Source organism: Cucumis sativus, chromosome 5 (assembly GCF_000004075.3).
Source record: "Cucumis sativus cultivar 9930 chromosome 5, Cucumber_9930_V3, whole genome shotgun sequence".
NCBI classification, from domain to species: domain Eukaryota; kingdom Viridiplantae; phylum Streptophyta; class Magnoliopsida; order Cucurbitales; family Cucurbitaceae; genus Cucumis; species Cucumis sativus.
In genome coordinates this window covers 2,665,344-3,212,268 of record NC_026659.2, presented here as the reverse complement: position 1 = coordinate 3,212,268, position 546,925 = coordinate 2,665,344, and the positions used below count along the sequence as shown (strand labels likewise).

The 546,925-nt window shown below is 31.8% G+C and overlaps 87 protein-coding genes, 1 long non-coding RNA gene, 6 other non-coding genes and 3 pseudogenes across 167 annotated transcripts in view; 46 read left to right on the top strand and 51 right to left on the bottom strand.

Moving 5' to 3' along the window:
- The first annotated feature begins 4,944 nt into the window (after positions 1-4,944).
- LOC101216005 (pectinesterase 2) lies at positions 4,945-6,912 on the top strand. Its single transcript, XM_004143687.3, has 2 exons — positions 4,945-5,835; positions 6,064-6,912. The coding sequence occupies exons 1-2, from the start codon at positions 4,965-4,967 to the stop codon at positions 6,753-6,755; spliced, it is 1,563 nt and encodes a 520-aa protein (XP_004143735.1). The 5' UTR covers positions 4,945-4,964; the 3' UTR covers positions 6,756-6,912.
- A 5,860-nt stretch (positions 6,913-12,772) lies between these two features.
- On the top strand, positions 12,773-21,947 carry LOC101216242 (L10-interacting MYB domain-containing protein). Of its 4 annotated transcripts, XM_031884985.1 has the most exons (4): positions 17,000-17,921; positions 18,888-18,924; positions 19,031-19,370; positions 19,448-20,253. In XM_031884985.1, the coding sequence occupies exons 3-4, from the start codon at positions 19,032-19,034 to the stop codon at positions 19,994-19,996; spliced, it is 888 nt and encodes a 295-aa protein (XP_031740845.1). In that variant the 5' UTR covers positions 17,000-17,921; positions 18,888-18,924; position 19,031; the 3' UTR covers positions 19,997-20,253. The 4 variants fall into 4 exon arrangements, 3 of the variants coding, with proteins under 3 accessions (XP_031740845.1, XP_031740844.1, XP_004143736.1); XR_004216405.1 differs by lacking the exons at positions 18,888-18,924; positions 19,031-19,370; positions 19,448-20,253 and adding exons at positions 21,040-21,388; positions 21,533-21,947 and having other exon boundaries at positions 12,773-17,921; XM_031884984.1 differs by having other exon boundaries at positions 18,888-19,370.
- Positions 15,004-15,126, top strand: LOC116404208. The gene has a single exon (XR_004217144.1). It is a non-coding gene; the product is annotated as a small nucleolar RNA Z107/R87 (small nucleolar RNA).
- On the top strand, positions 15,186-15,267 carry LOC116404198. The gene has a single exon (XR_004217134.1). It is a non-coding gene; the product is annotated as a small nucleolar RNA SNORD34 (small nucleolar RNA).
- Positions 20,547-24,075, bottom strand: LOC101216491 (protein KOKOPELLI). 4 transcript variants are annotated; one of them, XM_031884981.1, is made up of 4 exons: positions 23,963-24,075; positions 22,544-22,652; positions 22,192-22,272; positions 20,547-22,109 (listed from the first exon to the last, which is right to left on the bottom strand). In XM_031884981.1, the coding sequence occupies exons 2-4, from the start codon at positions 22,637-22,639 to the stop codon at positions 20,739-20,741; spliced, it is 1,548 nt and encodes a 515-aa protein (XP_031740841.1). In that variant the 5' UTR covers positions 22,640-22,652; positions 23,963-24,075; the 3' UTR covers positions 20,547-20,738. The 4 variants fall into 4 exon arrangements, with proteins under 4 accessions (XP_031740841.1, XP_031740842.1, XP_031740843.1 ...); XM_031884982.1 differs by having other exon boundaries at positions 22,192-22,269; XM_031884983.1 differs by lacking the exon at positions 22,544-22,652 and having other exon boundaries at positions 22,192-22,269; positions 23,963-24,066.
- Positions 23,764-23,858, bottom strand: LOC116404165. The gene has a single exon (XR_004217107.1). It is a non-coding gene; the product is annotated as a small nucleolar RNA snoR31 (small nucleolar RNA).
- A 1,021-nt stretch (positions 24,076-25,096) lies between the features above and the next one.
- LOC101220833 (probable pterin-4-alpha-carbinolamine dehydratase, chloroplastic) lies at positions 25,097-26,150 on the top strand. The gene is made up of 3 exons (XM_004143628.3): positions 25,097-25,529; positions 25,598-25,793; positions 25,889-26,150. Exons 1-3 carry the CDS (start codon positions 25,179-25,181, stop codon positions 25,978-25,980), a joined length of 639 nt encoding a protein of 212 aa, XP_004143676.1. The 5' UTR covers positions 25,097-25,178; the 3' UTR covers positions 25,981-26,150.
- A 1,406-nt stretch (positions 26,151-27,556) lies between these two features.
- Positions 27,557-28,337, top strand: LOC101216732 (blue copper protein). The gene is made up of 2 exons (XM_011656552.1): positions 27,557-27,744; positions 27,842-28,337. Exons 1-2 carry the CDS (start codon positions 27,570-27,572, stop codon positions 28,234-28,236), a joined length of 570 nt encoding a protein of 189 aa, XP_011654854.1. The 5' UTR covers positions 27,557-27,569; the 3' UTR covers positions 28,237-28,337.
- A 1,438-nt stretch (positions 28,338-29,775) lies between these two features.
- LOC116404195 lies at positions 29,776-29,875 on the top strand. Its single transcript, XR_004217132.1, has one exon. It is a non-coding gene; the product is annotated as a small nucleolar RNA R30/Z108 (small nucleolar RNA).
- Positions 29,876-29,960: 85 nt separating this feature from the next.
- On the top strand, positions 29,961-30,057 carry LOC116404207. Its single transcript, XR_004217143.1, has one exon. It is a non-coding gene; the product is annotated as a small nucleolar RNA snoR31/Z110/Z27 (small nucleolar RNA).
- A 96-nt stretch (positions 30,058-30,153) lies between these two features.
- LOC101221067 (oleosin 1) lies at positions 30,154-31,256 on the bottom strand. Its single transcript, XM_011656551.2, has one exon. The coding sequence runs from the start codon at positions 31,131-31,133 to the stop codon at positions 30,522-30,524; it is 612 nt and encodes a 203-aa protein (XP_011654853.1). The 5' UTR covers positions 31,134-31,256; the 3' UTR covers positions 30,154-30,521.
- Positions 31,257-35,120: 3,864 nt separating this feature from the next.
- LOC101221306 (ethylene-responsive transcription factor ERF105) lies at positions 35,121-36,385 on the top strand. Its single transcript, XM_004143629.3, has one exon. It carries the CDS (start codon positions 35,288-35,290, stop codon positions 35,993-35,995), a length of 708 nt encoding a protein of 235 aa, XP_004143677.2. The 5' UTR covers positions 35,121-35,287; the 3' UTR covers positions 35,996-36,385.
- Positions 36,386-40,667: 4,282 nt separating this feature from the next.
- Positions 40,668-41,457, top strand: LOC101221542 (ethylene-responsive transcription factor ERF106). Its single transcript, XM_004143630.3, has one exon. The coding sequence runs from the start codon at positions 40,805-40,807 to the stop codon at positions 41,285-41,287; it is 483 nt and encodes a 160-aa protein (XP_004143678.1). The 5' UTR covers positions 40,668-40,804; the 3' UTR covers positions 41,288-41,457.
- Positions 41,458-41,977: 520 nt separating this feature from the next.
- On the bottom strand, positions 41,978-46,747 carry LOC101221770 (WD repeat-containing protein WRAP73). 2 transcript variants are annotated; one of them, XM_011656549.2, is made up of 6 exons: positions 46,410-46,747; positions 45,031-45,519; positions 44,054-44,275; positions 43,902-43,959; positions 43,245-43,355; positions 41,978-42,739 (listed from the first exon to the last, which is right to left on the bottom strand). In XM_011656549.2, the coding sequence occupies exons 1-6, from the start codon at positions 46,524-46,526 to the stop codon at positions 42,372-42,374; spliced, it is 1,365 nt and encodes a 454-aa protein (XP_011654851.1). In that variant the 5' UTR covers positions 46,527-46,747; the 3' UTR covers positions 41,978-42,371. The 2 variants fall into 2 exon arrangements, with proteins under 2 accessions (XP_011654851.1, XP_011654852.1); XM_011656550.2 differs by having other exon boundaries at positions 43,245-43,352; positions 46,410-46,746.
- Positions 46,748-47,985: 1,238 nt separating this feature from the next.
- LOC101216964 (F-box protein At5g07610) lies at positions 47,986-49,514 on the top strand. The gene has a single exon (XM_004143691.3). It carries the CDS (start codon positions 48,120-48,122, stop codon positions 49,299-49,301), a length of 1,182 nt encoding a protein of 393 aa, XP_004143739.1. The 5' UTR covers positions 47,986-48,119; the 3' UTR covers positions 49,302-49,514.
- Positions 49,515-50,720: 1,206 nt separating this feature from the next.
- LOC101217205 (acid phosphatase 1) lies at positions 50,721-54,194 on the top strand. The gene is made up of 3 exons (XM_004143692.3): positions 50,721-51,546; positions 52,222-52,431; positions 53,733-54,194. Exons 1-3 carry the CDS (start codon positions 51,134-51,136, stop codon positions 53,908-53,910), a joined length of 801 nt encoding a protein of 266 aa, XP_004143740.1. The 5' UTR covers positions 50,721-51,133; the 3' UTR covers positions 53,911-54,194.
- Positions 54,195-57,429: 3,235 nt separating this feature from the next.
- On the top strand, positions 57,430-60,252 carry LOC101217438 (putative kinase-like protein TMKL1). The gene is made up of 2 exons (XM_004143693.3): positions 57,430-58,097; positions 59,549-60,252. Exons 1-2 carry the CDS (start codon positions 57,611-57,613, stop codon positions 60,052-60,054), a joined length of 993 nt encoding a protein of 330 aa, XP_004143741.1. The 5' UTR covers positions 57,430-57,610; the 3' UTR covers positions 60,055-60,252.
- Positions 60,253-62,001: 1,749 nt separating this feature from the next.
- On the bottom strand, positions 62,002-67,840 carry LOC105435450. Of its 4 annotated transcripts, none has more exons than XR_969463.2 (8): positions 67,616-67,840; positions 67,451-67,512; positions 66,313-66,448; positions 65,149-66,217; positions 63,687-63,814; positions 63,513-63,568; positions 62,325-62,379; positions 62,002-62,196 (listed from the first exon to the last, which is right to left on the bottom strand). XR_969463.2 is itself a non-coding variant. In XM_011656547.2 (7 exons), the coding sequence occupies exons 4-6, from the start codon at positions 66,001-66,003 to the stop codon at positions 62,358-62,360; spliced, it is 1,005 nt and encodes a 334-aa protein (XP_011654849.1). In that variant the 5' UTR covers positions 66,004-66,217; positions 66,313-66,448; positions 67,451-67,512; positions 67,616-67,840; the 3' UTR covers positions 62,002-62,196; positions 62,325-62,357. The 4 variants fall into 4 exon arrangements, 2 of the variants coding, with proteins under 2 accessions (XP_011654849.1, XP_011654850.1); XR_969464.2 differs by having other exon boundaries at positions 62,002-62,192; XM_011656547.2 differs by lacking the exon at positions 63,513-63,568.
- An 825-nt stretch (positions 67,841-68,665) lies between these two features.
- On the bottom strand, positions 68,666-75,702 carry LOC101217665 (U-box domain-containing protein 35). 4 transcript variants are annotated; one of them, XM_011656545.2, is made up of 10 exons: positions 75,602-75,702; positions 74,806-75,038; positions 74,073-74,194; positions 73,878-73,999; positions 73,441-73,631; positions 72,557-72,888; positions 71,696-71,797; positions 70,968-71,396; positions 69,894-70,643; positions 68,666-69,289 (listed from the first exon to the last, which is right to left on the bottom strand). In XM_011656545.2, exons 2-10 carry the CDS (start codon positions 75,008-75,010, stop codon positions 69,107-69,109), a joined length of 2,436 nt encoding a protein of 811 aa, XP_011654847.1. In that variant the 5' UTR covers positions 75,011-75,038; positions 75,602-75,702; the 3' UTR covers positions 68,666-69,106. The 4 variants fall into 4 exon arrangements, with proteins under 4 accessions (XP_011654847.1, XP_011654846.1, XP_011654848.1 ...); XM_011656544.2 differs by having other exon boundaries at positions 74,073-74,230; positions 74,815-75,038; XM_011656546.2 differs by having other exon boundaries at positions 74,815-75,038.
- Positions 75,703-79,288: 3,586 nt separating this feature from the next.
- On the bottom strand, positions 79,289-88,247 carry LOC101222000 (ceramide kinase). 2 transcript variants are annotated; one of them, XM_004143632.3, is made up of 12 exons: positions 87,843-88,247; positions 87,049-87,204; positions 86,786-86,953; positions 86,418-86,510; positions 86,209-86,301; positions 85,458-85,671; positions 84,777-84,873; positions 83,569-83,718; positions 82,722-82,823; positions 82,313-82,630; positions 82,095-82,161; positions 79,289-79,734 (listed from the first exon to the last, which is right to left on the bottom strand). In XM_004143632.3, the coding sequence occupies exons 1-12, from the start codon at positions 88,005-88,007 to the stop codon at positions 79,597-79,599; spliced, it is 1,761 nt and encodes a 586-aa protein (XP_004143680.1). In that variant the 5' UTR covers positions 88,008-88,247; the 3' UTR covers positions 79,289-79,596. The 2 variants fall into 2 exon arrangements, with proteins under 2 accessions (XP_004143680.1, XP_031741644.1); XM_031885784.1 differs by having other exon boundaries at positions 85,563-85,671; positions 87,843-88,246.
- Positions 80,406-81,966, top strand: LOC101222478 (multiple organellar RNA editing factor 8, chloroplastic/mitochondrial). Its single transcript, XM_011656540.2, has one exon. The coding sequence runs from the start codon at positions 80,566-80,568 to the stop codon at positions 81,601-81,603; it is 1,038 nt and encodes a 345-aa protein (XP_011654842.1). The 5' UTR covers positions 80,406-80,565; the 3' UTR covers positions 81,604-81,966.
- A 2,351-nt stretch (positions 88,248-90,598) lies between the features above and the next one.
- LOC105435449 (protein NRT1/ PTR FAMILY 5.10) lies at positions 90,599-93,885 on the bottom strand. 5 transcript variants are annotated; one of them, XM_011656537.2, is made up of 5 exons: positions 93,579-93,885; positions 93,123-93,367; positions 92,838-93,055; positions 92,036-92,583; positions 91,115-91,931 (listed from the first exon to the last, which is right to left on the bottom strand). In XM_011656537.2, exons 2-5 carry the CDS (start codon positions 93,229-93,231, stop codon positions 91,115-91,117), a joined length of 1,692 nt encoding a protein of 563 aa, XP_011654839.2. In that variant the 5' UTR covers positions 93,232-93,367; positions 93,579-93,885. The 5 variants fall into 5 exon arrangements, with proteins under 5 accessions (XP_031741609.1, XP_011654841.2, XP_031741608.1 ...); XM_011656538.2 differs by having other exon boundaries at positions 93,123-93,347; positions 93,579-93,879; XM_031885749.1 differs by having other exon boundaries at positions 90,599-91,931; positions 92,936-93,367.
- A 2,178-nt stretch (positions 93,886-96,063) lies between these two features.
- LOC105435448 (protein NRT1/ PTR FAMILY 5.10-like) lies at positions 96,064-100,132 on the bottom strand. 3 transcript variants are annotated; one of them, XM_031885750.1, is made up of 5 exons: positions 98,880-100,132; positions 98,403-98,683; positions 98,111-98,328; positions 97,297-97,844; positions 96,064-97,142 (listed from the first exon to the last, which is right to left on the bottom strand). In XM_031885750.1, exons 2-5 carry the CDS (start codon positions 98,509-98,511, stop codon positions 96,326-96,328), a joined length of 1,692 nt encoding a protein of 563 aa, XP_031741610.1. In that variant the 5' UTR covers positions 98,512-98,683; positions 98,880-100,132; the 3' UTR covers positions 96,064-96,325. The 3 variants fall into 3 exon arrangements, with proteins under 3 accessions (XP_031741610.1, XP_031741611.1, XP_031741612.1); XM_031885751.1 differs by having other exon boundaries at positions 98,146-98,328; XM_031885752.1 differs by having other exon boundaries at positions 98,209-98,328.
- Positions 100,133-100,306: 174 nt separating this feature from the next.
- LOC101217910 (protein NRT1/ PTR FAMILY 5.10) lies at positions 100,307-103,050 on the bottom strand. Its single transcript, XM_011656536.2, has 4 exons — positions 102,547-103,050; positions 102,255-102,472; positions 101,455-102,002; positions 100,307-101,298 (listed from the first exon to the last, which is right to left on the bottom strand). Exons 1-4 carry the CDS (start codon positions 102,653-102,655, stop codon positions 100,476-100,478), a joined length of 1,698 nt encoding a protein of 565 aa, XP_011654838.2. The 5' UTR covers positions 102,656-103,050; the 3' UTR covers positions 100,307-100,475.
- Positions 103,051-103,550: 500 nt separating this feature from the next.
- Positions 103,551-112,799, bottom strand: LOC105435643 (protein NRT1/ PTR FAMILY 5.10-like). 7 transcript variants are annotated; one of them, XM_031885740.1, is made up of 8 exons: positions 112,667-112,798; positions 109,115-109,194; positions 108,902-109,031; positions 107,247-107,608; positions 105,778-105,929; positions 105,486-105,703; positions 104,666-105,219; positions 103,551-104,517 (listed from the first exon to the last, which is right to left on the bottom strand). In XM_031885740.1, the coding sequence occupies exons 5-8, from the start codon at positions 105,884-105,886 to the stop codon at positions 103,695-103,697; spliced, it is 1,704 nt and encodes a 567-aa protein (XP_031741600.1). In that variant the 5' UTR covers positions 105,887-105,929; positions 107,247-107,608; positions 108,902-109,031; positions 109,115-109,194; positions 112,667-112,798; the 3' UTR covers positions 103,551-103,694. The 7 variants fall into 7 exon arrangements, with proteins under 7 accessions (XP_031741600.1, XP_031741599.1, XP_031741602.1 ...); XM_031885739.1 differs by lacking the exon at positions 112,667-112,798 and having other exon boundaries at positions 109,115-109,408; XM_031885742.1 differs by lacking the exons at positions 108,902-109,031; positions 109,115-109,194 and having other exon boundaries at positions 112,667-112,799.
- LOC116403873 (protein NRT1/ PTR FAMILY 5.10-like) lies at positions 107,947-108,907 on the bottom strand. Its single transcript, XM_031885754.1, has one exon. It carries the CDS (start codon positions 108,508-108,510, stop codon positions 107,947-107,949), a length of 564 nt encoding a protein of 187 aa, XP_031741614.1. The 5' UTR covers positions 108,511-108,907.
- Positions 110,080-112,809, bottom strand: LOC101218147 (protein NRT1/ PTR FAMILY 5.10). Of its 2 annotated transcripts, XM_031885746.1 has the most exons (5): positions 112,667-112,809; positions 112,270-112,466; positions 111,973-112,190; positions 111,276-111,823; positions 110,080-111,173 (listed from the first exon to the last, which is right to left on the bottom strand). In XM_031885746.1, the coding sequence occupies exons 2-5, from the start codon at positions 112,376-112,378 to the stop codon at positions 110,357-110,359; spliced, it is 1,692 nt and encodes a 563-aa protein (XP_031741606.1). In that variant the 5' UTR covers positions 112,379-112,466; positions 112,667-112,809; the 3' UTR covers positions 110,080-110,356. The 2 variants fall into 2 exon arrangements, with proteins under 2 accessions (XP_031741606.1, XP_031741607.1); XM_031885747.1 differs by having other exon boundaries at positions 111,886-112,190; positions 112,270-112,667.
- Positions 112,810-113,955: 1,146 nt separating this feature from the next.
- LOC101222241 (quinone oxidoreductase) lies at positions 113,956-116,840 on the bottom strand. Its single transcript, XM_004143633.3, has 5 exons — positions 116,540-116,840; positions 116,212-116,353; positions 115,562-115,788; positions 114,824-115,081; positions 113,956-114,430 (listed from the first exon to the last, which is right to left on the bottom strand). The coding sequence occupies exons 1-5, from the start codon at positions 116,759-116,761 to the stop codon at positions 114,125-114,127; spliced, it is 1,155 nt and encodes a 384-aa protein (XP_004143681.1). The 5' UTR covers positions 116,762-116,840; the 3' UTR covers positions 113,956-114,124.
- A 1,438-nt stretch (positions 116,841-118,278) lies between these two features.
- LOC101222716 (mitogen-activated protein kinase kinase kinase YODA) lies at positions 118,279-125,337 on the bottom strand. 4 transcript variants are annotated; one of them, XR_969462.2, is made up of 13 exons: positions 125,022-125,337; positions 123,290-123,881; positions 122,420-123,151; positions 122,075-122,162; positions 121,897-121,959; positions 121,472-121,632; positions 121,291-121,366; positions 121,022-121,081; positions 120,805-120,912; positions 120,411-120,650; positions 119,722-119,813; positions 118,829-119,642; positions 118,279-118,743 (listed from the first exon to the last, which is right to left on the bottom strand). XR_969462.2 is itself a non-coding variant. In XM_004143635.3 (12 exons), the coding sequence occupies exons 2-12, from the start codon at positions 123,835-123,837 to the stop codon at positions 119,141-119,143; spliced, it is 2,670 nt and encodes an 889-aa protein (XP_004143683.1). In that variant the 5' UTR covers positions 123,838-123,881; positions 125,022-125,337; the 3' UTR covers positions 118,279-119,140. The 4 variants fall into 4 exon arrangements, 3 of the variants coding, with proteins under 3 accessions (XP_004143683.1, XP_031741458.1, XP_031741459.1); XM_004143635.3 differs by having other exon boundaries at positions 118,279-119,642; XM_031885598.1 differs by having other exon boundaries at positions 118,279-119,642; positions 123,290-123,847.
- A 5,446-nt stretch (positions 125,338-130,783) lies between these two features.
- On the bottom strand, positions 130,784-132,584 carry LOC101218384 (UPF0496 protein At3g49070). The gene is made up of 2 exons (XM_031885960.1): positions 132,460-132,584; positions 130,784-131,904 (listed from the first exon to the last, which is right to left on the bottom strand). Exons 1-2 carry the CDS (start codon positions 132,509-132,511, stop codon positions 130,841-130,843), a joined length of 1,116 nt encoding a protein of 371 aa, XP_031741820.1. The 5' UTR covers positions 132,512-132,584; the 3' UTR covers positions 130,784-130,840.
- Positions 132,585-133,251: 667 nt separating this feature from the next.
- Positions 133,252-138,592, top strand: LOC101218738 (kinesin-like protein KIN-10C). Of its 2 annotated transcripts, none has more exons than XM_011656533.2 (17): positions 133,252-133,571; positions 134,159-134,324; positions 134,660-134,860; positions 134,981-135,173; positions 135,268-135,476; positions 135,571-135,821; positions 135,943-135,988; positions 136,559-136,633; positions 136,749-136,808; positions 136,891-136,944; positions 137,025-137,094; positions 137,189-137,296; positions 137,385-137,677; positions 137,754-137,800; positions 137,972-137,993; positions 138,076-138,144; positions 138,317-138,592. In XM_011656533.2, exons 1-17 carry the CDS (start codon positions 133,384-133,386, stop codon positions 138,401-138,403), a joined length of 2,139 nt encoding a protein of 712 aa, XP_011654835.1. In that variant the 5' UTR covers positions 133,252-133,383; the 3' UTR covers positions 138,404-138,592. The 2 variants fall into 2 exon arrangements, with proteins under 2 accessions (XP_011654835.1, XP_011654834.1); XM_011656532.2 differs by having other exon boundaries at positions 137,025-137,097.
- A 759-nt stretch (positions 138,593-139,351) lies between these two features.
- On the bottom strand, positions 139,352-142,160 carry LOC101218968 (probable prolyl 4-hydroxylase 12). Its single transcript, XM_004152330.3, has 7 exons — positions 141,913-142,160; positions 141,533-141,652; positions 141,368-141,425; positions 141,193-141,294; positions 140,347-140,404; positions 140,061-140,233; positions 139,352-139,989 (listed from the first exon to the last, which is right to left on the bottom strand). Exons 1-7 carry the CDS (start codon positions 141,981-141,983, stop codon positions 139,636-139,638), a joined length of 936 nt encoding a protein of 311 aa, XP_004152378.1. The 5' UTR covers positions 141,984-142,160; the 3' UTR covers positions 139,352-139,635.
- Positions 142,161-142,540: 380 nt separating this feature from the next.
- On the bottom strand, positions 142,541-146,734 carry LOC101207943. 2 transcript variants are annotated; one of them, XM_004152368.3, is made up of 6 exons: positions 146,500-146,734; positions 145,117-145,851; positions 144,678-144,736; positions 144,313-144,441; positions 143,845-143,980; positions 142,541-143,206 (listed from the first exon to the last, which is right to left on the bottom strand). In XM_004152368.3, the coding sequence occupies exons 2-6, from the start codon at positions 145,819-145,821 to the stop codon at positions 142,886-142,888; spliced, it is 1,350 nt and encodes a 449-aa protein (XP_004152416.1). In that variant the 5' UTR covers positions 145,822-145,851; positions 146,500-146,734; the 3' UTR covers positions 142,541-142,885. The 2 variants fall into 2 exon arrangements, with proteins under 2 accessions (XP_004152416.1, XP_011654833.1); XM_011656531.2 differs by having other exon boundaries at positions 145,117-146,734.
- Positions 146,735-149,603: 2,869 nt separating this feature from the next.
- Positions 149,604-151,640, top strand: LOC101219209 (annotated as a pseudogene). Its single transcript, XR_180895.3, has 4 exons — positions 149,604-150,021; positions 150,126-150,361; positions 151,167-151,266; positions 151,367-151,640. The product of XR_180895.3 is annotated as an auxin-responsive protein IAA3-like (transcript).
- Positions 151,641-151,838: 198 nt separating this feature from the next.
- Positions 151,839-156,733, bottom strand: LOC101219447 (sec-independent protein translocase protein TatB). Of its 3 annotated transcripts, XM_004152331.3 has the most exons (8): positions 156,415-156,732; positions 155,729-155,957; positions 155,517-155,638; positions 154,680-154,824; positions 154,514-154,593; positions 154,227-154,422; positions 153,590-153,797; positions 151,839-152,123 (listed from the first exon to the last, which is right to left on the bottom strand). In XM_004152331.3, the coding sequence occupies exons 2-7, from the start codon at positions 155,787-155,789 to the stop codon at positions 153,682-153,684; spliced, it is 720 nt and encodes a 239-aa protein (XP_004152379.1). In that variant the 5' UTR covers positions 155,790-155,957; positions 156,415-156,732; the 3' UTR covers positions 151,839-152,123; positions 153,590-153,681. The 3 variants fall into 3 exon arrangements, with proteins under 3 accessions (XP_004152379.1, XP_011654831.1, XP_031741819.1); XM_011656529.2 differs by lacking the exon at positions 151,839-152,123 and adding an exon at positions 152,175-152,584 and having other exon boundaries at positions 155,729-156,733; XM_031885959.1 differs by lacking the exon at positions 151,839-152,123 and adding an exon at positions 152,178-152,581 and having other exon boundaries at positions 155,729-156,733.
- Positions 156,734-158,509: 1,776 nt separating this feature from the next.
- Positions 158,510-162,035, top strand: LOC101219687. Of its 2 annotated transcripts, none has more exons than XM_011656526.2 (2): positions 158,510-158,761; positions 160,558-162,035. In XM_011656526.2, the coding sequence occupies exon 2, from the start codon at positions 160,611-160,613 to the stop codon at positions 161,643-161,645; it is 1,035 nt and encodes a 344-aa protein (XP_011654828.1). In that variant the 5' UTR covers positions 158,510-158,761; positions 160,558-160,610; the 3' UTR covers positions 161,646-162,035. The 2 variants fall into 2 exon arrangements, with proteins under 2 accessions (XP_011654828.1, XP_004152380.1); XM_004152332.3 differs by having other exon boundaries at positions 158,532-158,761; positions 160,568-162,035.
- Positions 162,036-165,734: 3,699 nt separating this feature from the next.
- On the top strand, positions 165,735-167,627 carry LOC101219927 (60S ribosomal protein L36-2). Its single transcript, XM_004152333.3, has 4 exons — positions 165,735-165,835; positions 166,237-166,341; positions 166,576-166,775; positions 167,367-167,627. The coding sequence occupies exons 2-4, from the start codon at positions 166,240-166,242 to the stop codon at positions 167,395-167,397; spliced, it is 333 nt and encodes a 110-aa protein (XP_004152381.1). The 5' UTR covers positions 165,735-165,835; positions 166,237-166,239; the 3' UTR covers positions 167,398-167,627.
- A 1,046-nt stretch (positions 167,628-168,673) lies between these two features.
- Positions 168,674-186,728, top strand: LOC101220162 (tripeptidyl-peptidase 2). Of its 2 annotated transcripts, XM_004152334.3 has the most exons (34): positions 168,678-169,172; positions 169,377-169,455; positions 169,537-169,610; positions 169,832-169,941; positions 170,028-170,108; positions 170,652-170,738; positions 171,275-171,417; positions 171,811-171,961; positions 172,075-172,197; positions 172,359-172,442; positions 172,577-172,764; positions 173,255-173,429; positions 173,521-173,642; positions 173,736-173,815; positions 174,308-174,366; positions 174,486-174,640; positions 175,474-175,652; positions 175,761-175,873; positions 175,951-176,121; positions 176,546-176,674; positions 176,770-176,870; positions 176,961-177,078; positions 177,815-177,894; positions 179,260-179,332; positions 179,728-179,813; positions 179,888-179,939; positions 180,357-180,488; positions 180,573-180,644; positions 182,213-182,305; positions 183,068-183,163; positions 184,266-184,364; positions 184,520-184,612; positions 185,202-185,384; positions 186,333-186,728. In XM_004152334.3, the coding sequence occupies exons 1-34, from the start codon at positions 168,836-168,838 to the stop codon at positions 186,489-186,491; spliced, it is 4,077 nt and encodes a 1,358-aa protein (XP_004152382.2). In that variant the 5' UTR covers positions 168,678-168,835; the 3' UTR covers positions 186,492-186,728. The 2 variants fall into 2 exon arrangements, with proteins under 2 accessions (XP_031741818.1, XP_004152382.2); XM_031885958.1 differs by lacking the exons at positions 184,266-184,364; positions 184,520-184,612; positions 185,202-185,384; positions 186,333-186,728 and adding an exon at positions 183,376-183,555 and having other exon boundaries at positions 168,674-169,172.
- Positions 186,729-187,420: 692 nt separating this feature from the next.
- On the bottom strand, positions 187,421-191,290 carry LOC101220403 (cytokinin hydroxylase). Its single transcript, XM_011656525.2, has 4 exons — positions 190,942-191,290; positions 190,385-190,614; positions 188,959-189,603; positions 187,421-188,237 (listed from the first exon to the last, which is right to left on the bottom strand). Exons 1-4 carry the CDS (start codon positions 191,237-191,239, stop codon positions 187,803-187,805), a joined length of 1,608 nt encoding a protein of 535 aa, XP_011654827.1. The 5' UTR covers positions 191,240-191,290; the 3' UTR covers positions 187,421-187,802.
- A 4,507-nt stretch (positions 191,291-195,797) lies between these two features.
- Positions 195,798-198,693, top strand: LOC101220634 (oxalate--CoA ligase). Its single transcript, XM_004152336.3, has 5 exons — positions 195,798-195,905; positions 196,279-196,712; positions 196,788-197,844; positions 197,919-198,022; positions 198,247-198,693. The coding sequence occupies exons 2-5, from the start codon at positions 196,509-196,511 to the stop codon at positions 198,436-198,438; spliced, it is 1,557 nt and encodes a 518-aa protein (XP_004152384.1). The 5' UTR covers positions 195,798-195,905; positions 196,279-196,508; the 3' UTR covers positions 198,439-198,693.
- Positions 198,694-200,215: 1,522 nt separating this feature from the next.
- On the top strand, positions 200,216-201,231 carry LOC101220871 (actin-depolymerizing factor 7). The gene is made up of 3 exons (XM_004152337.3): positions 200,216-200,264; positions 200,485-200,744; positions 200,857-201,231. Exons 1-3 carry the CDS (start codon positions 200,262-200,264, stop codon positions 201,005-201,007), a joined length of 414 nt encoding a protein of 137 aa, XP_004152385.2. The 5' UTR covers positions 200,216-200,261; the 3' UTR covers positions 201,008-201,231.
- Positions 201,232-202,905: 1,674 nt separating this feature from the next.
- LOC101221104 (stress-induced protein KIN2) lies at positions 202,906-203,566 on the top strand. The gene is made up of 2 exons (XM_004152338.3): positions 202,906-203,034; positions 203,203-203,566. The coding sequence occupies exons 1-2, from the start codon at positions 202,975-202,977 to the stop codon at positions 203,344-203,346; spliced, it is 204 nt and encodes a 67-aa protein (XP_004152386.1). The 5' UTR covers positions 202,906-202,974; the 3' UTR covers positions 203,347-203,566.
- A 1,676-nt stretch (positions 203,567-205,242) lies between these two features.
- On the bottom strand, positions 205,243-205,993 carry LOC101221346 (stress-induced protein KIN2). The gene is made up of 2 exons (XM_004152339.3): positions 205,845-205,993; positions 205,243-205,615 (listed from the first exon to the last, which is right to left on the bottom strand). The coding sequence occupies exons 1-2, from the start codon at positions 205,902-205,904 to the stop codon at positions 205,472-205,474; spliced, it is 204 nt and encodes a 67-aa protein (XP_004152387.1). The 5' UTR covers positions 205,905-205,993; the 3' UTR covers positions 205,243-205,471.
- A 1,046-nt stretch (positions 205,994-207,039) lies between these two features.
- LOC101221583 (ethylene-responsive transcription factor 1A) lies at positions 207,040-208,253 on the bottom strand. Its single transcript, XM_004152340.3, has one exon. It carries the CDS (start codon positions 208,022-208,024, stop codon positions 207,272-207,274), a length of 753 nt encoding a protein of 250 aa, XP_004152388.1. The 5' UTR covers positions 208,025-208,253; the 3' UTR covers positions 207,040-207,271.
- Positions 208,254-212,892: 4,639 nt separating this feature from the next.
- Positions 212,893-216,301, top strand: LOC101221809 (deSI-like protein At4g17486). Its single transcript, XM_004152341.3, has 5 exons — positions 212,893-213,330; positions 213,449-213,688; positions 214,503-214,790; positions 215,551-215,631; positions 215,903-216,301. The coding sequence occupies exons 2-5, from the start codon at positions 213,532-213,534 to the stop codon at positions 216,055-216,057; spliced, it is 681 nt and encodes a 226-aa protein (XP_004152389.1). The 5' UTR covers positions 212,893-213,330; positions 213,449-213,531; the 3' UTR covers positions 216,058-216,301.
- A 503-nt stretch (positions 216,302-216,804) lies between these two features.
- On the bottom strand, positions 216,805-222,280 carry LOC101208430 (putative disease resistance protein At4g19050). The gene is made up of 3 exons (XM_031885409.1): positions 222,117-222,280; positions 217,777-221,108; positions 216,805-217,084 (listed from the first exon to the last, which is right to left on the bottom strand). Exon 2 carries the CDS (start codon positions 221,104-221,106, stop codon positions 217,870-217,872), a length of 3,237 nt encoding a protein of 1,078 aa, XP_031741269.1. The 5' UTR covers positions 221,107-221,108; positions 222,117-222,280; the 3' UTR covers positions 216,805-217,084; positions 217,777-217,869.
- A 2,854-nt stretch (positions 222,281-225,134) lies between these two features.
- Positions 225,135-227,717, bottom strand: LOC101208673 (putative disease resistance protein At1g58400). The gene has a single exon (XM_004152370.3). The coding sequence runs from the start codon at positions 227,465-227,467 to the stop codon at positions 225,407-225,409; it is 2,061 nt and encodes a 686-aa protein (XP_004152418.1). The 5' UTR covers positions 227,468-227,717; the 3' UTR covers positions 225,135-225,406.
- Positions 227,718-228,928: 1,211 nt separating this feature from the next.
- Positions 228,929-230,125, top strand: LOC101208916 (probable disease resistance protein At4g19060). The gene has a single exon (XM_004152371.3). It carries the CDS (start codon positions 229,082-229,084, stop codon positions 229,961-229,963), a length of 882 nt encoding a protein of 293 aa, XP_004152419.3. The 5' UTR covers positions 228,929-229,081; the 3' UTR covers positions 229,964-230,125.
- A 945-nt stretch (positions 230,126-231,070) lies between these two features.
- LOC101209159 lies at positions 231,071-233,965 on the bottom strand. Of its 2 annotated transcripts, XM_031885636.1 has the most exons (2): positions 233,238-233,965; positions 231,071-233,155 (listed from the first exon to the last, which is right to left on the bottom strand). In XM_031885636.1, exons 1-2 carry the CDS (start codon positions 233,554-233,556, stop codon positions 231,396-231,398), a joined length of 2,079 nt encoding a protein of 692 aa, XP_031741496.1. In that variant the 5' UTR covers positions 233,557-233,965; the 3' UTR covers positions 231,071-231,395. The 2 variants fall into 2 exon arrangements, with proteins under 2 accessions (XP_031741496.1, XP_004152420.1); XM_004152372.3 differs by having other exon boundaries at positions 231,071-233,963.
- A 591-nt stretch (positions 233,966-234,556) lies between these two features.
- LOC101209409 (putative disease resistance protein At1g58400) lies at positions 234,557-236,518 on the bottom strand. The gene has a single exon (XM_004152373.3). It carries the CDS (start codon positions 236,516-236,518, stop codon positions 234,557-234,559), a length of 1,962 nt encoding a protein of 653 aa, XP_004152421.1.
- Positions 236,519-239,392: 2,874 nt separating this feature from the next.
- On the top strand, positions 239,393-242,157 carry LOC105435447. The gene is made up of 3 exons (XM_011656521.2): positions 239,393-240,189; positions 240,786-241,248; positions 241,536-242,157. Exons 1-3 carry the CDS (start codon positions 239,587-239,589, stop codon positions 241,925-241,927), a joined length of 1,458 nt encoding a protein of 485 aa, XP_011654823.1. The 5' UTR covers positions 239,393-239,586; the 3' UTR covers positions 241,928-242,157.
- A 508-nt stretch (positions 242,158-242,665) lies between these two features.
- On the top strand, positions 242,666-245,275 carry LOC105435446. Its single transcript, XR_004216964.1, has 3 exons — positions 242,666-243,210; positions 244,136-244,289; positions 244,379-245,275. It is a non-coding gene; the product is annotated as an uncharacterized LOC105435446 (long non-coding RNA).
- Positions 245,276-246,221: 946 nt separating this feature from the next.
- LOC101222043 (palmitoyl-protein thioesterase 1) lies at positions 246,222-250,154 on the top strand. 2 transcript variants are annotated; one of them, XM_031886182.1, is made up of 13 exons: positions 246,317-246,459; positions 246,805-246,850; positions 246,936-247,020; positions 247,701-247,752; positions 247,836-247,856; positions 247,944-247,997; positions 248,334-248,384; positions 248,479-248,541; positions 248,653-248,718; positions 248,866-248,904; positions 248,989-249,111; positions 249,213-249,305; positions 249,851-250,154. In XM_031886182.1, the coding sequence occupies exons 1-13, from the start codon at positions 246,457-246,459 to the stop codon at positions 250,058-250,060; spliced, it is 906 nt and encodes a 301-aa protein (XP_031742042.1). In that variant the 5' UTR covers positions 246,317-246,456; the 3' UTR covers positions 250,061-250,154. The 2 variants fall into 2 exon arrangements, with proteins under 2 accessions (XP_031742041.1, XP_031742042.1); XM_031886181.1 differs by lacking the exon at positions 246,805-246,850 and having other exon boundaries at positions 246,222-246,459.
- A 5,411-nt stretch (positions 250,155-255,565) lies between these two features.
- Positions 255,566-257,272, bottom strand: LOC101222282. Its single transcript, XM_004152343.3, has 3 exons — positions 256,354-257,272; positions 256,176-256,247; positions 255,566-256,014 (listed from the first exon to the last, which is right to left on the bottom strand). The coding sequence occupies exons 1-3, from the start codon at positions 257,014-257,016 to the stop codon at positions 256,009-256,011; spliced, it is 741 nt and encodes a 246-aa protein (XP_004152391.1). The 5' UTR covers positions 257,017-257,272; the 3' UTR covers positions 255,566-256,008.
- Positions 257,273-266,649: 9,377 nt separating this feature from the next.
- LOC101209653 (E3 ubiquitin-protein ligase HOS1) lies at positions 266,650-273,479 on the top strand. The gene is made up of 10 exons (XM_004152374.3): positions 266,650-266,946; positions 267,338-267,725; positions 267,997-268,131; positions 268,231-268,406; positions 269,224-269,628; positions 269,720-269,878; positions 270,525-271,019; positions 271,419-271,556; positions 271,970-272,685; positions 272,786-273,479. The coding sequence occupies exons 1-10, from the start codon at positions 266,833-266,835 to the stop codon at positions 272,958-272,960; spliced, it is 2,901 nt and encodes a 966-aa protein (XP_004152422.1). The 5' UTR covers positions 266,650-266,832; the 3' UTR covers positions 272,961-273,479.
- A 542-nt stretch (positions 273,480-274,021) lies between these two features.
- Positions 274,022-277,279, top strand: LOC101209896 (O-fucosyltransferase 30). 2 transcript variants are annotated; one of them, XR_969459.2, is made up of 3 exons: positions 274,022-274,567; positions 275,175-276,486; positions 276,998-277,279. XR_969459.2 is itself a non-coding variant. In XM_004152375.3 (2 exons), the coding sequence occupies exons 1-2, from the start codon at positions 274,119-274,121 to the stop codon at positions 276,208-276,210; spliced, it is 1,485 nt and encodes a 494-aa protein (XP_004152423.1). In that variant the 5' UTR covers positions 274,022-274,118; the 3' UTR covers positions 276,211-276,807. The 2 variants fall into 2 exon arrangements, 1 of the variants encoding a protein (XP_004152423.1); XM_004152375.3 differs by lacking the exon at positions 276,998-277,279 and having other exon boundaries at positions 275,175-276,807.
- A 3,181-nt stretch (positions 277,280-280,460) lies between these two features.
- Positions 280,461-285,592, top strand: LOC101222521 (peroxisomal acyl-coenzyme A oxidase 1). The gene is made up of 14 exons (XM_004152344.3): positions 280,461-280,882; positions 280,987-281,095; positions 281,192-281,253; positions 281,441-281,650; positions 282,025-282,112; positions 282,195-282,357; positions 282,692-282,887; positions 283,307-283,504; positions 283,726-283,857; positions 284,126-284,246; positions 284,357-284,467; positions 284,646-284,715; positions 284,870-285,053; positions 285,146-285,592. Exons 1-14 carry the CDS (start codon positions 280,745-280,747, stop codon positions 285,353-285,355), a joined length of 1,992 nt encoding a protein of 663 aa, XP_004152392.3. The 5' UTR covers positions 280,461-280,744; the 3' UTR covers positions 285,356-285,592.
- Positions 285,593-286,339: 747 nt separating this feature from the next.
- On the bottom strand, positions 286,340-292,303 carry LOC101210145 (probable glycosyltransferase At5g03795). Its single transcript, XM_004152376.3, has 6 exons — positions 292,076-292,303; positions 290,104-290,774; positions 289,877-290,007; positions 288,829-289,177; positions 287,702-288,627; positions 286,340-286,653 (listed from the first exon to the last, which is right to left on the bottom strand). Exons 2-5 carry the CDS (start codon positions 290,560-290,562, stop codon positions 287,941-287,943), a joined length of 1,626 nt encoding a protein of 541 aa, XP_004152424.2. The 5' UTR covers positions 290,563-290,774; positions 292,076-292,303; the 3' UTR covers positions 286,340-286,653; positions 287,702-287,940.
- Positions 292,304-295,895: 3,592 nt separating this feature from the next.
- LOC101222761 lies at positions 295,896-300,842 on the top strand. Its single transcript, XM_004152345.3, has 10 exons — positions 295,896-296,139; positions 297,627-297,686; positions 297,818-297,857; positions 298,444-298,622; positions 298,755-298,793; positions 299,028-299,114; positions 299,224-299,284; positions 299,856-299,980; positions 300,328-300,419; positions 300,518-300,842. Exons 1-10 carry the CDS (start codon positions 296,092-296,094, stop codon positions 300,630-300,632), a joined length of 846 nt encoding a protein of 281 aa, XP_004152393.1. The 5' UTR covers positions 295,896-296,091; the 3' UTR covers positions 300,633-300,842.
- Positions 300,843-303,165: 2,323 nt separating this feature from the next.
- Positions 303,166-304,296, bottom strand: LOC101222997 (3-isopropylmalate dehydratase small subunit 3). Its single transcript, XM_004152346.3, has one exon. The coding sequence runs from the start codon at positions 304,208-304,210 to the stop codon at positions 303,464-303,466; it is 747 nt and encodes a 248-aa protein (XP_004152394.1). The 5' UTR covers positions 304,211-304,296; the 3' UTR covers positions 303,166-303,463.
- Positions 304,297-306,442: 2,146 nt separating this feature from the next.
- LOC101210638 (DNA mismatch repair protein MSH4) lies at positions 306,443-315,890 on the bottom strand. Of its 6 annotated transcripts, none has more exons than XM_031885495.1 (25): positions 315,759-315,890; positions 315,036-315,239; positions 314,925-314,960; positions 314,703-314,815; positions 314,435-314,480; positions 313,809-313,855; positions 313,607-313,714; positions 313,254-313,329; positions 312,188-312,260; positions 311,927-312,072; positions 311,763-311,848; positions 311,454-311,593; positions 311,221-311,360; positions 311,088-311,138; positions 310,514-310,577; positions 310,225-310,368; positions 310,062-310,129; positions 309,893-309,951; positions 309,002-309,158; positions 308,870-308,922; positions 308,685-308,783; positions 308,124-308,238; positions 307,923-308,045; positions 306,838-307,027; positions 306,443-306,691 (listed from the first exon to the last, which is right to left on the bottom strand). In XM_031885495.1, the coding sequence occupies exons 1-24, from the start codon at positions 315,813-315,815 to the stop codon at positions 306,863-306,865; spliced, it is 2,370 nt and encodes a 789-aa protein (XP_031741355.1). In that variant the 5' UTR covers positions 315,816-315,890; the 3' UTR covers positions 306,443-306,691; positions 306,838-306,862. The 6 variants fall into 6 exon arrangements, 4 of the variants coding, with proteins under 4 accessions (XP_031741355.1, XP_031741356.1, XP_031741357.1 ...); XM_031885494.1 differs by having other exon boundaries at positions 306,651-306,691; positions 306,857-307,027; XR_004216706.1 differs by lacking the exons at positions 306,443-306,691; positions 306,838-307,027 and having other exon boundaries at positions 307,926-308,045; positions 308,710-308,783.
- A 10,402-nt stretch (positions 315,891-326,292) lies between these two features.
- LOC105435445 (DNA mismatch repair protein MSH4-like) lies at positions 326,293-327,873 on the bottom strand. Its single transcript, XM_031886148.1, has 5 exons — positions 327,772-327,873; positions 327,484-327,627; positions 327,321-327,388; positions 327,152-327,210; positions 326,293-326,453 (listed from the first exon to the last, which is right to left on the bottom strand). The coding sequence occupies exons 2-5, from the start codon at positions 327,593-327,595 to the stop codon at positions 326,435-326,437; spliced, it is 258 nt and encodes an 85-aa protein (XP_031742008.1). The 5' UTR covers positions 327,596-327,627; positions 327,772-327,873; the 3' UTR covers positions 326,293-326,434.
- A 9,871-nt stretch (positions 327,874-337,744) lies between these two features.
- LOC101223231 (60S ribosomal protein L15-2) lies at positions 337,745-339,092 on the top strand. Its single transcript, XM_011656519.2, has 3 exons — positions 337,745-337,938; positions 338,348-338,545; positions 338,678-339,092. Exons 1-3 carry the CDS (start codon positions 337,822-337,824, stop codon positions 338,921-338,923), a joined length of 561 nt encoding a protein of 186 aa, XP_011654821.2. The 5' UTR covers positions 337,745-337,821; the 3' UTR covers positions 338,924-339,092.
- A 1,192-nt stretch (positions 339,093-340,284) lies between these two features.
- Positions 340,285-343,943, bottom strand: LOC101203116 (inositol 2-dehydrogenase 2). Its single transcript, XM_004152349.3, has 7 exons — positions 343,643-343,943; positions 342,740-342,910; positions 341,844-342,008; positions 341,606-341,770; positions 341,199-341,333; positions 340,983-341,080; positions 340,285-340,632 (listed from the first exon to the last, which is right to left on the bottom strand). The coding sequence occupies exons 1-7, from the start codon at positions 343,835-343,837 to the stop codon at positions 340,443-340,445; spliced, it is 1,119 nt and encodes a 372-aa protein (XP_004152397.1). The 5' UTR covers positions 343,838-343,943; the 3' UTR covers positions 340,285-340,442.
- A 1,570-nt stretch (positions 343,944-345,513) lies between these two features.
- On the top strand, positions 345,514-349,834 carry LOC101203358 (phosphatidylserine decarboxylase proenzyme 1, mitochondrial). The gene is made up of 12 exons (XM_004152350.3): positions 345,514-345,939; positions 346,037-346,125; positions 346,406-346,459; positions 346,570-346,635; positions 347,081-347,141; positions 347,302-347,411; positions 347,509-347,762; positions 348,157-348,263; positions 348,377-348,444; positions 348,699-348,776; positions 349,235-349,360; positions 349,571-349,834. The coding sequence occupies exons 1-12, from the start codon at positions 345,771-345,773 to the stop codon at positions 349,715-349,717; spliced, it is 1,329 nt and encodes a 442-aa protein (XP_004152398.1). The 5' UTR covers positions 345,514-345,770; the 3' UTR covers positions 349,718-349,834.
- A 122-nt stretch (positions 349,835-349,956) lies between these two features.
- On the bottom strand, positions 349,957-352,582 carry LOC101203605. Of its 2 annotated transcripts, none has more exons than XM_011656516.2 (3): positions 352,421-352,582; positions 352,116-352,267; positions 349,957-350,300 (listed from the first exon to the last, which is right to left on the bottom strand). In XM_011656516.2, exons 1-3 carry the CDS (start codon positions 352,424-352,426, stop codon positions 350,282-350,284), a joined length of 177 nt encoding a protein of 58 aa, XP_011654818.1. In that variant the 5' UTR covers positions 352,427-352,582; the 3' UTR covers positions 349,957-350,281. The 2 variants fall into 2 exon arrangements, with proteins under 2 accessions (XP_011654818.1, XP_011654819.1); XM_011656517.2 differs by having other exon boundaries at positions 350,021-350,300; positions 352,112-352,267.
- Positions 352,583-353,832: 1,250 nt separating this feature from the next.
- Positions 353,833-356,671, bottom strand: LOC101210879 (VAN3-binding protein). Of its 2 annotated transcripts, XM_011656514.2 has the most exons (7): positions 356,546-356,668; positions 355,976-356,425; positions 355,462-355,846; positions 355,084-355,260; positions 354,589-354,638; positions 354,392-354,449; positions 353,833-354,290 (listed from the first exon to the last, which is right to left on the bottom strand). In XM_011656514.2, exons 2-7 carry the CDS (start codon positions 356,237-356,239, stop codon positions 354,052-354,054), a joined length of 1,173 nt encoding a protein of 390 aa, XP_011654816.1. In that variant the 5' UTR covers positions 356,240-356,425; positions 356,546-356,668; the 3' UTR covers positions 353,833-354,051. The 2 variants fall into 2 exon arrangements, with proteins under 2 accessions (XP_011654816.1, XP_004152426.1); XM_004152378.3 differs by having other exon boundaries at positions 355,976-356,671.
- A 7,219-nt stretch (positions 356,672-363,890) lies between these two features.
- On the bottom strand, positions 363,891-363,963 carry TRNAK-CUU. The gene has a single exon. It is a non-coding gene; the product is annotated as a tRNA-Lys (tRNA).
- Positions 363,964-364,125: 162 nt separating this feature from the next.
- LOC101203925 (probable aquaporin TIP2-2) lies at positions 364,126-366,479 on the bottom strand. The gene is made up of 3 exons (XM_004152351.3): positions 366,239-366,479; positions 365,669-365,919; positions 364,126-364,697 (listed from the first exon to the last, which is right to left on the bottom strand). Exons 1-3 carry the CDS (start codon positions 366,363-366,365, stop codon positions 364,323-364,325), a joined length of 753 nt encoding a protein of 250 aa, XP_004152399.1. The 5' UTR covers positions 366,366-366,479; the 3' UTR covers positions 364,126-364,322.
- Positions 366,480-370,727: 4,248 nt separating this feature from the next.
- On the bottom strand, positions 370,728-374,771 carry LOC101211127 (pentatricopeptide repeat-containing protein At5g66520). Of its 6 annotated transcripts, none has more exons than XM_031885079.1 (5): positions 372,527-374,765; positions 372,225-372,445; positions 372,048-372,134; positions 371,474-371,516; positions 370,728-371,226 (listed from the first exon to the last, which is right to left on the bottom strand). In XM_031885079.1, the coding sequence occupies exon 1, from the start codon at positions 374,493-374,495 to the stop codon at positions 372,909-372,911; it is 1,587 nt and encodes a 528-aa protein (XP_031740939.1). In that variant the 5' UTR covers positions 374,496-374,765; the 3' UTR covers positions 370,728-371,226; positions 371,474-371,516; positions 372,048-372,134; positions 372,225-372,445; positions 372,527-372,908. The 6 variants fall into 6 exon arrangements, with proteins under 6 accessions (XP_031740939.1, XP_031740941.1, XP_004152427.2 ...); XM_031885081.1 differs by having other exon boundaries at positions 372,265-372,445; XM_004152379.3 differs by lacking the exon at positions 371,474-371,516 and having other exon boundaries at positions 373,086-374,771.
- A 1,908-nt stretch (positions 374,772-376,679) lies between these two features.
- On the top strand, positions 376,680-381,562 carry LOC101204173. Of its 3 annotated transcripts, none has more exons than XM_031886236.1 (11): positions 376,680-376,856; positions 377,726-377,804; positions 377,957-378,067; positions 378,261-378,374; positions 378,703-379,057; positions 379,403-379,707; positions 379,937-380,036; positions 380,112-380,171; positions 380,470-380,556; positions 380,688-380,828; positions 380,997-381,562. In XM_031886236.1, exons 3-11 carry the CDS (start codon positions 378,063-378,065, stop codon positions 381,324-381,326), a joined length of 1,497 nt encoding a protein of 498 aa, XP_031742096.1. In that variant the 5' UTR covers positions 376,680-376,856; positions 377,726-377,804; positions 377,957-378,062; the 3' UTR covers positions 381,327-381,562. The 3 variants fall into 3 exon arrangements, with proteins under 3 accessions (XP_031742096.1, XP_011654811.1, XP_011654813.1); XM_011656509.2 differs by lacking the exon at positions 376,680-376,856 and adding an exon at positions 376,890-377,200 and having other exon boundaries at positions 378,716-379,057; XM_011656511.2 differs by lacking the exon at positions 376,680-376,856 and adding an exon at positions 376,890-377,200.
- A 4,680-nt stretch (positions 381,563-386,242) lies between these two features.
- Positions 386,243-387,568, top strand: LOC101211377 (metalloendoproteinase 1-MMP). The gene has a single exon (XM_011656508.2). The coding sequence runs from the start codon at positions 386,280-386,282 to the stop codon at positions 387,390-387,392; it is 1,113 nt and encodes a 370-aa protein (XP_011654810.1). The 5' UTR covers positions 386,243-386,279; the 3' UTR covers positions 387,393-387,568.
- Positions 387,569-390,953: 3,385 nt separating this feature from the next.
- Positions 390,954-393,819, top strand: LOC101204100 (WAT1-related protein At5g47470). The gene is made up of 7 exons (XM_011656506.2): positions 390,954-391,478; positions 392,152-392,217; positions 392,343-392,459; positions 392,597-392,846; positions 392,950-393,111; positions 393,197-393,348; positions 393,537-393,819. Exons 1-7 carry the CDS (start codon positions 391,276-391,278, stop codon positions 393,667-393,669), a joined length of 1,083 nt encoding a protein of 360 aa, XP_011654808.1. The 5' UTR covers positions 390,954-391,275; the 3' UTR covers positions 393,670-393,819.
- Positions 393,820-400,299: 6,480 nt separating this feature from the next.
- Positions 400,300-401,767, top strand: LOC101211862 (zinc finger protein ZAT9). Of its 2 annotated transcripts, XM_031885403.1 has the most exons (2): positions 400,300-401,308; positions 401,394-401,767. In XM_031885403.1, the coding sequence occupies exons 1-2, from the start codon at positions 400,537-400,539 to the stop codon at positions 401,426-401,428; spliced, it is 807 nt and encodes a 268-aa protein (XP_031741263.1). In that variant the 5' UTR covers positions 400,300-400,536; the 3' UTR covers positions 401,429-401,767. The 2 variants fall into 2 exon arrangements, with proteins under 2 accessions (XP_031741263.1, XP_004152430.1); XM_004152382.3 differs by having other exon boundaries at positions 400,301-401,767.
- Positions 401,768-402,687: 920 nt separating this feature from the next.
- Positions 402,688-407,820, top strand: LOC101204415 (polyadenylate-binding protein RBP47B'). Of its 6 annotated transcripts, none has more exons than XR_004216648.1 (9): positions 402,690-403,490; positions 404,064-404,547; positions 405,229-405,302; positions 405,379-405,509; positions 405,759-405,855; positions 406,703-406,858; positions 406,950-407,062; positions 407,133-407,233; positions 407,342-407,359. XR_004216648.1 is itself a non-coding variant. In XM_031885401.1 (9 exons), the coding sequence occupies exons 2-9, from the start codon at positions 403,356-403,358 to the stop codon at positions 407,430-407,432; spliced, it is 1,269 nt and encodes a 422-aa protein (XP_031741261.1). In that variant the 5' UTR covers positions 402,705-403,167; positions 403,254-403,355; the 3' UTR covers positions 407,433-407,820. The 6 variants fall into 6 exon arrangements, 4 of the variants coding, with proteins under 4 accessions (XP_031741262.1, XP_031741261.1, XP_004152401.1 ...); XR_004216647.1 differs by lacking the exon at positions 406,950-407,062 and adding an exon at positions 407,596-407,820 and having other exon boundaries at positions 402,705-403,490; positions 407,342-407,494; XM_031885401.1 differs by lacking the exon at positions 406,950-407,062 and having other exon boundaries at positions 402,705-403,167; positions 403,254-403,490; positions 407,342-407,820.
- Positions 407,821-408,115: 295 nt separating this feature from the next.
- Positions 408,116-412,801, bottom strand: LOC101204661 (probable pectinesterase 68). The gene is made up of 5 exons (XM_004152354.3): positions 412,507-412,801; positions 411,494-411,683; positions 409,856-410,062; positions 408,956-409,194; positions 408,116-408,440 (listed from the first exon to the last, which is right to left on the bottom strand). The coding sequence occupies exons 1-5, from the start codon at positions 412,728-412,730 to the stop codon at positions 408,284-408,286; spliced, it is 1,017 nt and encodes a 338-aa protein (XP_004152402.1). The 5' UTR covers positions 412,731-412,801; the 3' UTR covers positions 408,116-408,283.
- A 5,538-nt stretch (positions 412,802-418,339) lies between these two features.
- On the bottom strand, positions 418,340-425,028 carry LOC101204902 (protein arginine N-methyltransferase 1.6). Its single transcript, XM_004152355.3, has 15 exons — positions 424,916-425,028; positions 424,341-424,751; positions 423,847-424,069; positions 423,354-423,479; positions 422,927-423,088; positions 422,732-422,850; positions 422,561-422,640; positions 422,090-422,361; positions 421,695-421,931; positions 421,465-421,538; positions 420,901-420,994; positions 420,652-420,801; positions 420,482-420,556; positions 418,968-419,064; positions 418,340-418,873 (listed from the first exon to the last, which is right to left on the bottom strand). The coding sequence occupies exons 2-15, from the start codon at positions 424,688-424,690 to the stop codon at positions 418,716-418,718; spliced, it is 2,217 nt and encodes a 738-aa protein (XP_004152403.1). The 5' UTR covers positions 424,691-424,751; positions 424,916-425,028; the 3' UTR covers positions 418,340-418,715.
- Positions 425,029-425,053: 25 nt separating this feature from the next.
- LOC101205151 (bifunctional adenosine 5'-phosphosulfate phosphorylase/adenylylsulfatase HINT4) lies at positions 425,054-429,609 on the top strand. 7 transcript variants are annotated; one of them, XR_004216823.1, is made up of 8 exons: positions 425,054-425,155; positions 425,826-425,872; positions 426,384-426,462; positions 426,759-426,835; positions 427,800-427,863; positions 428,894-428,971; positions 429,060-429,172; positions 429,300-429,596. XR_004216823.1 is itself a non-coding variant. In XM_031885807.1 (7 exons), the coding sequence occupies exons 1-6, from the start codon at positions 425,102-425,104 to the stop codon at positions 429,139-429,141; spliced, it is 405 nt and encodes a 134-aa protein (XP_031741667.1). In that variant the 5' UTR covers positions 425,054-425,101; the 3' UTR covers positions 429,142-429,172; positions 429,300-429,596. The 7 variants fall into 7 exon arrangements, 3 of the variants coding, with proteins under 3 accessions (XP_031741667.1, XP_011654800.1, XP_004152404.1); XR_004216822.1 differs by lacking the exon at positions 425,054-425,155 and adding an exon at positions 425,639-425,711 and having other exon boundaries at positions 429,300-429,609; XM_031885807.1 differs by lacking the exon at positions 426,384-426,462 and having other exon boundaries at positions 427,797-427,863.
- A 1,289-nt stretch (positions 429,610-430,898) lies between these two features.
- LOC101205394 (vesicle-associated protein 1-2) lies at positions 430,899-434,598 on the top strand. The gene is made up of 8 exons (XM_004152357.3): positions 430,899-431,163; positions 431,295-431,365; positions 431,674-431,755; positions 431,851-431,966; positions 432,044-432,208; positions 432,288-432,338; positions 433,824-433,901; positions 434,165-434,598. Exons 1-8 carry the CDS (start codon positions 431,112-431,114, stop codon positions 434,273-434,275), a joined length of 726 nt encoding a protein of 241 aa, XP_004152405.1. The 5' UTR covers positions 430,899-431,111; the 3' UTR covers positions 434,276-434,598.
- Positions 434,599-434,950: 352 nt separating this feature from the next.
- Positions 434,951-437,350, bottom strand: LOC101205629 (leukocyte receptor cluster member 1 homolog). 2 transcript variants are annotated; one of them, XM_004152358.3, is made up of 3 exons: positions 437,149-437,350; positions 436,029-436,721; positions 434,951-435,434 (listed from the first exon to the last, which is right to left on the bottom strand). In XM_004152358.3, the coding sequence occupies exons 2-3, from the start codon at positions 436,682-436,684 to the stop codon at positions 435,416-435,418; spliced, it is 675 nt and encodes a 224-aa protein (XP_004152406.1). In that variant the 5' UTR covers positions 436,685-436,721; positions 437,149-437,350; the 3' UTR covers positions 434,951-435,415. The 2 variants fall into 2 exon arrangements, with proteins under 2 accessions (XP_004152406.1, XP_011654797.1); XM_011656495.2 differs by having other exon boundaries at positions 436,029-436,728; positions 437,149-437,349.
- Positions 437,351-438,114: 764 nt separating this feature from the next.
- Positions 438,115-444,110, bottom strand: LOC101212105. Of its 2 annotated transcripts, XM_011656497.2 has the most exons (15): positions 443,608-444,101; positions 443,347-443,533; positions 443,205-443,256; positions 443,070-443,109; positions 442,289-442,342; positions 441,839-441,951; positions 441,681-441,746; positions 441,454-441,596; positions 441,102-441,162; positions 440,925-440,983; positions 439,993-440,097; positions 439,619-439,694; positions 439,079-439,191; positions 438,714-438,773; positions 438,115-438,591 (listed from the first exon to the last, which is right to left on the bottom strand). In XM_011656497.2, the coding sequence occupies exons 1-15, from the start codon at positions 443,693-443,695 to the stop codon at positions 438,486-438,488; spliced, it is 1,323 nt and encodes a 440-aa protein (XP_011654799.1). In that variant the 5' UTR covers positions 443,696-444,101; the 3' UTR covers positions 438,115-438,485. The 2 variants fall into 2 exon arrangements, 1 of the variants encoding a protein (XP_011654799.1); XR_969450.2 differs by lacking the exons at positions 438,115-438,591; positions 438,714-438,773 and having other exon boundaries at positions 439,619-439,689; positions 443,608-444,110.
- A 4,331-nt stretch (positions 444,111-448,441) lies between these two features.
- LOC101205863 (autophagy-related protein 8f) lies at positions 448,442-451,321 on the top strand. Of its 3 annotated transcripts, none has more exons than XM_004152359.3 (6): positions 448,442-448,668; positions 449,098-449,169; positions 449,279-449,334; positions 449,885-449,937; positions 450,426-450,544; positions 450,876-451,321. In XM_004152359.3, exons 2-6 carry the CDS (start codon positions 449,133-449,135, stop codon positions 450,965-450,967), a joined length of 357 nt encoding a protein of 118 aa, XP_004152407.1. In that variant the 5' UTR covers positions 448,442-448,668; positions 449,098-449,132; the 3' UTR covers positions 450,968-451,321. The 3 variants fall into 3 exon arrangements, with proteins under 3 accessions (XP_004152407.1, XP_004152408.1, XP_031742328.1); XM_004152360.3 differs by having other exon boundaries at positions 448,477-448,668; positions 449,122-449,169; XM_031886468.1 differs by having other exon boundaries at positions 448,477-448,668; positions 449,034-449,169.
- Positions 451,322-453,381: 2,060 nt separating this feature from the next.
- LOC101217863 (L-lactate dehydrogenase A-like) lies at positions 453,382-455,839 on the top strand. The gene is made up of 2 exons (XM_004151615.3): positions 453,382-454,140; positions 455,107-455,839. The coding sequence occupies exons 1-2, from the start codon at positions 453,532-453,534 to the stop codon at positions 455,548-455,550; spliced, it is 1,053 nt and encodes a 350-aa protein (XP_004151663.3). The 5' UTR covers positions 453,382-453,531; the 3' UTR covers positions 455,551-455,839.
- A 2,163-nt stretch (positions 455,840-458,002) lies between these two features.
- On the top strand, positions 458,003-460,754 carry LOC101206249 (L-lactate dehydrogenase B). The gene is made up of 2 exons (XM_011656494.2): positions 458,003-458,878; positions 460,082-460,754. The coding sequence occupies exons 1-2, from the start codon at positions 458,084-458,086 to the stop codon at positions 460,523-460,525; spliced, it is 1,239 nt and encodes a 412-aa protein (XP_011654796.2). The 5' UTR covers positions 458,003-458,083; the 3' UTR covers positions 460,526-460,754.
- A 2,688-nt stretch (positions 460,755-463,442) lies between these two features.
- Positions 463,443-464,309, top strand: LOC116403892 (annotated as a pseudogene).
- A 9,373-nt stretch (positions 464,310-473,682) lies between these two features.
- LOC101206483 (14 kDa proline-rich protein DC2.15) lies at positions 473,683-474,552 on the bottom strand. Its single transcript, XM_004152362.3, has one exon. It carries the CDS (start codon positions 474,405-474,407, stop codon positions 473,985-473,987), a length of 423 nt encoding a protein of 140 aa, XP_004152410.2. The 5' UTR covers positions 474,408-474,552; the 3' UTR covers positions 473,683-473,984.
- A 4,720-nt stretch (positions 474,553-479,272) lies between these two features.
- Positions 479,273-479,951, bottom strand: LOC101206726 (14 kDa proline-rich protein DC2.15). Its single transcript, XM_004152363.3, is given in 3 exon segments — positions 479,273-479,639; positions 479,642-479,668; positions 479,671-479,951. Coding segments are annotated over 3 exon segments (405 nt in total). The 5' UTR covers positions 479,873-479,951; the 3' UTR covers positions 479,273-479,463.
- Positions 479,952-483,885: 3,934 nt separating this feature from the next.
- LOC101206964 (14 kDa proline-rich protein DC2.15) lies at positions 483,886-484,562 on the bottom strand. Its single transcript, XM_004152364.3, has one exon. It carries the CDS (start codon positions 484,478-484,480, stop codon positions 484,070-484,072), a length of 411 nt encoding a protein of 136 aa, XP_004152412.1. The 5' UTR covers positions 484,481-484,562; the 3' UTR covers positions 483,886-484,069.
- A 3,924-nt stretch (positions 484,563-488,486) lies between these two features.
- LOC101207206 (14 kDa proline-rich protein DC2.15) lies at positions 488,487-489,117 on the bottom strand. Its single transcript, XM_004152365.3, has one exon. The coding sequence runs from the start codon at positions 489,068-489,070 to the stop codon at positions 488,678-488,680; it is 393 nt and encodes a 130-aa protein (XP_004152413.3). The 5' UTR covers positions 489,071-489,117; the 3' UTR covers positions 488,487-488,677.
- Positions 489,118-493,213: 4,096 nt separating this feature from the next.
- LOC105435444 (14 kDa proline-rich protein DC2.15) lies at positions 493,214-493,864 on the bottom strand. The gene has a single exon (XM_011656493.2). The coding sequence runs from the start codon at positions 493,776-493,778 to the stop codon at positions 493,368-493,370; it is 411 nt and encodes a 136-aa protein (XP_011654795.1). The 5' UTR covers positions 493,779-493,864; the 3' UTR covers positions 493,214-493,367.
- A 1,756-nt stretch (positions 493,865-495,620) lies between these two features.
- LOC101207453 (pEARLI1-like lipid transfer protein 1) lies at positions 495,621-496,235 on the bottom strand. The gene has a single exon (XM_004152366.3). It carries the CDS (start codon positions 496,152-496,154, stop codon positions 495,822-495,824), a length of 333 nt encoding a protein of 110 aa, XP_004152414.1. The 5' UTR covers positions 496,155-496,235; the 3' UTR covers positions 495,621-495,821.
- A 3,057-nt stretch (positions 496,236-499,292) lies between these two features.
- LOC105435443 (pEARLI1-like lipid transfer protein 1) lies at positions 499,293-499,943 on the bottom strand. The gene has a single exon (XM_011656492.2). The coding sequence runs from the start codon at positions 499,813-499,815 to the stop codon at positions 499,483-499,485; it is 333 nt and encodes a 110-aa protein (XP_011654794.2). The 5' UTR covers positions 499,816-499,943; the 3' UTR covers positions 499,293-499,482.
- An 8,718-nt stretch (positions 499,944-508,661) lies between these two features.
- LOC116404175 lies at positions 508,662-508,790 on the top strand (annotated as a pseudogene).
- A 142-nt stretch (positions 508,791-508,932) lies between these two features.
- On the bottom strand, positions 508,933-509,613 carry LOC101212348 (14 kDa proline-rich protein DC2.15). The gene has a single exon (XM_031885349.1). The coding sequence runs from the start codon at positions 509,528-509,530 to the stop codon at positions 509,120-509,122; it is 411 nt and encodes a 136-aa protein (XP_031741209.1). The 5' UTR covers positions 509,531-509,613; the 3' UTR covers positions 508,933-509,119.
- Positions 509,614-512,572: 2,959 nt separating this feature from the next.
- Positions 512,573-513,091, bottom strand: LOC116404068 (pEARLI1-like lipid transfer protein 1). Its single transcript, XM_031886263.1, has one exon. The coding sequence runs from the start codon at positions 513,024-513,026 to the stop codon at positions 512,646-512,648; it is 381 nt and encodes a 126-aa protein (XP_031742123.1). The 5' UTR covers positions 513,027-513,091; the 3' UTR covers positions 512,573-512,645.
- Positions 513,092-531,118: 18,027 nt separating this feature from the next.
- LOC101222104 (protein NRT1/ PTR FAMILY 6.3) lies at positions 531,119-535,278 on the top strand. Its single transcript, XM_004147569.3, has 6 exons — positions 531,119-531,298; positions 531,395-531,572; positions 532,064-532,103; positions 532,221-532,792; positions 534,050-534,570; positions 534,672-535,278. The coding sequence occupies exons 1-6, from the start codon at positions 531,178-531,180 to the stop codon at positions 535,013-535,015; spliced, it is 1,776 nt and encodes a 591-aa protein (XP_004147617.1). The 5' UTR covers positions 531,119-531,177; the 3' UTR covers positions 535,016-535,278.
- A 5,737-nt stretch (positions 535,279-541,015) lies between these two features.
- The window catches only part of LOC101216432 (oxysterol-binding protein-related protein 2A), a 7,692-nt gene continuing 1,782 nt past the window's right edge, over positions 541,016-546,925 (bottom strand). For 2 of the 4 annotated variants that reach the window (XM_011656491.2, XM_031885624.1), the window contains 10 exons: positions 546,308-546,667; positions 545,508-545,604; positions 544,421-544,809; positions 544,176-544,331; positions 543,922-544,089; positions 543,486-543,626; positions 543,179-543,397; positions 542,917-543,030; positions 542,634-542,823; positions 541,016-541,483 (listed from right to left, as the gene is read on the bottom strand). In XM_011656491.2, the coding sequence (XP_011654793.1) occupies positions 542,656-542,823; positions 542,917-543,030; positions 543,179-543,397; positions 543,486-543,626; positions 543,922-544,089; positions 544,176-544,331; positions 544,421-544,809; positions 545,508-545,604; positions 546,308-546,667 (1,812 nt within the window). In that variant the 3' untranslated portion in view covers positions 541,016-541,483; positions 542,634-542,655. Of the gene's footprint in view, positions 541,484-542,633; positions 542,824-542,916; positions 543,067-543,178; positions 543,398-543,485; positions 543,627-543,921; positions 544,090-544,175; positions 544,332-544,420; positions 544,810-545,507; positions 545,605-546,307; positions 546,668-546,925 lie in introns of those variants that run through there. The other 2 variants (XM_004147545.3, XR_004216765.1) reach the window with 2 other exon arrangements.

Here is a 546,925-nt window from a genome sequence, read left to right as displayed (position 1 = left end):
ACATGAAATCCACCTGAGATAAAATAATTGGTCTGCCTTGGGATACATATAATTTCTCTTTCAGCCTTATATACAATCAGTATTTCATTTTTTTTCTCCCCCTCTTCTTAATTTGTGGATAAACGAAGCAATCCAAATGGTTCATGGTCAGATTGGATTCATTGTTGAATAAGGGTTATTTGAATTGAAGAAACATACAATCTGAAAAGTGCTTGAACCATGTTCATGTCCTTTGAATATATGTTTTAATCTTTGAATATTTGTTTTAAATGTTAATTAAAGTATAGTTGAAGTGTAAAAACAGATTCTTTATAGATATTGGAAATATATTACGTTCAAATGCATTGCTCTACTCGTGGAACGTAGTTATAAGTACATAATACATATATATTTTGATTCGATGGATTTGGTCGTCGATATGAATCCTTCGTACAAGTGAAACTTTCTTTTTGAAAAGTATTTGTAATTGATGGTCATTTGAAGAATAATAATTAAGGATACAACAATATTTAAAAAAATAATTGCAAATCTAACAAAACTATCGCTGATAGACTTGTATTACTGATAGACCAATTTTTACAACTTGATCTATCGAACTTGACAAATTTTGCTATATTTGCAATTTTTTTAAAATGTTGTTATATACTTAATTATTTTGAATTTAATTGCTAAATTTAGCACTATCCCATTTTTTAATGTTCTCAATTTGAACTTATACGATTGTTAATTTAGGCCCATCGTTCTTGAATGTTTAATTGGTATAATGATCAATAAAGAAAAAAACTTGGTGAGGGTAAAGGAGTAACGATTAAGTACAATTTAGGCATCACTTAATTTCTTTTTTTTTTTTTTTTTCATTATATGTTGAGATTTACTTTTACTTTTTTAGGAAGAATTTTGTATGTCTTAGGCACCATCTAATTTTTTTTCGATATAAAACTCTCGAAGAGTATTCTTTTGATAATTGACAATTTTGAGATGATTCAAATGTAAAAATAAGTTTTGTCATGTTCAATTTAAATCCTCGTTAATTTTACTTTTAATGAAATTAAGTATATATATAATATTAACTTTACTTTTATAGATTAATTCAAAATTTTATATTAGTTAGTTCAGATGATATTGTAGTAGTCTTGTTCAAATCTAAAAAGTCATGTGTTCAAATCTCATCAACTTAAAAAAATAATAATAAATATATATATATATATACATATCCACGTATGTGTACATATACATATATATATATGTATGTTTTCTAATTAATTTTTAAAATCATATTATTAAAATTAAGGTCGGATAATAAAACATATAACCTTATAAGATTGAAAACTGAAATGGATTTATAAGTTAGTTAACTTTTAAAAACTATCCAAATAATTATATAAGAAGTCTTAATAATTCAAATTCACTCAATATCGTCATTTGATCTTTCTTTTTTTAATGTTTTTTAGTTCAATATTTGAAAAGTAAGAATTCAAATTTCTATACCTTTATATGATATGTAATTTAATATCATTATTTTATATCGTTTATCTCATCATTGTAGAAACAAGATAGAAGTTTATATATCATATTGACTCAAAAAGTATATGTGTTTTTAAAACTAAGATAGTAATCCACCTTCTACCTACTTAATTAATTATGTTTATACATTGACTATTCAAGATATTGACTTAGAAAAGAAGAAAGAAAAACTCTAAACAAAGAATTAATTGTAATTAAAAAAAAAACAATTGTGGGTAAATAATTAGCATCTAAAAGAATAATTTTATTTATCATTCACATAATATACAAAAACCTTTATATATATATATATATAAATTATTCAAATTCAATGTTGATATCTATAATCATGTTCTTCTTCTATATCCTTGTTGTCCATCCATATATAGTTGACCTACAATCATTTACCTTCATAATTCTCTTTAGAAAAAAAAAAACTCAATAAACTAAACATGAAAAAGCAATAGAAAATAGTTCATAAGCCTATTATCTCTTTTTTTCTTTTTTTGGTAAAATGCAATTATAATCCACTAAAATGTTTCGATCCGATTTATAATCATTTCAATTGATCGTTTCTGTTCTTTTGTTTCGTAAAATGATTTAAAACAAAATTTGTTCGATAACTATTTGATTTTAATTTATGAAATGCAATTATAGATTAATTTGATAAATTAATTATAATTTTTTAAAAAAGAATGGTAAAAATAGTTTTTATTCAATCCATTCTTCAATACTCTCTTATTCAACATTGTAATAAATACTTATTTAAATTATATATATATTGAATAATAATAATCAGCGACGGCCGGCACGGTGGTTCGGTATGATGATCGGTTGCTTGTGGGGAAAGAGTGGACTTCGTCCAATCTCAACCAAAACTCCATTTGTATTACTCAAATTTATTCTTCTCTATTTTAAATATTACATCTATATATATATACTATATAGTTTCAAATTTCAACTCATTCCTTAATTAACTTTATCTTTTCCTAATGTTTTCACGTAGTAACGAATTAACTTTATTTTTTCCTAATGTCTTCATGTAATTATTTAAATGGCAAATTTGTAATTATCGAACATAATTTTCATTAAAGTTGATCAAAAAATTATTTATAAAATATAGAAAATTTCCATATTCTATCGATCTATATTTTAGTGTCTATTATCGATGTAGCCTAGGCAATGCCTAGTCATTGTTCCCTTGTGAAAACCATGCATTTTCTAATATTTGCATATATTTGGTGATTCTTTAATATTATGGGTGATCATTAGTTGGTTGAGTTGGTTTTTTAACAAAATCGCCCATAGTCAATTTAATAAATGTTTAAACTGACTTTGACGTTGATGAGTAAAGGTCGGTCGGTCGGTCGGTTTTTGTCGGTTTAACACTTACTACTTTTTGAAGATTCTCAATTTTGAAACTTTTCGAAACCAACTGATCAACTTCAGTTTGGTGGATCAACTCTCTATTTTTCGATCTATCATACTCACTCCCACAGTTTAGATATATATTGAAAACGTTGGTCACGCTCTATTTTAGGTTAAGCATGTTACATAGATTTAATTAATGAATAACATTTAGAAATTTAGAAACTAAACAAATAAGAATTAACTACGAGAATCACTTTGTTTTATCCAACTTTAAACATAATTCAAATAGTTTAAACACATGAAATATTCAAATTCTTCACACACATATCAAACTCTCTCCCAAAGAAAAAAGAAAAACCCTACCATCACCAACACAGTGGTAATTGACTCACTGAGATAGTAAAGTTGAAATCATTAATCAAAATATACCAAAACATACGTGTGGAATACATCCATATATATGCATACATCATGGTCCTCGTCTTTATAGCATATGATATATATGAGAAATCTTAAATTTGGTGATAGCTATACATATGTATAGCTTTTGACACATTCCATGCAGTCTATTAAGCCTATTAAAAACCCTTAATTTAATAATCAAGACGTGATTCCATGATGGAATAGTTTGTTGCTAATTAAATTTCGTTGCCATTTAATAACAAATTCTTTTTCTTTAACTCATAGAGTTTAGTGCTAAAGTAATGTCAACCAATTACTTGAGATGCTTCTTCTATAGCTATATTGGTCCTCTTCCCCAACCACTAGCTATATATAGCTTTGTAACTTTAAATTAATATTGATAGTTGGTCCAAATACCCATTATTAATACATCTTAATTCCAATCAAAATTTTAGAATTTAACCAATTTAAAATTGATAAAATTGGGAAAATTTTAAAGGGTATAAATTAAATAATAATAAGAAGTTAATTAATATAAAAGAAATTATTATTAGAATGTTTTGTCAAACCCAATTAGTGGTATATTTAAAATAAATGCCACTCATTTTCATTAATATTTATTACATGTTGGTGGGGTTTATATCCTCATTTTTTTAAAACATTGTTCCAATCCATTAATCCAACAAAAAATATATTCATTATCTATCTATCTTTTTCTACACCTAATTTATTATTCCAAATTCTATATATAAATATTGAAGGTAAAGTAAAACGTTGACAATTACAATTTATACATTTTTATTTTTCTTCTATATTTAATTACAAGAGAACATTCAAAAGTACTATTAATGGTGAAGTATAATTTATAATGCCAATAACAAACAATTAACTTTTATAAATGTTTATATTGAGTCCCAACCAAATATAAATACTGCCTAAAATTTATTACATGTAGAGAAGAGAGTTAGGGTTTGGGGTTAACAAGTAGATGAGAGAAAAACTGATCTATCTTAATATAAAGATGGTAAGATTTGATCTTTCTATCTTTATAATTATGCTAGATTCTTAAACATAATATATCATTTCAAGATAGCACCTTGAGTCGTATTTTTATTTGGATTGAATTTTTGTTTCGATTTTTTTTTATCTAATTAATATGATACTTTCTCATGTATTATTAGATGGTACTTCTCAAGTAGAACATCGTTTAGATGCTACTTTCATATATATTCCTTTTCAAAGTTAATTGACAACGAAAAAATGTAACGGTTATTAACATAAATTTTGTTTGAAGTAGAATCCTTACAAGAATTCATTTGTTAGATTTCAACAAATCTAACATTCTTTATACAGAAATGAGAACACAGAAGAGAACCAAAGAAAAACCCACATTCTAATTCTGACAGCTTGCTTGCAGGAATGATTGGGAAGTGAAATAAAATAAGAAAAAGGAAACACAAAACCATGACTAATTCAAAACAATAGACTTTTAATTGGTTGGTAGTTTACTATCATTTTTTTCAATACAATTATTCTGTAATCATGTAACACAAATTAAAATATTCCCTATAGTTTAATAGAAAAGTTTAAAAAATATCCCAGTTGTGTATCAATAGCATTCCCTTATAAATGACCCAAAAAAACCCATCAACCAAAAACACTCAAAATATCAAAAAACAAAAGAAAAGATGGCTCAAAAGCTTCATTTTTCCATCATTCTTTTTTCTATGTTCATCCTCTCATCAAGTTCCCTACCTTTCTCAACCAAAACTAACAACAAAGCCATCGAGTTATGGTGCAGCCGAACCCCATATCCCGACGTATGCAAACACTTCTTCAATAACGGTGAATTCGACCCCAGAAATCTCTTAGATATCAAAAAAGCAGCTCTCAAAATCGCCATGGAAAGAGCTATGAAAACCGAAACCCTCACAAAAGCCTTGGGCCAAAAATGCCGCAACAAGAAAGAAAGAGCTGCATGGGCTGACTGTTTGGAGCTTTACCAAACCACAATCCTCCACCTCAACAAAACCTTCTCCGACAAAAATTGCTCTAACTTTGATATCCAAACATGGCTCAGCTCCGCCTTGACCAACCTCCACACGTGTCGTGCTGGGTTCGTTGACCTCGGGATCAAAGATTACGGCGTAGTCTTCCCTTTTTTGGAGAACAATAATATCACAAAACTTATAAGTAATAGTTTGGCTATGAATAATTGTTCTGAGAGCGATGAGGGGAATACGAGTGATGAAGGATTTCCGAAGTGGCTTCATGGTGGCGACCGACGGTTGTTGCAGGCAGCGGAGCCTAAGGCAGATTTGGTGGTGGCGCAGGACGGGTCAGGAAATTATAAGACTGTGCAAGCAGCAGTGGATGCGGCGGGGAAGAGGAAAGGGAGTGGGAGATTTGTGATACGTGTAAAGAAAGGAGTCTATAAGGAGAATGTAGTGATAAAAGTGAAGAATTTGATGCTTGTTGGAGATGGATTGAAATATACAATTATTACTGGGAGTAGAAGTGTTGGTGGTGGTTCTACTACTTTCAACTCTGCTACTGTTGGTGAGTTTATTTTCTCCCCCTCATTTTTTCTTTTCAAAACTTAAAACTTTGATTAACATATCATTTTGGTCCCAAGATTTTAGGGTTTTCATTTAGTTTCAATCTATTTTGGTTCTTGATCTCTACTTCAAAATATTTCTAGTCTTTATTTTTAATAAATCTTCAAAATAGTTTGCTAACAAAATATATACATAATAACCTTTTAAGATATTTTGTGACTTTCTTCAGCTGTGACCGGTGAACGTTTCATTGCTCGTGGGATCACATTCCGCAACACCGCCGGACCCCAAAACCACCAAGCGGTCGCCCTTCGGTCAGGCGCCGATCTCTCAGTCTTCTTCCGGTGCGGCTTTGAAGGATACCAAGACACTCTCTACGTCCATTCACAAAGACAATTCTACAGAGAATGCTACATATACGGCACAGTTGATTTCATTTTCGGCAACTCAGCCGTAGTTCTCCAAAACTGCATGATCTACGCAAGAAAACCAATGCAAGGGCAACAATGCGTTGTCACAGCCCAAGGCCGAACCGACCCAAACCAAAACACAGGGATCTCAATCCACAACTCGAGAGTGATGGCTACAGACGACCTAAAACCGGTTATCAAGTCGGTTAGAACGTATTTGGGTAGGCCATGGAAGGAGTACTCGAGAACGGTTTACTTGCAAAGCTTCATGGATAGCTTGGTGAATCCAGCAGGGTGGTTGGAATGGAGTGGTAATTTTGCATTGAATACATTGTATTATGGAGAGTTCAAGAATTCTGGGCCTGGTTCTTCAACTGCTAATAGAGTGAAATGGAAGGGTTATAGAGTGATAACAAGTGCAAGTGAAGCAGCTAAATTCACTGTTGGGAGTTTTATTGCTGGGAACTCATGGTTGCCAGGAACTGGAGTCCCATTCACTGCTGGGCTTTGAAGAAAACATGAATTAAGTTTAAATTGCGGTTAATTTAATTTATGAAGATCAAAGAGGATTATGATTTCATATTGTATCAAATTGATGGGGAATAATTCATTTTATTGTAACTTGTATCAATAATATATGTATCGTTATTGGGGAAATTTATATATTATTCTTTGGTTTTGGTTTGGTTATTAATTTGGATGATCTAATACATTATTGTCATTCTACCCATGTATATGATCGTGCACCTTTGAGGTAATGGCATGGATGTAGAGGGTGCGTGGTCTTTTGGCAGTGCCATACTTGCCCTACAACTATTGGGGAGTGGACGATTATGGAAAACCTACTTCATTTTCCTCTTTTATCGGTCCTCCTCTCAACACATACTATCACAACTTTATCTATTATAATCTTTTTTCAAACGCATACTATAACACTATTTTATTATAATATAACGATTATTATAAAACTAACTCTTCCATGAATCACTTCTTTTCTCAAACACACTCTTAGTCTTTTATTAAAATTATAAAACTAACCGTTTTTTTTTTTGCCTCGTTTCATAAATCAACCTTTTAAATATTTGCAAGGGATGTGAATTTAACATTTGTTTTATGCTTTTCTAAATTGTTTAATAAACTTTTGTTTATTTAAGTAAGAAAAAAAAAGAACTTTATTTTAAATCAAATTATTGGTCAGGTAGTTTTAATTTTAAAAATTGCATTCACATCGTAACTAACCTTTACCTCAATTAAGTTCCACCATAACCAAACCATTTGATAACGTTTCTCTTTTTTGTTTCATATTTTCTCGTTTCTTTTTTTTTAAAAAAAAACAAGAAACGAAATTGTGTTCGATAATTTTCTTGTTCCCTGTTTTGAAGAGAACATAAACAAAAAAAAAATTATATTCATTTCTTGTTACATTAACATTATTAATACATATAAATCACTATAATACAACAATTATATTAATCATATGTTGTTTAAAACTTGATTTGAAATATTATTTTTCATTCCATTCATTTCTGCTCAACATTGTTAATTCAAATTCCACTAATCAATTATATTATTATATAAAAGTGATAATTGTAAAATATTAAAGATAACATAATCTTAGTTTAAAAATTATATGAGGTAAAATTCTAATTAATTTTAATTTTAGTGATACTAAAAATAATAAATTTTAATTTAAAATAAAATATAAACATAGTCATGTTGCAAATTTTGAAATTTGAAACTTAAAATTTAGAAAATATTTAAATAAACATATTCACAATTTAAATTTGGAAGATAAAAATAATATATTAATTTAAAAATAATATATTCTCAAACATATTCACACTATTCCTCGTAATTTTCTTTTTAGAAAAATGAGAAATAGAAAGAATAAACATGAACGTTATAAAACAGACGGTGGCAAAATCAATCCTAACGATGATTCTTTCCTATTGAGTGGTGATTAGAATGAAAACTACAGCCGCAGCCAAAAAAGACTTTGATGTCTCAATGATATTTCATTCAAAACTAATTAAATTGTATTGGCTTTGATTTATTTAGAATTAAGGAGTAATATATGTCAAGAAAATAAAATACCCCTAAAAGGAAAATGATAAGTGGACTCCAAAATTTGAATCTCTACAAAATTACTTATTACCAAAAAGTTTTGTTAAATTTGTTTAATTGGACGTAAGTATTATACTAAAAAGTTTAATTACTTTGACTTAATTAACATTATTGGCCTTTTTTTTTTCTCCTTCCTTAAACTTATGGTAAGCATTAAAAAAGAAACTTATGGGAAAAAATGCAACATTATCTATAATTTAATTGATTATTAGTTCATTCATTAATCTACCAATTATTTAGTCCAATTGTCAAAATCATAATAAATCTTCAATGTTTCTTGATATTTAGTCATTTTTTAATTTAACTATATATAGTTATTTGAATGAAATTAATCAAAAAAAAGAAAAAAGAAACATTCCGTAAGAGAGTTACCACAGAATTTCAAATAATAAAAAATTGGAACAATGTCCAACAATTTTTATTATTAATAGAATTCAAACTTTTTACTATATATTGAAAATATTTTGTCAAATTTTTTATTTTTTGACCATTCTTCTTTTTTCTGGTTTAAGTTAAAATTTGAAATTAGGAATATTATAATATAAATAAAATCTCATTCATTCAAAATTAAAATATAGAAAATAGAAAGAAATTTATGAATAAGAAAAAAGTTTTGATAAACTATTTTTACATATACCACAAAATTGAAGGAAAAAAGCACATATACTTAAACTATAGAGAATTTGATAAATTTGTTATATTTGTAAATAGTTTCAAATTTTGTTGGTATATATGAAAATAAGCAAGGAATATCGTGATTTTTTTAAAAGTAAAAAGTAATTTATTAAACTATTAATTGAAAAAGAAAATGAAAAAGGGCTGTTTTGAATTATAATAAGAAAATGAAGCAATAAGTTATCTACCAATTTCGTGGAAAATTACCAAAAATAGGACAAAATTTTGGGGGTGAAAGAGTTTTGGGATGGTTTTTTAAAAGGTAGAGTTTTAGGACGAATAAGGTGGTGAAATATCCAAATTACCCTTAGGAGAAAGAAGGTCTTTTTTCTTCCCCTTCCTCCATCTTCATGTTTTCCATTCTCAAAATCTCTCGTGCACATGTGACTTTGACGAAAGGCTTTGGATGGTGATGACAAGCTTCAATCAATGATGATGTGGCTTCAAACGACGATGATAGTGAGGTTTATAAAGATTTTCGCACAACTCTTGTGAGTATTTTTTTTCTTTCTATTTTACTTTAAGAAACATTTTTTCATTTTATATGCAACTAGCAACCGGTATACACGAATATGAATCCTAATTTCTGCTTCTCTTTACCTAACAACAAGTAAAAGTGAATGAGTTTTCTAAACCACTTTTTCTTTTGGAACCTCTAAACTACCTTTGTCCACAAATTTCCTCTTGTTTTGTTTATTTTAAATCTAATATTCATATATATTCATATTTGGTTTAGGTGTAAACTAGTTTGGCCATTGGGCATGTTATATCTCATAAAGCTTTCTTTATATATTGACTAAATTACACAACATATGGAGATTTTTCTCATATTGTTCTTGCATTTACTTTTTATTTTGTAGATATCTTAATTGGACTGATACTTTTTTGGAGATTAATGGGACAAGTTGATCTCTTACCTCCTAGTATCAAATATCTACAATTTAGTCAGTTTCAGAAAAATTGAAAGTGTGAGATTCATGTTACATACTTGAAAATCGCAAGTTTCTTGTGTCGTATGAATCAAATTGTAAATTACTATTTCTTCAATCAAGATCATCTTAGCCAAAAAAAGATTGTGTTATCAAATTACAAGCTATATAGATCTATTAAGATTGTCTTTTTTTATTTTTTTTATCTCTTTTGTAAGATTTAGAGAAAGTTCGTTATTGGTCATAAAATCTCAAGTTCACGCTACAAAAAATATGAAGTTGATCATTAAAAAAGTAAGTGATGTATAATGTTAATTTAGTTTTTGTATATATTTTTAGGTTGGTTTAAGAGTTAAAGTGATACTTATGAACTTTTTAGGTTGTTTTGAGAATCAAAATATGACTTAGACACTTTTTAGGAATATTTTTACTTGGTTTTTAGAGTTGGGATGTAGCACTTTTTAAGAGGTAAGAAGTGAAATGGTTAGCCACAATGACATCTGTACTTCTTGTTCTAGAATGTATAATATATTTTGTAATGATCTAATGATGCTAACTAGCTGAGTTGATTCTGTCCAGGATTGTTTTTGTATTCCATAGCTCCAACACGAAAGTTTTTTCGAATTTGAAGAGTGCAAACTGTCTCTTTTAGATCTTCAAAATTATTCATTTTACAAATCTGAGGAGTGCAAAGTGCTCTTTTACGAAGGCCTTCTTGGAATGATTTCAATATTGTGTCCTAGGGGAATTGACTTTAAAGATGGTCCTTTATTTGTTTCTCTTCCAGCAAAGACACAATCCAAAGAAATTGGAATACTCAGATGTGATGGGGGTGCAACAAGGAAATCTCCAAGGAATGCTCTGCGTAAAACCTTTATGTTGCTTTCTAACTTTTTCCCGTTCTCCTGATTTTATTTTTCTTTTGTTGTTTTGTCTATTATAATTACTTGTTTTCCATTGATGCTCTTTATTCTGTCCTAGTGAGTTGTATCAATTAATGTGTATTTATAGTGATTCTTTTAATTGTTGCAAAGCTTTTTGATATTACATTTCTTGAGGGGGAGACAATAAGGGAATGACTCTACTTTGACAAGCTTAGACATTGCAGTTTTACTATTAGTGGGGAAAGGGATTGTAAGCTTTAATATTTAATATTACAATGTTTTTATGTATCTACATTAGGTTTACACGTAACCATCTTCCACTAGGGCCTTCTATTAATCCATAGCACTAAATAGTTTCTAGTTTCTCTTTTATACTTTCAATGTTATAAAATTATAAGGCACATTATTCCAACCTATCCTTGTGATTTCTTCTTTCTCTTCAACCAGTGTTCCTACAATAGTTAGTCACGAATGATCAATATGCAGAACCATCAACAACGCCTTCCTTTTTACCCTGTCCGAGTTATCTGTAGCACTTATATATTTCCCTTCTATGGATACATCAACTACTGGATTCAAAAAAATTTCTCTAACTCACACACTGTCAAACATGAAATGTATTTTATTGGTACATAGTGGTTATGTCAAGCTGATAAATTATTGGTACACAGTAAATACAAATGACTGAGAAGTTATTGATCTAGGCTATAAAACATGAACACCTTCATTTTTTCCATTTATGTCAAGTTGTGAGATAAAACATAAAGATTTAATAAACTTACTAAACATGCATAGAATCACTCTAAATAGTTTATGAAGGGTAGCAATTTCATTTTGAAACTCCTAGTATAATTTTGAAACATGACAGATACGTGTGAGATAAAACATTAGAACAAAAGTCTATAAAATTCTAACAATTAGGGGTTGAATTCCATTATAAAACAGTTTCATGAAGAATTAGTCAACAATAATGATGATGAAATTATGGTATAATGTAAAACTCGTACCAAGAACATCAATACATTACATTATAACATCAATAACAAGGTTCTTTCTACACAACACGCATTGGCCAATTGAGATCCTTCAGTATCCACCTATCTATCTATTCAACACTTGGCGATAGAAACCATAATGAAACCTCTAAATCTGTAAACCATTATGGTGCCAGAAAAACAAAAAAAAAAAAGATAGAAAACCAAAAACTTGGAGAAAAATGTAGGACTAGTAAATATATTCATTCATATCAGAATGATGATCACAACTTTTTGTTAGAACTTGAATCATTTAATTTGGGAGATGAGCTTGAAGACTCCTTGAATGCATATGGGCATAGGTCACTAACACTGCAATTTCCACATTTGGGTCTAAGGGGAATACAAATAGTTTATCAAAATCCAACTTGTTTCACATGTCAACAATAATTTAAAAAAAAATTGAAGAAAAAATCAATAAATGAAGATGTAATAGGTGAAGGAGACGACGACGACGGCGACCGAAAAATGAGAAGAGTTGAAGTCGCTGCATTTTGCTCAGAAGAAGAGAGCAAGGGAGGAGAAAGCCGAAAATGAAGGAGAAGGAAGATGAGAAGAATAGAAAAAGTTGAATTTTAGAGGTTTTTTTAACCTAAGGACAATATAAACTTTTTCGAGTTAATTTGTCCTAAAAATATCTTTTTAAAATCCATCCCAAAACTCTTTACACCCTTAAAAATTATCTCTTTTTTTTTTTTTGTAATTTTTTAAAATTGAAGATATTAGTTTTGAATTATTGTTTACCAAAAAGGTACTTAGAAAGAAATTGGAAGAACAAATTCAAATAGGAGAGTGCTTCTGTCTCAATAATTGAGTCAAGAAAACCTCACAACCACTCGAAATAGAAATTTCTTATAATTTAGTTTGAAATTTTGGAACTTTTTGGACGTAAAAGATGACTTTTCTTTGTGGAAATTATGAGAGGAACCTCTCTCCCACAATCCTAAATCATCATCAACTAATTAATATCCTTCTGAGCTCCTCCCTCTTCCTCCTCCCTTCTCCTCCTCCTCCTCCTCCTCCTCCTTCTCCTTCTCCTCCATTATATAATTGTATAAATGCTCAATAAATAATGATATGGCCATGGGTGTCTTCACTGTGTTGCAGGAAGAGAGTCTTCTCTCTTGATCCATCGATCCCCCAATGTGTTTCTGTTACATTGTTTGTGATTATTATGGTTACTATATAATTTGATCACAGGCCGGTGATGATCATGATTGATATTATTTCATGTATTTGCCAACATCGTTTGATCATTTATCATGATAATTTGACAAACTCTTTGTGATCTGAGGCCTCATTTTTCGTTTTCATTTCATCTCATAATATATATTCAAATATTTATTTTATTTAATTATATTGTTTTTATTTATTTTATTATTCATTAGAATCAACACTCTACTTGAAGAAGAAAAAAATTAAAACATCAAATACTCTCTGTCTCTTTCTCACCGACAATTCTACAAAAGAAAAACAGTTCTCTGTAAATCCTTTTCCCTCTCAATTTCCTTATCTTTGTAGTCATAGCAAGGAAAAGTGTTTTTGGAAGCGTTCTCTCAAGAAGGTCGAGTTCAATAAGTTGGAGGAACTGGATGTACTGCTATGGATGAAATGATCAGGTTCAGCAGAGGTATCTTTTCCTTCTCTTTCATTTATAAATTAGGATGATCGATTTTTCTATATCTAATTGAAGGATGATACTATCTATCACCCGGATAGAGCAACGAGATTCAAGAAGGTGTTGGAAATGGCTCGTGGACTTAAGCTCATAAGCAAAGTTGTGAGATTTAAAAGATGTGAGAGGGTATATACTAAAGAAAGTTGAGAGACAAAAGTGCGTGGGTGATGATGGAATAGAATAACCCTGTCACCACATGTGTGCTCTGCCGCAGCAGTCTGTTCGGATGGGTTTGAGCCAAAAAGAGGTAATTTTTGTTAACTAAATTTGGACTCTGCCCTATCTATTGACATCATCTTAGCCATTTTCTGGACATTGTAATTGGCAGTGGTTCATCCACCAATAGACCGTAGTTGATAGTGGTTCATCACAAACACCACAATGTATTTTGTTCAACATTTTGATCTTATATATTTTTCAACAAATTGAGACTTTTAATTCGTTGTCAAAGAGAGATGCCCATGACATTGTTGGTTCTTCATCGGAGCTACTTGTGATCATGGTTGATTCATCAAGTCTCCTTCGTGACAATTATCGCGTCGTGATTGAAGATTGAAGAAGGAAGAAGTATGAAGAAGGTGAAGAGAAGATAATTCTTTATTATTAATAAACAGATATATAAATGACACTGTTTGATCTTTAACTCTCCTCCCTAATAATATTCTTCAATCTATTTTAGCAAACTCAATTATCAACTACATGTTTTGTCACAGCACCAAGTTCTTAGTTTTACTTTTGTAGCCATATGTATCACAATTTAATTCCAATCTTGATCTGTTTGGAAATAATTTAGTAGATATTTTACATATATCCAAGTTCATGACACAAATAATCTAACTAGTCTACTCTCTCCATCTCCGTCCCCACCCAGTCGAATCCAACTAAAAAAATATCTCTATAAACAAAAATGAACACGATTCAATTCACATGAAAATTGTACTATCGTCCTAACTACAATCAAATTTTATTAAGCTTTTTTTTTGTTAATTAATAGGTTGTTAATAAGTTGTTATTTGTCCATTATTATAAATACATTTTTCAAATGTAATCTTAACTAATTAACGAGAATAGTCGGATTGTCTCATGTAATTAGTTGAGATGTTAGTCTACGCATATAAAACTAATGAGAATATTCTTTTATAATATAGAATATTTTAAAAGTAATAAAATATCAAAATTGGTTTTTTCTATTTATAACAATCCCGTTTTAAAAAATAAATAATGGGGGAATCGAAATCTCTGGAGAATCCTAAAGAGTAGAGAGGAGCGGGTCATTCTCGTATTTTCCTACAATGTTGTGGACAAACCCTAATCTCCTCCACTATATAACTAATCAATCACACACAGCCTTCATTCCTCAAACTCTTTTCTCTTCCAATCCTCTTCTTCTTCTTCCTTTATGCTTTTCATTTTGTATTTTCTAGCGAGTGAAGTAGATCGCCGTGACGACTCAGTAAAATTCAAGCTCAACAGACCGGATTGCAGAGTAATTTCCTCTTTCTTCCTTGAATGAGTGAAACGTCTTTGCATGTCGACTACCCCGCTGAACTGAGCCATCTCTTCACTCGCCATTTTTCTCCATTCTGTTTGTTTTCATTTCTATTTATTTTTGCTGAATCAGGCCGGTGATGATTGATATTTTGATTTGCCTACATTGTCTGATAATTTTATGACTGAGAACACTCTGTCTGAGGCCTGAATCTGCTTTCAGTTCTTGCTCTGATTCTTCATTTTCTGATGATTTCCATCCGTTTTCCAACGCGCTTTAATTTCATTCCGATTTTCTGTTTCTTGATTTAAATGATGAATTTTCGAAATGAAGCAAAAGCATAGTCTCGTATTCTTGGCTAACTTTATTTCGATTTCCTATAATCTCATTTTCATTAAAAAAAAATCAACTGTGTTCTTGATTTACTTTTCACTGATGAAATTTTCATTTCGATTCTTTTAGTGATACAATTATCGAAAGAAAAATTAATCATAGCCGCTGGATTTGGATTCATAGTTATGTATACAACCCACAGATATCATAGAATTTCAACTGATTTGCAAAACTTTATGTGCTTTAGCTGTGTTATTGATTTTCTTCGCTGATAGAATTTCATTCAGATCACTGTTTTAGGAACTGATAAAATACAGGTTTAAACGTTGTCATTCTTCATCCTTGTTTTTTTTTGGTCTCTGATCTTTTGATCAATGAATATTGGATAACTAATTTGAGGCTTTACGGTTGTAACCTTTATTTTTTATGAATCTTCGTTTATTTGTCAATCAGCTGAGATTTTTATCCAAACTTCAAATGAATGTTGCTTCATTACTGGATTAACCAGAGTAATATTGCAATTTTAAAAACAATTTCAAGAATCTTACCAAGTTCTAAGCTCTAATTAATGATTGATGCCTCATTTGATGATATTGTGCATCTGCGTCCATGGAGAGTTTAATATCCCATTGAAGTCGTCACTGCTCGGTGTTTGGTGTTCAGATTCTTGAAATTGAGAAGGATGCTTGTGTTTATATTGTTAACTCATCTCTCCTCCATTAAAAATGTAAATAAAGAAATTGTTGGTGAAAGCATACACACTATATTAGAGACATTGAAATGGCAGTCGATTAGTCATCCAGTTGGTATGATTCGATTAACAAAAGAGAAGAGAACAAGGGATAGAATATTTTTTCTTTTTATTGAAGATTTTATAGTATAGGATTAGGGGTTATTCTCTTTATGTAATCTATATATTTGACTGAAATAATACCAATTCCAACCTCATTGAATTGTAAAACTTAATCACTAAAATAAGTATGTATGATATGATTTTCAACAATTAAAAAAATAGGGTAACAAGGTAAGGTTTGAATTATGATTGGTTTTTTGTTTTTCAAGGCTTAACTCGGATTTTGTAAACTGCACAGTAAGTGGATAATAAAACTTGAGAAACCCATGGGATGCAGATGCAGTAATACAAAATCCTTCTTTTTAGAAATAAGAAGTCAATTGCTATCAATATTGTATTTGGCAAATGTCTAAAGCTTAGGAAATTTGTTGAACAAAACTCAATCAATTCTGAACAAACAAAAACGTTTTCTGCTTCCTACTTTTCGTTTTCTGCTTTTTGTTTTCTGTTTCAGGTTTCTTGTTTTTCTTTTTTTTTTTTCTGTTTCTCGTTTTATTTTATTTTTTTGTTTCTTGTTTCTGTTTTCAGCTACCTGTTTCCTGTTTTTTGCTTTAGGTTCTCTTCTTGTAGTTCAAATATTTCTCTATTTTTCAAAAAAAAAAAATCTTAGGTATAGCCACAATGGTTGAAATTAAGATTAGGGAAGATTTAAATAATTTGTTTTGCAACGATAAAAAAAAATAAGATTTGAAAATGGTAGAAATTTAATCAAAGATAAAATTAAGATTTTATTGGATCGAGTTTTAAAAATGCGTTACTTTTGAAAAAAAGTAAAACAATGTGCTATTTTTATTTATTAAAAATGTGTAACTTTTGTCAATTTTCTAAACTTATACATATAAGGATTTTCAGAGTATTGGTATATATATATGAATAAATAAGTATTGGAATATGGGAGTATTTTTCATAAACTATTAATAGTAGATCATATTATGAAAGAATGGTACAAATATTCCTCGATAGATTTAGTTATATTTACACTATAATAATAAAGGTGATAGACTTGCATGTTTGATAGAATTTGACAAATTTTTTAAAATGTTGTTATAAAGTTAATTATTTTAAATTTAACCGTTAAATTTACATCTATACCTAAATTCATTTTACCAATATGGGCCTCACAAAATGTCTCATCTCTACAGCTGGGTCCCACCAACAACCGGTTCAATCCGGGTCAGACCGTTTTTAACAACCACCGACCAAACTAATTTAAAATAACGAAGTAAACAAACCAAAATCCAAAGAAGAGAAAGAAGAAAAAAGATTGAAAACCGGTCCAAGTCAGTTGGTTCATCTTGGTTTCTCAAAATTTCCATTATTATAAATTTAAGAAATAGAAAGCGAGAGAGAGAGAGGGGTGTGGAGCCAAAATCATAATGGAAAGTGCTTTTAGTAAAACAAACCACTTTTACGTTTTGCTTTATAAAAGGTTTATAAGGTTAGAATTCGGAAGCACTTTCCGTCCAACTGCTTGACTGGAAAGCACATTACAAAAAAAACTGTTATACCAAACGTCCATCCCCCATTCTAATTTGATGCTTCCTCCTCCTCCATTCTCTTCCGCCCTAATTGGTCACTTCTTCTTCTTCTTCTTCTTCCTTTAATTGCTTTAAATCAAATCTATCACTGCCTTCCTCTACTTTGCCTTCACCTACACCATTGTTGACTCTCTCTTAAGGTACGCGTTTTCTTTTTCAATTTTATCATCTCTTTAACCTTGATTTTGAATGTTTTTCCAGAAATTCCATTCTGTTTTGCTGTCATGTTGTAATTAGAAGTGAACTGTATCCCAAAATCTTACTCATCACATTCCAATTGTGTATTGTTTCTCTCTTAGTATTTAACTTTATTTTGCTTTTTACTATTGCAATTCTCTTTTATTTTGATTCGAACACTTTTTTTTATCCAATTTCTTAACGATGGTCATCTGTTAGAATGTTTAATCAACTTTGTTGTGATAGTCAAAATGTGGAGTAACATCTTCGTTTACTTACTTAAATAGGTTAATTAAAGTAACCTAGCTATAATTAAACATGTCCATCGCTTTTATTGGGATTAAAAACTGTCTATTAATAGGATGCAAGGGTTATGGCCTTTAATATGCTACTTGCTTCTCATTTCTGAATTTAGAACCTTGGTGTCTTTTGTCGAAGAAGATCTTACTTTAAACTTTTTGGAGGTGTTTAGAGAGTAATTAGGATTACTGAAAATCGAAAACATGTTGGAATGTGTGTGAAATACAAATGTGATCGTAAAACGTGATAGAAAGTATGATTTAACTTAAATCTGTCAGACTTAATGAGTTTTTAGTAACAAGTTAGACTCAAAACGCCCAATTCAAATATAGAATTTCTATTACATTCTATTTCAATGCAATTTCGGGTGTGCAAACACTTCATTCTTATTTGTTATAGTTTAATATCATTTTTAAAACAACATCACCTTTGTTTCTCTTTGTTTAAATTCCTTGGCATTGCTTTAAGTAATAAGACTGTGTAGTCCTTTCTATCAATAGAGAGAATTTGAACATATTCTGTAATACATATTTTGTAAACGGGGATTTTTTGTGGATCTTTAGTGACAATGAAACTGAAAAAGTACATCAGTTACTTACCATTTTTCTACGGTTTATTTGAAATTCAAGGAAAAAGTATGACTGCTTCTGGATCACAAGGAAAATAGTATCATTTCTTGCCTTTTACATTTCAAATTTGTATATCTCACTTTTTTCTTTAGTCTTAATCTACGTACAATTGATTCAGATACTTTTTTTTGTTGATGTATTAGAATGTCCAAAACTACTAGTGATGAAAAAGAGAGGCAAACAAAGGCCATTTGGGATGATGTTACTGTCGATTCATTCATAAATGTTTGTGTTACCGAGACATTAAATGGGCATAGACCCCGTGGTTATTTTACGAAAATTGGATGGAGGAATGTAGTTAAGAACTTCTATGAAAAGACAGGAAGAAATTATGGATACAAGCAACTTAAGAACAAATGGACAACACTGAAGAGAGATTGGCAAGTTTGGAATGATTTGATTGGAAATGAAAAAGAAATAGGATGGGACCCTTTGAGGCAAACCATTGATGCAACTAGTCAATGGTGGGATCACAAATTAAAGGTAATATTCCATGGATCTGTATTGATTTTAATGGTAGATACGTCCCTATCACCATTTTTTTTATATTTTTATTATAGGTTCTTCCTGAGGCAGCCAAGTTTCGTGCAAAAGGATTGCAAAGTTTGGAGCTCTTGAACATTCTTTTTAAAGGTGTTGCAATTAATGGAGGAGCTTGGGCCCCAAACCCATCTCAAGTTGTTTTACGCAAGGAAAGTGATGAGGTTGAAGAAGATTATAATGAGGACACCATAGGAGATACAAAGTTCAACGAGAATGAGTTTAACAATGTTGAAAGTAACACTAATGAAGTTAATACTAGTGCAACTCATACTCAAGAGAGTGAGAAAAGGAGGAAAAGAGTAGATTCAAAGGTTGGATCACCTTCTAGGTTGTTTGATGCATTAGATCGTCTTTCCGATGTTATAGAATATAGAAAAAGAGATTTACCAGGATGTAGTACTCTCGAAGTAATGGAAACTTTAAGAAGTTTGCCTGGGATTATAGAAGGCGATGAGTTGTATATGAAGGCTGCAGATATACTTATCAAAAGAGAAAATAGAGAAATGTTTGTTGCACTACAAAAGCCAGCAATACAAATTACATGGCTTAAGCAAAAAAGAGTTTGACATTATAGTAAATTGATAATAGGATTGTAAATTTTCTAAGCCTTAGAGAAAAGAAAAGTGAGTCTTTGCCTTGTTTTGTGTTTTAAACGTCATTGGATGTCTTTGTCTAGTTAGATATAATTTTATTATGATTTTGATTAAATTTGTAAGATGGTTGCTAGTAGTATCTTTTTTTAGATGCTCATGACACCAAATTTGATGATTTTGTTTGTGGACTATTTCAAAATATATAATATAGAATCTTGAAAACTTATCCATGTAATTTGTAATTTGTTATCCATGTAATTTGTTAGAAGATTTTGAAATAAAAGACAAGTAGAGTGTCCACGACTCATAGAAGTTGTTTAAAAAGCTAAAGTGTAAATAAAATTATTCGAAATGAAAGAAGTTTTTAGAAAGCTTGAGTGTAAATAAAATTATTCGAAATGAAAGAAGTCTTGAAAAATAGGGTGGGATCGAAGAAAAACAAAAGTGAAATTAAACAAAATTGTTGGAATGAAATGAATTTAAATTGAGAAAAAGAAAAATAAAAAAATCAAAGAGAAAAAAGTATCTTTAAAGTTATTAGAAAAAAGTATTAAATTTGATATCTAAGACTAAGGAGTCCTATATGCTACACATCAAAATTTTAGATTTGATACCTCCACAAAAATGATGAATCAACATCCATAGAGAAGCAAAAATCTCATCTTCCCTTTGTAGAAAAATAAAAAATCTGTCCCAATCCATTCTAAAACTATGCTTATCTATTTACATACCCTATTTTCATACGCCCTTTATTAGGCAACTTCACTCCACGCCTATTACGAAACATTTTCCACCAATTCAATTTCTTCACACCATTCTTCTTCCCATATCTCATCCCTTTAAACTCTTTCCTTTTCATGGCTTTTGACCTCACATGGCTTCTTAGCCCTTCAGCAAGTGCCTCAAATTTCCTCACTTGTTTCTTATCACACACACTTCGAACGGCTCTGTTCTTTACCTTCTCATACTTATCTTCTTTACTTACTACTGATCCTCTCTTCTCTTTGTGATTGAAGATCTTACCTAGCTGCTTCCACATGAAGTTATGGCTATTGTGGTGATGGTGGTGATGATGATGGTGGTGGTGAAAGATTACACCAAGTTTGTTTTTGAGTTGCTTGAATCGTCCTACTCTTTGTTTCGACTCTTTCTTCCCATGCTTGGTATTGAATGTTTTCATCGAATATGTGCTACTTGATTTTGAATCTGTTGTTGAGGAATCGTCTTGGTGACTTGGGGAAGAAGAGTCGTAGTCATCATTGTCAACGGTTTCACTTTCTGTGTTTTGTTGTGTTGTCCAACTTGAAGAAGAAGAAAAGGCTGATTCAAACTCAGAGTTCGAGGATTCTGATTCTTGTTGTGGAGGTAAATGGGTGTTGTTATAAGTATGTTCCTTTCTTACTTCTCTTGAGGGATGATGATCCAGCAATGTTGGCCCCATTACCATGTGACCATATAGACTTTGGTTCTTCTTTACTTGTTTACTAGTTTGATCCAATTTCATGGCAGGCCTGAAGGTGGCGGCCTTGGATCCTACTGAAGTACATCCAGATTTAGTCATTGGATTTACAACTTTGTGTTGATTAGGTATTACATGGGTTTCAATGATTGGAGGTTTCATTATGGTCTCATCATTTCCTTGACTCCGAGGTATTCTGAAACCATGAACGAACTCGGAACTATGCTGCGTCTCTATTGGATTAACTGGCTTAGTAAACCCTGTCCTTAAAGTTGAGTGATCTGTTTTTGAGTGAACTTTCTGTTGGTTTAATGTCTCATTCCTATGAAGAACACACTGGCAATTGCCTCTTGTTTTCCTACTTTGGCTTGTGCAATGTTGTAGGGACAAAATGTGGAGTTCAATTCTTCTGAGTGCTGAAATAATACCATGAGGTAAATCATTAAAAGCAGTATTTGAAGCTGAGGCTCTATCCCTAATGGGGTTCTGTTCAAACTTTGGATTTTCCATTTTCCTTGCAGTTTGATTGTGTTTCATCCATTCAACAACTTTCTTGTCTACTGGCTTTGTCTGTTTGTCATCTTTGTGTAGAAAATTGTAAAGAATATTAGAGCTTGCTGCCAAGATCTGTACAAAATCAAAAGAGAACATAACGTTGAACATGGTTTTTAGTTCAAAAAATGGTTTTCATGGAGAATGAAAAACAAACCTTTGAGAGAACCTCCAAAACTCCTGAAGTAGCATCATCAAGCAAGCGCTTCAATAGAATCTGTGCCCTTTCATCAAGCTGCTTTGATAAGAAACCCAAACCACAACAGTCAAATATTCAAGTACAAAGCTCACTCATACAGAGTCTTGATGATAAACTAAATCCATCTAAGAAGAACTGATCTGCTAGTTCAGTGCAATAGTCTCATGCTTGAACCTCTGACCTCATAGACCAATCACGGACCAAAGCTCACTTTGGCTAATTATTTCGAGCACTATTATAATGATTGAACAACTCTAAAGTAAAAAGGCAACTAGACTGAGAACGAGAAGAGTAACTTGCGAAAGCTTACAAGTTCAGAATTTGTATCTCGCAAACAAATCTTCAAGAGAAGGATGTATAATTCCCTCAGAGCTAGGAGATCAAGGTATAACTCATCAACTTCCATATTGTCTGATAAACTACATGCCAAGTACTCAAGGTTTAGAATAAACTCAACTCAGGTACCAACTAATGAAAAGTAATGAGAATCCAACTGATAATTTGATCATCAAAAAGCTCAAACCCTATACAAGAGTGGCAAATTACTACTAATATAACCTGGCCATAACAAATCAAAGACTCTAGAACAAAACACTCAAGTTCCCAAATTGAAATAATCAAATCCACTTCACCCAAGTACAATGTTAACAATTGAACTTTTCCGTAAGTTAATCTCATACTGATTTGGTAACCAACCGAGCATCCGCTGTTTCGATGTGCTAGAGCTGATCAAAATTGGTTTACCATTTTTCTTATTAGGAAATAACTTGAATTGTCATTCTTTGATTGTCTATTATGGTTTCAAGTTCAAAGGTTCGTGTCAATATCTCACAAAAAAGGATGTTTAAGCAAGCTTGTTTAGGCAATTTGAGGACCCAAAGAACTTCTCAGAGTTTGTTTGTCATTTCCATGATTTCGATGTAAACAAAACGAAAAATATGAAGGAGATTTAGAATAACCCGAACTTAATACTCAATTACTATTGGGTAACTTATTTTATCGACCATTTATTGCTATCTTACATCAATCTAGTTTTATATATAATGAAATCAACATCAATGAATTCACTAATGTTTACGGTTTAGATTTGTCCAGTTGTTAACTCGTGATTAAAATCTCGATGATCCATTGGAGATGGCTTGGCTTCTTTTCTTACATCAAGAATCATATAACGAACGACTCATTCCTCATTCCCTCTCAAGGCTCTTCTCTATAGTTTTCATTCTGTTTGGAGTAGTTGTTGTCAAATTAGAGAAAAGAGATTAATTTTGATTGGTCTTTTGGTGGTACGGAATTCCAAATTGCTGGAGAATCATGGCAATTCACTGTTCCCTCTTAAACCCAAAAACTAATCGATTCGTATCCAGGATTGGCAAAAACAGCCCTCCAATGAAAACACATTGTACTCAAAACAAAAGTTCTAAATAAAACTAACTTTCAGTTTGAAAAAAACCAAGAGAGAAAATCGTGTAAAATAAAAACAAGAGATCGAGATTTGAGCATTTAAAAAAGAAATGGATAGGAGAAGGAGTAGATTCAGAAGCTACACATAACATCAAAAGATAAACGAATAGATTATCTCAGATCAAGTGTTGGATTAATGGTATTTGCTTCATCCTCATCTACATACACATTCGTATAAACAACGTTGCGAATGAAAATTAAAAAGTAAATCATACGAAACGAAACGGAAATCATGAAAACGAACAGAAAATGAGAAGAAACTCACAAGAAGAAAGATCATTGAGGCCAAAATAGATGGAAAAAGAAGAAAGTTGCGGAAAAGGAATTGTAACCATTGAAGAAAATGGAGGAAAGGGGCGGGAGCGGGAGAGGGGGTTGCTGACGTTTAGCGACGGGCCGCTTGATGTATTTATAGGGAGCCATGATTTTGCCCTAATTCTTTTCTATCACGTGCTCAGTCCGTGACCCACTCCATGCCCTCTCCCAAGTGAAACGTCGCCGTTTTTATGTTATTTTATTTACCATTATTGTTTTACAAGTTTTTTCTCTTTTATATAACTTATCATTTTGTTCTTAGATTTGTTTAGTTTTTAGAAAGTAATTTAAAATTATATTTTAGTGTATATATGTAAAATATTTTAGTTTATTTTGTTATATATTTAAATAAAAAAGTTTTAAAAAACAATTCTTTTAGTTTGGAAAATCGAGTTTACTATGTAAAAAGGAAAATTACTAATAAAACATGAAAACGTAGAAGTAGATTTAATGTTTATAAACTTTAAGTTAAAATAAGCATAATGCAATTGAATTTTAAAAAATCAAATGAATTTTTTTCCTTTTACTAAAATACATTCAAACTTAAAATTTTATAAACGAAACTTCTAATATAACCCATTTTAATCCATAATCAAGTCGTTCTAGTGGTACAAAAGTGGTACTAATTTATTAAAAAAATTACAATAAGTTCAATCTATGATAATCATGTACGTATAATTTAATTTTTTACAAAAATTTTATACTCATATATTGTAAGTTTGGTAGATTTTATGCAAAATTAGTTGATATGCATATGAACTCTCGTATAAGATTGAAGATGGTATATTATAAAAACAAAAAAAAACTTACAAAATTTGACCAAGCATAAGCTATTGGTTGAAGATAAGAAGATATTCTATCGATGTCAGACTTGAGAAAATTCAAACCAATAATATTTCAGAAAAAAAATTCAAATGTATTCCTTCGTAATCGAGATTGAATTGAACGTTCACTGGACCGACCATAAGCAATTTTCATGGCGGTTTTGTTGAAATCCGAGTTACAATATTAAAAAAGAATAATGATTTAACAAAATTTGGTTTGTAGCTTGTGTTTGCTTTCATTGCGAAAGGCTAAATATCAAAATAGAAAGCTATCCACTAAATTTTCAATAGAAAAGAAAGAAAGGTAAACGGCCAAGTGAGCTTCACTCTCATCCTTTAACCATGGCCACAACCTCATCCACCCATCTCCACCTCCACCTCCCTCTCCTCCCTCTTCCCCAACCCCACCACCGCACCTTCCTTCCCTTACCCACCACCCTCCTCCGCCGTAACCTCCGTTCCCTCACCGTTTCCGTGGGAACAGACATACTAGGAGACTTCGGCGCCAGAGACCCATTTCCGGAGGAAATCGCGAGCAATTTCGGGGAAAAAGTTATCGGATTTTCCGATACAGAGCACAAGATTCTGATCCCTAATGCCCGAGCCTTGGCTCTCTCTGAACAAGAGTGTGTTCCAGTTTCTTCATTGCAGGCTCCAATGGCAGAGGATGAAGCCAAAAAGCTCCTGAGGAAGGTATATTGTGTGTTTGATTTTGAAATTGGTTTTTTGATTTGATTTGATATGAAGTTTTTTGTTGTTAGGTTGTGGGTTGGAAATTGGTGGATGGTGGAAGAGGGGAATTAAAGCTTCAATGTTTATGGAAATTGAGGGATTTTAAATGCAGTGTTGAGCTGATTAATAGAATTTGTAAAGTTGTTGAGAATGTTGGCCATTTTCCTGATCTTCATTTGGAGCAACCCAATCAAGTTAGAGCTGAGCTTTGGACTTCATCCATTGGTATTGAATACTGATATCTCTTCTTCTCCATTACTCCTCATTTTGTGTTTGTTAAAATGTCTTAGGTGAGTGATTTTGGAATTGAATACATGCAGGAGGGTTGAGCATGAATGATTATATAGTAGCTGCAAAAATTGATGAGATTAAAACATCAGATCTTGCTCCCAGGAAAAGAGCTTGGGCATGAACTCAACCACTTCTTTTTTCTTGATTTTCTTTTCCATATTTTAATTTGTATGAATAAAACCTTTTCTTTTTCATCTTCTTAATTCTCTTAAAGCCTCTTGTATACGAACTGTTTCATAATTTGATTTTTTTTGGTCTGATGATAAGCAAGGCATTTCAAATTTAGTGTTATGCTGCTCTACACTCATGCGAAGTTTGAATGAAATTATCAAAATAGGTATGCCTATGTGAAAAAGTTCATATGGCTTTTTGACGACGATCCACTTTGCAAGCACCATCGAACAAAACGTCGTCGCTCACGCTTTGTTCAATTATTCGTATGGAGTTATTGTATCCACGAAGTAGCACATCCAAAGATTTGTTCATGGAGAGCTTTATAATTTAGTAAAAATAATCTACAAAAAATGTAAAGAGTAGGATTAGATGATCGTTTTACAGTAGGTCAACAACTATATTGAAATTATTTCAATTTTTTGTATATACAAAGAGAGCTATAAAGTTTATTGTATACATTGCTCCATTAATTCTCTCGCCAGTTATACATTGTCTAGCAGTGAGTGAGATCTTTTTGACTCTCTGTCTCATTGCTGGCTTTCTTCTTTAATTCGTAAAAAGATATCGAATTGTAACCATATTTACAAGCGCACAAATTTTATTAATAAAAGTTGTCATTAGCTTTCCAACTTAAGCAACTTATGACTCTCTCTCTCGTACGATAATAATGCACTCTCGCACTTTTACGTATAAAAAGAAAAAGCTACCAACTTTATAGTAGTTCAATTTCATATTAACCATGTGTTAAGGTTTATATATTTAAACTTAAAACGCGAGTCTCGTCGTTGTTGTTATTACTATTAATTAGTGTATGAGCTTAATAATATGACGAGCGAAAGATTTAAACGTATTCGTCTTTTTAGTCGAAGATACTACTCGTTCATTAGTGTTAAGATATTATAAATAATTTATTCCTACTATTAATTTAAACTTTTGGGTAGATTGGTGATTTAAGAATTAATTAGCGTAGTCATTATAACACCGTCATGTTACCCTGTTTTATTGATTGTTGAAAATCATATCATATATACTTATTTTATTAACAGTTGAAGTCATATCTCATGAAACAAAATGGTGGGTAGGTTAGCTACCAAATTAAACTAAGATAATCACAACACTTAGACATACCAAATACAATAATGATTCAACACTCCAATTAAACTTTACATAGATATATTTTCCCCATTATTCCAGGGGGGGGTTTCAATTTGAAAATAGGAAATAAACAATTACCAAGGAATTAATTACCACAGATAATAAAAGGTGATCATTGGGTTAAACAAAAAAAGTCAAGAAATTAGGGAAGTTATTGATTTTTGGGAGTTGGAATTGGAGGTTAAGCTGCTTATTTCTACCACCCTCTTATTAATTCCTTTCAATATAACATAAGAAGGGGGAAAATGGAAGTTGGGAGAGTTAGGTAATCTAATAAAGAGGAAATAATAAAAGTTTGGTGTAAGCTAAAGGTATATATATATACACACACATAAATTTGGAAATGAAAGGGAAATTGAAGAAGCAATATATTGTGAGTAAATGATGGGAAACAATAATAATATTTGGGTTTGTGTGTTAGTGGTGATATTTGGATTTGCATTCATAAGATGCAATGCTACAACATATATTGTAGGAGATACTTCTGGTTGGGATATCAGCACTGATCTTGATACTTGGTCTCAGGGCAAGAGGTTTTTTGTTGGAGATGTTCTTGGTAACTATATATATATATATATCGATCTTATAATTATATCCAATATAATATGATCTAAATTCATTTATATGACGTCTGATCTCCATACAACATGCAGTGTTTCAATACTCTTCATTGGCAAGCTTAAACGAAGTGACTAGAGAAAATTTCAACAGTTGCAACACTACCAATGTTCTTAAAGCCTACTCCTCTGGCAACACCACCGTCACCTTGTCCGAGCCCGGCCACAGGTTCTTTGTTTCCGGCAACAGGTTGCTCTGTCTCGGTGGCATGAAGTTGCAAGTCAATGTCGAAAACAACCAATCCTTCTCTCCTGCTGCTGCTCCTCAGCCACCGTCGTCCCAGTCCGATGCCCTCCCCCGACCTTCTTCCAAAACTGACAACAACAGTGTTCCCAGCGCTGCCGCGGGAGTTGTGATCGGAGGAAACCAAGGTCTTGCTTTTCTCTTTGTGTGCTATGTTATATCCACACTATCCTTTATCGTTATTTAATATACATATGTATGTAACATTCAAGTTTTCATTTTATTTTATTGTAACTTTGTATGAAATTCTAACAAACAAAATAATAACAAATCTAGAACCATATTAAAAGATCGTGCATCACATTCGGAGATATAATACGATAGGGTAACCAAAACGAGACAATAGGATATGACGTAAACAAAAAGTTATAAATTATATTTCGTGAGAAATAAGTCATCAATCATAAACACTCTCCACAAAAATCAGAACTTTAACTTTTACGAGTACATATCAATAATTAATGTTTTCGTATTTTTATTTCGAACATTTTTTTTTAAAAAACACAAACTTAATTTAAATGACCAAAACATTCCCGAATGAACCTTAATAACGGTTATTACTATTTCACAGAGGTTAGAATATTGATATTATTTAGGGCAAAATCCATTTTTTATTCTTGAAATTGATGTCTATTTGGTATTTGAAGTTTGAAAATAAACACTATCGTCTCCGAGATTTGAGAAATAGTTCTAAATGATTTCTAAAGTTACTTGAACCGTTTAGTTGATTAACGATAAAATGATTCGGCAATTAAATCAACAAGTTGATATGACAAAAATTATTTATTTTTTATGACATCGTTCCGAAAAATTGATTGTTTCTTGTTACATATGTTCGTAACAAAGAACACATATGAATTCACGTTTAAATTCTATATTTTTTTAAGACAATTTGTAAAAAATAAAATATTTTACAAAATATTTATTATTAATAAAAAAATATTTTTTCTCTATAATTTTTTTAACAAAATTCACATTTAATAAGTAAAAATTTAATATCTATACTTTATAATTTTTTTTCAAAATAGAAAAATTCATAAACTAATTTTTGGACGTAAATGTTTAATTTTTTATAATTTTGTTTTCTAAAATAATAAGTGGAAGTAAATTGTGAGAATTTCAAATTTAAAAAGAAAATTGTTATTTGTTAATCGAAAAAGAAAAGGAATAAATTTGTTTGAGGCGGATGTTTTAGAAATCGAATTGGGTTGGGCTTTGAATCCCAAATTGGAGCGGCGGAAACAATAACCCTAATTCCTTCTTCCCCTTATTTAAACCCTTGAACCCTCCCCAGGTTTTACCCTCATCAACTACGACTCTTTCTTCTTCGTGTTTGCGGCTGCACAGGCTTCTTTGTCCTTCCCCATCTTCCTTCTTTTCCTGAGGTTCTTCGTTTTTACTGCTACTCAATTTCACTAACAATTTCCATGTTCACTGTTTCAAATCATTTTTGTTTTTCCTTCTTCTGTGAGGTTTTCAAGTTTTTTTATCTTCTTTCTTTGGATTTTCCTTGGTTGGTTTTATGTACATACAACAAGTGGCTTTGATGATTTCATGAAAGATCAAGCTCAACAGACCGGAATGCAGGATTCTTTTCGAATCTTGCGTGTCGATTACTTTCGAAACTGAGCCCTTCCTCTCTCTTTTTTGTTTCCATTTTATCTTCCAATAAAATCTGTTTTTTCTTTTTTACTCTTTTGTAATGAGCGTTTCTCTTGGGAAATCGGAGGGTTACAATGAGGATAAAAAGCTCCCTCTTCTGAAATCCATTGAGGAGACTCTGCTGGCAGAATCGAACCTAATTATCTCCATTGCCATCTGAGTATACCATTCTATTTCCCAATTTTTTAAACTCTTTCAAATTCAGATTTAATACTTTGATTCTTTTGCTCTTTGTTTGATTTGGTTGTGTTCATCAAATGATGAAATGTGGAATAATCTTAGGACACCTTCCTACACAGTAAAGCCATGCTGTGGATGAGAACTACATTTCCTTTCTGATGATGATCACATCTTTGTTCATTTGTTTTAATGGGATGCCTATAATAAGAATTGTTATTTTATTTTGATATGCATTGTGTTGTGAACTGAATTGAAAATTTTATGTATATTAGTTCAGAATTTAAACTCTAGGATCTAAAGCATACTAATAGCTTAGAATCTATTTAGATAAGGTACCAAAATTCATGTGGGTTAAGAACATTTGACAAACCACAACAACACAACGAAAGAACATTAACCACAACAACACAGCGAAAGAACATTAACTTAAAGTAATAGTGACTCAAAATTTGGTTTGAAAGAGACAAATGAACGGACTAAGCCTACCAATGAAAGAACATTAACCTACATTTTATTGATCAAAGAAACATTGAAGGCAGTCTTAAGGTACTACAAATTCATTCAACAGCCATTGCCTTTCTGCAAAATGCACTTACCTCATCCATCCGTTCACTTCATTCATCTCCAAATTTAGCCTTCCACTCTCCCCTTGCCGTTGAACTTGAACCGACTTTTTTCCGGCCAATCTCCACTACGATTTCTCCCATTATTACCCATATACCTGAAAAACCACAACAACACAACGATAGCCGCAGCTCCAAATCCACCAGAGGCCAAGAACCCCAAGATCAAAAGCGTGGCCGTTATCAGTGCAGGCACAAGAACCGGGCTGAATATGACAAACAATGGGGTAACAACGGCCAGACCAATTACTGTACCGGCCATTATTAGGGCGGAGAGGACGAGGAACGATGTGCCGGTAGTGACTGCAGTGGCGGCCTTGACGACTTTGTGAGAGCGGGGGAGTTGATCGGAGGAGAACTGTTGGAATTTGGAGTATTGAGGGTTACCGGAGGAGAACTGTTGGGATTTGGAGTACTGAGGGTTACGTGATTCCGCCATTGAATTTCGGGTTGTGGGTTTTTTTTTTATTTGAATGAAAGTTGTTTTGATGATGATATATATAGGAAATGGATAAGCAGGTGTTTGAAGACTTCTTATTGCATGCATTTGAAATGGCTTTGTTTTTGGACAACTCGATTTTTTATGTGGCTTCCTCCTTCTGATTATCTTTCTTTTCATGTCATTTCGATTGTTACGTTTTGATGGTTGTCACTTGTATTTATAAGTGACATCCAATGTAAATGACAAGTGAAGACCACATTTGATTAACACCAAAAGTTCACTACTATTCTTGTTCATATTATGTTAAAAGTAGTAACATTGTGTGATGTTTATTATTTCTTATTGGAAGGTCATCCATAGTGTTTCTTCTATCAATTAAGAGGTTGGAATTTAAGAACATTTTTGTCTTTTAAGATTTTGATAAGGTTCAAGTTCCTCCAAGTGAGAAAATTTTATAGTTTGATCCGATCAAAAAATCTACTCACCATTCCAAACTTAGAATTAAAACTCCATATTGTTGCAGCTCTTAAGTCCAAGCCCCAGCTTTTTTGTTAGGCACAACTTGTTCCAATTGCTCCAATGAATTCTCCTTTTTACGAAAAATATCCATGTCGATAACAATGAGACTCGAATAAGATGCAAACTATAGAGAATTCTCCTCCTCTATTCTAATTAAAGTCCTTACCCATCCTTGCTTGTTTCCACACTCCTCGACTTCCATATCTTTTAATAGTTCCTTTCACTAAATTTCCCCTCCAAATTAAGATCAAGCAGTCATATGCTGCTACAAACATTGCACATGATGTGTACTCGACACTAGTGAAGACGACTTGTATGTACACATTAATTGCTTCTATGACAAATTTAACATCGTTAACGTTGTTGCAATTGGTACAAATACACTATTGCTCTATCATCTAATTGATTTTGCACGAAAATCAACTGCTAATAAAAAAAAACACTCAACAATAATAAAATAATAATATATTTTTCTTTCACAAAATTTTCATCCAATAGTTAAAATTATATAAGTGACGACTTGATCATATATGATTATGCAACAGAAGTTATATCAGTTGTGTCTCATCTCCTTGAACACATATAGACAAATAACTTCTTGTTTTTCAACTTTGACGGTACAAATATTTAAGGAATAAAATGCAGTTTATAAAAGTCCCAATACAAAATCCAAAATAAAATTTAAGTTAGCCATCTTTTTTTGTTAATGTTTATCCCTAAAATTAAAATGTGGGTTTTATATTAAAAAAAATATTTTATTTTATTTTGATATATGGAGATGTGGACACCAAGTTGATATAATTAATTTTATATTATTTTTCTAATTAATTAATTAATTAAAGTAACCTATATAAAAGTATTATGGAGTATATGTACGTATGTATGAAGTTTATGAATAAAATGCAAAGGTTATCAACACATCTACACCTTCTACTTTTCAATTCGTAAAGAGAATTTAAAATCTTTGAAAACGTTATGCATTCCATCATTTAATTCCTTCTAAACTTCAGTTTCAAACATGACGAACATTATAATAATCACAAATTAGAGGAAGAAAGGAAAGTTGAAATGGAGGAGCGGGCAAAGGCAAGAAAATTATTTGAATAACAAAATTTTTAAAAACTCTAAATAAATTTTCTTCATTTCCATATTATCCTCATGAAAAGGGTCCCATTTTTATGAAAGAAAATGATCAAATTCATTCACTTTTTTTGGGCGATTGACAAGAAAAGTACTCCAAGGTTTACTTGAAGCTTTTGTATTATTTGCAACTTGCTTCTCAACTTGGCTGCCCCTCACTTTAAAGCCCCTTCTAGAACAATACTGCTTCTAATCTTCTCTGTTTTTTTTTCAATGTAAAATTATATGTAGGGTAGCCAAAAGCAGAAAAATCAAAATTCTAAATTCTAAACATATAATCATCGTCGTCAAACTATCATTTGTTAGAGTTCGAGTTCAATCAATGCAACGTATGTAACTATTATAGGTAGAGGCTTATTAGAATGATAGTTGAAACATTGAATCTATAATTTAGCTTCTTTATGTTATTAAATAATGCATATTAAATTATCAATTTATACCTTTAAATAAATTTATAAAGTGTATCACTTTCTCGTTTCTTTTGAAAAATATATTGTGAAACTTATAACGAATGGATGTTTAAGACTATTTGGCAAATGGAAATTCTATATTAAAATTTGAATTAATTCGTTTAGGAAAGTTTGAAAATTTTCACTCCATGGTTAAGTTAACGTATGATATGACTTTTTCTTTTTAATTATTACTTCTCAGTAAATGATAAAACAACAAAAGCTCCCCTTTTGAAACATTTTAATTATTTTTAATGAAAAAAATGAATGAGTTAATTTTTTTTATTAAAAACTATTCTTTTTAGTTTCTAAAATTTAGTTTGATTTTTAAAATAATTTGTAGGAGGTAGATAACAAAGAAGAAAGTTAAAGATTAATTTTAAAAAATAAAAACCGAAAACAAAATAATTATTGGATAGATATAAAATTATGGTTGCACTCACGTTTATTTATTTTATTTTGTTTTTTTTTTTCAATTCTTGCCCAAAAAAGAAAAGAAAAAAACTCTATTTTAGTGAAATAAAAAGTTGGTGAGACTTGAAATTTCAAATGGTTTCTAGATGAATTTTAACTTTAAATTCTCCCAAAAAGTTGCTTTAAAGAAAAGGTAGAATTTTATTTTACCCCACAAAAAAAAATAAAAAATTGTTTGCATTTAAAACTATTTTCATTATAAATTTAATTAAATTAAGTTTCCTTAGCCGACCACGTGATCCCCCACGTGACTATCATTCTTCTATTTTCAATGTTTGAGATTTCTTATATTCATACATTCAACTTATTTTAATTTCATATCCCTAAAACTTTATTACATAATCTTCACCCAATCTATATCAAATTTGTACTATTAATTTTCAATCTATAAGATTTAAAGTAGATATTCTATTTAAACATTGTTAGATAAAATTTGCTATTTTACAATAGATAGGAAAAGATTAAATAAAATCTTAAATAAATATATATAGTATTTTATGTTCTAAATTGTTTTAATATGTATTAGGTAATATTTTAAGAACAATTTTATATATGTAACTTTAATATCTAAATAATAATTAAGATTTACTTATTATCTTACATTAAATTACGTAGATCGATTTTTTTTAAATATTAAAATTTGGATGGAAATAAAATTATGATATAGTACACAATTATTTTAATTAATAGTGGTTTTTGACATTATTGAGTTTATTTAAATAATGAAAAAGAAGGTTTTGGTTAGGGTGATATCAATAATTTAAACTCTTTGCATTTCTTTTTGTTATCTTAAGCATATTTTTTTGTATATAAAAATAACAATAAGGTCAAGAAAGCTTACAAATATTATACTTTTGGTTGCATTATTGGAAGCCCATTTGCAAAAGAGAATCAAAGTTGTTGTTAATCTTTCCAATCTGTATTGCAAATTATGGATTAAGAAGTTGTTGGTGTCCTCAATTAAACTCTTCTTTTCATTTATATGTCACCCTAATTAAATACCATAATAATTCATCATTTTTCTTTTCACAAAATTAATGTTTATAAAGTTAAATTTTAATAACATTTTAGAGGCCATTTCTTTTTAGTAATTATATGTTCTACAAACTCCTTTAAAATATTACAATTCAATGTATTTAAAGCATCTATCTAAATTAAATTAAATAAACAACACCTAAGATTCTCTCAATATATTGAAAATTTTTATAGTTATTATTTATAAATAGAATTAAAGATTGGTAGTAATTTTATTTGAAAATTTGTTACTAACATACGTCTACGCAACAAACCCCCATCTCCATCAAATCCATCAAACTTCATCTAATTAAAACAAAAAAAAATTCCTCACTTTTCTTTCAATAATTATAAATTTAAAAGTAACAAAAATTAAAATCAAATCTATTGAAGAAAAAAACTAAAAAAGTGAATTTCAATTTTCCTTTTCAAACAAAAAAAAAAAAGAGTAAAAGAGAAAAACGGAAAGAGCGACTCACCCCTTTGGAAGCTTCTCCGTAATCACAAATCATTCATATACCGAATGCCCCACACTCTAAACTACCCTTTTACCCTTCCTCCCCAAATAAACCTTCCCCTCCTTTCCTCTCCCTTTCCTCGAATCTCCTCTGAATCCCCCATTTTCATATCCTTTATAACCTCTCCTTCCTCACTCCCATTTTTCCACTCAATTTCTTCTTCTTCTTCTTCTTCTTCTTCTTCTTCATCCAATTTCATAACCCATCAACCGATTCCATGGATGACGCTTCCACTCTCGATCTCATCAGACAACATCTCCTCAACGATTTCAACTCCATCGAAGCTTTCGCTTCAAATCTCAACTTCGACCACAACAGTGGAGTCAACTCTCAAATCTCCTCCCCCACCCCTTCAAAGGTTGCTCCACGCCGCCCTTCGTTAAACGTAGCGATTCCACCTAAGAGTATCTCTGTAGGATCCGCGGTTGAAACCTCGATTGAGGCTAAATCGGATGTGGGTGTGAGTCGGCATTACAGAGGAGTTCGCCGGCGGCCGTGGGGGAAATTCGCGGCGGAGATTCGTGATCCCGCTAAGCGTGGGGCTCGGGTTTGGCTTGGAACTTATGATACTGCTATTGAAGCTGCGAAAGCTTATGACAGAGCTGCTTTTAGGATGAGGGGAAGTAAAGCGATTTTGAATTTCCCTCTTGAGGCTGGGAAGGATGTGGAGGATCCGCAGTCGACATCGGATGTTGGGCGGAAAAGGAGGAGGGAAAGTGAGAGTGAGGTTGTGGAAATGGGAAAGAAGGAGATGAAGAAAGAGGAGAGATCGGAAACAGAGGAGATCGGAGTTCCGACTACCGTTTGTCCATTAACGCCGTCTTGTTGGGCGTCGGTTTGGGACAGTGATGGGAAAGGAATTTTTAACGTGCCGCCGTTATCTCCTTACCCGTTAATGGGACATCCTCAATGCACAGTCATATAAATATATAAATAAAAATTGTGAAAAAAGAAATTTCATGAATTTGTTTTTCTTTTTTCTAAAAAAAAAAAAAAAGAAAAATTAAAATCCTTCAACTTTGTGAGGGTGAAGATGAAGCTTATCCAAGTTGATGAGAATTTAAAAAAGAAAAAAAAGAGATATATTTTGAGGTTTGGAAATTAGTATATGATTTGTTTGTTCATTTATTGATATGTAAAATTTTGAACCATCAAACATCATGAAGATGTGTTGATAGGTTAAATGGCTAAATATGAATTTCATTTGGTATGTGACTTTGTTTAAATTTTATGCCATGCTTCTTCTTGTTGCTTTAATTTCATCTTCTACAAATGTAAATAAGTTGTTTAATATATATAATAATGTTATGTTAAATTCAATGTGTGAGTATCACTTTTAATCACGTCGAACGCAATTAGCAAATCAATGTAGAGGTGCAATAAAATATATACACAATCTATCGCTGCGATATGTAGGACATGTTTGAATTGTTTTTTGAAGTATTTCAAAACACTTTTTAATTTAAAAGTACTTTTCAAAAAAAGTCAATCCAATCGAACTCGTACCAACCTCATTCATTTTATTAGTTAGAGCATGTTAGGTCATGTAATCCATCTCCTTTACTTTTAACTTAGGACATGATTGATTGTATGTTATATACTGTTCATTGATATAGATACTCATGATATAGTGTTGGCCGAACTGTCATAGTAAGATGCAAAAGGTCTCGATTGATTGTATGTTATTGTTCCTTGATATGGTAGTCGGCTTTCTAATCAAAGTCTATTACCATGAAAAAAATTTAAATTTTAGTCCCTCGAGTTTTCGAGAACGGTTGAGATTTTAAAATATGCAAATTTAATTCTTGCATTTATAACAATCAAAACATGTATATACAAACACATACGTACTTTTGCATTCTATGTAGTTTACTTGCAACTCTTCCCCCTCCTTTCAAAATATTCGTAAAGGTACTTTCTTGGTTTTTGTTCATCTTTTTCCAATAAAAACGAGACTGTTGTGAAATCGAAAAATAAAACGAGTCACAACCGAAATATGAATATGAAGAAAATATAATATCATAGTAATATAAATAATAAATAACAAAACGACTAAAATGATATTTAAAATTTCACATTGTCTCATCCTTAGAATAGAGACTCAATTTTATAATTTCCAAGAACCCATTATAATTTTATTTTCGCTAAAAGAAAAATACGTCAAATCGCAATTCGGTTACGTAGCCTAGTTTTGAAAGAAATTTTCAAATCAACATTGTTCATGTTAATTTTAATTTTCCAAAATATAGAAAATGTTTTGATGTCAGAATTGTTGAAATTTTTTACAAATATAACAAAATTTTACTTTCTATATCAATGATTGATCTTAATAAAACCAATGTCTATCTAGATCTATATATAGCTAAAACGAGAGATGTATATCTAAGTCTATCATAGTTTATCATAGATAGAAGGGAACAAGAATTTTCTTCATTTGTAAAATATTTTCAAAAATTTTGCTACATTTGAAAACATCCCACATATAAAATCGTGAAATTGAAACAGTTCAAAACACACAATGAATAATGCATATAAACATATAAATTAATGTTTACAACACAAATTTATGGATCCACTCCTAAACTATTCGTACAATCAACATACACAATACGTCAACGACAATAAATACAACAACAATAGTAGGGTTCACGTGAAAGAATACCATAATAATAGAGCCCTTAGCTTCTTCACATACCCATAGTTTTGATTTTGATTTTTAGTTTTGTGAGAGTATTATTATTATTATTATATATTGTTGCAAGTTGTTTGTGAACTTAACTTCTAAAACCAAAACCCTTCACAACTTGCAATGACATAGACCACTGTCCTCAACAATAATATCATTTTCACTTCTCTTACTCTCTTTTTCTTCTTCTCTTTGGTCCACTCCATACCCCACCTTTCCCCTCCGACTTGTCGTTGAAACTTTCACAATCTTTTGTATCGAGCTATGTCCTCCAAGATATCATTTGATCTGTTATGATGTTTTTGTTTATTATAATTTTAATGTTTTCGTTTCCACTATATTTTTTCTTAGCTTAATAATTGCGAGATAGAAGATCAAACATTATTCAAATATCACCACTGAACTTTAGTTAAAATTACTAGTTTTTAGTCTTTCTAAGCTTTCATGCATTTGTGTTTGTTGCATTATTGAATAACTTTTAATTCCATGTCTTGTACGTACGGTATTATAAATTATAAAGGTTAAATGTGTTTAGTACTCTTAATATTTTAAATTTTAAAATCTAACCCAAATTTTGTATTTTTCAACTCCACCAATATGAGAGTTTGGATATTTTTTGATGATTAAAACAAAATTAGGTCAAATTCTTAAATGATGTACCTTACTAGGAATTTATTAGTTTACAATCATACAAATATGTGGGACACTCTTTAATATATATAGTTTCCCACCAAATTCTATAGAGATATATATACTTTGGATTAACATGGAGTGAAATATTTATTATAGGATAGGAGTAGATTGGCTTTTCGTTTGGAGACATAGGTTCCCTACAAAGTAATTAAATACGACATCAAATCAAATCAATGGTCGTTTGCAAAATGATAACAATGGAACGAAGATAAATATTAAGATTTAAATCTCGTAAAAATGTTGTTATTTCTAAAAGGAATTGTCTTATTATTAAGATTAAATTTGGTGCATGGTAGATGGATTGATAGATAGAACTTTAAACATATAGAAAATATGGAGATAGTTATTGAAAGTCTTCACTATAAGTCAACATGAGGATGGGGACATGAAGAGGAGATAAGATTGATGGGGTGTTTTCGAGTGAAAGACGTGTGTGGATTTGATATTAAATATATGAACCAGCCAAGTTGGGTAGTCATTAATGGAGGTGTGAGTCCCTACGTTTGGGACAACTTTGTCTTCAAGTGATTTCCCCCATCTCTTAAGACTTGATATGCATCACAAATTACGACACTATTTGGAAGTTTGTGTATTGGTGATATATATATTGAGTAAAATAGGAGTTATATACACCATCATCTATTTGGTACCATACAAAAGTTTTTGTTCATTATTATTCTAGGATACGTTTTCTTAATTCTTTTAAAAAGAAAAGTACCTCGAACTAAGATCTACGGGTGACTATAAACTTTTAACGTATGTTTTCTTGTATCTTATTTGAAAGTAGGATTCTAGTTTCAACATATCGTGTTATGAACTTTGTCATTTCTACTATGTATGCGTTGTTTGTCCCTAAGATTAGAAAGGAGTCGTGTGGACTATTTTAACCTACTTTATGTTTGACGACCCTAGTATTATCATAATAATAGAATTAGGGTTTTCCTAATCTTATAAGTATTATGATAATACTCTTGTTCTCATCGATGGATTTAGTATAGGTCGAGCAACCAATTATTATTTAATATTTGTAGGTAGTTTAGTGGTAACTACGCTTGTCAGCCCATTTTGTAGTTTTTTTTAGATTTTTATTTTTTTTCACTAAGTTACAACTCGAAACCCTCTGTTAATCAATTTTCTGGATCTGCCACTGCTGGTTCTCATTCCCCTTTCTCCTCTTCCTCATCCCCTCCTCCCTCTCAAGCCAAAGATAAAATTCCAATAGCAACCATTATAAAAGAAAATAACGCTGACAAAAGCTGAGATAATAGTCTGCGTAGACCATTATAAGTTAAGATGATCATAGGTTTGTGACATGACTTCCTAATTAAAATAAGTAGGATCAAATCAAATCAAACAAATCTTTAGTAATTGAGATTATAAAGGAATTCTTTTATGTCTTAGCAATTATAATAAACCATTTTATTTGAGTAAAATTTAGATAGTAGTCACCTCAACTTTTCATGCAAGGCATGGCAAACTACAATGTAGCCACCTTTCATTGTATGTATTGGATGCAAATTTGAAAATCAACCTTATCACTAATTATAATTAATTGATAGACATTTGAAAGGTTTTTTTTTTCTCTTCATCCATCTAATCTAACAATGTATGACTATTTGTTACATTATAACATATTACGATGACCTTTTGAAAAGTTTTCTAAAATGCATACGTGTGAGAACAAATCATTCCATTCCAAAATTTCTTTTTATTTGTTTAGTAAATATGATAAAGATGCCAAAAAAGGTTGAAAAGAAGAAGAAGACAAAAGTGATTACTCAAAAGTGATCCCAACCCCTTTCCACTGTGTGACAAAAATCAAACATAAAACTCAAAAAAGTCAAATAATTGTCTAAATAATTTAGAAAAGATGGGTCCAATAATAACAAAACCTTTATTACATCTATATTTAAATTATTAAATAACTAAGTAAATACAACATAAAAATTAACATAGTTAGTAACTTTATTAAACCCAATCCTCAAAATACAAACTCGACCCTTACGAGTGTGTATATAAGTCGGGTAGGATTGGTGGGTTGGTTTTTTATTTTTAAATATATTAACTTAGAAAAAATTTCATATGTTTTTCAATAGACAAGTTGAACAAATTGTTATTCAACGTGCAAATGTATGTATATATATACACACGATCGGATTGAGTCGGATGAACGGAGAACTAGCTCAATTTTTCTCTCTTTAATTTGGATGTTTTTGGAAATTCCAAAATTAGGGTTTGTTTAATGTGAAGTATTAGAATTCGGTTTACACGTGTTGGTAGAGGCCATTGTAATTTCCACCACTATAAATCCTAAACCCAAAAGCTTTCCTCAACTCAGTGTTCAATCTCATCAAAATGGAACTACCACTTGAAGAAGACAACGACGACGAGTTCTCCCCATTGAACCTCATCCGCTACCATCTTCTTCAAGACAGCTCCCATTCCTTCTCCACTCTCCCAGATTTCGGATTCAAACTCCAATTCCAAGATTTCGACTACGTCAAACCATCATCCCAAGAGGAAGAAGACCCTCCGATTCAAAGTCCAAAGACCCACCCACAACAACAATCCCCCGACGACGGTAGGCGTTACAGAGGGGTTCGGCGGCGGCCCTGGGGGAAGTTTGCTGCGGAGATTCGTGATCCGAGTAGAAAAGGGAGTAGGGTTTGGTTGGGGACTTTTGATTCGGATGTTGATGCGGCTAGAGCTTATGATTCTGCTGCTTTTAAGATAAGGGGAAGAAAAGCTAAGCTGAACTTTCCGTTGGATGCCGGAAAAGCTGACCCGCCGCCGGGGAATGGCCGGAAGAAGAGACGTGAGACAAATTTGAATGTTTAGTGAAAATGGAAAAACAGTTTATAAAATCTTTGAACAAATTTTCATTGTGGATTAATCATGAATTTGTATATAAATATGTTGTGTTAAATTACAATTTCTTTTCTTTTCTTTTCATTTTTGTTTGATTCAACAAAATATTTATCTTACAACTTGGAGATATTAATTTTGGACTTCGTTGCTAAATTAGGTGATGGAAACATTCATTAAAGCATATTTATTTGCGGTTAGGTATGTGAACTAACTTTCATACATGGTTGAGAAAAAAAATTCTCCAATCCATTAAGGTATTGTACTAAAAGCACTAAAAAGAGAAAAGGAAGAAAAATTCTAATGTGTAGTTGTTTAGTTTTTATTGCACAAAAATAAAAACGTTGTTATTTACTTGTAAAACTATGATTAGTCAAATTTAGTATTGTAATAGTCACTTTTGTTTGTTGTCACACTCAATGGGACTTAGGGAGTAAGGACCTTACCACCAAATTTACATTTTACTACTTCTCAACATATATCAAAGTCCATCAATCAAATCAACACAATGTTACTTCAATCACTCCAAATTGCACACACTAAGTAAAGAAAAAAGAGAGAACTCTATCATTACTTCGTAGGAAAAGAGACTTCATTCAAGCTTTAGGATACTAATAAACTATGAAATTTTATTATATTTTTAACGATTTTACCGGAAAACGATTTTTCAGCCAAACGAAATTTTCACCTATTCACAAATCGATAAATTAGAGCAAAATGTACACTTTGGCATAATGTTCAATTGTTCTGATTATGAACATCTAAAGATACAACATTACTTTACTTTTTAATAATCCTTCATCTTCCCTAATAGTACAACTCCCAATATGAGAAAAATCCTACAAAAACTAATGCTAAATTTGTATCTCAGTTTTACAACAAATGTGGAGGTTCATCTTCATACTAATTAGTAATTACATCTTCCAAATTCTGATATAGACCTGTACCTAAAATTCTCCCAAAAGAGAGCTCCTCAACTCAACCAAATCAAAACCTCTTGATTTCTAAGTTCCATTACTCTAAAGTCAAGAAAGTACCATTTCATAAGGAATCATCATTACTCCTCCGAACTATAATCACTTGATTCTGGTAAAACAGGAACAGCAGCACAGCAGAACGCTTCTTTGTCCTTAAGGAGAACACAGCTACCATCCGAATTCCATTTCAGGTCGGTTATTGCGAATTCCGATAGAGGAACGTTTACGCAATAAGCCCCTGCAGGGGTCCACATGTACAAATGTGGGCTACCGGTGCAGAGAATAAGACGTGTGCACGTCGGATCCCAAGCTGCTGCTCGAATAGGATCTTTCTGCACCAAGATGGCTGCTAGTTCTAGATGGTGAATGTCCCAAATCCAAAGAGCAGTCGGCATGCTGTCGTTGCGTGTACAGATGTATTGGCTATCCTTGCTCCATAGCATGAGACCTGTTATATCAATTAACGGTACAACCATATTTAGGAGAGATGGTATCTTCTTATCTAATACAAAACACCAGAGGGATGTTCAAACTTATTGCTAACAACAAACAGATAATCCAAATTGTGTTTATGCATGACACCTTAATTATGAGAAAACTATTGTACGTACCCTTTTGTTTCCCATTAATAGTGCAAGAACTAGTAAGATCTGATTTTAAATGGAACATGGAGTTAGGATTACTTAGCGGTTCATGATTGTAACTTGATTTTGGTAGGCTTATCTTTAGTAGTTCTTTATGCTAATGAATGTTTATGTTTTACTATGTACTTCATGGCAAGTATACAACGAAAACAAACAATACTATGCGAGGTTTTACTCTCGTACGATACAGAACACAAACCTCATAAAGTCAACAAATACATTATATATCTTAATAAATTTTAAATACTATTTGAAAGAGAAGAAAATGATTGAGCATGCATTCACATTTGGCAGGAACAGAGGGTTTACCAATGCCTTGCTTAGGATTTGGTTTGTCAGCAAGGGGTTTCTGGAATGGCAAAGTAATAGGAACTTCTGTAACTTCGTATCTGACCCTGAAGTGTCCTTCGGTAGAGTCTTCTTGAAAATAAGAAAAACGTACAGATAAAGCAATTAGCAATGGAGTAGTTCGAATGTTTAAAAATTGAATAGTATAAAATTAAAGACGAAAGACTAAATGATTGGCTGATTTCACACATCATGTTTTGATTTCAAAACCATGTGAAGGGAGAAAAAGACTGAGTGACAAATTAGTAGTCTAATTTTGTTCTGATAAGTCGATGGCCAAGATTATGATATTTATTGGCCTTTTGTGGTACCCATTTCAGAGAAAAGATGGCTTCTTTATGAAGGCAACACCACACAACTGCAAATTTACGAACAATTGAAAATTGAGCTATGATGGGTAGTGAAAGAAAACTGATGGTATGACATTTTGAATGGTCTTTCTTAACTGGCGAGAAAAAGATAAAGACCTCACTCTAAAACACCGAAACTATAAAAGAACGTATTCAGGAAAAATTAGGATCAAGTACCATCTAAACAAAGGGGATTTTTTTTACAATGTTAACTAGAAATTTACAGACAATAGATTAATGTAAGGTCACTTCAGAAAATAAAATTTACCAGAATCATCGTTGAGACATAATTCTGACATATTAAGCTGCAATGGTTCGTCCACCTCCTAAACATGAAAGGGAAAAACATGAGCTTTCTTTGTTTTTTTTTTTTTAGAAAACGATCATAGAACAGTAACTGGAAAGACAAAATAATATTACCTTAAAAATAGCAGTGCAACTAGGACCCCGAACAGTAGATACATGGATAAACTCAGCAAAAGTCTTCCATGTCAGATGATTTAAAACTCTCAACATCTGATCATAACTACCAACAGCTAAAAACTGTCCACAAGGTGACCATGAAACACTTTTTACACCAAGTCCACTTTCATATGCCTGATACTTAAATAGACACCTTCCATCTGGAGAGTAAATCAAAACCTGCAAAAACCAAACCGAGCTTTACATATTATTATCTTTAGTTAATTCAGTATTAAAATTAATTAGCCATATGAAATGTTTTGTTTCAATTTCCATGTATTGCTTTAAAGCATGACTTCTCAAGGAACAAAGGGAACTTTAGTCTCTAGCCTTCAAAATTATTTTAGAATTTTGGTTTCACACCATAATAATCAGTATTATGACTTTTAAGCACACTAAAAGACCAAGTGGAAAGGATTAGAAAAAACAAAAACAAAAAAAACGACAAAAGAGGGAGAAGAGAGTATAAAGGATCAGACAGTAAATTTCTCCTAAAAATATCAAAGCTCCTTATAGACTTTTGGGGTATCTTCAACATCTTCTTGATTACCATGATATGACGATGGAAGTGATCTTGTGATATCAACCAATTTATTGAATAGCAAATAGGCACAGAGCTCCCTAGCTCACAAAGAATCATTTCAGTACAAAATATATCAAAATCATACTTATCATTCTTCTACTCATGGGTGTAATCTTCATGGATCCTTATGGTCTAGTAGTTTTATTGTTTTGTTTTAATAGCTCCTTTTCTTCAAATGGACTCTATTTCTATGGCCAAGTATAGCCATTCATCTCTATAAAATAAAGCAGAAGATATTGATGAAGAAGAAGAGGAATGACAAAAAAGTGGACTTTCACATTGATCAGTTTCACAAGATGTATGCACCAGAAATATCCAGTAAATATTTAAAGCTAAAACATGATGATATCACCTTATAGTCAAGAGGCGAGTCCCAGACCACAATAGAACTATCATCTGGCGACCATTCAAGATCTGCCAAATCCAGAGTATCAACAGCAAAAACACCCATGATCTCCCATGTATGACAAGAAATGAGATTAATGTAATCCTTGCAATCTTTACGAGTGCAAACCGCTGCAAATTTCCCATCTTTGGTAAATGAAACTCCCTTGGAAGTATGCTTTGGCCACTGCACATGTACGCATGCTGTATTTACCAACGACCAAACTGTCAACCGTAGTTGAAAATCTGATGTGGTCAATATGTGACGGCTGTCTGGGCTCCATCTGGCATACGCAATGCCTGCCGGACCATCATCTATCTTGCACGTCCATTCAGGCTGTGTCAATGACCATGCCTGTATCATTGGTTTTTTATATAAACCACATAGAATGTATTCAGAATCAAGGGCCCATTCGATGTAGCTTATCTTGTCCAGACAGGAAAACAAGTGCACAACCTGCATTGCATCATTTAAGTTATATATCGTCTTGATAAGCAAAGCTACATTTACCTCACAACCAAGCTACTGCTCAAGTTTCCATTGGGTTCTCCACCCACCCCACCATAATAGAAAATCAAAGCAAGAACAAAGTTTACTTGTGTCACTTTTATCTGTCAATGTAAAGAACCCGAAAGAACTAGCATCAAGTTTTACATGTATCATTCCAAATCTATTATCAACTGTTGCTAATAAGATGGTCATACTTCTAAACCTTCCTTTCTCCTATATTTATGTTTCTGTTGTGGTTTTAACCAAAATTTTATGATTCTTGAGACGAGTACATAATGATTTAGAAGCAGCACGAGAGTAATCATAGATACCCTGCATTTAAAGAAGAGGAAAGCACTAACAAATAGCTCGAGAGAGATTCTCCAGTATGTCAATGCAACTCGATTAGAATGCTTCAGTTCCAATAAATCATACTGAGATCTTACATTCTCATAGTTTTGCATTTACATTTACCAATTCAGCCTGAAAAGGCCCAAAATGGCTACATCCTTGCTGATCTCCAACAAATCTATTTAGCAACAGAACGGAAGCAGGCAAATGGTTTTGCCTAAAAATTGGAAGAGAAAAATAAGATGTTTTATTGATCTTCACTGTAAAATGAAAATAGCTTCTAGACGGGATTTATCCTAAATAGGGACTCATAAGAAAAACACCCAAATCAGCTCACTTCAGTTCAATTTATCCTACTTGGTTAAACAATTCAGCAATGCTGCTTAACAAAGATACACAGAAACTCTCAATCTCAAATACCCTAATCGTTTAGTTATACATTGGCGAAAATTTGAGATCAGAATATAAGTTAAAATTTCAAAATAATAGAATGAATCGAGAGAGACCTTGAAGGAGAGAGTGTCGCGAACAACAAGACGATAATCGACGGCCACAGCGATGAAACGGGAGTTGGGAGAGAAACAACAGGGCCCAGTCTGCTTGTAAGTCTCAGTGAACTCCATAGCTTCTGGAGAGGAGGAGGAAGCTTAAAAAGGATAATGGGGAAATGGGGTTGAATGGGAAAGAGATTGGGAGTCTCTACATTTGAATTTGCAAGAGAAAAGTGATTAACAATTGGATCAGACCAAAATCTGGCGGAAACAATCCACCAAAAAGGAACCAACTTTTTGGAGATTTCAAATATATTCTCACAAAACTATCGACGAATTTTGGTGTCCGAAATTTCAAGTTCATATATTATTTTCACAAATAGCCTCAATTTCCAAATTATTGTATGAATAACTCAAATCATAATAATTTAAATTAAAATCCTAAGATCCTATTTTTCTTTATCCATCTTCAAACACTCGAGTAGCCCAAATTCTTGTGTTCCTCTCTTAGATCCTTTCAATGGCAATGAATAGTTGGAAGGGGAAAGTAGCACGAGCTCGAGGGTTCAATGAGAGCGGGTGTTGGATAGTCTATAAGTTACTTGAAGCGTGAGCATAAATGATTTGTTTGAAGTAAGTGGTGAACGATTGCCACAAGTGCTCTAAGTGGTATGTTAAGTAAGTGAAGTGTTGGTATCCACTCTTTTCAAATTTCAAATCGTTTGACATTAACACCATGTAGATTAAGTCATCTCTACAAAAATTCTCAAAATAACGATTGACTCAAATTAAAGAAAACAAAACTAACATGTTTCTCTCTTTTAATTGTGTTCACGATTGAACTATACTCACGATGCTTATTTTACTGCGAACAAAAAGGGGGGAATAGGAGAGAATTTATGTGTTGGCAAGTGTAATGTGATGCAAGTAAAATGTTAGTTTTCATTGATTTTAAAATATGGGTCAATTTTTAGTGAAATTTGGACGATCTAAGATTGCTTTCACTACTATTTCCATAAATACCAACTTTGGAAAAGAAAATCGAATAAAACTCATATAATTTATAGGTCCAATCATAATCAATGATTTGAAATAAAATTGAGGAAAATTGGTGGGTTTTAAGAATTTCGGTAAAATGTGTGATTTTTTTTTTAGTTTTAATAGAATGGGTCGAATTTATGCAAATCAACCAAAGAAATGTGTTAGTGGAATGAAGAAAAAAGACACAAATTGCTTTTAAGACTAATTTGACGAGAGATGATGTGACGTGACATTTTTGTGAAAGAGGGTTTAAATGGGAGTGACTCACTAACACTCTAAAACTAATTGGGGTATAAGAAACTAATTGGGGTATAAGAAGTTGAGTTTGTAAAAGAAAATGTTGAGATTCATGTAATGAAAAATTGACGTTGTTTAATGTTCAATTCATTAACCTCTACATCTTTAGTTTTATTAGTTAAGCTTATATTAAGTGCTACTACTGGGTTTGTGTGTGATTTAATTGAAGTTTTTGTGACCACAATAACATTATCATAAACTTATCATAAACATCACTTTCCTAAGTTGTTTAAAAATATTTTATATGAGTGATAAAAAATCAAATTGCAAAGCTTTCACAAGAAGCCTTTGAATTAGTCTCCAATGGCTTCCTTCCTATGCAATTTTGCTTTCAATCAGTTTCTTTAAAACCTCTCCCATCTTCTACCTCAACTTCATCACTCTAAAATGCTCTCCTCCAAACTCCCCCGCACCTCCCCCGCCACCGAACAAGTTCTCATCAACGACGATCTCTTCTTCCAAATACTCCTCCGTTTACCCATCCGTTCCCTTCTCCGATTCAAATCCGTCTCCAAACGATGGCTTTCCCTCATTTCCAATCCCAATTTCTCTCACCGTCGAACTATTTCCCATCATCCCAATCCCACTCCTTCAGGTATCTTCTTCCCCCGTCCAACCCCTAAATCCCCTCCATTTGATTTCATCAATTTCACCACAAATCCATCTAGGCCTCCATTCGAATCTCCCCATTTCGCCGACGACAAACACGGATTTCTTATCCTCCAATCATGTAATGGATTGTTCTTATGCAGCACTTACAATGGAAACTACTCGACAAGAGATTTTTACATTCATAATCCAACAACGAACCATCACACGAAGCTTCCCTATCTTCAAGTCGGAGCAGTTTTCGGTCTCAATTTAGCATTTGATCCTCTACGATCATCAGATTACAAAGTGATTTGCGTTCGATACTCCGATGCCTACACGGACACCTTCCAAATCGAGATGTATTCCTCTGTAACCGGCCCTTGGAGGCCCGTCCAAGGCGTGTTTTCAGCTCCATTGAGTATGAGATTCGATTCCGGAGTGTACTGGAACAACGCTGTTCATTGGATCAGCACTTCGGAAAACAGTCTTTACTTCGATCTACGTGAAGAGAAAGTCCATGACTTACCAATGCCTGGAGTTCCCGACGGACAGGAACAGAGAAGGGTGAAGTATTTTGGGACTTGTGGTGGGAATCTTAATTTGATAGAAATCTATGAAGCTCAAGAAATGGAGTTGAATGTTTATCAAATGCAAGACGATCATTGTGGTTGGTTTGTGAGGTATCGTGTTGATCTTCGTGGCGTATCTGTTGTGTTTCCGGAAATGATTCCATCTGAAGATGATGCGGACTTGGGTTTGTTCCCCAAATTCTCGGTGGCGGCCGTTGTTGAAGGAATTGAGGAAGCGTCTGTTGTTTTGGAAGTTGATGGGAAAATCGTGAGAGTGAACGTTGAGAGTGGAAGATTTGAGAGATTGGGAGAGATCGAGAAGGGTGGATGTTCTTCACAATTACCACTGGCTGTTGGGTTTGGACGGATTGATGCATTTTTGTACATTGAGAGCCTTGCATCTGTTTAAATGTTTAATTTCAAAGACACATCTAATAACAAAAAGGAAAAAGTTCAAACAATTGTTCCAAGAGATATGTAGGAGACTTAGCCTACTGTCCACTCTCATAAGAGTATCTATAGGATTTGTGGAGTCAGAGGCGAAAGGCTCTCTATGGATACATATATTTTTTTTTGTTTTGTTATCAATACTAATTTGATAATATCTCTTCTTGTACTCAAATCTCTAATTTCCATCCCCAACCCACCAACGAATTCTCAAATCCGTCTCTAAACGATGGCTTTCCCTAATTTCCGATCCCGATTTCTCTCATCGTCGAACCATTTCTCATCCCCTACTCCTTCAGGCATCTTCTTTCCCCGTCAGTACCCTCTTTCTCCTAAATTCGATTTCATCGATTTGCGCCCAAATCCGCCTCGGGTTCCCTTTGAATCTCTTGAATTTTCTTTGCCAAAACATGGGATTTCAGTGGACTCCTGTAATGGTTTGTTATTGTGCGCCCCACGAAGGTGAAATATATCCAAAGAGCGATTATTAGATTCACAATCCAACAACCGAACAATACACAACGCTCAGATTGAGAGAACCAGATAAATCACTAAAGTTTCAATAATGATAGATAAGTTCTTAAACTTGTAAAGATGCTAAAATTGGACTCTAAACCTTATCATAATTCTAAAAATTGAACCGATTAGATATTATTAAATTTCGCTGGGGTCTAATGTCTTGACTTTGACTTTACTAATATGTGGTTGTATAGAGTTCTAAATCTTTATAAAGAAATTTTTATGCCTTTTAGTCTTTCATAGAATGTTAACAAAATTCAAATCCCACCTCACTTTGACAACTAATCAATAAATATTTTTAACAATTTTTTTTAAAAAATTAGAGCATGTTTGGTAATTTATTTGTTTTTGAAAATTAATTTTTTAAAAACCGTGCGTTTTGTAACTAATTCAACTTTTTTAGTTTTTTTAATAGAAATTTGTTTTTAAACTCCTTTTTTAGTTTTTTAATAGAAATTTGTTTTTAATACGAGGAAAGAAAATTGAAAATTAAAAAACATAAACAAAAAGATTTTTTTTTTTTAATAAATAAAAGGATAATTGTCAAAAATTATAAGTTTGTCAAAATTTCATATTCTTTTGCAAAAGGTCTTAAAAAAATATAAAAAAAAACATAATATAAACATTACCAATTAAGTATATATATTTTCTAGAAATGAAATAAAGTGTATTAATTGCTATGATTTATTGATGGTAGAAACGTTGGTGGATTATCATTTATTTGTATAAATGTAATATTCTTAGGAATATAATATTAATTCCACAAAATCAAAGACAAAAAAAAAAAAGAAATAAATAAAAAGAAAAAAGAAAAAAAAGAAAAAAAAAAGGAAAGAAGAACTGAAGGTTGAAAATGAGTGAAAAGGAAGAAAGACAGTAGGAAGCTTGCCTATTTAATGGAGATACCAATTTTCCATTTGCGCATTCAGCTAAATTCATCTTCTTCTTCGCTTAATCAACAAGGCAAATTTCCCTTCCACCAACCCTCTCACCCTCTCCTCCATTAATACACCGCTCCCTGGAGAGGAAGAGAGGTTATTCATTCTCATCTCTTCAATTCCTTTTTCTCTCATATCAATCAAGAATCATCCTTTCTTTCAAACCCAGAATATTCCCTTCCAGATCTCATATACCCATTTCCTTTTTCTCAATCTATCTTCCTTTTCATCCATTTTTAAAATACCCATTTCTTTATATATATATATATATATATATCTATATATATTATTATATATTCGATCTCCATCGCCTCGATTGGCCCCTGTTCCTTTAAACATGGGGTTTCTACGATCTTTCTCTCTCTTGTGCTTAATTTCTGTAGCTTTGGCTCATGAAGCTTTTGATTCTCATCTCCTTCCGAGACCACTTATTCTTGAGTTTCCTGAGGGTGTTGTGAATCAGGTGAAGGAACTTGATGGAGAAATCAAATTGAGATGTGATAGTTGGAGATTCAATGTAGAGGCTAATAATTTGAATCCGTGGAAAAGGATCCCGGAAAGTTGTTCTGAATATGTGAAACAGTATGTAACGGGTCGGGCTTATCAACTTGAACTTGAAATTGCTTCTAATGAGGCACAGGTTTTTGCCAAGACTGTGAAATTGGTTGGCGATGGAAAGGATGTCTGGGTTTTTGACATTGATGAGACCTTGCTTTCCAATCTTCCTTACTACACAGACCATGGTTATGGGTAAGGTTCTATTAAAACTCTGTAAACTCTCTTAATTTTTTTTTTTTAGAATTATTGCGAATTTTGATGAGTGGGTTCTTGACTTATTTGGCTATTCTGAATTTTAGTTTTGGATTAGGGGATTAGGGGTAACTGAACTTCTATATTCTTAACGTTGGTTCATGATGTTGAGGTAGATGAGAAAATTGTTCAATTTAAATTTAGCGTGGACCGTTTCAGGGTTGTGTTTGTTTAGTTCTGAAATTAAAAAGTCCTAATTAGTTCACATATTTACATCAATTCAAGATAGTTATTGTCTCATCGTTGCGTCGATTTATTTAAATGATGGCGTGACACGGATGCTGTCTGATAGGTGTTAAAAAAAAAGAGAAGCCATGTGTTCAAAATACTCATCTTTGAAGCAACATCTCAAATCCTTTTTTATGTTTGTTTGTATCAACAAATATTTGTTCAATAGCTATAACTAGATAAAAGTAAAACCACAATTCAAAATTTAGGAATGTAGTTGAATCGTCATTTCATGTTTGAGGATTACAAATCATGTGCTCTCTTAGCTTCTCCGTGAAACAAACAGACGGGTTATGATTGGCAGTCGTAGCTTCACTAATTGGTTATATTTGTCTGCGTAGTTTATCTAACTCATATGCAAAGTTGATTTGTTTTGGCAATTGACAGTTCGGAGAATTTCAAGCCTGATGAGTTTGATAACTGGGTTGAGAAGGCTACAGCACCTCCCCTTCAGCCCAGTTTAGAATTCTATAAAGAACTTTTGGATCTAGGATTCAAGCTGGTTTTGCTTACTGGAAGAAGCGAAAAGCAGAGGGAATGTACAACACGGAATTTGATAAATGCAGGGTTTTATGACTGGGATAGGCTCATATTAAGGTACGTATTCTCCCGTATTTTAGTTAGCTTGATTATCTAGTGATTCTATCAATTTGTTTAGTGCTTGTTTTATATTCGATGCCTAGCTTAGAAATGAAGTCCACTTTTTTGTTGTCGGTTTTAAGTGTTCATAGACCTAATGATGTCAAATGTGGTAAAGGTTTTCCTAATCATTTTTTCCCATTTATTATATTATAGTTGAGGATGTGAGGAAGAGCATACTGCTTGGCTTTCTGTTTCTTTTTCCATATAGTTGATATTAAAAATTCCAACTTTAGGTTTTGTGAGTTAAGGCAAAGTCATGATTTTCCTTGAACGGTGTGCTGTTTCCTCGTTTTCCTTGAACGGCAAAGTCATGATTTTCCTTGAACGGTGTTCTGTTTCCTCGTTTTCAATATCCCAAAACTAGCCTAATTTGGACTTTACGTGAAAGTGTAGGCAGAGATTGATCTCAGTTTAGAAACGTAAACCATGGACATCCCACCCCACCAAATAAAAGTGAAGAAAGAAGAAGGCTATAATTCTAGTGTTCTTCAGAGTCTGAAATGTCTCTAAACTTTCTCTATATCAGATTCCTCTTGGAAGTTCCATTGTTATTCTGCAAATCAGCTTTTGAGTTTTCTAAAGACTCAAAGGCGGGAAAATACACCCAGGAAGTGAAAAATGCGATGCACTTATAATACATTTGAGACTTTGAGTATGACATCATTTCACCAACTTGACTATATCTCACTTATTAAAGGCATGTATGATCAATCAGAAAGTTAGAGGTTTGTAGGCCCAAAAAGATCTTTTTAAATAGTAAGAATTCATGGTGACTTTCTTACTTTGTATGGCACGGATTGTGTTTTGATCCCATATTGGCTGATAAGGCTAATATTTGTCTCTCTCATCACCTATGGACTACACTCTTGACTTTGTATGCATTTTTAAGATCTCTAGATTCGATATTAGTACATGTGGACCTGGATAGCGTCTAAATCTAGATCTACTAATGTAGGATATGTACATTATGATAAGAAAACAAAGAAGCTATTACTCCATATTTCTTGAAAGGGACACAATAAACCAATGAGTTTCTATTTTTTCCAAAAGTAATTTGATCTCTTTAGCTTTTATATTATTCATTCTATTGGCAGGTACTAGACCAAGAACCCTTCATTTTGAATGTGCACCAACAGCCTTGATTTTTTTTAAATGTTAAAACATCGTTTCTTATACTTTTGTTTGATTAATTCGTTAGTTACCTTCATTTTGGTTTATAATTATCAACTACTCCAAATGTTTCTGAACCTGTACAGGAGAGATGATGACCAAGGGAAGTCAGCAATACTTTACAAATCTGAGAAGCGGAGCGAGATGGAGAACGAAGGATTACGAATCATCGGAAACTCTGGTGACCAATGGAGTGATTTATTGGGCACTTCAGTTTCGGTTCGTTCTTTCAAACTTCCAAATCCTATGTATTACATTTCCTGAATATAGAGAAGGGATGCATCACATCATCAACGTTATGGTTCATAATCAAACCATGGTTCAATATCTCCCAAAAAACTGTACATACGTTAAAAGATTTCTGATTTGTTTGATGTTGAATTAAACACACAGTTAAAAGAGATCCATACGATCTTTTAATTTATATATTAGTGACTTAGTGTTGATGATAGTTGAAACTCCTTTGTAAGCTCCATTATCCTTATTTATTGGATTTATAAATGATCATACTTTTATCTTTCCTGTATATTTGAGACATTCTGGTGAAATACTGATTCTTTGCTATGATTAAGATTATTCCAATTTTAGCTATGAATATGCATGACCTTTGTCTCTAGAGAGTGGGAGGGTTGAATCTCCTATACTATAACGGTTGTATAAAAAAAGAAATTGAATGAAATTAGAGTCATTAATGAGTTTTATCAAAATCTATTTTGGCAACATATCTTTAATGGAACACCACACAATTTTACGTGGTGGATGCAAATGTAAGGAAGGGAGCAAAGTGATATTCGCTCCACTTGAATTCTCTCAATTATTGAAAAGAGAGAGGACATTAGAAATAGCATCTTTTATGTGTATGTATATATCAACTTTTTATGAGTAGTTCCAAAGTTTAGTGCTTATGTGGGGATAAAGTACTTTAATGTTTACATCTTCTGTTTCTTTTAACATAAGCAATCTCAATCTCAATCTCAATCTCAATCTATCTATCAATGTATCAAAACAAGAAAAGCAAAAAACAGATGATTCTTTTTTTAATATGTGAAACATGCTTTAAGAGAATAAGATGTGATTACATTGATTATTATCTTCAAGGGAAAATAGCTCATGTCGATAAAAGATACCTACAATATAGTGTTAAGCAATGATTAGCTAGAAAAGTTTGACATCTTTTACCTGATTTTTAAACTCGTTTGATGATGGTTTTGTTTTATAAGTTCACATCTTTTTTTCACTTTTTACATTTTTATTTTTTAAATTTTAGTTTGGTTTTGTAAAAATGTTGATAAAAAGTAATAACAAAATGTAGAAACTCACAAATAACGACGGTTTATATAGAATAATAATAAAAAAAATTAGATAGAACAAAATCATTATATTAAAAAACTGAGAGACGAGTTTCTCAAGACCATATCGAGGAAACTAAAATGAGATCCTTTATCATTCCAAACTCCTACTTTACCTTATTCTAAATATATATAATTTAAAAAACGTAAGAAAATTAATGTACGTTTTTATATGATTTAGATACTGCTTTTAGAGAGTGCATATATATATATATGATATGTAAATGTTTCCTCTTCAAATATCAAACGTTCAAAACTTTTACGATAGACGCAAACAAATGTTTCCAAAAAATCTTAATTAATTTGGTCTTTCTTTTACTTTACACATTTTTATTTTTTAAAAAAAGTGTTTTTTTCTTTCGAAAAAAACAACTATTTATTGACCAATTAATTATAAAAAGTTCAAGTTTTGGTCAAAAATAAAAAATAAAAAATCTAAAAAGTTAAAGTCCAAATGATGAGAAAACAATTATTTTTTAAAAATAATTTGATGATTCTTAAATTACAAAATTAATTACCAAATACATTCATCTATCACCAAAATCAAAAGTATTTTGCTTTAATACATATATATATGTATGTATGTATAAAAGAAAATAATAATAATAAGTCGTGTCGTATATTGAAACGTGTGATTGGAGGTTATAAATTGACGTAATTCTCCCTAACGAGCTCAGTCTTTGTTTAGAGGTAGATGAAAGATAGCCAAATAATCACTTTCCTTTTTTTTTCTTCTTCCATTATAAGCTTAGTTGGGTAGAAGCTCCAAAGATGAAATATGCTTAATTTCTATGTGTTTTGGTGGTGAGTTTTTGTTTGGTAATTTACAAAACCCATCATTTGGTCATTCTCAAAAGCAAACTAACAAAGACATTGGTTGGTGTTTAAGATATGAAGGAATTATGCAAAGTATACATTATATAATATGATATTAGGAATGTTAGGTGTCAAATCTAAATTTAAAAATTCCAAAAACCTTCAAGTTATGGATGACATTACTCCTAACTTCTTCTTCTTTGTTTGTTTTATTAATGAATTATGTGCATTACTTGTGGTTTACTTTTCACTTTTCAGAATTCTAATACATTTAAAAGAAAAATATAATTAAAAGTGAATTACATAAGAATATACCTCTTACCGTATTATACTAAATAGATTAAAAAAATGTGCGACCAACAAGATTACATCGTAAAATATAAGGCGAGTAAACCACTCATGATAAGGAATGTTAAGTTTAGTACAATGGTGTTCTTCACGATCTTAATTATAGGAGAATTTATTAAGACATTATAGTGTCAAGGAACATTAAAGAGATAATCTTTGCATCATTACCTCCTTCCTTAATTCCATTGATGAGGAAATTAAAGACTTAAAAAGTATTAGTTACAACTTTTACACGATCAAATTCAACTAGAATAATATAAGTATGATTGAGGAAACACTCTCCAATTCGAGACAAAAAATAGTTATCATTTGAAGAACGACCCTAATCAATGTGACAACATCTTGTCATGAACTAATTTAACCTAGAAAGATGGACATGATCCAAGTGATCCCGAAGCACTCAAATCTAGACGGTTTGTCTTAGAGACGGAGACGGAGACTCCATGCAACATCAATGTTCAACTTTCAAAAAAGAATACCATGATGGAGAGGATGTCAACCCAATCGAATAATGGAAGTTAAGAGGAAGGGGGTTTAATTTCTGTATTGCCTTTACCATATTGACTCCTCCAGATTGATTCTCCTAAGTATGTTTGCCAATTGAAAAACTGTTGAACTCTATGTCTACTAGTTGTAAGTTGAACATCATTTTATTCTTTGCCTCCCAAATTTTCCAAACAATGATTTACTGCTTTATCCAATTCCTTGAAAGAAACACTTTCAAAAAGCCAGAATCCAACCATCTTGAATAACTCTATGAGAACCTATTATCACAAACAATATAAAAACGAAAAGAAACTGATGCCAAACTTCGTTGGATACAGAACAATTCCACAAAAGATGTGTTATCGTTTTCACATCATTCTTGAAAAATACATGAGATCAATTTAGATGCCTTTCTTGGCAAGATTAGTTTGGGTTGGAAAGGTGTCATATGCATCATTTTACAAGCTACCTTATCTCCTCTCACAAAAACCATCACAGCCTCGTAAAAGCATTCGCATCGTTCATGTAAGCTACATACGTTTGTTTCCCTCCTCTAGTCGATGACATTTAAAGCTGGACCGACAGTTTTTAAAGTTCTTAAGATCGATAAGTAACACAACCTAAAACATAACTAAACTGATTATTATCTTTTTCATTAATTAAAAGGTCAAAAATTCAAATCTTTTTGTTAACAAACATATATTATATGTATTATATGTGTGTGTATATAGAGAGATATAAAAGGTAGGGTCCATAGTGTTGGGTGGATGGGATGTATTCCTATTCCCCCTAACACACAACCTAAGTAAAGTATTTCCCTCTCTTCTCTTCTCAACAAACTTACAAACCCAAACAAAACAATTTTCACTTTCAAATTCCAATCATTATAAACTCTCCCTCTCTCTCTCTATCTCTCTCTCTCTCTGTTCATCACAAACATACAATTCTTTTTTCAACATACCCACATGCTCAAACTAATCCTTCCCCTTGCTTCCGCCACCCTTTTCCTTCTCCTCCTAATCACCATCTTCCTTCTTCGCCTTAAGCTCTCTAAAAATCACGACATCGAGAAATCCTCCACCACCCGCAACAACAACAACACCAAAACAGACCACACCCCCCCTCCGCCCCCGCCCGAGCTCACCACTTTTGAGGGCGGCGAAGATTTGACCATTGACGAGATTTTAGAGGCTCCCGGAGAAGTGATCGGAAAATCCCACTACGGAACTCTCTACAAGGCTGTCTTACAGACCACCCAAACCATCCGGCTACTTAGATTTCTCCGGCCAGCCGCTGCCGGATGTGACGACCAACACGACCTCGTTCGGCTCCTGGGTTCGGTTCGGCATCCGAATTTGGTTCCGTTGCTGGGATTCTACGCCGGTGGGAGAGGTGAGAAGCTTTTGGTTCATCCGTTCTACGAACATGGGAATTTGGCGGAGTTCATTACAGGTAATTTTCAATATGATTATTTTTAAAAAAATTCTGTTTGTTTCTCGAGAATGTAATAAGGAAAATTAGATGAATTTGTCGTAAAAACTATAAAATAAAATTTAAAAAGTTCTTATTGTGGAAGAGAAAATTTTTAGAACATTAAACAATAATGTGAGTTTAGGAAATAAGATAATTATAATTACGTATCAGATTATAAATGGAAAACGTAGATATCTGATATTTAAACTATATATATAAATTTTAAAAATATAATTTAGTCTATCTAATTTCAAATGTCTAATTTTAATCCTTATTTTTAATAAATCTCAAATTCGGTATATAAAATACAATTTTTGTCAAAACTATTTAAACAATAATAATAATTTTAGGTAAGAAAATACAAATATATAAATACATTTGCAAATTTTAAATCAAACAAAAATAAATTGAATAAATATCTTAATAAAATTTTAAAAAATAGTATTAATTAGGAATTAAATTAGTATGGTAATATTAGAAATTACGTGAGATGTCGGCAACTATATATATATAAATATATATTGTGGATTGTAAAGAAAAGAAATTAGAGATGGCGACGATTCTTCATTTGTCATTTTCTTTACTATTTTTCCATTTATTTCTTCCTTAAATCTATATTTCTTTTTCTTTTCCATATATATTTATAAAAAATTTCCAACTATTTCCATTATTTTTTACCTTAAAATTGCACTTTACTTTTTTTTTTTTTTCACAATATATTCCTTTTTAATCTTCCTAAAAAAACCATTTTGCTATATTTAAAAATATTTATCTCCTTTAATTTTTTGGATTGCAAGGATATATTTAACTTAATACATACTTGATTTGCTTGTAGATGATTTTCTTGGTTATAAATTTTAAAATAGGTAATTTATTACCTAAAGTTTATATTTTTCTTTTCCATAAGAGTATTAAAAAGTTAAATTACTTTATGATCTGAAGGATGTGGTGTGGACCAAATGAAATTCCATTCTTCAAAAAAGATTCTTCTTTTGGTATATTTCCTACATTTTTTTTTAAAGAAAAAAAAGATCATACATATATCTTAACAATTGAATGATATTAGATTTAAAATAAGAAAAAGAAAAAGTTATGTCCACCTATCTTAACATATGAAATGAGATGTATTCAATTCATTGACATTTCTCTTTCATTTGCCTCATCTTTTGATGTCATTTACATTTCTATCTCTTCATTTACAATTCTCTAAATTCAATTCTCATATTTGGATTTTTAAAGTTATAATTAATTGAGTCTATCCCTTCACTATAATGAAGTTTGAAGATTGAGAGAAGTAGAAATAACTTTTAAAATTCAAGTTTGAAAAATTAAGGGGAAAAAGAATTAATTTGTTTTAAGCTAAAAATGTTAGAGATTAAAAGATTAAATTTTTTTATGAATTTAAACTAATTTTGTTTTGTATAAAACAGATAAGGAATCAAAAAACGGGGTGGTGATTTGCAAAATCGCCATTGGAATCGCAAGAGCTCTACATCATCTTCACAACGGATTACAAAAACCAATCCCCCATGGAAATCTCAACTCCAAGAACGTTCTTCTCGATCAAAATTTCCACCCCCACGTCTCCGATTTCGGCCTTCATCTCCTCCTCAACTCCCCCGCAACTCGACAAATGCTCCAACTTTCCGCCTCCTCTGGCTACAAGGCCCCAGAACTTATCAATATGACCGACGCTGATGAACTCACCGACGTCTACAGCTACGGAAAGATCTTGCTCGAGTTGCTGATGTCCTCCAAAGACCCAACGGTTCGAAACCCGGCTGCCACCGGTGATTCCGGCGTCTCTCAAGAGCCGATTCTCCAATGCCTTGTTCAGATCGGAGAGGATTGTTGTCGTTCTTCGCCCAATCTTCGGCCGGATTTCAGGGAAGTGATTGCTAAGATTGAAGAAATCGGAAGAATTGAGATGAATTAACTCATGAATTTACTTTTTTGGGGATGAGTTTGGAGCAATTGATCTTTTTTTTTAAAAAAAAATTATTTAAAATCATTTTTGTTAATTTTTTTTTCTATTTATGAATTGGTTTAAATGTATATATAAATGAGGGATATGATAAATCATTACAGAGTTTTGATTTGATTAATTAAAATCAATTAATTTAATTTATTCAAACCATTTTTTTTTCTTTTGTGTGTCCAAAAGTGATAAAAATTAACATTAAATGAAAGATGATAATTTATTTTCAAACATATAATAAAATCAATTTTGCATAATTAGAACTTAATAAGTGAAAAATGGTTATTAGATATCAATCAAATTGCAATTAAAGTCAGCAGCACTAGAGAGATGCTATTTCTTTTAAATTGGAACTAATACCCACTAAAAAATTTAATATATTAAATAAGAAGATCACATCAATTCAATACAATCATAAAGTCCAAATAAATAAATAAATAAAAGATTCAAACCAATAACATTCTTTCCTATATATAATTATTTATAAAGCATATGACCTTTTCAAAAATTAAAAAAAGAAAGAAATGTATGGGTTGAGATTTGATTAGTTGCAAGAAATATTTAAAGTGGTTGATAATATTATATATTGGATGGTAGTTTGTTGGGTCAAAGTATTTGAGTAATCACACCATCCCTTTTGTTGGTGTTTGAATGGGCAACACCATTATCAATGCTCTTCACCCCCACCATTTTTCAATAACCTTTCCATTCATTCACTCAAAATGCTCTATCATCCCATGTCTTTGTGTCTATTCTTGTTTCAACTATATTTTAATTTTAATTTTTTTTCTTCAATTTTGTTAGAGTTCAGTCTTTCAATCTCAACACTTGCAAATTTTTAAAAGAATCGTAAATATATAACATAATCTATCTATGATGGACTTTTTGATAGAGACTTTATGACCGTCTCTATTGCTAATAAACTCTGTCACTAATAAAGCTAATAGACTTCGAAAATTAAATCTAAATTTTATACTGTGATTAACTTTGTTTTACTAAATTTGAAACTGATTTTGACTAAGAAGTGTACCATTTAGCTAAAAAAGAGGAACAAGGTATTTTCCCCAAAGATTAATTGATTTCTATAATAGCAAATACAAAGCAATTATTATGGTTGATGCTTTCAGTCAAATGGTTGAATCATTTCAAATTTTGAGAAGAAAAATGAGTATCCAATGCATGGTTTTTCACTTTTCATTTCTAATTTTAACAAATAATTAAATTTATTGTAACTCATCAACATAAAAATTTATAATTCAATATAATATTAAAACTAGTTACAAGTTATCAAATCAAACATCGTTTAATTAACTTACAAATTTGCTAGAAGCCACAAAGTATATGGTTTGAATTTCCATGTACCACCTATATTTAAAGTATTTAAATGGTATATCGAAAGATATTATATTAGAAAATCTCAAAATAACAAAAAATTTAAAAAAAATAAAGAAGGAAAAATTAATAAATAAAATCAATAGTTTTGGATGCCACGTTTAATTGGGATGTGCCATCCAATATCTTAATGAGAGCTTAATTAATAATATGTCACTAATTAAAAAACATTAAAGAAAGATAATGGAGCAAATCTTCTAATATAAAGATACGATATTGTGACATTTTTCAAAAATAGATTAGCACCAACTTTTAATTTTTGTTTTGTAAAGTAATAGAATACTATGAAAAAAATTGAAATTAGTAATAGCAGTAACTATAAAATGGGATGTCAAGATATCAGTATTCCAATTACCAAATATGAAATTCTAACAATAGATTCTGACTGAACACTACGCAAAACACATTTTTAAAAGACATGTGAGGCTAACCAAAAAAAAGAAGCACACTCTCCAAGTCATTTCTAATTTTGAAAAGCAAGTAGTAGACATAAATTCAGAAAAAAGAAAAGCATTGAAGTTTCAAATGATCGACCACCATGAATTGAAAGAATAACATAAGTTGTTTGAAAGTAATGCTAGTCACTCATAGTTACAAAAGAAATGTACAAGATGCATCTAAGGTGATTAAAAAAGAAGTCATATACAACCTATGGATACCGGTAACAAGTTTCTAACTATGTATTCTCATTGGATCCTCCATTGCTACCTGACGGAATATTTGAAGGGTGAGTAAAACTAGAGTAAGTTTATAGGAAAATTAATCTCATACCTTCTCTAAATCATGCATAACTATTGATAACATTAGTTAAATAATAAAACATATAGTATACTCACAGCACTACCGACGTTCATGCTTTGAATCATAAGCTAATTCAATTTCCCGTCCAGCCTGAAATTCCAAGAATCATGACAAAATTCATTCACCAACGAAGTAATAAAAATCCAAAACATCAGCTAAACCTCATATTAGAAATTTTTTTAACGAAAACAAGACTTTCAACTCTATTAGACGAACTTTTCTAACTCTAATTAAGCTTTAAATTCACAATACTCTCCCATCCATTTTTTTACCAAAGAGCATTTTGTTCTCGAACATGTTTAAATAATATTCTCTTCCCTCGAACACTTTTATTTCTTCCTTCGTAATGAAATAAAATCTCTCTCCAAACCCCACGTGAATGGCCTCAATTCTTCCTCCATTAAACCATTTCTACTACATCATCATTTCTTTATTTTTTTTACTTCCCTTTTGCTAAGATTTCCTTCCTCTTTCTGCTTCTCTCCATGATCAGCCACGCAAGTATCTCTTCTTCAAATTCATTTATTTCTTTGGCCAATTGACATTGTTAACCTTAACCCTTTTGAAGTTTTTGTTTTGTAAATTTGGACCCTTATGAAAAACTTTGTTTTTCTAATTTTTCCAAAAAAAAAAAACGTAAAATCACAATATTGCCCTTGATAGATTTCAAGAGTCACATTTACTTTCTTTCTCTCCACTTCATTTGAAACCTTACCCCTTCCACTTCCTTGCTATTTGCTACTTCGACTTTGGTCTGATTTCATCGCTCATTTTCAAGATAATTTCGGATTTGTCATCTCATGATCAGATAACTCTGGATTTTGACCGGATTTCTTACTGTTCTAAATTTTGAACAACGATGTGAATACCAATCAATACCCAGACAAACCTGATCATGAAATGACAAATCTAGAATTATCTTGCAAGTGAGTGATGAAAATCCAACCGAAATCGAGGTAGAAAATGGCAAGGAAATGGAAAGGGTAAGGTTTCAAACGAGGTGGAGAGAAGAGGAGTGAAGAAAGAAAGTTCCTGTAACTTTTGAAATCTCAAGGACAACATTGTAACTTTAATTTTTTTGAAAGGGTAAAAAAACAAACAAAATTTCCCAAAAGGGTTACAACTGACAATTGCCCTCTTCTTTTTCAACAAAATTTCACAAAACTAAGTAACAAATATCACACACTTATTTCCAAACGCTAAAACGTCAGTATGAATCTTACAAATGTTGTATGCGCTATCAAAAAAAAATGCTTCTCTTACTAAACCCTTGGGTGATCTGTATGGGAAAATTATAAGAGAACATCCATATAAGTTCATTGCATTGTCTCAAATTCTGCTATAGAGTTACAAGACTGAGTAGAATTGAAAAAACAGCAAATCCCAAGAAAACGTACCATTTTCTTTTGGGGTCATAGCCGCCATTTTTTTGGGAGAGCGTGGAACCATTTTCCTTCTTTTCATTACTACTATCCGGTGCAGTTAATCTACTTTCAGGGCCATAACAATGCTGAAAATTATGTACCTGAAAGAAGTTTCAAGATCTAGAACAGTAAGAAAAAAAATGCTAAATAATATTCCTCGTGAAAGGTTATAAATCAGAAAAAGACATGCATGTGTGGAGCTCAGATTGTTTACAGACAATCTTTTTGTTTCTCAATTAAATTCTTTTTTTTTCAAAAGACAAAGAACTAAACAAAAAGAAATACATAGCACACAGTTCTCTTTCCTCTTTCCAAAAATCCCAATAAGAGCATACCTCAACAAGTTAAGGCTTCGTTCGATGTATGTCTTAAACATTAGATATCAGTATTCTCAATCCCAAAACTTGAATTACAAATATATTTCATCAAAACTGGCAAAAACAGCATGTAGAATCGGATTTGACTCCCATCATTTTTTCAACAATTAGGATAGGATTAAAAATATCTGACTTAATAATACATCTCCTCCTGCCTCAAAAATATAATTCTTCCAAATACTGCCTTAAGAACATCATACGAAATTATAGTGGCTGCCAATTCCACAATTATTCCACTTTGGGAATCTCAGTTATAAGATGACATCAACAATAGGAATCATGAGTAAGAAGAGATTCAGCCCCAACGTTAAGACATACAATTATGTAATTAATTAAATATGATCACGAGACTCGCATACATAGAAAACAGTCATAAGACTGACCACAAACAAACACTGAGAAGTTTGAAGTGAGATGATAATATGACAAGTAGGGACTAGAACAAAATTTATTGTTTCATTCACAATTGTGAAGTGATACAATACATACAAAAGTTCTTCATACTATGGTAAAGAAATAAAAATACCAATCCACATTTCAATACTTCTACAAATTAAAGCATTCAAACATTGATTGGTGGGAACAAATTTTACGAAGAATTGTCAACAAAAATGTTACCAAGATGAAAATAAATGCTAATGATAAGAATTTACAACTTCAACAAACATGAATTACTTACTTATTAACCCAAATCACTTAAATAATCATTAGGAGTTTCATGACTTCTATTGATTTTTCCACATGTATACATGCTAGTCTATTGGCATATGCATGACACTGAAACAAGGTAGTTAACATAGAAACATGAAGCAGCAATTATGTTAGAGACCCATTTAAACAGATCAACATTTCTTAAGAATGCACATGAAAAAAAGTGATAAAGGAGAAGAAAACACATTAACACAATACGCATAAAATAAAATAAAAATGGACACACAAGTGTGGATTAAATCTATATAAAGACCAGTAATCAACCATCATTTTCAATGAAAAAACAAAAAAACTAGCTAGAAATTGGACGTGTACAATCAAGATAGCATCAAAATATTTAATCTTACTTTATTCAATGGTTTGAGAGATTCCTTTCCATGTATTTGTTGTCTGTTCAAATGAAAGCGCTCCTCTGAACCCCAAACTTTGGTTTTCTTACTAGCGGAAACAATCCTATCAGGAAGGTCATTCGTTTCAGAGGACTGCTTTCTCTTCTTCCTTCCATAGCTCCTCAACTTACACTTCTTGTCCTTGACCTTCCATACACTTTTCCTTCTGAAAATTAGTTTGTCAGACTTCCACACGTCGTCGCTAGTATCTATGACCGTAACCTCACTTTTCGAGTATCCTTTAAGTTCCTTCTCGCACTTCTCATCCCACACCTCTTCCTCTACAACCTTCAGGCATACATTTTGTGCCATATCCGACCCAGAATCGATGCAGCCTTTTGAGCTATTATCAGAGTTTGATGAGAGGATGTTATCTTCTTTCTGCAGACAACACAAATTCTTTGCATCTGCATAGTCCCCATTAGTAACAGAAGGAATGGAGTAAATCTTGGGGTTAGACTGTTTCCTAGGGTACTTTTTGCTGAAACATTTGGAATTACGAGAGGCACCACCCATGTTGAAGAGGTCAGAGAGGATGTCGGTAATGATTCCAAATGAAGATGGGTTTCCATTTTCAATGGGAGAGTTGGAGGAAGAATTGTCCTGATGATGAGAATTGAGATTAGCGTCAGAGCGGGGGTCAGCCCGAGTGGAATGGGGGTTAGAGTCCGAAAGTGAACACGGATTATCAAGGTTTTGGTCAGTAAGGAAGTGATCAAGTTCGAGATTATCAGTGATTGGAAAACCCTTGTTGGAACGCAGACGATCCAACCAATTAGGACCAGCTTTGCCAGCTCGTACCGAACAAAGCATTGGAATTACAACTCAAAATTGAAGAACAGAGAAGAATATAAAGTGAGGCAAGAAAATCAAATTCTTGACCACTTCCCGAAGGCAAGATAAATACACACAGAGAATCATTCATACACTGATTGTGATTCCATCGCCAAAAGGAGCCACGACATTGTTGGAGCAAATGAGCTCACTGGTAGACATGACTAGCGTAGGGCCTAACAGCCATGAAGACCTACGAATTAAACAATCAACACTCAAAGGGAAGCTAAAAATGATAGGGAGAGAAGCACAAGATTGAGAAATGAAGATCTTGGAGGAGAAACATACCAAGAGGCTATTTGGAGCCAAGTATAATAATTGTCATATAGCTCTAACCACGAGGAAGCCATATATTGGGCGAAGGTGGATTAGGATTTTTCATGATCCCTCGGCATTGGACCAACTTCGAGTGCATTTGGATTGCCTGTGAAAAAAATTGTTTTCCAGAAATGCATTTTTTAAAACACATTTTATAAAAACAGAGAAGAATTTCAACAATTATGTGTTCGGTTATATTCTCTCATTAAGTGTTTATATACATAAGTTTGTTTGATTTGTTATACAGAAAGATGCTTATACTCATGTCAAATTACCATAACAGACTATTCCACACTATGAACTAATTTCATAAAGGAACATATACCTTGAAATCAATCGCACACTACCTGTTTTTTTTCTGATTTTTTTTTGCCAATTAAATTTTACACGTCTTGAAATTAAATAAATTATCATAAAAGGACAACTTGATCTCCAACAACAAGACATTAATAATAATATTTTTTTCCTGGACAATATAATATAAACTAAACATAAGAAGTAGCGGAACTCGATCACATTCTTCATCCATCTCCATTTCACAAACTGAACCTCCATATTCTTCATTAATGTCTCCCTGATTTCTGTCATCACTTGAAGGTAGTAGTATCTCATCGTAATTATAAATCACAAGACTTCAACTCAAAATCTATTTTTGAATGAACACTTGTAAGTTGTAAAGTTAAGAAGACCCATCAAACTCTTATAAATGTCCATTTTGTCCGCTCCCTTTAAAAGCTTCAGCAACACAAGCATGAATAAATGTATATGTTGTAATATTATCTCATAGGCTTAAATAAAGTACAAAAACATCTCCAATCTATTTAACTGACATTCTGGCAATACGAGTATATAAACATAGTAGAAGCCTTCTTTAAAGTTCAAGTTGAGCAATACTCTACCAATTATAGGAACTTTAGTACAAAAACATTTCAAAATTTAGTGGTCATATTTAGTTCAATTGGCAATACGAGTAAAGATTGCAGTCAAACAGTGTAGAAGCCTTCTTTAAATTGAGATTTTAGAGACTCTCGCATCCTCAAAAAAGAAGACAGACAGAAACATAAGCGAATCCAAACATCTAAGAAGAATTTTAGAGCTTAATACTTACCAAGAAGTTGCTAAAACAACCTTAATCACCTTGAACAACACCTCGAAAATCTTTAAATCAACCTAATTATCCAAAAAAAATTATGGGTATATTAAAAGTTAGACCAAAACTAAATGGGTATTTAAGAAGTTTTAAGAAAACCCACGATATCAAAATAAACATTACCCTCAACCACGAATCCAAGGGAGGCAACAGCTGAGGACGACAGTGGTGGTGTGTAGTTGAAGAAAACCGTGAGAATCAAGGAAATAAAGGGAGAAGAAAATACAGAAGCTTGCCGGCGGCAACGAGCGGACGACGCGATCTGCTGGGGGAGAGTGGGTGTGATGACGCGCGCAAGGGAGAGAGTTAGATGGGGGCTGCTGAGTTTTTCTATTTTGCTTTCATTCAACGTTGAAACGTAAACAAGTTTTTTTTCATTTTTATAATTTCTAAATAATTATCAATTGTGGAGTGTTAATTTTTTTAAAATTCAAAACTAAATAGTTAAAAAAAAAAAAAAAAGCATTTTCAAATAGGAAAAATGTAAAAAAAAAACAGTAAATTTGAAAAAATATTTATACAAAATTTTTAGATCATACATTGGATAGGCATCGATAATATGCTTCATTTTTTGAAGTTTATACGTTTCTATCATTATAAGATCTAAAATTTTTCTATAACGGATAAATATTTTAATTTATTTTGTTAGGATAAAAAATGTCTTTTTCAAATATAGTAAAATAAATTAATATATTTACAAACAATTATCAATAAAATTTGAAATTTTTGTTATATGTTATAAATATTTTTTTCAAATGAAAGTAATTGTTAACGATTGTTTTATTCAACACTTTCGAATTGTTTTCTGCCTTTTTTCTAATATCAGTTGGCATTTGTGTTAACTGAAAAGTTAATTAGATGATGACTATTGATTGAACCACAACCTAGCTCATTGAGAGTCTCATTTTTCATCAACGTTAATGTGTGACATTTTTCAAGGATTTGTTTTAAATTTTTGGTAATTTATTTTAAGAGTAATAACCCCTTTTTCTTTTGTAAAATAGTCTAATTATATGCAAAAAAAAAAAAAAAGGTTAAAATGTAGTCAACTAACTTTAAGTGAATAGGCAAACTTATCGAGGGGCATATGTGTATAAAATAATGATTATAAAACCATCAAATAAAGAGAAGAGAAAATGAACATAGAAAATTATGTACTTAGTTCACTAATAATGGACGGAGGAAAAATAATTTTATTATTAGGACAAAATAGTGGAATTTTAGAATTAGTGAGTTTATATAACACACTTCTCTCAATTCTAGAGTGCATTCAGAAATAGAAGTAAATCATCTATACATTGTGAAACGAAACTAATTAAAAGAACAATATACAATATTTTATACATCACCTTTTGCTAAACAAAGAAAAACAAAACAAAACTGAATTTTACATTAGATGACAGCATTTTTGTCTTTTAATTAGCTTTCCTACATCAGGATCACATCCTTTCTTGCAAATCAAGGTTTCCTATAAGATCACATCCTTTCTTGCAACTCAAGGTTTGTTGCTAAAAGAAATATGATGAGGATTGGAATTGAAAGTAAAATACTGGCTTCTAACACACTTTCACGTGCTGAACTTTTCAGTTCAAACCTTAAAAATGGATGTTGGTATCAACTTCTTTTGGAGTTCCACTCAACAATTGCAGAGAGCAGACTATAGTTTGGTATTAAATTCTTATCTGGCAACGGCAACTTTGTCATCGGTGAGTTATCGTTCTTCTGAAGCCACTTCTCTATTGCCTGACGATCGTATGTGTATCCATCCGCCGCAACACAAGGGTCATTCATCACATCCTGTCCAGAAATTCAGCACAGCAGTTTCAGGAAAAATATATGTTTAAGAAACAAAACAGAAGAATTTCCAACGAGAGAAAGCCTGAATGGTTTTTATATTTTGAGTTCAGCAATAGTTAAAGAATTTGAACCTTTTAACTTCTTAGCACATTCTAGAGGGCGTGAATTTCTAGTAATCAAACACTAAGTTGATTAAGCCTTTTGGGTTATAAATGGTAGGAGAAAGTATGGGTAGAGGTGTGGAGAATTTGGTGAGCAATTGGGGTCTCGGAGAAGATACTCAGCCAGCCCTCTAGAATGTGCTAAGGAGCTTTGGTTCTCATTTCCTTTCTTGTAACCGTTCTTAGCTTGTTATCATTGTTGTTGATTTTCCTTGAAGTAAATATATAACACAATGGTGTTCCCCTTGTGACTTCTTGGATATTTGTGTTTTTTGTGGGGATTTTCTGTTAGCGGGAAAATAGAATCCTAACAAGCACCTTAACCAGTTGAGTTATGAGCTTATTCCTTCCTATATTGTCCTTATCTGACTTACATTTAGAAACTTTCTAGAGACAAGTTCACCAACTATAAAAAAATATATATCGTAAAACAATAGTCATACCTGAAGTATTGGACAGATGAAATGGTTAGGAATTGCAGCTGGAACTTTGGAGGCCAAATTTCGAGCCTTATCAGCAACTTTTTTCAGTGTCATCAACAAGGGAAGTACTTGGTCCTTCAAGTCAGGCCTATCTTTACGTTGCATCTCGGCACAGCGAAGTCCTAATCTTGCCAATTCATATGTCTCTTCGAGCGGCCAATGCCCAGCCTCTATATCCAGAACGTTAATTAAATTGCTGTTATCAATGGCTGTTTCCACCACATGGGTTAGTGCTACCGCTGGTTTTGCAGTTAGTAACTGCAAGATCACCATTCCAAAAGCATAGACATCAGACTTAGGTGAGATTAATCCAGTTCGTTGATACTCGGGATCTATGTAACAGAGAGTCCCTACTGGTCCGCTATTCATGAATGCAGTAGACATTGAAGGATCTGAATTAAACACTGTAGAAAGACCGACGTCACCGATTTTACTCACAAGGTTTTGGTCAAGTAAGATGTTTGCGGGTTTAAGATCACGGTGGATTATTGATTTTGGTTTTGAGCTGTGAAGAAAGACAAGAGCAGAGGCTATTTCCCAAGCAATTCGAAACCTCTCATACCATGGGATTGCAGGTGTATTGCCTCTGCGGTATAACCTATCCTCCAAGCTACCATTTTCCATGTACTCATAAACTAGACAATTCTTATCCGGACAAGCACCGAGGAGTAGTAGTAGATGGGGATGATGGATTCTGCTCAAGACTTCTAGCTGAAACTCAACAGAGGACATAAAAATTGATTCAAACAGAGAATTTATATCGTGAACTGTGATGGTGAATGATGATAACAAAAAAACAAGCAAATTCAGATAGCACAAAAACCTAGTTGTGAAAATTCTGCTGATTTTGGATAACGATGCTATGAATTCGAGCAACTATTTGAGATAGTTGAGCATAGGCAAATAGGAACAAGAAGCCCTCAGCTATGTCATTAAGGACATAACTAGAACTTAGAAGGCCTACTTTCATCGAAAACGTAACAAAATCCTAGAATCAACAAGTTTTCTAGATGTCCTTTTGAATAATTCACTCACCTCCTGAAGCAATTGCATCTGTTTGTGACTATCTCTAGAATGAAGAACCTTCACTGCTACGGTTGTATGATGCAAACTGCACTTATAAACTGTTCCATGTGCTCCCATTCCAATCTTAAGATCCTCAGAGAAAGATGATGTGGCAGAAACAATATCTTCCCACTGAAAATGTTGATATTGCTGCAGAGGTCCTTGAAGAGCATTCTCATGCTTTCCCTTCTCTTTGGCATTTTGAAGAGCTTTCATCTCTGCTTCCTTCCTATAGATGCCCTCTCTTTCGGCGCGTTCTTTTACATACTTTGCTTCTCTTCTCAAAGCTTCATGTTTCACTCTCTCTTCCCTTGCAAATTCTTTGGCAGCCACCGCTTTGTTGTTGATCTCTTCGAGCTTCCTAGCTTCTTCTGATCGTTGATTATTTAGATGGTTCAGCTGATCACAAACAATAACGAGGTGACCTTTTGTTTCTTGCTAATTGTTATGGTCAAAATAACTTGTACTCTCTCTTAATTGAAATATGTTCTGTTATAAGTTTTTGTTCCTCATGAGAAACAGTTGTTCAAATGAGATTATATATTAAACCTTCCCTAGAAGCCCACAAAAGAGAATGGCACTTGTCGAAATGGTCCTACTTGACGATAATATAATCATCTATCTCTAACCATGAAATAAAAACTGGGGGAGAGAATATTATTCATAGGTTCTAAATGATAAAAAAGAATGGCATCTACCTCTCGAGAAGCATCAATCGTCTCTCGTTGGGCAATTGCAAACATTCCTCTCGCATGTCTTAGTTCGATTCTCAACTTTTCAAGTTCAAAGCTGACATCCGCCTGCCAATTCGAGTGAACAGCTTACATATACAAATATATCATAGTAACATCAAATAAATGAATGTCAGAATGAAAGTTGTATCCTAGAAGTCTTCATAGTGCGAAAAAAGAACTCGTGGATTCAAACTATTGATGAATGGCTTGATGTCTAGCACACATGAAACCGGGTCCACCTGCCAACGAGGAATGATGGCAAATGATCCCAGGATTCTACATCCTTTCATATGCAAATGTATGAGTTTGGAATACAATCTTTCCTTTCCATGATTACGAAAATCATCTCTAACAGAAACAGAATTCAATTCTTAGGATCTGACCTTACCAAACTCGAACGTTACTCTCAAGACTGAACAAAACTTTCCTCAAAGGAGGTGCTTTTATAGAATAAAGTGAAAATTATTTCACCTCGTCAAAAGAACTTGACAAGTAGGCCATAAGCAATATTTTTTGTAGAGAGAGATATTTCATTGATGACTAAATTATTAAAGGAATAAGTAATCTCTCAACTCCCATGGTGAGTTACAAAAAGACTCTCCAAGAAGGAAAAAAGGAAAAAAAAAACTTAAAGCCTAAAGTGGATACAAAATGTTCACACCACTAAAAGCCATTAGAAAAATACGAGATGCATACAATTATCCAAGGATAAATGAAGATTCTCCCATTTGGCTCAAGCCAAGGAGACCAAAAGATTAGCCAAGGTAACACATGAAGTGATTAATTGAAATGACAACAAGCCGAGGGAAATAGCAGATGGATTACCTGACTTTCACATGAGGAATAATCATTAAACATGCCTGAAGATGAAGCTTCATCAGAATTCCAAGACTTGTTCTCTGCTGGCGAGCTTTTACTACTAGAGGCTCGACTCAATGTTTGTATGCAGTCTGAAACATAGGAAGAAGAATGAACGCCATCCACCTGATTCTCAATGTCAACGGATTGACATCTAGAATGGTCGGCTTTAATGGGGCTAGGTTTTTTCGTAAGAAGTGGTTGATTAATGGTTGAAAGAGCTTGAAATCGTTGTAATGGTAGGGAAGGGGAAGGAGAAGGGAAATGAGAGTAAGAGCTAGTTAAGCTTGAACTGCCATCTGCATTAAGAAAAAAGACAGAACTGAATGAAACATTTTATTCTCAATCATTTTTCCTCTAGTTTTATCTCCTAAACAAATCTTAATAAATGAACACATCTTCTACGAGTATAGTTTAGTTAGTTAAACCAGTGAGTTGGAGACTTTATAAGCTACGAAAGTTAGAATCTTTAACAAAAGGCAAAGGTAATGGGCACCAATTCCATCACGCTTATCCACTACTGATAATTAATAAGCTGAGTACCGACCAACTTAATCCTTACAGACACCAAAATCTTGAAGATAAAAATCATAAAATGTAAGCACAAAAAGAACAAAAAAAAAAAAAAATAGCATTTAGCAAACAACCACTGTCTCTGCTTAGATGCAGGTGAACCTTTACAGATGCAATTGTATAGCCTCTAAATATGGATTAATTACCTGATGATTAGCCACCAAGCTTTCAAATATTCTTTAAGTGGTTATTTTTTCAGCTAATACTTCAAAAGTAGTAGACTGGCATATTAAACCAAAATATGTATGGAAATCAAAGCTTAACTAAGTAACGCCTACCTGTAAGGGAGCTAGATGTATAGCTCGAGTAGCTACTTGCAGAACTTTCTTCACTCGCATCATCTCTAATGCTCACGTTCGTATCCATATCAGGCGGTCGTATTGAGGCTAGTTTTCCTTTTGAAATAGCATACACCGTACAATATCTAGGTGCAAGGGCTGATATTCTTGAGGATAGACCGCTTAGTTTCCTACATAAAATGCCATCCAGACACAAGAGAGTCAACAACAGAAAAATATGAGAAAATAAACATAATACTACGTTTTGGTACATATTTCATCTATAATTCTCCATGCAACAAAACGTTTTGTTATGTGAACTTGACTCGTTTCAAATAGACTTAAGGTGTAACAGTAAAGATAAACGTTAACAGCCTGCTAATAAAGTTAAATTTCAAAATAATTAATTAGGATCATGCTAGAAGGTAATTAATTACCTTGAGAATAATCCCTGTGATGAAACCCCTATAACAAGCTTGTTGATTGAACACTTTGTAACCTCTTCTATTATTGCACCTGCTACATCATCTGCTTCAAGAGTTACAACATCAAGATGAACCTACATTTGGAAAGAAGATTTTTGAGTTCTTCCTGTTTTCCTACACACAATTCAAATTAGAGCAAGGCTGGACCTTTCGCTGAGCAAACATCTTTTTAAATGGAAGAAGTTTTTCACTTGTGTGCCACCAGATTTCTTTCCTATAAGCCGCAGCGACATCCTCACGAACTTGTGAAATTGGAATTGCATTTCCCACTGCATCAACATTGGTATATAGCTTGAATATGCAATCTAGGCAAAGTCTAGCGTTAGCCACAAGAATGTATGAGGAAAATTTGATGACCGTTTTGCATTAAATGAAGAATAAAGAATTTGTGTCATATGTGCATCCTACATGTATTAGTCAACACCATCATAAAAACAAATTACATAAGAAATTTAAAAATATAAAAATGAACACAATGTAAATTTGTTCAAGGTTACATTGTGAAGGTAGATTTGCAGAAATATTGGGGATGCTACACAGAATTCCCCTGCTATAATTAAACTAACATAAAAATGCAAGAAAGTTTTTGGATAATCTCAAGATGGTCAAAGAACTGTCTTTTTCAATTTTCAATAGTAGGAACTAGCATAAAGTGAACAATAATGATCAAAATTTGATAAAACATCAACTTTGTACACAGTACAGCACTCTCTAATTAGTGTTAGAAAATAAAATCAATGTTTCACTTGAATGTTGCAGAGAAGGCAATATTCATTTCAAAGTATTTTTCTAGTCAACAGCTTAGCAACCTTACATCCAATTTAAAATACCAAAAACACATTCCATCTTTATCAAAAAAAAAAAAAAAAAAAAGAATTACATGGCTTACTTGGAGTTGGGACACTAGTAATCCTTGGGATGAAGTGCAACAACCTGAAATCAATGATGCCCTCAGGTAGAAACTTTTCCAATGACCACCTAATTATATATTTACTGTTTTTCTTCCCACTGATAGCAACGGCTACAACTGAAGAAGAAGGCAGCAACATATGATTTCTCTTTGCTTGATCTGCCGTCACCTCCATAATTATGCAACTTTTAGCATCAAACCTCCTAAGCAATGGGGAAAGCAATTCAGTTAAGTACACAAATCATTAACAACAAAAATGGAATAATAATTCAAAATGACTCGTATTTGGTGGACCTTCTATCTAAGATATCAAATTAGATACCTTGTATAACATTGTATGTTGGGGAAAAACCTCCCTCTACTACTACAAGAAGAAGAAGCAGAAAAATAACAAAGAAATTCAAAGAAAGTAACAAAACTAGGATCACAAGAATTAACAAGCTCGAAACAGGAAAACAAATCACAAACCAGAAGGAACTTCCACTAATTTAGAGCATCTGTACTACTCAAACTCTTTAATCTCACTTACAAACTAGAGAATACAAAAAAGAATCAAACAGAAGTTAGTCTTACAATAAAACCCCACCAAAAATAACAACAAATGAGGAATTCCCAATTCACGAATTAAAACCAAAACAGAAAAACAAGTCCCAGCTGCATGAAATCCTCAACGAAAATAAAAAATAAAAACAACCCAGTTAAGTTCCTCTCAGCAAGAAGCAAATACAAAAAAAAACAAAAATGGGTAGAGAAAATGAAACAGTACCCTCCACAGGCAGAATTTCCCGTTAGAGATGCCCAAGTTCGCCGTCCCTCAAAACCAAAAAAAAAAAAAAAAAAAAAAAAAAAAAAAAAAAGAAAAGAAAAGAAAAACAGCTGCGTTTGAAAGTCTAATAATAATCTAAAAGAAAAAAGATGGGAATCGTATTAGTGCAGGAAAAGGAAGAAATGGGGAAATGGGTCAAATTGTTTTTGGTTTTCCATTCTTCATTTCTCTGCTAATTGTTGAGAAATGAAGTTGGACTTTTCAAGATGATGAAGTTCTACAGTAATAACTACTCAAATTTGGCGTCAAGGAATAAGAACTAATATTTATTAGACATGCTGTGCTCCCTACTCTTGTAGTGTAGTGCAGCAGAGCAACCATAAATCGCCATGTGAAAACAAAAGGAACCAATTCTTCTACACAATCAAACTTTTATGCTCGGAGAGCTCTACATCATTAATCCATAAATTATCAGTGAATCAAGTTCGACTCATGATTAAAGAAAATTTCAATTTTGTGAATGCTTAACTTTGACTTTGATAAGTATATTAGAATTTCTTTAATTTTCTTCTTAAAAAATTGCTATAATGAAATAAATAATATACTTTCATTTAGAAAAGAAAAAAAATCCCATTCATAGCATATTGCTTTAATCGTCATATCAATTTAAAACTCTAAAGTTATGCATATATATTTCACAAATTAATCCACTTAGTCCTTTGAAGAAAAAGAAAATTTAAAAATTGTTAATTCATATAGTCTACCCCTGAACAAATCTGTACACGTTTAAAGTTAACCCATGGATGATTTACAAAGATAACCATCATAATATGTGCTAAATTGATTGGTTTATGAGAATTTAAAATTATTAAGTTTCAAAATTTAAATAAACATATTTATTTTCTAAAGGATTAAATAGTTTATTTTGAAATTCTATGAACTAAAGAAATGCAAACTACACATAGAGAATGAATTTAAGAAAAGTCAATAAAATAATGTGGATTTGCGTATTTTATTTACTTTTCTCAATAATGATTATAAAAAAAACAAAAACAAAAGTCAATAAAATGTGTATTTTTTTCAACTTTTTTATTTTTTATTTTGTGAGATATTCAATTTTATTTTCTAATAATGTTAAACATTCGGGTGGAAAGTTTGTTGTTAAGTAGTTAGCATTAAATCCATATTCAAACTTCGATAAAATACACTCTCGATCTTAGATTATAGTTTTTGTTTTAGCTTAGAAGCTAAAATGTTCCTTTTAAAACTTTAGTAATCAAACAGACACAATCTTCAAACTTTGCGAAGAACCAAAAGTGCATTTTACCATTTTATAAATTAGCATTTTTAAAAATAGCAAAATAAATTAAAATAGTTACAAGTTATAACAAAATTTTGGATTACATTACTGACTATGAGTGATAGAATTTAGAATTTGATATATATTGTAAATATTTTGTAAAATTTGTTTGTTTTTAAAAATTCTCTTAGCGATAAAAGAAAACTATAAGAAATGACAAAACTACTCGAAATATTTATAAAATATATCAAAGTGTTATTTTATATTTGTTTATAAAAGAAGATATGGATTTTAATTTATTTTTACAACAAATAAGAAGATGATGAGAATTAAACTCAAACTTCACAAAAGAGAGTACTAATTAATATATTATCCTTAATGTATAATTACCTTGACATTTAATTAGGATGATAATTAATTAATTTATTTTACTAAACTATGTTTAATTTGGCAATCTAATTTGTTACCATCTAAATAATAATGTAAATGAATGACATATGATTGTAATCCATACATTATAGACTAATCTTATTTAAAAAATAATTATATATACTAAATCAAACCAAAACTGGGATTCTTTCATCTAAGTCTAAATTCAAATAATAAATTTTTTAATATATATTCAAATCAAAACAATAAAATTGTGCATTTATTTTGTAATTTGAATATCAAACATAAGTTTAATCTTTAAATTCTTGAATAAGTACATGTCAATCACTATTTCGACTTTTTATTCTCTAAAAAACACCTTTATATTTCACATTAAATAATAGGATTGAATAGTCGAGATAATATGTGTTGCTTTAAATTTTCAATACTAATCAAGTGTTCACCCATTTTTCAAAGAAACAAAAGCATTTAATTGAGCAACCAACCACCGATCATAACATACGATGAAAAACCTAAAAGAAAGAAAACTTTTACCTGAAAGATAAGAATTTTATAGGGTAAAAAACATGATAATTAACAAGAGTGTTATGTGTCAATTTAAACATAGTTTTATTAATAAAATATCGATAGTTGTTAATCACGATTTAATTTATTTTTTTAAAAAAATAGAGAATAGTTGAGAGGTTTATTTTATGTCAATTTGGAAGTTTAATAATGCCTTAAATAAACAACTTGTAATTTAAAAAAAAAAAAAAAGAATTAATCAAACAAACAAATAACTTGTAGAAAAAATGCACAAAAAATGATATTATTTGTTTAAAAATGTCTATATCTAATGAAATATCATAGTGGTGAATGTAACGAAGTTTATTATATAATATGAAATAATTTACTCAAAAATATATTTGTAAATTAAAATGAAAACTAAAGATTGTATTTGAATATTAATGTATCTCTTCCTCAAAGTCTATGAAGATGGAATATAATATGGTAACTTGAAAGACTTGGAAAAAGCATGGAATGATCAAATTTTAAATTCAACTCTATGCCCTTCTCAAAACCTAATAAGTTTCTAAATAAATAATAAATAAATGAAATACTCGGGTGTATTTCAAAATGAATATATCCCATCTTACTGTTATCATATTCATAAAAAAATAAATCAAAATATTGAAACTTTTTATCGTGTGTCAAATTATGATTGAACAATTTGGTGAAATGCACGAATATATATGTTGTTAGGGTTGCACTTAAATATTTTCTTAATAAAAACTTTAAATTAAAAAAATTAATATCTTCGAACTTTTTAAAAAAATTGTTCAAATACAAGTATTTGTGTCAATATAAGCACGGTTAAAATGCGAAACTTTTTAATACTAAAGAAGTATGTAAAAATTTGCATTAACCTTCATAGATTAGAAATAAATGAAGAAAAAACTGATATATCATTTAATGACGTGTTAAATTATGAATAGGAGTAGTAGGTACTACTAAATATAATAATTTAATGAGTTCAATCAACTAAACCTATACTCTCGACCAATGGGTTTTAGTCTTATTTTCAAACTCTAATATTGAAAGCAACGCTATAGTTTACTTATTTTAAATAAAGAAAGATTATAGGACTATAGTCTAACATTGAGTAATTACTTCTAAAGTGACATAAACATATGCTCTCATACAAAACTATATATCAAAATTGATGAGCATTTATGTACACATACTTCAAAAATAACATTACAAATTTAATGCTTCCAATCTTTTGAGGACCCCATACATTGCAATTAAGCTTTTTATGATTGCACGAAACAACTAATTAACGATAAAAACACGTCGTTTTCATTCAACGCAAACCATATAAAGATTAAATTGATGATTTATTCTTAGACTTTATCCGTTGGCTTTGATGAAATTTAAAGTAAGATTGCTCTTGATCTAAACATAACCGAATCGATTCAATTTTTTTTTTTTTGATTAGTTTAAATAAAAAAAGAAAAGAAGAGAAACATTTCCTTATTAATAATTCAACCATAAGTTTCGTTCGGTGACTATTATGTTTCAATATTCCAAAGTCTTTGGATGTAGATTACAAAACAAACAAAAATTTTATAAGCAAATAAGCATAACTTTGGAAACAAGAAATAAAAATGTCAGCAAACATGGTTTAAATAATGCAAATTGTACATTTACAATAGTTACAAAGACGGGTACATTTGATTAAACCCCGATAGAAAAACGAAGCATCCTCCTTCGTTTACAAAACTCGAAGGGAGTAGAGAAGAGTATTTGTATAAGAATACCTAATTCAAACTTCAGGGCCAGAAGCAAACAAAGTTATGAGACCACGAAATACTTGGGCTGAAAGTTGGTGTGCTTCAAACAGCTCCCCATCCAAATTCCAAACACTTTGATCACCAAATGAAGTGAATGTGAAAGCTGTAGTCTACACAATCCAATAATCAATTAGAAAAACAAACCATCAAATAAATTAGCTTCCATCATATGGTGTTTGCACAGAGAACGTATGCGAAAATAACTTGAACTTTTAATGCTTTAGTGTCTTAAATAAGACTTAAAAGGTTTTGATATATTTCTAAATGATGATGTGACATGACTATTGAACAAGCACAAACAAACGTAGTAGAAAGTTATGAATACGTAGAGAAAACAAAATGATAAATGTGATATAACTAAGTAGTATATCGAATATATTAACCAAACTAATACCACTAATTTTGTTTTTGGATTTGTTGATGCATTGAGATAAAAAAAAAAGAATATTTATCTCATAAACACATTTTCTTATTATTTAGTCATTAGCAGTAGAGGTGATAGTTTGGTTTTATACAGAGCTAATCAAGAACCAAATCAAACCAATTGATCTTACAATGAAAGACTCAAACCGTTTTATTTGGATAGAGTTATTATTGGTTTGGTTATCTATTTTTGTCATTTTTCTTCAAATTTTTAATTTTTATTTTTGTCATAATAATTAAAATATTAAAAGAAACCTAATAAAGAGCACATATATATATATATATTATTGGTTCGGTTCGGTTCAATTTGACTGGATTTTGATTGATTTTTATGAAAAGATAATTTCGAACCCATAATTTTATATTTGGTTTTCTCAGAATATAAAGACAGATGACCAAATTTTATAGTTAAAGAACCAAACCAATTCGATTGGGTTGGTTTGGTTTTCGATCTCGGTTTTTTCCTAGCAAAAACTACAAAAACCCTTCCCTCGTCCTTGTTTCATCCGTCTTCTCCTATGGCGACTCAGCTCTTCGTCTCTCGCTCTCTCCCTTCTAAAGCCCTAATTTTGTCTTCTATGTTTACTCGTTCGTTTCTCGCTACAGGCGGAGCCACCATCTCCGCCTCTTCTCACTCCTCTTTCTCCCTTCTCCGCCGCTTCCGTCCCCTTGTTGCTATACCCGCCGCTGATTTCCGCCGTCTCTCTCCGGCCCTGACCGTGAGGGATTTTGCTACTCGTGTCGCTTCTTCGTCTCTCAATGATCCCAATCCCAATTGGTCTAATCGCCCACCTAAGGAGACCATATTACTTGATGGGTGTGATTTTGAACACTGGCTCATTGTCATGGAGAAACCAGATGAACAACTCACGAGGGATGAGATTATCGACAGCTATATCAAAACGCTTGCCATGGTTGTTGGAAGTGAGGAAGAAGCTAGGATGAAGATATACTCTGTTTCGACAAGATGCTACTTTGCATTTGGGTGCCTTGTTTCTGAAGAACTTTCTTACAAAATCAAAGAACTGCCTAAGGTTCGTTGGGTTCTTCCTGATTCATACTTGGATGTTAAGAATAAAAGTTATGGAGGGGAGCCTTTTATACACGGACAAGCTGTTCCTTATGATCCCATGTACCATGAAGAATGGATTAGAAACAATGCTAAAGCTGGCGAGAGGAATAAGCGCATTGTTAGACCTCGCAATTTTGATAGGTCAAGAAACTTTGAGAGGAGGGAAAACATTCAAAATAGAGAATTCCCAAATGCTTCTCCCAATCAGCCGCCGCCGTACAACTTTAACAGACCACCTCCACCACCACCAAACAACTATAACAGTCCACCACCTCCACCGAACAACTTTAACAGACCACCACCACCGCCACCGAACAACTTTAAAGGACCGCCACCACCACACAACTATGGAGGGTCACAGCCAAATAACTACTGGGGAGCACCACAGGCAAACAACTATGGTGGACCTTCAAACTCGGGTAGGATGCCGGCACAGAACGATTATGGAGGGCCACAGCCAAATAACAACTGGGGAGCACCATAGGCAAACAACTAGGGTGGACCTTCGAACTCGGGCAGGATGCAGCCTTATGCTGGTGGATTGTCTAACAATGTGCATAACAATTAACAAGAATTGTCCTCAACTGGTCAGGGCAGTCTCAGACTTGCATTATTCATTAGTTCTTTTGAGTTACTTGCTGTTTGGTTCAAACCACAAATCCTAATGGTAATTGAGTATTAGCTTATAGAGTTTAGTTTAGCTTCCTGGTGGGCATATGCTTAAAACCTGTTAGGTGTTCCAGATGCAATTACAATTTAAAATAAACATCCGTGAGATGACGTAATATTCATAATGTTGTGTTATCTTTGTTATGAAGTGCGCAATGATATTGTCTCTTTTGGCCTAGTAGCAAAAACGTACATTATAGTTTAAACTTCACAATACAAGTACTAAGCAGACACCACCATCAAAGTAATTCAAACTACGTTTGTTATTTAGCTAGTGTTGAAATAAAGGATGTAGACTAAACATACCTTATGATGTTCCACAAACTTGAAATCCATTGGATTTCCACCTTTTCTGGCCAGCTGGGTAAGGTGCCTATTCATATCCATTAAAAACAAAGTAAGGCTTGTCAAGAATGAGAGGATCTCCAAACAAAAAATATAAGTAATGAATTGACAAATCCAGTGGAGACTTATGAATGCAGCAGAAAAAGCTCAGTCGACATGATCGACAGAGATTGTTTTACCAAAGATAGAGGGCGTGGTGGCAGTCTCTGATCAAGATAAGATGCAGGAAGCCATCTGAAAGGTGAGCATCAGCTACCAAGCCGTCCGGTGCTTTTTCATTACGACAAGAGATTACAGCAGCACCAATACTTAGGAACCGTCCCTTGGATTTCAACCATCTTGTTTCATCCTGACGTGAACTTGAGCCAGTATGAGAATGCTGTAAGTGTGGCCTTGTGTTACAAATACTACAATTGCTACGGCATAGTACTCTTTTCCCTTTTGCATTAGTGTCTTCTGACTTTGTATCTACATAGGCTATCTCTGCTTCGTATGAACTGTGAAAAAGTCAAGCCACGAGTTTATTCTGTTTGATAACTGAGTTCGAAAGAAATTTAGATGTTTTCAAGTAAATCCGACTGAAGATACCTATGCCTTAAGAACACTCTTGTGCCAGCATAATCATAGCGTCTAGGCCCCATCCATCGTAACTTTTCACTCTCCGTAATGACATCTCCATAAAATCCATATCTGAAAATAAAATATGCACAAATTTGGGGGGAAGCTTCCAAAAGTTCAAGAAAATATGCCAACAAGCAGTAGCTGAAAGATTGTGCTTATTAAGGAAGTTATGCCACCAAACAACCAAATTAATGCAGTCCAATAGTCCAGAATTGCACATTGTTTCTTAACAAATTAGAGACAAACTTTGCATAAAATAAATTGTGCACGAATTATGCGTAGGCCTTAGAAAGACCATGATTTTCGTGCAGAATGTATTTTCTGGAAAGACCTATTTGTTCGTTTCCAGGTTTGATACCAAATGATAAATGAGCTCTACCAAGATTTGTCAAGCATTTGGTACCGGAGTTTCTTCGTTTTTAGCAACAAAATTAACCAGAAGTAAGACCAAACTGAGAGTAAGCAGCATAAACAAAATGGATTTGTAAATGAGAAATAAAAGTTCATGTATTGCATGCCAAATCGAGTTTCAATTTGGAGTTTTACTACTGCAACTAAAATTAGCCATATATGTACATATGCTTCTTTTGAATCAATAAACAGCAAACTTATAGCTAGTTTATTGTTCTTGCAAGAAGAAAATATGTTCTTGAAAGCCATTAAGCCTATGCACACAACAAATCAACTTCCTGGAAGATAACAAACCAGAAGTAAAGAGTGGATAGAGTTGCGAAAAAGAAAAACTAATTCAATGAAAGCTTAATTATCATCCTATTTGAAGTATAAGTATAACACAATGAAAATGAGAATGTACCCAGCAAAAGAAGCCGCATAGCGTACACAAGGATCAAACTTTGATGTTGGAGTCTTTTTCCACCTTACTACTTGAGCTATATCGAGGTGGACTCTTTTACCCAAGACAATTTGGAGGGTTGATGTAATAGGATCTCGGCATCCAGTAGAACTGCAAGGATAGAACAGCCTCAAATTAAAATCTTCCCATTTATTAGTATGAGTTCCAGCACATTTTTGCAGTCTGCTTTGAGTCAACTCAAAAAAAAAAAAAAAATGAAAAAGAAAAAAAAAAAAAACCGTCTAGTAACATTCATGAACATAAACCAGAAGGTGGTGCTTCAAAACCAAACAAAGGGAATAGGAGCATCGACTTGTTGATAGAGATAGATCTTTAATGACCAAAATATTATTCAACAAAAACAATACTGATTATTGGCGAACCGGAACCATAAATTTTGTATTTTAACAAGAAACATAACTTTTTGTTGAAAAAATGAAAACAGAATGATGTTCAAAAGATACAAACTTTTGAAGTGAGGAGAGAAAATAGAACAATAAATCAAAATTATAAAGGAATGATTACAGCACCCAAATAAAAAATATGTCATGTAAACTAATAAAAAGATTAGAAACAGAACACCATAGAGAAGTTTTGATACGAGCTGATTCAAAACGAAAAAGCAAGGAAAGTGCTTGTTTCAGAGATAGACCTCTCGTAAATATTTTGTTACAAACACCAACTGGCAACTATAACGTATTATTACCCAGCTGAATTTTGGGTTTCAAGGTGTGGCAGAGAAGAATTTGGCTTAAGGTTGAAAGATAGGAGGGGATTTCCAGCTCTCTCGAGAGTGCTGCAGTGTTTCGTGACTGTTATGCTTTCTATTTGCAATTGTTGTTTCTTTGTGTTATTTTGGCTTAGCAACTTCGATATCATTGTGAACTAGTGGTGGAATTCATTTTTGAATATAACATCGAAACAGGGAGCGTCCTCCCTATTTTTCTCTATCCTTTGTTCGGTGATTTTACTAAGTGCAGGTAGGGTAGATACCTAACAGATTGTAGTTAGAAGAGTCGCTAGAAAGATTATACGATATAGAAGCAAAAATATTCACTAGAATTTTTAATCTAACTCCTAAATATTAAAGAATTTTCATGCTGGAACTTAAAATTGAACGATTAAATGCAAGTTGATGTAGACATGAGTTGCAAGATAAGAAAAGGTACCACATCACAATAGCGTCTGTTGAGCCCGCAGGAATGATTCCGAATCGAAACCATGTATGAAATGCTGGAAATTCAGAATCATGATCTGTTGAGTTCCCTGGTAAGAAGATTGAAAAGTGTTACAACTGAGTGACATCAGTTGAGGAGCAAAGAACCAGGGGACAGGTGAGGATTGAATATTGCCATTGTAATTTATTGGCTTCACCTCTAACAGTGTGAAATATTCTATCCTGTATCCCAAGAACCATCTTTACTCCCTGAATTTTAGACATATCCAATGACACATCAGTGAACTACCTATAACCAACAAACCAAATAATTAAGGCCACATTTGGCAACGATTTTGTTTCTAGTTTCTTGTTTTTAAAAATTAAGCTTATAAAAACTATCACCTATATTTTCCTTGCTTAGTTTTTCACTTCTCATACAACTTTTGGAATTCTAGCCAAATTTAAATAAACAAAGAACAGGTTAATGAAAGGTGAAAGCTATTATTCTTTTCTTTTAGTTTTTCTTCCCTTTTTTAAAATTTAGCTATGATTTCAGAAAAAAAAAAGAAAAGAAAAGCTATGTCAGTAAGTAAATAAGCATAAATTTTAAAAACAAAACTAAAAGCAAAACCATTATCAAATGGGCCCTATGATTTTCATTTGAAAAAGAAATGTTTTCCAAAGTACATACGAGAAGTTGAGAGTCCTAATCCACCAGACTTAGAACTTGACAGGAGTGGTGCCTGATCTTCACTTCCATTGACAATTGCATTTATCGCTTCATTAGGATAGTTACCTTCAGCCTGCCGGCAGTCTATGATATCTGAAGGTGTTGGTGGGTAATGTGCCAAATGCCTCGACAAAAGAAAACCATTGAGGATCTCATTGAAGAAACCATCTCCACCCTGGGGACAAATACAGCAAAAAAATAAGATAGAGACACAAACAGAGAAAGAGGAAGAGCAGGAACTTGCAAAATCTTTCAGAGCAAATATCAGTTATTTAGGTGACTGAAATATAAAAAGTTAAAACAAAATAAGAAGAATCGCTGCAGTATCTTTACAGAATCAAACATCATGTATTTAGCCACAATGTTATGACGACCAAGTTGGAGCACCAACAGACAAGCTCTAGGTTTTACATTATCTAATACTATATGCCTCTAAAAATAGAAATATGAGCAGTATCATGTTCCCAAAAATAGCTAATTGCTCGAATTTGACGTTGGAATTGAAAAGATGCAAATTCTTTTTATTGGGGAATCACTTATTAAATAAGACAAAAAACTTCTGGGGCAATGCCGTCTTTATAGGAGAAATGGAGGGTTGAAAACAAACAATACATATGATTGACTAATTGGTAATTGCTCCATAATAATATAGCTTGACCTGATTTATCCATCTTGGAGTTAAAAAGTAAAAACGCAGAGATCTCTTACTTACAACAGCAACAATACCATCATACATTTTAAGGTCCTTGTTTGAAGTAGATGCCATTACATCAAATGCATGATTTGCCCTTTCGGTCACAATCACCTGAAATAGGGCAATTTTTTTAACCATCATGAAATGAAAAAATAAGATCAAATTGTGATTAATGCATGTATTTGGTAACAGTACATACAATCACAAATATTAAAGCAAAGTTTTACCTTTGTGTTTATTTTAGCCCGTAAAAATATGGGAACCACTGCTTCCCAGGTTCTACTTCCTATCCCTTTCCCACTCCTTGGATTAACAAAAACCTAGTCCGCCAAAAAAAAGCTTAATAAGTATCAAAAAACAATACTAGGTCACTTATATATATTAACCAATCAACAGGAAAAGATGAGTAATTGGATCAAAATTTTGATTTAAAAGATCAAAGATGTGAAACATTCATCTCGTCCAATTGAATAAGGATGTCCTGGATCTAACTTGCTGTTCTTTTGATAGAAGTACAAGAAGCTCAAAATTTTAAGTGTAGTCAATACCCTATCACAAACAAAATGAAAATTGGTCTATGGTTACCATCACTTACAAGAAGATTCTTTGGTCTCTCATCTTGAAGGACCAAAGATGCATCAATCTGATTTACCCACATCTGACATGTTTGCTGGTCTTTATGGCCGAACGTAAATGTAGTCAGGACCCACTGAGCAGGCTGAGATTTTGATCTTTGAAAACTGTACACTTTAAATCTATACATCTGTTTCAGTAGCAAATAACAGTAAGCATAACGTATTAACACAATAAAAAATCTAAGGACGTGAAGAAATAATCAACAAATGAGCAACGAAAAACCTCGTATTCATCACATAATATACAGCTTGGAGCAACTGCAAGTTTTGATTTTCGAATCACTCCAAAATTGTCAAACTCAACACCATATACATCAGAAAAGTTGACCTCTGCTGGAGCTTCAGGAGCAAGCTTAATGCCCAAGCAATCTGAACCATCCTATCCAATTCAATTGTACAAAACTGATCTTAAGAAGATATTATATTTGTCATTAGCATCAGAATAAGAAAACCACTACCATTCCATTTTAAACAATATCGAACAAACCACTTCCCATATTTGAGTTCAACAATTGCAAGGTGGAAACCATATCATCTCAGATGACAATTGATGCTTATCCACTAATTATACGCAGATCGACACCACTTTCCATACATCAATAAAAAAAAGATAGAGGAATAAGATAGGCATAGAACCTATAAAAGCCAATGGAAAGTCACAAATTAGCTAGACCAAGGATAAGTGAAATGCAATATCTTAAAAAGTATAGCCATTTTGGGTGAAAGACAAAACGAAAGACAGCACAATATCATATTCATACCATTATGAAAATATGAAGATACGTTGTTTGTTCCTAATACATGAAATGAAAATAAAAAAGATATGTCCATAAACACTCCTCAACACAAAAAAAAAAACGCTAACACATGTTTCACCCAATAAGAGAAACCAACGACCCACATGAAGAAAAGACGAAAAGACGAACAGGGATCAAAGAAACAAGAACAATAGAAAGAATCCAAGAATGTGGGTCAAATTCAAAATTGAGGAAACCCACATAGAGAAGAAGAAATTACAGTTTCAGGGGAGTCAACCGATTCCCAAAACAAGCCATCTGAATTGGAAGTGAGTAAGACCTCGCCGTAGCCATCCAAGAAGAAAATGGATTTCAGAATCAACGTCTGGTGATGATTTGGGTGAGATTGACCTCCCAAGGCGGAGCAGCTTTGTTCCCGCTCCATAGAAGAAATGGGAAGAACTTCAAATGGCGCTGATTCTGAAACCTACAAATTGGCTGGTTGTTGGTTGAAGATCCATTTTAGTAAGCAAAAGTCATAAGGGAAACGCTGGGTTTCAGCTGAGAATCAGAGGATGTCAATGGATCTTGAAACGAAGAAGGAAACGACTGAACACGTGTTCATCAAAAAATCACATTTTTGGAAATAACTAAACGAGTAAGAACGTTGGATGATTTGGTCGCTTTGAAAATCGATTGAGATTTTTCTTTTTCTTTTCTTATCGATTAATTATATTTATAATCTTTGTGTCAAATTAGAATACATTTCAAATCAAAACCAACAATCAAAATTAAAATTCTTAACTGTAAATCAAGCTATTAAATTTTATTTCTCTTAAACGTTCATCATCAACCGTTTTTGTTAATCGGTGAACTAAAATTAAGCGTTTTCTAACGTGATATTAAGCGTTTTCTAATGTGATAGGGACCTGTTAGACACAAGCTTCAAACTTTAACCATATAAGGAAATCTTCGTTGTGATTATGAAATTCGTTCATTTTGTTTGAACATATCTATTAATTTGAAAGTCCCGACGTTATGATATTTTGTCAAATATCTTATAGTATTTATTAAAGAAATCTTTTTATCGAAAGATAAAGAAATATTATTAAACTACAACTTTTCTTATTATTTAGGAATCTTGGTATAAGATTGTTTCTTTCTAATATGGAAGAAGTTATTTGCATAAGATATCTAGGGTTATATATATATATATATATATATATATATATATATATATATATATATATATGCGAAGATAGGTGGTTCGGTTGGAGTGATGAAGAAATTATATAGTGGAAAGATATATACACGAACGCGTTCGCTCCACTAAACAGAGTTGAAGGTACAATAGTTATTGCATAACATCTTATTTTGACTCTGTTGTTTGCATTATGAGAAGATAAGAAATATGTACGAAGACTACTGAATCGATGGATCAATTCACTAAGCAAGAGGAGTTTGGATTAGTCTTAGAAGAGATTTGTATTACCTTAGGGGAACCTACCTGAGTTTTCAGTTATGGCTATAACTATTTAATGTAACTAGTGAGATAAGTTGTGTATGATGAATATCAATAATATTTCTTATCTAAGCAAATATGCTCTCCAGTTGTAGGTCGTATTTGCCAAACTGGATTACCAAAGTGTGCTGTATTATTTGTCTTCTGCTTAGTTATTATTGCAGTTAAATTCTTGTGATAGAGTTAAAGGGCATTTAACCCTCACTTTTCTTCCAATATTAGTCTTTTGGATTTTTATTAGTTAAACAAATTGAATTTGGAGGATTTGAAACTTTGATGTATGCTAATGAAATTATGTTTTAGCTAGAATGTAATTTAGATTATTATTATGTGATTAAATTTAGTAATTATCATTTATTAATATGAGATTAGTACTATACAAAAGAGAAAAAAAATTGACGAACAATAAAAACTATTTTAGATTAAATTGTAAGTTTAACCATCAAACATTTTATCTTAATATTGTTGTGTCTCGCAGATGTTTGCTTTCAAATTATATGTTTTAATTAGTTAAATTATGTGAACTTAATCTTGTAAGATTTAGGAACTCTGACTTTGATAAGAACGTTGTAATATAGTTAATAATTGATTTTAATGGTCGGGTGCCAAAAATGCATTACAAAAATGTAAAACCTCTGAAACATTAAAAAAAAAAGAAAAGAGAGAGACTTGATTTTAGATTTTAGAAAATCTACGACTGGATTTCCATTAATTTCTTTTAATTTTGTCTATAAAATTACCTCAGTCTGGAAACAACCAATTCATAGATCAAGCCAAAGATACTCACATGATGGCAAAGGAATATCGTTTAAATACAATTGATATAAAAGTTATAAGAGATGTTTGAGACAAGGAGTGAAGTTGTGAACGTTTGGATCATACAGTGCAAGGAGTTGCATAAAATTGATATTTGTTAGTTGATGGATCCACAAACTCATTGAACTAAACAAGAAGTGAAGTTTACAACTCTACACTTTCTGAATCAACAAAAAAATAGACTTAAATAAACCCTTTTGAACTAGACAAGGGAAGTTACCATTATCATCATGAGAAATGTGGATGAACATCACCTTTTAGAAAACATGAAATAAATGAAAATTATCGTTAATCAGAAGAAGAGTTAGAGTAAACTTTAATCCTCATGAAAACCACACCTTTCAGCCAACCACAAACCTTCGACGACGACTTCAGCACACATCAAATACAAAAGCATGTTACAAAAACCACGCATGGTTGCAAAAAGATTCTTAGATGATAAACCAATGACAAGTATGTTAAATAATCAACTTACCAAAAAACTTAAGTCGATAGATGAAGATTAATTTAATATTATATCATTTAACATCTCATTCACTTGTACACTTGAAATATGTACCCATCAAGTGAAAATCAATGTTAATTCAAGTGACTAACATTGCAATAGTTTGAACACAACCTAACTCTAAACCCTGTGGAGGATCATTCAACTAACATAAACAAAAAAGAGGTTCAAGAAGGATTGTCCCTTTGAGAGAAGACATGAACTCAATCATCTTATTGAAACAGAGGGAATATGAATATTTTTCTTCAACATTATTTCTATCTCCCAAATAGACCAAGCATCGACGAACTCATTAGAAGACAAGAATGTTAAAAGATCTAACCATTTATCCTCACACACTGTTTCTTAGTGTACAACTTCCAAGAATGAGGGAATCAAACCTTCAGAAACTCTTTAGCCAGGCTAAAAAATAACATGCTCAATCGTTGATTTAGCTATTCTCAGTCCTCAAGCAAGTCTTCATGATCTTTTACCGAAGCCCCATTAAAGATGAATAAAAGCACAGATACATAGTTAGCAAGAGCTACAAAAAGCTAATTCCAGCACCCGTTTCCCAAAAAAATAAAGAGAGAACCAAGGAAATGACTTCCATATTCTTTATTCTAATTAAGAGTTTTGATAAGTGATGTACTCAGATAGATTTCACAATATGAAAATATATCCAATAATCCCAAAGCTTTAAATAACAATGCTTCATAAGAAATTAAACTTACGTGGTGTTCCCCTTAGTATAGATGTAAGTTCTTGCCAAACACAGGAAAGCAATCAACCCAACAACACTAAGCCCAGCAAGCAACCAGTAGAAGTAATCAAGATGAGCTTTGTTGAGATTATTGTCAAACCAGCTTTGTTTCCCATCCCCACTAGTTAACTTTTCGATGGCAGAGATGAGAAAGCTGCTTAAAAAGCTGCCAATGCCAAAAACACTCAAGTACAAGGAGACACCAATGCTTCCTAATCCACTCGGAATTTGGTCATAGAAGAACTCCTGCAAACCAACCGTGGTGAAAGTACTGGCTACTCCAAATATTACATATTGAGGAACCAGCCACCATATACTCAAAGGAATAGTCGCCTTTGGCAGATCAACTAAACCATATTCTTGAGCTGTTTTAAGCCTTTTTACCTCTACTAATGCAGCAACAACCATGCAAATAATGGATAATAGCATCCCAAATCCAATTCTTTGTAGCATTGTGATTCCCGAAGGTTTTCCAGTGAACTTTCTTGCAGTTGGAATGAGTGTACGATCATATATCAGGAGGGAAATGATAACAGTTAGACTCATAAAAGATTGAAGTGAAGCAGCTGGTACTTCAAATCCAACAACTATTGATCTGTCCATTGTCACTCCTTGTTTTGTAAAGAAAGTTGATATCTGAGACAATACAATAGCAAATGCTAAGCACGTCACCCAAATTGGAATGAGCCTCAGTACTGCTTTTGCTTCCTCAACATCATTGATGCTACATGCTTGACTTTCTTCCTTCAAACTATTAGGTACGATCAAAGCTTTATCGAGAAACCTACAACATTATAGAATCCATTAAGGAAACCATTCCTGGCGAGAACAGAAATACTCTAAAGGTGAGAAGCATAATTTTACCATTCTTTTAGACATTTAATTTACCTCAATTGTTTAGAGTTATGATGCAGTAAAAGGCCATGAGTTTCCTCTTCATGAGCTATCTCTGAAGAGTTTACTTGCCAATTTTTTATTGCAGTGATAAACACCCGTCCAATTCTTACAGATGGGTTTTCCTCAACTCCTCTGTTACTGAACCTGTACGTCCTAGTTCCAAGCAAGAATACCGCAAATCCAAAAGCCATTGCAATACAAGGAATTCCAAACCCAAGACTCCAACTGAGGTTCTCTTGCACATAGCTCATGATATTAAGAGTTGAAAGGGTTCCAAAAGAGATACCCAAGTACCACCAATTGAAGAAAGAGCTTTTAGCTTTTCTCTCTTCTGGATGCTGTTCATCAAATTGGTCAGCTCCGAAAGCTTGGATGCAAGGCTCGTGTCCCCCTTTACCAAATGCCACCAGATACAAGGAGAAGAAAAACAAAATTACTTGGACTAGATTCGGGGAACATGGCAGAAATTTTTCAGTCTGTTGGCAGGCAGAAATGCCGAGAGAAGGTAATGCTGCAGATAAGGCCAACAACCCAAGGCCCTAAATTCCAGAAACAACAAAAGGAAAAAGTGACACACTGAATATTTTGAAAGTTTCAGTTTATGAAGAGAGAACTATTTCGAAATTTCCAGTTATTTCCACTATTAAGTATTACGTGAAAGAACAGGAATCAAAATAATTCTAAATTAACAGATCCCGAGCCGATAACTTGTATAGTGTTGTGAGATTTTATATAGTTCGGATTTGGAAAAGAAAAGCAATAAAAGAGTAAGAGCATAGAGTGGTTTAGGAACCAGAACATAAAGAGCAGTGAAAAGAACAATGGTACGGTATTGTCCAAGGACGCAATCAGCGAGAAAGGCGCCGAGTAAAGGTAGCAAGGCTGCAGTACCAGACCAGGCATTGACATTCTTGGCTGCCGTGGCAGTCGACTGCTGGAGCTGGTCCGTTAAGAAGTTAATCAAATTGGAGGAGGTTCCAAACAAGGCGAATCTCTCCGCAATCTCCACCCCTGACCAAGAGGATACAAAAATTGGATAGGGAAAGAGAAGAAAGAGAAGACACTAATGATGATTTACCAATGATGATGGAGGCGGATCTCCAGCCGCCGGAATTGAATCTGCTGGCTGGGTTGCCCTTGTAATCAACTGCCCCCTCCACCGTCTCATCCAACAGAGGAGCCTCCATTTTGTTGAACACTCAACAGCACTTAGTCCAGGCTTTGAATATCCAACATATATAAAAGCCTCATATATTTCCTCTAATCTTTATCATTGCATCAATCTTATCCTCAGACCATTCATCTGCAATGATATTCACAAACCTAAACCGAAATCAATAATGTTGTTAGAACTTCAAATTTTCTATACCCATCACAAGATAGAAACAAAAAATGTACTGTTCTACCGTATCGCTTGGCCTAACAAAAAGTAAAAAAATGGAAACAGAGACCTTCCAAAGGATAAAGAATAAACTAACATACTTTGATAGACATTAACAGAGTTTAAACATAAACTTAACGATCCAAATATTACCAAAATTGAGTTGAATTGCTACTAGAAGATGTTGGCATTGGTACGACACTACTCCAAGTTTATCCAAAGAAGCGAAACAGCATGAAATGTAGTCTGATTGGTGATGGAATAAGTTGGATTTCGCCGTTGTGTCATCTTCAAGATATGGACAAACTGAATTGAGGCGAAAAGCGGCGAAAGTCGTTAATCAGCCAAGACAAAGGAAGCGCCACGGCTGCATTAATGGGTGAAAGCGGCCGGTTTGTTTCGTCACTGTCTTGAGCTTGAGTAGCACCGACACCCTTGAGCCTACTTGAAGAGAAATGCACACAAGATAATAAAGAGAGAAAGCAACTCAGCGTGGACGGTAGAAAGATGATGGCCGTTAATTTACGTGGCATTATTTTGAATATTTCAAAATTTTAAAAAATAGTAGATTTTGCAAAAATATTTATGACTGAGTTTAGATTTGATAATTTTATTTTTTTAGGTAAATTAATTTAATAATTTAAGAAAATGAAGTGCTAAATAAATGAACCAATTATGTAATTCATTTATAGTCCACTAAGTTTCTTGAACTGTTATATTCATTTATTCTTATCTCCAACACGTTTTTTTGAGTGAAGTGAGTGATTTATAATTTTAGTGGACCATACAATACATTGAGATGCTAAATATATCAAAACTTTGGACTAAAAAATTGTCTCAATCTCTCTCTTTTTCAAACATATTTTAATGTCATACTTTAATTCAAGTTCGAGATAACGAGCTGCCCATTATTGTCTATTTTAATTTTGATTATATTTGTACGTATTAAAAATATAAATTATTTTAGTTTGAGAATAAACAATTAAAATATTGTAACAAAGAAATTTAAAATATAGGAACTTTCGCAAAAATAGCAAATAAACATTTAATAGACATATGATATATCTAATTACTTGTTATATTTGTTATATTTACGATATGAATAAAATGTCATGAGCGACGTTTTTTTAAATATTTTTATGGGATGCAATTTTCCAAAAATATAAGAGTAATGGGTATTTTAAAAAATACCAATTACTATATCTTGTAAATAATAAATATTGTAACACTAACAGAATTTTGGAAAATATTATTTATTGTATCTAGAGGTTAATACTGCAGAGTGAAGGAGAAAACTACTTTTGAATTTTCAGTTGTTTCCGCTATTAATTATTATGAGACACATTTAATTTAGTTGTTAGAGATTTTTGAAATTACATTTTTAGAGAAAGAGTTTGACAAATTTGATGTGAAATGTCATAACTATCCTCGTAAATATTCTCGTAAAAAGAAGCATATGTAAAAGCACTCCAAATGAATTAACGTGGTAGAAATTCGATATTTATCTCAAAGATATATTGCACTCCAAACTTTTAATATGCGTTCCAAAATTGAATTAAGATACATATTTAGTATCCATCTCATACCTTCTAAACATTTACCGTATGCGTTCTTAAAGTGAATTTTTACATTTTTTTTTACTTTTTAGTTACAAATTTTTATCTCAATTACAATAGCATATGCCCAATTCCTACAAATGGGTTTTATTGTTAACAACTTTTCTCTTTCTTCTTTTCTTAGTCTATTCATACCAAATTTTGGCAACCAAGATCAATTTACAAATTAGAAAATTTTAAAAAAAAAAGCAAGAACTCAGAAAAAATAGTAGAAATCAAAAAATAGTTTCTACACAGAGAACAATTTCCAAAAAAATCAACAAAGAACGATTTAATTGGAGGTGGAGAAAGTTTTCTAATTTGTAAGAAAAAATTATACCCATTGTCATCCAAGTTTCCATTGTCACCGCTATCCACCATCCAAGTTCTACCCAACAAGTTAAAAGACTAGTTTTATTTACTTACTCCGACAAGGAGCACCGTTCTCAATTTCTTACCGTCTAAAATTTTCAAAAAATAATCAACAATATTGACCAAACATGTTTAGAGAGCTGAAATGTAATCAAGATTACTCAAAATGGAAGTATTGCAAAACATGAATGATAAAAAACACAACAAAATGAGATCCTAAAAGGTGAAAATAATGAAAAAGAGAATTGAATTGAAAATTATTAAAGAATGAATTTCATATTACAAATTGAGCAAACAGTCATAAAAAAATATAGATTTTTTTATTATTATCACGTTACTTTATAACACGAGGAAGGGAAAAATAACCTTTGAAAACTGAGAAAGAAATTTCTCAAAACAAAACAAGGTGTTAGAGAGTATTTAGGATTATGTTTATTTCCTTATGTCAAACTCCGTAGTGTGTGTGTATAGTGCTGTCCTTCCGTTAATTGCTTTGACAAACCTTCGTGAGGTTTCCCCATTTCTCTCTACATTCTCTATTTGAATTCAACACAATGGTCCTGTTTGATCATTCTCCCACGATCATCTTCTTTACTGCAAGAGAATGGAAAGATACAGTTCCCATAGAATTCAACCTCAAAGCCTCCTCTCCAATTTCCAAACCATCAAAATCAATAAATTTTCAACTTCATCGAGAAACGTACCCCTCGATCAACAGAGTTCGAAGATATAAGATATTTGCCAATGCATATCCAATAATCACACAGTTTTAAATTACAAAGCTCCTAGGTGGTGGAGTTTGTGTGGTCTTCCTAATTTCTTGTTCCAACAAAGCATAGTAAAGGCTTCTAAAAAATGTAATTGTCAACACAACTCCAAAAGAAAGGATTTCACGTTACATAAAAATGCATTTCCAATCTCATAACTTTATAATCACGTAGTGTTCCCCTTCTTATAGATGTACGTTCTGGCAGAAAATAGGAAAGCAGCCAACCCAACAACACTAATAACAACAAGCAACCAATAGAAGTAATCGAGATGAGCTTTGTTGAGATTATTGTCAAACCAGCTTTGTTTGCCAATCCCACTGTTTAACTTTTCAATGGCAGATATGAGAAAGCTGCTTAAAAAGTTGCCAATCCCAAAAATACTCAAGTACAAGGAGAGACCCATGCTTCTTAATCCACTCGGAACTTGGTCATAGAAAAACTCCTGCAACCCAACCATGGTGAATGTATCAGCAACTCCAAATAATATGTATTGAGGAACCAGCCACCATATACTCAAAGGAATAGTCGCCTTTGGCATATCAACCAAACCATATTCTTGAGCTGTTTTGAGCCTTTTTTCCTCGACTAAGGCCGCAACAACCATGGAAATGATGGATAAAAGCATCCCAAATCCAATTCTTTGTAGCATTGTAATTCCAGAAGGTTTTCCGGTGAACTTTCTTGCAGTTGGAATGAGTATGCGATCATATATCAGGAGCGAAATCATAATACCTAGACCGATAAGAGATTGAAGTGAGGCGGCTGGTATTTTAAGTCCACCTGCTATTGATCTGTCCATTGTGACTCCTTGTTTTATAAAGAAAGTTGACGACTGGGAGAATACAATAGCATATCCTAAGCATGTCACCCAAATTGGAACGAGCCTCAGTACTGCTTTTGCATCCTCAACTTCATTGATGCTACATGCATGACCGTCTTCTTTCAAACTATTAGGTACAATTAAAGCTTTGTCCAGAAACCTACAAAATTATAGAATCCAGTAACAAAACGGTCACATGGTTTCTAAGGGAATTACAAAATACATCTGCTTAAGAACAACATTTCTACGGGAACAGAAATACTCTAGTGGTGACAAATCATACATTTTACCCTTCTTTTAGACATTTGAATTACCTCAACTGTGTAGAGTTATTGTGCGGTAAAAGGCCATGGGTTTCCTCGACATGAGCTATTTCTGAAGAGTTTACATGCAAATTTCTTATTGCAGTGATAAACACCCGTCCAATTCTTACAAATGGGTTTTCCTCATCTCCTCTGTTGCTGAACCTGTATGTCCTAGTTCCAAGCAAGAAGATTGCAAGTGCAAAAACCATTGCAATACAGGGAATCCCAAAACCAAGACTCCAACTGAGATAATCTTGCACATAGCTCATGATATTAACCGTAAAAAGGCTGGCCAAAGAGATACCGAAGTACCACCAATTGAAGAAAGAGCTTTTAGCTTTGCTCTCTTCGGGATGCTGTCCATCGAATTGGTCAGCGCCAAAAGCTTGGACGCAAGGTTTGTGTCCCCCTTGAGCAAATGCCACCAGATATAAGGAGAAGAAAAATAAAATTACTTGTACTAGATTGGGGGAACATGTTAGGGAGTTTTCAGTCTCTTGGCAGGCAGAAATGTCAGGAGAAGGTAATGTTGCATACACAGTCAAGAACCCAAGACCCTAAATTTCAGATAGAACGCAAAGAAAAAAGTTACACACGGAATAACTATTTTGAAAATTTCAATTTATGAAAAATATGGAGGGAAGAGGAATACTATTTTGCAATTTCCAATTGTTTCCACTATTCGTATTATGTGAAATAATAGGAATCAAAATAACCATGAATTACCATATCCCTAGCCAATAACTTGCATAGTCTTTAGAGATAGTTGGGAATGAATAAAGGAAAGCAAATAAAAGAGTAAGAGCATGAAGTGGTGGGGAACCAGAATGTAAAGAGCAGAGGAAAGAACAATAGTACGATATCGTCCAAGGAAGCAATCAGCCAGAAAGGCCCCGAGTAAAGGTAGCAAGGTGGCGGTACCGGACCAGGTGTTGACATTCTTGGCTGCTGTGGCCGTTGACTGATGGAGCTGGTCCGTTAAGAAGTTAATCAAATTTGAGGAAACTCCAAAGTAAGCAAATCTCTCGGCAATCTCCACCGCTGATCACAATGGAAGAGGATGCAGAAGTTGGATAGGGAAAGCGAAGAAAGAGAAAAGAGTAATGACGATTTACCTATGATTAGGGAGGCAGACCTCCAGCCCCCGGAAATGGATCTGCAGACTGGGTGGCCATGGTAATCAACTACGCCCTCCACCGTCTCATCCAAAAGAGGAACCTCCATTTTGAGGTACACTTGTTGTTAGAAAGTCTTGCAAATCAGATTCCTTTCAAATGATGTTTGAACACTCCTCAGCAATTACTCCAGTATATCCAACAGAGTTCAAAACCCCATATATTGCATTATCAAAACCATTTCATCATGAGACCCTTTATCCAAACGCCATTTACAAAACCTAAACCGAAATCAATAATGTGCTTAGAACTTCGCATTTTCAAGATAGAAACAAAATAAATATATTGTTCTACTGTATCTCGTGGCCTAACAAAAAGTTCAAAACAAAATGCAAACAAGGACTTTCCAACGGTTTAAGAATGATCTAACATACTTTAATAGAGATTGAAAGGGTTTAAACATAACTTAAATCTTACCAAAATTTACTTGAATTTCTCCTAGAAGGTGTTCACATTGGTACGAAACTACTCCGAGTCTATCGAAAGACGCTAAACAGCATCAAATGTAATCTGATTGGTGATCGAATAAGTTCGAATTCGCCCTTCTGTCATCTTCAAGAAATGGAAAAACTAATCTAATCGGCGTGGATCACAGCCGAAGGACAATAATTAGCCAAGAGAAGGAAGCCTCACCGCTGCATTAATGGGTCAAAGCGCCCGGTTACTACTTTCACCACTGTCTTAAGCTTGTGTAGCACCGTGCCCTTGAGCCTAGCTGTAGAGAAATGCAGAGGAGAAAAAGAAAAAAAAAAGGCAAAACAACGCAGCGTGGACGGAAGCTTGAAGCTGGCGGAGTGCGTCGCCGGAGAAAAACTGGTGAGGAGCGGGGGCCGGGAGAAAGGCCAGTGGGAAGGGAGGTGTGGTGGTTAGTTAGAGAAATAATGAAGTTTTATATAGTTTTCGTAACACGCGATGCACATTAATGGTTACAATAAATGAAGAAATGTAGTTTTCGTAACACGCAATGATAGCATGTGGTAATATTGTATTCAAAAATCAACTTAATATTAAATCAAGAATGTGCAAAGTTCATGCTTTTTTTTAAATATTTTTTTAATTACTCATATAATTTTGATCCAAATTGTTTTAAATACTTAAGTTTGATTTCATGCATACTTAATTTAAATTATGATTTACTATCATTAGTAGTGTTTGGATTATATTCTTAAGTGTACAATTTAAAAAATAAGTTCTTTTGAAAAAAAAAAATTAAAAAATTACTCAAAACTAATTTTTTAATTACATTTTAAACAATTTATATAAGAATATTCATTGGGTGGATATTCATATCAAAATAAACTACATATAAGTATGAAATATGTAGTGTTTAGCTTCAAATTATTTAACATCTTCATCTGTTTCATTCTCTAATTCCCATCTTCCTGCATGACTCCTTCCTCTTCAATGATAAATTGTATCAGTTTTAAAATATTGTTAAAACATCTAATAAATGCATATAATAAATGGACACTATTTTTCATGATTGATAGTTCTAAATTTTCCAAACTATAGGGAAAGCTTGAAGCAACAATCAAAATCAACAAATTTTCATCTTTATTGACAAACTTACCTTATGAATTAAGATTATTGCCGGATTAACCGATCGTGGAGTTCAATGTTAATGTAATTTTTTGTTCCAACAAAGCAAGAGAGACTTCTAAGTAATTAACTATGAAGACAAATCTAAAAATTGGATTCCCAAACTTCTAAGTCTAAGTTTCAAACGATTGAATTTCAGTACATAAAGATGTATTTTAAATCTCATAGATTTAGATAGCAATGCTCCCTAAGAGGATGTTGTTATAGATAAGAAATGTAATAGTAAGAGTCCCAAAATCTGGAGATTAATAAACTCTTGAACTCACGACGGAAATAGTTGATTATAAATTAAATTTATGTTTTTTTTAGTAGTATGACCCATAAACCCTCTTAAAGTGAACAAGAACGTAGTTTCCTGCTCTCACTTTTCAACTCCTATTTCTCAACTCCTCTAACCAAATACACTCTACCAAATTATACTTGTGTAGTATTCCCCTTATTATAGATGTAAGTTCTTGCAAAACACAAGAAAGCAGCCAACCCAACAACACTAAGCCCAACAAGCAACCAATAGAAGTAATCAAGATGAGCTTTGTTGAGATTATTGTCAAACCAGCTTTGTTTCTCATCCCCACTAGTTAACTTTTCAATGGCAAAGACGAGAAAGCTGCTTAAAAAGCTACCAGTGCCAAAAATACTCAAGTTCAAGGAGACACCAATGCTTCTTAATCCACTTGGAACTTGGTCATAGAAAAACTCCTGCAAACCAACCATGGTGAAAGTACTGGCTACTCCAAATAATACATATTGAGGAACCAACCACCATATATTCAAAGGAATAGTCGCCTTTGGTAGATCAACAAGGCCATATTCTTTAGCTGTTTTGAGCCTTTTTCCCTCAACTAATGCAGCAACAACCATGGAAATGATGGATAATAGCATCCCAAATCCAATTCTTTGTAGCATTGTAATTCCAGAAGGTTTTCGAGTGAACTTTCTTGCAGTTGGAATGAGTACGCGATCATATATTACGAGGGAAATGACAACACCTAGACTGATAAAAGATTGAAGTGAAGCAGCTGGTACTTCAAATCCATCAACTATTGATCTGTCCAGTGTCACTCCTTGTTTTATAAAGAAAGTTGACGACTGGGAGAATACAATAGCATATGTTAAGCATGTTGCCCAAATTGGAACGAGCTTCAGCACTGCTTTTGCTTCCTCAACTTCATTGATGCTACATGCTCGACATTCTTCCTTTAAACTATTAGGTACAATCAAAGCTTTGTCGAGAAACCTACAAAATTAGAGAATCCATTAAAGAAAATGGTTGCATGGTTTCTAAGGCAGTTACATAATACATCCACTTAAGGACAACATTTCTGGCGAGAAGAGAAATACTCTAGAGGTGACAAAGCATACACTTTACCCTTCTTTTGGACATTTAATTTACCTCAACTGTTTGGAGTTATGGTGCGGCAAAAGGCCATGACTTTCCTCTTCATGAGCTATCTCTAAGGAGTTTACATGCCAATTTCTTATTGCAGTGATAAACACCCGTCCAATTCTTACAAATGGGTTTTCCTCATCTCTTCTGTTACTGAACCTGTACGTCCTAGTTCCAAGCAAGAACACTACAAGTCCAAAAACCATTGCAGTACAAGGAATTCCAAACCCAAGACTCCAACTGAGGTTATCTTGCACATAGCTCATGATATTAACAGTTAACAAGCAAGCCAAAGAGATACCCAAGTACCACCAATTGAAGAAAGAGCTTTTAGCTTTTCTCTCTTCTGGATGCTGTCCATCAAATTGATCGGCTCCGAAAGCTTGGATGCAAGGCTCGTGTCCCCCTTTACCAAATGCCAACAGATATAAGGAGAAGAAAAACAAAATTACTTGGACGGGATTCGGGGAGCATGGCAGGAATTTTTCAGTCTCATGGCAGGCAGAAATGCCGAGAGAAGGTAATGCTGCAGACAAGGTCAACAACCCAAGGCCCTAAATTCCAGAAACAACAAAAGCAAAAAGTGACACACTGAATATTATGGAAGTTTCAATTTATGAAGAGAACTGTTTTGAAATTTCCGGTTGTTTCCACTATTGAGTATCACATGAAAGAACAGGAATCAAAAGAATCCTGAATTAACAGATCCCGAGCCAATAACTTGCATAGTCTTATGAGATTTTATATAGTTTGGATTTGGAAAAGAAAAGCAATAAAAGAGTTAGAGCATAGAGTGGTTTAGGAACCAGAACATAAAGAGCAGAGGAAAGAACAATGGTACGGTATCGTCCAAGGAAGCAATCAGCTAGAAAGGCGCCGAGTAGAGGTAGCAAGGCTGCGGTACCAGACCAGATGTTGACATTCTTGGCTGCCATGGCAGTCGACTGCTGGAGCTGGTCCGTTAAGAAGTTAATCAAATTGGAGGAAGCTCCATAGAAGGCGAATCTCTCCGCAACCTCCACCCCTGATTACGATTCGAGAGGATACAAAAATTGGATAGGGAAAGAGAAGAAAGAGAAGAAACTAATGATGATTTACCTATGATGAGGGAGGCGGATCTCCAGCCGCCAGAATTGAATCTGCAGACCGGGTGGCCATTGTAATCAACTGCCCCCTCCACCGTCTCATCCAATAGAGGAGCCTCCATTTTGTTGAACACTTATTAATTAGAAAGGCTTCCAAATCAGAATCTTATTACATGAACTTTGAACACACCACCACTTAGTCCAGGCTTTGAATATCCAACAGAGATAAAAGCCTCACATATATATTGCATTATCGAAACATCTGCAAGATATGGACAAACTGATTTGAGGCCAAAAGCGGCGAGGATGACAGCCGAAGGTCGATAATCAGCCAAGAAAAGGAAGCCTCACTGCTGCTTTACTGGGTGGTTTCGTCACTGCCGTGAGCTTAAGTTGCACCGACACCCTTGAGCCTACCTGAAAGGAAATGCACAGAAGACGAAGAAAAGAAAAACCAATTCAGCGTGTACGGTAGAGAGATGATGGCCGTTAATTTGTGTGGTTGAGAGACGATGATGTGCACCTACCAAACCAAAAATAAATAAATATCATGTACTGTTTTTGTTCTTGGATACATTCATCTTTTATTTAAAGAAAAATATTTTATATTTTTATATATTTTTTAAATTTTCATTATTTATTAATATAATTGTTTAGATTTGATAATTTTATTGTTGGTAGTAAAATTTATCTAGAAAAATGAACAGCTAAAAATTATTCATCTTTTTATAATCGACTAATTCTTTTCTTCCACCAATTTTATGTCTTTCCACAGAAAGTGAGTTGTTGATTTTAGTCGGACATATATTAAGATGTTAAATAAATGTTTATTATTGTTGTGTCGTGTCGAATCACGTAAAATTTGGCTCGACTTTGATGCTAAATAGCATATACTGGTTACTGTTTTCCAAGGTTTAACACAACTATCCAATTCAAGCGTGCACTGGAGAAGAATAATTAATGGAATCAAAGAGAATACTGCTGAAAGAAGAAAAAAACGAACGTTTGTTGAGTATATAAAAAGAAAAATGGTTTTAGATCTGTAACATTAAGTATTAAATATAAAATTGATATTTTTCACGTTAAGATAAACAAGAGTGGAGTTTAGTGGTTTCATTTTCCAACTCTCTCAAACCTTCAAACCAAATATACCCAACAAAATTAAACCAGTGTGGTGTTCCCCTTGTTATAGATGTAAGTTCTGGCAGAAAATAGGAAAGCAGCCAACCCAACAACACTAAGCACAACAAGCAACCAGTAGAAGTATTCGAGATGAGCTTTGTTGAGATTATTGTCAAACCAGCTTTGTTTTCCATACCCACTTGTTAGCTTTTCAATGGCAGAGATGAGAAAGCTGCTTAAAAAGTAGCCAATTCCAAAAATACTCAAGTACAAGGAGAGACCAATGCTTCGTAATCCACTCGGAACTTGGTCATAGAAAAACTCCTGCAACCCAACCATGGTGAATGTATCAGCAACTCCAAATAATATGTATTGAGGAACCAACCACCATATACTTAATGGAATAGTCGCCTTTGGCATATCAACCAAACCATATTCTTGAGCTGTTTTGAGCCTTTTTCCCTCAACTAATGCAGCAACAACCATGGAAATGATGGATAATAGCATCCCAAATCCAATTCTTTGTAGCATTGTAATTCCAGAAGGATTCCCCGTGAACTTTCTTGCAGTTGGAATGAGTATGCAATCATATATCAAGAGGGAAATCATAATACCGAGACCGATAAGAGATTGAAGTGAAGCAGCTGGTATTTTAAATCCACCTGCTATTGATCTGTCCATTGTGACTCCTTGTTTTATAAAGAATGTTGACGACTGGGAGAATACAATAGCATATCCTAAGCATGTCACCCAAATTGGAACGAGCCTCAGTACTGCTTTTGCTTCCTCAACTTCATTGATGCTACATGCACGACCGTCTTCTTTCAAACTATTAGGTACAATCAAAGCTCTGTTGAGAAACCTGCAAAATTATAGAATCCAGTAAAGAAAATGGTCACATGGTTTGTAAGGCAATTACATAGTACATCCGTTTAAGAACAACATTTCTGACGGGAACAGATACACTCTAGAGGTGACAAATCAACCCTTCTTTTAGACATTTGAATCACCTCAACTGTGTAGAGTTATGGTGCGATAGAAGGCCATGGGTTTCCTCTACATAATCAGCTATTTCTGAAGAGTTTACATGCCAATTTCTTATTGCAGTGATAAACACCCGTCCAATTCTTACAAATGGGTTTTCCTCATCTCCTCTGTTACTGAACCTGTATGTCCTAGTTCCAAGCAAGAAGATTGCAAGTGCAAAAACCATTGCAATACAGAGAATCCCGAAACCAAGACTCCAACTGAGATAATCTTGCACATAGCTCATGATATTAACCGTTAATAAGCCGGCCAAAGAGATACCAAAGTACCACCAATTGAAGAAAGAGCTTTTAGCTTTGCTCTCTTCGGGATGCTGTCCATCGAATTGGTCAGCGCCAAAAGCTTGGACGCAAGGTTTGTGTCCCCCTTGAGCAAATGCCACCAGATATAAGGAGAAGAAAAATAAAATTACTTGTACTAGATTAGGGGAACATGTTAGGGAGTTTTCAGTCTGTTGGCAGGCAGAAATGTCAGGAGAAGGTAATAATGTTGCATACACCGTCAAGAACCCAAGACCCTAAATTTCAGATAGAACAAAAAGAAAAACGTTACACACGGAATAACTATTTTGAAAATTTCAATTTATGAAAAATATGGAGGGAAGGGGAAAACTATTTTGAAATTTCCAATTGTTTCCACAATTCATATCATGTGAAAGAATAGGAATCAAAATAACCATGAATTACCATATCCCTAGCCAATAACTTGCATAGTCTTTAGAGATAGTTGGGAATGAATAAAGGAAAGCAAATAAAAGAGTAAGAGCATGAAGCGGTGGGGAACCAGAATGTAAAGAGCAGAGGAAAAAACAATAGTACGATATCGTCCAAGGAAGCAATCAGCCAGAAAGGCCCCGAGTAAAGGTAGCAAGGTGGCGGTACCGGACCAGGTGTTGACATTCTTGGCTGCTGTGGCTGTTGACTGATGGAGCTGGTCCGTTAAGAAGTTGATCAAATTTGAGGAAACTCCGAAGTAAGCAAATCTCTCGGCAATCTCCACCGCTGATCACAATGGAAGAGGATGCAGAAGTTGGATAGGGAAAGCGAAGAAAGAGAAAAGAGTAATGACGATTTACCTATGATTAGGGAGGCAGATCTCCAGCCCCCGGAAATGGATCTGCAGACTGGGTGGCCATGGTAATCAACTACGCCCTCCACCGTCTCATCCAAAAGAGGAACCTCCATTTTGAGGTACACTTGTTGTTAGAAAGTCTTGCAAATCAGATTCCTTTCAAATGATGTTTGAACACTCCTCAGCAATTAGTCCAGTATGTCCAACAGAGTTCAAAGCCTCATATATTGCATTATCAAAACCATTTCCTCTAATCTTTATATATCATTGCATCAATCTCATCATCAGACCATATACACACACACATAGTTTTCATAACACGAGGATGGACGTTGATGGTTAAACTAAATGAATAAATGTAGTTTTCTTAACACGCAAGGATAGCATGTGATAGTATTATATTCAAAAACTTAGTATAAAATATATAGCAACGAGATGCTTACTCGACCATATAAAAATATGAAAATTTTTGCTTTTGTTATATTTGAAAACGACAATTTTTGTAAGTTTTATTGTGAGGATCTTTTCATACCAAAATAAACTATAATTATTTTAAAGACTATAATTAAATAGAGTAAAACAAATCATTTGATCACATAATCTATCAAATATGTATCTCTTGTTTAGCTTCATATTATTTAACATCTCATGACTCCTTCCTCTTCAATTTCCAAGCAATTTTTTTTAAAGCAAACAAAATTCAATGAATTACTAAAAGTTAAAATAAATAAGAAATACTTTTCTCATAAAAAATATGTCAAACTATAGACTAGAGGACTTTGTAATTCAATAAAAATAAAATGAAGAAAAAAAATGTAAAGAGTCGAGTTTGAATTTAGGTTTAAAGGGAACTGGATGACAGTTTTATCACTGTGATAGCTACTAACTAGTATTGGTATAATTACCGTTTTTTAATATATATTATATAAAGAGTATAAAATTTAGGTTTAATTAAGGACCTATTTGATAACGTTCTCGTTTCTCATTTTTCTGTTTCTTGGTCTTTATTTCTTTCTTTTTTTAGAATAAAAAATAAATTGTGTTTGATAATCATTCACGTTTCATGTTTCTTGTATTATTTTCTCTAATATTTTCGCTTATTTTTTTAGTTTAAATATAATTTAATTATATAAAAATAAAAATAAAAATATATAGAATTCATTAAAATAAGAAAATAAATAATTACAAAACATTAACATTATCATATATATATATATATATATATATACATAAATTCCGTTACAAAATTAGTAACTATAATACAGTAATTTTTATTATTTATATGTTGTTAAAATTTTATTTGAAATATTGTTTCACTTCAATTTATTTTTCTTAAATAATTTTGATTCAAATAGAATTCTAACTAATTTTAATGATACTAAAGGTAATAAATTTAAATTTAAAATAACATATAAACATTCCTATTACAAAATTTGAAACTTAGAAAATATTTAAATAAACATATAAACGGACCCTTAGTGACTAGTGGGTAGCCAAGCTTTAGATGGGTGACCTTCCTTTTCCTTTCCTGCTTTTTTCTTTCTTTCCCTGATCAAAAACACAACTGAAATGAAAATGTAAATCGTGAAAACAATAAAAAAAAGAATTGAATTGAAAACATCGGAAGAAAGAATCAAATTTCCCAAAACAAACCAAGGTCTTAGAGATTATGTTTATTTCCTTATGTCACACTCCGTAGTGTGTGTGTATAATGCTCTCTTTCCATTAATTGCTTTGACAAACCATCGTGAGGTTTCCCCATTTCTCTCTACATTCTCTATTTGAATTCAACACAATGGTCCTGTTTGATCATTCTCCCACGATCATCTTCTTTACTGCAAGAGAACGGAAAGATATAGTTCCCATAGAATTCAACCTCAAAGCCCCCTCTCCAATTTCAAAACCATCAAAACCAATAAATTTTCAACTTCATCGACAAACTTACACCTCGATCAACAGAGTTAGAAGATATAAGATATTTGCCAATGCATATCCAATAATCACACAGTTTTAAATTACAAAGCTCCTAGATGGTAGAGATCATGTGGTCTTCCTAATTTCTTATTCCAACAAAGCATAGGAAAGGCTTCTCAAAAACGAAATTATCAACACAACTCTAAAAAAAGAATTTCACATTACACAAAAATACATTTCCAATCTCATAACTTTATACTCACGTAGTGTTCCCTTTATTATAGATGTAAGTTCGGGCAGAAAATAGGAAAGCAGCCAACCCAACAGCACTAAGCACAACAAGCAACCAATAGAAGTAATCGAGATGAGCTTTGTTGAGATTGTTGTCAAACCAGCTTTGTTTGCCATCTCCACTAGTTAATTTTTCAATGGCAGAGATGAGAAAGCTGCTTAAAAAGTTGCCAATCCCAAAAATACTCAAGTACAAGGAGAGACCAATGCTTCTTAATCCACTCGGAACTTGGTCATAGAAAAACTCCTGCAACCTAACCATGGTGAATGTATCAGCAACTCCAAATAATATGTATTGAGGAACCAGCCACCATATACTCAAAGGAATAGTCGCCTTTGGCATATCAACCAAACCATATTCTTGAGCTGTTTTGAGCCTTTTTTCCTCGACTAAGGCCGCAACAACCATGGAAATGATGGATAAAAGCATCCCAAATCCAATTCTTTGTAGCATTGTAATTCCAGAAGGTTTTCCAGTGAACTTTCTTGCAGTTGGAATGAGTATGCGATCATATATCAGGAGGGAAATCATAATACCTATACTGGTAAAACCATTATTGCATTATCAAAACAGATAACTTTCTTGAACTTTGAACACACCACCACTTAGTCCAGGCTTTGAATATTGCATTATCAAAACCATTTCCTCTAAGCTTTATCATTGCATCAATCTCATCAGCAGACCATTCATCTCCAATGATATTTACAAAACCCACACCGAAATCAATAATGTGCTCAAACTTTGAATTTTTTATACCCATCACAAGATAGAAACAAAACAAATGTACTGTTCTACAGTATCTCTTGGTCTAACAAAAAGTCAAAAAAGGAAAACAGAGACTTTCCAATGAATAAAGAATGATCCAACATACTTCGATAGAGATTTACTGGGTTTAAACATAACTTTACGATCCAAATATTACCAAAATTGACTTGAATTGCTGCTAAAAGGTATTCGCATTGGTACGAAACTACTCCAAGTTTACCGAAAGAAGCCATACAGCATCAAATGTAGTCTGATTGGTAATCGAATAAGTTCGAGTTCGTCGTTCTCTGTCATTTTCAAGATTTGGACAAACTGATTTGAGTCCAAAAGCGGCGAAAGTCGATAAACAGCCAAGAAAAGGAAGCCTCACCGCTGCATTCATGGGTGAAAGTGGCCGGTTTGTTTCGTCACTGTCGTGAGCTTGTGTAGCACCGACACCCTTGAGCCTACCTGAAGGGAAATATGCACATGAGATCAAGAAATAAAGCAGCGTGGACGGTTGATAGATGATGGCCGTTAATTTGTGTGGTAGAGAGACGATGATGTGCACCCAAATATATAGAGAGAGAGAATATTGCATGTGATAATATTATATTTAAAACGAGTACAAATTTAGAAGTTAATAAAGTTTTGTTTTCACACTATTATATTATTTAAAAACATTACATCAATGAGTCTAAAATTATAAATATATGAATTTATACTATCCTAAATATATATAGTTTTCTTAACACGAAAAGGATAGAATGTGATAATATTATATTTAAAAATTAACTTAATATAAAGTATATGCTATATGGTATGAAACGTTTACTCAATTATGTAAAAGTATGAAATCAATAATTTGCAAATTTTAAAACATTTGTTCTTAAAAAAATTGTTTTGTTTTTGTACTTTTGAATTACTCATATAATATTGATCCAAATTATTTTAGAGATTTAAGTTTGCTTTACTATATAATTATGTAATTATACTATTATATTATATTTGAGGTTGGCTTTTGATAAGTAGTTTAAGTTATAACTTTTAAAACAATTCATATTAAAATGAGGGTATTTTAAATAGAAAAATTAGCAAAAAAAAATCATGTATAAATGTACATAACAAATGCACTTCACCTTTTCATGCCTACTTCTCAAATTCCTAAGCTTTATGGAAAGTTTGACAAATCACAAAATCAGTCAAATCAACGAAATTTCATCTTCATTGACAAACTTAACTTAAGATTACCGCCCAATCAACATATGGTGGAGTTCAAGGTGGATGTAATTTCTTGATCCCACAAAGCAAGAGAGGCTTCTACGCAAGTAACTATGAAAACTTTTAAGAATAGGATTCCTAAAAATTCAAATACATTACAGTACATAAAGATGCATTTTAGGTAAGCAATGGAATAGTGAGCTTTGAGGAATCCTGAAATCTTGGGTTTCGTGAACACTCAAACCCACGGTCACGACGTAAATAATTGATAATATAAAAATTTGATGTTTTCAATAGTGGGATCAACAAATCCCCTTAGAACAAACGAGACTAGAGTTTACTACTTTTACTTCCCAACTCCAATTTCTCTTACTCCTCAAACCAAATACACCTTACCAAATTATACTTACACTTACGTGGTGTTCCCCTTATTATAGATGTAAGTTCTTGCACAAAATACGAAAGCAGCCAACCCAATAACACTAAGCCCTACAAGCAACCAGTAGAAGTAATCGAGATGAGCTTTGTTGAGATTATTGTCAAACCAACTTTGTTTCCCATCCCCACTAGTTAATTTTTCAATGGCGGAGATGAGAAAGCTACTTAAAAAGTTGCCAATCCCAAAAATACTCAAGTACAAGGAGAGACCAATGCTTCTTAATCCACTCGGAACTTGGTCATAAAAAAACTCCTGCAACCCAACCATGGTGAAAGCATCGGCAACTCCAAACAGTACATACTGAGGAACCAGCCACCATATACTCAAAGGAACAGTCGCCTTAGGCTGATCAACCAAACCATATTCTTGAGCTGTTTTCAGCCTTTTAATCTCAACTAATGCAGCAATGACCATGGAAATAGCAGATAATAGCATCCCAAATCCAATTCTTTGTAGCATTGTAATTCCAGAAGGTTTTCCAGTGAAATTTCTAGCAATTGGAATGAGTATGCGATCGTATATCAGGAGGGAAATGACAATGGATAGACTAATAAATGATTGAAGTGAAGCAGAGGGTACTTCAAACCCAAAAGTTATAGATCTGTCCATTGTGACTCCTTGTTTTATAAAGAAAGTTGATGACTGAGAGAATACAATAGCAAATGCTAAACATGCCACCCATATTGGAACAAGCCTCAGTACTGCTTTTGCTTCCTCAACTTCACTTATGCTACATGCACGACCGTCTTCCTTCAAACTATTAGGTGTGATCAAAGCTTTATCGAGAAACCTACCAAATTATAGAATCCAGTAAAGAAAAGTGTTACAATAATACATACAAATTAAAATTGTTTCTAAGCCAATGTTACCCTTCTTTAGACATCTGATTTACCTCAACTGTTTAGAGCTATGGTGAGGTAACAGGCCACGGATTTCCTCTTCATGAGCCATTTCTGAAGAATTCACTCGCCAATTCTTTACTGCAGTGACAAACACCCGTCCAATTCTTACAAATGGATTTTCCTCATCCCCTCTGTTACTGAACCTGTACGTCCTAGTTCCAAGCAAGAAGACTACAAGTGCTAAAACCATAGCAATACAAGGAATTCCAAAACCAAGACTCCAGCTGAGATTATCTTGCACATAGTTCAAGATATTAACAGTTGCAAATGTGGCCAAAGATATACCAAAATACCACCAATTGAAGAAAGAGCTTTTAGATCTGCTCTCTTTTGGATGTTGTCCATCAAATTGGTCAGCTCCAAAAGCTTGGACGCAAGGCTTGTGTCCCCCTTGAGCCAATCCGACCAAATATAAGGAGAAGAAAAACAAAATAACTTGGAAAAGATTGGGAGAACATGGTAAGGATTTTTCAGTCTGTTGGCAGGCAGAAGTGCTTGGAGAAGGTATCAATGCAGACATGGTCAACAACCCAAGGCCCTAAATTCCAGAAACAACAAAAGGAAAAATAATCCTGAATTACCATATCCCTACCCAAAAACTTGCATCCTCTTGTAAAACTTTATAGTTGGGAATTGAGAATGGAAAAAGAAAGCACACAAAACAAGAGGATAAAGTAGTGGAAGAACCAGAATGTAGAGGGCAGACGAAAGAACAATAGTCCAGTATCGTCCAAGGAATGAATCAGCCAGAAAGGCACCGAGTAAAGGTAGCAAGGAGGCGGTACCGGACCAGGCATTGACATTCTTAGCTGCCGTGACCGTTGACTGCTGAAGCTGGTCCGTCAAGAAGTTAATCAAGTTGGAGGAAACTCCATAGTAGGCAAATCTCTCAGCAACCTCCACTCCTGATCACAATCGGACAGGATACATAAATTGGATAGGATCATAGGGAAAGAGAAGACGCTAATGATGATTTACATTTACCTATAATGAGGGAGGCAGATCTCCAGCCGCCGGAATTGGATCTACAGACTGGGTTGCCATTGTAACCAACTGCACCCTCGACCGTCTCATCCAATAGAGGAACCTCCATTTTAAACTTATTACTTACAAAGGCTTGCAAGTACGAATCTTACCAAATGAACTTTGATCACACCTTAGTCCATTTTTTGTATATCCCACTGAGATAAAAGCCTCATATAATTGCATTAACAAAATTCATTTCCTCCAATCTCCATCATTGCATCAATCTCATTATCAAACCATTCATAAAAAAAAAAAAAAAATGCATACAGAGACTTTCCAAAGGTTAAAGAATGATCTAACCTACTTTAATCAAGATTGAAAGAGTTTAAACACAACTTCACTATCCAAATCTTACCAAAATTGACTTGGGAATGCTGCTGGAAGGAGTTCAAAATGGTAAGAAACTACTACGATTTCGCCGTTTTGTGCGCTTCAAGCTATATACGAACTGATTTGAGGGCAAAAGCAGTGTTGGGTTGAGGGGTGAGCTTGAGTAGCACCGCCGCGTTGAAGGTAGCTGAAGAGAAATCCGCGGGAGAAAAGAAGAATGAATGCAGCGAGGACGTAAGGTTGGAGGTTCGGGAGTTGGTCGTCGGAGAAGGGCGGAGGGTGGTGGCGAGAAAAAGATGGGGCGGTAGAGAGAAATGGATCAGAACTGGGTGGTCGCGGATCTCTCGAAAATATTATATTAGAAATTAAAAGGGAAATAGTAATTTAATTTTGATGAAAAAAACAAAGTTTTATGTTGTGAAGATTTCATGAATAAGAATATGTTTACTTTCTTCCCCGAGTTGTAATTGTAAACTATATCTTTTTAATCTTCACTTTACCCTATGAGTCCCCTCAACTTCCACACTAAAACTCTCCAAAAGATACCTACATTTTCTTTTAAAACTTGAGTTAAAATAAAAAAAAGGTAATTTTCTCTAATTTTAATTTGGTGTCTAGATTTAAAATTTTAAAATGTAAAAATTATATCTAGACAAACGTCATAAATATATAATATTTCATAAAACTATTTTCAAATATAGCCAGATCAAACGAAATATTTACAAATGGACTATTATAGACAAATTAATAGTCAAATTGTTATGACATATATACAATAGTTTATCACATATATACACTCATCTAAAAATTCAAACATCCATAAATTTAAAGTTTAAAACATCTATAAAAGTTAACATTCCAAACATTATTCATAAATATATATTATTATTAATTCGATTTAGGTTGGGTTGAACCAAAATTTTCAACCCCAATCCGAGACCCAACCCAATCAAAAAAAACTAAAATTTTCAACTCAACCAAACCCACGTATTATACTAACTTAACCCAACTTATATAATATGGGTCTAATTGAATTGTCGAAATTGTTGGATTATTCTTACACCCCTATATAATATATTCTAATATTACAAACTAAATAAAAATATTAACATATAGTTGGACTGATATTGTTTTGTCATTTAAAACAAAAAAGTAAGTAACATAAATTTGGTTATATACGATTTGAAAAAGTTTACCATTTTAAAAGTTATAAAATGCTTAATGATCATGGTTTGATGATCTTATAAATGGTCCATATAATTTGATGAGTTCATGGATGGATGACCTAAAGTCTGGAAGAAAGATGAAAGTTAATTACAATCGTCAAATCTATGCAACATAATTTTATTGAAAGCAAAGTCTCATAGCTATTTTATTTCACAAAGTCATTACAAAAAAACGTATAAAGAGAAATGGTTTTCCATATAATCAATCATTCATCAGCATAAACCAACATGAAACCTATTTCCAAAAGACAGTATTTTTAAGGAAGAAGCACAACTGACCCAGTTGTTTTTCGGCTCTCAAGGTCAGAGTGTGCTTGTGCTGCTTCCGATAAAGGGTATGTATGATTAACATGAACTCGTAAAGCGCCAGATTCTACGTTTGCAAATACCTCTTTAGCAGCCTCCAGTAGCTCGTCCCGCATTGTGGTATATTGCATGAGGGTAGGCCTTGTTAAAAACAGAGATTTCGCTGCAATTGCCGAGAGTGGAACTGGGTCAGGTGTACCTGATGATTGTCCAAAACTCACCATGTAGCCACGAGTTTTTAGACATGCCAACGATCCCTGTTTATGGGGAAAAAAGAAGAATTTCCATGAATGAGGCAAGTCAAGAATTTTAGTAATTGGAAAAAAGATCCCCCAACTTACGATTGAATAGAATTGAATTCAAAACACCATACTATCCACAGCCCTCAATACTCCCACTAATATTCTTATCTAGGTACCCAACATACTCCCACTCCAAGGACAGACAACACAGCTTCGGACCAATACTAGATAGATGGGTAATTGAAATAGCTAAGAAATTTTAATTGATTAGGAGATGGCCAGTTTATAAAGAATCAGTATCTAAGAATTGCTGACTTGTTCAGGAATTAGCAAAAACATTTCCTTGCAAGTCACAACAATGGTTTCTGCAAGAGTACATACAAACAAGATGAGAAGTACAAATATTACCTGAAAGGTATCCTTTCCTACAGAGTCATAAACAACATTAACTCCATTTCCAGAAGTTATTTCATTAACACGAGCAACAAAGTCCTCTTTTGTATAGATAATAACATGATGGCATCCATCCTCCTTGGCTTTTGCTGCCTTCTCTTCGGTTGAGACAGTACCAATGACAGTGGCACCAAGACTGTTGGCCCATTGACACAACAGGGATCCAACTCCACCAGCTGCTGCATGAACGAGGACAATATGACCTGGTTCAACCTGAAGAGCACATCAGATTAAAGCTTGTTGGTCATAAAAATGTTTTCAATGCTGGGACAACATATATGGGCAAATCCAAGTTAGAAACTCTAACATTTCCCGATATTTGAAGTTTAGAAGATTGATGCGATGAAATGAAGAAATTACATCATGTAACATTATTCTAACAAAGTTTCTTCTCACGTTGTTATGATTTCTTGCTCATAATTGATGCCTCAACTTTTAAATTATATAAGAAGATACCATTCACATAACCTATCCAACCCAAGTGTAGTTAATTGGTCCAAAATGAAATACAATAAATTCCAATTTCACCCTTCATATAGATCAGGCTTATATTGCTTTCCTGAGCTATACGGCACAATGCACATCCATGCAAGACAGACGAAGAAGCTCATAACTGTCCTCAAAGACGTATAAACGAAACATATGTACCTTAAATCTAACATCTGCAAATAAATACTTTGAAACTAAACCAACCTTGTAGCAACGACGGACTAGAAACTGAGCAGTCATGCCCTTCAGTATGACAGATGCTGCAATTGTAGGATCAACTGAGGGAGGAACTGGAACAACTTTGTCAGCAGGAAGTATTTGTTCTTCGGTATATGAGCCCATTGGGTTTCCAGCATAAGCAACAACATCGCCAACCTTCCTGTCATTTACTCCAGGGCCCACTGCGGTCACCACCCCAGCAGCTTCCATGCCTGCATTGTAAATTATGTTTTTTCAAATAATGTGGCTTGTAGAAACAAGGGTCACCTCTCCGGCATTCTAATCAAGTAGTACCCAAGTAACTTTTGTCACTACACTCTATATGAATTTAAAAAGATAAAAGGCATGGTCGCTCAAAGGGACAATAGATAGTTAAAAAAAAAATTAATTAACAGCCTTGAAATTATATTTTGAGACGCCAAGGGCAAGGACCTAACTTCTTCCTCATATTTCAAGCATGAAGGAATTAAAAAAGTTGGGAGTTGTATGACATTGCAAAGATCAAACCTACTGTAAGTCACATGGAAAACCTCTAACCTACAGAATTTTATGTAAATACCATCATTAATCCACAGACAGAAGCAAATTACCTAAACATCGAAGAAGGATAAGATACCATTAAAGAAACCCTATACCTGGAGTAAAGGGCATGGTAGCAGCCTTGTATACTCCTTTTCTGAAGTATACATCAATAAAATTTAGGCCAATCGCCTTATTTCTAACTCGAACCTCACCCTCCTTTGGCTGTCCAATTTCCACATCCTCCCATTTAAGAACCTGTTACCACCATTTTCAAATGATAAATCCAATCAAGAAAGCAAAAATGTACTAAACTAATTCAAATTCTACAAGGGTTTTTTCCAATACAAACATAATTCACATAAATCCATGCCAAACCCAAGTAAGAGAATCGAATACTGAATCAAGAAACGGAGGAAAGGCGATGAGAGAGAGGAAGCAAACCTCAGGGCCACCAAGTTCATGAACCCTTATGGCTTTGACCATTTCTAAGGCGGACGATTGTGCTCGCGAAGAAACCACCCTCGTAATGAAATGATCAGTCTTGAGCTTCAAATGGTAACGATGAGTGGGAAAGGAGCAAATAGGTGACGAGGGAATTGGGTAGAAGAGCTGCTTGAAAACGATGGGGTTACAGTGGAACTGGAAGGTTCTTAGCAAGAACATCTATGGTTGATTCGTACGCCTAAATTTGTAATGCAATTGCATGAACTGATGGAAGCAGATTTCGACAACATTACACCTTACAGGCCGTAGAAACTCATTTGATTGTTGCAAACTGTAATTAAACTTTGATAATGGTAAAAAAGAGAACTTTTACAGTAAAATTGTAAATTTGACCAAATATTTAAAACAAATTTAAGATAAACAACGATAGAAGTCTGTTTTTATCGTCATAAAATTAAATTTTATTCTTGAGCAAAAATAAAATTAAAAGTTATTATTAAGCGGAGAAATTGGCAAAATAACACATTTTCAAAAAATTATTAATTTTGTTTTTTCGGTCAATTTCAATTGACACCGAGATTGGCATAGAGATTGTGGGATTGTTAAATATTCTCACAAAACCCTAAATCCTGTTATCATTTTGGTCGAGACTAGAATTTTATCCGAAAAATCTAAAACATTTAGGGTTGGATTTTAGGTTATATTATAGTGTTTTTTGTAAAAGTTGATAGATCGAAAAATTTATAGTTGTTTTTCTGTTGTAGTTAAATGTAAAACTAAATTTACAGAATGCATGTTGTCCGAGTTCACATGTACGTTAAGATGTTCCCATTATCAACATGTGACATATCAACACTGTAGCAAGGATATACAAATTACAGATGAAAGCAAAACGTCAAATATAAGAGATCGTGGTGATTATGGACACTATCTGACTCATCAACGTCGACTTAGGGATAATAAAGGATCTTCTTTCTATACATGAGTGAGAAAAGAGTTGTAAAAAGCTAGATATAGTGGCATTGGGTACCTTATTTTAGCCATTAAATCATATAAAAAAAAATTGACCAATCAACTAGCATATAAACTCAATAAATTCAAAATCCTAAAGAAGAAAAATGCCTTAATAAAAAAAAGAGAGAAAGAAAACGATTTCAAAATGTTTATAAGTAAAATATATTCAACATCTAAAAATTAAAAATATATATATATGTACGAAAAGACAAATGAAAAAGTTAAAGAAAACCCTTATATTTAATCAAAGTATTTTCCTTAATTCAAGATTTGAAGTAGGAAAGAATACGAAATAAACAAAAAGAAAAATGAAAAAAGTAAGTATAGTTCCCTATATTTACCAATTACTTAATAATGAAGTTTTAGATTATAGTTAAAAGAGAAAGTATCATTTAATATCCTCTCAGAATCGTATTATTCTATAAAAGTAAAACTATAAAGTCTATATTTGGCAAATACCATATATCAAGAGATTGTTCTTTGGGCTTCTTCGTATGCTAAAGTAGTCATCATTGTGAATTTTCTGCACATACAATCTAATTCTTAGCAATGGCCAAGAGTTCTGAAGCCTAAAAAAGTCCATTGTAATCTTCATAGAGCTTACTTATACAAGACTAGAAGTAATCCCAAATTTGGGGTAGAGTTTAAACTCTAATGGTGGCTTTTCTTATCCCAATCTTGGATTTTCCTCTTATTATTTTTTACCTGTGAGATACGTGATGTGCCGCCCACCATAGTAATGTGAATTATTATAGGCCCTGTTCAAATTGTTCCCAACAATGATAACAAAGAACAGATGATGACAACCAAAGAAAGATTGAAATATCAAACTCTCTTTTCTCTTTTTTTCTTTTTTTTTTTTACCTTCCCTGATTTACTGAATGGGTACATACAGTTAATATGATCATACAGTATACAGTAATGCTCTCAACATCAAGGGTATGAAATCCAAAGACATGGCCAATATTGGGTGTTCTCATTAACAAATTTAGAACCCCAATTCAGTCTTTCACTTCCTGTACATTAGCTTCAGACATAATGAGGGTCAGAAGGGTAGAGATTTTACCATCTCAATCTTCCTAACATCTTATTTGACGATGTTAAAGTGTACAGCTTTCATCGTCGTGAATGTTTCTTTGGCTTGGGTGGGAGTATTTGCCATAATATAGATCTCTTCAGGTTCAATCCTAAAGCAAAATTTTACTTAATTTTTGTACAATTTGATGCCTGCCATATCATAAGCAACCAACAAAACACAAGGTTTCTGCTTACCCGGAAGCCAGATTCAGCCAGTGAACGTATAATTCCATCATGAAGTTTGTCTTTCTTTATCGGTTAATCATTGTCAGGAACCTTGTACATCATGTGACAGTGAAATTGGGCTGTCTCCAGTTCTATAGTTTCAAGATGTCAGACCTTACTGCACAGATCTGTTTGTTGCAGTCGTTTACAACACAACATAGCTTAGTTTCTTCATTGTTAAACCATATGTTTCAGTTTCAGTATGTCAAAGATAACGGACCCTCTTGTGAGCTTCCTCTCATAGATGGGTCCATGAAATTCCAAGTAGTTAGTTAATTCTGACTATTTGCGGTTGGTCAAAAGAGAGCTTGGACTTAAATCCAGGGAGGGAGTTGTTATGTGATCACTCAGCAGCTGCCTGGAAACACGATCAGCCAAGACCGCCTGCCCGTCATACAATTCCCAGGCAGGCTTTCCAAACTGCTTGCCCAGAAAATCGGTTTCATGGTGTACAAGCTCAGAAAAGATGTGTGAGCCTGGCTGAATCCCCTGAAAGATGTCAGGGTTAGTATCGTGAAAGGAAGGACCATTACTATAAGGAGCCATTGAAGGTTTTGGCAAGTTCCCAAAACCCTCCTGTAGGTACAGTGATTGCTTGAGATGCTGATGTGGAATGGCACCGCTTCCTCCTGTGAGAGGAGTAGATGCGCCCGACATGTTACGAGGGCTAGATATGGGTGACGGAGACATTCTTCCACTCGGATGTTGTGGCGACCGTGAGTGCACCAGTGGGCTTCCGATGGGCGAAACAGGGCATGATAGGTTCCTTGGAATATGAATTTCACTGGCACAACAGAAGAAAAAAAATCATGAAAATTTGCCTATCTAAGACATGTACACACCATGAGAGATACAAAAAGAACCTGGAATGGAAAGCAGCTGTTGGGAGTCTAGATGAATGAGCTGCAGATCTATCAGAATCCAAGAAGCTGGGATTCCTTCCTTGTTCAATACCCTAACATCAATCAGTAAATCACTCAGCAAATACGAGTAATTGGCCAAAAAGATCTTTAGACAGAAATGGATACTTAGGGACATTGCTGTATCAAGAAATAGCGTGTAAAGATTAAAAAGGAAAAAACATCATGCAACGGGCATATGCATTAGAGCATGTGTAGAGATTGATTCTATGAAATTTATGTAAAAGAAAAGTGAAATTTCTTATATTGTCTCAATATATCGTCGAATGTCTAGATCTACATTCTGGTTTAAGAGATAATTGTGATTTCCTTAAAGACCTATTTGGGTTTGAGAGAAACGATCCCTTGCCAACTTTTAGATAGCCTTGGCATCCATAGACCACTCAGAACACGGAAGAAAAATCTGGCTCTAGTGTGCATAAAATATTTCAACCAAAAGGACCTAAAAGTAACAAATTCCACATGACATAACATTATGTTGTTTCAAATATTCAGAGACGGAATCAAAATATCTTGAATTCATCCCAGGTAGCAACACAACTAGACAATTTCACAAGCATATAAAGAGAACTAGCACATGCTACTGAAGAAAGTAGTAACACTAACTGAAAGGCTGTTGAATGGACTCATACCAATGTTCTTACTCCATTTGTAATTCCTGGAGTTGGATCTGAATGTTCAGAACCTAAAATCAGTCTTTCAAGAGGTGCAGCATGTTTCACAAAAGGATGTTCCAAAAGCTGAGCAGCTGTAGGACGATGAGCAGGATTCCGTTGCAGACATTGTCTAACAAAATCTTTTCCATCATGTGAAAGGTAATCTGGGATTTCAGGAAGTTCTTTGCTGTTGCCAATCTTGAACATCGCAGCGACCTGTAGACCTCAGCATCAAACATAAGTCAATAGTAAAAAAATGAAAAAAAATAACTAGTAAATTAACCTGAATCCAATTGGGAACAGAAAAACAATTAGTAAGTTATAAAAATCCAAGATAAAGAAAACCAGAACTTTGGCTTAAACCACTCACTCCCTCATATTGACTCCAAGGAGGTTTTGTTGTTGCCATCTCCAAAACAGTGCATCCAAGACTCCAAATATCTACCGCAAGGTTGCAACCATTTGAGTTTTTGATAACCTGTGCAAGGAATGAAGTTGGAGATTGAAAAAAACTATCAAGTTGAACTTCTTGTCTATGAAAGTAGTAACAAGAATTTCCTTTAGTAAAAAGAGAAGGGTGGTCCGACCTCGGGTGCCATCCAATATGGGCTTCCTTTAAATGACAAAGGGCACGATTGGCCAGTGATCTGAAAGGAAATTTGGGATAAGTTTAGTAAGGCACAGGATAAATAAAAGTAGAGCAATGATTCACGTAACAAGTGTATGCAGCCGAAAGGTATATCAAAAATAAATCCTTGAAAAACTTAACAGGTGAATAAATAAATAAAATAATCTTCTTAAACATATAGGATCTGAAAAAAATGTTTTGAGCACAGAGATATGTAAAGAGGATTACATGTTTTGCCATCCCAAAGTCAGCCAACTTAACACGACCAGTAGGATCAACAAGTATATTTGCTCCTTTGATATCCCTTTAAAGAAAATTAAACTAAGTTATGCAAGAAAATGAAATTTGAAATAGTTCCAGGTTTACAATCCAAACCACCACCAGAGCAAGCTTAGCCGATTCAATTCACCTGTGAACTGTACTTTTAGCATGTAAATATGCAAGCCCCGACAATATTTGCTGAGTATAACTACGAAGTGCTGAATCTCCAAGCTGTCCATATTCCTGGAGAAGCTTGTAAATAGAGCCACCAGATACATATTCAAGGTAAATGTAAAACCTGTCCCCAACCTGTATGGAATATCTATTGCTAAGTAGGAAGCACAATAATTATACAAGTTGAAGTCCGTAGAAGTCGGTTGAATTTTTCTCAATCGGAAAGTAGAAAAACATAGAAAAATAACTAAATTTTCAGAAAATATTATAAAATTAATGCTAATTACATGTTGTTTTGATGATGGGCAATATCAAAGATGCAAAGATCAATCACAAAATTTTATGTAAATTTCAAAAAGCTGCACACAAACCAATAGAATAGAACTGCATACTACTAACCGTTTCAGATCCATAATACTGCACAATATTTGGATGTCGTAAACGACTCAACAAGGTAATTTCCTGGACAACACAGAATTGTTTTAATACTAAGTACTTATTTAAGGCAGAAAAGAAAGGAGGCAGACCACAGAAATCATAAGGATTAATTCCCATTAATCAGGATTCAGTAACATACTTGCATTAATTGCTTGGCACTCTCCTTGGACTTCGCATCATCAGAAAATAATGTAACTTCCTTCATTGCACACATTTCACCACTTTCACTAAACCAGTCAAAAAATTATAAAAATCAGGAGATATGCAGCAGCAACAGTTATAATTCAAGTACAAGTACTAATTTCTGCAATACAACCAGTAAATCAACGGTAATTGTAAATGAAATATGACTGGAAAAAACAATAAACACAGCCTGCAAAGTTCTAAGCAGCAATAACCAATTTGACTTTTTAAATAAAGAAAAATGGCTGTAGTAAGTGACATGCAAGGGCCAAAAGTCAAAAGTCTGTGTAGGGAAATGTACCTGTTAAAACCAACATACACATGTCCAAAAGTGCCCCTACCCAAGAGCTTCCCCTTTTTCCAACGGGAGCCCGGGCTTGCCGGATTATCAGCCCTTCCAGGACTTCTTGGAACAGAGGGAGAAGTTGCAGCTGAATTGGAATGAGAAAAAGGAGCGTTGGAAATTGCAACGGGAGGTAGAGGCAGGCGGTGAGTTTGCTTCTCATCAGGCCAGCTTGTCTGTGAATCAGTTGGTATACCTCCCGCCCTAGGATGAATTGGGGTCACTGCACCACTATGGACTCTGGAGCTTGGGCCAGGGCTGGTCATTCTGGGACTGGGTACTGGAGAATATTCAGGGCTACCCCGGCTTTGTTGCAAAAATAACTGCCCTGACAAATCCCCACCCATAGAATTATGTCCAGAATTGTAACCAGAACCAGGACTGGAACAATGGCCTGACCCAGGAAATGTGACATCCATATAGAATTTTCCAGTACTGACAGCATTATTAATAACTTGCTCGGAGCTAAATGCCCTTATGGGACTCCTAGAAGGACTTGACATTGAACTATCAGGAGCAATGCATACATTCCCATGATATGGAACTTGCAGATTTGGAACATGACTGCTTAAAGGTCTGCGCTTGGGTGATGTTGAGAAAATGTGGTTGCTCAATGAGATATTAGCCGGTTTTCTGGCCTTTTGCAAACTTGGTTGGGTGACAGTAGAAGACTGATCCTTGAGAATGACACTACAACAGGAAATATATTTGAAACAAACAGGTCAGGCATGGGCATTATAAATTCTGAGAACTTCCATAAGTCATAACAAATAGCCTATACATAACCTTCAGAGTGCAAGAGACTATTATAGATCATATTCATCTCACCTGGAAGGACTGCTTGCAGCAGTTTTAGTCCCAAGATCATAGTCAGTTGCCCGAGGACTACGATGGCGTGAATCCAATAGATCTGTGCTATCAGTTGAGCTCTCACTGGACACTGAGCCAACACCAACATCTGCATCTAAATCTGCATGGTTTGGCCGCCCACGGATGCATGCTGGTCTTGGAAGTGGTAGAAATGATGTTGGCTTGGAGCCCCTTTCAGATCTTGGTTTTGGTGAAATACTAATCCCAGAGTCTGTCCGACCTACAATTGGTGGCTGCACACCAGGAAGTGGAAGAGGTTGTGCTTGCGGCCTTTCAGAAAAGCTTTGACATCTTAAAACTTGTTTGGAAGGGGAAACTGATCTTGAAAGAATAGGAGATCGAGATCCCTGCTCAGAAATTGTGTCATTACAATGTCTTGGAGACTCTCCTGATTTGCTGTTTGTTTTACCATCGGTAGTTCTAAGTTTTCTCTGCAACGTGTCGATTAAACTTTCCTTGCTTTTCTTTACTTCTTTTGATGATGACTTCCCCCACCATGAAGGCATATTTCTTTTACTTTAAAGAATACAGAATCAGCACATAATATTTCCTAAAGGAAACCCATCTCCACAATGTTAATACCATCATGTCGTTCGGTTACTAACTTCTAAACAGCTAATATTAAAAACCATACAATGATCTTAACGAGGAGTAAAAGGGAAGTTAAAAGATAAGTATCCAAGTAGCACGTTATGCAGAAAGTATAAGCTGCATACTAACAAAGATAAACAAGCAGGGCAGCGGAGAATGGTTGACTTTAAATTGATCAAATGAGTTAAGATGATTAAAATACAATTTAGATAAAGTCATAAAATAAAATTAGCATCCTTAGTAACAAGCAAGCACAGTTGTTCGTATATACAATTGCAGAAAAGATGGATATGACCAGACCATAGCACGATGGGAGGTTTGGATATCTATTCTAAGCTCTATCATCAAAAAACAAAAAACCTATACCAGATAGCTGTGGCAGCATTTGTTCTAAGCCACAGTCAACTGTTTTTTTATTTTTTTTATAGAAAAACCTAGTTAGCTCTGTTTAAGCTTGGTGGAATATGGCTTAAGCCCAACACTTGAACCCAGTGGATGACCAGGTCATTCACATAGTCATGACTTTAATTTCCCAGCTGACCTTTCAAAGCCCCAAATCGTAAAACTTGAAAACTTTGTTCCTGGTTTACATACATGCTATAAAAGAATCGGAATCGTTAAGAGTCTGCCTTCTATAATTCCCAAATTTCAAAACACATCAATCTAAATCCCCAATTTAATTAGCATGTCCACTCCCAAAAAAACTACACTGTACCCAGTTAAAATCGAGATATCTCAACAACGCAACCAATTTTGATAATTCAATTCATCACTCCCACCCCCTTGAACCTAAACGCAAGCATTCACCCAGCTTCCAACAGTTACAGAATAACAAACCGAGCACACTCTTATCCATTTTCCGTTCCATTCCCCCATATTCTCGGAACCCATCAACGAGTTTCGACCTCAAAACACACAAAAACTACTTAAAAATGCAGATCTACTAAATTTTCAAGGAAGAAAAACACTCAACTCGAAATAAATAATCACTAACTAAGCTTAAACAACTGAGTAATTATCAACTGATACAGATGTGTGTACATGTATTAGAGAAAATATATATATAAACATATATATTTATATATCACAAGAAACTTACTCAACGAAAAGAAGTTCGAAAACACAGATCCCGCAGAACCCACTTCGTAATTTCTCCCAAATCAGATGAAGAACCAAAGGGAATCAATCAAATTGAAGAGTGAGTATGAAAAATCAAAAACCCTCGAAATTGGAGTCCAAATTATCGAATAAGAAACAGAAAAAAAAAGGGGATTAACATGAACTTGTACCAATTTTGTTTTTTGAATTCTGGGATTGGCAGAGATCGGTACAGAGAGAGAGAGATAGAGAGAGAGAGAAAGAACAGATTAAAGAAATTAGGAGAGAAGAGGGGACAGACAGAGAGTATGTCTAAGCAAAGAGACATGAAAATGTCTGAAATTTGATTTTTTTTTTTAATAATAATAATTATTATTATTATTATTATATTTTTATTTTCCTTTTAATGTATTTAGCAAAATGATTACTATTTGAAAAAGATGACATAACATTTTCAAAACATTGTCTAAAATATATATATTATTTTTGTGGATAGTGAAGAACCATTTCTTCTACTTACCATTGAAATCTAATGAATTTTAGTGATATTTCATCATTTTTGTTAACATTACTCTCTTCACTTTTTAGTTATTTTATCGAGATTATGTCTTCTTTTTACCATTAGACCAATTCACACTGTGATTAAATTTTTTTTATTGACATTTTGGACCAATTATTTTTTCTCGAGGACAAAAGATTAAAAAAAAACTACCAATAAGAGAATGAGTTAAACCACTTAGAACAAAAAGCAATACATTTATTAGGGTTTAAGAGAGAATTGTTTGAGTGAAAATTAATTCAAACTTCTTCCTCACAAGTTCTTTTCTACATTTTATTTCTTCGTAACTATCCTTTTACACAAATAATAAACAAAGCAAGTAATAATTCAATCAATTTAGTTTGGATGCTCCTCATCAACAATGAGAGGAAAAACCTTCTTTCAAAATGTGGAAACTGAGAAAGTATGAACAGTTCCGTTCTATTGCGACAAAGATATAAAATATTAACATTCCCACAAAAAAAGAATATCCTCAACGAGAATCTCAATTAAAAAAATAGAGAGGCTTAATCCATTTTTAATTCAAAGAGTTTAATAAATATTCAAGCATCAGATTCAACCTCATACTCAACCGTCTAAAGTTATATACTAATCTCCTCTTATTATTTCCAAAAGAGAAAAAGAAACCATAAAGCTATGTGCCAGAAATAACGGTCTTAAAATGTATGATAAATTTACGTCCATTTCAAAGTGATTGACTAAAAGTACGATGGTTGATTAAGGATTTAACTACTATAAATTAGTTAAAAGTGGAAACAAAAATGTTGATGTTATTTAGTTAATTAATGTACTAATTAAAAGTAAAAGATTGTTTTAATTACAATTTCAGGGAGAGAATCGTTTTTGGTAAATTTGAGTTTCGAGTCTCTCACATTTCTTAATTGAATATATATATTTTATGTTTATTAAACTATACTCAACGAATTTGATATCTCTCTTAAGAAAATACGTAGTCTACAAATTAACATTAATATGTCGTAATTTATTTACGATGAAACTCGACGACGAATAGCTTGCTAAAGAGTGTTTAAAGGATGTTATTGTCGAAGCAATGAACACCCTATACAAATCATTCAAATTACTTTCTACATTAAGTATCTATACATTCACTCATTATTAGAACAAAGATGTTGATGGCAACTTAGATTTCCCTTCTAATTTTATCATTAATTCTTCTGATTTAATAGTATAGGATGTCCTTTTTTAACATTTTTCCATTGCCATTTATGAATAGCAATTAGAGCTCTTGGAACTCTTTCAAACTCATTTTAAGTTCTTCCATTTTTCCTATATTTAATGTTCGAAATTTCTAAATTTGACGAGTAGTTAATTTTGAAAATAAGTTATTTTAAAAAGAAAGAAAGATAGAAGTGGATGACAACAAAAGTTTGTTTTATTTTATATTAAATAATATATGCATATGATCATCATTTTTAAAAACGTTTTTTCTCTAGTCAATTTAGACGATTCTTTAAGGATCGAATTATATTAAGGGATAAACTTCAAAAGAAAGCAACGTAGCTAAGAAGCAGTGAGAAGAGAAGGGATGGAGATTTACTTGAGAAGGTCTTATTCTCTTTTTAAGTGAATAAACTAACAACTTGAGCAAGTTGGAAGTGTGAGAATCATACAAAACAACTCTTTTTTTAGAACTAAAGCATTTATGGGCAATGAAAATAAGAGATATAGTTTTGACTAAAAAGACTTTGCATGAATACTCTTTTAGAATAAGTTGGAAAGAGATTTACTTACCACCACTTTTCACTTGATCATAACTCATGTGAGCATCTTTATTTTCTAAAATTAGGAAAAGAATAATCTCTTCCCTTTAACATTGTTTTAATATTGGAAAGTGAGAGAGTAGAATTAGAAGAATTTTAATTATTCCAAATTTTAAAAGAATAATAAATAAATAAATTAACAAACCCACTTCTTTTGTCTATTTGGTTATTAAACTAAGAGAAGGGCATGGACTCTTCCATTAAGGCTTGCATGCTTTGAGCCCATATTTGGGCTTTAGCCATCTCCCCCTCTAACATAAATAAGTAATAAAAAGTTGTGTCAAGGAAACTCACTTTAAGTTAGTTTAGTTAACTTAAACATCTTAATTTCTTTTTTAATGGTTAGAAGTGAGCATGAAAGTGGGTTTAAAGGTGAATGTTTTCATCCTATTTAAGTTGGTTTTGTAATATGTGACTTATAATAGTATATATTTAGGGTACGTACAAACTGTTTTATTATGTAGGTTATGATAATATGTATGTGTTTAAGACGTATATTATTTTAATTTTTAGTGTGTCTTTAGAAGTTAAGAGTTTGTTTAGTAGGAAAATTAAAAACAAAATATTAGTGAAAACAGAGTTGGGACAAGACCGAATAAGGAGCTGGAAACATAGTCACACAAGATGAAATTCACTTCTTTTCGACTTTAGGGTAAGTAGATAAGTATTCCCTTAAATACTGTCTCTAGAACTTGAACAAAGAACTCTACCCTCTCTATGGCACGAGAGGGGTTTTTGTTTAGTGGTTGGACCATAAATAGGTTGTTCATTAGAGGAGCACTGGTGTTTAAAGACTAGAAGTAACCTAGGGGTAAAATAATAATTTGACATAGTTGGAGTTACAAATACTTGAAAGACTAACATACTATTATTGGTCTATATTCATGGACACACTTGGTAGCAAATAATTCAAAAAATGGATTATAATTAAATTGATTGTTTAAAATGTTTTTGATACTATATTAATTAATCCTTAAACTAGTTATAGTTATCAACCGAATATTGGTCGGTAATAGTCTCTTACTATTTTACTATGAACTTGTTTTATGTTAAGAGGAATGATATATAATAATTATATTAGTTGTGTGATTTTAAAATATCCCTTAAAGTTTTATACTTTTGGTAAATTTAACGTCAACAAAAATATATATCAATCAAATATGAACTTTTGTATCGAAAATATCATGTTTGAACTCTAAAGAATCTATTCGAGTCACACCATAAAAAAGAAAGTAAAAAGAAAAAATAATAATCTAGGTAAGAGAATGAATATGTCTCTGTCATGTCTCCAAATTTTGATACTAAGAGAAAGACATAGTTATCCACAATATCGATCAAGTCTATATTCTCACATGTTAAACAACATAAACACGACCTACAGTATTGAGGATGAAGTAAGAATCAACCTTGGAAAGCAAGGGAAAGAGTCAGGTTGATGTATATCAGTTAGCTCAAGTATACTCTAAAAGTTCTTGAAATGGTATGATGATTAGATATGGTTCGTTTTTCAGGAATCCATATATAGTTGGAATCTTTTTACGTGCATGCAATTGCTTTGGACATATTTTCAATAATTGTATGTTTGTTTTGTATGAAAATCTATAAGAACGTTTAGAAATATATCAGATATAGTCATTTTTACGTTTTTGTATAATTTCACGTTGAGATCGTTTTGAAATAGTGTATTATTCTAATTGGTATCCGCCGTCGGGTTTGTATGAAATATGTTATATTGGTTTCTAATTAAATTTTAGTTCGGTAAAAGTGTAGACAACATATAATTCTCAATTTTGTACCTATTAGATTTCCAACCTTTAATATGTAATAATATATAATTTTCATATTTTTAAAATTGTAGCACCTTAATATCTATTTTAAAAATATTTTATCAAAAGTAAATATCAATTTTTATTACGTAACAATTTAACGTTTATATTTTATAAAATCATTTGATACTTTTAGAAATGTAAAAAATCGTACCCATAATATTTTTCATTATAGGAATTAAATCATTAAAATTTTAAAACACAATAGCTAAATAATGACTAAATTGAAAAATACTAAAGTTTAAAATGTAATTAAATGCTACAAAATTGCCAAAAAAAAAAAATCACTATAAACTAACATTAAGAGATCACTAAACTGCATCCAACCATCTTTTAAATTTAATGAAAACCTCAAAGAATAATATACTAAAAATAAAATAATACAATTGAAAAATAAATAAAAATAATACAAATAAAAATTTCTCAATTTTATATCAAATTTTTCTTAAAATATTTACAAATATAACAATCTATTTATGATATACCACGATAGACTATTATCTGTGTCTATCATTGATACATATACACACAAAATAGTAATCTATTTTGATTTATGTATATAAACTATGATATTTTGTTATATTTTATAAATATGTTGGTTCATATATGAAAATATCTCAAATTTAAATTATTGTCAAAAGAGTATCAAACCATTCCTTCTATATTTTAATATTGTAAATAAGGTATTTATATACAATTCTCGCACGAGAACCTTTATTAATTTTTAATATATATATATATATATATATATATATATATATATAATAAAACTTGAGTGAATTTTTGTATTTGTTTTAAATGGAGTATAATTGAGTTTGTAAAGAGATGAAAGTGTTAATTTGATGTGATAGAGTAGAGTAGAAGAGAAATATGATATGATTTAAATTAGGGTACAAGAATTTTTATTATATGCTTAAGGTGAGGACCTTAGGGCTTCCTTGGTGGGGTCTTTCCAAATAACCCCCAAATGCCACCCGAACCTTCACACGTGCGCCGGCCCTACCATGCTTTTCTCTTCATGTTTATTCTCTTACTTTTCATTGGTTCTCTTCTCTCCAATCAAAACTTGCCAGGTGTATTGTACTTTCTTTATCAGATTCTCAACTTAATCTTCCATTCTCTTCCACGAATTTTAGCTAATGCCTAATGGTATGCTACCCTTTATATTATTAATTATTTCCTAAATCCCATTTAAGTTCAAGTTACCCTTTGATTTTGGTTTCAATTTTAAAATGGCTTGTGTTTTGTTAAGTTTGTATTTGAAATGTTTTAGAAATTATTGGAAGTAATTTGCGATAATATAGTCGATGGTTTTATACGTGAGAGAAAATTTAATACTTTGATATAAATTTCTTGCTGTAATTTTACTTTATCGATGTATCATTGGACTAGTGAAAAACTTAATTTATTATAACATAGGTAGAGAATTTATTTGAGTTTTATTGGGTAAATATATTAACTTTTTTTCTTTTTTAAAAATTTATAAATTTATTGAGAATTTGGAGAATTCACGTTACTTTTTTAACTAAAAAGTAAATTCAAGTATATTTTGAGAATAAATTTTGATTTTTTACACAAAAATAGGTTTAGAATAAAGGAAACAAAAATAATTTCAATTTTTTTGTCGAGTCTTCTTCTTTATTATTTTTCATGATTATAGATACGAAATCTTTATAGGCTTACTCAAATTTAAAATCTCTTTTACTACAAGATTTCTAGCTCGATTTATGGTCATAAAACACAAATACAAATGCTCCTCAAGCTCATCCAATTGTTGGTTGAAGTTCTCATGACTTTGATTTAATTGGCGTGCCAGTTCATCAATGGCCCAACGTTTATCTCCCCCTTTGTCAAGCCAAAACTTTGCCATCACCTTCATATGCTCGAGTTCATGACTCAACCGAGCCACAAGCCTACCAATTGTATCAAAATCCCTATTCAAAGTGTATGTCCCTTTGGCAGCAACGTTAAGTTGGGCAACTTCCTTTGCTAGCTTTCTTGACTTTTTAGCCAACTTTATGGCACCCACAAGGAAGCCAGGTGCAGCGACAAACAAAGCAATTCCATGAGTCACGACTATTACCGTAAATGATGCAGTTATAGCCACCAAAAATCCAGCTGAACTATGTTGAAAGTATCTAACTCTCTTGAGCTTGTCTCGAGTCTTATCACGACTATACTCGAGGCGCTTTAGCAATTTGGAACATCCATTTTGAATTATTTGAACTTGTTCCATACAATATGGTACAAATGAGTTGGGAGTACTATCGTTGGAGAATTCAAACAAACGAACCAAGAGTTGTTTGAAATGAGAGTCGTCGTGATTAAATTCTTGTTTGTTTTGATCTAAAGAATGGAGTTTGAGACGTAAGTGAACAATTTGTTTTAGTATACGACTACATAAGAGAGAAGCATTGGCTGTGTGAGAGAAGTAATGATCTAAGAGAAGGGAGCAAGAATTGGGTCCAAGATGTGCAGTTAGAATTGTTTTAATGGTGGGCTGAGGTGGGTCAAGTAAATGTTCAACAAAAAGTCTATAAGATGAGAGGCGAGTTGCAGTTGTGGACTCTAATGAAACTTGGGCTGTGAGATTGTCTCCATTGTTTAAGGCAACAACACGCGTCCAAAAGTCGATGTATGATTCGGTGCGAAACGCATTCGCATACTCCTCCCCTACATCTGTGTCTACTGGATAATTTATAACGTGTTGCCCACCGTCTATTCAAATAAATGTGTTAAGAAATTGACAGATAAAGAAAACAAAAAACAATACAAAATCGACACAACAAAGATAATTTGCATGATTTATACTAACAATTTATTTTCAGAGAGAATACCCTTTAAATTACAGAGTAGTGTTGTCGCCTACTTTTGGGTTAGGTATTTTATATAGTACACACCTCGAGTCGAAAAATAATACAAACTTTGTCAAATACAAATTCGATGAAATCTCACACTTTAGAAACATTAGATAATCGATTTCATAGCATTCCAACAAAAAAAAATTCAATAATTACATAAATAGTAACAATATATAATTGTATATATACATTTTAGAGTTCCAATTTCTTGTACGAAAATTATTATTATTGAGCAAATTTTAATTTTGGTATTAGTTTGATGAATCAATTTTGAGGATATAATTACGATAATCATTCTATTTTAGTTTTTGCAATTTACTTAAATAATAATAATGCAACAACATATAATATATTCTCACACTCTATAGAGAAAATGTTTATATATATATATATATATATAATTAGAAATTACCTGAGCATGAAAGGAACTTTTTGAGACATGAAATAATCTTTAATTTCTTCATTTCCTCAAGAGATTATATATGAATATGTAAAATCAGCAGCAACCAAATTAAATTCAATTCTCAAATATTCATCCTGAGAAGAGAAAGAGAAATAAAAATTAGAGAACTAATTTTCTTTTATAGCAAGAGTTCGAGATAAGAATGTTTTTATTTTATTTTATTTTTCTTGTTATTGTTTGCTTGGAAGGAAAGAAAATCAATGGGGGAAGAAAATTTTGAACTTGTTCTATAAGTGAAGATTTTGTTTGCACAATGAACAAGAAAACCCTATTTTGAATTACGTCTTATGTTTTCGTATTCGTTAAGTTCAAATTAGATATATTCGTTTAGAAATAGTTTTGATTTGTGTATTTCAAAATTTTAGTTTTTAGAAACAACATTTTTAACCTTCTATTTCAAATAGTTTCACCATATGTCAAACGGACATATAATTTTTACTAAGTGATCGATAGATTTATTGTTCAAATTCCAAGCTTTATCAGATTTTTGAAAATTAAAAAAATATCCCACACTATATTCAATAAATTAACATCAAATTTATTTAGTTCCCTTTTTAAGTTATAGTATTTTTTTTTTTTCTAAAGAATCTCCAAAATTGAAAAGACGTTTCATTGGGCCGAGCAAGGCCCATTTGCATTGCCCGCTCGAAGGAGCGTGACAGCACCATGCGAGCGCCGAAAAATCAAATTTTGAAATACCTAACGGCTACTTCATTTCTTCACCGAATTATAATTTCTAAAATACACCCAAACACTCACAAATTCAATTCTTATCTCTCTCTCTTTCTCTCTCTCTCGCGCTTTTTTTCTCTCTTCATTTCCCATCTCTATTCACTGTCTTCCTCAATTTCAAGCGTCGGAACCCTAATTTCCATGGATTCATCTTCAAGAGCTCTCAAGGGTTTCAAAGAGGGGCGAAAAGTGAGAGTGATTGCAAAGATCAAAAGCTTGCCTGGTCAGGAAATAGATGGAGAATCTACGGCATCTTGGATCTCTGTGAACAAGCCTAATGGGGATGCTTCCGAATCTGTAGCCATTTCCTTTGGGGACCAGCCAGTGAGGTGATTTTCTTTGTATGTTTAGATGTTTGTAAATTAGACGGAATTTATGGTATCTTTACTTTACTGTTTGTGAATTACGAATTTAGTGATATATAATTAAATTTACCTTCACCCACTAGCTTAAGCTTTTGGGTTAATTGGTAATTTAAGAGATAATGATCATGGAAGTATTGAGAAGAAGAAGAAAGTGAATTCAGTGAATATGCTTTTGTTAAATGTGGAGAAATGAGAACTGGGAAGTATTGGATTCGTGGTTTATGGGAACCGAATTGTTATAGTTTATCAAGGGGAAATAAATTGCGAGTATGGACTATTATGTTTCTGGGAACTACATGGAAAGTTTGTTAAATTTGAACCCTAGAGCATTTTTCCTCAATGTGATTTATCAAACTACTAAAAGGTATAGTTGAGTGGTAAATTGGGGATAATATATTACATTGCGGTTTCAATCTCAAAACCTCATGAAAGAAACTAAACGATTCAATTGCAATTGTTGAATGCAAAGCTGAATTAATTCTTCCTCCATCCAATTTGCTGAACTAAAAATATGTTTTTTGGTGGATGGAAACGATTCATTCATTTTGCAGTCGAAAGGAAACTTATGAAGTAGACTACTGCTACGAGCAAAACGAAGACACTGAAAACATATTTACAAGAGAGGTGAAATCTCTGATTCCTGGGGTCTTTGATGGTCATCATGCAACAGTTATCGCATATGGTGCAAGAGGCACTGGGAAAACTTCTACAATTCAGGTGCAACATTGATCATGTTTATTTTCTTTAATTAATCGGTTTCCATTATCATGTAGCTACTTCATGATATTCTCTAAATTGTATAAATTAGCTAATTCTAAGGGCCTTTAGTTACTTGCTATTTAGTAGTTAAAAAAGTTCGTTACTTAGTTGGTTAGGTAGTTAGCCGACTTCCTGAAACTAGCCGTTAGTTCTATTGTCATCGAAGTTTTAGAAATATGCTCCTCTTATAGGACTCTTTGGTTTATGCCTCTTTATTTATTTATTTTGTTTCTTTCCTCATTTAGTTGTTGTTACCTTCATCTTTTAAATTAATTTGACCATCCATTTTGCAGGGTACTATTGAGAAACAGGGTTTGGCATCATTAACCATTAATGAATTACTTCTAATGGCCAAAGAAAAAGGGAAATCAGTTTCCATATCATACTATGAAGTTTACATGGACTATGTCTATGATTTACTGGATCCGAAACGAGCAACAGTTCTGGTATTGGATAATGGTCAAGGAAAAATACAACTTAAGGGACTTTCGCGGGTAAGTTCTCTGGTTTTACCTTTATGCCCCAAGTTTTGAAGCTTATTCATTTGTCATCAGTATTCTTTATCTTGTTTGTTGAAATTTTCTAATCCTGACTTTATTTTAATTGTTATTCAGATTCCAGTGAAATCTCTATCAGATTTTCATGGACTATATTTTGTTGGTTCTAGTTCACATAAACAAGGGCAAAAGAATACAAATGAACCTCCTCCTAGAAGCCACAGGGGCTTGATAGTGCATATTTCATCTACCAATGAGACTGCGCCAGATACTCGTTTTGTTTCCAAGATGAATTTCGTTGACATGGCTGGTAGTTAAATTTATAAGACCTGTCAAATAGTTATAGGAAAAAGTACTTCAATTACTTTCTTGTTTAATTCCTCATCTTGTTGCTTCTATATAAGGTTATGAAGATGCTAGAAGGAGAAGTACTGATGGCACGAGCCTCGTCGAAAATAGTAAAATTAACAAGTCGATATACGCCTTGCTGAATGTTGCTTCTGCTTTGAATTCAAATGATAACCACGTGCCATATCGAGAAAGTAAGCTTACACGCATTCTGCAAGATTCCTTGGGAGGAGCGCAAAGCAAGATTTTGATGATTAGTTGCTTGGTATAGAGTTTAATTTGGGTTTTTCATGACTGTCATTGTTTTTCATGCACTTTTCATGACTGTCCTTGTTTCCACAATTACTTGTTGGTTGCAGAATTCATCATTTTGCCAAGACTCCATCTACATGGCGAACTTAGCAGCTAGATCTTGTCAAGTAATTAAGCGCGTTGCTTCAAGTGCCATTAGGAAAATGAAGAGTTCAACAAATTCTGCGGTGCATTCATCACTTAAAAGCCAAATACCCAAGAGCGTTTCTGCAACTGCAAAGAAGCAGACCATCTCCCGATTTTCATTTTCTGAAAAGAAGGCTAGTGTTAGTACAACCTCCTCTGCAATGAAAGGAAGGTATAAAATGAAGTATATACAAATTAAAACTCAATCAGACACTTACATCTGAATTGATATTTCATATGGATATATGAATTCTAACTAGTTTGTATATCTTCTTTTTATCCCCAATTTGAAGGAAGTTGTTCGATGATGCAACAAGTTATTTGGGAAAACTGGACAAGGTATCTAATCTATCTTCTTTGGTTGCTAAGATATTATTATACTATCATATTGTGGCATATCATTTCTTTCAAAGAGTGATTCTACAATTGTTATTCTGTTATTGGAAACGATATGGACAGAGGAAACTTGAAGTTTCCATAGGATAAATTTTGAAACCTTAATCAATATGGTGGATCGAGAATCAAACCTCTCAAAGATAAACACTGCACTGAGCAAAAGTTTCTCTAATAACTACTTTACAACTATTGATCTGTTTAAAGAAATTGAAGACTATATAAATAAAAAGGTTGCGCCTGTTTTTAGCGTCGCCAACTCTCAGGCTACAAGCATTTTTATGCCAACTAAAGCCCTTGCACTTGCATTTTGGTCACTGTCTGAAAGCATGTTGCTGAATTTACAAGTAATAATACTACAATATATCTTCAAACTAGAACAACTGTTAGAAACAATATATCATAATAAACAACAAAGTCAAAATATCTTCTGGTTTCTTTATATAACTTCCAGAATTCGAAGTTGTTCCTTTATATAATTTGTATATCACCTCATTTTGAACATTTTCTTTTCAGGAAACTAAATTGTCAAGTGCATCTTCTAGACGTGAACGTTTGAAGAATGGAGGACCTATTTCTGTTATAGACCAGGTAGGAAACCGTTACTGAGTTATATGTCTAACCTGATTTTTTGTTCATGTATTTACATCCTCCCTCCAATCCAATCCAATGCACAAAGAATTTAATACTGTCGCCGCCCTGTTAGGTGAAACCATTGTCATGTTCTATAAAGCCGGAAGAAGAATCTACTTCTGCATTGGAGAAGGCAAGTATATAGAAGGCTCAATAACACGAAGAACACGTTAGATCTTTTTGTTCCTCGTTTAAGACAAATTTTCATTTCTCAGGAACTATCTGTTGCAGAAATTTCCAATTCGGTAGAAACTACTATTGTGCCAGAGGTGATTATCTATTGTTTTAGTAAATTGCATGAAACTCTGGCATACATATTTTACACTTCTCTTTTTTTTTTTTTACCTAGGTTGTTTCTAATAGCAAGCAAGAACCTGAAAGAATCGATAACGACATGAGTGTATTATCTGCCAATGGAGGTGGTATGATGATTTTGTACCAAAGTGAAGATATTAGTAGGTTGGGTGTGCACGTCTGTTGTATGTAAATTATATATTTTCTAACTGATTATAGGTCAAAATATCAACGAGGAAGACAATTACTCAATGATCAATATTGACGACATTCTTGTGGAAAGCACACCTGAGGTGACCAGTAGCACCAGTTTGTTTGCTGTTCAAAGTAGGTCATAATGTCATCAGCTTTGTTAGCTTTTTTTTTATGAAAATACTTTAATGTTTTACATAAATTTCTTGTTTATGTTTTACAGATTCGTGTTTAGATAAGGAAAACAGTAGCTATATGATCAATGAAGAATCATCTCCTCCAATCAGTGCACGATTACAAGCATTATCAAACAGTTTGAAGTTACTCTGTTCTTCGACACCAACGTGTAAGATCCCTGTTAGTGATGATCCATATGCCTTAGTCTCTACTGATGCTGTTACGGAACAACAAACTCCGAAAATGGAACGAAGTTTGCAGGTTTATGATGAAGAGGATGTTGCAAATCCAACTACTACTCCTTGGGAAAAACTAAGCAAGCGCAGTACGGGTTTGCAGGTTAGATTTGACAAAGTTGTGGTAAATTTGTTGATCTCATTGCCTTTTAATCTCTCCTTTTCTTTTTGTTCTTCAGAAATTGCTAGTGGAGGATCTTCTAAGGTTTATTAACACAGCTAGCAAGTAAGTTGTTGCTTTTGGTTCTGGTGGATTTCCAATGGACGCTTAGAACTATGCATCTGACTCATATATCCTTTGCTTAAGCTTACAATATTAGGAATAGGAAGAATATTTTTTGTTTAATTTCCTATTTGACAAGCTTCTTTTCCTTTTTCTGTTATTTGCCCTTCACAGGGAAGAATTGAAACAATTGAATGTAAGTATGCTAACAATTATCTTTTCAACTTTTGAAAATTGCTTTCTTTCAAAAGATTAAGATAAATCTTTTCACTCCCCAGGGTATTGGAGAGAAGAGAGCAGCAGCAATAATTGAACTTCGCAAAGAATCGCCCGAGCCTTTTAATAGTGTGAGTACCCCCCACCCGACACAAACACCACAAATGGATATCGATATTTCCCTTTATTCATAGCAAACAAAACCATTATCAAACAGATTTATAACGTTTAATTCAACGAGTCAATGGTGTTGATTCATCCACAAACTCACATGAGATTTCCTTTTGTACCTAATTTGAGCAGATTGATGATCTAATGAAGATCGGACTATCAGCAAAACAGGTAAAAGGATTGATGAAAAAAGAAGCTGGTGAGCTATTATTCAATTAGGAGACGGAAGTGAAGTATTCTTAGAGCATAATTGTTGTCATAAGAGATAAGAAAATATTTGAATAACTGTCTAACACATATTGTCGAGTAATATATGCATTCTATACTTAAATTCTTTTGAACTTGAGCCTGAGATATTGGTATATGTAAAGTTTTATGTATATATAAAGGGCTGTTTGTTCTTATTTTTGTTTGAAGCTCACGTTAAAGTACCATACCTCCAAATCTGTGGAGTGATGTTGTGATATGAGTTTTAGTTCCATCTATTTTCTTGGTTTTCCAAATGCCTAAAGTTTTTCCTAATACTTTCAATGAATGAACTATTTGAAGTTAATTATTATTGATTGGTTAAATTGTAATTATACTACATTATAAATAACAAAGACATGAGTTTGAGTATAATTCAACTTATACAAGACTTGGTTTGATTCCTCCTTATTGTTTTATCTAACTCAAAATTATTTTAAATAAAAAGTTCATTTTTCTAAAAAAATATTTTAAGTAACAAAACTTTTTAAAATATTTATAAAATATAGCAAAATATAAAATATATAGTGATAAACTACCATCAATGTAGTAATTTATTTTGGTCTATTGCAGTCCAGAGTAGATATTCATAGTACGCTATGTTTATAATTATTTTAGTTCATTTTGCTATATTTAAAAATAGAACTTTACTAAAAAAATCATATTATTTTAAATAGCAAATTAATGTCGAAATCTAATTTATTTGTAAAAGTTTACATTTACCAATTAAACTATATAAATCTCAACCTACATCCCTCCATTTAGAACAAGATTAGGACCTCTTGTCCTTAGGTACGTACATACATATGTCAGTTGAGCTCTTGTTGATCCTCCATTTTTAATGGTTGCATACTTCTAAATAAATTAGAATGGTTGCATGTTGATGTACGTATTAACCCCATCTTTTAATATACTCAATCATCATGTAATCATATTATTAATATTATTAAGATAGTTGCAAAGATCCAAAAGATCTACAAATATAGCAATTAAATTAAAAAAAGTTAAGCAAGAGTTAAATACATCTCAAACCTAAGGACTAGAACGTGATTGTCTCATGTTCCAAGAAGATGAGCAATATTACAGCTACATATCTAAGAATCATTTGGTGTAGTACATGCATGAAATTAGGAATAAATAAATAAAGAAATAGTTGCTCAAATCAGAACGAGAGAAATTTTTACTTGAATTTGGTCGTGCATCAATCAACATGCATTGCAGCTTTTTCTACATGTACCATAGTAATCTGGAGAACCAACCATGAACACAGCATTTCGTTCGCATTCGCCAATGGCAGCCCATTGAGGGCAGCTTTTATCTTCATCAAAGCACCCATCTACATCGGATTGAATAGTGTGTTTATTCCCAGCGGGTGGTCCTAAGTATAAGAATTTTGTAGCAACCCACAACTCCCCATCGCGTATTGGGGATCGAATGTGGTAGCTACTCTTGTCTGGAGAGGCATTAAGATGCACAGAAAAAAAAAGAATTGCATTGCCTTTCACTGGTCTCAGAAAGTTGTTTTTCTTTCTTCGGCCTGACCAAAATTTGCTCTTTACCTGAGGCATTGAGAAAAAGGTAATCATGAGTACATTGTTATGGCCACAGATCTTTGAGTACTTCCCCTCACCTTTGATTCTGGAAACAGTATTTCACCGCCACTAGCAGAATCTGAGAGATACAAAACTACTGTGGCCATCAAAGGCTCACTGGACGGCAACATTGCTGATCTGTTGCCATAAAAGTACTTGTGCTTTGCTTCTTCACCCCTGTATTGCATGATCTGAAAAGGCATGCTATGATCTGAAGACAATAAAACTAATATGTTTAGAAGAAAAGAAAATCAAACAGAAGGAGCATTATCAGGAAAATGAAAAAAGGCAAAGCCAGTGCAATACAGCACTGATGAGAAATACCTTTTGGAAGCAAAGTCCATATTGCAAGTCGATTTTCAATTCTTGCAACGATATCATCCTAAGAAACAAGCCCAACCAAGAAATCAAAGAACAAATCTCATAGAAACTTGAAATCAATCAACTGCAGTGACTTGGAGTTTTATCTCATAAATACAATGAATAGAAATAAATGCCTTACAAAAGGAAGCACAAAACTGATTATTGGGTCATGAACTCCCTTTGAGCCATGGTTTGCTATAAATTTGAAAGACAGTGGATGCCAACAACAAAGCATGATTCTATGAGTTTTAGGACGGGTTGACAGCATATGAAATGCATCAATCCTAAAAGTGACCCATCAAGAAATTTTAAGGAAAGAGAAAACAGAGAAGGAACCTTTGGAAATAAAACCCCACACCTTCAATAATTATAGATTAAAAGCAACAACAGTAGATATACTAAGTGCCTAATTCTAACATGCAACACGGATGTTTGGTAGTACCACTGTGAAAACTATCAACAGAAAACGTTATACTGAACATATTTCAATCGAAAATACATTGAACAACTAATTTAACTCAAACAATTGCCAAGCATCATCCACGAACATTTGTAGTTGTATTTTGAATAACAATACCGGAAACAAAGAGAACAATAATAACAAAAAAAAAGTTTTATAACTGATGGGCTGCCTAATTGCTCACGTCTAGAAACTAACAGAAAACAATATATGATTGAAAAAATATAATACTTTAACATAAACTTCAAGAAAACAAGATAAGCAAATCTCGTGCTATGAGAACAAATTTGACCACCAAGTCTTCTGTTCAAACCATTGAATAAACTTCAAAATGCACAGGAACATACTGTTGTGTTTAAAATGACTCCTGAACTGTTTAGCAATTCGGTTGAGACAGTGATCCCCGAACCAGCACTATTCCTAGAAGGATTGTCTTCCGAATTTGAAGCCTAAAAGTTGTATGCACGTCAGAAACAGATGAAGCATGTTTATGATACTAACAAGAACAGGGCAGAAAAATACCAAAGAAATAAGATGATCACACTCCTCATCTGAGAGAAAACCTTTATACAAGAAAACCCTACAGCAAAAGAAGTTAAATCAGACTTTCTACTAAGTTAATCAATATACTTTTTAAAGTTTATATGATAATTCCGAATCATAAGAGAGATTCTGCAAGTACCTGACCTTGGTCGCCAAGAGACTTGTACAACTCTTGATGGGTCGATTCTACCAGAATAGTTTGAGTAGCTCAAAGGTCTGTCAACCAATCGGTCCCTTAAACCCTTACGGCCACTAATCAAATTGCTGGCAGAGTAAACAAAGCAGATTCAAGGGAAAGAATAAAATCCCATGTTATGAAACGCAATCATGTATCATCAAATCATTCCAAAGTGAAATGAAAATCAGTTTTACTAACACGATTTCGGTTTAACATCCATCCATACACGAAATTAATGAGAATTGAGAACCCAATTCATGCAGTAAACATATGATGCGAATAATGGAATACGTAAAACCTAAGATTTCGAAATGAGATGTAAAATGGGGTGGGTTTGGTTTATCACCTTTGAGCAAGGCAGGTTGAGAATGAAAATGCAGTCGCTAACAGAAGCAAAAAGTTAAGACGAGAATCCATGGATGGGTGGAACGAAGATCGAAACAAGACGAAGTTGAAGACAAAATTAGATTTTGAGAAAGCTGGTGGTGTAAAAATCCATGGCGTCTTATGTAGTTCTACGAATCTGGATCCCACCGCCACTTCCTTGAAGCTTGAACTTCCACTTTCTCACCGTTGCGACAAATTGAATATATTCCTCTCTCGTTTTTTAGACGGTTATTTATTGTGATTTTTCTTTTATCAAATTATTTATCAAAATTTTAAATTTATATAAGGGTAAAAATTTAATCTACAAATAATCAACTATTAAATTGACAATGATCATACTAATTAGGATTATTATTGAGTTAAGCTCACTTTAATTTCGATCTACATAACTATAATTCAGCATTACATGCAAGTCAATCTTTTACCATCGATTTAGAATTACTTTTCTTTACATTCAATGTGCCGATGACAACCAATATTTTGTTTTGTTAGACATTTAAAATCATTATATAATTCTTTTGAAGTTCTTAAGACTCAATATCAAAGGGAAGCATTGATCTTCAATTACTTGATGAGAGTGGTCAAGCTTTTATCACACACTATTGCGTAGAGCTATTGTTGCTATATAGTTTTTCAACATTTGAACAATGGTATATAATGTGCTATCCAACAGAAGAGAAAAGGCAAGCTACCTTTACATACTACCAATATAAATATTCACTTCCTACAATGAAGAAACTTACAAGTAGCACATCAAAAATATAGCTGAACTTCATCACACTTCTAAAAAATTGGATGAACACTGCATATTTTCCATCATCTTCAAACAATTGAAGCCAAGGAAATCAGCATCCTCAAAGGTAATCTGACATCGTACCGTAGATTCATCTGAGGAAACTCCATGTAATAAGTATTGATATGAAAGAATAATGTTAAATACAACTAAGTGATTTCTTCAGGACTGTGTGTCTTGAATCATCCTTGTCATATAGACGCTCAATCAATTCATCCCAAGTTTCTTTCCTCCTCCTCGATGACCCTCCACTCGATGCTGGTGACTTTTCTTCTTCCCCTTCATCTGTTTGGCTGAAGGTTCCGTATGGGGAAATTGCGTAGGCATGTGGCACGGCTAATGTCACGGCCCGCTGCAATGCAGCCTTGTACTCTTCACTGTGCTCTCTGGCTAAAGTCTGTTGCCTCTCCATCTTCTGTTGGGGTGGTATCTCCATGATCTTATCATCCTTGCGCATTAACTGAAATTGACAGAATCAAATGGATGTTGTTTTTCGTTTTTCAGGCAATGATTTCATAGAGCTCACTTGTAAATTATGACAAGAATACATTCAATTAACAAGATCTTAACTAAAAGTTACTCATTTTAAATTTGGGAGACTGATGATTCTCTTCATGTTAGTCATTAGATGGTCTAATTCCTTGTTTTGAATAATAATGTATCTTAAGCTTTTACGGTACAGAAAGAAAACATTCGTTTTTGTACTCTCTACTCTGAATCTAAAATAAACAATATGGATCAGATAGTTTCTCTTGATTTTCGGGTAACCGAGGGAAGAACATGTTTAACAATAATTTTGGTGTTACGAGAAGAATTCAGGTCAAAACCAACCAATGAACTCTAATTCACATCTAAGAGTAGGTAAGGGAAAGAATAAATTGAGTCAATAAACCTAAAAGAATTAGAATTCTATTTTGGCAGTTCTCGTGTACGGGACGAATTAGAATCTGATCCTCCACTTCATAGACAACTAGAGAAAGGCAAAGAAGAACCACAAACGAAAATGTAGAATAAAGAAATGCAAAAGAATGTCTTCCAAAATTTCCATTGAAAATCAAACACTCGGCATAAAAGGCTCGGTAGAAAGATGAAACTTACTTCCAGGGCCCATTTGGCTTCTTTCTCTATCCAAATGATAGCATGGTCTGAAGTTGCATTACAAGAAAGAACTATGTGTTCAAACCTCCCATCAACTGGAACAGCCGTCTTCACGACTGGTGGAAACCTTCCGCATCTTTCAGCAAAAAAGAGGTGAATTCAGTCAAATGTTTGAGCATGGCATGTTTCTTTTTCAATGGTCTAGAAAGCCAACATTTCAATAACTAGTAAGGTTAAGAGAGGCTTTCTTTCCACACAACAAGTACAGGAGGGACTTAAACTCAGAGTCTCTCAACCCTTTTAACAGATGCTCGTGATACAAGGATGGTTTCTTTCCACACAACAAGCAGTTTTACAGGTATGTTTTCTTGTTTGAACGAAACATGAAAAAAATTTCACAAACTTCACGGTACACAAGATTTCTCCACCACATTAACCAGCTTAACATAGAAGATATAGGGCTTTTACCTGAAGGGTTTTCGCTCTACAATGTGATAGAGTCGACCAGGTGCATAAAGTCTCCTTGGATCTTTGAGCATCTTTTCTTCTGATACACATGTATCCCGAACACATCTCAGGCATAGAAGGCACGGCAAACTACAAGGAGAAAAGAACCAATGATTATTGAGAAACTTAAAATTGCACTGAATAAATCCAAGACCATTTTTCTGTTATTGCTTTTATACAATGAACTTTAACATAAGAAGCAGTGCTCATTCCAATAATAGAGATCTAATTTGCAATTTTGGCAGAATTATCTACTTTGAAAATGATTGTTGACAACTACGCAACAAGAGTTAACACCATAAAGGGTCATGAATCTTGAACCATACCAGAAGAGTGATTTAAAAATGTCTTCCAATGGTGTGGCTGTCCGGGGTAAAAAGTCATCCTGGTTCAGTATAACAATCACCGTTATATTTCGAAATGTAAGTATAAATTCCACCATATTCAGCACACTTTAAAAAATGAGAATCAATAGTATTTTCAAACAGTCAAGAGTTCGTGCACATCAAACAAAAAGCAAAACGTTTCTGTTTTACTGAATACACAATATAAATTTATTAAGAAAATGATTCTAAAGAGGAGAAAAAAAACGTTGGGAACAACAGAAGGTTGATGTAAAGACTGAGGAAATGTTATATGAGAGATTCACAAACAAATCCTAGGAGTTATTGAGGTCTCATAATGCATAATCTACATTATTTTAATCGCTCCCAAAATGGTTTTGATCACTTTACAAATAAAATAAAGGAAGAATGTATAGGTTACCTGAAGAACAACAGAGTTGATAACATCTGCATATCTAACAGCCAAGTTTAGGGACATGCATCTGGCAGGAGCAATAGCAAAACACCTTATCCGTTTCCGATCAATATTTTCCAATTTTTCGCGATTTTGTACTACTAGTAATGTTAGCATGGCTGCTACTCCAGAGCCAAGAGAATGCCCTGCAAACGTCAAGGTATAATCTGGATACTTCTTCACCAAATCCTTTAAAGTTTCGTTCTCAGTGTCCAAAACCCAACCAGCTGCCTTCAGAAGCCCATTGTGAACATATCCACCATCAAATTTCTTCTTTCCCAGCCTGTTGTCCAATAAAACTGCATAATCACTCTCCTTTGCCATATTAAGTCCCCTGATGGCAAGGACAATATCGGCATGAACGTGATCAAGATATAAAATATATGGAGGAGCTCGTCCTCGTGTATCTTTGTATGTCTTCTTCATGAGTAACCAATCAGGATTGATTCCATACCCACCAACCGGTTCCCAAAGAGGTTTTCGAATATCATCTTCATACACAGATAGGATATATCGACAAATTCGGGGAATAGGCTCGAATTCATCAGGAGTAGCAAATCCCCAATTTTCACTGTCATGACCAGCTGTGTGGAGACACCGCTTCCAGACCCAACGAGCACAACCCAGACAGCATACACACTCAAGGATAGGCACGCCACATAAGATAGACATTGGTGCCTATGATCTAAGCTCGAAGGAACACTATATGGAACAGATTTTCCTAGTAAATGCACGAGTTGTGGAGAAATATATTATCACTAGGAAACTACAAGCTCTAACGATACAAGTCCTGGAGTTGATAATAGGTGTAAAAGACAATGACGATGGAAGAACAACAAAGGATTTTGACCAATCATTGAACTAAAAGGCACAATCCCCAAGAAAAAACAATCTCAATAATGACAAACAATAACTTTTAAGAGTAGGACACCAAAACTTGAATGAGGGAATTCATTCAACAACCAATACCATATAAACCTTCAAGTAGCTTCCAATCACTGAAGAGCATAAAAGGTAAACTAATATAGGCACAAACAAGACAACAAAAAGCAAAAAAGAACATCTGGGTTTCAAATTTGGATCATCAAGAGCAAAGAACAAAACCCAAATGCGCACTTCCGGTTAAGAATACAAGAATCAGAATCGTATAGAGAATATTCTTTAGCTAAAAAATGGGATTCCAATGTTTGACAACAGGGGGGCATTTCTTAAAATTAACAATGGAGACGGAGAAAACGAGTCAATGCTGTGAAGTTAGCTGTAAGGTTTGTTGAGTGCCATACGCAGAATTGAAAACCCAAATCCGAAATGGCATATAAAGGCTAAAGATAGAAAAGGGATTGATTATACCTGGAAGTCAACGACTGTATTTGGAATTGGGGTTACGAATTTGGGAGATTGAATGAAATTTAGGGGAAAATTGGATCTGGGGAAGAACATGGTGCATTGGATTGTTGAGATGGGGAGAAAAAATTAGGAGAAAATTGGGAATTATTATTGGATTAGTATGTGTGTGTGTATGAACTTGAAGAGAGTGAAATTTGGACGTGACCAATCCACAATGACACGTTTTTTTCTCTAAAATAGTTTATGACCGTTAACCCTTTTTATGTTCCCTCCCATAGTTCCACCCGCCTCATTTATTTGTTTATTATTGCGAGCAATTATATTATATTATTAGGGTTTTCTTTACAAATAATAATAATAAATAACTATTTATACTTTACCCCAAAAATTAACTTTTCCTTCACTTTCACATTTTTTACCATGCTCATTATTATTGTTAGGTTAAAATGTTATTTCTCCCCCATTAATTGAAAATTCTATCATATTAGTGGTTATCAATGTCTATTATTGATAGAATATGAAAATTTTCTTCACTTGCACTTTTTTCTTAGGTGTCATATTCCAAACTATTAGATTTTTCTTCTTATCTTTGCTCCACTCTCTTCTTAACTTTTTTTAATTAACATTGAACATGAACTTTGACTAAAGATTATTTGTTATTTAATGTGAACTTGCTGGTTTTTTAAGGTATAGTGTGAAAGTTTTTTTTTTTAAATTTCTTTGTGTGTTTCTCGTAGTTGCTCATTCAAATGTAATTAATGGATCAATAAAGTTTTTACAAATCTTTAAAATACACTTAAATGTCTAATCAAAGTTGAAAGAAAAATACTACGTTTTTTTTTCTAGTTTGAGATTCGCTTCATTTTTTATTTATTTATAAAAATTGTATTAGTTTTCTCCCAATTTCTTGCTCACTATGTTAGTATTTTCTATACAAAAATTTAAATTCTTAGTCAAATTTTAAAAAAATTATTAAAAAGAAAAAGAAAAAGTGAAATTCTCACCGATAGCAAAATTTTTAATATTTATAAAGATGAAAAATGTAACAAAATTTGTTTATAATAAACTCTATTGTTGATAAATTTGTCCCAGTGATATAGTCTTATTACAAATAGACTTTAAAAATTGATTCTAATTTTTTCGTATCTATAAATCTTTTACATTATACTATATCTATAAATATTTTTGTCACATTTCTATATTTACAAGTAGAAAATTTTAAGCAAACAAGCAAGTGTGTACATGTGTGTGTATATAGATATTAAAAGATAAAGTTTAAAAATAAAATCATTATACGATCATTATAATAGATAACAATTTTAAGAATAATAATCAAGTAAATAGTAACATTTTAAAAAGTTACAAATATATAAAAATATATCGGTGATAAACTTATATCATTAATAAGCTTTTAAAATTTTACTATATTTATAATTTTTATTATAATTGATAGTCATTTTAAGAATAATAGTTAATGATGTAGCAACATTTTAAAAATAATTGCAAATATAGCAAAACTATCGAAAGTCTATAAGTGGTAGACTAATATTTACAATTGATTCTATGGGTGATATAATTTGATCAATTTTGCTATATTTATAAATTTTTTAAATTGTTGTAATATGCATAATTATTTTAAATATAATCGTTAAATTTATAACTATTCTTATTTTAAATCTAATTTTTATATTTGAAAATATAGGATGGTGAATGCACTTTTATGTTATGTGCTATTCCAATAGAATGGTGTCACGAAGAAGATATAGAATTGGATGTAATCATGGGTGGCAAAATAATTACAAAAAGGGGCGTTAGACGTGGCCAAAAAGGCAACCAAAGAATTTAATTTGATTTGGCAAAGTTAGGAAGGCGGAAAGAGCATTAGAAAAAGGCCAAAGAATTTCCTTCTGGCATGCCTGTCCCCAATCAGAAACGCACACGTGGGAGCCACTCCAACCACGTGGGATGTCTTTGCTAGCTACATCCAACGGCCTAAAATCCATCCATCTAAAACCAGAATTTTAAAATTGAATCCCAGCCGTTGATGATGGGCTGGAATCGTCCCTCTCTTGCACCCCTCATTGGCTCATTTCGCGGTTGTTGCAACTCTGCCCTACAACTTCACCTCTCAGCATTCACTCTCATTCCCCTTCTCCTCCGCCTCCTATCCCACGCGCATCCTCCACCACAACGGTATCACTTCTAACCTCTCTCTAAAATTGTATTTAATAACTCTACATAAATCAAGTTTTTTTAATCCTTTAGTTCGTTACTTGAACGTTGTAATCATTGACACCAATATTTGGAACATATCCTTTTTTTTTTCTTTTTTGAAAAAGATTTTAAAAAGAAAAATAAGTTTATAACGTATATAGACAATTGATGAGCTGGAAAATGATGGATATAACCTAATATGCAGTTAGACGTTTTTCATTTTTCTCTACTTTTAAAGAAGTGAGTATATGATATGTTTTTGTCATCAACTTATTTGGGTGAGAGTTTGACTTGATTTCCAAAAGAAATATAGTCTTTGGTAGTTAATAAAGAATTGAAATTCGTATATTTAGAAAAGTTTTTTAATCGAAATTGATATGGTTATTGTTACGTAGGAATATACTTTATTACATATTTGTTTGTGACTTTGTGGGTTGAATCTTTAACTTATAATTAATTGAGTTATTCTTGGATTGTCCATATTAAATTAAAAAAATATCACTTTTTGTTATTTAGATTTGAACTCAGGAGCGTTTAGGGTTTAAAATTAGAAAAACCTTTGTCCATATTTGAAAAAAATAGGTTTTAAAAATTAGATCTATAACTCAAACTTACTGTTTTTGCAAAAATGACAAAAAACAAACAAACAAAAAAACGTGAAATGTTAAAAAAGTGCGAGTACATATAATACATTATATATACTAAAAAAATAGTAGTGTCAAATAAAAAGAATTTATTAATAAGAGACTGAAACACAGTTTTACCATTAAACTAACTACTTGTATCGGTATTACTTTACAAGGTCGAGGGTGAGTCTTAATTTGGGACGTTTGCAATTTTTAAATAAGAAGGAAGTGCTCACGGGTATAAAATGGGGCGCGTGCGAAATAAAATACGCGTCCTAATAAATGCTGGCGAACAGAAAAGGCTTCGAGCACACACACAAGATGTCACTAACGAACTCTTACAAATAAGCCAACATTCCAATCCAAATCCCTTTCATCTCTTCATTTTCCAACGCATTTCGCTCCAGTTCTACATCAATCAAGCCATGAAACGCCAACGACTATCTAGTTTCCAAAACCTCCACCATCTCAATTTCGAAGCAACCGAGCTCCGATTAGGATTACCGCAAACAAGCTGTAGAACTGAGCAACAACCAGCAGAGGAACGTAGTTCACATTCACAAATATCCGCCAAGCAGAGCAAGAGCGAAACCAGATCCGGAGGAAGAACCGATTCTAATTCCATTTTGACTTCCACTAATCCTTCTTCAGATAATCATGCCGATCATTGCCATGAACACACCAAGTAAGTCCATCAACTTCAATTTCAATCGTCGCAATCATCACTGTGTTTAGGACATTAGGGCTTATTCATGTTTGTTTGTTGTGGTTGTGGTTGAATTATTGCAGGACGCAAGTGGTTGGATGGCCGCCGGTGAGATCGTACAGGAAGAATGTGATTATTGAAACAGAGGAGAAGAAGAAGAAGAAGGAGATTGTGAATATGGAGTTGGGATTAATGAGTGGAATGTATGTGAAAGTGAGCTTGGATGGAGCTCCATACCTAAGGAAGATTGATCTCAAGCTTTATCAAGGCTATCAACAATTGTTGGATGCTTTGGAAGACATGTTCAACTTCAAAATTGGTAACTAATTCTTTTAAATATATTACTAGAGAACTCATGCTCAGCAATTGTCTAATTCTATTCCACACTTAATTAACTTTCATAGGGTTTGAAAATGGTAAGTGTCAATAGTTCATGTTCAAATAATGAAAATAAAATCAAATTTGAAAAACAAATCAAACTTGTGCTAATCAAAAAGTCGTACATTATTAAACAATGAACGACAGTTGCAAATATAACAATTAGATCTAGAGTATGTGCTGATATAGCTCTCGATGTCTATGACAGATAAAATATATTTCAGGTAGAAGTTTATAAGCGTTATTCATAAACTATTATTGTCCCAGAAAGTGTTACCCACTGCAATTACTTTAAAAACAATATAAGTATAGTCAAATCTATGTGAGACATACATACAACTTTTATCAAAAGATTAAAATTTCGAATATGTCAATAGAGTCGTGGATGGTAGAATGATATAATTGCAATAAGTGTTGCAATTAATATAATTGATAACAATTACTTTTCTTTTCTCACATTTTGTTTGTGCTTTTACCGTGAAGATTGTGTTTGAGTGGAGAAAAATTGGTATCAAATAAACATGACCATCATGTTACCATCACATTGGGGCTACGAGAACGTGGTCATCTATTGAGATGATGTATAAAAAATAGTTACGCATTGACAAATAAGCAAAATGTTAGATTTTACATGTTTTTAATCATATGTCGTTAATCATATAGGAAAAACAAAACAAGGTGTATTGTTGTTTCTTCAACATCATTGTTATTAGATTGTTAACATAAAATTTTGTGGGATTTTGTAGGGAGAAATTCAGAAAGAGAAGATTACTATGGGCGTGATTATGTTCTAACTTATGAAGATAAAGATGGTGATTGGATGATGGTTGGAGATGTTCCATGGAAGTGAGTCTTTCTCTAATTATTATTTTTTCTCTCTCTCTCATAATAATCTCTCTCCCAAAAGGCTAAAATTTTATTTTATTTTGATTCCCTCTTGATACAGTATGTTTACTTGTTGCTGCAAGAGAATGAGAATGATGAAAGGATCAGATGCCAGAGGGTTGAGTTGTTTATAATTTTGTATTTTAAGAAGAAAATGACAAAATATTAATAATAATAAAGTTATTTGTTTTAGTTAAAATTTATGAGAAATGTATTTTGTAATTCAATTGTCCAAAAAAATAAAAGTATAGCTCAATTTATTTATGAATTTAAAGATGTCATAGTATTGTATTCTTCTGTATAAAAAAAGAAAAACTAGTTGGACATGCAACCTACTCAAATCTAACTCTACCAAAATGATGTCATATTCAAATTTAATTTCATAATATATCAAAATATTTACCATACATAACAAAATTTCCAACAATAAATTCGTAGAAATTTTACACTAGCAACTAACAAAAATCTATTTATGTCTATCTTTACTAAAATTATTGGTATATATTGCAAATATTTTGATTCATTTAGTTATATTTGAAAACGTCCCAAAACTGTGATAATTTTACTTTTTAGTCTTTTGGCGATAATTTGGTATCTCGATTTTCAAAAAACCAAGAAAACCTCTAATATAATTGGTGGAATTACACATTCAGAGATTAAAACAAGCATAGTTCACTTATAACTAATCCTTGAAGAACTGCCTATTACATATAACATTAAAAGCTGAAAAATATCAACTCGAACTTATTTAGTTTCCAAAGCCTTTCTTAGTTTAATGTGAATGCGTTAAATCCCTTTCAGAATGATCAAACCAAGAGCTGCACAATGAAAAAGAAAAATAAAAACAAACATAAAATTTAGTCACAAAGTTGTGTACAATCAGACTAATTGTATTTCTTTCATTTTGAACACAAACTAGAGTATAAAAATTCATAAACTGCAAAAGAATATCAATTTCTACCACAACAGGTAAGTAAAAAAGGCAATTAATGTTTCAAATCTACCCTGCTGATGTTATTGCAGCTTAAAATCATGGCTATTGAGAAAAAAACGAGGATTCTTATCCTCCCATGAAAATAAGGAAAAGCACTGTTTAAAACATAAGCCTCAAGTAGCATTTGTGTTAGGAACCAAGATAGTATAGGCTGCCTTTGTTCCACATTAGTTAGAATGGGATGTCCAATTTAGTATGTAGGTGGCTTGGTTCTCCCACCCCAGTAGTTGACTTTTGGGGGTGTGGTTCTCCAAGGTGATTAAGAGCAGTGATACACCACAACTTCTGTACATAAGTGACAAAGAGCCGTGAAAACAATTAGATGGCGTTTGGACCCCCAATTACTTCAAGTGGGTGATGTGGGTTGTGGTTCCAATCATAATAGTTGATGTTTCCAACAATAAAAACCTAAGCAAATCACCCTATTTGTTATAGTGTATTCAAATATCTCCTTGTTACAATGTTTACTATTTCCTACCTATCTTCTTTTTCCCTCTTTGTTATAGTGTTTGTTAATTTTGGAAATTTTAAGTGCATGCTTTGATAACCAGCACCAACAATCCTGTGTTCTTTTGGGTTGTGTTTGCTTTGATAACAAACATGTTTCCGAATGTATTGCAAAAGGAAAAATATATGTTTTATTAAATTGTCACTCCTTGAGTTCGTTTAGCTCATCTTTCAAAATTATTTTGTTTTCCTCCCTCCCCAGTTAACCTGAGAGTTCCTGTAACGTTGCTTCTGGTCACACTTAATACGTGTTTGTACATTTGCTTACTTTTGAGTCCAGTAGTGGGGGTTGAGTCTAGGTGTACTTTTGTTTCTATTGTGTTGCATATGCTGGTTGTTGAAATGTAATAAACAAATATTGTGTAACTAGTCTCTGTAAGGCTTATGTTTATGTATAAAAGTTCGTCACTCATTTGGTATCTAAGATGTAGCTTGTAAATGGTGTTTTAGCAGGCTTGTTAAGTATGTTGGTTACAGCTAGTCAATGATATCAGAAGAGATGACATTCACTATCCGTCCATCATGTTCACTTTCGTGACAGTATGGATTGTCGGGAAGCGGATGTAACTATTATAATCTATTAACTATAATAATCAATTCAATGCTCCAATCACCCTCTATCTCGTAGGCAAGAAATACTTATGAGCAGAATATGTGTTTCTTTTCCCCTATTTCTTTCTGACTGGCAAAAGTAAGTTAAATATACATATGAAGGGGTAAAGTGTAACTTTCTATGTAACTCATTTTCTTACATAAATGAAAAATATGAAGTTGGGGGAATACCTGAGGTGGGGTACGCTTTTTGAACCTTCTGAACTTCATTTATAGGCCAATCATCAATACTATGATTCACCAAAATGATGTTCATGAAATTTTCATTCTTGTTCCTGTTTCATTTGACTTTGATGAGATGAGAAAAATTCTTTTGCATTGTGAGCAACCTCTGCTTCCAATACTGCTTCTAACATTATGTCAGACCCTTTAAACTCCTCTGTGAAAAAACTGAATAGCTTCAATACATGGAACACAAATCTAACAGCAAAGTGGTTGTCATTCTTAATATTTGATTCCTTAAAACAAAAGTTTCCCCAACATAACAAGAGTGAATTAAGTTTAGGAAAATAACTGAATGAAATGTTTACACCCTGGCCTCCACTCAACATTGGTGTGTAAGAAATGAGAGCAATTCTACATTATAGAAAATATCCCCAACCGAACAATGAATGCATCTCATCACTAGTTGTGGTTATCAAGTATAATTGGTGTCCCACCAGTCCATAGCTTATCTAATCACATCAATTGATATTTTGCTTCAAAGTGCACTAACCTCCCTAATGAAGATTTTAACGCTACTAATGGAGAAATTTATAAAATAAGACAATCATTATCAAATCTTTTAACTGAATAACAGATACTGTACCCGGGCGCTTAGGTAACAACCCAGTATTTTCAGCCGACACAGGTAAGACGGGAAGTCCAAACTCGTCATTCAGCTTCTCTACATCTGTAGTAATTGGCAACGAGGCAGAGGATCCATTCTTTATGTTCGGTGATTCAGCCAACCTGGCAAACGTAGTTGCTCGGCTGTGCTCATTTGATATTTGTGAAGTTGCAACCTGAAGAAAAGTGCAGATCCATTGAAGTCGCTTAAACTTGTAGTGGCAAAAAAGGAAAGGTCCATGATGAGATTCAGCAATTAATAGGAACCTTGAGGATGCTAGCTGCTGGTGCAGTTTTCTCAGCAACTGGTGTAGTCTCCACAGTAGGTTTTTCTTCGGCTGAATTACCTACCATTTGAAATGCAAGAGGAAAAACCAATTACGAAAACTAGAAGCCCTAGTGAAGATTAGCAGTAGGGATACATATCACCTACTAGTTACACCACTATCAGCTGCTTTGAGCTCAGGGTTGTCAACAAGCCTTTGAGTCAATGGCCCAGGATTCAAGATTGAAATGCTTCGAATTTCATGGCGAATAGCATCAAGTTGAGCCAACGTGTCTTGCAATTCCTTGTGAACCTGCAAACAGAGAATTATATCAAAGAACTTCAATGTAAATTAAATTCCATAACTTTTATAATCATCCAATTATGTTGTTACACATGGTTCAATCTAATCTGTTGCAGTCTTGATGTAACAATAGTGTCCACAAGCACTAAATGCCACATTAATGTAAACCTATTCTCAAAATCTGGCAGTTCTATGTCCTATTATGAGTAAAAGTTAAACACCCTTGCTATTGACATGCATAATGAGCGTAGAGAGAATTCTAAAAAAAAGTACGAAGAAACAGGAGCATCAAATAGAAGATTTAATTTAATCAGAAAGAACATTTAAAAAATGTGCAATATGCATTGAACTCTAGCAATTTACTTTTCTGCTCAGCCTAGCTCCAAAACCAACAAATCAATTCCAAAGAGTACTTTGATCAGTTCAAACAAGTTTCTAATTTGACCATAACTGACGGCAAGTTTTCATGCAATTGAAATATGTTTTGATGATTAAAGACATGTTTAGAAGTGATTTTGAACACAACAAAAGTGATCTTAGTCACTTCCAATCATGGCCTAAAATGTGGTCCATTCACTAAAAACATATCTTTACCATGTACTATCCAACATCTTTCCAGAAGACAATACTAATGCTGCTGGAACCTTCACAAAAATGACCATAAATTTTCCTAATGGTTATTTAAACTAAATAAGAAATACCTTGCGAGCATTGGTTTGTTCCATCATAGAGTCAAACTGACCTCGAGCTAACTGAACATATCCAATTGCTCTGCCAGCCATCCTTCCTGCCATTCTTGATATCAATGGGAGATCCTTTGGCCCTTCTCATAATAATTTGGGAGTCAAAACTCTATCCACGGCTTAAATATATTAGATGGTATAGGAAATGAAAAAGGTGGTGCAGTAATTACCAATTAAGGCAGCAGTAGCACCAATAAGGAGGAGGACTTCTCCATATGAAATGCCTAGCATTTGAGTTTCGTAGTTTCTCAGAACTCTGAATAGCAATCAAGCCAGGCCTGTTTGAGAAGGATCTCAAATGCAATAACTTTCACTTCAATCCTCACTTTTTCGAGAGAATGATCCCAAATGGAATTATCTAAACTTTTTGGAGTGGTTCCAATCCAATTGAAGACCAATCTTCAGAAACAAAATAGGAAATTTCACAACAGACAAGCAAAAACACTATCAGTCCTTTCTTTTCCTACGAAATGTATAACATTTCGTTAATGGGAGACTTGTACAAGTACAAGATACATTTGATACCTCTGACAGAATCCAAAACAGAACCAGAATGTATTGAAATGTAGAAGATAAAAACAAATTATTAGGGGAGCTGAACTCCTTTTGAGATACTCCTCAAGCCCTAATTGATTCACTAAATCACGAACTCACTCACCAAATGCCTCACTCCATATCCTTCTAGCCCACTCTATTTATAGCAAAACTCTCCAAAAAACAAAAAAATTATCTCCTTACATAATTAACAACATACCCTGATACACTAGTTCTATTCTAATAGCATTCCTTTCATTACCCACCTCGTTAAAAAAATCAAAACAAGAATAAAATTCCAAAATTGGGTACAGAGCAAAACCTTTATTCTTTTTTCCTTTTCGCCTCACTGAACAAACACCCTACAGAAACTTGAACCTTAGCCTTGTGAGGTGTAAATCAGCGGACAGTGGCGATCGGCTGCGACAAACCAATACAAATGCAAGGGTGTAGGCGGCACAAGTGAAAAGAAAACATAAAAAAAAAAAAAAAAAAAAAAAAACTATGGGGACTAGGGTTTCTCCCTTTAGAATCAGGTCGTGTAAAGCGGCACGTTGATGGTTGTGCAATGGACGGCGGTGGGCGACGACAGGCGCCGGTGGCGAGTATGGTGTGAGCTGTGGAAGAACGGCATAATAGAGAAATAAACAACGTTTTGAGTTTTTAGTCTATATTACAAATTTAGTCCTGAAAACTTGAAAATTAGAAAATAGTTCTTATAATAGTCAAACAAGACTTCAAGTTAACCTTACAATATAATTTCACAAAATTTCCATAAATAGTATTTTAGTTTTGAGATTAAAAAAAATCGTATTTCAAACTAATTTTAGGTAAATTTAAAACAATGAAATTAGAAGAATCGTCAACTTGAGGCTAATAGAATAATTGTGTGTTGGTATTATATCATTAAAGCATTTTTTCATGTTATTTTTAGGTGTTTTCTAATCTATTTAAAAATGAGTGACTTTCATTAGTCGAAAAAGTTTACCTATCAAATCATAAAATTTATTCAATAAAATACATCTCTTAGTTCGTTGAGGGGTCTTTTGAAGAAGAATGACGAAGCTTCACGACTCAAAGTTGTTACTTTATGATATGTGACTAAGCTTTATATGAACTCCTCAAATTAAAAGACTATCAATAGATTATGTGATCAAATCACACTAGACAAACGTTCTAAACATGTGAGAGTCTTTCAAAACTTCAATAATAACTAAAACACAAGATGAAGGGGGAAGAGTAAGGCCATAAAAAGAACATGTTTAACCTACTATATTTATAAATTTCTACCACTTGTGACAACACAAGTTCCAAATTATGAGTCTATCTACAATAAATCAATCTCATGTTGAGGGGAATGTTTGACACCTCGACATTGACTCTTCTTAGATGAGTGCTCTCCTATTTCGACTTCTCCAAAGTTATCTAGTATCACGCCACGTTCAGATAACTATATGCTCTTATACAAATAGAGCGACCCAAGTTTTGAAAATTTTAGTGATTTTCTAACCTTATATATTATTGAAAAAAATAAAAGAATTAATCATTTGGGGTGTCAATTTTAACAAACACATACGACAACTAAAGTGTGTTGCAAATTAGACTATAATATCTACTAAGATCTAATGCCTTTACGTGGATAGATAGAGTATATACTTGTGTAAATTGCAATATTATAAATTTTCTCAAATGAAAGGAGAACAAAAAAATTTAATTTAATATTTTTTTCCCAAAATTTAAAGCAATCAGTTTCTCAACCAAATCCAAAGGGTGATTTTGTACAAATGGAGATTCAAATCAAATCTATGGCACTATTCAAATTATAATGAGTAGTAGTCTTATGTTAACGTAAGCTGACTATGCAAATTTACCAAAATAAGTCCAACTGCACATGAGATCAGTACACTGCGACATTTTTTCTCGTTTTTTTGTTATCGCCAAACATAATACCCAAAATTCTCATCACTTGCTTTTTTCTCGCTCGCGAATAACTTTTCGTTTCTCTTTCTTGTTCGAAATACCTATTTCTTATTTATGATTCTTTTGCCTAAATACTATTTCTCATTCATGAACAACTTCTCGTCTTTTTATCCTTCTAAGTATTTATTTCTCGTTTTACTTCGATTATTCTTTTTCAGTTCAAATTCTTCGCAAATGAAGAAGTTGGAGAAGGAAGAAGAAGGGAAAAAAACATAGAAATGAAAGAAGAAGAAAGAAAGCATACAAATGAAAGAAGAATATGACAAAGCAAAAAACAAATAAGCGAAAACGAAGAAACGAAAACAGAAAACGAAAAACAGGTTACAAAACGAAGAAGGAAGAAAAGGTTAAAAGCGTAATTTTATAGTAGACAAAGAGTCAAACATCCGAAGTTGGGCTATTTTTCATTTGGAACCTCCACACAATTATTTCATCTAAAACGTATTAGTAAAAATCTCGATAATATAAAATGAAAGGGTTTGATATTCCCTCGATTACTGTTGCCGATTTTTGAGGCACTTGCCCAAACAGCTACCACTCGTTCAATCGGGTTAGAATTCTTATTCATTCCCCAATTAATCGGTGGATTACACAATATTTCAATTTCTCGACCGCCCCAAAAGCAAACCATCTGATTATAATTCTTCTAACTGTTTCGATTCCATTTCTCAGCTGGGTTCGCTGTTAAGGTTAGCTAATTGTAAAATTTGATTGAATATGTTTGAATTACTATGTATTCTTGCATGTTGAAAACCAAATTTGTTCACTAGGACCTCATGTTTTGATATAACTACTCTCCTTTGAATTCTGACTTTTCTTATTGATTATCATCTGTAATCACAGATTTTACATTCGCTTGTTGCGACACTGTTCCTTTTATTGCCATGTTGTATCTATTTCTTCTTTTTTTCATTCTTCATTAGTAACCTCACATCGATGTTGAATTGATTTGATGCTTTTTTTTTCTTCCGAATAATCGTTGTTATGAAGTGAATTCGAGCAAGTTAGTCATAATCTTCATAATTTATTTATTTATTTATTTTACTTTTCTAATATAATTGCATGTCAATGAAACTTATAGGGTATTAAATTCTAGGTAGTCAATGAGTTGCTTGTTCCCTCTAGGTCCCTTTTTACCTCTAGGCTAATGATAGTTGATGATTTTCATATTGAGTTTACTGATACTTGGAATTGTTATCAACTGTGGGGTCAATATTAGGAAATTAATGGTTCGTTTTTATTTTTGTTAATTTATGGCAATAATTGATGTCAATTAGAATCATTCTATAGTAGTTTGACAAACCAATCAGCTCTCTTAAGTTTAAGGCTATCAAGTAAAACAGGAAGTTTGTCCCTCGAGCCTGACGCTGATCCTTGCATCCTTGAGTGGTACTTGTTAGCTCCTTAGTTGAATAAAAGAAATGAAGAAATAGCTGCTGGCTTGAAAGTGAATGTAGGCATCTTCTTTTAGTTCAACAATTTGCTAGATCGATCCCCCTCTGAGACCTCTTGATCGAGAGTGCATTGTTTTGTATCATTTGACTGCTGAACTAAACCACTACTCACTCTCTTGTTCTCCTCAAGGATGATAAATCACAAAAAGGTCGAATGATTGGGCTAATAGAGTTTTATTAGGAAGATTGACCCTATTGACTAAATGGGATTGGCTTATTTGTTGTTAGGGCCTCTGTGGTGCATTTTATGTTAGTGCGTTTTGGAGGATTTAGATTGTGTTTTGTGGAATTTTTAATATGCACATTCTTATTTGTGACAGTTTCTTAGGGACTTTTGGGGTCGCTCTGGCTCATTAGAAGTCACGTTGCTTATTGGTGGAGATGTACTCCAGCTATTGTTTTGGGACGACAAGGCCCTTGGGCATGGACCTTTGTTTCCAATTTAATATAATATTTTACCTGAGAGAAATAAAAGAGAGGTTGAGAGTCCTTGAGGGAGGTGTGCTCTATGGCTAGGTTCAGTTGGCTCTCTTTGGATATTCATATGATTATGACCAAGCAGTTTTGTGATTTTTCTTTTTCTTTTATTCTCAGCGAAGGGTCTATCTTTTGTAGTCAGGTTTTTTTTGGGTAGATGCTCCTTTCCTAAATAATACTTTCTTTATTTCAATCTTTTTTTTTCCTTTTCTCCATGTTCTTTCCCCATGAATGTCTGGTTTTTATGTCTCTTCCTTTCCGCTTTCTAAAAAAGACTTATCTTTTAATAGCTGGATTTGATATTTGATAAATCTCCTGCTTGAATACGTGTTGTATTGGGAGGGAGATGTCATGCCAAGTGTGCTACTGCAACCTTACTCGATTTATTGATTGATAGTTTGAGCCTTGATATTTATTTGTTCTGCCGCTAACATGCATTATAGCATGTGAATTGCCCAAAAACTCTCATATCGATACTACAGTTTAGCACAACTTGTCATTGGTCATGCATGCTCTAAATAGCCATTTCTTTCTTTTCTCATCTTTTTCGTTAGACCTTTTCAGATAATGGAAGTATAGTTCGTATCGACTGTTTGTTGGACTAACTATGAATCAAGGTGTGGTATCAGCATCATGTCCTCCATATATTACCATACCCCACTACCACCATAAAAACTTCAAGACGTTCAAGTCCTCAAAGGTGCCCAATGCATTGACTCTCCGCTCACGTTTTATTCATTCTAGACGTCCTCCAATTTGTTGCACACAGACGAATCCTTGGGAACCTGCACCGGTCACATTTGCTCCCAACAATGAAGAGGATGAGACCTTCTTGAAGAAAACCGACAATATTTTTGAAAGTCTAAATGCTGATAGAACAACTGAAGTTTCGGAAGTAGAGACTAAAGAACTATTGGAGGCAACTAATCAACCAGAGGTGGTGCATTTGCAGATTTTCAAATGGCCAATGTGGTTTTTGGGGCCTTCTCTTCTCTTAACAACAGGGATGGCCCCAACATTGTGGCTTCCTATGTCATCTGTATTTCTCGGTCCCAATGTAGCCAGCCTCCTCTCTTTGATTGGACTCGACTGCATCTATAACCTTGGTGCTATGCTTTTTCTTCTCATGGCTGATGCTTGTGCACGGCCTAAACAACCAATAAAACCCATGAGCAGTGAGGCACCTTTCAGTTACCAATTCTGGAACATGCTTGCTAATGTGTTTGGATTTATGATCCCTTTAGTGATGTTTTATGGATCTGAAAGTGGGTTGATTCAACCCCATCTGCCTTTCATCTCCTTGGCAGTTCTATTGGGTCCCTATATTCTGCTCCTTTCAGTACAGATTTTGACCGAAATGCTGATATGGCACTGGCGATCCCCTGTCTGGCTGGTTACTCCAATTGTATACGAGGGTTATCGAGTTTTGCAGCTGATGAGAGGGTTGAAACTTGGGGCTGAGCTCAGTGCACCGGCCTGGATGATGCACACAATGAGAGGATTGGTTTGCTGGTGGGTGCTCATACTTGGTATTCAGCTCATGAGAGTAGCTTGGTTTGCTGGTATTGCTGCCTCTCTATCTCATAAGCAGGAAATTGTCGCTGATACCGCCAATCATCACGTAAAGGTGAATTTAGGATGACTTTTGAGAGAAAAAGAAGTGTTTTTAAGCAAACACATTACTTCTAGAAGAAGCACAACCAAGTGCTTTACTTAATACTACTAAAACCAAGTCTAGTGTTCTTAAAACTCCAAATGATTCCAAACCTATCCTTAATAAATAGGATATACTTCTATTTTGATATGAGATTTGTACAGAATTAAAGGTCTCTCAAGGACGTGCCTCAAATAAGTTTAGAAATAGGCATAGTACTAGATAAAAACTAGGGGACATAGTTGTTGTATGTTGCCTGTTCTTATTACTCACAGAATCAGTAGTTTATGTGTATAAAAGACTGTAATCTTTAAAAAGAACATGATATTCTGTTGTTTGTTAGTTTGATATAAATGCCTCGCAGAATTAATTGGAGCATGGTGCTTTCCACTAACATTTTTTCAAATTTCATTATGGTCATGTTTTTCTACTGTGTTCGAACTAGAATAAACTATTTGGGATGCATGTTTGAAATCAAAAGCATAGGAATTGATAATGGCTAGGGGCTTATTTGAATTTTGAGAGGATTCCTAAGGCTCGGAATTATAAATGATTGTTTTTGAGGTGCAGACATCGGGTTGCGTGAGCCATCTCTTTTCCTGTTTTTTAGTGTTTGTTTTGTGAGCTGTGTCTAAGCTCTAATGTATTTTACATTGATCTTTATGATAAATTTTCAAAGTAAATTTTAATCTATTCATTTTAAAATGAAATTATATTAGTTTTGTCTATTCTAATTCTGAATTAATTTCCTTGGGTTCTTTAATTTTTATGACAATAATGTATGAATAACAACGGTTTAGTTATTTGATATAAAAAATAGTTTCTAGTAAAAAAAGTAAACAGCTTTGAAATTAAATTTCATAACAAGTTCATTCCATAGTTTTTGGTCCTCAAGGTCATGGTGTTTGGTCATCACTTTTGTTAATAGACACAATGACCAATCATTAACGATCACAATGGTTGGCGGTCAATGATCAAGTGAAGGTAAATGTTATTAGTCACCAATAGACAAGATGATCAGTCATGGAAGGTCAAGACGATTGGTGGTTGATCGTCATGGTCCAAACGATCGGCGATCGGTCATCAACTGTGAAGTTGATTGATCATGAAGTCAACCAATGTTTGTTGTCAATAATTGCTGACGACCATTGATAAGAGGTATAAAATGAATGGATTTTTTCTTAAACTTCAAACATTCAATTTTTTTTAAACCTCGGTATCCAAACATAGGTTTTACTTCAAATGCCTAAACCTAATTTCAAAACCATGTACCAAGTACTCCCGTATGAAATATTTAAACTTGTAAAGTGAGAGTTTGAGATTTGTATAATAAATTTATTAGTTTGTAAAGATATATTTTTTAAAGTACAAAACTAATTAACCATCTTCTAAAGTTAAAAAATTAAATAGACACCAACCTAAGGATCTAAAGGTTTACGTTTCTAATTTAAACTAATTACCTCTATACTTAGTAACTATTTATAATAGGTTATCAAATTTTATCATCAATCGATAATTAAATAAAAACCTTATATATATATATATATAACAAAAGTGTTAATTATTACATTCTTTTAAAAGAAAAAGAGAGAACAAAATTTGTTGACCATTAAGTATGAATTTTTGTTTTTCTTTTATTAAATCACCATCATTGTTATTAGATATATATGGAATATAATCGAATGTTCTGTTCTTAACTATGTATCAGTTTACTTATTTGAAAAAAATGTATCAGTTCAGTCTTGGAAATGACTTAATGCATTGAAAAACTTTCTACATTTGTTATTTGTCAATATGTAACTGAATAACATTTAACATTAATACTCATATTGATGTTGTTTTGTAGTGATTGGTTGTTATTTGTATATAAAAACAATAATAATAATGAGTGTGACCAATTCCTCACTATATATATATATGCCAATAATTGATCTCAAAAATACTGCCCTTACAAATATTAAGGAGTGAAATATGAGGACCCGTGAGCTTTTTGTAGTGTTCGTTGCAATTACTGTTTTATTGGCTTGTTTTATTACGTCGAGTAAGTATCATCCATTTTTATTGTGTTTTTCTGTTTACAACGATTATGATAATATAAAATAGAATCGACGCTCCAATTTTTGAGTGGGAGGTTTGAGTTTCTTTTTTTTACTCTATTGAAACGTTTTAAAAGTGTGTTTGGAAGTAATTTTTTATACTTTTTCTCATTTCCAAAATCACTTTTCTATTGATATTTGTAATACATCGAAATTGAATTTTAGAACACATAAGATTATTTAGAATTAATTTGACAATAATTAGTTGATTGGCGACTCATTTAGTCTTAACTACGAGTATAACACCATAGAATCAACCTCATCTCACTCATTTATTGAAGGACAAATTTGAAGAACGTTTTTTTTATTGCCACTCTTAGTTAAATAATTTGTGTTATTATAATTCTAAAATCATTTTTATACTGAATAAAACAAATTAAAATAACATTTTAAGAATTTAGAACTAAACATCAATACGAATATCTTTATTAAGAGTTTAGAACTAAAAATGAATATGAATGATAGTTTAATCTTTGTTTTTCAAAATTATTGTTTGGTTGATGACATTGCAGGTGAAGGACAGGGTTTGTGGAATTGCCTTTCCCCATGCTCCGAGACCTATAAGAGTTTGTCATGTTACATGGATTGTGTTGAAAAAAATAAAGGAACCGGATCCTGTATTCCTAAACGACCTGGCTCAGACGAGTTTGTTTGCTGCTGTACTGGTTGATACACAAAAATCAACGAGCTATCTTCCTAAAAATGAAACAACATCATATTAGTTATCTTGTTAATGATCATTTTATTAGTATAATAAATTCAAGTTAAGACTTGAAGTAGCTATTAACTCAAAGAGAAGACTGTACACATGTCAGTTATCAAATGAATTATGTTGGTGTTGGCTATCTTATCAATGAAGGATGTTTTAGTTCTTTTTCATTTTTTAAGCGAGTGGGGGCATTTTTTGTTATTGGAAATAATTAACGAAAAATGTAACGAACAAAAATAGATGGAAGAAAGAAAGAAACTTACATACGTCTCCGTCTAGTTACTAAGAAAGAAAAATAAATTAACATTGTGTGTTATTTTATTAGTACAGTGTTGCTTATTAAATTAAGTTTCTTACTCACCCAAATGTTTGTGGAATATATTTTTAATTGTATTTGAAAACTAAACAAGATCGAGAAAAGACAATGTTATTGTATTTGACTCACTAGTTGAAATTGATTAAAATTTGGCATTTTGCAAAGGTATGCACGATATAAAATATTTGATTCAACCCACGAGTGGACCAAGAGTGAACTTAATCTTGATTCTCAATATTGCTTCTCGCTTTTCAATATCTTCTCTTGCTCGGTGGATCTTGCTTCTCACTCCTTCAACTTGTCCGTTCATCAAACTTTTATTCAATTCTGTAAAATCTCGACATCGTTTCTCAATTCTCGTTCATACTTCTAGACCTTGCTTTTTTATTCTTGTTTTAACTTCTCGATGTCTTGTTTTAGCTTCTCGATCTTGGACCTTAGGTAAAATAAGAGGGCAGAGGAAAAACTCATAGTAGGAAGAAAAAATAACGAAGAATAATGCAGGAAAAAAAAAGAAGAGAAAAACACAAGAAGAAGAAGAGAATGACAAGAAAAATGAAAGAAAAAAATGAGAAATGCAAAAGAAAAAGGGGAAAATAGAAAAATTAAAAAGAAAGAAAAATACAGAAAAACCAATGGTTTTCATTTTTTTTAAAATCAATTAATTTTTTTTTCTGTCTATAAACTTTTACAGTTTGTTCAGTAATCGTTTTTCTTTATTTTCAAATGTTTAATTTTAATCTATAAAACTTTTAATAAATCTTAAATCTTAAATTTAGTTCTTAATGTAAAAATTAAGAGACTAAATTTAAGATTTAAGATTTAATAAAAATAGAGAGAATTTCAAAATAAGAGAAAGTAAATGGTATTTTAACCCTTAATTAATTAATTAATAATAACGATTATTATTATTATTTTATATAAGAAAGAGAATTTCGCACGCAATTCAGCCCAAATTGTTGTTCGGCCCATTAAACAATTATTGGCATCATATAAATTCTCCTCTAAATCCCAAACCCTAAATTTTCATACTCGGTCGTCAGATTCATCGAAACAGGTGAGAATCCGTTGCTTTTAGAGTCGTTGTTCTTTGGTTAGTTATCAATTTTGCAATCGTTGTTCATTGGTAAGTTCACCTCTGTTAATGGTTTCAGTGATACAGAAAGGGATTTTTTAGGTTAGTTTGTTTGAAACAATTGAATGATTGTGGACCGTTGTGCATTCTGGGATTTTTTTTATTCTACTCGGGAATTTTATGTCTGCAGCTGTACTTTGATTGTGCTTGGTGAAATAAGTTCGGATTTGGCTGGAAATTTGCTTGGATAATGCTTGATTTAGAGACCCAGTTTTAGTTAGACAGAGTAAACGTTAGGAGATTTATTTTCGTCTTTGCAGAATTAGGGTTTTGCAGTTGAACTTATTTTTGATGGAGTGACTAATTGGGTTTTATTGAAACAGGTAATGGCTCCGAAACAGCCGAATACTGGCCTTTTTGTTGGTCTGAACAAGGGCCACATTGTCACCAAGAAGGAGTTGGCCCCACGGCCCTCAGATCGTAAAGGAGTAAGTCAATCGACATGAAACTAGATGTTTTAAAATTTTCTTTGATGGTGTTAGTTAGCTGTTTAGGAGATTAAGGAACGAGTTTAGGTTATTTTATTTTATTGGACAATTTCTGAACTATGGTTACTTACTTTTAATATGTTGCTGAAAAAGTCTTGTTAGATTCTTCATATACGAGCATACAAAATTTAAGATTGTGTTCTCAAGTTTCTGTTTTCATACAAATCAATGTAGAAATCAAGTAAAAGAGTCCTCTTTGTCCGGAGTTTGATCCGGGAAGTTGCTGGTTTTGCCCCATATGAGAAGAGAATCACTGAGCTTCTAAAAGTTGGAAAGGACAAGCGTGCTCTGAAGGTAGCCAAAAGAAAGCTTGGAACCCACAAGAGAGCGAAGAAGAAGAGAGAGGAAATGTCCAGTGTTCTAAGAAAGATGAGGTAATCCTTCTTCCTTCGTAGAAGGACTGTCTGCTGCTTTTATATTTAAACTTACGGCCTAAGTCATGGTTTGTTTATGTGGAAAGTTCTAATATTATATTTAGATCTGCTCCTTTCAAAAGAATCCTAGGCACATTAGTTTGGCTAATGTGTTGGTGTCCAACGCTCTGATGGACACTAGTTAGTACAATGGATGTATATCCAACGCTTGATGGACACTAATTACAATGATGTATTAGACGCCAGTTTCAAACTTTGGAGTTAACGTTGGCCGAACATTTGTTAAATTTAGCTTGACTTTGAATATAATTTGAGAACAAAAATCACCAGACACATTTTTTAAAGAATGTAAATTCTCAAACCTTCTGACTCTGAATTTTCTTGTATAAAAATAATGTACATCTTTAGCAAAATGTACATCACCAGTTGACGTATTCTTGTTGTGTCGATGTTCTTAGTACTCTTATAAAATGATGAATGTGTTCGTCGCATCTGTTTCTTGTATTTTTATCAATCATTTTTAAGATGTGGGTTGAAATTTGCCAGGAAAGGTACATTCTCATTTCATGACTGGATATATTGTATTTTCAGGGCCGGTGGAGGTGCTGAGAAGAAGAAGTGAGATCTACACTTGCTCATTCATTCAAAGTCTTGCACTGTGGCTACTCATTTTTGTTTGTTTTAGGTTTCAATTTGTCAGAGACTGAGACCGAGCTGGAGCTTATAATCAATTTCAGTTTTGTGATCTTTGAACTTGTTTTACTAACACCCAATTTTGTTATGGCTCCGTTTGTTTCAATGATGCATTGTGGTTTGATGAATTAATTAGCCAGTCGTGTCATTTTTTGAGTTTGTGGTTTATGTCTTCCCCTTGATTCATCAGTTTATTCTATATTGGGTTTTAAAATATTTGAGAATTTTAAGTATTTTTATGAACTTTATATACTTACATAACAAAATCTTTCTAGATATGTTCATTCATAGGGTTGGAACATTTTGTCAACATTCGTATTTAAAACTTTTGATAATAATAGAAGCATATTTGAAAGTGATTTTGTTGGAGTTAGAAGTTATTTTGAAATAGTAAAGTGAATCAAAGCATTTATAAACAGAAAGTATTTGATAGATAGCAATTGATAAAGACTAACATGTTTAGAATTTTTGTTGTTTCATTTATATCATATATTTTACCTATACCTTTTCTTTTTAATTATAAATTGTAAGCTTTTTTCCAGAAAAAGAAAAACAAAGTCTTTTGAATTTTATTTAGATATTGAAAATACTTCTAAAATATCAAGAATAAAATAGATGAGTCATTAGGTTTGGAGTTTAAATCTTCTCCCATTTAATTTGTTAAAATGTTTTGGAGTTTAAATCTTCTCCCTTTAATTTGTTAAAAAAGGTAATAAAATGGTTGAAAAATAAATATCAATTTTGGGTGTATTTGTCAAAAGAAAGTAACAAAATAGATGAAAAATTATGTCAATTGTTGGGTATATGAAGAAAGATAGATTATTGGTTCAAACAAATATGGCAAGTTAAAATGTTAATCATGTACTTTTTAAAAAGTTCAGGTGGTTAAAAGTCGAAGAAATTATTTCAAAATTTTCCAAAAACTTATATCTATAATGTTGTCTAAGATGTGTAGTTCAAAATAATTACACTTATGAATGCAGTGCAAAAGCAGACTTTATTATAACACAATTGTAGTTAGTCAAAGAATAAGAAAAAGAAAATAAAAAAAAAGAAGAAAAAGCGGAAAGAGATATTTTGTCAACAAAGAACTCAAAAGTTATTTCAATTTCAACCCTAAAAATAAAAAAAAAATAAAAGATAGATATTTTTTTAATGAATCGCCGACGACAAAACCAATAAAAACTGAACAAACAAAATTATTATAATTTTGGGCGCACGTGGTTTCCAACCTCCCCTAATCCACGCTCTCCTTTCCAATCTCAATTATCCTCACCGCACCCTCTCAGCCTCCACCACCTGTCCCCTCCGCCTCCACCGCCGTACCTTAACCACCATTCAATTTACTAAAACACCCTTCCATTCTCATGCAAAATGCACCGCTTTTACTTCAATTCCCCATTCTGCCCTCCCTGCTCTTCCCCTTCTCTTCTCTTTCACTTCCTTCTCCCACTGCTCCTTCCATTCCATTTCTTACCTCATTAGTCCACACCTCTGTTCTTCGAAAACGATTTTGTTTTCAGGCAATGCCTTCTGCTGGCGGTGGCGACGGCCTCGTTAATGGTGGTGGTGCTTTCTCCGGCTTCAGTCTCACTGAATCCTCCTTCTTAGCCTCTTTAATGCCTAAGAAAGAAATTGCTGCTGATCGCTTCATTGAGGCTAATCCTGAGTTCGATGGCCGTGGTGTTCTTATTGCGATTTTTGGTATGTTGTCATTGTTTGTTGGCTTGTGTTTATGACGATGAGGAGAAATAGATGATCTGGCTTGATTTGTTTTTACGCGTTGGATTTGCGATTATCTCTCTCTCCTTCTCTCTTTTTGTTTTGTTTTCTTTCTAGCATCATTTTGTTGTTTAAGTAACATTTGTTTAGGTAATTTAGTATTAGTTTACTGATGTTTCTTTTCAGATAGTGGTGTTGACCCTGCTGCTGCGGGATTGCAAGTGACATCAGATGGAAAGCCTAAGATATTGGATATTCTTGATTGGTATGAAGGGATTAGGATTGCATATCCTTAATTCTTATTGGTTGAGTTTGTTTATATTAATTTGTAATGCAATAATGTCAGTACGGGGAGCGGCGATGTTGATATTTCGAAGGTGGTGAAGGCTGATGAAGATGGTTGCATTATTGGAGCTTCAGGTTCTCATGCTAATAATTTTGCTTATCAGCCGATGGTTTTTATTATTGTTCTCCTTCTTTCTTTTCCCAAATAGTCAACTGTTACTTTAGATGTTCAACTATTTAACTTCTTGGAACTGGAAGGTGGATGGAGCATATTTCCTTCTTTCCTCCTTCCTTTTTCATTCTCTGTCTCTCGTGATCAAACTTGTTCGGTAATGTTTTCATTTCACTCTGGTTAGGGGCTTCTTTGGTTGTCAATTCTTCGTGGAAGAACCCTTCTGGTGAGTGGCATGTGGGGTATAAATTTGTTTATGAGTTATTTACAGACACATTGACTTCTCGTTTGAAGGTAAGAATATTAGTTTTGCTTGTTTTTGAGTTAAACACATGACATAATTAGTTCACACTAAATTTGTACATTATTCTACTCAACAGAAAGAGAGAAAGAAGGATTGGGATGAAAAGAACCAGGAGGAGATTGCCAAGGCTGTTAAGGTTCTTGATGACTTTGATCAGGTTGTTGACTATACCGTTTGCTAATTTTCACCATCTTATGTTAACTTCCATTAAATATTTGTATGAAGCTGCGAAGCTAAAAAATGGTAGTGCTTGTACTAGCATTACTAGAGCTACTAAAGTTCTGCACCCCAAACAGTCATTTAATTTCAAACATTTATGCTCATCATTTAATCATTTGATGAAATTGTTACCTATTAAATATTTACTTTTATGTGCTTGTTACTTTATTTTCCGTCTGTTGTTTTCATTCGTTTTATGTTTTTTGTTTTCTTTTAACCTTTTAAAAGAATTTTTCTTGCTGCCAAAGTTCACCACGATATTTTTAAAAACAAGCTCATGCTTAATGCACATGATCAACAAGCTCGTTCTTAAGTTTATTTTATGTACATGGTGGCTTATTTATTTTTATGTATAACTCATTGAAATATTTCCAAGTGAAAGGATGCTTTAGGTTGTTTTTGACTCCTCAGAATTGCACAATTGCACATTTTCACTGCCTGCCAATTTTGTTTGTACTCTTGAATAACATCCGTGTTTCAGAAACACACCAAGGTGGAGGACCCAAATCTGAAACGAGTTCGTGAGGACCTCCAACACCGAATTGATATTCTTAAGAAACAAGCTGACGTAAGTATTTTTTTGAGGTAATTTGTGTTAATGTTCCTAACTTCTGTCTTGTGTGATCGAAAATTTGTAACCATGAAATTGGTGAACTGATCAACTCATTACTTTCATATTATATAGTCGTTTCTTGGGAAATTAGGCCAAGTCTGGTTTACATCTGTGTATAGGTATATACATACATACATGCACACACATATATAGAAAATTTAGCTTAGCTCAGATAAAAAATATTATGTAAATAATAGCTAATGATATTTTTCTTTTGATAAGAAGTAATAGCTAATGAATAGTTACAAATACAACATAATGTAAGTAAAAGACCTACAACTTAAATCAGAATATATTGATAAAAGAAATACAACTTAAATGAGAATATGTTGATAAATCACCATTGTATGTAAAGGATACAACACTACAGAGAAAAATTGCTGTAATGTTATATAGCAATTTTGTTTAACCACTGCTTAATCAGGAATTTATGATTGTTGTGAACCAAAATCAGTATCTTATCTTTGTAGACGTGTTCTGTTATGTGTTAGTGCTATGATGACAAGGGGCCAGTCATTGATGCTGTTGTTTGGCACGATGGAGAAGTATGGAGAGTTGCTCTTGATACACAAAGCCTCGAGGACAAGCCTACCTCTGGAAAACTTGCCAATTTTGTGCCACTAACAAATTATAAGTAAGTTTTAGATTCAAAGGGAAAGCACCCCCTGAAGTATCTTAAATTAAGATTGTGGACATATATATAAATAAATAAAATAGTTAAAGGGGAATTGTCAAAAATGGCAAAATGCACAAACTATTTACACTTTATGGCAAAATCAAGTGTAATGAGTTTTTATCCTTTATTGGTTTTTTTGCCATAGATTTTAAATAGTTTGTATTTTTTTATTAGTCTTGAAAAAAACCCCTCAATTGATTAACTAATTTTAATCAAGTTCAGCAATATTGTGGTCAATTCATCTTTTGAAGAGATGCATCTATTTTCCTTGACCGTTGTTGGTTAGTTTGTTGGATGATACAGTTTTGCAGCTGGAATATTTTAGTCTAAATTATGGTTGACTCTTGACAGGATTGAAAGGAAGTTTGGCGTGTTTAGCAAGTTGGATGCTTGTACATTTGTCGTTAATGTGTACGATGAGGGAAATATCTTAAGTATAGTTACAGATTGCTCTCCTCATGGTACTCATGTTGCTGGTATTGCTACTGCTTTCCATCCAAAGGTGCAATAAAATCTCAATCTTTGAAAAAGAAAAAGTTTGAGAAGGACATGCATGGTTTTGTTTGTTTTGTTTTTTAAAAACATGTTTTGATTTGAACTTATGATTATTGTTAGGAACCCTTGTTGAACGGAGTTGCTCCTGGTGCACAACTGATATCTTGTAAGATTGGAGACACGCGTTTAGGGTCAATGGAGACTGGAACTGGGCTGACTCGAGCATTGATAGCGGCTGTGGAGGTGGCTTTGGTTTACAATAACAATTCTCTTTTCATTATCATTCTTATAGAGTTAACTTCAGAATCTTTCTCTCCATGCTGAAATATTTGTTTATTTGTGAAGGACAAGCTTCTTGTTTGAGTTAATCTTTCTAATTATGTCCAATATTCATATTTTTGCAGCATAAATGTGATCTCATAAATATGAGTTATGGTGAGCCAACATTACTTCCGGACTATGGTCGCTTTGTTGACCTTGTTAATGAGGTGACTATTTTGAACATAGTGATTGAAGCTGATGAGTCATCTGATTTTTTGAATATACAATTATAACTTCAGTTCTCTCATTTCAGTTTTATGCTATTTTAATCATTATAGATCTTTTTAATTCTTAATGGCAGGCGGTAAACAAGTACCGGTTAATATTTGTGAGCAGTGCTGGTAATAGTGGGCCAGCTTTGAATACTGTTGGTGCTCCTGGTGGTACAAGTTCAAGTATTATAGGAGTTGGTGCCTATGTCTCTCCGTCGATGGCTGCTGGTGCTCATTGTGTGGTTGAAGCTCCCAGTGAAGGGCTTGAATATACTTGGTAGTTTTCACTCTGATTTTTAACTTGACATCTAGCTTATGGACTATAAAACATGGGATCTGAAAGATTAATCTTTAAAATGTATATTTGAACAATATTTCTAAGGAAAACTGGGTTTATGGACTTCTAGTCACCAAGCTTTATACATGTAGGAAAGGGAGAAAAGGGGTGCCAATAAAGTAATATTTGAGGAATAAGGGAAGGTGTGCTTTAATCTTTTCTTTTGGGTGTGTGTGGCTGTGATTTTTGTGGGGCCATGTGGATTATTTAGTTAGATTTTTTTTTTTTGAGATGTTACTTTTGTTGTATATATAGTATTTTAATTTAAATTCAAAACTTTAATGTCTATAACCTGGATAATTTGTTATATTTGAACCATATTCTTGAACATAGTGTTTTGAAAATTGAACGAGTTGCACTCCTTGACCAGGGGACTTTTTACTCTTCAACAGTATTTGATTCATTCATAACTGGCAAATGTGGGATGTAGGTCAAGTCGTGGACCAACGGCAGATGGAGATCTTGGTGTTTGTATAAGTGCTCCTGGTGCTGCTGTTGCTCCCGTTCCTACATGGACCCTACAAAGACGAATGCTTATGAATGGGACCTCTATGGCATCTCCATCTGCCTGTGGGGGCATTGCATTACTCATTAGTGCAATGAAGGTCTTTCCTTGCAAATTATAGTGAACAATCTTTTAATTGTTATGTTTGGCAAAATTTATTTCTTTATAACTGAGTAATGTCGTCCATGCAGGCTGAGAACATTACTGTGAGCCCGTATCTTGTGAGGAAGGCTCTTGAGAATACAACCATTCCGGTGGGTTGCTTACCAGAAGATAAATTATCCACTGGACAGGGGCTCATGCAAGTTGACAAGTTAGATTTTGTGCCCTAGCTCAGCCATCTAATTTGCTAGAAATAAAGAGAAGAACACTATTTATAGTTGATATATTATTTACAATTTTTCAGGGCATATGAATATATTAGGCAGTCCCAGAATGTTCCTTGTGTTTGGTATAAAGTGAAGATTAATCAATCTGGAAAATTATGTAAGTTTATTCTGCTCATATATCATTTCTCATTTTTTCTGTGACACGATCTGGTAATATATTCATTATACTATATTGAGAGCTAGATGAAACAAGAGAGGAGCAAAGGTAGAGAAGAATAGTTTGTGAGGATGTATCATCCTCTTGGTAGCTGTTTCAAAAACATCATTTAATCATCTTACGAGTTGGAAACCCTATTTTCAAGGGGTATTTTTGTGGGCTTGTTTTTTGTATGCTCTTATATTTTTTCATTTTTTCTCAATAGAAGTTGATTTTATAAAAAACACTTTTTAGTCACCTTCCTTAACAGTATTACGTAATATATTTTTGTTGTAGCATATATTTCTTCCTAAGGTCAGGCCTACTGCTTTCTTTTATATTTCTCTCAATTATCATCCTTTTGACAACTACTTTTTATCTTCTTGGCTATGACTTTTGATTCTCTATATTTCTTTATTCTAAATATTTACGGTTTGCATGTCTTAATTTTAGCTCCTACAACACGAGGAATTTACTTGAGAGAGGCTAGTGCCTGCCGTCAACTTTCTGAGGTGTGGTCATTGACTTTTTGTATTGCTTTTAAGAAGTAAAATCATACCCACTACTTTTACCTCGGACTTTTGAACTTACCACTTGTAATTAATATATAAATTATGTGATGTTTTATCAGTGGACAGTACAAATTGAACCCCAGTTTCATGAAGACGCGAATAACTTAGAAGAGCTGGTCCCTTTTGAGGAGTGTATCGCATTGCATTCCAGTGAAAAAACAGTTGTCACTGTTCCTGATTATTTGCTTCTCACACATAATGGACGCAGCTTCAAGTGAGTTAACAATTTTCAAGCCTTTACTCTCCTGTGCTTTTGTATTTCTCAACATTTGCCACAGCTTGAATCTTCTTAATTTGCGTTTATGTTAGGATGATATAATATTAAATTTATTTTTACCCATCTGCTTAAGCTTTTGGGTTAAACATGTAGATGATTCAAGAAATCCTGTGTTCTAACTCCTACAACGTTATTTCCTTCTCCATTAATATTCATTTTTCACTTGGATCTTTTACATATTTATCCACAAGCTTTTGGGAGAGTGATAGAATAATATAATAATAAATTTACCTTCATCCATCAACTTAAGCTTTTGGGTCAATGAGTAATTTAATAAATTCATTTTTTCATTTGTTTGGCCTTTTTTTTCTGTCACATTACATGGTAATTTGCAGTTATAGGTTCTACCCAGCTTACCAAGTATTTTAAATTTCTATTTCATGGTTTATGCCCATGGGTTTCTCAGATTTGAAAAAGTTATATACGTTCTTTTCATATTTTCATCTTACTTCACACAACCAGCTGGTGGGTTTTGAATTTCAGAAAACCGACACCGACCGGCTCTCCCCTTAAAGTGATTGACTGACGTTGTTTTGATTGGTTGGTTGAAGTTCGTTTAGCCCTATGTATCACATCAATCTATTTATAATAACAAAAAGATAGTTATTTTTAATGCAGAAAATGATGATTACTTTTTAGTTACTTGTTAAAATGGGCATCCTTTCTTTCTGAAGGACGATAATGCACTTAAAAGGTTAAGCAAGTCTACTTTTGGCCACTCAGTGGTGTTTTGTTCATGATAGACTGTAAGCCTTAATTGTTCTTTTCAGCGTAGTGGTTGACCCTTCCAATCTTAGTGATGGCCTGCACTATTATGAACTCTATGGCATTGATTGCAAGGCTCCATGGCGGGGTCCTTTATTCAGAATCCCAGTAACTATAACAAAGCCAGTAGTTGTGGTGGATCGCCCTCCAATAGTTTCTTTTACAAGAATGTCATTTTTACCAGGTTAATTTTTCCGACAATATTTATATACTTTGAGTAAATTGTAGACCCTCCTGTAAAAAAGATATTTTAATGGAATCTATCTGTATTTTCTTCAATATGCCACCTTAGGCCATATAGAGCGGAGGTTCATAGAGATACCACATGGTTCTAGTTGGGTTGAAGCAACCATACAAACTATAGGATTTGACACGACAAGGAAATTTTTTATTGACACAGTTCAGGTAAGTGGAGTGTGAGCGACTATACACAATATCAAGGGACGTATCTAGTCAAAATAATGAATATTTTCATTTTCCAGATTTTGCCCTTGAAAAGGCCTTTGAAGTGGGAGAGTGTGGTAACATTCTCGTCTCCTGCTTCCAAGAGTTTTTGTTTTCCTGTTGTGGGTGGTCAAACTATGGAACTGGCAATTGCTCAATTTTGGTCAAGTGGGATTGGAAGCAGGGAGTCATCGCTTGTAGATTTTGAGGTAGTGAGTTTGTATTAATAATTTAACATCTAATCTCGACTTTTGGTTTGATTTTTTAGGTTTAACTATATCTGTGATTGTTTTTTCATGATAGAACCCAGAAGTAATGTGACTGAATTTTTATGCTTCTAGTTCATCAGTCATGATATGAAAATACTTCTAGTTTTACATTGCCATATCTTACTCTTGTTGAAACAAAAGGAAAAACTGAGACGGGAAAATTAGGTCTTCTCAATTTCTTCTATCATTGGTGTAAACCAAATGGAAGAAAGTTTTATTGATAATCTTTTGGCTACTTGTCTTTTACAAATAAGCATTAGTATTTATTCTGGTGTAAGCTAACCGATATCTAACTCACAAGCTTAACCATAAAAAAAGGGAACTTATTAGGGAAGATTAACATTGAGTTTATGGAATTTTTTAGTTAACATTTCATGGAGTTAGTACCAACAAAGATGAAATAGTGTTTGATGGAAGTGAAGCGCCTGTCAGAATTGATGCTGAAGCTTTGTTGGCATCAGAAAAACTTACTCCTGCTGCCATCCTGAACAAGGTGAGGGAACGAAATGATTAGGTTAGGTGAATTATTTGTTGTTGTAATTAAATTGCTCTATATGTTGTGATTTTTCTCTTCATTCTAATTTGCAGATAAAAGTTCCATATCGGCCATGTGAAGCCAAACTTTGCACACTTCCTACGGATCGTGACAGATTGCCTTGTGGGAAACAGATTTTATCACTGACACTGACGTGAGTTAACAGTGATGATTGCTATTTTTTTCTTTATTAAAGATATTGTTGGTGCCAAACAAATGTCATGCACTTTTTTTCATTTTGTAGCTACAAGTTCAAATTAGAAGATGGAGCTGAAGTGAAACCTACTATTCCATTGTTTAATGACCGTATATATGACAATAAATTTGAGTCTCAATTCTATATGATCTCTGACACAAATAAGGTACTTCGACGCCATTTTCCTTGTTACGTGAAATATCACATTGCGTTCATCAATTGCATTTGATAAAAAATCATGCTTGTGAAAGTTCCACCTAGTCCACAAATATACTTGAGATAGTTTGACTTTCTCCACTTTCACACTTTTAAAACCCTTGTGGATTGTTAAAAAAAATAACAACTAAAAGAAAAAAGAAAAATGGAAAATGAAGAAAAAAACCCTTAATAGATCATTTTTGCTGGTGTATAGGACTCCTGTAAATGTAGGAATATCCTAATATTAGGGAGAATTTAATTAGTTGGTTTTCATTCTCTCTTCCATACTAATTTTTCTTGCTACTCTAGTAGCATTTTCCGAAAAGAATTTAGAGTTTAAATTGTGTTGATTTATAGCTGAATCAATTGAAAATAGTTATGAATTACTAGCAATGGGTTTTAGTTGATTCATTAATAAAAGTTTAGGGTTTCAATTAATATAATTGTTAGCTTGAAGTTTTAATTGATACAATTTCCAATTTTGGTGTTAAACTCATTTTCCCCTAAATATAAACTCCTAACACACCACTAGTATTACAAAAATATAAAGAAAATCTAACCGAACCAAATTGAATAAGAGTAAGTATTAGGTTTTTCAAATAGAGAGAGAAGACAGAGCAAGTATAGATATCGAAATGGGATTGCGTTGCAATATTTCTTTTACTTTTATCATCTGAATTACTTGTTTTGTTTGTTTCATGTAGCGTATTTTTGCTATGGGTGATGCATACCCAAAGTTCAAAAAACTCCCCAAGGGAGAATATAATTTACAGCTACATATAAGGTATGAATCTCTTTTCATGGCATATTATTGTATTTTACCATTGAGCTTTGTACTCGGCTCTTTGCTTGTGATAAAGTTCTGCAAATACCACGACATTGTTTTGCTCCCAATTGTGGATTTTGTGAACATCTTGTTGATAATTCTCTGAACAATACTAGCTTTTGCATTTTTGACATTCTTAGTGTTTGAATGATCTTAAAATTTAATGGACTACTTCCAAATAAAGTGGACATTAGCGATTGAATGGGGAAAAGGAGACTTGAGAATCCTCCCAGTAAAAGGAAAACATGTAAAAAGTAAGAAAACAACGGGGAAGTTGTGCAAAAAGAATAGCTTTCACATTTTTCACATTTTTAGAGTTTGAATGATTTTATCATTTAATGGACCACTTCCAAATAAAGTGGACTGATGCTAACAATTGAATGGGAAAAACGAGAGTTGAGAATCCTTCCAGTAAAACGAAAAAATGTACAAGGTAAGAAAATAATGGGGAATTAGAAGGGATAATTTAAGAAAGTGACTTTAATGCTCTAAATCAAGTTGGGGGGACCATACGTGGCTGATTTAAGGATTCGTTTGGGATTTTGTAGCGTGTAGTTGTGCATTTAGAAAAATCAGTTGAGAAGGAAAGTAAAATAGTGTTTGGTAAATTTTAATGTACTTTACTTTTTAGTTCTATGAGCCAAAGTAGACTCTTATTATTTTAATTATTTTCATATTGATGGATAATTTATAACTTATTATAATATAATTATTTAAAAATTTAACTGTTTCGAAGTGCAAAAGAATTTATGCAATTCAAATGAGAATTCTATTCAACCTAAGAAGCATGGACATGTCATGAGCCATGATACAAATACGTGGCACACCAATTTCTAAAAGACTAGAACACAAACATGCATATTGGGCACACAAATTATTTTATTATTTAATTTTCTTTTCAGAATATGTAAATTTAACACAAATGCAAAATATACTTGGCTAAAAACATATAAAGTTAAGTAAATTAATGGGATTCGAAAACTTAAAAGATATAGAAGGATTTTGTTGGCTATGGCATAGAAAGAAGATGTCGTTCGAATACTTTAAGAATGACCACTGTATAATCATTAGTCTATAAGAAAATCTCGGCTAGATTATAGGAAATGGCCATGAACTTTGAGAAATAACTACTAGTGAAGAAATTTGATACCATCCAAATTTGTGCCCATTTTTTAAACACCAATCTTTGTGAAGAACAGTAGAACACTATGTTATTTTTTTTTAAATCGAACTTAATTCCTTCATGCTAAGCTTAGAGTTTGCTAATGGTTCAATTCTGTAGCAGTCCTACAATGTTCTCTTAGAATTTCTCCTGATTTTCAGGCACGAGGATGTGCAATGTTTGGAAAAAATGAAGCAGTTGGTGGTGTTTATAGAAAGAAAATTGGAGGATAAGGTAACATGTTAAAAGTTTTTAAGAACTTTTTTTTTGCTTGTTTGTATATGGATGCCACAAATTGCCGTCTTGATTTTTGATGTCTGTCTTTCTGTAGAAAGCAGAGAAATTTCCGTTAGAACTTCCCGTAGGAGTACAATTTCACTTATCTGTTACTCGTGCCTTCTGCTATCTCTCTCCAATTTTTGGAAATTGTTGGTTTTGTTTGTCATCAGATAGAATAACCGTCTTTGCCTTTTGAACTTCGTTTGAGTTGTAGCCAACAATGAACTATTGGCATGTATTATTAGTATATATTAGTTTATTGTGCAATCTTGTTGCTTGATATTAATGTAGATGAAAATTTACTTCAATGCTATTACACTGAACTGTATGCTTATTTGACTTGCATATAGGATACAATTAAATTGAACTTTTTCTCTCAACCCGATGGTCCTATGATAGGGAATTCTGCTTACAAATCCTCAGTTTTAGTTCCTGGGTATGTTGTCGAGAAACTTTCCCTTTGTTCTATTGCTCAGTTCAATACTCAATTTGATGCATTTTCTTTGGTAGGAAAAAGGAAGCCTTCTTTATAGGCCCACCATCAAAAGATAAGTTCCCTAAGGTAAATTTATATTTTTCATTTCATTATTTTCGATAAGTACTGAATACTTCGCATCAGTCTGTTGAGTTGGATACCTATAATCCCTGAATATGCTGGAGGGGCATTTGTATGGAAGATTTCATAGAGAGTAATTGCATACGGAAGGAAAATTCCAACTATAGAAGACAACAAATGGCCGTGAGTTCAATTCATGGTAGCCACCGACATAAGAGTAAATATCGTACAGATGAAGCCCAAATGTTTTAGGGTTAGATGTGTTGTCCTGTGAGACTAGTGGTGGTGTGCGTAATCTGGCCCACTCATTGATATATTAGAAAAGAAAAAAAGAAGAGAGCAAATGGCTTTTTTATTTATTTTTAGTTCCTGCAGTTCCAATTTCTGAAATAAGTAAATAAAATATTAGTTTACTCATTTCAGAATTCTCCTCAAGGATCGGTTCTCTCGGGAGCAATCTCATATGCAAAACTAGGTATTGTTAATTCAAGTAAGGAAAGTTCACGGAAGATGCCTGCATATTATCAAATCTCCTTCATAGTGCCACCAACTAAGGTTGTTTGCTTTACTGTAGCATGTTTGTCCCCTTCAATCAAACTCTGGACTTAACCTAAAAAAAATTTGTGTATTTTTTGGCAGCCTGAAGAAGACAAGGGTAAAGGATCTTCTCCAGCCTTGACGAAGACGATTTCTGAGCGTCTAATAGAAGAGGTATGCAAAAGATTATATAACGCTAGTCCGTCGAACATAGTCTCAATAACTAAGAGTTCATGGACTCGATCCATGGTGACCATCTATCTAGTAATTAATTCCCTATGAGTTTCCTTGATACCCAAGTGTTATAGGGTTAGGTGGATTGCCTTGTGAGACTAGTTGAGGTACGCGTAAGCTGGTCCAGAAACTTATGTAAAAGAAAAAAACACCATAATCTGTCGTATATCTTATGCCACCATTTTCGAGATGAATTCTACCCTATCTATGGGTGAGGTTAGGGGTTGTCCGTATGACATTTTGTTTGATTTCATTAGAAACAACATTTTCATTCTATCAATCTCTTAAATTATGGAAGCCTATATCTAAACGCTGGGTAGAAGCCTATATCTGAAGGCTGAGTATCCATTTGCAAATAATTCTTTTACTAATCAATAAAATAAGTAAAAAGTTGTTTTTAACTAGCTTCACTATTCTTTCTTTAAACTTTTGATAGACTACTTTGTCCTTTTTCTTGGCTTTCAAGCTGGCAGTTTTCAACTAAATAATATTTTCTCTCATCCTTGTAAATAGAAGATTTTCTTTTTGCTGCAATGTGCTAAAACTACTTTGTTTATTTCTATCTAAGAAGCACGGGCACACATTAATCGGGGCATGCTCTGGAAACATGTTTGATATGAAAGAAAACATGTCTAATATTTTGTTATTACTTTTTTTTTCTCTCTCGAACGTGTCCATGACACACCTTGGGTATGCTCGGATATACATTAAAATAAGGAAAATTATTATAAATAGCAAATTGCTGAAAATATTTACAAAATATAGCAAATTTTAGATTCTATTATTGATAGAATTGATAAAATTTTTGCTATATTTTCTAAATATATTGGTTTTATTTTGCTATCTTTGAAAATGACCTTTAAAATTATTATTATTATCGTTATTATTATTTTGATAAGAAACATTGAAACAAAGTAATATCCCAATCAAAGATAAAAGAGGAATACAACCTAAAGGCAAGGGGTTGAGACGACCCCCCTACCCCCACATTAAAATTATAAAATACATTGGACAAGATTAAAAGGCAAGCCCCTTAGGCTTCTTGTCCTTTTTATTATATAGATGTATTTAATCATTTTGCAGATTTCTTGTGTCGTTATTGGAATATGTTTATTTATCCTTTATAGAATGTTTTCTTTTTTTTGTCTATTTTTCCTTTTGGTTCACTGTACTTTTGAATTAGTCTCATTTTAATATTTCAATGAAAAGTTATGTTTCCTTATACATACATATACACACGCACATACAAATGCTATATACACACGCTATACACACACACACACACATACATTATGTGTGTATGTATTTCGTTTTTTTGTGGGGGAAAAAAGGTTTTCCCTCTCTGAGTCTGTTTCCATGGTTCTTGTATTTCCATTTTGAGATTTATTGCTTTCCCTTTCCGTGTCTTAGCTTTCCTCTTATCTTCCTCTAACAATGCTTTTGAGATTGGTGATAATTTTAATTATCTTCCACAAGTAATTGGTGTATTTTATCCTTCCCTTGGTCAGGTTCGTGATGCAAAGATCAAATTTCTTTCAAGCCTAAAACCTGAAAGCGATGAAGAGTTTTCAGAATGGAAGAAGTTGTGCTCATCCCTTAAGGTTCAAACTTGTTTTTTCAATTTTATTTAAAATATTTTCAGCATGGGGATTGTTCTGTGTTTTCTGTTTGAAATTATGCTTGTCTATTGTGTAAGAAGACTAGTGACTTACGAGTAACTTTTAAAGTTTAAATTAATAATTGATATGATAGTAAGATTTACCACTTCTCTTTTTAGAATGTGATTGAAAATTGTACAAATAATGATTATTTTTTTAATATTACAAATTAGGTAATTTAGAGGATTACAAATATATTGTGAAATTTAAATAATTAGTGACAGAAAATTAAAACTTCAATTTTAAGTGATTTTTATGATTAATTTTCATCATGGAGCTCTCGATCCAAAGTTTTTTATGATTACTCCATATGGGAGATATGCTTAAATTGGAATGCTTTCATCTCTCCTTGCTAATCTATGTATCTTCATATTTTCTTTGAAATATTCAGTTTCTTGTACTTTTGAGCATTACTCTTTTCATTAAATCAATGAAAAGTTCTCTTTCCCATCCTAAAAAGACGATGTCTGCTAGTCTAGAGTAATAACTAGGTTTATCCTACTCGTTAGGAAGCATCTTTTACAAGGTTTATCCTACTCGTTAGGAAGCATCTTTTACAATGATCTTTTGCTTGGACTGATCTTATGCAACATGATGTCAAGGATATTTATGAAAAAATATCCGTGTAGATTTATTAATCAGTTTGGATTTCTACATATTTGTTACTAACATCTTTGACCGATATTGATATTATACTTTTGCTAGAGCGAATATCCAAACTACACCCCGCTGCTTTCAAAAGTACTGGAAGGTTTGATTTCTCAGAGAAATATTGAGGACAGAAGCTGCCATGACGAAGAGGTTAGTGGATCTTAATAAAAATCATTTGGATCTTTTAGAAAAAAGAAAGGATTTAAAAAACAGGAAATCTTACTGAAGTCGTGTCATATCTGTTCTGTTGGCAACTCTATAGTGATAAGAGGTGAGATTGACGTTTGTTGCATCTTCCTATTTGAGTGTGTGTTTAAATGATAATTTCACTAACGAAGTAAACGTTTTACCCTGGAAAAAAGAATTTACGCAAAAAAAATAATCAAGAGACAAAATGGGGGAGCACAGGAAATTCTTCAAGTCACCAATCAGCCAAAAGCTTAAGCTCTTAAGACAGGGTAAATTTAACAATATATCAGTACTCTATCACTTCCTCTCACTTGTGGGGTTGAAAATTTATTGAAGGGCCAACAAATAGAATTTAATATTAATTAAGGAAGAAATAACTCCATGTGAGTTCAAACTCGAAATTTCTTGCTCTAATACCATTTTAAATCACCAATCAATCAAAAAGCTTAAGCTCATAGGTTGTGGCGATTTAATATTATATCAACAACCTATTTAATATTATATCAACACTAAAAAAGACTCGTTGGGTGCTTAAGATAACAAAAAAATTACGATATCATTTTTGGAAAGGATGTCAAGAGTCAAGTCTTCTATCCTAGTGGCTAGAACATACGCTGATTTCTTCCAATCACGTTATCCTACTACATTAGTTAACATATCGCCGAAATAGATTTTGTCTTGTTTTTTCTTATATCTGTTGTACAAATTTTTATATGAGATACTCTGCGTATTGTGTAGCCTAACTTCACCATCTCGATAAGTTTTGAAGCTAATCCTGTGAGGTGTTGCTATGATATATCCCACGTACATTTAGAGGAAGGGCAAATTGAGATTGACAATTCTTTTGATAAATGCTTCATAATAGATGCACAATGTAATGACCGAACCTATTTATACTATTAGATAGTTTAAACATAAGTAAACAATTGAACGACTACCCTTAAAATAGAATTACTGATGTATCGCCACTGGAGAATCTCAACTAGAATACAAAACAATTTTGTACAAATAACATAGTATTAAAAAAATGACACAATCTTTCACAAATGTGTACTTTTCATAGGTCATTGATGCTGCAAACGAGGTAGTTGATAGCATAGACAGAGATGAGCTGGCCAGGTATTTTGCACTGAAAAATGATCCCGAAGATGAAGACGTGGAGGTAATGCACTTTTACTACAATGGTGTTGATTATCCAAAATTTTTTGTTACATATTTAATTTACATTTAAAAGAAGTTTAGTAAAAGCAGTAGTATTTAGGTTTTCTCTTGAGCTCCTAAATTAATCGCTACTGTCTTCCCTTCTCTTAATCACAGAAAATCAAGAAGAAGATGGAGGCTACCCGCGATCAATTGGCAGGGGCACTATACCAAAAAGGGCTAGCCTTGGCAGAAATTGAGTCTTTAAAGGTTTGAAATTGTGACTTTTTCTTTCTAATAAATAGTAACACAAGGTTCTCATGATATCTTTGATTACATCTGTGATTTATTTTGCGTTCAGAATGAAAAATTACCTCAACCATTTCTATAAAACCATAATATGTCATCTTTGACCATGCATATTAACAGTTTATTTTCTTCTTATTTATTTCTTATGCTATATTTGATGGGCTTTGAATAATCATTGACAAATGAGTGTCAATTCTCCGTTAGAGCTTAGTGATTTTGGGGACTAAAATTTTTTTAGGCATAAAAATGGGAAATCATAACTTCAATTTTCTGTATTTTTGTTTACACCTTATTTTATAATCAATATTTTATGTATTAGGTAATTATGTGAATCCAACCAATGTTTTGAAATTACATGCGATAGGAGCATGAAAAGAGATTTTATGAGTCAGTTAACTACTTAACTTTAACCTAACAATTTTAGTCGTTGAAGATTGAGGTGGCTTAATTTCAAAATGTGTGTGGTTGATTACCTATATGAAAGTAACGTTAACGACCTAGCCTACTTTGTTTTCTGGGATGAACAATGGAATGATTCTATCTTTGACAGAGCGAGGTTGAGAGTACTTCGACACTTGTTCGAGAAGATGCAAAAGATGCTGGGAAGTCTGAGGATTCTTTTGAAGAGAATTTCAAAGAACTGAGGAAATGGGTAGATGTCAAGTCTTCCAAGTTTGGAACTCTTGCAGTGTTGCGTGAAAAGCGCTGTGGGAGGCTAGGTACAGCGCTGAAGGTACTACCTCTTGCTATTTTCTTCTCTTTTTCTTTTGGTAACATTGTGTTTGGATGAGGTCTCAACCAACTCTTATTTGGACTTTGATCTTGGTGAATTTCCACTCCTGTAAAAGCAGTCTTAATACCATCAATAATTTATATTTAAATAATCAAAATAATTAACTAAATTTTATTTGATTCAGACATAGAAGGTACTTTGGTTCTAGTTTTCAGAATTTTATATCTAACTCTTTATTTCAACCAAGTTTGAAGAATTTTTTTATGGTCTTGTCTCACAAAGTAGGAATGGCCATATTCCTCTATTCAAGAGTATTTGCAGCTGGAGTAAATCGTTACTTGTTAGGTTCCATTTGGTAACCCTGGGTTTTTTCGGCTTTTGTATTTCGTTTTTCGTTTTTCTCTCAACTTTTAACAATAGGTTGTCGTTCTAAGTCAAATTCCAAATTCTAAAAACAAATTTTTAAAATTCCAAACTTTTTTTAAAGCTTGGTTTGTTTTTGATAGCAATGTTATTAGAGGGATATTTATAGTAGTAAATAGTTTAAGTAGTTTGTTAGGGATGCTTGGTTATTAATACAGTGAGTAGGGAAGACTGAGTGAATAGCGCTACCGAGTGATCTCAAGACTGAGAGGGTCCAAGTACATTGAACACTTAGTTTATCTTGTATCGGTAGAGAATAGATAAATATAGCAAGTTAATATGAGATGCCTTTGTCCCTCCCTAAGGTGCTTAAGTAGCTAACAAATTATTGGCTTAACTTTTCAAAACCTAAAATCCAAGAACCAAATGGTTACGATCAAATTGAGGACATTCTTAGACAGTTTGTTTTTCACTTAATGGCTGCAGCCGGGGTCGAGTCTCATTTTTATCATGCTTTCTTCTTTGTTGAATAATAATAAGGCTTGTTGAATTTGTACTGATGTTAAACTTAAGCTGTTACAACAGGTAGTTACTGACGTTATTGAAAACAATGGAGAAACTCCCAAGAAGAAACTCTATGAACTGAAGTTGTCTTTGCTTGAAGAGATTGGTTGGTCTCATTTGGTATCATATGAAAAGCAATGGATGCATGTACGTTTTCCTTCAGGCCTTCCTCTATTTTAAAGTCTTTGGCCAATTTTTAGTTGCATTGCCCAAATAAGTTATTGGATTTGCTATCTTTTGTTTCATTCCCCAAATAAATGCTTTTTTTTTCTCTCGTTTACGTCGGGTCCCTTAAGATTATGATGTGAAGCAAATGGCATAAAAATCCATATTATTGAACGTTCATGAAATGACAATGTTGTATAAGATGTATTCCAGTTTAGGTTTTCAATCTCATAGAAGTCTTCTTAGTTCCAATTTCCTTCAAGTTTTTGTGCCCAATAGTTGAAGAAGTACCGAGATATTATCAGACATAAAAGTAAAAAGGTTATATAAATATAACACTAAGTTATTCAAAGCTTCATTGATTCGTTAAACAAAGTTGAAAATTGAAAAGTTGAAAAGCCAACTCAAAGAATCAAAGAGGCAAAAGCAAAATTTGATTTCTACCCATCTAATTTGATGTTCATATTCCCTAATTATACACCACTGTTCAATAATCTAAAAACTACTAATTTGATGTTCATATTCCCAAATCATACACCACTGTTCAATAATCTCAAAACTTAGGTTAGTTGAATTTTAGGAATTAGGATGTTACAAGGGTAAAAGACTACTAAATTTTTAGATTTTATCAAATAGACTTTTATCTTTATTATGGATAACACTCATAGAAAGTCTACAATGTCGATAAGCATTTATGAATCTAAAATTATTATATTTTGTAAATATTTTACTATAAAAATATTTTTTTGAAAAAGAACAAAGATATATTTACCCACTTTCCAACACAATTTAGGCTTATAAAGTAAACGATGGGATGCCTGATTTTTCAAGTGTGTTAGTATTTTTTTTTTCTTGCATTATTCCTCATACGTTTATAGCAAATCTAAACTTATTTAAATAGATATAGCAAATTTGAACTTATTTCAATAGAGAGGAAAAATATATGAAGATTGACAATTCAACTTTTACTCTACAATTATTGAACTATAAAGAAATATTGCATTCCCATATTTGGCACAAAAATAACAAATACAACAACAAAAGGGGAAAAAAACTAATCTCAAAGTCATTTAACCATAACCTAGCTCTACCTAGCTCTCTAATTTCAATGTAACAAGGCGTTTTTGCCTTTGAAGTTTGAAGAAGTTAGGACTAAAAACCTCCACTAATCTACGTGACCAAACAATGGAAGAATAAGGTCACTCCCACAATATCATTGCTAATTTTACCATGTTGGATAAAACTTCTGCAACTGCATTTGATGATTTCAAATCTAACAATATAATTAGTAAACCACTTACTCCACCAACTCTTATTCTCGTAAATTTATTCTTCGAGTAGTCGAAAAACAAGAGGCAGACCATGGGCAGGTCGTAACGAGAGCATTATAGAAGGCGAATGTTGATAATCTGAGGACAAAGAGAAGGAAAACCTAGACAAAATAAGAGTTAAAACAATCTTATACTCCATAAAGGTCAAGTGCCTACCAACACACATTCTTCCTCCAAAGCCGAAGGGCAAATAACCCATCTTGTGTGTGCAACCTCCCGAAACAGTGTCGTTTCGGAACCTCTCGGGGTGAAATTCATTGACTTGGTGACCCCAAAGAGCTTGGTCATGGTGCATGGATACAACATCAATCCACATGTTGGTCCCATTTGGGATTGTGAGTCCATCAATCGTAATGTCTTTTCTTGCTTGTCTTTGCACATTTGGAGCTGATGGATATAGACGTAGGACCTCACTCATCACCCATCCCATCTGCAAAAAAATTTAGGGTTCATTATTTATTACCACTACCCAACCAAAAACAACAACAAATCCTATTCTAATAATAGTATTTCTTTTGTGGGACACTAACCAATTTTTGTCCTAATAGTTTTGACAATATTATAATTTTTAAAAGACTTGGAATATTTTTAAGTCTTTATTGCAAACATATTTCTTTTTTTAAATTACTTATGAAAGAAAATAAGTTAAGAGAGATAACTTTTAACAATTTAGACTTTGTTAACATTAATTAAGTTAAGTAAATCTTATTCTCATTTAAAAACTAATTTTGAAAAATCAAAGCCTCAAAGGAGAAAGAAAAGATCATTTTTTGTTTAATGAAATTTTAAAGCCTCATATGACTATCACATTTTAAAAGAAATACTTAGACTCCTAACTGCATTCTAAAAAAATAACAATAAAAAAGTGATTTTAGAAACTTTGAAATTTCTCTCAACTTTTGAAAAAATTGACAGAGAGTGAATAACACTCAACGTTAAACTTATAAACTTAATTTTAAAATTCATCTAAGTAATTTTTAAAACTTGTTATTTTGTTTTTAGATTTTAGATTTTAGCTAACCTCTAATTTCAAATCTTTTACTTCATAAAATGCATTACATGTTAAAAAATCAGTAAATGTTTTAAATTAGAATTAAAGAATAATGAAAGATTAAAAGGAGAATTAATTAGAGAAGTTTTTAATTAGTTACCTTTTTGAGTGAAGAAAGGTTAGTGAAATCAAATTGAGTTTGTAAATTATGACCAAAAACTTCCTTAATTTCTTCTCTCAATATTGTTTGCCATTCAGAATGAACAGCCAATAGCATCAAAGTCCACGTCAAAGCCAACGCCGTCGTTTCATGTCCACCGAAAAAGAACGTTTTACATTCATCAATAAGCTCCGCCGTACTCAGCCTCCTCCCTTCTCCTCCTCCTCCACCGCCACTACTACTCTCTTTCAAAAGCAAACTCAAAAGATCATTCTGCTGCTCCGTCGTCCTCGTCGTCTCCGCCACCGCATTTTCTCTCCTCTCCGCAATCACCGACCGAAACAATTCGTCGATCTCCTCCCCGAGGACTTTCGCCTCCCGGGCCTTGGCGGCGTTTAAAAGCCCCGCGAAGGGGACGCCGACAAGGCGGTTGGTTTTGAATAGAGTGAATTGGAGTTGGCGGAGTTTGTTGAAGACTTGTCGGCCGCTTTCATGATGGAATCCAAAGCTGGTTTTGGCAATGATTTCGCCGGCGGTGGAAGTTATCTCCTGCTCGACTTCGATTTGAGGGTTGCCGGAGATGATAAGGTTAGCCCATCTCTCCACCATTTGGGTGGCGGACTCCACCATTAAGCTTGCCATTGCCTGTTTTAACTCAAAATATTAGTAAAATGTAAAGTATTACAATTTTCTTAGGAATAAGTGAATAAGAGTCCAACACGATAAAGTTCAATATCGATAGATTTTGTTATATTTATAATTTCTTAAAACGCATTGATATGTATTTAATTATTTTTTATTTTGCATGTTTCGACTATTCAATAATGTGTTTGAAATGTTAAAAAACTTGAGAAAATATAGAACACATTCGACAACATTTATCCGTATATACGTATGTATCTTATAAGTGCGTTTGGATGTGACATGTTTTAAAGGTTTTTAATTATAACTTTTTGTCCGTAAGTTAGTCATTTTGTTAAATATAAAAACAACTCTTTAAAAATTAAAAAACCGACAAATACATTTTATTTTCAAAAAGTGGATGTGTACAATTTTGAAAATGCCCTTTTAGCATCTCCACAACAAAAAAGTACAGAAAGGTGTTGTTTAAATGATAATAGTCTTCAAAATTTTACTAGTCGAACTTTCTATAACGTAACAATTTAATCTCTAAAGTGTAATTAACAACGATTTAGTCTCTATACTTTTAATGTTAAGACTTAATAAATTAATTAGAGGATAAGTTTTAGTTACAGATTCTTAAATTTGAAGATAAAAACTAAACTGTTTTTTAAATTTAAAGATAGATATGGTTAAATTGTTAGTAGGACTAAGATATCACAATTTAAAGAAAAAGTAGAAACTAAAGGGTTATAAGTTCTTTGAAAATTTAAAGACTCAAAAGTGATTTTCAAGAAAAACGTACCTTCAAGTTGGAAGGATTAAACGCAGGAGTAATGATATGTCTTTGGCGAACCCATTCATCTCCTTCAGCCATTACCAAACCATTTCCAAACATTGATTTTCTGTCATTTTTGAACACTGATGGCTTTCCCCAATGCTTTGCTTTTACTTCTTTTGATAATATCTTCACTAATTCTGGTTCTGCTATATACAAGAATGGCTCTGTCCCCAACCAATATGTAAATACTTTTCCTGCAATAACATACACAATTCATCGTCAATCAACGTTAAAATTCCAGTTGAAGTGTTCCATTGCACCCCCTACTAATTATGATTATTCATCCCTGATCTAATCGTATATTTCTCTATAAGAAAATACTTAAAACAATTCACCGACATGAACGTATAAACTCAGCTGACATCAACTTCTGCGTATGCATGAAGTCCAACTATTCAATAAAGAAAATGCTAAAAACATTAGTAAAATCTAAAGATTTAAAGAGGGAAATTAAAATTAAATCAATGAAGAAGAATGAATCATATAACAATGTCGTTTCTCTTATATATAAGAATGCTTACCGTACGTAGTTTGCCACCTTGCAAAATACGGGAAGACAGTGGAATGAATATCGTGAGTAAGTTGATGATGAGAGGAGGAATCTTCAACTGTACTATTAGGGTTGTTTGCATTCATCCTTTTCATTTCACTGATATTTCCAAGAGGAAAACATGGGGTTGGACCTCTAAACCCATTTCTCTTAAGCTTTTTATGTACTAAAAATGGTGAAACCCAACAACAAAACAATACCCTAAAAACAAACAAAATAAATAAACAAAAAATCACCAACCCAATACCTTCAAATATCTCAACCAACATCTCTCTCTCTCTCTCTCTCTCTCTCTTTGCTTTCTCTAAATGAAATCTCAAATTCTCTTTGTTTGATGTTTGAAAAAGAAATGGAATTTTAAGGGTATTTATAGTACCATATGTACTTTGAGATCAAAATTAAAAACAATATATGTTGAGAACTTTTAAATTTGAAGAAGACATTTTCAAACATATTCTTTTTCTTGTTTAAATTTTCAAGTCCAGCATTTTGACCCTTTTGTGGGGGAGAAGAATATATATATACATATGGTGGTTCCTACTCGTATTTGTAACTTTTTTTAAAAATTATATCCAAAATGGGAAAATATGTGAAAGTTTTTTATTTTTTGGGGTATAAAGTTTCAATTCCTACCTAATTTCAACTTTATTTTATATGATTATTGTCATTATATATATGCATATAATATAGTTTAAAGCATATATTATACATTATTTCATTTTTGTTTGACCTTATATATATATATGTATGTACCCAATTAAGATTGTCTAAATTGTAGGTCTAAAAGTCCCTACACAATATATTATTCAACCTTAATTTTTAAATGTCAATTTCTTGGTTCCTCAAAGTTGAAAATTAAATAATTTTGAGGACTATTTTGTCCTCTATATGTTTAACTCAAATTCTACATATTTTTTTCTTCTCTAAAGCAAAAATAGCTCCACATGTATATATAATAAAAGATTTTCAATGGTTGGTACGTATGTAAAATATTTTTATTATTATCTCTCTTCTCAAATGCAATCGAATTACTACTCGAAATTTAAGTTTTAATAATACTCATTAAGAAAAAAAGGTGGGGTGAAATAAAATGTACGTTAAAATAAAAATACAAAATTCTTCTTGACATAAGGTAAATGAACTTTTATTCTGTTGAACGTAAGAGTATTTGGTGACAATATATTAGTATCGAGTTATAGATAATAGTGAAATCAACGTAAAGGGTATTAATGACACAGTCTTGGTGTCATCTAAGCATATTTAACGACATTTTTTCGAAGTGTCGTCAAATAACCTTTCTTGACAAAGACTTCAATAACGCAAAGTTGTGTCATTAAAACTCTTTATGACACAAATTTTGCATCGTTAAGATCCAAATTTCTATTAGTGAATGAATAAAGGGGTGACGATTTGTTCCACTTTGAGATAGAAGAATTTGAATCTCTAAACTTAAAACATAGAAAATTTTTGTTGAATTGTGTCAAGTAGTTTGCAATATTTCATCTCTTACCGCATTAGGTTTTTAGACGTGTTATATTAAAATATCTTGAGATAATTGTGAAGTTGTATATATATATATATACGATCCAATTATACCTATAATATCCTTTAAATTAATTAAGTAGTATCTAAAAACAATTTATTATAAGTTTGATAGACTCAAATCCGCTCAACTTTATGTTTTATATATATATATATATAGATATCCCATACCCGATAGCTAGTTGAGTGGTAAAACTATTAATAAATCCGGGAGAGAATAAATAGAAAAGTAGAGTTTGTAGGGAAGTAATAAGAAGGGGAAAGTTTTGTATATTTAATATGGTAATAAAAAGTAGTGGTACGGCACGTTTTATTATTGGCACGTGGGACAAATGGGAAGCGGAAGTAAAAGTGGGGCGGACACGGGCAAGAAACGGACCAATCAAAATTTGACAAATTTCATAATCCCTTCAGACTAAATATAAGTTTGGTCAACTTTGTTTAACAAAACGCACATCACACGTGTCCTTATCTTCTTTCTCACTTAGCCAATCAATTTGGAATCTTAATTACTTTCACTAACCACAACTTCTCACCTCTTAATTAATCTCTCTTTTTTCTAACTTCATTCAACATAAAAGCTATAGCTAAAATTAGCTAGTGACGTTTTGTGGTAATTGCGACCATATTCTTTCTTTTGCTGGTCATGTCTTACTTGAAATATAAATTTACTGTTGTTATCACGTGTAGGTCAGATGAACGGTACATTTTATCCATTTAAATTTTGGCATTAGTAGATATGTGTAACAATATATTATTATAATTAGGAAACTAAAATTTCATGACGTTTATAAAAAATTTTCACAACTATAATTCTCTTGAAAGTTATTATATGGTTAAATTAAACCTGAGGACATTCCTCGAGCCCTGATCTTCAACTGACACCATCTAGCTATCTAGACCTAACATGATGTAATAAAATCAAACGAACATCCTATATACTTTCAATGCTAATATCTATCTCCTGTAGTACCCAACCCACTTCAATCAGCTAAATACTTTTACTTTTTCACTTCAACATGATGCGTGTTGAACAGGTCATCACCACATTGCTACAATGCTCGTTTTTTTTTTTAAATTGAGTTTGACTTGAGAACCACCGAACCAAGATATGTAATACAAATACAAATGTTTTTCGAGTAAAATTGATAAGACTAACCTACAAAAATGTGTTTTCTGTTTTCCCCTTTTAGTTATATCATCTTCCTTTTCTTTATTTGAAACTCAAACCAATAGCACATAAAGAAAGAAAAATGTGTAGTCAAAGGCAAAGAATAAAGTAACAATATAGTTAATAAAGTAGCAATATGCATAGTTGTATTTTAATGTGTTGCGCATTCTTGGTTCATTATATATATATATATATATATATATATATATATATATATATATATATATATATATATATTTAAATAAAGTTTCAAATTGTTGAAAAATAAAATTAAACCTTCTTCACAAAAGTATAATGAGAAAGGTATATATGGAACTAACAAGAAGAATAGGTTACGTTTAATATATAATTGTTGGCTACAACTTTATACATAGCCTTTCTTTTCTTTATGAATACATTTACTCCTTCACATTTTCTATTCAAAAACTCTTATTAAAAACAGACTATTACTCTTGTTTATAAATTCATATATAAATATATATATACAAATAAAGTATATATTTTCTCAAACGTTCTATTTTTGACCATTTTTTAAATTAACTTTTATTTTCTTCATATATAATTGTTACTTCGAATCATTTATTTCAAGGTTAAAACACATTTGAAAACCAGCATCAATCACTTAAATAAGTTTATTAAAGTTTTATTTTATTAATTAAATATATGTGATTCACAAATTATCAATTAAATTTTCATAAAAAAGCATATTTTGGTCTAAAAAAAATGAAGAGAATAACATTCAATAATTTCTTACACCACTATTGTTTAATAATATGGTTCCTAATTAAAGTCGGTCGCTAATTGAACTATTCATATGTTATTTGACAACATTAGTGATAACTTTTTTTTCATTAAAATGATTAAACGTGTTTTCATAACTCAATTGATATACAACATATCTCAGTATACTACAAGTGATTTTAAGGACCGATTACTTATAAACAAATTTAAAACTCGAAAGCTTAATATTATCTCATTTTAGTCTTTGGTCACAAATTCTTTTGTCCTCGTTTTAAAATATTTATTTTGATTTTTAAGTTTATTTTATTTTGGTTTATGAAATTTCAAAATATCCATTTAGTTATTCTAATTTTTTATTTTAAATAACAATCATTTAAATTTTCTTGAATTATTAGGCTTTAAATCTTTCTAATATCAACATATATATATATAGCCTCCCTATTATAAACATAGGAGATTTTCTAAAAATATAAAAAATTGACTAATTATTTACCCTCGATAGAACAAAACTAATAAAGGACAAAATTTATTTCACGTATTCTATTTTTTACAATATTTCAATTATATTTTTATATTTAACTATTTTTAAATATAAGAAAGTAGTAAAATGAAAAAGTATTGTCATTTGTTAACAAGGCCCATAATTGAAATAAAATTGAGAAGTAAAAGAATTATATTATTGTTTCTTAAAAGTTAAAAATTAGAATATGGAATATAAAACTTAAGTATTATTAATGGAATACTTTGAAAGCTAAGAGATTAGAATATAATAAACCTAAACTAAATATTTTTCACCAATTAAATATGTATTATAGAATAATAAATTTTCAAAAACCAACCATAACTCAACTCATTAACTGTTAAGAACATTTATTCGCTAAATAAATAATAACAATGATAAACATCAAGATTTTAATACTATTTTGATCTAACTTTTAATTCATTTTAGTGATATACTTTTAATTCATTTCATTGTTGTTTGTTTATATATATTAATTCGATACTTTAAAATTAATATTAAAATAAAAAAATCGATAACGTGGAGAAGATATTATCTTGATAAATCCGTAATTTAATACACCATTTTATTCTTAGTTAATAAATCAATGATTCAATACACCATTTGATTCTTAATTTTCAACAAAAAGCGATCCTTTTTATCAATTTTAGATATTATTTTATTTTGTGGTTTATAATAATTTTTGTATTTGTTAATAGTTTTATTGTATGAAAATGTTTTTAGTATTTAATATAAATCCAAAAGGGTACCAATAATGATAGGTAATAATTATCCAAAAATGTCCACCCAGACGACAAACATTTTAAAGACTCCTTTTCTCCTTTCCACATACCCTTTCCCTTTTCCTTTTCATTTTCCATCTCTCTCTCTCTTCAAACTCATCACATTTTATCTTCTTCTATATCTTCTTCCATTCTTCCATTCATTCTCTTTCCCTCTTTTGCTTCCAAGTTTAAGTCAGGTACTTCTAAACTTGTTTCTATATATCTAAATACTTCTCTTATATATATATGAAAATGTTAAATTAATTGCTATATCATATATAATTTAAAGTTGTGTTAATAGGAAATAATTTAGTTTAGATTGTTTTCCTAAATCTTGTATAAGATTTACTAGAATCAAATGTATGTTTCTTTTTCCTATTTAAGCTGTCACTCCAAAGTATCTTTTAAAATATTTATCTATATGAACATAAAATTAAAGTATTAACCATAAATATAGTATTATGATTCATTACCTGATTTTAAATCAGTATGAAAACTAAAAATACTACCACCCTAAATAACCAATTTTTTCTATATATTATAAATAGTTTCATCTTTTTTTTTTTGTAGGACCCGTAGGTGGATCCGCCGGTGCATTGCTGGTTAGCCAACATGCTCAAACAACAGCAAGACTCCGCACACAACAACCGAACCATAAACCGCCACATGGAATAGTATAATAAGGCGCCCCTATTCATCCTCTATCACTATTTTTGTATATATTCCCCAAAAACTCCCTTCTTCCTCATCCATCACTTTATTCACTCTTATCATTTTCATCATTTCTTCTCTCAACCCAAATGGGGTTTCCAATTACTCTCTCCGGATTATTGCAATCCGTCGCCGGAACCTTTCCTGACAGGAGAGCCTTATCCGTATCCGGAAAGTTCGATCTCTCACATTCCCGTCTTCAACACCTCGTTGATTCCGCCGCCTCTAAACTCGTCGCCGGCGGTATCGAGCCCGGCGATGTCGTTGCCCTTGTTTTCCCTAACACCGTCGAGGTATTATATTAGTTTCAATAGAATAGAACCACCCATCGGATTAAAACTTTTGATTTTGATTGTTTGGTTTTGTAGTTTGTTATCATGTTTTTAGCTGTGATCCGTGCTCGAGCCACTGCGGCGCCACTCAACGCCGCCTACACGGCTGAGGAGTTCGAATTTTACTTATCGGACTCTGAATCAAAGCTCTTGGTTACGTCTATAGAAGGCAACAGCCCGGCCGAGACGGCCGCGTCTAAACTCAAAATCAAGCACGTGACCGCTTCACTTCCCGATGCAGGTGCCGAGTTGGTTCTCTCTTTGACTCCGTCCAACTCGAATGGTTCCGAGTATGGCTCAGTTCTTGAAATCCTCAATGAAGGATCCGACGTGGCGTTATTCCTTCACACGTCAGGCACCACCAGCCGTCCCAAAGGCGTTCCATTGACTCAGTTCAATTTGGCCTCGTCGGTTAACAATATTAAATCGGTTTACCAACTCACTGAGTCCGACTCCACCGTTATTGTCCTTCCATTATTCCACGTCCACGGTTTAATGGCTGGATTACTAAGCTCACTAGCTGCCGGAGCCGCCGTTGCTTTACCAGCAGCCGGGAGATTCTCGGCGTCGACATTCTGGGCCGACATGATCCAATACAACGCCACGTGGTACACTGCCGTACCTACAATCCATCAAATCATACTAGACCGGCACTCGAACAAACCAGAAAAGGTTTACCCGAAGCTCCGGTTCATTAGAAGCTGCAGTGCATCATTAGCTCCAAGTATCATGAACCGGATGGAGGAGGCGTTTGGGGCGCCGGTTCTGGAGGCGTACGCGATGACGGAAGCGACACATCTGATGTCGACGAACCCATTGCCGGAAAACGGTCCGCACAAGGCTGGGTCAGTGGGGAAACCGGTGGGTCAAGAAATGGTGATACTGGACGAGAACGGCATCGTTCAGGAAGCGAATGTGAAAGGAGAAGTTTGTATCAAAGGTTCGAATGTGACGAAGGGGTACAAAAGTAATCCGGTGGCGAATGAGGAAGCTTTCCGTTACGGATGGTTCCACACCGGAGATATTGGGTACTTTGATTCCGATGGGTATTTGCATCTTGTTGGTCGGATCAAGGAATTGATCAACCGTGGAGGTAAATTCCAAAATTATATCAATATCTTTATTCATTGGTATATGTTTTTGATTAAATAAAAAAAATGAAAAAAGGGGAAAAGATATCGCCGATTGAAGTGGACGCAGTGTTGTTGGCTCATCCGGACGTGGCCCAAGCTGTCGCATTTGGAGTTCCTGACGATAAGTATGGGGAGGAGGTAAATTTTTTCTTTTATTTTTATCTCTTTCTATTTTAATATATATTTTGTCAATTACTGCATGCATGTTTACTTGAGATTAATTTTAATTAAATTTCTTGTCAGAACAATTTGTTTGTATAAATACTTTTTCAACACAGTTAATTATTTAATTAGTTTTAACGTATTTTGAGGTGAAAATAAAAAACATAAAATAATGGTAATTTTGTTTGTTTGTGTGTTAGATAAATTGTGCAATAATTCCAAGAGAAGGATCAAAGATTGGAGAGGAAGATGTAATGAGTTTTTGCAAGAACAATTTGGCTGCTTTCAAAGTCCCCAAGAAAGTGTTTCTTACGGATTCACTCCCCAAAACTGCTTCTGGCAAAATACAACGTCGAATCGTAGCCGCTCATTTCCTTCACCAAGATTCCTGATAACATCAACCTCAACCTTTAATTAGAGTTATTTTCGTTCTCAATATATCAAAGAGCAGATCGTAGGATTTATTATTCCTGGATTCTTAATTCAGAATAAAGTTATATAGTCATGAGTTAGAAATATTCATAGTCATTGAACTATGAGGTCTCGTGTTTATGAAGTTTTATGAAACTTTGATTGTAAACTTTATCAACTATATCAATATTTTTTTTTTTATTTAAATGCATGTCATGATAGTTAATGCGTTAAAATGAACTGCTCAAAATTTTGATGGAAATATTATCATTAATGTGACTAATGTGCATCATTTAATATTTTATCATTGACTATTTTAGTTATTAATAAATTCCTCTAATAGCTAAAAAGTTTGAAAAAATCAACTATAAACTAGAGATATAAGGTTGAAAGATGGTGCCTAGGTTTTGTATTAAAATCCAAATAAAGGACAAAATGCCACACCTTTTGAAAAAGGGGAAATTGGGAACTAAATGCCTCTTCAACATTTTTATTGTTTACTTAAAATTTAAAATATTATACTCTTTTTAGCTTTTAATGAAAATGAATTAGTATTATATAGTTTTGATTTGATTTTAGAAGTTAGCTAATGTAACCATTTTTCGTTTAATGTTTTCATATTATCAATTTTTTTTCATAAACATTATTCTTTAACATAGTACAAAAAATAAACTTGTAATCGTACTAAATTGTCGAATAATTTTAATATTTAGTATTGTATGAGAGATAGTGTACAATCCCGTATGCATATAGTTTATGTTGTGACATTTTTAAGTAAAGGTCTATTAGAATTTTAACATTATGGTTAGTTATTAATATATGCACATAATTAATAATTATTATATCTATAAAAGAGTACGAAGATATCTATGGATGATTAATATTTTCGATCAACTTTTTTTTTTTATTTTTATTAAAATGTGGTTTTTCAATTTAAGAACAGATTCCTTAGGATAGTCTTTTTGAAAATTTATTCTCTGTAACCTTACCAAAGTCATTTCAATTGGTGGGATATGAAAATTTTTAATATATGATTTTAGATTAGAAGCAAATATAAATTATTTTACAAATAAATGCACCTTTAGAAGTACAAGTCAAAATATGAAAAGAGAAATTGAAAGTTTTGTTGATTATTTAATATATGTAAATTAACACTAAAAATTGACTTTAATTTGATTATATTTAATAATGTGATTTCAAAAGCGTTAAAAGATATTCCTTAATTTAAAATCTAGACACGAAAATGATACAACTGATTATAATTTATCGTTTTTATTAGAAATTAGTATGAAACAAACATGCACTCATTAAATTTTTTATATATATAAAAAAGTTAATAAAATTATTTTTTAAGAAAGAAAATTAAAAAATTTGAAATGGAAATAGAATAAAATGAAGGATTATTCTCAACAACCGAAATAGGATTCAAACTTCATCAACTTTTTGTTGAGGGAAAGATGGCAATTAGAAAGTGTAAATTAGGGGTTTGATGAGTGAAAATAGGATAAATTGAAATTGGTGATTGAAAGGATAAAAGCTTAATGTGGAAAATGTATTATAATTAATTAATGAGATAAAAAATTGTGGAAATCATGGATTGGATGAGCCATTTTAGACAATTCTCAACCTTTGCTTTTGTTTCCTTAAACCTCTTTCTTCTTCTCACCTCTCATTTCATCCCAAAAATTAAGGATCTCTCTTCTCCATTCTCTTTTTTCTTCTCTATTTCTCTCTTTCTTCTTCCCTTTCCCTTTTCCCATACTAACAACCCTTTCTTTCTCCTTACTCCCCAACAAATTAAACAATGGTATGTTATTGTTTCTCATCCCAATCTCTGGTTTTCCTAACCATTTAGATTCTTTTAGTTTTACATTTGTTTGGGAGGCAGATTATGTGTTCTTTGGTTTTCATGTCATTTCATTGTTTACAAATGTCTTATCTTTTGTATTACGTTTATTCACGTAGTTCAATGATCAATGATGATTAACATGAATTGGTTTGTTTATAATTCATGATGATTACTATAGGCGAACGCGGCGTCTGGAATGGCTGTGCGAGATGAATGTAAATTGAAGTTTTTGGAGCTAAAAGCAAAGAGAAACTACAGATTCATCATTTTCAAGATTGAACAACAAGAAGTTGTTGTAGAGAAGTTGGGACAACCAGATGAAACATATGAGGATTTCACTGGATCTCTCCCTGCAGATGAGTGTCGCTACGCTGTCTTCGATTTTGATTTCATTACTGATGAGAATTGTCAGAAGAGCAAGATTTTCTTCATTGCATGGTACATTATCTAACTACACTCTCAATCCAAACATATATAGTTAAGTATATTTTGATATATACATATATGAAAATGTTGATCTAAATGTTGTTACGTTGAGAAACATATATAGGTCACCAGATATTTCAAAGGTGAGAAGTAAAATGGTGTATGCAAGCTCGAAGGATAGATTCAAAAGAGAATTAGATGGAATTCAGTTTGAGTTACAAGCAACAGATCCAAGTGAGATGAGCTTTGACATTGTCAAGGCACGTGCATTTTAGATTAATTAATGCACACAACAAATATATATCTAATCATTTTGTTCTTCATTTTCCTCTAAATTATATTGAAATGTGTTCTCTTTTGTTCATCTCCAACAAAACTACACATTTTATATATAGAGAGAAGCTTTTGTAATTTTCTTTTTCTTTTTTTCTTTTTTACTCAAATGTGTACGTGTAGCATTTCACATGCCAATGTATTTCCAAACTTCTTAATTATATTCTTTCCTCATTTTGTACTTTGTACTAATCTCTTACCTCATCAAATAATCAACAACAAACCATTATTAGTCATACCATATCGATTTAGAAATTTTTATATACGAGTAAAATGGAGTTTAATTGTTATAACTAATCATCATTCAAGAAGGCAATATATATGAAAAACCATCTAATTCAATGCATTGATACATGTTTATATTAGTTTATATATCAAACCGTTATCAATGTGTATCGACTTTTCTCACCTATCGACTTTTTAATTTCATTAATTTGCGCGCTAAATTTTATCAAAGAGTTGTAATATATATATATTTTACCTTAAATAACTTTAAATGATTTTAAATAATGTTACTGTTTTTACCCTCTAGTTAATCATTCCAAAACAATTGCTAATGAATAACATATTCACATGACTTTCATCAAAGATAGAGAAAGGAATCTATCGGTTAATTTGATGAAATATATACTTTATAGTAAATTTGATACCAAGTAAACTTTTAATTTTATAAATTTATAAATACTAATCTAAATGAGAAAAAAATACATTTTATATAGTTGAGAAGATATAAAATTTAAAATCAATTAGATTAACCAACAAAAAAAATCTAGATTTTTATTAAGTTTAAAAAATAATTCTTCCACTCACACCTAGTAAAAAAATTACAACTAAAAAAAGGTGAAGCCAAAATAAACACTAAAATTCTTTATTAAGATATATAGATAATGAACTATTTCAATGGTTACCGAGTTTTCAGATGCAACATCTTGTTTCAAATAGGTTGAGAATTTCATAATGAAAAGATAAACAAATCAATTATTTTTCTAAAAAATAATTAAGCAAGTTGATATATTCTTTTAATATACAACAATTATGAGAAAGACCGAGATTAAACCTTCAACTTTTTAGATAAGAGATCATTACAATTTTTACTAAACTAAACTCATTTTATATATATATATATATATATATATATATATAATCTTGAGATTATACAACAATTACTGTTTTGTAAGTCACAAATAATATATAGATAAAGTTTAATGCATATATATATCAACTAATAAAATTTGGTTTGGTTTGAAAATATTGATGGGGTTTGATTTATAAGTTTGGATTAATATTATGGTCTTGCTTGTTAACTTGTTGCATTTTTTTCCTTCCCCGTTTTCTTAATGTATTTTATGGTTTATATTTCCATAACGTGTTTGAAAGTAATTCGTAAATAGTTAAAATTATTTTTGTCACGTTCTTTATTGTTAAAAAACTAAACCTAAGGTCTAATTCCACATATTTAAATGTAAATTTAAAAAATTTAAAATATATATTTCACTCCAAAATGAATTGTTGACTATTATTTGATATTTAATCCCAGACACACCCTTTTAAGAATTTCAATGAATAAATCTTGTAAATGAAATTAAAGGGTGGAATTTGCACAAACAATTATATGGTCAATATGAAACGTTGTTTCCTCAACTAAAACTGAAGTCAAGGGGCCTCTAAAATAGACCTACTTTCCCAATAGCATTATGACACGTCTCACAACTTATCAAATTAAAATGTACCACGTGTCATGCAACCTACTATTGGGGTACACGTGTCAAGCAACATTTCCATTCTAAACTACTATATAAATCACAAGCAATTGAATTCTAAATCAACAACCTAATTACACAATTGTAGTTTTAAAAAATCCCTTCAAGTTCTCAATTTCTTTCTAAATTAAAATTCTTCTTTTGAAAGAATGGCAGATAACTCCCAGAACATGAGCTACCAGATTGGAGAAGCCAAGGGTCAAGCACAGGTTCACTACCTCATCTTATCTCATCGTTCTTTATATTTAGCCACAAAAACTTAAAATGATTATCATAATATAAAAACAAGTTTCTAGACACACTTATTTTTTGTCTTCTTAAGAAGATTAAGGAGTTATTTGATCGAGACATGTTGAATTATGGGTGATAATGTATAGGAGAAAGCAAGCAATATGATGGAGAAGGCGAGTGATGCAGCTCAATCAGCTAAAGAATCAATACAAGAAGGAGGACAGCAGATGAAGGCCAAAGCACAAGGTGCAGCTGATGCTGTCAAGGATGCCACCGGAATGAACAAATGAACAAGCCACTACTATGAATATCACATATGATAGCTTTACAAAAACAAAATGCTATCGTATAGACTTTCTATAGCGTTTTATTTTCACTTTCCCGTTTGAAGCTCCTTATTGCTTCCTTCATTTTAGGTTTTCCTTGAGCTATATTATAGCTATTTCTTGTGTTCTCCTCTCAATAAGAATAAAAGATAATTGAAGAAGGTTCAACTTATGCTGTCAAGGATGATACTTTCTTTTTTATCAATCATTATTAGGTGAATAGGTTTATATGTTCAATTTGTTGGACACCATAATAAAAATATTAATTACCCTTTAATTAAGATGTGAAAAAAAATGTGTGATTTAGATCAAGGAGAAAGACTATGTCAATCTTTTTTTTGCTAAAATGTTGTATAGTTTTATCATCTTTATTAATTAAAAAAACACTTCAATTCTTTAGTCAAATTATAAGCAAAAACATTTTTTTTTTCAAAACTTGGTTTGATGGGTTTACATTAAATTAAAAAGAAACACAAAAATATTAATAATAATTGATAAATTCTTTAGAATGTCTTGTTTGATCCTTGTAAAATGTAAAGATATATATAAAATTAGTAAATTAGATCATGGTAAGCAAATATTTAGTCCTAATAATTAAATTACCTCACAAAAGTCCCATCAAACTAATTGCAAGCATTAAACTCACAAAATTCCGCAAGCAAATGGCGAGATGACACTTTTTTTCATTATTGATTTTTGTATTTATTAGTGCTTTATTTTAACTTAAATTCACTTATCAATAGTTTTCTTTTTCCAAATATCAAATTTTCTTTAATTTTTTTTCAAATATTTATATCAAATAGATTTTATTCCAAACATCATTTTCTAAGACCATTTTTTAAAAAGACAACCCTCAATTTTTAAATTCACGTATTTGCTCTATAGTTAATATATTCATTATATTTTATTTCAGAATTAAAGGGCAAGAGACTTCAAAATGTGAATTTTATTGATAAATTTCGATAATTTCATAAAAATAATATTTTAAGAAAGGAATAAGATATAAATTTCCACTGTCACAACAACAGAAAAAAAAATGTATTATTGTATTATTCTTTCTTTTTTTCCCTTATTGTTTATGATGTAATTAAAACTCACATTTATATTTTAAAAAATTGCTAGTCTTTCTTTATCAAATTATAATAAATGTTTTAGACATTGTCTTTCTATAAAAGCTTAGTCTGGTGTCATATAAAATTTCATCCACCATTTATTGATATATACAATAATTTAACGAGGGTTTGGATTCAAAATACAAAATAAACCTCTTGATGAAATAAAAAAGTGTGAAATGGAACCAAGAGAGGTTTTAAGTTTTTATATTAAAGATGATTAAAATTTATACTATTCAATAGATAAATTAATATTTTAGAATTTTGTATGTCAATATGTAGATACAAATTGTTATTGAAAAGAAACTGTTGGAAGAGATCAAATTCAAATTTTCCAACTTTTTTGGTCCACTGTATAAGAAGATATAAACAGATTCTTAAGATTTTGGTTTACGCCATATTTGGAGTCATTGAGCTTTTGTAAAACTCGACAATTTTACTCGTGAGGTTGTGTTTACATTATTTGGTAGAATTATCAGTTCAGTCAGTTTCTCACTAAATCCTAATAGAAAAGGAAAACTGATGTGACATTTATCGAACGTGGTGGGCATGGTTTCCACTAGCTGCCTGTGTCAGTCGTTGTTGCCACAGTTTTTCTTCCTTTTTATCTTCTTCTCCTTTCTTTTTTCTTATCTTTTTCCTTATTCTTTGGCCTCCTCCTCGTTTCTCCCTTCCACTTCAAGAAACATACAGTATCCACTAATTCAAACACATACAGGTTAAAAGATTATTATTGAAAAAAAGAGGATGAAATAGAATAATGTGATATATTCTTTACTAAACTTTTTAGGTGATACAGAAAAGAAGCAAAATATTTTGGCTCTACACTCAATTATTATTAGCACTTTGATCTTTTCCACACAAATTATGAAGAATGAGGCTCAAAGGCCTTTTGGAGCTTTAGCCAAAAACAGAACAAAAACGAAAAAGTCACTGATAACAGAACTCAAAAAATGGGCTGATCAATAAAACAAATATCATTTGTTCATGCCAGTGGCATCTTTGACTGCATCGGCTGCACCTTGTGCCTTAGCTTTCATCTGCTGTCCTGCCTCTTGCATCGACTCTTTTGCTGATTGGGCTGTATCACCTGCCTTGTCCATCAGGTTGCTTGCCTTCTCCTACAATATCACGTAATATAAATCATTATATTACCAATCAATTCTTGATTTCAAATACGGTGTTCTATAAGTTGAGTTGATCAGGGTGTTTTTAGAATGGGTTGGATTGTCTAGTTATTAATTATTTTTTATTTTAAATTTTATAACATATTTCAGAGACAAAATAACTAGTCGAGCCAAATATGTGAAGTTTAATAAAGTATTGAAAAGTAGGAAGGGTATAGTGAACCTGGGCTTGGCCCTTGGCTTCTCCAATGTGGTAGCTCATCTTCTCAGAGTTGTCTGCCATTTTCTTTTTATAGAGAAATTCCAAAAACACAAAGATGAGAGCTTAGAACTTAGAACTTACAAGGAATTTTAGATCAGAATAAATTTGTTTGTGTTAAAATTGAGAAATCATGCATGTGATTTATATAGTAGTTTAGATCGAAACTTGCTTGGCGGGTGTCATGCCATGTGTAGATAAATGCTACATTATAGGTTGTGGCCGTTTGAGAGGTAATACTTGGTCACCATGTCCTTGGAATGCTTTAGTAATTAAAGAACTAATTAATTGACCAGGATTTTTTATGGTGAGGCTTCTCATTTACTTTGGGGCTCAAATGATCACTTTCGAGTTAGATTGAACTATAACGAATGGTCCATTCTTTAGCAAGTTTGCGTTATCTTATCGTGATTCGACTACTCATATCAAATATTTCGAGATCAAAGAACAAATTTCAAAAAACATTTCGTTAAATTTGAAAGTACGTTTATTAAATAGTCTCCTCCAGTAGAAATCCTAATGCAACGTAGTACAACAATAAAATAATTTGATTGCATTTTTGGTTCATATCATATATCAAAGAATTTGTTGTATTTAAATGTAATGGTGTTTATGATAGGGGATGAAAATGGGCTACATTTTTCTTGGAAGTTTGAAGGATTTCCGATCTTGTGGATTGCAATATGGAATCCTATTTGTGGTGACCAATTTACGTATTAATATTCAACATATAATTTGATTCTGAAAGCTAGTGAAACAAAATCCATATTATCTTTTGTCATTCTTTTGCAAACATGCTATCTGAAACTTGGAGATGAAGTCTATATATATTATCAAATTAAACAAAATGATCACCTACTGGATGTCTAATGAGTAAGCTGTTATAAATTTTGATTTGACTAGTGTGGTTGGTCTGATGCGATAGGAGGGATTGTAAAGTAAAATGCTTTTGAAACAGTTACTCTAATTGGTAGCCATCTTTTGAAGCTACTCAACAACTTATGATTTTTGTTGATTCTATAAATAGTTATTGTAGAACCAGATCACAATAGTTTATAAGTTGTTAAATTTTTACGTAAACCTAAGAAATTTTCTTAACTACATACCTTTGGGTTGTTATTAGGCACTAATTATTAACTAAAATATAATAGCTTTGACATTGATTCTAAAAGCAGACGTGAATTTAAGAACTTATATTCATAATGACACATTACAAGAAACCTTTTCGAAAGAACATTCTCCAAAATATATTAATATTGACAAATTATATATCCACAAATTCAAACAAAACAAAAAACATTCCCTCTTCACAATATCTTTCTAAAACTTTTTTTCATTAAAAAAATAAAATTAACAATTGAAGAGATTTTGATATCTATGGGCTAAAATTGTTAGCATTGGCTAACAAACAGCTGTCCTCCATGTGTAAAGCTTGCCACTTGTTGCTCCACTTGTACTCCTACACTCTCCACAGCGGACCCAACTTTCTTTCTTCGCTTCGGCGACGAAGATACCTCCGGCGACGATCGCTTTGATGTCACCCGAACTGGTTCCGGCTCGCCGGAGTTGACACGGAGGGGGAAATTAAGCAAAGCCCTTGATCCTCGCATTCGGTAAGCCGCTCGATCATAAGCCAACGCCGCATCCTCTGCCGTCTCGTACGTTCCAAGCCAAACTCTTGCTCCATTTTTCGCTGGGTCTCGAATCTCCGCCGCGAATTTCCCCCATGGCCGTTGTCGCACTCCTCTATAATGCTTCCCTTTCTCTGGTACCACGGTCGGCTTCATCGTCACATTCGGTAACACCGCGGGGAAACTCAATGGAATCACCTCCGGCTCTGATTTCACCTCAGAAAACCCAAAATCACAACTTCCTAGCGATGGAACCCATCCAACACCGACGGCGTCCCGTAGAACGGCGGCGAGCATCATATCTTCGGAGTCGTCAACCTTGAGAGGCAAATCACCCCAATTGTCTTCAAGACATGGAATTAAGCTACTAAAACTACCACTCCGAGTGAAAACGGGAGTGGGTCTGCCGAGGGGAGCGGCGGCGGCGGCGGAAATATCCGATTCACCTAATAAGTGGCGGCGAATTGGGTCTAGGAAACAAAAATCGGACTCTGATTTAGTGGTGTGGTACATAATTCCCCTGAATCTTCAAAACCCAGATTCAAATTTGGATTTGAAAGTAAAATTTAGAGAGATAAATAGAAGAAAGATGAGAAACTGATCGGAGTTTGGTGAATTGGAGAGGTTTTATATAGGAGGAATAGATTTATGCACATGGGATTTGAAGGTTTGAAGTTTGAAAATTAAAAAAAGCAGTCTTTTTTTTTCCCCTCTTTCTTTCAATATTATTTTATCTGTTTGGTTGAAAATTCTAAAGATTTATTTGTATATTTATTTGGTGAATGAGGTTTCTGAGAAGGTTCTTTAGAAGAAGGGGAAAGAGCAACTTGGGAGGGTGGTAGAAAGTGGAAGACAGGTATTAGGTTAAAAAGTTTTAATACGAAATGACGTTTTTGCCCTTCATCAGTTGTTGATTTCCTTTCTAGGAATCTTTTTGTCTTTTCTTTTTCGTCGACCTCCTGGCTCTCCTTTTCTTTCTTCTTCCTCTTCATGTAGATGGTTTGGCTTTTGTTCATTTGAGAATAGAGAATTAGTGCTTTTGGAAATGGCATTTAATTGAAACCACTCAATTTGGATTATAAAAGTACCCGAGAGACAGAGGAGAAACATATATGCTACCAATGATCATCCATCGGTTCGTGATCGATTTTTTGTCTAAACTAATTTCAACATTAATGAGTAAGGTCGGTCGATCAGTTTTTTTTTTTTAAATTTTCGATTTGAAGCTTTTCGGAATCGGTCTCAGCCGACCGATATTATGTAGGTCAATTTGGTTTCTTGGTCCATCATGCTTACTACTTCTTATATAGTATATTGATGATATTTATTCCATATGAGAAGTACCGTAAGTATTTTGATTTATTTTCCTATATTTAAAATTTTAGATGATTTTTTTTTTCTTTTTGTTGTGTGACATCATGAATGAACTTTGTATATAAGTATAATATACAAAGGCATCATTGCATATTTTGCATTTTCTTCCACAAACCCAATGGCCACTAAAACCCTAAGCTCTCTCCCACTCAAAGCTACCCACTAACAATATCATCAAAATTCTTGGAAGATCGTCCCATGGGTTAAAAATATCAAATACCACTTTTTTTAAGTTTATATATTATATATATTGGAACCTACCAAGAAATATGCAAAATTTTATCCATTTAGAAACCCTAAAAAGTACCATTTTAATTTATTTTCACTCTTCCCTTTTTGGAGCTATTGGCTGTTTTATGTGATGATTTTGCCACTTCATGTGAGCCTATCACTTTCTTCCCATCATCGTTTATGCAATTTGTGATTAGTTTATGCAAGGTGATGAACCAAATAAAAATAATTTTTGTTGATAGTACAAATACTAAAGGTTAAACTATGTTTATTTTGATAATTTTTTTAAAATTTTCAACTATCACAATTGAATAATATAATAAAATGTTGTTTAGATGCATAAAAAAATGTTCATTAATGCAAAAATATGAAAAACAAATTGGATGCTACATAATTAAATATTAGACAATAAAAAACCACTTCAAATATAAACAACAAAATATTCTAAATTTTCATTAACATGTATGAAACTTGATTAATATTTCTTCTGAACATAAATAAATATTAAACATTTGAAGTATTTGGTTTAGGAGGAGGCTAAAAAGGGGATTAGAATGGTCGACAAGATTATTGGTGGTGGAAAGAGAGCGTGAAATGACGAAAATACCCCCACCCGTCATATTTGATTAAGAGGAAAACAACTAACAAGTAGGGTTTCCTTTTATAGTCAAAGAGCCTCCATCTGGTCTGCACCGCACGTGCGCCGTTATGCAGCCTTTTTCTTCCACTCAATTTTTCAAATTCAATTTCCAATCCTATTTCATATATTCATTCATTTCCTTTTCCTTTTCTTTTTCTCCCTCAACAAATTTTTTTTATTTTTTTACAATATGAATATTACAATTTAATTTATTTACAATACATTTTTTAGGGTTTAGGGTTTAAAATAAACTTTTCTATATTTTATAAAGGGCTTTTTTTAAAAATAATAATAGAAAAAAGAATTTCTAATAATGTTTGGTTCATTTTGTTATTTTTTCATAATTTTAATGTTTTAACGAATTGTTGAATTATTTCGTGAATATTTTTTAGCTCTAATTTTGGACCAATTTAACAATTTCAACATTATTTCAAATTTTACACATTATTTAATTCTTTTTCATTAACATTATTTTCAAATTTTGGCATTAAGTTAACCCATTAGGTTAATAAAGTCATACCTTTGTTTTAAAAAAATGATAATATTTAAAAAATTATATAAAATGGCCTATTATAAATAAATAACACTACTACTACTTAACCCATTAAAATGCATATTTTTCACAAACAAATCAAATATGGCTTGGTTTTTTTTTATATATATAACTAATCGACTTCATTTCTTTATTAAAAATTTGATAAATAGTTTATCCTAAACTTTGATTAAATATTTAATGAAACAAATATAAATTAAATGATGAAAGGAAAGGGATAGTAATTTTTTTTAAAAAAATGTAAGTAAAGAATTAATAAGAGAAAAATATAGGGTTTTTAATTTGCACATGTTGGAATAGGAAGGTGAGAGGGACTTTCTTGGTTTGAAAATTATGTAATTTGGATAATTATAATAAAATTGACCAATTGGATTTCTCATCTCTTCATTTCAATTTAATATTTCAATAAATAAAGTAATAATTGCTTGCAAATTTAAAATTGTCTTCATCTTTGAGGGTAGATATTGAATTATATACAAAAATTAGGTCAATCAATTCATTTGACTCAATAGTTTCTTTCTTTTTTTTTTTTTTTTTGTTTATTTTATTTCTTTTGAGTAACACATGTTGAATTTTCCCAAAGTTGCCATTTTTAAATGGAATGTTCTTTTTTAAAAAATAAAATTGAGGCAAGAAGCCATATGATATTTATAAATATTCTAATTCTCTACCATATAATTTATTCATCAAATGCAGTCATCCTTTAAAATTTATCGGAATATATATATTTTTATTTGTCTTTTTAATTCCATCATTATTTGAGTAGAAAAAAAAATAGTATGGAAGGATTTAAGGAATAATACATGACCTCGTAAGATGGAAGGATTTGCGCATTAGTATGGTGCTTACCGTTCAAGCTTTTGATGTTTAAGTTAGAAAATATAAAATGTGTAGCAAATAAAAAGACTAATGATTCTTATCTCTCTTTAGAGTTTTAATGATATCTTTATAGGTGTGCTTCAGTTAAGCTTTAGCCTTTCTGTATATAAGGTTTCAGAGTTGCATTAGAATTGTCGTTATTTAAATTATCGAGTACCTTCACTTAGCATGCATATTTTGGATTAATTAACTAAGATGATCCATTAGGTCAAGACATTAGTGAGATATGCCCTATTAGATTTAGTTAGACTCTACCTCAAACCTTAACAATTGAGACCGAGCATGATGGTTTGGGTTTTTGACCCAAGTCAAACCCTCTTTCTTTAAGCTTAATTATATTAACCCTAAGTTGCAACTTTTGGCTTGAACTATATGCTATACACTATGTTATATCTTTGTTGTTTGTTAAATGTTGAATGTATCTTCTAGTCTAAAAAACACTCACAACATTATCGATCAAGGGTAACATTATAATTTATAAAATTAGAAAATTAGAAAATTAGAAATTAAATAAATAAACAATAAAAATTAACGTTTTTGAAACTAATAATTAATGTATTTATATACTAACACATGTAAAATGATGAGAATGGTAACAATTAAAACATGTGGAGGAGGAAAAATAAATAAATAGACAAAAGCAATAATATATAGAATAGTAAATTAAGATGAGCTAATGGTCAATATATACCTAAGACTTCTTTGAAATGTGTGATTGATACAACTCTCTGTCTTTATCACTTAGTTCATGCATTTTTTTTTCCTTCAACAATACACATTATAAACTATGTTGAATATAGACCCTTTAATTAGGTATCAAGATTGAACGGATAAAATGGTTTTTTTTAGGGTGTAGTTCGTCTTGTACTTTTAAATGTGCACAATTTTAATACAAATACAAAATTAAAATTTCAACGAACAGTATTCAAGCCATCTAGATTTTTTAAAAATATATTTCAAACACAATCTTAGTTTTCAAACTCTTAAAACATAGTTGTGGTAAATACAGTTTGAATTCAGTAAATTTTATAGTTCAGATCAATTTAACTAACGACTCAATTCTATTTATAGTTGAGATTGATAGAAGACAATTGTCAAAGTTCGTTATATAACATAGTTAATCTCAACTCAAATGTTAGAAGCGGTAACTTTTCACTATCTTTAATGGCTTTAATATGTAGGAAGACAAGAGGGAGACAGCCAAGACCTCTCCCCACCCCATGTGTTCAAAGGCTAATAGACAATTTAGAAGATGAGAAGAAACCTATAAACATTTTGAAAATGACACATTGGGGTCCCTCACCTTTTCTTTTCAATTACTTCTCATTTGTCATTTTGTTCACATTATTATTTGGAAAGGGAATCAACCAATTCATTTGTGTAATTTTTAAACCATCCTTCAATACCAAAATAATATAACATTGTATAGTAAACAATGTAAGGCACAACTATAGGTTAAAAAGAATAGTATATAATATCATTTTAAAAACATATTAGGGACCATGTGACACTTTGTTCCAAGCTCAAATCAAGCATCAAATTTGGTCTTCCAAAATTTAACTTGCTTTTTCAAACTTTAAAAAATTAAATATGAAAACTAAAAGGTAAAAAGTTTTCAAAACCAAAAACAATGAATATCAAAAAAAGAAAAAGAAAAAAAGTAAAAACGTAAAATTGAGAGTAAATATTTCTAAACGTTTGAAAAAAAAACACAAAGGTAATGGAGGTTGAAGTTGAAGGAGACAATGGATATTTAGGCAAAGTTGGTGATCAAATCATAGAAATTTAGGGCTTTCTTTTTTCCCCATGATTGATTGATTGATTGATTGTGTTCTTGAAACCCCAGATTTCGTTTGATCCTTTTTAATTTTTCCTTTTGGTCTCATTTTCATTTCTCTCATAACGTTGAAGGGATCAAGATCGCTGTTTTCTTTCTTCGATCTCTTTCTGCTCTTCCTCATTGTCTCTCGGATTCGATGTTTTTAGGGTTTACCCTTTGAATGTTAGTTCAATTTTCAAATCCTCTCTTCGTTTGTGCAAATTTTGGATTTGCAGCTTTGTTTCTCCAGGTTTTTTCTCGCAAAAATTGGGATCTTTCCGTTGTTTATCTCAACTTTCTCAGCAGCTGGACTGACGCTCAAGGTTTTTCTTTTTTTCCCTTTTGAAAATTTGCTTCAGTTAACAGGATTTTAGTTTTTGTGATTGTCGTTTATAGAAACCTACTAATTCTGTAGCTACTACTCCTTTGAATTTTCATCAGGTTTCTTGAAGGGTAACTTACGAAGATGATTAGTCTGTAAATTTTGGCGTTTTTTCTTAGAACCGGGCTGGCTATTAGACACAATGCGTCTGTTTCCAGTGGGATCTAGCCCGGATTTTACCGAGGACAAGGAGCAGGGCAGCGGTCATGCTTTGCTATATCTTAATGTCTATGATCTTACTCCTATTAATAACTATCTCTATTGGGTTGGACTCGGAATATTTCATTCGGGTATTGAAGGTATGTAAGTTATATACTTCTTTACGATAGAACTGTTCTTGTGTTCCTTATTATAGATTCATTTGTTTATTATCACTGTTATTGGCGACTGGGAAGTTCTGTTTGCAATGGTGGTAAATTGGTTATCCTGAGATAAATATATGAAGCATGGATATCTAAATGGTATATTTTAGTTGTATTGGATTGGGGGGAGCTGGAATTAGTTGAACTTGGAGAGTTATTAGGGGCATATGTTTAAGCTCACTCATTATCTGAGGTAGTACTAGCATGCAGTTGTATATTTATGCTTTCCTGACTTGACTGATGGGATATCTGAGCATCAAGAATTTCAGAGTATGGTCTATTGGAACTTCTCTTTCAGAGATATTGAGCTTTTTCTTGAAATATATTGATGAATGTTGGGGACAGTAGGCTTTTGTAATATTTAATTTATGATCACCAACAGTGTCATAGTAACATAATTGTTGATACATGATTCCATTTGAAAATTCATTTCTGATCTTGATGTGCTGTTCTGTTTGCATCTTATCCTGGTATAAAATTGTGTTAGATACTGAGATTAGTATAGGGTTAGGGGTAGAAGGGTGATTAAATATTTAGGCGGAGAGTAGTGGTTATAGATAAGAAGTTCGTGAGTGAAAAAGTGGGAGTTGTTGAGTAGATAGATCTTGAGTAGTATTTTCAAGAGAGAGGGTCCCAAGTACCATAAACTTGGATCATATTGTAGTTCGTAGTTAATTCTCAATATATGAAATATACTTATTCTTGTTAGGAAGTATCCTAACAAATTGTTTTTACTTGATTTGATGCTCAGTCCATGGTATGGAGTATGGCTTTGGAGCACATGAATATCCTACCAGTGGGGTGTTCGAGGTAGAGCCAAAAAGTTGCCCTGGATTTATTTTCCGAAGGTCTGTATTATTGGGAAGCACTGATTTATCTCGTGCAGAATTTCGTTTGTTTATGGAGCACCTTTCTTCAGAGTACCACGGTGACACATATCATTTGATTGCCAAAAATTGCAACCATTTTACAGAGGAAGTCAGCATGCGGCTAACTGGGAAGTCCATTCCTGGATGGGTGAATAGACTTGCTAGATTAGGTAAGAAATCTTTTCTTCCTCAGCATGCAATTTTGAATCACGCTATTATCCTTAAATGTTTAAATGAATAACGGTGTCTACTGCAGAACCTCCTCGTAGATAGAATAACTGAGTTATATGTTCTCAAGCCACCTCATGCTATAAACCTAGGTTTAAATGTTTATTTTGTCTCTAGAATTTTTACTTAACTTTCATTTCTAATCTTTACATCTTCCACTGTTCTAGTTTGATCCTTCATTTCATTGGCATTTACCATATTGTTGCCTATCTAAAGATTTACAAATTTGGGTTGAATAAGAGTTGTATGACAATTCTATACAAAATGACATATTTTTATGGTGTGAACTTTGATAAAACGGATAAACAAAAATGTCTATAAAATGAATAACTTCTAGTTTTGTTCTTTAATTCATCTATAGTTCTTGATTTATCCTAACCCTGTGAGATTTTAGGATTCCCTTGTATTTGATTCCCATCTTAGAGGCTCTGTGATCTGCCTGACAGCACCTATAAATCATCAGATACGTTACTACTTTGATTTTGATTCATGTAGTTTAGTGATGAATGGGGAAAATGGTTTGTTTACCTCATATGCTCTTAACGCTAACTTTGATTCTTCGTCCTCCAGAAGCATTAGAGTCTTGTGTAGAAAGGTGTTTCGTAGAACATCAACTACTAGTATATATTCTTGTATTTTGCTGAGTGTTCTTGATGGTTGCATAGTTCTTTCACCTTATCACACTGTTATTTTGAGTTTCAGGCTCATTCTGCAATTGTCTTCTTCCAGAAAGCATTCAGATTTCAGCAGTGAGACACCTTCCCGATCATCCGGCCTATTCTGGTATGTTTCTCAATATTTTATCATATGCATTCTTCAATTTAGTAGTGCTTTTTCCTTTGGCGTTTCAATAACTTAATGAAACTATCTATCATGAGTCATGACAAAGCATCTATTTATGATTATTAACTCGGCGTCGTTTTACCTCAATTTACATTCGGGATGAACATAATGGTGATGGTAATGGGATATAAATAAACATTAAACCTGCTCTGACGTTTGTTCTCGTCGTCCTGTTTAATTATTCTCTGTGGTCTGGTATGCCATAATTCAGATGACGATGACGATGACGGGTCAGAATCTCTTGCATCTTCTACATCCGCAAGGAGCGAAGATGAGGAATCGGATCATCACTTACTGATGAGTCCCAATGGTGATGTAGCATTTTTAAAAGAGAAACCAGTGAAGATAGCTAGAGAACCTGTTTAATTCATTTGCTCTTTGGTTCCCAACTTCTTTGCCATGAATCACTATATTGTTTGTATTTGTGAAATGTAGTATTGAATGTATCATTTGATAAGGCCAAACTACTTGAGATCCCAACATTTTAAGTGATACGATGATAATAGCTTAGAGTTATATGATATGAGTATCATTCAGAGATTGTTAAAGGTGAAAAAACATAGCACCAAGATTATCATATATGTAAAATATCTACAGATTTGATCACCAAGTTTGTACTATGCTCTTACTGCATGAATTTTTATTCACATTCGTGTCACAGGACGACTTGTGACAAAATGGCTAGAGTATTATATTTAATTTTTATAGGTTTTAACATAATCCTTCTATATAAAATTTCATTAATGTAAATATAATAACGAATAATTAACATGATAACTTGTTTAAATCAGAAGACCTTTTTTTTCTTTCTTTTTTTGGCTCTTTCAGTATACATTTCATAAAATTAAAACCTCCGATTATTTTCTATCTTGGTTTTTAAAAAAACTATACTTATTTTCTTACGATGTCTTTGTCATAGATTTTATCATTCTAATTAATAATTTTCAAAACTTAGTTTGTTTTCTCAAAGCATCCCAACAAAGTAGATTTGTATTACAAATCAAGGAAATGAATAGGTGGGAGGACCAATGTTTAAAAGTTCAATTTTTAAAAACAAGTAAAATGTTACTAAACATTGAGTTCTTAATAACTCACTTTGAGGCTTCTACCAAATTGAGTAAGTAAAAGTGTGATTTACCACTTAAATTTACTATAATATAACTGAAGTTTACATTAAAGAAGGAAAGTGTTTGTCGTAGGGAATACACATCCAGCGTTGTTTTCAACTATTTGCTGCTTCTACATCTATCACCCCCCCCCAAAAAAAATATTATCACTATAAAGTGAAGCTAATTACCGTCCATCTCCAACGATTCAAACCGTCAACTTAGAAGGAGACGGCGAGTAACTCAAGATAGTTTTGCTTCAAGATGGTAATCTCTAAAAACCTCACCTGTAAAATAACAGTGATATAACAACTTAATAGAGTTGGTCAGATATTTACTCTTTTTTTCTTTTTAGTACAACAGGGTGACTAGTTATCAAAACAGTAATAACATGTTTAGTTCTAATAATCATTTAACTATCAAGATGGTCGTAATATATCTTTATATATCTAAAGCAAAATAACACTTTTTGGTCCTTGAATTTTATTGAAGTTATAATTTACTTCGTAAACTTGAAGTTAGTAATGATTTAGTCTGTATGCTTTCAAGTTTGTAATAATTTAGTCTCAACGATGAAAAATTTCTTCAAAATCAAACTTACTCTTTGTAGTTTATAAATAAATTTAATCTCAAATCAATTTGTTACTTGTGTAAAAAATTGTTAAGTGTGTAAAAAACTTAAGCATACATGAATTGTTACATGTAGTAAAATACATGGACTAAATTAATACTCGCTAAAACCTAGGAACTAAATTGTTACTATTTCAAAAAAAAAAGTGACTAAATTGTTAGCTCTCTAAAGTTTAGGCACCAAGAAGTATCTGTGATGCTCATTTTGGGGCATGTGTGTGTGTGTGTTTTTAGGGCTGTAAGCAATTCACTCTTTTCTCAACTTTTCCAGATCAGGCTTTAGTCAAAGGCACAACATGAATTGTTCTAAGAAAAATTAAAATATCAAACATATAAACACAGAGCTAACCTGCAGTGGCAGCAAAATGTTCCTCCACAGTATCTTTGATGCTAAAAGTTGATCATCACCATGATCTGACAGATGTTGCTTCCCCATTTCAATTTATCTGACTTCGTCCCATTGCTCACAAATCAGGTCCCTTTCAAGTTTAGGACAGTTCCTAATATTAGCTGTTCTCAAGGATGGAAGTTTCAAGCCAATGTCTGTCAACTCAGGCAACTCTACCAGATTCAAGGAGTGCAACTTCTCTAAAATACACTCTTCTTTAGATTCACATATAAACTTCAATCTATCACAAAACTTAACGTGGAGAATCTCGAGGCTTTTTGAGAGATGAGAGGACTTAAACAGAGTCTCAAGCTGTGGGCAAGAATCTATATACAGCTGTGTGAGGTTTGTGATGCTCTCGAATTGAAGGCCTGTAGAATGCACATTTTTCAAGATAGGAAGGTTGGATATCCATAGGATCTTTAGATTGTTCAATAAAGTGAGATTATCGTTATCCTTGTCTTTCTTCATTAGACTCTCCAGGTTGGTACAACTCCAAATCCAACAGCCTTTTAAATTATTTGCATTACCCAATTCAGATAAGCTTCTAATAAACCCATTTTCAACTAAAGAAACATATTCAACTTTCATAAGAGCATCCTCAAGGCCAGTTGGAAAGCTCTCAAATCTGCGAATTTCCAAAAACGGGGAATACTCGTGTCGATAAGACATGAAATGAAAGTAGATATCTTGAAAGCTAGTCCCATCTTCATGTACACAGATTTCTTCATCCTCCTCACCTGTTTTTAAAGGGCATACAGAGATGAAAAATTTATTGAAGCATGAGTTCCATACGTCAGGTATCGCCTTCATAGTTTCGAAAGAATTCATATTTCTCACAATCATGGAAGGCTTAGTTGTAATATTCTTAAGTTCAGACGGCATACCAATTAGGTCCCAGTTTAGCTCTCCAGGAAGTGATTTTATACCTGTCCAATTGAGTTCAAGAGTGTCTGCAGAGGCTGGCAAGTCTAGATGCATTAGTCGAGTTACCTTAGCCATCTGACAAGGGAACTTCTTGACTTTTGTCCCCTTTAAATGAAGAGCCTCTAACTTCACAAGTGGTTCTAGAGTAGGAATCTCTTGTAGTTCTGAACAATCTGTTAGTAGAAGTTGTCTAAGGTTGGTAAGATTTGTGATTGTTTGTATTTGTAAAGAATTGATCAGTGTCCTCGACAAATCCAAGACCTCAAGGTTTGTGAGTTTATCCAATAGTACTGTCGTCTGCAATTCACAACCTCTTAGAGAAAGCTCCCTAAGGTTGGTATAATTGTTCAAGGGTACAGATCTTAGTTGTGTTTCTGATAGGTTGAGGATTTCCAACTGATTCATATTATCAGGTAATTCAGCTTCCCAATCTCTCAAATTTTCCGCACCACAGACATTGAGCTCTTTAAGTTTAAATGAGCTTATACATGGAAGTTTTGTAAGATTGACGCAATTCCTTAGTAGAAGATGAGAGAGGTTATGAAGACCAGATAGGTCAGGCAAATTTTTAATTTTAGTTTCTGACAGGTCGAGGCGCTGGAGATAAGTCATGTGGATAAAGGATTCGCCTTCTTTAAATTCCTTAAAGGAAACACAACCTGATAAATCAAGGACTTCCAATTTCTTCAGAGCAGTGAGACTTGGTAACTCCTGCAGTTTGCTGCATTCTTGTAGTTTAAGTTCTTGTATATTAATAAGCCCATTGAGTGAAGGTAGTTTCTCAACTAGAGATTTTGAGAGATTGAGATGACGAAGGCATGCCATATTATTGAAGGTGTCATCTTCAAGTTCAACCAATTTTGACATCTCAGAGAGATTGAGCAGCTCAAGATTTGAAAGATAACGGATGGTGCAAGGCAAACAACTGACTGCAGTTTTGGAGAGATCAAGCATTTTTAGGTCATTATCTTCTGAAAAGGTGTCATCCTGAATTTCCTTTAGCTTTAGAGCGCCAGAGAGATCAAGAACTTGAAGCCCGCTCAACCCTCGAAGGTTTGGCAGTCTAATCAGTTCTTTGCAATCTCGATATGATAAACGAGAAAGCTGCTTCATTTTCTTAAGAAATGGAACATGTACAATCTGAGTTTGAGAAAGGTCAAGTTGTTGAAGATCTTGAAGGGTATTTATGCTTTTATCTCCAAGACGTTCCAGTGAAGTTGCACCAGAAACATCAAGCAACTGCAGCTTCACGAGTCCTTTTAAGATTGGCAAGACCTTTAGGCAGTGACACCCCCGAAAGTTGATGGATCGGAGTTCATCAAGCTTTGACAGAGAAGAAGGAAGTTTTTCAATTCCAGTTTTAGATAAGTTAAGGCTTCGGAGCTTAGATAAACACTCAAATAAGTTCTCTGGGATATGCTTAACGTTTTTAGCATTTGATATCTCTAGAACTGTTAATGCCTTCAGATTCACAAGGTCATCAATCTTCTCCAGCAGATCACAGTCTTTAAGCACAAGGAAATGAAGGTTTCCCAACATGGATAAACTGACGGGCAGTGCTTTGATCCTGGGTCTGAAAATGGCAAGAACTTGGAGATTCTTCAGGGTCGTAAAATATGTTTCGATAACCTCCTGGCAAAGATGATATCCATCAACCAACAGTACTGAAACATCTTTCCAGTCCTTCTCACTTGTTCTGGTCATTCCATCAGCAGGCCCAACACTGTCAAGACCTAGCCACTTTTTATCCTCATACACCCCACTCAATCCTAAAGTAGGCTTCCAAACGAAACCAGTATATCGAGTATCAGGAATGTCGCGTACCAATTCCTCTATAATGACGACATTATCATTATCTTTTTCAGTTTTGAGTAGGTCATGCTCTATGAGGTTCATTAAAACTTCATGTCCCTGATGATATGCCTTGTCAAAATTATCAACAAGGCCAAAACATTCTTCTAATATCCAGTTTGTAATCAACACATTGTAATGAACTCCACCGTTGTTGCGGAAAAATTGTCTGCTGTGCCAGCAACAATTAATCATTGCCAAGTCACTTCTTGGCAACATGTCGAACCCATACCGCATCAGTGATATTTGTTTACTCTTTGATGTTTTGCCTGTGGAACAACGGCTATCCATTTCTTCCAAAGCTCTTTCTACTCTCCAATTATCTCCATTGTGCTTTGCGATATGATTCAAGGCTTCAGCAATGATCCTATTTAGAGTAGGATTGTCACCACAATTTTGTATAATTTTTTCTGCCGTTCCCTGAAACTTTGGATTGCTCCTAACATCATCTGCCACCAAGTGACTCAGTTGAGTCAAGGTGGGTGCCCGAAGTTGCCCTGCCTCTGAGTCCATAGCTGAAACAAATACCGTTTTAAAATTAGGACGAAAAGTATGGTTTTCTATGACAGTAACCATTTGGTTTTTTGTTTTTATTTTTTAGAATTAAGCCTGTAAACACCTTTTCTAATCTCAAATTGCATGCTTTATTATTTTATTTTTACCAATATTTTTAAAAGCCAAATCAAATTTGAAAAACTTACACTCAATTTAGCAACCATTAAGTTTTTCGTTTTCGAGAATTATGTCTACTTTCTCACCATTTCTTTAAGTAGTTTTCATTTTCTTAGATAAAATAAATAAATTCTAACCCAAATTACAAAAAAAACAAAAACAAGTTTTAGAAAACTACTTTTTATAGTTTCCAACAAAACTCGAATTGGTTTTTTTGAAAACATTGGTAAAAAGTAGATAAGAACGAGAGAAATTTATACCCAAAAAAAAGTGTTTATAAACTTATTTTTCAAAAACAAAAAATCAAATGGTTATTAGTGAGAGGACCTAAGAAATAACTTTTTTAAAAGTTATTTTTGTTTCTAAAATTTTATTAATAATTCAATTCTTATATTTATCAAATATGCTTACGTCAAACGTTTCATTTGTTGTACTAAAAAGTAACACTTGTACTTAGTACAAACACAAACCATAGTAAGAAATGAGAAGAAATAGATTTAATTTTCAAATTTAAAAAACGAAAAATGAAATGCCGGAGCCTGAGCTATTTGAAGATTATAGCAAATAACAAACAGATAAATCTATGTAGCTAGCTTCCATTCTCCAGTCCCTATAGAGTTGATAAGAGATCCCTAGACTTAAAGATTCATTTTAAGGTAACAATTACAAGAAACAAAGAAAAGGGGTCAACTACAGAAAAACTTAGGGTTTTCAAGGGTTTGGTTTCATCATCAGTTCAGCGTAGAAATGAATATGAGCATACACAAGAAAGCATCATTGTTTGGAAGAAAAAACAGAGATAAAAATTATAGATAAATATCCATAGCAGAAGCTTATAGAAAGGAAATTACCTGTAGAGATTGGGTTATCACAGAGCCTTGAGTTGTTGTCTTCAACAACGGAACTTAGAGATTAGAGATTAGAGATTAGAGCTTAGAGGACTTTCCCCATTGGAGACTTGGAAATAAAAATGTAGATGAACGTGATCCATGCCAACGCTCAATCGCACTAAGCTATTTATTTTGCTTCAATTATTTCCTAAGTATCTATTTCACTTACCATTTAACATTAAAATTCACCCAAATATAACTTTATATATATATATAATAGGTTGGTTCGGGAGAAATTAAAAACTAAAACATTCAATTAGGTGAAAGTTATTAGATCTAAATAATTTATTAATTAGTTAAGATATTTTTTATAAAAAATGTTTGAATTTATACAATTTTTAAGATATTTCAACCTATATGTGATAGACTAATATAAATAAAAGAGGTATTCATAATTTTTTTTTCAAATCATTAATGTTAGATTTAAAAAATAGATAATAAAAAATTTATTTTTTATTAATTTTGGTGATAGAATCGAGAAATTAATTTTAGACAATACCAAAAGTGAATACTTTGTATTAAAGGGGATAACATAGTATTACTAATTCATTGTTGGGACATTCACTTATTTCATTTCTATATTGATTGTCTAAGCATTTAAAAATAGGCTGTGTCACGAAGATATAATAGCATATAAATCTTTTATTTCATCATACCGTCTAAAAGATGGTTCTCTTGGTAAGGCATACATACATTCGAGTATTTTTAAATATAGCAAAATTTTTATTAATATAACTTAAAATTGTATTAAATTTTGAAAATATTTTTAGTAGTTTTATTATTTAAATTTTTTATTATTATTATTATAAGTAAAAGAAAAAAGATTCCACGACTTGAAAACAACCACATTTCTAATATTTTATACACTTTTGTTACGAAACCTAACAAATATATCATATAATTAGATAAAGATCAAATTCTCTTGAAAAACAAGCCATTGATAAAGGTAAATACCAAATACCTTGCTTGCTTCTTCTTCTATAATTAGATATCTCATGTATGATGAGAGAATATATAACATATTGTTGGTGACTTCAGACCCAAGACATGACCATCTCCACAACAAATCTTATAAATTTTGCTAAGATTGAAATCGAACAAACAACCGAAGTTGTGTAGTTTTAATTGTAATGGAATTTAAATGACTAGAATGTAAGAACTTAGTTAAAAGGGAACTCAATTCGATTAAGGGGATCTAGTCTAGGAAATCGAAATTTGCTCATCTACTTGGTTGCTGATAGAACACGTAAGAGGTCATTGCTTGCTTGATTTTATTATTGGTTCGTTCACTTGATAAAATGTCCAAATGCATTTATTAATTTCTTAATTAGTCTATATGTTCAATTAATTAGATTCGAATGGTCCATATTAACTTGGCATATGCATTTATAGCAATTTGAGAAGTCTTAACTACTAATTCGATTCAACGTGATAAAATCTCCAAACATGATTCAACCTATGCCCTATTGAGATTCATGATCCCTTTCTTGTCATCAAAGGAAAATATAATGGGATCAAATCATCAATGTTTCTAAGCATATAATTTATAATAGTTCAAAACAAATAAAATACAACAGAAACAAGAAATTAAAATGAGTGTGACACAACCAAGATTTGATGATTTTCAACCCTATCCTAAGCTAGAAATAACGTACTTTAGCCATTTATAATGTGGCAAGATGAGTTACATATGTTGGAATAAATGAAAATATAATCTGACAATGATAAATTAGAAAGAAAATAGAAGAAGAGACTACTGAAATGGTGATGGTTTCAAGAGCGCAACGCTTCAGGGTAGCATTACAACTCTTCCCGATTCACACGTTGTTATTGCCAAGGGTTGAGCGCAGCACCACGAAGGGTTATTGCACTTGCCCAAAGACACCTTCAGTCAATTTCCATTCTTTTCCATGGTTGATGCTTCGAAGCTCCATTTTGATTCATTTTTTGTTTCGACTTGAGTGGTCTATTCTACCTCTTAGTTGCTCAATAACTACAAAATCAAGGAATAAACGTGTAAAATCCAATAACAAACTTGAATCAAGTTCTAACATCGAGCTTAACAAAATATTTAATGGGACATGCCCCACAGATTCCTCAACCCAAAACCGTCAACTTACGACAAAATTGAACCTAGAAGAAGATGTGAAATCCTAGGTTGAGGCCGACCCTAAAAAATGTTAAACACGATACACACTCTTCATGTCTCGACACGTTGAGATAAAGGATTATTCTAATACAATTCTAAAACCCTCATTTAGGATAATCGAAGTCAACTATACCTATAAATACATCATTGTTATCAGTGAGAACAACCATCATCATATCTCCACAATTATATGATATTGTCCACTTTTGACATTGACCTTCATGAATTTGTTTTTTTAAAAGGTCTCAAACTAATGAGGATAGTTCTTTTCACTAATATACTTATAATCATTCCCTTATCATAACCAATGTGAGACTTTTACTGCATTTTGAACAACCTTCCTCTCGAACAAAGTACTAACTTTTATCTAGGTTAACTATTCATACCAACAAAGATAATTATCCTTAGTTATATATACATGATCATCCTTTTATCTAACCGATGTGTGACTTTAGTTACATTTCCAACAATTATAGCACTAGAAAGAAGACCGTGGAATGCTTAATTGTTTGAACTTATTAACTCCTTGAGTCAAGCATTGAGACGTGTAATGTAAGAATCGAACCACTAAAGTGGGCATACTTCCTATCCTGCAGGTCAAATTCCTTCCATACCAACTTACCTATTTTCGTTAGAAGACATTTTTCCAAATCCATATTTCCCATATGTATATAAGTAATTTACCTTGGGTTTAAAAAAAATTCAAAAACTACTCTGAAACTTGTAATAACATGTGTTTGAATTGATGGTTCAAAGTGTTTATTTTTACAAAATTTCTAGTGTTTGATAAGACATTTTTCACGAAGTACATTCACAATGACATCCAAATCTAATTCCAAGAAAACTCAGTTATATTTCAATTTCAATCCCAATTCATGAGCAAATATTCACCAAACACAAATTCAAATATAACTATACATGTTGCAACAAGATGAAACTTAAACAGAGAAACAACATACTAAAATGAATATAGATTCAAAAGGAAAAGATGAAGATACAACTTCTATCATAAGAGAGAGCCAAGAATATCATCACAAGCAGAGCAGCTACACTTCTAGGTTTCTGCTTGTCAATGGCACCATTGTTTTGATCACTACTGTCATTATGGCTTTATCCAAACTCCACTGGCATCACAGGGGAAGAGAGTAACTCTTGGACATTTTACTTTCTGCAAGTAACTCAGCTTTGGAAAATTGTTTTGAAGTTCTCTCCATTTTATCTTTAATTCCGTCATGTATTTGAGCCGAACAACCTCGGCCGCCTCCCACTTTTTATTCCCGAGCGTTTCTAGGCTCCCCCCTCTAATGTAGAGTTTCTTCAAGCTTGTCAAGTTATCAGGATTTAGCCAGTTGGGTAGATTTTTCTCCCGTAGACATTCGAGTTCCAGCTTCTCTAAGTTCTTTGGCAATTCTGAGGTTTCATCGTTAGGTTGTGCGGTTAGTTTGCTAATTTGTTTGGTTAGTTCTCGTATAAACGTTCCTTTTTCTGTCTTGGAAGGTGGTTGATCGAACTTCAACCCTTCAGCTGCCCACATAATCGAGAGATTTCGAAGTTCACCGTGCTCCCCAAGTTCTCGAAGAACACGTAGATCTTTGGCATCCGGAAAACCTGGGCTGTTTGTGTTGATGCTCAACTTCCTCAGTTTCTTTAAGCCTTTTAGATCATTAAGACTTGACTTCCCTGTAACAAACCCCTTCAAGACTCTAAGTTGAGTGAGTCTAGATATGCTCTTTGGCATTCCATTGAGCATATAACAGCCAGTGACATCTAAATGTGTAAGGCTCTTGAGAGATCCTATACCGCCAGGCAGTTTCTCCAAATTGTAGCAACATTTCAAGTCTAAAACCCTGAGATCACAGAGCATATTTATGGAATTTGGAAGCTCATTGATCCAAAAGATCCCCTGAAGGCTCAAAAGCCTCAGTTTTTTCATTTTCCTCAATCCTTCTAAAAACTCAAGGCTTAAAACCTCAATCACATGCTCCTCATCATCAACTTCACTTTGCCACCTCCCCAAGTAAAGAACTTTAAGGTGTTCCAGCTTTAGCAACCATTCCACAACTTTGGTAGTTCTCATGTCTACATCCCCTTTCTTAGCCAACCACTCCAATGCAGAATCGGGGAAAGGCTGGCTAACATTGAAGATTGTTACCATCTTTTCTTCCAAATTCTGATACTTCGTCGGTGCTTCCGGGGGATGAAAGCCTCCTCCCTTCACCAGTAAAATTCTGTCACAGCCGAATGATCTATAAGTTGGGTTACCCCAATCATCAAAATTCAAAAACTTGTTTTCAATGGCCAGTTTAATGGAAGCAAAACGCACAAGTGGGGGCATTCTAAATTTCTTTTTGACCTTCTTCTGTTCTTCCTTCACTGGCACGATCAAACCCTTCTCTACAAATTTCAGAAGAATTCCACCAGCCTCATCCTCTAGATTTGAATCTCCAGTACCTTTAACGTCTAATATTCCTTCTCCAATCCACCAATAGGTAAGAAACTGCTTCTTTAACACTACATTTTCAGGAAACACAGCAAAATACAAAAAGCATTTCCTAAAAATATCATCATTAAACTCATAGTAAATTTTCTGAACTTCTTTGAAAGCAGGACTCTCGTCGAACACCTCATCACCTTGCAAATTAGGCAACACAAACTCAATCGGCGTCAGTGCATGACTTCCCCTGCCACCTGAATGGGCGACGGTTTTGGCCAAAGACAACTTGCGGTACGAAGGAATGCGGAACTTCAACGTTCTTACATCCTGGATAATGGCGTCGAGATAGTCCTCTCCGATTTTCTGGGTCAGTGGAGAACCAGGAGGGGCATCATTGACCCTTTTGATAACTATATCAAGATTGGTTTCTATGCTCTGTATCGGCACATTGAGCTTTTTGTCGCGATTATTGATCATCGTCTCCAACGCCTCCATCAAAAGCATGATGTTGCTCTGCAATTTCAAAACTTTGGGGTCTTTATCGTTGTCGATGGTGCCACTAATTCCCGGTATTTGTTGTGTTGGTTTGTTGGGTTCGGCCTGGGTGGTATGTTTTTGGAGAGCTGTGGAGAGTTTTTTGTATAAATCTGAAAGGGTTTCGATCATTTGAGGAATTGTTGGAATTGGGGTTGAGTTTTGAGGATGGAGGATCAGAGAAGGGGAAGCCATGGCTGGAAGAGAAAGCTTTGTGAAGTGAAATGAAACGGAGAAGTTAGCAAATATAAAATGGGTTATTTGTTCGTTGGAACTTTGAAGAAGAAAATTAAAAAACGAAAATGTAACATTGAAGGTTACTTACCATTTGGGTGCTTTTAAGTTATATTCGCTTCATTTTAGCCCAAAAAAGAAGAAAATAAGAAAAGTATATAAATTCTTTGAAAAGTATATGATGTTAGCTCATTTTAATATTTTTAAATTTCAATAAATCTTTTTCAACTATAAGATCAGTTTTATTCACGTAAAACCCTAGCTAATCACGTTTGTTGTTATTTACTTGTGTTCCATAATCATAATAAACGAATGGAGGTCACATCCAAATCGTTAATCAAATGCACAATCTTATTAGAATCAAATGTAATAGTAAAGGCAGATGTGACAGCTTCAAAATTATAAGTGCATTTACAATTTAAATCCAATCAATCAATAGAATCTTATTACAATTACAACAATTGAAAAACATGCAAGAATGATATAGAAAAATTGTCAAAAATAGTAAATTTGACGAAATATTTACGAGCTATAGCAAAATTTCATATTCTATCAATAACAAACATTTAATAGACACTAATATCTTTCAATCAGTGCCACTATACACAATGATAAAAGTTTATCCGTTTCTATAGAATTCAAAAAATTTGTTATAACTCGTATATATTTTAATTTATTTTTTATTTTAAAAAATAACCATAAATATGTATATTTATTTATTTAGTCCTCTCAATGACATTTTTTTTAGATAAAAGAAAACATTGTAACTTCTTTTTTATCTTAAATCTTTTTCCCCTTCATCTTCCTATGATAACCTTTACTCATCCTCCTCCTCATTCTCATTATTCTTCCATGATTGCCCCAACAAGCATAGAAGAGGAAAAGAGGTAAAGGAGAATGAAGGAAACAAGAGTAATATTAAAAGGGGAAAGTGATAAGAAAATTACAAGAAGAAGAAAAAAGGGAAAAAGATATGTCTCTACCCAATCAGACATGATTATTTGTTGCACATTACAAACTTTGTTGAAAGAAGAAAACAACATATGGATATATATTCATCTAGTTATTCATCGTCCGTTAACCCAGTAGTAAAAAAAAAAAAAAATCTCTACTAGTTTCCTTGACCCCTAAACGAAATTGGAATTTAACTAAAGTAATTACCAAAATGGAACCTATAAATTCCCTTGACATCCAAACCAAAGTATTTTACTAAATGGATAATTGCAAATTTAGCTATTAGATTCAAAATAATTAACTATATAGCAACATTTTTAAAAAAAAATTTGTAAATATAGCCAAAATTGTCAAATTCTATCAATGATAGACTATATTGCAAATATTAATCTATCACTAACATACTCGTCCTAATTTTGCTATACTTAATATCAAATGCCTAACTATCCACGGTAAGGTAGTTGAAAAGTTGCATGTTTTGAAGGGAGGGACACTTTCAAACTCAAAAGTCCAATGAAAGAGATGCGTCGTTTTCCATATGAGGGATAAACTCCAAATCAACTAACCACTCATTCCGCCATCAAAGCACCTCAAATCCCCAAACCCACGTCCACCGGAGACATGAACAGCCTACTCCAAAATTCCGAGACCCAACCCACCGCGCCCGCCGAAACAAGAACACGAATCTCCGAATGGGTTACACAAACCGTCGACGGATCCACCGTCCACGGCGTCGAAAACGAGCTTCTAGTTCTACAGAAAATGCTCGACATACCACCTATCAGCGGCGGCGGAAACGGCTTCAGAGCAATCGGAATCATCGGAGTACGAGGTATCGGAAAGTCAACAATTTCTCGAGCCTTTCTCCAAAACCCAGAAGTAAAATCCAAGTTCCTCCCCAGAATTTGGATCTCAATGTCGGAAAATTTCACAGAAGACGCCGATCCCAAAATCGCTCTTCTGAAGAGAATCCTAATCTCTCTCGGAGTTGACACGAAGTTTCCCGGTGGCGAAACACTCGGCAGCCTCCTCTACGCTCTCCGACTTCAACTGAGAGGGAAACGGTATCTGATTGTACTGGATGATGTTCAAGAGTTTAAAACAGAGGAAGAACAGAATGATTGGTACTGGGATTTGAATTCTTGTGAGAAAAATGGGGAGAAATTAAGAGATGGGTTTCCGAAAGGGAATGGAGGAGCTGTGATTTTGACGAGTAGAAGTGAGAAAGCTGCAAAAGCTATGGTAGGAGAGGGAAATTTGAGGTGTTTGGTTCCTCATAAAGACCCAGAAAGTTTCTGGGAAATTTTCCGGCAAGAAGTTGTGAAAGATGGAATTTCGATCCCTGATGAAATCCTGAACTTCAAGGAATTGAAAGTGAAATTGCTGAAGAAATGTGGTGGACTTCCGTTGATCGCTAAGATGATGGGAGAGATTCAATTCAAAAAAGAACTAGAAAAGAAGAAAAATACAGAACAACAACGACGAGAAGAAGAAGATCGATGATTAAAATTAGCAATCAATTTCTTTTATATCTTTGTTGAACTAAAATTTTTCATGTTTGTATGTTTCTTAAACTACCACTTTCCCTCTGTTGTTGTTAGTTTGATTAAAGATTTCTTAACCAAATGATAATTTGTTGTTAATGAATCATAAATCTTAAATAATTAATAATAATGATTTTGGTGAAAAATAAATACATAAATTTAATACTCAAAATAGTAAAACTATAATGTAAATTTGGTTTCACACATTGAATATAAGAAAAGGCATATGGGCAATAATATTATAATGTAAGATGCTTGATAGAAAGATAAAGCAAAAAACTATAATATAATTCAATTAATTATATTAAATAACATGAAAGTTTATATCGAAATTAATTGATAAGAAGATAAATAGTTCAATCTTATAAATACGAGATTGCAATAGGTTTTTAATACAAAAATGACAACATGTCCAATCAAATGTTTCTCACTAGATTCATTATTGCAATAGGTTTTTAATACAAAAATGACAACATGTCCAATAAAATGTTTCTCATTAGATTCATTATTTTGGTTCTGCAGATTTCGATTTTTGTTTTTAGATTGAATATTTGTTTGAATTCTTACATTCCTATTCAATCAAACTTAAAATTTATTAAAACTCACTCATTTAAAAATTTTGCTATATTTTATAAATAGTTTTTTTTTTGACAAATTTTCTTTTATTTATTTATTATTTTGTAAGCAAATCTATATGCTTTAAAAAGAAAAAGTAAGGTTTAAAAAATAAAAGGAAAAGTAAAATTGGCTAAAAGAAAATAAAGGAGAGAGATGCTCATGAGTAACACTCACTCTTTTCAAGCCTTTATTTTATTTTATTTTTCTCTCAGAATCTTTAAGATTATGTATATTAAAATTTATAGCTCTCAATATAAAGCTTTTTGTTGTAAAGACATGATTAAAAACTACGACACAATTTGATAGTTTGGAGATATTATAGTTCATAAGGAAAACTAAATTCACATTGGCAATTGTCTTCCGTTACAAAAATTTATCACATTACATGCTTCTATATCTCAACTAATATGGATGAGCGTGAACTGATCGAAACTACAAGCGAATGTAGTTGAAAGGACAAGGAAGAGTCTAGATTGATCGGAATCAACTTGGAAAAAATTCAAACTAACAATACTTTTCAAAAGTTTCACTAATGGTTGGTTTGTACTACTTTATGATCACGGCCGATTTGAACATTTACTTGAATGACAATAGTTGGTTCGGTGGCAGTTTAGTTGGAAAACTAGCCCCGTTAAATCGATGCTCACTCCTTAATACAACAATATACCAATGGATGGATGATTTTGTACAACACATCTCAAAGAAGGATTCATATCATAACACTTGAAATCCAAAGGGAAAAAGAACAAACCCATTATAGAAAAATCTCTCAGCTACTTATGAACTCTGAGTTTTGCTCTGGCATGGCCTTCACTGATTTGAAACTGTTCTCCAAGCCCAAAATGTGCCATTAATAACCAAACCACAGTGATGAGTTCTCCTCCTTTGCTAACTTGCTGAGCATGTTGGTCTGGTCTACAATGGCTGGCTGCATATCCCAACATTTCAATCCAAACTTTACTCATTATCTCCCATTTCTCATTATACTTCTTTAACTTCTTGGCAAGTAACGAACCATTAAACAATACAGATTTGCTTTTATCTCCTTTTACTTCCACAGGATTTGCATCGGTAACATTCACGGCTAGTATTTCTCGACAACCCTTCATGATTATAGTTTCATCTAAGGTACAACTGAATCGTCTTCGGTCAAAGAACTTCTTTGCCTCGGCACAAGTATCCCTGAACCTTATTTCCCCAATTCCAGCCACGGCCGACATCATTGAGGGAAGCATCACCAGGAGGTAAAGCATGTAATCTGATAAGACCTTGCTGAATTCGCGATAACTAGTACCAGTGTCGTTTACGTTTGTGTTGGTATTTTGTTCGTCTCTATAACAAAGTTCTGTTGCTATGTGCCATAGCATAAGGCTCTCATCAAAAGCTACTTCATCAATGTCGGATATTAACTCACCGATATCGATTTCTGATGGAAGGTCCATTGATTTCAGTACGTAGGAGCCTCTAGATGAACATATTTCTTCAGTAATTTCCACAGTTTCTGCTGCTTTGGACTTTTCAAGCATCTCCTCAAAGATCAAATCCCAAAGCTTCTCAAAAACTGGTTGCCTGGAGACATATTTCCAATCATCGAAGAACTCTTTAGCACCTAAATAATCGATGACAAAATCTTTTATACGACGAAGAAGACGAACTGTTTTATTCCAAGCAAAAGAGCAGCCACAACAGACTGATGTGTTTCTTGAATCATCCGTTGGGATTCGTTCACTAAGGCAATATGCTATCAAATTGAACTGAGACACCGACTCGCGCCACCGGCGGAATATCCGTGGAGTGTCCAGCTTCTTAAGGCCTGAAAATGGAGACTTCTTATGCACAGACACTCTCTTTCTTTTGAGCCAGAGAAGGTATTCAAAGAAAGTGGCCAAAATTGAATCATCCTTTATAAGAGTAGCTATAGTCCAATCAGAGAAGACGGTCATGGAAAAGGATACAAAATCTAGAGCCAAGGCTCCTACAAGCAAAGCATAAGTAATCCTTACATCAAGTTTCCTAAAATCAGTTTTATCCAATCTGCTAAACAGTACCAAAGCCACAGTCACAGAACACGAAGAAATGAATCTAAAAATCGACCCAAATATATTATGAATAACCACTACTTTAGTGAAGAGAACTTCATATATGAAGTTAAGCTCAACCTCAATCACCTTAAGAGCATCACTTGGGGTTCTCTTCAAAAAGAAATCCCTGCTTTCATTTCTCTCCTTAAAGCTAAAAATCAAATCAACAATCAAACCCTTGAATTTGTTAAAGTAAAGAAAAGCATATTGAACAACCTCAAGCTGATTCAGATCACCCGCTTTTGCAGTGCTAGTAAAAGGACTCCATTCTTGATTAGGCTCATTCACAAGTTGAATGGTAGTAGGCAAATGGGCATCTTTCTTGCAAGTAAATTCCTCCATTAATTTAGCATAATCAGGCCCTGGGTCGGGTTCTTTAAGCATGGAAGCTCTAAAACTCCCCAAACTCGCTAAATACAAAGCCCTAGTTCGTTCCGCATACTTAATAATCCCTGCAAGAAACATCAAAATTGCAGGAACCCGGAGCTTGTTTTGAGGAATAGTTTGAATGAAGACATAAACAGTAGCAACGACCTGAAAAAGCAATCCGATCAAATGGCGAAGCCAAAGAGCGTTGTCTTCGAGAGCGAAAGCGGTAATGGTGTCGGGGCCGCCAAGATGGATGAGAAGAAAAGGAGCCCAGAAAGCGAGAAGGTAGACATTGGCGTCGGATTTGCTCTGGTTGCTGGAAATTAAACCAACAATGAAACTGGCGGTCCAATCGGCGAGGAGATAGGCGGACCAAATGAGGAAGATGGGGAATTTTCTTGAGGTTCGTTTTCTGAGAGGAGCACAGAGGATTAGGAACGTTTGTAAAGAGAGACTGAAGAGAATTAAGCCTCTGGTGTTCCATCTTTCCCAGAGTTCTTTGACATGTGGTGGAATTAAATCGAAAGTTTGGTCATTTGAAGGTGGGGTTTGAAGATGTAAAGTGGGTGTTGGGAAATTTTCACTCAGCAAAGCCATAGGAGGTGGTTTTCGAGCTCAATGGAGAAATGGGTTCATGTTAAATTGGTCGTTAAAGCTGAAGCAGACGAAGAAGAAGAAGAATCAAAAAGAAAAAGAAGAAAATATGGGTCCCATCCAACCACGAATTGGAAGGTTAACTCAAAGGACGAGACTTGATTTTGGACTTTAACTTTCATTTCTTTTATTACCAAGACTTGACTCTTAGATCAACGTATCGATTACTCCATCCGCCCAAAGATACTTTTGCTATATCAAATGAGATGAGCGTGAGGGTGGGTTCCCTCGACTTGTGAGGAATGCTTTTCTCCATTCTCTCCCTCATTTTCCGCCCAACAAAGGAAGTATACTCTCTCTCCATTAGGAGTGGGTTAATTATGTTAAGCTTACTTTCATTTTTTAGGTGTTTCTCATCCAGAATTGAGTCGAGTGGTAAATGATTGCTTGTATATATGTGTTTATGGCGTTGAATTGAGTCTTTTTCTTCTTTTTTTCTTTTGCTTTTTTTTCAAAATTTCAACAATGAGTTGTGTAAAACTTCTATTGCTTAGTTGTCTCAATAATGCATAAAGAAGTCAAAAGAATTTTCTAATATTAATTTCAATCTTTTTTAAATAAACTAATTAATATAAAATTTGAATTTTATGTCTAACCAAAACTTCACATTTTTTATTTAATTTTTATCAAGTCTGTAGGCTTAGGAAAATACAAACTACAACAATGGATTCAAGAAAGAGAGGACATAGTAAGTCATGACTCTATGGGCAGTTAATAAGTTTAATTTTACATTGAATATAGAAATTTATTTAGTACCAACTAAAAATATAGCACAAGCAGCTCTTCTAGGTTGCTGTTTCGCAATACCACCATTGTTTTTAACACTAATGTTATGGCTTCATCCAAACTCCATTCGCATCACAGGGACAAAAAGTAACTCTTGGACATTTTACCCTCTGGAAGTAACTCAAATTTGGAAGAATTTTCTGAAGTTCTCTCCAATCTATCTTCAGATCTGCCATGTATTTCAGACGAACAACCTCCGCATTCCACGTCTCGTTCCCGAGCCCTGCTAGTTTCCCTCCTCTAATGTAGAGTCTCTTCAGGTTTGTCAATTTTGAAGGATTTAGCCATGGGGGTAGCTCTTCCTTTGGAAGACATTCCATCTCAAGCTTCTCTAGCTCTTTTGGCAATTCTACGATCTCATAGCCAAACTGACTCCTTTGTTTGGTCAATGTCTTGGATAATTGTTTGCTTAACTTCTTAGATACCTGTCGTATAATGTTCCGTTCGCTCGAAGATTGTTGCTTCACGTCTTCTGCCCCCCATGAGATTGTCAGATTTCGAAGCTTACCGTGCTCCCCAAGTCCTTGGAGAACACATAGATCGGTTTCATTAGGAAAATCTTGTCTGCTTGTGTTGATGCTTAACTTTCTCAGCTTCTTTAAGCCTTTTAGATCATTAAGATTTGACTTTCCTGTGACAAACCCCTTCAAGACTCTCAATTCAGTTAGTGCAGATATACTCTTGGGCATCCCATTGAGCATATAGCACCCAGAGACATCTAGATGTGTAAGCATTTTGAGAGATCCTATGCTATGAGGAATTTTCTCAAGATTGAAACAAGATTTCAAGTCCAAAACCCTGAGATCACTCAATGTTCTTATGGACTTTGGAAGCTTATTGATCCAGGATATCCCTTGGAGGCTCAAAAGCCTTAGTTTTTTCATTTTCTTCAAACCTTTTAAGAACTCAAGGCTTTCAACTTCGATATGCTGCTCATCAACTGCACTCTGCCATCTCCCCAAGTAAAGAACCTTTAGGTTTCTCAGCCTTCGCAACCATTCCACAACTTTGGCAGTTCTCATGTCTACTTCCCCTTCCTTCGCTAACCACTCCAATGCAGAATCAGGGAAAGGTTGGCTAACATTGAAGATTACTTCCATTGTTTTTTCCAAATTCCGGTCCTTCGTTGGGGCTTTCGGTGGGTGAGAGCCTCCCCCCTTCACTAGAAAAATCCTATCACAGTCGGAAGATTTCCCAGTTGGGTTGTCCCCAATATCATAATCTAAAAACTCCTTTTGTTTGGCCAGTTTAATTGCAGCAGAACGCACAAGAGGGGGAATTCTAAATCTCCTTTTGACCTTCTTTTCTTTTTCTATCACTGGCACAATCAAACCCTTCTCTGCAAATTCCTTAAGAATCTTACCAGCAAGAACTTCAGGCGTTTCATCCCCATTATCTAAAGAGTCCAGTAGGCCTTCCCCAATCCACCAATGTGTAAGAAACCGCTTCTTTAACACAACATTGTCAGGAAACACAGCAAAATACAAAAAACACTTTTTAAAAAGATCATCAGTAAAGCCATTATAGATTTCCTGAATTTCTATAAAAGCAGGACTTTCATCAAACACCTCGTCGTCATGCAAATTTGGCAACTTGAATTCACTCTGCCCTGGCGTGTCACTCCCCCTATCAATCAAACGGGCTGGAACCGAAAATTTGTGGTAAGAAGGGATCCGGAACTTCAACGTTTTCAGATCCTTACTTATGGCATCAAGAAAATTCCCTTCAATTCTCTGAGCTGCTTCGACGCTGTTGATAACCTCCTCGAGACAGGTATTTATGCTCTGAATTGGGTCATTGAGCTTCTTATCGAGCTCCCTTGTCGTCTCCAACGCCTCCTTTAAGTGATCGATGCTGTTCAATAATTTCTCGAATTTGGGGGTCTGATGCTCCTCCTCGATCTGATCCCCGGCGGTGTGATTCCCGAGGGCGGTGGAGAGATTTTTGTGGAGCTCCGATAGCGATTCGATCATTTGGGGAATAGTTGAGATTTCCGTTGAAGCCATTGCTGCAGAAAGGTCAGTGAAGTTCAATTGAAAATTCGAAGATTACTACGAACAAGGTTCATGTATTTCAACTTTGATTCATAATCAACATTCGAAAAATATAGAAATCGAATATGAACCAATATGCTTACAATCAAAACAGTACACTGTGATTCTAAACCTTTATGATTCTCATATTTTAATAATTCTAAAAAGTTAGATTTTATAATTCATATATTTCTCTTTTTTAAAAAAAAAAATATAACTAATAATGAAGCCAACTATTTTATCCTAAGAAACTCAATCCTTTATGATTTGTACAACTCAATTACAACAATATTTTAACTTCAAAGGAAATCATTCATTACAACTTCTTAAGAACATTAAAAGTATGTTTTAACCCTTAAATCCTTTTAGAGTAAAAAAAAAATGTAACTTTTGACCAAATTGAAAAATCAAATATATATTTTTCATTATCATCATATCAATTTCCTATGTTTTTTCCTAGAAAATCTTATTGTTGTTTCCATTTTTCCCACCTATTCATTCATGGTTGCCTTGTTCATAATTTTGAGTTATATATATACAAGTTCATATAGTCAATAACCTTTAAAGGATAAATAAAACTTCCCAACTTGTTATATATTATTGTGACCTTCACAACAAAATAATTTAGATTCCTCATTTCAACCTTGCAAAAGAAGCAATTAATGGAGTTCAAACCCTTCTTCAATCATACCCATCATCTTGTAATTGAACCTTCACAACCAAACAAGATTCTTCCTTGGTTCGCACTCGCACCAATCTCTCCTCTCACCTTCTCTAATTCCACCATGGCCGCATCGAGTTCGAAAATTTCCTCTCCGCACGTCTACATGTTTGTCCACACTCGACCTACTATAGCTTATTTAGAGGACAAAACGACAGTTCTGTCGTTAAACCAAAGCTCCAGCTCCAACAACGTCAGTAGAAAGCCAAACAACCAACTAGAACAAAAACGAGAAGAGGAACGAGATGGGGTTTCATGTGGTGCATGTCACGAGCCATTGATAGACATAGGGGTAAAAAGTACAACTCTTTGTTACATATGCAAAAAATATCCATCCACTTACTTTTTTGGACCATGTTCAAATGGATGGATCAACTTTTTTGATAAAAGGTGTTGTGAGTTACCAAAGAAGATTCATTATCCCTATCATCCCCATCCTCTCACCATGAGAACTAGAAAGAAGTGTAATTGTTGTGTTTGTGGTAAAAGTTGTGGAGATTTTAATTATGGATGTGATAATGGAATTTGCAATTTCATTGTGGATATTAAATGTCTTTTGAAAGAGAAGAAGAAATATGATGGGCCTATAACAAGTGTGAGAAAGTTTATGGAATTGGTCTATGATTTGTAATTCTAAATAAATTGGTCTCTTGTTCATTATTCTCGTCTATAGTTAACTTTACAGTTTTTTTCTAACGATAAAAACTATCCCTAAAATATATGAAACACTCGAACTTCTGTTTAATGGTAAAACTTGATTCTTCCAACGTAAACACGTGTGTCAAAATTTGGATAACTAAACATATACTTGATGTAGAATTAATTGGACCCTCTGATGATGATAGAAATTGAACTCTCAAACTTATACCATCATTACAATTTATACAATTATTTAAATATCGAATTTTAATATTTGTATAAGTTTGATGGCTCAATTTTTATTATAGAAAGTTTGAGTGTAAAATTACAATTTCATTTCTTTCTTTCATGATCTTTTCATTCTCTCTTTTCAAAGAAGGCGAAGGGGAATAGGTTATGTGAGTATGATCTATTTCGTTCTATTATTGTTGCCTCGAGAGACCTGAGAGAATGAGCACCTACAAAACTAAGAGGAATGGAACCTCGACCACAACGGATGAGATGATTTTCTAATACGAGGATGAGTGTGACTGGATTGCAATACCACGGTACTTTAAGGGTAAGTTTGCACTTTGCTTTTTTATTCAATTGATTGGTAACAACAACTTAGAACCCTTTGGAAATCATTTTAATTATTTTTTGTTTTTAGTTTTTGAGAGTTATAAACGTAGATTTTCCTCAATTTCTCACAATGGATGACATTTTACTTGGTAAAACAAAACTACTTTTTTAAAGCTTGCCATCATTTTTTAAAATATTGATAAAAAGTAGCTGAACGAAACAAAAAAATTAGCAATAGAATTTTAATCCTTTGAAGAAAAAAATAATTTTAATCATGTAAATAAAAATATAAATTTTAAATTTGGAAAGAAGAGGTAAAATAAATCACATGAATCCATCGCATGTATATCTTGAGCTTTCTTTTCTAAACATAGGCTTCCAAGTTGATAATGGAACTTAGTTTATACTATAATTTTTTACTTTCTTCGCTAACAAATAATATAAATTGATTTAGTTATGAAAGTTGATAGTTTAATTTTGATTATTATTTTATTAAGTTTTAATTAATAATAAAATCCAAAAATTAGGAAAATAATAAATAAAAAATAGTGTGTTTGAATGACTGACTTTAATTTGATGACCACATTTGTAGTTTAGTTTGAAATTAGAAAGCCATAGGGATGAAGATTACATGTGCAATTAAACCTGAAAATAACTCATCCCTCGAAGACTTTGACTATAGGTTTTAATTATTTGGTCTTCCTTTATCCTTTTCATATTCTAACTTTCCAAGTGGCTTTTTAATAATAATCTTTCATGATATGGAACCACATTCTTTTTAAATTTATTCAATTATTATAAAAATAAATAGCATTTTGATCCCTCTATATATATATCTATATATATAGTTGACTTGTTAATTAAAAATACCAAATTTATTTATTTATAATAAGAGATGGATAGTGGGAGAAGAAAACTTCTTTTGCTTTATTTACAATTGAAGACTTTTTCAAAAAAAAAAAAAGACCATTAATTAATAATTTACAAATTTGTCTTTAAAATGTTATAATCCCAATTAACATAAAAACGTATTCCTTTGAGCTTTCCTCCATCAATTAGGATTACTATTCAAAATTCCAATAAGTTCAGATCACACCGACGACGTACGTACGCCCGGAACATGGCAAACAGACTCCAACTCCAGGCGGCGCACCGTCTCCACCACCCTCAAAACCACCCTCTAGCCTTCATAAACTCCGTCGACACTCTCCAGCGCCACTTCATGATCTCTTTACAAGACTTCTCCGATCCCTCGATTTCCGGCCTCCTCTTTCGCTCCACTGGTTTCTTCCACTGTGCCGCCTGCTTCACCTCCACCCCCGGTGGGCCTTCCTTCCACTGCCTCGCATGCCCTTTCTCCCTCTCGGCCTCCTGCGCTGCCCTACCGCTCATCACGGTCAACAACCATCCCCACCCCCTTCTTCTTCTCGACAGAAAATCCGATCACAAGCATTTGATTTGCGGTGTGTGTGATGAAGGAATTAGTGACCTTAGTTTCGTCCGATGCGTTCATTGTGATGCATTTCTTCATGTTCAGTGTTGTCTTCCGCCCCTCATTGAAGCGCATAGTCACCATAATCATCCCATTGTGCTTTCCATGGTTGTTGGTTATAATAATTTGTGTGGGGTTTGTGGAGAAGAAAGAGATGGAGAGGCGTGGTTCTATTGTTGTAATATTTGTCCATTCCTTGCTCATGTTGGCTGTGTCATCTATGACCTTCAGGTGCGTCATCGTTCGTCCTCTTTTTCTGCCTTTTCAATTAAGATCTCTAAAATTCTTTCAAGTTCATTTTAGTTTTTGAAGAATCTTACGTTTGGGGCGTTTTCAGTTTCATTTTTTGTTTTTGAAATTTCAAATGATAATTTGACAACTAATTCTTAGAAAGTAATTTGACAATGATTTTGTTTTTACTTTTTTGTTTTTGAAATTTGTGCTTGATTTATTTCAATTTTTTAAATACAGTGTTACTTTAACTCCTAATTAAGTTTTAAAAATAAAAAGTTTTTTTTAAAAAAATTAGATTCTCGAAACTTTGGGTTGGTTTTTGTGAATTACAAAAACATAACTTTTGGTTTTTTAGATATTTTTGTTTTATATCCCCATTAAAATCATAGTTTTCATCCTTACTTTGAACACAGTTAAATTGCAATAGAAACAGAAAAAAACAAGTTCTTGAAAGCTAACAACACTACGGTAGATCGTAACTTTGTTTTTAGAAACTTTGCCTGTGTTTTTTAAAACATTAGTGGTGGAGAATAAAACAAAGAAATCAGTAGTTAAAAACAAAATCATCATCACACTCTAGTTTTTTTCTACAGACTCCAAGTGAAAAAGAAGGAGAAGAAGCATCATCAATATCAACCCAACTTTATACATTATCATTGGATAACGACGAACATAGTTTGGATGAAGAAGGAAGCCATGAAAGTATACTAAAACCTGGAGTAACCCTACAGCAGATCCTCGATTCTTTCTCCGAATCTGACGATGTTGAATATCAAAGACTTGTAGATGCAATGGAGAAAGCCTATGGTGGTGGTGATGACGACAATGACGAGACCGAAAATGAAGCCAATTCTGCAGACAAACATTCCCACTATTTTTCGTATCTTGAGAAACCCCTTTACCATCTCATTGACAAACTCGAACTTGAAGATGCCAACCCTTTTCAAGATTTTGATAGAGATTCTCCGACGGTTCTCGTCGACGGAGGGTATTTGGTTTTAGAGAAATGGGCGGGAGTTTTCACTAAAGTTTTTACGAAATACGGTGATATCTCAGGTAATGTTATCGTTAAAATGTTAATGTTGATAGATATTTTGAAAAAAAAACTCAAGATAGTATTCAAGTTAAATCTTTTTTCTTCATGATCAGTTAACATCCTATTTTATTCGTGTTATTTCAACTTTAATCTATCTTTTAACTGATCATATAAGTAATAGAAGTCTATTAAGTTATGAAATTTTGATATACTTGATAAATATTCAACAATTTTTTTTCATTTACGATAATTCTCTAGAAGAAAATATATGTATTATATATGACATATTATCGATAAAATTTTGTAGAGGGCACGAATTTTGGAATAAAAGTGAGGACAATCGTTTGGAATTTATTTTGCAAAGTGATGGACGACATGTCAAGAACGAAGTTCGAGAACATGAGAGGAGATGATCTAGTTTCATGGATGATTGGGATAAGATCAATTGAACTAATTGGTTTTGAAATGAAGTTTGCATTTGAAGGATGGAAGAAGATAGCAATGGCTTTCTTTGGTGTTAAAGCAAAAGATATAGCTCAAGAGTTGGTTGATGAAAGAGAAGAGAGGATTAAAGAACAAAGAATGAAACTTGAAAATCTTTGTGAAGAACAAGAAAAGCTTTTGAGTTTAAGAGAAAAGTGTAGCATCGAAGCTTTGGCTATGGAGGATGTCACATTTGTAACCGATGGATTCCTTTAAACTTTTCGGTCCTTAAGTTTGGAGTCAATTTTTCGTTTAGTTTCTATGTTTTGAAATGTTATAGATTTATTCATAAGCTTTAAGTTTAATACTCATTTGGGTCTTTAGGTTTCATACATTTTAAGTCATCGGTGATCTTTTAATGATATGACAACGATGTATTACAAGATATCACTTCATTTTTTTAAGCTCGTCAAGAAACTCAATTCCAATTCCTGATTACTATCCAATATTCTTAAGTAATTTTTATTTCAATGATAGTTTGAAAATATTTTTTAAACTAACGGCTATGTTTACTATGACTTTGATTCTTTAGTTTTTTTAAAACATAGCCATTGGTTTAAAAAATATTTCTAAACTACTTTTTTGGATCATTGTTTTAAATGACAAAACTGATGAAAATATTTACAAATGTAACTCAATAACAATATCAATTAGTGAGGGACACTCAAAGATCCCTATAAAACTGATAGTTCGGTGACAGTTTTTTAAAGTTCAAAGGACTAAATATCAAATTTCTTTCATTTGTGGTATCCTTTTAATGGTATAAAAACCAATCTAAAATTTGAAAATAAAAAACATTTTTAAAAAATAAAATTCTTGTTTTGTTTTTTAATTTAACTAAAAATCCAATCATTATATATTTTAAAAAATGCAAATGGAAGTAAATTTATTAAAGAAACAAAAAAACTACGATTTAAAAATTTATCACTTTTTTTGTCTTTTTGGTGGGTGTGTTCATCAAACCAAGACCTATGTAATGAGTTCATACGGGCTCGAAACTCAAACGTTTTCTTTGATTTCCATTCAATGGCGAGAAGCCGAAAGATAACCATGGGGAACGCCATATCATTTATTTTGAGAGTGAAGGAAAGATTTCGAGGAAACAGAGAAAAGTATGAACGTTTCCTTCAAACTGTCAAAGATTTCAGGAACCAAAGAATTGATGTTATGGAACTCTGTGCAACAGTAGCGAACTTGTTTCAAGGCCACCCAGATCTTATTTGGGAATTCCTTAGTTTCCTGCCCACCAAGTAATCACTTGAGATCATTCTTGAAACTTGGACCTCAATGTTGTAATTTTAGGGACGAAGGGAAAATTATTATTGTAATATTTTAATCTCTCAACAACCAATATTGTGCGTGCGATCTTCTTCTTTCTGCAAATTCCTTTTTCGCTCTGCAACTTATGGCGTTTTCCACACTGCCCGTCTTCTTCTTCTCCGTTTTCGTCTTCAAAATCATCCCAATTTCTTGTTCCTTACCCTTCACTGTACTCCACGGTATTTTTTTTTTCTTCTCTTTTTTATTTTAAAAAAATTGAAGTGTAGGTGTTTGTATCTGATGAATTCTTTGCGTCATTGTCAATTGGGTGTGTTTAGATTCAACTGTTTGAACTTGTTGGATGAAGAAATCGATTGTTTGTTGTTTTTGTCAAAATGGTATTCTCAAGGAATGCTTGGATGTTGAAGTTTGTTTTCTGGGAATTACTTTCTTGGTTTAAGTTAGTTATTGGGAGGAATCTTTGAGACGCATTACCCACTTCTTGATTTGTTTTTCTTTATGGTCTTTTCAGTTGGTTTCATCGAGTTTGTTCAATTTGAGTTGCAATGTTGCTTAGGCTTTTAGACTAGTTTTGAAGTGGTCTGTTGACATACATTGTTCTTTATGTTATTTGAAGAAAAGAAAGGGCATAAAACTCCTTTTCAATAGATGGCCAACATTTATTATTTGCAATAAGCAGCAAAGTATTCCATGATATAAACATGTTCATATTAACTTGTCCTAAGATTGCTCTCATGATTGATTCAGCTCCTTGAGATCAAACCAAGCTCTCTAATTGTTTCTTTTTTAAAAAAAAAGAATCGGATTCATTTCTGAATGGCCCTATTGGGTCTTTCACCTTGTCTAGATACTTTTCCCAAATTTGTTTTATTACATAATCTTTTTGAGCAATTTATATTGCTTAATCCATCTTCCTACCGATAAATTGGCAATGGGGGATGGTATTCATAGTTGATGACTCTTGAGGAGCAGGCTAGATAACGAGTAATAATATGATTCAATTATCTTGTGTTGGTGATATATAATTAAATTTGTCTTCAACCACTGGCTTAAGCTTTTGGATGAATTGGTGGTTTAATATCTTGAGACTAAGACGTGTTTCAAGTAGTGACGTTTCTGTTTGTTTTCTGTTCTGTATTTCAGATGTTTGCAACAAGATGATATAGATCTCCAGCTGGTCTTTGCCTCAATGGGATTCCGACGTCTATGTTGATTTGCATCTAGTTCAATATTATCGCTACAGGTGAAGAAAACGAAGGATCTAAAAAAGAACTTCAATTTTGTTGGTCTCTCCCAGGTGATTCACGAGGACTTGAGCACTTTAGTTTAAACTCAAGACTTCGTTTCAGTATAATTTTTTTCTCATTTTTATTGTTTTCCTTATAGGTTATATCGTGGATAAACGAAGTTACCTGTCTTTCACTTTCTAACATTTTGAGGATGATGCTGTTCTGGTCCGAATATTAGCTGGATGAATAGTTTGAACTTGTTTACCCCCACAGCAGGTACTTGTTGACCAATTGAATATCCTTGAGATTTGCACAAGCATTTGTTGGTTCCATAGCATTGGAGAAACATGCACATACATGCACTAATTAGGCACGGTAACATTGTATTATGTTGGCAAACACATACGACATAACATCTCTGGATCTCGGTTTCATTACAAAATCCTAAAAGCACTAATGAGGCTGTTATTTAGATTAGCTTGTAGCCTTACGAAGGAATTATGAATGTCTTGTTACCAAAGTCCATTCGAGTTCCTTGAAAAACCTCAAGACTCTCTCTGTCTTTAGCAAACTTTCCTTTTAGCTTTTTCTTTCCTGTGGAACAAGATTGTATGAGTATGGATTAACTTTCAACTGACCGACTTATTTTCGTGCATACGAGGATTGGATTGGATCAAATTGAGAAGCTTAGATGAAGATGGAAGAGTGAAATTTATAGAAGTTGCATGAGGTCATCTTGGAATATCTTATAGTGACGCAAAAAAGTACATTATTGTGCCTTATTTGGAGGAGAGGAGCATCGATCTTCTCAATTTGAAATGTTTCTTTGAGTTGATCTTAGAGGAGAGAGTCATTTCAAAGCTGCAATCAAACACCTTCAACCCAACTCTTCTTTCCATTTGTATGTGTTTAATATTATACTTTTATACAATTGGTGTCAAAACAATATTTTTTTTCAATCTCTTCTTTTTTTTAAGCTACTCTATATTGCTATTGAGACTCTGGGATGGATATTTTGAATTTTGGATTTATTGTCTATTTTAATTTTTCAAAATGATTTAGTTTATTACATTACATACTACGTTTTTAAATGTTCTTGTATTTATTTAATATAGTTTAAAACATAAAAAATATATATATATAAAAAAAAAATTGTACCGTTTTGATTCTATTAAATATATACTAAATATCCAAAAGCATCAAATAAAATTCAAACAATTGTTGTGATCGTAATTAAATTTGATTGATAGATTAATCGTAATGGACTGCACCTGCAAATGTAATTGAATTGTATTTATCTAAATGTAATCTCAATCGCAATAGAAATATTATATAAAATACCCTTTTATCAATAGTAATATATAAAATTTTTATCTAAATGCAATCATAGTTCAATTTTTCAAATGCATTCGCGAGGGTAAAAAGTTCAAAATGGAGCTTACCCCTAAAAAGTGTAACCATTGCTCAAATCCAAACCCAAACAGTAAGCAAGACGTAATTTTCGAGCGCAATCAGATTGATCACGTTTAGCTCGTCAATCAAATTGAGACTTTTGTTTACGGATTTGAATTTAAATTTCATATATCATGCAGAAAACAACACGATACGAAAGATAATAACTCAAAATTTACGTTTTTAAATTACTATTGATTCATCAGCATCCAAAATGGCCTAAGTTTAAAGTTTATACATTGGTTTCAAACACGAGCGTCCTTCGATTTTCCATTCTATGAAGGAAGAAGGAAGGTCTCAGAATTTAACCATTAAGGAATCCCCTTTCATATCTCAAGAGAATGAAGGAAACATTTCAAGACTAATAGAGAAACAGTATGAACATATATCCTTCGAGTAATCCAAGATTTCAAGGCCCAAATAATTGATACTTGTTTCAAGACCACCCACATCTTCTCTTGGGCTTCAATATTTTCTTGCCCAAAAACTATGAGTTTGATTTTCCACCCCGGGAGAATGATCAAGATCCATCTCCACGAAACAAATAATAGTAGTTGTAAGGAATTTTTGGGGACGGAGGGGAAATTTTGATTGTAATATTTTAATCTCTCAACAACCAATGTTGTGCGAGGGAAATCCATAATATTACCTATCTTCTTCTTTCTGGAAATTCTTGTTCCACTCTGCAACTTATGGGGTTTTCCTCACTGCCCATCTTCTCCTTCTTCGTTTTCGTCATCATAATCATCCCAATTTCTCATTCCTTACCCTTCATTGTACTCCATGGTATGTATCTTTTTCCTTTCCTTTGAATTTTAAATGTATGTTTCTGTATCTGAATAATTATTTGGGTTTATAGTCAACTGGGTGTGTTTAGATTTTACTGTTTGAACTTGTTGGATAAAGAAATTGATTGTTTGGTATGAATGATCCTTGTTTTAGTCAAAAGGGTATTTGCAGCGGATGCTTGGATGGTGAAGTTTGTTTTTCTGGGAATCACGGTTCTTAATTGAGCTGTTTAATCTTTGGGACGCTTTTTCCCATGTGTTTTAAATGTTTTTTTTTTTTTTTGTGAACTTATGTTTTACACTTTTCCCACTTCTTGATTTGTTGTTCTTGATATTTATTCAGCTGTTTTCACGAAGTTTATTCAATTGGAGTTGCAATGAAGCTCAGGGTTCATTTGGAGCCATTTCTTGGTTTTTAGACTAGATTTGAAGTGGTCTGTTGTGTTCTGAGTTGATATTTTCTCTCTGTTGCAGGCATTGGAGATAAATGTTCAAATAAAGGCATGAAGAAATTTACTAAGTACTTGAGTGATAATTCTGGTGCTAAAGGATACTGCATGTATGCCTCTTTTTGAAGACCTGTATCCATTTTCTTTACATCGTTTTTTGCGTCAACTGTGGTTGTATGACTGGTTTGTCCATTTTTCATGTAAAATGCCATTGTTTGCATACTTGTAGTAGGTGTGCCTCGACCTCAATGAGGCCACTTACGATTGCTCTTTTGTCTAATGGAAGGGCCTCCCCCCTCCATCTGATAGAGGAGCAAGAGTGGGATTTCAGGTCGAACTTGAGGTTGAATTGCTTCAATGATGCTTAAAACCACACCTCTTGCCTCATTAGTTTGATTAAAGGAACTTTATGTAATTGATTTCTTTTTCAGTTTCAGTTCTTTTGCGCTGTTTAATCTTGGTCATAATATGAGGAAATGAAAGGACATAACGCATAAAACACATTTTAAATTGATGGCCGGCCTTTATTATTTGCAATAAGCAAAAAAGTTTTTTATACTATACAATCACCATTAACATGTTTATGTTAACTTGTCATTAGATTTGTCTCATGATTGATTAAGCTCCTTGAAGTCAACCCAAGTTGGGGAATTTTTTTTTTCTTTAATCTTATTGATTTCTGAATGTCCCTGTTGTATCTTCGACTTGTCTAGATAGTTTTCTTTTCTCAAAGTTTTTCCTCTACAGAATCTATGTGACCATTGACATAGCTTAATTCATCCTCCTACAGAGAAATTGGCAATGGGGGGTGGGATTCATGGTTTATGACACTTGAGGCGCAGGTTAGATAATGAATAATATGATTCGATCATCTTGATACTAAGACATGATTCGAGTTGTGATGTTTCTGTTTTCTGTTCTGCAGTCTCAAATTGTTTGCAACAAGGTGGTATAGATCTCCAGCTGGTTTTTTGCCTCAATAGGATTCTGACATCTATGTTAACTTGCAACTAGTTCGTTATTATGACTACAGGTGAAGAAAATGAAGGATCTAAAAGAGGGTTTCAATTTTGTTGGTCTCTCCCAGGTGATTCATAAGGACTTGAGAACTTTAGTTTAACTCAAGACTTTGTTTCAACATAACTTTTTTCTCATTTTGAACTCGTAGTATAATGAATAATGATACTTTTAAGTATGGATTTCGAACTTGACGTTTTTGTGTTCTACTGCTTGCTGTCTTCGAATATTCGGGATATTATCCTTCACTGAAGTTTGTTGCTTGTCCGATTGTTTTCCCCTGTTCTTTCCTTTTTCTCCCTTTCATTTCTCATAAAGCAGTAAAGATTAAATAAATCATCTCTTGTTCTCTCTGTTTTCTCAAATTAAATTCCTTCTGGGAGTTAATCTAAGCTTCTTTTAATAGGGTAACTTAATTGGTCGAGCAGTTGTGGAGTTTTGCGATGGTGCTCCTCCAGTGAGTAACTACTTTGATTTTATTTATGTTTATCAGCATGGTTGCCATTTCCATAAATGACTCTTACTTGTTACTTCTCTGCACATGGAAATAGGTTCAGAATTTTATTTCTTTGGGCGGTCCTCATGCTGGCATATCCTCTGTTCCACTTTGTGGTGTAAGAACTGCACTTGCTTTAGCATCTATCATCATTTCAAATATAGATGGTTATATTTTCTTTTACTGAAAAAGGCCTTGAATATATATATATATATATATATATTTGCAGTCTGGTATTTGGTGCCTACTTGCAGACGACCTTTTGAAGTTAGCTATCTACTCAGATGTTGTACAAGTATGTCGCCATCTCCAAGCTTCCTTAAACTCTATGATTTTGTGTAACCTATCAACAGGTCGAAGTCCGCTTCTTTGTGTTCTATATAGCTTGGTTGTTCTAATCATAACTGACTTCCTCTTCTCTTATTATGTAATGGTCTTGCAGAATTCTTTGGCTCCCAGTGGTTTTATTAAATTACCAAATGTGAGTAGTGTTTATTTCTAATCAGATATGGTTTCATTACATCTCCAAGTCCACAAGGATCCTTCTCTGTTTTTCTTTTTCCAGGATATTCCTGACTATTTGGAGCACTGTAAATTTCTCCCGAAACTCAATAATGAACGTCCCGATGCCAGAAACTCCACTTACAAGGAACGATTTAGCAGCTTAAAGAACTTGGTACTAATCATGGTAAGTTTGGCTTATGGAGAAGCTTGTGTAAATTTGCGGAGTTATTGTTTTCCATATATTATTAAGGATAAAACAAGTTGCTGTCTTTTGCTTTCTAACAGTTCGAGGATGACACTGTTCTGGTTCCAAAGGAAACGTCCTGGTTCGGATACTACCCGGATGGAGAGTTTGAACCCATTTTACCCCCACAACAGGTACTTGTTGACCAAATGATTGTTTACACTTCACAATATCCTTGAGATTGCACAAGCCTTTTTTAAGACGGAGAACCCATTGTTTTTTAGCAATCCACATTTTAGGTACTGTAACATAGCGCACACACGTACATACATACACGCACACATATCAGGCACGGTAACATTGTAGTGTCTTGGCAATAACAAATGAGACATCCTAACATCTTTAGATAAATCCTAAAAGCACTGAGAGATTGTTATTAGATTAACTACATCCCTATAATAACGGTATCATGTTTGGGGATATTTAGTATTTGGTCGTTTGACGCTGTCTGACAATGAAACTTATCGAAAGGTAGGGAGACTTTGGTTCGTCAAACTCTTCCAAATCAGCTTTCGGGCAGTTTGAGTTTGTTGAAAACCTCGAAACGACCTCTAACTAACTTTCCTTTTACCTTTTCTTTTCTATGGAATGTGATCATGTGAATATGGATTAACATAGACTGTCATTTCTTATATGAGGGTGACCCGTCTTGAAATTGTCTCAACTTGTTTTCGTGCAGACGAAGCTGTACATTGAGGATTGGATCGGATTGAGAAGCTTAGATGAAGGTGGAAGAGTGAAATTCATAAAAGTTGCAGGAGGTCATCTTGGAATATCTTATAGTGATGCAAAGAAGTACATTGTGCCTTATTTGGAGGAGGAACATCATCAACCTTCTCAATTTGATTTACAAATTAAAACAAACAATGTTTCTTTGAGTTTAGCTTAGCCTTAGAGGGAGATAACAATTTTAAGAATTCAATCAAAATACCTTCAACCCTCAAATACTATACTTTTATATAGTAAAAAATATTTTTTTTCAATTCCTTGTTTTCCAATTAATCAATTTGTGGTAACCTTTTTTTTTTCTTTTTGAAGGACAATTTATTTTTTATTTTTTTAATTTTATTATTAAATTCTACAATGATGATCATTATGTCAGTTCAAGAGATTTATAATTGAAACTTAAATTTGAAGAAATCAACAACTGTCAATGCAATGTCATGTGTTTTAAAAAACAATATATGTATTAAAAGTATTCTTTCAAATTTGTGTTTAATAGATTTGGTACAAATTTAAATTTTTATCAAATTAATAGATCTATTTAGAGATAAATCTAAATCTAAAGTTTGTCAAATAAATTCTTTCCTTTTAATTTAATTTTAATATATCAGTGAATTTTAAAGAATTTAAAACTTTATAGACATAAATTTTGATACTCAAAGACCAAAAATCTATAATTATATATTCTTTTTCTGACATACTAGAGAGTGATCCTAAATTCATCGAAATTTAGAATTAGAAAATTGTTTATTTATATATATAGTAAAATTAGAAAAAGATGCAAGTAATTTTATAATTTTGTAATATCTATAAATATTTTTAGAAATAATGGAAATTAATATGTAAATGTTTGATTGTCTACCTATAATAAAAAAAAAATCAATTTGCATTAAATATGGGGAGATACATTCAATAGGGGTATTATAGTGTACCTAAACAGCTCATGAAACATAATTATGTAAATATCAAAGTTTATGGACTTTTCTAAAACTATGAGGGTGGAATTTTCAATTTAATTAATGATTTCAACCAAAATATCACACACAAAAAATATATCAAACAAAATTAGTTGCATATTTATCAAATTTTGTTAATATTTTGGATTTATTTTAGGGTAAGTAAAGTTTACTCCATAATTTATTAAGTTTCTCTCTCCTTAGTTATTAAGTTAAATTATTTTTCCTATTATTAGTTGCATGTGGCAAGTTTGTAGTTATTGCCTAATAGGTGGGCATGTTTGAATTTTCCTAAGGAAAATTTTTCATTTTTATTTAAACACCTTGCCCCTTTTCAATATATTCTGAAAAATATCAAACTTATTTGTAAATATAGTTAAATATAAACAAATAAAAAATAAAAAGTATATTTTGCCATTGTGATACAGTTGAGAATATTTCCTAAATTTGGCAAATATATTATGTTTTAAAAATTAGATTCATCACTCAAACTTATTACTTTTGAAAAAATTGCAAAAGAAAAAGCATATTCATTCTATCAAATATAAAAAAAAAGCATATTCATTCTATCAAATATAAAAAAGAATAAAGTAAGCATTCGATATTGATATATACTTGATAAACTTTTATACACTAAAAAAAGGTCACATTGGCAAAAACAGAAAAAAAAAATGCGATTCATTAAATATCTTATTTTAAATTTATCACTTTCGGCAATTTTTCAATTAAAAAAAATCACTTATAGTGACTATTTTCGTTTGCTTCATTGTATGGTCGATTTGATTGGTTACTATAATTAGGAATTAGAGTTGGTTGTTGGTGGTTGTAGTTGATTGAAAGTATATCTCTAGAGTATAACATTTGAGATAGTCGTTGGTAGCATTGACAGTCGAAGTCGACTAGAATTCACTATAAACTAGAGGCCGTTGCTAGACATGGTTATCGTCCACTTCAACTTTTTTTGAGTCTTTTGAGTATGTAATCTTTGTTTTCAAAATGAAACCAAACACACCGATTACGTATAACATGTATTAAAATACTTCAATGCTCGATTTCTATATTAGGTGATAAAATATTTACCATTCTCAATGGAGAAAATTTTCAAAATCCACATTTCCTCTCCATTAATTTCATTATCTGCACATTTTCTAGTTGTAATCTACTCTTTTTTCTTCCATATTTATCAAATTTCATTTTCCATAAACTTTCTATATCATTTTTACCTCTCCAATTTATGGCATTTTCCCAAATCTTATGGTTTTTCTTTTCTTAAAGGAACGGAATCAAACAATTTCCTTACCTCATTTAAAACCCTATTTTGATGGACAGCTTTACATTAGGTAATTAATGTAGTCTTTACCTAAAAAAAAAATTAATGACCCAAATCTTCCATCTCTTTCTTCTCGACTCCAACAATAATACAATGAAAATCAATAGAGTTATTCGTGTCTTTTCCTAAAGAAAAACAATAGTATAATATCAAAGGGTTATCATAGAGTTATCGGTTTTTTAATGAATTCTATTATCGTAAAAAAAATTGTTATTTTTGCAAACGTCGTGTAATACCATATGAGTTTTTAACCAATTAAGAAAGACACTTGTCCAAATACAAGACGAGCATGAATTAAAAGTATGAGTGGTCAAACAAATCTCAAACCCACGATTTTAAATATAATAGTTAAACTATAAATTTCAACGTAAATAATCCTAAACCTATTGAAAGTCATTGTAGGCATGATTTTACAAGTTTGCAAATTGTGTTAACTTTTTTTAATGTAAAAAAAAATGATGTTTACTTATTAAAATGAGTATAGTACAATTGATATAAAATTTATATTATCGATTTCGAAGTTAAAAGGTTTGATCTTTCCTTTCACATATTGTCAAACATATAAACAATGTTATATTTAATTCGATCTTAATTTCAAGGATAAAATGGGAAGAAAAAAATTGAGAACAAACATTTAATAAAAATGAGCATTTATGAAAAATATATTTTTAAAAAATAGAGAAAATATCATAAATGGCAAAGAATTTCCTCAAATTCAAGTGTGACAATTCAACCAAGAGCGAATGTTCTTATCGAAGTTTTTTCAAAAATATAACAAATAGACAAATATTTTAACAATTTCGAAACAAAAAATTAAAAGATACAATACTTTAGATTTGATTGTTTCTTGAATAACCAAATAAAACGAAAGAAAATAAGAAGGGAGGACAAATCTGAAATGTTTAAAAAAAATTAGCCGGGTCATGTCACTTCACATTACTCATTTGAGGTATCTAGAAATTTATTTTTCGTTTTACACGTTATTTTTTTCTTAAATTATAAATTTATTACGGTTAAAAACAACTTGTTTTTTCTAATCAAATTTTGACAGGAAGAGAACATTTTTAAAAATAATTCAGCATTCAATGTTTAATTTCATAAACAAATTTAAAAATCAATGCAGCATTCACATTTAATTCTCTAAGATAATTTTTTTTAAGAATCACGTGTGAACAAATTATATGTTCTACTTTTTCTTCAAAAGAAATTTATATTTTTCTTTACTAAAATGGTCCTCCAATCCAACACACACATTCCAAATCGACTAAGTTTACAATTCAAACCTTTTCATTTTCACATTACTCACGAAATTTACAAAATTCGAATTAATAATCATAATAATATATGAATTTTCACCTACACCATAACTACGATATAATTGTAAATTGACCACAACTTTTTAGCACATTTTTATTAAGAAAATTTAATAAAGGGAAAAACACTATGTTATTTAAACCCACTTTCATAAGTTTAGGTATTAAGCAATAAATGAATGTGGTTAGAGATGGCAATAATTATATTTTAACTATTAATAATAATTTGATCCAAATCATGGTTTAGTTTTTCTAATTTCTTTTTTTAGTTTCATATTTTGAGACAATTTGTTTTGGTCTTTACCATCAATTATGGGTGTCAACATGTAAGGTTTATATCAATTAAAATGTACCATTGACCAAAAACGACATTTTATAGAAAATTCAAGAGGCAAAATAAAATTCTAAACAGGACTAGGTCTAAATTAAAACGATTAATAATTAAAATACTTAACTCAAATTTGACTTCCAACCCAGGAATTCTCCTATCAAATTCCAACTACCAAAAAAAAAAAATAGCAGAAGACTTGAATTCCTGTTTGTATACCAAAACGGTAAATTAATTCCAAACATAGCAAAATCCATTGATAGTAGACTTTATCATTGATAGACTACTGCTTGGAATATGGTCTAGGAATATGGTCTACGCTATAGTCATATAGTTGGTTCTAAATTTTATTATATTTGTAGTTAATATCGCAACTGAGCAAGTTCTATGAATACAATAATCATAGCAAGAAATCTTCCTAAAAAAAATAATAATCATAGGAAGGAACACATCAAATTCCACAAAGTCAAGTATGGAGACTTCAGTCATCATCTAAGAAGAATATGTGTATTCAAGAAAAAGGCCAAATGGGAGTTAAGAACAACAAAGGTTTTGCTTCCATATCAAAACAATGGCAGTTCACTATCAGAAATTGAAAACACTACCAACCAACCAACCTACCAAATACACACACACACAAAGACTGTTTTAGTAGTCACCCATTCAATCTTCAAGAGTGATGCTCTATGTATTCTCCCCTGCAGATGGGTCGAAGAAACATTTGGAAAAACACGAACTGAAATGCAAGTAATGAAGTTAAGAATACTAAGAGAATGTTTTTGGAAAAACTAGGTTGAGGTTGGTATAATTTGCAGACATGGAAAAACAAAGAAGAAGAGGCTACATGTAGGATCAAAATTCTAAATCATAAATTTGACTTGGACCCATTAAAAAGAACAAAATGAAGCAAATTGGAATCACATAACATAATTATGCTCATTATCTATCATGGAAAGATTCATAAAGTATTAGAGAGTATTTTTTTGCACAAACCACTTTCTTTTAGCATTTATGAAGCTTTTCCAAACAGAGCCTGAATCTCTACCAAATAAGTGCTTACGGTTTCTTAAAAAGGAGAAGAAAAGACCCAAGCAGAGAAATGTCAGAATCTACAGACAAGGAATATAGAAAACGAATTTATTTTCATCAAAGCCACAGATGACCATGTGATTGACAGTCGTGCAAAATTACATGATGGATTTTAGTCTTGGTTAAGAAGTTTTCACGCACAACATATCCTTGAGTTCTAATAGGAGGAACTTATCATATGAAAGCAGCCTAGCCTCTCATATAAATTCAGAACAAAACAGAATGAAGAACAAGAAATTATCCACAGTGTTGAGATTTATGGAACTCACAGAACCAAATTATAGTTACAATAACTACTTACCTCAGATGTTTTAAGGCAAACACATAGAATTGAGTACTAGGAAAATGGTGAAAGCCAAGTAATGCAAAGGACCTTTAAGAGAAAAGATTCGAACATTCACAAAGTTAATGCTCAGATATCCCAAAGACCCAAATATTAAAAATGATGCAGAGCTAGAAGGTTCATTCAGAATATGACTGACAAGAAAAAGATGAAGCAAGAAGCCGCTTCTAGCCCATTAAAACAATAAGAACGACCGATATCAGGGACATGAAGGAAGGATAGGAAACTATCAAAATCAACATCAGCAATAGCTTGAAGCATGTGAATGAAAGTTCTACCTGAAAGAAAGAATGAATTACTACAAGATATAGATTATGCAAAAGAAACCAAGCTTTGGATAATCTGTCCCCAGCAATCTAGGGAAGCCTGTCAAACATTATAACTGATCAACAAATAAGAATTGTTCACATGAGCAATGAAATTCCATACTATATCACAAAAGGCTTTAATAAAAAAAACCTTATAACAAGATTCATTTCGACCTACTTTACCTCTACTTTCATGTTACATAATAAAATTACCCAGTCAGAAGACTAACATTAGAACCTGCTCTTGCATTGGACCGTAGAAGATTATTACAAGAGGAAACAAAAGCATAGAAAAATTGGAATTCCCTATGTGATCGATTTGAATCTTGATTTCATTTCTTCTTCCTAGAAGTAAGAACAGTATACCTCCAACATGGGTCTCAATCAAGGCAGGCGAGGCAAACTATCCCAACTTCAAAGATCAAAAAAATATTATCGTGGTCGTGTCTATCTCTGCAATAACAAGAATTAAACCATGTGGGAAAACGAAAAATCTCTAGTTTGTCAAGTTTGACAAACGAAATCAATTAAATATTTACATTAATGCACCGTCGTGTTTGGAATTCGATAGAAATTGCATTTAATTACGAGCAGGAAGAAAGTGTTTAAAGTACCTTGGCCGGAGAATCGGCGAGACGATAGGAATCGGCAGTAACTCCGACCAACCACAGTCCAGGAAACACGGTCTGAGAGATGACCAAGAAATTAGGAATCAGGAAAGAGAATCATGAAATAATTTCAGTACCACCAAGCAGAAAAGAAATGGCAAGAAAATTTCAGAAAAAATCATACATCGAGTTGCTTCTGAACATTCTTAGGTCTCTTCTTCGGCCGCCGAGAAGGTCTAGATCCAGTCATGATGAATATATCTTCCTCAATCTCATCCCTCGACAGAGCGATCCAGAATTTTCTTTTATCCTTCTTCTCTATTCTATGCGACTCAGTAAATCCCCGCAACCGTAGCGATTTCGGCTGCGGATTCTCTCCTTGCTGAGATGCACCAGCAGCAGATGAAACTGCCCCGTCCATTTCTTGCAAGTCACCTCCATTCTTTAAATCACCATAACCTCTCAACGACGTCCCCTTCCGCGGTCTAAGATTCCAAGGCTTCTGCACTATCTCCTCCCCCTCAACCTCCTCACCTTCCCGCTTCTGCTCCTTAACAACTTCATCTCCAACCTCACCTTCAGAATGCTTGGCGAATTTATCTCCAAGTGAGCATGGCGAAAACGCCAATCTGTTCCGAACCGTCCGCGATCCAACTCGAAGTTGAGGCTTAGAGTCTGCTTCAGACTCCGGTTCAGAATGATCGACAGCAGGCGATGAGTCACCGCCGCCGCCGCCGATTGCCCGTCGAATGCGGTGATTGCTGTTGGTTTGGTTCTTCCCACCCCATTTCAGAAAAGGCAAAGCAAAGTTATGCAAAGGCTGAGACTTAACCGGACCTGTCGCCATTGAAAATCCAACAAAACAACGTCTACAATCTTCTACCTACAAAACGACGTAAGACGCAGAACACTTCTTCTTGAAACAAAACTTTCACAATCTGTAAGTACAAAAACGTTGTGAAACGAACTTCTGTGGCTTGTAGAGATGAATGAGCTGAGAGTCGAGATAGTCGTGGAAGCTCGGCGGAGCCACCGTGAGCGGAGGAGAAAGAGAAAGAAGAAGAATGAGTTTGTTTCTTTTGGTGTGAAATGTGCTAATGGGCTCCGTGGTCGCCGAACTTATATGAGAGAGATGAAGAGCCGAAGCGCGGTTCATTTTGCGTCCACGGTTTTACGCTATGCTTATTTACGCATTTACCCCTTACCTTTCTTGCATTGATAGATAAAGGTGCCTCTGTAATTTATTGAATGATTCCACGATCATCCACGCCCTTTTCAGTAATTTAACTGATTTTCTTTCATTAGTATTTATTATAAGAAAAAAAACCCATTTTTATTAAATTACAAGTTTCTAAATTTTCATATTATTGGTTCTTAGTTTCTTAATAATTATTTTTTCTATTTACAAACCTAACAAAATCAACCAATAAATATATATATATATATACACGTATCACGGTATATTTACAAAAATATCATAACATATTCATAATTGACCGCCATAAACTATGATAGACCATAGATAGATTGTAAACAATCATTTGTTGGCCTAGCTAGTAGCAAAAATAAAAGGAGACGGTCCCTATAGTTCATGTTAGTTTAATATATATTAATTATATTGATATACCAAAATTTCTATTCATAAATTTATATATCAACGAGTGCTTGTGCGTTTTTTATTATTTTATGAATTTAATTCATTTGTTTCAAGAGTATTGTTTTTCCGATGTTTGTATCATCAAAATATAGAGTTTAACTATAAGTCAGCATTATGAAAGAGTGTTGATGAGTTATCGATATAACAATGTTATATTTGAAATTTAATTTTCAGCATGTATTGATATTCTAACAATATACTTGAACAACTGAATATATTAAAAGTATCAATATGCTAATATTACGTCAAGGTATACTTCAAATTAAGTAATTTTGATTTCATGATGTGATATTTGACTAATAACCCAATGTTATACTTGAGATCTTGTTTAGAATAAAATTTGATACATTATTGATACAGTAGTGATATAGTTGAAATGTTATACTAATTTAAATAAAATTTGAACGAGTAAGGATAAACTACTTATACACCAATAGTATATTTAAAATTGTATTTTGAACGGTAATGATTTGGTATTTATATTCTCAAACTATATTTTAAATGAGTATCAATATACTATTGATACATCAATGTTATACTTGAAGTGAATTTTTAATGATTATTGTAGATATAATACTACTAGCACTATAACCTAAATCACATCATCGTAGTCCCAACCATACAATTAAAATAATGGTAACGATAGTTGTTCAAATTATATGATCTACATCGATTATATTAGTTGATCGGTGTACAACATATACACGTATTTATCAAACAAGTAAAATTAAATTTATGACAATAAAATTAAAAAAATGATAATATAAGTCGTTCAAATTATAGAATCCATATCTAGTGTATTAGTTGATTGTGCGATATATAAAGTATATAAAATATGTATATATTGGTAAACTTAGAATATTAGGAAAAAATATGTGGAAACCATTGCTATTATTTGCATATTTTTAGTCCACTATTGCTAGATTGAAAATTTCCATTATAGAATTTTTTTCAAGATAAACAATTTGAAGAGAAAACTGAAAATTACCTTTATTTCAATTTAGAAATAATAATTTTATGTGTAATAATATTTTTAAAAAATTATAAATACAATACTCTCAGTATATATGTAATCTATTCATGATAAACTAGCGACTATATGTCTTATCATCGGCAGAAGATGGTTGGTGATAGTAGAAATGTTATATATATATATATTTGTATACTTATTTTGTGTATATTATTTTAAGAAAATTAATTTAATTTCTCGTTTCTATTTTAAAATTCCTTTATAATACAACTACTATTATATAGCATCAATAAATATTTGGAAGACAAATTTTGTCAATTTAGTAATTATGATGCTTTGTGAGCATGTCATCGTACAAAATTAGTAATTACTAATTACTAATTTGTCCTTTTGTATTTTAAGTATGATTAATTATATAATAACAGTTCATCAATACCTCTACTTTTATTTTATTTATAAATATATTATCATTTATGAACAAACAAATATATAGTTAATAAACTATAAATAAAAGTATATCGTGAATAATCTTTATTATATTTGTAACTTTTTAATTATTATATCTAAAATTACTATACATTACCGTTCTTTTAAATTATTAGACACAACTTCTTTTATTAAAAATAAAAAACAACAGTAATAATTTAGTTTAAAAATGACAAACTATTTACGCTTTAACAAAAACCATAAATTTTTATCAAATATTCTATTTTTAGAAAAAGGAGCTTAAAAAACAAATTATTTACTCCACCAAAATTCATTACACTTATAAAATGTAAATAGTTAGTTTATTTCCTATTTTCGATTTTTTTTTTCTACAAGTAGGTAAATTAAAACATCTCATTTTCTTTTAGGTATTTCCCTTTCCTTTCTTTCTATCGCTTGCTCTCTCCAATTTCTTTTTTCATGGCAATCTCAACCTTGTTTAAGCTTTTGTTTTCATTGTTTTTTTTATAATTCTAAAAGTAATTATCGTCTTGAATATTTTTGCTTCAGGTATCTCTTCTCGGTGTAGGAATGAGACATCACTACATATATGGTGATTTAATTATTTTTATTTAGACTTTGAAGTTCTTTTTTCAATACACATAGATTCACTTACTTTTATTTCTCGTATGATTCTCACATATTGAAAGGATGGAGAAGAAGACTTCAATTATGAAATTCAAGAAGTTTATCAAGGTTGAAGCAATTTAGATATCAAGCGATTTATTGTTTTTTATGCGTTTTGAAGCTTTTTTTTTTTTTTTGTAAATATACACATAAACTAATGAGGTCGTAGGTTTATAGTAGTTTTTTCTTTTTTAAATGCTTGTGTACTTTTTCTTCTTATTTTAATTTTTCTTTCGGTAAATACACACTAATAAAAAAAAAGTTAAGAAATGATTATTTTAAAAAAATTGACTAAATCATAAACTTGTTACTTTGTGTCAAACATACACTAAAAACAATTTTATAAATACTTGTGTGACTCCTCAGAGAAAACATCTCATATTTAAAGTTATTTTATTGAAAGGTCTCTCATTATTCCTAAATTAAAATTATTTTATTAAACTTTATAATTAAGTTTTGTTTTTTAAATCTACACAACACATGCAATGCACTAATATCAAACTAGTTAAAAAAATGCACCACTAAATTTTCTAACCTTAAAAGTTGATCTCTCCTTCATCTTTCAACTATACCCTTTTATTAAAAAACTAATAATGTGAATATTTGAATCTATATATATATATATGATAAATTATAAAAAATAACAAAATATTTACATTTCATTAAAAAAATCCAATGTGCTTAAATATATATATATATATTAATTTTTTTTTTGTCTTTCAGTGATTTTTTTCTATATAGTGTAAATAATTTGTTTTGTTTATTATTTTAAAAAATTATATTTATTTAGCTTAGCTAAAACTAATATCTTATCCTTAATCCAAATTTAGTTTTATATTTATGCATACAAATGAAAACTTTATAGTAGAATGAAAATTTTCTTTATACTATTTTTAATAAAAGGTATTTAAAAACTATTTGAAATGTGTAGAATAAAACTATTTATCATTAATTGTCATGTTAAATATGGAATGAAGTGAGTAAATATTATGGATTTTTCTTTGTAGACAAATATAAAGAATATATAAATATGATGGCATGGGTGAATGAGTGGATGGAAAAAGAAAGGAATAAATGATAAATTGAAGTAGAATATAATTAAGATCAAAGACTTGAACAAAAAAGAAAATGAAGAAAGCTTATGTTGCATTTAGTATATGTTTGAAAATTTAAAATTATTTCAAGGGTAAAATAGTCAACAAAAAAAGATTCTAGACTTGGGTCTATTGAATTGATAAGTAATAATAGTTATTGTTGAAATTTTGATTCAATCTATCAAAGTTTGTTGGCCCATTGTTTTGGTTCAAATATTACAATAAGCTATGCTCCAAATGCAATTTCATTGTTTGAAATTGATTACCGTTGTTGTTTGTTATCGATTCGAGAAAAAGAGACATTTTGTACATCTTCGAGTTCGAGCTTGAAAAACAAGTGAGAAGATAAATAATATCCTCAAGCTATGACTAATGTGATTAACTTTGGGAATAGCTAATATAACAAAGGTTAAATGACCTTTAACTATATCAAAAGTATTTAACTACATGTATAACTAGAGTACACATAAGACAAGTAGCAAAACGACAATAACTAAGAAAACTTTGATAACCCAACTCGACAAATACGGCCTACATCTGGAGAGCTTCTTTGCTCATATAATAAATATTATTGAGATTCAAAACGTGTAACTTATCACAAATGTTACATTAACAAGTTATCACCATAACTTAACTGTATAAACTTAGGCTCCCCTTACGGTAAACTTTAATCTCCTCGAAGACGAGTTCAGACTTTCATTGAATTCATTAACCGCAGTACAATTATCTCAGTCTTTGTTCATATTTCTTATCAATCGATATTCTGTCAAATCCCTTGATGATCTTCATACAATATGTCATAATGCATAATGTAACCAATTTACCTTCGTACAGATCCTTCACAAAAGATATAAATTTTGAACAGCAGTTGTGAATGATAAATTTTACGTTCAGAACTTATGCTTTTTAAAGAGCCAAGAAATAACAATTTTTTTACCACAAAATATTCATAAATATAAGGAATGTCTGTTATCTTCTTCATTAAACCATATAAGTAATTCTAAAATTCACAACAAAATACCTAAAGAAAAAAACGAAACAAAACTACACATATTGAATTTAGTAGACATCGCAAAACATAATACCCTATTTTACAAGCTTATCTCAATTCCATCTCAACCTTTTAAAAAGAAAAAAAAAATGGTTTCTATCTACACAAAAGATATTGAATTTGAAAAGTTGAAGTTCACTTAATGTCTTTGATTGTTTTTTATTCACAACATTCTCAAGACTTCTTTTTTTCCTTATAATCTCAGTTTCTTGCCATTGAAAAAAAGAGTTGTTAACAAAAATATTTTAAAAAATGCATCACATGACGAAATTTAGAAGAAAAAAAACAGCTCATAACATTTTTTTTATTCATATTGCAAATATGACAAGTAATTAGATATATCAGACGGTTGTCAAGTGACTATCAAAGGGTTATTCGCATTTAAAATTGCTACTTTTGCAATTTAAAAAATATAGTGACATAGACTCCATTATCACACAATTTTTGCTATTTTTTAAAACATACCCATAAAAAGTGTAAAATAGGCCGAAAGGGATAAAAAATGATATTTAACCAAAATAATAATAACAATAAATAAATCATATTTTAAGGATGAGTGGTTGAATTCAAACAAATTGAAAAATAATATTATTGAGATAAAGATTAATTTCTTAGAAAAAGATTGCACATAACTTAATCATAAGAATTGAAGTAAGTGAATTAAATTAAAATAAAATGAAAATTGAAAATATAGAAGAAGAAAAAATTATATTATTGTTTATAACCTAAATTTTGTTAAGTGAAGGTTTGTCTGACAAACAGAAAGCAGAAGAAGACTATGAAAAAAATGGGCATTTCCGTAAAAAAATGAGAGCGAAATGACGATATTGTCCTTACAAAAAGTGAGCGTCATGTGGGTTTGTAGGAAAAGAGGTCACAACAGCCGACAGGTGACGCTTTGATGCTGATTTTTCCTTTCTTCTTTTTTGTCCTTACGTGGCCTTACTCATATTTCATAGGGCTAGTTTTGACATTTTCCCTTACCTAATTTAATTAAATAAATAATTTAGGGAACGTTAAAAATTAGAATTTAGACGGTATAGTTTGATAAAATCTCGTAACTAGTTCGATGGTTTACTAAAATCCTAAAAATTTGTTTGACTGTTTTGTGAAGGTTTTATTGGATTGTGGAGATTGAATTCTGTCTTTCTCTAAACCATGATACCATATTTGCAATTTAAACAAAAAAAAATGATAAATGTTGTAATTTTAAATACAACATTCATGTAGGTTTAGAGATTGATTTGATGAAATGTAAGTATTAAGACGCACCTATCTCGTAAATTAAAGCATTGTTTATGGTAATAATTAACTTTCATGGATGGACCAAGACCCTAGCAATAATCTAACATTACATACATCATTTTTTGACTTATTGACACTTTGGAGTGAGGACTATGGAGTAGTGGTTGAGTTATTATGGGACAAGAACTTTATTTAATCGAAGTAGCTGATCGTTAGAACTAGGTGTTGGAAGTGTTCGTTGTTAGAGATTTTGGAGTTGGTTGTTAACGACAGTGGTGGTGGTCGAAGCTAAAGTTGGTTGGTGCGATTGCTCTAGTCATTGTCTCAATTGTGGTTGTTAAAGTTGGTGATGTTGGTTTGTTGGATGCAACAATTGAAGCTAGTTGGTTGTCAGACGTGGTGGCCATCAAAGTTGATCATCGATGGTTAGTCGCCAAAAATGGTTAGTGAAGGTTTTACCGACGTAGCTTATTGGTGGAGCGTAGTGGTAATTGAATGAAGTCCTTGTGGATGTGAGGTAAATGACTAGTCAATGTGTTTTGATAACTATATGTAGTAACAAATTAAGAAGTGATTAATCATTAAACAATCAACCAATAAAAACCGACCTTACTTTTTTTTTTTCCTTTTCAAATCCACTTATTTCATAAGCTATTTTTTGAAAGTTAAATTTGTATGTTTGTTGAAAAATATCAACTTAATCATTGCAATTTATACTAGTTTAAATTACGTGTTCATATAGTTCAATTTGGTCTTTATCATTCTGATTGCTTCAATATGATGTCTTTTACAACTTCACCGTCATATATTACAAATGTTTAATACAAATTTCTACTTAAGATAGTAGATGAGGGTCGGTTAGAACTAAGTTAACAATGGAGAAAATAGGTGAATCATTGAAAATTGGTATATTAATAGAACCAACTTGAAACTATACCTAAATTAACTACACATAATCAAATTACAAGTTATAAACTTATTATTTATAGAATTGAGAATGTATTTAATAGATAGCTAAAATTTTATACATCATTCGTTACTTTATAGACTTTATATCTTATAAATGTTTGAATTTTCACTTTAATATTTGATTGTTGCTTGATTTTAGATCAATAACTTTTAAAATTTTAAAAACATGTCTACTCAATGGACTTAATTCCATAAATGTTCTAAACCACTATTAAAATATAAATTATGTAAGATATTTTATTTTTTTTAAAAGTTAAGATAATGTCTCTTTAGATTTACTCAACTTTGATACCATATTAAATTTAACGATATAAGGTTTCATCTCAAAATCAATTAACAATAAAAAAAAAGTAACTCATTCATCTTATATGCAGTATAAATCTTTTTGCTTTTTCGAATATGGGACTACTAGCTTCTCAAACAAAATTCAATAATAAAAAGATAAGATGCAATCCAAAACTTTACAAATAAATTTTATACAAATCATAAATTGGGATCTTTTTCCAAAAGATATATATGAATTGTTGTTATGTTTGGTGCCGTCTTGGCATGCATTGGAGATTGGAGTTGACAGTTGACAATGTCCATCAACGCACCTTCCTCGGCAGATTGGCCCACCCTTTAATTTTGGAAAATTCTTCATTAACTCTTCTATATTCCAATTAAATAATCAAATAAATCTATTAAATACGGATACGGAGATTCAAACCAAATGTCTTATGATTATTAGTATATTCAAATATCATATGAGTTAAACTATGGTTGATTTAACCATAGATTATAGACACAATACACTTTCCAAAATTGTGTACTATCATTTTATTTACGGGCTTGTGGATTTTTTAAAAATATGGTAAAAATATTTTTAGTAGAAAAAACAAGTGATGATACATATTTTTTACATATTACAAATATGATAAAATTAGTGATACCATACGGTTATTCGACGGTAATTATATGACTATTAAAATATGGTAATCTGTTTTTAAATTTGCTACTTTTGTAATTTAAAAAATGTAGTAACATGTGCCATACTATCATTTTTCAATATTTTTTTTTCAAAATTTGAGTATAATTTAAAGATATTTTTATTTAAATAAAATTTTCTGACCCAAATAAAATTAGAAGGACTTTCAAGGTAAATGGACTCTTAATTTAATTATCAAGATCCAAAATTTCATACCTAGTAAAAAATTAATGATGTAAATAAGAAAAAGTGCACATTGCAATTTCTTTTATAAAAAATTACCATGAAAATTAAATCCACGATTATTACTAAGAACTCATAGTACAAAAAATAGTTTTTTTTAGTATTTAATAATAAAAAAAACAAACGTGTATATCGGTTGGGTTGATTCGAGTTGGATTGTGTTGATGGTGTTTTCTCAATCAACCTGAAAATTTTAGTTGGTCGGGTTGTCGAGTTATATATATATTTAATTTAAAGTACCTAAATTTATTTAGAACACATCATTAATACTCAAAATCTCACTAAATTTAAATACAAAACTCACGTTGGATTGCATCAATCCAAATTTCTCATTTATTTTTAGTCAACCCATAACACAACAACAAAAATAAAATTTTAATCCTATCCAATAGAAGGACAAAACTAATCAAACTTAACGTTTACATTTTGGATTGGATTGTTCACGTTGTCGGTTTATTTTAACACACTAAAAGTGTAAAATAGTAACCTCATTATCTATAATGTAAAATAGTAAAAAACAAGTATAAATTAGGTCGCCCACATATAAAATCAATTAATAATTATAGAAATAAATAAGTTTTGTTTTGGCAAAAGTGTGTCGCACATTTGCCGTATTTTTTAAATATTATTATTTTGCCCCTGATATTGGTGTATATCATATAATTCTTGTATTATTTACTTTAATTCAATGTATTTCATAATTTCAACAATCGATTAAATCCTAATGAAATTCATGAATAAAGCAGTAAAATTATTGAGAATTTTATATTTAATATATTTACTTTTTTTAAAAATCTTTATAGTTAGATTTTTTTTTTTTTTTTGCTATTTATCCAAGATTAATGGTATGTTTGGATTACCTTTTCAAGTGTTAAGAGTTTAAAAAACAAGTTATTTTAAAAAATTTAAAACTCATTCAAAATAGATATTTACATTTATTTTTTAAAACAATTTTTAAGAAAAAATATTTTGTTAATTTTTTTCTTAAATAAATCCAAACCTACCCCTAAATTTGGCATATTCCCAAACATAGGTCCTTAATATCGTTGGGCCAGGTCCATAAAACGTCGAGGCCCAAAGTGTGAATCGGTTTAAGCCCAATACTTTTGTGTACGACAAAATTTCTTCCGGAAAATGACCGCCTGAGAAAAAAGAAAAGAAAAATTAATTGCTTTTCTCCCTCTTCCCAAACAAAAGCCCTCCAATTTTTCTGCACATGGAACTTGGAAGCTTCAAAAACCTTCAAACCTCTATAATGGCTTCCTTCACTGCCAAGCCCTAGCTTCAACTTCCTCCCTCTTATTCTTCTTTTCCCTTAGCTCTCGGAGATATTGTTCGCTTTTTCTCCCACTCAATGGACAGGCAAATCGATGGCCATGCCGTTCCTTCCACATCTACTAATGGCAGGCTTGCTTCAGCGTCGACTTCTTCGTCTTCGCGACCTGATTACAGTAGCCGAGCAGTGCAGGTACTCGTTTCTTTACACCAGTTGACGCGTTTATGCTACAATGCTGGATAGTGAAACCCTAGCTATTTTGGTTAGCACGTTGGAGAATTCTTGGTGTTTCATGCTTTGGATTTTTGTTTCTGGAAGCTACTGTGGCATTTCTGTACTCAAGAGTTGATGCTGTTGAGTGTAGAGCAAGTTTGGGTTCGATTTTTTTTAGTTATGTGTGTCAGATTGGTTCTTGGGGTTGTTTTGTTATTTCGAATTACTGTCAAACGTTTGAGTTTGTAGATTTGAATACTTAAATGGTAATTGGTTTGTCAGACGTTGGTTTTTTTAAGTAGTCTGTGGATTAGGTGGTGGATTGATTTTTTCCCGCTCCTAACTGTTGTACTTTTATTTTCAATTCTAGGAAGCGTTGAAACATTTGGCATTAATTGATCTGATTGAGTTATGCAATGAAGCAAAAGTTGAGCATTGTCGAGCCACAAGAGACTTGAGAAGCTGTGGACGTGATGTTCAGTTTGTGTTGAATTCATGTGGACATGCCTCTCTGTGTGAGGAATGTTGCCAACGGTGTGACGTTTGTCCAATATGTAGAGTCCCAGTTCCAAAAAGTGGTGCTAGAACACGTCTCCGTCTCTTCTATGAGTGTGTTGAAGCAGGTCTCATACCGAAGAATTCCAAGGAGAGGCCTCTCGAGGAAGATGAGGAGAATAGAATAACCACAGACGTACAACGCTTGTATTCGTTATTTGATATTGCACTGGAAAACAACTTGGTTTCTTTAATCTGTCACTGTATCCTTAGCTGTCTCACTACTCTTCTAGCATTTCATGTAGATGCCACCCAGTTCTGATATTGTTGCCTTTTCAACTTAACGTGCAACTGCATTGTTTTCTGTCTCTCTTTATTTTCTTTGCATGGGATTATGGGAAGCCTTAAACAATCTAACAAAGTTGCAAGCCTATTTGAAGCAATACACGTGTCATCTTACTTTGTTAATTTTTGTTTGAATTCTTATTATTGTAATGTTTAAAGTTCAAAATTTCCTTTACAATAAGTTCTCAGATGTTACGGATGTTTGTATGGATGAGAGTGCTGTATCAAGTGATCCTGTACTTGCATTTTTGTTGGATGAAGTGGTCGTGAAGGATTGGTGTAAGCGGGCCTCCAGGAACATTATCACAGAACTTCAAGAAATATGTAAGCTAAATCTTGAAGATCTTGATGTCTTGTATCTTTAATGTAGCATGTATACTGAATACTTACATGCTTATACAAATATTATTCATTTCATTCTAGATAACTCTGATGTAGAGGGAATGAGGTCCAGGATGAGCCTACTACTAAAGTTCTCGGTGCTGCTTGCTGGCATATCCAATGTGCTTGAAGTGTTAGACTCATCATTTAGAAGCTCTCATTCAGCACAGCTTGAGGACCTGCATAATCTTCACGAGGGAATATTGAAGATCAAGCAGGTTCAATTTAATAGGAAGCAATATGATTATCAATCGTCATGTTTTTCTGCTTTACATTAGGCCATAGTTCTTGGGTGTTTGGAAATGAAATTTGTGCTGGCCTTCAATTAAGTTGCATTTTATTCTAATATTTAATGTCACCGATTTCTGATATCTGGCTTAGTTAATTAGTAGATTTTCTTTTTGATCAGTTGGAGAGTGCTGAAATTGATACATGCTAACTCCCGGTGGCTTTCCTAAGATGTTTTCACACTTAGAAAAACAAAGATAGCTTTAACCAACGTTTCTCTCTTTTCTTTCGTTGGTGAAATGTTATAATATCACAATTCACGACTCTGTATTTAATAATCTCTATTTGAATGATGGAAAAAGTTTAACTGATATTCTTAGTGAAGAAAGAAAAAGCAATATGACTGGTTAGAAGCTGGAAATGTCATAATATGTCCACGATGTTTCACATGTTGCTGATTATCTTTCTATCAAATTTATTCTCGTTACATAAGTAAATGTAGGAATTTATAACCTGTAGAGACTAGATTCTTGTGCATTAAGGTTAGTTTTCTCTGCCCTAACTTTATAGGTTTAGAAAATAATTATGAAGGTAGTTAATGATTTTCTCTTAACTCTGTTTTTTCCCCCACTTCAAAATAGTATATGTTTGCGAGTCAGTTAATGATAGATCCATGTCCTAGGGAAGGGTTATCAAAAAGTTGGGAGATCAGAACTTTAGAACCATCCTACTGTAATTGATGTTCCTATTCTCTCTCAGGATAGTCTTCATGTTAAAATACTTATTGGCTACAATTTTTTTTACCAGCATCTGGAGATTATGATGTGGTGCATAAGACATCAGTTTTTGGAGAATGTTAGGTCCCGCCATTCCAGCTTTTTAGCATGGCTTACTGCTGTCCGTGAAAGGAAATCTGCTGCAATTAGGCGATCATGGCCTGATGCTTTAGATGACTCTGCTGATTCCAGTGGACTGGATGGATCTCTGTTCATTGAGGATGCACTGGGGAATCTTGATGTACAGCAGTTGTACTCCCTAGATGCTGTGGATGGTATAAAAATTGCATCTCTAGAAAATGATGGGGCACCGTCAAACTTCAGTTCTAAAATTGGAGGGAGTTCAAGTTGCTACCCATTTGAAAATCTTCGGGTTGCTGTTGATGTTCTCTTTCTTCGTGGAAGTTCTGATGTAGTGGTTGCAAAGAAAGCAATTGTATCCTTCTTGATGATACATTTATTTCATTGCTCTAAATTATAAAATTTGCTAATTATATTCCTATTTTTTTCTCCTTAATCTATGATAGCTTTTGTATTACTTGTTTGACCGCCACTGGACGTTGCCTGATGAGAAATGGAGACATATTATTGAGGACTTTGCAGCCACCTTTAGCATTACACGGCATTCTATATTAGAATCTTTTGTCTTTTATCTTCTAGATGATCGTACAGATGAGGCCCTGCAGGTAATCTTTGTGCAATCCGTTACCTGCTTGTCTACATTATCATATAGTTTCAGGTTTGCGTTACTTATTTAAATACTCAACATTTGTGGTTCTGTGCTGTGTAGCTTTTTAAATTACATGGGATCTTTGTTTGATACATCAATATCAATGATGATTCCAAAATTTCAATCAATTTATGAAGAAAGAGTTGTGTAAATAATAGAATGGATTCCAGCCATAATTATAAAGGGTCACGTGTAAGTATCCTTTGAGGTTTCTTGGCAGCTAAATGAATGATAGGTCGGGTCTTTGTCTCATGAGAATAGTTGTGTTTGAATGGTGTTGATGAATCCATTCCGATCTCTCTGTGATGTCACTAGTTCAACAAAGCACCCTACATGTGGAGATCTGGATATGTTGGATAACTTAGCGTAACATGTATACCCAATATTTAAGTCATTGGGAAGGATGAAAAAGCATCATCCTCATTCAATTAGTCCATAGTGTTACAAGTCCTATAAATTTTTGCCTAGTATAATTTATTTACCCTGTAGAATTTTAGTAGTTCCCAATTTACATAGTGCCTGTTTCTTATCATTTCTGGATTGTATAACTGTCTGTTTACATGTTACCTTCTAACTTTTCCTTGCAACATGGCATCATGTAGGAAGCCTGCCGTCTTCTTCCACAGATCTCTGGCCCAACAACCCATCCCAAGATTGCACAAGTTTTGTTAGAACGGAAAAATCCTGATACAGCTCTTATGGTTTTGAGGTGGTCAGGACGTGACAGCGTGTCAGTTCCAGTTTCACTTGTGGAAGCTGTAATTGGTGTTCGGGTGAGAGTGGAATGTGCACTCCTGACCGAAGCATATATGTACCAGAAAATGCTCTGCAATAGGGTAAGAGATAGGAAAAACTATAAAGAACATGAAGACACATTTGATAATGCTCAAGGAAAATTTAGAAGCTGGGAGGACTGGATGAAAATATTGGTGACTGAAATTTGTTTTCTTTGTATCCGTCGGAACTTTGTGGATAGAATGATTGAGTTACCATGGAATTCTGATGAGGAAAAGCATCTCCACAAGTGCTTGCTGGAGTGGTCCACTGCTCATCCATCAACCACTATCGGAAGTCTCCTATTTGTGTACTATCTTCAGGTATCCTTACACTTGTGCATTGCGACTTTCCAAAAAATATCTTGTTGAAATTTACCATGAAAGGAATACAAAAAAGTAGTTAGGGAATCAAGAAGAACGATGAAAAATAGTCCGAACTATTTGCTTTTATTGAAGTTTTTTGCCTATATTCTTGGCTCAGCTGTTTCCAACTAGCAGCTGAAGAGATTGCTTTATTCACATTATACCAGAGAGGTTATCTCCTCATAATGGTTTAGTTTACAGACATGTTTTGAAGTTATATTTACATCATCAGAGCTTTTGGTTCTAGTTAAGTCACTGTTATTTTTAGCATGAAAAGTGCAAAGTAAATTATCATTTTGGGATCTATTCTACACACGGAGATGACGTATCATGAGGGCTTTCTGTATATTCTTTCAGAGGTATCGGTATCCTGAGGCCTACCAAGTGAATCTCTTACTTCAGAAAGCAGAACTAGGCTGTATCTCTGAAAATTCTGTTGGTGAAGATGTTTTATCCAGGATGAAATCGACTAGTCATTGGCGAGCAGGATTGGTTGTAAGTTATCTGAACCATTTTCCCCTTTTATTGTGGTGTTGCTTGTGATGGGGTTGAAGGCTTGTTCTTTAGAACACTTTTATGCGCCTACATTTTAATGGGCTCTAAATTGTTGTTTGTTTGCTGTGTTTTTATATATGCAACCAGAAAGGTGAAATCATTTTACTCAAATCATTTTGCACTAACTCTGAATATGACTTTTAACCTTGTGACCTAAACAATATCAATGAAAATATTCTTTTTCCTTTTTTTAAAAAAAAAAAAAAAAAAAAAATGAATTGCAAAATCAACATTGGTGGTTTTTATTGCAGCACGGTCTGGGTTTGGAACTCGTGTTCAGCCTTGATATTTCATTATTATTACTACTACTTTTAAGTTTTTTACATTTAATATTATTGCCTCAATATGAACAGGATAAATTCATGGAGTTGCTACCAGAAGCCCAACAGCTGGAAATAAAATCTGGGAAGCCGGCAAATACTGGTGCTAATTCACAAGTAGAAGTGGCACCAAATGCCAATCCATCTGTGGTTCAGGATCAGCACTTAAGCAGTGTATTAATCCCCTCGGCTAATACTTCTACTGTATCACATAGAATCGACAGTAAAGGTATCTTCAAGCCCCCAGTTTTTGAAACTCCAGGAAGGCTAGGTGGGACATTGAATCATTCCAAAATTGCGACCTTTGGCTCGGCATTGATTCACGAAAGGCGGTTTGGCAGTAAGGAAAGAATTCCAAAGCAAACTAACCTACACGAGAGTGTCAATTTTCAGGATGTGTTTAGTTCTGGATTCCACCAAGCTAGTGCTATGAATATTTCCCCCTCAGAAGAAGCCACAAGAAGTTCATCTAGAGTCCTGAACAGTCCGCTATTTGGGAATGATCCCGAGAAACTCTCACTGGTTAAGGAGCAAATTGGAAAATCCAACCAAGTTCGGAATACCCCTCCGTATTCTCGTAGAATTACTGCTAACCCTATATATAACACACCCAGCAGCAATTTCGGTTTATTAGATGCTCCTTCAAGGGGAGTGCAGGAAAATGGATCTACTACTAAAGTGGCAGTATCTACTAGAGACAATGGAACTTGGAACTTTTCTTCTTTAGATGATCCAATGGACATTTCGAGGTAAGGAAACCAATTACATTTCCCACTTGCTGCCTGCTTCATTTGCATTTCATTTTTCATTTTATATTGATGTTTGTATTTTCTTTTCGTAACAATTCAGCCATGGAGAAGTACAAGATTCTGCAGCTGACACTCGATATTTGAATGGTGCACCAAGATGGAGGTCTGATGAAGCAAGCGATGAGGAAGAGCCAGGTCTTGACAGAGCTTCGAGTATAGTACGCCACAGAGTTACTCGAAGCAGTACTAGAAGAACAAGGTCAACCAAGAGGTAATGACCATATTTGTCCACCTAACAACTCGAGATGATGCTTTATACGCAAAGCAAGTAGCTCGTCATTGGTCCAAAAGACCACGAGAGTTGCAATCCTTACCGGCTCCAAGTCGTCATTGGTTAGGATAGGAGGATGCAGTTACTTGGAATTGCTGCTTCCATGAGAGATGAAATAATCAATCAACTGAAAAGCTTCAAATTATGAAGAAAAGGAATTCATTGGAGGTCTTTCTATTTTCCATATATGTATTTCAAATGTCAATATATTTTTATAGATTTGATAGTTTGATGAAATGATTGTGTTAAAGAGGAAAATGGAAAACAGGGCTTTTAGGTTTTGATTATAGTTTTGATCGGGCCGGTGGCTAACAGAAGCGGTGAGATTTGGTTGAAAATATTTCTTGTAATAGGAATTTTTTATTTTTATTTTTCATTGCTATTATTGATAAGTCTAATTTAAGTGAGGTAAATATTAAGACTTCCTCAGTTTTGATATATAACATTATAGTTTTCCTTCAAATGTCATCACAATTAGGGGGATTTCTACTATATCTATGGTTTTAGATGAAGTTTTTTTTCTCACTTTTATGCTATTTCTTCTACAATTTGTTAAAAAGTATTCTCAATCTATCCAATGAAGATTTTGACCTGAACCTTGAATTATAATTAAATCCTGAGTTATATCTTTAAACTGTGTGTGTGTTTTCTACAATATGTAACAATTATTTATTTCCAATAACAAACCTTATTTATTTCCAATAACAAACCACTTAAATATAGCAATAAAATTATAGATTATATTGGTCAATTGTCGATAGATCGCAAAAGTATTTGTACAATTTTAAAAATATTGCTATACAATTAGATTGTTCTCTCTTAAAATTACTGTTCATTACCATACTTTTTTAAAAAAAGAATGTTATACATTTACAGCAACTATCCCATTATTGAATTGTTACTCACTATACTTACCCGATGAATCCATCACCATTTATATCTAATGGGCCCATTCCAAAAAGGCCCACTGTGGATCAATTATGAGCCCATTTAAAAAACGCCCACTACCGGAGTAAGGCGACACCGCCATCTCCTTTCATTTTGCTTCGTCTTCGAATTCTCACCGGAGTGGCACAGAAAGCTTTAAACAAAGAGAAAGGCCATGAATGCTTTCGGTTCGACCAGATCTTCGATCAATCGATGGAACTCGAAGAAACCCAATTTACAGCTCCCGCGTATTTCTTTGTCTGTATGTGCTCTTCTCTTCTGTTTCCTCTTTCTTCTCTACCTGTCCTCCTCCTTCTCCTCCTCTTCCTTCATGTCCTCGACTGCATTTTCGACTTCAAATTCGCGCCAATGCAATACCCAAATCTTGGCTTTGGGTGAGAAATTTCTTTTTTACGCGCCTCACAGCGGGTTTAGCAACCAGCTTTCTGAGTTCAAGAATGCTATTTTGATGGCCGGGATTCTCAACCGGACTCTTGTTGTTCCGCCGATTTTGGATCACCATGCGGTTGCTCTTGGGAGTTGTCCCAAATTTAGAGTTCCGGATCCTGGTGAGATTCGATTCTCGGTTTGGGAGCATATGCTTCAGCTTCTTCGAAATGGAAGGTAATCATTTCCACCTTCGTTTGTGTATATCTATATATGTAATTGTATTTTCAATGGCTTTATTTTTCTTGAACTGATGAGTGTTCTGGTTGTTGGGTTGCTGGATTGTAATTTAAGTTGCTTCTAAATCAAATAATTGAACCGTTTTGTTAAACTCGTAGTGATTCTTTTCTTTTGTGACTGATTAAAGAAGGAGCTGAAAAGAACAAGGCTTAATTATAAAAAAATACCCCTAAATTATGTCATTTGCTAAAGTGTACATTGCAATATTACCCTCGAAGGTTCGTAAATGTAGGAATTCTACGAATGCTAGGTGAAAAATGGGACTTGGAACAGTGTGTTGGTAAACTGAAACATAAATTGGGATCGACACTCCGTTCTAAGTCACCACAACATTTCAAGTTCCAATTTTTATACAATATTCTTACGAGCTTCTACTTCGAGGGCAGTTTTAAAACCTTTATGAAAGGCCCATGGTAATATTATAACTTTTGAAAGAATAAGGACATTAACTTCAGGAGTACTATTTTGTAATTTAGCCCCCCCAAAAATATAATTCATTGGTAATATTTGATGACATTAGCTATGCATTTCAATTTTGTGGCAGGTACGTTTCGATGGCGGATATTGTAGATATTTCATCATTAACTTCTTACTCTTCTGTTAAAGCCATAGATTTTAGGACCTTTGCATATTTATGGTGTGGAGTGCGTCTGGAAAGTGTTTGTGCAAATGAATACAACAACCTAAAGCAATGTGGTCGTCTACTAGCAGGGCTTGATGGGAATGTAGACAAATGTTTACATGCTGTAGATGAAGATTGCAAAACTACAGTTTGGACTTACCAAAATAATGAAGTTGATGGAGCATTGGACCTGTTTCAGCCTAATGAACAGCTTAAGAAGAAAAAGAAGGTGTCATATGTCAGACGCCGTCGAGATGTATATAGAACACTTGGACGTGATTCGAAAGCTGGATCAGCTACCGTTTTGGCATTTGGAAGTCTTTTTACTGCTCCATACAGAGGTTCAGAGTTGTATATTGATATCCATGGAGTTAGTAAAGATCAAAGAATTAGTTCTCTGATGAAGAACATTGAGTATCTTCCATTTGTCCCAGAAATCTTGAGTGCAGGAAAAGAGTATATTGACAAGATCATAAAAGCTCCATTCCTTTGTGCTCAACTGAGATTGTTAGATGGGCAGTTTAAAAATCACTGGAAGGCTACTTTTTTGGCCCTCCAACAGAAATTAGACTCTATATTAGAGAATGCTAATGAACCTATTCATGTTTTTGTGATGACTGATCTTCCTAAATCTAATTGGACTGGAAGCTACTTAGGGGATTTGGATAGTGATTCAAATCACTTCAAACTCTTTTTCCTCGAAGAAAGCGACGAATTGGTCCTACGAGCATCCAAAAAGGTGATGGCTGTAGGACATGGCTTGAGATGGACATCCAATGCTTTTGGTCCTGGAAGTATTCGTGATATGAAGAAAAAATGTGCTTCTGAGAAATTACCGGATGTTCTCTTATATATAGAGGAAACTGTTTGTAGTTGTGCTTCACTTGGTTTTGTCGGTACTGCTGGATCCACAATTGCAGAAAGCATAGAGCTGATGAGAAAATATGGAGTATGTTGAAACCAAACTTGAACCAAATCTTGACATTTGCCTTCAAACTCAAAATTCTTTACCATCTCCACTGAAGTTATTCTCTGAGGATGGAGTCAGTGCCGATGTACTTTGATTGAATTACATGACCATCTGATACTGCTTTTCCTGAAATTCTCTCGTCTATTCTTGTGAGCGATGGTGATTTGCCGCATCATGGAATCATGCTTCAAATTTAGCATCAACTAATATGGTGGATTGTACCAAAATGGGTCATCGTATCAGTTTTCAAGGTTGCATTTGGATGTAAGTATACATACAGTTTCATATTTACCATGAATAGGAATGCATATTTACTTAGTTCTTTGCACAATGGTGCAGCAACCGATAGTTTAGGAGATTGATATAGTTCATTGAAGCTCATGTGAGCTTAAGTCAACGATAGTTGACACGATCTTCCTTCCTTCGTAGAAGTGGAAGGTTTGATCCCTGACCTTGTAACCGTGCTAAAAAAAATATAGTTCCTTAAAGGAAATCCCCACGGTTGTTTTCTTAGAAAGATTGAATTTCTGTACTTATGGTTTTAGAAATAGAAAATACATGGAATCCATGGTGGACTTCTCCTCATCCCTCACTGTATTTAAAATGTAGCTTCCGTTCTCAGAATTTAACCAAGGATTCAGAAGTACATGAAAAGATCATCATTCTTTTCATAGAATAGAAACTAAAAACAAAATAGAAACTAAAAACAAAATCATTCTTGGGGCTTGGACATAAGAAACTAACTCATAGTCCTTTTTTTTGTTCTCTCTTCCAGATGTAAGTCATTTTACATGGAATGAGATGTCTGGATGTGGCAGCTAAGGACACACAATGCAAAATGAAGTAAGATTCATTTCAAACAATTTGTCTCCCTTAGACATTGTAATTGTATCACATCACAATATTCTATTGACTCGAACCGAGCTGGTTTCAATTCATTAGGAATTTTGTTTATCGGCTTTATTAAAAGAATTGGTGAAAATGAATTTTGACTGTTAATTTTGTACCTCACATATTCATTATCAATCTAATTAAATAAATCATACTGTTGTCAACAGACTATCATTCATTAGTCTTTACAAAAATTAATAAAAATATAGGAAATTAAAAATAAAATAAGAATAGTAAAAACTAAATTTATAAAAGTAATTGAATTAGGGGTTGATTATTTCCATTACATATGCATTTTTTTCTTTAAAAAAAAGTTTAAAATAAAAATAAGAAAGTTTGGAAACGTTTCCTAAAAGTAGTTGGACAAAAATTGGAAACATTTCGAGGGAGATAGTGTACGTCATTCCTTACCTAATGCATATTGTTGTTTTTATGAAGAGGATCACTACACAGTTTATTAATTTAATTAATACTATAGGCTATTTCTAAATTAATCTTAATTAACTACCTAACATTACTTTATATAAATTAATTAAAATGGTTTATTCAACAATATATGTATAATTGAGTATTAATTCTTGATTAATATGCTAATGTTTATGTTATGTTAGATTGTGGTTCGATTTAGTGGTAGAGAATTTGATCTATGATATCAACTTACTTACAACTTAACATCTCCTACAAGAGTAGAGTGATCTTGATGGCCAAATATAATAGAAAAATAATTCTTGAATCGGTTCATTTTTTTAAAAAAAAGACTTTGCTATTTATTAATATTTTTATAGATATGTAAAATTTAAAAACATATCTATAAAAAATTTCGTTATTATTTAACAATTTATTTTTTAAAAAGATAATTTTGAAAGGTTAAATTTAAGATTGCAAGTAAATACAAACAACTTGGGAATAAATTTGAAAATTTAGTCGATGTCTAAAATATATATTTATGTGAATTGAACTATAATTATTGTAAAAGTGTAGGAACGTGTGTATACGTTCTCTTTTAGGGTATTATTAGGCAAAAGAAAATAGGAAGATAGGGGATGGTCCATTTATAATTAAATTTGTTTTTTTTAGTAAATAAACATTTAATTTTACTTTTTAGTTTTTGTTTTAAAAGAAATACATTTAAATCATGCCAAATAAAAGGACGGTTATGCATTCCGGCCACGATACTAATTCTTTTTCGCCATTTTTCTAAGTTTTTTTTTATTTTAAAATGATAGACTTAAGTAAGGATGATACAAAATCTGAAAATAAAAAAAATTAAATAAATCCAAGTTGGTCCAATTGTTGGTTTGGTTCTCTTGGTATCAAATTGCGTATGATTCTAGTTGGAAAAGCCAACAAAAACCAATTTCAACCAAGAACCGAGAGCCAAACCGATTGAATCGGTTTGTTTTTATTGTCCATTAGTTTGATTTTAGTATAAAACCAATTGATTCGATTTGGTTTTTTTAGTAGCACATAAAAACCAATAAACCGAACGGACGGCAAGTCACCATAGACTTTGGGGAACACAATTTGGTAGAGAAAGGAACGGTTTTCCGTTATGGCCATTTAATATAAAAGGGATAGGTTTCCTCCCTATTTATTTGTTTTTTATTTTAAAAATAAGAAAATATATATTCACTCTCCATTTTTTTTTTTTTTTGGTTTATAAGAAAAGCATGAAATAAATCAATAGATACCTAAAATAAAAGTGAAACATTCTAGATGAAGAAGAAGAAAAAAATCAAATTTTAAGTTCAATATATAAAAGTGTTAGTTTTTCAAAATTTGCATTGTTTTCTAGCAATAATTTTCAAATGAAATTCAAAAGTTTAGGTTTAACCTCTTAAATATGGAATGTAAGTAATAAATATCACTAATTACATATTTGAGATAATCATTTATAAAAATAAATTAAAAAGGATAAAAGCAAATAAGTTAGACATATCATTAAATTTTAAAATTGTCTAAAAATATCTATCAAAATATAATTTTCTTATTAATTCTTTTTACTTTTAATGATGTTGTTAGAATACTAAAAAAAATATATCAAAATATCTAAATTGACTGTAGAAGTTTGAATGAATTTTGTTATTCTTTTAAATAGTTGCCAAATTTTACTATTTTGAAAAATGTCTATTATTTTACATATTAAACTATTTGGAAAAAGGTATTTAGTAATATATTATAAAAAAAAGTACAAAAGTTGAACAAGAATTTTACAAAGGCTAAATTTTCACGAAATTTTATTATTATACTAAATGCCCAAATAAATCAAACCGTTGGGAATTGAATTTATCTTTTTATTAAAAGAAAAAACTAAATTTAGATGACCATAACCGTAATTTGATTCTTATAATTTGAATTGTCATAGCATGCAACTATATTATTCAAAAGACTAAAACGTCACATATATAGTAAATTATTCTAATCCTTAATACTTTTTTTTCTAAGATTTCAATCAAAACATTTTTTTTTTTTGTGTGTGTTAAAAATTCTTTTAGTTATTTTAACTCGTGGAATTATAATTACCGAATAATTTCTAACAAATTTAAGTGTGTGCTCTATTAGACATATTTTAGTGAAAAAGTGAGACATTTTGAAATGATTTGTAAACATACCTCTTCTGGTCTTTTATAGAAATTAAGTGTCTCTTCAAATGGCCCAGCATGAACATGATAAACTATAAACTACACTAGTGAAGAGTGGAGAGACACATTACACTTTATAATGAAAAGCCATACTTTTTTTTAAAGAGCCTAAAAAATGATATATATGTATGCATATAATTATGATTTAATAAAAAGTGTTTTTGTGGTGAAACTAAAATATAGTCCATCCACGTGTAAGAAACTATTAATTTAAGATTAGATGTTCGATCATTTCTATCATATATTGAAAAAAAAAAGAACATTTTTTATCTGTAATAAAATAAATTGAAATTGATAGACAATTATAAAGTTTATTAATGTTTATCGTTGATAAAATTTAATATATTATAAAGGTTCATTCTTTACCACTTTTCACATGGAGTTGTTTAGAATATCATGAAAAAGTGGTAATAAAGGATTTTTTTTTCTTCGTAGGATGTTTAATTCAACCCATAATCTATGATTTTTGTTCATGAAATAAAATCAAAGAAAGAAAGAAAGACTATTTTAATGTGAAAAAGGTAATCCCAAACCCACTTTAGAGATGTATGGATGAAGATCAAGATAGTTTCAAACTTTTCAAAACGAAAAGATAGAGACAGAGAGATCTATAGATCAAACGATATGAACATTGAACACGAGCTTAAAATGCGAATAGTAATCAAAATTATTAAGGAAACAAAAAAGGAAATTGTAATTGGAAAAGAAAAAAAAAATCAAAACCGAAGACCTTTTCATTGGGAAACACAACGACCGACAAGTCGTGTGGATCGGAGTATTATCTCTTTTCTTTTCCTAATGGGATATTGAGAATCATTCTTCTTTAAATACCCACAAACCTCCATTCCATTTGGCCGAGATTTTGCAGCTCGTTTTCGATTTCCGACATCGAATATTCAATTTCTGTTATTTTTCGATCTGGGGTCGTCGATTTCACTGATTTAAGCTCTTTTTTGAAGTGGGGTTTTCGAATTCTTTTTGACGAACAAATGGAGGGTGTTGATCATCTTGCCCATGAGAGGAACAGGTCCCAATTCGACGTTAATGACATGAAGATCGTTTGGGCTGGTTCTCGTGAAGCGTTTGAGGTATCTGATCGAATGTCTCGACTGGTTGCTAATGATCCGGTGAGTAATTTCTGTTCCACAGTCTTTAAATTTCTGTACATTCTTTAAATTTTTGTAATTCATTTGATTGAAAGGATTTTTTGTGTGATGTTTTTGGTTTAAAGGCCTTTCGAAAGGACAATAGGGTCCATTTAACAAGGAAGGAATTGTTTAAGAACACTCTTAGGAAAGCAGCTTATGCATGGAAGAAGATTATTGAGCTTAAACTTTCTGGTATGACTACTTGATTTGAGCTCCTTATGTGGATTATGTTGTATTGTATTCTTATTTTCTTGAACATTTAATCACTTCGTGTTGTTATTTCTTTAGAGGAGGAAGCTGGTAGATTAAGGTTCTTTGTGGATGAGCCAGCATATACGGATCTTCACTGGGTCAGTTGACTCTATTCTCTTTGTTGGCATTACAACAACAATTACAGGCTAAATTGTTGGCTGTATGACTTTTGTTTTGTTTGACAACTCTGTGGATAAATATCGGTCTCCATCATCTTGCCTTTTAAACTTTTGGAATTTCGTTTAATGTTCCATTTCTCATTCTCTGTTTTTTTCTTTGTTTTAGGGAATGTTCGTTCCGTTCCTTAAAGGTCAAGGTACTGAGGAGCAGCTACAGAAGTGGTTGCCATTGGCATATAAGATGCAAATAATTGGTTGCTATGCTCAAACCGAACTTGGTCATGGTTCAAATGTTCAAGGGCTTGAGACAACTGCAACGTTTGATCCAAAGACAGACGAATTTGTCATACACAGTCCTACACTAACCTCAAGCAAAGTAAGTACAGTGGTAACTGTATATTCAGGCAGGGGAAGTTAGTTACCTCTTACCTGTATCGGATTGATCTGTATCAAACCCTGTTTCATCTTTCTGTGCCAATAATTAAAGAATTTGTTTCCTTTAGGTGTGTAAATTGAATGGATTAGATTGATAATGAAGAGAAATTTTAATTAAATTTGCTATTTTGGTGCCTTGATCAACTGTAGAGTTGTAATCCAATAAATTGACTGTAGTTTATAATATCTTTTTGGTTGATAGTTGGTATTCACACTCAACATTGATGTTTTAACTTTGGCACCTCTGTATTTAGGTATGAGAATATGCCGCACATTCCTTGTCTCTTACTTTCATTCCTTCTTTCTTGTGAACAGTGGTGGCCTGGTGGTTTGGGTAAGGTTTCAACACATGCAGTTGTATTTGCTCGTCTTATTACCAACGGTCGAGATTATGGAGTGCATGGTATGCACACTATGAATGCTTTCATTCCTCTAGTTCTTGATCCTTATTTATTATTTCTAATCAGAAAGTTTCCATTTTGTAGGTTTCATAGTCCAGATAAGGAGTTTGGATGATCACTCAGTTCTACCAGGCATAACCATTGGAGATATTGGTGTGAAATTCGGGAATGGAGCTTACAATACTATGGATAATGGGGTCATGCACTTTGATCACATCCGCATCCCAAGGAACCAACTGTTGATGAGGTTATTTCTATTTTCTGTTTTATCTTGTTTGTTTTATCTATTCATTTTCTGTCACCTATTCCTTACTATCATATTATATCTCTCTATGTTTTTCTTGTACATTGTTCGTGTCTATCTATTGGGAATAGGAATGGGATCATTTTCCTTGTTGGTTCTTATTGCTTGATTTTTCTTGTTTGAGGGATGAGCCATAGCGAATCTTATTTCTATTATTCAATTTTACAAAAATTTTAAAAACAAAGAAAATACAGAAAGAACGACACTCTAAGTGGTGTGCATATATATCATGCATTCAGTCGATTAAGCCTTCTAAAGTTGGCTCTAAACTTCACAGGTTTTCTCAAGTAACAAGGGAAGGGAAATATGTGCAATCAGATGTTCCTCGACAACTAGTTTATGGCACCATGGTATACGTTAGAAAGACAATTGTAATTGATGCTTCAAATGCCTTATCACGTGCAGTCTGTATTGCAACAAGGTACAGTGCTGTTCGTAGACAATTTGGATCACAGGATGGTGTGGAAACTCAGGTATCAGTTTAGAAGATTCTATGTTAAGGGTATATTTGTAATTACCATTAATTTAGGCTGTTGTAGTCACGTTAACTAGTCTGTGTCAATTTTGTATCTAGTTAGATATATTTGTTTTTCTTTTCAAGAGTTTTATTTATTTTACGGTTTCGACCTGCAATTATTAACATTCTGCTCTGATTAATTCCCCTGGTAATTATTGCTAGTTTCTTGTGTGTAACCAACTCATCACAATTATTTTTTCCATATGGGTTCATGAAATCAAGACCAACATAAATACAAATAGTTGAGTATACAATTACCAATCTGTCTTAATGTCCATGTTAGAAGTAAAACATAGAAAAAATTGCCTCGACGACGTTAGTTTGCTGTGCCAGATTGTTGATGAATAATGTTTTCTCATGTGTTTGATCTTTTAGGTGATCAACTATAAAACGCAACAAAGTAGGCTATTCCCTTTGCTGGCTTCTGCCTATGCTTTCAGATTTGTTGGTGAGTGGTTACAATGGCTATACACGGATGTGACTCAGAGACTCGCTGCCAACGATTTCTCAACCTTGCCTGAGGCTCATGCATGCACTGCAGGGTTGAAGTCAATCACAACGGCTGCAACTGCTGTGAGTGTCTTTCTCTTGCAAGTCCTCTCAAGGACCAACCATTGGGTTGTGAGCATAATGTAGAAATGTTCAACTCCATAGTTCTTTTCTAAGAAAATCCTATACTTATCCTCTTTAGACTACTAGCAGAATTATTGGTCCTTAATTGTTTTATTGGCATTTGTATTACCAAGCACCACCTTTATTTTACTCTCAACCTTAATTTTAAATTGTAATTGCAGGATGGGATCGAGGAGTGCAGGAAGTTATGCGGTGGCCATGGCTACCTCTGTAGCAGTGGGCTTCCCGAGTTGTTTGCTGTTTATGTCCCTGCCTGTACATATGAAGGAGACAATGTTGTGCTACTTTTACAGGTGTGGTTCAACTTTTTAAGAGAGTTATAATTGTGACTTTGTGTTAAACTTCTCAACATGGGAAGCTCTATTTTATTATTTGATTATTCCTTATAAAGAAAATGAAAACCAAAACAAATTTCTGCTGGAAGAATGAACTAAATCATTCAAGTTGTCTTCAATCCATAAGATTTTGGCGTTTGAATCTAGATGTGAACTCTTCCTCAGCTGACTATTATCGAGGGTATATAACTAGATTTGTTAAACTTATGTTGTATATTATATATAGGTTGCACGATTTCTCGTAAAGACCGTATCCCAGTTGGTGTCTGGGAAGAAGCCCGTTGGTACAACAGCTTATATGGGACGACTTCAACATCTGATGGAATCCACTTGCAAAGTTCAGAAAGGTAATTTGTTATAAAAAAGAGATAAATATTTGGACGTGAAGTTACAATAAAAATCACAGGGACCTGGTTACTTATTTACTGATTTTCTTGTCAATTCTGGTTCTCTGCAGCTGAGGACTGGTTAAACCCAAGCATCGTTCTCGAGGCTTTTGAAGTACGGTCAGCTAGGATGTCTGTTGAATGTGCCAAAAGACTTAGCCAGTTTACCAACCAAGAAGAAGGTGTGTCTGCTTCTCCCTGGATGAAAAATGGATTTCATTAAGAAAAATCAGTATTTTAAGAAATGTCGAAATAACCAACCTGTAATTTTCTTTTTCCTTCGACCAATTTGCTTGTGTACATGATGGCTATTGTTCTCCTAATCTTGTAGAGGTTTCATTATCCTTTATTATACTGCAGGTTTTCATGAACTTTCTCCTAGTTTAGTTGAGGCTGCAGTTGCACATTGCCAACTAATTATTGTCGCCAAGTAAGTTTCTTGTTAGATTCACAAATCCTTGAAAGCTTTGATTCTTTTGAACTGGTCTTTTAACATACAGAGCATAACCCAATTTTCGGGATTCGTGTTTTCAGCCTGCTTCTCAGTTCCTTTACTGATTATTTCGAAAATCTTTGGATTTCAGATTCATTGAGAAACTTCAAGGAGATATACCTGGAAATGGAGTAAAAGATCAACTGCAGAAACTTTGTAGCATTTATGCTTTGTTTACTCTACACAAACACTTGGGTGATTTTCTTTCCACTTCCACCATCACTCCTAAACAGGCTTCACTTGCTGATGATCAACTTAGATCTCTATATGCCCAGGTTTGAACCCAAGAACATTACCCTCTTGACCTTTTAGTTGTTGAAGGAGAAACCGTCTTCTAACCTGATGTCAAAATTCCCTCTTTTTGTAGGTTCGACCAAATGCAGTTGCTCTTGTTGATGCGTTTAACTACACCGACCATTACCTCGGCTCAATTCTTGGCCGGTATGATGGAAATGTTTACCCAAACCTCTACGATGAGGCATGGAAGGATCCTATGAACGACACGGCCGTGCCTGATGGCTACCACGAATATATCAAACCATTGCTTAAGCAGCAGCTCAGAAATTCAAGGCTATGAAGAATTGAATACGTATGGTGTAACAAAATGTTATGCTCTTGATAATTTGTAATAAGTTAATGGATTCAGCCTGGGATTCTATACTCCTGAATGAATTCGCCATTGTTTTAGATCGAATTACTGCTCTACTAATTTTAAGTTCCTTATAAGAAAAAAGGTAGGTTTTCTTTTGATATCTTGTAACACTTGTTCCTTTTCTGAGTCAATAATAAAAAATAAAAGTTGAAGTTTCTTATTCCCCTTTTGTTTTTATTATCTATTGTCGTTGGTCGTTATTTTATATATTGAATGCATATCAGTCGGATTAAATAATTCAGAGAAGGTACAGAATAAAATATGATTGGATTAAAAAGATTTGTTAAAGCTTTATCCAAAATAAGATTTATCACTTAAGTTACAAATATTTATAAAGAGAAATGAAACAAGATAGAGTATTAATTAAAGAATATAAAAAAGAAATCACTTTTGACATTTAAATTTGTCAAGTTGTATAGACTCAGAATAAATTTTAGTTTCATCAATTATGATCCTAACTTGCCAATCAACAAGCAACACTTTTAGCCAACACCTCTAACCCTCTAACAAATAAAAGCTCTCTGTCTCTCTTTTCAGTAGAAGAGTATGTTTTGATGACTAGAGAAAAAAATATGTACTTTTTTTTATAAAAAAATCAATTTTTGTTGGAATTTTTTCTTTAGATTAACAGTTAAAAATTTTTGGGTTCAATTTCTTTTAAAATAACTTATTTTCAGAACTATTAAATAACTAATTTGTATATTGATCAAAGTCATTTGTGCTTAGTAGATTATTCTTATTGAAATTAATGGTTTGTAAAGACTTACATTGTTTGTTTTTTTTTCTTTGGTCAAAGTTAGTGGATGGATTAGCAAAAATTGAACAAAGATATATGCAAAACTTTTGAACCAAATAGTTACCAAATTAATCTTAGATTATGAATCCACAAGTAGTGAGAGAAGATGATCATGAAAGAAATGAAAATCTTACTAGATGTTCGTTAAAATCTATATAAGCAAGTAGTCTACATCTGGTAAATTGCTCCCTCAAATCTTTATTCTGTATTGATAAATCAATTTATTTACTTAACCAATCCATCAAATTTACAGTAATTTATTCGCCAAGAAAAATATTAACTTACAGTATCTACTTTGTATAATGTGTATGGGTGTATGTATATCTTCAACAATACAAAGGTTTCCTCTGTGCTGCAGCATTTGCATATGAAGTGACAACGTCTTCTTTTTCCTTGTCTTTCGTACAGTGGAGACTGGAACACACAGCTGCAATATCATATAAGCACAAAGAACAGCAGAAACTTACATGAGTTTGACACTCAAAGCATGAGAACTACCAACTAAAAGTTCAGAATTAGAATGGGAAAATTCAGTGTTGGGTGATGCTAATGTAACCACTTTCTACACATACTTGATAAAAGACAACACCTATCTAGACACTTTTTGGAGAATCTTACATAAATGTATATATTATTCCTTTCTAGATTTATCTTTACTCTAGAAATATCTTAGCCTTTTTCTTAGAAGACTCCCATGAATAGTGATGACTTTATAAAACATCCAAGGTAACTTTAGATTTAAGAAGCGCAAAAGATCTCATGTCTATAAACAGAAAGTTTGTAAGACCCCACAACTTTAAAAAAAAGGTGTCTGACAATGTTTATAAAACCTAACAAACTTAATGTCTAATTACTACATGCCCCTTACTCCTCATCATACTAATTACCCCAATATATTCCTAACTAGAGGTCTTATAATGTTTCTTTAAGTAAGCAAAATTAGAAAAAGGTGAATAAAGTTAATGAGTGAGTATTGAGACCGGGGAGTGATAGAGTTTTCTCTCAAGAGTGTTAATCTTTGTACTCTCTCAATGAAAGTTTCTTTCTTCAAAAATTTGTCCCTTTCCCCTTTGTCACTAATTGTTTTCTACTTTACCTTCTTTCCCTTGACAATCTTTTCACTATGCACAATTGCTCTATTTATCTAGACACAAGTTATCCTTCAACAAAAATCCTTTTCAATATTATCCCAAACCTTCACAAACATTTCAAAACTACCTTTAGAATTACAAAAGTGAAACTGGAACTTAAAACAGTATGGTAGTGACCTACAACAATGTGGTAGTTTTGAAACATTTTGTGAAAAGAACTTTTGAGACAATAAGAATACTTTTGAAATAAAAAGCAAAGTTCGTGGACATTTTTCTACAACTTAGGCCAAATATTTTAACAGTACTTGCGATGGAAAGCATTGAAGTACTCCTAAACACAACAAATATAAAGCTTCATAAAACAAACGATTATCTATGCTGTACCTGTACATATGCTGCTTGAATCCCGAGTGCCATTCTATTCCTTAGGCGTGGTTGTGTTAATTATCAAGATGACAATATATATAGACTCTACTCAAGACAATACCAACATCGAGGCAACAAACTTGGGACAACTTTCTTCTTACTCCACAGTAAATTACTCTTTTCCGTAAACTCCTGAGCTCTGTTAAGACATTCGGTTCTACACAGTTTTTCATTCAAATCAGAAGATCAAAGAGGTATTATGTCCGAGGGATTGGAAACAGATTCAGTCTACTAAACCAAATTGAGTGCAGAACCATGTGAAACAAATCATACTTAAGGGGTTTTGGGTTCCAAAGAAAGTGTTTCTGAACCATCTTCACATTTATCTGCATTGTAAGATATCTCTTCAATGGGATAGCCGTTAGAATCTCCTTCAACTTGGGAATATCCTTTTCAGCCACTACCACAGAGAATGCACTCCAATCAAGAAACTCACTAAAAGGAAGCACAAAATTATCAGCAATAATTACCGGGACACATTCATAGTAAATGGCTTCAATTATCCTTGGGCTGTTCACTTCGTATCCCATTGGACATATGCAGTATTTGCTTGACTTCATATGTTGTATATATGTCATCTTACGGGAGACTCTCAGTGGCAAAGGTCCATAAACTCTAATATCATCATCTTTGTCATTCCAATGCTTCAGAAGTATTGGACGGACTCTCCCATGCATGTTCCCAGCAAAGAAAGCAAGAATTGGCCGCTGTGATACCCTTTTCCCACCAACATTCCTAAGTGGTTTCCTTGGTGTCCTTATAGTAGTTTCTGGCAAGGAAACATCCTTCCCAAGTTTGAAAACCCCTTCTGAGAGATCAGCATTGCATAAAGCCTTTATGGTGTGTTGGCTAAGTTCTCTATGTTCATTGACAGTATAGGGGCCCTGCAGAAAGTTTGTGACACATCAAAAGAAAGAAAATGGTTAACCATAAGAGTAGTGGCTTCAGCAATCTCTGCCAGTTGCCAGTCTGTTTAAGTGCTGATATAATTAAATATAATAACTCATCGGTAAATGTAGGCTTTTGGGTCAATTGGTGATTTAATACACTCAAAGAAATCTGAGATGAAGAAATAGGCTTCTCACCCAGTCATGACAAGCAACAAGGAAATGATCGTAGCCGTGTGTGCGGTTCCAATATGGATACTTTCCAGCAATCCAATTCACATGGTCCCTCAGGTATATTGACAATGGTTTCATGTTGTGAGAATCAGGCACATAAAGAGCCGTCTGCAGCTGACGAGAACTATATGCAAGATAAAATAAGTGCGCCTTTTCTGGGTCTTTGGTGACAAACTGCCTGTTTTCCTCCATCAGCTTCATAAACCACCCTTCAGAAGCATAAATTCCCCTCAGATGGGGAGTGTGAAAGATAGGTCTAGATCCATCTCGGTATATGTAAACTTTGAGTATCAGTTCCATCAGTTCATAACTCCTGACATTTTGGGGAAATATAAAGGAGTTAGTTGTATTAAACCACCAATTCATCCAAAAGCTTAAGCTAGTGGTTGAAGGCAAATTTAATTATATATCACCAACACTCCCCTCACTTGTGGGCTTGAAAGATTTGAAATGCCCAACAAGTGGAATCAATTTTACCTCACTTTTGGGTTTGAAATCTTTGAAAGGCCCAACAAGTGGAAATTGATTTTAATTGGGGAGGAAACAACAATGCAGTGGCTTGAACACAGGACCTCCCTAGACCACCTGCTCTGATACCATATTAAACCACCAATTCATCCAAAAGCTTAAGCTAGTGGTTGAAGGTAAATTTAATTATATATCACCAACAAGTTGATTACGAGTACCGAAAAGGGGAATGGCATGTATAAGGAATTAGACAAAATCCAGAGGATTATCATGTATAAAAAAAAAATGTAGTAAGCGGACTTTATTGGAAACATTCTTCTCCCTCTGCGAATCATACATGCTTCCTAGAACTTAGATGCTGGCTTCCCAACTCTTTCCATATGGTATACTAATCGCTATTTATCTGTTTTTTCAAATATTTCTTGCATGAGCTGACTCCCACCACCATAGAAAGTAAAAGAGATTCTGACATCATAAAATACTTAACTTATATAATCTCATTTACAAATTTAAGTTAAAATAGAGGTACTGATGATGCAAATACCTTTTGAAGATAGATACATTCAAGAACAAAGGGGCATACAGATCAGCATCATCTATTACTGTTGGAGCATGCTTAAGCTCCTCCTTTGCATAAGCAAGTGCTTCCACAGGCTTCAAGGACCAAACATGCCTCTGGATTACATATACATAACATGGTCATCAGAATATTACAATAACTTTACTCTTTATCATTAAAACAAAAGGAAATAAAATTCCAAATTGCCATACCTCCAATGCAGAGGGTGGTCTCCTAGGTGGAGGAGGAGGAGTTAGAATAATTGGCTTCTCTTTCAATTTGGTATGCTTCCTTCTTCTAGATGATTTTCTTTTTTTAGGAGATGTCTCTCTCTCCTGATTCACTGAAACAAGTTGAACCATTTGATCTGTAGCATTTTGCAGGACAACAGAGTTCAACAGTATCAATGGGACCCTTTCTGTACTATTCTTGTGGGTTTCATTTAATTCCATGGTTTCCTCCATGGATTCATATAATATAACTGTTGCTGGTCGAGAAACGAACCATGTGTGCAATGGATAAGGAAGTATCAACACTTGAAGGGCAATGCCTCCAACAGTCAAAATGGCACCAATAAGACATACTTTTGTCCAATTTATTTTATTACTTATTGAAATCCTAAAGACTTCTCTCATTACGTATAGAGAAAAACGCTGCAATAGTTTATTCATTTCATTGTAACAACGTTTGCAACCCTATCGATCCATGAAAGACTAGTTCTAGAACACTGCATCATTGTGATGTGAGAACAGATATAGAAGTTTAATCCATTGGAACAAGTATTCAAGGCCAGGCAACATCTAAAAGGATGTCAGAGCTTAAAAGGACTCAATTAAGTTTTCTGTCTCATTGAATGCAGTCGGATATCATGAGACTTCAGCACCTGCCAATGAACATTTTTAAAGTCATATTGACTGAACAGAATATTTCTGCAAGTACGAAAGTAGGTACAATATAAATGAGATGTTTGAAATGGATAGTTGATTTTCTATTTCATGCATTCAATTTCTCCTAAAAACAGGTCTTTTGTGTTACTGCCTAAAATAAACCCCAGAATATAGCAAGCATTGAGTGCCCATCAAGGGAAAAGAAAATCATCGAATAAGAATATCTTTAAGGCTACTCAAACTTCAAAAGGATGTAAAAAGAGTTTATCATGAAGTAAAAGTTAAAAATATATCAACCTAATCATAGCTGACTGAAATATATAGCTTTGACCAAGTTTAGAGCTTCCAATTTCCCTCTATGTTGTTGAACTCATGGGAAGTTATATGCATCTTGAATTTAGTTTCAATTAATTAGGGAAGTCATGCTCCAAATCTTATATATTATCTAATTTCCATTGAGAGGGAAAAGGAAATTAAGTCACAAATGACTTTCAGTTATGGCTATCAGAACTATAAGAGAAACGTGATCCCCCGTTCTCCTAACCAATATTTCTCAATTAAGTTCAATTAGTTTCGCTTTCACTTCTCCACTTGCTTACAGTTGTTGTGAAAGGTTTCGATCTTGAAGGTTATATGAATGGTAAAATTCCGCCTCTTGAGAAGTTCTAAACAGTAACTTCTCTGAAAAGAGGTCTGGAGCTGTATTGAACAAAATATAGGTACACAGTTCACGTGATCAGTTCATGAGAGAATCTCCGTTGAAAGAAGCTGCTATACAACATGCTTATAATCTCTGTTATTAAAAGCTAACCGAAGAAATGGAAAATAACAACCCAATTTCTTAAATCGTAGATTGACCCAAAAGCTTGTGGGTAAGGGTAAATTCAATTATATATCACCAACACAATTAGTTATTATAAAAATATGTAAATCAATTTTAAATTCCAAAAATCTAAAATGAAAAATACAGAATACAGGGTATCAATCAAAATGCAGTAATCAAAGAGAAACATGATTATTACCCTCCAATTAAACATCCACAAGATTTAAACCCATTGAACAAACACCAAATTCTATGTATCAAAAACTTCATAATTCTCAACCGTCAAAATCTTAAGTCGCACGGAAATTGGAAAATCGTGTACTTCTCAGCTATGCAAAGTCGAAATAAAGTTGAATCAATTAATTCTAAACAGAAACGATGCTAATCGAGTAGAAATTAAAAAAAAATGAAAAAAAAACGTGTGGAGAAAGGAAAAAAAAAAGATTAACAAGATCATTACATCAAATTGCATACCTGGGTTCAGAAAGCCGGAAACAGAGAAAACTGGACCAAAATGAAGATGGTGATGAAGTCAGAGAAGAACAGAAACGGGAAAGGATATGAAAGGATGGAGAATGAAGGAAGAATGAGAAAGAAGGGGAAAAGAAAAGAAGAGCAGAAATGGAAAACAGAGGGAGTGGAAGCAAATGGAGGGAAATTACACAGTGGCGACAAATGCGGGAACGGTTCTTATGCATAATATATACACACAGCTTTTTTTTGACTTATGATCCAATGTACAAATTAAAGAAAAGAATGCCTCAACCAAATTAAAATAATTAAAATCATAATCACAACTGCTTGATCTATTTTCGTACATTCACCACAGATCAATATAGACTATTATGTACATTGTACATCAACGTAGATATACTAAGTAGTCTATTTTTATCTATTATAAATTAATTATGATATTAGGTAATAATTTTAAATAGGTTTTTTCATATTACTATATCACTTTTAAAGTTTTGGTTTTTAGTTTAGTTGTATGTTATACTTCCAATTTCTATTTCTATTTTCCACTGAGTTGAATTTTTCATGTTAACGTTCATCAATTAAATTAAAATAATTGTGAAAATGAAATTTTAGAACTACTTTTAATGATGAAAAAATTAGTGAATCCTAATCCATTATAATTCTTTAAAACTATTACATTTTGAAAATGGTCTTCGCAATGAATTATAGTAAATTAGAACAAAACAAATTTAGATTTGTTTATGTAGTTTATAAATTTGAAACATTCTCCTTCCTATAAAAGTAGTTGTTTCAAACTATTTTTCACTCGTTTATAATTCACATGAATTTTCAATAAATCTCAAAATTTAATCTTAACAACTAGTTTGTTACATCTTTTTCATTAACATTTTTACTATAAATTTTAAAAAAACATTCCCATATTATGATTTTTTCATAAAAGATTGTAATTATTTAATCAATTTAAAAAAAAAGTTAACTTCGACGGACCAAACTTATAATTTACCAAAAATACAACTGAAAATTAACAATTTGAAAGCATGTACACTAAAATTAAACATATTTTAAAATAGAGAAATGAGTATATTATTAGAATTTTATTCAAATATAAAAACGAGTGTGTAAGACAAATTATTTGACGTGGCAAAAAAGAACTTTACAAAATGTTAGACTTAGACTTAGATACGCGAAGCCACGGCGTCCTCGGGGCAGAGGATGTGTCGTCATATACAACTGGCGCCACGTGATTGGTGATATATTGGTAGTTACGGAAACTCGTGGAGTACAGCTTGTGGTTTAACTAACTTATCTCTACATACTTCAAATAAAATAAGAAAAGAGAGATAAAACTTTGGTCAATTTGATTTTTGATGTTTTAAATTGACATTTAAAAAAAATGGGCTTTTCCAAAAATAGTAAAAAACATTATGATAATAGAATTTATATTTGGTAAAACTAGTAAATTTAAAAGTAATGACTTTCTAATACCTCTATTATTATTGTTTGATAGTCATTTGATAGCTGTATAATTATTGATAGCCGTTTGATATTACTAATTTTGTCATATTCGCAATATGCAAAAATTGATACAATGATAAGTTTTTTCTAAATGTTTTTGCCATTTGATGCAATTTTTCTTCAAAAAATAGGAGAACTGGTAAAAATAGCAAAAAAAAAATATTTATGACAATAAAGTCTGTCTCACTACATTTTCTAAATTGCAAATGTAGTAAATTTAAACATCTACAACCCTTCGATAGCATATGATATTCCTAATTAATTGTCATATTTGGCATATTCGCAATATGCAAAAAGAGATGTCGTAAGTTGTTTTTTAAAATATTTTTATCATTTGATGCAATTTTCCTTAAAAATGTCTATCAACTGAGTATTAGTTGTAAATATAGCTATTAGATTTAAAATAATTAAGTGTATAGCAACATTCACCAACCGACTTTACAATACTTGCGATTCTTTTTTAAAATATTTTTATATACTTGTTATTATTTTTAAAATGGCTACTCATTATAGTTACCGATCGTAGATCTATTAAAAAATATACACTAATAGGGAAGATCGTGGCTTCTCATTTATCATCTCTCTTTTCTTTGTTGCTCATCTCTTCCGCTACCTATTCTTGCATGATGTCTTTGGAGTTGAGTTGAATGAGGGATAATAATAAATATTAATCTTAGTCATAGACGATGTAATGTGATATACCTTTCATTTTAAGAAAAACGTTAGTAAGTTCTTTTCAAAGTAACTTAAAATTTTAGGAGTTTAAAACACAATTGAAACATAACTTACAAATTTTGAGATATGTATATGTTGTAATTTAATAACGTAGAGCGTATTAACTATTTAAGGGGTTGGTTGTCTATAAAATTACGTAAGAGTGGAGTGGATTGTTTTAGCTCACTTCATGTTTGGACCTAATATTATGATAATACTTGTTTTACTCCTCTTTTTGCTTCTCCTCACTCCTCATCTCTCATTAAGCTCCAAATATTTATTCACTTTGCACCTCAAACACAGATTATAATAGACTATTATAATTCTTATACTATTATAAGTCACTCGTCGTCTCAAACGCTTCATAAATCTTTAAAGATGTGAGTAATTTATATTGTGTCAATTACTTAAACCTCTTGTCTTTTGTGGGTGTGACTATTTTGAAAGAGCTAGGATTGTTCATTTGTGAGTTCAACGTGTATTTTTTAAGGAGCCATTGGTTATATATGTGAAGTATTAACCATTTTTGAAAGAGTAATATTATTGGGAAAAAGAATTTGGACGTTGCTAGTGTTCATTGTTTGAATAATAAATAAATCAATGTTCTTTCAAGCTATACTCCAAGTTACGAATTGCCTGATTTTTGATTCATTTTGAAAGATAAAGTTAAAGTGAGAGGGAGTCTCACGACTTGAGGAAAATTTAAGTCTTTTTGAAAGGGAATCTCCATCTTAGGAGAACTTAAAACACTTTTCACTAATATTACAACTTAAGCAGAGTCCAAGTCATATTTGGAAGGCAGTCTTGCATCTAAGGAGAACATAGGTGAACAATTGAATGGTTTTCTTGTTTGAAAGTCACTATAATCTTGTTACTATTACAAATAGCTATTGTAGTGTAATTGCTTATCATTTATATTACCGAATTCATCTTTTTTGGACACAATATCCTCCAAACATAGATGATATTCACCCAACTGGTACATCATATGTTCTTTTTACATGTTACTACTTAACATTACTTACAACATTTTTTTATGTGCATTAGATACCTCGAAACAAAATTCAAATACTATAAGGATAGACTATATATATATATATGTTGAAATGATTTGATAAAAATACATAATCTTCACTCTCCCAAAATATCGTGATTCATGTGTTACATCACAACTTCCCTAAATGGGCCAGCTTTGAAGAATGCCCATCTTGTGCCGGCCCATAAACAATGTAAACGATGCCATATGGGCTCACGCATCAACGACGTCGTTTGGCAAGACCAAAAGATATGCTATCAAGGCACAAATCTTGCTCACGTGTCATCCAATACGTAGAGGTTCAAATTATAACCAATGAAACATTGAAACGTCACCAAAGTACTCCGACGTGGACTCCACCATCAAATCCCATAGGCCGCAGCCAGCAAAAGAATTAGAGCCAATTAACAAAATCTCAAACCTGAAATTTGTCTGGCAATAGACACATAAGCCCATTAAAAAACCACTAATTTACAAAATTACACAATCATTTAACACTTTTCGAAAAGGTTATTATAGTCATTTCGTATCTCCCAAAATTTCCCATAAAAATAAAAAAAGAGGGAAAATAAAGAAATAAAGGAGAAGAAGAAGAAGAAGAATCTGGTCTGTTTCAATTCAACTTCTTCATGAATTTTTCCTTTCGGAATTGCCGCTCGGGCGCATCAATGGTAGCTTAGGTTTTAGATTGCTACTCTTCTGTTCTTGTTTCGATCTCTTGTAATTTTGAATTTAGTGTTTCTTAAACATGGCTGCTCCGTTCTTCTCAACGCCAATTCAGCCTTATGTTTACCAGGTGCTCTCTTCTTCTTTGATTCGTATTTTGATGTTTCCAATTTTAAGTTTGATTCTGGATCCTGCTAGGGTTTAGGTAAATTCAGGAAGATGAAATGGAAAACTTCGATTGTTTGTCTTATTTCTTAGTTTAGGTTGGTTTTCCTGATCGTCTATTTGGTGGGTTTGATCCTGTTTGGTTTCGGCATTTTAATTTTGTGATTAAGGGTTTTACTATCCTTCGGGTATCATTGATTTTGAATTTCGATGGAGGCTTCTTCCACGCTTTGTAAATTGTTAACAAAGGGGGGTTTATTGATGATGGAGGACACTTTGTGATTCGAATAGGTCTGCGGGAATCATTTTTTAGTTATGTTCTTTCCAGCTTTCTTCGAACAGGCCAAATGTCAGATATACATTGTTTGGAGCACCAGGATTTTTCTTGAATTTGCAAATTATTGATTCCTTTTCGCTCCTAGATTATACACTGGTCTCGAGTGTGCTGGTCTTTCAAAATTAATAAACAACAAAACGAATTATGAACATGAGTTGACCAGTACGTTTATTTAATAGTAAGGTATCACGGCAATGCATTCGTCAGTCAACAATGGACGTGTGTAATAGATCGGTTTGAGGTATGAGTATGAACTCTATGACAGTGTGGAATTAGGCTTTTTATCTCAGTAGTAGTTCAAGAGGCGAGATATTTAAGCATTTACAAATCAACATCCAACTCATTGTAAAACCAATGTGGTATAACCCAACAATCTCTCATTACTTTTTGGTCCTTTGGGTTGGATCTGACCATCTACCCGATCAAGTTTGTAGAGTGTAGACTGCATGTGAAAGTTGTTATAACCTAGTTTTTTATTGTTTTTTATTTTTATGAAAACACAACTTTCGTTAAGAAAAGAAATGAAAGAATACAAGGGCATAAAAAAGAAACCAGCCCACAAAACCACCCTTTTAAAGGAAGGGGGACCAACTAAGTCGTTATAACCTAGTTTATATTACCACTCATTGGCCAAATGGGTCTTTCAACTCCAGAAGCTAGTTTTAGAGGCAAAATTTTACTTATCACCTAGCATCTAACTCTTTCAAAATTGACGTTGACATAATCCAAAATCATGATTACTGAATGTTAATTTGAAAAACCAAAAGATGAATAAGAAATATTAGACATTGGCTCATGACAGTTCTTAGACTAAAGAATGGATGTTTGTGATATGTCAACAAACTTAAAAAGAAGTGATATGGGTTTCTGTCAGGGAAACATTCATTAGATGCCATCCTATTTAAAGCAGAGAAATATGAACGACTTAGAATAAAATTTGTCACCCTCTTGGTGTAGAGATCACCTTTAACTGATTTTTTCCGTCTCTAATATTTGAAACTTTGGAAGGATTGTATTTTAATAATTCTAATGAAGTTTGGTCGAATTGGAATCTAGTGTATGTTGTGCATTACTATTATTTTACTTATATTAGTTTGTTCTATGCCATGCTGTAGAGCCCACAAGATGCAATGATACCTTTTCAGATTTTGGGTGGTGAAGCCCAAGTACTACAGGTATATTATATATTGCTATTGTGATTGTCATTTAATGTCACATAGATAGAGCATTGTTAACTTCTTTCATATTTATTGTATCTCTTCAAGTATCACCTCTGTTAATTTTCTTGCTCATATTATGCTGACAGATTATGCTAAAGCCACAAGAGAAGGTTATTGCAAGGCCTGGTAAGTAGTGTTAGATTTATTTTTTCTCTTGCTTTCTATCTCTTCGTATAATAACATTTTGAGCTTTTAGAATATTGTTTCTATTTCTTAAAATGCTTCCCTTATGTCAAGTTCATGTTTAACGTGCTTGGGATATCAACCTTAACGTGCCTTCTACAATTGGTCAACATGTTTTTAACTTGTTCACAATATGGACATTATCTGGAGTGGATGCCCACCCCCCATAAAATGATTGTTCTGAAAATAATTAGTATTTTTAATTTGTGAATAGTTCGTGGTTCATGTTCTCTCCCATAGTGTTGGTCAATTAGGCACTAGAATCTAGATGTACAGATCATTGCTAACTTGATTATTTGTTAATGCTCTGTACCATCTGTTTGCTTGTTTCAACTGTAACTATTATTAATAATGTTCATGTGAAACTAGCAATGACAGCCTTACAAATTTCTTATTTCAAAAAGTTTTGTTTATGAGAACTGAGGTTCCCTTATAGTTAATCTACTTTTTCTTAATTGGGAAAGACTCGCCTGTTTCTTTGTTACCTACAGGGTACAACTGTATGTGCAACTGATACACTTATTTGCAGGCTCAATGTGCTTCATGTCTGGGTCTATTGAGATGGAAAATGTTTTTCTCCCCGAAAATGAAGTGGGTGTTTGGCATTGGCTATTTGGCAAGAGTGTCACTAGCATCGTTCTTCAGAATTCTGGTACAAGTGATGGATATGTTGGAATTGCTGCACCTTCTCTTGCCAGGATTCTTCCGGTTTGTGTTGCATTTTGTCGTCCTTTATTATTATTATTTAAAAAAAAAGGTTTAATCAATTGACTTTAGCTTCAATGTAGACCATTCTAGTTTATCCATAATTTATATAAATTTTTCCAATTATGTTGACAGATTGATATGGCAATGTTTGGAGGAGAGCTTCTATGCCAGGTAGAGAGTATTGTTTACTTTGTTGTTTGCCCAGTAGCTTCTCTTTGTTACTTATCTTCATAACTGATTTACCGCTGTGCCCTTCTAGTTCTCCCTTTCCTCACAGTGTTTGAAAGAAACTAAATTTATTTGTTTAACAAGTTGAAATTTTAGATATCTTGGATTCTGTTATTCAACTTATCTTCTTTCGGGCTCCATTGCCTGATAATTTTTGCCTCATTTTTTTATACGTAGCCAGATGCATTCCTTTGCTCTGTTAATGATGTGAAGGTTAACAACACAATTGATCACAGAGTACGCAATGTTGTCCCAGGTGTGGAGGTGAGCTCTGATTTATTATTCCTTATTGTCCGTGCTTTCTTGTATTCATTTTTGCCCTTCCTAATGTTGTTTATTTTCTTCTCTCTTGCTACTCTGGATCTTACTTTAGGGGTTTCTTAGACAGAAGTTATCAGGCCAAGGGCTTGCCTTTATCCTTGGGGGTGGTTCTGGTATGTGCTTCTCATTTTTCATTTTATTTTTGCAAATTCTTGAAAGGCCTGTTTATATCTGTATTCGATCATGAAAACGGAAAACACGCCTAGATTTCTACTTTGAGTTTTCATGTGACCTCAACCTTCTGGCTTGAGCAACACAAATGTTTGTTTTGTTATTGAAATTTATTTCGATGCTTGCAATGTGGTGAATCACAACTGCTGACCTTGAACTGTACCAAGTCAGATGCATGTATGCTAATATATTCCATTGGAATTAGATTTTATTCACACATCAAGTAGATGGAGTAATTTCTGTAATACTAACTTAAAGGCTGGTTTTGTTTTTCATTTAGAGATTTATGGTTCATAATTTACTAAGTATGATATATATATAGTGGCCAGAACCAGAAGGATATGGAGATCACATTATTGATACTGATATATTTATTTTAACGTTCAAGATGGAACAAACTTCATGCTTCAGCTTTTAGACAATTTAAGATTAGCTTTCCGCTTCAAAATAAGCAATGTATAGTATAAGTTTGCTAATAATGGAAGTCTTTTTTTTTTTTTTTGGTTCTGCTAGTCGTACAGAAAAATCTTGAGGTTGGTGAAGTTATAGCAGTGGATATCTCCTGCATTGTGGCTATGACCACTTCCATTGATGTCCAAATCAAATACAATGGTCCTGTGAGAAGAGCAGTATTTGGAGTAAGAGTTCTTTATTTTAATGGACTTTTCTTTTCGCTTTCCATGTCTTCTCTTCGTTGGTTATGCAATAATTCGATTTATAGGTTGTTATCTACACAAAGGCTGAATAGTTTACGTGCTACACTTCTCATAACTACAGTCAATTCTTACTCAGGGGTTCTGTCGAGTGAATATCTTATTCAACCTTCTCTTATCTCTCCATTCTTAAAGAAATTATTAAGTATCAGATCCCACAGTTTCGAACTCTCCTTGTTCTCGAGTTTTAACAGAACATTCTTCTTTATATTTATAGTAAATACTTGTTTTTTCACGCTTTAAGAAGGTCTCCCGTGATTGTGAAATTGCAGGGTGAAAACTTAGTGACAGCCACATTAACAGGACCAGGGATAGTGTTCATACAGAGTTTGCCATTTCAACGACTTTCACAACGCATCGCAAGGTAATTACTTAAGAATTCTTTTTAAGGCGCGGAAGGTGTAATGTTTCCGTTTTTTCCCTCAGAAACTTATCGAGAAAGCATGAATTTTTTGGTTGCAGGGCTGTTACATCCCCAAACATGAGGGAAAATCCAAAGTTTTTCGTTCAGCTTGCACTTTTCTTTTTTCTGGCGTATGTTGTGATTGTATCTTCAATAATCTTGACAGATGTATGATTCTATTTCTAGATCTTCCCTTTTTTAAATCTCTCCCAGGGTGATTAGTTAGGCTGAAATTGGAATTAACTAATACAAAGGTTTAGTTCTGAGTTGGATAACTTTTTCTTTTTGGTCGTTAATTATTGGATTTTATTATATAATATATATCGAAGTTGTGCAGATATTTTGAGCTGAGTAAATGATATCTTCCCACCTTGAGTTTTGTAATTTGGTATTTGTATTATTATCTATGCCTTCACTTTGTTGTATTCCCAAGAAGTGTGGGGATTTTGTTCTGAATAGAATTTAAAACTGAAAAGGATGTTATTGACTTTGTTGGTTGTTCATTTGTAAATGAAATATTATGTTTCACTTTCAATATAGTGTAGTTTGTTTTCCTTCAAAATGCCAATAAATTTTTCTTAAAAGAAAATGCAATTTCGAATGACGTGTGCTGATCATGGTGCTATCACATTTGTTGAGCTATGCACTTTTCTGATGGATAAATTAAAATAAATATATCGATTTACACTTCAATTTTAGGTTCGGTTCTATCAATTTATGAACTTTTGATTTTGTACCAATTAACACCTTTCACGTTGCTTCAAATTCCAATTCTCGTTCAATATTCTAACTGATTTTTGTTTCAATGATAGTTTTTGAAAACATTTACAGAAGTGTTTGGTAATCTTGCACTCATTTTAGATTATTTTTTTCATAATGTAACTTCGCTTGTTTAAGATGGAATATGCAAGCAACACTAAGAAAAATTATGATTGGCTTGCCATACTAGTATTCTATATACATGGGAGAAATTTTGTTGTCTTGTCCTGGTGATATGAGTTAACATATTTGACTATGATTCTGTTGATAATTTTTATTTCAACAAAACTTCTTTTTTTTTTTTTTTTTTTTTTTATCAGTGATAATATTTCATAATGAATTTATAGGTGACGGGTAACTTTTAATCATTTTAAAGTTATTTCCAAATATAAGTGTGGATCTGAAAACTAAGTAACGTTGCCACCATATGAGATTATCGAAAAGGCAAGGACCTTGAGAAGAAACCAAGGCTGAGTGTTAGGCAACATGATTTACAACTTTATTTCTCGCCGATGCCTAGGTAGGAAAACCATAGGGTATATCTAATCGAGCCTACATATCGTCCCATGTAACTTCTAAAGAGAAGTTCCAATCAAACATGCTCTTTTAAGATCACTTATCTGAGTGAAACAAGTTTGTTCATCCCACAGAATATGAATCTTAATTCATCCCACAGATTTCTTCAGAGTGTCAAGAAAATCCTTCTTCTGTGATTAGACACTGATTCCAGGTGAGGAAAAGGATGTTATTGACTCACAAAAGAGTAGAGACCCTTGTCGATGGTAAAAGCAATGACACAGGCAAATATTTTAACCGATAAGGAACCTCAGATGAGAGAAGTCCATTGATGGCTAAAATGTGTTTTAGTGGTATACACAAAATGAGCATTCCATAGCGGAATTTTCATTGGAAAAAAAAGAAGATAAACCATGAAACGATAAAAAAAAAAGAAAAAAGGACCAGAGTTCGATGCTAACTACAAAAAGGAATACAATCAGAAATAACGAGACTAGTGTCATAACTAAAAAGATGTCTAGTGACCAACATCTGAGTATAAGCATTAAACCTAAGCAACTCCCTGATCTTCTCCCTAGATAACTAAACATCCCTAAAGATCCTACTATTCCTCACATGCCACAACACATATCCCTTAATCCAAAACCAAAAGAAAGGATGCAGAAGCACCTCCACCAACAAGGACTGCCCATCTCTAATACGAGCCCCACTCACACCTAAAGATCTCCGCCAACGTAAGCGGCCATATCAGCCACAATTTGATCAGGGCACTAGTTTATCTCTTGTATCATTCATGAGCTAGAGGAATGTTAGCAAGAGCAAGTTCAGAACTAGAAACCAAAAAGCAAAATGATTCGACATAACTTGACGCATCGGAATAAGATTTCTTGATACAGAGTGCATTGCCTTGCCAAGAACAAAGATGGTAAATGGTTCAAAAATTACAATTATCCTTTCCATGCTGTAGGTGTGTGAACAAATGCATAATGAAGTACAAACAAGACAACCACAGACTTGGTTTCAGTCTCATATTTATTAGCTAGAGTTGAGGCTGCCACTCAATAAACCGACTATTAGGGCCCCGACCCAGGACTGATTAGTGTCAAATTTTAGTTACATTACAATACTTCATTTATACTGAAATCATACAAAAATCAAATGTAAGAGTCAACATCACATCATCTACAACCAGCAAAAGTGGAGAAGGTCCTCCCAAATATACACAAACACTACATCTTCCTTGGTAGAAAAGATTTTGGATGGAATCTAAATACAAAACTACGCGGGTTTGAACGAGTTTAAGGGAAAAATAGAAGATATCGTACTAACGGTGAAAAATGAAGAGATATCCGTTGACATAACAAGAATAAAAACCCCAAGATTTCAACAAAGTAGAAGGAGGTCAGAACTTTAAAAGACAATAAAAATCAAGTACTGAACAATATGTCATCCCAATATCAGACTTTCCATAACTTGTAATAAAACTGTGATATAATGTTGCTCCTAAAGAAGCTAAGGCTACAATGCAAGACACATATCAGACTTCAATTCCAAAAGCAATCATTTTTGCTTCCTTAATTTAGTCTGTATTATTAATTCATTCATACACGTTACCAAGACAGACACTTCTACAGAATTCTAAGCTCGGTAGCAAGCAAAGAAGTAACTTAACAAACAAAACAACAATTAATACTCACGAACCCAAAAACTTAAATTCAACTTCACTGCGTTTAGCTTGAAATCATACCCGTTTTCCTTGCATATGCGAAAATTCCACCTGCTTCGATAACAGGACCTGCATCCCCAATAGGCTTAAGCTTGTATTCTTTCCCCGTAGTATGGTTGATCAAACGGCTTTCAGCGAGCTCAATTGTCACCACGTCGCCGGTCTTACATTCTTCACAAATCCTAGTCTCCGATTCCAATGGATAAATCTCTCCAGTTGCCACGGAGTTTCTGAAGAAAATACGCGCATAAGACTCAGCAACTACCGCCACGGCGCCGGACGCTCCCAACGCAACCGGCGCATGCTCCCGTGAAGAACCACACCCGAAGTTGTCGCCGGCAATTATGATGGAATATTTGGTTTTCATTTCTTCAGATTCCACGTAGCGTGTGGAATAAGAGGAAGGGAGGCCAATTAGGGCGTAGGATCCGAGCTTCTCATATTCGCTGGGATTAGAGGGGACCAAAGTCAGGTACTCAGCAGGAATAATCTGGTCAGTGTCGATGTTGTCTCCGACGACATAGCAGAGGCCGTGAAATGCGGTGGAGGACGGTGAAGCGGTAGCTCGAGGGATGATAGTTGCAAGACGCGACGGCGCGTGGGAAACGGCGATGGATAGATTAAAAAGGAAATTGGAATGGGAAGAACGGAATTTGAGGGTTTGAGGAGAAGAGAGAAGGGAAATGGAAGGTGAAGATCGGGGAGTGGAAATGGCGATAGGGCTTTGAGAAAGAAACAGTGAAGCCGCCATGGTCGTTTCTGGCCGAGAAGATGTGAGATCGAATGGGGTCTCCTTTTGGTGTTTTATGGCGTAATTAGCTTTGTGAAAAATGCCTAAATTTGAAAGTAAAAATACTGTGATTAATGACTATAATTGTGGTTTCATTTTCAATTAAACCTTAATGCCCTAATATTTATAAAGTTTTCAATTTATACCTTGTTTATGAACAAATCTAAACACGCTATCAAAGTAAATTTCAGGTATAGAGTTCAAAAAAGTAAATAAGAACATTGTAAAGGAAAGAATTTTAAAAAAGAATGTCGTAAATGAAAGAAAGCAAATTTGGGGGGTCGAAGTTTAGGAGGAAAGTAAATTTGGAGACTAAGATAGAAAAAAAATATATGGTGAATTAAAGAATGAAGATTTGAGTCCATGGCGTTAAGGACGAAGGTAATAATAGGTATAGTTTATAATTGTGTGTTTTAATTTATCTTCATCTATGTATTTAGAGTTATTCTCTGAGTAAATATAAAATTTCTATCTCTAAATAAACTTACAAAGTTTGCAAACAACAAATAGGAGATTTAAAATAAAACTTTTCAAAATTCAAAGATATGATTGAAGTCATTTAAATAGTTTAAGATTTTTTAAATTTTGGGTAAAATACACGTTTTTTTCTTTAACATGGGTATGAGATTTTCAAAAGATATTTGTCTCCAAAATTTGCAAAATAACTCTAATTACTAATTGAATTAAATGGTCTGGAAAAGTTACATTGTATAATGGAGGGTGTGACTTTATCTTGATAGAAGTAAATTCACCCCCACATATATGCCTTCACTCTTGCTAGTAGAGCTATATGTTGGGTTTCAATACTTCAATCAAAATATGTTGTAGCTATACAAGTTACTAGAGAAGCGATGTGATTTAAAATGTTATATTGAAGGAGTTCATGTACGAACATAAGGACAATTCTTTATTTCATGACATTCAAGATTGATTTATCTATGGTGATTCTTCAAGGAGTTATCCGAGTATTCAAGAAGTTTCTTGAAGACAATATTAGGTCATTGGATCTTACACTTTGTACATTAGATCAATTTATGACCATTAGATCTTTCATGTTGAGCAAAGATAATTCAAAGTCATTGGATCTTTCACATTGATCAAGGACAATGTGTGTCATTGGATTTGCTTGATGACCAAGTTTCTTTCAACTATAAATAGAAGACTCATGGTTGACAAACTATCCCAAAATCTCCCACAAGTAAACAAAATTTGAAAGATATAATAGCTAAAGTTTTGTCTTGTAAGAGAGCTTGGTATTTCTTCGTAAGAAACAAAAATTTGTAACTCCTATTTTATATAGTATAATTCATTTTTCCTTTTTCGTGCTTTTTACCCTAATTCATCTAGGAGTTTTCCAAAAAAAAAAAAAAGCGTAATAATTTGTTATTCTCTTCCTTCTTCATTATTGCGATTATCAAGTTTAGACTATCAAGTTTAGACGTGATCTTACCCTATTAAGTCACAATCATTTCTTGATATTTGATTTTGTACATTAAATATATATTAAATATTTGGTAGTATACATCGTAACAATTAAATTAAGTACATGAACTATACCACACTATCGCCTATCATCATTAGAACAAGCTGGAAACACATACACTGATACACACCATCATCTTCACATTGTGTTTAATCAAGATGACAAATCCCCGTAGGCTATGAGGTATTATGATGCACTTGCTTCATATGCTACGTGAAATTTGCGTATAACTATTGGATACTTCCTAAGAGTAGCTAAATTCATCTAAATATTAGTCACCAAACCAAGCAAATTCTCTTCCTGCTTTTGTCAACGGTTCATGCTTCTTAATTGTTATTATTATTATTTGTTCCAATTTTTTCCGAGATTATCATTTAGAAGTTCAAGGTCATTTATATTGACTTTTGTAAATTTTCTATTAGTTTCATTTTTCTAAGTTTAGAATCATGACCTCCTCAGGACACTTTATTAGACATTTAAGTTCGATCTCGACCAAGCTGATGCCAATCACCATATTATCTTAGGCCAAGGTCCAAACCAACCCTCCTTAACCTCATTTTAGTCCTAGCTGTTACTTTTGACCCAAATCTTGACTTCTGTTCATGCATTATGTTAAGCAATCTAAAATCATCCATATAACCAATCACCAATGTTGCTTTTTTTTTCTTCAGTAAAATGATGGCTTATTTATGGTTAATAACTATCACACAAGTATTAACATGCTCTGCTATTAGGTCTTAGTGAAGTTGTGTTTCAAAATTTTCATTGGCGAATTTATCATGAATTGGTAATTTTAGGACGAAAGAAAAAACCTAAGCATTCTCTGTTTTCAAGTAGGCCAAGGCTGGCAAACTTTTTATGATAGTATCAAAGGTGTTATTTGATTACCTTAAAGACTCATTATGCGCTTTTTTTTCTCCTCCTTTTCTGGATTCCCTCGCCTTTTTCGTTCTCTTTTTCTGTTCAAACATGAAGTTCGTAGTTGCAAGTGAAAAGTTGTTTTTGCATGATCTTAAATAATCAATAGACCCAAAAGCTTAGTTGATTGATAAAGACAAATTTAATATTATAAACAAGTATGAAATTACTATTAATCGTGTTGTACCTGTGTATATAGAACTTACCAAGTATTAGAGCCTGCCACTAATGTAGCCCTCTTTAAGATTTCGTAATGCTTCTCGTACTGAATCTTCATCGTGGCTGGAGTATTTCAAGCATATTAGACGTTGAGCCACATTATAAGTCATTCTGATCGGATGATACTGCAAGTGGTTTATCTCCATTCGTCTTTCTTCCTGGATAATATTACATTTTTTTTATCTAAGATTATCATAATTTTGCAAACACAAATTGAATATTAGAGCACAAAAATAATGGATCCTGCCCCATAAGTGGGAAATAGAGTTAGACTACATGGAACCTAAACGGTTGTTTCTTAGGTTATGTAATTTGCATTCGTTAACTCCATTTTTTCAATACTCATCCAAACAAGTTTATAAACACTACTTCCACCTATAAGGGCTTTTTTTCTTTTAATCTACTTTTCACCGATGTTTTCTTTTTAAGAAAAATAAAAACAAGATAACTTTTAAAAACATAGTTTTTAAATACTTGTTTTTGTCGTCAAAATTTAATTAAGCATTTAGACGTTACTACAAGAAACGTGAAGGCAACATTACCAACAGTTAATTTTGTTGAAATGTTATGTGGAAACAATTTAAAGTTTCAAGAAGACGCGGTTTACAAATTGCAAAAGTGGGAATGATCTTCTGAATCCCATTCATCAAATGAAGAAGTTTACTTATGGAGGGGTTTCATTTGTTCATCTTTAAATGAAGCCTAAAAGAGCATGATGTTGGAAAGGTAAAGTACTGTTTTCTGCTAGTGATCTAAACCTAAATAGTTACAGTGGGTTTGGTTTAATTTGAAAAAAAAACTAAAGTGTTCAACCAATCAAAATAGTTTTTAAAATAATTTCAAATTTTATTTTAAATAGTTCTTATAAAAAAAGTTAAAATAAAAATGACCTTTTTGAAAGAGAAAAAATTCCCTGGGCAATCTAAACAGACCCTCAATCCTCTTTCTTGGTCAAATTCGCTACTTGGAGACAGAGGGCAAGAGAAATATGTTCATGAATTGGTAAATTTTGGTTTCACTAAAACATAACAATTCTATCAAAGACTTAATTACCTTCTCCTTGATCCTGGAAGTAATGTCTCTTGCAGTTTCAATAACCGAGCTTGGCAATCCTGCCACTTCTGCTAATAAAAGGCCATAGTGTGGTACATGTCTTATTCCGTCCTTTAGTTGAAACTAATCGTCGATGCAAACTTTCAGTCAGAAAAAAGGCGATAAAAGGGATTATAGACTAACAGAACTGGAAAACAGTACCTTGAAATCCAAACGGTGATTCCTTATATCCACATGGAAGTGAAGAATTTTTACGTTTGGATAGATGGTTGCCAGCTCTGATAGGCCCTCCATATGAGTGGCAAATATGGTATAGCTGAGGCAGACAAAGAAGCGGTAAGTACATTTTGTTGAAGTTCGCTTGTGAACCCAAATCTGAATAAATTTTACTACTATTGTAATACCTACTCTCAAATTTATCATAATTAAATGATATATATTTAGTTTATGGATCCTACATGTTATTATTTTGACAAGCATAAAGTTTTTCCATATCTATGGACATACTAGTGATTAAACTAGAATAAGAAATGATGAGCAATGAATTTTACATGGGACAAAAAAGGACTAGACACTGAAGATTTGAAGCTCGACCTTTAGGTTGATAATATATTGCTTCACCAGTTGAGATATGACTAGGTTGATGCATTTTAAACCTTATTGATTACTATGATGAAAACAGTATGCATGCACGCTTTATCTAAAATATTATTTGCATCTTTGGCAATCAAGTAGAATAGTTGGTAAGGATATTATATGCACGCTTTCAGTGTCAAAAGATATTCACAGCAGCTCCATGCAATTGCAAATCCATCAGAGGAAGAAGTTGCCCTCCCAAGTTCATCCACGACAACGAGACTCCTACATTCCAGTGAACAATATGTTTCAATAAAATGTCGAGCATTTTGAGGATTCTTCAAGTTCAGGTTCACAGTAGATTAAATTACCTTTGGGAGACATTCTGCATAACAAAAGCCGTTTCCTTCATCTCTGTCATGAACTGCAAACCGTAAAGTATAATGAAAATATGCTTTCTTTGTAAAAGAAAATAAGTATGAATCATGTAGGAAAACAATTACTGTGCTGGAGTTGGACTCTAGACTATCATCTGTGCCCATTCGTGTGAATATGCGATCAACAACTCTCAAGGTTGAGAAATGTGCTGGAACATAACATCCAATTTGAGCAAGAATAACTAGAAGGCACATTTGTTGAAGATAGGTACTCTTTCCACTCCTGCAAGAAAATGTAGTTTGTTACAGCATGACATCTAAAGACTTCCAAGTTGTACAATGGCAACCTGAATCTTAACTGGAAGGGTTAATTAATTTTCCCCTGGCTTAACTGTCTATGAGATGTTTAAACGATATTCAAATTACATATACCTTTACCTAAATTCAGATCATTCTCCTGAGTATCAATGAAATCATTGTATAATGTTTTTCCCCTTGGATTGGACATTTGTGGAAATTATATTGTTTTACAAAAAACAGAAAAGATGGCGTCTCAGTGAATATATATATGTGCCACAATTAAATATTTTTCAATGTTTCCAAGATTATTTATAATATGATATGATATTATTATTATTATTAAGAAGAGATATTCAGAGCGTCTCTTACAATTATTACACTGTATTTATTATGTCTATTTGATACTAATGGAACAACATTGATCTTGTGTTTCCAATGATGGATAGGCTTATAATTTTCCCTCATGTATTAGTTTCGCGAGTAGTTTTTGACAAAGGTGCCACGAAGATGATGGGGTGCTTTTAGCATCTCAAACTGCAGTTTTAGTTCGTAAGTGCTCTCCCTTTTGAGTTATTAGGTAACTATCACTTTATAGATCATTACCTTATTCTCTTTTCTGAATTATTTTATTTCAAAGAAGTTAGCCAAGATGAAACAAGAAAAATAAATCAACAATTTTTTGTGCAATCTAAATCACTTCATGGGGCGAGTTCTTACATATTTGGACCCATGACGATTATCATGTTGGATGCTTCCGATAGAAATATGCTATTAGCCTGCAAAGAAAAAACTCAAATTTCCATAAAAAAGACAAGAAAAAGAGTCTACATACAAGACAATCCTATATTGCTATAGTATTAGCAATTGGCAAGGAAGTTATACGTACAACGAAATCATTGTGTATACTTTCTAGGATTGGGTGTCTAGCAGCTTCAATTGCCATCGGGCCATTCTCTATATGTATCAAGAAAAATCAATCATTGTCAGTTTTGTTGTTGCATTCAGAAACATCAGGACCGAATGAAAGGCAGGAAAACATGTTTGCTTACCTGTAAAGTTTGGCCTAGTATATCGATCAACAGGCTTTGTTGATATTGTATGTGCAAATGAATTGACAATCATATCTAAAAGACACAAGACTTCTGCGAGCAGTGTTAGCATAGAGACGTCCTCTCTTATGGCATCCACCAGTCCTGCATTTGATTGGGTACCAAATACATTTTTTTACCATGTAGTTTACTGGTCCTCGTTAAACTTTAAATTCAGAGATATAGGTGAACTAAATCATTGGTAGCTCATGATTGAAGATTTACTATATAACTAAGCATGTGAGATGACCTTCCAGGCAAATTTCTGTTCGTATATAGCATTCTCCTGCAGCAGACTTGTTTCTAACATTCAGCTGAAAATGGGAAAAAGACACTAAGATTTTGCTGCATCCTACAACATAATTTTCATGGCAAAATCAAACGAGGATCGCAAAAGTTTGAACCAAAAAAAGGTGGAGGTGTGGAACTATAAGCCATGCATTATCTTATGACATGAAATTTTTAGCGTTATAGTTAAATGACCGAACCTTTTCGGTTATATACTTTTATCATTTCTAAGACGTTCCATGATTGTAAGAATGACAACCCTCTACAATGAGTACAGATAGAGTAACCGATACAATAATTTTGCAAATTCAGTTAGGCCCTTCATTGTTGTTTCTTGTGTGCTTCAAAGACATAAAGAGATTACAAACCATATACCTTTTGAATTGATGAGCTGTCAACTCGCACGAAAATTTATATGTGAGAAAGGAAAAGTATGACTATTATCTGTACATACATGTATATGGTAATAGATAATGACTATCTCCTATTAGATCATTGATATGTGGTTAACATCGTACAGTAACAGAAGTACTCACAGAAGCAAGTTCCAGGGTAGAACATCGTATGTTGTTCCCGTGCTTCAAGACCTGAATTTTGTGGTAACTGGTAAGAAGGTGAGACTCAAAAAATTGCAAAGACATCAACAAGAAAGTAAGTGTCATGCTTAACCTGAATAAACTTGTTAGGAAGCTTTCCTTGTACATCTTTATGAGGAATGCTCAAGTAAAACCCTTGCCTATTATTAAATGGCAGTTTTAAGTTGGACAACTTGTACTCTTCTCGATATTTGTTAGCAAGATTATGTATAGCTGGCATGAACAGTGATTTTTAATTCATAATATGACTATCATCTAAAACAAAGATGTTAACCGAAATATTCAATTTATTAACAGGACAAAAACCTTCACTAGTATCACAGAACGTCCTTCTTGCAATATCCAACAGGCCATCGATTCCAGCCTTAACTGCAAAACATTGTTGAGTGCGAGCAATAAAAGGAACCCTTGCATGAAGAACGTCTTCGTCGATCACTTCTCCAATCCTGCAACAGGAAAACTTCTTTAAAATGAAAGAAATAGATATTCACTTTACTAAGGGCTTCTGCAGTGTTATTCAAAATAAGTTAATTTAAATATTTAAGAAAGATTGGTTTACTAGTCAAAAAGATCATATTATTAGGACTGTGTAATCATTGGCAGGATCCAAGTTACCTCTTTCTAATGTTTGTATATTTTTCGTTTTCGCAAATAGATTTGTAAATGTTTGCAAGCAGAAAACTCTTTGCTTCCTTAAGTACCTGAAATGTTGAACAAACCCATCACAAGTACGTGCTGGACTTTTGAATAGCCTTCTATATATTTGGAAAGAATATTACCTTCGAGAGTAAAGGCAATGCCTCAAGGGCAGTTTTTAGCAGAATAATGCTAGATATCAAATTTTGGCTCTTTTTAGCATCACTAGGATGCAAAACTTCATTTGTAACTTTCTTTTGCTTGAAGCAGAAGTGACAAAGTACTCTGTCTGAATAAGAAACATGGAAAGACGATTATGTACAAAATTCTAACTTGGATTTTTAGTTCACATTTTTTTCTTACACTCTTTTTGCACTTGACCATTGCTGTAGCTGCAAACTTACCAGTCTCTTTAGGAAATTTACGGAGAGCTTGAGAAAGCCCAAAGAATAATTGTTCATTGCTCATCAATTCATCCTAGAAAAGAAAAAGAAAAGGTTAGGAAGCAGCGCCTTATCGATGAAGTATCTGGCACCTATAGAAACTATACAAGAACAAATTGAATTATTTAATCATTATCTCATTATATAAGAAAGTTGTTGGAAAGAATGACTTTACTTTTGATTTCACCCAAAGACCTCATATCAATAGAGATGGTTGGCCCTCACCTCACTTATATCTCAAAGATCTTCCCTTTATTTAGGCAATGTAGGGCTTTAGACACAATCCAACAAAACTTAATTTTCTAGCCAACTGGAGGGTGAAGTCGAAAATTAATCCAGGAAATTTATGAAGAAAAAAGTACATAATTTCAACGGACGGTATGAAATATTTGATTTTACAGAATTGATTAAAATGCATCAGCTAATTAAAATGCATGGCTGATGCATTACTTGGCCATACTGAGCTCAATGAAAGAAGATGCTGCAATAGGGGTCATAGTGAGTTCAATATAAGAAGATCCTTCATGTAACAATTGAGAGGAGCTCAATCGGAGAAACAAAAGATTTTTCACACATGTTCGTTCTATAGCAGCCCCAGCATAGTTCATCTCGCTCCACCATACTCTTTGTAAGTGGCAACTCATGGCAATGTTGGCTAACACACAATAATCTTGTTATCCTAGCCCGTTTAAATTTACTTCTTTCGTAGTGATTTACTGATTTGGAAAAACTACTCTCAAGGAAGACCATGGTCCAAATCACAATTGGTACCTATGAACTATGGCGAGGCTAAGAATGTTTTATAAGTACTAAGTCGACATTATTGTTACTTGACACTTTCAAAGGAAATAGTGGGTAGGGCAGATACATAAGACTTGTAACCCTTACTAAAAGAATTATGATATCCAACCTCTTCAATAGCAAGTTCTAAAGCAATTCTGTTACTAATATCACAGCAATCGAATCATGCGATGCCAGTTCACCACAAATGTAGATATGAAAACCATAAAGCTCGTACGATACTGACCAAGCAATCCAGACGGGCATTAATGGTTTCGATATCTTTTAATGGCTGCAAAAGATTGGCACGAAGAAGTCTAGACCTGTAACAAAAACTTGACCGAAATTGCAGTGATAGTAAAGCACAAAATTTTAAAATAAACATGAGGAAGGGACTAAAAACATACATATTCACATGAGTACTTAACAATAACTGTATATCAAACTAATGTTCTATAAGGAATGAATGACTCATTTATGTGATATTCAATTACGTCATCAAATATTACTTTAGATGACAACTTGAAGATGTAAAGGTAAACGATCAAATTTGCAGCAACAAGTGGAAAAGAGAAAACCAACCAACATTTAATTTCGTACCCTCCTATAGTTTTTGTTGTTTTGAGCATGTTATACAGACTTCTCTTCTTGTTACTTGTTCCCCAAAGATTGGAGTGAAGTGGCTCGATAATTTCTAAATTCTGAACGCTGCCACCAAACAATTCAGCATTTAATCAGAAATCTGCAGTCATCTTGATTAGCAGTTACACGTAGTTGTAAAGAAAAGAGAAATGAAGGGAACCTCGTTGCATCAATGCTTACATGATCAGATGAGCCATTGAAGGTGACCTAAAATTTACAACTGAATCATCAGGATGGAGTAAGAACTCCAGAACCAAATTTAAGATTTATGAATTCATTCAGAAGTCAAATAAACACTGATATTCAAAGGCAAAGAGAGAACGAGTATTTTAAACCCGGGTCCCGAAAGTTAATTACACATTTAGTTGACAGGTTTTTCTCTGCATAGTACTTTATCTTTCAAAACACGGCTCTAGAAAATAGAAGAAGAAGAAGAGAAGAAGAAAGTATTAACAAGGAGTCAACTTTAAATTCGATATGTTTCAAATTTGTGACTTGACCAATATGCAGGAAAAGCCTTGTCTAGTAGTTATAATTACAGAAGTATCTATTCTATAAGATGAAAGGAAAGGATGATAAAATTAAATAATTAATTTCTCAACCTTAGGTTCGCAATCTTAAACACACCAAGATGAGGTAGATAAGTTGAGTAACTTTCTTACAGAACTACATAAACTTAACTCGTGAGATTGTCTGTCTTACAATGAATCTCATTCATGCCTCAGGAGAAATGTAACCATTGGATTCTATACAACACTTCTACGACCATCTCAGAGAGAAATTTACCAATAAAGAATGATTGGTCACAATTACCCCCTTCTCTGCTTCAATCCTGAACATCAAGAAGCAGGTTCATTAGCGAAACCTGAGCATTTGAGCCAACAAGAATACTCTGGAGAAAGTATTAGTGATTAGCAATGCTCAACAGTAATTCTCTCAATAAACTATTGGCATCATGAGACTGACACTTTTACTCTCTTCTTGTTTTTTAACAAACTAACCTAAACAACACTTCTCGTATCAAAGTAGTTGAAGGCTCAAGTTCGGATAATACCACTTAATGCTAGCAGCAGCAGCAGCCAGGCAGAGATAGTACTGTTTGTAATAAGTTTCTAAACCAAGAGCAGAAGGTTCCTTGGCTGCCAGATTCTTAATAAGAACGGCACCCTGGAAAATTCAACCAAGATATGTTCAAAGAAGACTGACAAAAGAACAACATCCAATACAGTAACCATCAAATAAAACTTTAAATAGAAAAGAAGACAAAGGAAAATACCTTTGTGTCATCAAAGCAAGAGCGTGCCATTACAACCTACAGAGTTTAAAATTCAATTTAAGTTTTTCTATAAAGGCAACCAATCTCCACGGGCAAGCAATTTAAGTTGACCTTCTTCACGGTAGCAAAAAATCTATCAGCCAAAACAGAAACTCCAACCATGCCATCAGGTGCGAGCTTGTTAGGGGAAACAAGTATGACCATTGGCTCATAAAAATGCAGCAATGTTTTTGTATTCTGGTAGGAGCTGCTGGTCTCGATATATTGAGAAAGATGAAGTGAAGCTGATCTCAAGTCAAACGCAGCAACTCCAACCTGGACGAGGATTGATCTCAAGTAAGCAATTCACCTATGTTAGTAGCCGAAGCCAAATCTTCGGCAAGCAGTTATACGGTAAAATGAACTAACCTCTATCTCTCAGATTCATGTCCTTAATTAAAATTTAGAGAGTATAAACCGTTCCAATTTAAGCTTAAGAATGATTTACTCAACCGCAAAACAACCTCCAAATTACTTATCTCCGCACTAAGCAGCATAAATCATCATTTCATTACTCAATAAGTTCGTACAAAGGCATTAAAGCTAAAAGGAAGTGCACAAAAAGAATCGGTACATATAAATTCATCATGCGCGGCCTGTACTGTCTAGTTTTAGGAGATGGAGCAGAATAATTCAGCCATAGAACTGCCGTATCATTTCTTCATAAAACGTTCCATTAAGGAACTCTGAGATCACTCATTGTTGTTGTTCCAGAATCACAAAAAGATTAAAGGCAAAATAAGAAAATGTAGGAAATATTTTCCTATCAACTTGCGAGGAAATGCAGAAACATACCTCCTTGGCTCTGTTCTCGATCAGAGCGACCACGAAGCTCGATCTCTCGTCGTCCATTCTTTCTCTTGTGCGTGGCCGATTGAGCACTACCAGCGTTGAGTGTGGAAATATTATGGGCTCATGAGTTTGGCGCGAAACGATCGGACGTCCGAAAATAAATATATATTGAAAAATTATAAATTGAATCTTTAGTCATAAATTTTGTTTGTTTGTTTTTATATATTTATTTATATTACAAAAAATTAGGATAAAAAGACAATAATTACAATTTAGGATATGGCGGCAAATTAATTTGGTTCAAAAAGAAAATATATATACACAAATCACACTCAATTCAATCATATTTCTCTATACGAGCTGGATTCTTGATTTTTCTCTCTACGAGGCAGATTCTTTTCTTCATAATTCGCAACTTCTCTCGAACATTTTTCCATATTATTTTCGGTGAGCTTTTCTTTCCTTTTCTTTAAGGCTTTTTTATATTTGTTAGTGTACTAAAGGAAACCCACGGCAAATTAATTCCTAGATAGGTAGTCATTATAGATCCAACCCATGACCTCTTAATTAGTTATGACATTTTTACCACTAAAACAACCTTATATTCAACCCATGATCTCTGAGTTAGTTACGACATTTATACCACTAGATCAATTTAATGATGGTTTCTTTTTCTCAAGTTTAATTAGGTTACATTTTGTTTCCATGTACAAACTCCGTCCATCTAAGCTGTTTGTTGCATTTCTTGAGTATATTTTAAGTATATTTTCATTATCATTTTTGTGAAATTAAGTCTTTTATTGATATGCTTTCAACATGAAAATTTAAAACATTGCTTATACCAAACCAAAATTTGAAAATTTAAAACGTTGCTTATTCCAAAATTTGAAAATTTGGACTCATATTTAAGAGGACATATTTCCAATTCTTCCTTGTAAATTTCTGGTTCAAATGGATAAAAAACTAATATACATATCCAAGTTCAATTACAAAATATCAAAACAAAAAATCAGTAAAAATTAAAACTAAAGTATATTACAAATATATATGAATAAAATGAAGTTTCATATTACATCATAATTTCAAGATTGTCTCTAATTTCATCACAGCTTCATACGTCCTCCAAATCATTTCTCGTGTGCGTTTTTTCTTCTTCTTCTAAGTTTAATTATCCTGCAATTTTGTTTCTAATATATAATAACAATGCATCCAATAGTAATTATGGAATATATATATATATTTTTTGCTTGACATCTCTTCGTCACGTTTTCTCTCAGCAAGCATTCAAAAAGATGAGGATGATGCAAACAAAACGGAGATATATAGACTATCATATGTTAAAACCCAAAGTTCTTTCAACCAAAGTTACAAAGACTATGAAACCATATAACATTCACCAAAGAAAGGAATCGAACGGTGATCATGAATTGACAAACTTCAAATGCCTATCACCAAAGAAGAATAACATTGAGCTATTGCCCATAAAGCCAAACACTACTATTGTAGTGTTGTCACCAAGACGGGCTGCTCGAGTTGAAGTGCTAAAAGCCAAATTTGGAAGCACCATTTGGAAGGCTCAACAAAAACTTCAAAAATCCAATAATGATTCAAATAAGTATGAATATGTTGTCATTGGTGCGACTCCGAAGACATGCTCAATATTGCAAGAACAAAAAAGAGCTTCAAGGGAAGCTCTTGACAAGATGATCAACCCAGTGTTTGATTTCAACGAGAATCTCGATTCTATGAAAGAATTTGAAAGATATTGGAGTCGGGCGCATGAGGTAATGTGCAATTTAATTATTTTATCTCTATGTAATCAATTTTTTCAATGACACGTGCATGAAATGTTAGAAACAATTAGGGTTTGCATAAATGATTTACGTACCTCTAGGACAGTTGAGAATATATCTATACAAGTTTTTTTCTTCAAAGTATTAAGTACAAGTAATTACTCAAAAGAATGTTTGGTGATCTTCAATTTAAATTGCAATTATAAATTTATATGTGATTTTTCTTTCAAATAGAAAATAATATGTAGTTCTAATTTGGTAATAGAATCAAAGAAAATAATGGTCAAGAGTTGGAAGGAGCGGTTGTACGTGTTTAAACTTGAAGATTTGCAGACTTATGTTCTCCAGTGAAGTAGTTTTCAGATTAGTTCGTAATGATGTTAATTAGAACATCTTTTGTATTATGGGTTCCCTTTTTTTATATGCTCTTTACCCTGTATAGTTTGTAATTAAACTACTTATTCATATTCAATAAAATTGAGTTGTTGTTTTATTTTATATTTAATTTTCATAACCTTAATCAAATACATATTAAGTAAACTCCTTAATTAATTCTTTTTATTCATACCTCTTAAATAATTTGATTATATATATATATATATATATATATATGTATATATATATATGCTTAAAACTTCACATTTTCAAGTGTAAGTTATATTACCTTTTGCTTACTTGTTCCATTCACTGGGAAAAGAGCTCCCAATAAATGAAATAAAGTAAAACAAAATAAAAACTATGGTTCAATTTTAGCCATTTTACTTTAATTTCAAATGTTTAATTTTAGTGATGAATGTATGTACTTAAATGTAGTCTCCCGAAGTTAATATTTTTCATGCAAGAGAACACAATATATTAATATATTTTTAAAATTCATAGTGAAAATGCATGCTAATAGAAAACAAAAGGCAATGAGAAATTTTATTGTTAACTAGTATAGTAAAGACTAAATTTAAGATTTATTGGAAGTCGATAAAATTTAAATAGCTAAAATTAAATCAACTCTAAATAGGACATGGACTAAAATTTATTTTGTCAATTCTCGTTAATTACTTTCAAATGTTTTGTCAGATTTTTTTTTTGACAAATATGAATAGTTTTGTTTTTATTTAAAAAATGTGAAATATTTTCTTTATATTTAGGATCATTTATCAATATCTTTTAATAAAGAGTCAAGAGATCTTTCTTAAATATCTCCTTTTTAAAGAAGATGATATTCCTCATATTTAGGAATATCTTATTGTAAGTTCTTTTTTGGTGGTTTGAAAAAAGTTCTATAAAATTCGTAGCATATTAAATATTTAAATTCTAGTTTAAATGTATTTCATACTGTATATTCATAAATTATAAAGTTAGTCTTACTTATTCACTAAAATTTAGTTAAGAATAAATAATTATTAATTTATTTTTAAATATAATTTAAGAAGATATATATATTGTAGACCGAAAAATATGTCAATCATATCACTTCATCATTTAGTCTATTTAAGTGTTTAAAATAGTTTTATTATTATTATTATTATTTTTTAATTTTAAAATACGCAGAAATTCTAGTCTCCGATTTCAATCGATAAATCTCTCTAGTTGCCATGGAGTTTGCTGTGAAGAAAATATGTGCATAAGATTCATCCACTATCGCCACAACGTCGGACGCTCCCAACGCAACAGCGCGTGCTCTCGTGAAGAACCACAGCTGAAGTTGTCGTGGATAATTATGATGGAATATTTGGTTTTCATTTCTTCAGATTCCAGGAAGCGTGTGGAATAAGAGGGAGGGAGGCCAATTAGGGCGTAGGATTCGAGCTTCTTGTATTCGTCGAGATTAGAGGGGACCAAAGTCAGGAACTCAGCCGGAATAATTGGAATGGAAAGAACGGAATTCAAGGTGTTATTCAAAATAAGTTAATTTAAACATTTAAGAAAGATTGGTTTACTAGTGAAAAAGATCATATTATTAGGACTGTGTAATAATCATTGACAGAAGCCAAGTTACCTCTTTCTAATGTTTGCATATTTTTCGTTTTCACAAACAGATTTGTAAATGTTTGCAAGTAGAAAACTCTTTGCTTCCCTAAGTACCTGAAATTTTGAACGAACCCATCACAAGTATGTGCTGGACTTTTGAAGAGCCTTCTATATATTTGGAAAGAATAATACCTTTGACAGTAAAGGCAATGCCTCAAGGGCAGTTTTTGGCAGAATAATGCTAGATATCAAATTTTGGCTCTTTTTAGCATCACAGGATGCAAAACTTCATTTGTAACTTTCTTTTACTTGAAGCAGAAGTGACAAAATACTCCGTCTGAATAAGAAACATGGAAAGACGATTATGTACAAAATTCTAACTTGGATTTTTAGTTCACTTTTCTTTTGCACTTGACCACTGTTGTGGCTGCAAACTTACCAGTCTCTTAAGGAAATTTATGGAGAGCTTGAGAAAGCCCAAAGAATAATTGTTCATGCTCATCAATTCATCCTACAAAAGAAAAAAAAAAGTTACGAAAGCAGCACGCCTTCGTCGATGAAGTAATTGACACCTACAGAAGCTATACAAGAACAAATCGAATTATTTAATCATTATCTCATTGTATAAGAAACTTATTGGGAAGAATGACTTTACTTTTGATTTCACCCAAAGATCTCATGCATCAGTAGAGATGGTTGGCCCTCACCTCACTTATATCTCAAAGATCTTTCCTTTATCTACCCAATGTAGGGCTTTAGGCAAAATCCAACAAAACTTAATTTTCTAGCCAATTGGAGGGTGAAATTGGAAATTAATCCATAAAATTTATGAAGAAAAAAGTACATAATTTCAACGGACAGTATGAAATATTTCATTTACACAGTTGATTAAAATGCATCGTTGATGCATTACTTGGCCATACTGAGTTAAATGTAAGAAGATGCTGCAGTAGGGGTCATAGTGAGTTCGACATAAGAAGATCTTTCATGTAGCAATTGAGAGGAGCTCAATCATTGTTTAACGTTGAGAAACAAAATATTTTTCACACATATTCGTTCTATAGCAGCGCCAGCATAGTTCATCTCGCTCCACCATACTCTTTGTAAGTGGCAACTCATGGCAATGTTGGCTAACATACAATAATAATATTGTTATTCTAGCCAGTTTAAATTTACTTCTTTCGTAGTGATTTACTGATTTGGAAAAACAACTCTCCGGAAGACCATGGTCCAAATCACAATTGGTACCTATGAACTATGGCGAGGCTAAGAATGTTTTATAAGTACAAAGTCGACATTATTGTTACTTGACACTTTCAAAGGAAATAGTGGGTAGCGCAGATAGACAAGACATGTAACCCTTAGTAAAAGAAATATGAAATCCAACCTCTTCAGTAGCAAGTTCTAAAGCAATTCTGTTACAAATATCACAGCAATCGAACCATGCGATACCAGTACACCACAAATGTGGATATGAAAACCATAAAGCTCGAATGATACTGACCAAGCAATCCAGACGGGCATTAATGGTTTCGATATCTTTTAATGGCTGTAAAAGATTGGCAGGAAGAAGTCTAGACCTGTAACAAAAACATGACCGAAACTGCAGTGATAGTAAAGCACAAAATTTTAAAATAAACACGAGGAAGGGACTAAAAACATACATATTCACATGAGTACTTAACAATAACTGTATATCAAAATAATGTTCTATAAGGAATGAATGACTCATTTTATGTGATATTCAATTACATGTCATCAAATGCTACTTTGGATGACAACTTGAAGATGTAAACGATCAAAATTTGCAGCAACAAGTGGAAAAGAGAAAACCAACCAACATTTAATTTCATACCCTCCTATAGTTTTTGTTGTTTTGAGCATGTTATACAGACTTGTCTTCTTGTTTTTCTATAAAGGAAACCAATCTCCACGGGCAAGCAATTTAAGTTGACCTTCTTCACGGGAGCAAAAAATCTATCACCCAAAACAGAAACTCCAACCATGCCATCAGGTGCGAGCTTGTTAGAAGAAACAAGTATGACCATTGGCTCATAAAAATGCAGCAAAGTTTTTGTATTCTGGAGCTGCTGGTCTCGATATATTGAGAAAGATGAAGTGAAGCTGATCTCAAGTAAGCAATTCACCTATGTTAGTAGCCGAAGCCAAATCTTCGGCAAGCAGTTATACAGTAAAATGAACTAACCTCTATCTCTCAGATTCATGTCCTTTAATTAAAATTTAGAGAGTATAAACCGTTTCAATTTAAGCTTAAGAATGATATACTCAACCGCATAACAACCTCCAAATTACTTATCTCCGCAACAATAAGTTCGAAGTTCGTACAAAGGCATTAAAGCTACAGGAAATGCACAAAAAGCATCGGTACATATAAATTCATCATGCGCGGCCTGTATTTTCTAGTTTTAGGCAAAATAAGAAAATGTAGTAAATATTATGTGCTCATGAGTTTGGCGCCAAACGATCCCAACCTCCGAAAATAAATATATATATTGAAAAATTACTAAATCCAATCTTTAGTCATAAAGTTTGTTTGTTTGTTTATATTCGAAATTTTTAGCATAAAAAGACAATAATTACAATTTAGGATTTGGCGGGAAACTTAATATTGGTTCAAAAAGAAAATCTATATCTACACAAATAAGGCTCCGTTCTTCATATTTCTCTTAACGTGTTGGATTCTTGATTTTTCTCCCTACGAGGTGGATTCTTGATTTTTCTCTCTACGAGGTGGATTCTTGATTTTTCTCTCCTAGCTAAAGAGTGTCAAGAGGCGGATTCTTTTCTTCATAATTCGCACCTTCTCTCGAACATTTCTCCATATTAATTTCGGTGAGCTTTTCTTTCCTTTTCTTTAAGGCTTTTTTATATATGTTAGTATACTCAAGGAAACCCATGGAAAATTAATTGTTGGGTAGGTAGGCACCGTAGATTCAACCCATGACCTCTTAGTTAGTTATGACATTTTTACCATTAAGCCAACCTTAGATTCAACCCATGACCTCTTAGTTAGTTATAACCTTTTTACCACTAAGCCAACCTTAGATTCAACTCATGACCTCTTAGTTAGTTATGACCTCTTAGTTAGTTATGGCATTTATACCACTAGATTAATCTAATGATGATTTCTTTTTCTTTAAGTTTAACTAGGATGCATTGTGTTTCCATATACATAAAACTCCCTTAAGCTGTTTGTTGCATTTCTTGAAGATATTTTAAGTATATTTCCATCATAATTTTTGTGAAATTAAGATCTTTAATTGATGTGCTTTCAAACGTGAAAATTTAAAACGTTGCTTAATACCAAAATTTGAAAATTTGCACCCATATTTAAGCGGACATATTTCCAATTTTTCCTTGTAAATTTCTGGTTGAAATGTATAAAAACTAATATACATATCCAAGTTCAATTACTAAATATCAAAACAAAAAGTCAGTAAAATCTAAAACTAAAGTATATTTCAAATATATATGAATAAAAGGAAGTCTCATATTACATCATAATTTCAACATTGTCTCTAATTTCACCACAGTTTCACGTGTGGATTTTTTTTTCTTCTTCTAAGTTTAATTATCTTGTAATTTTGTTTCTAATATATAATAACAATGCATCCAATAGTAATTATGGAATATATATATATTTTGCTTGACATCTTTTTGTCACGTTTTCTCTCAGCAAGCATTCAAAAAGATGAAGATGATGCAAACAAAACGGAGACATGTAGATTATCATGTGTTAAAACCCAAAGTTCTTTCAACCAAAGTTACAACGGCCATGAAACCATATAACATTTACCAAAGAAAGGAATCCAAGAGTGATCGTGAATTGGCAAACTTCAAATGCCCATCACCAAAGAAGAATAACATTGAGCTATTGCCCGTAAAGCCAAACACTACTATTGTAGTGTTGTCACCAAGACGGGCTGCACGAGTTGAAGTGTTAAAAGCCAAATTTGGAAGCACCATTTTGAAGGCTCAACAAAAACTTCAAAATTCCAATAATGATTCTAATAAGTATGAATATGTTGTTGTTGGTGCGACTCCAAAGACATGCTCAATATTACAAGAACAAAAACGAGCTTCAAGGGAAGCTCTTGACAAGATCAACCCAGTGTTTGATTTCAACGAGAATCTCGATTCCATGAGAGAATTTGAAAAGATATTGGAGTCGGGCGCTTGATTGAGGTAATATGCAATTTAATTATCTTATCTCTATGTAATTAATTTTTTGAATGGCACGTGCATGAAATGTTAGAAGCAATTAGGTTTGCATGAATGATTTACTTAGCTCTAGGACAGTTGGGAATATATATACAAGTTTTTTTCTTCAAAGTCCTAAGTATATGTATTTACTTAAAAGAATGTTTCGTGATCTTTCATTTAAATTGTAATTATAAATTTATATGTGATTTTTCTTTCAAATATAAAATAATATGTAATTCTAATTTGGTAATAGAATCAAAGAAAATAATGGTCAAGAGTTGGAAGGAGCGGGTGTACGTGTTTAAACTTGAAGATTTGAAGACTTATGTTCCCGAGTGAAGTAGTTTTCAGATTAGTTCGTGATGATGTTAATTAGAACATCTTTTGTATTATGGGTTACCTTTTTTATATGCTCTGACATATAGTTTGTAATTAAACTACTTATTAGTATTCAATAAAATTGAGTTGTTATTTTATTTTATATTTAATTTTCAGAACATTAATCAAATATATATTAAGTAAACTCCTTAATTAATTCTTTTTATTCATAACCTCTTACATAATTTGATTCTATATATATGTATATATGCTTAAAACCTCACATTTTCAAGTGTAAGTTATATTACCTTTTGCTTGTTCCATTCGTTAGGAAAAGAGCTCCCAATAAATGAAATAAAGTAAAACAAAATAAAAACTATGGTTCAATTTTAGACATTTTACTTTAATTTCAAATGTATTTTAGTGATGAATAATGTATGTAATTTGAGTATATCTTAAATGTAGTCTCCCCAAGTTAATAATTTTCATGCAAGAGAACACAATATATTAATATATTTTTAAAATTCATAGTGAAAATGCATGTTAATAGCAATGAGAAATTTTATTGATAAACTAGTATAGGAAAGACTAAACTTAACATTTATTGAAAGTCTCATAAAATTTGATAAAATTTGAACAGAGAATAACTAAAATTAAATCAACTCTAGATAGGACATGGACTAAAATTTATTTTGTCAATTCTCATTAATTTAGTGAATTAATGTTTTGTTAGATTTTTTTTTTTTTGACAAATATGCAATTAGTTTTATTTTTATTTAAAAAATGTGAAATATCTTCTTTTATGTTTAGGATCATTTATCAATATCTTTTAATAAAGATTCAAAAGATCTTCCTTAAATATCTCATTTTTAAAGGAGATGATATTCCTCATATTTAGGAATATTTTATTGTAAGTTCTTTTTTGACAATTTGAAAAAAGAAGTTCTTTAATATTGGTAGCATATTAAATATTTAAATTATAATTTAAATTTATTTCATACTATATATTCATAAACCATAAAGTTAGTCTTACTTATCCACAAAAGTATACCGGTTACCTTTTGCATTATGATAAGTTATTGAAAACCGTCAAGGGATTTGACAGCGTATCAATTGATAAGAAATATGAATGAAGGCACAAATAATTGTAGTGCGATCAATGAATTTAGGGGAGCCTCCTGAATTCGTCTTCGAGGAGATACAAGTTCACCGTCCAGGAGAGCCTGAGTTTAGTATGTGTTTATACGATTAAGTTATGGTGATAACTTGTTAACTTAACTTTGGGTTAAGTTACAAACTTTTGAATCTCAATAATATTTCTTATCTGAGCAAAGAAGCTTCTCAGACGTAGGTCTTATTTATCGAATTGGGTTACTCAAGTGCACTGTGTTATTTTTCTTCCATGTACACTAGTTATTCCTAGAGTTAAATATTTGTGATATAGCTAAAGGGCATTTAACCTCATCTATTACCTGTTTTTCAATTGATATTAGAGCGGGTTGGCGCAGGTTCATTGAGTTTTCAGTAGTGTCGATCAAGGAAGGTGGATCACCAACTCATCCTCCAGTTCTAGATGTGGATAAAATTTTTCATATTGAAAGGCTCGTATAAATTAAATCCTTTCTCATTTCAATCGACAATGGATGTTCAAGTTATATGACTGAAAGTAGAGTTTTTTCTCTCTTAATTTGAAAGAAGATGCTATTATGAGGATACCACCGTTGCAAATAAACTATGACTCAGTCCGTGGAGAATGCAAAATTGGGGGAGAAATTGACTCAATATGTTGGTTGATAAAATGTTGATGATGTTGTTGATTAACTTAAATTTCCTATTGGAATTTTATGCTCTTGAAGATTGTTGTTGTTAGAAAAGATTCTCATACTGTGTTTAGGGATCTTTTTAAATACTTTTTTATCTTTAAGAAGATAGGTATATATTGTAGGTCTTCAAGAAGGAAAAATATGTCGATCATATTACTTCATCATTTAGTCTATTTAAGTGTTTAAAATAGTTATACTTTTATTATTATCATTTTGCTTACCAAAGCATTATTTTCTATTTTTTTTTAATTTTAAAATACGCAAAAATCCTAGTCTCCGATTCCAATGGATAAATATCTCTGGTTGCCACGGAGTTTGCTGTGAAGAAATATGCCCATAAGATTCAGCCACTACCGCCATGACGCCGGACGCTCCCAACGCAATCGGCGCGTGCTCCCATGAAGAACCACAGCTGAAGTTGTCGCCGACAATTATGATGGAATATTTGGTTTTCATTTCTTCAGATTCCACGAAGCGTGTGAATAAGAAGAAGGGAGGCCAATTAGGGCGTAGGATCGGAGCTTCTCGTATTCACCGAGATTAGAGGGGATCAAAGTCAGGTACTCTTTCCACTCCTGCAAGAAGATGTAGTTCGTTACAGCATGACATCCAAAGACTTCCAAGTTGTACAATGGCAACCTGAATCTTAGCTTAACTGTGTATGAGATGTTTAAACGATATTCAAATTACATATACCTTTATCTAAATTCAGATCATTCTCCTGAGTATCAATGAAATCATTGTATAATGTTTTTCCCCTTGGATTGGACATTTGTGGAAATTATACTGTTTTACAAAAAACCGAAAAGATGGCGTTTCGGTGAATATATATATGTGCCACAATTAAATATTTTTCAATGTTTCCAAGATTATTTATAATATGATATGATATTATTATTATTATTATTAAGAAGGGATATTCAGAGCGTCTCTTACATTATAACACTGTTTTTATTATGCCTATTTGATACTAATGGAACAACATCGATCTTGTGTTTCCGGTGATGGCTAAGCTTATAACTTTCCCTCATGTATTAGTTCCGTGACTAGTTTTTGACAAAGGTGCCACGAAGATGATGGGGTGCTTTTAGCATCTCAAACGATGCAGTTTTAGTTCGTAAGTGCTCTCCCTTTTGAGTTATTAGGTATAGATCATTAGCTTATTCTCTTTTCTGAATTATTTTATTTCAAAGAAGTTAGCCAAGGTGAAACGGGAAAAATAAATCAACAATTTTTCGTGCAATCTAAATCACGTCATGGGGCGAGTTCTTACATATTTGGACCCATGACGATTATCATGTTGGATGCTTCAGATAGAAATATGCTATTAGCCTGCAAAGAAAAAACACAAATTTCCATAAAAAAAACAAGAAAAAGAGTCTGCATACAAAACAATCCTATATTGCTATAGTATTAGCAATTGGCAAGGAAGTTATACGTACAACGAAATCATTGTGTATACTTTCTAAGATTGGGTGTCTCGCAGCTTCAATTGCCATCGGGCCATTCTCTATATGTATCAAGAAAAATCAATCATTGTCAGTTTTGTTGTTGCATTCAGAAGCATCAGGACCGAATGCAAGGCAGGGAAACATGTTTGCTTACCTGTAAAGTTTGGCCTAGTATATCGATCGATAGGCTTTGTTGATATTGTATGTGCAAATGAATTGACAATCATATCTAAGAGACACAAGACTTCTGCCAGCAGTGTTAGCATAGAGACGTCTTCTCTTATGGCATCCACCAGTCCTGCATTTGAGTGGGTGTCAAATACATTTTTTACCATGTAGTTTACTGGTCCTTGTGAAACTTTAAATTCAGAGATATAGGTGAACTAAATCATTGGTAGCTCATGATTTAAGATTTACTATATAACTAAGCATGTTAGATGACCTTGCAGGCAAATTTCTGTTCGTATATAGCATTCTCCTGCAGCAGACTTGTTTCCAACATTCAGCTGAAAATGGGACAAACACACGTACTTAAGAGTTTTGCTGCATCCTACAACATAACTTTCATGGCAAAATCAAACGAGGATCACAAAATTCTGAACCAAAAAAGGTGGAGGTGTGGAGACTATAAGCCATTCATTATCTTATGACATGAAATTTTTAGCGTTATAATTAAATAACTGAACCTTTTCGGTTATATATACTTTTATCATTTCTAAGACGTTCCATGATTGTAAGAATGACTACTCTCTAGAATCAGTACAGATAGAGTAACCGATACGATAAGTTTGCAAATTCAGTTAGGCCATTCATCGTTGTTTCTTATGTGCTTCAAAGACATAAAGCGATTATAAATCATATACCTTTTGAATTGATGAGCTGTCAAGTCGCATGAAAATTTATATGTAAGGAAGGAAAAGGATGACTATTATTTGTGTACATATATATGGTTAATAGATAAAGCTACAGGAAATGCACAAAAAGCATCGGTACATATAAATTCATCATGCACGGCCTGTATTTTCTAGTTTTAGGCAAAATAAGAAAATGTAGTAAATATTATGTGCTCATGAGTTTGGCGCCAAAGGATCCCAACCTCCGAAAATAAATATATATATTGAAAAATTACTAAATCCAATCTTTAGTCATAAAGTTTGTTTGTTTGTTTATATTCGAAATTTTTAGCATAAAAAGACAATAATTGCAATTTAGGATTTGGCGGGAAACTTAATATTGGTTCAAAAAGAAAATATATATCTACACAAATAAGGCCCCGTTCTTCATATTTCTCTTAACGTGTTGGATTCTTGATTTTTCTCCCTACGAGGTGGATTCTTGATTTTTCTCTCTACGAGGTGGATTCTTGATTTTTCTCTCTTAGCTAAAGAGTGTCAAGAGGCGGATTCTTTTCTTCATAATTCGCACCTTCTCTCGAACATTTCTCCATATTAATTTCGGTGAGCTTTTCTTTCCTTTTCTTTAAGGCTTTTTTATATATGTTAGTGTACTCAAGGAAACCCATGGAAAATTAATTGTTGGGTAGGTAGGCACCGTAGATTCAACCCATGACCTCTTAGTTAGTTATGACATTTTTACCATTAAGCCAACCTTAGATTCAACTCATGACCTCTTAGTTAGTTATGACCTTTTTACCACTAAGCCAACCTTAGATTCAACTCATGACCTCTTAGTTAGTTATGACCTCTTAGTTAGTTATGGCATTTATACCATTAGATTAATCTAATGATGATTTCTTTTTCTTTAAGTTTAACTAGGTTGTATTGTGTTTCCATATACATAAAACTCCCTTAAGCTGTTTGTTGCATTTCTTGAAGATATTTTAAGTATATTTCCATCATAATTTTTGTGAAATTAAGATCTTTAATTGATGTTGCTTTCAAACGTGAAAATTTAAAACGTTGCTTAATACCAAAATTTGAAAATTTGCACCCATATTTAAGCGGACATATTTCCAATTTTTCCTTGTAAATTTCTGGTTGAAATGTATAAAAACTAATATACATATCCAAGTTCAATTACTAAATATCAAAACAAAAAATCAGTAAAATCTAAAACTAAAGTATATTTCAAATATATATGAATAAAACGAAGTCTCATGTTACATCATAATTTCAACATTGTCTCTAATTTCACCACAGTTTCACGTGTGGATTTTTTTTTCTTCTTCTAAGTTTAATTATCTTGTAATTTTGTTTCTAATATATAATAACAATGCATCCAATAGTAATTATGGAATATATATATATATTTTGCTTGACATCTTTTTGTCACGTTTTCTCTCAGCAAGCATTCAAAAAGATGAAGATGATGCAAACAAAACGGAGATATGTAGATTATCATGTGTTAAAACCCAAAGTTCTTTCAACCAAAGTTACAACGGCCATGAAACCATATAACATTTACCAAAGAAAGGAATCCAAGAGTGATCGTGAATTGGCAAACTTCAAATGCCCATCACCAAAGAAGAATAACATTGAGCTATTGCCCATAAAGCCAAACACTACTATTGTAGTGTTGTCACCAAGACGGGCTGCACGAGTTGAAGTGTTAAAAGCCAAATTTGGAAGCACCATTTTGAAGGCTCAACAAAAACTTCAAAATTCTAATAATGATTCTAACAAGTATGAATATGCTGTTGTTGGTGCCACTCCAAAGACAAGCTCAATATTACAAGAACAAAAACGAGCTTCAAGGGAAGCTCTTGACAAGATCAACCCAGTGTTTAATTTCAACGAGAATCTCGATTCCATGAGAGAATTTGAAAAGATATTGGAGTCGGGCGCTTGAGGTAATGTGCAATTTAATTATTTTATCTCTATGTAATTAATTTTTTGAATGGCACGTGCATGAAATGTTAGAAGCAATTAGGTTTGCATGAATGATTTACGTAGCTCTAGGACAGTTGGGAATATATATACAAGTTTTTTTCTTCAAAGTCCTAAGTATATGTATTTACTTAAAAGAATGTTTCGTGATCTTTCATTTAAATTGCAATTATAAATTTATATGTGATTTTTCTTTCAAATAGAAAATAATATGTAATTCTAATTTGGTAATAGAATCAAAGAAAATAATGGTCAAGAGTTGGAAGGAGCGGGTGTACGTGTTTAAACTTGAAGATTTGAAGACTTATGTTCCCCAGTGAAGTAGTTTTCAGATTAGTTCGTGATGATGTTAATTAGAACATCTTTTGTATTATCGGTTACCTTTTTTTATAGGCTCTTTACCCCGTATAGTTTGTAATTAAACTACTTATTCATATTCAATAAAATTGAGTTGTTATTTTATTTTATATTTAATTTTCATAACCTTAATCAAATATATATTAAGTAAACTCCTTAATTAATTCTTTTTATTCATACCTCTTAAATAATTTGATTATATATATATATGTATGTATATATGCTTAAAACTTCACATTTTGAAGTGTAAGTTATATTACCTTTTGCTTACTTGTTCCATTCATTAGAAAAAGAGCTCCCAATAAATGAAATAAAGTAAAACAAAATAAAAACTATGGTTCAATTTTAGCCATTTTACTTTAGTTTCAAATGTTTAATTTTAGTGATGAATGTATGTACTTAAATGTAGTCTCCCGAAGTTAATATTTTTCATGCAAGAGAACACAATATATTAATATATTTTTAAAACTCAGAGTGAAAATGCATTATAATAGAAAACAAAAGGCAATCAGAAATTTTATTGATAAACTAGTATTGGAAAGATTAAATTTAAGATTTATTGAAAATCGATAAAATTTGAATAGAGAAGAACTAAAATTAAATCAACTCTAAATAGGACATGGATTAAAATTTATTTTGTCAATTCTTGTTAGTTACTTTCAAACGTGTTTTGTTAGATTTTTTTTTTTGATAAATATGAAATTAGTTTTATTTTATTTAAAGAAATGTAAAATATCTTCTTTATGTTTATGATCATTTATCAATATCTTTTAATAAGGAGTCAAAGATTTTCCTTAAATATCTTCTTTTTAAAGAAGATGATATTCCTCATATTTAGGAATATATTATTGTAAGTTCTTTTTTGGCTCTTTTGAAAAACGAAGTTCTATAATATTGATAGCATATTAAATATTTAAATTCTAGTTTGAATGTATTTCATACTATATATTCATAAATCATAAAGTTAAGTTTTACTTATCCACTAACATTTAGTTAAGAATAAATAATTGTTAATTTATTTTTAAATATAATTTAAGAAGATATATATATTGTCGGTCTTCAAGAATGAAAAACATGTCGATCATATCATTTCATGTTTTAGTCTATTTATGTGTTTAAAATAGTTTTTTTTTTATTATTATTATTTTGCTTACCAAAGCGCATTACTTTCTAGTTATTATTATTATTGTTTAATTTTAAAATACGTGAAATCCTAGTCTCTGATTCCAATGGATAAATCTCTCTGAATACGTGAAATCCTAGTCTCTGATTCCAATGGATAAATCTCTCTGGTTGCCACGGAGTTTGCTGTGAGGAAAATATGCGCATAAGATTCAGCCACAACCGCCACGGCGCCGGACACTCCCAACACAACCGGCACGTGCTCCCGTGAAGAACCACAACCGAAGTTGTCGCCGACAATTATGATGGAATATTTGGTTTTCATTTATTCAGATTCCACGAAGCGTGTGGAATAAGAGGAAGGTAGGCCAATTAGGGTGTGGGATCCGAGCTTCTCGTATTCGCTGAGATTAGAGAGGACCAAAGTCAGGTACACAACCCAAATAATTGGAATGGAAATAACGAAATTCAATGTGTTATATGAGTGTTATTCAAAATAAGTTAATTTAAATATTTAAGAAAGATTGGTTTGCTAGTCAAAAAGATCATATTATTAGGATTGTGTAATAATCATTGGCAGGAGCCAAGTTACCTTTTTCTAATGTTTGCATATTTTTCGTTTTCACAAACATATTTGTAAATGTTTGCAAGCAGAAAACTCTTTGCTTCCTTAAGTACCTAAAATTTTGAACGAACCCATCACAAGTACGTGCTGGAGTTCTGAAGAGTCTTCTATATATTTAGAAAGAATATTACCTTTGAGAGTAAAGACAATGCCTCAAAGGCAGTTTTTAGCAAAATGACGCTCTGACACTGTAAAAGGAAATAGTGGGTAAGGGCAGATACACTTTCTTTGAGAAGACTTGTAATCGTTATATTTTGTTAGATTTTATCGAACAATAGTGGTTACAATTAGAATAATACAATTTTTTTCTAAACAAAAGAATAAAAAGATGTTTTAATCCATAATTCCATTTAAAAGAATCAAAATATGACGAAAATCTTTAATTTCTAAGCTAGGTATAATTTAAAATTTTTAAATAGATATTTTGGTTTGTAATTAAATTTTCTTTTGTTATGTATAAATTATTCCTATTACATAATTACAAATATTTTACTTTACCAACTTATAATATTTGAATATCTTAAAAAATAAAATTTACTATTTTAAACTTTAAATTTTAAATTTTTTAGTATAATTAAACACTGTTATGGGCGATTGAGCACTACCAGCGTTGAGTGTGGAAATGTTATGGGCTCATGAGTTTGGCGCGAAACGATCCGATGTCCGAAAATAAACATATATTGAAAAATTATTAAATCCAATCTTTAGTCATAAAGTTTGTTTGTTTGTTTATATTCAAAAAATTTAGCATAAAAAGACAATAATTATAATTTAGGATTTGGCGGGAAACTTAATATTGGTTCAAAAAAATATATATATACATATAAATAAGACTCGATTTTTCATATTTTTCTCGACGTGCTGGATTCTTGATTTTTCTCTCTACGAGGTGAATTTTTTATTTTTCTCTCTTCTCTCTAAAGAGTGTCAAGAAGCGGATTCTTTTCTTCATAATTCGCACCTTCTCTCGAACATTTCTCCATATTAATTTCGGTGAGTTTTTCTTTCCTTTTCTTTAAGGCTTTTTTATATATGTTAGTGTACTCAAGGAAACCCATGGAAAATTAATTCTTGGGTAGGTAGGCACCATAGATTCAACCCATGACCTCTTAGTTAGTTATGACATTTTTACCACTAAGCCAACCCTATTCAACCTATGATCTCTTAGTTAGTTATGGCATTTATACCACTAGATCAATCTAACGTTGGTTTCTTTTTCTTTAAGTTTAATTAGGTTGCATTTTGTTTCCATATACATAAAACTCCATCTAAGCTGTTTGTTGCATTTCTCGAGGATATTTTAAGCATATTTTCATTATAATTTTTGTGAAATTAAGTCTTTTATTGATATGCTTTCAACATGAAAATTTAAAACATTGCTTATATTATAATTTTTGTGAAATTAAGTCTTTTATTGATATGCTTTGAACGTGAAAATTCAAAACATTGCTTATACCAAAATTTGAAAATTTGCACCCAAATTTAAGCGGACATATATCCAAATCTTCCTTGAAAATTTCTGGTTCAAATGTATAAAAACTATATACACATGCTAGTTTAATTACTAAATATCAAAACAAAAAATCCGTATAAATTAAAACTAAAGTATATTACAAATATATATGAATAAAATGAAGTTTCATATTATTTCATCACAGTTTCATACGTCCTCCCAATCATTTCTTTGTGTGGTTTTTTTTTTTCTTCATCTAATTATCTTGCAATTTTGTTCGTCACATTTTCTCTTAGGAAGCATTCAAAAAGATGAAGATGATGCAAACAAAACGAAGATATATAGATTATCATGCGTTAAAATCCAAAGTTCTTTCAACCAAAGTTACAACGGGTATGACACCATATAACATTCACCAAATAAAGGAATCCAATAGTGATCATGATTTGGCAAACTTCAAATGCCCATCACCAAAGAATAACATTGCGGTATTGCCCATAAAGCCAAACACTATTGTAGTGTTGTCACCAAGACGGGCTGCTCGAGTTGAAGTGCTAAAAGCCAAATTTGGAAGCACTATTTTGAAGGCTCAACAAAAACTTCATAATTCCAATAATGATTCTAATAAACATGAATACATCGTTGGTGCGACTCCAAATATATGCTCAATACAAGAACAAAGACAAGCTCTAAGGGAAGCTCTTGACAAGATCAATCCCGCCTTTGATTTCAATGAAAATCTCGATTCCATGAGAGAATTTGCAAAATTATTGGAGTCGGCTTGATTGAACTAATAATTAGGTACGTGGAATTTTTTTTGTTCTATATAATTAATTTTTTCAATCACATGCATGAAAGGTTGGAAACAATTAGATATGCATGAACATTGATTTGCGTAGCTCTGGCACATCTGAGAGCATATAAGTTTTCTTCTATGCATAATATATGAACATAACTTGTAGAGAGGGAGACCAAAGAAAAGAAAAGAAAAAGAATGTTTATGCATGCAAGTATTTACATAAGAAATATGTGTTGAGCCATTGTGTAATCAATTTTTCCCTCCTCAATTAATTACACTATCAAATTTGATGTAACTGTTCACTTGTGAACTTCATGGTCATATAATTATTATTTTTAGATAGTAGTATGTGTATCTTATACTTTGGTAGATAATATTTTGATTTTAATTTGCTAATAGAATCAAAGAAAAAAATCGTCAAGATACACCAAGTCTCGAGAGTTGGAAGGAGTAGCTGTACATGTTTAAATTTGAAGACTTGTTCGTGACAAAGCTGTTAGTATATTAATTTTACTTTGTGAATGATGTTGGACATATTTTGTATCATGGGTTAGCTTTTATGCTCTTAGTTCATAGTTTGTAATTAAACTACTTATTCATATTCAATAAAATTGAGTTGTTTTATTTTTATTGATGCTCTATAATATCATAATTAATTTGATTATATATATATAATAACTATTTTGGTCGTTTTAGTTTGAAATTTGTTTAGTTTTAGTTATTATACTTTCCATTGTTCAATTTTAGTTAAGGTATAATTTAGTAAATATTAAGTTTAGTCTTTCAATATTTTTTTACTATTAAAATTGATTAAATGATTATAATAACTTTCACCCAAGGAAATACAACATGTTAATAAAAGTCATTGTGAAAATGCTAATAAATAATAAAATGTAATAAAAAATTTATAATAAACTAGTGATTAAATTTAAGATTTATTAAAAGTCACATTGAAATGAAACATTTGAATGAACAAAAATTAAAATTAAATAAATTCTAAATACATGGACTAAAATTTATTTTAGGGAGGATTCTCATTAAATACTTTCAAATGTGTTTAAAATTAAGAATGAGTATGGTTGCATATTGTGGATGTCTCTAGTTTCCATAAAAGCATAAAAGTTACTACAAGGTTTAACCTTCAACGTTATGAAAATGTGACAATCATCGGTGATAAATACTAAAAGATATATGTTCTTATATCTTTCAATAGTACATAATAATAGTATATCGTCACTTTCTATCATTAATGTAGACAAACGATAACATTTTACTATACTAACATCTTGTTATCTTATATAAATATTTTTGATCTATTTTCATATATATTTGAAATTTATCATTAAATTAACTAAAAAATATTTTGATACCAGAAAGAGGAGTAAAAGTACGATCATTATAATTTGAAAAAATGATATATAATTTTAATTTATTTATAATAAAATATAAAAAAACTTGTAAAATAGTAACACCATTGAATTATTCTCTCTTCGTTAAGGGAAAAAAAATATATTATTGCTATTATCGAATCATACTGTATGCATAAGTTTAATAAATTAATTTTTAAAGTGGAGAAGGAATCTAATTAAAGTAAATAGCAAAATTTTTGCTCTCCTATATTTTGTAATTTTTTTTATTATTATTTGCAATTTCCCTTGAGCAATTTAAAGTTGAAAATTAGCATAAACAAAGTCTTAATTACAACAAACAAATTAAAAGCTATTAGTTAGATTATATATTCTTTTGTGCTTTCTTCACTTTGCATTTTCTTCAAAACATTTCTCTTTCTCCCTATCAGTCTCTTGTGAGTTTATTTTTGCATTTTTGCTTAGAAACGTACGTACATGCATATAATAATTCCAATATATACAGGTTTGTATAATAACTAATTAACCAATAAAATTGACCTGGTATTTAGACTATATAGATATAAAATTGACACGTTGGTATTTCAATGATTTCGATATGACATGGGAGATTGATCGATATTTACAAGAAATATAATATAAATATAATAAAATAACAATTATACATATTTACTTATTAAAAATCATAAAAAAATTTGTTATTCATTTGGTTTTTCTTTTTTGTTTATATAATTTTTGAAGAATTTGTTTGTTTATATAATTTTTGAAGAATTGAAATTAACATCTTATGAGATTTAACTTAATTATTTATAATTTAATAACTGTTATAGATGGACACGTTAGTGATTTCGGCCCACAATTGAGTAATAGCCCAAATCTGACGGTCCAGATGAGAGAATGGGGAAATATATACAAGCTAGGGTTTCATAACAAACCTTGAACTTCTCTTTCCAATGGGTATGATACCGATCTCTTCTTCTTCCTTCTTCCGTTTAATTTTTCAGCGAGTAGGGAGTTTTTACACCCAAATTTTTAAAGACACTATCATGCGGTTTGTTCGTTCTTGTCATCTTCATAATCTTCCAATTTTGTTTGTTTATGGAGAAGCTTAGATTAGATTTTCTAATGTTCTTCTTTGATGAAATCGAAATATTTTCTTTTATCATTCTGATTTTTTAGCTTTCCTTTGGCATCTGGAAAAAATGGGGTAAAATTTAACGCATTGAATGGTTCTAGTATTTTGAACTGTTTTTATTTATTTATATTACTTGTATTTTAATACTCTCTCAAGTTAGATTGATTACATAATAGCTTGAATTAGATTATTATTTGTTGCTGTTTGATAACTTTGGAAATTTTCTTTTATTTTTCTGATTGTTTATGTTCTTGCTTGATATAATCGATTAAAGTTGTCAAGGATGTTTTTTTTTTTAGTGTTTTAAGATCTACTTCTGTTTTCTTAAGTAGGCTTAGGCTACTTGGTCATTTTTGTTTTCTTTTTCTTTTAGTTTAAATTTAGTTCTTATAGTGCAAAAATTTACAATTTAGTCCTGGAAAAGTTCACATGATTCCCTAGCTACTTTAATTTATTTTAAAATTGAGTGTACTCTTTGGTGTTGTGAATTTTTTAGCCCATCGAACCATTTTTGTTTTTTCATATCATTGCATTGAATTTATAAGGAGATTTTTGTTGAAATTTTTAAATCAATGTGTTTGCTTACCTTTTACTATTTTTAAAATCTTTCAGTTTAGATTGTTTATAGTGGAGCCTAGGTTAGATTGTTGCATGTTTATGGTTCGTGAAATGGAAAAAAAAAATCCCCTAATGTTCTCTATTCGCTTAGTTGACAATATTTGTAACTTGAAAAAATAGGGGCTTACAAGTATGTGTCGGAGCTATGGAGGAAGAAGCAGTCCGATGTTATGAGGTTTCTTCAGAGGGTAAGATGCTGGGAATATCGCCAACATCCTTCAATTGTCCGCGTCAATCATCCCACTCGCCCTGATAAAGCTCGGCGTCTTGGTTACAAGGCCAAGCAGGTAAGATAGTATGTAAGCATTTTCTTATAGAGTTATTTGCATCTAAGCTTACATGAGTTTTTTCCCTAGATGTTTTGGTTATCATGTCATTGGATTTTTTGGTATCCTTGTTTTATTTTCTTCCAAATGTTCTCATTTTATTCTGTATTTTACTGTTTGGAAGTTTTAGAGTAAATGTTGCATCTTTTTTTGTCTAACTTGGATGGTATGATGGTTTTTTATGATGTTTGGAAGTTATAGAGTATGATATGATGGTTTTTGACATTCTTTATTTAGGAATTGGTTTTCTGCTTATGCTGGGATGTGGATAGTCTTCACTTACTTGTTGGGTTTTGGTTTTTTTTTTTGTTCTAGTATGGTGGATATCATTTGCTTCAGCATTAATAGTGAGTTAAGTACTTTGCTGCAGGGTTATGTCGTTTATAGGGTTCGTGTGAGACGTGGTGGTAGGAAGAGGCCAGTTCCCAAGGGTATTGTGTACGGAAAACCAACTAACCAGGGTGTTACCCAATTGAAGTTCCAGCGCAGCAAGCGGTCAGTTGCTGAAGAACGAGCAGGGCGAAAGTTGGGTGGTTTGAGGGTTCTCAACTCGTACTGGATCAATGAGGTAATTGATTTTACACCCTTATTTCATTAGGTAACTTTAGGCCAGGAGCAATGATTGATACAAAATATTGATTACTCTCTTATTGACAACTTAGTTTTATCGATTTTCTTTATTGTTCTTGAAATTGAATAGGATTCTACGTACAAATACTATGAAGTGATTTTGGTTGATGTTGCCCATAATGCCGTTCGCAATGACCCGAGAATCAACTGGATCTGCAACCCTGTCCACAAGCGCAGGGAGCTCAGAGGACTTACATCCGCAGGCAAGAAGTACAGGGGTCTTCGTGGAAAAGGACACTTGCACCACAAGGCCAGGCCTTCTCGCAGAGCAACCTGGAAGAGGAACAATACTCTATCCCTCCGTCGTTATCGTTGATTTTGGTATTTTTTTTCTCTGTTTTGTTATTTTTATTTCGAGCATTCTGTTTGGGGAATGTTGTGGCTTAAAGTTACTTCGATCTAGAAATTTTTGAACTATATAATTTGTGTTGAGGATTGTGAGGATCTTTCTAAACTAAGTGATCATTTTTGTTCTTATTATTGCAGCTCCCCTTTTTCTCCTTCTCCTTTTCCTTTTCAAAAAAATCTCATAGCCATTCTATTTCTTTAGTTTTGATGAAAGCATGTCTCTGATTAGAGGTAGTTTTATAAAAAGTCTATGCGCCTTGAAATATTTGTTATCTGACATGTATGATGTACTGAAGTAATGAAGAACAGATTGGTTGGTTTAATCAAAATTTCCAATTATTACATTTCACAACTCTTAGACCTGGTGATAAATTTAAATTACAATTTTCAAATTAATTAAATATAGTTCATGAGCTGGCTCTTTTATTAGGTTTCTTGTTTTTAAAAATTAATCTTTATTGAATACCGTTGTTGAATTTTCAGCAAAATTTTGAAAACAGAAACAAGTTTTTGGAAAATCTCTTTTTATCCATTTTGTTTTTTTAAAATTGTTGTTAAGAAATGAAGAAGGTTGGAGCCTGGAGGTTGGTATGTTGTAGACTTAATTTAAAAGAAAAAAACAAAGAAGGTTTTAAAAAACTTAATTTTCTATTAGAAAAAGAAAAACAGAAAGGGTTGAAAAGAAGTAATTTTGAAAATCTGACATTGATTGTTTAATATTTCGATTAAAATGGCTAAACTGTGCCATTTTGAAATTTTGATTCTATGGTAAAAGACTTGAAAATTAAGATTGATAGAAAATAGGGTTGTATTTAATGATTTTAGTTGAGTTCATTTTAATGGTTTTAGATAATTGTTGGTTGCTAATTGTATCTGCTATCCTAATTAAAAAGAAATTAGGATTAACGAAACTCACCGATGAAAGCTTTCGTTTCAATCTCGAACAGATAAAAGGCTCATAGAGAGATGGATAGAAGTTGGATTAGGTTTGAGAAGAGTATATAATATGAGTTCTATTTTTATTTTTAAAGAAAAAACTAATTTTTCGAAAAAAGAATTCCCTCTTAATAGAGAAAATGTACTTTTACAGAACTTGAACTCATCAGTAAGCTTTCACATAATCCATTGAGAGATATAAAGGTAATTATCAAGATTAAATCGTTGTTATTAACTACAAAACGGAACACATCTATAATATCCCAAAATAATAAGACGCTTAATATTATTCATATACTATAAATCGTTTGAGTTATATACTCAAATTTGACTCACGTTTATGTCTTTATTTTCTAAAGCACCTTAGTTTTATTAGACTAAAAAATTACATAATTTAATTTTGTTAACAATTCTTTAATGACAACTTTATTGATGAAAATATGAATTATTTAGAGTACAAAAGTATAATTCATATACTACAAAACAACCAAAACTTGACTTTAAAAGAGAAAAATCAGCACAAGTCTAGATCAGAGTTCAAAACTTTGGCACTAATCCATGACTTCAGTAATGGTGACAAATCGAGAAGTCTCTATAGAGAGTTGTGCAGCAACTCCCATGGCTACTGAAATCAATCCATCTTCTAAGTCCACTACTGGAACTTCTCTCTCTTTACTTCTCATTGCACACAAAAAATTTAGGTGTTCCAAATAGCTAGACCCATGATGCAGACCTTCGTACCTGCATATAAATTAACGTAACAATTTAGTTTATATACTTTAAAGTTTATAACCATTTTCTCTCTAATCCCTAATCACAAAAAAATAATCTTTTAGATCACATGAAATCCTTAATCACTTTATTGATTTAGTGGATGAGTGTAAGAAATCTTTCACAAGTTTTGAGGTGTAAGAACTAAACTGTTAAGTATCTTCTATGAATGTTAAACTAAATGGACTAAATGGTTAGTGAGAAACTAAATTGTTACTTCAGGACCAGAAGAGGGTGCCTTTTAACTGAATTGAGTAGAGATGAAGTAATATTTGTGGATTGAAAATGTGTAAAAGTAGTTCAAGATAAAAACAACATACTTGATTCTGTGATCCTCTGCTTTTAATGTTTCGACTCCATTTCTCCCAGAAACTCGAGTGCCGAAACGAACAATGTTTTCAGGAACAAAAGCCTCACCCTGTTACCGAGTTTTAAGGCGATAAGAAGTGAAAATTTACAAAGTTGATGTTTTTCTTACAGAGGAAAATTTCTCAAGTTTGCAAAAGAGTAGATGGATGTGGAGAGGTTTCTTTTACCTTTCCAATATCACCAACAACTGATATCTCCTGTTCGTTTTTACTTCCCTCAGCAAACATACAAAGATCCAGGATCCCTCTTGAACCATTGTCAAATTCAACTATTACATATGCATTGTCAAGTATATCTGGTACCTGACAAAAAGTTCAGAAACTATAGTTCGGAAATAATTGATTTTAGTTCCTATGGTTTTAAAAGTTAGTTCTTAAGGTTAGATAAAACCTTATAGATGATTCATCTGGTTCAATAAATTCCTTACAAATAGTCTCGATATCTTACCAAATCATGTATTCTAATCATAAGCTTTGTTGTTTCATCCCTGTACTAATAGAACTTTCCTTGAGAATGACCTTCAGAACAAAACCTTTCAAGGCTGAATAAATAGTCAAAGTGCTAAAGATTTTACCTTCCCATCATACATTTCATCTTTGTGATTAACATCAATTGCTCCAGATGCCATTAAACGAATAGGATTTGCACCTGCAATCAGTCTCATAAGATCAAAGAAATGGCAGCATTTCTCTACCAGAGTTCCCCCAGTATTAGTATTGAACCGGTTCCAGTTGTTGACCTACTGGAGGAGCGAGTTGAAACATCAAACTTTTAGTTTATACAGTTTTAAGCATAAGAGTTTTAAAACTTACCTTAACCAAGAAAGGAAACCGATGCTCACGAATTGCCACCATTTTAACTTGTCCAAGACTCCCACCCTTCACTATGTCAATCAGTTTAGCAACTGGTGGCATGTATCTGTATTCCAGTCCAACTTGAACTAGTATGTCCTCCCTCTTTTTTGCGGCCATTACGACCTATTCTATCAAAATATCATTTCAGCCTCTGTACTTTCAATAAAATTTAAAAGTTGTTTTCATATATAGCAAAGTGAATCAAAATATTTACAAATATAGCAACATGTCACTCTCTATCCAATATCCATTATAGATGACAGTAATATTGTCATTTAGAACAGTTACCCAAAGTTCAAACATTATATGTGTACTTCCAATAATTTTTAAATGTGGTTCTTCAATGTGAATTTTTATCGAAAATTGTAAATTGAATCATTTTCAATGAAAATTCACTGAAACTAAATTCTTACACTATCATAAAAAAAAGACACTAAACCAACCTTAAAGAACTAACGTATATCATTTTAAAGACTTACTGAAAGTACAAGGACTAGAAAGGAATAACTCTAAATTATAGACCAAAAATAGTGTTTTTAACCGATTTTATTTTACAAAACTGAAGTAGATGCTCATGATGCTAACAGGCGTAAGAAATAAAGTGTGAAGTACAAAAAACTTGACATGCTTATCAGTTATCAGTGCATGTAAAGGAAAATTCATCTCACGAATTCAATATTTTAATGCTAATATTAACTCTTTCTTAAGAGTATCTTCGACACCCAAATATTCTAGGGTTAGATGGGTTGTCCTGCGAGTATAAGCTGGCTCAGATAGCATAAAAAGAAAATAACGTTGATATAGCTCATGTTTTTACAATAAAACTGTATATGATTGCGAAAAAAATGGATGACCTCTTTGCAGTGAGCAACTGTTGTGCACAATGGCTTCTCCACAAGTACATGATGAGGTCTAGGATGATTGATGATATCCATGAGAATTTGATAGTGAGTCATATTTGGAGTTGAAACAACCAATACATCACAAAGTCCACTATCCAAAAGCTCTTGGTGCCCTGAGAAAACCTTTTCAAACTCACTATTATCAGAAACATTGCTTAATTGAAACCTGCTCATAGAATGAAGAGTTAGTTTATGGAAGAGCAGAAATATCACCTGCCCATAATGTTCTGTTCTGTATATAAATTTAAAGAACTGTAAATATGTTCATCAAAGCTTTCAATTGAGAAATCGTCTATAAAGCAAGAGAGTTTTGGTTTTATTTTGACAGATGATCTAAATTTGATTTTGCTAATTTCAAATCATCTAGATTATGAAAACAATAAAAACTAACATGTTTACCTCACAAAATGCCATCCATGAATATATGATACCGTACCGTTCAAAGAATTCAATATTGATATTAAATAACCATGAATATCTCTAACATCTTTTACAAATACTAATAAGACAATATGTTATCTATTTAGTCTAATATGAATAGAAATATACCAATAACTATATTCATAAACTTTCTATTAAAAACAACGGTTAATCTAAATAAATATAATTTTTTTCCTTTTAGAAATATTTTGACGAAAATCAGTATTTTAACCCTTTCTTAGAACTTGATTCCACTTGATAAACTACTTCCATGAAACTAATTAGAGTCTGTCTAATAACCCTTTCATTTTTTGTTGCTGTTTTTAATTTTTGGTTACCAAACTCAATCCTATATACAAAATTGAAATTGAGCATATAAGACGGAAAAAGAGCCATTAAATTGAACAGTGGCAACAATCACACTAAATAGCATACCTCCATTTTCCATCCAAATGATTGAGCTAAATCAAGGGCTTGGCGCTGTGAAGAAGCATGTGGGTCAGCTATGGCAACAACGGCGACACCTTTATCTTGAAGATGGAAGAGATTAAGGAGATGTTCTCGGCCCATCATTCCGACTCCAATGATTCCATATTTGATTGTTGAGTGAGTAGAAGCCAAAGAAGCCATGGATGAGAATATTGAGAAGGAAAGGAAGTGTTAATTTGCAGTTGCTTTCTCGTTTATTATTGCAATGGCTTCTCTCTTCCCCGCTGTGAATTACGTCTGCCATGTGCCAATAAAGCAAAAAAGACAAAAACAATAAGTCCATTAATGATTATTGCTTTTCAAAAAAGATGATATTTTTTCAGGATTGTAATGGTTGAAATTTCAAAAGGTGAAGGCAAAAGACAAAAACAAAAAGTCCACTGATGATTGGGTATGTCTTCTATATTTGAGATATTGCAAATATTGCAAAACCTTGAATCTTAAAAATTTACGTTGGAAACAGGAGGGATGGAGAAGGTGAGAGGTGAAGAGGAAGATGAAGCAATTGCTGCTATTAAAAGGGATTCTTTCTTATCAACATTTTGACAGAAAGTAAAAAATGGCAAGTGCTTTTCAACATCTAGATTGGCTTGCTTTGTTCTTGAGATTTGAATAATCTTATTGGTTTTTTATTGCTAAGTTTTGGGAAGCTCTTTTTCTTTTTTTGAAGAAATTTAAAACTAAAATTGAGTGATTCAACTTCTTTGAAAACAGAGAAGTGGCGAAGGTGAGGGATTTATTCCGAATCATTCACGGTGTCCCATAGGCCATAATCCATGTTCTAAAGTTAGTGTTGTTGAATCTTGTTTTTGGGATGAGATTTTTGCTTTTCAACAAAAAGGGTGTTTTCAATTGGACATTCATAGACCACGGATCTCTAATTAGACATGGTCGCAAGAGTCCTAGTCCTTGTTCGACATGATACCTATTCGAGAAATTATGGCGAGACATCATCCTAAAATTCAATATTTGCAGACAACAACTAGTATTATTGACAAAATTATATCAAAGTAATAAGATAACAATTAATATCGTTGTCAATCAAATACCAATAAAAACAACATTCAAATAGCAAATAAGTATAAGATTCTAGTAATTGGTATCAAATAGCAATTCTATAACCATTAATATTATTGAAAATTGATTAGAGTCAAATTGTATTATGTAATAAGACGATAAATAATAACTTATTTTGGAACAAAGCATGTGTACTTCATTTTATTGATATTTCAACTTGAGAGAGGAAATGAATCAACCCAAACAACTATAATTAAAAGCCTATATTTTTCTACATTGGTCGTGCAATTTTTTTTTTATGTTATGTTATGTTTTGGAAGTATTGATGAAAATATCTTCATGTCGACAAAAATTTAATATACCATAAAATATATTTATGAATAAATGCCTACTCACGTCAGTATTTATTCACTTTTAAAGTTTTCTTCCATACTTAATAAAGATTGGTCTTTGTTTGTAAAGATTATATATATATATACACTCATTCTTTAGTACAAATTTACCTCCACTACAATTCAATTATGATGAGATGAGTTTTTCGGATCTTTCTTTTAGTAATTCAACTCGAGTTGTTTGTTGTTGCTAATTTTTTAATTATTAATAGATATCAATAGACTATATCTATTAATGACATTATTAGTAATGAACTCAATTGTAAATGTAATTGAATTGCTTTTGATTGTATTTTTCTACAATTAAGAGTTTTATCAAATTTAGTGTTATGATTATTGTTTGACGCCTACCGAGTATGAATAGGAAAGGCCGATAAACCCTAAACCCTAGTAAATCAAAAGATAGGAACGAACCCAACTATCTAAAAACTTCCTTTAACTCGATGAAAATAGTTGTAAAAGCATCAAATAGTGAACTTGGTGGCCGAGAAGCATAGCAAAGCTTCGTATTTCTATTCTTCTCCTCATATTCCTCCCCTTCTCAACAACAACCGTATCGTGTCCGGTACGAATTTCCTAATACTCATAAGAGTTGAGAGCTCTCTGCAAAGAACAACAGTGCAACACAAAACCCATTGCTCTCATAAATTCAACCTAAACGAAGAATGAAATTTAGGGCTCCAAACAGGATTTTCATATTGCCTTCAACATCCAGCTACTTCAATTCTTCTCTTCGTAATCACAATCGAAGCTTCGCTTCCGTTTTCAGAAGGTTTCAAACTTCCCTACAAGCTCGAGCTTCTGTCGGTGGTGGAAATGGCAGTTCCTCTCAAGGTAATTTTTCTGACTAATGTAGTTTCAGAATATATGGTTGATTGTATTTTTCTGTAACTTTAGTTTAGATTATTAAGCATTTGATGAGTGTGTGTAGGCGATTCTTATTTGGTGCCTGGTGCGACGGTGGCTACCTTATTAATGCTTGGCGCACTTCATGCTCGTCGGCTATATGATGATAAGAAGGTATAATGTTGTAGTGTTAGTCTTTTGAACGATTTATTCCTTCAGGATAGAAATTGATGGACTTCTTAGGTGGTTCTCCTTTTTAGTTTATGATGTTAGTTTGTTTCTTTTCATGTGTTTTTTAAAACAATCACTTGTATCCTGATATTGATTTTCTGCAGCGTAACTTAGTTTATTGGTTTTAGAGAAAGAAAAATAGGAAGAATCGATTTGTGTTTTGTAAGATATGGAGATTGATGATTTAGCTGTTTCAGAAGTGAATCTCTCTATCTTTGTTCAGGTTGAAGAGGCACGGGAGAGAGGCATAGAGCCCGAGTTCAAGTCGGATATTAAAGTACAAGATTTACACAGTGATAATACGACGTTGAAGATTTCAACTTCTTTTTTGTGAAAATATGTTGGTAGCTGGCCTCATTTAGTCTGAATGTCTCCTTTCAATTGCAGGCAACGTTTTTGAGATTGATACCTTTACGTTTAGTTTCAAGATGCTGGGGTCACATAACTAATGTGGTGAGTAACCTTCCAGTTCTTTTTTGAGTTCGAAAATATTCCTATGATATGATCAAAGTAAATTTATTTTTCATAATTCTTTCTTTACCCACCATGTTCCTTCCTAAACCATAATTCGCATTTGTCACATTAGCGTTAGACTAATTCATTTCATTTGTCTAAGCCTTACATTTGGTCCTCTTGATTATCTCATTACTAAAATTACCATGGAAAAGTTTTCTCCATGTGAAAGGAGGGGGAAAAAGAAGAGAAAAAAAAACTGAGACTACATACTTTTACCATTTTACCCATATTTGAGTAACGTCTCTAAGAAATCATATTTCTTTGATATTAATGCTATGTTTTCCTATAAAGACGTATAAATAGTCTCCATAATTCTTTTCTTTTTTTCTCTCTACTGTTGTAGTGTTGACATTGTATGTGATGTTATGTTGATTTGGTTTAGGAACTTCCTATCTGGCTGCGACCATATGTGCATAGGGCATGGGCTCGGGCATTTCATTCAAGTATGATGATTCACCTTAGTATTTTTACTCGATTCTTTTCATTGAACTGGATTTTTGTTTCTATGTCTTGTTCAGTATTTTGGATTTGCGAACTGGGTCTATATACTTTTACTGAAAATAAAGAGGATTAATTAAAGTTATTATCTGTTTTACATTATAGATTTAGAAGAAGTAGCTCTTCCTCTGGATGAATATGCTTCATTACGTGAGTTCTTTGTGCGCTCCTTAAAGGAGGGTTGCCGGCCCATTGACCCTGATTTACAATGTCTGGTAACTGGTAACCAGGATCTTGAACATTTAATCATCCTAGAAAATTTTCATTCTCAAAAACTACATTTGAAGTGTATGACCTGCTAATTGTCATTAGGTTAGTCCGGTGGATGGTACAGTTTTAAGATTTGGTGAACTGAAAGGAGCAGGGGCAATGATTGAGCAAGTTAAAGGATTTTCATATTCTGTTGCTGCTCTTCTTGGTACTGGCTCTTTACTTCCCATGATGGCAGCCGGGGATGGCAATGAAGAGGGCAGTGGACAAGAAAATAGTTCTACTGATAGTGGGAAAAGGTCATGGTGGAAAATTTCTCTGGCTTACCCTAAAGTTTTGGACCCCGTCTCTACATGGTACGGAAGTACTGAAATACTTTGACACTTGTAGGCCAGTCTATATTGATGTGTTGGCATGGGAAGAAAAAAAATTATTGCTGCAAAACAAAACATGATTTGAGAAAAGAAACATTACTCTTTTCTCAATTTTCTTAAGTAGTCTCCCTCCCCCGATATCTTTTCTGTGATTTCATTTTGGTATGCATTTTATATCTAGAAGTATAAGACGTAATTTGCCAACTCTGATGATGTGCATGCTGTTATAAAGAATTAATGAGTCTCTCTTCACTATCATTTTGTTCCTCTTAGCTCTAGTTGAAGTTTTAATCTTCTCTGGAAAGTCATGTTCTTCAAGAGATGAAGTTTCTCCACGTGACAATTTACTGATTTACATTGTAAATTTTCGTTACAGCCCAGTGAAAGGTCTTTTCTACTGTGTAATATACTTGAAGCCCGGAGATTACCATCGAATACACTCACCAGTTGATTGGCAGGTTCTTGTTCGGCGCCATTTTTCGGGTAGTTGTCTTATTAAAAAGTTGTTTACATTTTGAAACTTGGTTTCTTTATCAGAAAAGAAAAGTTTTTTATTCATCAACCATCTTGTTTCACTTTCCAACTATAATTTTCAGGTCACCTATTTCCTGTGAATGAGCGAGCTGTTAGAACAATAAGGAACTTATATGTTGAGAATGAAAGGGTACTTTCCCCGTCTCTTCTTTATTACTCTCCTTTCAAGTAGGGGTGAACATATCTAAAACTCCTTGGTTTATCTACTAGTCTGTATGGTAATTCAAACTGCTTTATTTGCTTCAAATTTGTGACCCAAATTCCTAAGAACCTCATTTCCTCAAGAAAATTTTGTGAATTATCTAGGATTTTTTTAAAAGTTGCTATCCGAAATTTATTTTTCACAGGTACTAGGCCTTTAAGTTATCGTTGGCGATGTTGCAGGTTGTGCTAGAAGGTCTATGGCAGGAAGGATATATGGCCATTGCTGCTATTGGGGCAACAAATATTGGATCTGTCGAGGTAATCATGCTTCTCCTTGGAGCTGATAAAGCTATAAACTCTGAACTCTATTATTTGGAAACCTGACCAAGAAAGTGGAAAAAGACGGTTTGAAAATCTGAAAATACATTTATAATTGTCAAGTGAGTTTTCCTTTCTATTGGTTTTGGCTTAGTTTAGTGAATAGAAGATATGTGTGCAGTGGATATGCAACCTGGGTGATCAATATCTCTTCAAGTTCGTGCACCAAAGCTTATATGAACAAAATAACTTGTTACAAACCACTTTTGTCACGTTTAAAATTATATTTAGATACTCAAAATTTAATTTAATACTTTTAATCGAAACTTTTATATCATCAAAATTAGTTTAAAATGAACATTTAACAAGATAATTTTAAAAATAATAAAAATGATTTTAATCATTACTAAGCTTCTTGTGATTGCAAATTCTTTGGTCTTAACCACTGAACGTTTCAGGTTTTCATTGAGCCAGAGCTTCGGACAAACAAACCGAAGAGGAGAAAATCACTCCATTCAGATCCTCCTGAGGAAAGGGTATATGAACCCGAAGGCGTGGGGATAATGCTGAAAAAGGGGGATGAGGTGTCTTTTGAGATATTTCTCTTTAACAACTTTATTTAAACTTGAGAATAAGTTTCGACTTTATGAAAATCACATATAAAAGTATAATATCAAACATCAGACTTTAATCTAATGATGAAAGCTGTTTGTTATTGATCTGTCTGAACAAATCAAGATTTTCTTTTGCTTATTGACTACATGTTAACTTCGATGTGTGGCAAATGCTTGCAGATGGCAGCTTTCAACATGGGATCAACTGTGGTACTCATCTTCCAGGCTCCTGTTTCTAATTTACACGACTCCAGATCAGAATTCAAGTTTTCGATTAAACGTGGAGACCGAGTCCGAGCCGGAGAAGCACTGGGAAGGTGGAAATAATTCTTAACGAGATTTGACTTCATAACCTTCTTTGCCTATTCACTCTATTCATATACAGTACTCTCAGCACAATTTTCACAACAAATATACTAATAATATTACGAGTTGTTGCTTTCATTCTCCTACTCCAATATTTCTACACACAACATTGCTTTCATTTCTCCTACCTGTGATAATGGTTTGGATATTGATCATTGGAAGGATTCTTCTAAGCATAGAACGAAAAGAAAAGATTAGTAGCAGTGCAATGTTTGATTAACGTCCAATTCGGCTAAACCTAAAATCTTTAAATTGAAAAGTCACTGATGGGAAAGAGAATCTTTAGGACCGAGAAAGACTACTTTCATGGCTCTATGAATGAATGTCATCAACAGGCAACCACACACAATTCTTTCAACGATACAAAACGACGATGCCTTAATTGGATTAGGACTATAATCGTGTAAGTTTCCACAGAAATTTGAAATCTCAATGCATTTTTTACATTACCCTGTGAAGAATAGCATCACCCTCCATTAGCTGAGACCCCAAAACTGAAATAGAAGCGTCTCTTCCTCTATGGAACTAAATCAAAACTTTGGTCCTGAAAATTTCAAATTTCAGATTTCCCATTAGTGTTGCACAAAAAAAGTATCAATGTACTACAAAAGATCTATAGTTTTTTGCTTACAAGCTCTTCCACTGCCCTTCTTTAAACTACACTATAGTCCTTTCGTAAAACTTATAGAACGTTACGAATATGAATCATGTAACTTTTACATGTTTTACATGTTGATAGCTCTCAATTGACACAGATAGGAGAAGGATTATCTTAGACCTGAAGGTCAAAAGAATTATGGAATAATTTTCCTTCGTCGAATCTTCTTCCATCAAAAATCCAAAATGATGTTCCTCCATGAAGATAAGAGAGAACTTTTACATTTATGGGGGTTAGAAAATGCCTACATTAATTATAAATGCATCATGTACGTACAATTCCCAACGATGATCAACTCTGAAACTAAAAATGGGCTACAAGGACTAAGATTTCATAAGAAAAAAGAGAATAGGGAGGTAAAAGGGCAATAGATCAAGTATAAAGTACGAGGGGGATGGCACTATCATCATATAGATTGTTCATTCTGCAAATTGAATGTCTTAATTTACTCTGGACAACCACTTATTGTGAGGAAGATGAAAATTCCATCGACAATATGCCTCTCTATCCATTACCACCTAGTTATTAACATTGCCTTTCCGTCATCAGTGAAATACTAATAATAGAGGCACAAGCAGATGACAAACTTCGGCAGCAATGGGGAGAAGAGGATATTGAGAGGTCGAAGGAAAGAAGAAATGAACTATTTCAGTGTTTTCAAACAATAAACGGAACTTTTTCAACAAAGAAATGAGAAGAGAGTAATGCTCAAAAGGTAGATTATTCAAATTTCATTAGGGAGGGACTAAAAGCAAACGTAATGCAAAACAATTGCAAGGATAGTTACAAAGTGAAGGTATCCAAAATCAAATCAATACAAATCTAATAAAAAAAATTAGCAAACGACTTGGAGAGAGCACCAGGAGGATGGTTTCAGTTTAGCAACTCAAACCGATCAAACCAAGGAAGGTATTTGCTCTAAAAGAATCTCGGATTCCTTCCATCCATAAATCTGAAAGGAGATCTTGAAAACGAAGTCTAATAATTTGTAAGTTGAATGAGTAAATCTGTCCACTAAAGTTTTCAAACTTTCAACATGTACCAACTCAAATTATACCTAGAATAGGCATACCAATTAGCTACTCAAAATATCCCACTCTCCCTCTACCTCCATGCACAAAACTAGTTTAGGATCATGATAATTTGTCAGATTTCTTTTTTTAGAACAACTATTGTGGTTGGAGGATTCAAACCTCCCACCTTTAGAGGAGGGATCATACCCGTTACTGCTTAGCTATTCTCATTTTGACATCATTTGTTAAATTTATGATAGTTCCACAACTTGTTCAAGCAGAGAGCCTAAACAAATGTAACCAATGAGCTAAGAAGACAAGGAGCTCCTATGACCCAAAAAATTTTGCTTCAGCATACTCTGCATAATCGTTCTTTTCTCAATCTCAACATCGATAATTCAGCGCAAAACGAGACATTCCCTTCACCTTTAACATCCCCGAGAAATAATTCAACACAAAAAAAAAATCATGTAGGAATTTACAATGTGAATTCAGACAGCTGAATACTAATAACGAACGCTAGAAGAAATAAAACCGAGCTCCGGAAGTCCACAAATCAAGTTAACGAATAATTAAAGGACAAATAGAATTTCATATTGACCATGAGTTGCAATCATAAACAGATCATGATTAAATTAGACAGAGCTAATAATCTAATAAGACAAGTAAATTTCATAGGCACACCTACGTCTGTTTGGAGTAAGAAGAAGAAGAAGAAGGTCCACGCTTATTCCGGAACAGCATGTATCCAAGAGGCAATACGACTCCGATCATCATTATAACAGCCCCAAATATGTATCGGAGTGGACTGGGCGGTTCCACTTCAATGAACGTGCTGAACTGCGAGGAACGAAATCAAGTTTACCGGATCAGAAATTCAGGATTTCCACAGCATAAGAAAACGAAATTTATACAAAAAGAACCCTAGAATATGAGATTTTGAATTGATTTAGTGTTAAACGAGATCTGGATCTTAAAGATGGAGAAACTTACAGGCATTTGTTGTTTAGAGATGGAGAGGATCGAATAAGGTTGAAGCCGAGGATTATGGTGAAGGGAGGAAGAAGAACCGCAACCGTTTTAATTCACTTCTTCATTTCTGATTTCTACTTTGTCCTCCGAAGGTGTGTTTGGAAGCATACTATAAAATTTTCTTACATATAAGCTATATTTTTATCGATATTCAACCCATGAAAGATAAATATGTTTACTTATTTAAAAATATTGATTTAAATTTTTTGTTTTTTTTAATATTTGTCAAAATTAGAAAATTTATCAATATTTCTGTCAAAATTTTCATAAACATTCATCTTTTAAATCTTATTTGATAGTGATTTTGAGATGGTCTAAATCACTTTTCTGTTTTATAAAAGTATAAAATCATTTTAAATTGATTTTAAGAAGGTAGGTGCATGATCGAGAATTGCTCTAAAATTGTTATCTAATTTAATTTTAGTGTAAAATATTGGTCGTTAAGCATTTGTAACTTTTTTTAAGTTCTAAATATTGGAATAAAAGATGATAGTTGATTGTCTAAAATGTTAATAGAAAAAAACGTTGTATATGTTTTGAATTTCTTTCAATATCTATATATATATATATAATGCAAATAAATATTTAACAATAAATAAATAGAAATTAATTTAGAACTAAATATAATTATTGAAAAGCAATTTTAAGAGTTTCATACCAAACATAAATTTGATTATTTACAAATCGACTCTATAGTATCTATTTTTTTTCTTCTAAAATCAATACTCCAACTATCACTCTCAAACACACTCTTAAATATTGTAACAACATTTTTTAAAAAATTGTAAATATATCAAAATCTATTAAAATAGGAAGTCTCTCACTGCATATGGTTTGTTAATTGTGGCCGGTTTTAAAATAATCGTTGGCAACTATATTTTTGGTAAGATTAGCTATAGTATGGAAGTGTTTTGGTTAAAACAGATATATAAATTAAATCTTAAATTTTATAAATAAAAAACTACATATGCTTTTAGGATAATCTTGGCATGAAATAAAGAAGTGACTTAGAAGTGATTTTAGTTGACTTAATTATACTTTATTTTACCAAATACAAAAAACGATTAGGGTTGTTTTATAATCAATTCTACTTAGTTCCAAAACCAATCTTAAACACAGGCTAACACTATCAACTAAATACAGCTTTATTTTGTTGTTTTTTGTGGGAGTATGAACTTGGTTGGTGGGAAACTTTTTTAAGTGATTTTTTATCATTCTCGATTTTGAGACAAACAAACAAATGAAATGTTAATTCATCAAACTTGAATTGAACAATAATTGATATATACTTCTTTACTTATGATCTTATTTATGGTACTATGTAGGGAAGGTTAAATAACTTTTGTGGGAGAAACTAAGAAGAAGAGGGCAAATTAAATCTGCAGATTTGAATTTAGATTTACCAAAGGCTGAGCCACTCAACTTTAGGACGTTACTTATTATTATCAAATAAGAAAAACTTGATATACCAAGATTTTATGCACACTAACAATAATAGAGTTTACAGAACTTTGGTACTAACAGCTCATTTCTCTTGATTTATACATCACATTTATATATATTTATATGCTTATACCAAATCCATATGTAATTTATATACTCTCACTGAAACTCAAAATCTGTAAAGACCTTCTCGTTGTTTCAATGCAGTTAACTCGATGAAGAAGACTTTGAATCCCTTGAACCCAGCTCTGCTTATGGTTCTTGTTCTTGCACTTGAACTCTAGAAGGCCTTGTGCGGTTTTCATGCCGAAATAGATCTCGTTCGAGATATCTCTCTTTCTTTCGTATGGCCATGAAGAAGTTTCGTCGCAGAGCCCGTAAACCACACCTAGAACACAACAGAACCACGGTTTCACAGAACGGTTAGGACAAGTCGTTTTCTAGGAGATAAACAGGATGATGAAGAAAATAATTATATTAGATACATACATTTGTTTTTCTTGGAAAAGGTCCCTCCAACATGCTTGCTTTTAATCGATGCTATAACCTGAAATCACATGGGAGAGATATTCATTACCAGTTTGGATCATAGTTTCTATGGTTTATTACACGCTTTCTCGACGAGTCATCGTTGCTTGAGTTTTGTTCTTCACGAATCATCTTTGCTTGAGTTTTGAATTATTTACCTGAGATTTCTTGTTGATGTAGACGGAGACCTCCTTCCATCTCAGGTGTCCTGTTCGTACAACGAGTAGTGGTTTAGATTGAGCAGCTCAACCAATGATCTAATGTTAAACTTTAGTTGTCTAAGAGCAATAGATGTTCAAATATATAGGTCAAGTTCAACAAAACTTGTTATGTTTTGAACTCGGCACAATGTTACAATAAAATTTATTGTAGCCTATGACTTAAGCTTTTGGATTTCATGAGTGATTTTACCACTGTATCAAAACAGAAAGTCCAATGTTTATACGTCCCTAATGTTCTCGCCAATTAATAATGATTTTTACTTCTTGGGTTTTTTATACATTTTCGATCGCACAATGAGAACTTTTAAGCATTGATATCATTGATATAATTAACTTTAGGTTTATGGGTAATTTAATGTATGGTTCTGTTATTAAATACACTGATGTAGAACGTAAAAGAAATTGATCTCTGTAAAGTAAAAAAAGCTGTACCTTTCCGTGAAAACTGCAGTAATTCACCCACACAAGGAAGTTCCTGCTCCTCCATATGACTATTAAAAGCTGTAGCCCAATGATTCTGGGCCGTTATCCTATCATAAGGACTCACAGAAGCAATTTTTCGGCCTTCCTTTGGCAATCTTGATCGGAAAGCAGCTTCTCCTCGCAAAGCTGGATTAGCAATAAGAAATAATTAATCATTAAATAAGATCAAGACAGTTGGTAGATAGTTAAGAAATGGAAGAGATTTTTGTCATTTTCAAATCATTTCTCTCAACTTGTTGGAATTCCATATGAACAGTTTACACAAATATGCTTTCTTCAAATGAAACTAGTGATCTTAAACTGCCATAGAATTGTTAGAGCAAGTACCTGTGGCAGCTGCAGCTGTTAGAGTCATGAGGTCACCCGGACTCCGAACATCAACTGCGGATCGAATAACCGAACCGACGCGCTCATGGTCCGCACCCGCAAATTCGGCCATTTCTATGCAATGAGACGCCAAAATCTCAGTAGCTGAGGCCAGAGCCGCACCCATTTTCGAATCAGAGCCATCAGAGTTCTCTGCTGCTGCGACAGCAGCCAAGGCTGCAGCAAGTGCGGCCACGGATATAGCAGAATGAACTCTAGCATTTTCAATTCTTGCTCTATCCTTCTTTTTGACAATACTATTACCAGCCTCCTTGTGGGGAAAGTTAAACCACTTTCCAAATGATCCTACTCTCCAAGCATGGACAGAATTCACCATCTTTTCTGGCTGTAGAAAAGCAATAGTACAAACAATCACTCAGCAAAGCATTTAGCAAAATACAAAAAACAAGCCAGAGCTGAAAAAGCAAATGCTTTTCATAACTAACTTCTTATATATATGAAAAGAAAAGCTTACAAGTTGTGGGGCAACAATGGTCTCAGGAATTGTGACGGGGCTCCTTTCAATGTAAAGTTGCTTTTGCTTTTGAGCAAGAGCTTTTGTAATCTCAGAAGCTGATAGACTCCATGACCTTGCCAAAAACTCCATGGGCTCTTGTGGAGTTTGAGGCTGAGGAATTGAAGGAAAAGAAGACACCATTTTCATTTCCTCATCTTCCACCATACTCTTTAACCCATGAATTGAGCCAAGTTTCCGACTTGAACAGTAACCCTTTTCCATTTTCTTTCCCACCCCCAAAATCCTTTCAACAGAAGTACAATCAAACAGCCCTGTGTTTCTAACTAAAAATAGTCTCTTCCAATAACAATTCTCTCGGCGGCATTTTCACTAACACTTTAAAGTTTAAATACCCAGAAACATCCAGACAAGAACAGATTCAAGTTGACATTCCAAAGGCCTCGTGCTCTGAACTACCACAAAATCAGATTGGGTTTCAACCAAAAAGCAGTCAGAAACACAAAGAAACAAAGCAAGAAATAGAAATTCACGAAGCTCGAAAAGGAGAAAATATTAATAAAAGAACACCATGCATTAGCGTCCCCCTGAATCGACGGAAGCTGTTTCTTATCACTGGGGCAAGCAAGTGATCGTTCCATTTGAAAAATGGGAACAGACCCAGATGAGATTTATCAATGAAGCACTTGGCCTGGCCAATGCAATTGATTTATAAGTATTATTGTATTGAAGAATAAAGCTTACTGTTTAGGCGCCTTCATTGATTGCTCTTTTGACCATTCATTTCATTCAACATTTTTTAATTTGTTCAAAATATTATTTTGATTGACTTAACAAAAACACTTCTCGTTAAACTTTTTTTTCATACAAATTATTTTAAATACACTTTATTATCTAAATTTTGCATTTTTTTCTTCTATATTTACAAAAGGTTTGTTTCGATCTTTCCAATAGATTTTCTGATCCTATATTCTAAGGAAAAAGTTATTTTGATACGTTAAAAGTAGATAAGAATAAAAATGAATAGATTTTAAAAATATATAAAGATCAAAATCAACCTTATAAATGTTAGTGGACTAAAATAAATCAAATTTGAAAAGATTTGTAATAAAATGAAACTTTTAATAGTGGTAGGATCAAGATTATAGTCCAAAACTATATTATATATATAACATTTTTCACTTTATATGACACTTAGTTATTTTATTTAGGAAATAAATTTTGTATTATATGATAGCCATGTAGACTTAATAATTGAAGAGTTTCAAAACTTCATTGGTCCACTTGCATGTTTATAATTTCTATTTCTTGTTTTTATCTTTATTCTTGAAAAATATGCATCTTCATAGTTAATATTCTTTATTTCTCTTCTCACAATTGATTTAGGTTAAATATTTTGTTTGAAAATGTTTTAATATTGTATTTAAAAAAATTGCATTACAAATATAATAAATAATTAGTGATATCATATAGTTATTAAATGATTTATCGACTTTTAAATTTGTTATTTTTGTAACGTAGAAAATGTAGTGACATGAGTGTTATTATCATAATCTTTCTTTTGCATGGATTTTGAGTTTTTAATCGTATCAATATTTTCATTATTAAAAAAATGATTTTTAAAAATAACAAAGTATTAAAACTATTTATAAAATATAACAAAATTCATCTAACTATCTCTATCATTTATTTATATATTTTGCTATATTTTATAAATAATTTCATTATTATTATTATTATTATTATTATTATTATTTTCTATTCATAACTAACAGAAATTAAATATATATTACATAAAATATATGAAGCATATACACTTATTATTAAAGTAGACCCATAAATATTTTAGAAAGCTAGAATAATCCATTTAATTTATATATATATATAGGGGTAAAATGAGTCTAGATATTTAATACATAAAAAAAAGTAGATACCTAACTTCATTAGTTTTTCTTTTTGGTCTTCTCTATAGTATACTTATATGTTTGTTTGTTTTTCTCTTTATCATAACTTTTGAAGTTGGGATATGGAATACATCAAATTAATTTTGAGAAAGGGTTTTACACAAGAAAAAATAATAACAACAACAATAAATAATAGAAACATTTATAATATTTGATGTAGTATAGTTTAATTAAATGTATCCGTGTAATGTAAATCTAAATTGTTAAAAATATATTATATAAATTGCAAGAAGAATGTGGTGAATTTTTTTTTCTCGAGAGATTTTTTGTTTTTTTAAGTACGATTCAATTATAATTAAAATTTTAGGCTGAAAAGATTTAACGTATCTATAAATTTTTATATTTTAAAATTTTACTAAGAAGAAGTTGAATTTTCAACTGATAAAATTCTGACCTAACTTCACGCTTTAATGTTTTATATAATACACTATAATCTTATTATTTAAGGATTGTACGACTATTTAATTTCAGATAAGTTTTTAGATGAGATTTTAAGAATTAGATGTGAAATAATTGAAAAACTTTTTAATGTACGGAATTATATTAAACATACCCTCAAAAAGGTTATACAGACAAGTCTACGAATTTATAATTTCATTTGATAATAAACCTAAATAATAATAAAGAAAAAGTTGTGAATTCACACCTAAATTTCAACAAAACCTTCTACTTCTTTTTTTCTTTTCTTATTTGGAAGAAAAGGTTTAATAATTGAAAAATTAGTCACATTTTTCAACATAGAAAATGGAAATAATTATGAAAATAATATATATATATATATATTGAAAATTATATAAAAAAAATAGAACCTCTTACAAAATATTTAAATAGGATAAATTTTATATTTTTAGTAGTCCTCTATTTTGTTAATTTCTTTTTTAAAAAAATAGATTGATTTAGGGTGTGTGAAAAGTAGAAAAAATTGACAAACTATTTACACGAACAAAACCTCCAAAATACAAAATTTATTACAGATTTTTGTATGAAGTGTAAATATTTTTGCTAAATTTTCTATATTTGACAATTTTTCTTAACTTTTAGAAATACATTTATAAGTTTTTTTAGATCATTAAGTCATTGGTGATCATCTACTAAAAATTAATATTTTATAAGTTTTTTCTAAGTACATGTAAACTGATTCGAACATTTGTAGCTGTCGGAAAAACGCTAGAAAATGAAGGTGTCGGTAAAATGAGAGAAATAAGTAGGAAATGCCAAACAAAAGGGCATGCAATTATAAAGTAATGAACAACATCAATGGGGTTTGGACGGTTACCTTCCATTTCCTCTTCTAATTTGGTTTCTTCCTTTCGCATATTTTCCTTGTGGTTTATTCTCATTAAACAACATAACTAAATTGTTTATTATGTTTGGATTCATATTTTCCCCATTTTTATCCCTTTAGATATTTCATGAGAAACGTATAAGATATTTGATGTTGTGAAAACATTATCATGTAAATAAGGAGAGGATTATACATATTCAGTATATACTTATATAAAGTGTTAGATATTCAAATTATTCTTCATCTCTTCTATAAGTTTGTATTGAAAACTCAATAATTTTGTGAAAGAAAATAACTTAATTAAGAAATTTTATGGTGTTTTTCTCCAAATTGTTTTAGAATTGATTAAGTTAGGACAAACTTTTTGATCATTTGTTTAAAGACTATCTTGTTTTAAAAAGTTACAATATTATCTTTGACGTAGTAAAAATCTAATAAAATCTCAAATGAAAATTGAGACGACCGTCATGTTGGAGTCGAGCAATGTTCAAGTTTCAATTTTTCTTTTAGGTTGTTGGTTGTCCCTATCACACCTTTTTAGATCCCAATAATTATAGTCCAACTTTCCAATAATTAAGCTCTAAAATATTTAATTATAAGTAAGATCAAATTGGTTCACATTTTACTTTTTGTATTTTAAATAGAAAGAATTTTAGGAAAAGTCTAAGCGGACATGAAATGTAGTTTACCTTTTAGAAATCATATATAGTTCAAAGAACACAAAAGGCAATCATAATTTTGAAAGAAAAAACAAAAGCCTCCAAAGAACGTTTTTTTCTTTTCCAAATAAAAATGTTTGGATCACTCGGTTTAGTCTGGGAAATTAGTTTTTAGGTTTTAGGGTTTGGTGTAATATTAGAAAATATGTAATAATCTTACTAAGTACCTGAGTTTCATAACTGTGCGATTGTCTACCATAATATATTATCTATCTACCTTATTCATGAGATATACGATTAATGTGGTGGTTGGAGGTGGTTGTACTATTTAGCCTTACAAATTAAAGAAAGAAGATAAAAACACCACTTTACTTTTATACATATTTTTCTTATTTTTATCCTCTGAAAGAAAAGTTAGATTTAAATACTAGGAAAATTAAGTATATATTATTTGAACCTTAAGATTTTTTAATATTCGTGTATACATTAGATGAAAGTCTATAGATTTATTAATGAAACATATTAATTTTTTAAAATAATTAAATTTATGAAAGAAAGGTAGTAGTTGTTATTGAAAAGAAAAGAGAAAGTATGGTAAAAGGAATTGGTTGAAACTCTTAATTCTAATAACTTTTTAAAGAATTATTTAAATTACTTTTGTCAAAGATGAAAGAAAAAAGAAAAAGATTTCAATTATTATAAAGTGTATGCATTTTGCAAATAAATAACAGAGTGTACCATAATGCCAATCAATGATACTTTGGAAAATATCAAATTCAAATAAACGAAAATATATAAATATCCACTAAAATAATTATATTCGTGGAACCCATGTAATAAATAATTATATATTCATTTGTCACGTGTATTACAAGCATAATTTATCGTCAATACTTGACGTCCTTTTTCAAACTATTCATTCCTCTAATTATCGATATAATTATATTTTTCTTCTATCTTAAAATTAGAAAAAAAAAATTGTTAAGATAAATGATAGTGTTTAATATAAGAAATTGTAAACAATAAATGAAAATAAAAATTATATATATATATATATATATATATATATATATATATATATATATATATATATTACTTCAATTGTGATAGAAATGCCAAGGAAATATGATGTTAGAAAAAGTGAAACATATGTAGTCCATTATTATTATAGTATAATAAATATGGGATATGAAAATTATTATTCAAACCTACCATATTACTAAATAAATAAATACATGTTGAAAGGAATTTTATTTATTGCCATTTTTCAAAGAAGAATAATTATAATGATATTTGTTACAACTTCACATTGAATTAGTTTGGAAATTGTAGAGCATATTATTAGTATTATTATATCAACCATTTCAAAGACTTGGACTTGGTCTCTATCCCCATAAGAAAATATTTTCAAACACCAACTACTCTCTTCCTAATTACACAAAATTCTATACTTCCATTCACCAAATATTAGTTTAGACTTGTGTGTGAGAGAGCTAATTTAAGTTGGTAAGAAAATTTTATATCATAATAATAATAATTTTCAATTGAACGTTTTTAAACATAGCTAAAACGAACCATTGATATTGATGCTACACACTTGTACTAATATTTATAGACACTGATACAATTCTATTATTGCCTATAAATGATATAATTTAAAATTTTGCTATATTTTGTATTTATTTTTAAAAATTTTGTTATTTACGATAATATCCTATTTTGCGTTCTATTATTTTGGGAAGAAGATATAGGATAAGGTTAGTGTTATCATGGAAAAGGTTTTTCGTTTTTTGAAAAAAATAGAAAGAAAGAAAAAATTATTGTTGAAAATTGAATTGAATAATAGTACACTTTTTTTTTGTATATGAAGTGCATATAATTGTCTACATTGAATTTGAAAATTGTGAATTAAAGACAATAATTTCAAAATTATTTATGTTTCATTTCTTTTTAGAAATTATTGCCATTTTTGTTTTTATTATTTTCGGAAATAGATATTCAAATTGAACAAACTTATTTACAATTATATTAAAAGATTTACTTATTTGGGTGTAAAAGTGATTAATAAATTTTGATAGAAGTTATATTTGTAAATATTTTTAATAATTAATTTTATCTTTAAAACGATTTTCAAAAACAGTCTGAGATATTAGGTCACTATATTTTCTGATTTTAAATTAAAGAAATCAAATTCAATTCAATTTATTTTCTTAGTTTTTAGCTCAAAAGAAAAAAAATATATTGATTTAATAACATTTTGTTCTTTATTTAGTAATATTTTCTTTCAATATTTTTTCTCTAAAAAACATATTCTTATAATAACTTTTTTTTGCCACAATTTCCTTCTATTTCCTTAAATAAGATTATGACTTTTGATTTTCTATTCAAAATAGTATCTATCTTTCAAATTTTTTTGCAAGGAAAACTACATTTGACAAAAAAAAAAAAAAAAACAACAATTAAACAAAAACAATTTATAATAACTTTTTTTTTGTATATTTTAAATTTGATAAATACGACGATAATCAGACTTTAATCTGACGGTAATTTGTTTTTAAATTTGTTATTTTTATAATTTAAAAAATGTAAGTGACGTGAATTCTATTAACATACATTTTTTTATTTTTTTAAACTCTTTAATTTTAAAAATAAAACAAGAATTTTCATAAATGAATTTTAGAATGAATTGAACCTATTCACTTTAACCCAAAACATAATTGATCTAAATAAAAAAAGAAAAGAATATCAATATTGCTTTAAACCCTTCAATTTTTGGATTGTTTTGTTAATTAAATTTTAAAATAATAGTTATATTAATTTCAACATTTTTAAACACTTCATAATTTAATCGATTTAGACTCCTAGTATTTATAAATAAAAAAAATCAATTTACTATCTTAATTATGGTTTTTTTTTAATTCTTCCTGCTCCATTCTAACTATTCATTTTATTGATCCTAACACCCAAAGAAATTTATATTTATACAAGTATAAAAATTAAATGAAGACGATTTTTAATTGCAAACTTAATATAAAAAAAGTATAAATACTAATTTGTAACAATTTATAATTTTAATCGAAAATATATATGCATTCTACGATGTTCTCTCAAACTAAAACCATGGATACAAAATCAATGTCACATATTTTTCCAAATAATTATTACATTAAAGACCATAAACATTATTTTGATTCAAATTAATGGATGTAAACTATTACATTCAAGTTCAGCCAATTTGTAAGTTAGAACCAAATTCTAAATAACAAATCATGAAATTTGACCAAATTAAGACTGATTGAATGGTCTTTTTCTTCTTTTTTTTTGGTATGATGAACAAAACAAAAATCATTGTTCTAGAAAAATTTGTTAATAATTAAGTTTGTTGTTGGATATATATCAAGAAATTGCAAAGATTAGTAGTAATTAAGGTGTCATGTAGAATGCCAAATTTGATAAGACATTTCATGCTTTTGAACATTGAATATTAAATTTCATTTTGTTCAACTATGATCCAATTATTATATCTTATCCTTGTGTTGGAAAATCCACTTCCATTAAATTCTTTCTTTTAGCCATAATTATTTCATGTGCAATCTTTTTTGTTAATATCTTTATAAAAATTTATTATGAATTCAAATTAGTAAAGAAATAGTGATTTATTTGATTATTAATCTCATCCAATTATTTCTCTAATCACAATAATATTATTACAGTACATATGGATCACGATCTATATTTTATTTAAACTAAATTTGAAATATTAAAAATTCGTCTAAACATATTCTAAATAATAAAAAATTACGATTTGTTTGAAAATTTAATCTATAATATTTAAATTTTTCAATCCTAAAAAAATATTTAAAAACCATTACTTTTAATTACAAAAAAAAAAAAAAAAAAGTTAAAATGTCATATTTCAAAAGAAATGGACTAATAACATTATTAAACAACTAATATGTGAAGCATTAGATTAATATAAAACTTCAAATTGGGAAATAAAAAATATTCGCCCACCGTGGGGCTCGAACCCACGACCACAAGGTTAAGAGCCTTGCGCTCTACCAACTGAGCTAGACGGGCTTGTTGGATAGTACATGTCTATCAAGATTTTTAATGTTTTTCTATGGTTTATACTTATTTTGTCTCCTTGGCTATATTTAATAATAGTTGTGATGATAATTCAACTTATTTTAAAACAAATCTTTCAACATCCAAAATAAAAATATGAAGAACACACATAAATAGTAATTTACACTTTTTTTTATTAATTGACAATAAACACAAAACCTAAAAGAAAAGTACATTGATGAGAAAAGGAAAATACCTCAAAAGAAAAACATTGAAAGAAAAGAGAGAAAATTACAAATTCTTTTTTCCAATAAAAGAAGAACACACAAACAAAACAAAACAACACATTCCAAAGAAATCAAATTGAGATTTTAAGCATAATCACCAGAGACGGGAACAGGGGCATAAGAGGAAATAAACACATCGCCATAGATAAGCCCGGCAAGGCCACCGCCAATAAGTGGGCCGACCCAGTAGATCCAAATCTGAGAGAAGTCTCCACTTACAACAGCTGGGCCGAATGAACGGGCCGGGTTCATGGACCCACCGCTAAATGGGCCAGCAGCGAGAATGTTGGCACCCACAATGAAGCCGATGGCGATTGGGGCAATGGTTCCAAGAGAACCCTTTTTGGGGTCCGCGGCGGTGGCGTAAACTGTGTAGACCAGACCGAAGGTGATTATTATTTCGAAGACAACTCCTTCAATTGCTCCAAGTCCTGCTGCCACGCCGTGGGTTGGAATGCTCTATAAGATTAAATACCAAAACTTTCAATTAAACTTACACTAAGTAAATTAATTAAAGTACAAATTTTGTATAATGTACTTTTAATAAAAATATATATAAAATTGTATTGCGAAATTGAATGTTATTGACATTGTTTAATGAAACTAATCATTTTCATTAAAAAAATGTTAGTGAATTTACTTTTAAAATCTAGTAGATAATGAAGTTTATTTAATAAACCAACTTCTTCTTCTTTTCGTTTATTAAAAGTGCATAGATTTAAGTGGAATTAGTTTAAGTAGGTTGATTAAAACGACATTTTAACAAAAACAAAGTTAAAATATTGATTTCATTAACTTAGATTAGGGCTTGTTTTTGTTTTTGTTGACTTAAGGAATAAACAAATTTACCAAAAAAATCATTTTTATTTGAATTCTTTTAAAAATAATTATTTAAAATACACTTATTAATTGTTAAATATTTTTTTAAAAAAATGATTTATTTGTTAAATTGAGCACAAGAAAATTTATTTCCATCACAATTACTTTGGTCCTGTTGTTGATTTAAAACTTATTTTATCAAAATGGATAATCTAATAATAATAATAATATAACTTGATTATATCTTAATTTTATTCCATACTCAAAAGTTTAGAATATATAAAAAGTTTAGAATATTTATTTAAAAATTCAAAAGTCTATAAATGGAAACAAAGAATATAAAAAAGTTTAGTTAGATGTAATGTTTAATGGGTAACTTTTTTTTTGCCGAACAAAAAATATATATATAAATTACCAATTGAAAATTCATTTTTAGGCGTTTTATCATTTACAATCATTTTTCTATATACATTCATACTTACAAACTATTAATATATCTATTCAGTTTATTTGTTTTTATTTACCATCTAATTTAAATTTAAATTTCTTATAACAAAAAAATTATTGGTGGAAAGAAAAATAAAAATAATTTAGGAATTAAATTATTATACCTTGCCGTTGGTAACAAATTGAAGGAGGAGGCAAGCAACAATGGAGCCAAGCAATTGGGCTATCCAATAGAACAAGCCAGTCAAGATGGTGATGTTGCCGCCGATGGCCAACCCAAAAGTCACTGCTGGGTTCAGGTGCCCACCGGAGATGTTGGCTGCCATCGACACACCCACAAACAAAGCAAATGCGTGAGCCACTGCCACTGCCACCAAACCTGGTGGATCCAATGCTGCATCGGACGTCAATTTACCTATATATACAGAAACATAGCGTAGATCCAAATCAGTTAAATTGTCTTGAAATATTTAATGGAGAAACTATCAATTTCATTTACAAACTATTACACGAGTTTGGACGTAGATCTCGTAACAACTAAGCTATTACTATTTTAACGTCGGTGTCTTTCAAATACATTATACTTTTTTTTTTATCACTTTTAAACACTTATTGAAATAGTTGGAAACGTAATTCAAAGACATTATTCTTAATTTCGTGTCAATTAGTTGATCTTCAAGTAAAAAATATTTAAAAAACAATGTAGGAAAAGATAGTTAAAGAGAAAAAGAGACCGTAGGCAATGGCGGAGCCAACACCGGCGAAAACGAAAAGGAGAGTGGCGATGAATTCAGAGAGATAGGCTTTAAGAGAAGCCGCACTGAATGAATCGGCGGCGGAACCTACAGCCAACTTGACCATTTTTGGTTGAGGGAAAAGCGAAGGAAAGAGTTGAGAAATAGAGAGAAGTAGAAGGTAGAAGGTATAGAAGATTCTGCGGGAGCTCAGGGATGGACTATGAGCAGCTTAGTTATGGGGTTTATATAATACCAAAGCAACGTCGTTTTGATATAATTATTTACACTTTTTTTCTAATAAAAGAAATTAAATTGAATTTGATTTTGTTGAAAGTGAATTTTGTGGTTGAAAACTATGAGAGAGAGACTTGGCACGGTGCCGACCAAACCGCCCCTTCCCTCCCTTTCATTACTTACCTTTCTTTCTTCTTTTTCTATTCATTTCTCAAAACTCTTTCAATTCAAATCTTAAAACTCTTAGTAATTAGTTTCATCACAATTTTTAAATACAGTAATATATTAAAATTTTCACAAAATACACAATTAAAACTTATAAATATGGTGGAATATTGTCATATCTATTCATCTGTAATCATAATTTATTAGTGATATTATTTATAAACACTTAATAAAAGTGATAAAATTAAAAATTTATAGAGTTTTTCAATCAGTTCTATACCCTAAATATTATATTAGACTTGTAATTTTATCAATTAAACTAGTAATTTTTTATAAACTGTTGGATTTGGATTCTTGGGTAGGGTTTTATTTAAAATTTGTCCAAGAATAAACTATATATAAAGTTAACTTAAATAAATGATTTAAATTGATTCACTTAAATGAAAATCGAAAGATTTATTTTTGTCCGACTATGTACTTGTCAATATAATTTAAGTTGATACAAATTTCAAGAAATTGAAGATTTAAGTTTCATGAACTCATGGAGGTGTGCTATATCTTCGTCCAACATTAATCAACTAATTAAGATATGATTAAAAGATTAAATGTTGAATATTAATTATTGAATTATAATTTAAATTACCCTTTTTCATAACATAATTGTTAAACAAAAAATTAAGAATTTGATTTTTGATATTTGATATTTTTACTTTTTTGATTTTTGAAGTTCTGGTTGGCAATAAAAGAATGGGAATAATGATGATGGGATTGAGATGTGGTGACAGCTTTATTGAGATTATAATAAAGTAAAAGTTGAAGTTTTCCATTTTATTTTAAACATGTAGATTGGAATGTTCTGGAGAGGATTAGGAATTTCTACAATAAGACAACGATCATTGTTTCATTTTTAATGTTGCTTTTACTTTAAATAATCCTAAGGACTAAGGAGGATTTGCTTTTATTTAATACATCAATACCTTATATAACACATATTTAATACATATATACTCAAATATATTCTTTTTCTTGTTCTTCTTATAATACATCATTGACAATCTAGAGTGGCCATTCAAAATTAAACTTGAGTGGAAATATTTTATGAAAATGAATGATATAATTTCTACGTATTTATGTACATTAGAATTATTTTGGTATTTGTGCAATGAAAAGTATTTAAAAAATTAAATAAAAATTTTAAAACTTTATCAAATAAAACCTTAAAATTTTGGAATTAAAGAATATAGTTGGTATATTTTTAAAATAGTAATTATTGCATATCATTTTATTGTTTTAATATAAAAACTAAATCATTATAATCAAAATTATGATTAAGTTCTAATAAATACTACGGAAGTGATTCAATTTTTGTAATCACTAATTTTTTTTTTAAAGATAAATTTAACTAATTATTTATGCTAATTGACTTTTAAATCATATTTCCTATATTAATTATGATTTTTTTAAAAAATATGTCTATCAATGTTTTTGTTATCTGAAAAAAAGTTATTTAAAAGTTTAAAAAACTTCCAGATAATTAGCAGACATTTCTTTTAATAAAGCGAAGATAATCCACGTGGAGTGTTCCATCTTAGAGGGAAATTAAAAAGGAAAAAAAAACTTTCAAATTCTTTTTCCATTTTTTTGGCAAAAATACTTTTTCTTTTATTTTCTGATAAAGTGCTTATGGGACAGAATTTATTGGTATATCCACTTATATATATATTTAAATAGTGATATAGAGTAAGTTTATAATTAATTAAATTTGATAAATTTGTTATTGTGCATAATTACATTTTAAAAGATGAAATATTGACACGTGGAATTAACTTAAAGAACCCAATCAATAAACTTGGAATTCACCATTCCATTGAGCTAATTATGATGTGAATTCCACAAAGGATCCATTAGAAGAAGAGTTTTAGTGGGGTTTTATTTATTTATTTATTATAGTAATGTTTATATTAATAATGTAATCAAGAGATAATATAATTAATCCAGGATCAAATGACAGGTAATAATAATGATATTAAATAGTGGTCGGTTTTAAATTTAATCATCATCAATTATTTCTTCCAAGCATATTTTATAAAATTGGCACAACCTATCCATCGGATAATCCAACTACTACATCGAATAAATAAACTATAATAACAATAACAATACTTTAAAAAAAAATTATATTCTTTTTAAATTTCATTTCGATATATATATATTTATATTTACTGCATCATATTTGTTTGAACAAAAAATAACATGATTGGTTAAAAGAGAAAAGCACATGTACAATAACACAATATTGATGTTTAAGTATGAAAAATTTAAAGAGCGTACAAATAAGTTTGAGAGTGAAATTTAGGTTAACTCAATTAAAAGGTTATAACGATGTATACAGAGATGATCATTGATCTATGCTGTTCTTCTTGATTTCATAAGTTGTTTTAGGATTTATTAGTTGCTTTTTCTTTTTTCTTTTAAGGGTTGAGCAGTTTTATAATTTGATTTTGGGTAGATTAAATTGTATTTTAATTTGAAGTTTAATAAAAATTGGCTTGAAGATAAGAGAAAAATACAAAAGAAAATCCAAGTCATTGTTTAATTTGTTTCAATATTTGTATATTTCTAGAAATTGTTCATATAAAAAAACCTTAACCAATTTTATTGAATTATATCTTTTAAGTCTAACTTTAAATAAGTTTTAATTATGTTTTTAAACATAGAAAATTTTCACCTTTTCACTTTTACACTTTGACTTTGAAAATTGTTTTAAAAACCCATTTTTTAGTTTGAAATTGATTAAAAAGATATGTTATACTAATATTGTTTTTAACATATCAATTACCATCTTAATTTACTCAAATGATATGTTAAAAATATTACACATATTTTTTAACTTCTATGTATTATTTGCCGTATCAATTTGTTATCTTATATATTTTTGTTGGTAAAAGAACTAACATTTTTAAATATAGTAAAATAAACTAAATTTAAGATATATCACGGATAGATATTACTATATTTGATAAATATTTTTAATAATTTTACTATTTACGATAAATTTTTTAAAAAACTCTTTTAAAAAATCTGTTGGATCCAATTTCAAAATATTAGAAATCAACCTAATATTTTAAGTCAGGAGACATAATTGAATTTTACAATAGAGTTTATGAATATTCTGTACAATTAGGCAATTAAATTAGAAACGAGGACTTACATGTCACTGCATAGACTGCAAAATTATAAACCACATGATGTATAAAATGCAAGAACATGTGGCTCAAATTTTTTGTAAAATTTAATAACTAAGGTCGAATGAAACTAAATATTTTGAATTTTTTGTCATATAGTGCATCAGATTGATAATTTTGAAAACAATAAAGTAATACATTTGACAAAAACTTTGAAGTAATATTAGGGGTGGATTTATGCTTTTTTTTAAAAGAACATTTTAATGATGATATGGACGTCTTTCATTTTCTTCAGCTTTCAAAGATAAAGAATTAATTAAAATAATAATAGTAACAATAATGATTGGTGCATTGATTTGGAGAAGACAACTAATAGTTATAATTAGGCATATTATTTTATGTAAACTATACTATAATGCTTTAAATTGTTAATTTCGTGCTAAGGTATGCACCTAATACAAAAATGATAAGAGAGACAGTGAGTTTACTAAGCTTATCTTATTCAAAATTCCATACACATACACGATTATGTTTATAAATGTGAACTTTAAAGTCACATTTAAAGATGTTAGCTTTTTATATTTTGATCCTCTTGTATTGACAATGGTTATAAGATCGTATGGGAATAAGAAATATGCAAATAAGAAGAAGAAAACAGAGACTAAAATATGCAAATAAAGTGGAGATTAAAAGTCGTTTGGCAACAATTTTGCTATTTATTATGAATAAAATATAAAATTTTAATATATTGTGTAAATATTCTCGACAATTTTTCATTTAAGATAATTTCACTTGAAATCTTACGATAATTTCTATTGAGTTACTAGCCAAATTTCAAATTGTAAAAACGAGGATGGTTATTATTTTGAAATAGAGATCTAAAACATGATAAAACACTTGGATGATCCAGAACATTATTAAAAAAAATTAGATGTGGTTTTAGAATAAACACTTTGGAGTGTGTTTTCAAAGTGGTTCACATCAAAGCATAAATCACAAATAACCTTGAACTAACCAAGTGACAATGACACATTCTTATATCTTGATCACATGGAGGAAGCCCATTGCTCTATGATACAATAATATATGTTGAGTAGCCAACTGGTCCCAAGTACTCTAAGATCTTATCTTCATAGTCATGGGCACGGGACCAATTTATAGACACCTCGACGTACTTAATATTCACCTAGATTTTAATACTTAGATACCGATTTATATGAATGGTGCTAGGTTGTATCAGTCACTCTCAATTTTCTTACCATGTTGGGGACTGGGGTCACCTGCAAGATTGGCTCCACCAACCTATGATTTTGTCTTCCATTGATTTTGCAGGCACCAAAGAGCAGCTTCTAATTTCCCCATAGCCATGAGCCGCAATTAAGTGTGCGTTTTATATGCCTTCTGAAAAAGAAAATGTTTTGAATTTAGAACTCAAGAACACAGTTGTACACCTTATTAAAACAAATCTTGTTCAAGTCATGAGAAAAAAACACGTTTTAGTTAAATGTTTCCTCTAAAAGTATTTTGGCACCGGGATTTTAAAAACTGCCATTCTTCAAGTTTTTAGCTAAATATTACTTTTTTTCCCCTTAAGAACACACTTATGGTATGGTTGACCAAAATATTTTAAAAGATATGCCGAACATACGCTAATATATATAGAGAGAGATGCCAGAGTGTTGGTCTACCACCTGTTAAAAGTAGGGAAGGGTAAGAATTCATGTAATAATGAATCTGCTTTTCATGTGTGAAGAGTGATAGATATTTGAGATTGTTCCTAGTGCTAGCTCCACAAATCATGTGGAATTGTTCACTCATGCCCCATATATGGCCATACCATTGACTTCAATCAATGAAGCACTGTTTTATTTTCCATGCCGAAAGACAGGTAGTGCTTGTTGATTGCAATGTGATAAGGGGTTTAGAGAGAACGGGTAAAATCGATAAAGGCCATCTACCTAAAATTTAAGATCCTACGACTATGAGTTTCCTTGTCATCCAAAATTATAATAGTTGGTGGGTTGTCTCGTGAGATTACTCAAGGTATACAAGATGAACTCAATGGTCGTGGATATATTAAAAAAAAATTAGCAGATAATGTACCAGAAAATAAATAAAATGGTAGCCAAGTGTGACGAAGGAGAATTCAAAGTCAGAACTTTCAATTATTTCATAGAAAAGTGGTGCAGCTGAACATGTGATTATCATAGGTATAGATTTACCATGGAGATGATTTGGAGAAGATGCGAATGTTACTCAATGGCTTTTGCAAATGGAGGACACCAGAATACCCTCAAAGTATAGATGATCTACGGATAAAAGAATGTGAAAGAAATGAATCACAAGATTCTGTATCATATTATTTGATATATAACAATGAAATGTAAATAGTAATTAACCTGCGAGAAACTTTTGCTCATCAATATCCTCCATCCCTACCTCATCAAACCTTGGCAAGATTACTTTGATTTTGTGCTTTCTTTTCTTAGTACAACAAATCTGAGAGTGAGAATTTCAACCATCTACCTCAAGGAAGATGTAAATGTTTCAAGCATTGAGTTATATTCACGTTCGCCATGAATTTGTGCTTTTTCCATCTCGATCATCACAACCAATTTCACTGTAAAGAAACAAATTTTGTTATGCTTTCGGAGAAATAAAATAAATTAACTACTTAAAAATTTGAAGGTATTCTTTTTACCAAACAATGGCACACTTGGAATTATGTGAACTTTGTTGAGAGATAACTCGCAGCCTCTGAATTTACAGAAAAATGATAAAACCAAATGAAATGCACAGATTCTAAAAAAATGATTTCTCCTATTTGAAAATATTAGATGACGTTGGTTTCAACTCAAACCAATTGACGATGAGAGAAATGAGAGAAGTATTTCATCAATTTTATAAACATTGTGAGATATTTTTATTTTTTTTCAAAGTTAGATCCTCAAATGTAGTGATTTTGTTGGATTCACTATTTTGGGATAAAATCTTAGTTTTTAAACTCAGTGCCTAGATATAGGCCTCATGATGTCCCTCGATATTTTTGAATGTAGATCCTCAAACAGAAAACCATTTCTAAATTACTTGACCGTCTCCCACTTCACCATTTTAGAAAGAAAACCAAGCATTTCACATATATGTTGCACTTGTGGATGAGAGAGATCGCCCGCAAGAAACTCTTGAACTGCGCCATCAACCACTATCACGCTGCAACCTGGTATTTTTTTCGATCTAGCTTCTGAGAATTTTTTTCTTACCTCCTTTGCCGCCATTTCCCTTCCAGCTTCAGAAAAGATGTTGTATGAAAGAACTTGGGTACCACCGTCTAATAAACCCAAGGCTGAAAGTTTTGTCCAAATTCTGTCCCCAATTTCAATATTCCTATATTGTCTACAAGCACTCAGTATTGCTCCCCACACATTGGCATCCACATTACTAAAGCCTCCCATTTTTTCCTCCACGAATTTCTCAGCATCCTCTACCATACCTGCTCTAGCCATAAGATCAACCACACAAGCATAATGCTCGAATTGAGGTTGAACCCTGTAAACAGGATACATTTGGTCAAAGAATTCAAGGCCTCTCTCAACCATCTTGGCGTGTGTACAAGCAGCAAGGATAGAGACAAATGTAGCTTCTGTAGCCTGAGTTCCACTGGCAATCATTTTATCAAATAACTCAAGTGATTTCACCACATTCCCAGTCATTGCAAAACCAGAAATCATTGCATTCCAAGCCCCAGCATCTTTGTTTGAAATGCCCTCAAAAACTTCTAAAGCTGATTCGATGTAACCACATTTTGAATACATGTCAACCAATGCAGTAGCCAATATTGGGTTTGAGTCCAAACCGTAGCGCTTGGCATAAGAGTGCATCCAAAGTCCTTGTGTTATAGCACCAAGATGTGCACAAGCAGTAAGAACACTAGCAATAACTGAATCATTAGGCACAATATTCTTTTTTTGCATTTGTCTAAACAAACAAAGCACCTCTCTGAAGTCACTAACCCGAGAATAAGCAGCCATCATAGCACTCCAAGAAATTACATTCCTCTCGGGCATTTCATCAAACAACACTCTAGCACTCTCAATATCCCCAACCTTTCCATACCCATCAACCATCACCGTCCACACAACTACATCCTTCCCAGAACTTTTGTCAAACAATACGCGTGCAACTTTCAAATCAAACAAGGAATAAAATTCAACAAGAGCACTAACGACAAAAGCATCATTCTCATATCCAAGTACAATAACATGGGCATGAACCAAATAACCTATTCGCTTCAGCTCACGATAAACTAACGCGCAAGCCTTTATCAATGGCGGGAAAGTATATTTATTGGCAAGAAATCCACGATCCATCAAATCTAAGTAACACAAAATCGCTTGTTTCGGAAAACGCGATAGAAAATACCCTCTGATCATTGAATTATACATGAAAATGTTCCTCTGCTGCAGGTTCTTGAAAATTCCACAAGCGTAAGAGAAGAAAGAATCGCGATCACAGCCGGAAGTTGCAGCGACTTCGAGTAAAGGTGCAATGGCGTATGGACTTTGTGAAAGGTAGGTCTTGAGGAGGTGAGCATGAATTTGTTTGAGATGCTGGACGGACTTGCATTTGCGTAGAAGGGGAGAAATTGCGTTGTTAAACGTTTGGTGAATCATTTCAATGGCTGATTTTTGGTCAATCGTACAGATGGGAAATGGGTATCTTAGGTTGTTCGTTGGTGAGTTTCAACCGCCAGAGCGCGGCGGCGCGTAACCTTGGTGGGATTTGACCGTTTCCCGCCTGAACTTAAATGGAATTCAGACTTCTCATACCGATCAACGGATTCTTTGTTTTTAGGAAATTGAAAGAGACGGAAATAACTCTCCACTCTTTTGAAAAATGGCTATAAAAGCTCTTACAGAAAAGTAATCCAAAAACCTTTACTCAAAAGTAGCCAACAAGAATGTAGAGTGATATTTTGTAAGGGTACCATGTAAGATTACTTTTTAAATTTGTTGATTTTATAATTTAAAAAATGTAGTAACGTAGATCATATTACTATAAATTCTTTTGCTATTTTTGCAAGGGTTCCATTTTTTAATCATCGGTTTGGACAAATATAAATTGTCGTGTGATAGATAAATGATAAAAAAAAAACATGTCTATTATTATTCTCAACACTAATCTTTCATTAAATTTTGATCGTTAGACGTATTTGGTACAAAAGTTTTGAAAAACATGTTTGTTAGATTTTTTAACACTAACCGTTCGTTAAATACATACATTTTAAATTGTCCATGTGACTATTGGTTGGGATTAAAGAATTATCCGTATAGATTTTTGATTTTAAACTAATTCAAATTTAATAAAAACATAACTCAATAATGATTAAACCTAAGTATAGTTTTTTTCAAGTAGCAAAAGTGTTTCAACCATCTAAAATGGAGATGATGCCTTTTTCAACATGCATATTCTTTTTAGTAAACCTTTTGTTCTATTTTAGATGGAAGGAATCAATGAACAAATATCTATCATTGATGAAGCAACTACAATGTCCTGTGATAAAAGGCTTCAATGCATGGCAGAGTGCTGGAGAAATTTTGCTACTTGAAAAAGATTATACGTAGGTTTATTCATTATACAATTTTATTTTATTAAATTTGATTTAGTTTAAAAATTAAAAAAAAATTATGTATAACTAGCCATGTGGACAATTTTTTTTTAATTTCAATCAATTTATATTTTAACAAAGTGCTAGTGTTGAAGGTATAATAAACCTACTCTTCAAAACTGATAAACCTACTCTTCAAAACTGATAAACCAAATGCATCCATCATGAAAACTCAACGACTAAAATGTTAATTTTTTTAATACATGATACTTGTATGTCTTAGTTAATTTTTGTTTGTGTTTGGATTATGATCTTCCACATTTTTTTATGGAAGATTATACCAATTATCGATAAACTAAGCTAAGTTCACTTTAGCACGTCGTTAGTTTATTGAAGATTGTGTGTAGCAAATGAATGTTTGGTAAAGAGAAGAGGAATTCATGTGTAGTGTACAAACACAAAAGTTTTCTAAGAAAAAAAAATGAATACGTTTTAAGTTGCACTCATCTTTGTTTGCTCAATAAAAGATTAATCATACGATAAACTTTGCTTTTTAAAAAAATTCTTTTTTTTTTCCTTTTTTTCAAAATACACCAAAATACTTCTCTTTCCAAGGTATGTTCAAAATATCATTTTGTTTTGGATGCTTCATTTTATTTTCGCCACTAATATAACTTTAACATTTAATTTTAGTTTCTATAGTAACTTTTATTCCTTTAATAATTTTAATAAAAAATAAATTTGAAGATTTATTAAGATTAATTTAACCTTATGAAAAAAAGGATGATTATTCAATTTTTGTTAACAACTCGACGGTATTTCCACTTGATTTATAGTGATATAGTTGGTAAATCGATATTTTCATTACGTCCATAGATAGGGGAGTAGAATGCCACTAAGGCAAATGTCAATTAAATAATAAATATATTAAAAAATCTTAAAATATTTATTTAGTAATTTAATTTTTTTTTGATAAATTTTCATCTACATCAAGTTTTCATTAGATTTGAGTCTAGTATATTTCTTTTGACATTTTAAATAACAAATTTTTATCTTGTATCACGACAAACCATGATAGATCAACTATGTTAGTATCGTAATTTATTACAAATAAATCGTAATATTTTTTTATATTTATAAATATTTTGAACAGACCATTTTCCATAAATTCAAATATTTGAAAAAACGCTCCAAAATTTCAATTTTCATCTAAGAAACCAAAAAAAAAAAAATCAACAAACCTTCAACGGTGAGTCTTCGGAGTGAAATCTGTCCGTTTGTGGAAAGGACATGGAGAGAGAAAACTTGGTGAGGAAGATGAATTCAATGCTCGAATTCAATGCAATCAACAACCCTAAAGTGATCGAATTTAATTTCTTCTGCCAGAATCAGAGAACGCAACCACCACTATACAGTTATTCCACTGGTAATAGCCTCAAATCTTTCCATCTTTGATTAAAAAGAGAAAGAAATTTTTGCATTTTGATCTTTGGATGCTGTTTGGTTACTGTTTTTTTTTTTTCTTTTTCCCATTCATTTAAGAGCTCACCCACGGTGCAGTTCATTATCTTTCTTTATGATTTCTGCTTTGTGGGCAAGTAGAATTTGAATTATCGAGTGTTTAATAGAGGAAGAATGTGTATTCTGAATAACAATTATGAGTGGATTGGATATGCATATGCGTGGTGAAGAATCAGCTTCTGGGAAGAGAGAGCTTAGAGATTATTTAGCTTCCCAACGTGTTCATTCCCGCCACAGGCGATCTAGAAGGTTTTATTTGCAAATAGAGGACTTTTTGTTGTTTATCTGTTGCGTTTTGATTTGTTTGTAGTTTGGATGAGTGCATTGAGATTAGGATTTTTTGCTTCCTTTATTTGTGATTGATTCTTAGAAACTGGAGAATGGAGGTTGGAGAGATATATGGGCTAATTAATATCATGTTTTTTTTTTTTTTTTTCTATTTTCACCTTCATTACTTGTTGAATGTTGAAAGCTGGATCCGTTGGTTTCTTAAAGAAAAGGGAAAGTGCAAGCAAATGAGGTTCTCAGTTTACTAATTGGGGGAGCTAAACCTGAATAGAGACAAATGTGGGGATGGCAATATGCTGTTGTTTCACTTAATGTTCTCATTTGTCGTTCATTTTTACTTACACAAAGTTTCTTCACGACTCATGAAGATTTTATAGAATCTATGAATTGATAAAGTCATTTCGTCACTCTTTAATGATCATTACTTCATGTCACTAACTTACGAGTTATAACCATTTTGTTCTTCTTTTTTCTACCCCCTTTCAGCTCTTCAGACAAGAACTCCAATGGCTTTAGAGGTGCAAGTCTTCATTCTAATAGCAAGAATGACCGGAGTGACGCACAAGTGAGGCAACAAATCCTAGTTATCATTATCATATTAGTGTTTTTTTATGTGTGTGGATCCATGATGACTGTCTCATGAGCTATTGGATCTCGTGTGTCAGTTGTGATTAAAATCACTTCGATGATGATTTTAGGTGAATGTTGTATTGACAGGCATCTCCACTTTCTACGAGTGGTATCAGAGCACGAAGTCCTCTACATGAGCAGTCTACAGATTTTAATGATAATTCATCAACTAAACAGCGAGCATCTTTAGAAAATGATGTAAGCATCTAGTTTTTCTCTCACTCATGTTCCATGCGCAGTTGAATTCCTTATATGTTATGTGCTGAGGTACTCTATTTCAAGATATCAACAACTCTGGATGGGCAAGTCAATAAAGTACCAAACAGTGGTTCAATTGCCAGTTCTGTTGAAAATATTTTAACATCTCAATTGGTACACTTACAAATTTCAGATCGAGTTGCTACAGCTGCGCTTGCAACAAGAGAGATCTATGCGAAGTATGCTTGAGAGAGCAATGGGTCGTGCATCTAGTACTTTATCTCCCGGCCATAGGCACTTCGCCCAGGTAATTCTTTCACTTTTTCATGTATGTATTGAAGTATCGTTAAGATGCTTTTTGATGGTTCTAGTATACATTTATTTTTTCGATTTTGGAAACCTTTTATGATTATTCTATCGGAGTTATTTTGCAAGGTTGGAGTCCCTTCTTGTCAAGGGAGCTTCCTTCTTTTGTGAATTTTTTTTGTATGCTCTTATATTTTTTCTTTTTGCTTGATGGAAGTTGCTTTATAAAAAGGATTGAATCTTGGATTTGAAATTTCAAATAACTCATAGTCGTTTATTATATTAATTATTCTAATAGATTATTAATTTCATACTCACCTTTACCCAAGTATATTTTACCAGACGAAGGATTTGATCTCAGAGATTGAATTGCTTGAAGAAGAGGTTGCAAACCGTGAACAGCATGTTCTCTCTCTCTACAGGAGTATTTTTGAAAATTGTGTTAGTAAGCCATCTTCTCAGCAAAATTCAGTTACAGCCTCTCCTGCTCATGGAAAGCACGAATCAAGAAAACACCCCAGTATCATTTCGAGCGCATTTTGTTCATCGAGGAAGTTTCCTTTGGGACCTTTGCAACCTTTCTCTGTAAATGACTTGGGTAAAAGAACCTCAAATGCTGGTCCTAATTCCTTGTTCGGAAGTAAAAGCGACATAAGTACTGGAAAAACTTCAGGCACTGCAAAGGTACACTTGATAGTTAATATATAGGTTTTTGTGTGTGTCCTGCTTAGCTAAAAAGTGGGTTTTGCATTGAGCTAAGAATATTCGATGTAACTGTTAAGTTGGATCCTTCCTACTACAGCATCATTATTTGTAAACCATACAGGGATACCAAGCAGTGACTATTTGTAGAAAATAATCAAAATTTCTAAATACGACAACTCCTTCAAACACTAACAGAGCCAAAAACGTTTCTTGCCCAATGGACATATATCATTCAATATTCTACATGCTGATATTTTATTTGCTTGGTAGTCAGTTACTTTCTGTGGCCAGTATTGAAATTGACTCATCAGAGTAATTTGTCAGGTTCGTGAAGCTTTTTCCCAGATGAAGAGAACTTCTCTGCGATCTCTAAAAGATCATCTTTTTGAATGTCCAAGTAAATTATCAGAGGAGATGGTGAGATGCATGGCTTTCATATACTGCTCTCTTCATAGAGTGGCATCAAACAAGGCTCAAAAAAAGGCAGGTTCTTTCCCTAAAGTTAAACAGCCTCAATGTGGACCGGTGGAGGAACAATTTGGGGGTGGGAAAGCAATGCTGGAAATACATTGCATATCAACCAATAACAGCCAGTTCTCTCGTGCTTCGTACGCAATCAACAATTACAGGTAGGCTTCTTGCTTGGAAATGTATGTTCGTATGGGGGTAGGGGATGATGTGGAAAGGGAGGACTCAATCGCTCCTTATCTTCCGAAAATTCCGTGAATTATTGGAGTTCATTTTTTTAATAATTGTCTGGGAGATATTTGGTTCAAGATTTATCTTCTTTTTTTTTTAATTATTGTCTACATGCATAAGAGAGAGTAATTTAGTGGGTTCTTTTTTTATTGGTTTCAGAGTATTAGTTGAGCAGCTGGAAAAAGTGAATGTTAGTAAGATGGGGATTGATGCTCAAACTGCATTCTGGATTAATGTGTATAATGCTCTTCTAATGCATGTAAGATTAGCTAATTGTGACATTTCCCGTTCGCATTTCTTATTTTGTTGAGCTTATCTTGCCTGTCTTTTTCAGGCCTACTTAGCATATGGAATTCCTCATGGTTCTCTAAGAAGGTTGGCTTTGTTCCACAAGGTATTGCATTTCTCTGTCTGCAGTGCATGAACACAAGCTGGCATATCAATATCTTCATTTTCCAAAGAAAATTGAGATAGATACTTGGGAGTTACCAATATGTGTTATAATGCTCTAGACCTACATTGTAGGTGGACAATTTAAGGGGGTTTTGTTGGTTTTAAAATTTGTCTTTTTTCTTTCCAGTTTTCATCCACACATATTCCCGTTTAAAATCTTTGTTCTGTGTCCTGTGAGTGAATTTTGTTGTTTAGATAGACAAGCAAGCATTCTTGATGGGCTTTTCAGTATAGTGCAGGCTGCTTATAACATCGGTGGCCATATCATCAGTGCAAATGCGATAGAGCAATCAATTTTTTTCTTCAAATCTCCCCGAATAGGATGGGTATGGACTATTCTCTCTTAAGCTGTTGGTGCTGGTGCGGTGACTTGTCCTGGAGTTCCTATCAAATACCCTGTTAAAAGAGATGTTAAAGTGAAGTTTTGGTTTTGACTATGTTTTTGTATTAACTACAGTGGCTTGAAACTATCATTTCAACTGCGCTGAGGAAGAAGTCTGGGGAAGAAAGGCAACTTATCTCTTCAAAATTGGGCCTTCCCAGTCCTCAACCTCTTGTTTGCTTTGGCCTTTGCACTGGTGCCTCTTCAGATCCTGTGGTAAATTACTTTGATCTCTATCAGTTTTTTTTTTTTTGACGAAATGGATCTGTTTTTGTCCTTTAACACCGTATTTAAAAGATAGAAAATCAAATAGCTTTGTTCAGAAACATAACAAAACAAACTTACGTGAGGCTTCCTACTGTTATTGTTTAAATAAACCTGTAGCTGAAAGTGTACACGGCATCAAATGTTAAAGAGGAACTCGAAGTGGCCAAAAGGGATTTTCTCCAAGCAAATATAGTTGTGAAGAAGTCAAAGAAAGTATTCCTACCAAAGGTGCTAGAAAGATTTGCACGCGAAGCATCCATCAGCTCAGACGAACTCCCAAAATGGGTTTCTGAAAATGTCGATGGGAAGCTCCAGGAGTCGATACAGAAATGTATGGAACACCGAACCGGCAAAAAGACATCTCAGATCATCGAATGGTTACCTTACAGCTCAAGGTTTCGGTATGTATTTTCTACCAATCTAACTGAAAGGCCATGGTGGTCGTAAGATTCATAATGTTGTTAACTCATCGATGTGAAGTTTCGAAAATAGTAGGACCAACATTTTTCTGCTAATCTGAGGGGAAATGGATTTAGGTAGTTGAAACTTGAAATAACTCATATTTGATTCTGTATATATATTGGGTCTGATTGTTGCAACTTACCTTATGGCTGCATTTTGAACTCTACCTCTATTTATGCAAAGCCGATGTGTTGTTTCGAAAAGATTCAACTTCAAATCTATATTTCAATATCATGGTTCAATTTCCACTCAACAATATAAACCTCTATACTTGTTCTAAATATTGACACTCGACAGATAAGAGAGGCAGGAATTGATTCTCTTTAGATAGCAGATCTTTTGTTTGATTGGGAATATTGGTATCCTTTTGTCACATTGAACAGTATGAAGGTTGGGAGTGATTAAATGTGCAAAGTTCATAAGAGGTTTGAAATAAAGACTTTTAAAAGCAAACAAAAGAGTAATTTAGAACTATTAATCATTATGCTTTTGTCAGATTTACTTCACAAAGATCTCTTGACTTCTTCAGCATTTCTCATTCAGTCTTACTTTGACATTTTCCAAAACAAAAAAATGGATTCTTCTAAAAAAAAAATTGGGATTAAAAATGTTGGGAAAATGAATTACACTAACAAAAAAGTTCACTAGTAAACATTATTTTCTCAAGAATAAAAACGAAACAAAACTTTTATCAAGTGTGTTGTTAAAAGTGATTTTTCTCCCTATATGAATATATGAATAAATTTAATGCAAAAATAGCAAAAAAAAAAAAAAAAAAGTTATGATAATAGAATTTAAGGTCACTACATTTTTTAAATTGCAAAAGTAGTAAATTTAAAAATCAATAACCCTACGATTACGCCTGATAGCACTTCAATTGTCTTATGATTACCGTTTGATAATCGTCTGATATCACTAATTTTGTCATATTCGCTTAAAAAATAGTTGTCATGGGTTGTTTTTTTCCTAAATATTCTTGTTATTTGATGTAATTTGATTTTTGTTTTAACTTTATGTTTAATAGTTTTATTGATATTTCATTTCATTTTTAAAACGAAAATTAAAGAACAATAGTTTTAGCCTAAAAGGTTTTCTCAAATAAAATTTGAGTATAGTTCAACTATCCTAAGATATGTATTAACGATTCAAGAGCTCGGTGGTTTGAACTTCTTTCCTTCGTTTCTATAGTAAAAAGTACTAATAAAATAAAAGAAAATTCCATGAAATTGTTTTAGGCTACCTATAAGTTTTGAGCTCAAATTATAATAATTAGTGTCTCTTCCCGTCATAACCTATAATTAACTACAATATTACTCTTTCAAATCCTTATTTGCCTACATTATTTACTATTTCTTTTTCAGACTAAAACAATATGCACTCTAAACACAAACTATTATAATTCACAAATTATAATAATCAATCCAATCGACCAAACAATCCTTACATGTTCTAACAAAGATTATCCACCGTCGTTCCACAAACTTTGATATATCTTATGAAAATAGTGAATGTGTAATTTCCTCAAATAATACAAATTCATCAAAATTAGGTATGTATATATATATATATAGATTGAAAATATAAAATCTACCCACTTAATATTGAGGAAAAAAAAACCTACTTAAGGGTTTGTATCCTTATTCACATGGATTGTATTATTTTTATAACTCTAATGTATAAAAAGAATGGAAATGTTCCTAACAAATCTACCAAAACTTCTTTCTAAAAATATTAAATTAAAGGGCAATTTTTTTTTTTTAAAAAAAGGAAGTAAAGAAGAAAGTTAGTGTAGAATGAAGAACTAAACTAATGGGGTTAGAAAGTGGTCAACTTAATTCTCTATGGAAATCTTTTGTTGAAGCACTTTAACAACAAAAGTTGCCATTTTTTCAACCTTTCTATTATTTTTCTTGCAATCTCCTCCTAATTGGGTGATGCAATCATCATTATTTATTAGACAAATCAACACTTTAATATATATATATATATATATCAAACCAAACTTTAATGTGGTTCACCTTCTTCTAACCTATAGATTTTGGATTAATCATATATGCTAATCAAACACAAAGAGAGGTTGGTTTCACATTCTAATTAGCCTTATTTTATCTTTATTCCCTTAAAACTTTTATTTTAATCTTTTTTTAAATACACCTAAATGTCACTTAGGTTCACCATCCATGATCGATCAAAGTGGATTACAATTTCATTTTATTGGACTGAATACCTGTTTTTTTTCACTCTTGACCATGTGATCAAATATCATGAGTTCTATCTCAAGAATAATTGATAATAAACGAAGTAAAACATATATATCTTATAAGGAGTGTGAATCTCTTTAATTTTTTTCAACGTCAGATTCTAGAAGTTCAGTGTCTATTAGTGATTAGACTATCGTTTTGTTATAGAAAATATTTCAACAATTTTATTATTTAAAATATTAAAAAAAAAGAAATATTTTGTCCTATTTTCTATTTTTTAAAATGTAATTATTAGATTTTCATTTTTATTCAAAATTTGGATGAGTATTATTACCCATAAATTAGTCTTTTACCTTTGTGATTACCAATAAATACATAAACAAACAAACAAATAATATTATAATTCATTACAACACTACATTTCAAATGTAAGAAGATTTTGATACGTGAGTTAAAAAATGAGTAATGATTTGATTAAAGTTCAACTATGCTAAAGTTGACAAAATATTCATTTATAATTTAATAACTTTGGAATTAATAATATTAATTTAATATTTATACATGTATTCATGTGGTTTGTGAAGTCTATATATACACACACACATATTATTGCATTTATTAAGAGAGAAAAGCATATATGTTAGAATTAAATAAAGAGTTGGGGAATAAACATCAAACTTACATTTTTGTTTATTTTATGAATTATTACAATATGTTTGATATATGTATTCTAATTCCCATTTGTGTATATTTATTCTTTGAACTTTTCATTTCTTTTATTATCTTAGACCATCATTCATTAATATTTGTATAGGTTTATTATCTTTTAAAAAAAAGAGTTACTAAGAGAATAATCATGAAAACAATTGCAATCACTACCCGAACAACAATCAAACGTAATTCTAAACATAATTCAATTGGGTTAAAATATATAATATGGACGAAATAACTAGAAGTTTAACATTTACATTTGCTTTCACCCGTTAAACTTCTCAAAATTCATTCCTCACATTTTGTTAAAAGAGTTTAAATTAAAATAATTTTTTTTGATAAATATTTTTTTTCTAACAAATATTCCAAATATTTCTAACAATAAAACTAAAAGACTTCACAAATTTTTTATTGAAGTCAAGTTGAACAATTCATTGTATTATTTAACTTATGTTATATTATTATTTATTTGAAGGAAGTCTTTGACTTGATCTTACATTAACTAATTTTAACGTTTTAACAATATCATTTTTTTAGCATACTATACCTTAATAAACATAAAATATATAACATCGATAAAGAAGTTAAATGTTTGAATCTCTCATTTTTTTACCTTGTCAAACTAAGAAGAAAACTAATCGACTTAGAAAGTGTATATTTAAAAATTATTTTGTATTTTTAGATTAAATTTATAAACTAATACTTTTAAACTTAACCTTTAAAGTAAAGAATCCCTAATAACAATTTCAACAATATATCATGACTTAGCAAATGTCATCTCAACTAGCATGAGAGATCTGGAGATCAAATCTCTTGATAATTTTGATATGTAAATTTAAAAAAAAGTTAATATAAATAAAATCAGAAGGTAGGATAATAATATACGGTAATATTTAAACATTATTATTAGTTGTAAAATAAAACAAATAATATTTTTTTTGTAACGAAGAATAAATTAGAATAAAAATAAAAGTATTTGGTGAACAAACAGAGTGAAACTCCGGCCAAACCTCCATATTATAGTTATATATACCAAATCACTTTTCATTATTACTTCATATTTTATTTCTATGTTCAAACACAAAACTCACTAAGTATTTTAATTCTTTTTTTCCTTACATATTATTAACACTTTATAATTCCATTTTCTGCCTAATTTTAACAATAACACTTTATTATTTAAATAATAAAGACTTCAATGTTTTAAAGCTATTATCTAAACAATAAATAAATAAATAAATATCATTTATTATTTATTTTCCGTGCCATGTCAATTTAGTCCTAAAGTAAAACCTAAATTTAGTAATTCAAAATTAGTTAAATAAAAGAAGAAACCAAAGTGAATTTATTTTTCGTAACTCAGAGAGAAGATAAATGCTTATTGACACTAATTTTTTAGTTTAAATAATCAACCACCCAACCCTCCATGTGTATATATATATTGATTAAAATAGGATATGTATCAAAATAAAGTAAATGATAAATCTTAAGCTTTCATAAACCTATCAATTTAAATTCTCTACTACCAGATAGACTTAGGTTAAATTGACATATCTATAAAAATTTAAAGTTTAATTTAATACATTTGGGTTAAATTCACCACCAACCCATATGTAAAATCAATATTTTCTATTCTAAAATTATAATATATATATAAAAAAAGAATGAATAAGAAATTTTATATTATTTGGATAGAAAAAAGAGTTAGAATGGTTTGTTAACCAAACATAAACCAAAATGAAAGTCAGAATCTCCAAATATAAAGGTAAAGGAAGGAGGCCACAGAGAATCTTCTTAACTTTCCCTCTCAATTCCTCTTCTCTCCATTTTTCCCCCAAAACCAAATCCAATTTTCCTTTCCTTCCTCTTTCTTTTTCTTTTTTTTGTTTTTCTTTTCTAAAACAAATTAATTAATTTATCAATCAAAATTTTTCATATTCTACAATTATATATATATATATAAAATAATAATTGATAAATACCTTTTTATTTCCCTTTGCTCCGATAACTGCCAAATAATATCACCATGTTTCCGTTTTTCCGTTATTACCCTTCCTTCTTCTTCCTCTTCTTCTTCAACCTTCTCTCCTCTGTTTTTCTCTTCTCCCCTGTTTTTCCCGCCACAACTTTCCCGGATTTCTCCACTCTCACCCCCGATAATAACAATAACAACCACGATTATTACGCATGGAGAGGCTTCGCTCGCTTCCTCGATGCTGGAAAAGGTACAGAAGTGAACGGCATCTCCGAATTGAAGAAGTATTTGAATCGATTCGGTTACCTTCCGCTTCCTCCTCAAAACAATTTCTCCGATATTTTCGATGATCAATTCGTATCGGCCTTGAGTTTGTATCAAAATCGCTTAGGTTTATCAGTTACTGGAAAGCTTGATTCCGAAACAATCGCTACCATCATGTCACCGAGATGCGGAATTAGTGACCTAACTAAATTCAACAACAACGGAAGTACAATTCATTCAACTCGTCGATACGCTTTCTTCAACGGCCAACCGAGATGGATTCGAGCCTCAACTTTAACTTACGCTCTTTCACCAGATTACACAATCGACTATCTAACTCCATCAGAAATCCGCAAAGTCGTTCGACGATCATTCTCGCGATGGTCCGCTGTGATTCCGTTGAACTTCACAGAGTCCTCCGATTACGATTCATCAGACATCCGAATCGGATTCTACCGCGGTGATCACGGAGACGGAGAGGCGTTCGACGGAGTATTAGGCGTTTTGGCGCACGCGTTTTCGCCGGAAAACGGAAGGCTGCACTTAGACGCTGCGGAGAGGTGGGCGGTGGATTTCGAGAAAGAGAAATCGAAAGTAGCTGTGGATTTGGAATCAGTTGTAACGCATGAGATTGGGCATGTTCTTGGATTAGCTCATTCAGCGGTGAAGGAATCGGTGATGTATCCGAGTTTGAGTCCGAGAGGGAAGAAGGTGGATCTTAGGATTGATGACGTCGAAGGAATTCAGGTTTTATATGGTACAAACCCTAATTTCAAACTGGAATCCTTCTTGGAATCCGAAAAATCTATGAACAATAATGGATCATCATCATCTTCTTCAAACAACAATTCTAAACTCCTCTTCTTACTGTTCTTCTACTTGTTGATTATGATTTGGTGATTTAGGGTTTCTTTTTTCTTCTTTAGTTCGTTTTGTTTCAAGTGTATATGTATTGCAAAGTTACACACACAACAAAGAAAAAAAGAAATTAAAAAGAAAGGAAAAAGGGTTCATTCTTTTACTCTAAATTTGAGTGTATATTGACAACAAATCCATACAACCGTTCATTCCAACTACTTTTTACGACTCTTTCAAATAACATAATAACATATCAATATAATACAAAACTAGAGATGAATTATATCGATGTATTAGAAAAATAAAAGAACGAAATTTATCTCTAATATTGAAATCTCCATATATTTTAAATCTTCTTAACATAATATTTCACAAAATGGTGTGATTAATTGGTTAATTAATTATAATTTTTATGAAAATGGGAAGCAAAAAGGTTTAGTTTCTATGTGGATTTCTTAAGAATGTATGTAAAAATTTAAAAAAAAAAGGATGGAAAAATGAGCATTGAAACTAATTTAATTTTTGACTATTAATTATTTTCATTAATAAATAATAGGGATGAACTCAAATACGTAATAACGTTAGGCCCTTCATAATACATCAATATATTTAAAATGGTCTATAGCCTACAAAATAAATTTGGGCAATCTTTTTTCTTCTATAAATCCTTAAATTAACATGAATTCAAACATTAAAAGATATGGACTTTAAATGTAATTTAAGCTATTTGTTACCACACACACACCATATTCTTATTTAATTTATTTATCCATCAAATTAAATATATATAAAACAAAAAGGAAATGGGAAATTCAAGGTCAAAGACACTTATGTTAAGTTTTGAATGACAACAAATAAATTCTTGAAAAATATAAAGAGAGAAAGAGGGGGAAAAGAAAGAAACATTATATTAAAATAAATACAGAATGATCCAATTTGAAATGTGTAATGAAAGGTGTTTCTTTGTGTGTGGACCAATTGAAAGTATATATACTTTTAAAGAATTGAATTGCCAAAGTGAAAAAAAGCCCTAATAATAAGGACAATAATATGGGGAAGAAAGAAAGTTAATTAGAACAAGTTAAAGCCTAAAAGACATGAGAAAATATTTTAGACTTAAGAGGAGACTATTTATATATATTGTAAATATTTTGATTGAGATTTAACAAAAGAATATGCCTAACCTTAGCTTTTGGATTAAAATGAACATTTGGGTATCACTTTATACTTAAGAAAATAGTAACCCATCATCCTTACCAATAATTACATAATGTTTAAGACTATTATTCAAAGTTCATCCCTTGATGATGGCTCTCATTTTGAATTTTCTTTTCCTTCATTTTGATTTTTCTAACCTCTATTTTGACTGTATAAACCAATTGTTAATTAATTTTTTTTATTAAACCAAAAATTGAAAGTTTAGAAGCTTCTACGTTTTAAAATTTAGGATCAATTGTTGGACAAATATTATTAAAAGTTTAAAGAACTTATTAGAGACTTTTGAAAGTTGAAAGAGTAATTCATAAATGTCAAAATTGAAGGATTAGACTTACGATTTAATATTGGATTCTTCTTGAACTGAAACAATTTTATTTGATCACAAATTTCTATTGTTTTTGTTTTACAGAAACAATTGGATAAGACTTGACTTTTCTTTTTGTGAAGTTTTCGTTTTCTTAATCTCATGTACTTATCATATTGTGTCAAAGTCACTCATATGTTTCTCCAATAGATAAATATGTCATGACATCATTGTTTCTAGTATTATATGCATAGCCTATTTAGTATTTCGATTTCAAATTTACAATTTTAAACATTTAATTTTTATTTTTACAAAATTATATAAATTAAAAAAAGAGATAAAAACTGTAATATATTTGGAACTTAAATATCAAATAGAAATTAAAGAGAGAGAAAAAGACAATATTTTTAAATTTAGTTACCAATAGAATCAAATAAAAGTGAGATTCATAAATATTTCTTTTGCAAAATTAAATTCCAAGAATATTCAGGCATATTAAAAATGAAAATATTTCTAAAATTTTGATCATAAAATTAAACTTCCTAAGGTGAGGCCGCCCCTGATTGTACTTTGAAGATTAGTCATCCATAGATAGCGATTGGTCTTTCGAATGTAACAAACCTAAACGGGTCTTCTTCCTTTCCCATTTTTTTAAAATTACTATAACTTTCTTTTAATATTATATACTTTTTAAATTAAAAGAAAAATCCATCAATAACAAGTCTTTTCAGGACAATAAATTAATATTACAAAAAAAAAAAAAAAGGTCAAATTTTGGGAGTTAAAGATCCAAGTCAAATTATGTAAAATTAATGTAATGACTTTGTAAAGTTGAACCATATTATGTGGTAACACATTTATAAAAGATATGTGAATTCAATTTTACTATTAAGATCAAAAACATTTTAATATCAACTTTTTAATTACCCAAAATTTCATTTCAAATTTAAAAACACGTGTTTTAAATCTAAGTAATTGGTTAAAGTCTATTTTGATTTTTACCGATAAAAGTGTATATATTAGTCATGAAAATTTAGTCTTAGTAGAATTAAACGAGCTTATATTACTAAAATGAACTAGTTTAAGAGTAATTGACATACATTCCTTTGAGTGTTTTATTCCTATCTCTACAACATATATCAACACATTTTTAGGTATAAATTATAGGAAACGATTTTCTATCCATCTTATAATATATACAATATATATATATATATATATATTAGAAATGGTTTTTTAGTATCCACAAAAGAAGATATTATCTAGAAATAGATTAGTATTATTTTTTGTGTGGATGTGATAACATTTGAAATAATGATGACAACGAGTTGATCGTGATGCGTTAGTGCCTAATCAATCTCAAGTTAAAAGATGCCCACTAAAACTCATATTGGGCCGGCCCATTTTCTGCTTTGATTAGTTTCATGTCATGAATCTTCTCAAAGTCGGATTAGTGTCTAATCAAAATATTTCAGTTCCATAATGTTTGTCTATTAATTTAATTTCTTTTATGATTCTTTATACTATTGGTAATAAAGAAATTGTTATGAATAGAAAAGGAGAGAAAAAAAATTATGAATAAAAGAGAAAATTAAATAGCAAAAAGCCTTATATTGGTAAATGATTAAAATTTTTCTTGTTATATTTTGTAAATGATTTTATTTTTTAATATTCATAACAACTTGAATGTATAACTTAAATTTATTTTAATATGGAGTATTCCATCGTATGTAAAAACAACTAAAACTTTTAGAGTCTAATATATAGATGGGTTTGTCGTTAATAAATTTTATTATATTTATAATTTTAGAAGATATGAGTATAATCTTAATTGTTATATCTAACATTTCTATTCATTTTTTTGGGAGGAAAAAGACGAATAAGATAGTAAATGAAGATTAAATACATAAATTAACAGTGGATTAAATGTGGTAAATTTAGTAATTAATTAGTCGAAGGAATTTAGTAAAAAACAGAAGATATAATAATTATGAGAAAAAAGACAGTTTCCTAAATTAATTAATCAACAAAAGAAAAGGGATTGAGAGAAAATATAGCACAAAAAAATCCAAGTTAATTAGAGATGGAGAAAGAATTTAGGGATTAATTTAGGTATCAAACACTCAGATATATATATATATATATATATATATATATATATACATATAAATCAATAAAGAGAGAAGGAAGAAGAGAGGCTAGATCTAGAATATTCCATTTTACCTTTTGTTTTATTCTTCCGGAGGAGTACGACGGACGACGGGAATCGGAGTCCGTTTAAGGGCGGCTGAGGCGGGAAATTGTAGGGGTAAGAAGAGAATGCGGGTTGAATTAGAAGAAATGTGGTGGGAAAAGAGAGAAGGAAAGTAATTAGGAAATTGTGAGAGAGAAATTGGAAGGGGAATGGTGATGATGATGATGATGAGAGGAGGAATAGAAGATGCGGCGGTGATCGGAGGATTAATGACGGTGCAGTTGATATACGCCGGAAATTCGGTGTTGTTGAGTTATTTGATGTCGTTAGGGCTAAATCCGCTCACCGTCGTTGTTTGTTTCGCCGCTGCTACTTCTCTCTTTCTCTCTCCTCTCGCCTTTTATTTTGAAAGGTTTTTCTCTCTCTTTATTTGCTTCTTTACACACACATATATATATGCACACAAATTTTGTAATTCTATTCTATCAATTCTATTATTTTATTATACGAAATATATAGGTTAATTGTTTTAATTAAAACCTTAACCTTTCATTTGGTAATTTGTTGCTTTTTTTTCTTTAAAAAAATTGACCTTATTTTTCAAAATTCACATGATTTTCTAGATAAGAAATTAAGAAGTTTAATTATAGAATTATAATTCTCAAAAACTAAAAAGAAAAATTATCGTATAATTACTTTTTTTTAAAATAAAGCTTAGTTTATATGATTTTTCTTTAAAGTAAAAAGTTTAAGAGTATTTTTAAAGTTTTGTGTTTATTGTTTTGACTTGATTTAGTTATTGTTATTTTAAAATTTGGGTGAGATTTTATATTTTGAACTCAATAAAAATTGGATTAATGAATGTATTTTTTTTAAAGTTTAAGTATTTATAAAAAATATTATGTAAGTAATGTAATAGTGTATAATTAATCAACATAATTATAAGTATGCACAATATTATTTAGGAAAAAGAGATGTATTTGTTTAAATTATAAATTGAAATAATGATGAATTTTGAGAAGTGATATTGATAGAAAGTGATGAGATTTGAAGAATGATGAATGATGTGGAAATGCACGATGCAGGAGGAAGTGGCCAAAGAAATTGAGTTTTAAGTTGATGCTTCAACTTGTTCTCATCTCCTTTGGAGGGTAATTAATATTCAATTATCTTTTCTCATAATTAATTAATTGAGTTTTTTTATAAAAAAAAATTAATTTAATTATTTGTTGTAATTAACTTTAATATTTTTTTGTATTTAATTAATTTTGTACAGAGTAACTTTGTTCCAAAGTTTGCTATTAGAAGGAATAAAGCTGACTTCTCCAGCAATGGCTACTGCCATGCCCAACCTTGCCCCTGGTCTCATCTTTATCATTGCCTGGTGTTTTAGGTATAGATATATATATATATAGATATCCATAATTCTTGCTTTAATTCTATACTCTAAAACCACTTATCAAAGTGATGTAAAGATTATATTATTTGAGAATTACTTGAAAGGTAACGTGGTGTGTATTGTATATGCAGATTAGAGAAAGTGGAATTTAGTTGTGTATACAGCAAAGTAAAGATATTAGGGACAATACTATGTGTAGTAGGTGCAATCACAATGAGCATAATACAAAGCAGCATTATAATACCATCAAAACACCAACAACTAATGACAACTTCTCCACCACCACTTACCACCATTGTACTCTTCAATAAGGAAAAGATTGTTGGTTGTTTCTACTTAATGCTCTCTGTCTTCATACTATCAAGCAATGTTGTCTTGCAGGTAATTTAATTAATTGGTGCAATACGTGTCCATAGAACATTTAATATAATTGGTGATGGATATGATTCTGTTTTGTGTATATATATGTGTGTGTGTGTTGTAGGCAACAGCACTAGGTGAATTACCAGCACCAATGTCATTGAGTGCAATAACATCCTTTATTGGAGTGTTCACCACAGCAGCTATAATGCTACTCCAAAATCACAACTTACTAACAGATTTGTCCATTCTCAACATCAAGGATTTACTCTCTTATTCTCTTTTGGTAATTTAAAAAAAAAAAAAACTTTAATTTATTATGAGAATTATAATAATGAATTGGTATTATATATATTATATATATTGTATAGGGAGGAATAGTGAGTGGGATAAGCTTGAGCTTCAATGGATGGGCAATGAAGAAGAGAGGGCCAGTTTTGGTATCAATTTTCAGTCCAATTGGAACTGTTTTCTCTGTCCTTCTCTCTCTCTTCACCTTAGGAGACACTATTTCTGTTGGAAGGTATACCTACATTTGGATGCTTTTAACTTTAAACTTTCGTTTTCATCTCATTTATGTATTTAGTTGCAACAATCTTAACTCTTAAATTTAAAACATGTTACAACTTTAATTAACTTTCTAATAAGTTTATGCTTCAAATAAGTTAACACTTAGAAACTAATTGCTATATTTGTAATTGTGGGGTGCAGTGTTGGTGGTATGTTGTTGATGTTCAGTGGACTCTACTTTGTGCTATGGGCAAAAAGAAAAGAAGGCTATGGTGATGGAAGTGGCTATCTAACTGATGATGACTTTGATCTTCAAAAACCTTTACTCTCTTAGAAACTCTTTCAAACTTTTTATTATGCTCACTTTTTTTTCCTATTTTCGGAAATCTAATGGAAAATTGGACTTGAAATTTAGATTCAGAGGGAGAGAAAAAAGAAACAAGAATATTTAACTTTGTTATTTTTCCATTCTTTTTGTGAATCTTTTGAATTACAAGAGATTCTTTTTGTTACCTTTTGAAAATTAATATATATAATATTCTTTCACAAATGCTTTGTGTTTAATTTTCTTACTCTCTTCTTTGGCTTGTTGATCATCTTCATATATTATTTGATCTAAACCCTAATTAAACTTGTAAATTTTAAATCATACAAACACTTCTTATACCTTTAGCTTTGTTATTTCTTTTAAGATCAATAAGATTTTTTTTTTCTCTTTTGAGTCGAATCAACTTTTGAGATGGTAATATATTGATATCTTTTCTACTTGAATGATTTTTTTTCTATGCAATAGAACATTACATTAAGTTTTAAGTTTCATGGGAAGAAAGGAAAGAAATATTAATATAGTGGTGGGAGAGATGTGGGTTACGTTCCATGGAATTTTCCTCCTTAGCTTTTGCATCTTTTTTTCTTCTTCTTATGTCATATTTGATTCACTTCCCATCATTTCAATGTCTTGTTTCTATTGCAGCTTTTGCTTTAAAGTTTAATTAAAATGTTATTCTACACTTCTCACAAACATGTTCTCTTAATCATTTATCAATCACATTGTTCTTTTATTTTTAAGTTATAAATTTAGTTTTTCTTTTTTAAAATTATAATCAGTGTTTTCCTTTAGTCTCTAAATTTGAAGTTAAACGACCTTCAATATCATAATAATAACTTTGAACAATAGAAAACCTTCAACTTCGTAAAAAGCTTTGACAACTTATAAAATTGGACTTTATATCAAGCGCTAGAACCTATTTGCAATTCGAGAGTAATCCATATATACTAAAGATAAAAAATATTGGTCTCAAAGAATGGTGAAAGATCTCACACGTGAAAAGAAACTTTGAAGCGTATATGTGTAAGTTTTGAGGTGATGATTATGTTTATAAAGAACTAACCTTAATTAGTGTCATTATTATCTTCCAATGTCATTAATCACTTGAATTTATTTCAATTTTCATCTTAAACCAGATAGAAAACAGAGACCATAAATATATATTTTACATGTAATTTTCTTAATAATTATTCGTATTGCATACTTATGGTCGTGTTTATTAAGACATAAAAAAAAAGCGATAAATACAGATAATTGGCTAGATTATAATTATCGTAATTGTGAATTAAGCTGGTTGGATATATGGTTAAGAATAATGTACAAAATATTCTCTAATGTAACTCCGTTCGTTAAGATATATTTCATTGGCCACAAGATCATAATTTCAAATCAACAATACATGACTGGTTTTGTTATTAACTAAAAAATTGATTTTAATTTCACAATCACAACGTCATTTGTCTTAAATTATCAATATAATGAAGTATATGACATTTTTCACAACTGTTAGAATGCACTAAGAGTACTTTACTTATCTACATTGCCTCTCGTGGCTTTAGTGATCATCGATCAATGAAATTAAAGTCATCATTCCAATAGTTCTCCAACATAGTATAATTTTTCATCCCTCATTCATCCTCTTCGGCCTTCTTTTGCATTCATGTTCAACTAATCCAATACAAAGTGTTATCACACGCTAAATCTCTTTACTCGAACTCGCCCATTAGTATAGGACGAGGGAATTAAATAAATGGATAATTAACCTGTTTTTTAATAATACATATAAATTTTGGGTGATGTGGTGTATAGTTTAGTTGTAAAATGGGGATGGGGTTTGGTGAAACACATGGGTAAGTGGGTATTAGAAAGATTATTGTGTGTATTATTGTGGAGCCTTCATGTTGGTGGAAATTGGAAAAGCCCACCTTCTTCAACTTTTGTTGGAAATGAACTTTCCTCATCACCAAACATTGCTTTATTTATATCACTCTCTTTTGGACCTCAAATTTGTTGTAAGCTACCAACAAATTACGTAGATTATTCCAACTCCTCGAAACTCTTCAATAACCATCATTTGAAATTCAAATTCGGTATTAAATTGTTAAGATATTTCTCTTGTGATCGAGCAACGTCGTCCTTAGTACTACTGAATATCCCCACATATAGTATTAAACTTTTATTGATTTGATGATATTTTACATGTTTACATGGTTCCATTATGATATAAGAGGTAAATCGATATTTCAATATATAATATCGTAAAAAATCTACCTAACACAAAAAATAGACGTCAAAATGTCACTAATAAAATTATAAAATATAAATAATAGACTTATAAAATATTTATTTACTAATTTTATTTTTAATTTCCTTTTGTTTTTATAATTTTTTCCATAAAAATCGAAATTTTATTGATATTTTTATGATTTTTTTTAGTAAAATTATGACATCGATATTTTAATCTTGTTCATGACGTTTATATTAATTATTAAGCTAATCTTGTTCATGACGTTTATATTAATTATTAAGCTAATGTATAGAAAGAAATTACATTGTGTTTGACATAGGTGGTAAACTTTCAATTCTTTTAAACTTTATTTAACAAATACGACTTTTATTATCTTTGAGATATGATTTCTCACTCAACTTTGATCTCGGTTCATTTATGTACTATTTTCATAAACTCAACTATTAGTAAACTAAGTTGAATTAAATTTATCGTGTTGATTGAGTCCTAATTTCATTCCATATAACATGCATGTATGAGATAATTACTAACTAAATGTTTATACCTGCTTCTATAAATTATGGAAAATGTGTGCATTAATGTTTCAAAATAAGATTCAAAATCTAAATTATGGAATAGATGCGTTCTCATACATCTTTGTAACTTACTTGATACTGATTTATTTATTATTGTTATTAGAAGGTGTTATTCAACCATATGTTGATCATATCTTGTGACACATTAAATGACTCCCTAGCTACACATATATAATATCGTTTTCCTTTGAATTCAAATTATATTTCTGACCAGAAGGAGATGACAATAATAGAATTTTGTAAATTGGGTTGAATTCACTTGCAAAATAATGTTGTAAAAATGAAAAATTAATTTATTCTCAATAATTTTTACATTTGTAGAATGAGTTTTAGACCATTTATAAATGAGAATAAAGTTAAATCAACATTTGGACCCATACACCTCTTCTTAAATATTATTAAGGACACTATGTTTAGAAATTGAAAGAAAGAAATTAAATGTGTTAATATTGAGGTAAATAAAGAGTAATATTTGCAGCATTGAATTAAATTGGACAATCCATGTGATATATTAACTGTGAGGGTTAACATCTCATCCATAATCTTAAAGCCACTCATCTCATTTTCTTCCATCTTCCCTTTCATTTCCTACACATTTTTATTTTTCATTTCTCATTTCTCATTTTTGCTTAATTATTTAATCAAAAATGAAACAAAATTCAAGAATATATATGGTTACCAAAATCGTATTAAACTACAAGTGTCCATTCATATATATATCTATAGTTGTTATGACTTGTGTGTATATATCAAAGTAATTCAAAATTAATTTTGAATTGCTGAAGAAATTTGACTTACATCCTAGAAGTATTTACACACACCGTTCTAAAATGAAACTTTATAAATTATTCATACATTAAATCGTTGGCAATTACTATATACTAGGAAGATATGTACCTAAACAAAATTGAAAAGGAAAGATGTATATATATATTTGAATTGAATTGTTAATAATTTTCAATACTTGTTGACAAGTACTTATGTCTCACTTTTAAATTTTCATATTGTTTTGTATAGTTCTCAAATGGGCAAACCATAATTCTCATATTTGACTTAGACCAAGAATTATATTAGGACAATACATAGGGAAATAAAATAAATAAAAGACAAAGTTATGAATTTTGTTTCCAATTAATTAGCAATATTTATTGATAAGTATCTCACATAGAAAAAAAGAAAATCAAATTGTTCAATACGGCACCCGTTGCCCACTTTTAATATTCAAAGCTACCATTATGAATTTGAGAACAAAAGACTATGGAATTAAAATTATTAAAAGTTGAATCAAATATAAATTGGATTTTAAGAGTAAATTTAAACGTAGTTCAACAAATAAAGAAAATTACAATTTTAAAAATTAATAGATCGATTCCATCTATCGTCGTTATTGAACTAAAAAGGACGAGAATAATGTAATTGATATTCAATAATAAACAAGTGATAAAATTTAAAATAGAGAGAATTGCATGAGACTTATGACTCTTTTGTCGTTCTCTAAACTCTTTTCAATGAGTTTCCATATTCTTAGCTTAGCATGATAGACAAATGTCCGTATTTCACGAGTCTTTTGATATCTCTACTACTTAAATATACCTGTGTTCTTTGTAAAATAGTAGAGTTGAGTCTCACGGTCATTTATTCTTTAAATTGTGTATGGTTAGTCGAATTATTTGAAAGAGTGTTCTATGATCTCCTAATAAATATAGAGTTGGAGTACTAAATTTGTCAGTTTAGTTGAGACAATTGTTTGTGGTGAAAAAAATTAATTTGAAGAATGTAATCTTTTTGTCCACCTATATTAATTTTATATTTTAAAAATAAATTGAGAAGTAAAAAAATCATATATGAGATTTAATGTAATTCATTAAAAAAAATTAATATTTATTATTAGAAATGTATTATTTGTTTTATTATAGAATTTTCAAATGTTTGGATTGAAATGGTTAATTAACATTTAGATTTAGGTCTAAATATTAATTTTATCAACTTATATTATTAAGTATAGGCATAGACGTAAGATTTAAACGATACTCCAATAATTACCTATCGAATTAGTTTTGCAATTTGTCAAACTAGCCTTCATACGAGACCATACCATCTTATTAAAATTTAAGAAACAATAGATGTTACGTATTCATTTCATCGATCAATGATTATATAACTTATGTATCTATACGTATAAAGCTTAAATAAATACAAAATACGTCATGGTACAAAATTGAAGTGAAGATATTCAAATAATCTTTTGAAAAAAAAAGAAGGAATAAATGTGATGAGATGAAGTCACGAGCTAAGGCATCAAAATGAAAGTAGCATATGGACCCCTTGTAAAACAAACATTAAAAGATAATTAATAAACCATAGATTTAATTAAGAAAATGAAATATAATTAACTAGTAGAGAAATCAATAAAATAACATGTTACATAATCAACATTATTATTGTGTAGGAAAAATAGAGGGAACATATCATTGTGCTACCCATGATAGGGTGTAACGCCCATGAATAATATTCTTCATGTGAAAATTGAAATAACAAATTGATTTAATTATGAACCCATTCAAAGTGAATTTTTGCAGTAATAACAATGGAATTGGGGGACATTGTGGAATTTGTAAAAACAGATAGGGTCAATATATAAAAGAAATAATTAAAGGTGTGAGCGGTGAGGTTTGCGTGTTGCTTGTCTTCACTTTTTCCGTTTATGGCTCTAACTTTGTTAAATTTCTTGTCGTTTTTAAATCCAATTTTGCCTTTTTATGATTAATCGAATCGATTCAACACTTTTATTTTTCTTCTTAATTATACATTTTATTCAATTATTTGTTAGTTAAGATATTTTAAACAATTTAATGTAGCTTCTAATTGTAAGTTTTTAGTTTTTTTTGGAAAATAGATGCATGCAAATTATGGTTTGAATTATGAAACTATGCTTTGAAAGATTCTATTTGAGCGTAGGAATGAAATAGATGTCACAATTTAGATGATAATAAATGTATATGATATAATTTACGAGTGATAATGTTCATATATATCAAAATGGATGAATGCAATTGGTTTAATTTTTCTTTTAGATATTTTTGTTTTGATGTATTTGATTTTAGATAAACTCAAAGGAATGCTTAATCGCTCAAGAAATGTGTAGAATTGATGAAAAATCACATGTTTGACCTATCAATTTGAATTTGGGTTAGATTTGATCACTTTGTTGTCGAGCTAAAATATAATAGAAATTACACATTTAATTTAATCACATTCACGTTGGAATATTGAGGATGTGATTTTTCTTTTTGGTTCAACAATTATATAGTAAGTGATTTGATCACACCAACTTTTAAGATGATGGTTAATATTTTCATCTATTGAATCATATTTAGATTTGCTTGAAATGTGTGTTTGACATTTTGAAAATTTTAAATGTCGAGCTTAAGAAGTAAATATATTATACTATTTTACATTCACCCTTATTTTTTTTGTTTGCTATTTAATAATTTAATATTACAAAAATTAATTTATTATCTTGTACATCCTAAAATTATAATAATATAGTTCAACTATAATAATGTAAAATGGTAGGACGAAATTAGAGCACATTTTTTAAAGTTTATCCATTAAAATTAAAATTACACCAATGTAATAGTAATAATAAAGATGAAGAAAATAGAAATCCCAGTTTGGAATATTTCTTTTTTTTTGTATTTTAAAATTCTTTCTTTTTGTAATATTAATAATATTAATATTTTTCCTTAATAGTAAGGGGAAGAGAATATTTAGAGAAAAGGAAAAAGAAAAAATTAATTGAAGTGTGGTGTGTGTTGCAACTTTTGGTGGAGGAATGCTTGTCACCTACTCCTTTTTAACTTCCCTTCTCTACTTCCCCTTTCTCAAATCAAAACACAACACCACCACCAACAATTCTTACACATTAAAATTTAATCATTAATTTACAAACAAAATCCTCTCTTTTTCTCTTCTCTTTTGTATATGAAACTCTTGAGAGAAAGAGAAAGAGAGAGAGAGAGAGAGAGGGAGCTTTGATTTGCTTTCTCAATGGTATCCCACAAATGCAAGCTCTGTTCTAGAGCTTTCACCAATGGCAGAGCCTTAGGAGGCCATATGAAGGCTCATCTCACTGCACCTGCTGCAGCGCTTCCCTTTCCACCGCCCAAGCCTCCTCCCTCCCCCTCTTCGTCTTCTTCTTCCGACCACGATGAATCTACGCTTTACGAGCTTAGAGGAAACTCGAAGGGGAGGAATTTCAGATTCTCAGATCCTGTTTTCAACATTGTTCTTCAAGATAGAGAGAGCGAGACCGAATCCAAAAACCCAACTCGAAAACGATCCAAACGGTGGAGGAAACCGGAGGTGGAACCGGAACCCGCTAGCTCTGTTTCCGATGCTTCGCCGGAGGAAGACTTGGCTGTTTGCTTGATGATGCTGTCACGTGATCGATGGATCAAGAATCAAAATCATAATGAGAGGAGATCTTCGTTTGAGGAATTGGGGTCGAAGATTAGAGTGAAGAAAGGAATTAGAAGGAAGAAAAAGTGTGAGAAATGTAAGGAACAGTTCCGATCTTATAGAGCTCTGTTTAGCCATGAAAAAATCTGTCAATCAGAACAAGAAGAAGAACAAGAGGGAAGCAGAAGAAGAATCTTCAAATGCCCGTTTTGTTATAAGCTTTTTGGATCAGGTCAAGCACTTGGTGGCCATAAGAGATCTCATCTTCTGAGCTCTACAAATAATTCCTCCGTTTCTTTCAAACTTCAGATTAGTCTCATAGATCTCAACTTACCAGCTCCTCTTGAAGAAGATGATTACAGTGTAGTTTCTGATGCTTAAGATTTCGTTTTTTGTTAATTAGTTCAATAACCTCATTTTCATTTCTTCTTTCTTTTGGGGTTTAGTTTCTTTTTTGGTAAAGGTGAAAACAAAAAAGTGAAGGAACTGAAAATTGGAATCTTGGAAGTTTGAATGGTAAGAAGAAGAAGAAGAAGAAGAAGAAGAAGAAGAAGAAGAAGAAGAAGAAGAAGAAGAAGAAGAAGAAGAAGAAGAAGGTAAGTGAAAGACTTGGTCTAATGGGTATGGTTTGAATTGAAACAGACATTTTCAATTATGAATGTTTTCCTTTTTTTTTCTTTTGGTTTGACCATAGAAATGTGTTTACTTAGAGAAGACAGAAAGAAGATGATTAGGAAAAAGTATTGTGAAAGTAAAGATTAGTGCTACTTTTGAACTATTATGGACTAAAAATAATAAGAACAATAAATGCTACCCTAAACCATTAGTTTTAAGCTAAATTACAAAATTACTTTCTTCAACTTTGTTTTTTGTTTTTTTAAAATATCTTTTATCTTTGGTTTTTGTATAAACCTTTCAAAATTATCTTTCATGTAAGAAATATTTTGAAATGTTGAATATAGAAAAAATAAATAAATTTAGGCAAGTTGAACTTCTTGTAAAATATGTTTACTGGATTTAAAATATTTGTGACTTCGTTTTTAGGATAAGATTGAAATTAAAATTAGATCTAATTGAAAACACCCATTTGTCCAAACTACTATTTACAATTGCATTGAAATGAAGAAGAATTGAGAGCATACAAGGTAAAGAAATAAACAAATTAATAAGTCATTTGTTGAACTAATATAATAATAATAATAACAACAACAAATAAATAATAAAACAGAGGCTAAAATATCATCTTCTCCTTGTTTATTGTTAGCTTATTTAGTTAAATTAACCAAAATATTACTACCTATCTACGAATGATCGTGATGGAATACCGTTTTCAAATAAAGTTAAATTAACCAAAATATTTTCAAAAGTTATCATTTAAAATAGGTAATCGAACTTAGGTTGTTACCATTTCTATTTCGTAATTAATTGATCATCCACAATGGAACATCAAAGTTGAACATATTAAGCTAAAATATTTGGACAATGAAGTGTATTCTAGTCCATGTATTTTTTAAATGTATCACAATAAATAACTAAATTATAATTAAAGTAAACTGTTTTTTAATTTAAAATAAAAATGTATATCTTCTAAAAATGTTTGTACCGATTAAAAGACCCTATCATAAACTCAAAATAATTTTTGTCCAATTTTCTCAAACTTACAAATGTTGTTCGGGTCAAAGTTACAAAACTTTTTTTTTCCTATTCGTTTCATTCTCAATTTTCCTTTCCCTTTCTCCATTTGTCATCAACCATCAAAACATTGTAAAAGAGTGTCATTGTTGGCCATCAAAATGTTACTTAAAACATCAAATACAATGGAGTGAGATCGAAGAGCAAAAAAACGAGGAGCAAGAGTAAGAATAAGATAAACGAAACTGAGAGAAAATTGAGAGAGCAAGACATCAAAACGATAGAAAAAAAGGTCAATTTACATCGACAAACATTTATTTTAATAATTTCACTCTATTATGATATCCATCTAAACAAAAGCTCGAAAAACGTCCATTTAAAGGGTAATTTTGAGTCTTCCATCCACCAAACCTAAGTTTACAAAGAATAAAAAGGTGAGATTTTTTTTTTCTTTAAAAAATAAAATTAAGAAAAATTGCTATTAACCGTACTTTGGAGTCCCACCGTCGTCCCCAGCGCGAAACACAAAAACCCTAGCAGTGGCAATTGCCAAGAATCCGCAGGTTTTCTTCAAATCTCTCAATTTTTGTATGTTTCTCTCCTAATTTATAAATTCTTTAGCTATTACCAAGCTTTTGCTTCCAAAATCTTTGGAGTCACGGATCAATTTACAGAGACAGCGAAGTCGGAGAGTGTAGAAACAATCTCTCAAACTTCACAAGAACATCAGCAAACTCAATTACCCGAAGCAATAAGATAATGCGTCAATAGATACAATGGCAACACTGGCAGGTCAACCAACTCACCATCAACCAACTACGGTGGAGGAAGTTAGAACGCTTTGGATAGGGGATTTGCAGTACTGGGTCGATGAGTCTTACCTTAATTCTTGCTTTGCTCACACTGGGGAGGTTCGTTTGTTAGTTTTTTTTTTCTTTCTTTCTTATTTATTATTATCTTTGTAACTTTGGTGTTGAATGGTGATGTTTGTAATCATAAATCCATTAGGATTTCATCAGTTTCTCTAGCTGATGACATTGTTGGTATGAAATTTAGATGTGGGTAAGTGGATTTTTGAGATTTTCTACTTTTAGTTAGGTCTTTTCGAATAATTTCTCCTGAAATTGTCTGGTGTTTGGAAGTAAATTTGGGTGTGTAAAATTAGAACGTGTTTGTATTTTGCCCTATTGGTACCGAGATCTGAAATATAGTGTGAGGGAGAGCCTCTCTTATGAACTTTCATGCCACTGAATGGGGATGAGTTTTGATGCACGAGAGCCGTGCTAGTAGAAACACCAATGTATAAAACTATAGTTTTTTATAGTTGTTTTGTTGTTATGTTCCAATACCCCATGCGAATTACGAATGTCTGATGTCTATTTGTTGTTTGTGTTCTAGAATTTGAGTAGGCACTTGTAACTCAGCTGCATTCAGACAAGAACATTCTGTAGTTTGTTGACTATGATATAAAATTTTTAGTACAGGTAATATCAATTAAAATTATTCGCAACAAGATCACTGGCCAGCCTGAAGGTTACGGGTTTGTGGAATTTGTATCTCATGCTGCAGCAGAGAGAATTTTGCAGACATACAATGGAACTCAGATGCCTGGAACAGAGCAAACTTTCAGATTGAATTGGGCCTCCTTTGGAATTGGAGAAAGGCGCCCTGATGCTGGCCCTGAGCACTCTATTTTTGTGGGGGATTTGGCTCCTGATGTTACAGACTATCTGTTGCAAGAGACCTTTAGAGCGCAATATCCATCTGTTAGGGGTGCTAAAGTTGTGACTGATCCAAACACTGGACGTTCAAAGGGATATGGGTTTGTTAAATTTGCTGATGAAAATGAAAGGAATCGAGCTATGTCCGAAATGAATGGTGTTTACTGCTCAACTAGGCCTATGCGTATTAGTGCAGCAACTCCTAAAAAAACCATTGGTGTTCAGCAGCAATACAGTCTAGGTAAAGGTAATGAATAATGAATGTTCAGCATTGCCTTTTCTCTTCTTCATTTTGTTGTCTCACGTTTTCTTGGAGTGAGTACCATCTTTTTTACTATTCATCCATGTCTCCAACGCTTCTATCCAAATAAATAAATCAATCAATCAATTTTCCATTCCAAGTTTCCAGCGCTTCTAGCTTTTCTATTTGCATAATTATATGTTATGCTTCATACCTTTGCTAGTAGTCATAGTCATAGATATTAAACTTTTGGACTTAAAATTTGAATTTCACCTTTGTCTATGGGAGTTCTTTGTTAGATAGTGCTAAGATAATTTTTTTTTTTTTTTTGCATCATCAAACCCATAGCTAGTAGTTAATAGGTTTGATCATTCTGAAATTTTAGTTGATATTAGCTAAATTAGTGTTCTTGGGTCTATGATGAAAATGTGTTAAGTTAATTGTTATTAATGTATATGTCAAAAGAGAATTTTTCTCTTATTGAATATTTTGGATAAATATGTTTAATCAATGTCAAAAATATTTTCTAAATGCCATGAGGGGAGAGGATATCTGCAAATTTCAAATAAAAGAGAATTCATTGTTAATGTATTCGTATTTTTTTCCTTTGCCCTTGAAAAAATCTTAGGATGGGATGGTAATTTCCTATTTTAAAACTTGTACTTACCAATGTGTCTCTTGTCTTAGCAATGTACCCAGTTCCAGCGTACACTACATCCGTTCCTGTGCTTCCAGCAGATTATGATGCAAATAACACAACAGTAAGTCAAGGCCAAGTGATAGTTTTACTACGTCTGGTTTCTATGCTCATCTCTTACTATATTGTGCTTTGTGCAGATATTTGTTGGTAACTTGGATCCTAATATTACAGAGGAGGAGTTGAAGCAAACTTTTTTGCAGTTTGGTGAGATTGCTTATGTGAAAATTCCTGCCGGGAAAGGCTGTGGTTTTGTACAGTTTGGGACAAGGTGTGTTTGCATGATTAATTTTATTGATGTAAGTTGAGTAAATTGCATCTCTCCTTGCTCCTGTTTCTATGCCTTGAAAGAAGCTTGTGAATAATAATAAGGTTCAGGGAGTGGGGGGAAAACCGTCGTATGGAATAGATGTTAAGTTTTTGTGTATGTACGATTCTCCAAGATATGTTATTGACTTCTTAGTTCACATGAACATTTGGAATTTTGATTTAATATGTTCTCCCTATTGTGTCCGTGCAGGGCTTCAGCTGAAGAAGCTATCCAAAAGATGCAAGGAAAGATAATTGGTCAACAAGTGGTTCGCACTTCTTGGGGTAGAAATCCAGCTGCCAAGCAGGTAATTGTGAACTTCCTATTGAATTCCAGAACAAATATTTTCCTAGATATACCAGCGTACTTTTTCCACTGTGGATGTGATATGTATTTATGAGTTTTTTTAATTCATGCTTTTGCTCGGGTTTAACTTACAAAACCGTGATTGCTCAATGAGTTTGTGCCTAAATCATTAGGTGTGTTTTCTTTTATTTAGCCTGTGAATTTGATATTTCATATTTATGGAAAAATGGCTCACATTCATCTTAGTAAATAATTTTTGCTAAAATACCATTTTGGTCTGTGTACTTTGAGGTTTTTCAATTGCAGTCCATGTATTTTCAATTGTCTAATTTTAGTTCATGTAATTTCAAGAAATCTTAAATTTAGTCTCTCAAATTCTAATGACTCAAAGTACAAGGACTATGTTTATTTTGAACAAACCTCAGAAGTATAAGGACTGGAAGTACATGGACTGTAGATATTTTGAAAGTACAAGAACTCAAATTGCTCAAATACTTTTTTTTTTTTTTTGTGAACGTTACCCTAGTACGGAAATAGGATGTAAAGGAAAGGCCTGGAAAGTGGGGATGAGGTATACCTCAGAAAAGTACAAAGACAATCATCTTACAAACCTTTAGCAGACAGAATCATTTACCTAAACTATAATATATTGTTTTAAATATTTGCTTAGCTAAATGGGTATTTATTGGTACAGGAAAACGACTCCTTGGTAAAATTGATTATGCATGTTATCTTTCTGTTAGCAAGCTCTCACAAGTCACAACAGCCTGTTTAATGCTCATAGTGAACTAGAGCTCACTCTATTAGGTAGACTGATGAAATGGTGATGAAATGGTGATGAATTTCAGGACTTGACTACTTGGGGTCAGCAAGTTGATCCAAACCAGTGGAGCGCTTACTATGGGTATGGAGGGACTTATGATGCTTATGGATATGGAGTTGTACAAGATCCATCTTTATATGGTTATGGTGCTTATTCGGGTTATGCCTCATATCCTCAACAGGTAAGTTTTGTTTTCTTTAGAAGGCAAGAGCTCCATACTCTTCTATGGTAGATAGTGGGCAAAGTGATTGTTATAATCTATTTGTTTGCAGCCATTTTTCAATTGGAGTCTATTGGGTGAATTCTAATTGCCCTTTCAAGATGCTAAGGCTTAGAATCAGAATAAAATGAGTGGGAATCAAGAGCAATATATTTATAGAAAAAGGTTCATCTATCCAGAAAATGTATTTGCCTTTTTGATCTTGGAACTATTCATTTTAACTCTTTTCTTTTAGGTTGACGGCGTACAAGATTTGGCCACAGTAGCTGGTGCGGTCCCTTCCGTAGAACAAGGAGAGGAATGGAATGATACGTTGGATACCCCGGATGTTGATTGGTATGGCTTTCTCTTTTGTCTCTAATTAGCTACAATACAAGATTAGGAATGTACAAGTTTCTATTTTTATTTTAACTTTGCATTGACATCAAGTTGTAAATTTGGCAGTTTAAATGATGCATACCTCTCTAAACATGAAAGCGCTATTTTAGGCTGGCCGTTATGGTTGACTACTTCATCACTGGTTAGGCAAACATGAGTGTGGTTATTGTTTGTCGAAATAGGTTGGCAGCGCGTGAGGGAAACTGGAGAAAAACTACAGTATGTGCTTTATATGCTTGACCATACTCGTAGTTGATGACATTGACCCATTGCATGTATGGTATAATGTGTTTGATTTAATAATACATTTTTTACTATAGGAACGGGGTTGCCAAGGTTATGTGCTTCGATGTTCTATGTATTATGATGGTGCTCTCTACTATTTGGAAATGGAATTTTCATTATCAGGAGAACATCTGCTTTAATCTGTACTGTGTCTCATTATGCTGAAGTGGACTATTTGTATTTTGAACAGGCAGCTTAATTGTTGTCAGATTAAATTTAACAAAAAGAAAATGAAGCTGAAATGAAATGGTGTTTTTTTAGTGAATGGAGTGATGAAGATGGTCCCTAAAACAAATTTCTCAAACTTCTGGTTCCTTCTGCAAATTGCTTGGAAAAATTTCCCTCAATTTAAGGAATTCGAATAAATGAAACATTGCTTTTAAAATTAGATAACTTATCTTAATCTCTTAATTTTCAAGTATATCTATGGGAGGAATCTTAAGGGGACATGCTTAGCAATAAATTTAAAATATTATGTTTCTCTTAATAATTTTCAGTAACTGCATCAATTCTGTAGGAAAAAACAGCGGGATTGAGGACAATAAAGAAAAAAAAGATAATAACAAATGATAAATATTATATAGTGTGTATTAGAAGAGTATTATTTGTTGTGGAGTACAAATTGAATGAATATAAAATTAATATAAATATTTGGAAATAATTAAAAAAGCATATATACTAAAAAGTAATTAATTGTATTGCATTTGGTTGGAGAGGTAAGAACTAAGCATCAGAGGGTGCAATCCAGTGTCTGCCATTGACAAAGCTCTTGGCTAGAAATGGATGTGCCTCTTTATACTCCAACTCCTTGGCCCATGACACTCCTTTTACTTTACTCGCCCCTGGCCCCCAGCACTTGTATACTCCAAAAAATACAGTCCTGCACCACTCACACACACACCCACAAAAAGAATCAATCGAGGGAGAAGGCCTATCAAAATATTGTGTTCAACTGACACCAGTGTATGCTGAAATCAAAAGGTACTGCTCTTGCAGTTTGCATCAAAATAGTGATCACATTTTTCATCCTCATTTGTACTCCAACGAGAAAAAAAAAGGGATGAGAGAGGAGATGAGTGAGGGAGAAAGAAGGGAGATAAAAGATTTTTCTTTTCCAAGGAACAGAGGCATTTGCTGTTGAGCTGAGTTTCACATTTTTATTCAAACTTAAATGAAAAGATTTTTTAAACACGAATTCAAAAATTTTAGGAACTAACCGTACATATTCTTCAAAATTCAGAGACCAAAAAAGATATTTAATGTATTTTTTTCTTAAAGTCTGAGTAAATTGGCGGCTCTGGCTCAAGATTAGAGCCAAATGTGGAAGTCAGTTCCATTATTTGTTATGTAAGGAAGAAAAGAAAAAGAGAGAGAATAAGGTTAATTCCTTCTTACTTGTTTTTGTTGCTGACATGGTCCCAGTCATCCCATCCACCGTGTGCTACCACATCATCAAAGTAAGTATACGCGTAGACAATTCTGGAGTACTGGCCCATGGCACGACCCACGTAGACGGGTCCTGAACCGGTTACCTTACACCGCAGGAAAGCGAACCCGGTCTTTTCGATTGGCGAGTTTCTATCTTGCGCTGCTATGGAACCAAACCGGGTGGCGATGGAGTGCAGTTCGCAATCCTGAACCACAAAAGTTACAAACACAATAGAAAGAGATAGGTAACATTTTAGTTGTTAATTTTCATAATATTTGTTATAACAATTTTAGATGCATTTGAAAAAGCTAATTATTAATGCCACCATTAGGAATAATAAAAACAAAATTTAAAATAGACTTTATCTTTTGCTTCATGGCTAAACAAGGTCATTATGATAAAGTGACCTATTTTAACTATGGCTCTCATCACTTCCACCACAAAATTAAGTTTAATTCAATTACCCATTTTTAACATTACTTTCAAAAACAACTATCCATGGTCAAATTTTCGTCTTTGTAATTTACTTCTTTCTTTAAAAAAAAAAAAAAAAGACAATACTTTAAAAAAGTTAACCCCTTTACTGTTTGGAATTTGATTGAGACAATATAATATATGTGGGGTCAAAGTTTAACATATGTACCAACTTTTTTCTTTCTATAGTTCTTGTTTCTTAATTTCACCCATTTATTCATATTATAAATGAGAATACAGCCTTCCATCTCGACAAATGATAAAAGTTTAGTATTAACTAAACTATACTTAGTAAAGAAATTGTTGTAATTAAAATAGAATTTAAGGGTAATTAAAAGGAATATGTATATAATTAAAAGTAAGATGAAAAGAGAAAAATAGGGATACCTTACCTTATACATGGAACGGCCATTTCCAAAGATGAAGTCTATGGAGCCTTCAATGTAACATTCTTTGAAGTAATGGCGGCCGGCGTCGTCGCAAAGGGTATCTTGTGCCCCGTAGAATCCGCAACCCGAAAAGTAGGCTTTGTCGCCGGATATCCGAAATGCCGCCGCCTGCCACCCTTGCATTCCGGGCAATGGAGCCGGTGCCGTATTCTGCCCTCAACGTCAACCGTTTATCAGTTCCAAAATATCAATATTTTCTTTTCCACAAATTGCACTAATATTCAAAATTACCTTCTTACATTTTTTATTTTTAAAATTTTATTCAAACTCGTTCAAAATTTAAAATCATATCTTCAAACTTATATAAATGTGAAGATTTAATTGTTATTTTGTGTAGATCTAATAATTACAATTATTGTTTATGCTTTAGAGTTCAATTTTAAAAAATTCACGGAGTTAACAGTTGTTATTGAAAATTCAAGAGTATAATACGTGATTTTTACAATTTATCCTATTTATTTATTTATTTTCTTAAATATTAATAAACCTGTAATTTAAACTTTTATAAAATAAATACTTAATTTTAATTTATTGGATTAGTTAGTTTAAAAATATAATCTTTATATTTTTAATTTTAGTTTATGTAAGATTAATAAATCTTAAATTTAATCTCTTTTTTCTCTTTTTCTTTTTTATTAACAAAATATTATTAGTTTAGAATAAAAAATTAAAAAATTAATCATTTGAGATTATATTAATTTAAAATCTAAACTAATAACTATATCAATTTAAGTTGATATAATTATTAGTTTGACACTTAAATTAATACTATTTTTATTTTGAGATTTAAAATATAAATTGAATGATATATCTTTATTATGAATTTTGAAAACATACCCACCTGTTATATTTTTTTATATGGAAAATTACTTCTAAGTAGGATATATGTTAAGTTTTACTAAAAGTATATGAATTAAAATTTAAGAGGTGAGAGGTGATTTAAAATTAAATAAATTTCAAAATAGTCACCTAATTATTAAAGTACAGTGTGGATAACAATTAATTAAAAGCACTTTTGTGAGAAGCTTTGTTAATTGTCTTATCTACGACTAAGATTCCAATATCGATCATATAGAACTCTTAATTCGTAAAATCCATTTTATTATCATATCAATAATATTCCTTTGACCCCAATATAATATTTGATTGTTTTCCCATTATTTTTTATAACTTTAATTTCTAAAATTATTTTTACATCTCTCTAATCATAAATTGGAATACATTAGACAAAAAATTTAGTCTCAGATTTTCTGGTCATATTGAAAAACCATAGCTTTAATTTGTCTCAATACTTATAATTATAAATCTTAACATTATTGTTATATAATAATAACAATAATTTTCTTGAAGACGTGAATATATAATTTTCTACATCTGCAGTAAAAATGTTGGTAGATAATAAAATTTTGAATTTTCTTAAAAACTCAACAATATATTTCATCAAACTAAGACAAAAATAAAAGAAAAAAGAGACAAAAATAGTATTTTAAAAATTTAAAAGTTATAATTATTAGGGAAGTTCACGTGCAGGATAGTGAGTGTATTATGTATGGTGGTGGTGGTGGGGGCAGAATGATATACCTTGAAGCTGATGTTTCGGGCAGAGAAGTAATTAGCAAAAACAGTAACGGAGGCAGTTCTGTAAGTACGAAGCTGCTGTCCGCTCGGACCACGGTCACCGGCCCTGTCATGCCACTCAATCACCGTCGTCTCTTTTCCTCCTCCTTCAAATGTTATGTACGGCTTCGTCGCCGGCACCACTACTTTCTCCCTAATTCATTATTCATATTCATAATTTACCTTTTTAATTACCTTATTATTGCATCATCATCCCCATAAATATGTAAATTCTGATTAAGAGATTTATCAATTTAAATCCAAAATAACAATGTTGTAACACTATTCCATCTACTTTCAAATCTGTGACATGCATTACGTTTTCAAACTTTTAATAATTTAATCTCTTTATCATGACAAATCTCATAAAAAGATTATACATATTAGCTTTAGTATTCAACTTTTCTTTACAGTTTATAAATAAATTAGATTTTTCGATAATTAATGTTAACGATCTAAATGTTATAAAAGTATAGAAACCCAGTTCATGTATGGGACATTCTAATCGTAAATAGTAATTAAATGTAATTTAGAAGACAATGATTAATTAAGTGAAACCAAAACTAAGTGCAATTTTTATAAGATGGCAAAATAATAATAATATAATTTTATAAAAAGAATTGGAGTACACATGGGAAGTTTGATTGGGGATTTAATTAGGAAAAAAAAGTGTCGAAATCTTAATGGTGACTCCCAGTTAATAATATTAAAGAATGAACTTAAGAGCACGAGCTAATTCGGAAGCTTACAAGTGAAGAAGAATGAAAAATGGAGGAATAATATTTATGCATGTTTTCGAACAATGCGTTTGGGGGAAGTTACTGAAAAAGAGGGAAAGATTTATACGTAAAGCGAAAGTTAACAAAGAAGAAGAAGATAAAAATGTGAATTATTATTATCATTATCATTATCATTATTATTGTGGGAATTATTTAAAATGATGAATGTGTGTATGATTGAGAAGAAGAGGGCATTACACGTAATATCCAGGGCTGATTCGGATGATAGTGTTAACGGTATTGTAATCGGGAACTGAATCCACGGCGGCTTGCACGGACAGAAACACGTCGGAGCCACCCTTAACGTTCACTTTTATGAGGCGGTGGCCGGTGGGGCCGATCCAGTGGTGATTGGCGGCGGCGGAAAAGCAGAGGAGGAAGAAAGTGGAGAAGAAAAATGAGTGAAGGAATAAGAATTCCATTTAGAGGGAGAGGTAGAGAGAGAGAGAAGGGTTTTTCTTTTTTTCGTTTGGGGAATTTGGGAATGTTTTGTGGATATTTAAATAAAGGGAGATGGAAGGGAATGATATTTATTATTATTGTAAGAAATGTAATATTATATTTATTTGTAAAGAAAGAAAAGGATATTTAATTAATATTTGTTTTGGTGTTTATATAACGGTCATTTTTTGGGGTGTTGCGGAAGGAGAAGAGTGTTGGGTTTTGATTGGGAAATAAAATACGGCAGTCCCATTTTCGTAATATTTCATTTCTCTTCAGGTTCTTTTCGGGATTTGGCCTTAACATAGACTTGGAAATGACGTTTTTTCCCGCCGATACTCACTTTCATAATAAAAATTATTCCATTTTACAAAATATTATATTTTATTGCTATTTATTAGTGATTATTGATAGTTTTTATTATAGATAGAATTTGAAGTTCATTCAAAATGCTCTTATATATATATTTTAAATTTTAGATATTATGTTTAATTATTTTATACACACTTTAAAATTAATTTTGGAGTAGAAATCCATTAACATTTAAATGAAAATAGAGATTTGGAGTGGGCGTGTGAGTTGGATTTATATATAGTATAGCTTACAACCTTATTGTTTTAGGTTTGATTTTTTTTTTCAATATTTTATTAGATTTTTATTTCAAAAAACAATTTAAAACATTTATAAAAAACTAAAAGAAATATTATAATTCTTAAAGAAATAGTATTTTTATAAGAGAAATTTTTGGAAATTAAAATTTTTAATGTAATGAATTTTGTATTTTAGTAGTTTTTTTTTTCATAAAATATAAATATAGTTTGATATTGGGAAGTTCTAAAAATAGAAGAACCGACAAACTATTTGCCTCCTATAATAAATTTTAATTCAAGCCCAAAATGAATAGCTAAAATTTCACCCTAAGTCAATGTTTTTCTTTGCTATAGGACGTTAATATTTTTCATTTTCTCTATTTATATAAATTTTGGTTGATATTTTTTATAAAACCATTTTCATAATTTAGACAAAAATTGATAAGTATTATAAGAAAGGTAACTGAGTAAGTGTGTGTAAAAAGAGATGCAAAGAGAGAGGGTTTTCGTGGAAAAAAGAAAAAGATAAGAAAGAGCTTTTCCTTTTTCTTTTGTGAAAAAGTGAAAAAGGGTAAATGAATAGAAGATGGATATCAGAGAAAGAGGGGAGGGCGTACAAAACAAAAATAACGGCAAAAAATATACAAAGCTTAGTAAGGGAAAATAATTAACCAAAGAACATGCATGCCTAAAAGAAATTGGCTTTTCATAACATTTGATGACCCATTTCCCTCTCAATTATGATCTTAAATTGGCTTCATCAATCCAACCCTATTCCTGTCATTCCAGATTATATTCCCAAGTACCCCATTGCAACTATTGTTTAATTCTTCAATATTGCATGTAATTGTATTACTAGTGCAAACTCATATCCATTATTTAAAAGGTATCATTGAAATCATCACAAAGGATGGAAGATGATGACACGTTGTTCAATACCAAGTTACGCAAAAGATACTTTATTAGATAGTTCAACTAATATGGTGTTTATAATGTCAAATATTAGATTTTTAACCACTTGAATGTGTTTTAAGTTTAAATATTTTTTGAGTTTTGAATACACAACCCAAGAAATTAAAGTAATACGTTAATAAAAAGATTTTACCAACAAGTGGTTTCTTAAAAGTGGACTAACTTTTGTTGAATAAATTTGTGAATTTTTGGAAAAGGACAGGAAAATAAAATAATATCTCTGTAGGCAAACTTTTGACTTCAGAAACCCTCATACTATATTATATAATCAATATCATATGTCTCTCTCTACAAAAAGATAATCCCAATTATGTTAGATGGAAATGTTTTTTGTAATACATGTTTTTCAATAAAAATTTTAACAAAATTCAAAACTAGTTTCAGTAATTCCTTGTTTATTAATTATTATTATTATGATTTATTGAAATTATATATGAAATTAAATGATTGTTATATTGTATTCAATTTTTTTTCAAAGAATTTTCTTTAGTCATCGCATAATAACCAAACAAATTTACAAAGAAATTAAACAAAAACAAAATGTGATGGTTTAGATTTTGTGTGTTATAAAGTTCTATTGATTTAAAGCATAAAATTTTGATATATATATAGAGGATAATACTTAAATTAAATTACTATTTTTCGTCTCTACAAAATTTTAATTTATTTTAAAGAAATTTCCCTTATTTGATTTAGGATTCCATTTTCCTACTTGAATTTAATCTTTACCAATAAATTGTGCTAATAATGAGTGGGTGGCCATAAAGTAATAGAACAATGTGTTGAGTGAAATAATGGAATAATTTAATAACATTATCTATCAAAATTATTGTTAAGAAAAAAGGTACAAGTTACAACTTCCTCTCTATTAACTCATCTTAATTTGTCCTCCTAATTTATGCAAACTCAACAAATAAAACAAAAACAAAAAAAAAATCAAGTTTATACCTCTTAAAATTAAAATGTGGATTAATGATTCTTCAGATTAAAAAACCAAAATTTTATTATCATTTTACTTTTATGCATAGAATTATCCAAATGTCAATTTAACTATGAACTATTAGAGTACGTGCATAAATAATTTACGACTCATTTATAAAATTAGCCATTTCAAATATAATGTAACAGAGGTGGGTAAATTAATATATTTATAAAAATTTGAAGTTTAAAGGGATAGAATTATTAATTTAAAGCCCCCTAAACTCAGTGTATTTGAATGTTGTATCTTCAGTTTCATATCACGATTTGATTTAATTGTTAGTGGTGGGAGAGTGTAAAAAGTACAAATGTATTCAATTGAAAATTGCCCATACGGATACACAATGGAATGTCAGATTTAGTAAAATAACTACCCATATTATATATATATATAACACACACATATTCTCCCGAAGTATTATAATAATTGTACTAAACTTTTAATATAAATAATGAATATGTTAAAAAGTACAAACCATTAATTTATTAATTTTGAATAATATACATCTTTTATTGTTTGTTTTTATAAAAAAACTCATCATCATAATTGAAATTTCCATTTTATCAATATTTCCATAAAATTGACAGAGACCTCGATATTTTTGTCAACATTATTGTTACGTAGACATTATAGTGACAACACTCTAATTTATTGAGTTATTATAACTTTATTTTCTTAAAAAAGTGATATATGGGTCATTAAACTTAGAAACTAAGGGTTTCTCTTTTTTTGTATTTTTTTTATAGCACTTTTGCTATTTTTTTAGTTTAAATATAATTTAATTATGTAAAAGATGAATAATTATAAAACATTAACGTTATCAAATGCACACAAATATCATTGCAAAATTAATACTTATAATAATTTATCTTAAATGATATTTATCTAAATTCAACTCAATTATATTGTTACGTGAATTATGTAAATGTAAAATATTAAAGATAACAAAAATAAATATTTTAGTAAAAAATGTTATATAATTTAAAATTTTAACTAATTAGAAGAAACTAAAACAACAAAAGTCTCTCTACCAATGAGCTAACATTAAATATTTGACTTTAAAAGATCAAACAATGCATAAATTGCAAATATCTCTCCCTACCAATAAACTAACAAATAATTTAAAAGGAATAGAATCAAATAGAATTTAAACACCACTAGTAGAAACTTCTAAAAATTTGAAAAAGAAAAACATGAATGCTTATCAAACACATCTATTTTTAGAAAATGAATAATGTAAACAAAAAAAATACAATAACCAAACATAAAAGCTACAAAAATTAGGGGTAAAGAATTATAAATTAAGGTTTAATTAAAGCTTGCAAAACTCCGGTTTAATCCGTTAACAATGAATGATATTGGGAAAAGATGAACCATAAAACGGTCATATATTTTATATACATTATGGATTCAACCATATGATGATGTGTCCAATGCTATCCAGGGCCCACTTTAATCGTTTTGATATTATCATTGTTATTTTATTTCTTAACCTTAGGACACATTTACCTCATCAATCACACAAATACATAATAATAATAATATTTATAGCCATACAAAATATTTCTCATCTTTGGTAATGTAATTTTAAGTCACTTAAGTTTCTAATTTTAATTTCCTTCAACAATTGCAAGTTTGGAGTCAAAGTGATGTGTTTTTGAATGATAATTGTTGTCAAGAGCTGTGTTGGTTGGTATAGTGATTGTTGAAAACTAAAGAGAGAATCAAATTAAATTAAACGACCCAAAACAATTACTGCACCCATTAGCCAACTCTTAGCAATGATGGCTGGGGGAGGCATGGGTTACTGGTTTCTAGTTGCAAACTAGAGGAAGATACCAAATAAACCTTCTAATGGTTGGATGTAAACGGAGAAGGTGAATAGTTCTTTTTTCCATTCTACATGTGTAAGAAAATGTATATTATATTAGATTACACTATATGTCCATATCTACAATATTTTTTTCTAAAAAAGAGCATTATTAAATTAAATAAAAATACAGATATAATAAGAGAGGAAAAAAAAGAATACTTTAAACACAGATACATTGCAGAGATACACATTAGAAAGTAAAAGATAAGTTAGAGACGACTAATTTTATTTTTAAATTATTGATAGTTCTATAATTTCAAAATCTGTTAATAATTTTTCTCAAACCTCAAAGAATCAAAAGCATATTCATTAAGAAACGAAACAAAGCCATAACCAAACCAATATATATATGTATATATTTTGTTTTGAAGTATACAAAGAAGATGCCGTGAAGGTATTGAAAGAAAGACAGAAGAATAGGAAATAATTTGGATTTATTTTTTGAAAAATGAAAATGCAAATAATTTGGAAAATGAATGTGATTTAAAATTATTAATGAATTGGGAAATTTTGAAATGTTGAGCCAAACATGAGGGTCTCGTATGAGATAAAAAGTGGTACTAAATTTAAACACCATAGAATGAATGAAGAAAAAAAATTTAGGTCTAATTTTTATTTGGTTTAGGACTTAAGGATGATTGATAGTTTTACTGCTGTCTTTCTTCTTGATATACTCTATTAATTGAAAGGAGCCTTTTCCTTTAGATAAGCAAAAGTTAAACAATAAAATAAGTAACAACAAGCGAATTGAGGGACAAAGGAAATGAAGAAGGGAAGTTAAAAGAGTTTGAAGAAAATAGAGAAAAATGAGAAATTTCATACTATGGTCAGTTTAGTAAATATTCAAACTAACCTCAACCATCAATGAGTAAAAGTCAGTTGATCTGTTTTATTCTTAAAATTTTCTTTTAAGAATAAAATATGATTTGAAGTTTTTCCAGTCCTAATAGAACCATTGGAATTTTCATTTATTAAACCATCTAAATATGATTGTTTTACCATCAGAATGTAGAGATAATTGTGTACTGTATTTTGTAGAAACCTTTTAGTAGAAGATATAGCATTTTGCTTAGTACACAGACTGACACAAATGTATATATATAACAGGTTATGATCACAACTAAATATCTAACACTTTTAATCTATCTATCCACATATATACATATTTGCTTGGTATTTGCCAAAACTATACTATGATTGCATTGTAGAAAAGGGAGGTACAACTTTGTATCTTACAATAAAAGTAGAACTAAAACAAAAAGAACTTACCATGACAACCTATTCAATCAACGTAATCATCATCATTCATCAGTTAATAAAAATAAATAAGAAGTTACAAACCTATTGATCTTCAATCAACTGAAAGAAGCTCTAAATGACCCTTTTATCTAAAGACAGAATAAAATCACATAAGAGTCGACCTGGTTTGTGCCTTTTGAACATATTACCATTGTGATCCATTCCAAAGATTTTTCTTTTTGAGCTGACTCGGGGCAGTGATCATCGTTATCCTGTCATCTGTATCAGATCGATAGCGAAAAGCTTTATTGTATTACAGAAAAGAATGTCGTAACTCAAGTTCACCAGTTGATGGATCAAAAGATGCTTCGATGGCAGCAGAGCAGCATTCGATGCCCTCACCAGAATCTCGAGGTCCAACTGCCACAGGGTCAGCAAGAAGCTTAACTCCTTGCTTCCAGTATCTTTTATCTGAATCAGTTTACGACATGAAATGAGAAGCAGTTAAATCACCATCAAAACAAGTCAGTATCAGGGATTTCTTTAGACATTGAAGGGTTGGTACCTGGGCCTGTGGATATGACAATGGAGTTCTTTGAATCTATTAGCCAATCAATCCACAGTACAATTCCATGACATATTCCAGCCTTGGTTACCTTAACCTGAAAGAAAAACATCAATGCTGATTATACATAAATGAAGTATCCTCCAAATTCCTCTGGATTCGTATGCTTGTAGTTGAGATTGCTACCTATGATTATACTTCAAGATAGTGGTAAGAAAAATGGGGTCTATTTGATAACTATGGAGTCTTGAGGCTCTATTTCTTTGCAAGTCTGGAGTAAGCTTTTACATTATTACACTTTAAGAGACTTGTCACTTTTGCTTGGAGTCTATATTTAACTAGGGTGTCTTGACGTCTACTTGCATAATTACACTTTTGCTTACTCGAGACTAACTTTAAGAGACTAAGAATTTTAAATTATTAAATCCCATTTGACAACTTTTTTCCTTCTAATTTTGAAAATTCAGCCCTCGTTCCCAGCTCATCCTGTTCAGATACAAGCAGTGCCATCCAAGAGTGGGATCTTATCATACTAAGGTAAAGAACACCCTATGAGTGTCGTCGGAAAGGTCTCATCAAAAAGGAAGAAGTGTTACCTAGCTTACTCTTGGAGTCTTGCTCTTTGAAACTCTTATGATAACAAGACCAAACACTACTTTGATCGTTTTACTATCACTTTCTTGCTTTATTGCCTACTTAAACCATTTTCATACACAGAAGGAAAAATTTGATGACTTAAAATTGTATCCATAATTATTTGGTATTTAGGTTTTAGTTTTTGAAATTAACCTTATAAACACATTTTTCACCTCCAAATTTCTTGGTTTGTTATCTATTTTTTTTACCAATGTTTTCAAAAACAAGAGAAGTTTTGAAAATTAAAAAGTTATTTTTAAAAACTTGTTTTTGTTTTTGGAGTTTAGCTAAAGATTCAACTCTACTTATGCGATAGACACTAAATATGCTTAATTATATAGAAAAACAAATGGTTTTCAATCGGAACCATAGTTTAAAAGAAATTGATTTCTCAAACTTGTTCATAAATAGAGTCGAAAATAGAACATCTGAATGGGTTTGGAGGAAATTGTTATAAAATGGACTAAGTTATCTGCGTGCTAGCTTGAACGAGTTTGTTTGGAAGGTATTACATTTTTATAGGTCTTCTGTCCCTTTTTTTCTAAAAGAGGAAATTATATCTACTTTCCTACTCCTCAGATAGCCAAAAGCACTTTTCACAAGGGGCAACTTGATCCTCTTTTTCAAGTTCAAAAACAAAAAAGGAACTTTATTTTCTTCTTGTCCTCTTTCTACATGAACTCTTGGATTCAGAAACATACAAAGAAAGAAATTGTCGCTCCTCTCATACAATTTTATTTATTGAAGAATGTGAGTTTAACGGGATACTTGAAGAACCATTTAGATTTAGAACCCGGCTACTCAAACATAGAAATTAAATTAACAAATATACTCAAAAGCCAAAAATCAGACAAAATGGGGATGAAAAGTATCAATACCTGGCTTTTCCCACTACAAGGACTTATTGGTTTTGAGAAATCAAACTCCATCAATGTAAATATCTCACTGAGTTCCTGAGTTTTCAAGACAGTTGCACCAATATCAGTGTTATTGACATTCTTTTTCTTTTTCAAGAAAGCTCTATTGTTTATGTTTTAAACAAGTTAACCTCATGTTCTCCACATTGCCAGATGTAGAAAGCCAGAAATGGGCCTTCTTGTCCTTCAGGTGACTTGCCACAAGCTCCCAATGTGTCATTTGTAACAGAATGATCAAAACCTTCGATTGTTCCCAATCGACGGCGGCTGCTCCATAGATCCTTGAAACAGCATTGAACAAGTATACTGAGAACTTCCATTGAATAACAAAGACAACTTCAGTCAGGATCACGCATTGTTAAGGTAAAGAGAGATCTTACAGGCAATGACATGAAACAAGCTCTCAATATGCCTTTACTAGGCATTATTAGCACATCATCAGATAGGACCGGATCGAGCATCGTTCTTTCCTTCCTGGAAAACAATTTAAAGAAGTTAAAGACAACTTAGTGGAATGAAGTTATGCTGATTGATGGAGCCAGCCAACAATGACGAAAACTTAGGTTTGGTAACGAGGGTGGAAGCCACCAACAGCAAGTTGTGCTTTTGAGTTGAAGTGAATTATTTTGTGTTAATGGATTAGAAAGCCATGCATCTCATATAGGACATGCCTAGATATTTTGAGGAGACAGCATTCTTTTGCTGGAACTAAGGCAACATGGCAGTTTAATGCAAAGATGGTCGAACGCTGCAGTAAGAACTAGATTTATATAAACATGCATTCAAACATGAAATCATGATCCTAAACACGTTGAGTAGAGTAAGAATTATCAATATCATAAAGAAACCACCTGCTCAATATTGCCAATAAGCATCTAGGTAACAAGTCTTTGTGATCTCTAACATCTAAAAGATGAAATTGCATTTCTGAGCAAATTTCTTACCAAAACCGCAGGTTGTGCCATGGGAGTGCATTGTCATTTCCGTAGTAGAATGGTTCACTGATAAGCAAGTCGACCTAAAGATTGAACAAAAATCGATAATGAGAAACTTATGTGGAGCAAAAGATTCAAACTCAAACACTCTAAAATATATCGAATTACACTTTCCAATAAAGCATACATCATGGTATGAAAAAGGGGGAAAATGCAAAGTAGGCCAGTAAATCTATTACCTTTTTCTCAAATGTATCGTGGATGGTCAAGCACGATTTCCTCTTTTCAATAACTTTTATGCTATCCATACAGATACCATTTACACGAGAAACAGCCTGCAAATACTTGGTACCCTTTTCCCGAATCCCAGGAAACAATGACAAAACAAGCGTTTTTTTCGAAAGGCAAGCAACCATAAGCGTCAAGAAAACACTATCATCTGCAATCATGCATGCAGAGGGAGCTCTTCCCTGCAACTGCAAAGGTTTCAAAGATGACGATAACAACAATGAGGTTCAGAAGATAGCAGAGCTCAAGTATAAGGAGGTATGTATATGAGCATGGTGCTTAAATTGATATGCTATGTGCTAAAGAAAGGGGGGGAATGAGAGTGGTGGAGAGAGAGTTATCATACCGCAGTTTTTATTGCCGTTAACATTGCAAGTCTCCATTCTCTATCTCCATAAACTGCAATTCTTTCTGGTGGCAGTATGAGTTTAAAATTCTCGGCATTGACACCATGCTTCAAAATCTCACCTCCTGGAATTTGAGCCTTCAGATGATATGAGAAGGTAGTATCATTATGAGAAGCACATAAATGAACCTTTTCTTCCTTGGATATTGACACACCATTGCCTGGGATAAACCAAACACACTGTTTCCAATGGTCACACCAGTCACCAGCTCCTGTTGAAGTATGGAACAAGCTTAATCACTCTGTCAATCTTCGAGCAATAAACCATGTAGTCTGAGTGTCTAGTATATACAGTTCAATTGACATGTGAGGTTTGAAATGGTACGATAAGCACAAAGCAGCAAAATGTCCTGCTGGTTCAAAAAACAAAGGTCCTGCTGTTAATCATTCAACTCATTGTCTACGACTCACCTGCATTATAAGGTGGACTTATCCACTTCGGGGCAGTAGAATAAAAGATTGTTCCTTCACGATCAAGCTGCAGCGTCCACCTACAGAAAAATATTAGAAATCAATCATAGTGGTTCAGTGAAAGAAGTTTGGCAGAAAATAACTATCACAAAATAACAACAAAGCGGTTACCATGAAACTACAGCATGAACTCTACCACTGTCAGTTGCCTTGACATGCACCTCATTTTCAGCATGACTCTCTGGACGTTTCCAAAAATCAAATTCGAAAACTCTGAAGGGTTCTGAGAGCTGGATGAATCCTGAAAAAAATAGTAATAAAACCACTTGAAGATTATGAGAGTCAGGTCAGATTTTAGATCATTACCAGCTTTACTTCATTGGCAATCGCATCACAATGCATTGCATATTGCTGTGGCTTGACACATATGATAGGATCCCCTACTGGAACAAGATGGATGCCATCACATGCTTTTGCTTCATTGTTACGTAAATCATGAAGCTTCCACAAGTATGTGCTCTCAACCAGCTGAAAATGACACAAACAAAGAGAAACAGTTTTTATTGCTGTTAAGGAAACTGTGAATGCAAAAGAGTACAAGTCCTAGACTGCATAGTTTTTATTTTTATTCTTCTTTATAGGAAACAATAACCATTTCATTGATATGCTGAAATAAACAGAAAAGGTCCATACTTCATAGTTTGACATATAATAATATGAAGTCAAGAAGAAAATGAAACTTCCGTACAAATAATATTAAAGCTTTTGAAGCAAGGAAGGGCTTTTTAAATACCTGACCATATATGGTTGCTCTGTATGGCACAGTCAGTGGATTTTCCACTAAAAGTTTGTCATGTGCATGCTGTAAGGTCGGTATAAGCCCCTCACCTAACAGTTCTGAGTCCAAAATCTCACTAACCTTCAATTAATTGGCAGATTCAATCATTGAAAGGGCAAAAAGTAACTGAAATATTCAGAATTCACAAAGGAAAGTCGAAGAAACTATTTATTTCCATAAGCTGCCTTGAAAGATATCCTATATATCAATGACATTTTAGTGGACAAGAAACTCGACAAAAAGACTGAGTAAACAAACAAAAGTAGATGAAACAGTCCAAAGATAGTGAGAAACAATTCAAAATTTCTTTGTTTGTCTTCCTCTTGAGTCTGAACAGCTCAAAATTTCTTTGTTTAGTCACCTTCTAAATGTATGATTTTGAATATCTTGTAGTTTACAGGGTTCACAAAAGAAAGAGGAAGAGAGTTTGAATGTAAATGATACTCACAAGGGCATCAGCTCGAGAAGTAAAATCAGCACCAAACTGAAATTCATCAGAGCGTTTGTTAATAACTTTTACTTTCCTTTCCATTCCATTAAGACGCAAGACTTTCCTCATCAACTTCACCATTGGAAGATAAGATTCACAAGCCGTAACCATTCCCTTGCAATCACCTATGACAGAGTCCATTGCTCGTGCAGCCATCATTGATAGCAAACCAGTTCCAGCACTGGAAATAGTAAATTAATAAAAAAGTCAGCAAAACCCATAAAAACCATTTGCACCTGAGCAATTACTTGCACTGATTTCACCTGATGAATGAACTCACAATATACATTGACATTTTCAAAATTAAATTTCATAAAAGATAAAACAAAATTTAATCAACTGAAAAAAACCCACAAGCACACAAAAGCATAAAACAGTAACTTCAATAAGATCAACATCTTCTCTTCATCAATTTCAAAGCAAGAAGGCTCAAAACAGAACTAAAAAAATACCCAATATCAAGAACATGGCAAGGCTTTGATATAGTCTTATCAATGGCTTCACAAAACGCTCTGTTTCTAGTGGAATCATTGAGCATATCCAAATATGAAGTTGTCGCCAAAAGGGGTTTCTGAGAATTCTCTGGAACTCCTTCAGCCTCTTCTTCGATGACTACCCACTCCGAGTTACCGGTAAGTGGATCAAACCGTAGCTGGAAAAGGCGCTGAGTTGACTCAGAACTCATGGTTCGAGCTGCAGAAAACTTGAAGGGATTGAATGATTGAGGGGCCAAAGTAAAAGGGGTTGTGGTAACAAGATGAAGAATGCCAAACAAGGATCTGGGCACTAGAGAAGTAGCCATGAGAGACTGAGAAATATAGAGCTCATAGTCATTTGGAAAATTTGGGTTGCGGAAGCGGCGCCTAAATTGGAATTAAATAAAATTAATGAAGAAATAAAGTTCACGTTTTTCCTTTTTCTTAGTGCATAAAGTTCACATTTTGCTATATAAATTATACTGTATAGAAGCCCCAAAAAAGAGTCCTAACATGAATTTTTCCCACATCAGTTAAAATTATAAAATTACCTTTAATTTTCATTGTGCTATCTTCCTCTTTCCAAATTTTTCTTTTGCCATTTTCTTCTAGTTGCAGTGATGTTGCTAGCATCAAAGATCAAATTGATTGAATATATCAGTGAGTGAGGTGTCAAAGTAGGATCAAAACGTCAATTGTATGGGGTAGTTAGGACGTAAGAGAGCAAGAGAGAAAAAATGAATGAGATCAAAATGGGTGAGAGCGCAAGAGAAGATCAAGTTAATATAAGTGTAATTAAAGATTGTTATTTGAGTTATCTTTAGTTTGGTTTGATTTATTGACTGTAATGGTTAGTCTTTATTTACTCTTGAGTTGATCTTCATTGTTTTGAGGAGAATGAGTGTTGTAAGAATGATACAATCCAAGGAAATCAAGATGGATGAGTGTTGGTTATATTATTGACGAGATTGAAGATTGAGGAAGAAGAAATCAAGAGCGAGAGCAAAATGTCCCATCGTTATACATCATGTCAATAATACCAATATTAAAACTTTAAAAAATAGATGAGAAAAAACTCGTTTCAGCCCCAATATTTTGAGTCATTCCTCCAATTATCTGTTTATTGATTTATTTGTTTAAGGGAAATTTTCCCTTTATATCAATTTTCATTTTTCATCCTAACTATTCCGAATCGATAGCTATTTTGCATCAAGAAGCTCCGCTGCAAATAGGGAAGTTGGTTGGAGAATTTTGTGAAAAGCAAAAATGGCAGCAGCAGCAGCAATTTCATCTTGTATTTTCTGCCAGAAAGCTTATAATTCTACCGCCAACAGCCTTCTTCATTTTGTCTGCTCCTTTCGTTTCTCTGATTAAAACCATTTTTCTTGTGCTTCTTCTTCTTCTTCTCTTATACCGGCGATTGAATGAAGCGTCTCTGATTAAGTATATCGGATTCTGCAGGATGAGAGAGTTGTTGCTTTTGAAGATATAAACCCTTCTGCTGTCAGGTATTTTGAACGGAACCTCTTAATCTATAGAATGAACCCTTTTTTCTAGCGTTTGATTCAGTTTTGCTATAGATATGAGGCTTCTGAGATATCTTCTGGGTTAATTTCATCTTCATTTTTTCATTGATTTAGCTTCTTTAGGAAAAAAATCTTCTACTTTTGTATACCCATTTCGTCGGTTGCTTGATATTCAATGGACAATCTACATCTAGACCTGGATAGCAAATACCAATGGCGGCAGGAAAAATTTAGAAAGAGGCAATGTTTTAGATCTTTGGGCAAAAGTAATGCTAGACGGACTTATTGTTAAGGGTCTTTTACATTTTAAGTTCTGAACTGCCCCAAAATATTTCCAGATACAAGGTTGACAATGTACATTCTAGGATGTCATTATCAATTGAAGTCCTTGATAATCTGCTGAGTTCAAGAGCTCTTGTCGCTTATTTCGATCATACTTTTTTATGATTCTTCCACTTGTTGGTTTTTAACATTTATGACCTGTTTGTAGTAGGTTCTCAGTGGCCATCTACGACCTTCGTGAATTGCCATCTCGAAGGTGTTGAGGATGGCCTCTATAAGGCCACTAAATGGTGAGTGTCAATTGCCATTGTGGATTCTGTAAAATCTGGAAAGAGATATATGCATCACGTACTAAGAAACAAAGAAATAGTGGGTTCATTGTCATCTTTTGATTTGACTCTCATTTTTCAATCGTTTGTGTTTCTTCTGTTCGAGTCATTTACAAGAATTGGTCAACTCATTTTCAATCCTTTGATTTGTATTAGGATGCACTAGCAATTTCCACCACAAAAATGTTAGATGCAATTGATCTTCTGTTATTAAAGGCATCTATAAAACATTCTTACTTCGGATTGCCATTTTGTAGGCATTTCTTGGTAATTCCCAAGGAGCACATTCCCACAGTTAGGAATCTCCAGAGAAGAGCTGAAGATTACTCACTTGGTAATGTAACCATTGTTAAATGCAATTCATTTATGGTTTTTTGTTTAACGAAAGGGACAGGGGGAGGCAATGGGTGGGGGAACAAGTCCTTGAAAAGCAAGAGATATAGTTGCATGATATAATTGATAAAATCTATTGGTACCTTTTTGTCTGCATTAAACCTTACCATATTCTCTCCTTCCTTCGACCTCCATTTTTGAACCCTCTCATTCTCAAAGCTAGCCTTGGGGTGGGAAAAAAACTGCACGAAAATGAGTAGGCCATAATGCTCAACGTGGTCTTGACATTCCCGTTTTGAGAAAATAGTAAAGATTAGATATGCAAGCAAATTTCTTCCTTTCTTTCTGAAGGAAAAAAAACCCAGGTGTTATATATGTGTCATGGATCTAGACTAGAGTCGCACCTTCTAAAACACAAGGGTTTTCTTTTGTTTGTTAAGAAACTGAACTTTCATTCAAAAAAATGAAAGAATACAATGGATTACAAAAAACAAGCCTGAAAAACATGAGTTCAACACTAACTACGAAAAGAGACTCAAATTCAAAGGAATAAGGCTGGTATCATAACTACAAAACGGTCTAGTGACCAGCTCCCAACCAGAAGCATTAAAGCTCGCAGACGTCCTCTCTAGATTTCTCCATATCCCTTAAAACTCTGCTATTAGGCTCCAACCAAGTACCCACAAAATAGCAAAGGAACTCTCTTGTCACAACATTTTTCCCTTCCTCGGGGAGCAAATGCAAAACCATCTTCTCCAACTAACAACACCCATCCCTGATACGAGCCCCACTAACCTCAAAAGAACTCCACCAACAATCCCAAAGGCAGTTTGTGAAATGACACTCCACAGTAAATGACTTAGATCCTCCTACTGCCTCCCACAGAGATTGCATTTTTAAATCTTTGGTCTGCTTGCTAATTCTGATAATGACTTGCTTATTTCTGTGTGGATTATTTTTAGCAGTAAGTCACATGTTGGAGGTGGGGCAGACACTTCTATCCCAAGATTCACCTCAATTAAAGCACAGGTACACTGAATGATAACCACTCTTCAAAACCATTATGTTGCTAGTCTTCAGCAAGTAAACGGTGTTTGTATTGTGTACTCTTCATTCAAATGCTAAAGCAGGGTAAAACTAAAGAAAACATGGATTTCAATGAATTAACAATGTCTCACATTCTCAATCCTTTCATATGTTTGGTTTATAATATCCCCACTTGGGCTGGTTTGTGCTTGCAACATATTATTGTGGAAACTTATAAAAATTGTTAATGTTTGCATTACCTTATGATAATTCATTGTGAACACTTCTATTAGTGTTGAAAAGCTACTTTAAGGGCATAGTACCTGATCGCAACTTAGTTCTTTCTTCCAAGGTGGACCAAGTGATGAATAATGTACTGTAATTGTGAATTCCTGCGAGTTTTGTTGTTCAAGTTCTACTACAAACTTTGTCTAGTGCGAAAGGATATCTTAGTTTCATTTCCTACATGGCATGATGGAGAATCAGAGATAGATCGCCTTTCTGTTCAGCAGAACGGATATAGGATCGATACCTGAAGAGAAGATTATCTTCTGGTCAATAGACTTTGGGCAAAGAAAAAGGAGTCTTGGTTCAGTTAATGATCAGGAGGTAGAAAGTGAGTTAACAAACTTGAATAAAAGAAATTTCACATCACATGTAAAGATAGTTTCCAGGCATTTCTTGGAATCTGATTCAGCATAACAGGTAATGAAAACTAGAGGCTTCTTTCCAAGGGGAAGGGGTGTGGATGACACTGAGAAACTTTGGCTCCAATGAAATTCCAGAGTTGAATTCATGAGTTGTTCTGATTTGGATTTCTTTGAAAGGTATTGATATAGGAATGACATTGGGACAAGATTAGGAATGTTATTAGGATTTTAAGAGTATATTAGTATTTAAACCTTCTTTTTACTACTGACATGAAATACTAAATGCTTCACAGTTCTGCTTTCAACTCTACTTTTAGTTCTTATATTTTACTTTAGAACAGCATGATTCTAAAATTGATGCTTCTCTTCTCTTTCTCTGCAAGATTTGGCTTCCATCAGCCACCGATGAACAGTGTCAATCACTTACATCTCCATTGTTTTGCTCTTCCTTACACACCCAGGTAACCAGTTTCTCAGTCTTATCAATGTGAAATTTGATACTATTTCTTTCAACAACAAAATTCTGAACCGAAACGGGGCAGCAAACAGGTGGAAGTTTGCAAAATATTTATCATTGGGATCGATCGGATTCATTGAAGCTGAGAAGTTGTTGGAGAAAATAAAGCCTTAGCTCACACACCAGATCACTTCAACAGTAGTGGGTATGTCTCCTCTATGATTGTTCACTGTTATAGAGAGAAGAAAAGTTTGATATCTCCAACCAAAGTTAAGGCATCTATTATGAGTGTATTGCTTCATTGATTCAAAGTTTTGTGTCAATCTCTACAGGAATTGTTCTTTTAGTATTCACTGGAAGAAAGGCTTTGTTTTTATTGCTTCTGATTCAGGAAAGGGACCAATGGCTAGCCTTAAATTATCAAGATTCTTTCTTTTATTATTAATTTTATTTTGTAGTAGAATGAGAAGTAAAAGATGAATGTGTAAATGAGTAATCAATGTACAATTGCTCATATTTTCTCCCTTGGAAGAATATTTAGTTTCCAGGAAGTGTGAGTTTGGTATAATTTATTAAGGGAAGTACTCTGCAAAATTAGTTTGGAAAATAAAGAAGCATTTTAAAAGCGATTTGTAGTTTAAATTAAATCATTTTTTAATAGAATTCTATGTATATTTGCACTAAGATTTTGTAAGATGATTATAATTTGTGAATAGCCCTTTCACTTGTTATGAAAAGGTTAAAAAGTTATCATCTTCATTCAAAAGGTGGATTATGATGTTTATGCTAAAAATGACTAATGTTTTGAGTATATTTTCATTAAAATTTAGGAATAAATTTGTAATTTGACCAAAAGTATTGTTATAATCCAAACAACCATAAGCATATTTAGAAATGTTTCATTTATAAGAAATTGCATGATTGCATGTATAGTAATTTCTTCAATAAAAATCACGAACCATTAATTAAGTTGCCAATTGTTATCATTCGTTTTTATTTTTCTTTCCAAATTAGGCAATTTACATAATTGGGAAATGAGTTAAAAATCATGGAAATCATAATAATAATAATCACTGATTCAAATAAAAAATTTCCATACAAAATCACATCAAATTCACCTTTTCTAATTTAAACCTTATTTAGAACTAATGTGGAATAACTTCTTCATTTTAATTTGAAAAATTGTTAAACACAAAATTTAAAATTCAAGGGGTCGTTAAACAATACCTAGAGCTCAAGTACTAATACTAGTATCATCGAAACCGAAAATCTTAACTAATATAAATTTGCACTATCAATTTTTAATTATCTCTTGCCCCTCAAGTCCATGGTTGTCGCCAACGAACCACCAACTCCCTCCCACCAACTATACCGATTAACTTTAACAATCATATGGTGCAAAAAAAATCACTTGGTGAAAATAAACGAAACTCTAACTTTAATTTTATTAGATTGTAGTGTTTAATAATCATATTTTATAGTAGTTTGACGTTAGTATAAACACCTTGAAAACATCATTAGAAAATGTAACCAAACAAACAAGTACTTTTAATATAAACATTTTTTTAAAAAATGTCTAAACAAATATGACTTTTTGAATAAAAAATTTTCCAATCCAAACACAAATTTATCTCATTTTAGTAGGTCAAGAAGTACTGTGATTACAAAATTAAGTAACTATATAATGGGTGAAAATTATTAGAATAATAATGAAGTATATAACAACTTTTAACAAAATCAAATCTAATCTGTTAGGTAAATCTTTCTAAAAATTTTTTTGCTATATTTTGAATCTAATTTGAAAAAATTTCCAAACCTATTTTGTGTTTGCTATTTGTACTAAAAAAAGGGAGAGGAAGCCCAATGGGCCGGGAGAGGGAGGCCCATGAAAAAGGAAGGAATGGGTAAATAAAGGGAAAGAGTTGTATTACTTGGTTCGTGCGGCACGTGTTTTGCTTCTTCCTTCTCTTGTCTGCAGCACGTTCGCCATTGTTGCTCCTCTCTTTTCTCGATCTGTTCCCGTAACTTTCTCTCAAGCAAACTCATTTCCAGATTCTTTTTCTTCTATCCTCTCTTCAATTTCATCTTCTTCCCCTCCTTTTTTTTAATCATTATTTTGTGATCCTGCTTCACTCTTCTCAACAATGAGTACGGGAGAACTCCTCAGCATCGAACCTCTCGAGCTCAAGTTTCCCTGTGAGTTCATCCTTTTTTTCTTCTTTTTTCTCCTAGATTTCCTTCTTCTGGATCTGTAATCTTTTGCGGGATTTTATTTCATTTCGGCTTAATTTGTTTTTTTTTCTCTTTTGTTTGTTTCTTTCTCTTAGTCGAATTGAAGAAGCAGATCTCTTGTTCCCTTCAATTGTCTAACAAGACCGATAGCTACGTTGCATTTAAGGTGTGGGTTTTGTTTCTCTCTGTTTGAATTCTTTTGGGTTCGATTCAATCTCTGTGATTTGTGTAATTGATCTTTTCTACTGTGAAAATACCTTGATACTCGTAGTATTCAGCTGTTTTGGATTTGGAAATGTAGGCGTTTGAACTTTCTTTTCTTATTTCTTTTCCTTTTCTCTCTTGATGTATCATTTTTGCGCCAGATCACGTTGTGAACTTTGTTAATTTCGTCGATTTTGTATTAGCTTGTGTTGATTAATTTGTTCCACTATGCTTTTTTGTCTACTTAATGTGAAATTGATCCTTTTCTAGGTGAAAACTACGAACCCTAAAAAGTACTGTGTTCGCCCAAACACTGGAATTGTCTCGCCACGGTCAACATGCGACGTTATAGGTTCCAAATCCCAATATCAACTATCGTAATTTGTAGTTTTAAATTTTGAAATAAGTATTTTTGGTTGCTGATAAAGGAAGTACTTTGTTTTGTAGTCACCATGCAAGCCCAGAAAGAGGCTCCTTCTGATATGCAATGCAAAGATAAATTCCTCCTTCAGAGTGTTAAAACAGTTGATGGCGCAACCGCAAAGGATATCAATGCAGAAATGGTAGGTATAGTGTGATTGTTTAAAGCTTGTGGTTAGCATTAGCATTCTACTTATATTTATGGGCGTGGGGTTTGCAGTTCAACAAGGAGGCTGGGCATGTGGTCGAGGAATTCAAATTGAAAGTCGTTTATGTTTCTCCACCTCAACCACCTTCTCCAGTACCCGAAGGTTCTGAAGAAGGTTCCTCCCCAAGAGGTTCTGTATCGGAGAATGGAAACTTCAATGATGCTGACTTGAATACTGTGAGTAGTTTGGGTTCTCTTTTTTTCCTTTTCATTCTTCTACACTGTTGATTGACACACCTTCACCTTCTGTTTGTAGGCTACAAGGGGATATGTCGAACGGTCGGAGCCCCAGGATAAATCTGCAGAGGTAAAAAAATTGGATGGTTGTTGGTATACTGCAGGTGTTAAGTTTCTTGTCTGCAAATATATAGATGACTCTCTCTTTTCTTTTCTGTGAATCGGTTGCCTGATTTATGTGCATATCTTGTGGTGTATTTAAAATTGTCTCGCCCAAATTGCTATTTCTATTTAACTTTTATTTTATTAAATAGAATTTTATGCTAGAACTAGTTGACTTACTTGAGAAGTTTTTGGCGGATTTGTTACATGATAGAAGTATTTGTTTAGTAAGGATTACTCAAACTGGTTAGCTAGACTTTAAGCATATTTTATTGCATTATAATCTTAACTGAAAGCATTATGTTTCATTATGGAAGTTCTTAATGTTAACATATAGGTGGATGCAACTTCCTTTGCATAATATTTGTAATACTTGAAGATTTGCTTTTGAGATTTTGTTTAAACATTCTGAGTACTTGTTTTGCATGGATTTCATATGATAGTTCGGTCCCGTATATGATCTTTGACATTATTTCCTAACTTTAAAGGAACCAGTATTACATAACAGAAGTATTTTCATAACAAAATAATAAATTTAACATGATACTGCTATTGTTAATCTATGCATCCCGTTGGCATAATCTCGTCCCCAAGTATTGCAATATTGGGATAGAACTACCATGAATTGCCTAGGAGGGAAGAGGTAAACGTGGATTCTTTTTAGGCCATAAGTTCTAGCCAGGCCCGTCACCTTCAAATATTTTACCTTTTTTTCAGTGCCAATTAAAGAGTTAGGATAGGATATATCCACTTTGGAGAGAACCTTCCTAAACTGTTGACTTAAACGATTCTTTATCTAGGAAAGAATGATGCTATATTCTTGTCTTGTTGCTGTGCATTAAAACTGTCTCCAAATTTTCCTGGAAAATAATTGATTCTCTAAAGTATGTTTTATGCACTCAGTTCAGTTTGCTTGTTTGTTGAACATTGTCAAATTCCACAGATTCTCTTTTCCTTAGCATCACTATCCCACTAAGTTTTCTTGCACTTCTAATCAATCGTTAGCCTCTGTTCCCAAAGATGCCCAAGCTAAGCTCAGGACTTGGTGTCTGCCCCCCTTTTGACAATTGACAGAAACTTCTTCAGTCTTTCAACATATAATTTCTTTTCAGCTCTTAGGATGGAGTATGGGAAACTCCATACCTTTGCTTCAGGGTTCTTTGTTGAAACTTCATGAGTACCATAATTCATAGGTCCAAGGATCTTTGGATCTCGTTCTCCTTGTTCCTTTAAACAAAAATATTGTTTTTCTTTTTTGTTTGTGCAATGTTCTCAAACCTTTATCATGGTTCTCAGATGTTATTAAATTATTCAGCACGATCTAGATAGTTGGATTGGCTAAATCTTGGGAACTGCAGCTATTTGTATACGTTTTTGTGCGTTTTTGTGTATGCAATTGCTGTACTTTTTGCTTCTAGCAGGATGCTTATGCCGCTACTTAATATGTGTGCAGGCGAGAGCTCTCATAGCGAAACTAACAGAGGAAAAGAATAATGCCATGCAACAGTACAACAAACTTCGTCAGGAATTGGTAAGAAGAGGAATGATTTGACGAAGCTTCACTAGATGCAATTTTGCTCAAGAAGCTTCATATATGATTACATGGGAAACAACAACTTTACTTTTGAGATATACTTGCAAATACCTTTTGACTATTACGCAAATGAAAATATTTACTATAATATGTAACTTTCATTTTACGGTTGGAAATAAGATTATGATTCTCCTTTTTTGTGGAATATTAGACTATCAGGGCTACATTAGTTTCTTATGGTTGAGGTCTGCATTGTGCAGGAACTATTGAAGCATGATAGCAGGAAAAATGCAAGCGGCGTCTCCTTCCTGTTCGTCATATTTGTCGGATTGATTGGAATCGTCTTGGGCTATGCTTTTAAGAAGAATTGAGAATCTTTATGCAGCAAACTGGAATTTATATCATTATATTTTCTATGATGAAAGGGAAAAGGAACTACTAATGTTCAGTGGGTGGATCTGTAGCAAGTTTTAATTTGTTGAAGTAGCAAATTGTTAGGTGGTGTTCAAGAATTTGTAGTTGCTGAATTTGCAAGGTAGCACACACTCTTTCTGTAACTTAAAAGAGTTTTTTTTTCTTTCCTTTTTTTTCTTATTCCTTTCTATTTTTTTCTCCCTCAATCTCTCTCTTACCATCCATCTTGTTATATTTTGTGAAACTGTTGATTTAATAATTTTACATCTCCAATTGTTCAGCATCTCTTTCACCCAAATTTTCAACTTACTATTTTGGTTTTCCCTTCCAGTTTGCCTTTCGATTAGAATTGTCATCATAAATTAAAATAACATAGATGCTAATGTGCTTTGGTGTGTTTTTTTCTCGGATTTGATTTGTTGAATGAGTTAATTTAAGAAGTGAAAGATCAATGCAAGTTGGATGGCAAATTTAGGAAGTAAATTTGATCGACGTCAATAATGAACCAACTTGTCAACTCAAGAAAGAAATCAAACCTTACTTACCTAATTTTGAAGTTTGTACTTTACACTATAAACCAACTGACCGCTATAATAGAATTTCATTTTCCTATGGATCAACAGCTCAAAACATGATTGATAGTGATAATTTACCATTTAATTATGTCATTTGAACAATTGTATTTTAATTAGCTAGGACATTTGATAGCCTTCTTTACAAGGCAAATCACATGTTCTACTGATCACATTGACTTGTAATAACATCGACAATGTCACAAGTACCAACCGCATCTTGCTGCATGTCATGTTTTCAAGTTTGATACGATCGCTATTACAGTTGATATGGTGTATCTCAATGATGAACATTACCTTATATGTACACAAATCTTGTCCACGTGAATTCCAAACTACAAAATTCACATGGCCCAGATAAATTTCAGCCACAGTGTGATCAAGTTTTTCAAGATTCAGGAGGCCTTTGTTCATAAAACAACCCTGTTGAGATTTGGAAAGAGAGCAAATTCCGAAAGTCGGCCTCCTTAAAAAACTGAGCTAAAGCCAAGATAAAATCATTCGTGATCCAGAAAACCTGAGTCTTTATCTTCTGGATTTCCACCTGCATAGAAAGGAGTTCAAATAAAAATTAGTTTTTTTTCTCTCTAATCAATTCAATGAAGCTTTTCTTCTCCTAGCATGTTCATATGTTAAAATTAATCACATGTAGCAGAACCCATCAAAAGGGCCTAAATAATCTAGAATGCTAGGTGAATGAAATGTAGTGATACAATATGTTTCAACAAAATTGTGAACTTCAGAAAAGTGAATATTACTTTGTCGTATCTAACTGTTCTTGATGAATGTAAGAAACAGAACTTCTAGTTAGTTCTCATGTGGAATTGAACTTCTGGTTAGCTCTCTAAGTCCCTATCATCTGATATCAATTAGACTCTAGAATCCCATTAGAAGTTAAATACTCTGGTCTAAATATAATAATTGATGTGTCCGACTATTATAACCTAAAGTTAACTAGGAATCACTATTTCAAATAATCCTTCTTTGTTATAGTATCTACTATTTTCTACTCATCTCATTTGCTATTTCCTTTCAGCGCCTTGAACACTTTTATGTGACTTGAGAAATAACGTAACATGGACCCTCCAAAATAAAGAACAATGACAAGAACATTGTTGTTAGCTTAATATATGCTTACCTCCTGGAAGATGGATCTCCTTCCCTTGAAGCTATTCCACTCTTCCGGCTTCTCTCTGCGATTAAAGCACGCTCCCTTCCCTTCTCCTTCTGCTCTCGTTTCAGACGCTCAGCCCTCAATTCTTCCAATGTCTTTTTTTCTCCCTTCTTTACATTTCCACTCCCTACTCTCAACGATCCATCATTTTCGCCAGTCTCCGTGTCATCATCCTTGGTGGGCCTCTCAAGGTACCATGGCATTTTGACTCCTTTTCCAGCAACACCATAACCTAACTTATACTTCTCATCTTCAGGTGTGATAACCCTTTTTTCCACTTCTTCCTTCTTCATCCTCTTCTTCTTAGACCCATCTTCAACTCCCCCATTGTCTGAACCCTTAATTGGGTCAAAAATCTTGATGCCTTCAAATAGATTTATGTGACCAGGTTTCAGGTCTGTTTCTACTGGCTTTGAAGTGTCAATTACTGGAGCTAAACCCCGTGCAGTACGAAGCTGCTCGAGACGAAACTCAGCATCCCGTTTCCTAACCTGCTCACGTTTAAGCTGTTCTTCTTTGGCTGCAGCTTCTTCATCTCGCTTCACTTTCTCTCTGTTTTCGTAGTTGTAAACATTCCAACGCTTTTGGGGAAGAATATTTAAACCTCCATGACCTCCCATATCAACCAAAATCTAAGAAACTAAGATTATAATTCACCTGCAGGCTAACAATTTAAAAATAAGTGCCGGGAACAATAGTTAGATGCACAAGGCAAATTAACACAATTTCATACGAAAAAAAAAATTCGCCAAGCAACTTCCAGATATTCCCAGAAAGTAAAAAAGGGCGAAGGAACGAGAACGAGAACGAGAGCGAGAGACAAAATTAGGGTTTCCAAGGGAACACGTAATTGAATTTAATTTCAAGATTAGAAGAGAAAGTTGTTCATCCGCAACAGATTAGAAAGGATAGGGAAATTGGGGTGGGCGTCATAATCCATCTCGAAATCATAAATTCCAAACAGATCTAAACCAAACCAAATCAACAAAAAACAAAAGAAGGGGAAGAAAAAAACGATTCAACGCCGAAAAAATTAAAACAAAAGAAACGTAGATCAGAAAATGAAACAGAAGAGATGAAAAACCTAAGCTCGAGCTCCGGTGTTGAAGCTGTAACATATACTAGCGTTAACCGGCAGTGACGTCGGCGGTGGCCTGGACGTTGGCGGACAGGCTAAGGGGAAAGGGCGAGGAGAAGGTGAGAAAAGGCGCGCCGTGGCGTGGGGAAAACTAAGATACTTTTTTCTTTTTTGCTTTTGTTAAGTTCTTTTTAACTATAACTAATTTATTATTGTTATTAGAAAAATATCATTTTACCCCTAAAAAACATATATAAATTTAGACCATAAACTAATAATCAGAATGATTTAAATATTTATCTATGACCACGTGTAACATTCTAATAAATATTCGTTGACTCAAGGTTAAGTTTGTGAAAATTTAAAAGCATTTTGCAAGGACGAGAGGTTAAAGTACTCCCTTTAAAAGGAAAATATTAAAGATAAATGTGTCACGTTAGCTTTTCATTAATAATTAACAGATAAGTCGACAAAAAGGCCACAATGCTACCAATTACAAACCTTAGGATAAATTTGTTGTTGGAAAACTTATAATTCAAGAGCAATCTAAACCAAAAATATAAATTTCTAATTTCGTTAGCTTTGGAATTTCCCAAGGTTAACCATGTATTTAATGAATTAAATAAATGGATCATTTTTCTCAATATTGTAGTTATCAATTTCTAAATTTCTAATTTTGTTAGCTTTGGAATGTTTTTTACTTGAGGATTGACACAAACATGCAATGATTTTCTTTTCCTTTAAAAAAAAATAAAAAGTAAAAAGGTGAATTACCTCATTTTCTTTTCACCTATTTTTTCATGGTGTGTTTTTAAATATAGTAAAATTAACTAAAATATTTCAAATAAATCAAATTTTTATTACATATAAACAATAGGCACGAAATTAATTTAAATATTTTTTTTACTAAATCAATAATAATATTTTAAACTGTTTACTAAAACAGTGAAGTATTGTAGATTGAATAACAAGTGAGACTGAAAAACTCACACATTTTAACTATGATTACATTTACAACGAGTGAGATTAAAAAATTAAAACAAGCTACAACCAAATAAGTGAAAACGAGCCTAGCACAATGGTAAGGAGCTATAGTCCATATCACAGAGTTGAAGGCTCAATCCCATATCTTTTTTCTAAAAAATAAAAACCACAGCCAAAACATGTCAACAGTAATAACATGAATCTCACGTGATATTTTCAATTTGATCCTCCAAGACCAAATTAAAAACTTTAAAAAGAGAGGAAAGAAAAGATAGGATCAAATAAATACACATTTCTTTCCATAATATTCACAAGAAAATTGGAGGAACAAGTTGAGTTGCTTGAGCTCTTGAGCTTCTTCAAAAAATAAAGTCACTAATGGAAACAAACTTATCTTTTTTCGGTTTCCTATTGATGATATAGGCAGTGTCCTCTACATCTGCGTTAAAACAGTTCATCCGATGCCTAACATTGCAACAATACACAACCCAAATTAGTAGAGCTCAATCCAAATCCTTACAATTTTATAAATTCAGGAACTTTTGATCTTGTTTGAAAACAATGAAGAAAAGTTTATGAATGTGTACCATGCAAAATGATCTTCGCAACAAATGGAACCTGATATGATTGAAAGCCCAGCTCTGTTCCTGCAATTAGCAAATACAAAGTTCAAATCCAATACGGTATAGTTTTCTAAGATAACAGATGTGAAAAAGAAAAATAGTAGGTTAAATGTTAGTTTCAAATGAGATAGTTTTGTAGCTTTCGGTTTGAAAATTAGACGATAGAGTCTGTCAATTGTCCCAAACTCTTGTAGGACCATTGATTTATTTTTTTAATGAGCAAAGAAGTGACCAAGCAAGCCTAAATTAATAATCGTGATGCAATACATCTTTTGAATCGATCTGAACTTAATCTCATAACTCCCTATTTGTCCAAGGGCCATACTTACCATGATGCAGTATACATATCGTAGAACTTGTCGAAAGCTTTATCAAAACAGTAATGACACACTAGAAGATCCTTGATTTGAGTCACCCTGCATGTTGATTTGCAGCATTTTACCTAGGAAAAAAATGATTTAGGATCACTTAATGCATCGATTCAATAACAAGTACAATACATTTATAGCATGCACAATTGCAGCCCACAGATGTAGCTACGTTTAAAATAGATGAACAGTCACCCAAAGCATGATAGAAATGTATCTCAATCCCCCTTTTACATAAAGAATTAGAATATAACATCTGACGCTTCTTCATAAAAAATAAAGCCAATCTTAAGTTCCTCGAAATTTCAGTTTATGCAGAAAAAAATCTAATAAAAGGAATGTATATAGAAAAATTTACTTCAAAAGTTTAAAGCTAATTAGTATCATTGAATAGAGATTTAACTCTATCTAGTCAAGAATCAAGATGAATTTATCCACGGAAAACTATTACAACAGTATACAAAGAAAACAAGGTAGATATTTATGGCCTTGTATACTTACAAGACGTTTGAGTTTATGCGAGTAATATAGTCCATGAGTTGGGTGTGTGTGGATATGCTCATTTAAATGACCTGCACTGTAAACATAGAAACACTGGTGAGAGACGACAGAAGAAAGAAGTTGAGCAGTCATTATGAAAAATGAATTCACCAATAACATACATTTTGCAATAACATAATTCTTTACAGAAAATAAATTCAACTGCTAGAGTATGCTTCTTACTGAAAATTAAGAAAATAATAATACTAACATTTAAGACATTTGCTTCCTACTTAAACACTTTATGATACTCATTATTTGATACAGGAGAATTCTTTAACCGAATTAAGTCCAAATCTCATAAACAATGTAAAGAAATGGATGAAAGTGCTTGCCTGTCACAGTAAACAGTGTTACAATCAAGACATGTCGCCAAACTATATGAACAGCTGCATTCATTGCATAGTGCATTTGACAAATTCTTTCCCATCTGGTAACATCTGCAGACGAAGGATTTCAAGCACACCAATTTTGTATTAGTGCCACCCTTTCTTCTACATTAATATGCAATGGGCGTGCAATCTTGATTCATATTATATTTTGTTATTAACAAGCAGGAAAATTTCGTTGGGACTGTTGAATGCCAGAATTCTTTAACAAACAACTCGCACACACAATGCAAATCCACCCAATATAAACGAAATTCTGCTTATAACTATATATTACACATCTTAAGCCCTGACTCCTTCCTGCCTCACCCTTTTCTTTTGACTGCTTGAATAACTATCAATTAAAGTTCAAGAAAGTGGAAGTGATATTTATAATTTAAATTCTCACTCCATGTGAAAAATAGGACACATTCATTATTATTTTTGTTAGAATTAGCAGGTTTGTATGTTGAAAGCCCAAAGGTTTTTTAGTCTTTTATTTTGCCCTAATTATTTATCATTATTTTAATTAAGCTTCTATTGCCTATAAATTAATGCTCCCCCCCATAGTTTTTAATTATTATTTTTGTTATAAGAAAAATCTGCACTGGAGTTTTTCTCCTTGAACTAGAGTTCACATAAAACTTGTGTTTGTTCTTCGTCTTTACTTTCAATAATTCTTATTAAATGGAACTAAAAAAACAGTACATACATGTAATCCTAGCAAATGAAAGATATAACATTTCAGCATCAATAAATGCTTAGTAATCTTTCATGGCATGATAAAATAAATGCATTTTCTGTCAAATTATAGACATTTTCTAGCAGATAACACCCAGGGACAAGTTCCAACGATAACTAGTAGAAACAGAAAACAACGATAGTTAGCATCTCATCACCTTTTGTATAGTCCAAGGAGATCACCAGGTACAGGATTGGAAGTCATTTGTTGCATTGCCTAGATTTACAAACACGGATAAGTCATTGGCCAAAGATTACTAACCACCAAGCACATCTAGGGCCCAAAAAGACTTGAACGCTCAATTAAGCTAGATGATTTGCAATACAATACGAACCTGGTTACTGGTTTTCACCAAACAATCTTCAGCAAGGTGTCCCGGTTTTTGACATTTCCAGCTGTGATTGAAAGTACAAGAGGTTAAGAGTGACCATCCAAACTGAGCAAGAAAACTGTATCATGACTTTCCTCAATAACGTATCTTTGCTTACATTTATCAGCAATAAAGCTCCTAACTATTTACAAAAGTTAAGTGGGGAAAATATATAAAATCAGAAACATTCATGCCAATTTCATCTCATCTCCCCTATCCTTTTGTATTTCACCTTTGATAGTGAAAATTATATGTCTTTAAAAAAATGATAGTACTAAATAATGATCATACAGACAAAGTTATGGCAGAGATTTACCACTCATAAGTACAAAGATTGGATTTCTTTTTGGACCAGCGATGGTTCTTATAATCCCAGGTGTCCTCCCCAAACTCTGGGGAAGGCAGGATATATTTACTTTCTGGTAAGGCAACATCTTTCACTTCACAGTTTGGGAACTCCTGAAAACAAAGAGAAAGAAGCATCAGAATCATTATACACAATGTTATCATTTACCATAATAAATAAGGTTGGGGAAAAAATACCTCGCCTCGTTTAAGAATTTCCAAAAGCTTGAATTTGCACTCCATGCTGCAAATGTCATCATTGGTCTATCAAAATAATCATGCACAATGACTTAGGATGGGCCAAATATAATAGTTTAACACGAGTGAAAGCATTAAATAAGTTTTTCATATCTCACTTCATCACATATGTATTCTCCATATCTACCGCATACGACACAAACAGGTTCTCCCGCAACAGCAAAACGTTGCTCAGTTTTGCTTTCAACTTCCTTGTAATCATTCAAGAGACCTAAGAAAGAATGAAATTAGATTTCAAATATGCAATGATTGACTAGTTGTGCTGACATGCAGAATTAGATGTATTAAAGAACTTTGGAAAATCAATAAATTTAAAATCAACAGTAGGAATCTAATAATGTTAACCACGGCTGGCGTGAGCATAATTCAATTGGTTAAGACATATCTTCAACCAAGAGATTAGAGGCTCAAATCTCCCACTCCCAAATGTCGCTAAACTCAAAATAATAATAATCAAGTTAAGCCACTGAGTTTATCACCACGATAACAATAACCTAAGCAACCCAAGAGAAATTACTTAAAAGTGATAGTTGAGTCCAAGAACAAACTGGAATTTTGAACATCTGGCTTTTCTGCACCATCTGAAGACACGCTCTCATCACCTAATGAACATGTAAAATGAAATGAGAATAAACCCCGAAACAATAAATCAATATAAATGTCAGGTAAGTTGGTTATCGAACACTTTATATCCAAACAGGTTAGAAAGTCAACCCTCTGAAATTTGGAAACAGAATATTTTTCCATAAAAACATATTACATTAAGCGCAGAGCAAAAATTGGAAAGCAATATTTAATAGCAGACCCAGTTCTTTGTCTTTCTTTCTTTCAAATAAGAGTGATCCACTATATCAGAAAATAATAAGTATAAGAGCTCAAACAAAAAACACTATCTAACAAGTCACAAGTATTAGCTACTGCTATCATATGGTCATAATAATAAAATAAAGAATTGTGGGTACTCAAATTTAGGATTCACATTCACATTCGCCAATCCTTTGAAGAATATGATATAGTAAAGGACAATCTTTCATGAGGATGTGTACCAATCAATGAGTCAAAAGTTTTATGAAACATAAAAAAGATCCAGCCTCTATGATAGATATTATTTTAGACGTGAGATAGAAGTTTCACCACCAAAAAATCATCAATAACAAGAATGAATTATATGCCATGTAGCTCAAATCAAAGCTACAACTTCCTTGAAAAATTAGGAGACAATATCACATAGTTGAAATTTGTTGGTGCCACTAACAAACCCCAGTAATCATATACACGTAGGATCAAGTAAAGAAACTAAACTAGCAAAACAATGTCAAAGAAGCTTACTTTCATAGTCGACCAAGTTCAAGCCCGAGCTGGAAGCTACCTGCCACAGAAGAAGACGAAGAAGGGAAAAAAAGCCTTAACGTGACATTCAAAGAAAATTCCCCAAGCCTCGAAAAATCCAGAAAATTTAGTTACCAAAACATCTTCCGTAAGTGTCTCATAAGGTTGAGATTTATTTGCTTCTTTTCTGTAAGCATTTGTAAAATCACATTTCAATAGCCAATTCGCCAAAAGAAAAACTCGCAAAGCCTTGAATTTTTTTTACATTCGATTATACCTTCTCCTTTCAATGTAATCTTGATGAGACATAGGGCCGTCACTATTTCCAACATCATACATTTGAGTACCACATAATTCTGGCTCCCGTTGGCGTTTCCGATTCTCATTCTTCTTCACGACAGGGACAGGAGGTGATTGAACTTGAACATCGGTCGGAGGAGCATTGCCGGTAGCAATGTTATACGCTAAAGAGAATTTGAAAAACAAAACCAATTTCAGCAATATGAATTATAAAGAAAATTTTCGAGGATTAGGTTACCTCTCAGATTTTGAAGAGCGGAGGAGAGATGCAAGTCCTTCTTGTAGGAGATGGAAGGATTCTTGTAGAAATTAGTTCTGCTCCCCATTTTCCCTTCTTCTCTTGTTCTTCGAGCTGCTCGGATTTCAGCCTTTTTCAGTTATGCTTGCTAATGAATCAACCCGTATTTCATATACATATCCCCATCCATCCCCTGTCTTGATCGCGCTGCTAAATCAAGAATTCAGAACTTCGCCTTTTTACGTTGGTTTAGATTTTCGCACTCCTTGCTCTCTATGTTTTCTCTCTCGAGTTTCTTGCTTTAGCTTTTTTTTTTTTCTACTCTTCTTATTTGGCCATACCGTCACCTATACGAATATTTTATCTCATGCACAGCTTTAGTAGGTTTGCCACTACTCTTGGTTAAGTTCCAAGGCTCAACTTTTCCCTATACCACTCTAATGTAAACATAATGAAATGTCTATCTCCATCTCTTTTTTAGTTCTCAATTACAGGGTCTCCACGTTTCTATATTGCTTCGAGGGTTTCATTCGGATGAATACAAACCCTTTAATGGATCAAAACATGTTTATAGCACTCTATTAGGGTTTGGTTTGTTGTGTGATCCAATCACTTGTTGGAACCTTTTGAGATATAATATTGCTTATTAGGCTCTACCAATCTACTTCGGTGTCAAGTCATCTATTGAAATTCTATTTGCATAATGATCATCTACTTGACTTTTATTGGACCATTAGAAGATAGTTCGATCAAAGATTGTGTAAATTGGAAACTAGTGAGCCTTACCAATGTTACGTGTAAATTGGCAATGTGTCACTTACGACGAAAGAGTGTATGTTTCATCTCCAATTGACATGAAATTCAATACACTTACATATCTCGTTGCTATGCATATAACTCTATAACCACTCGTTGAAACTCTTTCATAAACCTCAAATTTCAATGTCATGGCCAGAGGTTCCTCCCTCCTTTCCCTGCATTAAGGTTGTTTTTAACACCACTAATAACACTAATTATTCTTCTTTTATTGGTTGGTCAACTTGATTTGTTTGTCGCTTGTCTTCCATGATCACATCATGACACTTTCCTCTGTTTGCCTGATGGTGGTGTCACCTTCTTGTTCCCATTTTTACTTTACTGTACTTGTGGGGTCACAACTTTTCCTATTCTAGTATGATCAAGACACCTAACACACATGCTTGAATAAGATTATTTAGGTCATTCTTGCTGATAATGTTGCAAGCAAAATGTATAAAGATTAAGTTTTAAAGTGAGGCAAATTTCATTTTGGGCTCAAATTTTAGGCCAAGCATACAATTATATCTCATCAATTATGATTTTTTTTTTGGGTGTGGATTACCCAAATTTCATATGGCCTTGTCATTTGACCCAAAATTAGAAAATAGAGTTGTTTAACCTTTTGCTTGCATCACTCCCTCCCTCCCACCCACCCATGTTCATCCTCTCTTCCATGTGCTCGAGCTCAAGTCCACAAAGTTATTCCCTAATATGATAAGTTGTTTCTTGTGTTCATCAAGCTTAAAAAGGTGTTGGCACCCAATTCGGCTATCTCAAATGTCATCTACATTTTTTCTTCCAAAATATAAGCTAGAAAATATTTTTATCATGAAAATTGGATCATCTATACAAAAATCTCTATAAGTAAAGAGATGTTGGTACATAACTATAGAGTTTATTTCATTTTTCTTCAAACTTAAAGTCGGGACTTAATTCAAACAAAACAAAAAAATGTTTGATCTAATTCAACCCTTAATCATTAATGATTAATATCCATTCCTAATTTTAGTTGAAAATTATATTTAATTTTGTCAATTTGAGTGGTCAACTATTCAACTAATTTTACAATATATGGTCGAGGTAGCGTTAAAAGTTCGAATCCCTTCAACATGTTGTTGACATATATATGTGTGCTTCTCACGAAAAAGAGGTATTTTGCCTAACAACGCCGAGCATATGACACTTTACAAGCATGAGAAAAACTGTAATTTTTGGCACTCTCTCTCCCGATTGATGCAATTAAGCTTTGTTTTAATTCTTCCATTTCGCAGCTAACGTCCAATTCTACCTTTGAGATACTCAAAATCTATAAAATAACCACGTAGACACATAAAATTTAAGAACAATATCAAATTAAGTAAAACAATACCACCTTATTGACTATGAAGTCTGCGAGTCGAATCTCTTTAACCTTTAACTAATTTAATAAATGATTTCTCATACCAAAGTTGTAGTGATTTAAAGAATGGTCAAAGTTGAGTTATATCATCTCGAGATTAAGAGCTTTTCAACTTTTCTAATTGTTTTTTTTTAATGATGTTCTCATTAACTATGACTATAACAACAAAAAAGGTTCTCACTAAACGAATAGAGTCCGAACGAGACCTCTCTAACAATTTCGAGGTAGGAGCTTGTTCTTAGTACACCTTGTTTTATGTGCAATTGTATATTTAATTGGAATACTTTTAACCTCTTTTTTTCTTCCTAATATTAGAATATGTCTTTATTTTATGAAATTAACATGTTCCATATTTTAGATACCATTACTATATGATTAATTTTGAATTCAAAACATTAAAATAAGCAAATAATGTTAATAATTTTGGATAAAGAGCCATATAATAGCTAAGTCCATAAACACACACTTATTCATAAAAATGACAAAACAAAGTCCAAATCATGTATAAAATATATAAAATGTCATAAATGTCATCGTTATTGTTATACGTTTGATACAACTTATACACTTAATACTCTTTGATATATTATTAGTATTGATATACTTGATACTTGTTATGTAGTTCACTGATACATTAGATTGATTATATACACTTGATATGCTTGAAGGCCTACTTGTACAGTATTGATATACATTTATAACTTGATTAATATACTTGATAATGATTCACTTTACTAATATGTTAATATATTGTTGATATACTTGGTAATGTTATGTTGAGTTATATTGTTTATATACTTAATGATACTACGATGAATTGCATAAAATTTGAAAAAAAAAATGAAAATCACAAGCAGTAATTATATAAGCACATCATAACATATATATGTATACAAAACTGACACAAAGTAAAACCAAAACAAAATCAACATAAAAAAATAAAACAAAACCATTTAAAATTATATTCAACTTCAAAATATACATAGAAGAAAAAGTAGAGAACAATCACAAACGAAGTGAAATTAATCCGATCAACAACTATTATATTTCATATTGCAATTATCATTGATATTTTAAAATCAAGATTAATACAATATAAAATAGAAGAATTCATGGATACATAACAAAGTACACTGCTACAAAATCAAAAAAATAAAACTTAAAAAATCAAGAAGAAGGAAAAGATGAGATGATGAAAACTCCCCTACCAATTCCGGACACCAAATTGTAATCTACCAAAGAGGAAGGACAAATCATTTTTCCAGCATAATAAAAGATGATTATAACTTTAAAAATGGAAGAAGAAATATATACGTTATTGAAAAAATGAATTGTTTTTACGGAAACAAGAGAATGATTATGATTTAAAAAACGTGAAAGAAGAAATAAGAGATTATTATAACATTAAAAAGAAGTGAAAAATAAGTTATTGAAATGAATTTAAAATAAAAAGTATTTTAGAGAAAACAAAAAATTTACAATATTTACACAATTCTAAAATAATATGCTATATTTATATTCTCCCGAGGCTATATTCATATTGGAAAAGAAGAAAACAACGAAATAAAAATTTAACGTTATCTTTCCATGTAAATTTTCCCTCATGTAAAGATAAACCTAAAATTTTTGTTTTATCTCAAAAGATAATCTATAATATTTATGAAATTTATTAATTCAATTATTATAGTTAATTTTCAATTAAGGACGTCAATGCTTTAGTATTTGTTAGATTTTAGCGTCATGTATGATGCATATACACATGATTTTGGAAGAATAAAATAAAATATATCTATCCACCCTATTATTATTCTTATTAATGTTGACTTCTTTTCCTTTTAAAATCTAAAAAAAAAGTTTAAACAACTATTTCTATTGATTCTTTTTTTTTTTTTCCTCTAAAGAAAAGTTCAATCCTAAAACCCTTATTTAAATATCATATTCGTTCATAAATTTTTTGAGTGCAAGAGTTAATTATTTTTTTCACCAACTCAATCCTAAATACTTCAAAGTTAATTGTACTTATCACATCTTAAAGAATTTTCTAGAAGTGCTTGTAAAAATAGCAAAAGAAAATTATGATAATATAGTCCATGTCACTAGCTTTTTAAATAAAAAAAATAGCAAATTTAGAAGTTGATGACCCTTTGATAGCTTGTCGTATGATATCACTAGTTACTTACTTGTAGTGTTAAATTACAATATAGGTTAAATAATGCATTAATTTTATTATATTCTATTTTTGGTACAATGATTATCTCATCTACTACAATTTTTTTCCTACATATTTTTATTGTATGTTTCTAATTTTATAAGAAGCGAATAAGCACAAGATAAATTGAAAAAGCAATTCACTTCATTCCATTTAATTAAAAGTACAAATATTAAAATTAACACATGTAAAAAGTAAAACAAAATCTACAAATGTAATAAACAAACTTATTTATAAATATAACCAAATATTAGTGGTATTAGTAATAATATTTAAAAGGTAAAAATAACAATTAAAGTTGAACATAGGAGAAATTGTTTAATAATACTTTGTAGCTTTTTTATTTGCTCATAATTTTTTAATAGATTCAATTAATAGTTTAATATCAATAATGATAATATAATAATAATAATATAATAATAATAACAATAAAGTCAGATAAATGGTTTTAAAAATAAGAAAAATTATTGAACACCGAACCAACGCCACCGTGAAGGCTTCACTCTCTTTTTATCTGTAATTCAATCAAAGCTCGATTCTCGCAAAATTTCTCGCCCAAAACCCATTTCCTTTCTTGTTTGAGGACAATTGGGTCCGTTTCTTTTACTCTCAGCTGGATTCCCACCTCCATTAATTTCTCTCAACTCTCTCTTAGGTTTGTTCTTTTTCTCTCCATGATCCTTGATTATTTTTGTTAGTTCTTCTCTCATCTACTTCTCAATCTATCTGCTGAATTTCTTTTTTCCTTATTTCTTCCGTTGTTTCTTGTCGTCTGATGATTCAATGTTTGAATTTGATTCCCTCAGTTTAATTTCTTTTTCTTGTTGTTTGTTGATTGGGAAAGTTGTAAGAGTTTGTTGGGGCTGTCGAGTTTACCGGACTAGTGAAATTCTAGGTGGTTTTAATTGATAAGTGTGCTATTCTGTTGGTCACGATTATTTTTTTCCGTTAATTATGGCGATTTTTAGATTTTTATTTGTTGGGTTTTGATTGTGTTGTTCTTATTTTCCGCTTTCCCAGTTTCCCCAACTTTCTAAAATTCTGGGGTTGCTTTTTTTTTTTTTTTTTTGAATTTAAATTGAAGGAGTTTGACGCTCGTGGATTGTAGTTTCAAGACTGATGGCTAAGAGTTACTTCAAGCAAGAGCATGATCTTGGTAGTCTTCTTCTCTATGTTTCCAAAATGCTTTTCTTTTTCCCTTGGTATTATACTAAATCCATTTTGTAAGATAAGAACTGATGAGTTTTCCATGTTTGTTTTATTAGAGAAAAGAAAAGCAGAGGCTGCAAGGATTAGGGAGAAATATCCCGATAGAATTCCTGTAAGAAATGAATTTATTTTGTTACCGTGATTTGATTGGCTATTGGTTATTATCAACTTGAAATTCAGAATCTCAGAATTTGTTTTGCCAAAGCGTTGATGTTATTGTTCTTTTTAACTTCCTCTGATTGATGAATGAGTCGAATTTTTTCTGAATTTCCTTATCATCCATTGCCAGTATCCTTTTTCTTTCGTATTCATTTGGTAAGGAAGCAATCAGTTATTATTATTATTTTTTAGTTCAACGACATATGGTTGACAAGAAACTATCAGTTATTGATAATGTTGTCTTTGATTTCTTTCTGGACAACAGACGGTGATGATTATGTTGTTACTGATTTGATTTAGCAAGGGGGTTGTTTATTTGATTTAGCAAGGGGGTTGTTTATTTGATTTAGCAAGGGGGTTGTTTATAAGCAGTAGAGAGGAAGTGTGTTTTAAGAATAAAATGTCTCAAAATGAAGGCATCTGTTGTATTTTTGTTTGCGCACATGTTTCAGCATTTCATCAGTTACTGCTTGGTTATATAATCATGTTCTTATTGTTTCAAGGTTATTGTGGAGAAGGCAGAGAGAAGTGACATCCCTAGCATTGATAAGAAGAAGTAAGTACACCGACATTCATTTTGTAGTTATTCGTTGTAGTTATCTTTTCTTTTATGTAGATGTATATCAATTAAAGTCGGAGGAAACTTTGAAGAAATATTATTTAGGGAAGTATTCTGTGTTCAACTCTTTTTCATCTAAGGAAACATAGCTACTGGTAGCTGAGAATTGAATTTTCTTTCTTCTATGTTAGAATTTATGTTCAATGATAGACTGTTTTTCGTTATCTTTTCTCTTTTTGTCTATTGATTGATGTTCAATGAGCTGAACACGCAAGCAGTCTTACTGGAAGCTCTTTTTCATCTCTTTGAAAGTGGCGTTTATTTAACTTTTAAAATTATGTTCCTGTTTTCTTCTCATAGTTCTGTTGTCTATTTTCTTTATATATACAATTCATTTCAAAACCACAAGGGGAAAATGACCAATTGATGACAATCCTTCACCTCTTTCTCTTTCTATACCTAAGATTTTGATGTAATGACTGCAGATACCTAGTTCCTGCAGACCTTACCGTGGGACAGTTCGTTTATGTCATTCGTAAAAGGATTAAATTGAGCCCGGAGAAAGCGATCTTTATCTTCGTGGACAATGTCCTCCCTCCTACAGGTACAGCCTTTTCTTCTATAACATATTGGAGGGTATGTTTAGGACCACTTGAAAATGAAAGGCCGTCCCATAAACAAGTTCATTTAACAGATTTCGATAACGATCATATCAATAATGTTGATTATGATCTATCATAAACGCCACACAGTTTTGACATAATGGGTACACATGGCACCTCAAATAACAATTATATCAAAGATAACAGAAAATTTAATGAAAGGTCATGTTCAAAATTTCAAAAACTATATCGGTTTTATATGCAAGGATCAAGATCTATAACTTGTTGTATCCAACTTGCCTAAACAAACCACTTATTTTTTTCCTTCTTAAGGAGCAATCATGTCTGCAATATATGAAGAGAAGAAGGATGAAGATGGATTTCTGTATGTTACTTACAGTGGAGAGAACACATTTGGGTGGTAGCTGGCTTATGTGGTAGACCTGATTGTTCTTAGATTTTCACTTCATTGCTATTGTCACGGCCATCGTTGTAGTCATCTTCCACTGTTCTCTCTGCCTCTTCCTTTTGCTGCTCCTTGTTCTTCCAGTTCTTCAAGGATTCTGGCAAGTGATACATTCTGTACAGCTCTACATAATGAATAAAATTTGTGAAAACATTTCCACGCCAAGAAGTTATTAATTGCTTCCAATATTGCTTTTATAATTCCTTTTGCCCCAAATTTTTTATGGGGTTTTTTTCTTCTGTTTATTGTAAAGATAAAATCTCTTACAAAAAAATCGTTTTTACTCATTAAAAAGATATTCCATCTACTCTTATAATAACCTCCCTAATATTCTTCTCATTTCTATATTCTTTTTCTAACCTTCTACCATTTTTCTTCAACTTATATTCACTTCTATGTTTAAGTTTATGACTTTATTGACATAGAGATCATTAAACTATTACTATTATTCATTGTGAAATGAACTTCCCCGCCCATGGTTCCAAAGCTCAACCTTCAACTTGGTATTCCATCTTGGTTAATGGTTTGGTTGAATGCAAAACATTATATCTCCACAAACTTTGCTTGGGATTTCCCACTCTCATCACATGTTTTTCTTTCTCTCCCCCTCCTTTTCATGCACGTTCTCGTTTTTTGTTTTTAGAAAATTAAGTATTTTTCTTTTTCCATTTCTTCGATGATTTGCGTCTTACAGTTGGCTAAATTTTAAAAGCGAAAACAAAATTTAAAAAACTTATTTACTTTTACTTTTTTAAACTTGACTTGGATTTTTTAAATTATTTGCAGCAGGTAGCAGGTAAATAATAAAGGAAGAATTTTGGGAGTGGAAGTAATGCTATAGAGTTAATTTTAAAAAATAAAAACAAAAACTAAATAGTTCTAAGAGAGTCAATTTTCTTAAATTATATCTCAATTTTTATTAATTTTGTTAATTAAATTAAGTTTTATTAAAAAATTGTAACGAGGGTAGATAAATTTTTTTAAAAAATATGTTTAATTTAATATATAGGAAAATTACATAAGATAAACACATTTAGAAAAAAAACAGCTCACGTTATCCATGTAAATTGTAATAAGTATTATTATTGTTAATGTATTAGTGATGTTATAAGATGGCAAAAGTGACCAAATATTATGAAAATGATCAAACGTATAAGCATAATAGTGCTTGACATGTATTACGTCAATTTGCCTTCATCTACATTAGTTTAAGTTTTTGGATGATCTAATTGGTGATTTAAGATAATATTTAAAGAAGTGTGTGCGGTCTAACATCATATATTTTTTCTCTCCATTTAGTATAGATGATAAAACTTTTAGATCAATCGATGATTTAATCTTCATATTTTTATATTTATTAAACTAATTATTTAGGAGAGATCTAACTTTACTTACAAAATCAGTTAATTGTTTATTTTATTATCATCCTGTTACATACATAATTAACGATACAATCCAATTCGTTAGAACATAGGTTTTCGACTAAAAGATTAGAACTTGAATCACTCCACTTTCCAGTTTAGTTATATGTTATTGAAAGCCTTGAAAATGTTCTAAAATAGTTTCTTTTTCTAATTAACATATTTAATTAACAAATTTAGAAAAGGAGGGGTTTAACCCCAATAGTTTCTTCACTGATACGAATACAAACTTATTATTTATTTACATTACATCGTACTTTCAAATCTCTAGCATTTCTGAAAAACGAGTTATACCATCTAACTCTAACTCACGATTAAATTTGTTCATATGTTTATAGGTACTAAAAAACCTAGTGATCCAAAAGAACCGATCAACCCTATTCAATTTGAATGGTTTAGGTTGAATTATCAACTTGTTTGGATTGGATTTAATTCAAATAAAAAAAATATTACGGGTTTTGGTTAGTTGATGAGTTCATCTAAAATAACTCAACTCAAACTTATTACTAACTTAAAATAGTATATTTTTTTACTTAACGGATACACAATTATATATACATATATTAATTTTAATTTTATTTAATTTTGTTGACCTTAATAATTTATTATCCAACTACTCCTAAACATAGTTTTTTTTTTTAATTCTATGAAAATTAAACCTTCATTATATAAATTAGAATGGAGTTACTGATCTTATTTCGTTATATAGTAATTGATTAAATCAAATTTGCATGAATTAACATTATACTTCATACAAAAAAAATTTAAATAAATTATCCCGATAAGTCGAATTATCTCAACCTAAAATAATGGATCATCAAGAAAAAAAAGAAAATCGAAATACTCAAAAGAGAAAAAGAAAAAAAGGGAGTGGGACCCAGCAGAACCAATGAAATGACCCTAAAGAATATTGACCGTTGAAAAATCTATGTAATAGACTTTCTCTTACACTTTCCTCATTCTTTCTATCCAACTTTCTTGAAAACTTTTCTTCTCCTTCTTCTTCATCCTTTCTAACGCAATCCCCATTCAGAATCCGCCAAGTTTCTCTGCAACAAAAATCTTCATCGCCAATCACGATCTCCAAAAACCCATTTTCACAATGCAGAAAAGTTCCTCAATCTCTTCCTTAGGTCCCGGCGGCCTCGACCTTTCTCAAGCCTTCTTCAAACCAATTCGTGACGCCTCTCCTCCATCCACAGCAAATCGCAACACCAAAATCTCCGTCATCGGCGCCGGAAACGTTGGTATGGCCATCGCTCAAACCATCCTCACTCAAGATCTGGTCGACGAACTCGTCCTCGTCGACGCCAAGCCCGACAAACTCCGTGGCGAAATGCTAGATCTCCAACATGCTGCTGCTTTTCTCCCTCGTACAAAAATTAGCGCCTCCACTGATTACTCCATTACTGCTGGCTCTGATCTGTGTATTGTTACTGCTGGTGCTCGGCAGATCGCCGGTGAATCTAGGTTGAATCTGTTACAGAGGAATGTTGCTCTGTTTCAGAAGATCGTTCCGCCGTTGGTTCAGTTCTCTCCTGAGACGATTCTTTTGATTGTTTCGAATCCGGTGGATGTTTTGACTTATATTGCTTGGAAACTCTCTGGTTTTCCGTCGAATCGTGTGATTGGATCGGGAACGAATCTGGATTCGTCTAGGTTTCGGTTTCTTATTGCGGATCATCTTGACGTTAACGCTCAGGATGTTCAGGTCAGTTTTGCCATTGATCATTGTTTTTTTTGGTTAATTTGGCGTTGTTTTACTGAAGAAATTTCCCTTTCGTTTGAATTGTTTTTGGTTGATTGGAATCAAATGAGTTGATCATTTTTGGGAAAAAGTAACCAAAATGAACCATAAAATTTCATATTTCTAATTTTGTTATATGAAGTTATTAGGCTCTTTCTAAAGTTCATAAATCAAATTAAAAGCTTTTAAGTGTAAGGAATTATCCATACAAACCAAATTATGTGTAGAGTAATTTATAACTTAACTCAAAAAATTAACTTTCACTTATAAATTTGGACTTATGTGATTTGGAGAAAGTTTGTTACTGTGTTTATAATTAAAACCCTAACAAATATGAGAGCTTTTTGTACTGATAACGGTTTCTTGTGTGGTGTGATTACAATAAGTACTCATTTATAACAACATTTTAAAAATGGTAAATACAACAAGTATGTTGTTAATCGATCAATATTTACAATATAGTAACTCCAACTGTTTTTGTTGTATTTACAATTTTTAAAAATTATTGCTATATAGGTTAATACTTTAAATTTAATTGTTATGTTTGTAATTGTTTGACCCACACCTGCAATAGTGTGAAGTTGGGATAGGGATTTGGCAATGTTAAATGGGAAAAGTGTAAAAAAAGATATCACATCGGGTTATGACATCGGATCAGGGATAAGCCACTATTGGATTGGGAAGTTCATCCCTATCACGATGTCACTTAGAAGGCTAGAAGTGCACTACCATGTAGTTTAGTTACCAAAGTGAAAAATAAATTCAAAGTTCACCCAATTAGAATTCTGACCATCGTTTAGGTTCTTAAAGTATGTATTGATCAAATCATAGATGAATGTCTAGAAATTAAACTAGCATTGATATTGATACTTAGATCATGAAGCTAAAAAACAGTGGATTATATATATATATATCTGTATGTTTTTGAAGGCATACATAGTTGGAGAGCATGGCGACAGCTCGGTGGCGCTATGGTCAAGCATAAGTGTGGGCGGGGTGCCGATCCTAAGCTTTCTAAAGAATCAACAAATCGGCTACGAAAAAGAAACATTAGAGAAAATTCACAAAGAGGTTATAGGTGGGGCTTACGAAGTCATAAACCTTAAGGGCTACACATCATGGGCGATCGGGTACTCCGTTGCGAGTTTAGCTCGGTCGATCCTTCGAGACCAAAGGAGGATCCATCCTGTCTCTGTTCTCGCAAAAGGGTTTTACGGTATTGATGGTGGCGACTTGTTCCTTAGCCTGCCTGCACAACTTGGGAGGGGTGGAGTATTGGGGATCACCAATGTGCATCTAACGGCAGAGGAATCGAAACGGTTGAGGGACTCGGCAAACACCATCTTGCAGGTGCAAACCGAGTTGGGGATTTAAACATTTAACTACATTTTCTATCCTATGGATGTTTTTGATGGGCTGTTATGGTGATGTTTGTGTTTGTTATGGGGTTGGTTGAATAGGAAAGAGCTAACTATGAATAGGGGGTGAGATTGATAATGTTTTCTTTTTTTATTACCCCTTAGGATGTTACACTTAATTACATATGATAAATGTATTAACTTTGATAATACAAAGAATGATATTATGATCATGAGACGCTACATTGATGAACAAATCTCCCTAAACTCACAAATTTTAATGAAAATATAATAATTTGTATGTCTTCCTTATGAAGTCTCATCAATTTTTGTGTGTGATATATATGTTTAGCACATTAACATAAACTCACGTTACACTGTAATTGGAAAACAAATGGTATAAACAAAATTCCCTCTAAATAACTAAAATAAAAAAAACATACAATTATTGTGAAGCTCCATCTCATACCTTTAGAATTTAAACTTCTTAAGGTAATCATTCTCTTCCTTGCGAAATCAAGAACCAAAACAAAATCATTGTCAGGAAATTTCGACATAATCAACATAAGTCAATACATGTCCTTCTCTTCACCAATCCAAATAAGGTTCGAACTGTTGTATCCATCACAATAGAGAGTAACGCGACACATACAAATATGTAAGGATGAAAAAATTCTATCTTGAATGCACCGTAAGAATTCCAAAACAAGAGTACCATAAATGCAACCAATAAAGAGGACAACTGCGTGAAAAACTTCCAAAACTGAAAATAAGTTTATTCGAATACTTTTGTACCCAAAATAAAAGTAAGGAAAATTGGTACAATTAAATAATTTCAAATAAAAATCATATTAGAATATTGTCATTTGAATAATCTTTTTTAGTGTTTTTGTAGTTTAAAATCAATTTTAAATGATATTCAATAAAATCTATGGAGAACATCCCTCATTTAAAATGATAATTACATAAACTGATTTTATTATTGTCGTTAAACTAACATTTAATTCATAAAATAATGCTTAAAAATAGGAAAGATACACTAATTATATGAATTTGTTATTATATAAAATACATATATTTAGGTAGAAGATATTATTTTAAATTCAAAATTTGAAATCTTCCAACAAAACCTATTAGGAAGAAAAAACATTATTAATGATTTAATTATGTGAATTAAATAGTATAAACTAAATATGTATTATTATATATAATAATATGGTCAATCGAAAAATTTGTATATGCATAATTGTAGAAAATATATCTAAGTTGTTACTATATAAAATGCATAATTTTAGGTAAAATATATTATTTTAAAATATAATTTGTTATCAACTTAAGTCATGAATCTACCCTAATTTAGTTACATATATACATATACATATATATTTCTTGTACAACAGAATTATTTTTTTTGTTGTCTAACATCGTGGGTATGTATGAATGTTTCAACTTTTTATTATACGGTATAGGGAACCTAATATTAGTGATAAGAACTTTATTTAATAGCATATATATTTATTTTTCAATTGGATATTTTTCTAATATTTTAATATTTACAATTTGCTAAAAGAAGAAACTACTAACATGACGTTTTATAGATATTTCATTCGACATATCTGGCACTTTTATCAACACAAAAATGATTATAGGATATAAATTAATTAGGATAATTATTTGTTTATTACAAAATGGAATGATGGAATTTTATAGATATGGATTAAACTAAACTTTTGTAACAGTTAAATTAGTACATTATAATATTAACTTTAATCAATTTAGTGATGTCTAATCGAATTATTCCCTAGAGGAAAATTGACATAAATTACAATAAATAAACTTAGGGAAGCTTGTGCAATTATATGGAATCTATTTTGCATATGTAACCTCCATCTCACAAATGTATTAATATTTCAATATTCTTATTCTTATTCTTTCACCAAAAGTCATAAAAGTAGGAAATTATAAAGTCCAAGGAAAAATGAATAAAATTGATTAGATTGGGTGGAAATAATCATGTTTTAAAAGTTTTAATAAGTAACAATTTAATAAATTTAATGAATGGAAGTTGATTGATAAAGAGATTAGTTAATTAATTTTGTTTAAGTAGATAGACTATGTAATGTTCACTTACTAACTCAAAATAGACCAACAACAACAATATTGATTCAAATTTCTTGAAATAAAAATTTGAAATGCTTAAATTTATGTGTTAAATGAAGAAGATATAATGTTCAAATGTATGTGTTAATTTAACGATCTAAATCATTTTAATTAGAGGTAAGCGGTGGAGTGGTGGAGCGACGTTGACAGATTGGTGTACATGGAGTAGTGCTAGTTGTTTGAAGAAAGACTAGGAAAGGAATTTACTACAGGAAAGGAATTTACTACTTTTCCGAGAATTAGACTAAGGTTTTATTATTATTATACTAAATTTATTGTTTTAATTCAAGATGTAGGATTGAAAATTTTAAAAGTGAAAAGATATAAATATTAAAGCACTTCAAGTGAAAGATATAATATGTTGGTGGTGATAGTAAGATCGTATTAAAATGTATAAAACTTATATTGAGGATATCAACTTTGTATTACACCAATCCATCAAATCCATGCAAAAAAATGAAGAAAAATTTTCTTCTTCTTCATCCTTTCCAACGCGTTCCCCTTACAAAATCCGCCAAGTTATCTGCAACAAAAAATTCCACCGCCGATCACAATCTCCAAAACCCTTTTTTGCAATGCAGAAAAGTCCCTCAACCTCTTCCTTAGGTCCCGGCGGCCTCGACCTTTCTCAAGCCTTCTTCAAACCAATCCGCGACGCCTCTCCTCTATCCACCTCAAATTGCAACACCAAAATCTCTGTCATCGGCACTGGAAACGTCGGTATGGCCATCGCTCAAACCATCCTCACTCAAGATCTGGTCGATGAACTCGTCCTCGTCGACGCCAAGCCCGACAAACTCCGTGGCGAAATGCTAGATCTCCAACACGCTGCTGCTTTTCTCCCTCGTACAAAAATCAGCGCCTCCACTGATTACTCCATTACTGCTAGATCTGATCTGTGTATTGTTACTGCTGGTGCTCGGCAGATCGCCGGTGAATCTAGGTTGAACCTATTGCAGAGGAATGTTACTCTGTTTCAGAAGATCGTTCCGCTGTTGGTTCAGTTCTCTCCTGAGACGATTCTTTTGATTGTTTCGAATCCGGTGGATGTTTTGACTTATGTTGCTTGGAAACTCTCTGGTTTTTCGTCGAATCGTGTGATTGGATCGGGAACGAATCTGGATTCATCTAGGTTTCGGTTTCTTATTGCGGATCATCTCGACGTTAACGCTCAGGATGTTCAGGTCCGTTTTCCGATTGATCATTGTTTTTTTGGTTAATTTGGCGTTCTTTTGCTGAAGAAAGTTCCCTTTCGTTTGAATTGTTTTTGGTTGATTGGAACCAAATGAGTTGATCATTTTTTTGGGAAAAAGTAAACCAAATGAACCACAAAATTTCATATTTGTAAATATTTCGAGTGATTTGTAATTTATCATTTCCCACAAACAAGTTATTAGACTTTTTTTGTAAGTTCATAAATCAAGTTTAAATAGACATTCATATAAATCAAATTACGTGTACGAGTAATTTATATTTGAACTCAAAAACTTAACTATCATTTATAAATTTGGACATCTTACTTATATTATGTTTATAATTAAAACCCTAATAAATATGAGAGCTTTTTGGTCTGATGATCGGTTATCGAATTGGAGTGATAATGGATAACAATTTATACCAACGTTTTAAAAATTACAAATATAGCAAATTCTAGATGATAGACTCTTATGGTTTATTATTGCATGTAAATATTGATCTATTATTGATAAAATCTAACCTATTTTGTTGTATTTGCATTTTTTTATAAAAATATTACTATATACACTATTATTTTAAATATAATTAGGATATTTACAATTGTTTGGCCCGCAACCACAAACATGTGAAGTTGGGATAGGGATTTGAAAAAAGTATTAGAGATTATAGTGGACTTGTCTACCGCAAGGCAATGTTGAATGGGAAAAAGTTTTAAAAAATGATGTCACATTGGGTTATGACTTCTCTACCACGAGGCACCACTCGATTTGGAAGTTCATCCCTATCCACGATGTCATTTAGAAGGCTAAAAATACATTATGACATAAACATAAGGTTAGATTTCATACAATTGTGGGATGTAGGTAAAAAAAAAAAAAACATAAAAACGCTTAAAAATAATTCTTTTAATTTTTGTTAGAAAGAGCTAAATGCTAACTTTTAAAATTATAAATTAGAAATGTAATTATTATTTTTAAGGTAAAGTTAGAAAAGAAAATAATAAAAACCAAAACAATATTTTGAAAATTTAGTTACCAAAGTGAAAAAATAAATTCAAAGCTCACCCAATTAGAATTCAGACCATCGTTTAGGTATCAAACCATAGATGAATACCTAGAAATTAAACTAGCATTGATATTTGGATCATGAAGCTAAAAAAGAGTGGATTATATATATGTATGTTTTTGAAGGCATTCATAGTTGGAGAGCATGGCGACAGCTCGGTGGCACTATGGTCGAGCATAAGTGTGGGTGGGGTGCCGATCCTAAGCTTTCTAAAGAATCAACAAATCGCCTACGAGAAAGAAACATTAGAGAAAATTCACAAAGAGGTCATAGGTGGGGCTTACGAAGTCATAAACCTTAAGGGCTACACATCATGGGCGATCGGGTACTCTGTCGCAAGTTTAGCTCGGTCGATCCTTCGAGACCAAAGGAGGATCCATCCTGTCTCTGTTATTGCAAAAGGGTTTTACGGTATCGAGGGTGGTGACTTGTTCCTTAGCCTGCCTGCACAACTTGGGAGGGGTGGAGTATTGGGGATCACCAATGTGCATCTAACAACAGAGGAGTCGAAACGGTTGAGGGACTCCGCGAACACCATCTTGCATGTGCAAGCTGAACTGGGGATCTGAAAATTTCATTACATTTTCTATCCTATGGATGTATTGATGTGTTGTTGTGGTGATGTTTGTGTTTGTTCTAAGGTTGGTTGTACAGGAAAGAGCAAACTATGGGGTGAGATTGATAATGTTTTTCTTTTTTATTACCCCTTTAGAATTTTACACTTAATTACATATGATAAATGTATTAACTATGATAATACAAGGAATGATATCATGATCATGCTGGATTAAGATGCTACATTGATGAACAAATCTCCCTAAACTCACAAATTTTAATGAAAATATATAATTTCTATGTCATTTTCTTTATAATTTTTGTGTGTAATATATATCATATTAAAAACAAATTTTGAAATGGAAGTCTATTATTATAGGCTAAAGATGGTTATTCTTATTAAAAAGATAGAGTAAAAAATGAAATTGTCATATTTGTTAAAGTTGATATAGCAATCTGATGAAATATAAAATTTAGAATAGAAAAGGACGAAATTCAAATATGAAGGTGAAGATTTTTTCTTTTTTTTTTTAAATAAAATTATTTTAAACGACAAATCTTATAAAAACATTTTTCTATATAGCAAATATCAATTAGATAGATTTATTTTATATTTTAATTTATTGTACTATATTTAAAAATAAATTTCTTAAAAAGATGTTATGGTTATTACCATGCACGGCTCAAATAAATTATTTTCCAAAGCATCAAATACAAAGTAATGTTTTATATATGAATTTCTTGTACAAAATTATTTTGTTGGTGTCTAACATTTTGGGTACGTATGAATGTTTCAACTTTTTATTATATGATATAGAAAATTTATTAACATATATATATTTGATATTTTTATAATATCTTAATATTTACAATTTGTTAAAAGAAAAAGAGAAACTATTGAGATGACGTTTTATAGATAATTCATTCGATATTTTGAAACTTACACTCTCATCAACACAAAATGAATCAATTTTAAGGTTTGCTTCAAGTTTGAAATACTCTCCAAATTTCACTATTTTGTATAAATATATTCTAATGAGATGATGTTTTACTTTACCCAATCACATCTTTTAAATATTCCTTATTCTATATTATAGGATACAAATTAATTAGAATAATTATTTTTTTAGTACATATTGGAATGATGAAAATTTATAGATATTGGTTAAACTAAACTTTTAACAACAGTTAAATTAATAAATCATAAAATTAACTTTAATCGTTTTAGTGATTAGACAAAAATCGAATGATTCCCTAAAATGACTTTAATCAATTTAGTGGTTTGGCAAAAATCGAATTGTTTCCTAAAAGGAAATTTGAAATAAATTACAATAAATAAACTTAATTAAGGAAGCTTGTGCAATTCACATGTAATCTATTTTGCATATGGAACTCCATCTCACAAATATATTAATATTTCAATTTTCTTATTCTTATTCTTCCACCAAAAGTCATAAAAGTAGGAAATTATAAAGCCCAAGGAAAAATTAATAAAGTTGATTAGATTGGATCGAATTAATCCTATTTTAAAAGTTTTGATATCTAAGAATTTAATGAATGAAAGTTAATAAATAAAAGAGATCAATTAGTTAATTAATTTTGTATAAGAGGTTACTATATGTAATTTCCACTTACTAACTGACAATAGATCACAACATTCATTCCAATAAAATTTTAAAATGCTTAAATTTATGTGTTAAATGAAGAAGTTATAAGGTTGTGTTGTTTTAATTATCTATATCATATCGGATATTAAAATAGATAATTATAATTATGGTTATGATTAACTACGTAAGTCATCTATATCATTTAAAAATGAGATATATATGAAAATAAATAAAATAATACTTTTATAAAAAACCGAACAAAATGGTTTCTCTAAGTTGTGGGGGAGATAAGCAAGAATCAAACAAATTTAATTAGTTTTACAAAAAAAAAAAAGTTTAATAAAAGAAAAGAAAAGAAAATAATGGATTGGTTTTTATTTAGTTGAATTAGTGTTACCTCGAATCTATCCATTGATTCACTCCAGGGTAAACCATTGCCTCTCGGACTTCCGATTGATTCTACCATATAGAGGTTAACAATAAATAATAACTCTCCCATGAATACAACTTACAACTTTCATCGTATGTTCTTTCCAAAAGATAGAAATAATGTGCTGATTTTTTGGATTAATCGAAAAGTTAGGGTTTTAAAAAAGAAAGTAGGATCGATAAAAGGTCATTTTGAAAAGATAAAAAACATCCCTTTTACCCATTCATTTTTTTGTTAAAGGCCTATTTTTGGGGTTAATTTAGGATGAAATGGACGAAAAAAAAAAGGGATGTTATGATCACATAAGGATGCCTTTCTTTTAGAAAACAATTAAAAAGCTGATACGCAATAGAATTTAAAATTATATTTTATTAAAAATAAATTATTAATGATTAAAATATTGTTGTTATAATTTATTTTATTTTAAAAAGAGAATATAAATTTATATTCAAACTTTGATTGTTATATACTATTTAGAATAAATCTATAAATTAACTTCGTAACTAAAAAGAAAACAATTTGTTTTCTTGCCTTGAACAATTGTTCATCCATCAATAATTCATATTGTCACACATTTTTTATTAGGCAAGAATGGATGCATACGATTGGTGGCCAACGACCAAATGTGTAATGGTTGATAGAGGTAAACGGTGGAGAGGTGGAACGATATTGAACGACAAATTGGTGTGCATGGAGTAGTGCTAGTTGTTTGAAGAGATGAGGGGAGGAATTTACTACACTTCTAATAGAAGAATTAGACGAAGGTTTTGTTATTATTATTATTCTAAATTTGTTATTTTAATTCAAAATATAGGATTGAAAGTTTTAAAAGTAAAAAGATATAAATACTAAAGCACTTCAAGTGAAAGATATAGTATGTTGGTGATCGGAAGATCCTATCACCACATGTACGTGTAATGTATAAAACTTATACTAACGATATCAACTTTGTATTACACCAATCCATGCAAAAAAAAAAAAATAAAGAAAATTTTTCTTCTTCTTCATCCTTTCTAACGCAATCCCCATTCAAAATCCGCCAAGTTATCTGCAACACAAAACTCCACCGCCAATCACAATCTCCAAAACCCTTTTTCACAATGCAGAAAAGTCCCTCAACCTCCTCCTTAGGTCTCGACGGCCTCGACCTTTCTCAAGCCTTATTCAAACCAATCCCCAACGCCTCTCCTCTATCCACCTCAAATCGCAACACCAAAATCTTCGCGGCGAAATGCTAGATCTCCAACACGCTGCTGTTTTTCTCCCTCGTACAAACATCAGCGCCTCCACTGATTACTCCATTACTGCTGGATCTGATATGTGTATTGTTACTGATGGTGCTCGGCAGATCGTCGGTGAATCTAGGTTGAATCTGTTGTAGAGGAATGTTGCTCTGTTTCAGAAGATCGTTCCGTCGTTGGTTCAGTTCTCTCCTAAGATGATTCTTTTGATTGTTTCGAATCTGGTGGATGTTTTGACTTATGTTGCTTGGAAACTCTCTGGTTTTCCGTCGAATCGTGTGATTTGATCGGGAACGAATCTAAATTCGTCTAGGTTTCGGTTTCTTATTGCGGATCATCTTCACATGAATGCTCAGGATGTTCACGTCAGTTTTCTGATTGACATTTCTTCAGTGTTATTAAATTGATCCCTTTTTTCTTTTTCATTTTGAAATTTACACTTTCATCACCACAAAGATGATTCAAATTTAAAGCTTGCTCTGAAATATTCTCCAAATTTCCTTATTTTGTATAAATATATTCTAACGACATGATGACTCACTTTACCCAATCATATCTTTTATATATTCATTCTAAATTATAGAAAACAAATTAATTAAGAGAATTTTCTAGTACTACATATTGAAACGATGAAATTTTATAAATATCAGTTAAGCTAAACTTTTGTTGACAGTTAATTAATAATCATAATGTTTGCTTTAATCAATTGTATGATCAGTCAAAAGTAGAATTATTCACTAAAAAAATTGAAATAAATTACAATAAATATACTAGTTAGCTTATGGAATTCATATCCAATCTCTTTTATCCACTCACAAATATATTTTTTTGAAGAGAAAACGATAGAGTATTATAGTGCAAGTCGAAATCTCCAGAAAACTCTTTCGGCCTTACAATCTCCGAATTCATTCGTGTAGGTAATATCTTTCATGGAATAAGTATGTTGTGGGCTAAAGAGAATCCGTAGGTACAACACCATTATTTTATGAACGTAGTAACATTTAAAAATATTGCAATTGAGTTGTAGTCGAAAAACAGTCTTTTGTTATTAGACCACAAACCAATGAAGTTGCAAATATCTTCACAAATATATCAATACATTAATATTTCAATATTCTTATTCTTCCGCCAAAAGTCATATTAGGGTTGCAAAAAGTAGGCAAATTATAAAGTCGAGAAAAAATCAATAATTTTGATGGGATTGAATGGGAATAATCATATTTCAAAAGTTTTTAATACATAAGAATCCAATGAATAAAAGTGATGAATTAACTAATCCTCTCCTCTAAAATGTCCATTTACTAACTCACAATAGATCTTATTCGCATTTTATATGTTAACTTAATTATCTAATCATTTTGACATATGAGTTATTAATTAAAATAGCTAATTATAGTTATTGTTAGGATTAACTACCTAGTTATTTATATCATTTTAAAATGAGATATATATGAAAATGATTTAATAATAATTAACTTTAAGATGACCTGAAAAACCGATACTGATTAACCTAATTATCATCCTGATTATCTAAATTATTTTGATGTATATTCGACAGTAAAATGAATAATTATAATTAAGAGGGTAGATAAAGAAGATATATATATAAATTCATGCATATTCTTAAGAAAACAATAATCCAATGGTAAACTCTCTCTAAACCCTTCATCCCAAACATATAAAGTACTTCTCGAAGAAAAGTTATTTGATTTTTTCGGTCTTCCCAACTGATATCTCAATTCTTTTAAGAAGACTCTTACAGACCAAATCTTTTGTAGGTTCATAGCAAGAAAAACCTCTTAGAAGAAAACATAAAAGAAGAGAAGAATTTCGTTACAATTGCATTTCTACAAAGGTATGATTCTCATATATGCTTAACAATTTTACTGTTTTTTTTGTATGATTTTAATTATTGTAATAGAAAATAAAATCAATCGATTTCATCATTTCACAATTAGTCTCTTAAATATGAATACTATTCTATTAATTTATTATAATTACACCGTCAAAACATTCTTTAAAAATGACGATGCATAGTAGCATTTAATATCTATGGATGAACATCAATTAAACCCCTACCTCACACACATTCTTTTAAGTATATGTTAATTGCACATTGTGGATTTTATCTAAGATTTTTTATCATATTTGTAGATATGTCAAACTGATAAATTACTTTAAAATATATTGATCGTTTAATATAGTTTGTTAGAGATTCAATATATATACTATGACAAACCATTTTTATAGATTATTTATGCATGGTAGATAAATGTGTACATACCACTTGTAAACCACTTTTATGTTCACTACCAATAATTCCTACATGTTTTTTAGACTATTTTTCTTATATTATAAGTGAAAGTTGTTTTGGGAAAATAAATTAAGCAATAACCAAACCAATTTAATTAGTTAAATCAAAGTCGAATAAGAGTTTATGAATTCAATCCAAGGTGACCACCTACTTAAGAATTAATTTAGATTTCTTTGACACCTATAGTTAAACGGATTGTCTCATAAGATTAATGAGTCAAATGCGCGTTGTTTCCTAAGATTAATTGATTAGGTACGCATAAGCGGATCCGACACTCACATATATCTACATAGAAAAAAATCAAAGTCTAATAAAGGAAGGAAAAAAACTAATAGATTGGTTTTTATTTGGTTGGATGAGTGTTTTACATTGGGCCCTTTTTGCTATTAAATTTAAATTTCGGCTTGCTTTTTTGATAGAAGACTGAAATAATGTGCCAATTTTTCAGGTTAATTGAAAAATTAGGGAGTTTTGAAATAAAAAGATTGATAAATGGTCATTTTAAAAAAAATATACCTTTTACCTATTTAGAAAAATAGGTCTATTTTCAGGGTTAATTTAAGAGGGAAAAAATGAAAAAAAAATTATTAGCAAAATATTATAATTACTTACAAAATAATTAATTGCCATCCACGCGGGCAACGATTATCTAAATCTAAACAATTTTTTAATAATTCTTTTCAAGAGTTTTGGAAAACAATTACTTAAATTGAGAAACAAAATCTAAACAATTTTTAAAAAAATCTTTTTGATAAATTTGGCTATTTTTTTAGTTTAGATTTGACACGATTTGGTAGACGATCATTTATAGTGCCTATTTAAATTTGAAAAGTCAAATCTAATGAATTTTTAAAAGATTATTTGGCATTTAAATTTGGCTATATACTATATTTAGATTTGACTATATACCTTCATTTAGATTTGGAAATTATTTGACTACATACCATCATTTAGATTTGGATATTTCAATCATTTTTTTTAAGATAATTTATATTTATGAAAGGAACCAATTAAAGAAAAATTAGAGAAGAAGATAAAAAGTCAAGGAAAAGAAGAAGAAAAAATGGCAGAAGAGGAGAAGAAAGACAGTGAAAAGAAAAAATATTGTTGAAGATCTCTTATAAAGAAAAGAGAATAGAGAATTGAAAAAAAATGGAAAGAAGAGGAGAATCAGAATTAAAAAATCGTTATAAATCAGTAAAAGAATCGTTATAAATCAGTAAAAACAAATATAAAATTCTAAAAAAATAATAAGTCTTAATAGACTTTTATTAAATTGTTGTATGAGAGTAAAATTTTTGACGATCTATTAATCAAAATTAACAAACAAAATTTATCCAACCCAATTGAGTTTTTTTGTTAGGTTTTTGTAAATAATTTTATTTTTCTCAAACCACCATAATTCTTAAAAAATAATATATAGCCCTTTTATTTTTTATTTTTAAAATGAGCTCCCTTTTTTACTTAGAATTTTCTTTTCAAAACCTCCGTAATTTTCCAATTAAAACCTCTATTTTTTTTTGTTATAGATTGAATTGTGAATTTTTTTATTGACATATTTTTTTTCAAAATAACAAGATTTGTCAAGTAGATCGATTTTAAATGTAATAAAATAAATTAAAATATTTACAAAATATAATAAAATTTTAGATTTTATTAATGTGAAACATTGATAGACTTCTAAAATCAATGTTCATGAAAGTGATATTGACATTAAACCAAGGTTTATGAACGTAAGATTGATGTCAATAAAAGTAAAGAAAATACTATTATATTTAGAAATGCTTTTAAATTACTCTACATTTGCAGTTATTTTGTAGAGGATTGTTGTACGTGTAATTTTCTTATAAATAAAAAAAGAAAAACATGGATATGCATATGAAGTATGAGCATAATTCATTATATTATTAATGTTGATCAAATGGACAAAAAGACAATGTTATGACATAAGGATGTGTGGACGAACTGACTTCCCACATGTGATTCCAATTAACCTTTCTTTTAGGAACAAGTAAAGATGGGATAAAGTTTTTAGAATTTAAACTTTTACACATGCACACCCACGTATACATCAACCTTTTGATTTAGTGATCTTTCAAAATGGTTGCATTAAACACAACTTATGAAGAAGTATATATCTCATGAAAAAGGTGGAAGCAACCAAAATAGATATCAATGGAGGAGGAAACAACAATGTTCGAATTTGACACAAGATATACCTCGTCTGATCTACATGCTTAAATATATTTAAATCATCAATCGATCTAAAAGCTTAAACTAATGCGTGTGAAGATGATTTTCTATTCTTTTTTTTTTTTCGAGGTGGAAGGGTATCTTGTTTTAAAAAAAGTCCATTGGATTAACTTATCATATTATGAAATAAGAACATTGGATTCTTTAAATTCGTTGATCTTCCACATTCACAAAATTTGTATAAATATATATATGAAGTCTCTAAGAAGTCGGTGGTAACTCCGTAGTTTTTCATTTGATTATTTATTTCTTCAATTTACCATATGGTTTCGTACAACCTTAACTTTCTCTACCATATAAAATACCATTCCACTTTAAATTTTGAATTATTATTATCATCATTCTGTCATGGAGTGAATCAAATATCAGAACTTAAAAATTGACCATATATAAAATTAAGAAAAATTTGATTTGAATATGTTATTTTCGTTGGTATATCATACATATTTGCAAATATGATAAAACAATCGAATCAAACATGTAATCATAAAGAAAGATAAAGAGAGAAAAGCGATGAGCGATGATTGAATATGCAGGTAAGTGGCAGAGAGGTGGAGTGGTGGTTAGTGATAGATTGGTGTGGAGTAATGCTAGTTGTTTGAAGAGAGATGAGGGGAGGAATATATTGCTTTTCGAAATAGAATAATTTTACCATTATTTCTTTAATTCTAAGTTTATTATTTTAATTAAAAATGTATCAAAGATATCAAATGCATCGTGTACTAAGTGTATCCATCGCTTACTTTTTACTATTTTTGCAAAACTAAAAAGTTTGAACTACGAACATAATATTAAGAACTTATTTTGTCTTATCTTACAACTCGTCCAAGAATTTACGTGTTAGCTAGTTGTTATATATATATTTTATTCATTTTATTTCATACTAAAAATTCATACATTCAACATTATAAAAATAAGAAAATTGTCCCTATAGGTCAAAGATTTGGTAGCCTCGATTATTTGTTTTTGAAAAATAATGTGAATCCAAGAAGTCAAATACCAACAAAGAGATCGCTAGTTTTCAAGCGGTGTATTGATGGAGAAGATTATTAAAAAAAAAAAAAAAGTGATTAAATTACAAAGTTACTTTCCAAGTTTTAAATTAGTCTAAAAAAAGTAACTTATTTTCAAAAATATTTAATTGGAGTTTCTTTGTGTTTAATATATGAGTGATACATTCTAAATGTTAAAAAAGGTAAAATAATTCTCTTAATTTTTAATTTTAATGTTTCTTTTTCCATTTTGATCAACTGTTATAAATTAATTTTACATTTATTTCCATTTCAAAAATTTTAATTGTTCATCTATTTTTAGGTTAAAAATTAATACTTTACTAAAAAAATATACTATAAAAAAAAAGATAGACATAGATCCAAATCAAACAACCTTCCTAACTCAAACAAGTCTTTCTAAATTGTTCATTGAAAGGCATTTCATCACACTCTTGTTGAATTTAGAAGGAAGTTGATATGATTTTAGTTTTCAAGCCATTCTTATAAATCATACACTAACACGTTCATATTAATAATAAGATCGAAAAGAGAAATAATGTACGATTAATTAATCGAAAGTTTATAACCAAGAGTTTGATCGCAAAACTTGTAATTTAATCAATAAAAAAAGACATGCCCTAACAAAAATAAAAGGCCAAAAGAAGTTCACGGGAAATCGTAATGCAATGAATTTCATGTATGGATTGGACCCCATGTGTGGCCATATGATTGATTAGCTACTTAAACAAAAGCTGTCAATTGATCCATTTTTTGAGATAGATTTTATTCTTGTAACTAAATATTTAATTTTGTATTTATAGAAATTCTTATTTTCAAAGTTGAAATAAAAACTTCAACTAAATAACTAAAGCAAAATGCCAAAACATTATGGGGCTAAGAGTCAAGCAACTTGTAAATTTAAATTCAATTTTATGGGATAAAATAAGGAGAGAATTTTGAGAGCATCAACAAACTCTTACACTTATTTTATAAAATGGAAAACAAGTCAAAATTGTTCTTAACTTTGCTGCCGCTAACATCTCTACGATGGTATATTTAATTCAATGGGTATAGACTAAGTTTTTATAGATATATTTAGGAGGAAAAATACTTTTTTTTTTGTTACGTTATTTTCACTCTATCTTGAATTATGAGTTTAATTTTTGCTTACAAAAAAAGATTATACGATTATTATACATTTATCTATGAGTTGTTACTAACGTTCTTTTTTAGTTAGTTGTGTTAATTCATTTAGTATTGTTGTCATAACAAAATGATAAACTTTTTTAATTAACAAAATAACAAACGAAGAGTTTCACTCAAAACTTTTGTTCATGTTTTTTTATGTCCAATTTTTGTTTATGTATTATTAGGGGTGAGTATAGTAAGTCAAAAAACTAAAATGATCATCATTCGAACCGAAGTCGTCAGGTCGGTTGGATTTGATTTTGTTGTAACCAAAACCAACATGTAGTTGGTCGATTTGAGTCAGAAGGGCAAGACCCGATCAAACTCTTTTTTTTTTTAAACGTTTATTCAAATATATATATATATAAAAGTAATATTTTATTTTTAGGGTGAAGTGCATTTGTACTTAATTTTGTTAATTTTTTATTTATTTACTTCATCAAAAATTAAAATTTATTAGTGTTGTTAAATTCATTTCATTCTTACAAAATCTTTCGGACATTGTTTATTTGATATCAAATTTTAATGTGAATGATTTTATTTTGGTAGTATATTTACAATCTAATTTTTATGTTTTTATTAACTAATTAGCAAAAAGTGGGAGAGAAAAGAAAGAGAGTAAAAAGTAAAAAAAAGATCAGAACGGATCGAAAAGTCGGTTGGGTTGGTTTTGTTGCTAACAACGGTCGACTTCGAGTTAGCAATTTTCTTACTAACCGTTGATCACCCCTATACACCGATGAATTTAGTATAGGCTAAGGGGGCTCGAGTCCCACTCAACTTTATTGTATTTGTATAATATGTATAAAAAAACTAATAGTTATTTAATATTTTGTAGGTAGCTTAGTGGTAACGGTGTTTGTCAACTCTCTTCCAACTTGATTTTCAAGACTTACATGTATAGTTTTTTCTCTAAATTACAACTCGAAACCCGCTGTCAATAAATTTTCTAGATTCGTCACTACTTCTATGTATTATTATTTTTATTGGCTATACTTTCTGATGTTATAAAAGGTTATTAGTTTTGTTTTTTTTTCTAAATAATACGATTTGAATCAATAGATGCACCTAAATATTTCAAGAGGATTATTATAGTATCCTCGTCATTCCCATGAAAGATTATTTGGTTTTTGTCCTTGGGTTAGAAAAAAGAACGTTGAATATGTTTCCAAAAATGGTCCAACATACTATTATTATTATATATGTCACATCATGAAAATGATCCTTTTCACATAATCATATTACAAACCCCTAAAATTTAAATTAATCAATTATGATGCTATTTTCTCCGCGTAAATTTTAACATTATTATCTGGACAGCACTACAATAAATCATTTCTAGATAACATTTTTTCTTTCCTAATACTAGCTAGACTTAACTGGTGGGATCACGAGAGAAATGCATAAAAAATATCTCAACTTGTTTAACACATTCGTAACACTCTCGTTATTATTTTAATATGATGCATTTACTTTAAAAGAAAGAATTTCAAATTCTTTTTTTTTGTAAGTATCAAAAGGTACACTGATATATCTCAACATATGAATATGATAAATAAATACATATTTTTAAAGAAAAACAACCATGACTTAAAAAAGAAATTTTACCACCATTAATATGTATGTATTTAATTCAGATCGATTATGAACAAACATATAATGTGAAACTATGTCAAGATGAGAATAATATTGCTTGAATTTAACTAAATATATTTTAATCTCATGGATACTTTCAAAGTTAATATAGATCTGTAGGGGTTTGCACATCTCTGTAGTTTATACTCTACACATATACACACATATACTCCTTACGTTTTCTTTCATATTATATGGATTGAATCATAAAATTTCTCTCAACCAAACTTTTGGATATATGGTGTGGAGACTTCACCTTTGAAACTTCTAAAATTAAACAGGATTAGATTAACAGATTAAAGTTGAATTCATTCCAACCAATCAAGAAGGTTAAATTTGTAATTTAAAGGGAAAGAAATAATAAAAAGTTAAGAATCTGACAAAATGATGAAACTTGGTGTTCTGTGCAGATTGAAGTTTAAGTGTAAGCGTCAAAATTACACACATGCATGCATGCAGAGGACGCCATTGCCCATTCCCCCCTCCATCACTACACTACACCTCCTTCCTCTCTCATTTGTCCACATCTCATTCTCAGCACAAATAACTATTTCTTTATATTCTACTGAATGATAGTTTTGAGGAGTTGACTATAATAAATATCACTGTAATTGTAAAGGTAACAGACAAATTTCACAATAAATATGGATCCATTTTTCTATTCTATTTGAAAAAAAATAAATATATCCGTTCACTGTGAATGTGTTTAAAAGATTTTGAGTGATTAAATGTATTTAAACTTATAGAATTGATTCTAATTACTTCAAATGCAATTCTCAACCAATGGTTTTTCATTTGTCTTTTATTAAATTTCGTCAAAAAGCATATAATTACTGATGGTTTTAGAAAAGCAATTAGACAAGCATAAAAGACAAACCACTATCCAATCAGCTCTATAATTAATAATGCTGATTGTAATAATTAAATAAAAAGAAAATTTTAAAAAGATTCGATTTTACAAAATATTTACGACTTATATTCAAAAAATTTAAATAAATTTAAATTAAGTAAGTTTACAAAATATTTACGACTTATATTCAAAAAATTTAAATAAATTTAAATTAAGTAAGTTTAGATTTAAAAGAGTAAATAGTATATTGGGGTGTCAAAATAAACATAGTTCAACTAAAAGTGTAAACATCACTGTCAAAGTTCAAAGTTCGACTTTCTATTTAAAATAAGATTAAAAATATATATGTACTGAAATGATAAAATTACGGGAGATCTAATTTTTTTCTTTTTTAGTTAAAAGTTAAAAGAGTGTCACTAGTTACCAAGATAGATATAGAATATATAAAGTCTTATTCAATTGTGTTTAAACTTTGGGGGATGAGAGAACTAGGTGAGATATTAGAAACAGTTACAAATTCAGATTTCATTTCTTTTAACTTGGTTAGGTAGAAAGAAGCTTAGATTTTAGTAATGAACTTCGAGCATGGTAAAAAAAGTACAAAAATAATATAACTTGTGAGTAGGAGATTTGAATTCGAGTACATATCGATACTAGTTGATTAATAATATAAGGGGAAAGGATAGAATTTTTCATTTCCAATATTCAAAATTACAGTAATCAATTATCATAAATTTACCAAATAGGTAAACTTATTAAAACTTTCCAACTCAAAAGGAAAAATAACCCATACGAAGCAAATAAAACAAACCAAGAATTTGCAAATAAAAATTCTAAAACAAACCCACATCAAAACACACTTAACAACATATTATATAAAATACAAAAGATACTGATTAATTAGACTCACCACTGATTCCTCGACTTCTAGTATCTTTTTTTTTTTTAAAGAAAAAATTAGACTCAACACTGGAATCCCTTAGGAACATTCTTTTGGCAAACATTAAGGAGCAAGCTAAGGGAGAGAGGAACATTAAGGTTGATACCCAAAATGTCAGCCTTAATGGCAGTGCAAAGGCAAACAGCAGCTTCAAGATCAGCAAGACCTTCGATCAAACTACAGCAAGGGGTCACTGGGGGCTTGCCAATCGTAATGTCGAGAAGGCCACCGAGCAGTTTGGCGCAGACACCGAGTTTAAGGGTGTCCCTAGGGCATTTTCCATAGCCAGATGAAGGGCTTGGCTTTGGGGTTGGCTTGGTTGGAGGGCATGGCTTGGGTTTGGGTGGGTCAGGGATATAGCAATTGTTACAAGCTGAGACAAGAGTGAAGAAAAGGAGATTGAGAGAAAGAAGGAAAGCAAGAGAGGTTGTCGCTTTAGACGCCATTAGGCTTTCTTGCTTTTTGGTTTTTGGTTTTTCTTTACAAGAATTTTGAGGGATTAGTGGTGGAAAAAAAAGGAGAGATGGAGGGGTTTTTATAGGGTTATTGAGGAAAGAAGAAATGAATTTTCTTTTTGTGAAAGAATAATATATGATGCCACTAGGTTGCTCCATAATATGATACAAAATAAGCCATGTGTGGCCTCTTGGGATTTTAGCTGGCAGGGGGTAATTTGAAGAAGGGAGAGCTCAGAAGTTTAGGCAAATTTTTGGAATTTTGTGGAATTAAATTTTGGGAATTATTCTCTCACTGTTCACCATTTTTTTTTTCTTTCATACTTTTGTATCATTTTTCTTTGTGTAGATCCATAGCTGCAAATGTTGATATGATCCAAATTTGCTTTCTAGAGTATATGACAAGAGGCTCCACTAAGGATGTCGTTGGTGGAGGGCAGATTTTTCGATTTGATTGATTTATATATTTTGGTTCAACTTCATGAATAAGGATGTATCTCCCACCTCATTAAATGGGAACACTTTTCTCTACCCTATTTCTTGTTGTGTTATATATCAATTTCTAGAACCTTTCTCTACATTGCTTTTCTTGATTAATACAACTTGTACCATCTATTACCATATATATATATGGACAATGTCATTTTATTATATTTATAAATATTTTAATTAATTTTACCATGTTTAAAAACAACTCTAAAAACTATTAAATGCTTGGTAAAGATCTTCTTTCAAATAAGGTTTTTCAACATTAAAATTTATTTTCATTAAAACATTTTCTAGAAATAGTATTTCTGAAAGTAAAAGTACACACGTACTAGTTGATAACTCCTTTTCAAAAATGTTTTAGGTAAAATTTTGTTTGATTTACTATGTACTAAAAACATTTTTTTTATTTTGAATTACAATAAAAAAAAATTAACCAATGACAAAGTGGTTGTGATTGTCGTAGATGGTGGTTGAAGCCTAGTTTGTGATCGTCAGTAGAAGTGATGATGGATGCTGATTGAAGGTGGTTGGTGGCTATAAGTAGAGGTGGTGGGTTAGAGTTAGTCGAGGGCACTGACTAAAGGTTTTACATATCAAATAGGGAGATGTTAACAACTAAACAGTTAAAATTTATTTTTCTAAAAGCTGCTTTGAGGTGATCATTATCCTAAACCAACTTATTCTATAAACTCATTTTAGACAGTTAATCGCACATCAATTTCTTTTCAAATTATATATATTTTTTTGTTTAAATCTAATCATTTGAAATGGTTTCAAACACATTTGGTTAAACGTGGATTGGAGAGAGAAATTTTGGAAATTGACATAACTGTAGAACACACATATATGTATACAGTGTGTGGTCTTACTTTAAGCCTTAACGTGATCACTTGGAGGGATAGTTATTTATAGATGGATCCTTATCTATCTACAAACAACAACTCTCAACTTTGCAACTTACAATGCTCCAAAAAGAGATGAAAAAAGAAAGAGAAAATTGCAATTTATGTTAGATTGATTAGAAAGTAAACTATACCAAGAGTAAATGTGTATAATTTTTTTGTTTGAGTTATAACAATTAGAGTTATAACAATTAGAAGCCGGAGATTCATATCTCTCACTTTTAAATGGAAGATTATGTCAATTATCGTTAAACTAAATTTACTTTAACAAATGTGTATATAATTTTTTAAACATGTATGAATGGATATAATTTTTTAAACATGTATGAATGGTTTATAAAGAAAATGCATGTATATGATATAAATATACACTTGTAAATATATAAAACAACTCAATTAATCGTTCTAATTTATAACCCATAATATCTCAAACTAGATGGTAAAGTACTGATGAAATTGAGTTTTGAAAGAATGTCATTTCCTTAGCTTTTCATTTTCTATGGTTTCTTCCCTCCTAATTAAAAAGGTATTACTAATATATTCATTGTAGCCTTTATATTTTGTGTATTACCTTAATGAAAATTACTCGAAGAATATTTTTAACTTATTCCTTCTTCTCTTCCTTCGTTTTTTAATAGTTGTTATCTAAGGGATCATTATCATGAACAAATCAAGGGTGATCGACTATGTAGTATTGCTTACAAGGTATGATACCAAACAAAATAATGATAATCAATTTTAATTATGAAGTGACATTTTAAATCTTAATTTGAAGTAGAGAAAATCAATAAATAATCATTCTTTCAATTATTTGAAATTCATTAAAGGCACTTAAAACACACTAAATGAGTATTTAACGAAAAATGGAAGTTGAAAATGTGTAAATATTAAAACCTAACGACAAGATTGAAACAAAAAGCAAATATCAAAATTAACACTTCGAAATAATTCATATGTTAAATTGACTTAATTTATGTTGTACTATGGAAGATCTATTGTATTGAAAGTAAAGTTAACCTAAGATTTTGACGTTAAATCGTTAAAAACTAGTTATTCTCTGAAATGAATATAATCCTCAATCTGACTGAACTCAGGAATAAATTAAAATCAACGAAAAATGCTCATAAAAGAATAGATCCAGAGAAAAAAAAGCATAGGAAAGAAGAAAGACAAATGTACTTCCATTCTCTCCAAAAGCCCAAGAGAGCACACAAAGGAAAATCAGATCGGTCGTTTCCAAAAGCAAAAATCCGTTTTGAAGTTAATTTTAAAAATAACTTTAGAATTAATCACAAATAACAATCACTTGTTGAAATTAATTTCAAGCATCGGTACTTCTTTTTAGTATGTTAATCATTTCCAAAAACTAAAACCAAAGACGATGCATAATATTTTAAGATTTAATAAAACTTAAAAAGAAGAAATATTCACTGGATCCAAACCTTATAATTCTAAACTTGATTCTACTTAATTCTAAACGACTTTCATACACTAAATTTCATTTCTGTGTGCTATCTGTACAAGAGTTAACAAATAAATTTAAAAATGTACGTAATTTATGGAAATTTAAAATAAACATCTTGGTGGCTTATTAACTTAATTAAATTTATATTAATACACACACAAAAAATAATTTAAATAAAAGAGAGAAACCCTTCCCGTGAACCAATGTTAATAATGAATGATCTTGAAAAAAAAAACATATAAATGATACTAGCTTGTCCACATTATATTAAATTAAAAGGAAAAAAGAAAGATAGAGACAACCAAATGTATTATTAAAGTTTAAAATGTTACACAATTGCATTTTTCTTCCCTTCACACAACTTCAAATAATTCAAATAATTATAATTTAAAATATCATTAGATTGAGATTACTATGTTCACACTCAATTACTTTAAATAGGTTATACAATCGAGCATCTACCAATCTCTATATTAATACGAATGAAAGTTTCTTCTCTCAAAAAGAGAGTTCAAGTCAAACTGTTTTACTCTCTTTGTTTTAACTTAAGTTTATTGAGATTTAATAATTTTACATTTAAATATTTAATTTTAATTCGTTTATTTTTAATAAAATTTAAATTTAGTTTGTTGAAATGATTAAGTTTTTATTTTATCAGAATTAGTTAAGAGATAATATAAGGCTTTTTATAACCTTAATTATAAACAGATATATAATAAATGGTAACTAATTTGTTTCATGCACACGTCTTCTGGCCAAGTTTCGACATGTCGAACACTACATTGAAAATCTCATTGGATTTGATTTCTCTGTCTGCCAACTTTATATTTTTGTTATCTACTATATATATATATTTACTCATATTTTGTGCTAAAATTTGAAAACTTATAAAAAAGATAAAGATTACACTCTAAAATAAAAATTTATCCATGATATACATTGTTAGTTTTATCAATATTGCCATCAATGTTGGATAGATATTGATAAAATTATTTTAGTATTTATTAATATATTCTATAATTTTGCTATATGTTTTGGAAATATTTTTTTAATTTATTATGGTTAACAATAATCTCATACTTATTCAAGTATTTTCTAAAATTAAATCAGGAGTGATTATATAATATTGTAAAACAATAACTATTCAAGTTTTATAATCTAAAGTACTCTAATATAACTAATAACAATTTAAATTTAACTTAGTAAATATAAAACTGTCAAAAGTATTCAAAAGAGAAAAGAAAACTTAGAACTCTTAAATTTCAGTGTTAGTATCTTATATATAGGATGAAAGTGTATTATTAGTATTGTGAATTTAGTTGAGATATTTTATTATTTTTATTTATTATCTAACTTTTAATATATTTTTAAAAAAATATATTTAAAAAAAAGAAAAAAATTAAATTTTTTTTTAAAATAACAAAATAAATTAAAATATTTATAAGTTATAACAAAATTTTAGATTCTATCGATAATAACTCGGTAAAAATTTATTTTTACTCTAGATTATAAATGTTTTTGTAAAATTTACTATTTTTAAAAATTTCTCAAAACATAAAATATAATAATTAATTAATAATCGATCATAACCAAAAGTATTGAAAAAATCAACACAAATATTTAGATGATTCACTCCCACAGTGGTAATTACGTATCTACGAACATAGGGATCAAAAGACTCAGAGTTGAAGGGTTTTATATATTTCACACTTAAATATTCGGACCAAAATCATAAATATAATAAATGTTGGTGATAATGAGACCTCTTGCTTGGTTATTTAGAGCACTGAGTAAGTTACTCGAAGTCATTCCAACCAAATTTATTCTCCACTCGTTGGTTTGTTTTTAAATTTTTGTTCTTCCAAATCATTATCCAAACGATTGTGAATAATGTTGGTTATGTTAAGCAAGTTTTAATTACAAACTTAGACTTGGTGTATCTAAAAGAGATGGATTAAAGACTTTCAACGGAGTATCCAAATTAGAATTCACAGTACTCATAATTCACCAATTGTAAAATTAATTTATTGAATCATTTCAACTACCCCAACAGGAAAAGAGAGATCTGATAAAGAAAATCAACGAACAACCAAGAATAATTTGGAATGAAGTCTAAAAGAGAAGACCTCAAACCACAAGACTTCAAAGTACTAAAAGATTCAAGAATAAAGAAAAGGCTAATTATATAAAATTAGCATTGGAATCCATTGGGAAGGTTCTTGTTGCAAACGTTAAGGAGCAAGCTGAGGTGGAGTGGGATTTTAATCTTGTTTCCCAAAACGCTAGCCTTAATGGCAGTGCAAAGGCAGACAGCGGCTTCAAGATCAGCAAGTCCTTGAACCAACGTGCAACATGGGGTCACTGGGGCTTGCCGATGGTAAGGTCGACGAGGCCACCAGAAGCTTGGCACAGACGCCGATTTTAAGGGTGTCCTTGGGACACTTTCCATAGTTAGATGGAGGGTTTGGTTTAGTAGGAGGGCATGGCTTGGGCTTGGGTGGGGCAGGGACATAGCAATTGTCACATGCTGAGACAAAGGTGAAGAATAGGAGATTGAGAGAGAGGAGGAAAGCAAGTGAGGCTGAAGCTTTGGAAGCCATTTGAGCCCTTTGTTTTTTTGTCTTTTCAAGAATTTATCTCTTGAAGAATTTGAGGGATTAGTGGTAGGAGAAAGAAGAAAACAGGTTGGGTTTTTATAAGGGTTTAGGAAGGAACAAATGATTTGTGAAAGAATAATATGATGCCCAACCCATGTGTGGTCTCATGAGATTTTAGCTGGCAGGGTTTGGGATGCTTAATTAAGCTTGGAAGTTTTTAAGCAAAAGTTTTGGACCTTTATGAATTTGATGGGAATTATTGGGAATAATATCAAACTTTTCCCCTTTTCTCATCTTCAATTTCTCTTTCATTCTTTGACTAGATCTATAGTGAAAATATATATCTTATAAGTATTTACGAGAGTTTACAAAATCAATAAGTAAAGGAAAGAACGCATGTAATATAATAACGTAAATAGAGATTGACACACATGTATACTTGTTTCAATAACAATGTGTTAGCTGCATTCACATAACAAAAGAAAAGATATAATATTGTTTTCTGAATACAAATTGTGTCACATGGTTAGAAAGTTTATATATTGAATAACTTCTTTAAACCTTAAGGTTGTAACGTCACATAACGAATTCAAGGCATTCTAATAGTGCGGTCACTCCATTTCTTCTACCGTTAGACACTTAATATTTTTCATTAGTATGATATATTGGTGGTAATGGCTCCATCAACTACCACATCCCTAAGAGGTTGTTTAGAGGTATGTAATGGAAGGAACTTGTAATATGTAACGTAATCCAAAATTCATATCTGGATTGAGCGTTTTAAACTCGATTTGTAATACCAAACTCATTATGCTACCATAGTTTATAAACTAAACTCTCTTTCATTCTCAACGTTTTCATGTTTCATGATTTCCATTTATGTTTTATATATCCTAATTTCCTCAATCATTCCAATAACCCTTAGATTATCAATAATCTTGATTACTTCCAACCTCGCAAATAACGACTTTTTAGTTGATGAGATTAAAATTTGGATTTCTAGAATGTAGTATAATCTTTTAATCAAATTGAATCTTTAATATGGTTTTCTCACGTTTTTTAGTACAACTATAAAGAAGTAATAGGATCGAATTTTCAACCATTAACAAAGAAGAACCATGTCAATTCGTATGGAGCTAAAAAGACTCGCTTTTGGCTTTTCTTCTATCCATTTATTTGGGCCACTTTATTTAATGTATTTTCATTTAAATATCCATCTTCTTGTTTATATTTTCATTAATTGTTTATATGTTATGCTATTTATATATGTGCCGTATAACCGTTAATTTATACCATTTATTTTCTTATTTAGTCTTCTTTATTTTCAAAGACAATTAATTCAACACACAACAGTTCACTAAAAAAATAATAAAAAATGTATAATTCAACTAAGACATAGCTAGTTAATTCCAATTAAATTAGTGGTTCAATTTCCAAACTCCAATTTTTTTTTTTTAAAAAAAAACCTTCATGCACATGTCACATGTGGATCCTTAAATAAAAGGAGAACTCTTCCCGAAACTGATATATATTGATTTTAGGGAGAAACATTCAAATATATGATACTTTCCCACGTAGCTTTGACATTATTGAAGTACATAAGATACCAAAATTCTGTAGATACAGATTGCCACACTTTTAACAACCCTCCTCAATTTCTTATACTCGTATACGTAGCTAACACAACACATTGTGAACCGTATCACTAAATTTCTGTATAGATTCTCTAATGTTTATGTTTTCTTACTTGTGATTTTTATTGACTGATTTCTCTCTCTCACTATATACATATATAAAAGTAGGATGAGGGTGCTAGAAAAATGCCAATTAAATTGAGATGTTTTGGTGTACTATCACTGTTTTTTCCTTTAACATATCTTGTCGAATATATATCTATATGAATCATGAGGGGTTGAAATTCATAATACAAGGCAATAACTTCAAATTTTATACCAACCATTTGACGCACAACGTGAATATTATTAAATTGAATTGAAAGCCTTCCCGTGAACCAATGAGTAATGATCGTGGAGAGAAGCATACAAATGAAATATGTATATATATATTATGTTTCTTTGCCAGTTATGAGAATTTATCTAATATATATAGCCTAAATAGCAGGACGAATTATTTTAATTACATAGATAATGCATTAATAATTTTATTAGTACTTAATTAAAAGAAGAAGAAAAAAATCCGAATAATAATCTGGCTGAAATAATGCCATCCGACTGAGCTTTACGAACAAAATATTGCTACGCCTGCCTTTGGCTTTGGTGCTTATGGTTGGAAAAGAAACAATAAAACATTCTAACCTAAACAGAAATTAAACCTACTGTGTATTCATTTGTGAGAAGATATCATTTATCTTTTGCTACCCAAACCCAATGGAGTACTATATCTGACCTTTTTAGAAATTATGATGCGACTTGTTTATTGTTAATTTGGAAAGCTTTTCTTTAATCTCCTCTTCGTCTTCTCTCTCTCTTATTTTTACTTTGGGATTCTTTTCTCTTGTACATGCAACACATCATTTTTTGCTCTCCAACGTTAGAAGGATGTTAAAAATATGTCAATTTAGTAGAGATTTTCGTATGCTTCTTTTGATTCATTACAATTTTATTTTAAATAAATACAAGAATTAACGTAAATTAAATATAAATATTGTTGGAATAATCAAGTAGATCTTAGCGGATTTTTTTAATTAATATTAGTAAGTTTTTTCATCTTTTTGTCTTCTTCTATTCCAGTCTTTAACTATTAATTAATTAGAAGTAAATATAAATTGGAATTTTAATTTCAACTTTGATAGCGATAAAAAATAATGTAAATTTAATTAATTATAGTTTTTCTAAAATGAAATAAAATAGACATTAATTACCACAAAAGATGTGAAGTGAGAATTTGGTAAAAAGGAAGTTGGAAGGTAAATGTTGAAAATGAAAGTTGAAACCTTGGAACGAACTTGAAATATAAATAAAGAGCACGCTAGAAAAGATAATTTAACTAGAGAGCTACCAGAGCTTTGTAAAGTGTTTTTGACTCATATGATTAGATATCAAAGGCTTTTTTTTACAGTGCAATGGAGCAACGTATCATTGTTTTTACCTTTTCAACAGGGGAAGTAGAATACTCTTACAATATTTTGCCAAAACCTACTCATATATGTAGATATATAAATAATATTGGTAAAATAAAATATTTCACGTTTGGTGATCTTGGATGTGCGATAAAAGTGTTAAAGAATGTTAACTTAGTTGAGATGTTTCAGTGTATCATTCTATGAAGTATTTGGCTCAAAAGAAATAACAGAACATTCATTGACAAAGAGAACGCTCCATCTGAACTATGGAAATATATCAAAGTTCTTATCGGACTATGGATAAGTAGATCAAAAAAGCTTTCTCAAGTTATTCGACCAGTACTACTGTAGCTTTAAATCTTAATGTTTTTGTCTATATTTGTATTCGTTGAGCTGTTTGGGTTTCTCAATACCCTTTTTGTTATTGTTTGTGCTTCATGTACTTATGTCTTATTTTATTAATGAAGCGGGAATGATGAAAGTATTAAAGGTGTGTTCATCCAGTGAAAATATTCTGATATACATACTGATCCAACCGTATCTTTTTTTTTTTTAAAAAAAACTTTGTAACTAAAAGTTAATTTAATCACACCACAAGTATTTGGCTCAAAGAAATACACAATGTATGTTTCAAAATATCGAAAAGCTCCAAAATAAACAATGGAGTGATATTGTCTCCTTGGTGGCATTATGGACTTCTAAATCTAATATATATTGTACTTAAGATGGTGTTACTACGGCCCTAAACTGGATGGTTTTTCTTTTAAGTCTCTTGTATCACTTGTGTGTGAGTTGTTCTCTAGCTATTTATGTACATATTGAACCTTTTGTCCATGAACGCATTTTTTCAGATTTGAAGTAGATTTATTAGACCCTATATTTTTGTTAAAAAAAAAAGTGACTTTGAAAAAAGATAAAATATACTCGAAGACTATAAAGTATAAATTCACCAATATGGCAAACTTTTATTGAAACATTTCAACTCCAAAAGGAATAGCTCCAATTAAGAAAATTAAACAACTTAGACCCTTTGCAATGAGTTATAATACTTAGACAACTATGGAACCACAAACATCAAAACACACTCAAAGAATTTAAGAATAGAAAAAACACTAAAATCAGCACTGGAATCCATTGGGAAGATTCTTGTTGCAAACGTTAAGGAGCAAGCTGAGGTGGAGTGGGATTTTAATCTTGTTCCCTAAAACGCTAGCCTTAATGGCAGTGCAAAGGCAGACCGCGGCTTCAAGATCAGCAAGTCCTTGAACCAAGGTGCAACATGGGGTCACTGGGGGCTTGCCGATGGTAAGGTCGACGAGGCCACCAAGAAGCTTGGCACAGACGCCGATTTTAAGGGTGTCCTTGGGACACTTTCCATAGTTAGATGGAGGGTTTGGTTTAGTAGGAGGGCATGGCTTGGGCTTGGGTGGGGCAGGGACATAGCAAGTGTCACATGCTGATACTAAGGTGAAGAATAGGAGATTGAGAGAGAGGAGGAAAGCAAGCGAGGCTGCAGCTTTGGAAGCCATTAGGGGTTTTTGTTTTTCTTCCTTTTTCAAGATGGATCTCTCTTGAAAGTTGAAAGGATTTTGAGGGATTGGTGGTGGGAGAAAAGGGGAGATTGGGTGGGGTTTTATAGGGTTTAGGGAAGGGAGGGTGAAGGAAGAAAAGATGATTTGTGAAATTTAAAATATTTTTGATGCCACTAACCACTAGATATTTGTATATGATATGATAGGTAACCCATGTGTGTGCTGACCTGATCTTGATATATATCTTTATGTGCCAGTTGTATTGTTGTGTTTAATCATGCAAAGTTTGGTACATTTCTAATGTGAGATTGATCAAATTAGAGCTATATATTAGTAAATTAGATGAACTCATCTATGATGTTGTAATGATTCACATGTGAAAGTTTGTGAAAGTTTAGAATTTAGTGTTTGATATATATGATGTAGAATTAAATTTACCTTCACTTTTCCATTTAAGTTTTTGGATCAATTGATGATTTAATATCAAGTTCATACACAAATGTAATTTATACTTTGCAACATGTGAGTTTATTGATGTTTTTCTCCTTATTAACATTATTAATGGAAAGTAGACAGTTAGACCATAGAGAAGGTTTAAACTTTGATTGCGGTGGTTTAATGAAAATGATAGCATTTCGAGATCTTTGCTCCAATATTTGTCACCATCGTTCTTTCAACACCAAAGATATCATCCGCTTCAATGTGTGGTTGCTTCCTGCTACCTTATGGATCATTTGGAACCAACGCAACAAACCGAAACTTCAAGGATACTCAAAATAGTTTCATCACGCAATTGTGTTCTTTATCAAAAGTCAATTGTGTCAAGCCTTATAGGAAGAAGTTATACAAAATATTGAAGAATAATATGAAAATTATGATATATTCTCGTTAATTTTCTAATAATTTAAACTTCATCATCCATCACCCATCACCCATCATCCATGTGTGATGATTTTAATTCCTAAAGCTCTGAAGTTTATGCAAACTTAATTTTGGACATTTCTGGCATGGGGAATTTCCCATATTTTCTTCCCTCAATCTTCGGATACATAACAAATTTATGAAATTAAATGTTGACTTGAGATTAAGATTTTTTGGGATTTGGGATAAAAGGAAATTGTGTTCTTGTTTTCTTAGATTCTTAGGTTCCTAGGCCATGTAATGATTTAACATAGAGTAGAATAATTTTCAAGGTTTGATGAGAAGGTAAGGTATGTCAAACATATTTGAGATATTTGGGTGCATTTCTTAATTTCACTCTTTTATTATTTTGTTAAAAAAATTAAAATAATTGTAAATATAATAATTAGATTGAAAATATTAGTATGCATAGCATCATTTTAAAAAATGGTAAATCTAGCAAAATTTATCAAAATTTATGAATGGAAAATCATTTTAAAAAATGGTAAATCTAGCAAAATTTATCAAAATTTATGAATGGAAAATCATAAAAGTATTGTTAATAGATTTTGTTATATTTGTATTTTTTGAAAAATATTCATTATATACTTAAATTATTGTTCTTAAAATTGCTACACAACCTCCCTGCTCTAGAAATAATGTTGCAGGTGTTGAGTTATTTTTTCCCCCTTGTACTTAATAGTTCAAGTGGTAATATAGTTTTTATATCCTTTTCTCTGGTTCGGGGTCAATCATCATGCAAATTATTGTACCAAAATAATAATAATAATAAGTGATAACATTAGAACTAACGTGTGGGGGAGATTGAATAATGTATATATGATCTGTTATAGGAATATACCAATTTAATTTCTCTATATTCGTGAGAAGTATGTTCAAGAAAATCTTCTATGCTTACATATATTGAACAAATTAAATGTAATTCAATAATTTGGCTGGACTTAGTTGTAGTTATAATATGAATATTAATGGACAATTATAGATGTAAAATAGAGTCTATAAAATAAATTTGATAAGTTGCATAAAGAAAAGAGAGATAGGATGTTTCACATGTCTTATATTTATAAACATATATGTGTGTGTATATGTTTAATTAAATTCACTTGCAAATATTATACTCTCTTTCGGTTTTTGTATAATAGTATACTCCATATTTACACCACTCCCACTAACATGTAAGTTTTCAACAACAAATTAAACAACATTATTATTAGTATTTAATAATTTCCATCTAGCTAGCATTGAAATTGAAATTGAAATTGAAGATTATATTCCTAATTAATTATGTTAAAATAATATGCATGTATTAAGATTTTGCCATCTAGCTTTGAAATAATTCAACCAAAGATTCTCAATCATGTACTTATATATAAAATCATGAACTTCATTAATCTCTATTAAGTATATATTTTGAAGTGAAGAAGACGTCAATGTTCAATAGAGATATTCTAAAGCATCTATTGATTTGTTAGGTGTAATTTTTCTTTAGAAAAATAAAAAAAAATAGCGTAGCATCATAAAATTGAGCAATAGCACATTGTTGAATAGCACATTGTTGAAACATAGATGTTCATTTTTTTTTAGAAGTTTAGGATTTGGAACTTTCCATTTATCATGTTATATTGAGTTTTAAACAATTGTCAAAAGGTTAAAAATATAAAATTATTTTGTAAAGTTTCATATGTTACAAAACACAGAGATATGATCATTTTTTTAAATCGATTATCAAAGCAAACCAAATTAAACTTTTCTTACCTCTAATTAATAATGTGATTAATTATAATCTTCTTTTATCATGGTATATCCGCTCAGTGAAGATGTTTGAATGCACTTATTGATCCCAGTCTAATCAATCTCTTTTCAAAAAATATATTAGAATGTGATCAATTTATCAATATGGTATATCCGTTCAGTGAAGATGTTTGAATGCACTTATTGACTCCCGTCTGATCAATCTCTTTTCAAAAGTTATATTAAAATATGATCATTTTATCAATCGTGTGTAAAGACATACTTTTGTTCATGGGATCAATGGAGCTGATCTAATCTTGTTTTATCTGTTACTCATTTATATCCTTATGCTTTATATTGGAAAGCTTTCCCTTTACTCTCTCCTTTGTCTGGACGAATTTCTTTATTTTATAATAACATTTTTTTGTATAGGTTTGAAAGATTGACGATGACTAGTGTTAAAGATAATTATGTCAACCTAGTAGAGATTATCGAGGGCAGACCTTTTAATTCCGATCTCCCACTTAAAATATTGTGAAAATAAAAAAGTGTGGTTAAATTTGGTTAACATTTCACAATATTAAAGATGTGTTATGGTTTTTAAAATAATCAATGAGAAATTTACTTTTAGAAAGCAAGATACCAAGTTAATTAAATTTTAGTTTTAAACCTAAAAGTGCAGCCAGTATCCAGGCTTGATAAATTTAAGCCATATATGGTAATGGGACCAAGTTAATCAGACATTATTTTAATTATTATAGTTTGATATTTAGTATTCGAATTTTAAAATTTTAACATTTTAATTATTTATAATTTTTACAGATTAAATTTCATATTATATTTTGTTACTTCATGGTAGAGTAAATAATTATTACATAAAACTGAAATGAACCATTATTCCAATTTAAGTACTAACAATTTTCATAAGATCAAACTTACAACAAATTTGAATTTTACCCTTATTCTTGAATATAAGAGTAATTATTTTGGATGATTTACATTAGAAATATTAAGGTTTTTATCTATTTAATTTTTCATTTAAATTATCATTTTAGACATCTCATCTCACATATAATATTTCGTAACAATTTAAATTTGAGAAATTAAGGTTAATTGAAAATGTTCTTTAAATATGTTTTACATTTATATAGTTCTAAACTAAGATTTTGAAATGATTTATTTTCTAAAAATAATTGTTTTATATAACAAAACTTGTTCAAAAGCTAGAGAAAAAAATGTTGTAGAATGTAGTAGTTTTTTAATTAATATGAGAAAGATTTGTCATCCGTTGTCTTCCACTGGTTCTCTCAATATGTTTATAAGAAAGCAAATATATATATGCAAAACTAAAAATCATAAATTCACCAATACGGCAAAAAATTTTATTGAAACATTTCAACTCCAAAAAGAATAGCTCCAATGAAGAAAATTAAACATAACATACAACAATTTGAAATAAAGTCTAAAACTTAGACAACTTTAGAACCAAAAACATCATAACACACTCAAAGAATTCCATAATGAAAAAAAGAGAGACCAAAATCAGCATTGGAATCCATTGGGAAGATTCTTGTTGCAAACGTTAAGGAGCAAGCTGAGGTGGAGTGGGATTTTAATCATTTTCCCCAAAACGCTAGCCTTGATGGCAGTGCAAAGACAGACAGCAGCTTCAAGATCAGCGAGCCCTTCAACCAAAGTGCAGCATGGGGTCACCGGTGGCTTACCGATGGTAAGGTCGACAAGGCCGCCAAGAAGCTTGGCGCAAACACCGATTTTAAGGGCATCCTTAGGGCACTTTCCATAATCAGATGGAGGGTATGGCTCGGGCTTTGGTGGGGCAGGCACATAGCAATTGTCACATGATGAGACAAGGGTGAAGAAAAGGAGATTGAGAGAAAGAAGGAAGGCAAGAGAGGCTGTAGCTTTGGAAGCCATCAGGGTTTTTTTTTTTTTTTGAAAAGCTTAGGGATTGGTGGTGGGAGAAACTGTGGAGATTGGATGGCATTTTATAGGGTTTAGGAAAGGGATGGAGAGGAATAATTAAAAGAATATTATTTGTGAAAATGAAAATATAATGTCTGATCATACCACTAACCAATAGAAATTTGTATATGATAGGCAAACTCTCATATGATAGGCAATCTTTTTGATATTTCGTAGCTGGTTGGTTTAAAGTTGCATAAGCTCATTTGAATGCCATGAATAGTAGTATTTGATACATAACTCTTCTTCAACTTTTTTTTAAATAGATACTTTAGACCAATAGGTGTACCTCGAACATCTACACCAGATGGATATTCCCTTAGTGCACTCTCATCATCCTCGCTTAATTAATAATATGGAATTTAAATACTTTGGAGCAGTACCCCAGTATCTCGACTAAATGCATTATTATTCAAGTACTTTCATCTTTATATCATTACACTAACTCCACACTAAAGAAAAGAAGTAAAATGTATTTTGAAAAGAAGAAAAAGAGAATTTATCACATGACAATTTAGGATTGAACAATTGAGTGGGTTGCACAATTAAAGATTCATCTAAATATTTTTCAGGGGAAGATGACCTTTGGGATAGAGTAAACACATAGCTCCTAAAAGAGTGGGATAAAAGTGTTGAACTTATTAAGAATTTTGGTCTAAGAACGGAGAAATTCTTCTTATTTTGATCACCCATGATTTTCATAATAAAGTGGTTTATTTGTACATAAAAAATATATTCACTTTTTTTTTACTTTTCACATGAGATTTCATAGATCTCTAAGAAAGTTTTCCACGTTGCATTATCTTCTTCATTTACGTGGGGAAAAGTTACTTTTCATTTAAGTGGGGAAAAGTTACTTTTCTAAGTTAGGATATGTTTAAGGATTAAAATTCTATACTATAATGGGCCAGTTTTGACATATTCCTGCTCCATGGATAATTTAATTTGGTAATGTAAGGAAAGGCAAGGAGCATTTAATCAATATAGTAAATTTGGACAAGATTCATGTCACTGTGCTGTTTTTTCTTTCTCTCCAAACTTGTTAAAATGTCTTTCTGAACTTGTTAAAATACCTTGAATATGTTCTCTAATTATGCTTCGAACGACTTAAAAAATAAATTATATCTATTCGTAGTTATGTTATTTACGTTATTTTCAATCATCACCATATAGTTTTGTAGTGTTTAGTTTATGAAAATCAAGGGATGTGATCTATAAAAATCGATGTTATGAAATTAACAAATAATAAATAATAAAATAGAAAATGAACAAATAAATTTATGTGGTTCAATTATAGTATATTAAGTAATTATAGTATATTAAGTACGATCTTGGGTAAAGAAAAGAACAAAATAATTTAGTATAGAAAATTATAATACACAAAAATTGCATAATCAGAGACACCTCTAGGATTTTGAGAGTTGCTTTCTAAATTCCTAGGGTCATGAACGTTAACATGAATATGAAAAAGACGTAAATAACTTAATTTTCAAGAGTGTTACCCTAAGAACAAATTCAACGTATTAAAGGAAAGAAAAAACCTTAAAACTCAAAATTGTATTTTGCAAAGATAATGATAACTCCATCATCGATGATCTACTCAATGTGTATGATGGTTTTAGCTAGCTGGCATATATTTAAAAAGCTCAGAAGTTCATGCCAACATATAAAGTATTTTATGCCAAAAAAGAATTTGGCTTTATAAAGTATTTTCATTCTAAAAAAACCTCAGAAATGTATGCCAACTTAATTTTGGACGTTTCTGAGATGGGGAATATAGTTTCCTATTTTTTCTTCCCTCAATCTTTGGGTGTATATAGTTACTTTGAAATTAAAATGTTGACTTGATCCAGATTTTTTGGGATATGGAATAAAAAGAAAAATGGTTCATTCAATAATTTTGGAATATAGACAAGGTAAATAAATAAGTAGTGGGATGAATGGCCAATTAAATGTGTATAATAGAATCAAATCGATAAAATTAATTTTAATAAAAAGTTCCTTAAAGAAAAAGAGATATGTTTCACATATCTTATATAAAGAATATATGTGTGTGTCTTTAATTAAGCTCTATAGCAATATTATACCCTTATGGTTTTATATAATATTCCATATGTAGACTACACCACTCCCACTAACATGTAAGTTTTTCAATAAGAAACATGATAAATTAATTAATTTCCACTAAGCATTGAAATTGAATTCAAGATTATTCCAGATTATGTAATTGCAATATTTTGATTACTCTTTTGGTTTGGTTTAGTTTTGTATAATACTATCTATATGTACAACACTCCCACTAACACGTAAGTTTACAATGACAAGAGTAAATTAATATTCGCCCTCTAGATTTGAAATTGAATTCAAGATTCCCCAATTAATTATGAGATTTAATGAAATTTGAAAAATGAATGTAATCATATCGGGGATTCCATCACTTGAAAAGTTTACGTGGCGTAGCCATTTTTAAAATATGAAATTTGAAAATTAATAAGAAGTAAAATAATGTAACAAGTAAAGCTAACAAAAGAGACTGAATCCAACTGCATTATCTGTATTTCTTTTAAACACACAAATACAAAGCTAAGAGAAATGTGTAAAATTCCAAATTCCTTAATTAATTAATGGCTGAATGGTTTTTTTTTGTGTAGCTTTTAAAAATAATCGCTACAAGAAAAGAGAGTTCTTCTAATGCATACAAACGTCAGAAGATGTATGAAACAACATCGTAAAAGAATCTTTCGCCACATAAAATCCAGTCGAAGTTGGGTGAAATGCATTGAAAGAGGACCTTCCACGTACAACATGCGGCCTCAAAAGAGCCAAAATTGGTTGTAGTGAATTATCGTTAAAATTTATATTTTCAAAAAAATAATAAAGATCGTGTGAAGTAAAATTTTAATTTTAAACCTAAAAAACAACTAACAATGTTTGGTAAGCTCATACTAGAGCTTGAGGACAAAATTAGAAAAATTATTCTTTGGTAGAAAAATTATTGTAAATGACACGGTTGACAAAATTTAACAAAATTTTACATTCTATCAATAGTAGACACGGATAAATACTTGATATGCATGTCTCTCAGTAATATATATGAATTTTGGTTCATTTTTTTCCATCTTTATAAATGCTACATTTGTGTAATGTTTAAATTTTTAAAAGTTAATTGTTTTCTTGACAAAATACTAGAGGGGGAGGGATGAAGAGATCTACATCCATATATCTAAAAAGTAGGTTAACACAAGCATAACATTTTTCATTGCTCCCTTCCAAAACCAAAGGAGAGCTAAGGAAAAGTTCCATAAAAAAAGTGCACAATTTACTGAAAAGAAAAAAAGAAGAAGAAAAAGATGTACAACACGTGTAAATTACGAATTAACAAAACCTATCAAATGCCACAATTTATTGGCAATTTAGTAAACATAAGGTGAATTATATAGATACTATATAGATTTAGTATTTCAAAATACACGAGAATGTAGATGAGAGGTAGAAAAAGTGGCACATGTACTAAATATAAATGACATCTATTTAGTGATTATTTATGATAATTATTGTATTATTGAAACAAACAAATGTTATTCCAGTTCTATGTAAGAAAAGAGTAATTTTTGTTAAAGAAAATACTACGAGAATAGAAGGGTAAGTAATGCATTGGAATATTTAAACTACATTGACCTATCTTAACATTCATATCTATTGCATATCCAAAAGAAAATGATTCATTCGATAAAAGGAATTTTACATAATACCAGGGAGTTTTTATAGTCATATAAACCAAAGGCAACAGGAAGAGATCATAGGAAAGGTTTTTAATAGAGAATATAGTAAAATTAGTCTGTCCATAAATTTCTATCAATATTTATGGTTGTTAGAGATTACATATTTTTATTATATCTTATAAATATTTTGGTTTACTTTTGTTATTTCTAAGATCACATGGTGGGATAAAATGTATAAACACTTTGGTTCTTTTTTTTTTTCTTTCAAGTTTTTTGTGTGCTTAGCATCATTAAACGAAACTAAATTAGAAGTTCAAACTTTTAGGGTTTAGGATTGCGTGTGCCAAAGCTGAAATAAGAATCACTAACAGAATTCAGCAATAGGAAAAACTTTTATTGAACGTTTGAACACAACCAAGAATAATTTGTTTGTAGTAGTTTTTTTTTTAAAGAAAAAAAAACCATACAACCGTACAACATCAAAACATTCGAGAATTAAAGATTAGGAAAAAGCTAATTATATAATATCAGCATTGGAATCCATTGGGAAGATTCTTGTTGCAGACATTAAGGAGCAAGCTGAGGTGGAGTGGGATTTTAATCGTTTTCCCCAAAACGCTGGCCTTAATGGCAGTGCAAAGGCAGACAGCAGCTTCAAGATCAGCAAGACCTTGAACCAAGGTGCAGCATGGGGTCACTGGGGGCTTGCCGATGGTGAGGTCAACAAGGCCGCCGAGAAGCTTGGCGCAGACGCCGATTTTAAGGGCATCCTTAGGACACTTTCCATAGTTAGATGGAGGGTTTGGTTTAGTAGGAGGGCATGGCTTGGGCTTGGGTGGGGCAGGGACATAGCAATTGTCACATGCTGAGACAAAGGTGAAGAATAGGAGATTGAGAGAGAGGAGGAAAGCAAGTGAGGCTGTAGCTTTGGAAGCCATTAGGGTTTTGGTTTTTTTCTTTTTCCAAGATGGATCTCTCTTGAAAGTTGAAAGGATTTGGAGCGATTGGTGGTGGGAGAAAAGGGGAGATTGGGTGGGGTTTTATAGGGTTTAGGGAAGGGGAGGGAGAGGGTGAGGATGGAAGAGATGATATCATTTGTGGAAATTGAATTAAATAATATGGTATCAATAATTATATTCTATTATTATGATTATTTGGGTGATCCATGTGTGGTCTCTTGAGATTTTAGCTGGCAAGTTTGAAGATGAAAGCTCTAAATTAGTTTATATGCAAATCGCTAGGATATTAGTGAATCGAAGTACTGCAAATAATACACATTTATTTACTTTTATTATTTGTTTCTAATATTTTATGAGTGTACAGTAGTAAATAATTGTGTCTTTTATGAATCTCACATTAACAAAAATTGAAGAGTAGAATTCATGCCTATTATATTGATAGTATTGGTAATTTTGAGATGGAATACATGTTATTGATATGATGTTAGGCTCAAAATTTATTTTAAAAAAAGTAAAATAATGTACATTAATAATATAATATAACGTACTACGAGTTAATTAGTGACATAATAATCTGTCATAGTAAACTCCACGAAAACAGTAGTTTATGACAATGATATTTTATGATTGCCATTTATTGTTCATTAATTATTTATTGTCTTTAAAAGATTTGCAAGAACCATTTAATTTAATTTTAATTTCAACTCTACTCTCATTATTTCCCCTCCATTATTTTTTCGTAAGAAAAAATGTCTAATAATAAAAATTCTCACTCTAGCTTTGAGCGAATGTGTGAATATTTTTTTAATCCACACCAACACGAGCAAGATGAATAACAGTAAGAGAAACAAGTTTGAAATCAGCATTATCGCCAAATTTAATTTTAGTTAATGATATTTTTTCTTTTTATCGTTCTTTCTCGTTTCTAACTTTTATCTTATTCAATCAATTTTCTTTTACAAAACAAAACATAATAATCTCAAACCCCCCACCCAAAAAAAAAAAAAAATAAAGAAAGAAATCTACTGCCAACTACTATTTGATTTTAAACATTCTAGGTAGTTTAGATAGGAAAATTCTTTCTAATGTAAAAAGTTGGATAACAGGTAGGCGGTTCGATATTGAATGGGGAAAGTTGGTGTAATCTGTAGGTTGTCGGTAGGATACTGTCCGAGGTGGCGGCAAAACAGTGCGGGAGTTGATGGCCGGTGGAGTACCGGTAGCAGGGTAGAGATGGATAAGAAGGCGATGAAGGAAGAGAAGATGAAATCGAAATTGTGAAATCAGACGGTATAGGAGGTGGCGACGACGGTAGAGAAACGGGTGGGGTTGTCGATTCCGCAGAAAGCTAGAAGATAGTTGCCGAATGTAATGAACTCAGAGGAAACAAATGTGTGCGATGAAGAGACTTTGATGGAGGATTTCTGGTTGGGGATTCGTTCAGCGGAAGGCAACGAGATGGAGTGGAGAGGTTAGGCGCAGGTATTATACCAATTTACTAAAAGTTTTTTAGGCAGGATCTTTACATATTTAAAAGGATATTATGATAGTCATATATATTTCATTGGTATTTTAAAAAAAATATATTACTTTTTAATTAGTCAAGGTTAGAAAATTGCTAAACTTGCACAATCAATGCTATTACTTCCAAATAAAATGTTTGATATATCCATTCCTATCACATGCCGTCAAAGAAAAGAAACCATTCCTTTTCCATTTCTATTATGGTGAAAGTAAACAATATCAATTGAGAAATAATGAAAAATCATAAATGTCGATTTATCCCCCATTACTCGATGAGAAAGAACATTTTGATAAATATTGAGAAAGACTTGTGAAAATAACAATATGGAATTGATATATTAAATTCTTGATTTTATAACATAATGTCACTCATTGATACAATCATCAATAGGTGAGAACTTATTAAGGAAACGACGGCACGAAATATTAAATTGGAACAATTGAAAACAAATTAGACAATGAAATAATAACGAAAGTAAATGATGGTCATAAACTAATTTAGCATGTGAAGCCCTCAACAAGTTTCTTATTGCAGCCATTGAGAATCAAGGAGAGGTCGACGGGAATGTTGAGATTCAGTCCCAACACTTTGGCTTTAACAGCAGTGCAAAGGCACACAGCAGCATCAAGATCAACTAGGCCACTGATCAAAGGGCAGCAAGAAGTCTTGCCGATCTCGACATCGACAACACCCCCGAGCAATTTTGCACAAACACCGAGCTGAAGAGCGTTTATTGGGCACTTCTTGTCAGCCTCAGCGTAAACGAAGGAGGAGAAAACAAGATTGAGAGCAAGGAGAAATGCTAGAGAGACGGTAGCTTTGGAAGCCATATAGTTTGATGTCTTTGAAGCTCAATGGAAACCAAAAGCTAAATTAGTATTGAGTAAGGGTTAGCTTGGGTGTGTGAGAATTGGAGATAGGGGTTTCAGGGTTTTTATAGGGTTTAATTTTTGAAGATGAATGTGGCCTAAGAGGATTACGAAACTGATAATAAAATTAAATATTCTTAAGAAACAGTAATAATGACAACTCCATCTTCATATTATTGCGTGATGACTTTAGCTGGCACATACTTAAAAACCTAATCACATGTTTATGTCAACTTAATTAATTTTGATCATTTGTAAGATGGGGACTCACACAATTATTTAGCATGTTTCCATTCCTCAATCTTTGGGTGCAGCAATTACTTGAAATTTAAGGTTAATGCATGCGTTTTTTTGTTTTTTTAAATTAGATTCTTCAATATATGGTAACACAAGAATTTACTATGTTATATAGTATTAGCATAAATGGAATCTCTAGTTCAAAAAGTACTTTCTACTACATTATTATTGTTGTTGTTATTATTTATTTTCTTCTATTCAATAGTTTAATTACATTGTAATATTTGAAATTAAAATACGTTTAGTGGTAATGTGACATGTATTGTTTTTTTAGACTAATGTTATCCAATAATCTGGCATGATATATGGCAAATATAAGCAGTATAGATGAATGGAGAACTAAACATATGCAATAAAAGAGAAAATCTCTAAAATAAATTTTATAAGTTCTTAAAGAAAATATATATGTTTCGCATGTCTAATTAAAAATTTGTGTGTTTAAACTCTATGAGCAATATTATACTCTTTTGGTTTTATATAATAGCCCATATGTACACCATTTCCACTAACATTGTAAGTTTTGAATTAGAAACAACATATGTTAATAATTTCCATCAAGCGTTGAAATTGAGAGTTCAGAATTCTAAATTATATATTATATATGTTTGCAATATTGCCATGCTCTTTTCTATTTTGAACAATTCTCCATCATCACACACCACTCCCACTAATATGAAAGTTTTCCAATGAGAATAATAAATTAATATTTTGCCACCTAGCTTCCAAATTCAATTTAAGATTCCCAATTATGATAGAGATTATATATATGGCGTAGGGGTCAATAATAATTAGTCGCGTTAAAATCTCTCACCTCTAGTTTTTACTTTAAAAAAAAATTATTAGTTCAAAATTCTCATATATATGAAATTATAAAAATAATAACAATATAAATTAATGATTTCCATGAATTGATCTAATGCTAAACAAAGAAATAATTTCAAAAAATAGTTAAAAGGTAAATAGGTTTAATCTACAGTGAAAATCTACCTATCAATTAATACCCTAGAGTTTTTCCTTGAAATAGTCTCAAAAAAGTTTTGTTTGAAAGTTTTAGTTTTGAAAATATACTTTTGCAGCAAAGTTTGACTGAAAGTTCTAAAATGATTTGTTTTATGATTTACAGAATGAGAATGAATTTCAAATCTCGACGTAAAAATTGTTTATGGACTATTTGTACTCATCTCTTGGAAAATTTCTTTCTAAAATGAATTCAATTTCAAATAAATGATCATGGATGACTCCAAGGCAATGAAGTTTTACGTTTTTAGCAATAGGGTAGGACATCAAAAGATGTCTTTCCTAGGATTTGATAGATTGAATTATATTTTGTTTGTAATAAGTTGCTTCCACTATTTTATATATGTTGCAAAAGCTTACAATGTTCACGTTTGAACATTTTTGTTATAATATCTTTATTGAAAAATATACATGTTACAATTGTTGTAAGGATCAACGAATTCTTCTGTAAGATTAATCGAAGTATATATAAATTAATCGTAACACATATGAATATAAAAAGAAAAACAAAATAAGGTAGATGTAAAATCATTAAACAGAGAATGCAATATAGTTGAGATTGAACCTGTTAAAAATACCTTGTCAATTATGAGAACTTATATTACATTCTTGCGCTTTCAAGTTATGTTATTGTTTTATTTTATTTTTTATTTTTTATCTCTTCATGGTGTGTCCTTGTCTTTCATTCCTTTTTTTTTCTCTCTCTCTCTACTTCATTTCACGTTTTCTTTTGCTCATATTATGTCATTCTTTTTCTACTTTTATGGAGCCCTCATTGTTTTTTTGTTTTTTTTTTTCCATTAACTAGGAATTAGTAAATTGAAATTTAAAATTAATTCATTTTAAATCATGCATACACATACCACAAACATAAAGCAGTATACCACAAAGATAAATATATAGTGCATGCATAAAGTATTATTTCTATCACTTCCCCTTGTTCTTGAAACAGCAAATTTTGAGATGGGCCCACATCATTCAGATTCACTAATGTCTTTCTACAAGATGTTGAATTCAAGCAAAACATTGAGCTTTGGTGGAAAAATACCTACCGACCTTGTCATTCTGGATACTCCTGTATGAAAAGGCTCAAACAAGTATAATCTTCATCCATCAGAGATTGGTGCAAAAGAAAAAATGGTTTGAATGAGGAGAATAAAAAAGCCTGGATTAAGGAGCTTGATGATCTTGATAAAATAGAAGCTAGAAGATAGTTGCAGAATCTAATGAACTCAATGTTTGCGAAGACGAGACTTTGACGGAGGATTATTGATTGGGGATTCGATCAGTGGAAGGCAACGGGATGGATTGGAGAGGATAGGCGCAGGTGTTACACCAATTGTATATGATTCATTGCATGTCTAATTTTGCAGTTGATAATTTGGAGAAATAGTCTAATCTGTTAAAAAAAAACTATATAAAAAAAAAAAGAGGATAAAAGTATTGACTTCAAAAGTTTTTTAGGCATGATCTTTACATATTTAAAAGGATATTATGTCATATATATTTCATTTGTATTTTAAAAAAAAACTTTACTTTTTAATTAGTCAAGGTTAGAAAAATGGCTGAACTTGGACGATCAATGCTATTACTTTCAAATAAAATATTTGATATATTATTCTTATCACATACTGTCAAAGAAAAGAAACCGTTCCTTTTCTGTTTTCTGTTTTCATTATGGTTAAAGTAAACAATATCATTTGAGAAATAATGAAAAGTCATAAATGTCGATTTATCGCCTATTACTGGATGACAAAGAACATTTTAATAAATACTGAGGAAGAATTATGAAAATAATAACATAGAATTGATATATTAAATTCTTGATTTTATAACATAGTGTCACTCATTGATACAATCATCAATAGGTGAGAACTTATTAAGGAAACGACTGCAAGAAATATAAAATTGGAACAATTGAAAACAAATTAGACAATGAAATAGCAACGAAAGTAAATGATGGTCATAAATTAATTTAGCATGTGAAGCCCTCAACAAGTTTCTTATTGCAGCCATTGAGAATCAAGGAGAGGTCGACGGGAATGTTGAGATTCAGTCCCAACACTTTGGCTTTAACAGCAGTGCAAAGGCACACAGCAGCATCAAGATCAACTAGGCCCTCGATCAAAGGGCAGCAAGAAGTCTTGCCGATCTCGACATCGACAACACCCCCGAGCAATTTTGCACAAACACCGAGCTGAAGAGCGTTTATTGGGCACTTCTTGTCAGCCTCAGCGTAAACGAAGGAGGAGAAAACAAGATTGAGAGCAAGGAGAAATGCAAGAGAGACGGTAGCTTTGGAAGCCATTATAGTTTGATGTCTTTGAAGCTCAATGGAAACCAAAAGCTAAATTAGTATTAAGTGAGGGCTAGCTTGGGTGTGTGAGAATTGGAGATAGGGGTGCTAGGGTTTTTATAGGGTTTAGTTTTTGAAGATGAATGTGGCCTAAAACGATAACGAAACTGATAGTAAAATTAAATATTCATAAGAAACATTAATAATGACAACTCCATCTTCCATATTGTGTGATGACTTTAGCTGGCACATATTTAAAAACCTAATCACAAATTTATGCCCAGCTTAATTAGTTTTGAACATTCGTAAGATGGGGACTCGCATAATTATTTAGCATGTTTCCATTCCTCAATCTTCGGGTGCGACTTGATTTTTTTTTTATGGAAATAACAAGAAAATGCATGTTTTTTTTAATAAAAAAATTAGATTCTTCAATATATGGTAACACAATTTACTATGTTATATAGTATTAGCATAAATGGAATCTCTAGTTCAAAAAGTACTTTCTACTACATTATTATTGTTGTTGTTATTATTTATTTTCTTCTATTCAATAGTTTAATTACATTGTAATATTTGAAATTAAAATACGTTTAGTGGTAATGTGACATTTATCCAATAATCTGGCATGATATATGGCAAATATAAGTAGTATAGATGAATGGAGAACTAAACATATACATTAAAAGAGAAAATCTCTAAATTAAATTTTATTAGTGCTTAAAGAAAATACATATGTTTCGCATGTCTAATTAAAAATTTGTGTGTTTAAACTCTATGAGCAAATATTATACTCTTTTGGTTTTATATAATAGCCCATATGTACACCATTTCCACTAACATTGAAAGTTTTCAATTAGAAACAACATATGTTAATAATTTCCATCAAGCGTCGAAATTGAGAGTTCAGGATTCCAAATTATATATATTATGTTTGCAATATGGCCATGTTCTTTTCTATTTTGAACAATTCTCCACGAATACACCACTCCCATTAATATGAAAGTTTTCAAATGAGAAAAATAAACTATTATTTTGCCACTAGCTTTCAAATTCAATTTAAGATTCCCAGGTGGAAATCTACCTATAGATTACTATCCTTAGAGTTTTTTCTTGAAATAGTCTCAAAAAAAAGTTTTTGCTCGAAAGTTTTGGTTTTGAAAATATGGTTTTTTTAGTAAAGTTTGACTAAAAGTTCTAGAATGATTTATTTTATGATTTACAAAACTTTTGAGACAATGAATTTCAAATCTTGATGTGGAAATTGCTTATGGAGTACTTGTACTCATCTTTTGGAAATCTTTCTAAAATGCAGTCAGTTTCAAATAAAAAGATCATGGATGGCTCTAAGGCAATGAAGTTTAACGTTTTTAGCATAGGAGTAGATCAAAAGATGTCTTTCCTAGGATTTGATAGATTGGGTTAGATTTTGTTTCTAATAAGTTGTTTCCGCTACTTTATATTTGCGTTACAAAAGTTGGCAACAATGTGTTTCCGTAAGTCTAGGTGTATATAGAAAGTGCATATCCTATAATACTGAGCACAAAATATAATTACATAGAGCAGAGTTACATGAAAGGAAGGCCAGAGCTAAGGCTATACATCCTATTTTAGTTTAATAAAGCTCTATAATTTAGTGAAATACTGCAAGGGTCATAGTGTTCTACAAGATTTATGCCTGTTGAACCATAGACCGATCAGATTGGCCAACGTCTTTCCATATGTTCACAGTGCTTCTTTTGATTTCTCTAAAGATTTGATTGTTTCTTTCCACCCAGATCGTACATAGAAGGGCCGCTCCGGCATTGAATCTGATAGTGTTTTTTCTGTCTGTTTGCTTGAGTTTGCATATGAATAAAGAGAAAAGATTTGGTGCTCTCTCTATCAAAGTTTAATCCAATGTGGGATAGTAGTTTATCCTAAAGGGCCTTTGAAACTTGGCAGTCAATGAATAAGTGGTATATGTCTTTACTGTTGGATTTGTAATGCACACAACGGTTTGGGTTTAGCAGGCAGAAGTTTTTTATTTTCTTTTAGATAACATCCATTGTGTTGATTTTTTCATGGATGACTGTCCAAACGAAGAACTTGCATTTTTAAGGCACCGTCTTTTTTTTACCAATATACAATCTCATTGCAGTTATTATTTTACATTGTTATTATTTTCATAATTATATATATATATATATATATATATATATATGAGAATCTTGGACTAAATATTTTTTTTATATATATAATCTCATAATTGGGAATCTTAAATTGAATTTGAACAAAATATTAATTTATTCTTCTCATTGTGTAAACTTTCATATAAGTGGGAGTGGTGTAATGATATATGGAGAGCTGTACAAAATAATAAAGTACTTACAATAAATATTGCCACATAATTATTTGGGAAATTTCATAAATATAATAAAATAGAAAAATATTTAGGGCAATTACAACCATTCAACAAAAGCTCGTCAAGGTTATTTGTCTTTACTAGTTTATAAAGATCTTTTAATTTCGATTCTTTCTCTTATTCCCCATTTTTTCATCTTCATTTCCATTTATTTATGTCTAGTTTTATATATTTTTTATCTGCATCATTCTTTATTCTCTCTTCTTTATAATCTGTAATATTATTCTTTTTTTCTATCATCGTCTTTCTTTTTCCCTTCAATTTTTTTTTTCTTTTTCTCCAATTTTTTTATTTTCTATTTTTTTCAAACCGTTATTTGGTTCAAAATCATGTATTAATATATAAGATTTTTTTTTAAAAAAATGTTATTTGGTTGTTTAGATCATGAAAAAAATTGTTGGAATATCTTTTTTTGATGAAGGATACGATATGATGGGTCAGTAGATGCACCCGGACATCTCCACTAGGTGGACATCCCCTTAGTACCCTCATCATCTCCGCTTCATTAATATAGAAAATCAAGTACACGAGAAGCAAAGAGAACAACCCAAACAAAGCCAAAGGGCTAGAGACAAGCCCAAAGCAAGTACAAACAATCGTTAGAATATTGGATAGCCAAATCTAAATGATCGTGTATAGCCAAATTTAAGGGTACCAAACAATCTTAACGAATCTTTAAAAAAACTCATTCAGATTTGGTAACTCAAATTTAAACAATCAAATCTAAACGATTGTCTAGAAAAGAATAATCAAATCTAAATGATCGTTTTGCAAATACTAGATGACGGTTTTTCAAATATATTACGCGTTGGATGCCAATTAATTGAGACTTTTTTCTATTTTTGAAATTGTTCTAATACGGTGTAAATATTTTGTCGTTTTATTCTATTTATTTAAAATTTTAAACTCAATTTGAATGGTTGGTGGAAATTATTAATCTATATATATATATATATATGTTGTTTCTTATTGAAAATTTTGAATGTTAGTGGAAGTGGTGTAAATATGGAGTATTATTATACAAAACCAAAAGAGTATAATATTGTAATAAAGTTCACACATATTTTTTATAAGACATGTGAAACATACATACAAGTCCCAACAACTAAAAATATATTAACATGAGATTTCATTTTAAATTCAACTAATTTTGAGATAAAACATCATCTTATTTATTAGGTAATTGTATGTGTAAAAATTTTAAGAATAATAATTAAATGTATAACAATATTTTAACAAAATTAATTGTAAATATATAACAAAGTCTATAATCAATAATAAACTTTTATATATCATCAATCTACTTCTAATTTATCAATGATAAATTTTAACATATATTATGATATTTAAAAACTACCCCTATCATATCAAGATATGATAGAATCATGGACTATTTAAAAAAAATGTCATAATAAGACTTTTAGTGACAATAAAATAATTGTAAACATTAAATAATTATAAGCAATTAGTGACAATTATATGTAAAATGTGGTCGTCAAGTTTCCTAGGACATGTTAACATTTCTCTTATTTATGGGATCATAGTACATTATATCATTATTATGATATTACATTATATTACTTATTATCTTTTAAATTTCATTTATATTCACAGGAATCTTGATTTCAATTTCAAAGCTAGGGTGACAAAGTATTAATTTATGTTTATAATTATTGCATGTTAGTGGGAGTGGTGTACACATACGAGAGTATTATATACTTCCACAAATTCCAAAGAGACTTCACAAAATAATATTGCTAATGGAACAAGAAATAATAGCTCTCTTCACATATAACATCCTCAACATATATATTAAAATGTGTTGAAAAAGGATCTTCCAATACATATAGAATTGTTGGAAGACGATTTTCCAACGCTGTTATGAATGGGTGTAAGGAGTAGGGAACTCCTGACGCGATTATTATGGCGTTGAGAGTAAGAACAACCTCAACGCCAATGTCTTTATATAATGCAATTTATTTTTAAGTTGGATCTAATTCTTGTTCATCGTTAAAGACCTAAAAGATTTAATAGATTTGATCATTCAATAATCTAAATAGAGAGAAAAATAGTTTATGGAAAAAGACTTAGCGTCCGTTTGGATTGTGTATAAAATAAAATATTTTTTTAAGAATACATTTTTTTAAAAATCCTTTTTGTATGAGTTTAAAATCTAAACACTTACATATTTGGTTCGACCTTTTTATAAATGTTTATATGCAAATTGTGTTTGGTTTCTCCTATACTAACCATGTTTATATTTAGTTAAATTACATAAAAGACTATTAAACATTATGAACTAATTTCATAATACATACATTTTGAATCTTTTTTTATAAATATATTTTAAAACTAATCACACGTTATCATGTAATTATTAATTGTTTAGTGTTACTTGAAACTAAACGTTAATTTCATTTTTTTTTGTATTAATGTTTTTTGGACAATTCAATTTTAGAAGCACAAATATCAAATGTAAATAGATAACCATAAAAAAAAAAACAATTGATTTCCATCAACAGAATATAGATAAGATAAATAATTTTTTCAAGACAATATAATATCAACTAGACAAAAAAATATTCAATTCGATCACGTTCTTCATTCATCTTCATTTTACGAACCGAACGATCATGTTCTTCATTGACGTTCTCATGATTTCTTTTACAGATGTTAAGGCGAAACATTTGTAAATCCCTATATATATTTAAATGTATATGAACACACGTTGAAAAAATATTTAAAATATTTTTAAAAAATTAAAAAAAGACGACAGAATGAAAAATAGATAGTAAAAAGGAATAGAAAAAATAGATGAAGAAAAATAGATATTTGGGAAAGATTCATCGTCAAACACCAAACAAACATTTATTCTAAAATTTGGTTGCATGTGTAATTTTCTATAGAATGATTTATTTCATAATCTCATTTTTCTAAAAATTATTTTAAACCCGTGTCAAACACCACAATTTACCTTAAAATAAATTATTTTAAAAATTAAACACTTCAAAAATCAATCCAAACACTCATAGGATCTTAAAATTAAATAGGGACACTCCATCTCTGTAAGAGTGATACAACTCTAGAGTCACTCTTAAAATACACTTAGTAACTTGGAATTAAACATGAAAGTCAATTGATTCAACTATCTTAAGAAATAAAATCAATGGAATTAATTAAACTATGAAACTTCTCAACGCCCAATAGTAGAGTAAAATTGTTGAAATTAATAACATGGAACAAATATTATCATGTACTCTATTTTGCAATATAGACCAAGATTCTAAGCAAAATTGTTGAAATTAATAACATGGAACAAATACCATTATTTGACATATTTTGCAATATAGTTTTGCAACAAATACACATTGTGGCTTCCAAATTCATTTCGAGGATCTTCAAACATGCTAAAATTTGAAGCACATTGTAGTTTTCAAGTGTAGTTGCAACATTCCACGACAAAACAATGTGATTTTTGGGAGATTTTAACCTTCAAAGTTATTTTAGGGCAAAATTAAAAATCTACCTAAATTTGTCAAGCATCAAACACAAATATCATCAACCAGATGATTACAAGAAGCAAATCTAATTTTATTTTATTAAGTTAATCAAAAATAATAAAGAGGAAAAAAACAAAACAAAAATCTATAGTTATTGAAGAAGAAGGCGACGACCGAGGCACAACGAACAACAATGGCATAGGGCGGCGGGTGGTGGTCGTTTCTATTCTCGCGCACTTTCTCGTTCTTCTCTGATCTTCTCCTTTTCTCTTCTAGATCTGGAAGAGAGTTTTTAAAGAGAAAACTTCTGACACACCACGATACGCGTTGGGAGTTCCCAACTACTCCCAAAGCATTCGTCAGGAGGGTCCCATCCAAATCCTAACGCACATATGCGTGGTGTTAGGATAAACATAATACTCATTATTAAAATGATTTTTTTTTCTGCCAACGGATGCATGTACGACGTCAGGAGTAGCCCTACAAATCCCAATGCATACATGCATAGAGTCGGGATAAACACAATCATTATTTAAATGATTATTTTCTGTCAATTCATGCATGCATGACATCGGATGTAGCCCATGCTTTCCCGACGTCTTTGCTACTGCATCGGAAGTTTGCCTCTCTTCATGCTGACACATTATGTTAGGTGTTTGTAGATACCCTATTTCTTAACACCTTTTCTCCATACGGGTTAAAGCAGCGTTGGGATATCTGAAATTTCGCGAGTGAATTGAAAACTTAAATGTTAATAGTGGTGTAGTGTGAAGTAAATTAAAAGTTGTTAATATTTAATAGCACGACTTTTATAAGAATTCAATTTTAAATTAGATGTAAGTATATATATATATAGATATATATAGATGAAGTATATTGTCTCGTGCCTGAGACAATATAGAGTGACCAACACATCTTTAATTTTAAATTAAAATCAATAGATGTCATCATCAACCATTTTTACGGGTGTCTGATTGACCGCTAAAATAAAATAAACAATTTTTAGTTTTGATTGAACAGTAATGTATCCCTATTAGTTTCGAGATATAATGAGGGAAGTAAGGTTGTGTCAAACTCTAGTTAACCTGACTTGGTGCATTTATTAATCTCTCGAACTAGATCAAGAAGAAAAAAAAGAATCAACAACTGCACCCACATAATGATATCTTAGTAAGTATAGATCAACTAATGTGATAATGGTTTAAGAATTGGACCTCTAATAATAGTATTCTAAAACAAAAATTCACTCATGTTTATGTTATCTCTGACAAGAAAGATATCACGGTACATGAGGCGTGAAATACCCATTTTATTGAGGTGGCTTCCAAACTTTAGAAGGCAATTATTGGATAGAAAGCAGGTGACTGGAACTTCCATTTTTTATGCTTGGCCAACTTCCATTGAATAATAGAATTGCTCCGATATTCTTACTTGGTCCCTGACGTCAAATGGTGCTTTTTCTTTTAGCTCTTTGAAGGCTATCTTATGCCAAGAACGGGTAATGTCAACATTATTTTTTAATGTCAGGTCGGTCTGAAGTAATAATCTATCCAAAAAAATGTAAAATCTTCATTAATTGGGCTCTGTTACATGAAGATATTAACACCATCCACAAATGGCAACTCAGATTTCCCTCTCTCAATCTCAATCTAAATTGATGTCCTTTGCAAGAGTCACTGTGAAACTCTTGACCACTTATTCATTTCTTGCAATTATTTTCATGATATTTGGTGTTGCTTTTACATGTTGTTGGATGCTGGTAATATCCTTCCCTCTTCTTTGGATGTCCTTCTTAAACTTCATCAACTTAAATATAACACACCACAGAGGAACACTTTATTTGGTTGCCTTATTGGAGCTTCTTCGTTGTGGGGCTTATCGTTGGAGCGAAATGATCGTACTTTAAAAAGTGGTAGAAAATCTTCCAGTCACATTTGGGAAGATATTCTTAATCTTGCTGCTCTTTCATCTCCAAAAGTTCACTTAATTAATAACCTTACTTCTATATCGCTTAAGTGGCTTGCATTTTTTATATCGTTAGTTGAGATGTCTTAGTGCACCTTTGATCCCTCTTTTGTCTAATGAATTATTTTCGAAAAGTATATCATACTCGATATATTTCAATTTTCAATTCGCTGAAGATTTTTTCTGGTTGATTAATTTATGTTTTGTAGTAAAAGAAAATTGATTGAATTACCTAATAGCTAAAAAAAAAGTTAACGTCAAAAAAGAAATTAATTAAAATCAAATTTGGGCATAACTACAATTTCAAACTAGTGTCTCCTTGTATAACTGTGTCTTCACTTCGCTTTTGTTAGTCTCAAAACTTATAACGAATTTGATAGTTATTAGTATACACTCAAATTGAGATAAGTTGTCAATAACATAGTTTGAAATGGTGCAACGCGATTTTGAATATATAGAATGAATAAATTGTTGGATATGGGTTTGAATTGTCAAAGTGAGCCATAAATCTTTTTTCAAAAGCAATAACTATAACATTAAATCTTTGTTCTCAGTTCAATCACGATGATCCATACTTAAAAGGAATATGCAATAACTATAACATTAAATCTTTGTTCTCAGTTCAATCACGATGATACATACTTAAAAGGAATATGGATCAAGAGCAAGAGGTCCATTTAGATATATCATAACTAGGTTGACATATCTTCGCATACAATTATAATTAGGAATGAACTAAATATTATTTGATAACCACAATTATACAAACTATGTTTACCTTCCAGCGATAGTTTTTTTTTTCTGAGTTTATTTTTCTAAGGAATACACTAACCGAATTTTAATAATTATTTGTCAAACATAATGTTTAAATTGTCGAGATTTTAATGGAAATACCGACGTGTTAATTTTACAAAAATATTGATGAAAATATCTATAAAAGGAAAATATCAATTCACTCTTTAATCATAAAAACGTGAAAATATGAATATGGATACGATCATACCAGCACTAATGCACCAGATCCCATCAGATCCCATCAGAACTCCACAGTTAAGCGTGCTTCGACGAGAGTAGTACTAAGTTGGGTGACCACTTGGGAAGTCCTCGTGTTGCACCCCTTTTAAAAAAGATATCCGTCTATCAATCAAAATTTAATACTACAGTTAAACTAGCTAGAAGTTTACTTTGGTGCACAACTTATTGGCTTTGCGTGTTTAAAAGCTGTAGAAATGTAGAAATTTACAAGACAACAATCAGTAATTGAATCCACCAATTTTTTGGAAAAAGATTAAAACTTTATTGATCAAAGAACTATTTAAAAGAAAAACAACCAATGAAACCAATTCTACAACCCAGAATAAATGGTAATAATTAAATTAACACAACATAGAACCACAAGACATCAAAACATTCAAGAATTCAAAAATACGGAAATACTGAATTAAAATCAGCATTGGAATCCATTGGGAAGATTCTTGTTGCAAACGTTAAGGAGCAAGCTAAGGTGGAGTGGGATTTTAATCTTGTTCCCCAGAACGCTAGCTTTAATGGCAGTGCAAAGGCAGACAGCGGCTTCAAGATCAGCAAGACCATGAACCAAGGTGCAGCATGGGGTCACTGGGGGCTTGCCGATGGTGAGGTCGACGAGGCCGCCAAGAAGCTTGGCGCAGACACCGATTTTAAGGGCATCCTTAGGACACTTTCCATAGTTAGATGGAGGGTTTGGTTTAGTAGGAGGGCATGGCTTGGGCTTGGGTGGGGCAGGGACATAGCAATTATCACATGCTGAGACAAAGGTGAAGAATAGGAGATTGAGAGAGAGGAGGAAAGCAAGTGAGGCTGTAGCCTTGGAAGCCATTAGGGTTTTTGTTTTTTTCTTTTTCCAAGATGGATCTCTCTTGAAAGTTGGAAGGATTTGGAGCGATTGGTGGTGGGAGAAAGGGGAGATTGGGTGGGGTTTTATAGGGTTTAGGGAAGGGGAGGGAGAGGGTGAGGATGGAAGAGATGATATCATTTGTGGAAATTGAATTAAATAAGATGGTAACAATAATTATATTCTATGATATATTATGATTATTTGGGTGATCCATGTGTGGTCTCTTGAGATTTTAGCTGGCAAGTTTGACGATTAAATCTCAAAATTTTATGCAAAGTTTTGGACATTTCTGAACGAGATAGAAATACACTTTTTTTAACCTTTTGTCTCTCTAATTATATCCTTGTGAGTGTATATTTGCAATTGGAAGTCATGTGCTCTGATCTAAAGCTCAATAGGGGATCACAAATTGTCTTGTAGGTGGGGGTTTTGTAAATACCTACCAACAATAATTGTTTTCATTTCTATTTGAACAAAGATACAAAAGCAAAGGTTCAATGCTTTTTTTGAATAAGATACGAAAGGTTCATGCTGTGGGAAAATGTATAAGGAATAAGCTGGTGGAAAGTGTTTCAATTTAAAATTGTTACCGAGAAATAAGCACTACTATATATATAATTACAAACTAACTGATATTCCCTTTCGTTGGGAGCAAATCACGAAAAAAAATAGATTGATGTATAAATTTTTGTTTGAAAAGATACATAGATAAGTAGGTGTATCCGAACATCTCTACTACAGATCCTACGTCTCAATAAAAGAACTATATATGTATTTCTCAAGCACACACAGTTTTCTTTTTTTTTTTTTTTTTTAGAATTCATGCATTTACCGTTTCTCTATAGAATCTCAGGATGATTTTACCAATAACTATAATAACTAATTTTATTTCTAGTAGACACGTTTCGGCAATAATCGTATTCTCTTTCTATTTATCATTCTTATCTACAATTGTTTTTTTCTATTTAGTAAGAATTTTTTAAGCATAATTATCATACTTATTTATACACCTTCCGTGATGAGAAAAGTATAGTTGTGCGACACCGGAGGTACATAAATATTAATTAATGGGATCACATATGAATAAGAGAAATTCTAAGGATATTCAAATATCACTCAGAGAAGTTTATTCGACGGCTCAATCACACTCTAATTTTATCAATAATGAGAAATGAATGAAAGTAACCTAATTAGACTTAGTTCTTTTAACATCTAGCAAAAATTAATTAACCTTCTACACAAAAGAATATTTAGTGATTTTTTTTTAGAAAAAAGAATACGACTAATATTTAGTGAACAATTAACTATAAAAGGTGCTAATCTTAATTTAGAAGCTGAATTGGAAGCAAAACACAAGACAAAAATATAATATTTTGAATGTACATCTCTTTTAGTACTATTTAAAATATTGACATAACTTATAGCCAATCAAATAGGGAATAAATTAAAAATTGAGAGGCAAAAAGTTAATTTTAAAAAATTTTGAACCGAAACAAAAACTAATTGATCAAAACTTAGAGCCAATAAAGGATAATATTTTCTCTTTTGTTTTACATGAAACACGATAAAATCTTACACACATATATATATTCGTAGTGTGGAGGATGTCACACTGAAATTATAAGATACATAAGCTAATTCACTGAGCTCAAACTTTATGATGAAAACCTTCCAATAATTTAGAACCATAGAAATGACACCATAATTTAAAAAATTAATTTTTGTACACCATATATGAAAAAGGCTACAAGAGAAATGATCTCATCCCACAATTTTGAGGTGTATTTCTTAGCCTTTCGAACGACTTATAAGACTGTACCACGGAACTTTTCCTTTAGAGCTTTTGTGTAGATGGATCATCTTGTAAATGAAGTTGTCCAGTGAAATAGGTAAATCATCGTGGAAATCAAACACCCTTCCTCACTCTTTATATATATAACAAAAATAGTATCATGTTTGATTAGTTAACCCACCAGTAAATTTATTTTTCACCTCCTGCAGGCCTGGGCTTAAGTCCCCATTTTTTGCAAATTTTTTAAGATCACTTTTACTGAATTATCCCAACTAAATTTTTATATTTTTATATCATCGATTGTGTGAAAATACCTATTTCTTTTAATAAGTACGTAGGGATCAAAAGGTGCACTTGAACATCTCAATTAGCTTGATATTAACGACATAGTGCTTTTGTTGTTTTAATTTCAAACTCAACAAGAAATGTCGATGCCAAATAAGATGATACCGGAGAGTCCAGCAAAAAGAGAGAAAAAAAACTCAAAAAGGTTAATTAATGATGGTAACGTAGGAAGAAGCTAGTTAACCTACCCAAAAAGCTTGACTATTCTTCCTTTGCATGGTAACGTAGTTAGTTAACCTACTGAATCACGTAAATTTATAATTGATTTTATTTATACTTGATTGTTTATCTAATGTATATTTGTCGATTTTATAACAATACCTTTGAGATGAGAATATAAAGAGGAAGAGTAAGGATAATGAATAAAAGTAGGTTTTATACAGGGACGATTCATTATGTGGTTCCCACAAAGGACACACCAATTATGATTGAGGGACATCAAGATTATCATTTATCAATCATAACTAAAACTTTCACATCGTTATTAATTTTCATCGAGGCACATCGAGGAACACACCAATTGTCATTAACGTTATTAATAATGAAAAATAGACACATGATTATATGCCCATTAATCAATTGTCAAGCTTTTAGGAAGAAGCTATACAAAATATAGAGAAAGAAAATGGAAATAATATGGAAATATATATATATATATATATATATATATATATATATATATTCTTTATCATTAATTTTCTAACTTATTATATGAAATCTTGACTCACTGATAAAATTACCAATAGGTAAACTTATATATATTGGTCCTTAATAGGTAAACTTATATATATTGGTCCTTAATAGGTAAACTTATATATATTGGTCCTTAAACCAAAAAGGAAAATAACATTTAGGAAACAGAGCAAGTAAGCTATAGTAATTGTAAGTATTCTAAACCACATACCCTCAAATTAAACATTAAACATTGTGAAATAATTATTGAAGCAAAAGATACTAAGTTTAGCAATGGAAGCCATTTGGAACTTTCTTATTGCAAGCATTGAGAATCAAGGAGAGTGAGAGTGGGATATTGAGGTTGCTTCCCAACACACTGGCTTTAAGAGCACTGCAAAGACAGACAGCAGCATCAAGATCAGCAAGCCCTTGGATCAAAGGGCAACATGAAGACTTGCCGAGCGTAACATCAACAAGATTACCGAGCAATTTTGCACAAACTCCAAGCTTAAGAGTATTTTTTAGGCACTTTTTTCCATCCTCATGGATAGGTGTATGATTAGGGTTTGACGAAACATAACGGTCATTGTGGGCAAAGACGAGAGAGAAGAAAAAGAGATTAAGAGCGAGGAGGAAGGCAAGAGTGGCAGTAGCTTTGGAAGCCATGGTTTGATGTATTAAAACTCAATGGAAATTAAACCAGAAACCAAGTAGTCTTAGTTGAGGATTTGGTGTGGGAGAATTGGAGATGGGGTTTTAGGGTTTTTATAGGGTTTAGTATATGAAGAATGAATGTGACGTAGAAGAATGAACAAACTTTATAAAAGTGTATATATTGTTTTAAAAATAATAATGATAACTCCATCATCCATGCACGTGTGATGAGTTTAGGTGGCAATTATTTTAGAAAGCTCAAAAGTTTATGCAAACTTAATTTTGGACATTTTTGAGATGGGGACTTGCATTTCCCATTTTTTCCTCCCTCGAACTTTGTATACATAACTAACTTGAAATGTTGACTCGAGAATTGAGATCCTGATTTTCGGTAATATGGAAATAGAAAGAAAACGCTTTATTGTTTCTAACATTTGTAGTTCCATAGTTTGTATATATCAATTATTTAATTTATTCATTTATTTTGTGTAATATACTAGTCTTAAATTAAAATATCCTTTTTGTTTTTCTTTTAAAAAAAATCACAGAACAAAAAATTATGTCATTAATGGTTGGAAATTAAAAGTAGAAAGGCAGCTAGAAGAAGCTTGAAGTTTGAACACAACATGTAAAAGCGGCACCATTTTTTTGGATTTTATACACATAAAAATCAAATAATTACTTTATATAATAAATCAATTAACTTCTTAAAAAAATAAATGGTTCGAAAATACACTATACACAAAATTAAAAGTTAATTGATCTATGTGAGACAAGATTGAAAATTTACACATTAAAAGAACCAAAAATTTCAAATTTTAATTATTGACAAAACATGTAATTTAATATTTCAATTAATTACATTAATCTTTGTATATCTTAATTTTCATTTAATTGCCTCAACTATTGACTCTATATTAATTTAATACAGATTCTCCCGTTCTTCTTGACATTATTCAGTTTTTTCTGATTTTTATTGAATATATATTTTGGAGTAGAAAAAGAGTGTCCAACTAGTGACCGAATTGGATAATATATATTTTTATTGATATACAATAATACTTAAATGCATCTACTAATCTACTAATCTGAATCGTATCTCTTTTTAAAAGAATTTAATTTGTTTTATTGTCAAAATTTTGAGATGGTTTTGCTATATTGTATATGCAATTAGTTGCATTTAATTTTGTATATCAATTGTATATATTTCATATTATTTTGTATATCGATTGGTTTATGTCATATGTAAATAGAAAGAAAATTAAGCATATAATGATATAAAGGATTTTGTCTTTTATACATTATAATATTGTTGTGATGCCAAAATATTAAGTATATGGTTCAGTTTATATACATACTAATTCAAACAGCTTTTCAAAGTTAAATAATATAATTAATGTACCCATAGTATATCATCATTCCTTAAAAATACAATACTAAATTGTGTTATATATTGGTATGCAATAGTAGTTATCAGTACTCAATTCAAAATCAAAATTTTAGAGCCATGAACAGTAATAATATATTATTAGTAATCATTAAAAAGTTGTTTCAAGTATATAATCAGACCATCCTTCATTCTAAATTTGCTTCAAAAGTTTATCATCCACGAATTAACAATATATCAATTGATAATTCTTTTTTTATTAAAATAATTAATGGGACAAGAATTGAACCTCCAGCTTAATCCTAGGAACGAAAGTCATGCATGTCAATTACCACTAAATCACTACAAGAAATTTTACCTAGTCAACGAACTAACCTCATTTTTACCGTATACTTTGAAATTTTAAATTGCAATAAGGAAGCCTCAAAGAATTTCTAATGATATATATTTGACCTCATTGCAATGATAAATTAGTTCAAAGATAATTTAGACAAAAAGAAATAATAATAATAACGGATGAATGGTTTTTAATCACTTTTTTGTTTGTATCTTTTAAGTCCTTGACACCCAAATAATAGTAATGCAACTGAAATTTAAATTATTTTAAAAAGAAACTAGGAAAACCCATATACTTCTGAACCCAAAAACAAATAAAGAAGAAGGGAGCATTGTTCAAGTTATTACAAAGAAGGAAGAATTGTTCAAGTCATTCCGAAATAAACAATAATGCAAAATATGTTATCGACATTGTTATCACAACAAAGAAAAACTCATATATGCATTATAGATCTGAGTCCAACGAATTCATGTTGTCTCCTTAAGATAAATTTACTCACCCTAGTACTTGAGTTTTGAGAGTAATTGTCTCCTAGAATAGAACATATCAGCTTTCTACAAAAAATAGTACCATGTCTAGAAGATCAACAAATGAAACTTTGTGGATCAACCGAACGTCAAGATTATGGATAATGAAAAAATGTATTTTTTTAATCAAATAGAAAATGACATATTTATAGACTTATTCGTGGCCATTCGAAAAGTCATGCCTTTTTCTATAATTTAGTTATTAATTTTCATGAAGAGATGCATCCTCTTATGATGCATCTATTCACGAAGAAACACAAACAATTATCATTTATTCCAATAACCATTTATTCTAACAAAATAAAAGATGGTAATTAAATTAACATTTGAAGCCTTTTGGAACCTTCTTATGGCAAGCACTCAATATCAAGTTGAGTGAGAGGGGGATATTGAGATTCTTGCCCAAAATATTAGCTTTAATAGCAAGGCAAAGACAAGTAGCCGCTTCAACGTCAATAAGTCCTTCCATCATCTTACAACATTTTGGACACTTTTCGATGTCAGCATTAGTTTCACCATTGAGTAATTTCGAGCAAATTTCAAAATTAAGAGTGTTTTTCGGACATTTTTTTCTTGCCTTGGTTGAAGGTGTAGTAGGTCTAAGGTTCGATGTGTCATAACAGGAAACGAAAGTCGACGAGAGGAGAATGAGGGCAAGGAGGAAAGCGAGAGAGGCAGTAGCTTTTGAAACCATTGTTGTAAAATGGGAAGCTCTCTTTAAAACTCTACAATGAATTAAATCAAAAGGTTTTGTTTTTTTAATAAGTTAGATAAACAATCACATGATGAGATATCTTGGGAAGAGTTGTCCCAAGAGTTGTAAAAAGAATGACAACCCTATAATTTCTCCACAATCTTGTGTATAGATAGATAACTAACTTTGAAAACTTGACTTGATCAAGATCTTGCAACTAAAAAAACTTCCTTTTGAATATTAAAAACAAAAAGAAAAAATAGTATGGAAAAAGAATGTTGTCAAAATTTTACAATATTTTGAATGCTTCTTTATTCTTTAATGTTTTTGGTATACTTTGCTTGTGGATTGGTCGATTTTGTAACATATTAGATAAAGCCTATAACATTACATGGTTTAGACAAATTGAAAAAGATAGAAAGTTGAAAAAGTATACAGACCAATAGAGTGGCAAAGTCTAAAGTATAAATATTAATGAAATGAAGAGTGATGTATTTCCAACACATTCTTATCTTATTATAGTTCTATTAATAAAAATTTTGTCCTCCCTTATATTTTATGAGGATTATTTCTTTCTTTCTTCTCTTCTATTAGTCAATTTGTTTTTTTTTTTTTTTTTGATAAGTTACGGTTTTAATTAGTCAGTATAGGACTTTATTCTTATATTTAAAAACTTTTATCATCGTGATAAGTATGTCAAGTATCGATAGATCATATGCAACTCTTAAACTCTTATCTTCAAGAGTCACACACACATATATATATATAAAATAAGTCAATAAACTTTGAAAAACATCTCTAAATTTTAAATTTTATAAGACAATCGATTTAATTTTATATCCCACAAATTTATTGATTAATTATAAAATTAGAATATCTTATTGAATATCAAATTGAAAAAACAAAATAGACTCACATTTCTTATAAGATAGTTCTCCTCTCATTACAGTTAGTTTTGAAATGAAATCCTACACTATCAAATATATTTCAAACACCAAAATAAAAAGTTTTAGACAAAAATATTTTTTTAATCAAAAGACTGAGAAACAAAATTAATTAACATCTTAAACTTTTCAAAAATTTAAAAATAAAAAATGAGAAAAACTAAATTTATATTTGAAAGTATTTACACAATATAACAAACTTTTAGTTTTTATCAATGTTGATAGATCTAAAATTTCAACTTGTTAACTTGAACTCACGTTATGATGTTTTATTAAAAGAAAAAATTCATCCCGTGAACGGATGATTTCCAATGCCAAGAGACTATACGTGTTGTCACATATAGCTGGGAGATCCAACTCAATATTTCAAAATCATATAGTATATTTAATATGCGATATTATAATTACATAACGTGACAACTACTTAATTTCTTTTAATATATATATATATAGAGGACATTTCAATAATCATTTAGATTATTGAAGAACACTCAATAAATATGACATATATACCATGTTCTTAGGAAATAAACCCAATAATATAAAGTTGCATGATGATGATTATTTATTGAGACATTTAGAGGTTTATTAGTAATATGTTTTCATTTAATAAAATATGGAAAAATGAGTACATGACTTCTACTATTCTTTTAATTATAAGAAAGTGTAGCTGTAATGAAATGATAATGGATGATTAGCTAGTTGTTATGAATATTAATAGGTTGAATTATTAAAGAAAAGATGAATTAAATGGTTAAAGAAATGTAGCATGTGAGATGTGAGAATAAATAATGAAGGAATAATAATAATTAAGTATGCACGTGTCGGTGTTTCACAAATAAAGTAGCATGCAAAGATTCGGATTAATAGTTATTTATTGATATTGTTATATTGTTATTATTTTGGCCAGAAGATTCACAAGAATCAATATTTTTGTTTGTTTTTATTATCAATATCTGTTCTAGTTTGTCGTGGGCATGGCCACTTCTTTTTTTTTCCTTTTTCCCTTCAATCAAGCCAATTAACCTAATTATTACAAATGACAACATTAGTAAAATTTAAATAATATTTATCCACTATATATATATATGGATCAATTAGGGAACAACAAACAAATAAAATAATTTTTAAAACAAAAATATATATATTAGCACGTAATATATTTCAAAAACAATCATTTCCTCGGTTTTACTCGTTCTAATTGTAAGTATAACGTTAATAACAATTTTTTCATTTTCAAAAATTTATTAAATAAAAATTTAAAATAATTTTGCAAAGTCACTTGTTAAGTTAATTAATAATTAAAATCTAAATATTGATTAAATTTAAAACAAATTACCACTAAATACATTAATTAGATATTAATTACACTTTATTCCTTCTAATTCTAAAAATCTCTAGCTTCTTAAATTTTCATTCATTCTTTCAAAAAGTGCTTTTAAAAGAAAATTATCCTTACAAAACTATCCATTAGCTACTGTTGATTAGACACTTCACACCAATAATAATAAATAAATTTTTCATCTATCTCTTCTTATTCTATAAATTTAATTTACTATATAGAGCTTATTATGCTAATTGAAAAACATCATTCTTTCAAGTTTGCGATGATGGACAGCGATATAGAAATACGAGAATGTTTGAGACCACGTCTTTGAAGCATCAAGTCACGTACAAGCCAATCCATTAAAATAAAAACCAAAAGAGAAGAATGAGGCACCAAAATTCACTAGCTAGCAAAATTAATAGAGATTTTCATAATAATCGTTAGAGTAATATCAATAATAACTTATTTAAAATTTTATATTTTTCATGACAATACCAGTTAATTGCTACTCATGATAATTGCATTTTGACTACTTATTCGTCTTTGTCCTTGTTTTATCACGTCAAGATGAACGGATGAATCTAGGATGTCTTTTTATTATATTTCATAATCATTAGTTGTCTTTAAAAAGAATAGATAAGTAATAACATATAGTTATTAGTATAAAAAATATTATTAGCAATATGTAAAAAACAGGCACAAATACTTCGAACAAATTTTTCTTCCATTTAATTTTTTTTTTTTGTGCTAATAATTTACTATTTTACTTTGTGTTTATACTATGCAGAAAATATTGTATTTCTACTATGTATAAAATATTTTATGAAAAAATATAATTTAATAAGAACATAAGGAAAATTACAATACACATCTTTCAAAATATCATTTAAAATGTATGATTGGTTGTGTACATTCCAACACTTAATGTCTACTAAACAAATAATTTATTAGCACAATTTCTATAATATTTTTTAACTCTAAAAAACTCCATGAAAATAAAAGTAGGTTATAAATATAAGAAAAAATAAATGTTATAATTTTATTTTTTAAAAATATTTGTTTTCAAAATTTAACAAAACCTTGACATTTAACATTTAACGTGGATAACACGTGGTTTTTACTAGTTTATGAAAAATTTTAATAGACGACACTATTTGTGGATTTAGACTATTAGTGTATTATTTTAGCAATAATAATTAAGGATATAACAACATTTTTTAAAAAAATGTAAATATAGCAAAACTATCATTGATGTACTTGTATTATTAATAGACTTTGTATCGCTGATGGACTTAGTTTATCGGTGATATACTTATATCATTGATAGAATTTGACAAATTTTGCTATATTTGCAAAAATTTTAAAATGTTGCTCTATACTTAATTATTTTGAATCTAATTGCTAAATTTGTCATTATCCCCTTTATCTCATTTAGGCTTTGTTGGTGTTTGTCATTCCTAGCTAGTATTAAATATAAGGATGCACAAAAAGAATAGTATATATTATATATATAGCTAAACATCAATAGTATTTATAGTGTTTTATTAGAATCCATTAATATTTATATTTTTTAAAAGGAGGCAAATTGCCAAGCAAGACGAACAGGAGGATAAATCCACCTAAAGATCAAATTCCAAATTGGATGCCAATATTATTGATAAACAAAAGTGATTAAGGACTAGAGGAAAACCCAAGAAAAAGACTCTAACAAGGAGAGCTAAATAAGTAGGAGGGTAGTCTTTGAAAAGGTGACGGGGGCTACACCAGATACCTATGTAGTTACAATAATTTTCTCAAAGATTTAGTAAGCTCTTATGCTTATGGGTAAATATTAAATCTATTTATTGTATGAGTACTGTAGATTTAATTTAAATAGTCTCAAATAGAGATTATCCACTTAAGAGACAAACTTCACACCTACATTTGACAACACATCATCTCTAGAACACATGAGATTGTAATGTAATAGTTATTGTTTTTCTTCAAGAGACAATATGCATCATCGACCTATAGCTTCTAAAGGATTTCAACTTTCACCTTTACGAAGGCCTTTGTCTTTCAGATTATCAAATGTTTTTAAGGTTAGGTCTTTCAACTTGTTTAGTATATTCTACACTGTGTGGATGTATAGTAATTTGTTGATCTCGATGTTGGATCAACCTCAGGGTTGTTGATGTTTTACAATGGATCAAAATCTTAAAGAATTGAGCTACGTCTTCGATTATTCATCTTCTCTAACCTTCTTTAATTCCCCTCCTTAAATGAAGGTGTGGTTCCTCTATTTATTAGTTTCCAAAGGCTTTTTTTTTACGAAGGTCTGTGCATGGGTGCATTTGGGCCATCATTTGGGCATAGGCTTATTTGGGCCTGTTTAGACCTTTTTATCCAATAATTCTTCATCCAATTTCAATGGTCTTCAGCTAATTAAGCATATACCAATTAGATTGAAATAATTAAATAGTAACAAAAAAAATTACAAACAAGAAAAATCTGTTAATAATATAAGTCTCTATCACGAATAGATTAATATTTCCAATATGCTCTATCAGTGATATATCATAACAGTCTATCAGCGAGATTTTGCTATATTTGTATTTTTTAATAAATGTTTGTTATATATTTAATTATTATTATATATATATCAATTTATATAATATATCGTATTATATTTCGAACAATTATATAAGCACAACAAAAATTAAATCATGGTATTTTTTTGATGCAATATTGAGAATTTATGGAATAATGTAATGGTCAATTTTTTTGAAAAAAATAATACTTTTTATTTTAAAATATTATAAATTAATAGATGATAGGAAATTAAAAGGTTAAAAATGTAGTAAAATTTTGCTAAAAATTAAAAATGATAAATTATTAAATTTGAGAAGATTTGTGAAATATTACTTATGAAATAAGGGTTTGCCATATTGAAAGATATTGGAGAAAACTAAAACAAAGTAAGAGTGGTAAGAGATTTTTTAAAAAGAAAAACTGTTGTAGGTGAAATGAAAGGTAGAAGAAGAGGTTGGAGTTACGCCCAAATAAATTCATTTTAACACATTTTTTAATATTTTAGTTTTCAACTTTGAATACTTATCTATCAAGTTGTAAAATTTTTAAATAGTTTTAGTTCAAACTCAGAATTGTCTAAGGTTGCATCCAAAATTGATAGCTAATTCATCTGAATCTTGTTGATAATTAATAACCAAATAATGCATGACATACTTATTTTGCTATAGTTTTTTTTAAAAAAAGAATTGTGTGCTCATTCCAAGTATTTTTCTCTACTAAAACTAGGGATAAACATACACATTTGAATAAATATTTCAACTAAGTTGGCATATCCTTAAATGCCTCTTTCGTCACACCTTGAAAAATAAAAATTTTAAATTGAACTCCAAGAATTGATCGGCTAATAATTGAACTATTGAAGATATTGTTTGAATTAATGTTGCCGGGGAAATTACATTGGACAAAATAATGACAAGCTAAAAAATTTAAGTTTGACTTAGGCTTAAATATAGTAAATTCATACTCAACTATTATCATTTAGCGAATAAGATCATCTAGTTCTAACCGATATAATTTGAATAAGGAAAAAATTATCTCATCTCAACAAAAATTGAATTTAAAGGTGATCCTTAATCTCTCTATAGGTACATTATTATAACTTTCCATGAGCAAAACGAATTTGAACCTATGACTTCGTTTTCACTCTAGAATTAAATCCAGCAATCTTTCATGATTTCATTCTCTCTTCTTCAAATTTCTAGAATCTATTATTATTGATGTTATTATTATCTTCTCGATGTTGACAATTAAACTTGATTTTTAGAGAGATAAATAGAAGAGGTATCTAAGAAAAGAGATAAATAATGGATAGGTTAACTAAAGAATTTTATTTTCGGGAAAATAATGTGTGAATTTTATTTAGAGAAAAATTTAGAAAGGGAAAAAGTTAAAAAGAAATTTGTTGGAGGAAAAATATTTTTTAAAAATTAATAACCATAAAACATAATTGTGGCAATAACAATTGTCCAACATAATTTGATCATCAAACAGTTTTACTTTCTAAAAAATGAAAAACAAAAAAATAGAAACGAAATAAAACTTTTTTGTTTCAAAAACAAAGTTTATAGATTTGCTTTAAACTAATTTTAACATCTTTTATTTCACTAATAAGATATATGGAAGTCAACATTTGAATTTCTTTTTATTTTTAAAGGAAAAAAAAAACAAGTTTCTTTTTAAAATAGAAAGAAGAAAGAAGAAAGAAAAAAAACTAATTTTATAATTACAACCATATCCGGACACTTTCTATTCTTCACAGGCAGAAGAAAAGCAAAGGAATTTTGTATATATCTATCAAACGTCACAAATTACAACCTTATTATATAATCTCTCTCCTACTCACCCTTGTTCTTAAAAAACATTACCCTATAGATTCGGCTCCATCTAAATTATTAAAACATACCTATACAGATATATATATATATATATATATGTCTATCCTAATTATTCCTATGCATGCATGTGTGTTAATCATAATTTTACTTCCAACTCTAAAAAATACATAGGTTTAAATACTACTTTTGGTTCCTATATATATTCAAATTTGGTTTCATTAGGAATCAAAGTAAGTTCGATTCAATAATATTGATGGTATTACCTTCATTACTATAGGTTGAGGATTCAACCATCCATCCATTTGTTACATTAAACGTTATTTTGATTTATTTGGTTTATCTCACTCCTGCTGTAGCATTTTAGCTCATGTTGTATATTCTGTCTTATTCATCTACAAACAGGATCAGGTGGTTCAATCTAGTGGGTGTTGCCTTATTTATGAAATATTTGGCTCCTTCAACAGTTTTTCTTGTCACTCATACCATGATACAACCACCTTTTGGAGGACATTTTATATATGACAGCCTCTTTGCTCTGCTAAATTTTATCTTGTTTGTAACCATGGTATCTAAATTAGAAGACTTTTCTCTATCCTCTATGCTCCTTTGTTTTGTGGATGTCTTGACTAATTTTTTTTATTGGACTTTGGTGAGGCTCTTTCCTAGCCCTTCATGTACATTTTTTTAATTCATATACATGATATAATTTTGGATGGATCGGCATGTTGAGAGTGTTCAACATGTGTCAAAAACTTTAGTTGTGAGATATGTTGAGAGTGTATGTTCCGATCTTTAATTCACATTTTTTGTTAAAAGAGTTTTATTTATTTTGGTTTTTATATTTTTAAAATGTTTATTTTGATAATCCTTGTACTAATTACAACTTTGATTGTTAATTTTAGTTGTTTAAAATTTTAAAATTCGACAATTTTAAGTATCTAAAAAAAGTGAAGTGAAGGGACAAAATTGACTACATTTTGAAAATACAAAAGAATAAATATTTTGAAAGTTCAAGAACTAAAATAAATCAAACTTAAAAATATAGAAATCAAATTGCTGTTCAAATCACTTCTATCCATTGAGAGAAATAGTCATGATATTAATCCTTTCATAATTTTTTATAATGCATGGTATGATAATATAAACCATCCTAATAGACATAAACTCTAGTAGCTTTATTTGATTTTTAATCCACTCAAAATGTAAATGTTATTAGATCTTTCAATTCTCTAACCATTTTAAGACTTATTCACTTTTAACCATTGTTAATTCATGACAAGTTAAAGATATTTTTAGAGGAAAAAGGACATTGTACACTGTTACTACATAAACCAAATATTAAGTTGGAAAACACAAAAGATAATTTCTATTAGTTTTTTAGCTAGGGCTCCCTGCAAAGAAGCTTTGGAAGAAAATGGAAGGTACGCTGTGCTTGTTTTGTTGAGCTTCAAGTTTTATGGTCAAATTGAACTATATATGCTACTAACAAGAGATCCCTTTTACAGTAGTTTGTGAGTAGTAATTAAAAACTTTAATCTAATAGCCAAAGCGAGAATAAGTTCAATCAAGGTATAAATATTGATCTCTCCAACTACATCACACATTACCACAGTCTCTCTCTTACTCAGCATTGCCCTGAAAAAAATTTGGTTGTCCTACAATACATGTTTTGTATTAGCTAGCTCTTTATTTAAAATTGATAAATACAATTAAATAAAAACTTAGGTAACCCTAACCCTTATCCACCTCTATTTGACTTGCCCTAATTTCCAGCACACCTTCATTAATCATGTATAGGCATCACTCCTTATCCCTCCATCTATAAACTCCTCTCTCTCCTTATGAAACTCAATTATTTATGAATTTAATGCACTTGTTCATCTTCAATCATTGCTATTTTTTAATTTAGAATCTCCTTCTTTTTCCACTTGAATTGAATATATTACACTATAACCCCATCTCTACTTTCGTTCATTATTCTAAATTTGTCCCTAATTAATAAGTAGTTTCTTCTTCTACAAAGTTTTATTAATTTAGTGTTATTTTGACTTTCGATCACGTTTTTTAAAATATTATTTATGATATATATATATATATATACTAGGGATGCTCTGATAATACTATTTACATTAACGTCATGTCATAGCAATGAAATAATATAAAACAAAGAAAAAGGAATGAAATTGAAATTGAAATTGGATATTATAAGTATAATAAAAAAAAAAACCATATTGAAACTTTTCATAAAATAAAAAAAGACTAAAGCATCATGTGACCTTCCAAAATGTTTGTAAGTGGCTTTTAAGCAAATCTTACCACTGTTCCTCTAAATTATCAAAGTTACAACAGATTCAACATTTAATCACCAGCTAATTGGTTCTTTAATTTGCTATTCATGTTATCGATTTAAGCTTTTATTTCTCGTTCTTTCTTTTATACTTTCTTTCAATCTTAATAAATGAAATGCTTAGCTTTTAGATGGAGAGTATGATAAAGATGCTTAAGGTGTGTCAATCTAGTTGACATGCCTCTATGTGTTTATGATTCTATTATCTTTGGTATGTTGTTAAAAAAGTTAGGTTGTGTACTATTATTTTAGTAAAGTTTATGAAAAGGGTCGTATATAAACTCTCCCTAAATCGACCCTTTATCATATAACGAATGTTTTTCCTTCTACGTCTTTTATAAGGTATCCACATACAAATATATATATATATATGATAAAATACAATGGTTTTTCTTAGGTTGATCACCCATAGCTTATCATCACCTCTCTTTGACAAAGTATACTTGCCACCCATTTCATATGTGCATGCTAAATAATAGAATTTTTTTTTGAATGTGTGTGGCTATCATAATTTCAAATTAGTGTCACACCAATAAATTAATTAGAATCCCAGCCAATAGGCAACTATCATAAACACAAGTGGCAATCTTCTCTCCATGAGCTTCCTTAGCTCTTATTATTTAATTTATTTTTTAATTTATCAAAAAATGCATCTCTTCTATTATGAGAAAAGTGGTCTCTTAGGGCCAAATCAAATGGAGCCCATTGGTTTGGAGGTGGTCAATCTTTGACTTTTTTAAATCATCCTTCTCTTTTTCTTTTTATAATTTTTTGGTTTGTGGCTCTTGGAGGACATGAAAGATTACCAAGGAAATTCTTCTTTTTTTTCACATGGACCCTTTTTTTCCTTAAGTTTGATGTTTAGTTTAATGTTCAAGGTTGTTGTTTCTTTCTGTTTAATTTTTTTTAATGAAAAACTATGAGAGAAAATAAAAGTGTTAGAGAGGTTGTTTTCAACGATGATGTCAAATGCTTTTAGAAATTACATGCGTATAGAAAAACGATGATGTCAATGTTTTAGACATTAGAATATGCTTCCAAAGTTTATTTTTATTTTATTGTCTTTTTTTCAACTTTTTTTTCTTGGAAGGATTAGGTTTTACAAACCCAACAATCTTAATGTGTAAACTTAAACAAGATGATAATTAAGAGTATTTGGGATCAAATTAGGTAAGATGTTGTTTTTGTAACCTAAAGAGGGTAATATATACATACATATATATGTATTGTTAGTTTAGAAATTTATTTGGTTTTTTTCTCCATTTTTCTATGTGGACCATATTTGTGGTTTGCAAGAAATTTGCATAAAAAAAAGTGACCTATTTTCATAGGGAAGACTTGCATATACATTTAGATATTTTATATATTTAGAGTGGGTATTTGAAAATGTTAAAATTTTTGAAGTGTTTGGTAGCTTTTTCAAAATGAATTTTTTAAAAATGATATTGAAAAATTAATTTATTTAAACGAAAACACTCAAAACTAAAATTTTAGAAAATTATGTATATAAAATATCTAACCAAATATATAAGTTTTATGAAAAACATTTTATTTCATAGATAATTCAAACGCACTCTTATTGTATTGGTAGTTTTTTTATTGTTGAAAGTGATTCTCTATATTTATTTCTCGTGTTTACCGCATAAAATTGTTGAAAGTGAAAGTAAATATACATTCTAACGTAACTCTTTAAAATCGGAAGTTTATTGGTAATCAGACATGGTACATTTTCTAACTTTCATATAGACTTTAGTAAAAATAAAATGATTACTATTAATATATAATAAAGCTTAGACAAAATGAGAATTGTTGAACTGATATCGAGTATATACTATCAACTTTGAGAGCAAATGATCTATCTTCCATCCCACACATTGTGATCAAAGTATATATATAAAAGTTTAAGTTTTTTTTTTTTTTTTGAAAAATATATGGTTGGGTCAGTAGGTACACCCGAGCATCTCACTTGGTGGACACCCCTGTAGCACGCCGTCATCATCCCCGCTTCATTAATATAAAAAAAAAAAAGAGTACATGAAGCAAGGGAAAACAAAAAGGGTTAGAGATAAGTCCAATGCCCCACACATTGTGATCAAAGTATATATAAAAGCTTAAGTTAACCATACTTAAATAACGCAAATCTTTGATTTTGAGGTATGACAAGAGTACTGCTAAAGAAATGTCAACCTAGTTGAGATGTCTCAGTATGCATACTAACTCCAGATAAATCTACCATAATTCTTAATGACATAACCTTAATTCTTTTCTTTTTTTGAAAAAGATACGACGGTTCAGTAGATGCACCAAAACATCTCCACATGGAAAAAGATACGTTAACATCACCCTAATTTAACTAGACTATATTTTATATATTTGATTTGATGACTTAAACACAAAAGATGTAGTTATTTACTTTTGGAATTTATTTTTTTACAATACGTACATATAAAGAAAGAAGAATCCAACTTTTAACTTCAAATTTATATATGAATTGGATTAATTTCATTTGGACTAAATATTATAATTTTAACCCACAAAATTAGATGTGAAACCTAAATGGCATGCTCTTTTTCTTTTGAATAATGATGGACATTTCAACCATAACTTCAATTAAATAAATTTATAATTTAAAGACTTGGACTTTATATATAATCAATTAAAAATTTGCTTTTTAGTCAATAAGAAGAAACGTGTTAATAAGTAAACTCAAATTGAGAACACAAGAAGAGGCAAAATAAAGTTCCTAGTGAAGAGTGCAAATGAACCCCTACCCACAAAGTATATATATCTTATTTCAATTCTCCCTATTATTAAATTTACTTCTCATTCTCTATTTATAAATTTTGATTTTAAATTTACTTCTTCTATTCATCAAAACTTATTTTTAAGGACCTAATAAAATTAAATATTTCATCTATTTATTATATCATTTTTTATTTAAGTATTAGTATCTTATCCATTAAAATCTATGACAATGTATACTCAATAATCGTTTTTTTGTTTATTTGATAAGTTTTGTTATTTTTAATCTTTAGTGATGTGTTTAATAAAAAAGTACCAATTGAATTAAAATAACCAATATGATCAACTAACATGAAATTTGTAATTTATTAGGTTAACGTTTTTGAATGTAATATATTTCCTTTTCTTTTTCTTTTCTCTAGACATATATTTCGTGATATGGGTCACCAAAGCAATAGATTTTTTGGTATTATATGGTGCACAAGTTGAGTTAAAAATTTTGAGAAAAAGGAAAAAAGAATTCTTAAGTGATTACGATGTTAGTTTATTTTTAAGAAAGAATTGTAGGTTTAGAATAATTCCACTCTCTCACATGTAATATTATGATTTCAATGGATCAACAACTAACACAATGGCGGATATGTGCATATACCCCAAAGTCAACTTAGTTTTCAAATTATTGGAAATCTATTAATTGTTTTTCATTTTCTTATAAATAATAATCATAAGTAGTAGTAGTGTATTATTAATTAATATATAATAATAATAATTTTAGCCGACCTAACTCACTGAGTCAAAATACGTGTCGTTCCCTTTGCATTAAGGAAGAGAAAGAGAAAGATGAGCAGTGAGGTCGATATGTCGTCTCGGCCGGTTTTTTATTTTCTATTTGTAGAACCTCATCCACTTCCAATTTACTATTTAGACTCTTCCAAGTTAACCGATACCAAAATTAAAAATTAAATTAAATATTGTGTATATGATACAATTTTAGCTTAATTTTTATATAAATTAAATAATGTATAATTGAAAAGATATAGGGATTGACATAACAGTGGTCGTGAAATTCTCAAGATGGTATCTCACACCGCTGATAACTATTTAGCGTGGTATCAAATCATGAGATCGTATATTTAATTTGGACTTTTATAATTTTATTACCTCCACAAATACTTACAAGTGGTGTGAATGGAACTCTTAAACAAATTTTATATAATGTTAAATTTAGTTTACTACAATGGTTTAATACCGTGGTGGCAATTTTTTCATTTTTTTTTTTTTTTGTGGATTAAAAGAAATTAATTAAAGATCTCGTTAACATTTGGTTTTGATCTAAGTTGATGATTGAAACTAAAATAAAACAAACTCTAAATATTAAATCAAAATAATATTTTAGTATATTTATTTTCGATAATCTTATTTTTATTTTGTCATCGACGTAAGCATGTGACTTAATTTACTATCTTCCTTACAAAGTTAAGAACTTTAAATCTTTAGATTAGGTTGAATACCTAAAAGGACATTTTTATTTCTCCCACATTTTGACGAGTGAAAAATAAGAATAATAACTCTAAAGATATTTTTCGTGAACTTTTTATCTCAAACAAGCACTAATATATACCGTGAGTTGCAAATAAATCAAATCAAAGTATGTACATGTAGCAAAGTTTATCAATTATAGTCTTTTATCGTTGATAGGTCATATCATCAGTGGTCTATCAATGATCTATCAAAGATAAATTATACAAATCTATCAACGATAAATATATATTATTAATAAACTTTAACACAAGTATTATTGTACACTTCATTTATATTCCTAAAATTGTTATCCATCATAGTTATCTTTTATATATATATATCAACAATTTGTTACTGTCAAAGAGTTCAAAGATGCTAAAGTACTCTCTCACCCAAATTATTACTGCTAGAAAATTTAAATTGTCATTAGTTTTACTCAAAGAATGAGTCCATACGGTTGGTAAATGGTGATCTTATAAAAGCATATTTTTTCTGTATCAATTTTGTAATCTATTTCACTATTTGTTTAGGAGGGTTAGAGATGGCTTCGATGTTTCTGTTCACATCGTCTATTGCATTGTTTATCGTAGTAAAATTTTCTCTTGGTAGGAAATTATTATCCAATTAATTTTAGAAAAAATATCTATAAATCATTTTTGTATCTTTTTTTAATTAAATAGTTAATTATCTATTTCTCAATTGATTCATTTCAAATTTTTATGTATAATTCACGGTGATTTGAATCTTACATGTTTTTGTTCTTGGAAACATAATGTCAATTGAGCGTTTATTTCATAATGTGAATTGAGCTTGTTTATTTCTTTGTGAATATTTCTGATGAAAAATTTTAAATCCTCTTAAATCAAATAAAATATCATAGTACGTTTCTTAGCTATTTGTACGTAACATATTGAATTGGTCCAAACCTATCAAATTATTCATACAATATCATCAATACTTGAGCGTTTAAAGAAATGTGGTACGGAAGATGGAGAATGTGGTATTCTTTGTCCTCGTCTCTATCTTTAGTCTGAGAGAGTTTACCTCTCATTCTCTCTTATTCTTCACCTAAATAACGATTTTTTTGCCTCATTAAGGACATGTCCCGTGGGGTCTCATCTCTATTCATAAAAATAGGTATTTTTATGCATTTTGAAAAATGACCTAATTCTGGATTGTTAAAATTATATTTTAAAATTTTTAATTGAGTTGACATGAAGATAATGAACCGATAAGGCATGTCATCATATTTTTAATATATTTTTTTCGCCTCGTCTGACATTATACATCCGTGCTTTATTTTTTGGTTCTCTACCAAAGGTTTAATTTTTTTGTAGTGATATATTTAAATGTATACTTAAATAAAGTTCTCCATTTTATAATTCTTGAACCTCTCAAAAGGTTTGAATCTTTTAGAAGGAAAAAAATGTCATATAAACAAACTTTTGGAGTCATGAATTTAACTAAAACTAAGAGTTAGAAACTCAATAAAAGTAAAACACCGATTCTAATTTAACCCTAAATTTTTTATTTAAATTAATACACTCAAACAAAACCGCATTGTTTACCAAAACCCATAAATCACAAGCTAAGTTGTCTATCATAATTCTCTTTTGTTTCATTGGAATAAACAACCCATATAAAGTATAAACCCCACACAAAAACCTCAAAATTATCATTAATTAAACACAAAAACCAATACAAATTTTGAAAATTTTGAAAACTTCAAACACAATGAAAATATTCATATAAATATATATAATAACAACCAATAGAATAAGAATAGAATATTTCCAAATTAAAACGTCAGCGTTTGAAGTTCTCACTATAAAACCCTCCAAAGTCCTCGTAGAATCTTCATCCACTGCGCCACATACATAATCCATATCAATTTCTTCTTATTTTCATTTCTTGAGCTCATAAGCTTCACCATGAGTAGTGTTCTCCCAGAAACAATTCAAGAAAAAACTCTCCCAGATGCTTGGGACTACACCGGAAAACCCGCCATCAAGGCCAAAACCGGTGGCTGGGTCGCTGCGGCCATGATTTTAGGTCAATGTTCTGTTTTGTTTTTTCTTTTTTAACGTATCGAACTTAAGATTTTGAGTTCAGTAGTTTGAAAAAGGGGAATACAATTACTGTGTACAGGACCTGAAGCGGTGGAGAGGCTTACGACGCTCGGGATTGCAGTGAATTTGGTGACGTATTTGACGGAAACAATGCATCTGGGAAATGCTACTGCAGCCAACAATGTCACCAACTTCCTCGGAACCTCCTTTATGCTGTGTCTGTTTGGTGGTTTCGTCGCCGACACTTTTCTCGGCCGGTAATAACACTATTAACATTTTTCTTTCTTTTTCATTTGAATTGTATATTTCGTCTTATGCTTTGAAAACAAATATATTGTATTTTTATTTTATTAAAAAATTTAAAATAGGGTATGGATTTTCAATCGCTATACTAATTTTAGTGAAATTTTTCCTTTTTTAGTTAGAAAAGATGTAGAGGTAAGATTTCAAAGTTGGTCAACGTGTCTTAATATTTTGTAACTTTTTTTCTTTTTTTAAGTTAAATTTCAAAAAAAGAAAATTTAAAACTATTTTTTAGTTTTGAAAAGTTAGCAACAAGTGGAGAAGCAGAAGTAATTATCCATTTATTTTCAAAAACTAAAAACTAGATAATTAATATAAATTTAAACAAAAATTTGGACTTTTGACTTTAGGGTTTCCTTTTTCTTTTTTCTTTTTTACCTTTTATTTTTTGAGGTAAAAATTACTTGGATGATTATTCTGATTGGTTCCTTTTTTCTTGTGAAAGGTATCTGACGATTTCGATTTTTGCAACGGTTCAAGCAGCTGTAAGATTATACTACTTTTATTGGATCGATTAGACGATTAAAGTGTTATTTTTTAAGATTTTTAGGTTTAAGTGGTAAACATATTTTAATTTTTTCTAACTTTTTTTTATTAATTAGGGTGTAACTATCTTAACAATCTCCACCATAATTCCAAGTCTCCGACCGCCAAAATGTTCACCGGGAGTTTCAACCACTCCATGCATTATGGCAGACAGCAAGCAGCTGGCAGTTCTCCACACAGCTCTATACTTGACCGCGCTTGGCACTGGCGGCCTCAAGTCGAGCGTTTCGGGCTTTGGTTCCGATCAATTTGATGACTCGGACAAAGAGGAGAGAGCGAAGATGTCCAAGTTCTTCAATTGGTTCTTCTTCATCATTAGCATTGGGTCACTTGGAGCTGTGACAATCCTAGTTTACATTCAAGACAATTGGGGCAGGCAGTGGGGATATGGAATATGTGCCTGTGCCATTGTGTTGGGACTGGTTGCCTTCTTGTTGGGTACTCGTAAATACCGGTTCAAGAAATTGGTCGGTAGCCCATTGACGCAAATCGTCGCCGTGTTTTACGCTGCATGGAGAAAGAGAAAGTTGGATTTGCCCTCTGATCCATTTTCCTTGTACCAAATTGAAGATGCTGTTGATGGATCTGGAAAGAAGAAGCAGAAGCTACCTCGAACTAAACAATTTAGGTTTGTGCCACTCGTCATTTAATTAGTTGAATTATTTTCATTTTTCAAACACAATTCAATCAAGAATTAAAAATTAAAATGATAATATTTTTTAATTAATTTTCAATATAGAAAATTAATATTAAAAAAACAACATTGAATAACACCCTTTTCTAAAAATTGAAACTTTATATATTTCTACGAGTTCACTCGATATGAAGTGTCAAACATAGTTCAACAAACATATACATATATATTATAAACTTGAAAGTCAAAGGTTTGATTCTTTCTCTTAATAATATATTAGGATATATATAGTCGGTAAGGATATGATAAAATAGTTAAATCATTCACTTCTAAAATGATTAAATATGTGAATTATTACATAGTTGTGGCCATTTCCAATACGTATTCCTACCACATAGGCCAAGAAAAACCAATCCCAAATTCTACTTTTGGTCATCAATTATATGCTTTTTAATATATATATTTTCTTTAAAAAAAATGAAATTAGATCCTAATACAACAGGGAAGAAGACCAAGCTTAAGACAAAAAACATTTTCTACACTTGGAAGTTAGCCATAATTGAAGATTATTATATTTGTTTTTTTCAATTTATAGACAAGAAATTGGAACAATTTTATTCATTATTAAATCATTATAAAAGTTAGGACACAATCACCCAACTCTTATTTAAACATCCTAGCCGACAATTTTTATCTCTTTTATTATTATTCTATTTTATGAATATTCATATGTATAATATTTCATATACAAAACTCAATTGATTGGTTCTACAAGTTGTGTGAAAAACAATCTAAATAAATCAAATGGCCTTTATCTCCAATATTTATATTCTCACATTGCTTGTCGAGCTATCTCTAGCTTTCTTTTTCCAAGAAAAAAAAAACCATTAACTTTTAATTACTACTTATTAATACTAAATCTTGTGCTTTGAACTCTTCCATAATATTTAATTTAGGTTCTTTCAGCACTTCTTTATATGTCTTTTGGCTCTCATTTTTAAAAAAATCGAACTTTAGTTCAAGTTCTAATAATCATTTAGTCAATTTTGGATAAGATTAGTGAAATTCCAAGCACACGATCACCTTCTATATATAATAATGAGAAATTAACTTCTACTATTCGATAATTACATTGAGCCTTTAATACTTTTAGGATTTCTAACCTATTGCAAATATAATTTATAAGTGATGAACTCTATTGTCGATAGATTTTTTGTTAAGTGATACAGTGTATTTTGGTTTTTGGTATAGATTTTTGGACAAGGCTGCAATCAAGGATGAAGAAGTAGTTGGCAATGTAGTAAACAAGTGGAAAATATCAACCCTAACAGACATTGAGGAAGTAAAATTAGTGCTTAGAATGCTACCCATTTGGGCAACCACCATTATTTTTTGGACAGTCTATGCCCAAATGACAACATTCTCTGTGTCACAAGCCACCACAATGAACCGACACATGGGAAAATCCTTCGAAATTCCGGCTGCCTCCCTCACTGTCTTCTTCGTGGCCAGCATTCTCTTAACAGTCCCGATCTACGACCGTTTCATCATCCCAATAGCATCAAGAATTTTGAAGAACCCACAAGGCCTAAGCCCACTCCAACGTGTGGGGGTCGGTTTGGTTCTATCGATAATAGCCATGGTCGCTGCGGCACTAACCGAAATAAAACGCTTGAAGGTGGTAGAAGAAAATGGGTTGACATACAAGCCAACTGCAGAGGTGCCATTGAGCGTGTTTTGGTTGGCCCCGCAGTTTTTATTAGTAGGATCAGGTAAAAAAACAAATTCTCATCCTCTTTAAATTCATTGTAAATTATTAAGAAAAAACATATATAAAAAGTTAGAATGTAAAATAATTGTTTTGGCCATGCAGGCGAGGCGTTTACGTACATGGGACAACTGGATTTCTTCTTAAGAGAATGCCCTAAAGGGATGAAGACAATGAGCACAGGGTTGTTTTTAAGCACACTTGCTTTAGGGTTTTTCTTTAGCTCATTGCTAGTTACAATTGTGGGGAAAGTGACTGAACATGGGAGGCCATGGATACCAGACAATCTCAATGAAGGGAAGCTTTACGATTTCTATTGGCTATTGGCAATATTAAGTGTGTTGAATTTGATGGTGTTTTTGGTTTGTGCTAAGTGGTACGTGTACAAGGAAAAGAGGTTGGCTGATGAAGGGATTGAATTGGAGGACTGTGGACCAACTGTCCATTGAAAATCCCCATGCACACATGATATAAATATTGTCACTTTTTTCTCACTTTGTTTAATTTGTGTGTGGATTTTTTGTTTTAAGCATACAAGTTTTAGAAGCCCTTTTGAATGGGGTGGTACCCTTTGCTTTTTAATAATGTGTAAAGTTCATATATGTAAAGTTTTGATTTTGATGTACCAACAAGCCAAAGGAAAAAAGTGAGAATCGCTTTTGGAAGTTCTCTCTAATATAATACAAAAATATTTGGGTGTTACTTTCTATTACCTTTCTTTGACTCACCAATTTGGATATGTATTAAATGAAAAAAAAAAAGAAACTTTTCTAGATAACTTGTTCTAGTATCGTTTTACCTCATCAATTGATCCAAAAACTTAAATTGGCGAATATAGCAAATTTAATCATTTATCGTAATTAACAACCTTCTATCTAGATTCTAATTCTAACTTTGTTTATAATTAAAATACATATTGTATTCCATTCCACCTTTTAAAGTTAATTATGTTACGGTCATTGTTTTATATTTTGAAATTTTTAAGTAATATGTATTATTTCGTTGAAAAAATAACAAATTAAAATATTTAGTTATTTTGATAAGTGCTTTAATAATATTTGGAAAATTGTAAAAAGAAATATATAACATCTTGACAAGTATTTAATAGTTTGTAAGTTATTTCTATTTATTTTTTAAAATAAATCCTTTAATTTTAATTGTTTTCTTTTTTAAAAATTTAAAAAATATAAGTTTTAAAGTGGTGTATCTATGCATATATTATATTAAGTTTTCCTCAGTTAGTTTTTCCTCTCTTTTTTTTCTTTGAAAGGAAAACAACTCTATTAGTTTTATGTTTATATTACATATTAGAGTGACTATGTACTTATTTTGAAAAAAAAATTTAATTAACAAAATTGTTCAAAATATTTAAAATTATAGCAAAATTTTAGAATTTCAGTCTATCAATATCTATCGGCAACTATTAATTAAAGGTTGATAGTAGTAATATTTACCAATGTTTATCAACATCTATCATTGATATTATTTTTCATGTGTATAAATGTTTTTGTTCATTGTGTTACATTAGTAAACAATCCATTCATTTAAGTGCTTGGACGAACCTTGCGGAGGAACCCTTAGGTTTTCGGGGCATTGGCTTGTATGGTTTTTTTGGAAAGCTAAATCATTTCCTAAGTTCGAACATGAAATCAAAATTTAGAAAGTTAACTTTACTTTGTTATACATAAAGTTAAAAACCAAATATTATGATATCTTTTTAAAACATATAAGCTAATGCAAATTTGAATTGGTTAGAGAAAAAATATTTTTTTAAAAAAAAAAATCATTTTTATTTATATTTTTTATTAAATTTATCAATTTAAAAATGTTTCAAAAAGTTATTTTGAATCATTACCAAATATTAACCATTTTTTTTTTTAAAATGACTTATTTTTATTTAAACTAACCATAAACTCGTAGTTCTACTGAAGTTAATTAATCAGATTATTTTTAAACTTCATTGATTAGATTCCACTGGAAAGATTCATAGACCAAGCTTAAAATTAAATACAAAAGAGGGAGATAATCGAACTCATTTCCAAGGAAAAACGTGTACATTATTATAGTTGTGAAAACATATATTATGAGTTTGAAGATGAAATGAATAGACATACGAAATAATGAGAGGCCATGTGAATATCCTTCGGAAATCAACAAAGAAAGCAATTCTCTAATATTATAATGTACATAGAAATGAGTAGAAATGGAAAAGATCAAAATTGGAAGATCCACATGAATCAAGTGAGATTCTTTGGAGAAAGAGAGAGTTATTTGCAATTCCTTATAATGTGGATCTCATTCTCTTTGCCTCTCAAATTATCTAACCATATATAAATAATTATAACAATAATATTTAATATAGTTATCTCATAATAATAACTAAGGATATATTAATTTTTGATAGAATCTTCAACCAGGGAAGAAGTATCTGCTTTGGTTGCCTAGGGTTACCTATTTTAATGCACCTCTTGAGAAGGGGCAGATTCATATATATATATATATATATATATTTTTTATTTTATTTGTTGTTATTTTTGTTTGAAATTTTGTATTGAGATTTGAAATTGGTATACATCCTTACCCAGTTAGCCCTCAATCAATTAAATTATTCATGAACAAAATTGAAAATTTGAGCAAAAAATTATAAAAATGGGGATTGGCATTTCAAGTTTTAAAACAAAAAAATATATATATATTATATATATAATATATATATTCTTTTTTTGAAATTGTTAATAAAACTAAACTTATACTATTAGGTTTCTTTTTTTCTGTTTGTTTATCTATTATTAGTGCTTGATTATCGATAGAATTTGACATTTTATTATATTTTATAAATATTTTAATATATTTAGTTATATTAAAAAATGTGTCGGTTTAAGATATTACATCTTAAATGACCATTAAGCCTATTTTCTAAGTTTTAAATTATTACTAAATGGGTGATCTTTAAAAGTCATTAGAGCAAACTCATGGTTAGATAATCTTTATACTTTTTAGGTAGCATTTGATTAAATTTTAATTGGCTAACTTTTTTTTCTTTGAAAACGTTAAAAAAATATTTCTAAATTTTAAAAATAGTATTCATAGGATTAATTTTAGAAAATTAAAAGTCAAAATCAAATAAACAAAAGTTTAAACTTCCCATTCTTTTTTTTCTTTTTAGAAGAATACTATAAACATTTGGTTTAATTTTATGATGAGTTATTTTTTAGTTATATAAACTTGTCTTATAATTAAGGTTGAGTGCAATAATAATTTAGATGATATGATTAATAATTATTTAAGTATAATTTTTTTTTGAAAATTAAGCAATTAACTAATGATAATATTTAATTTGTTTTTGGAATCTTGTGAATCCCATGCTGTTGTGTGTCCCAATCTGAAGCAAAGTTGAAATCAAATTACCTCTATCTTACATTACATTAATGGACAGACCAGACCAATAAACACATATATAATTTTGGATGATGATTTGAATTTTAAAGAGAAAGAATGAATGGCACATAAATAATGCATAGGATATCTTATTATTTGTAGCAATGACAGGGAACACTACAGATTGTGAATGGAATCTTCTATGTGTTTGTTTCATCTCTTTAATTCCAATTTTTATAAACAATGGTTTATGGTTTCACAAATTTCAAGATTTAACTCTCTTTATTATTATTTTTTTAATACAACAATGGATGCTTTTGATGGAGGAAAAACGTACTTGATTTTTGTGTGACAGCTATGAAAAATTTTGTAAGAAAAATTACATCAAATAAAAAAAAGATTTAGAAAAAAAACAGTGCATAACACCTTTTTTTTTTTTGTCTTGCGAATATAGTGCATGACAAGTAGTTAATGATATCATACGTCTATTAAAAGGATAACTGCTTTTAATTTTGCTACTTTTGTAATTTAGAAAATGTAATAACATGGACTCTATTATCATAATTTTTTTTGCATTTTTACAAGCACCCTAATTTGTAATTTAGAAAAGAGAAAACCAACGAAACAAATATAAAAAAACTATGGTGTGAAGAGAATTAAAAAAAAAAAAAAAATCTTTGCCTCATGTATGGAAACCATAATGATGTATTATTTTTTTATGGAATTTGATGTAGGATTTATCTTAGTCGGACGAGGATTGGATTAGAATATGATCATTTTTCAAAACCTAGATAAAATAGGTTATATTCCAAACTAAATGAGTTAGAGTGTGAATTTGACATGTGTTGTTCATTAAATTTTGAGACTCAGATTTGGCCAGTGATAGGTTGAGGAGGTCGGATTGAACTAACCCCAACCGTCATCTTTTGAAGGCCCAAAATAGCTTAAAGAAAGTTTCATTCGTCGAATGGAGAAGGTCGACTTCGACTTTATCTTACCCTATAATTGGCCGAAGCTAAGGACGGGGAGGTTAGATTTGGGCTTTTGGCCAAACCATAATCTTTCCAAAGCCCAAATAGACCATTGATCGGTTCTTGTGACCCGCGTTTTCTCTTCCTACAATTGGTGACTAGATCATCACTTGTATTAGAATCAACACAAGTTTCATTGTTAGTTAATTGCCGGGTTACTCTCTTTTCATAATTCTCTATCACTATGGTTATTGAATGTGGATTTTATCTTTGTGGTCATCAAATGTTGATCGATGAGTGAGTAACCATGATTGACATTAATATCTACCTTAATATTTACATTCTCCATGTTAACACCATCGTCCAAATCTCTTAACATGTTTCCATCAAAGATTTGACTCTATACTATAAAACAACTCATATATATGCATCTTCACCCAATTCAAGTAGGACCACATTGTCATATAAAGGACTCAAGGAAGGTCACTCAGACTAATATGGCATTCATGAATTAATTAAAATAAAATGGAAGGAAAATGATGGTATGCATTCAAGGCCATTGGGATTGGAAAAGGAAGGTATCATACTCTGAGTGCTCTACACTACCATTGATAACTTAGACCTTAAAAGTGTCATCTAAGACATAGGTATAACCAATTAGGTCTTACTTATTACTAATCACAAAAGGAGAGACATTCAAACAAACATCTTATTCCTAACTCAAACTTAGTATAAGTTACTCCACTTCTTCTATATAGTTGGCCAGAAAAATCCTCCTACTTTATTACAACATCTACAATTAAACCTTTCAATTGCCTCTACATGTTCTTTCTCATTCTTCCTCCATTTGCCACTGAACCAAACAAATGTGCTAAGTTATGTTGAATAAAAGCAAACAAATTAAATGTACAAAAAGTTACATAAAACTATTAGAATTCAACGAGAATAATGTCTCTCAATATTTAATTCTTTTAAGCCATATAGGGGCAATATGCATGAATCTTGGTTGAGATTTATGTGTGTTTAGGTTGAAGCTACATAAACGACAGCCAAGAGGATGCATGTCAAAAACCAAACATCTTTAGTGAAGGCAAGATTTGAGATAAATACTTCTTTTTTTGTGTGGGTAAAAAATGTGTTGAATGAAATATAAAAAATGTGTAAAGAGAGGATATTTTGAGAGCCTAAATTAGTTGTTGAGCCAGCTTTCCTGGGACAACAAATGAGGACATTAACCTAACCTCATGTCTAAGCCCAAGCAGATGTGTCCTTTGCTACTCCAACAATGAGGACATTAACCACCTCCTCTTGGATTGGAGAGTCACTACAACTCTTTGGGACAAGCTTTTGAAAACTATTGGAGGAAACATTATTAAAGACAGCATCAACTCTCTATGCACGTTCTCAGGCAGATTCAAGGAAACAAACAGGAAAAATATTATAAGTTCAACCCAATAGCAGCTCTTCTATGAACTGTGTGGATGAAAAGAAGCAATAGAATTTTCAAGGATAAGTCTAGAACTATTGTAAACTTATGGGAAGATCTTGAAAATATGATAGGAGTTCGGTTTAGCCGACGTACTACTTGTAAACAGTATGACCATTGCTTAATTTCTCTTAATTATAAAGCGTTGTTAGATTAGGCTATTTTAGGCTTTGCTCTAGCCTTCTTGCTTTGTAACAAATCTCTATATTAATAGAATTAGCCCATCATTCTAGAATCTCCATCTACAATTACTATTTCCTTCTAAAAAAACGTTGTTGAGCCAACCAAGATGGGGTTTCTAAAATACTTATCTAAATAATAATTAAGACACAATAAAAATATATAATTGGGGACATAAAATTAAAAACAACTTTTGTCGGTCTTTATCATAGTCAGGATGGACCAAAAAAAACCTATTTAAACGAGTTTTTGATCTAAAGTATATTAGTTGTTAAATATGAAAGCTTTAGACTTTCTAAATTATATATAGCTAAAGTGCAAAAGACTCTAACCTCTGTACTCCTTTCCAAAAAGAGGATGGTGTCGTCTAAATTAGAGCCAACAAATGTACAAAAAGTTCAATCGAATGTTCAAACGGGTAGCCAAATTAGAAGTTTTGCATAATACCATAGTTTCCATTGCATAATACCATAGTTTCCAAAGAGAGCTTGGTGCCTTAGATATTACAATGCTTAATTACTTTTAATTGGAAGCAGAAGAAATGAATGATATAGAAGAAGAATAAGCAATAGTTTATTGGGATTTGGGGAAAAAATTAAGATTCAGATGAGAAGTGAGGAAGCAATATTACTACATCAACTATTCTCCCCTTTACATTTGGAAGAGATTACGACAACACCTTGTCAAGCTATCTATGACCTAATCCCAAATAGTAAACCTTCAAAGTAAGCAACAACAAAAAATGGCCATAGATAGATATCACTATATCACTTTCCCTGAGGTTGTGTAGATCATAAATCTTCTTCAATTCCAATCGGCCACAACTCCCCATTGTTCCATCGATCGGTTTCGAGGATCCTCATTTATCATTCCTCCCTTACATCTGCAAAGTTGCATCAAACCTACATTTAAACATGTTTAACAACTATTTCATTTTCTTATTTGTACTCATGTCTGATCCAACTTAAGAGCCTTTGACTAATCTCACAACCAACTCTTTGATAACCAAGGATTTTTAATATATGTATAAGTGTATATAATGTGTACATAAATTCCAAGGATTTTAAATTTAAATGTGTAACCATCATAATTTGAATCTAAAAAGTATAAACACATTAGTTCAGCTAGCGTTGTTTGTGTCATATACATATTAATTAGACACATTTCAAACATTTGTTAGTGCAAAATAGGTGTATTAAAAACTAGTTGCACAGAGTCATTGATAACTTTTTTAGTATACTAACTATATATATGTATGAGAATAATAATAAATTTTGAACTTTCTTCGTTATGACGCGTCAATGTGTATGTGTCACATCCGTGTCTTGTATGGGTATATTTCTTAGGGATGAACCTGTCTTTTTCATACCAAATTCTCTCACTTTTAGTTCCAATAACTACTAAGTCAACCCATGTTATGGTTAATAGCGGTTTTGTTTTCTCGAGTTTTTATCTTCAATGTAATTTTGTTTTTACCCTCTAACGAGAAATTATATCGTTATCTTGAACTTTTAGGTATATGTTGAATACTAGATTTAAAGTTTAGGAGCTCTTTGGACCCTTTTAAACATTTTGAAATTCGGACAAACTTCAAAAGTTAAAACACAAAACTTAAAATTTAATCCAAATATAATAATAAACTTGGAAAACTTTATAAATGAATGTGTATGGTAGATTTATAGACTTGAATAACAGAATCATTATTGGATATTCCTGTGTAATTTAACATTTCAATAATAAGAAATTAAAGGCAGATATCAAATGCTTTAGTTTGTTTTTTCCAAATCAAAACAAAAAGAGCCAGAAAATTCAAAGTTAAGAGAATGTTAGTGTGCAGGTTGAAAATTTGAGAACGAGAAAAAGTAAACCAAGGGTCTGTTTACTAGAACCCGGTTTATGACTTTTGTTAATTGCAGTCCTTTTTTCTTTTTCTTTTTCCTTCTTCCTTTGTATTTCATCTATTAGTTATCTGCCTTAACAATTTTGTACCATGCTATTTACAAAAGGAAATCTTGTTATGACGTTCTTAACTTTAAGAAAGAAAACACTGACCTGAATCCTGATTATCATTCTTCTAATTCTCCATAACCTCCTCATTCAACTCCCCAAATATATCTGCGCAATCATCCCATTTACTCTCTTCCCTTGCTTCCCAATATCCTCCGACATATCGAAAGGGTCCATCTTCACCCTCTCTCTGAAACCATCTCGGCTTCCAACCATTTTCTTGTAACTTCCTTGACTGAAATAGACGAACTACAATGAATCACCAAGAGAAAAGCAGAGGTGGATAACGAAGAAAAACCCAAGAGATCAAAAGAAGAACTTGACATACAATTCTTTGCCTCTGTTCTAACCGTAGCTTCTCTGCATTGGCTTTATCATACTGGCCATTTTCCAGATGTCGTTGATCCGGTCGGAGTCTAGAATCCGTGGGAGGGAGCAACTCCTTAATCCGTGATCAAATATCCAGGATCAGACAAAGCTATACAAAACAATTAGAGATACACAAAGAAGGGTGTATGTATATGGTAGAGGCAAATGCTCATATATGCTAAATGACTGATTTTTTCAACACATATCATGTGTGTCTATACCTTGAGCCCTGGTGTCAGCTCATTCAAAGTGATCGCAAATGAAGTCAAGTTGTATCGAGTCAGATTCTGTGGGGGTTCACTGCTTTTCCACAATAAAGTGCCATCACAACTCTTTGAATTTATGTTCTCATGGCCATTTATGTAATACATGCTGTCGTCCCACTTCCCAAACAATGTCGCTACTTTTTCACCGGTAACGTCTTTGACGTACCCTTGAACCTATACATATGTAGTATATATTGAAGGTTAGTTTCTTCGTTAGAACGAAGAGAAGGGTGAGGACTCCCATCAATGATCTAGATCAAACCTGACGAGGATTTCGGTCAAGAAAAGATTGCTCTTTGAACTTGAGGTTGCAAGAATAGTCCCTATTACCACGTATGTGCATCGTTCCATGGTGATCACAATATACTTTCCCGAGGATGAGATTATAAATATTTGTTGTTACCTAAAAGAAATCATAAAATGTAATGAATACTGATCAGCTATCAAAAATTAATTTTCGACATCATAGTGTACTGAATAATGATCATCTTGACCCAAAAAAAATAAATAGAAACTTATTTTTTTCTTATTAATTTTTTGAAATCAAGAAAGTCCAAGAATCCAGAGGGGGTTATGAGTGAGTAATCTATTTTCTCTATTTGAGATGAAGCACTACGTCTTCTCCAAAGCTAACTTCCAAGTAAATAACTATCCTCAAGAAAAGGAAAACAAATTATGGTCGTTATCAATTCACATACCTTGCTCCACTGGAAGATTTCACCATCATCAAACTCGAGTGTGAGTACTCCAAGAGGGTCCAGCTGAATTGACCTTCCTGAGAATTTGGACTGAAGGTTGCTATCTCCCCAAAACTTCCACCCTCTCCCTTCACAGTGGCATGCTATCAGAGTTGGATGGTGGCTCACCTATATGAATACACATTCGTTTTCCAATTACTTTTACAATTATCTCATCACATATTCTAGTACAATTTTTCATCCCATTTACTCACCTTCTCAGAGAAGAACCGAATCCCTTTCTCTGGAAAATCGGCTTCATAAGTTTCCCCCAACAGGGGATTGAATGGTTTGCAATGCCTGCCTTCGGACGAAGCATACCCCGAAACCGCAAATGCTGCAACATTGAGAATCCTCTGTAGACTATTTCCCTGCCCATAATACAAGTTTCCAAATCCTAATTTCATTTCCATGCATAGCAAGGTATGTAAGAAGCTTGTATCTTCTTGTAAAAGCTCACCTGCTTTCCTTGCTCGTATGCCTGATCTAATAGATACGAATACTCCATGTCTTCAAAGCATTTCTGCAGTGACGATATCGGTTCATTGAAGTAAACAGGGAGGCATACTCTTGTCAGATCTTTTCCCACGTTGTCTTTGATCATTGACCAAAGGCTGACTCGTTTCTCCTTCTCCACTGGATCAGGAAGCTGTTTTCGCCTTTGAATGTGTGAATATTTATTCTGTAACCGCATTTTAGCAGGCATTGTCTCAGCATTGCTATCAACTTCATCATTGAAAGAATTTTCAGAGAAAGAATCCTTGGTATCGTAAAAGAACACTTCGTCTTCGTCCGAAACCTCCTCAAACTCTTGTTTCTCGATATCATCTGATTCTGTGGTGCTGCATTCTACAAACCAAATACAAGTAAATAAATGTACCAACTCTTCAAGCATAACAACACATCAAACAAGATTTCAGTTTATAACCACAAAGTTTGTAACACTACGCAATTCAGACTTTTACGGTCACCAATGCATAATTTACAAGTAAACTCAACATCTATCAACTTAACTGGCATAATTTTTCAACATCACATCTTACATTAAAATCACAACAGACATCAAACCCTTTTTTTAAAATTTTAACAAAAACAGAGCTAACACAGACCAGCAAAGTTTAAATCTCTTATAAGAAACAGTTCCGTTGTGTGCTGAAATACCCAAAAAAATAAAGGTTAAGAAAAACTCCTCTGGCTGGTCCTAAGAATGTTCGTACAAAATTTTTGAAAGAGGGGCATCTTTACACCAAGAGAGGACCAAAAGTAAGAGAGGGAGATCGGAGAGGGTTGAAGAAAAACTAGAAGTTCTTTTATTCTTCTTCAAGATCCGAAAGTTTTTTAAATCTCAACCAGCATAACTTTCAAGATAAATGAATACTATAATTTAATCTTAACCAATGCAATCTTCATCTAGTTGATAGCTTTGCCATGTAGTTTATTACTTTATATCAACCACACACAACAAACTGAGACGAGAAAGAATAAAGAAGGTTCATGTAAAAGAAGATTTCAATCAAATAAAGAGCAGAAAAGAGAAGAGAAAGGACCACTATATTTTCCACGTTCTTCAGAGGAAAGATCATGTTTTGCAAGTTGGAATTCGCCATCATTTGTTCCAGAAGCTTCACCTTCAAAACTAGCAGCCTGAATATAATCATCAAATCTATCACGTTCATGAGTAACATATGAATACTAGATAGACAAAAAAAATCATATGAACTCAAACCAAGAATCAATTTCTGGACTTGGTTAACATTCTCATGTGTTCAAATCCCTATAATTTCCTTTCCTCCCAATTAATATTAATTTTCATTTGTAGATCTTCTGCAAATTTTCAAGCTTCAAAGGGAGGGGAAGTGTTGATATAATTAAATCAACCACAACTTATCAGCTTCGGTTTTTTATCAATTGATGATTTAACATTTCCTAACTGGACACTTTGTACATTGAAGACATGTCCATTGTGCCAAAAACGGTGAACTTATAATGAGGAGAAAAGTAATGCTTAATCCTTTCCTATGTTAGAATCAAATATATCAAGATGCCTTAACAGAATCCATTAACGGATCAATCCTTCACATGTGTTGCATGTCATAATCTGCTTAAAAAATCATTTCACCAGATATCAGCTTTAGTTAGATGTGTAAATGAATATGCAATTTTTTGCTAGTCCATCTATTATCCCTGTAGAAAGTTAGACGAAGTATCTGGACCTTGGGATGCTCCAAATAAGAGAATTCCTGAGATGATAATGGTGGATATATAATACAATGTCCAAAAAGATAATGGCCGCCCTTCAATCACCAGATACTAACAATGTGGAAAGGGATTCAAAAGGTAACATTACCTCCAACTGCCTAATTGTGTCAAGCAGATTATATCGTTCTTCACATAGAACTTGAAGCTGCCCTTGAATTTCGGAGAATTCGGAGAGCATTATCTGTTCGCAATCATTTACAAGAGTTTCACTGATTCCCTCTTCAATTAAACGCCTCTTCAGTCTATCCGTCGACACTGATAAATCACTTGGCACGGAAGAGAGATTATAATTCAATGATGTTTGAGGAGATATGCAGCGATTCGAAGCCAACGCTTGAATCCAAGCCCCTCGATCACTCTTTGAATTAGTTCTCAAATGAAGAGTCTTTGTAGCAGTGGATATATAAAACCTCCTATCATCCGACTTGCTCTCTCGAAATGATCCAATCTGTGTTAACAAATTTTAGAAATTAGAAAATGGCACATTACATCAAAAGCCATTACAAATTATATTCTTTTACTTTTTCCTCTCACAAAACAAAACCCACAAGATTACTAGTAACATCTTCTGAAGCCTGCGAGGAAGCACAAAACCTATCCAATTCCTAAAAAGTTTAACATTTTTTGCCTTTTTTCTTGGTGGTGATTTCATTTTGATTACTCCATAAGTAAGCCAAATAGTTACTCGCTTAGAATAAATTCTTTA

Excerpts from the sequence above, each read along its gene's own strand:
- LOC101216005 (XM_004143687.3), top strand. The coding sequence starts at position 4,965 with ATGGCTCAAAAGCTTCATTTTTCCATCATTCTTTTTTCTATGTTCATC. Across the intron at positions 5,836-6,063 it reads TTTCAACTCTGCTACTGTTG|CTGTGACCGGTGAACGTTTC; the intron begins GTGAGTTTATTT and ends GACTTTCTTCAG.
- LOC101216242 (XM_031884985.1), top strand. The coding sequence starts at position 19,032 with ATGTCCAAAACTACTAGTGATGAAAAAGAGAGGCAAACAAAGGCCATT. Across the intron at positions 19,371-19,447 it reads GGTGGGATCACAAATTAAAG|GTTCTTCCTGAGGCAGCCAA; the intron begins GTAATATTCCAT and ends TTTTTATTATAG.
- LOC101216491 (XM_031884981.1), bottom strand. The coding sequence starts at position 22,639 with ATGGAAGTTGATGAGTTATACCTTGATCTCCTAGCTCTGAGGGAATTA. Across the intron at positions 22,273-22,543 it reads GAGATACAAATTCTGAACTT|CAGCTTGATGAAAGGGCACA; the intron begins GTAAGCTTTCGC and ends TTCTTATCAAAG. Across the intron at positions 22,110-22,191 it reads TTTTGGAGGTTCTCTCAAAG|ATCTTGGCAGCAAGCTCTAA; the intron begins GTTTGTTTTTCA and ends GATTTTGTACAG.
- LOC101220833 (XM_004143628.3), top strand. The coding sequence starts at position 25,179 with ATGGCCACAACCTCATCCACCCATCTCCACCTCCACCTCCCTCTCCTC. Across the intron at positions 25,530-25,597 it reads CCAAAAAGCTCCTGAGGAAG|GTTGTGGGTTGGAAATTGGT; the intron begins GTATATTGTGTG and ends TTTTGTTGTTAG. Across the intron at positions 25,794-25,888 it reads GCTTTGGACTTCATCCATTG|GAGGGTTGAGCATGAATGAT; the intron begins GTATTGAATACT and ends GAATACATGCAG.
- LOC101216732 (XM_011656552.1), top strand. The coding sequence starts at position 27,570 with ATGATGGGAAACAATAATAATATTTGGGTTTGTGTGTTAGTGGTGATA. Across the intron at positions 27,745-27,841 it reads TTTTGTTGGAGATGTTCTTG|TGTTTCAATACTCTTCATTG; the intron begins GTAACTATATAT and ends TACAACATGCAG.
- LOC101221067 (XM_011656551.2), bottom strand. The coding sequence starts at position 31,133 with ATGAAAAGAAAGATAATCAGAAGGAGGAAGCCACATAAAAAATCGAGT.
- LOC101221306 (XM_004143629.3), top strand. The coding sequence starts at position 35,288 with ATGGATGACGCTTCCACTCTCGATCTCATCAGACAACATCTCCTCAAC.
- LOC101221542 (XM_004143630.3), top strand. The coding sequence starts at position 40,805 with ATGGAACTACCACTTGAAGAAGACAACGACGACGAGTTCTCCCCATTG.
- LOC101221770 (XM_011656549.2), bottom strand. The coding sequence starts at position 46,526 with ATGGAGTTCACTGAGACTTACAAGCAGACTGGGCCCTGTTGTTTCTCT. Across the intron at positions 45,520-46,409 it reads GCGACACTCTCTCCTTCAAG|GTTGTGCACTTGTTTTCCTG; the intron begins GTCTCTCTCGAT and ends GATGCAATGCAG. Across the intron at positions 44,276-45,030 it reads ACTCGCCTCTTGACTATAAG|GTTTTGATTTACTCTCCAGA; the intron begins GTGATATCATCA and ends TGGTTTTTGCAG.
- LOC101216964 (XM_004143691.3), top strand. The coding sequence starts at position 48,120 with ATGCTCTCCTCCAAACTCCCCCGCACCTCCCCCGCCACCGAACAAGTT.
- LOC101217205 (XM_004143692.3), top strand. The coding sequence starts at position 51,134 with ATGGGGTTTCTACGATCTTTCTCTCTCTTGTGCTTAATTTCTGTAGCT. Across the intron at positions 51,547-52,221 it reads TACACAGACCATGGTTATGG|TTCGGAGAATTTCAAGCCTG; the intron begins GTAAGGTTCTAT and ends GGCAATTGACAG. Across the intron at positions 52,432-53,732 it reads TGGGATAGGCTCATATTAAG|GAGAGATGATGACCAAGGGA; the intron begins GTACGTATTCTC and ends GAACCTGTACAG.
- LOC101217438 (XM_004143693.3), top strand. The coding sequence starts at position 57,611 with ATGCTCAAACTAATCCTTCCCCTTGCTTCCGCCACCCTTTTCCTTCTC. Across the intron at positions 58,098-59,548 it reads TTTGGCGGAGTTCATTACAG|ATAAGGAATCAAAAAACGGG; the intron begins GTAATTTTCAAT and ends TGTATAAAACAG.
- LOC105435450 (XM_011656547.2), bottom strand. The coding sequence starts at position 66,003 with ATGCTTTGTTCGGTACGAGCTGGCAAAGCTGGTCCTAATTGGTTGGAT. Across the intron at positions 63,815-65,148 it reads CTCTCAAACCATTGAATAAA|GTACATAATTTTCAGCATTG; the intron begins GTAAGATTAAAT and ends AACTTCTTTCAG. Across the intron at positions 62,380-63,686 it reads TATGACCCCAAAAGAAAATG|GCTGGACGGGAAATTGAATT; the intron begins GTACGTTTTCTT and ends TTGGAATTTCAG.
- LOC101217665 (XM_011656544.2), bottom strand. The coding sequence starts at position 75,010 with ATGGAGGTGACGGCAGATCAAGCAAAGAGAAATCATATGTTGCTGCCT. Across the intron at positions 74,000-74,072 it reads AGATGTTTGCTCAGCGAAAG|GTTCATCTTGATGTTGTAAC; the intron begins GTCCAGCCTTGC and ends TTCCAAATGTAG. Across the intron at positions 71,798-72,556 it reads ATTCCTCATGTGAAAGTCAG|GCGGATGTCAGCTTTGAACT; the intron begins GTAATCCATCTG and ends TCGAATTGGCAG.
- LOC101222478 (XM_011656540.2), top strand. The coding sequence starts at position 80,566 with ATGGCGACTCAGCTCTTCGTCTCTCGCTCTCTCCCTTCTAAAGCCCTA.
- LOC101222000 (XM_004143632.3), bottom strand. The coding sequence starts at position 88,007 with ATGGAGCGGGAACAAAGCTGCTCCGCCTTGGGAGGTCAATCTCACCCA. Across the intron at positions 84,874-85,457 it reads ATTAGGACTCTCAACTTCTC|GGAACTCAACAGATCATGAT; the intron begins GTATGTACTTTG and ends TCTTCTTACCAG. Across the intron at positions 83,719-84,776 it reads ACAGACGCTATTGTGATGTG|TTCTACTGGATGCCGAGATC; the intron begins GTACCTTTTCTT and ends CTATCCTTGCAG.
- LOC105435449 (XM_011656537.2), bottom strand. The coding sequence starts at position 93,231 with ATGGAGGCTCCTCTGTTGGATGAGACGGTGGAGGGGGCAGTTGATTAC. Across the intron at positions 93,056-93,122 it reads ATCCGCCTCCATCATCATTG|GGGTGGAGATTGCGGAGAGA; the intron begins GTAAATCATCAT and ends CCTCTTGGTCAG. Across the intron at positions 91,932-92,035 it reads CATAACTCTAAACAATTGAG|GTTTCTCGATAAAGCTTTGA; the intron begins GTAAATTAAATG and ends ATAATGTTGTAG.
- LOC105435448 (XM_031885750.1), bottom strand. The coding sequence starts at position 98,511 with ATGGAGGTTCCTCTTTTGGATGAGACGGTGGAGGGCGTAGTTGATTAC. Across the intron at positions 98,329-98,402 it reads GTCTGCCTCCCTAATCATAG|CGGTGGAGATTGCCGAGAGA; the intron begins GTAAATCGTCAT and ends CATTGTGATCAG. Across the intron at positions 97,143-97,296 it reads AATAACTCTACACAGTTGAG|GTTTCTGGACAAAGCTTTAA; the intron begins GTAATTCAAATG and ends ATAATTTTGTAG.
- LOC101217910 (XM_011656536.2), bottom strand. The coding sequence starts at position 102,655 with ATGGAGGCTCCTCTATTGGATGAGACGGTGGAGGGGGCAGTTGATTAC. Across the intron at positions 102,003-102,254 it reads CCTCTGCTCTTTATGTTCTG|GGCCTTGGGTTGTTGACCTT; the intron begins GTTCCTAAACCA and ends TCTGGAATTTAG. Across the intron at positions 101,299-101,454 it reads CATAACTCCAAACAGTTGAG|GTTTCTCGACAAAGCTTTGA; the intron begins GTAAATTAAATG and ends CTAATTTTGTAG.
- LOC105435643 (XM_031885742.1), bottom strand. The coding sequence starts at position 105,886 with ATGGAGGTTCCTCTTTTGGATGAGACGGTGGAGGGCGTAGTTGATTAC. Across the intron at positions 105,704-105,777 it reads ATCTGCCTCCCTAATCATAG|CGGTGGAGATTGCCGAGAGA; the intron begins GTAAATCGTCAT and ends CATTGTGATCAG. Across the intron at positions 105,220-105,485 it reads CCTCTGCTCTTTACATTCTG|GGTCTTGGGTTCTTGACGGT; the intron begins GTTCCCCACCGC and ends TCTGAAATTTAG.
- LOC116403873 (XM_031885754.1), bottom strand. The coding sequence starts at position 108,510 with ATGATTTCCCTCCTGATATATGATCGCATACTCATTCCAACTGCAAGA.
- LOC101218147 (XM_031885747.1), bottom strand. The coding sequence starts at position 112,378 with ATGGAGGTTCCTCTATTGGATGAGACGGTCGAGGGTGCAGTTGGTTAC. Across the intron at positions 111,824-111,885 it reads AGTTTTACAAGAGGATGCAA|GGCCTTGGGTTGTTGACCAT; the intron begins GTTTTTGGGTAG and ends TCTGGAATTTAG. Across the intron at positions 111,174-111,275 it reads CATAGCTCTAAACAGTTGAG|GTTTCTCGATAAAGCTTTGA; the intron begins GTAAATCAGATG and ends ATAATTTGGTAG.
- LOC101222241 (XM_004143633.3), bottom strand. The coding sequence starts at position 116,761 with ATGTTCTTGCTAAGAACCTTCCAGTTCCACTGTAACCCCATCGTTTTC. Across the intron at positions 116,354-116,539 it reads ATGAACTTGGTGGCCCTGAG|GTTCTTAAATGGGAGGATGT; the intron begins GTTTGCTTCCTC and ends TGGTGGTAACAG. Across the intron at positions 115,082-115,561 it reads TAGTCCGTCGTTGCTACAAG|GTTGAACCAGGTCATATTGT; the intron begins GTTGGTTTAGTT and ends TGTGCTCTTCAG.
- LOC101222716 (XM_004143635.3), bottom strand. The coding sequence starts at position 123,837 with ATGCCTTCATGGTGGGGGAAGTCATCATCAAAAGAAGTAAAGAAAAGC. Across the intron at positions 122,163-122,419 it reads GTGTATGTTGGTTTTAACAG|TGAAAGTGGTGAAATGTGTG; the intron begins GTACATTTCCCT and ends TGACTGGTTTAG. Across the intron at positions 119,814-120,410 it reads CAAATGGAGTAAGAACATTG|GGTATTGAACAAGGAAGGAA; the intron begins GTATGAGTCCAT and ends GATTGATGTTAG.
- LOC101218384 (XM_031885960.1), bottom strand. The coding sequence starts at position 132,511 with ATGAAGAAATTAAAGATTATTTCATGTCTCAAAAAGTTCCTTTCATGC. Across the intron at positions 131,905-132,459 it reads AAAGTTCCTTTCATGCTCAG|ACGGTGGGCAACACGTTATA; the intron begins GTAATTTCTAAT and ends TTATTTGAATAG.
- LOC101218738 (XM_011656532.2), top strand. The coding sequence starts at position 133,384 with ATGGATTCATCTTCAAGAGCTCTCAAGGGTTTCAAAGAGGGGCGAAAA. Across the intron at positions 135,989-136,558 it reads ATTTGGGAAAACTGGACAAG|GAAACTAAATTGTCAAGTGC; the intron begins GTATCTAATCTA and ends TTTTCTTTTCAG. Across the intron at positions 136,809-136,890 it reads CTACTTCTGCATTGGAGAAG|GAACTATCTGTTGCAGAAAT; the intron begins GCAAGTATATAG and ends TTCATTTCTCAG.
- LOC101218968 (XM_004152330.3), bottom strand. The coding sequence starts at position 141,983 with ATGGATTCTCGTCTTAACTTTTTGCTTCTGTTAGCGACTGCATTTTCA. Across the intron at positions 140,234-140,346 it reads ATGGACTTTGCTTCCAAAAG|ATCATAGCATGCCTTTTCAG; the intron begins GTATTTCTCATC and ends TATTGTCTTCAG. Across the intron at positions 139,990-140,060 it reads TACTGTTTCCAGAATCAAAG|GTAAAGAGCAAATTTTGGTC; the intron begins GTGAGGGGAAGT and ends TCAATGCCTCAG.
- LOC101207943 (XM_011656531.2), bottom strand. The coding sequence starts at position 145,821 with ATGTCTATCTTATGTGGCGTGCCTATCCTTGAGTGTGTATGCTGTCTG. Across the intron at positions 144,737-145,116 it reads TCAACTCTGTTGTTCTTCAG|GATGACTTTTTACCCCGGAC; the intron begins GTAACCTATACA and ends ATACTGAACCAG. Across the intron at positions 144,442-144,677 it reads ATTTTTAAATCACTCTTCTG|TTTGCCGTGCCTTCTATGCC; the intron begins GTATGGTTCAAG and ends TTCTCCTTGTAG.
- LOC101219447 (XM_011656529.2), bottom strand. The coding sequence starts at position 155,789 with ATGCTAGGCATTTCATATGGAGAAGTCCTCCTCCTTATTGGTGCTACT. Across the intron at positions 154,423-154,513 it reads CAGCAGCTAGCATCCTCAAG|GTTGCAACTTCACAAATATC; the intron begins GTTCCTATTAAT and ends ACTTTTCTTCAG. Across the intron at positions 153,798-154,226 it reads GTTGTTACCTAAGCGCCCGG|AGGAGTTTAAAGGGTCTGAC; the intron begins GTACAGTATCTG and ends GTTTTTTCACAG.
- LOC101219687 (XM_011656526.2), top strand. The coding sequence starts at position 160,611 with ATGAATCAAGGTGTGGTATCAGCATCATGTCCTCCATATATTACCATA.
- LOC101219927 (XM_004152333.3), top strand. The coding sequence starts at position 166,240 with ATGGCTCCGAAACAGCCGAATACTGGCCTTTTTGTTGGTCTGAACAAG. Across the intron at positions 166,342-166,575 it reads GGCCCTCAGATCGTAAAGGA|AAATCAAGTAAAAGAGTCCT; the intron begins GTAAGTCAATCG and ends AAATCAATGTAG. Across the intron at positions 166,776-167,366 it reads AGTGTTCTAAGAAAGATGAG|GGCCGGTGGAGGTGCTGAGA; the intron begins GTAATCCTTCTT and ends TTGTATTTTCAG.
- LOC101220162 (XM_004152334.3), top strand. The coding sequence starts at position 168,836 with ATGCAAAATGCACCGCTTTTACTTCAATTCCCCATTCTGCCCTCCCTG. Across the intron at positions 175,653-175,760 it reads AAGAATGTCATTTTTACCAG|GCCATATAGAGCGGAGGTTC; the intron begins GTTAATTTTTCC and ends ATGCCACCTTAG. Across the intron at positions 184,365-184,519 it reads CCGAAGATGAAGACGTGGAG|AAAATCAAGAAGAAGATGGA; the intron begins GTAATGCACTTT and ends TCTTAATCACAG.
- LOC101220403 (XM_011656525.2), bottom strand. The coding sequence starts at position 191,239 with ATGTTGGTTGAGATATTTGAAGGTATTGGGTTGGTGATTTTTTGTTTA. Across the intron at positions 190,615-190,941 it reads AAGGTGGCAAACTACGTACG|GAAAAGTATTTACATATTGG; the intron begins GTAAGCATTCTT and ends ATGTTATTGCAG. Across the intron at positions 188,238-188,958 it reads ACCTTTCTTCACTCAAAAAG|ATGGGATGGGTGATGAGTGA; the intron begins GTAACTAATTAA and ends ATTTTTTTGCAG.
- LOC101220634 (XM_004152336.3), top strand. The coding sequence starts at position 196,509 with ATGGGGTTTCCAATTACTCTCTCCGGATTATTGCAATCCGTCGCCGGA. Across the intron at positions 197,845-197,918 it reads GGAATTGATCAACCGTGGAG|GGGAAAAGATATCGCCGATT; the intron begins GTAAATTCCAAA and ends AAATGAAAAAAG. Across the intron at positions 198,023-198,246 it reads ACGATAAGTATGGGGAGGAG|ATAAATTGTGCAATAATTCC; the intron begins GTAAATTTTTTC and ends TTTGTGTGTTAG.
- LOC101220871 (XM_004152337.3), top strand. Across the intron at positions 200,745-200,856 it reads AAGATTTTCTTCATTGCATG|GTCACCAGATATTTCAAAGG; the intron begins GTACATTATCTA and ends AAACATATATAG.
- LOC101221104 (XM_004152338.3), top strand. The coding sequence starts at position 202,975 with ATGGCAGATAACTCCCAGAACATGAGCTACCAGATTGGAGAAGCCAAG. Across the intron at positions 203,035-203,202 it reads AAGCCAAGGGTCAAGCACAG|GAGAAAGCAAGCAATATGAT; the intron begins GTTCACTACCTC and ends GATAATGTATAG.
- LOC101221346 (XM_004152339.3), bottom strand. The coding sequence starts at position 205,904 with ATGGCAGACAACTCTGAGAAGATGAGCTACCACATTGGAGAAGCCAAG. Across the intron at positions 205,616-205,844 it reads AAGCCAAGGGCCAAGCCCAG|GAGAAGGCAAGCAACCTGAT; the intron begins GTTCACTATACC and ends GTGATATTGTAG.
- LOC101221583 (XM_004152340.3), bottom strand. The coding sequence starts at position 208,024 with ATGTACCACACCACTAAATCAGAGTCCGATTTTTGTTTCCTAGACCCA.
- LOC101221809 (XM_004152341.3), top strand. The coding sequence starts at position 213,532 with ATGCGTCTGTTTCCAGTGGGATCTAGCCCGGATTTTACCGAGGACAAG. Across the intron at positions 214,791-215,550 it reads GAATAGACTTGCTAGATTAG|GCTCATTCTGCAATTGTCTT; the intron begins GTAAGAAATCTT and ends TTTGAGTTTCAG. Across the intron at positions 215,632-215,902 it reads CGATCATCCGGCCTATTCTG|ATGACGATGACGATGACGGG; the intron begins GTATGTTTCTCA and ends GCCATAATTCAG.
- LOC101208430 (XM_031885409.1), bottom strand. The coding sequence starts at position 221,106 with ATGGACTCAGAGGCAGGGCAACTTCGGGCACCCACCTTGACTCAACTG.
- LOC101208673 (XM_004152370.3), bottom strand. The coding sequence starts at position 227,467 with ATGGCTTCCCCTTCTCTGATCCTCCATCCTCAAAACTCAACCCCAATT.
- LOC101208916 (XM_004152371.3), top strand. The coding sequence starts at position 229,082 with ATGAACAGCCTACTCCAAAATTCCGAGACCCAACCCACCGCGCCCGCC.
- LOC101209159 (XM_004152372.3), bottom strand. The coding sequence starts at position 233,669 with ATGGCTTTGCTGAGTGAAAATTTCCCAACACCCACTTTACATCTTCAA.
- LOC101209409 (XM_004152373.3), bottom strand. The coding sequence starts at position 236,518 with ATGGCTTCAACGGAAATCTCAACTATTCCCCAAATGATCGAATCGCTA.
- LOC105435447 (XM_011656521.2), top strand. The coding sequence starts at position 239,587 with ATGGCAAACAGACTCCAACTCCAGGCGGCGCACCGTCTCCACCACCCT. Across the intron at positions 240,190-240,785 it reads GTGTCATCTATGACCTTCAG|ACTCCAAGTGAAAAAGAAGG; the intron begins GTGCGTCATCGT and ends TTTTTTCTACAG. Across the intron at positions 241,249-241,535 it reads GAAATACGGTGATATCTCAG|AGGGCACGAATTTTGGAATA; the intron begins GTAATGTTATCG and ends AAAATTTTGTAG.
- LOC101222043 (XM_031886181.1), top strand. The coding sequence starts at position 246,366 with ATGGGGTTTTCCTCACTGCCCATCTTCTCCTTCTTCGTTTTCGTCATC. Across the intron at positions 248,905-248,988 it reads GTTTTATTAAATTACCAAAT|GATATTCCTGACTATTTGGA; the intron begins GTGAGTAGTGTT and ends TTCTTTTTCCAG. Across the intron at positions 249,306-249,850 it reads CCATTTTACCCCCACAACAG|ACGAAGCTGTACATTGAGGA; the intron begins GTACTTGTTGAC and ends GTTTTCGTGCAG.
- LOC101222282 (XM_004152343.3), bottom strand. The coding sequence starts at position 257,016 with ATGGCGACAGGTCCGGTTAAGTCTCAGCCTTTGCATAACTTTGCTTTG. Across the intron at positions 256,248-256,353 it reads ATGTTCAGAAGCAACTCGAT|ACCGTGTTTCCTGGACTGTG; the intron begins GTATGATTTTTT and ends GTCATCTCTCAG.
- LOC101209653 (XM_004152374.3), top strand. The coding sequence starts at position 266,833 with ATGGACAGGCAAATCGATGGCCATGCCGTTCCTTCCACATCTACTAAT. Across the intron at positions 266,947-267,337 it reads ACAGTAGCCGAGCAGTGCAG|GAAGCGTTGAAACATTTGGC; the intron begins GTACTCGTTTCT and ends TTTCAATTCTAG. Across the intron at positions 272,686-272,785 it reads GATCCAATGGACATTTCGAG|CCATGGAGAAGTACAAGATT; the intron begins GTAAGGAAACCA and ends GTAACAATTCAG.
- LOC101209896 (XM_004152375.3), top strand. The coding sequence starts at position 274,119 with ATGAATGCTTTCGGTTCGACCAGATCTTCGATCAATCGATGGAACTCG. Across the intron at positions 274,568-275,174 it reads CAGCTTCTTCGAAATGGAAG|GTACGTTTCGATGGCGGATA; the intron begins GTAATCATTTCC and ends ATTTTGTGGCAG.
- LOC101222521 (XM_004152344.3), top strand. The coding sequence starts at position 280,745 with ATGGAGGGTGTTGATCATCTTGCCCATGAGAGGAACAGGTCCCAATTC. Across the intron at positions 282,888-283,306 it reads AGGATGGTGTGGAAACTCAG|GTGATCAACTATAAAACGCA; the intron begins GTATCAGTTTAG and ends TTGATCTTTTAG. Across the intron at positions 284,247-284,356 it reads CACTTGCAAAGTTCAGAAAG|CTGAGGACTGGTTAAACCCA; the intron begins GTAATTTGTTAT and ends GGTTCTCTGCAG.
- LOC101210145 (XM_004152376.3), bottom strand. The coding sequence starts at position 290,562 with ATGAATAAACTATTGCAGCGTTTTTCTCTATACGTAATGAGAGAAGTC. Across the intron at positions 290,008-290,103 it reads GACCACCCTCTGCATTGGAG|AGGCATGTTTGGTCCTTGAA; the intron begins GTATGGCAATTT and ends TATGTAATCCAG. Across the intron at positions 288,628-288,828 it reads TTGTTGCTTGTCATGACTGG|GGCCCCTATACTGTCAATGA; the intron begins GTGAGAAGCCTA and ends AACTTTCTGCAG.
- LOC101222761 (XM_004152345.3), top strand. The coding sequence starts at position 296,092 with ATGGCTGCTCCGTTCTTCTCAACGCCAATTCAGCCTTATGTTTACCAG. Across the intron at positions 299,115-299,223 it reads ATGTTGTCCCAGGTGTGGAG|GGGTTTCTTAGACAGAAGTT; the intron begins GTGAGCTCTGAT and ends ATCTTACTTTAG. Across the intron at positions 299,981-300,327 it reads TGAGAAGAGCAGTATTTGGA|GGTGAAAACTTAGTGACAGC; the intron begins GTAAGAGTTCTT and ends GTGAAATTGCAG.
- LOC101222997 (XM_004152346.3), bottom strand. The coding sequence starts at position 304,210 with ATGGCGGCTTCACTGTTTCTTTCTCAAAGCCCTATCGCCATTTCCACT.
- LOC101210638 (XM_031885495.1), bottom strand. The coding sequence starts at position 315,815 with ATGGACGACGAGAGATCGAGCTTCGTGGTCGCTCTGATCGAGAACAGA. Across the intron at positions 313,856-314,434 it reads TGACCAATCATTCTTTATTG|GTCACCTTCAATGGCTCATC; the intron begins GTAAATTTCTCT and ends TGTAAATTTTAG. Across the intron at positions 308,784-308,869 it reads ATGCAGAATGTCTCCCAAAG|GAGTCTCGTTGTCGTGGATG; the intron begins GTAATTTAATCT and ends ACTGGAATGTAG.
- LOC105435445 (XM_031886148.1), bottom strand. The coding sequence starts at position 327,595 with ATGCTAACACTGCTGGCAGAAGTCTTGTGTCTCTTAGATATGATTGTC. Across the intron at positions 327,389-327,483 it reads TACTAGGCCAAACTTTACAG|AGAATGGCCCGATGGCAATT; the intron begins GTAAGCAAACAT and ends TGATACATATAG. Across the intron at positions 327,211-327,320 it reads GTATACACAATGATTTCGTT|GCTAATAGCATATTTCTATC; the intron begins GTACGTATAACT and ends TTTTCTTTGCAG.
- LOC101223231 (XM_011656519.2), top strand. The coding sequence starts at position 337,822 with ATGAGGTTTCTTCAGAGGGTAAGATGCTGGGAATATCGCCAACATCCT. Across the intron at positions 337,939-338,347 it reads TTGGTTACAAGGCCAAGCAG|GGTTATGTCGTTTATAGGGT; the intron begins GTAAGATAGTAT and ends ACTTTGCTGCAG. Across the intron at positions 338,546-338,677 it reads ACTCGTACTGGATCAATGAG|GATTCTACGTACAAATACTA; the intron begins GTAATTGATTTT and ends GAAATTGAATAG.
- LOC101203116 (XM_004152349.3), bottom strand. The coding sequence starts at position 343,837 with ATGGCTTCTTTGGCTTCTACTCACTCAACAATCAAATATGGAATCATT. Across the intron at positions 342,911-343,642 it reads CATTTGGATGGAAAATGGAG|GTTTTCTCAGGGCACCAAGA; the intron begins GTATGCTATTTA and ends GAGTTTGAAAAG. Across the intron at positions 341,771-341,843 it reads GGTTTCCTTTCTTGGTTAAG|GTCAACAACTGGAACCGGTT; the intron begins GTAAGTTTTAAA and ends CTCCTCCAGTAG.
- LOC101203358 (XM_004152350.3), top strand. The coding sequence starts at position 345,771 with ATGAAATTTAGGGCTCCAAACAGGATTTTCATATTGCCTTCAACATCC. Across the intron at positions 346,636-347,080 it reads GGGGTCACATAACTAATGTG|GAACTTCCTATCTGGCTGCG; the intron begins GTGAGTAACCTT and ends GATTTGGTTTAG. Across the intron at positions 348,264-348,376 it reads TGTTCGGCGCCATTTTTCGG|GTCACCTATTTCCTGTGAAT; the intron begins GTAGTTGTCTTA and ends TATAATTTTCAG.
- LOC101210879 (XM_004152378.3), bottom strand. The coding sequence starts at position 356,239 with ATGGAAAAGGGTTACTGTTCAAGTCGGAAACTTGGCTCAATTCATGGG. Across the intron at positions 355,847-355,975 it reads CCATTGTTGCCCCACAACTT|CCAGAAAAGATGGTGAATTC; the intron begins GTAAGCTTTTCT and ends GCTTTTCTACAG. Across the intron at positions 354,291-354,391 it reads CTTTTCCAAGAAAAACAAAT|GTGTGGTTTACGGGCTCTGC; the intron begins GTATGTATCTAA and ends GTTGTGTTCTAG.
- LOC101203925 (XM_004152351.3), bottom strand. The coding sequence starts at position 366,365 with ATGGTCAAGTTGGCTGTAGGTTCCGCCGCCGATTCATTCAGTGCGGCT. Across the intron at positions 365,920-366,238 it reads TGGCTCCGCCATTGCCTACG|GTAAATTGACGTCCGATGCA; the intron begins GTCTCTTTTTCT and ends CTGTATATATAG. Across the intron at positions 364,698-365,668 it reads AATTTGTTACCAACGGCAAG|AGCATTCCAACCCACGGCGT; the intron begins GTATAATAATTT and ends TTAATCTTATAG.
- LOC101211127 (XM_031885079.1), bottom strand. The coding sequence starts at position 374,495 with ATGATTCACCAAACGTTTAACAACGCAATTTCTCCCCTTCTACGCAAA.
- LOC101204173 (XM_011656509.2), top strand. The coding sequence starts at position 377,088 with ATGAGTGGATTGGATATGCATATGCGTGGTGAAGAATCAGCTTCTGGG. Across the intron at positions 378,068-378,260 it reads GAGCATCTTTAGAAAATGAT|ATCGAGTTGCTACAGCTGCG; the intron begins GTAAGCATCTAG and ends TACAAATTTCAG. Across the intron at positions 380,829-380,996 it reads GTGCCTCTTCAGATCCTGTG|CTGAAAGTGTACACGGCATC; the intron begins GTAAATTACTTT and ends ATAAACCTGTAG.
- LOC101211377 (XM_011656508.2), top strand. The coding sequence starts at position 386,280 with ATGTTTCCGTTTTTCCGTTATTACCCTTCCTTCTTCTTCCTCTTCTTC.
- LOC101204100 (XM_011656506.2), top strand. The coding sequence starts at position 391,276 with ATGGTGATGATGATGATGATGAGAGGAGGAATAGAAGATGCGGCGGTG. Across the intron at positions 392,218-392,342 it reads GTTCTCATCTCCTTTGGAGG|AGTAACTTTGTTCCAAAGTT; the intron begins GTAATTAATATT and ends AATTTTGTACAG. Across the intron at positions 392,460-392,596 it reads ATCATTGCCTGGTGTTTTAG|ATTAGAGAAAGTGGAATTTA; the intron begins GTATAGATATAT and ends TTGTATATGCAG.
- LOC101211862 (XM_031885403.1), top strand. The coding sequence starts at position 400,537 with ATGGTATCCCACAAATGCAAGCTCTGTTCTAGAGCTTTCACCAATGGC. Across the intron at positions 401,309-401,393 it reads TCTTGAAGAAGATGATTACA|TTTCTTTTTTGGTAAAGGTG; the intron begins GTGTAGTTTCTG and ends TTTGGGGTTTAG.
- LOC101204415 (XM_031885401.1), top strand. The coding sequence starts at position 403,356 with ATGGCAACACTGGCAGGTCAACCAACTCACCATCAACCAACTACGGTG. Across the intron at positions 405,510-405,758 it reads TTTGTACAGTTTGGGACAAG|GGCTTCAGCTGAAGAAGCTA; the intron begins GTGTGTTTGCAT and ends GTGTCCGTGCAG. Across the intron at positions 406,859-407,132 it reads ATGCCTCATATCCTCAACAG|GTTGACGGCGTACAAGATTT; the intron begins GTAAGTTTTGTT and ends CTTTTCTTTTAG.
- LOC101204661 (XM_004152354.3), bottom strand. The coding sequence starts at position 412,730 with ATGGAATTCTTATTCCTTCACTCATTTTTCTTCTCCACTTTCTTCCTC. Across the intron at positions 410,063-411,493 it reads CCCGAAACATCAGCTTCAAG|AATACGGCACCGGCTCCATT; the intron begins GTATATCATTCT and ends CGTTGAGGGCAG. Across the intron at positions 408,441-408,955 it reads CATGTCAGCAACAAAAACAA|GACTGTATTTTTTGGAGTAT; the intron begins GTAAGAAGGAAT and ends TGAGTGGTGCAG.
- LOC101204902 (XM_004152355.3), bottom strand. The coding sequence starts at position 424,690 with ATGGCTACTTCTCTAGTGCCCAGATCCTTGTTTGGCATTCTTCATCTT. Across the intron at positions 421,932-422,089 it reads TAACGGCAATAAAAACTGCG|TTGCAGGGAAGAGCTCCCTC; the intron begins GTATGATAACTC and ends AAACCTTTGCAG. Across the intron at positions 420,557-420,651 it reads GGCAATGTGGAGAACATGAG|GAACTCAGTGAGATATTTAC; the intron begins GTTAACTTGTTT and ends TTGAAAACTCAG.
- LOC101205151 (XM_011656498.2), top strand. The coding sequence starts at position 425,631 with ATGGCAGCAGCAGCAGCAATTTCATCTTGTATTTTCTGCCAGAAAGCT. Across the intron at positions 425,873-426,758 it reads ATAAACCCTTCTGCTGTCAG|GCATTTCTTGGTAATTCCCA; the intron begins GTATTTTGAACG and ends GCCATTTTGTAG. Across the intron at positions 428,972-429,059 it reads GCTCTTCCTTACACACCCAG|GTGGAAGTTTGCAAAATATT; the intron begins GTAACCAGTTTC and ends GGCAGCAAACAG.
- LOC101205394 (XM_004152357.3), top strand. The coding sequence starts at position 431,112 with ATGAGTACGGGAGAACTCCTCAGCATCGAACCTCTCGAGCTCAAGTTT. Across the intron at positions 431,366-431,673 it reads ATAGCTACGTTGCATTTAAG|GTGAAAACTACGAACCCTAA; the intron begins GTGTGGGTTTTG and ends ATCCTTTTCTAG. Across the intron at positions 432,209-432,287 it reads ATGATGCTGACTTGAATACT|GCTACAAGGGGATATGTCGA; the intron begins GTGAGTAGTTTG and ends TTCTGTTTGTAG.
- LOC101205629 (XM_004152358.3), bottom strand. The coding sequence starts at position 436,684 with ATGGGAGGTCATGGAGGTTTAAATATTCTTCCCCAAAAGCGTTGGAAT.
- LOC101212105 (XM_011656497.2), bottom strand. The coding sequence starts at position 443,695 with ATGGGGAGCAGAACTAATTTCTACAAGAATCCTTCCATCTCCTACAAG. Across the intron at positions 442,343-443,069 it reads GAACTTGGTCGACTATGAAA|GTGATGAGAGCGTGTCTTCA; the intron begins GTAAGCTTCTTT and ends CATGTTCATTAG. Across the intron at positions 441,952-442,288 it reads GCCAGATGTTCAAAATTCCA|GTCTCTTGAATGATTACAAG; the intron begins GTTTGTTCTTGG and ends ATTCTTTCTTAG.
- LOC101205863 (XM_004152359.3), top strand. The coding sequence starts at position 449,133 with ATGGCTAAGAGTTACTTCAAGCAAGAGCATGATCTTG. Across the intron at positions 449,170-449,278 it reads CAAGCAAGAGCATGATCTTG|AGAAAAGAAAAGCAGAGGCT; the intron begins GTAGTCTTCTTC and ends TTGTTTTATTAG. Across the intron at positions 450,545-450,875 it reads CAATGTCCTCCCTCCTACAG|GAGCAATCATGTCTGCAATA; the intron begins GTACAGCCTTTT and ends TTCCTTCTTAAG.
- LOC101217863 (XM_004151615.3), top strand. The coding sequence starts at position 453,532 with ATGCAGAAAAGTTCCTCAATCTCTTCCTTAGGTCCCGGCGGCCTCGAC. Across the intron at positions 454,141-455,106 it reads TTAACGCTCAGGATGTTCAG|GCATACATAGTTGGAGAGCA; the intron begins GTCAGTTTTGCC and ends ATGTTTTTGAAG.
- LOC101206249 (XM_011656494.2), top strand. The coding sequence starts at position 458,084 with ATGTATAAAACTTATATTGAGGATATCAACTTTGTATTACACCAATCC. Across the intron at positions 458,879-460,081 it reads TTAACGCTCAGGATGTTCAG|GCATTCATAGTTGGAGAGCA; the intron begins GTCCGTTTTCCG and ends ATGTTTTTGAAG.
- LOC101206483 (XM_004152362.3), bottom strand. The coding sequence starts at position 474,407 with ATGGCGTCTAAAGCGACAACCTCTCTTGCTTTCCTTCTTTCTCTCAAT.
- LOC101206964 (XM_004152364.3), bottom strand. The coding sequence starts at position 484,480 with ATGGCTTCCAAAGCTGCAGCCTCGCTTGCTTTCCTCCTCTCTCTCAAT.
- LOC101207206 (XM_004152365.3), bottom strand. The coding sequence starts at position 489,070 with ATGGCTTCCAAAGCTACAGCCTCTCTTGCCTTCCTTCTTTCTCTCAAT.
- LOC105435444 (XM_011656493.2), bottom strand. The coding sequence starts at position 493,778 with ATGGCTTCCAAAGCTACAGCCTCACTTGCTTTCCTCCTCTCTCTCAAT.
- LOC101207453 (XM_004152366.3), bottom strand. The coding sequence starts at position 496,154 with ATGGCTTCCAAAGCTACCGTCTCTCTAGCATTTCTCCTTGCTCTCAAT.
- LOC105435443 (XM_011656492.2), bottom strand. The coding sequence starts at position 499,815 with ATGGCTTCCAAAGCTACCGTCTCTCTTGCATTTCTCCTTGCTCTCAAT.
- LOC101212348 (XM_031885349.1), bottom strand. The coding sequence starts at position 509,530 with ATGGCTTCCAAGGCTACAGCCTCACTTGCTTTCCTCCTCTCTCTCAAT.
- LOC116404068 (XM_031886263.1), bottom strand. The coding sequence starts at position 513,026 with ATGGCTTCCAAAGCTACTGCCACTCTTGCCTTCCTCCTCGCTCTTAAT.
- LOC101222104 (XM_004147569.3), top strand. The coding sequence starts at position 531,178 with ATGAGTAGTGTTCTCCCAGAAACAATTCAAGAAAAAACTCTCCCAGAT. Across the intron at positions 531,573-532,063 it reads GCCGACACTTTTCTCGGCCG|GTATCTGACGATTTCGATTT; the intron begins GTAATAACACTA and ends TTCTTGTGAAAG. Across the intron at positions 534,571-534,671 it reads GTTTTTATTAGTAGGATCAG|GCGAGGCGTTTACGTACATG; the intron begins GTAAAAAAACAA and ends TTGGCCATGCAG.